The 576716-nt window shown below is 41.2% G+C and overlaps 4 protein-coding genes, 2 long non-coding RNA genes, 2 other non-coding genes and 1 pseudogene across 14 annotated transcripts; 4 read left to right on the top strand and 5 right to left on the bottom strand.

Annotated features, from left to right (window-relative positions):
• Positions 1–21855: 21855 nt before the first annotated feature.
• Positions 21856–22454, bottom strand: LOC141423458 (programmed cell death protein 6 pseudogene; annotated as a pseudogene).
• Positions 22455–57273: 34819 nt separating this feature from the next.
• Tra2b (transformer 2 beta homolog) lies at positions 57274–76386 on the bottom strand. The gene is made up of 9 exons (XM_020169247.2): positions 76162–76386; positions 65049–65182; positions 63879–64041; positions 61975–62163; positions 60756–60871; positions 59558–59641; positions 58641–58700; positions 58100–58173; positions 57274–57680 (listed from the first exon to the last, which is right to left on the bottom strand). Exons 1-9 carry the CDS (start codon positions 76195–76197, stop codon positions 57670–57672), a joined length of 867 nt encoding a protein of 288 aa, XP_020024836.1. The 5' UTR covers positions 76198–76386; the 3' UTR covers positions 57274–57669.
• Positions 76387–77263: 877 nt separating this feature from the next.
• LOC141423079 (uncharacterized) lies at positions 77264–81829 on the bottom strand. The gene is made up of 2 exons (XR_012447735.1): positions 81183–81829; positions 77264–77977 (listed from the first exon to the last, which is right to left on the bottom strand). It is a non-coding gene; the product is annotated as an uncharacterized lncRNA (long non-coding RNA).
• Positions 81830–116390: 34561 nt separating this feature from the next.
• LOC109690100 (nmrA-like family domain-containing protein 1) lies at positions 116391–136777 on the top strand. Its single transcript, XM_074073599.1, has 4 exons — positions 116391–116550; positions 126923–127093; positions 131091–131281; positions 135542–136777. The coding sequence occupies exons 1-4, from the start codon at positions 116511–116513 to the stop codon at positions 135719–135721; spliced, it is 582 nt and encodes a 193-aa protein (XP_073929700.1). The 5' UTR covers positions 116391–116510; the 3' UTR covers positions 135722–136777.
• Positions 136778–183224: 46447 nt separating this feature from the next.
• Etv5 (ETS variant transcription factor 5) lies at positions 183225–239940 on the bottom strand. 3 transcript variants are annotated; one of them, XM_074073596.1, is made up of 13 exons: positions 239760–239940; positions 236542–236663; positions 236331–236418; positions 236153–236200; positions 236009–236059; positions 212286–212415; positions 211089–211376; positions 200714–200973; positions 198436–198495; positions 192276–192344; positions 191935–192104; positions 187221–187322; positions 183225–185692 (listed from the first exon to the last, which is right to left on the bottom strand). In XM_074073596.1, the coding sequence occupies exons 2-13, from the start codon at positions 236584–236586 to the stop codon at positions 185471–185473; spliced, it is 1533 nt and encodes a 510-aa protein (XP_073929697.1). In that variant the 5' UTR covers positions 236587–236663; positions 239760–239940; the 3' UTR covers positions 183225–185470. The 3 variants fall into 3 exon arrangements, with proteins under 3 accessions (XP_073929697.1, XP_073929699.1, XP_073929698.1); XM_074073598.1 differs by having other exon boundaries at positions 236542–236643; XM_074073597.1 differs by lacking the exon at positions 239760–239940 and adding an exon at positions 239627–239648.
• Positions 217044–217166, top strand: LOC141423764 (small nucleolar RNA SNORA27). Its single transcript, XR_012448575.1, has one exon. It is a non-coding gene; the product is annotated as a small nucleolar RNA SNORA27 (small nucleolar RNA).
• On the top strand, positions 221023–221128 carry LOC141423656 (U6 spliceosomal RNA). Its single transcript, XR_012448493.1, has one exon. It is a non-coding gene; the product is annotated as a U6 spliceosomal RNA (small nuclear RNA).
• A 22749-nt stretch (positions 239941–262689) lies between the features above and the next one.
• On the bottom strand, positions 262690–462632 carry Dgkg (diacylglycerol kinase gamma). 5 transcript variants are annotated; one of them, XR_012447999.1, is made up of 28 exons: positions 462284–462632; positions 429993–430300; positions 416939–417015; positions 409184–409349; positions 408650–408709; positions 394353–394523; positions 390500–390549; positions 387297–387371; positions 386400–386522; positions 382451–382568; positions 380842–380930; positions 377529–377645; positions 376444–376536; positions 374728–374787; positions 372432–372511; positions 371200–371274; positions 368922–369007; positions 364534–364623; positions 363230–363390; positions 356095–356159; positions 330052–330142; positions 307486–307663; positions 287397–287517; positions 285249–285309; positions 273618–275896; positions 265897–267658; positions 263798–263939; positions 262690–263708 (listed from the first exon to the last, which is right to left on the bottom strand). XR_012447999.1 is itself a non-coding variant. In XM_074073594.1 (25 exons), exons 2-25 carry the CDS (start codon positions 430057–430059, stop codon positions 275798–275800), a joined length of 2373 nt encoding a protein of 790 aa, XP_073929695.1. In that variant the 5' UTR covers positions 430060–430300; positions 462284–462632; the 3' UTR covers positions 272969–275797. The 5 variants fall into 5 exon arrangements, 1 of the variants encoding a protein (XP_073929695.1); XR_012448000.1 differs by having other exon boundaries at positions 267254–267658; XR_012448002.1 differs by having other exon boundaries at positions 430110–430300.
• Positions 461310–559497, top strand: LOC141423273 (uncharacterized). Its single transcript, XR_012448003.1, has 3 exons — positions 461310–461711; positions 557165–557312; positions 558885–559497. It is a non-coding gene; the product is annotated as an uncharacterized lncRNA (long non-coding RNA).
• Positions 559498–576716: the final 17219 nt, after the last annotated feature.

The raw sequence follows: 576716 nt of genomic DNA, 5'->3' as shown, positions 1-576716 counted from the left end.
GTTGGAGGATCAGAGAAGCAGGCATTGACCAGTCTTCCTGAAACACTTGCCCAAGTAGACAAGTTGGACATTAGTAGGAGGCCCAAGAAGCCAGGCATGACTCCACTATTGACAGGAGACCATGTAAAGAGAAGCTGTTGTAGCTACTGCATCTGTGAATCTGGTGATAGGCCTTGGATATTGGGGGTCACAACGTAGCATTTGGGAAGATGAGCTGGACATGGAGGGAAGTGGAGTGAGAACAAAGAGGAAGCAGCAGGCACTCTGTATCTGTTCTTCACTGACCCAATCACTGCATTTATTTTTTTTTCTTTCATTTTTCTTTTATTATTCATATGTGCATACAAGGCTTGGTTTATTTCTCCCCCCTGCCCCCACCCCCTCCCTTACCACCCACTCCACCCCCTCCCGCTCCCCCCCCTCAATACCCAGCAGAAACTATTTTGCCCTTATCTCTAATTTTGTTGTAGAGAGAGTATAAGCAATAATAGGAAGGAACAAGGGGTTTTGCTGGTTGAGATAAGGATAGCTATACAGGGCATTGACTCACATTGATTTCCTGTGCGTGGGTGTTACCTTCTAGGTTAATTCTTTTTGATCTAACCTTTTCTCTAGTTCCTGGTCCCCTTTTCCTATTGGCCTCAGTTGCTTTAAGGTATCTGCTTTAGTTTCTCTGCATTAAGGGCAACAAATGCTAGCTAGTTTTTTAGGTGTCTTACCTATCCTCACCCCTCCCTTGTGTGCTCTCGCTTTTATCATGTGCTCATAGTCCAATCCCCTTGTTGTGTTTGCCCTTGATCTAATGTCCACATATGAGGGAGAACATACGATTTTTGGTCTTTTGAGCCAGGCTAACCTCACTCAGAATGATGTTCTCCAATTCCATCCATTTACCAGTGAATGATAACATTTCGTTCTTCTTCATGGCTGCATAAAATTCCATTGTGTATAGATACCACATTTTCTTAATCCATTCGTCAGTGCTGGGGCATCTTGGCTGTTTCCATAACTTGGCTATTGTGAATAGTGCTGCAATAAACATGGATGTGCAGGTGCCTCTGGAGTAACAGTCTTTTGGGTATATCCCAAAGAGTGGTATTGCTGGATCAAATGGTAGATCGATGTCCAGCTTTTTAAGTAGCCTCCAAATTTTTTTCCAGAGTGGTTGTACTAGTCTACATTCCCACCAACAGTGTAAGAGGGTTCCTTTTTCCCCGCATCCTCGCCAACACCTGTTGTTGGTGGTGTTGCTGATGATGGCTATTCTAACAGGGGTGAGGTGGAATCTTAGTGTGGTTTTAATTTGCATTTCCTTTATTGCTAGAGATGGTGAGCATTTTTTCATGTGTTTTCTGGCCATTTGAATTTCTTCTTTTGAGAAAGTTCTGTTTAGTTCACGTGCCCATTTCTTTATTGGTTCATTAGTTTTGGGAGAATTTAGTTTTTTAAGTTCCCTGTATATTCTGGTTATCAGTCCTTTGTCTGATGTGTAGCTGGCAAATATTTTCTCCCACTCTGTGGGTGTTCTCTTCAGTTTAGAGACCATTTCTTTTGATGAACAGAAGCTTTTTAGTTTTATGAGGTCCATTTATCTATGCTATCTCTTAGTTGCTGTGCTGCTGGGGTTTCATTGAGAAAGTTCTTACCTATACCTACTAACTCCAGAGTATTTCCTACTCTTTCTTGTATCAACTTAAGAGTTTGGGGTCTGATATTAAGATCCTTGATCCATTTTGAGTTAATCTTGGTATAGGGTGATATACATGGATCTAGTTTCAGTTTTTTGCAGACTGCTAACCAGTTTTCCCAGCAGTTTTTGTTGAAGAGGCTGCTATTTCTCCATCGTATATTTTTAGCTCCTTTGTCAAAGATAAGTTGCTCATAGTTGTGTGGCTTCATATCTGGATCCTCTATTCTGTTCCACTGGTCTTCATGTCTGTTTTTGTGCCAGTACCATGCTGTTTTTATTGTTATTGCTTTGTAATATAGTTTGAAGTCAGGTATTGTGATACCTCCTGCATTGTTCTTTTGACTGAGTATTGCCTTGGCTATTTGTGGCCTCTTGTGTTTCCATATAAATTTAACAGTAGATTTTTCAATCTCTTTAATGAATGTCATTGGAATTTTGATGGGAATTGCATTAAACATGTAGATTACTTTGGGGAGTATCGACATTTTTACTATGTTGATTCTACCAATCCATGAGCATGGGAGATCTCTCCACTTTCTATAGTCTTCCTCAATCTCTTTCTTCAGAAGTGTATAGTTTTCCTTGTAGAGGTCTTTCACATCTTTTGTTAGGTTTACACCTAGGTATTTGATTTTGTTTGAGGCTATTGTAAATGGAATTGTTTTCATACATTCTTTTTCCGTTTGCTCATTGTTAGTGTATAGAAATGCTAATGATTTTTCTATGTTGATTTTATATCCTGCTACCTTGCTATAGCTATTGATGATGTCTAGAAGCTTCTGAGTAGAGTTTTTGGGTCTTTAAGGTATAGGATCATGTCATCTGCAAATAGGGATATTTTGACAGTTTCTTTACCTATTTGTATTCCTTTTATTCCTTCTTCTTGCCTAATTGCTCTGGCTAGGAATTCCAGTACTATGTTGAATAGGAGTGGAGATAGTGGGCATCCTTGTCTGGTTCCTGATTTTAGAGGGAATGGTTTTAATTTTTCTCCGTTAAGTATAATGCTGGCTGTAGGTTTGTCATATATAGCTTTTATAATGTTGAGGAACTTTCCTTCTATTCCTAGTTTTCTTAGAGCTTTTATCATGAAATGATGTTGGATCTTATCAAAGGCTTTTTCTGCATCTATTGAGATGATCAAGTGGTTTTTGTCTTTGCTTCTGTTAATGTGGTTTATTACGTTTATTGATTTTCATATGTTGAACCACCCCTGCATCCCTGGGATGAAGCCTACCTGGTCGTGGTGAATAATCTTTTTGATGTGTTGCTGAATTCGATTTGCCATTATTTTGTTGAGGATTTTTGCATCAATGTTCATTAAGGAGATTGGCCTATAGTTCTCCTTTTTGGAGGTGTCTTTGCCTGGTTTTGGGATAAGTGTAATACTGGCTTCATAAAATGTGTTTGGCAGTTTTCCTTCCCTTTCTATTTCATGGAACAGTTTAAGGAGGGTTGGCATCAGTTCTTCTTTAAAGGTCTGATAGAATTCAGCAGAGAATCCACCAGGTCCTGGACTTTTCTTTTTGGGGAGACTCTTGATTGCTGCTTCAATTTCATTTTGTGTTATAGGTCTATTCAGGTGATTAATTTCCTCTTGGTTCAGTTTTGGATGATCATATGTATCTAGAAATCTGTCCATTTCTTTTAGATTTTTCAAATTTATTTGAATATAGGTTCTCAAAGTAGTCTCTGATGATTTCCTGGACTTCCATGGTGTTTGTTGTTATCTCCCCTTTTGCATTCCTAATTCTACAAATTTGGGTTTTTTCTCTCCTCATTTTAGTCAGGTTTGCCAGGGGTCTATCGATCTTGTTTATTTTTTCAAAGAACCAACTTTTTGTTTCATTAATTCTTTGTATGGTTTTTTTGGTTTCTATTTCGTTGATTTCAGCTCTTATTTTTATTATTTCTCTCCTTCTATTTGTCTTGGGATTTCCTTGTTCTTGTTTTTCTAGGAGTTTGAGATGTATCATTAGGTCATTGATTTGGGATCTTTCAATCTTTTTAATATATGCACTCATGGCTATAAACTTTCCTCTCAAGACTGCCTTAGCTGTGTCCCATAGGTTCCGGTAGGTTGTGTTTTCATTTTCATTGACTTCCAGGAACTTTTTACTTTCCTCTTTTATTGCATCGATGATCCATTCTTCATTAAGTAATGAGTTATTTAGTTTCCAGCTGTTTGCATGTTTTTTGTCTTTACTTTTGTTGTTGACTTCTACTTTTACTGCATTGTGGTCAGATAGTATGCACGGTATTATTTCTATTTTCTTATATTTGCTGAGGCTTGCTTTGTGCCCTAGGATATGATCTATTTTGGAGAAGGTTGCATGGGCTGCTGAGAAGAATGTATATTGTGTAGAGGTTGGATGAAATGGTCTGTAGACATCTACTAGGTCCACTTGATCTATTGCATATTTTAGATCTTGGATTTCTTTATTGATTTTTTGTTTGGATGACCTATCTATTGATGATAATGGGGTGTTATCATCAACCCAACCACTGTGTTGGCGTTTATATTTGCTTTTAGTTCTTTCAGGGTATGTTTGATGAAATTGGGTGCGTTGACATTGGGTGCGTACAGATTGATGATTATTATTTCCTTTTGGTCTATTTCCCCTTTTATTAGTATGGAATGTCCTTCTTTATCTCGTTTGATCAATGTAGGTTTGAAGTCTACTTTGTCAGAGATAAGTATTGCTACTCCTGCTTGTTTTCGGGGGCCATTGGCTTGGTAAATCTTCTTCCAGCCTTTTATCCTAAGCATATGCTTATTTCTGTCGGTGAGATGAGTCTCCTGTAAGCAACAAATTGTTGGATCTTCTTTTTTAATCCATTTTGTCAAACGGTGTCTTTTGATGGGTGAATTAAGTCCATTAACATTAAGCGTTAGTATTGATAGGTATGTGGTGATTCCTGCCATTTAGTTGTCTTAGTTGTTTGAAGGTTTGATTGTGTGTACCTAACTTGATGTTACTCTCTACTGTCTTGCTTTTTCTTATCCTGTGGTTTGGTGCTGCCTGCCTTTTCATGGTTAAGTTGGGTGTCACTTTCTGTGTGCAGGATCCCTTGCAGAATCTTTTGTAATGGTGGCTTTGTGGTCACATATTGTTTTAGTTTCTGCTTATCATGGAAGACTTTTATTGCTCCATCTATTTTGAATGATAGCTTTTCTGGGCAGAGTATCCTGGGGTTGAAGTTATATTCATTCAGTGCCCGGAAGATCTCACCCCACGCTCTTCTTGCTTTTAATGTTTCTGTTGAGAAGTCTGCTGTTATTTTGATGGGTTTACCTTTGTATGTTACTTGTTTTTTCTCTCTTACAGCCTTCAATATTCTTTCCTTAGTTTCTGAACTTGTTGTTTTAATGATGATATGTCGTGGAGTAGTTCTATTTTGATCTGGTCTGTTTGGTGTCCTGGAGGCCTCTTGCATCTGTATGGGAATATCTTTCTCTAGATTTGGGAAATTTTCCATTATTATTTTGTTGAATATATTACGCATTCCCTTCGCTTGCACCTCTTCTCCTTCTTCGATGCCCATGATTCTCAAGTTTGGTCTTTTGATGGAGTCAGTGAGTTCTTGCATTTTCTTTTCACAGGTCTTGAGTTGTTTAATTAATAGTTCTTCGGTTTTTCCTTTAATTACCATTTCATCTTCAAGTTCTGAGATTCTGTCTTCTGTTTGTTCTATTCTGCTGGATTGGCCTTCCGTTTTGTTTTGCAGTTCTGTTTCATTCTTTTTTCTGAGGTTTTCCATTTCCTGGCTGTTTTCTTCTTTATTGTTGTCTATTTTTGTCCTGAGTTCATTTATCCATTTATTCATTGTGTTCTCTCTTTCACTTTGGTGTTTATACAGTGCTTCTATGGTTTCCTTTATTTCTTCTTGTGCTTTTTCAAATTCTCTATTTTTGTTGTCTTGGAATTTCTTGAGTGTCTCCTGTACATTTTGGTTGACCCTATCCAGTATCATCTCTATAAAATTCTCATTGAGTACTTGTAGTATGTCTTCTTTTAAATTATTCTTGTGGGCTTCATTGGGTCCTTTGGCATAGTTTATTTTCATTTTGTTGGAGTCTGGATCTGAGTTTCTGTTCTCTTCATTCCCCTCTGGTTCCTGTACTAATTTTTTGCTGTGGGGAAACTGGTTTCCTTGTTTTTTCTGTCTTCCCGTCATTGTCCTTGGTGTTGTTACTGTCCCTGTACTGTGTGTAATTAAGTATTTTCTAGCTTGTAATAATAACAATGGTAATATTGAGAATGGAAGAGTGAGCTGAGATGGAAAGCAAGAAGTTAAAGAAAAGGAGAAAACAAATATACAGACAAGAGGGAGAAAGCAGAACAAGGTATCAGACAAGAGAGTTTCAAAGGTATAAACAGGGAGTGTTAGTGTACTAATCGACAGTAAGCTGAACAGACAATAGAGAGACAGAGAGAGGATTGAAAATCAAAGATAAAAAAAATAAAAAATAAGTATATGAAAGTAATATCTATATATAAAAATGAATTAAAATAAAATGGAAAATAGAAAATTAAAAAAAAAAAAAACCAAAAAACTTCCAAGTTTATATGCAATGCAATTTCAGTCTTAATAATTTGGATGTCCGTCTCAATCTCCAGTCCTGGAGTTGGTGCCTCAGATGTTGTTCTGTAGTTGTCTCCTCAAAGGGGATGCATAAAGTAGAACAAAACTACACTCACCCACACACAGAAGAAAAAAAAAAAAAAGCCCCACCAAGTGTCCCCAGTTCAAATGCAATACAGTTTCAGTAAGTTTTTCGGCTTGCAGGTGTAATTCGGTTGTTCTCTCATCAAAGGTAGGGAGAAAAAGAAAAAAAAGTGTCTGGAGGCAGTTCTGAGAGTGGTATCTGCAACTGTGGCTTGCCTGCCTGCTGCTCTCAGCCTGTAGCTGGCGGCGTTATTTATGCAGATCTCTGGGGTGAGCTAGCACTCACCTGGTCCCACAGGCTTTGTTTGCTCAGAGTTCTCCTGTGCAGGGGGCCTCTGCTACAGGCTTTCCCCTTTCCAAGCACTGGGAAAGGTGACACTGCCCCGCATTGTCCGGCCTGCGTGTTTATTTACAGTTCACGTGGGAAGTGGGTCTTCCCTCCTCTCACAAGCGTCCCCGCTCCTGGTTGCTGGGCGCGCGCCCCACTCCCGCCAGAGCCTCTCCGGCCCGCCCGGCTTGTTTATTTACAGTCCCAGGAAGGATTCCCTTCCCCCAATCTTCAGCGCTCAGGGCGCCCCACCCTCTTTCCAGCGTGTCTTAACTGTTCTTATTGCTTAGTACTCAGTTTCTCTTTTTTTCTTGGGTGGAGGTCAGTCTGTCCAGGGGGCTATGCTGCTCTGGCCCAGGCTTGTCCGTGGGGCTACCGCGGTACCGCGAAGCTCACCTGGTCCACGTCTTCCCAAGCCGTATGGGCGCCGGCCACTGGCGGCCCCGGGGGCCCTCCTCGGTTCTCCGTTTAACGTGAAGTGGAGATTCTCTGCGCCGGCTGGAGATGTGGAGGAGTCAAAGTTATGCCTTTTCTCGGTGACTATGCCTGCAAAGTGTGTCTCCAGCGTCTCTCCAAGATTTCACTATAGGAGGGTCGCTTTCTGCTTCCTACCTCTAGCCGCCATCTTGGAATTCCCAATCACTGCATTTAATTAGTGGCAAGTGACTTCTAACTTACCTCCACCTTCTAAATATTGTGCAATTTTCTCTGAGTCAGTTCAAACTGGGAACTATACAAAGGCAATTCTAAGAATCATAGTTCCTAGCTTAACCATGTTGACAGTAGCAGTCTCTAGCACACATTTGTTGTCTGATTATATGATGAACTTCTATGAATTAACAAGAAAACAGTGCACCCCATTTAAAAGTGGATGAAACACCAGTTACTTCTCAAAAAAAGGGGGTACAAATAGCCAAGAAGCATCAAAGGAAATATAAATTCAAACTACAACACTATACTACTGTATACCCACCATTATGCCAAACATTGGTGAAAATAGGGAACACCTAGAACTCCTGTACATTGCTGATGGGGCTATACGTTGGTCCAACTACTTTGTAAAAATGACTTGCAAGCTTTACTGAGGTACACATGTGTCTTATAACCCAGTAATCCCACTCCTAGTTATGTATGTAAATTAAATCAGTCCATACATATCTACCACAAAATATGTTCAAGAATATTAACAAAGAAAACAGATACTCAGATCCAGACTCCAACAAAATGAAGATAAACTACGCCAAAGTACCCAAAGAAGCCCACAAGAATAATCTAAAAGAAGAAATACTACAGGTAATCCATGAGAATTTTATAGAGATGATACTGGATATGGTCAACTAAAATGTACAGGAGACATTCAAGAAATTCCAAGACAACAAAAATAGAGAATTTGTAAAAGCACAAGAAGAAATAAAGGAAACATACAAGCACTGTCTAAACACCAAAGTGAAACAAAGAACACAATTAATAAAGAGATAAATGAACTCAGGACAAAAATAGACAACAATAAAGAAGAAAACAGCCAGGATATGGCTGTTTTTACCTCAGAAAAAAGAACGAAACAGAACTGCAAAACAAAACGGAAGGCCAATCCAGCAGAATAGAACAAACAGAAGACAGAATCTCAGAACTTGAAGATGAAATGGTAATTAAAGGAAAAACTGAAGAACTATTAATTAAACAACTCAAGACCTGTGAAAAGAAAATGCAAGAACTCACTGACTCCATCAAAAGACCAAACTTGAGAATCATGGGCATCGAAGAAGGAGAAGAGGTGCAAGCGAAGGGAATGCGTAATATATTCAACAAAATAATAACGGAAAATTTCCCAAATCTAGAGAAAGATATTCCCATACAGATGCAAGAGGCCTCCAGGACACCAAACAGACCAGATCAAAATAGAACTACTCCATGACATATCATCATTAAAACAACAAGTTCAGAAACTAAGGAAAGAATATTGAAGGCTGTAAGAGAGAAAAAACAAGTAACATACAAAGGTAAACCCATCAAAATAACAGCAGACTTCTCAACAGAAACATTAAAAGCAAGAAGAGCGTGGGGTGAGATCTTCCGGGCACTGAATGAATATAACTTCAACCCCAGGATACTCTGCCCAGAAAAGCTATCATTCAAAATAGATGGAGCAATAAAAGTCTTCCATGATAAGCAGAAACTAAAACAATATGTGACCACAAAGCCCCACTACAAAAGATTCTTCAAGGGATTCTGTGCACAAAAAATGAAACCCAACATAACCATGAAAGGACAGGCAGCACCAAACCACAGGAAAAGAAAAAGCAAGAAAGTAGAGAGTAACATCAAGTTAGGTACACACAATCAAACCTTCAAACAACTAAGACAACTAAATGACAGGAATCACCACATACCTATCAGTACTAACACTTAATGTTAACGGACTTAATTCACCCATCAAAAGGCACCATTTGACAAAATGGATTAAAAAGGAAGATCCAACAATTTGTTTCTTGCAGGAGACCCATCTCACTGACAGAAATAAGCATAGGCTTAGGATGGACAGCTGTAAGAAGATTTACCAAGCCAATGACCCCCGAAAACAGGCAGGAGTAGCAATACTTATCTCTGACAAAGTAGACTTCAAACCTACATTGATCAAATGAGATAAAGAAGGACATTCCATACTAATAAAAGGGGAAATAGACCAAAAGGAAAAAATAATCATCAACCTGTATGCACCCAATGTCAATGCACCCAATTTTATCAAACATACCCTGAAAGACCTAAAAGCATATATAAACGCCAACACAGTGGTTGTGAGAGACTTTAACACCCCATTATCATCAATAGATAGGTCATCCAAACAAAAAATCAATGAAGAAATCCAAGACCAAAAATATACAATAGATCAAATGGACCTACTTGATGTCTACAGAACATTTCATCCAACCTCTACACAATATACATTCTTCTCAGTAGCCCTGGAACCTTCTCCAAAATAGATCGTATCCTAAGGGCACAAAGCAAGCCTCAGCAAATATAAGAAAATAGAAATTATACCATGCATACTATCTGATCACAATGCAGTAAAAGTAGAACTCAACAACAAAAGTAAAGACAAAAAACATGCAAACAGCTGGAAACTGAATAACTCATTGCTTAATGAACAATGGATCATCGATGAAATTAAAGAGAAAATTAAAAAGTTCCTGGAAATCAATGAAAATGAAAACACAACCTACCGGAACCTATGGGACACAGCAAAGGCAGTCCTGTGAGGAAAGTTTATAGCCATGAGTGCATATATTAAAAAGACTAAAAGATCCCAAATCAATGACCTAATGATATATCTCAAAATCCTAGAAAACAAGAACAAGCAAATCCCCCCAAAAAAGTAGAGAAATAATAAAAATAAGAGCTGAAATCAATGAAATAGAAGCCAAAAAAACCATACAAAGAATTAATGAAACAAAAAGTTGGTTCTTAGAAAAAATAAACAAGATTGACAGACCCCTGGCAAACCTGACTAAAATGAGGAGAGAAAAAAACCCAAATTAGTAGAATCAGGAATGCAAAGGGGAGAGAACAACAAACACCATGGAAGTCCAGGACATCATCAGAGACTACTTTGAGAAACTATATTCAAATAAATTTGAAAATCTTAAAGAAATGGACAGGTTTCTAGATACATATGATCATCCAAAACTGAACCAAGAGGATATTAATCACCTGAATAGATCTATAACACAAAATGAAATTGAAGCAGCAATCAAGAGTCTCCCCAAAAGGAAAAGTCCAGGACCTGATGGATTCTCTGCTGAATTCTATCAGACCTTTAAAGAAGAACTGATACCAACCCTTCTTAAACTGTTCCACGAAATGGAAAGGGAAGGAAAACTGCCAAACACATTTTATGAAGCCAGTATTACACTTATCCCAAAACCAGGCAAAGACACCTCCAAAAAGGAGAACTATAGGCCAATCTCCTTAATGAACATTGATGCAAAAATCCTCAACATAATCCTGGCAAACCGAATTCAACAACACATCAAAAAATTATTCACCACAATCAAGTAGGCTTCATCCCAGGGATGCAGGGGTGGTTCAACATATGAAAATCAATAACCGTAATAAACCACATTAACAGAAGCAAAGACAAAAACCACTTGATCATCTCAATAGATGCAGAAAAAGCCTTTCATAAAATCCAACACCATTTTATGATAAAAGCTCTAAGAAAACTAGGAATAGAAGGAAAATACCTCAACATTATAAAAGCTATATATGACAAACCTACAGCCAATATTATACTTAGCGCAGAAAAACTGAAACCATTCCCTCTAAAATCAGGAACTAGACAAGGATGCCCACTATCTCCACTCCTATTTAACATAGTACTGGAATTCCTAGCCAGAGCAATTAGGCAAGAAGAAGGAATAAAAGGAATACAAATAGGTAAAGAAACTGTCAAAATACCCTATTTGCAGATGACATGATCCTATACCTTAAAGACCCAAAAAACTCTACACAGAAGCTTCTAGACATCATCAATAGCTACAGCAAGGTAGCAGGATATAAAAATCAACATAGAAAAATCATTAGCATTTCTACACACTAACAATGAGCAAACTGAGAAAGGATGTATGATAACAATCCCATTTACAATAGCCTCAAAAAAAATCAAACACCTAGGTGTAAACCTAACAAAAGATATGAATGACCTCTACAAGGAAAACTATAAATTTCTGAAGAAAGAGATTGAGGAAGACTATAGAAAGTGGAGAGATCTCCCATGCTCATGGATTGGTAGAATCAACCTGGTAAAAATGTCTATACTCCCAAAAAAGTATAGACATGTAATCTACATGTTTAATGCAATTCCCATGAAAATTCCAATGACATTCATTAAAGAGATTGAAAAATCTACCATTAAAGTTATATGGAAACACAGGAGGCCACGAATAGCCAAGGCAATACTCAGTCAAAAGAACAATGCAGGAGGTATCACAATACCTGACTTCAAACTATATTACAAAGCAGTAGCAATAAAACAGCATGGTACTGGCACATAAACAGACACAAAGACCAGTGGAACAGAACAGAGGACCCGGATATGAAGCCACACAACTATAACCAACTTGTCTTTGACAAAGCAGCTAAAAATATACGATGGAGAAATAGCAGCCTCTTCAACAAAAACTGCTGGGGAAACTGGTTAGCAGTCTGCAAAAAACTGAAACTAGATCCATGTATATCACCCTATACCAAGATTAACTCAAAATGGATCAAGGATCTTAATGTCAGACCACAAACTCTAAAGTTGATACAGGATAGAGTAGGAAATACTCTGGAGTTAGTAGGTATAGGTAAGAACTTTCTGAATGAAACCCCAGCACCACAGCATCTAAGAGATAGCATAGATAAATGGGACCTCATAAAACTAAAAAGCTTCTGTTCATCAAAAGAAATGGTCTCTAAACTGAAGAGAACACACCCAGAGTGGGAGAAAATATTTGCCAGCTATACATCAGACAAAGGACTGAAGACCAGAATATATAGAGAACTTAAAAAACCAAATTCTCCCAAAACTATTGAACCAATAGAGAAATGGGCAAGTGAACTAAACAGAACTTTCTCAAAAGAAGAAATTCAAATGGCCAAAAAACACATGAAAAAATGCTCACCATCTCTAGCAGTAAAGGAAATGCAAATTAAAACCACACTAAGATTCCACCTCACTCCTGTTAGAATAGCCATCATCAGCAACACCACGAACAACAGGTGTTGGCGAGGATGTGGGGAAAAAGGAACCCTCTTACACTGTTGGTGGGAATGTAAACTAGTACAACCACTCTGGAAAAAAATTTGGAGGCTACTTAATAAGCTAAACATTGATCTACCATTTGATCCAGCAATACCACTGTTGGGGATATACCCAAAAGACTGTGACACAGGTTACTCCAGAGGCACCTGCACACCCATGTTTATTGCGGCACTATTCACAATAGCCAAGTTATGGAAACAGCCAAGATGCCCCAGCACTGACGAATGGATTAAGAAAATGTGGTATCTATACACAATGGAATTTTATGCAGCCATGAAGAAGAACGAAATGTTATCATTCTCTGGTAAATGGATGGAATTGGAGAACATCATTCTGAGTGAGGTTAGCCTGGCCCAAAAGACCAAAAATCATATGTTCTCCCTCATATGTGGACATTAGATCAAGGGCAAACACAACAAGGGGATTGGACTATGAGCACATGATAAAAGCGAGAACACACAAGGGAGGGGTGAGGATAGGTAAGACACCTAAAAAACTAGCTAGCGTTTGTTGCCCTTAACGCAGAGAAACTAAAGCAGATACCTTAAAAGCAACTGAGGCCAATAGGAAAAGGGGACCAGGAACTAGAGAAAAGGTTAGATCAAAAAGAATTAACCTAGAAGGTAACACACATGCACAGAAAATCATTGTGAGTCTACTCCCTGTATAGCTATCCTTATCTCAACTAGCAAAAACCCTTGTTCCTTCCTATTATTGCTTATACTCTATCTTCAGCAAAATATTTTCTGCCGGGTATCAAGGGGGTGAGTGGAGGGGGGTAGTGGTAAGGTGGGGAAGGGGGGAGAAATGACCCAAGTATTGTATGCACATATGAATAAAAAATAATAATAATAAAAATATTTACAGCAATCTCATTCATGATAGCTTTAAACTGGTCACTACGTACACGCCATCAAAAGGAGAGTGGTCAATTTAAGTTGTGATGTCTATACTAAACAGAATGCTTCACAGTAATGGAAAAAGAATGAACTACATGCATCAACATACCTGAGTCTCTTCTTTGGTTCTTGTGAACCAAAGAAGCTAGATCTGAACTATAAAAACAAGAAAATAATCTATAGAGATGAGTCAAAATAGTGATAACCTTCATATTAACTAGGGAGGATTGGAGCACCTTCTGTAGTGTGGAAATGATCTACATTGATCTGGTTAGAGTCACTTGGGTCTATATACCTCTACAAATTCATGGAATTGTACACACTGAAGGTAAGTGAACTCTATGTACTGTATGTAGTTTATATCTTCAATTAAAAATAAAATGAATATTTATCAATATAACATTCTAGTCAGTAAATACTGTTGGAACTGCCATCCTGGCCTAAGTTGTATGGTGGCTATGGGAGGAAGACAGACCTATGGTAGAGTCCATTATGATATTGTATTAAAATTTACATAGGGTTGGACCAGGTAAAGTGAGTCTACTCAAAAGTGCTAGCAAGTGCTGTCATTGTTGTTTAGAGGATATAGTGTTGAATGAGGGTCCATTGGAGGTCTCTGTGTCCACAATCAGGGTTTAGATGGGCTGAAGTGTCTACTTGAGTAAAGCCATTACAGAGTCCAATGTAAGGTGGGCTTACCCTGCTAAAACCATAGTCAGTTGTTCTGGTGGAACAGGCTACCCCTGGCCTTGACACCTTTAGGAGAAGGCTTCTGATTAGCAGTTAAATATATTTTATAAGAAAAAATTGGAAAGCAAATTACTGTATCTTGTTAGGTATTTGTTTGAGATAAGAGGCAATTTGAGATGCATGGTGGAAAATATAAAAATTTGAAACTTTTTGTAAAACAAACCTTCCTCTGAGACCTAAGGCAAAGCTCACTTCACTCATGAGATCCTCTAAGACAACTTCTTACTTCATCATATCTTTGTACCAAACACATTTTGTACATTCATGTTTTGTGTCCCAAGGCTATCATAAGCCGTTTGTATTTATCTTCTCCAAAGAGGATAGATTGGAAGCAGGCCCTCAGTTCCTGAGCAGCGGTAGTATACAACATAGTGTGCAAACACACCCTTACTGTTTGATGTTCTTGATGTTGCTGCCTTTACATTTGTAGGAAAGGGGTAAGGAATTTGGAGACTACTGACTCCTTCAGTATACTTAGCCTTCTAATCCATGGCATGGTATACTTATTAGGTTTTCTTTGATTTCTTTTGTTAGCATTTTCTAATCTTTCTGTTATTCTCTGTTTTTATTCTTTGCATGTTTTCAGCTCTTTTATGGTGGTTGTTTTGAAATTTTATGTTCCTACTTATTTTCTAGTTGTTCTATTGATTACTAAGGAGTATAGAAGCCTACAGCCATAATTGTGGATTTGTCCATCTCTCCTTTCAAAATCAGTCAATGTTGCTTTCTGATTCTTTTCTTTCTCCTTCCTTCCCTCCCTCCCTCTCTCTCCCATTCTCTCCTTCTCTCTTTCCCTCTCCTTGTTGCTGGGAATTGAACCCAGGATCTTCTGCAGGTTTTGCTTCCTTTATTATTTATTTATTTTATTGTGATACTAGGGTTTAAACTCAGGGCCTACACCTTGAGCCACTCCACCAGCCCTTCTTTTGTGATGGGTTTTATCAAGATAGGGTCTCCTGAACTATTTGCCCAGGCTGGCTTCAAACTGTGATCCTCCTGATCTCTGCCTCCTGAGTAGCTAGGACTACAGGCATGAGCCACTGGCACCTGGCTTGCTTCCTTTATTGTGTGAGTGTGTGTGTGTGTGTGTGTGTGTGTGTGTGTGTGTGTGTTGACAGCACTGGAGATTGAACTTAGGGCTTCATGCTTGCTAAGCAGGTACTCTTACGACTTAAGCCATGCCACCATCCCACTTCCTTTATTTTGAAACTCTGTTCTTAGATGCATATACTTTAGGGTTTGTTGTCTCTTCTTGATGAACTGACTCTTTATGCACTATGCCATATCCCCCTTTATTCCTAATAAAGAATCTTTAGAGTATTTACATGTAGTGTAAGTATTGATATATTTGGATTTAGATCTATCATTTTATTATTTTTGTCTTCTGCTTGTCCTCTCTTCATTTTGCTGTTCTATTTTTCCTTTCCTGACTTTTATTTTTGGATTACTTATTTTTTTAGAATTCCATTTTGATAAATCCATTGAATTTGTGACCATTTCCCTTTGTACAGTTTTGTTTATTGGCTTAGTGGTTGCTTTAGGATTGCAATATACATACTTCAGTTTTTACCATCTTCCTAGAATTGATATTTTACTACTTGAAGCAGAATGGTGAAACCTTACCCCCTTGTGAATGTCTTTACCCTCCCCACTTACAGTGTAGTTTTCATGTGTAATACATGGCATACATTGAAAACATCACCAATGTTAGAATTTTTTGCTTTAAAAATGTTAGAATTTCTTTAAGAAAGAGGGGAAGCTATCTGTTTACTCAGATTTACTATTTCTTTTGCCCTTCCTCCGTTCCTAAAGTTTCAAATTTTCACCTATAACTTTTCTCTTATACCTCAAGCACTTCTTTTAGATTTTTCTGTTTTTTCCTGCAGTACTGGGATTTGAACTCAGGGCCTTGTGCTCACTAGGCAGGCGCTCTACCACTTGAACCACTCTACCAACCCTTAGCACTTCTTTTAGAACAGGTCTGCTAACACACACTCTTCCTTTTCTTCCACTCATAAATGTCTTCAGTTCACCTTTATTCCTGAAGAGTATTTTCACAATGGATATTGACACTTCTTTTTTCAGCACAGTAAAATCTTTGTTCCAGTACTTTTTGACCTCAAAGGTTTCTGGTAAGAAATCTGAAGTTGTTAAGATAATTATTGTCCTGTATGTAATATGTTGTTTCGCACTAGCAGCTTTCAAGATTGTTTTAAAAGACAGGGTCTTACTATGGAGCCCAGGATGGCCTTGAACTCCTGATCCTCCTTCCTCAGCCTCCCAAGTACTGGGGTTACAGGCCTGCACTACCATATCTGGCAAGACTTTATAAATTTGTGTTTGGTTTTCATCACTTTGATTATGATGTGTTTGGGCATGGATGTCTTTTATCCTTTTGGGGTTGGAAGAGCTTCTTGAATCTGTACAGGACCTAATTACTATTCCTTGGACCAGAAAGAGGATTCTTTTGGAGTTCTTTATACATCTGGTGCACAGTTCTGGGATTTGGGATATTTTTTTCAGTTTGGGTTGGGAGATACAAGGGCAGAAAAACCAGAAAATGTATTGCTGGATTAGTAGTGCATTGAGTTATGGTTTCTTTCCCCAGCCTGCCTGCTATAATTTCCTCTTCGGAGTCCTCAAACAGTTATGCCATCTATTCTCTCTATAATTCTTAGTTTCATTCAGGGAGAGAGCAAGGGGAGTGAGCTTACTCTCTCAGGTAACCAGAACTCAAAAGTTTTGTGGTTTCTTCCAGAAGCTTTATACTTTTATTTTTTACATTTAAATGTATCATCCATTTTGAATTAATTTTTGAATTTCATATATGAGTCAAGGTTCACTTTTTTATACATAGGTGGTGAATTGTGACAATATCATTTCTTGAAAAAACTTAACTTTCCCATTAAATTCCTTTAATACTTGGATTAAAAAAACAATTGATTGTGTAAGAGTGGGTCTGTTTCTGGAATTTGTTTTCCCTATTGACCTTTTTTTTATTAAAAAAAATGTCTACTACATTTTCAATGATTACTAGTTTCATAGTACATCTTTAAATTAGAAAGTATAAATCCTCTTTTTCTTCTCTATCAAAAATTTTTTGGATATTCTCTTCTGGATCCTTTATATTTCCATATAAATTTTAGGATTAAGTTTTTAATTTCAAAACAAACAAAAGCCAAAACTGTGCTTACCAATCTTGATTCCTCCAAACCCATGAGCTTGGCATATCTTTTCGTTTATTTAGGACTTCTTATGACTTTTCTCAGAATTGTTTTGTAGATTCAATGTAAAGGTGTTGATGTATTTTTAAAACTTATTCTTTGTGTTAGTCAGCATTCTGTCACTGTGACAAAATCCCTGAGAAAAGCAACCTAAAGGAGGAACGATTTATTTTTGATTCATAGTTTCAGAGGTTTCAGTCCATGGTCACTTGGTTCCATTGCCGTGGGCCTAAGATAAGGCCCAACATCATGGCAGGTAGTAGAGCAGAACTGCTCACCTCATGGCAGCCAGGAAGGATGGAGGTAGGGGAGGAAGGGGAGAGAGATGTAGAGGGAGAGAGGGAGAGAGAGAGGGAAAGACCAGAGATAAAATACACCATCTAAAGTCACACTCCCCGTGACCTACTTCCTCCACCTTGGCCTCACCTCCTAATATCCCATTGAGCTATGAACTCATCAATGGATTAATCCACTGATTAAGTTAGAGCCTTAATGGTCCAGTCACATCTCAAGGCCCCACCTCTGAACACTGCTGCACTGGAGACTAAGCCTTCAGTACATGAGTCTTTGGGTGGGGGGGGGGAGCATTTCATATACAAACCATAACATTCCTAAATATATTTTGGCTTGGATACTATTATAAATGTTTTTATTTATTCTCACTTTATGGTGCTGGGGATTGAACTCAGAGCTTCACCCATGCTAAATGTGTGCTTTCCCACTGAGCTACATACTCAGCTCTGTAAATGGGTATTTATAACTTTACAATTGTTCATTGCTACTGTATATTAAAAACTACTATTTTCCTTCTGTTTTCTTTCTTTCTTTCTTTCTTTCTTTCTTTCTTTCTTTCTTTCTTTCTTTCTCTCTCTCTCTCTCTCTCTCTCTCTCTCTCTCTCTTTCTTTCTTTCTTTCTTTCTTTCTTTCTTTCTTTCTTTCTTTCTTTTCTTTCTTTCTTTTCTTTTGAGCCACCCCACTAGCCCTTTCTTGTGATGGGTTTCTTCAAGTTAGGGTTTCATGAACTATTTGCTGGGGCTGGCTTTGAACTGCAGTCCTCATGATCTCTGCCTCCTGAATAGCTAGGATTACAGGCATGAGTCACCAGCGCCTGGCAAAAACTATTTTCATGTATTGACTTTGTTTCCTAACACTTGCTAAATTCACTTATTAAGCCTAATACTTTTTCTTTGTAGATTCTTTAAATTTTTCTATTATGTAATCTGTGAATTCTTATTCACAGATTAACTCTTCCTTTCTAATATGTCTGCTTTTTAATTCTCTTTCTCATTACATTGAGTAGAACCTCCAATAAAATGTTGAATAGAAATAATGATTGAATAGTCTTGCCTTGATCTTTATATTAGAGGAAAAACATTCAGTCTTTCACCATTAAGTATCACATTAGCAGTAAGTTTTTGGGTTTTTCATTCATTGGTTGGTACTGGGGTTTGAACTCAGAACCTCATGCTTGCTTGGCTGGTGCTCTACCACTTGAGCCATTTCTCATTGATGCCCTTTATGAGGTTGAAGAATTTTTTTCCACTGTTCTTATATCACTGAGAGTTTTTATCATAATGGGTGATGAATTTTGTCAAATGCCTTTTCTGAACTTATTTAGATGGCCATATATTTCTCCTTTTTTTTCTTCTGTTAATGAGGTGAATAACATTAATTGATTTTTATATTAATCCAGACTTGCCTGCCTTATAAAACTTCATTTATTTGTGATATATTATCCTGCTATTTTTATTATTTATTTATGTAATGCTGGGGATAAAACCCAGCATCTCACATGCTAGGCAAGGATTCTACCACAGTACTACACATCCAGTCCTATCCTTTTAATATATTAGTTAATTCAGTTTATTAGTATTTTGGCTTACTATTTTGTACTTACTCTATTTTCATCAGGCATATTTGCTATACAGTTTTGTTGCAATGTCTTTGTTAGTTTTAATATCAGAGTAATGCTATTATCATAAAATGACTTGAGATGTGTTCCCTTCTCTGTTTTCTGAAAAAGTTTACATAAAATTGGTACTATTTTTCCACTAAATATTTGATAGAATTCCCTTCTAAAGTTATTTAGGTCTAGAAGGCTTTTGTTTTTTGTTTGTTTGTTTTGTCGTAGTAGAGGTTGAACTTAGGGCTTTGAGCTTGCTGCTTGAGCCATGCCTCCAGTCCTAGAGAGTATTTAAATGGAAAGATTTTAAATTAAAAATCTGATTTCTTTAAGAATGTCCTTTAAGAAATTGGCCCATTTTATCCAGTTATTCAAATTTCTTGGTGTAAAATTGTTGAAATTTTTCTTCATTAGCCTTTTAATATCTACATTATTCATTTCTGATATTAATATGCATTCTCTCTTTGTTCCCTCTCTTGGTCCATGTGGACAGGGCTTAGCAATTTAATTGATCTTCACAAAAAAACATACTTTAATTTATTTTCCCTATTACCTGATTTTTTTTTCAATGATTTCTGCTCTTTACTTTTTTCTTTTTCCTTCTATTTACTTTGGGTTTAGTTTGCTCATTTCCACATACACACCCAGCTTTTTACAATGGAAGCTCAAATTATTCATCTTAAATTCTTTTTTTAGCAGAAATCATTTATATTTATCACTTTCCTCCCAATCACTATTTTGGTTGAATCTCACAAATTTTAACATCATAACATCACCATCTGGCTCTATTTTTAATGATTTTTTTTTAAGTCTTGGTTGTTGTATTTTTCAGTTCTAAACTTTCCATTGGTTTCTTTTTTTTTTCTTTTTCTGGTGGTAGGGATTGAGCCCAGGGCCACAACATGCTAAGCATGTCTTCTGTCACTGAACAATGTTCCTAGCCCTGTTGGGTTCTTTTTTATAGTTTTTACTTTCTGCTAAGATTTTCCATCTTTGAAAAGCATCACTATTGCAACACTTTCTAATTTCTCCTATCACTTCTCTTTTGATCCATAGGTTAAACATATTGTTTAATTTCTAAATACTTGGGAACTTTGTTATTGAAATTTAGTTTTAGTGAAGTTATACTGAGAGAACATGATGAATATTCCATATATATATAAAAAGAATATATATGCTATAGTTTTTCAATGTAATATTCTGTAAATTTCAAAGGATTGAATTGATTCATAGTATTGTTCAAACCTTCTGTAACCTTACTGATTCTCTATTTGTTCTGCTAACTAATGGGGGAGGAATGTTAGTATTCCACCTCTAATTCTGGGTTTCTATTTCTTCTTTAACTTCTGTCAGTTTTGTCTTGTGTATGTTGAAGCCCTATAATTAGACGCATGCACACTTATGATTATATGTCTTCTTGATGAACTGACTCTTATCATAATAAAATATCACTCTTTATCTATGGTTGCCTCCTTTTCCTGTAGTCTGTTGATATTAAACGTATAATTCATCTCTTAATATGTTGTCTGACATTTATAAAAGATTCTAGCTTTCATAAAAATTATTATTTGCATAAATTTTAATAAGATTAGTGTTTGCATGGCATATATTTTTTCATCCTTATGCTTTGGACCTCTCTGTGTCATTCATTTAATAGCATCTCAAACAGCATATAATTGGGTCATTTTTAAAAAGTCTGTTTGACAACTGTCTTTTAAATTGGAATATATGGTCAATATACTTAATATAATTTTACATGACTAGTTTAAGTCCACTGTCTTCTTTTTTTTTAATTTAATTTCATCATTTTACTGTATTCATAACACAACAAAAGGTAGAGTTTCGAACTGGATCACTTGCCCCTTTCTCTTCTTATTTGTCCCCAGTTCAAAATGCTGTATCTCTGATGGCCAGTGTCCTCTTAGATCTGCAGTTGGGCTCAACACACCCCAGCCTCAGCACAATCTTCTTTATATTTTTAGCCCTTTTCTGGATGATCAGCTTAGTCTGCCCATCACAGTCCCTTTGCTTCCTGTCATAATGCTACTTTCCTTGGGCATACAGAGAATCTTTGTCCTTCTTGTTCTGTGTTACTTTGTGAGGTTGATGCTTGCCACACTTTTTATAGAAAGTATGGTGGGTTTTAGGACATAAACCAAGATTGCATGAGGGCCATCAGCACTGAAAGAAAGAACATGCTATTTTTTTCTCATATGTTCTTTGTTCTTGTCTTCCTTCTTTTGTATTATTTGAATATTCTTTTTTTTTCTTTTATTATTCATATGTGCATACAAGGCTTGGTTCATTTCTCCCCCCTTGAGTATTCTTAATATTCAAGTTGTCTTACTATTGCATTCCACCTCATGGCACAATTAGTCAGCAAGCCCAAAGTTTATATTATATAACGTAACTAGGACTAATCAATGTATTTATATATGCACAGCCAGGTTCTGGAGTATTAATTATACAAAAATCTACAGAAAGATCAGCATCCAACTGTGTCTGTGTCCTATTTCATCATAGGTAATGGATTTGCATTTTCAGTCTTTCTGTGCATGTCCTGCTACCATGGTATACCAAGGTCTGGTTATACGATACTGAAGATCACTGAAGACTGCTTATAACACAGCTGAATTCAGCCATCCTGATTTGTGTCATGGTATCTGAATCTCTTTCAATCTCTGGAAGACAATGATTTCCTGAAAGAAGTTATCAAATTCCATCTATCCTTGTCTTTGTCTGTCAAACTTATGGATAAGGATATTGTACAACTGGCTGAAGCCTGTAGCTAAAACCTGAGAGTGCTTGCTTGAGAGTGTTTTTCTTTGACCGTCCTAGAGTTGTCCCTGTTGTAGGTGTAGAAGACATTCTGCCAGTCTCAAGTTCATACCAGACTTGTTCTCTGGGTCAAACATAGACGTGATTGGCCTGACAGTCACCAGATTAAACGGTCCACATGTCATTGGGGAGTGTTTGCTGAAGTTCATTGTCTGATATCGCCTCACTCCTGTCTTTATCAACCAGCTGGAACATATTCCACAGAAAACTCTGGTCCTGACTGAGAGCACTGTGTCCAAGCCAGAGTAGGACCGTAGGCTCAAGTAAGAGTAGGGGCCATGGGCTAAAGTCCCTATGTCCTGTAATGCATATTTTTCCTCTGCTTGTGATTATGATGTTCCTTGGCATGTTTTCCTTTATTTTTATCCTTTTTAGGGTTCTTGGAGCTTCTTGGATCTCTGGGTTTGTATTTTGAAAATGTTGGAAAAAAATGTGACCATTATTGAAATGCTATGTTGTGACCATTATTCAAATATTTTTCTGCCTCAATCTCTTTTATCCCTTTAGTATTTGAATTTCACATATAGTAGATGGCCTGATACTATCCAATAGATTTCTGACATTTGGTAGTGGTTTTCCAGGTATTCTCCTCTGTGTGCCATTTGGCACATGTTCAAGTTTACTAGTTTTTCTTTTGCATAAAAAACTAGTTTTAACTAACACTAAAAAACTAAAAAGCTACTTGTTAAAACTAGTTAGTGACATTTTTAATTCATATATATTTTTATTTTTGGATTCTAGAAGCTTCATTTTTTTTTCATTTTTTATTTTCTTTTATTATTTGGGGTGGGGGTACATTGTGACATTTACAAAAGTTCTTACAATATATCAAATATATCATAGTTGAATTCACCCCCTCCACTATTCTCCTTTATACCCCCCCATTTACTATTTCTTTATTGATATTTCCCAAGTTTTCCTGCACTGTTTTTGTCTTTTCCTTAAAATAGTTTATTGTGTTTATACTCCTAGTTTAAAGTCCTTCTTGCATTAGCAAGATGCTATTAAACATTTTGAAATACATTTCTATTGAGTAATTTTCCTCCTGCTTATGAGTCATACTTTTCTGCTTCTTTCCATATCTAGTAATTTTTAAATTATATGCCAGACATTATGGGTGCTACATTGTTGCGTGTCTTTTTTTTTTGTTTTATTTTGTTTTGTTTTTTCCAAGGTAGGGTCTTGCTATGTTGGCCAAGCTGACATTGAACTCCTGAGCTCAAATAATCCTCCTGGCTCACACCCTCTCATGTAGCTGGAACATTCCAATACACCTGCATTCCACTCTACCTGGCTTTAACTTTCTTGGTAGAGTTTTGGCTTTATTCTTTCAGGGAATTAGTTTGTTTAGTAATTAGCTTAACCCTTTTGAAACTTATTTTTTAGGGTTAGTCTAGAGAAACCTTCAACTCTAGGACTAGATTAGTCTTTTGTCTAACATGGGGTCTTTTAGAGGCAGGTCTATGAAACCTAGTTTTGTAAAGTCTTCCACTCTGGCTGGTTGAAACTTGAATGTCTCCCAGCCCTGAGTGAGACTGTGTAGTTATGTAGCTCAAAGCTAATTGGGAGTTATTCTTTCTTTGGTGATTGCTCTTGGTCCAGCCTCTAAGAGTCTTATCATGTGCATGCACAACTTAGACTCAAGAGGGTTCCTGTGTTGAATTCTGGAGCTTCTCCTAGCATTGCTCCTTTCCTTTGGTAATCTGCTCCACATATTCTGTCTTGTCAAGGAGACTGCTATACTCTGTTTGGGCTAGACCACAGTCCCAAAATTGGCTCCAGGTAAAAACCAGGACATATAGGATCACAGTCCTGCCCTGCCTGTCTACAGTGAGAGCACTGGTTCAGTATCCATTTCTGTCATTACCAGAAGTATAAATACCGTTCAACTGATTTTTTTTTTTTTTGGCAGGACTGGGGTTTGAACTCAGGATTTCATACTTGCAAAGCAGGTACTCTACTGCTCGAGCCACACCTCCAGTCTATTTTGCTCTGGTTATTTTGGAGATGGGAGGCTCACAAACTATTTGCCCTGGCTGGCCTCAATTACAATTCTCCCAATCTCAGCCTCCAAAGTAGCTAGGATTATAGGTGTGAGCTACCAGCGCCCAGCTTTTCAGCTGATTTTATGTTTTTAATTTTAGGGGGTGATAAAAATATTCTAAATTATAAATTTTAGTGATAGTTACATGACCATACACTTGATACAACTCACTGAATTGTGTACTAAAAAGCAGTACTTTTTTTTTTTTTGCAGTGCGGGGGAATAAACCCAGGGCTTTGCACATACCAGGCAAACACTCTACCAATAAGCTACACCTCCAGCCCCAAATCCATACACTTTATTGTATGCAAATTATACGTCATTAAACTCACTAAAAATAAAAATTAAAATTCCTTGAAACAAAGCAATAAAATAAACTTCATGCATACGTGTCATCTTACTTCATATGAGCATGTCTCGACAAACATGGTATTGTTTGCCCTGTTTTTCAACTTTACATAAATGTTTCCTCCATCTAGTTGTTTTTAAATGATGTGATAATAAATAGGCAAACCCACAAACATAATTATATTTATATAACTTCTAGCCTTGGGCTGTACAGATATGCAAAAGTTACCAGACTCCTACGTTTTCAACTAACTACACTTCCCTCAGGAGAGAATGCCAAAGAAATCGCTGTCATTTATTCTCCTGCCCGGGTGGGGGGTGGGGTGGGGTTAGTGAACACTCACTCTTGGCAAGTAGCATGAAAGGCAGTTTGTGAGCCTGGCCCTGCGCCAGCAGCTGCAGTAAAGATTCATGCACTGAGAGGTGACAAGGGTTTGGACACTCCTACTGGCTGAGTCAGCAGGTCTGCTGGTGCCTGATGTCAGCAGTTTCCCACCAGAGAGTAACTTGCTGGACACCTGCTTATCTCCCACTGGATGGAAGTGACCATCTCAGGGAAATTTATTTCATCCCCCAGATTTAGGCTGGACCATTGACTCTGTGCATCTCATAATCCTATAGGAAGGGTCAGAAACATACGTAAAATCTTTCCTATGGGACTCTTTTTTATGAGGTCCAGCTCACATGCCCTGCCCATCCTCCAAGGCACAAGCTCATTGGTATGTCCTTCTCAACACCAGACCTGATTCCCCCAATTCCAAATGATGACTATTTCTTTTGACTTTCATCTGTTCCTCTCTAACAATGTCTACTCTAGTGTCTTTATTGTAGTACCTGTATTGTTTCCTCTATTAGATAGGATAAATGCCTTTAAAGTTAGGGACCTGTATGTGTCCATTTCTCTTTGCATTCCTCTACCCCAACCTCTTACCTCATCCCTCAGTGCCTACTAAAATGTCTAATACAAGAACTGCTACTAATACATGTATGAATAACTTTGAAAGACATTAGTTTTTTTTTAAACCAAATTTAAAACAACAGAAACACTTTACTCATAGAATTAATCTATAAGCAGCACAAAAATTGCATTCTCTGGTTTTATAATTCCACACTTAAGGTTTGCAACTTGGTTCATGTAAATCCTGGAAAAAACCAATAACTACAATCACTAGCAAGAGCACAGCTCATAAACAAAACTGGATCCGTCAGAATGTATTTTAATCTCTCATATCCTTTGCTTATTCTAAGTAGAGTTTCATTTTTGTTTCCATTGTTCCTTTGAGCTATAACAAGCCCCTCCTCTGTCTACTTCTTGATTTCCCAACAGGTGAGTTTTGATCACTAGTATGCTAAATTTCCTGAAATGCCACATGGCTGAGCAAAAAGGCACACAAAGTCCTCAACAGAAACAAGAGAAACATCAAACAGAAGAGCCTGTTTTCAAAGTTCCCAGACCACATGAAATTCAGAAGCACTAACTAACCCTCCTTTTTTTTTTTTTTTTTTGCAGTGCTGGGGATCAAACCCAGGGCCCCACGCATGCTAAGCAAATGCTCTACCACTGAGCTATACCCCCAGCCCCTTAGCCAACCCCTTTGAAGGTTGCATTCCTCAAATTTAATGAAAAAAGTGACAAAAAGCATGCCAACACAGCACACACACACACACATTTTATTGTACTTGTATTTCTTTTCACTTAAAGTCAAGCATAATAAATTTATCTTTCAGTGAAATCAACTCCTTCCACTGGAACTTGTGGCATTCCCACTAATAAGCAAAGAACAGAGGAACAGGATTAATTTGTTTGCTATTTATTTCATAAAAGGTATTTTAAAGTAATTTTAAAAATATATGAAACTAAAGCTGGATGTGGTGGTGCATGCCTGTAATCCTAGCATTTGGGAGCTAAGACCTGAGTTCGACATAGTGAGACCCTACCTCAAAAAAATTATTTATAAAAACACTGGAAAGTTCTCCTTCCTCTTCCTCTCTCAAGTTCTTTCCTCAGAGACAAATACCAATACTTTTCATTTTCATGTGGCATTTACCTCTATTCTAAGCATTCTGCTTGTACTGTCAATTTTTTAACTTTCTTAGTTTTAGACACGAACCATTTCTTATGGTGGGAGGTAAGGACTGAGTATCCTTTTCTTATAGACCTCACCTGCCTCCTCTTTTCATCCTCTCCATACAGGGATAGAACAATTGTCAGAGTTAACAGGCCATGTTCGCCTTATTACAAATATTTCAGTATTGCTCATGTCTGAATCAAGGATGATAGTATACCATGAATGGCTTTCTTTGTTTTGTTTTTGTTTTTTAGCAGCACTAGAGTTTGAACTCAGGGCCTCCTGCTTGCAAGGCAGGTGCTCTTACCACTTGAGCCATTCCACCAGTCCTGTTTTGTGTTGGGTATTTTCAAAATAGGGTCTCTTGAACTACTTGTCCAGGCTGGCCTGGAACTTCCATCCTCCTGATGTCTGCCTCCTAAGTAGCTAGGATTACAGGGGTGAGCCACTGAAGGGCTTTCTTGTTGCCTTCCAAACTTTGCTTTTTATCTTAAGGGTTAAAAATTGTTTCATCTTTTTTATTTTTTTGGTGAAATTGAGATTTGAACTCAGACCTTCATGCTTTCAAAGCTCTACTGCTGTACTGCTTGAGCCATGCCTCCAGTACATTTTGTTCTGGTTATTTTGAAGATGGGGGACTTATGAACTATTTACCCAGGCTGGCCTCAAACCTCAGTCCTCCTGATCTCAGCCTAACAAGTACCTAGAATTAACAGGTGTGAGCCGCTGATACCCAGCTGAAAATTGTTTCACTTCCTAAATTTTTAGTGTGCATATTCCTAATTTTCCTCAACTATTTCAACAGATGTGCAAAAGCCCCTTAGCATTGTCTCTGAATGCAAGACTGCAGTTCTGCCTTCCCCAGGAAGACTTCCCTCCAGCGTGGACTTGGGCATCTCTGTTGGGCTCACAGCCCTCTCATCCCAGGCTATTAGCTTTTTGTGGCTTTGGTTTTTTTTGTGAGATGCTTGTTCAAGATTTGAGAAATTAAAAAGGTTGTGCGTGGATTCATTCTCTGTAACGAGTTACCTCAGGACTTAATTGCTTAAAACATCAATACACGCTTATTGTCACAGTTCCTGGGGGTCAGAAATCCTGGAGAGGTTTAGCTTGCTGGCTCCAGCTTGGGGTCTCTCTAAGTGGCAGCTTAGAAGTAAACTGAGGCTGCAGTCACCTGCGGGTGTGAATAGTGCTGGACCATTGGCTTCCAGGACGGCAAGTTGGTGCGGGTGCTGGCTCAAGGCCAGTTCCTTGCCACACGAATTCTCTGTGGAATGGTTTGACTTTCCTCACATTATGGCTGGCCTTCCCCAGAGCAAGTGACCAAAGGGAGAGCAAGATAGAAGCTGCAATACCTTTTCTGATCTAGTTCTGTTACATAAACTTTGTCATTTCTGTAATGCGTAAGTCAGTCAGGTTCCATATGACAGGGCAACTCAACAAGGGCGTAAATACCAGGAGGTAAGGGTCAACCATAAAAGCTGGCTCCAGGGGCGGTCTGCCGTCTGTGTAATGTTCTGTTCAGAAATTCTCTGTCAGATGTACCATCTCTGTCAGAGTGACTTGCCTTTTCACTCTATTAAATAGTGTCTTTTGATGACTGGAAGCTCACAGTCTTATTAAGATAAAATCCATTCATTTTAAATGGATCAGGTACAGTGGCTCACACCTGTAATTCCAGCTACTCAGGAAGTAGAAATGGGGAGGGATCATGGTTCAAGGCAAGCCAACCCCACACATGCAAAAAAAAAGAATAGTGGGACCCCATCTGAGCAAATAAGCCACTTGTAGTATACGCCTGTGATCTGAGCTACATGGGGGGCATAGGTAGAAAGATCATGGTCAAAATTGTGAGGCCCTATCCAAAAAATAATTAAGGTAAAAAAGGGCTAGGAGTATAGTTCAAGTGGTATCACACCTGCCTAGCAATTATAAGGCCTTGAGTTCAAACCCCAACACAGCCAAAAATAAAGTATGCAATTCAATAGCTTTTTGGGACAAAGTTTTAGCAAGGATTTATTTTAGTTTAACATAGGAAAGTAGGGAGAAGAGTGTGTGGTAGGGGGAAAGACAGTTCCTGTTCCCCATATAGGAAATGGGAGTAGAGACCCTACAATTCCATATCCTTTTTTTTAAATGTAACAACAATTTTATTTTTTTTAATTTTTATATTATTTTATTCATATGTGCATACAATGTTTGGGTGATTTCTCCCCCATTCCCCCCGTGCATTCCCTTACCCCCACCACCACCGGCTCCCTCCCTCTTCCCCCTCACCCCCTGGATACCCTGCAGAAACAATTTTGCCCTTATCTCTAATTTTGTTGAAGAGAGAGTAGAAGCAATAATAGGAAGGAACAAGGGTTTTTGCTGGTTGAGATAAGGATAGCTATACAGGGCATTGACTCACATTGATTTCCTGTGCGTGGGTGTTACCTTCTAGGTTAATTCGTTTTGATCTAACCTTTTCCCTAGTACCTGGTCCCCTTTTCCTATTGGCCTCAGTTGCTTTAAGGTATCTGCTTTAGTTTCTCTGCATTGAGGGCAACAAATGCTAGCTAGTTTTTTAGGTGTCTTACCTATCCTCATCCCTCCCTTGTGTGCTCTCGCTTTTATCATGTGCTCAAAGTCCAATCCCCTTGTTGTATTTGCCCTTGATCTAATGTCCACATATGAGGGAGAACATACGATTTTTGGTCTTTTGGGCCAGGCTAACCTCACTCAGAATGATGTTCTCCAATTCCATCCATTTACCAGCGAATGATAACATTTCATTCTTCTTCATGGCTGCATAAAATTCCACATTTTCTTAATCCATTCGTCACTGCTGGGGCATCTTGGCTGTTTCCATAACTTGGCTATTGTGAATAGTGCTGCAATAAACATGGATGTGCAGGTGCCTCTGGAGTAACAGTCTTTTGGGTTAATCCCCAAGAGTGGTATTGCTGGATCAAATGGTAGATCGATGTCCAGCTTTTTAAGTAGCCTCCAAATTTTTTTCCAGAGTGGTTGTACTAGTCTACATTCCCACCAACAGTGTAAGAGGGTTCCTTTTTCCCCGCATCCTCGCCAACACCTGTTGTTGGTGGTGTTGCTGATGATGGCTATTCTAACAGGGGTGAGGTGGAATCTTAGCGTGGTTTTAATTTGCATTTCCTTTATTGCTAGAGATGGTGAGCATTTTTTCATGTGTTTTCTGGCCATTTGAATTTCTTCTTTTGAGAAAGTTCTGTTTAGTTCACGTGCCCATTTCTTTATTGGTTCATTAGTTTTGGGAGAATTTAGTTTTTTAAGTTCCCTGTATATTCTGGTTATCAGTCCTTTGTCTGATGTGTAGCTGGCAAATATTTTCTCCCACTCTGTGGGTGTTCTCTTCAGTTTAGAGACCATTTCTTTTGATGAACAGAAGCTTTTTAGTTTTATGAGGTCCCATTTATCTATGCTATCTCTTAGTTGCTGTGCTGCTGGGGTTTCATTGAGAAAGTTCTTACCTATACCTACTAACTCCAGAGTATTTCCTACTCTTTCTTGTATCAACTTAGGAGTTTGGGGTCTGATATTAAGATCCTTGATCCATTTTGAGTTAATCTTGGTATAGGGTGATATACATAGATCTAGTTTCAGTTTTTTGCAGACTGCTAACCAGTTTTCCCAGCAGTTTTTGTTGAAGAGGCTGCTATTTCTCCATCATATATTTTTAGCTCCTTTGTCAAAGATAAGTTGCTCATAGTTGTGTGGCTTCATATCTGGATCCTCTATACTGTTCCACTGGTCTTCATGTCTGTTTTTGTGCCAGTACCATGCTGTTTTTATTGTTATTGGTTTGTAAAATAGTTTGAAGTCAGGTATTGTGATACCTCCTGCATTGTTCTTTTGACTGAGTATTGCCTTGGCTATTCGTGGCCTCTTTTGTTTCCATATAAATTTCACAGTAGATTTTTCAATCTCTTTAATGAATGTCATTGGAATTTTGATGGGAATTGCATTAAACATGTACATTACTTTTGGGAGTATCGACATTTTTACTATGTTGATTCTACCAATCCATGAGCATGGGAGATCTCTCCACTTTCTATAGTTTCCTCAATCTCTTTCTTCAGAAGTGTATAGTTTTCCTTGTAGAGGTCTTTCACATCTTTTGTTAGGTTTACACCTAGGTATTTGATTTTGTTTGAGGCTACTGTAAATGGAATTGTTTTCATACATTCTTTTTCCGTTTGCTCATTGTTAGTGTATAGAAATGCTAATGATTTTTCTATGTTGATTTTATATCCTACTACCTTGCTATACCTATTGATGATGTCTAGAAGCTTCTGAGTAGAGTTTTTTGGGTCTCTAAGGTATAGGATCATGTCGTCTGCAAATAGGGATATTTTGACAGTTTCTTTACCTATTTGTATTCCTTTTATTCCTTCTTCTTGCCTAATTGCTCTGACTAGGAATTCCAGTACTATGTTGAATAGGAGTGGAGATAGTGGGCATCCTTGTCTGGTTCCTGATTTTAGAAGGAATGGTTTTAATTTTTATCTGTTAAGTATAATGCTGGCTGTAGGTTTGTCATATATAGCTTTTATAATGTTGAGGAACTTTCCTTCTATTCCTAGTTTTCTTAGAGCTTTTATCATGAAATGATGTTGGATCTTATCAAAGGCTTTTTCTGCATCTATTGAGATGATCAAGTGGTTTTTGTCTTTGCTTCTGTTAATGTGGTTTATTACGTTTATTGATTTTCGTATGTTGAACCACCCCTGCATCCCTGGGATGAAGCCTACTTGGTCGTGGTGAATAATCTTTTTGATGTGTTGCTGAATTCCGTTTGCCATGATTTTGTTGAGGATTTTTGCATCAATGTTCATTAAGGAGATTGGCCTATAGTTCTCCTTTTTGGAGGTGTCTTTGCCTGGTTTTGGGATAAGTGTAATACTGGCTTCATAAAATGTGTTTGGCAGTTTTCCTTCCCTTTCCATTTCGTGGAACAGTTTAAGGAGGGTTGGTATCAGTTCTTCTTTAAAGGTCTGATAGAATTCAGCAGAGAATCCACCAGGTCCTGGACTTTTCTTTTTGGGGAGACTCTTGATTGCTGCTTCAATTTCATTTTGTGTTATAGGTCTATTCAGGTGATTAATTTCCTCTTGGTTCAGTTTTGGATGATCATATGTATCTAGAAATCTGTCCATTTCTTTTAGATTTTCAAATTTATTTGAATATAGGTTCTCAAAGTAGTCTCTGATGATTTCCTGGACTTCCATGGTGTTTGTTGTTATCTCCCCTTTTGCATTCCTAATTCTACTAATTTGGGTTTTTTCTCTCCTCATTTTAGTCAGGTTTGCCAGGGGTCTATCGATCTTGTTTATTTTTTCAAAGAACTAACTTTTTGTTTCATTAATTCTTTGTATGGTTTTTTTGGTTTCTATTTCGTTGATTTCAGCTCTTATTTTTATTATTTCTCTCCTTCTATTTGTTTTGGGATTTGCTTGTTCTTGTTTTTCTAGGAGTTTGAGGTGTATCATTAGGTCATTGATTTGGGATCTTTCAGTCTTTTTAATATATGCACTCATGGCTATAAACTTTCCTCTCAAGACTGCCTTAGCTGTGTCCCATAGGTTCCGGTAGGTTGTGTTTTCATTTTCATTGACTTCCAGGAACTTTTTACTTTCCTCTTTTATTGCATTGATGATCCATTCTTCATTAAGTAATGAGTTATTTAGTTTCCAGCTCTTTGCATGTTTTTTGTCTTTACTTTTGTTGTTGAGTTCTACTTTTACTGCATTGTGGTCAGATAGTATGCACGGTATTATTTCTATTTTCTTATATTTGCTGAGGCTTGCTTTGTGCCCTAGGATATGATCTATTTTGGAGAAGGTTGCATGGGCTGCTGAGAAGAATGTATATTGTGTAGAGGTTGGATGAAATGTTCTGTAGACATCTACTAGGTCCACTTGATCTATTGCATATTTTAGATCTTGGATTTCTTTATTGAGTTTTTGTTTGGATGACTTATCTATTGATGATAATGGGGTGTTAAAGTCTCCCAAAACCACTGTGTTGGCGTTTATATATGCTTTTAGGTCTTTCAGGGTATGTTTGATGAAATTGGGTGCGTTGACATTGGGTGCGTACAGATTGATGATTATTATTTCCTTTTGGTCTGTTTCCCCTTTTATTAGTATGGAATGTTCATCTTTATCTCGTTTGATCAATGTAGGTTTGAAGTCTACTTTGTCAGAGATAAGTATTGCTACTCCTGCCTGTTTTCGGAGGCCATTGGCTTGGTAAATCTCCTTCCAGCCTTTTATCCTAAGCATATGCTTATTTCTGTCGGTGAGATGAGTCTCCTGTAAGCAACAAATTGTTGGATCTTCTTTTTTAATCCATTTTGTCAAACAGTGTCTTTTGATGGGTGAATTAAGTCCATTAACATTAAGCGTTAGTATTGATAGGTATGTGGTGATTCCTGCCATTTAGTTGTCTTAGTTGTTTGAAGGTTTGATTGTGTGTACCTAACTTGATGTTACTCTCTACTGTCTTGCTTTTTCTTATCCTGTGGTTTGGTGCTGCCTGCCTTTTCATGGTTAAGTTGGGTGTCACTTTCTGTGTGCAGGATCCCTTGCAGAATCTTTTGTAATGGTGGCTTTGTGGTCACATATTGTTTTAGTTTCTGCTTATCATGGAAGACTTTTATTGCTCCATCTATTTTGAATGATAGTTTTTCTGGGTAGAGTATCCTGGGGTTGAAGTTATATTCATTCAGTGCCTGGAAGATCTCACCCCACACTCTTCTTGCTTTTAATGTTTCTGTTGAGAAGTCTGCTGTGATTTTGATGGGTTTACCTTTGTATGTTACTTGTTTTTTCTCTCTTACAGCCTTCAATATTCTTTCCTTAGTTTCTGAACTTATTTTAATGATGATATGTCGTGGAGTAGTTCTATTTTGATCTGGTCTGTTTGGTGTCCTGGAGGCCTCTTGCATCTGTATGGGAATATCTTTCTCTAGATTTGGGAAATTTTCCGTTATTTTGTTGAATATATTACGCATTCCCTTTGCTTGCACCTCTTCTCCTTCTTCGATGCCCATGATTCTCAAGTTTGGTCTTTTGATGGAGTCAGTGAGTTCTTGCATTTTCTTTTCACAGGTCTTGAGTTGTTTAATTAATAGTTCTTCAGTTTTTCCTTTAATTACCATTTCATCTTCAAGTTCTGAGATTCTGTCTTCTGTTTGTTCTATTCTGCTGGATTGGCCTTCCGTTTTGTTTTGCAGTTCTGTTTCATTCTTTTTTCTGAGGTTTTCCATTTCCTGGCAGTTTTCTTCTTTAATGTTGTCTATTTTTGTGTTGAGTTCATTTATCCATTTATTCATTGTGTTCTCTCTTTCACTTTGGTGTTTATACAGTGCTTCTATGGTTTCCTTTATTTCTTCTTGTGCTTTTTCAAATTCTCTATTTTTATTGTCTTGGAATTTCTTGAGTGTCTCCTGTACATTTTGGTTGACCCTATCCAGTATCATCTCTATAAAATTCTCATTGAGTACTTGTAGTATGTCTTCTTTTAAATTATTCTTGTAGGCTTCATTGGGTCCTTTGGCATAGTTTATCTTCATTTTGTTGGAGTCTGGATCTGAGTTTCTGTTCTCTTCATTCCCCTCTGGTTCCTGTACTAATTTTTTGCTGTGGGGAAACTGGTTTCCCTGTTTTTTCTGTCTTCCCATCATTGTCCTTGGTGTTGTTACTGTCCCTGTACTGTGTGTAATTAAGTATTTTCTAGCTTGTAATAATAACAATGGTAATATTTAGAATGGAATGATGAGCTGAGATGGAAAGCAAGAAGTTAAAGAAAAGGGGAAAACAAATATACAGACAAGAGGGAGAAAGCAGAATAAGGTATCAGACAAGAGAGTTTCAAAGGTATAAACAGGGAGTGTTAGTGTACTAATTGACAGTAAGCTGAACAGACATTAGAGAGACAGAGAGAGGATTGAAAATCAAAGATAAAAAAATAAAAAATAAGTAAATGAAAGAAATATCTATATATAAAAATGAAAATAAAATGGAAAATAGAAAATTAAAAAAAAAAAAAAGAACCAAAAAACTTCCAAGTTTATATGCAGTGCAGTTTCAGTCTTAATAATTTGGATGTCCGTCTCAATCTCCAGTCCTGGAGTTGGTGCCTCAGATGTTGTTCTGTAGTTGTCTCATCAAAGGGGATGCATAAAGTAGAACAAAACTACACTCACACACACAGAAGAAAAAAAAAAAAAGCCCCACCAAGTGTCCCCAGTTCAAATGCAATACAGTTTCAGTAAGTTTTTCGGCTTGCAGGTGTAATTCGGTTGTTCTCTCATCAAAGGTAGGGAGAAAAAGAAAAAAAAAGCGTCTGGAGGCAGTTCTGAGAGTGGTATCTGCAACTGTGACTTGCCTGCCTGCTGCTCTCAGCCTGTAGCTGGCATTATTTATGCAGATCTCTGGGGTGAGCTAGCACTCACCTGGTCCCACAGGCTTTGTTTGCTCAGAGTTCTCCTGTGCTGGGGCCTCTGCTACAGGCTTTCCCCTTTCCAAGCACTGGGAAAGGTGACACTGCCCCCGTGTTGTCCGGCCTGCGTGTTTATTTACATTTCATGTGGGAGGTGGGTCTTCCCCCCTCTCCTCTGAAGTTTTCCTCCCACTGCCACTTTCAGAAGCTTTCCTGCTCCTGCTTACTGGGCAGTGCTTCTGCTCCTGCCGGCCGCCATGTTTATTTACAGTTCACGTGGGAAGTGGGTCTTCCCTCCTCTCCTGTGGAGTTTTCCCTCCTCAGCCACTCTCACAAGCTTTCCCGCTCCTGGTTGCTGGGTGCGCGCCCCGCTCCTGCCAGAGGCTCTCCGGCCCACCCGGCTTGTTTATTTGCAGTCCCAGGAAGGATTCCCTTCCCCCAATCTTCAGCGCTCAGGGCGCCCCACCCTCTTTCCAGCGTGTCTTAACTGTTCTTATTGCTTATTACTGTTTCTCTTTTTTTCCCGGGTGGAGGTCAGTCTGTCCAGGGGGCTATGCTGCTCTGGCCCAGGTTTGTCTGTGGGGGTACCGTGGTACCGCGAAGCTCACCTGGTCCGCGTCTTCCCAAGCCGTATGGGCGCCGGCCACTGGCGGCCCCGGAGGCCCTCCTCGGTTCTCCGTTTAACGTGAAGTGGAGATTCTCTGCCCCGGCTGGAGGTGTGGATGGGTCAAAGTTATGCCTTTTCTCAGTGATTATGCCTGCAAAGTGTGTCTCCAGCATCTCTCCAAGATTTCACTATAGGAGGGTCGCTTTCTGCTTCCTACCTCTAACTGCCATCTTGGAATCTTAATGTTTAGCTTTTTAAGTAGCCTCCAAATTTGTTTCCAGAGTGGTTGTACTAGTTTACATTCTCACCAGCAGTGCAAGAGGGATCCTTTTTCCCCACATCCTCGCCAACACCTGTTGTTAGCCGTGTTACTAATGACGGCTATTCTAACAGGGGTGAGGTGGAATCTTAGTGTGGTTTTAATTTGCCCTTCTTTTATTGCTAGAGATGGTGAGCATTTTTTCATGTGTTTTTGGCCATTTGAATTTCTTCTTTTGAGAAAGTTGTTTAGTTCACTTGCCCTTTTATTAGCATGGAATGTCCTTCTTTATCGCTTTTGATCAATGTAGGTTTGAAGTCTACTTTGTCAGAGGTAAGTATTGCTACTCCTGCCTGTTTTCGGGGGCCATTGGCTTGGTAAGTCTTCTTCCAGCCTTACATCGTGAGGCTATGCTTATTTCTGTCAGTGAGATGAGTCTCCTGTAAGCAACAAATTGTTTGGATCTTCCTTTTAAATGCAGTTTGCAAATGGTGCTTTTTGATGGGGGAATTAAGTCCATTAACATTAAGTGTTAGTACTGATAGGTATATGGTGATTCCTGTCATTTAGTTGTCTTAGTTCTCTGAACGTTTGATTGTGTGTACCTAAGTTGAGATTACTCTCTACTTTCTTGCTTTTTCTTTTCCTGTAGTCTGGTGTTGCCTGCCCTTTCATGGTTAAGTTGGGTTTCACTTTCCATGTGCAGAATTCCTTGAAGAATCTCTGTAGTGGTGGCTTTGTGGTCACATATTGCTTTAGTTCCTGCTTATCATGGAAGACTTTTATTGCTCCATCTATTTTGAATGATAGTTTTGCTGGGTAGAGTATCCTGGGGTTGAAGTTATTTTCATTCAGTGCCCAGAATATCTCACCCCAAGCTCTTCTTGCTTTTAATGTTTCTCTTGAGAAGTCTGCTGTGATTTTGATGGGTTTACCTTTGTATGTTACTTGTTTTATTCTTACAGCCTTCAATATTCTTTCTCTAGTTTCTGTATTTGTTGTTTTAATGATAATATGCTGTGGGGCAGTTCTAGTTTGGTCTGGTCTGTTTGGTTTTTTGGAGGCCTCTTGCTTCTGTATGGGAATAGCTTTCTCTAGATTTTGGAAATTTTCTGTTATTATTTTGTTGAATATATTATGCATCCCTTTGCTTGCACCTCTTCTCCTTCTTCAATGCCCATGATTCTCAAGTTTGGTCTTTTGATGGAGTCAGTGAGTTCCTGCATTTTCTTTTCACAGTTCTTGAGTTGTTTAACTAAAAGTTCTTTGGTTTTTCCTTTAATTACCATTTCATCTTCGAGTTCTGAGATTTTGTCTTCTGTTTGTTCTATTCTTCTGGATTGGCCTTCCGTTTTGTTTTGCCATTCTGTTTTGTTCTTTTTTCTGAGGTTTTCCATATCCTGGGTCGTTTCCTCTTTAATGTTGTCTATTTTTGTCCTGAGTTCATTTATCTCTTTATTAATCGCGTTCTTTGTTTCACTTTGGTGTTTATACAGTGCTTCTATGGTTTCTCTTATTTCTTCTTGTGCTTTTCAAATTCTCTATTTTTGTTGTCTTGGAATTTTTTTAGTGTCTCCTGTACATTTTGATTGAGCATATCCAGTATCATCTCTATAAAATTCTCATTGATTACCTGTAGTATTTCTTCTTTTAGATTATTCTTGTGGGCTTCATTGGGTACTTTGGTATAGTTTATCTTCATTTTGTTGGAGTCTAGATTTGAGTATCTGTTTTCTTCATTTCCCTCTGGTTCCTTTACTAACTTTTTGCTGTGGGGAAACTGGTTGCCCTGTTTTTTCTGTCTTCCCGTCATTGTCCTTGGTGTTGTTACTGTCCTTTTACTGCATGCAATTAGGTATTTTCTAGCTTATAATAATAACAATGGTCATATTTAGAATGGAAGGGTGAGAGGAGAGGCAAAGCAAAGAAGTTAAAGAAAAAGGGAAAAACAAATAAACAAGTAAAAAAAACCAAAACAAACAAATAAAGAAAAGTTTCATAGATATAAGCAGGGAGAGATAGTGTACTAATCAACAGTCAGCAAAACAGACATTAGAGAGACAGAGAGAGGGTTAAAAAAAATCTCCAAGTTCAAATACAATAAAGTTTCAGTCTAAATAATTTTGGTGTTAGTCCCTCAGCCTCCAATCCTGGAGATGGTGCCTCAGAAGTAGTTCTGTCCTTGTGTCATCAAAAGGGAAAAAAACCAAAAAAGATAAACAAAACAAAAAAACACCACAAAGTGTCCCAAGTTCAAATGCAATACAGTTTTAGTAAGTTTTTCAGCATGCAGGTGTAGTTCGGTTGTTTTCTCATCAAAGGTAGGAAGAGAGAAAAAAAAGAGTCTGGAGACAGTTCTGTGAATGGTATCTGCAGCTGTGGCTTGCCTGCCCACTGCTGTCAGCCTGCTGTTGCTGGAAGCTTTATTTATGCAGATCTCAGGGGTGAGCTTAACACTCACCTGGCTTCTCCAGCTTTATTTACTTCGAGTTCTCCTGGGCACGACCACCACTGCCATAAGCTTTCCCCTTTCCAAGCACACTGGGGGAGGTGACACTGCACCCACTTTCTCAGGCCTGTGTGTTTATTTACAGTTCACGTGGGAAGTGGGTCTCCCCCCATCTCCTGTGGAGTTTTCCTCCCACTGCCACTTTTACAAGCTTTCCCGCTCCTGGTTGCTGCTTGGCATTTGCTGCTGCTCCTGCCTTCTCCAGCCAGCTTGTTTATTAACAGTTCCGTGAAGGATTGCCCCTCCCCCCCTCCTTGGCACTCATGGCCCCCCGCCCCCTTTGCTACATGTCTTTTTTGTTGTTATTGCTTATTATTGAGTTTTTTTTCCCTGGGTGGGGGTCGGTCTGTCCAGGGGGCTATGCTGATCTGGCTCAGGGTTGTCTGTTGGAGTATCACGTATCGCTTAGCTCCCCTTGTGGTCTGAGTCTTCCCAAGCCATCTGGGCACTGGCGTCTGGAGGTGGCATGGGAGCCCTCCTGGTTTCTTCGTTTAATGTGAAGTGGAGATGCTATGTGTGGGCTGGGGCTGTTGAGGAGTCAAAGTTTTGCCTCTTCTCTATGGTTTTTCCTGTAAAGTGTATCTCCAGTGTCTCTCCAAGATTTTACTTTAGGAAGCAGGCTTTCTGCTTCCTCCGTCTAGTCGCCATCTTGGAATCTCTGTAGTTGCTGAGGTTCCTGTCTTCAGAGCTCTTTTACCTGCGTTGTCAAGAAATTCTGGAGTCCAAGTTCATTCACAGATCTGGAAAATTATCACCATCGGCTGAACCTCAGGGCTGCCGCAACCAGGCCTCAATATCCTTTAGTATATTTGCAAAGTTAAGGGGCCATCACCACAATCAGTTTTAGAGTATTTTCCAGTCACCTTCTTATCAGCAGTTACTTCCCCTTCCTCCACAAACAATCTGCCCTAAGAATCCACTGATTCACTGTCTGTGTGTGGCACTGCCTATTCTGCACATTTCCTGTGATCTAAACCAGTTATGTAGCATTTTGTGATTGGCTTCTTTCACTTGAAATGTATCGAAGGATCATCATTTGTGTCCCCCAGAAGCTCCTGTGTTGAAGGCTCAGTTACCAACACAGTAGTGTTCACAGATGGGGCTTTTAGGACATGGCTGGATCATGAGGGCTATGACACCATCAGTGGATCAGTCCATGGATGGGTTCATAATTTGATGGGCTATCAGGAGGTGATGGAAACTTAGGTGACACCTTACTGAAGAGAGTGGGTCCTGAGTGTGTGCGCGTGGGCACTGTGTTGTCTCTACCCTTTCTCTCTCTCTCTCTGCTTCCTGTCCATCATGGGCACACGCTCCACCTTATGTGCCTACTCAAGTCCCAGCAACAAAACCAACTGACCATGGACTGAGACCCCTGAAATCATGAGCCAAAATAACCCTTTCCTCCTATGCATTGATGTTTCCAGGCACTTGTCACAGTGACACACAGCTCACTGACACATTTACCAGCTAGACTTCTTTCCTTGTTACAGCTGGACAATATTCCATTGTATGGATAGATCACATTCTGTTTACCAGCTCATCGGTAAGGGACATTTGGGTTGTTTATTCTTTTTTTGGCTATTCTTAATAATGTGATGGATATCCACATACAGTTTTTTTTTTGAATGTGTGTTTTCAGTCCTCTTGGATATAAATCTAGGAGTGGATTGTGGAGTTGCATGGTAATTTGTTTAACTCTTTCAGGAACACGTTCCTCAGAGCAGCTGCTTCAATTCACATTGCCACCAGAATTGTGATGACGCTTTTGGTTTCCCCACACCTATACCACTTGTCATGTTCTCTGTTTTTCTTATTATAGCTATGCTAGTAGATGTGAAGTGGTGACTAATTCTTGGTTTTTTGGGGTTTTTTTTAATTTTAATTTTATTCATATGTGCTAATTGTGGTTTTGATTAGAATTCCCCTCTGTAATGGCTGTGATGCTCAGCATCTTTCTATGTCCTTGACTGACCATTTGGAAATCTTCTTTGGAGAAGTATCTACCCAGATTCCATGCCCACTTTTTGTTATCATTGTAAAATTGAGTTGTAAGAGTTCACACACATGTGCACGCACACATGCATGCACTTGTGTGCATATGGTATATTTGACTATAAATCCTTGATCAGATAAATGAGTTGAAAACATTTTCTCCCACTTTTATAGATTATGTTTTCACTCATTTGTGTGTGTGAGTGCCCTGGGGATGGATCCCAAGACCTTATGTATGTGTTAGGCAAGTGCTCTACCACTGAGCTACATCCCCAGTCCTTGGTTTTTTGAGGAGGGGTCTTTCTGTGTAGCTCAGGTTGTCCTTGATCTTGTGATTCTCCTGACTCAGCTCCTGAGTGCAGGGGTCACAGGTACGTGCCACCACACCCTGCTTCACTTTCTTGATGGTATCAATTGCAGCAAAATTTTAATGAAGTCCAATTACCAATTTTTATGGTGACTACTGGTTCTTGTTTAACCTAACTCAGAACTTTCTGAAATTTTGTGTATCAAAACATATATAGAAACTGGTAATAGTGTGCAGTGTGCTGGAAGCAAAGTGGGAGAGATTAGGAGTATCTATAAATGGGCTTAGTAAAAAAATTACATTTTCTTTATAGGAAATAGTTATGAAGTAAATAAATTGTGAACCTTTGCTTTTTGAAATAGGATCTTATTATGTAGCTGAGGCTGGCCTTGAACTTGTGATCCTCCTGCCTCAGCCTATCAAGTGTTGGGATTATAGGCATGAAATACCATACCCAGCTTCTTCAAATTCCTTAAGCTTTGTTTACATAAGCAGGAAGACGAAAATCAGGAGACACTCATTACTTTTTCTTCATTTATCAGAATTTAGATAATTTGACCTCCTTAAATTATATGGCAAGTAATAGTTCGTCTTTAATTTGTTGACAGATGAGTTTTCTTGTGATAATACAAATAGATTTTGAATCCAATCCAACATGTTCATGACAAATATTTCAATGTACTTAGGAAGTTTTCCCTAAAGTATCCACAAATGTTGCTCTTCTAGTTTAAAAAATACTCTTTAGGATTCAAATTATAACCCTAGTTTAACATTCTATCAAAACATTTTACCTTCACTTTCAAAAAAAGTTTTGGTGGGACTAGGTTTGAGCTCAGGGCTTTGTGCTTGCAAAGCAGGCACTCTACTGCTTGAGCTGCACCTCCAGTCCATTTTCTGTTTTGTTTTTTTTTTTTTTTTTTCATTTTTCTTTTATTATTCATATGTGCATACAAGGCTTGGTTCATTTCTCCCCCCTGCCCCCACACCCTCCCTTACCACCCATTCCGCCCCCTGCCGCTCCCCCCCCCAATACCCAGCAGAAACTATTTTGCCCTTATTTCTAATTTTTTTGTAGAGAGAGTATAAGCAATAATAGGAAGGAACAAGGGTTTTTGCTGGTTGAGATAAGGATAGCTATACAGGGCATTGACTCACATTGATTTCCTGTGCGTGGGTGTTACCTTCTAGGTTAATTCTTTTTGATCTAACCTTTTCTCTAGTACCTGGTCCCCTTTTCCTATTGGCCTCAGTTGCTTTAAGGTATCTGCTTTAGTTTCTCTGCATTAAGAGCAACAAATGCTACCTAGTTTTTTAGGTGTCTTACCTATCCTCACCCCTCCCTTGTGTGCTCTCGCTTTTATCATGTGCTCATAGTCCAATCCCCTTGTTGTGTTTGCCCTTGATCTAATGTCCACATATGAGGGAGAACATACGATTTTTGGTCTTTTGGGCCAGGCTAACCTCACTCAGAATGATGTTCTCCAATTCCATCCATTTACCAGCGAATGATAACATTTCATTCTTCTTCATGGCTGCATAAAATTCCACATTTTCTTAATCCATTCGTCAGTGCTGGGGCATCTTGGCTGTTTCCATAACTTGGCTATTGTGAATAGTGGCACAATAAACATGGATGTGCAGGTGCCTCTGGAGTAACAGTCTTTTGGGTATATCCCGAAGAGTGGTATTGCTGGATCAAATGGTAGATCGATGTCCAGCTTTTTAAGTAGCCTCCAAATTTTTTTCCAGAGTGGTTGTACTAGTCTACATTCCCAACAGTGTAAGAGGGTTCCTTTTTCCCCGCATCCTCGCCAACACCTGTTGTTGGTGGTGTTGCTGATGATGGCTATTCTAACAGGGGTGAGGTGGAATCTTAGCGTGGTTTTAATTTGCATTTCCTTTATTGCTAGAGATGGTGAGCATTTTTTCATGTGTTTTCTGGCCATTTGAATTTCTTCTTTTGAGAAAGTTCTGTTTAGTTCACGTGCCCATTTCTTTATTGGTTCATTAGTTTTGGGAGAATTTAGTTTTTTAAGTTCCCTGTATATTCTGGTTATCAGTCCTTTGTCTGATGTATAGTTGGCAAATATTTTCTCCCACTCTGTGGGTGTTCTCTTCAGTTTAGAGACCATTTCTTTTGATGAACAGAAGCTTTTTAGTTTTATGAGGTCCCATTTATCTATGCTATCTCTTAGTTGCTGTGCTGCTGTGGTTCCATTGAGAAAGTTCTTACCTATACCTATTAATTCCAGAGTATTTCCTACTATTACCTGTATCAACTTTAGACTTTGTGGTCTGATGTTAAGATCCTTGATCCATTTTGAGTTAATATTGGTATAGGGTGATATACATGGATCTGGGATAAGTGTAATACTGGCTTCATAAAATGTGTTTGGCAGTTTTCCTTCCCTTTCCATTTCGTGGAACAGTTTAAGGAGGGTTGGTATCAGTTCTTCTTTAAAGGTCTGATAGAATTCAGCAGAGAATCCATCAGGTCCTGGACTTTTCTTTTTGGGGAGACTCTTGATTGCTGCTTCAATTTCATTTTGTGTTATAGGTCTATTCAGGTGATTAATTTCCTCTTGTTTCAGTTTGGATGATCATATGTATCTAGAAATCTGTCCATTTCTTTTAGATTTTCAAATTTATTTGAATATAGGTTCTCAAAGTAGTCTCTGATGATTTCCTGGACTTCCATGGTGTTTGTTGTTATCTCCCCTTTTGCATTCCTAATTCTACAAATTTGGGTTTTTTCTCTCCTCATTTTAGTCAGGTTTGCCAGGGGTCTATCGATCTTGTTTATTTTTTCAAAGAACCAACTTTTTGTTTCATTAATTCTTTGTATGGTTTTTTTGGTTTCTATTTTGTTGATTTCAGCTCTTATTTTTATTATTTCTCTCCTATTTGTTTTGGGATTTGCTTGTTCTTGTTTTTCTAGGAGTTTGAGATGTATCATTAGGTCATTGATTTGGGATCTTTCAATCTTTTTAATATATGCACTCATGGCTATAAACTTTCCTCTCAAGACTGCCTTAGCTGTGTCCCATAGGTTCCGGTAGGTTGTGTTTTCATTTTCATTGACTTCCAGGAACTTTTTAATTTCCTCTTTTATTGCATCGATGATCCATTCTTCATTAAGTAATGAGTTATTTAGTTTCCAGCTCTTTGCATGTTTTTTGTCTTTACTTTTGTTGTTGAGTTCTACTTTTACTGCATTGTGGTCAGATAGTATGCACGGTATTATTTCTATTTTCTTATATTTGCTGAGGCTTGCTTTGTGCCCTAGGATATGATCTATTTTGGAGAAGGTTGCATGGGCTGCTGAGAAGAATGTATATTGTGTAGAAGTTGGATGAAATGTTCTGTAGACATCTACTAGGTCCACTTGATCTATTGCATATTTTAGATCTTGGATTTCTTTATTGAGTTTTTGTTTGGATGACCTATCTATTGATGATAATGGGGTGTTAAAGTCTCCCACAACCACTGTGTTGGCGTTTATATATGCTTTTAGTTCTTTCAGGGTATGTTTGATGAAATTGGGTGCGTTGACATTGGGTGCGTACAGATTGATGATTATTTCCTTTTGGTCTATTTCCCCTTTTATTAGTATGGAATGTCCATCTTTATCTCGTTTGATCAATGTAGGTTTGAAGTCTACTTTGTCAGAGATAAGTATTGCTACTCCTGCTTGTTTTCGGGGGCCATTGGCTTGGTAAATCTTCTTCCAGCCTTTTATCCTAAGCATATGCTTATTTCTGTCGGTGAGATGAGTCTCCTGTAAGCAACAAATTGTTGGATCTTCTTTTTTAATCCATTTTGTCAAACAGTGTCTTTTGATGGGTGAATTAAGTCCATTAACATTAAGCGTTAGTATTGATAGGTATGTGGTGATTCCTGCCATTTAGTTGTCTTAGTTGTTTGAAGGTTTGATTGTGTGTACCTAACTTGATGTTACTCTCTACTGTCTTGCTTTTTCTTATCCTGTGGTTTGGTGCTGCCTGCCTTTTCATGGTTAAGTTGGGTGTCACTTTCTGTGTGCAGGATCCCTTGCAGAATCTTTTGTAATGGTGGCTTTCCAGTCCATTTTCTGGAGATGGGAGTCTCACAAACAGTTTTCCTAGGCTGGCTTCAAACCACAATCCTCCTAATCTTAGCCTCCCAAGTAGCTAGAATTACAAGTGTGAGCCACTAGTACTCAAAAAACTTCACTTTTTTTAGAGTTTAGTTTTTTCTTCAAATCCCAAACCACTGTAAACATTAATATATTTTCACTACATCCTTTAAATGTTCAATAAAGTTCATTCCAGTGCTTGAACATGCCAGTTAAGCAAGCCATGGTATTTTTTTTTGAGGCCAGTAACTATTCTTCAATAAAGTTGCAGAGTGAGGACTACTTACATGCACTCACATGTACACACACACATACACACACACACACACACACACACACACACACACACACACACACACACACACACTTCAGTTATTCTTTAAGCTATCTTAGCAAATTTTAACAAAACTCACTTTTTGGGAGGAAAACTGTACTAGGGTTTGCTGTACTAGGGTTTGAACTCAGGGCCTCATGCTTGCTAGCCAGACGCTCTGCCACTTGAGTCACTCCACAAGGCAAGAATTTCTATTTTTATATTTCAGTATGAAACAGCAGAGAATGGTCTTATGATCCTTTTTGTATAAAGCTGAAACAAGACAATAGCAGCCTGGATTTTGATGACAAAACATGGAGCACAAATCTATAGGCAAAACATTTGTGTTTATTCACATTTCCCCAGTACTAAGTTATGTCTGTGAATAGTTCCATATCATCTTACCATGTGTGGAGATGTGTGTATTACCATCACAGTCAGATATGTAACAATTTTCAGGCAAATTTTATATACAAGAGTTTCTACATGATGTAATACTTTTTTTTTTTTTTTTTAGTACGGGGGCTTGAACTCAGGGCCTACGCTGTAAGTCACTCTACCAGCCCTTTTTTGTTATGATTTTTTTGAGATAGGGTCTTTTTAACTATTTGCCTGGGTTTTCTTTCTTTCTTTCTTTCTTTCTTTCTTTCTTTCTTTCTTTCTTTCTTTCTTTTCTCTCTCTCTCTCTCTCTCACTCTCTCTCTCTCTCCTCTCTCTCTCTCTCTCTTTCTTTCTTTCTTTTCTCTCTCTCTCTCTCTCTCTCCTCTCTCTCTCTCTCTCTCTCCTCTCTCTCTCTCTCTCTCTCTCTCTTTCTTTCTTTCTTTCTTTTGCAGGACTGGGGCTTAAACTCAGGGCCTTCACCTTAAGCCATTCCACCAGCGCTGTTGTTATGAAGGATTTTTTGAGATAGGGTCTCACAGACCTATTTGCCTGGGCTGGGTTTGAACCACGATCCTCCTGATCTCTGCCTCCTAAGTAGCTAAGATTACAGGCATGAGCCACTGGTGCCCAGCCTCATGTAATGCATTTTGAATTTCAGGGTTTTCAAAATGAGCTCTGATGTAACTAAAAGCTTTTACTCCTTTTTATCCTGGTTTCCTGAATTATTAATATATAAATTTATACAGGGTTCCCATAATATCTAATGTTTCAAAATATTCATCCACCACTTCCTTACGACTCATTTTGATAATTTTTCAAAGAAAGTTTCTTTCTAGTTAGAAAGCTAGGGATTCCAATTAATGTCATTAACTAAGCCTAGATCTCACTGGTCTGCAAAGAAGAAATTTGAATTTAATAATCGCCTGTGTATATACTCTCTTCCTTGGCAATTTCAAAGCATCTGCTCTGCTACGGCAGCAGAATGTGCCCTAGTTTCTTTTGTTTCATAGCTCAAACATTGAGTGGCTGATCTCTGCAAGGGCTTATAAAATGTGCATGGTGCAACTGTGTGAGGCTTTTGCGGTTTAGTAATTAATTGCAAGACCTTGTAGCCATACTTGAGTTCAATCTAATGCTATTTTATATAAACCATAAAATAACTCACAAAGGGTGCTTACAACTGTGTGGTATCAGCAAAAGAATAGACAAATAGATCAATGGAGTATCACAGAAAGTCTAGAAATAAACCCCTACTTGTGTGGTCACATTATTTTCAACAAAGGTCCAAGCATTTCAATGGATAAAGGAAAGTCCTGAATAATCTGGATATCTACACAGTTGGTTAAAAAAAAAGACTTTTGACTTCTGTTTCACATCATACATATAAATTAATTCAGTAAGCCTTGTGTGCCAGGCACCAGTGGTTCATACCTATAATCATAGCTACTTAGGAGCCAGAGATCAGGAGGGTCAAGGTTCAAAGCCAGCTCCGGGCAAATAGTTGGTGGGACTTTATCTCTACCACTGAGCCACTCTCCCAGCCCTTATTTTTGTGTTGGGTATTTTTGAGATATGGTCTCGTGTGCTATTTGCCCAGAAGCAAATAATCCAGTCACCTGAGGATTACATGTGAAAGCCACCAGCGCCTACCTCTAATCTTTTTTGTATAATGTAAATTATACAATAAAACACTTGTGGAAGAAACAAAAAGGTACTTGCAATCAAGAACCTCAAAAAATTGTAACCTAGATAGGTGCTGGTTGTAAAATGTCAGTGGTTGGATTGCCATCATTGCTTATTTTGATTTAGTCTGAAGCAGAGAATTAGAATATAGAAATAGTTGTAATATAATCCTCTTTTTATTGACTGAGATACATCTTTTTTTTAGAAATATAGTATTTAATTATGAATCTGACTTTTTAGCTTTAATAAAAATAGTAAGAGAAAATAAATCAATTTCAACAATATAATTGAGTAGACCATTATAGCTTTAGGACAAGTTGAAATGCCAAGGAATCTCCTGCTTCCAGTAGTGGAAAAAAACGAAAGTTGCAAAATGAGGTTGGAGAGAGGAGCAGGGTCAGGAGGTAGGCTAGATGACAAAGGTGCTTGCAGACCACTAAAGAGTTTAATTTGTATGTGAACATAAGAGGACACCATTGAAGGATTTTGAAGGATGATATGATCTGAGTGGAGAATAGATTGGGAAGTCTTGTATCAGGATTCCTGGTTGTAAACAATAAAAAAAAAATGCCACCTGGTGTAAACAGAAAAGGTTTAAGGTAGCTTGAAGACTCTGCAAAAATAAGGAGAAGTAGACTTGGAAGGGAATTTAACAGTTACAGTCACACCATAAAGTTTAGTGAGATCACTGCAACTGCTAAATCCCAAACACCGCGGCTTGCCCCTCAGCTGCCACTAACACCAAGCAAGGAACCTTGCCATGAGAGCCAGAACCCCCTTTCCATCTTGCTATTTCAGAACATCCTTACCACCCACCCTAACCAAATAGATTTTCTACTGTCCCTGCTTCTTGGGGCTACTGATTTAGTTTGTGTCACTTGACCAAGCCTAGTCACGTGCATATGTTCCAGATGCAAAGGAGGCTGGGTACATGAGTGTCTGGAATTTTCAGCATTCCATAGTATTATGTGGGTTCTTCTAAGGGGAATTTCCTGAATAAAGGCAGGAGGTTCTGAATACCAGGCAGCTGAGCAATGGAAAAAAATTATGCATGTCCAATATCAGCACGGAAAACATGGCAGACTGAATTATTGATCCCTCTCTGTATCCATGACCTTCATCACCTTATAACTTTGCAATCTCCCCCACTAAAAGTGGGTTTTCCCCCTCATTCTTTTGCCTTTTGCCTTGGTCATGTGACTTGCTTTTGCCTGAGGGAAGTTAGATGTAATATAAGTGAAGGCTTGAAATGCATTTGGGTGGTTGGACTTGGTGGTGTCTTCCCGTCACTATGAGGGACATGCGGTGGTTTGCCACTTATCTAAGGAGGCTGAGACAGGTGGAGCAGACCCACACACCTGCTATGTATGCAGCAGATGAGTGACAGCTAAGTAATACTGGTATGTCTGAGATTTATCGTTGGTTATTATGCAGCAATAGGTGGTTAGATACACTTGGAGAACATTTGGAACACCACAAAGGTGATGAAAAGGTTGGCAAAAATAAAGCTTTAATTATGGGAACAATGAGTGTTACAGAGGGTGGATGTCTAAAGGAATGTGTCTGTACCAAATTCTACCATTTGGCTCCTACATGCATGAGTGCTTTCAGAATTCTCTTTACCATTATGTTGTTTCTTGACTTATAAAGCACTTTTCAAACCTGGTCATAAATCCAGCAGTTTTGCTGTCATTCATCTAAAAAGCCTTATCCAGGGCCCTTCTTCTTCTGGGGTCTCAGCACCCCATGACTACACCTCAACAGATTTTACCATTAAGAGAATGAAAGCATCTAGTTATGTGCCCATCTTGCCCACTAGACCAAGGGCTCATTCTTGAACCTATCACACACTGCACCACACTCAGTATTGAGCCAGATCATGTCACTCTTCTGTCCAAAACCTCCAATGGCTCCATCTCACCACGAATAAGATGTATGTACAGTCAAAGACAATGTTGCCCTCTCATCTTACCTATTATTTTTGGCAGTACTGGGGTTTGAGCTAAGGGCCTTGCCCTTGCCAGACAGGTACTACCACTTGAGCCATGCCCCCAGACTTTTTTGCTTTAGTTATTTTTGGAATAGGATCTTGCTTTTATGGCCAGTCAAGCCTGGACTGTGATCCTCCCATTTACAATTTCTGCATAGCTTGGATGACAGGCATGCACCACTATGCCCAGACTTTTATTGGTCAAGATGGAGCCTCACAGTTTGTATTTGACTTGGAACCTCCCAATCTCCACCTCCCATGGTAATTAGGCTACAGCAACCAGTCTTGGAACTTCCTAGTCCGTGTCTAGAAAATTCTTTCCCCAGATATTGGTATTGTTCACTCTACTTTCCAATCCCTGCTCCTGTCATAGTAAATGCCTTTCCTGATCAACTTATTTAAAATAAATTTTCCCTTTCTCAATTGCACTCATATCTGACATACTTTATGATTTCTCCCTGACAAAATGAGGAAAAGAATTTTGTTTGTCCCAGGATGTATCCTGGCTCTGTAATGTGGTATGTATAAACGGCAGAGTAAATGAATGCCACACAAACTGAATGTAAAGTTAAAACAAGTGACATCTGTGCTGACTACCTAAGAGCTGGAGATAAACTCTCATCCCAATCCAATAGTGTTTCCCTATGAAATGGCAAAGTGTATAGAAAATTCCATCATCCCATCTTGTCAGAAATTAATGCAATAGTGAATGGAAATCAATTGTGTTCTACTCTGTTTGCTTGGCACTGAAAGAGTGAAAGCACATTTTAAAGGCACAGCCAATGATATAGAGGTTATGACCTTTATTTTGTTGACACTGGGATTTGAACTCAGGACCTTGCACAAACTAGGCAGACACTATGCTGCTTGAGCCACACTTCCAGCCTTGGCATATGACCTTTCAAACAAGATAATCCAAGACCTTTTCACATTTAGGCAAAGTGCCTTTTTCCATCAATTCTGATTCTATATGTATATTCAATTATGATAGGACTAAGAATTTAGAGACCTCATAATTTCCTGTAGAAGGGTAAATTAGTAGAGTCTTTCTAGAAAATGTAGTCATATGGACTGGTGCATTCAAGGGGCTTAAAAATGTTCATACGCTTTGTGACTCCACTCTATTTTAGGATTTAAAAATGGAGAACTAGCCAGGCACCGGGAGCTCACTTCACTACTTGGGAGGCTGAGATCTGGAGGACTGAGGTGCGAGGCCAGCCCAGGCAAACAGTTTGAGACCACCCCCCACCTCCAAAATAACCATAGCAAAATGAACTAGAGGTGTGGCTCAGTGGTAGAATGCCTGCTTTGCAAGCGTGAAGCCCCAAGTTAAAATCCTAGTCCCACAAAAAAATTTTTAATGGAGAATATAAACAAAGATTACAAACATTTTTAGTAATAAAATTAGAATAAATCCAAAGCTAAGTACTGCTATTTTTTTCTTTTTTCTAAGAACTAGATCTTACTATGTGGCTCAGACTGACTTCAAACTCCTGGGCTCAATCCTCCTACCTTAGCCTCCCAAAGTAGCTAGGACTATAGGTGCATACCACCACACCTAGCTGTAAATTTCTAAATACTTTCTTTCTTCTTTTTTTTTTTTTTTTAACAGGAAGTGGGATTTATTAAAAAGGCTACAGCTAGAGAAGTGCAGCGGAGCCTGGAAATTGGTAACTCTCTAAATATTTTTTAAAGACAGAAATTTTCATCAATGTTTCCCAAAATATTTTTAAAAGCGTAAGAAAATGTTTATACTATTAACATAGTATGAAAAGTGAAACACATGTAAGTTGTTAATATCAACTACACTCAAATAGATGTGTTTAAAAATACATATCCATATTCCATTACTTCAGTTTCTCTGGAGAACTTTTTTTTTGGGGGGTGGTGTTTGCACTGGGGTTTGAACTCAGGGCCTCATGCTTGCTAGGTGAGTGCACATACTGCTTGAGCTATTCCACCAGTCCGTTTTGTAAGTTTTTGAGATAGGGTCTCCTGAGTAGCTAGGATTACAGTTGTGAGCCATTGGTGCCCAGCTCTCTGGAGAACTCTTCCAGAAACCAAGTGTAGTGCAAGTATATACAAGTCATCTGCAGATATGGCAAATAAAATTCTAGAAGCTGGACACTGGTGGATCAAGTCTGTATTCTTAACTACTTGGAAGGCAGTGATCAAGAGGATCAAGGGTTTGAGGCAATAAAAGCGAAAACCCTACCTCAAAAACACCCGGAACAAAACAGGGCTAGAAGTGATAAGAGCACCTGCCTAGGAAGTGTAAGACCCTGAGTTCAAACCCCAGTCTGAGAAGGAAATTCAGACCCAATGTTATTTCCGATGAAAACAAATTGCTATCCCTTTCACAATGGAAACTCAACGTATTACTCATGGCACTGCATATTTGAGATGACAGATTATTTCACGGTGGCGCTCAGGGCTGGTCATTACTGGTAAGCCAGGCTCTCAGTTAGGGTATTAAGACTAGATGAGTGGATACCCACACTGAGGACATAGGCCCATTGCTTTTGCTTGTTACTATTTCTATCTTGGTACTCCCCAGACTTTACCTATATTAAGTAATTACACATTGACCAGGATACTCCCATGAACTCAGGCCAATCTCTCAGACCAAGACAATAAGATGTATTGCTTTTGGTTTGCAATGGGGTTTATCATGTTAGAAGGGACACCTGAGTTGAGTCTTTTTAGTACTTCCGTAGTCTGTTCTGGCTTACTGGTGTATTAGCTGGAAAGCCATCTATAAAGCAAGTTCAGGTACGATAGGATGGTTCAGTTGGTCTCAATCAAAACTAGACACTGCCATTATTGTGTGGAAATAACCATACACAACACATAGGCAAATGGGCACAACTGAGCTCCAAACATAGGAAACAGGTCAGATCCAGTTCATAGGATGTAGTTTACGAACGCTGATAACTCTTGCCAACCTGGTAATTCTTCAGGCAAGATGGAAAGGCACACAAACTAACAGCCTTCCCAGATGAATGCATACTACTTGCTGAAAGCAATTCACTTTTAGATCAGACACATACTAAGTACTAAGAGAAAGGGACCGTGTTTGTCTCAACTACCAGTTTTAAATCACCAGTTAAGGGCTGGGATGTAGGTCGGTGGTACAGTGCTTGCCTAGCATGCGTGAGGCCCTGGTTCGATCCCAGCACCAAAAAAATAAAAGTAAATCACTAGTTAATATACCTATCAGAGCTGGGCATGATAGCCTAATCTGTAATCCCAGCACTCAGGGACCAAGCTCTATAAATCTGAGGGCAGCCTGAATTACACTTTATCTGTCAAGTATTTACTAAAGCTACTATGCACAACCCTACCCACTCCCAGGATTTAATATTTTATACTACACATGCTGACTTGTATTACAAGGTTATGTTCTGACAACCCCATTGTAAAAGAAAAGTGTTGGCTCACATCTGTAATCCTTGCTACTCAGTAGGCAGAGATCAGGAGGATCATGGTTCCAGGCCAGCCAGGGAGGTTACCAGTGAGACACCACCTCAAACCAGTTAAAAAGCTGCTGCTGGTGGTGGTGGCACTCACCTGTTATCCTAGCTATGTGGGAAGCATAAATAGGAACATGGTTTACCCATAAAAGTGGTACACTATAAAGCAAAAGCAAAAAAGGGCTAGCCATGTTTCAAGTGGCAAGAGTAGTTGCTAGAGAGTAACAGCATCCTGAGTTCAATTGCCAGTTGGGGAGGGGGATGACTTAAGGGCTTAATGTAGCTGTCTAGCATGCCAAAGATCTTGTGCTGAGGATCCACCCAGGATTCATTTTTAATTAAAAAAATTAAAAAGAAAGGAATTTTTAATTAAAAAATTAAATATACCTAACCTACCAAACATAATAGTTTAGCAACACAGCATGTCAGTTATTGATCACTGGCTGACTGGGAGCTATCCTGCCTGGCATTAATAATACTGTGTTGTATGTATTGCTAGCCTGGAAGATTAAGCTTCAAAAATGTAAGTTTTCTACTTGCTTCACTTTCATACTACCAATCTCAAGAACCCTAAAAAACTAGGGACTTTAGTAGGAGTCCTAAATGGTGTATCAGAACCCTAAATTAGGAAAAAATCTGTATTTTAGTGGAGTCCTAAATGGTGTCAATCAATTTGTTCTTTACCCTAATTATAAGTACTCACTTTTTCAAGCATATTGCAAAACTAGTAAAGCTACCACAGGTTGAGCGTCAGGGTCCACAGGACCTACTGTGGATTATTAATCTTCTTTAAGCCACTTTCTTTTGATTGTTATCCTTGGTTCCCACAAATTCATTCAATTCCAAGTTTGGGTATCTCCTCCTCCAATACATGAACAAGTAAATGGTTGCAGAAAGCTTTGGCAAAGGTAAGGTGATCTCTAATGAGGGGTTCATGCCTATCATCTCTATTGTGCCAGGCCTATATTCACTATTTTCGATTATACAACCTACAAAGACTAAGTTCTGAAGACCTTAGTTCTGAGAATCTAGTATCTAGCCAGAGCTTGTTATTTTAACCATTTTACACACCAACTATAATGTCCTGAATAATGTGCTTTCACAAGTCCTAGTAATCATTCTAACAACTTTAACATTTGATCTTTAATCTCAGCCATGCAGCTTTCAGCAATTAGTATTCCCAAACAGCCTGGGTTTTTCTACTTCAAACAATTTCAGTGATTGAAATTAATTTCAGTGATTTAAATTCATCCTCTTCCCCCTATCTATAACACTATCCATTTGAATTGATCTATGGTAGCAGTTACCTAGGGGTTCCCTCAAAGCATTTTAGGAAGCCATAGTACAACAGCCTAACACATACTTTATCCCAGAAAACTCAAAGATGTTTCACTACTTTTCAACTAGTTTTTAACCTGTTAAGACTTTGAATTTTTCCTCCAGGTCTCTTGTGTGTTATGAGGCTATTTCTGGATTAGGCACAATTCAGCCTGGGGTCCAAGTGACAGACCACTTGCCCATCAGTTGCAAAGTCCTGAATTCATACAGCAAATAAATATAAAAACTCCAGAAAGTCCAACTTACACCAACTTAAATGAAGATTTTTAAAGACAGGCACCCTAGAGTCATGTTAGGTATTATCAACACACAGTTGTACAGTAACAGTGGCAAGAGAGTTCTATCAGTCTGCCTCCATTAATCACTTCCAGATAAAGCCAGTTAAGATATAAAAATTAAGGGAAACCTTTACTATAGGGATTCTATTCTAATACATAGACTAGAAGAAACCACTTAAGACTGAAAAACACCTAGAACTTGTACCTTGCCTTTGCATTCCCAATACCTACATAGTAGCTAGTATGTAATAAAACCTCAGTAAACCTTAAAAATTCAGCTGTTGACCTCAGCTTTTATTTATTCATTTTTGATGTACTGGGGTTTGAACTCAGGGCTTTGTGCTTCCCAGGCAGTCTAGCACGAGACACACCTCTAGACCCTTTTGCTAATTGCCTCAGATGACCACCAGCACTGTCTTTTCTCTGCCTCTAGAATACTTGAGATTAGATGTGTGTAACCACGAGTTTTTACATATTTCACTATTCTACACTTTTACCTAGTTCATAGTTTAATGTACAAATTATATATATTATATGCTTTATATCATTGCTACAAATCCCTCAGAATTCTCAAGAATCACACCACCAGAAGTTTAAAACATTGTGTGTGTGGTAGGAGAGAAAAAACATGAAAATGTTAAAAGGTATTGGGTGGGAGTAGTATAAGGAGCCAATTACATGATTAAGATCACTGACTTTGGATGATGGCTCAAGCTTAATTCTTAGTTATATGATCTTGGACAAGTAAACCTTCCTGACAACTTTAGATGGTTATTACACCATAGATATGGCAATTAAGTGAAACAATGTACTGAAGGATTTCTGATAACAAATCCATCTTTTCTTGATACTAGCATACATTGCCCAGGCTGACCTCAAATTCACAATCTTCCTACCTTACCATCCCTAAAGCAGCTGAATGACAAGTGTGGCACTTGTGCCTGGCCTATCAAAGTATTTTTACGTTGAACATGAACCCCAAGATGGAAAAACCAAGACCAAAAATGGGAAGGTATGAGTGAAAACCCAACTCAAAACATGTACAGCTTAAGCTGGGTGCTGGTGGCTCACACCTGTATGTCAAGAGGCAGAGACCAGGAGGATTGTGACTGGAGGCTAGCCAGGGCAAATAGTTCATGAGGCCTTTCAAACCAAAAAGGGCTGGAGGTGTGGCTCAAGTGTTAGAGCACCTAACTAGCAAGCATGAGGCCCCCTAAGTTCCAATGACAGTACTGCCCTCCCCCACCCCTCCAATACAGCAAAAATGACACCTATGTTAGTAAAACAGATTACTCCGAACACCTGGCTGGGAGGCATCAATTAGGCATGGCTACTCCTAAAGAAGCTGTAGCTTGAGGCCCAAGTAGAAGGCCAGGGAATCTTTCTTATAGGCTCTCTAATGTAACATAAAGGGGTGTAATCCTCTTCTAGGTTAATTTAGGGATCTCTTCACTAGATGCATTTCCATGCCCCAATGCTTTGGTCTTTACCCATCCTCTTCCCAACACGGCAAGCCATAAGTAGTACCATGCTCCTTCATGTACGACTTCAGTCAGCTTTTGTTCTCTATCTTTATAACCTAACCCCCATCTGGAACAAATTCTAAAACTTTGGTCCACATTGTATGGCAAAACTGGTAATCCACATAATATACCCCCTTATCCAGTAAGTCTTACAAATAAAGACCCAAAAATGTCACCCAAACAAATTAAGAGGCAGAATGACATCATCATCAACAATAGACCAAGCCAGGCACAATGGTGCATGACTATAATCCAAGTAATTCCAGAGGATTCTGGGTTTGAGATCAGTCTGGTTTACACAGCAAGAACATCTCAAGAATATTGTCTCGAGTGCTGCAGTTTTAGTATCTACAAGGCCCTGAGTTCAAACCCCACTATCCTAGAACCCCAAAATAAGACTGTGGGTTGAGACTATATACTCTTCAGATCCTGACACTGCCATGTTAATAGCTATTTAACCTAAAGTAAACTTACTCTACATGATTGCTACAGATTAAATGAAAATATGAGCGCCTTACAAAATACAAGACATACTAAATGACAATGAAATGCTATCAACATCAATAGGCTAACACATTGCCTACCTACAACAGTTGGTGATGAAAATAAAAATGCTGAAGAACTGCTATGAACACACATTGCAAAGGCACCCTCAAGTTATGTGTAGAAGTTGAAGGTACTTAATGCAACTCAAGTGAAAATGACCATTTCAGTATCCATTTAACTCACTCAATATATCTGAGGAATATAAAATTTTTCTTTAAAAACAGTGAAGTATACATTTCAAATAAGAAGCATACTGCACCAGAGACCAAATTACTGAAGGACTCTAAAAGGTAAAAAGAAAACCAACACTTCTTTGTAAACTCGCGTTGCACCAGCAATTTTTCTCTCCATTTGCGTTTATTTAACCATAGTTCTCAAAACATTTGAGTGAAATCGGGCCTCCTTTGATAAGCAAAGGACCTGAAAATATTTAAAAAATGAACAGGCATTCTTCGGTTCATCCATGACATAGGTGTAGTGTTCCCTTCTCTTATCCCACCTTTGAAGCACCCTGTTTGTTTCATATAGTCCTAAAAGCTAGAAGAACAAGAGTACATTTGTGGTGGAATGTATTGTCACTTGCCAATAACTAGTTGAAATACCATTATTCCCTTGTAACAGCTTTAAGATACAGCCTTATTAAGGCATACAATGTGTAACTCTTCTCATCCCCTGCTATGTATAATACAGATTACATGAAGGCCGACAAATCCACATTTATATAAACATTAGCTGTATTGAGTTTTAGTTCTAATACTAGCAAGTACAGAGTTGTTACAGAGCATATTTGTTTTAACACTTAGTTGCAGGTATATTAAATATGTTTCATGGATTGAAGGAAAATGGGCATTTTGTCTTTAAATTTACTACTGACAACTTAATCTGATTAAGTTTTGCTAAGCATTGATATCTTAGAAAGAAAAGTATAAATCAAACTGTTTATTGTTGCTTTTTGCCATTTGGTAGCATTTTACACACAGGCTTCGATCTTCAGAATACCCTGGATTCAGTAGAAAAACCTTTTTAAATGAAGTTTTGTACAATAGAAACTTCTCAGCAGTCAAAATTTAGACTGTAAAAAAATACATGCAAAACATACTTTTCTGAAAACACTTAACTTTGAACAAAGCACCGAACTACACAAATGCAGAATGAAAACAGCATTTCAACTCCACCAAAAGTAGTCATCATAAAAGGTGTAAAAGTCACCTAACTTCACTAGGCACTGTTCACTTTTTAAACAGGAGACAATAAAAAATATTGTCCACAAACAATATCCCAGCTCTATGGCAGGTTTCAGAAAGTCTTCAGCTTCATGCTTTAATAGCGACCTGGGAAGAAAAAAAAGAACAAACATGCTTTAATGATGATAAGAGAGTACAATTATCTAGTCTCTTTTAACTTCTACCATTAGGAAATTCCTATGTACATTGCTTCTTGTGGGAAGTTTAACACTAGAAATGTGGTAACAATAGATGTAGCTGGAAAGAAAACTCAGTATTAGGAGTAAGGTTTTAAATATTTTAAAGTTGTCCAAAATTGCCAAAGACTCCTTAAAAGAAAGGCTACAGTGGTGACTGAATACACTGTACTTATTTAGCATCAAAGAGTAAGATGACATTATGAGAATAAATTAAAACAAAACTACATGGATTAACCCATCATTTGCAAAAGGAATAGTTTCCCAGCTGTACTTTGGCAAGTCATATTAACAATGTGTATTAATGAATACATGAACAAAAAAACTTACGAGGAGAATAGGATCGAGATCTGGAACGTGATCTATATCCTCCACGACTGTAGTAAGGAGAAGGTGACCGCCTTCTGTAAACAAGTGTAAAGATTGTCTAAGTCTCTATAGATAATGACTGGACTAAATTGATGTAAATATTACAAAGCAGCCCTTCAGGAGTCCGCCAAACTGGAAGGTCCCTATGAACCTTTACAACTTTTGCGTGTATCATGGGGTGTTTTAGGAGACCGATTATAAAGAGTATTTTAATGAACTTCAGGAAATCCCTTTGTGTGAGGCCACTTACTTATTACCAAAATATTACAAAGCTGACATCTTTATGTGAAGCTTTCTGTTGTCCAGATTATTTTTCTTTTTGGTGGTGCTGGGGTTTGAATTCAGGGCCTTATGCTGGCTAGACAGGCACTCCAACTGTTTTGTGTTGGGTCGTTTTGAGACAGGGCTATAGCAAACTCTGCCTCTTGAGTAGCTAGGATTTGCAGGTGGGAGCCACCAGCACCCATCTGCTGTCCAGATCTGAATCTCTCTCTCCACCTACCTGTAAATTTGATCCCTGTCTTGAGCAGCTCTCCATCCACCTCCTCCTCCACCACCTCCTCTGTGAAGACAGAAAAGCGAAATTTAGTTTCAAGTTAAAATAAAAACTCCCACAAAGCACAAATGATACCTAGTTTCTTGTAGGTACCCTTATAAAGAACCATTTTTGCTGCCTTTTAGAAAAGGGAATAGAGCTCTCTTTGGTGCCTATGGTGAGTATCACCAGAACATAAAATACCATTTCTTAGTAAGAGCATTTACTTAATTCTCTTCTGTAAGAGAATTCTGTAAGTGCTACTGAAAAAAAGTTTTGTGGGATAAATGCTGGACATCAAACATAGTCCTTACTACTTTCAAAGATCATGCTGTATCAATAATTGTCAACTTAAAAATTACCAAAGCACTATGTAAATACTTAATTACTATAACAACCTTCATTTTCCAATCTTTCAATGTATTCTGAATAGGTATCTTGTATTTCAAGTAGTATAGTATTTCCCTACTAAACTCCACTAACATTTTTGCAATTAACTTTTTTCACTAGGAATCCATCAGAGAATTCAGCTGGATCACACTTCATGGTCTTCCCCCACCCACCTGTTTTTGGTGGTACTGGGATTTAAACACAGGGCCTCCCTCATACCAGCTCCACAACTTAAGCCACTCCTCCAGCTCACATTTAATGTTTAAAGACATAATGTTTCATCTTTTTTATTAACATGCCAAGTTACAGTAAAAAGTTACCATATTTCTCAGAGTAATTATTAAGCACAAACCCAAATACACATGCCAAAATAAAAGTGTACAATCTTAAAATCTGGTTTTATTTCATAGGCAGGTGCTTTACTGCTAAGCTACACTAACCAGCAGAAAAGCTTTTTATAAAGGTATTGCAATTGACCCTCCCATGTAACTTACCTGTATGATCTGCTGTAGTAGTCTCGATCATCATAGCCTCGATCATAACCTCGGTCATAATAATCTCGACGACGTGAGCTGCCACTATGAATAAAAACATTATCTTTAAAATAATTCAAGAAATCTGTTTCCCTGGGAATGATCCTTTGCTATTAACTGGTTCAGACAGCTCATTCAAGATCATAAAACCCAAGCTCCACAGACACGACTAGGAAAATACTTCTTTTGTTGATCTGCTGATTAGTAGACCTTTTCTGGTATGTTAAGAGAAAATGATTATTTCTATTACAGTTCTCACTAATACTAGACAACATTGCCTTTTCTCTTTCATTATTACAATATGCATACCCGAATTCTTTTGGTTAGAGGCACACCCATCCTACTGACTTGCTTTCCACTAAAAGTCAACCAATTCACTAATCTCACACATTTCTGAGAGGAAGGAAAACAATCTCAGAGAATATGTGGTTTGAGGAGAAAGGTTTGGCTTATTAAAGGGAACACTGCTAACGTGATACACAATTATTACACTTTACTGTGTTTGAAAGCATTACGTTGTTTACACTTTTTAAAAGCATTCTGTTGAAATTTACACACTTAGTCACAACAAAGGAAAGGAGTACTCCTTCACAGCCCAGTGCTGTAGTCGAAACCCTTATTTTTGTTTGAGAAACTAAAAAAGGGGCTGAAGGCATGGCTCAAGTGGTAGAGCACTTGCACAGAAAGCAAGAGTCTAACTTCAAACCCCAGTACCACACAAAAAACAAAACAAAACAAAAAACCCACAACTAAGATTTATACACCAACTTGATTTTACCTATAATGGTTAGGGGGGAAAACATTCTCATCAGAACATTTACCCAGCAAAACCAAATTTTAAGAAATTTTTTCATAATGAACAGGGGTCAACTTAATCAAGCAGAAATTGTGTACGGTGGTGCAAACCTGTAAGCGTGGCATTTGGGAGATTGAGGCAGGAGAGTAACAAGCTTAAGTCCAGCTTGTCTCAAAATACCAAAATAAATTTAAAAATTGGGGCACCAATGTTTCCACTGCATATACTATACTGAATTGTTCAGTTTTAAGACAAGAAAAAACTGAACCATTTATAAAATGGCTGGACTAAAGTGACAAGGACTCCAACCCACCTAAGAAGTGAAAACTAAACCGTTCATATTTTTATCTTAAAAATACTTACTAGGTAGGTCTTCCCATGTAAATTCCTGGTGTTGGGGTATGTGGTCTTTTTGTTATAGAGAAATCAACTCTGATCCTACGCCCATCAAGCTCCATTCCATTGGCACGTTCTTTAGCCTTCAAAAGATAAATTTTTGTTATATACTCCCTGGATAATGCCACTAATTATCCTGTAGCTATTAAATAATGGTCAGAACATAAGGTCTACACAACTTATGAATAGGTTGTTGCCTCCACTAAATATTCATGTGAAAGCTAATCATACAAAACTTAAAATTTATCCGAAATTGTCCATTTGACCCATGCAAACACTTGCAATCACATCCAAGCAGATATGTGACAAGTGTATTTAGCTTTACAGCAGTGCACAGCTGGTAAGTTTTATCACCTCGAGGTCAAATCTGTTCCACTGGCTACCTCTGAAAAAGCCAAGAATTTAAAGAGCTTGTGACAGTACAAGCCTGAAATCCCAGCTACAAAGGAGATAGTATAGGAGGATGCAGGTCCACCCATTTAAGACTTTAGATAACCCAAAAATGGCTAGAGGCAGGGCTCAAGCACAAGACCTGAGTTGAAACCCAACTATGACAAAAGGAAAAAAAGGATTTTTATGTATGAAATTACCTACTTAGAGCTCAATTCTTAAAATAAACATTGATCAGGTTTGTCATTAACTGTTTTTCAGCCTTTCCCCATTTCCCTTAAAATCTGAGATCTGGACATACTAAATTTTTACTTTCTATATTCATTAGTACACTTACTCACTAGGCACCTTTTAAAATCTAGTTCATCTTCTGAACCTGAATTACAACTTTTTATTGTTTTTGGTTATTCTCTCTTGTAGAAAACAGATCAATGTATTCGATAGTTATTAATATTCTTATACTTCAGTTATATGTGCCAGAAACAGGATGTTGCAATTTACTTCAAAAAATGGAGGGCACTGAATTGAATTGCAGCTGGTCAGTTAATTACTGAAGCAGGGTGTTAGGACCAACTGCTGTAAGTACTGTTATTCACTATGATTTTGAAAATTTTCACAATAAAAGATTGAAAAGAAAAATCTAATTGCATTCAGTATCTATTCACAGTAGTGTTATTTTTCTTAATTCAAACGATAGTTGCATAACCTATTTACACTACAGAAGCAGAAATTGTTCTCATCTTAGCACCTAGTCTTCAGTACATGGTACAAAACCACAAGGCAAACTTTTACTTACTTCCTTGGCATCATCTACATTTTCAAAATACACAAAGGCAAATCCTCTTGAACGCCTAGACTGCTGGTCATACACAATGGACACATCAGCAATGGGGCCATATTTAGAGAATACTTCTCTTAGATCCCTTTCTGTGGTGTACAAGCTCAGGCCAAACACACCAAGACAACAGTTGGGGTCAGGATTTGCCTAGAAATAGAAAAATGAATTTTAAACACTGAAAAATCTGTCATTAAATCAAAGTTAAAAAGGAGTTGATAATGATTAAACACCATTTAGAAATTATAACATTACAGCAAGCACAAGAATTTTTAAGCATGGGCAAGCAAAGACTTTAACAAAGGGACTAAATTCAGTCTTAGAATTAAATGTGCATATGAGGGGTGGGGGGTGATACTTGTATTAATTACTGACAAGCAAGCTTGCCATCTTTTGGAGTTCCAAAGGCAATTTACATGAGTCATCAAACAATTTATCAGAGTTATCAGAATAGCATGATCTTTATCAGGCAGAAAAAAATTTTAACACTGGATAAAGACACATCACTCATACAATGAACTGCCCCAAACCATGTGAGAATAGAGCAGGCCCCCCATCCCCACTCAAGAGGTATTTTTAAGACCCTAGTAGTTGCAACTGCCTATCAAGTTAGTTGTCCCTCTGCCTACTTGGAGGATTGACTCCAGGACTCCCCAGATATTAAAATCTGTGGATGCTCAACATCTCTTACATACACTGCTCCTAAGATGGCATATTTGCATATAACGTATGAACATCCTCCCCCTATACACTTGAAACAATCACTAATAGGGGCTGGCAGTATAGCCCAGATGTATATTGTATACTTAAGCATTGAGAATTCCTTGGTTTAATTTTCTATCACCAAAAACCAACCAACCAACCAACCAACCCACAAACATAAAGCCCTTGTATTACTTAAAAACTTGGTACAATAGTTATAATTTAGAAGATGACATTTCAATAGCTGGAGATAGGAGATAATGAACATTATAGGTTGAAAAAAAACAACTGATTGGTCAGCCCTTTTTGGATTCTGTATGGGAGAATTCAACCAACCTCAGATGGAAATCAATGGCACTAACCTCACGGACTACTCAAAGTAATACTGCTCACACAGTATTTTTATTATATAGAGTATTTTATTTAAGTAATCTTAACCATCTTAAAAACTTAACTAATAAATTAGACGTAGTAAGACTGCTGACTGTATTATGTATTATGGTCTTGGTCATTCTGTCAGATCACTACTACTGGGTAAGGATGACAGTGTGAATATGGGGGACAATGGGACTTATGTCGCATCCAGAATGGGGCAAGAATTTCATCACACCACTAAGGATGGAACAAAACTGAAGATTCCTAAACTATTTCTGGAGTTTTTTCATTTAATGTTCCTGGACCAGAGTAAATCATAAGTTAAAACTCAGGATGTGTGACAAACCACTTTAAAATAGTACTGAGTAGCTTGCACTCATTTGGAATCATTCACAGAAAGACAGGACTTAATAGCACCCAGGAAAAAAAATAGCTTAAAATTAAAATTATATAGTAAAGTTAGGAGCCTCTCTTGACAAGTTCATGAAAAACCCGGAAAGCATGTATGTTAGTTTGGAACTATGCATGTCATATAAATGTGCTGACATTATTAATAGTAATATGCAACAGGAATTTTTTTTAAGCTTGATAGGCTGAGTTACACTGTGTCAGTATTATGCTGATACAACCATAATGTATTATGACCATTACATGGGAGATTAATTTTTAAAGAGACTACCTCAAAAAGCCTCTAAAGACTACTGCTACTCCACTGTCAAATCAAGTAGAAGAAGGTAATGGGACCAAACTTATGCAGTCCATTGCTTCAAGCAGCCTTTTTATCTTACCCGGTTTCCAACATGACGCCTTCGAGTAGACATGGGAGAATGACTGTGGCTATGCCTTCTGCGATAATCTCGACTGTAAGACCTGCTACGGGAGCGTCTATGAGAACGGGACCGAGATCGTGACCTTGTATAATGTCTTCGAGAGCTTCTTCTGGATCTAGACCTGCAAGACAAAGGCTCCACGGTTATGAATGATTAGCTGAAAGAGATATGGCTTTATTACTGTATTCTAGAATTGAATTCCAAAAGAAGGGACACAATCCAGGAATATGCTAACATGTTTGTACAGTACCTTTTCCCTAATTATCTGATCACTTCAGCTTTGCTAGGAAGAATGAAAACCACAAGCTCTCATTCAGCATTTACTCAAATTAACATAAAGGGAAATTAAAACTAATATACTTATTTCAGAAATCAAAGCACACGGCACTTTACTAGCTTAGTTTATACCCACTTTTCCCGCCCACAACTGCACCCTCTATTTGTTTCTCCCATTATGCTCACCACTCATTTAAAAAGCTAACAAAATCACCACCAAAGGTAGTTTTCTACAGTAGTTTATTTACTTTTAGTAAAATCAATGTGTGCCTCTTGAGTAACCTATACAGTTATCATCTAAACCAAGACAAATTGAAAAAAGAGGTGCTGTTAGTTATGCCTAACAACAGGCATAAACTGGGACTGTCCCAGGCAAACCAGGATGCATTATTAGCCTACTCTTAAAATACAACAAACAAAACCACTGCACCATGGTCAAGTATTACTTGTTTTATACACATATATATAGACTACACCTATTTGTAAAGAATTTCAATTACTTACTGAAAGCCAATATTCTGTAGTACATTTGCCATACTAATAAGCAAAGTTTACTTATACTTAGTGAATCCTCACAACTTTTAAGAACTTACTCTTGTATAGGTAAGAATCTAAAGTAGAAAAGGTTAAATAATCTGCTCAAGTCAACAAAAATAAGAGGTAAGATTTCATTGAACCCTGACTCCAAAAGCCCAGGCTCCTAACCACTTAATTCTCTCCCAGAACTTAGGTTCATTTCCAGTACCAATTAGCCAACAAATGAGCTAGCACTCTCTACCTTCCTAGTTTACAAACTGCACCAACTTCAGAGCTAAGAGTAACAGAAGAAAATCTCAAGACAGTCTTTCTTACCTAGATTCAGATCTGGACCTGGACTTTGATCTGGAACGCCTGGAATCTTCCTTGGAGCGAGACCTTGCAGGGGTATGCCTTGCAGATTTCCCCGATCCGTGAGCACTTCCACTTCTGGAAGCAGAACGGGATTCCTACACGTAGATGTCAAAAGTTTAATTTGTATACTTTCTGGGCAACTTTAAAAACAAATAAGCTGCTGTAAGATAAATGGTGAGGGAGAGCAATCCTCTTCCAAAGATTAGAAAACATAGGTAAGGGCAGAAATTTGAGTATACCTGGTATAATAGTTTCATTGCTTCAACTGACGTAAATCAATTAACTTGTCCTTTCTTACACCTTTCTGGAGCAGGGATTAAGAATTATCTGACCCCACTTCCTTAAGAAAGGGGTGCCAAAGGCAAGTAGTAAAGGGTTCAAGTACTGTATTTTGGGACTGTGACTCCAAAAAGACTAGGGTCAGAGAGTCTTATTTAACTATGAAGCCTATACTTTATAACTATTTCGGTTAAGTTGCAATCAAAACAAAACCCTACAAAATTTATGAAACTTACTTTTAAAATGCTTCTGATTTTTTCCAGAAGACCTGAGATTTTCAAGTTGTATTTATCATTGAGTAAGAAAAAAGACAATCTGACGATCTGCTATAAGTCCTAAAGATAGAAGCCTAGTGGAAAGCAAGGACCAGTTAAATGGACACTAAATCCAGTAAGACCCTATCTTCACCTAATCATGTTGAAGAACATATGAAACTCAAGGCTATCAGATGGAGCCATAGAAACAAGGCAGTGAACTATGTAGAGGTCTAGAGCAGAGAGGGTACTGAAGATACACAAATGGGGAAGAGCTGTAAAACTTACGGGAACTGAGAAAACTTGTGTAAGAAAGGATAAGTTAAGCACAAATATTTCCCAAAGCTAGGACAGATTAAATCACGGGCTCCTATCTAGGAAGGAAAGGAGTTCAGCAAAAAAAAAAAAAAAAAAAAAAACTATGTAAATACTGTGTACTCACAGCTTCCTCAATCAACACACCATAGATGGCAGATAAGTGGCACCAAAACAAAAATCTAGAAAGGCTTCTAAGTAGAGAAAAGTTCTACAAAGGCATCAAAAAATGGATGAGAGGGACAGTATTCACGCCAGTCTGAAAGCTAACTAAGCTATTCCAAGATAACCTATTATTGTAATGTTATCCAACATAGGTAAAATAAAAGTATAAGGTCTAGTGAACCTTTCTACTCAAGATATAGCAGAAATGACCAGGCCAAAAAGAAAACAAATTACAATATTAAGTCACTGTAGAGTCTAAAGCTAAACCTTCCACATAACAGTTAGTTCTTTGGAATATCCTGGCCATTATCCAAAAGACAGAAAATACAGGATTATTTTAAATGATAGCCCAAAATCATTTCAGAATATTAAGCATGTGTTTTATAGAATAATGGAGAAAATTTAGAATATATCAGAACTTCTAATTTCTACACAACATAGAAGAGAAAAAAAACCCTAAATTTTGAAGCTTAATAAACAGGGAAAGAAAAGCCTTAAAACACAGCCAGGAAAATGAGTTCACGTTTCTAGACCACAAAAAACTCTAGAAAATGATTCCACACCATTACAAAACCATCTGAAGTGATGTAAAATGTTGACAGCCTTTCCTTTCTACCTGACCATCCGCACCAATAAGTGACGATAAAGAGATTAAAAGAGATAGCCTTTAATGCCAAGAATTGTTTGAAAGATGTACTGCTGCGCTAGGGACCTCAACTACCAATCTGATTTCTGTCAAATGCTTGGAGCAGACATTTAGACAAAGACCACCGAAGACAATGAGACTACTGCCATTTTACTATAAGCAAAAGCCAATTTACAAGATAGAAATGAGGAACTTTCAAGTTAATGTTTCTTTCAATTGTAGGAAGGTTACTTCGTGGAATAACTTGATCAAGGAAAAGAGCAGAGTATCAGTGCCTCATAGTGAACAGCTAAAAGATAACTAATAAAGTAATTAGTCCAGGAGTTTGAATAGATAGAAAATCATGGTCCCCTTTTAAGCCACTTACTTCACTTAACAGAAAAGTCTTACTTCAAAGTAAGATGCTTCACCAGTCCATCTACTAAGAGGAGAGGGATACAGTACTTAGTCTAGGAAAATAGGGCTTAATGATTGTTTTTCTCTTAAAATTCTAACAGAAGAAAGATCAAAGACACAGTATCTCAGCCTCCAAGCCAGCAGCATGTGTCCTTTCTTAGACCAAAGATAAGATAAATATCTAAACTCAGATTTCCCTGTCTGCACTGCTACCTGGCTGGGAAAACACTATACAATGCAGAGAAAAAAACCTAAATTCTGAAGCTTAATAAATAGGAAAAGAAAAGCCTTAAAACACAGCCAAGAAAATGAGTTAGAAGCTCTACCTTCTTTCCTATCAAGGCTTAAAGGCATTAAAACCTTCTCAGTTATTAGACTACCACCTTAGTTGATTGGAAAAATACAGGAATTTAGTCTATCTATAAATCAGACTTACAGTGATTAACCAAATACAAAGCATAATATTAACTTTTTAATCCTTAACACACAGGCAAGTCTATAAAACCAGTTGAGAAAACACCTACATATAAGGATATTTCAAATTCCACTCAGAGCTGACAAAGCCACAGGTGTCAATACTTTAAAATCCTACCAAAAGCTACACTCTGGACACCAGTACTTCAAGGAAAAGGATCACAAAATTAAAGTTAGTATGAAAATGCCAAAAACTCACTGAAAAGAAAAGCTCAGGGAATAAAGTTCTTATTGACCGAATGTTCATCCTCCAATAACAAACAACCTACAAGGAACATACCAGCTTAAAAAAAAAAAAAAATCAAAGCAACACCTAATCAAATGTCCATTTACATCTCCCTGTTTTGAGAAATTAATCTCAATTTACTTGAAAGAGATCAGCAGGAAATGCCAATCAATCCTTGTATTGAATGTAAACTAGGTGCACTATATTAGATTTAGATCAGCAATTCATAACTGCTGTACCATTTTTAGTGTATCTGGAGTTGAGCACCCACTCATTTCTTAGAAATACATGGTATGCTAGACAAGTCTTACGAACTGAAATTCAGAAGTTATATACTTCTTATCTGAATCTTCCCAGAACCTTATTCCAGTCATCTTTCCTGCTCTGTTTACCTCTAGCAAATTATTTATAAGCCCTTCTGACTTAGTCTTCCCTATACTAAGGCCCAAGCCTTTACTTCCCAATGGCCCAAGGGAGGAGACACCCTAAACCCAAAGATCCTTTGGCCAAAGGAATAAAAACTAATGGATGAGAAGGTCCACTACTGCCAACAATAAAATTTTCACCTTAAGTCTATACAGCTTGGGCTGTATGATTATATGGTTCCAAATTGCTTTCTTGTTTTGAGAGCTAAGAAGCCCTTTTCTCAAGGACCTTTGAGGTCTCTCGATGTCCAATAACATCACTTTTACCTCAGCTATGTGCCTGACTTTTGGGTAACTCAATGCAAAACAAAACAAAACAAAAAATCAATATTCATATTGTAACTACTTTATTGGTGACAAGTTTTACAAAGCTATCATTGGGGCAAAGCAAATGCAAAAACTGTTTCCTGTAAATGGAAATAATTTCCTTCACTTTCAAAATGCAGAAACAATAAAGTATCAAAAGATGGATCTTTCAAGAAAGGTCATTTCAAGTCACTTTGTTCAGGAGCTTTAAGATCTAACAAGTCTCAGGTTTAAAAAGGTCTCTTAATTTTCGGAATATGACAACCCTGACAGCCTCCATTAGGGAGAAGACAATTATTGGTTGGCTACCACTGGGTATTATTTAGTAGTGTACTTGTTCCATCAAACCAAGGGTAAAAAACATTACACCTGACTCTTCCTACTCAGCTAAAATGAAACATACATGAAGGAAAAAGACAGAAACTTGAGTTTGATTTTTTTCCAGTAAGTGGTAGAAGCAGGAAACTAGAAAAAAACCTGCTCTTTAAACATTATTATAACTAAATAGGAAAGAAAAAAAGGATAAAAAGCCTAAAGTATTAACTAATATTATTGAACTCTGAATTAGCTAACCTCTTCACTTGTATAACCCAAGTGAAGCTACTGCATTTTAGCAGAAAACCTAGCCTGTCAGCTGAAAACAGGCAAAATGGAAACAAACTTTGAAGAACCATCCTTTTTATTTAACACAACATTAGAGCCTAAATGGTCATAGCTTTCTACTAATGTCATTTGGGAAGAAACAACAACAAAAAACGCTTTCATTCCAAAAGAAACTATCCTGGTTTAATGCTTTGCTTGGATTTAGGGGTTTGGCTCCCTAACTATCCTGGTGATTATTCTTTTTGAAAAATTCTAACATACACTGTTCAGTACTGAAGGAGAAAAGTCACTGAACTCTTTAAGTAGTCCAGGGAGGCGGCGCAGACCACCAACTTGAGATACTCACTCTTACTTATTCCCCAGAACCAGCAGTTTGACAGATGAAAAATCTAGCAAACAAAAAACCAACTATTACCCATGCTGGAGAGTGCATTGCTGCCTGGTATTTAACTACAAAGGGTTATCTTTAAAGAATTGCATTTCAATCATTTGACTAAGCAGTTAAAATTAGAATTACCTAATTTAAACGTTTCCCTTGGAAGGCACTTCTTTACCCTGTATATATTTCCTTCTATTAAACAAATAATGCATGCATGTTTAGCAAAATATACAGGGACACATAAACAGACTAGTAATTACTTAGCGTAGTGCTTTCTGATTCCAGATTACTTCTTATCTTAACTTCATTTTTATTTCTTTTCTTCATTCTTCCGTTTCAAATTCTGACTTCTTTCATCTTCCCCACTTCACACAAATTGCTCAATATTCTACAAGTGGGACTTCTGGTCTGATAATTAGCATGCATTCTTTCTTTTATTTTTTCAAATTTCAGCTTCACTTATTCCTGAGCTTCAAATACTCATTTATAAAACTTGTCAAATGACGACTTCCGCATTTTCCTTCTTCAACATTAACCTTAATAGAAAAAGAACAGGATGAAGAATATTTTAAAATTCCAGGATAAAATCCAGTGCCAAACTGAAACTAGAAAAAATATCCCTTTTTGTTTTGGTTTTATAAAAAAAAAAAATACTAGAATACGCAGCTCAAAAAGCTGAACCTAGTTTTGTTGGTTCCAGAATATATGGTAATCAACCATTTGTCTACTCCAAATAGATTTATCATGCTTAAGTTGAATGTGAAGTGCGCAACTGAACATTTACTGTTCATTTAACATTTTAAGAACTGTAATTACATCTCACACTTCTTATTGTACTCATCAAGAGAAAATGTTAAGTGTCAAAAGCACATCTCTAGTAAAAAAGTGACACATTAATAACAAAAGTGCAAGAAAGAAAAGCACGGACAATTCATTTGTACAATAATGACAAAGGCTCAGGTTGAAGAGGTTTACAATATTGTGACTTGTCTAGGTAAGATAACCGTATTTAATGTCACACATCTTTGTACTATGTATTTTAAAAAGACAATGCCAGGGAAACTGACAATTTGGATCTGTAGTGTTAAACCCACCCCTGGGAAAGCTGCTCTAGTGAAACTGTATAGTATGAATGGTTTAATTAATAAATCTAAACTAAAATCAAGGGTAAAGCCAACCCACTACTATATGCCAATAGTTACGAAGGCAAAGCAATCTTGAATCCAACAGTGGTATTTCCAAAGAATTTTGTTGTAAAGTTTTCCCCTCAATGAACAAAATAATAGTCTTCTGGATGTCCAAAGGAGCAATCCTACTTTTAAGGAAGAAATTATAGCTCATGTCCTCAAATAATTTTTAAAAGACCCAATTTAGCAGACCAGTGAAGTTTAATACTTATCTGAAGAACACTATAAACAAAAGTACTAATATTGTCTTCATTAAAACATTCTAGTTTTCCTTATTATCCTGCATTTCACAGTAAGATGTATCAGTGAAAATTACTTCCTCCTTAAAAAAAAAAAAAATAGACAACGAAGGCTACCGTAGGTAGTGTTGTCTTTTCTAACAAAGTAAAAGCATAATCTCTAACCTCGTTTTTAGAAGTTGGCATTGTTTGTCTATTTAATCTGGGAAAATTTTTTAAGTAGCTTTTTATTTAAGGGAGCCACAATAATCGGTTTTAATATCCATCACTAAAATGTAATGGGAAATGTTTGCTGGAAGCACAAGTGTAATCGTGGAATCAGAATGCCCAAGCAGGTTTCCTTAGGGCCTCCTAAAATTTATGTACAGGTACATGGCTTAGATGTAGAAAATACTGAAATAGAGACCAAAGCTCTAAATAAAACGTTTCAATAGACACCTTCCTGCTATCATTTCATTACCCTTTTCAACCTTTTCCTTCTCCAGTATTCTAAGAACAAAATTATTACTGGATGACAGTTATTAGATTTATTTAAACTCAGTGTATAAGTTCAAATGACCACTTCATAAAACCAAAAAAGACCAACGACTAATGTTATTGTGCATTCAGTTAAGAGATTCTAGTTACAAATATACTTGTTCCTTATCAACACAATTTGTGTTAAAATGTTCCTAGAGGCTACAACTGGAGTCCATTTAACAACATCAGACCTGCAAATTCATTAAGGGGACAGGGCAATATTTTAATAATGGGGAGTAAGAGGGGCAAAGAAGACAAACTAGATCTTGGTACAGGAAGGTCAAGTTCCAATCAACAAGGACTACTATTTAAAAAAAAATTTTTTTTTGCAATTCAAGAAAATCATCAAATATGAGAATGTGGGGCAGGAAAAAAATCCCACCACCTGACATGCCTAAACTAGCTGTTAAGTCTGTGCTTTTAGGAAATCTGCAAAAACAACAGGCCCTTAAAGTTTGTATTCATAAAGCATTCAGTATTTTCCAACAAAAGCAAATACATTTTTTTCATTTTCAGAACTTTTTATGTAAAAAATGCAAAAGGTCTTACCCAAGCTGCCATCTGACAATATTGATAAGTGTCAACCTGAAAATAACTTCCAAAACCCAATTCAAAGCCAAGATTTTTGGAAATTTAAGACTACAATGCTATACTGAAGAACTCTGACTTATGACTTAAAAATACTAATTGGTGACATTACCTAATTCTATAGGCCCACACCCCAAAATACTAACCCAGTAAAAACACTTAAAATCCCTAAACATCGATCACTATACCTTGTAAGAAAACAATAGTTATGTGTGTATATATAAGCACTGATCAAGTAACAATGCTAAGGCTCAAGAGGTATGTACAACTGTAGCTTAGTCCTTGTCTTGGGCAAAATACAAACTAATATGAAAGCATTAATATTTATCATTTATTTTTGGAACTTTACTGGAAAGAAAGGGGGGAGGGGAGAGGGCTATACACACACAAGGCAACTTCCATTAATACCTCTCTCACCACCTGAATTCCTCTTCGAATTTATGACAAAGCCAGTAATACTTACCTTACAAAACCATTTGTATTTTCATTTGGAAAATGCCACCTTCTAATTCCAAATATCCTCAATATAGTAAGACATTCTTATTTAAGCGAAGTAAAAATATTTCAACCTGCTTTCCTGAGGCTCATACCTAACCAGAGTCACAATGGTAACAAAACAATGTGAACTATTTCCTCAAACTTGGTATTAATTCAACCTTTTGTTAAAGGAATTTGGTGTGATGGCTACAATTATTTAGCAATAAGGTTTTGGTTTTGAAAAATCAAGAGTTTATGGGGCTCAAAACTAGTAATATGAAAAAAAATCCAGATAGGCACAAGAGAAAAGCTGCAAAATTTGGAAGACAAACTATGAGATGGTATCCAAAAGTTCTCTCTACAGAGAACTTTAAATACATAGCCTCTGCAAGAACAGCTAAATTCTATGAGATTATTTGCTGGGCCAGAAATCCATAAAATAATCTTAAACTGTGACTGTAATCTTGAAATAGCTTCACAAAAATGTAAAACATCTGGACCATACAATCACTTCCTTAGTTTTTAGATTTGTGTGGTAAAGGTTTATTTGTACATACTAGCTATAACCTCTCCCAGGTATTCTTTTAAACTGAGTGCAAGACAAAATGACATATAAACCTCACACCCTATATACTTTATTGGCTTTTAATGACTGAATAGCCTTATACTTTTAAACCATCTTTATTCATAGATTTAAGAATTTTGAAGTGACATGAAAAAAAAGGAGCTAATCAACTTTAACTCTTTACAAAATGTGAGCAATTTCTGGAAGTATTGGGAGACTTTTAATCTAGAGATGATAATGAATTACATTCCTATACATGGTTTGCCCAGGTCGGGAAAATCAACTGACTTTAATATAACCAACTTTGAGATGGGGGAAAAGAATTAAATCCCACAGGTAAACAAGGGATGAGGGACACACTGAACTACAGTTTGAGGTCTCTCTCTATATATGTATCAATGCACAAACTCAGAAAAATTTATCCACACACTCAACCTTCCTCAGTTTAGGAAAGAAACAAAAATCACTGGGAAGGTCACTGGGGTAACTAGGGGGAGGCAGAAGAATCTGTATAAGATTAAGGGAGGAGATTCCAGATGAACTGAATAGGTTTGCATTATTTCCATTAACTAAAACAGTTCAGAATCTTTAAGAGCCTAGAAGTCAATGAAACTCATTTTCAGGTTTCAGAGATGCTTGTTATACCAGGCATATCCAAGATTACCTTGAACTTTATTTTCAGTTTTCATGCACTTTTAAAAGGGAAGGTTAGCCAATCAGGCTTGGCTGATTGGCTTCTTTGTCTTTATGTGTATGTATCTAGTGCTGGAACCTGAACTACCTACCTTACATTAAAAACTCAGTGAGCTTTGGAGTCCAGACACGTGTTTTGCATTTAAAGGTTCCAATTGGAAAGCCAACACACAAACGCCAAATAAACATGTGAGTGAATGTTTTCTTCCAGAAAGTCAAGGTTCTTATTTAATGCCAACTTTTACCAAGTAACATTTTCTCAATTTAGCAAATATTCATGATACTCAAAACACTAGAATGTATTTTTTTACTAGTAGACACAGAACCAATCCCAAAATTGCAATTGGTGTGGTAACAATTTCTCATCTGTCTCAAACTGGAACACTTTCCTTGGATTTCTTTCTATTTGTTATATATACTACCTAGTTCTTAGGACAATTTTCCATCTTGAAGCCCGTATGTAACTGCATTCTGGTTTTCAACTAAGAACTACTCTAGTCTGAAGCCAGTCATTTTGCCATTTCCTAAAGAGTGCAGAAATGTTCCGTGTATAAGACTTAAAATCATTTGCTTCCGAGTCCAAACACGGACTAGATCAACAGTATTCAACTGGCAGCAATCTGAAGTCAAACTTGAGCAATTTGTGAGCTCTAATCAAACTTTAAGTAGAACTTATGCTAGTGACTCTAGTCATTTACACAGAAAACACCGAAAGTAAGAATCCAATGTTCAGCCGGGTGTCAGCGGTTCATGCCTGTAATCCAGGCTACTACGGAGGTTGAAATCTGGAGGATTTTGGCCCAAGACTAGACCAGGGAAACAGTTCACGGGACTCCATCTCCAAAATGATTAGAGCAAAATGGACTTGAGGTGTGACTCACGCGCTAGAGCCCGGTGTCCAAACACCAGGTCCGTCCCCCACCCAAGCCCCCGCAAAAAAAATTCACTAGAATAATGTGAAGTTAAGGTCTGATTAGTTCAAACCAAATTAATCTAACTTGGTTCCAAGTTTACTAAGGTATAAAAAAAGGAAGTTTCTTAAAATAACGTCTGGGGCCGAGCGCCAGTGGAACACGCCAGCAAGCCTAGCTTCTCAGGAGGTATCGATCAGAAGAATGGCTGCTCGAAATCAGTCCAGGACATTAATTCTTGAGACCCTATCTCGAAAACCCAACACACAAAAGGGCAAGTGGAGTGGCTCAAAGTGTAAGCTGCAGTTAGGCCACAGCACCGCAAAAACAAAACAAGTCTCGGTTCAACCGAGATCGTTTCAAGAGCATGCTAAAAATGTTTGAGATTTACTTGAAAAACAGTATTCAGCTCTTAAGGTGGCTCTACCACCTTAAGACAGGTAACAAACTGTTTAAAAAATAAAACCCCACACTCAAGAACAAAACATCCCACTCTCCTTACTCCCGTGACAGCTTTTCAAAAGACTTCTAGGGTGCTATGTAGGTTCCCTCTCTCAGGCCCGGTAGGTGTATCTTCCCCACAGCCAGTCGGTGCTGCTCTAAGCTTAGCAACCGTCCAGTCTCCGTAACTTACACAATGCCATCAGCTCCCGCCCAGCTCCACTGTCCGAGCTCAAAACAGAACAAAACAGAAAAGTGGTTCTCACTACCGGACGCCTACGGTTACATCGGCGCTACTGACTGCTGCCCGCCCATTTTTTTCTTCCCAACCCTAGTGACCGTGTGGCCTGCTCTGCTGCAAAGCTCAGCGTTCAGGGTGAACTCGACCCAGCTAACGGGCCGGGCCGGAACTTCCCTCCGCCAAGTTCTCACGAGGCCCTGCATCAGCCCGTGCCCTGTCCTGCCCGTAGCGGACGAGTGTCCCTCGCCACCCCGTCCTCAAAACGGAACAAAAACGCCCCGTCTCCCTTCGCACCCCGCCTCCAGGCGGCCCCGGAGCCACCGCCCGGCAGGTCGCGCCAGCGAGGACGCGCGGCTCCTCCGCCATTTTGTGCCTCTGGCAGCTCGCCCAGACCGCCAGCCCAAGATGGCTGCGGCGAGGCTTCGCAGGAGAGCAACGGCGAAATAAGATGCCGCTCCCCTCCCCCACCACCGAGGGCACGCAGCCGCCATTTTTAATCTCCCCCTTTCCCCCCTTTATAACGGAAAAAACGGCCGTCTCGGATGCGAAGCCACCTAAGCCCGGGCGGCCTCCGTCACTGAAGACTATCTATCAAGCCTTTGGAAAGGCCGTCTCCCATCCTTCCTGGCTTCAGACTTCGGGGCCTAAAACGCCCCCGACTCCCGGCTCCAGGCCGATGGGCCTAGAGAGAGAGAAATGCAAGAAGCCAGGATCACATCGCCGCCCCTACTTCACCTATACATACCCGCTCGCCGTAGTTCTGCTCGCCGCTGTCGCTCATGACTCCTGCCTGACGCCGCCGCTCGCTGGGCTTCAGTCGAAGCTGCCAACCGCTTGCGCCTTCTTATAGAGGCTCTGCCGTGGCCTCCCGGACGCAGTGGCTTCGCAGCCGCTCAGAGCCGAAACGCTCCACACCACCTCCGCACAGGCTCTAACGCTACCGGACGTGACGCGGTGCCCCTTAACGCGGCTCCTCTCCCTCCCTGAACGCGCGCTTTCTTGGCCCCGCCCCTCTCGGCCTTGCCGCTCCTGCAGTGGCGCGTCCCTCACCGGACGTGACGTAAGCCACGCCTCCTCCCGCCGCTCCACCCGCTCTCTGTGAGGCGGGAAAGCGAGCGTGTCCGTTGGCCTCTTGAGGTGGTCGCCATGGGTCACGGTGATGTCACCAGGCAGGCCTGAATCTTTTCTAGAACTTTCGAGGGAATCCGGCCCTGGTGGGAGGAGGGAAGAGATGGCTTCCGTTTCTCCCATCCTTTGTTCTACGTTATTTATTAGTTTCTGTCTCTAAAATAAGCATACCATGATTTTTTTTTCTTTGCATTTATTTAGTCCTGGTAGTGTAGATATTTCCTTTTTTTTTTCTGGAGGTACTGGAGTTGAACTCACGGCCTCCCTGCCAGCTAAGCAGGCCTTAACCCCCCCTCCCCCCCCCACAGCCCTTTTTGCTTTGTTATTTTGGGGACGGTTCTCAAGCGTTTAGGCCCCGTTTCCCATGCTTCCCAGGTAGCTAGACTTACAGGCCTGTGCCACCAGCGCCGGACTCACTTCTTTTTATATCCAATACAGTGCAATATACTTTGACAATATCACATTTTATATAGCCACTCATCCTGTGATGGACTTAAGCACAATTTCCACTTTTTTCGCTACTGTGAATACTTGTGCTGCTATGAGCATTGGTACAGGTTTTTGTATGAGCGTATGTTTTCAATTTGGGTATCTGCCAAGGTGGCATTGTTAAATTATTTTCAATTTTATTTTTGAATTAGCAAGGTGACATTGTTAATATAACAATACAGTGGGTTCACCTCTTGGCGAATGCAAAGCCAATAAGCACAACCAGAAGACAAAGGAGTAAGGAACGTTTATTGCTTGCCACAAGTAAGGAGAGCACTGAGATTATTTCCCTAAACTGTCTCTCCAAACAAAGGCAGCACGGAAATTTTATCGGGGATACTTAGGAGTACTGCTAATGGAAAGACTTGTCATCACATGGAGGTGGACACATTCCTGTGCATGTGCAGTTTCAGATTTCAGATCATGCTTCTTCATACATTGCATGTTTAAAAAATGGTGGATGGTGCTGGGGGTATGGTTCAAGTGATAGAGTGCCTGACTGGCAAGTGGAAGGCCCCGAGTTCAAGCTCCAATACCACCAAAATATTAAAAAATAAAAATGGTGGATGGGATGCTCTGGGAAGGAAAATTTACCATTATAAATGAGATTATATTGAGCAAAGTTCACTCTAGGTCACCTAGAAAAGAGACTGGGAGATTTTGGCTGTTTTAAACTGGTTCCTTAAACCAGGCATGGTGGCATGTTTCTGTAATCCCAGCACTTGGGAGACTGAAGAAGAGGATCTTAAGTTGGAGACCAGCGTGGGCTACATAGACCTAGCTCAAAAAAAATAAAAAAAATAAGAATAAGCTAGAATAAAAATAACTTGGTTGTCTTCCCTGGAAAGCCTAACCTGAATCAAAGAAACAGTTTAGGCTGAGGATGTAGCTCAGTGGTAAAACATTTGCCAGCATGTGGAAGACCATGGGTTTGATACCGGGCACTGGAAAAAAACAAAATAAAACCCTGTAATGCACGGATGTTAGCAGTCAGCAGCTTCCCTGAGCTGCTCTCTAAAGTAAGGTGTTTAACTCTGTAAATGTCTGCCAAGCAGCTAACATTAGGTTGTATAATAAGGTATGGTTAACCCTACCCCCCACTTTGCTATTGAGGTTTGAACTCAGGGCCTCATACTTGCTAGTCAGGGCACTCTTATGGTTTAAGCTGTTCTGCCAGCAATGTTTTTGTGATGGCTTTTTTGAGATAGGGTCTTACAAACTATTTGCCTGGGGCTGGCTTGGAACCGTGATCCTCCTGATCTGTGCCTCCTGAGTAGCTAGGATTATAGAAGTGAGCCACTGGTGCCTGGCCCTTATGAACTCATAGCACTCCTTGACACTCGTGATTCATAGCGATTGTAATTACATAAGTGTACTATAATGATTTTTATTAATACTTCTGTGACTGCAACTTTTTTTTCCCCCAGTGCTGGGGTTTGAGCTCAGGGACTACATCTTTTTTCTTTTAACTTTTTATTTATTTATTTATTTTTTAAAAATTTTTATTTTATTCATATGTGCATACAATGTTTGGGTCATTTCTCCCCCCCTTCCATCACCCTTTCCCTTGCCACCCCCACCCCCTCGATACCTGGCAGAAACTATTTTGCCCTTATCTCTAATTTTGTTGAGGAGAGAGTATAAAGGGACTACATCTTGAGCTAGTCCACCTAGCCTTTTTTGTGAAGGGTTTTGTCGAGATAGGGTCTCACGAACTATTGGCCAAGGCTGGCTTTGAACTGCCATCCTCCTGATCTCTGCGTCCTGAGTAGCTAGGATTACAGGCATGAGCTACAGCACCTGGCTGATTTCAACTTTTATGTCTGTGTTCCACACTAGACTGTAAGTTCCTTGAGGACATGGCCCATGACCGTTTCTTCCACCAATTTGTATCTACTACCAGTGACTAGTACTGTAGCATGGCTTTAATGGTACTTGTTGAATGAATGAAAGGAAACAAAGTATGAATTTAGAATTGATTAAGTAGACAATGGGTGCCTTTATAGATCTTTGAGAAGACTGGCTGAAAGTAGGGAAGATTGTCCTGGCAAAGACATGGAAGTCAGGCTGAAGGTTTTTTGTGTCATTCATGTCTCTTATCTCCAGCACCTAGTATAGGGGCTAGGCATTGAATGAGTGGCCAGGTGGAATGTGGTTCCTCTACTCTAAGTTTGAGTGTAGACCTAATAGGCCATGGTGATGGGAATCTCAGGATAAAAGGAAAAGGGATAGCCAGAAAAGACGATACAAACCTTGAGTCATGGTAGAGACTCAAGGAAATAATGTTCCCACTTGGGAGTGTCCTTTAACAAGTTACTCCTATATTTTAGAGCAAAGCCAGAGGTGGCCCACAAACTCAAGTACAGTAGTTCCTTACAAAGTTATAGACCCTGTCTCCTAACATCTCTTGTTTGGTTTTCAACTTCTGTACTAGAATTCACTAGTCATTGAACATATAGGAGAAAATGCACGGGCAGATCACAGAGGACTGTATATTCCTTGCTAAGGAGTTTAGACTTTATTTAATAGGCAATAGATAGATATTGGAGTATATTAATAAGTCCAATTAAATTTTCATTTTTAGGTTTTAGAAACATGGTGGCTGGCAGAGTGGCTCAAGTGGTAGAGTATCTGCCTAGCAAAGCCTAACAAGTGTGAGGCCCTGAGTTCAAACCTCAGTACTGCCAAGAATAGGAAAAAAAAAGACTCAAGCAGGTACAGTGGTACATACCTATAATCCCAGCCCTGGGGAAGCAGAGGTAGGAAGATAGAGAATAGAAGTTCAGCCTGGGCTACAGACTGAGACCTTGTCTCAAAAAACAAAAACCAAACTAAAGTAAAACAAAAAAAACCTAACTAAAAACTGATGAACTCTTTTTGGGTTTTGTTTTATTTTTAAAGGAAGCACAAATCTCAGATCACATTTGCATGGTAAGGAAAGAGGTCACATCCCAAGTTACAAAACAGTTTTTGATACTCAATCAGCAAAAAACCTCTCTCCCATACCCAGTCAGCTCTAATCCCTCCTGATTAATTCCCAATGTCCCTAGGAAAGTTTCCCTTCTTCCTTGTGGCTTTTCTCTACTACTAGAAACCAGGCCATGAGAACTGGGGGCTCTGATTTAGACTCCATGGTCTTAATAGAGACTCTATTGAGGTAGGTCTTTTATTTGATATTCTCTCTGTTATGATCTTACCCTGACTACCTGTGTATGAACAAATTTTGTTTTTGAAGTCATTTCTTGTCCATAAGTAACAAAGATACTGTTTTCTTCTATATGCTATTTTCATCTGTTGAATTTTTGTTAAAATCCATCTAGAGCCCACTTTGTTGTGATGTAGATCATTTTATTTTCCTCCCTGTTGATAGCAGTTTTCCCAAAATTAGGTAGTATAACTCATCTTTTCCTTTGTGGTACTCTTATACATCAATTTTCCATGCATCTTAGCATACCATACCTCTAAGCTATGCATTCTGTTTTCCATGGGTCTGGCTGTCCTTTTAACAATATTGCTTTAAATAATTTATTACTAAAGCTTTATAGTATGTCTTAAAATGAAAGGTCATGCTCCTCCACTTTGTATGGGGGCTATGGCCCTGTCAATTTTTTTTTTTTTGAGACAAGGTCTCCGTTCGTTGCCTGGGCTGGTCTCAAAAACTCCAGGGTCTCAGTCTCCCAGGTGCTGGGACTACAGGCACTCTATTCAACATTTTTTGTTTTGTTTTTGAGATAGGGTCTCATTATATAGCGCAGGCTGACCTCCAACTCAAAATCCTCCTGCCTCTGCCTCCCAAGTGCCAGGGTTGTAGGTGTGCATCACCATGCCCAGTGATATATTGCCCTTTTGATGGTGGGCTTTTTTGTTTGTTTGACTGGGGTTTGAACTCAAAGCTTCTCACTTGCAAGGCAGGCATTCTACAGCTAGAGTCACACCTCTAGTCCTGATGGTCTCTTTGATGTGTTAATGTCACGAGCGCCTATTGGTTCAATTGAGTACAGAGAGACAGTACTCAGGAGACTCTTATTTCAGAGAACAGGGTTTTTATTCAAACAAATTCACACGGCACTTTCCTATGGATCCTAATGCCTGTCTCTGTGACCCTAGCCAGCTAGGAATTACTCAGACCTTCCCCCAAGTCTCGCTCACTTTGCGACGTCTTCTCAGCCAATGAGGGGGACGAAGCTGCACCCCAGGGGATCCTCACAGCCACCTTCAGTGCAGGTCCAGTTCATGGTTCACTGGTGACACCCAGTGGTCGTGGGGAGAAGGGGCACACTCACAAGCAGTGGCTGCCTCTATGTCAGGATCTCAGGGGGGACTCCTGACAGCATGGTCTCTGATGTCAAGGAGGCGACCAAGGTTTTGGGTTCTGGCCTGAGTTTATATACCCTGTGGTGACCTCACCACTTCTGTTATCCACACTGTCACCTTAGGGTTGGCTTATTAGCATATCAGTGGCCACCTTAGGTTTGGCTTATTAGTGTATCAGCTGCCACCTTAGGTTTGGCTCATTAGCATATCAGCTTGTCACATTCCAGCTGGCCTCTAAGCCCTAACATGCTAGCTAATGCTTCTTTATTTCAACAACTTTTCATGCTTTAACACAATACAATCCATCAGTACAATAACAATCTTATATGTGTTTCCCACAACAATCCTTCAATACAATAATCTTATATGTGTTCACCACAGTCCACCCCTCAAGTCCTTGAGGTCCTAGTCTTCAGTGTAGGGCCTCGGGGCGTGTTCCATGGTAAACTGCAAGAGTTAATTAACATCACAAAAGGGAACAATTCCCCTTTTGTGTCCATATGAAAGCTGCAATAAAAAGCCTTTTCCCAACCAATGGGATGCCAATGTCCTGTATAGCATGCTGCATAGCATTCATTTGTCCAGTAGCGACACATGCCCAGTCTGGCATACATGTGGAAATGGACAAGTGTCACCACTGGGCAGAAGTGGTAAACAATGAAGAAGGTGAGGAATCCTGTTGGTGAATGTGGGTGAATCTCCTCTGCAGCCCATTCTTATAAGTATGTCCATGCAGTCCATTGTGTCAATGGGGGAATGGTGTAAATGCCATCCCCTGATCTGTAAGCTAGTGCTGTGTCTTTTGCCAAGTTGGACCAATATCCAGGTTTCCACTGTAGTATTATGTCATCCTAGAAGTCCACAGCCTTCATTTGATTGTTGTTGATTCTTGCACTGGTGCCTGCTCCTACATCTGATTGTGGTTGTGGAGGTCCAGCGTTGAGTCTGAAGATTGTCTCCTGTCCGTTGATGAAGGTCCCCAGTGCTGAGTAGCGTAGGGTTCCTGCATTGGAAACAATGACACACATTGCAGGTGAATTGAAGGTGGGTCCTAGTTCCACTGGATCAATGGGCTGTCCATCTGGATCACATATGATTGGTGGTCAGGGAGGGCTTCTTCTGGTTCTTGAGATGTTGAAGATGTTCCTTGTCCAGAAGGAGTTGATAGTGTCTCTTGTGCAATTATTAGTTGTGTATCTATAGGAGTGTGGGACATGGGCCTATTTGTATTTGTTTTGGTGTGTGGGGAATTAAACAAGTGATGAATAGAATATACTGTAAGCATGATGGTAAAAAGTGTGATGGGCCTGTATGTCTTGAGATATACGAGCCTGCCAAATACCCCATGTTAGTCCCACTAGACAGAAGAAGAATAGAGTGAGGAAGAGATTGTTCAGCATTATTTACCAAAGCTTATAAAATCTTTGTCTATCAATAGTAAAAGGCTTCAAGATTAAGAATAAGAATAAGAGGAGAGTGTATGTGATAGAAAATGTTATGTCTAGGACTATAAGAGTTATTTCTGGTTTTCTGGTTTAAGCATTAAGTGTATTGTCTACTGGGCACCTATGGCGTTGTCTTACTGGATGTTCAGTCCTGAAATATAAACAAGAAATCCATCCTATATTTCTTTTGTAAAGGGTTTTTAACTCTATTGTTTTGTTATTCCTATATGTGTCAAAGTATTCTTTCCAAGTAAGGAATGCAAGGTATTGTTTAAATGCATGTATCAGGATTGGTTTGAAAATTGCACGGATAGCAATGTCCTCCAAAGATGGCTGGATGACTGTAGGGTTATCCGTGGTTGGCTTGACAGAGTAATGCTTGAATTCTACTAATTGTAAGAGTGTTTCAGGTTGATTATGGAGCATATAGCTCCAAACTGAAGGATATGTGTGCACTTGTTGTGAGCAGTGCAAACTTATCCAGTACATAAGGAGGCAGCCTACTGCTTGGTAGCGGCGATTGCGCCCATAAGTGTTATGAGGGTTTAGATCATGTTTTAAGATGTGTTTTAGGAATTCTCTGTGTCTTGCCTTTGCCCTCCATTATATATTGCAAATCTAGCCTTGTAAAATCTACATTCATCATCAGTATATAACCTTAACATCCTATTAATAACCAAATAAGCATCTGTATGCACTGCATATGTGTAGTAGAGGTAGCTTCAAGTTATTTCTTTAAAATAATTTTCTCCAAGGGTTTGGGGGTTCCATGTCCTCCCATTATTCATATATTTGTAATCAAAGGCATGGAAGCTGTGCATTGTTGTGGGCAATTAGTTTCCAAATTGCCAAATCAGCACTTTTCTTTTGAGAATGCCTGTAATATAGGGAAAGTAGTTTTATTGCTATAACCAATATAAGTATGAGCACTACATAGTGCCATAAATCTCTTAGCCACCTAAAGGGGTTCCAAGAGGTGACACAAGAAATGTCAAATTTCACAAGTCTTATTAACACATCTGCTGAGCAGTGAGAGGGTGTATATTTATGGTGGATGAATGCCATTGTATCTGTCTCAGCCAAGTACACTGCCTTCTTTATTTCTACCAATTGTTTGTCCATGTGCTCAAGTTCCTTATGGACTGCATCATTCATGTTTGCAAATTGTTTTGCATTTTTATGTATGAAGTCCTTCATAATATCTAATTGTCTATTGGCTTCCTTTGCCATTGTTTCTTCTCTTGCTAAAACATCTGGAGCTACTACTTATGAAAATGAGAAATAATGTTGTGTGGATACTACTCTCTATCCCAAACGTGTCTCGAATAAGTAGTACTATTGAAAATTTGATTTGGTTGATGTCTGAAGGTGACATTGATTTTGTACGCATTCTCTAGGATAATGCATCCTTCTGGTCTTTCTTGAGTTCTGTCAATAAAGGTATCATGGGTTTTGTCCTGAGCCTCATTATCATTGACATATTTCTGTACCAATATTGTATGGTGTGATTATCACCCAAGCATACTAAAAATATTGTTCCCTAGGGAAGTGGCTGTATCTCTTCGGGGTGTTATTACTAAGTCTAGTTCATGTATAGTATGTAACATGGGTTCTGGTATAATATATATATTCTGTGTGATAGGTATTGCCCTGTCTCTTGGATAAAAGTATGTAGTATTAACTGATTTATTGTCCACTACTAAAAGTGTGGATTGTGGTATTACAAATTTATCTCCTAACTTTCTTGGGACTGTCGTTGTGTAGTGGGCTGAGACTGTATTGTCTAAGAAAATTTGTAAGAGATGTAGTTCACAATATCCATCTACACAACTTGAATGGTATGTGTCATTAATATAGTTTTAAAATGTGTTATTTCCCTTCCTTGACCTGTTTGGAATAATATCCTAATTTCATCCATCATGGCATCTAAGGATCGTTGGGACTTAAGACATTCTATTTCATGTTCCTGAAGGATTAATTGTTCTTTAAGCCACTGAAATCTTACTGCTGCCAACTTGTCAGACTGAAGTTGAGCATTCTTGATGGACTCTATTTCTAGTTGTAAGTAATGTACTATCTGTGCTACTTGACTCAGACCTCTTGATAGGGCCTCTATTGCCTCATCCAGGGCTATGAAAAGTGGTGCTGTTAAGGTTGTCATTACCAAGGAGTTCCAAGATGGCATCTAGAGGAAGGAAGCAGAAAGCATGCCTCCTAAAGTGAAATCTTGGAGAGACGCTGGAGACACACCTTGCAGGCAAGGCCACCGAGATGAGGCAAAACTTTGACCCCTCCACACCTCCAGCCTGCACAGAGCATCTCCACTTCACGTTAAACGGAGAAACCAGGAGGGCCCCTGGGCCGCTGCCAGTCACCCGCGCCCAGATGGCTTGGGAAGATGCGGACCACAAGGTGAGCTAAGTGGTACATGGTACTTCCATAGACAACCCTGGGCCAGATCAGCATAGCCCCCTGGACAGACCGACCCCCACCCAGGGAAAAAAGAGAAACTCAGTAATGAGCAATAAGAACAATAAAGACACATAGCAAAGAGGGTGGGGCTCCCTGAGCACTGAAGGGGAGGAGAGGAGAATACCTCCCAGAACTGTAAATAAACTAGCTGGGCCTGGCCAGAGAGGGTGGGAGCGGGGGTGCGCACCCAGCAACCAGGAGTGGGAAAGATTGTGAGAGTGGTAGAGGGAGGAAAACTCCACAGGAGAGGGGGGAAGACCCACTTCCCATGTGAACTGTAAAAAAACGTGCAGGCCTGAGAAAGCGGGTGTGGTGTCACCTCCCCTAGTGTGCTTGGCAAGGGGAAAGCTTGTACCAGTGGCATCGCGCACAGAACTCTGAGTAAATAAAGCCTGTGGGGCCAGGTGAGGGCTAAGCTCACCCCAGAGATCTGCATAAATAAAGCTTCCAGCAACAGCAGGCTGATAGCAGCAGGCAGGCAAGCCATAGCCACAGATAGCCATTCACAGACCTGTCTCCAGACTTTTTTTTCTCTCTTCCTACCTTTGATGAAAAAACAACTGAACTAAATCTGCATGCTGAAAAACTTACTGAAATGGTATTGCATTTGAACTTGGGACACTTTGTGGGTTTTTTTCTTGTTTTGTGCGGTTTTGTTCTATTTTGTGTTACCCCTTTGATGAGACAACTACAGAACAACATCTGAGGCACCATCTCCAGGATTGTAGGCTAAGGGATGAACACCAAAATTATTAAGACCGAAACTTCATTGCATTTGAACATGGAGGTTTTTTAATTTAATTTAATTTATTTTATATATATTTTTTATTTCATTTTTTATTTTTATTAAATCTTTATTCTTTTTATTTTTTATTTTCAATCCTCTCTCAGTCTCTCTAATGCCTTTCAGCTTATGGTTGATTAGTACACTGTCTCTCCATGTTTATATCTTTGAAACTTTTTTTGTTCCTTTTTATTATTCTACTTGATTATTTGTTTTTCCCTTTTCCTTTAACTTCTTTGCTTTCCATCCCCTCTCACCCTTTGATTCTAAATATCACTAGTGCTATTACTACAGCCAGAAAATACTTAATTGCACACAGTATAGGGACAATAACACCAAGGTCAATGATGGGAAGACAGAAAAAACAGGGAAGCCAGTTTCCCCACAGCAAAAAATTAATACAGGACACAGAGGGAAATGAAGAAAACTGATACTCAGATCCAGACTCCAACAAAATGAAGATAAACTATGCCAAAGAACCCAATGAAGCCCACAAGAATAATTTAAAAGAAGACATACTACAGGTACTCAATGAGAATTTTATAGAGATGATACTGGATATGGTCAACCAAAGTGTACAGGAGACACTCAAGAAATGCCAAGACAACAAAAATAGAGAATTTGAAAAAACAAAAGAAGAAATAAGGGAAACCATAGAAGCACTGTATAAACAACAAAGGGAAAAAGAGAACATAATTAATAAAGAGATAAATGAACTCAGGACAAAAATAGACAATATTAAAGAGGAAATGACCCAGGATATGGAAAACCTCAGAAAAAGAATGAAACAGAATTGCAAAACAAAATGGAAGGCCAATCAAGCACAATAGAACAAACAGAAGACAGAATCTCAGAACTCGAAGATGAAATGGTAATTAAAGGAAAAACTGAAGAACTATTAATTAAACAACTCAAGACCTGTGAAAAGAAAATGCAAGAACTCACCGACTCCATCAAAAGACCAAACTTGAGAATCGGGCGAAGAAGGAGGAGAGGTACAAGCAAAGGGAATGTGTAATTTATTCAACAAAATAATAACAGAAAATTTCCCAAATCTAGAGAAAGATATTCCCATACAGATGCAAGAGGCCTCCAGAACACCAAACAGACCAGATAAAAATAGAACTACCTCACGACATATCATCATTAAAACAAGTTCAGAAAGTAGGGAAAGAATATTGAAGGCTGTAAGAGAAAAAACAAATAACATTCAAAGGTAAACCCATCATAATCCCAGCAGACTTCTCAACAGAAACATTAAAAGCAAGAAGAGCTTGGGGTGAGATCTGCCGGGCACTGAATGAAAATAACTTCAACCCCAGGATACTCTGCCCAGCTAAACTATCATTCAAAATAGATGAAGCAATAAGTCTTCCATGATAAGCAGAAACTAAAACAATATATGACCACAAAGCCACCACTACAAAAGATTCTACAAGGGATTCTGCACACAGAAAGTGAAACCCAACATAACCATGAAAGGACAGGCAGCACCAAACTACAGGAAAAGAAAAAGCAAGAAAGTAGAGAGTAACCGCTACTTAGGTACTCACAATCAAACCTTCAAACAACTAAGACAACTAAATGACAGGAATCACCACATACCTATCAGTACTAACACAATGTTAATGGGCTAAATTCACGCAACAAACGGCACCATTTGATGAAATGGATTAAAAAGGAGGATCCAACAATTTGTTGCTTACAGAAGACCAATCTCACTGACAGAAATAAGCACAGGCTCAAGATGAAAAGCTGGAAGAAGATTTACCAAGCTAATGGCCCCCCAAAAGAGGCAGGAGTAGCAATACTTATCTCTGACAAAGTAGACTTCAAACCTACATTGATCAAATGAGATAAAGAAGGACATTCCATACCAATAAAAAGGGAAATATACCAAAAGGAAATAATTATTAACCTATATGTACCCAATGTCAATGCACCCAATTTCATCAAACATACACTGAAAGACCTAAAAGCATATCTTAACTCCAGCACAGTGGTTGTTGGAGACTTTAACACCCCATTATCATCAATAGACAGGTCATCCAAACAAAAATCAATAAAGAAATCCAAGATCTAAAATATACAATAGATCAAATGGACCTACTTGATGTCTACAGAACATTTCATCCAACTTCTACACAATATACATTCTTCTCAGCAGCCCATGGAACCTTCTCCAAAATAGATTATATCCTAGGGCACAAAGCAAGCCTCAGCAAATATCAAAAAATAGAAATTATACCATGCATACTATTTGAGCACAATGCAATAAAACTAGAACTCAACAACATAAGACAAAAAACATGCAAACAGCTGGAAACTGAATAACTCATTACTTAATGAACAATGGGTCATTGATGAAATAAAAGGAAATTAAAAAGTTCCTGGATGTCAATAAAAACAAACAAACAAACAAACAAAAACAACCTTCTGGAACCTATGGGATACAGCAAAGGCAGTCCTGAGAGGAAAGTTTATAGCCATGACTGCATATTTTAAAAAGACTGAAAGAACCCAAATCAATGACCTAATGATACATCTCAAACTCCTAGAAAACAAGAACAAGCAAATCCCAAAACAAATAGGAGAGAAATAATAAAAATAAGAGCTGAAATCAATGAAATAGAAACCAAAAAAAAAAAATACAAAGAATTAATGAAACGAAAAGTTGGTTCTTTGAAAAAAATAAAGATCAACAGACCCCTGGCAAACCTGACTAAAATGAGGAGAGAAAAAACCCAAATTAGTAGAATCAGGAATGCAAAAGGGGAGATAACAACAAACACCATGGAAGTCCAGGAAATCATCAGAGACTACTGCAAGAACCTATATGCAAATAAATTTGAAAATCTTAAAGAAATGGACAGATTTCTAGATACATATGATCATCCAAAACTGAACCAAGAGGAAATTAATCACCTGAATAGATCTATAACACAAAATGAAATTGAAGCAGCAATCAAGAGTCTCCCCAAAAAGAAAAGTCCAGGACCTGATGGATTCTCTGCTGAATTCTATCAGGCCTTTAAAGAAGAACTGATACCAACCCTCCTTAAACTGTTCCATGAAATAGAAAGGGAAGGAAAACTTCCTAGCACATTTTATGAAGCCAGTATTACACTTATCCCAAAACGAGGCAAAGACACCTCCAAAAAGGAGAACTGTAGGCCAATCTCCTTAATGAACATTGATGCAAAAATCCTCAATAAAGTAATGGCAAACCGAATTCAACAACACATCAAAAAGATCATTCACCACAACCAAGTAGGCTTCATCCCAGGAATGCAGGGATGGTTCAACATATGAAAATCAATAAATGTAATAAACCACATTAACAGAAGCAAAGACAAAAACCACTTGATCATCTCAATAGATGCAGAAAAAGCCTTTGATAAAATCCAACACCATTTCATGATAAAAGCTCTAAGAAAACTAGGAATAGAATGAAAGTACCTCAACATTATAAAAGCTATATATGACAAAACTACAGCCAGTATTATACTTAACGGAGAAAAACTGAAACCATTCCCTCTAAAATCAGGAACTAGACAAGGATGCCCACTATCTCCACTCCTATTCAACATAGTACTGGAATTCCTAGTCAGAGCAATTAGGCAAGAAGAAGGAATAAAAGGAATACAAATAGGTAAAGAAACTGTCAAAATATCCCTATTTGCAGATGAGATGATCCTGTACCTTAAAGACTGAAAAAACTCTACTCAGAAGCTCCTAGAAACCATCAATAGCTATAGCAAGGTAACAGGATATAAAATCAACATAGAAAAATCATTAGCATTTCTATACACTAATAATGAACAAACTGAAAAAGAATACATGAAAACAATTCCATTTACAATAACCTCAAAAAAAATCAAATACCTAGGTGTAAACCTAACAAAAGATGTGAACGACCTGTACAAGGAAAACTATAAACTTCTGAAGAAAGAGATTGAGGAAGACTATAGAAAGTGGAGAGATCTCCCATGCTCATGGAGTGGTAGAATCAACATAGTAAAAATGTCTCTACTCTCAAAAGTAATCTACATGTTTAATGCAATTTCCATCAAAATTCCAATGACATTCATTAAAGAGTTTGAAAAATCTACCGTGAAATTTATATGGGAACACAAGAGGCCAAGAATACCCAAGGCAATACTCAGTCAAAAGAACAATGCTGAGATATCATGATACCCGACTTCAAACTGTATTACAAAGCAATAACATTAAAAACAGCACAGTACTGGCACAAAGACAGACATGAAGACCAGTGGAACAGAATAGAGAACCCAGATATGAAGCCTCACAACTATAACCAACTTGTCTTTGACAAAGGCGCTTAAAATATATGATGGAAAAAAGACAGCCTCTTCAACAAAAACTGCTGGGAAAACTGGTTAGCAGTCTGCAAAAAACTGAAACTATATCCATGTGTATCACCCTATACCAAGATTAACTCAAGATGGATCAAGGATCTTAATATCAGACCACAAACTCTAAAGTTGATACAGGAAAGAGTAGGAAATACTCTGGAATCAATAGATGTAGGTAAGAACTTTCTCAACGAAACCCCAGCAGCACAGCAACTAACAGCATAAATAAATGGGACCTAATAAAACTAAAAAGCTTCTGCTCAATAAAAGAAATGGTCTCTAAACTGAAGAGAACACCCACAGAGTGGGAGAAAATATTTGCCAGCTACACATCAGACAAAGGACTGATAACCAGAATATATAGGGAACTTCAAAAACTAAATTCTCCCAAAATTAATGAACCAATAAAGAAATGGGCAAGTGAACTAAACAGATCTTTCTCAAAAGAAGAAATTCAAATGGCCAAAAAACACATGAAAAAATGCTCACCATCTCTAGCAATAAAGGAAATGCAAATTAAAACCACACTAAGATTCCACCTCACCCCTGTTAGAATAGCCATCATGAGCAACACCACCAACAACAGATGTTGGCGAGGATGCGGGGGAAAAAGGAACCCTCTTACACTGTTGGTGGGAATGTAAACTAGTACAACCACTCTGGAAAAATATTTGGAGGCTACTTAAAAAGCTAGACATTGATCTACCATTTGATCCAGCAATACCACTCTTGGGGATATACTCAAAAGACTGACACAGGTTACTCCAGAGGCACCTGCACACCCATATTTATTGTGGCACTATTCACAATAGCCAAGTTATGGAAACAGCCAAGATGCCCCACTACTGATGAATGGATCAAGAAAATATGGTATCTACACACAATGGAATTTTATGCAGCCATGAAGAAAAATGAAATGTTATCATTTGCTGGTAAATGGATGGAATTGGAGAACATCATTCTGAGTGAGGTTAGCCTGGCCCAAAAGACCAAAAATCATATGTTCTCCCTCATGTGGACATTAGATCAAGGGCAAACACAACAAGGGGATTGAACTTTGATCACAATATAAAAGACAGTTTTCACAAGGGAGGTATGAGGATAGGTAAGACACCTAAAAAATTAGCTAGCATTTGTTTCCCTTAATGCAGAGAAACTAAAGCAGATACCTTACAAGCAACTGTGGCCAATAGGAGAAGGGGACCAGGGACTAGAGAAAAGGTTAGATCAAGAAGAGCTAACCTAGAAGGTAACATATATGCACAGGAAATTAATGTGAGTCAACTCCCTGTATAGCTATCCTTATCTCAACTAGCAAAAACCCTTGGTCCTTCCTATTATTGCTTATACTCTCTCTTCTACAAAATTAGGGATAAGGGCAAAATAGTTTCTGCCGGGTATTGAGGGGGTGGGTAGTAAGGGAGGGGGTGGGGGCGGGGGGAGAAATGACCCAAGCATTGTATGCACATAGGAATAGAAAAATAAAAATTAAAAAAAAAAAAAGAAAAAAAGATGCCTCATAAATAAGGTGATGTAATTTTAGAGTGTGATGTACAGAATACTGGAAATAACAAAAGTCCCTGGTAAGCAAGTATGTATTCACATTTTGGTACATTTATACAATAACAAAGAATGAGGAGGCGCTCTTTATTCTACATGCATCCAGATGTACATATTTCAATGAAAAAAGGAAAACCCGCAATGCATGAGGTAGGCTACAGTTGCTTTTAAAAGGAAGGAAGAATACTTCTGTGTTCAGGAGGCAATTTGCTTGGGGTTTTCCATCTGGAACCCCTACACAAGGCAAACCAAAATTTACTTAGTGGCATTCCTTATAACTAATATTAGAATGGCGCTTCAGCCAATCATATACAGCCAAACAATCCATTGGCACAGGTCTTCCATCATACCATACCCAATGTAGGTAAGGCCCAAGCAGCAGCTGCCAATCAAGCGACTTCAGTGCTCTGCAGCTATAGCCAGGGCCTTTAAATCTCTTCCAGTGTGGAGTGTTGCCTGATTCATGAAGAAGTTTTTTGTTTTGCTTTTGTTCAATAAACTTAAATATTTTTCAAAAAAAAAATGTCATTACCGCAGTTGCTACCACAGCTGCAATAACATCGGCCATAAAGAACTGTAAGGGCTTCCTTTTTGGTGGACTTAGGCCATATGAAAAGGTAGGTAGTTTTAATCCTTCACATTTCATTTCCTTAGGCACCATATTATCGAGATTTAGTGTGAGTGTAAGCTCTCTTATCCTGGGGTTAGGAATATTCTTATTTTTTTCTTTTATTATTCATATGTGCATACAAGGCTTGGGTCATTTTTCCCCCCTGCCGCCGCCCCCTCCCTTACCACCCACTCCGCCCCATCCCTCTACCCTCCACCCCTCAATACCCAGCAGAAACTATTTTGCCCTTATTTCTAATTTTGTTGTAGAGAGAGTATAAGCAATAATAGGAAGGAACAAGGGTTTTTGCTGGTTGAGATAAGGATAGCTATACAGGGCATTGACTCAAATTGATTTCCTGTGTGTGTGTATTACCTTCTATGTTAATTCTTTTTGATCTACCTTTTCTCTAGTTCCTGGTCCCCTTTTCCTATTGGCCTCAGTTGCTTTTAAGGTATCTGCTTTAGTTTCTCTGCGTTAAGGGCAACAAATGCTAGCTAATTATTTAGGTGTCTTACCTATCCTCACCCCTCCCTTGTGTGCTCTCACTTGTATCATGTGCTCAAAGTCCAATCCCATTGTTGTGTTTGCCCTTGAGCTAATGTCCACATATGAGGGAGAACATACAATTTTTGGTCTTTTGGGCCAGGCTAACCTCACTCAGAATGATGTTCTCCAATTCCATCCATTTACCAGCGAATGATAACATTTTGTTCTTCTTCATGGCTGCATAAAATTCCACTGTGTATAGATACCACATTTTCTTAATCCATTCATCAGTGGTGGGGCATCTTGGCTGTTTCCATAACTTGGCTATTGTGAATAGTGCCACAATAAATATGGGTGTGCAGGTGCCTCTGGAGTAACCTGTGTCACAGTCTTTTGAGTATATCCCCAAGAGTGGTATTGCTGGATCAAATGGTAGATCAATGTCTAGCTTTTTAAGTAGCCTCCAAATTTTTTTCCAGAGTGGTTGTACTAGTCTACATTCCCACCAACAGTGTTAAGAGGGTTCCTTTTTCCCCCGCATCCTCGCCAACATCTGTTGTTGGTGGTGTTGCTGATGATGGCTATTCTAACAGGGGTGAGGTGGAATCTTAGTGTGGTTTTAATTTGCATTTCCTTTATTGCTAGAGATGGTGAGCATTTTTTCATGTGTTTTTTGGCCATTTGAATTTCTTCTTTTGAGAAAGTTCTGTTTAGTTCACTTGTCCATTTCTTTATTGGTTCATTAATTTTGGGAGAATTTAGTTTTTGAAGTTCCCTATATATTCTGGTTATCAGTCCTTTGTCTGATGTGTAGCTGGCAAATATTTTCTCCCACTCTGTGGGTGTTCTCTTCAGTTTAGAGACCATTTCTTTTATTGAGCAGAAGCTTTTTAGTTTTATTAGGTCCCATTTATTTATGCTGTTAGTTGCTGTGCTGCTGGGGTTTCGTTGAGAAAGTTCTTACCTATATCTATTGATTCCAGAGTATTTCCTAATCTTTCCTGTATCAACTTTAGAGTTTGTGGTCTGATATTAAGATCCTTGATCCATCTTGAGTTAATCTTGGTATAGGGTGATGGATCTAGTTTCAGTTTTTTGCAGACTGCTAACCAGTTTTCCCAGCAGTTTTTGTTGAAGAGGCTGTCTTTTTTCCATCATATATTTTAAGTGCCTTTGTCAAAGACAAGTTGGTTATAGTTTTGTGGCTTCATATCTGGGTTCTCTATTCTGTTCCACTGGTCTTCATGTCTGTTTTTGTGCCAGTACCATGCTGTTTTTATTGCTACTGCTTTGTAATATAGTTTGAAGTCAGGTATTGTGATACCTCCTGCATTGTTCTTTTGACTGAGTATTGTCTTGGCTATTCGTGGCCTCTTGTGTTTCCATATAAATTTAACAGTAGATTTTTCAATCTCTTTAATGAATGTCATTGGAATTTTGATGGGAATTGCATTAAAAATGTAGATTACTTTTGAGAGTAGAGACATTTTTACTATGTTGATTCTACCACTCCATGAGCATGGGAGATCTCTCCACTTTCTATAGTCTTCCTCAATCTCTTTCTTCAGAAGCTTTCCTACTCCTGCTTACTGGGCGGTGATGCTGCTCCTGCCAGCCACCACGTTTGTTTACAGTTCATGTGGGAAGTGGGTCTTCCCTCCTCTCCTGTGGAGTTTTCCTCCCTCTGCCACTGTCACAATGTTCCCCGCTCCTGGTTGCTGGGCGCGCGCCCTGCCTCCGCTCCTGCCAGAGCCTCTCCGGCCTGCCTGGCTTGTTTATTTACAGTCCCAGGAAGGATTCCCTTCCCCCAATCTGCGGCGCTCAGGGTGCCCCACCCTCTTTCCAGCGTGTCTTTATTGCTCTTATTGCTTATTACTCAGTTTCTCTTTTTTCCCCAGGTGGAGGTCAGTCTGTCCAGGGGGCTATGCTGCTCTGGCCCAGGCTTGTCTGTGGGAGTACCGCGGTACCACGAAGCTCACCTGGTCTCTGTCTTCCCAAGCCGTCTGGGCGCCGGCGACTGGCGGCCCAGGGGCCCTCCTTGTTTCTCTGTTTATCATGAAGTGGAGATTCTCTGCGCCGGCTGGAGGTGTAGAGGGGTCAAAGTTATGCCTTTTCTCAGTGATTATGCCTGCAAAGTGTGTCTCAGGCATCTCTCCAAGATTTCACTATAGGAGGCTCGCTTTCTGCTTCCTCCCTCTAGCCGCCATCTTGGAATCTTGGCAATATTCTTAAAGAAGTGTAAGTCAATGGTAAAGTCATCAGGGGTTCTCTCCAGATGATGTGCCTATGTGTATAAGAAATATTTTCTGATATCCTTGGTGCAAAGAGAACCTCTAGTTTATAATGTATGGAGTAAAATTTAAGTGTCTCATTCCAGCCTCCTCTACACAATATACATAGAATAGACACCATGTGTATTTGAGAACTGGGTCTTATTCATTAAGGCATACACTGTTAGATTCCTTTTTCCCACAAAGTGAGAGAACACCGTTCTGGGTGCAGTACCGGTGTCTGCAAGTTTCCCTGTATGATTAAATAAGGCAACGTGGAAAGTCTTATTCAGAAAAATGAGAAGTGAAAAATTGAAACTGGCCACACCTTCAGTAGTACTACCATCTTTTGTTCTGTTATAAAATTTATAGGTTGTTCTGATGCCAAAATCTATTTCCGCTAATGGAGAATATAGGTTTGGATAAGCTGATGCCAGAGATGTCCGTTCTTTTACATTTGCATCAGGATCAGTGGTAGAATTCAATTTTATCTGGTGGAGTGCAGTATCATTAGAAAGGTCTCGGTGTGAAAAATTTTGTACACACAGGAATGATATTATGGCCACTCCTGTGGTATCATTACCCAATTTGGGATGAGCACTCCATAGAGGTGCATCATATTTGGGTATCTCTTCTGGCCTTGGTAAATCCACAGTAGTGTTTACCAATGTAAGAAATCCCAAGACACAATGATAGTGGTCTTATAATACCAATTCCTGTTTAGTATAACATTTAATTTCTTTCTGCTGGTGTAATCTGTCTCGTAATTGATCGGTATTTGAGCTGCAAAAGAAGGGTCTGTTGGTGGGAATGGTTGTGGCAGTAATTCAGTTAAAATAATCAGGAATCTCCAATGGTATACACCCAATGGGAGTATGTCCATCCATGCTGGAATATGTGGGAAGGACAGGTTAGTCACCTTGGGTGTGCTCACATAAGAACTGCCATGGTAATAGTGTAAGGCTCCATAATATGGCAAATATGGGAAGTTAGCAACACAAACTACTATCCTGGTATCATTTTCCTGCATGAACCATGAGATACTCTTATTCATAGCTGCTTCTGGGCATATGTCCCTGTATGGCTCATTGGGATAGTCTAGATATGAAGTGTTCCTGCCTTCTGGGGGAGCAAAATTTGGTATAGGTTTTTAAAGTATATCCTGTGGTAATGTTGTGGGAGTACTTGAGGTACTTAAAGTATCACTCCCTTCCTCCTCTCCATCATCCTTATTCTCACTATCCTCATACTCATAATCCTCACCCTGTTCATTTTCAGTTCTAAATTCTTGTCTGATCAATGGGGAAAAGAAGACTTGAGGGAGTGATGTCTGCATAGCATCATCACAAGTATAGACGGGTTCCTCCTATAGGGTAATCTCGGTATAAGAACTGGGTCCCTTGGTGACACTGAATATATGATAAGTTGGAGATTTCCACATCATGGTGTTAAGTTTAATGTCTGCTACATATGTAGTGCAAATGGCCGATTCAGTAGTGGCATTTCTCCATAAAACATTTTCAATACATGCTGCAGGACTTGATTTAACATGACTGGCTGATGGAAATAGCTTCCTGCCCATAATGTGGAAATGGAACAAATCCCTGGTTTCAAAGTAGTCATTGCAGTAAGATGGAGCCACCCACTTTCCTCTAGCATAGCAATGCATATACAGAGCCCAATAGGAGAACCTATACTTTAAAAATGGCTGTATGTCTAAGTATTTCAATGGGACCAAGAAAATTGAGGAATTAAGTGTAGGATTAGGGTTGTGGGTGGGTAGGGTTTCAGTATGAAAGTACTTAGTGGGTTTAATGATGGTGGTAGCATCACTGGAGCCAATGATCCAGGATACACAAAGTATGGTTAGTAAGTTTCTTGCACATGAGGTTAGTACTACTGGTAGTATTGTTATCGACATTGCCCTGGCATCTCCTTTCATGGCAGAGGGCATAATGGCCAACTACTGTGATTCCTACCCAAACTAGAATAACTATACTAATGAGAAGAACACAGTGGTAAGTAGTGTGTATGTAATTCAGGCAGCGTGATGCTAAAGATGGCATTGTGGTGCCAGCTTGTCTATTTTAATGATGCCCTTTTTCCCTGTAGTCCACACAGTGTTGGGCGCTCTCGAGCACATAATCTCCTGTGGAGAGAGATTATTATTGTGATCTTTCAAAGTAACTTTGTGTGGTAGGAGTACCTTGTTACCCTGAGTTACCACCCCCAGATTAAAAAATGGTCTGGGAAAGGCACTTTCAAAGGGTAAGGGTCTGCCAAGCCTTAATCTAGAATTGAGCTCCTAACAGGCTATCTCTAAAGCTCTACTCAGTGGCCGATCCTTCAAATACTGTAGTTTCAGTTTTAATAACCCATTATGTCTTTCTGTGTTACCTGCTGCCTGTGGGTTATATGCTAGATGATAATTCCACATAACATCCATTTCCTGGGCCCATTTCTTGACTATTTGACTAGTAAAATGCGTGCCTTGATCCGACTCAATAATGGCTGGGGGGCCATATCTGGCCCACCACCACCATAGGGTGTATATGGTGGCCATAGTATCAGGTCTCTTACGTGCTTTTGCCAGCATTACACCAGAATGCACATCTACAATTGTGCATGCATAATCTCCCTTATGTGTTTGTAATGGTCCTATGAACTCTATCTGTATTATAGCATTAAAGCAATTAGGTTTATACAATTCTGATGGGGTTCTATAGCTAAATCTTTGTACTGTCATTGGGCAATCTGGGCAGTTTTCCACTGCCTGTTTACATTTTGTGCAAAACAGATCAATATTCCTTAATTGTCCCCAAGTAAACAACACATGTATGCCACAATGGCCTAATGCCTTATGGAGGCCTCTTAGTTCCTGTATTGAGGGGATACATATCCTGAGTTTTTGTTGTTTTATTTGTTCATTTTGTTCATCCTTATAATTCCTAAGTGTATTAGTTTTAGTCCATTTGGGTTTATCTTGTACTACCTTACTCCCAGGCCCTCTTTTGAGAGTCATTTTTAGTCCTTCTTGTTTATGCACATGCCATGGATCTGCCCAGTTATCTTTCCTATACAAGGTTACAGAATGGTCTGTGGACTCTCACCTGCCAAGGTGTATTTCTGGTAGTCATTAGAGCTGCTAACTTATCTGCCTTTTCGTTATGCTGAGATGTTGGATCACCTCTCCCTCTGTGTGCATCCACGTGTGTCACATAGATGCTGATAGACTGGGAGAGTTCATCCATTTTTATCCAATCATCCTTAGACCATATGTCCTTGCCATTTATCTGCCAGTTGGTATGCTTCCATTTCCCTGACCATACTGCAATACCATTGTACACGCACCACAAGTCTGAATATATCCTAACAATTTTATGTTCTTCTTTGTGAGATTATTCAATTGCTAATCTGGCTGCATGGGCCTCTGCACATTGTGCTGATCTATCTGTGCCTTGGTCTGTGAGGATTTGCCCATCCGTGGGTCTCCAGGCTGCAGATTTCCAATGCAGCTTGCCACCCCGCAACATGGATGCTTCATCAGTGAACCAGGTATTTGTCTGTGAGTTGTCCCATCTCTCTGTCCCTCAATGGCCAATATTCTTGGCCTGTGTGATTTTTGGCATGGCTATGGGGCATGGTACCATTGGGGCTGAGTCAATCTCCTCCACCCAGAGTGGTGTCTTCCCCTTTGCCATGATCTTATGATTACTGAGGAACTCAGAGGAACCACTTCCATTGCAACACCTTGGGTTCAGAAGGGGTTCCGGCTAGGGCTTCCCCTTTCATGTTGATCCAGTCCAATATTGGCACTGGGCTACAGATTACTAGGCATTGATCCATCAGGACCAGGCACACAGTTTTCACAGCCTCCATGAGCGTCCAAGTGAGTCTCTTAAAAATTGTATACTTGGATTCCACATATGGGAATCTTTTACAATAAAATGATATGGGTACTGTGCATGCAACTTGTTTACACATTATGCTCCAGTTTCTATATCCTGCTTCATAGGAAATATCCAAAATCACGGTGTCAGTGTAGGCAACGGTATATAACTGACTATGAGTTGCTATCAACTCTTTTACTGCCATAAAGGCATGTTCTTGTTGTGGGCCCCACTCAAAATCAGAGGCCTTTTTAATAACCTGACACAAGGGTTATAATAGGATCTGTAAATATGGAATATGATTTCTCCAATATCCAAACAATCTGATTTGTTGTGCTTCCATTTTATTAGTTGGCACCTTTAAATTAGCAATTTTATCTAGGACTGGGTCAGGGACCTTTGGTCCTGTCACTGTCCATATATCACTCCTAAGAACTTAACAGAGTCTTGTGGGTTTTGTATTTTATTTGGATTTATTGTCCACCCATCTTTCCTTAATTTCTCCACTGTTTCCTCTAGTAATTTTGATACTTTTCTTTGCTCTTTCCAGCTATAATTATATCATCTACATATGACAGTACTAAGCATTCATCTTTAATTTGTCTAGTGACCACTGTAGTGTCACATGTGCTATAATAGGGCTGTTCTTATATCCCTGTGGCAATCTTTTAAATTGGTATTGTTTATTATTCCAGGTAAAGGTGGTCATCTCTCTAGATTTAGGGTGCAATGGACAAAGAACATATCAGATAAGTCCACTAATGCAAACCACGTGTAAGCTCCTTTCTGTATTTTATAAAATAAGTCCTGGTAAATTACCAGGCATTGCAGGTGAAAGTTCATTAATTTTTCTAAAGTCCATAGTGAATCTATAGGTACCATTTGGTTTCTTAACCAGCCAGACTGGGCTGTTAAAATTAAAGGACTGTGTCCTTTCAATGACTCCTTTGTCTATCAGAGTATTTATGCATGCTATCACTTCATCATGTCCTCCCTTCAATAGATATTGTTTAGTAAAGAAAGGTTGTATTTCTGGCAGTAGTATTGGTTCTACTTTTACCTCTGCCATATTTACTTGTAACATTTTGTTTTTCTTTAAAGGTAGCCATGCACCAAATATTTGTGCAATAATATCCATTCCTAGCAAATCTGTTGGTGCAGACATAAAGACTGCATTTATTTCTATAGGCTCTTTATTATGTACTAATATTCTTACTGGGTATCTATAAGCAATATTTACAGCATTTACTCCCTGTATCTTTATAGGATCCTGTTGTTTGGACAAGGCACTGATGTAATAATTGTGACCTCACTTCCTGTATCAATTAAAAATGTTAGGAAGTGGGTCTGTCCATTGACAAGTGCTGGTAGTTGGATGTAGGGCCTGACATCCATGGTCTCTGTGCTGGCTGGCCCCATAACCTTGGACCCCATGAGTGTGTTTCCAGCCTTGGGCCTCTGCTCATGTTTGGGTCCCCAAAAGTTCTGCTGTTCCTCATCACTTGTCCTCATCTGTTCCATCCTGGCCTTCTTTGTTGTATTTGGCCCCTGTAGGGGCTTCCCCCATTTTTTGGAAATAGGGGTCTATATGTACCCTGTGGTTGGGGTCTGGTTGGGAAATTCTGTCTGCCTGCAGCGACATTCCCTTCCAGGCCTACCACACCTGAAGCATGTTGGTGCTTCAGTTATAAAGGTGGTAAGCTGTTTTGGTGGCCATTTAGCTTCTCTTTTCTTTTCTACTGGGGAGGACAGTACCTTGCATTTTTCTAAGTTTCTTACTTCCTTAATAAAGTCTGTGATGTCCTGTAAAGTTTCTGCCTGCACTAAGGCTGTTGTTAAGGTCATTTTTAAATGTGCTGAAGCTTCATTTATAATTATCTTTTTCATGTCTCCCCAGTGGTGTCCTAATTTCGGGGTGGTAAACTTTATATATAATCCCTACCTTCCTTACCAGTTTTATGGCCTCATCTAAACTCCTCCACTGAACTGCCTCTGCCTCTACTGAGGACAGATCCATGTCTGGTACTGTATTCCTCCATGCCTCTGTTATTCAGGCAAACAAGGTCCTGGTGGCCTCCGGGCACGCTTCCAGAGCCATCAGTAGTCCCTCATGTATGTGGGGGTTTTCTATCATACCTGACAGCTGTTTCATTTCAGCTGCTGATAGTTCTACTGTATCGGCTCCATTAGACCATATTCTTTCTTAGGTAGGTTACATCTTTCTCTCCTTTCTGGGCAAATTCTGTTCTATGTTGTTGCAACTCAATTCTTGTCAGAGATCTCTTTTCTATTATGGTGGTCTCCTCATGCCCTTTTACAGGGGTGTAAGGCACCTTTCTAGTTGTTGCTTGGCATGCCTCAACGAAGGGGTTATTTTTGTCTAGGACCTTATTGACCAGTTGTTTTCCCCTTCCTTGGTCAATATCTATGGCATCTATTATTTTGCACAATATTACTGTTATCTCTTCCTTTTGGGCCCTTTTCACCATGGGGTTTACAGTGTTATGGGTCTGTTAGAGGAATCATTATATCTGTTCCCTTAGGATAATCTTTAAATTTTTCCTGTGTAGCGTCTCTGTCTCTTTCCAAGAGGATCCTGGCTCTATCTCCACCCTGATCTTATTTTTACCCCATTTCCTTTTCAGCTTCTCCCATACTTTACTCCCAGTGGTTGCCATGACCTAGGCTTCAGGTTCCCACCAGGTGGCTAGGGTAAATATTCTCTTAATGAGCACCTTCCTTAGGTACCAATGAATGGATCTGGCTGTGCTTAATTCCCGCATTTGTTTGTCTAATAGTGAGTCTCCAATTCTATACACTTGATCTTAGCCAAAAGGCCGAGAAGCGATCCCAATTCTATACAATCTTTTAGCTATCCCCCTGTCTCATAGCCAGTTGGTGTTTTTCATCAGGGGTGAGTTCTAAAATCCCTCCTAGAGAATCTCAGCATTGGGGGCTCTCTTTGCTCTAGACCAAGGGGGGCCTTCACCCAAATTACCCGCTCTTCCCCAAGCAGGGCTGGGTTGGCTTCAAATGGGTGGTAGGCCTAGGTACGCAGGAGAGAAGGACCCACACCTGAGTTACCAGCTTTTCCCCAAGCAGGGCTGGGTTGGCTTCCTATGGGTGGTTGGTCAAGGTTTCTGCTCACTGCGCCCTTCCTTGTTCCTTTGCTCAAGTGCCTCCAATGCCTTGATTAGTTCCCAGACAAAGATTTGTGACCATATCGCCCTTTCTCATGCCAGGCTTATAAAAAGCCAAAAAGCCATGATCATAATCCCCTTCACAATATCCTGCCCACTACGACAATTGTCGCGAGCTCCTATTGGTTCAATTGAGTACAGAGAGACAGTACTCAGGAGACTCTTATTTCAGAGAACAGGGTTTTTATTCAAACAAATTCACACGGCACTTTCCTATGGATCCTAATGCCTGTCTCTGCTACCCTAGCCAGCTAGGAGTTACTCAGACCTTCCCCCAAGTCATGCTCACTGTGCGACGTCTTCTCAGCCAATGAGGGGGACGAAGCTGTGCCCCAGGGGATCCTCACAGCCACCTTCAGTGCAGGTCCAGTTCATGGTTCACCGGTGACACCCAGTGGTCGTGGGGAGAAGGGGCATGCTCACAAGCAGCGGCTGCCTCTATGTCAGGGTCTCAGGGGGACTCCTGACAGCATGGTCTCTGATGTCAAGGAGGCAACCAAGGCTTTGGGTTCTGGCCTGAGTTTATATACCCTGTGGTGACCTCTCCACTTCTGTTATCCACACTGTCACCTTAGGGTTGGCTTATTAGCATATCAGCTTATCACACTCCAGCGGGCCTCTAAGCCCTAACACGCTAGCTAATGCTTCTTTATTTCAACAACTTTTCATGCTTTAACACAATACAATCCATCAGTACAATAGCAATCTTATATGTGTTTACCACAACAGTCCTTCAATACGACAACAATCCTATATGTGTTCACCACAGTTAACTAGGCTAATCAGTCAAAACTAATCAAGGAGTTGCTATGAAGCTATTTTGGAGACGTGATTAAAGTCCATTAATTTGTTATTTTAATTACATAAGGGTAATTATTCTAAATAAATGGGGGGGTTGATTCAGTCAGCTTCAAGGTACTGGGAGTAACACTGTGGTTTCTCTGAAGAAGAAATTAACTTGGTGGGGTCTTGAACAGTGCACCTTCAGCTCCTGCCTTCGAGTTCCATTCTGCCCTTCCTGACAGCCCCATAGATTTCAGACTTGTCCAGGCAACCCCCACAATTGTGAGTCAGTTTATTGCAATAAATCTCTTAATATATGTCCCTTACTATCTCTGTTTCTCTAACCCTGACTTGATATAATCTGTGTGTGTGTTGTTGTTGTTTTTTAAGATAAGGTCTTCCTATGAAGTCCTGGTTGGTCTTGAGCTCAAGTGTGGGCTATCCATGCCAGATATCTCACATGGTCTTAATTTTTTAATTCCTTACATTTTTTATTGTTACTGAGAATAGCACTTTGTTATATCTTCTAGTTGGCTATTGATGGTGTGAGAAATTGGTTTTTGTAAGTTTATCTTGTAGGTCGATCAGCAAACTTGATGAACTTTCCTATTGGTTCTATTAATTCATCTCTAGTTTTTCTTTTTCCAGATAGGTGAAAGTTTCTTTTGCAAATAATAATAGTTTTATATATGATAACTTATCAATTTCTCTGCCTCTTATTTCTTGATATAAGTAGAAAGAATCTAAGGAACTAAAGAAATAAGAACATTGTCATAAATTTCTTCTTGCAATCTATCATTTACCCTCTAGCTGTGGCCTGAAGAAAAACAAGATACTCTGATGAAAGTATGGAGAAATATATTCATGAAATGAATACCCATTTTAAAAAATAGAGCTATAGAAGCTCTTCTTTGTTAATAAAAAGCTTCTGTGGATAGTTTGAGGTACAGAATGACCAAATATTCCTAATTTAGGCCAATAAAACAAGTGCTAACTAATCAAGATATTCTGGTATTATTATAGTCGTTCTATGCATCCCAGCAATCCACAGAATTTAGGATCAACTCTGTCAACCTTTAAACCAGAATAGGTTATCTCCAGCAGGTGGTGCCAAATCCCAATAAGATAGGTTTGAAAAGTTCTGGGTCTGACCCAAAAAACTAGATGGCATTTGTTGCCCTCAACGCAGAGAAACTAATGCAGATACTTTAAAGCAACTGAGGCCAATAGGAGAAGGGGACCAGGAACTAGAGAAAAGGTTAGTTCGAGAAGAATTAACTTAGAAGATAACACACATGTATAGGAAAGCAATGCAAGTCAACTCCCTGTACAGCTATCCTTATCTCAACTAGCAAAAACCCTTGGTCCTTCCTATTATTGCTTATACTCTCTCTTCAACAAAATTAGAGATAGGGGCAGAATAGTTTCTGCCGGGTAGGAAGGGGTAAGGTGGCAGGGGTGGGGGGGTAAGGGAGGGAGCTGGGGGGGGGAAGGGGGGAGAAATGACCCAAACATTGTATGCACATATGAATAAAATAAAAATTAAAAACAAAAAGAAATGAAAAGTTCTGGATCTGAATCTTTGAGCTATACCAGCTCAGTTCATTCCAATTATTTCATTAGTCTCTCAGTCAATAGCATGGTTTTTTTTGTTTTGTTTTTTTTCCCCAGTACTGGGGAATGAACCCACGGCTTCACAGATGCTAGGCAAGCCCTCTACCACTGAGCTACATCACCAGCTCTTCAATAACGTGTTCTTGCATTTTTGACAGTCATTACTTTGGACCCCCCCTTATTGCTGAGGCTTTACCATCAGAATTTTACCAAGAATTTAGCAAGTGGTATAATGCAGGTATTGGCTATCTGATCTACAGAGTGAAGGTTATTATGGCAAGAACCACCAAGTGGGAGTCCCTGGAACTCTCCCTTTATATTAAAATAGTGAAGTTTTGGAGAATCACAGATAGTGTCCATATCAAAGTCTTCTGAGGTGCAAAGATGGTGATTCCTATGTTAGACCCTTCAAAAAAATTTTGGTGGCACTTAGTTTGAACTCAGGGCCTCACCTACCAATTGTAGACTCATAATCCCTAGCCCTTTTGGCTTTAGTAAATTTTAAGGTAGGGTCTTTTTTGCTTACCTAGACCTTGATCCTCATGTATGCCTCCAGTGTAGTGGGATGACAGGCAATTGCCACCACACTCAAGTTTTCTATTGAGTTGGGGTCTCATATCCCCCTTCCCTTCCTCCCTTGAACCTCAATCCTCTTGATCACTGCCTTCCAACCAAGTAGCTTGTTTTTTTTCTTATTTCTTTAAAAAAAAGTAGTTGCAATGTTAAAGTGTGGTGCTAGGGTTTGAACTTAGGGCCTCATGCTTGCTAGACAGGCACTGTACCACTTGAGCCACTCCATCAGCTCCAAGTAGCTTGGATTAGAGGTATGTGCTTTAAAATTTTTTATTAGTGTATATTAATTGCACAAAAGAAAAGTATGACATTTTCCTTTTTCTTGTGAGTCTGGGATCAAACACCCAGAGCCTTGCTCATACTAGGCAAGTGCTGTACCACTAAGCTACGTCACCAGTCATCATTATGACATTTTCATACATCATCTTATATACTTTAATCATATTACCCACCCATTACTCTTTCTTGACCCCCCTCCATCCTGCTGGTCCCTTTCCTCTTCCCAAATAATCCCCTCTACTTTCATGTCTTTTTTAAAATCTAAATTCCATATGTGAGAGGAAACATGATATTTGTATTTCTGAGTCTGCTTAGTTCACTTAACATAATCTCAGGTTCCATCCATTTTTCTGCAAATGATGTAATTTTGTTCTTCATTTTGGCTGAATAAAACTCCACATTGTCTCTATCCATTCATCTGTTGATGGGCACCTAAGTTGGTTCCAGAACTTGTCCATTGTGAATAGTGCTGCAATAAACATGAAAGTGATAATAGAATTTACTAGGAAAGGAATGCACTTTCAGTAGACTGAAAGGTCATCTCTAGAGAGAAAGAATGAGAATGACTGGTAGTCTGCTTTTTAGGGAAACTCCACACTGATTTCCAAAGTTATTGGACTAATTTACATTTTTGCCAACAATATAAAAGAATACTCCTTCCCCTCAACATCCTCACCAGCATTGTTGTTGCTTGTTTTCTTGATGATAACCATGCTGACTGGGGTGAGATGGAATTACGATGGAGTTTTTATTTGCATTTCCCTGATGGCTAAGGATGTTGAACCGTTTTTCCATGTATTTATTGGCCATTTGTACTTTATCCTTTGAGAACGGTCTGTTCAATTTGTTTATTAATTGGATTAATTATTTTTGGATTATTCTTTTGGTGCCTAATTTTTAAACCCAGATCAATATCTGGCAGATTTTCTGTCATCCTGTAGGCTGTCTCTTCACTCACTCAGTAATTGTTTTTGTTGTGCAGAAGGTTTTTACTGGGATTTGAACTCAAGGCCTACACCTTGAGCCACTCCACCAACCTTTTTTTGTGATGGTTTTTTCGAGATAGGGTCTCATGAACTATTTGCCCAGGCTGGCTTCTAACTTCAGTCTTCCTGAGCTATGCCGCCTGAGTAGCTAGGATTACAGGTGTGGGCCATCAGTGCCTGGTTTGTGCAGAAGTTTTTTAATTTGATGCAATCTCATTTGTTAATTCTTGCTGTTATTTCCTGAGCTATTGAGGTCATATTCAGAAAGTCATTGCCTATGCCTAGATTTTGAAATGTTTTACCTCATTTCCTCTAGTAGTTTCAAAGTTTTAGGTCCTATATTAAGGTCTTCGATGCATTTGAGTCACTACTTTGACACTACAAAAGGCAGATGAATCTTAGAGAATGACAGTGGGTTTTCTTAATCAGGTGGACTGGCCTGATTACATTTGCTACTCCAGATGGTGTCTCCTATCTGCTATTATGTGTGGCCATTGATCTAGAAAATTGTATTTCTGATTCCAATAAACTGAGACATCTTTATAGTAGAAGGAAAAACAACTTTCCTTTATTGTTTCCCATCAAGGTTAGCTCAAATCTCTGGTTCCGTGACCAGAGATTATTTCGCGACCTTTATTATTTCATCAATCAACAGGCTATCATGCACTATTGATGCCGTTATGCTGTGAAGACCTACAGATCAGGAAGCAGGTACCTAATAAGACTTGGATTGAAAAAGTATGGTAGGAGGAGGTAGGAGAACACCATGAAGTTACAAGTGAATGACGTCTCAGTGAAGTTCCTGGGGGAACTGCTGAGTCCTATCCAAATGGAAGGACCTATTGTTACACTACTAAGAAAGAGGCATAATTTTTGGTGGGTTTTGACCAGTAATATCAGGTCAGGTGGTAAACATTTATGGATGATTATAGTAACCTTCCATAGGCAGATGTTATTGAAGATGTAATTGCATTCCACTAAGAATTCAAATCCCTCCGAGACAGAGGTTTGACCAGCTGAGGAACTGCTGACTATAGATAGAGATAACACTCAATTGAAAGAAAGTTGTGAATACTAAGGCCAGTTGCACAAATGGGGGCAAAAATTTATTCATGTTTTTATGCACATGTTTTTGTATTTTAAGCTAACTTTCCCCATTTTACATAGAAAAATGTGTTAATTTTATAACTTAAGGAATAGTGGACAAATTTTCAGGAGGAAATTTAAGAAAACTAGAGGAGGGATGAAAAATCATCTCAAGATTGTGAATTCTGGGTATAGTAATTGATGAGACTTGGGTTTAACCACTTTTGGGGTGGGGGTTAAGAATATAAATTAGTGGTATTATGGTAGATGTTATTGTTTTAAGAAGAAATGTTAACTGCGAGAAGAAAGGTGTATGTTGACTTTGGGAAGCAAAGAAGCAGTAATGGATGTTTATTTTTCTTTTTCCTGCCACATTCTTTTAAAATTTAATTTCATATTGTATGGGTTTAAAAATAGCTGTATTTACATCATTAAATAATGGAAACAAATAACCACATTATGTACTTAGAGACCATCACTTATCAAGTGGTTCAAGTCTAAAGACTAGGGAATGGTTTTGAAAAAGTTAGTTGTTCCCTTCTACTGTACATCAAGCTTTGTTCTCAGCATTTCTAAAGATTCTAAAACTGACACAATGTCTTTTGAATAATGTCCATAGTCAGTGTCTATTAATAAGAATTCTGGCAAATAAAAGCCTGAACATACTAATTTTTTTTTATCATTTTTATTCACTTTTGTGAATTAATTTTTTCCCTTTCTTTCCTGGGGATCATCAAACCCAGGGCTTTGTACATGCTAGGCAGGTACTCTACCCCTGAGCCACACACCCCTATTCCAGTGTTCATTTATTTTACTCCTCCGTAGAAACCAAGTTATGCATAAATAATTCCCTTAAGGGTTATAAAGCAAAAAGTACATAAAATGATACCAACTATGTTAAGTGTGGTTCCCTCCAGGTGATGATATTGTGGATGAAAATGTTCCTAATTCTTTATACTTGCCAGAATTTTTCTGATTTTCTTCATGGGAATGCACCATCCTTTTTTTTTTTTTTCTTTTTTTTTTTGTGGGACTGGGTTTTAAACTCAGGGCTTTGCTGCTGCAAAGCAGGCACTCTGCTATTTGAGCCACACCTCCAATCTTCATTGTCTTATAACCAAGAAAAATTAAAATCAGAAACAAAAAAGCAAAGCGATTCAACTAGAGGGTTTTTTTTAATACTTAAAGTTGTCTCCAGCTCATAAAGATCTGCCTTTGCTAGGGATATGTTTTTTTTTTTTTTTTTAGCCCATTTCTGCAGTCCTATTTCCTATCTAAATTAGAATGACAAGTCTTTTATAAACACTTCCCTTGATTTTGTTCCTTTACCTGGCTTCTCTACAAGTGGTAAATAAGTTTCCCTTTTAAGGACACCAATAACTTAACTAAACTTATTGTCATAATACTGAGAAATTATTGATCATTTACTATGCTCCTTTTGTAATAGAGAAAGCAATGTGTTTATTTGTAAAAGTGTGGGCATTTTCAGCACGGTAGAAAGAATTGGGTTGCAATTCTGGCTGTGCCACTTGTTGCTTATGTGGAGTGAGATAAATGTACATAATCTTCCTGTAAATTTTCCTCATCCGAAGAATTAAAGTAATATCTAAGTTACAAAGTTATTGTAATGATTAGTTTTCTTTGTTTGTTTTGAAACAGGTCTCACTTTGTAGCTCAGGCTAGACTTGAACTCACTGTCCTATCTCAGCATCCCGAATGCTGAGATTACTGGTGTTAACCCTCCTGGATAGGATTGGATGGTTTAATTAGATATTAGCTATGACTGGAACAGAGTAGGCATGAAATCTGTGCCAGCTTTGAAGAGATAGAATAAGGAAGTCTATGATCTCAGCAAATTAGCAGGGTGACTAATTTGTTAGGCCAGTCAAATTCTTTCCTGCATGTGCACACACAACTCTCTCCTCCTACACCTGCTCTGAGAAATGCAAGTAACACCAAGATCGTATCATCTCCAAAGGGATCAAGCAGAAAAGACCAGGCTCCTGCAGAAAAGGTAGTTTAAAAGAAAATGACAAACTTGCTGTGGTGGTGTAATCTTAGCACTTGGGAGGCAGAGGCAGGAGGACTGGAGTTCCAGGTCAGCCTGAGTTACGTAGCGAGATCCCTGTGTCAAAAGAGCAAGGGCTAGGATATATGTAGCTCAGTTGATCACTTGCCTAACATGCACAAGGACATAGGTTCAATCCCCAGCATCTTTAAAACAAAAAAAAAGAAAAAGGAAGTTACATAAATGTATTTATTACCCAAGAGAGTAGTGTTTTACCCACATTCTGTCCCTCTTAGCCCCTGTGTTTTGTTTTAAGAATTGAGATATCTTTTTCTTCACAGATTTTTGCAAGTGAAGTTTTTTTTTCTTGTTTTTGGTGGCACTGGGGTTTGAACTCAGGGCCTCACTCTTGCTAGGCAGGTGCTCTACCACTTTAGTCACTCCACTAGCCTACAAATGAATTTTAAAAAATGTCACTTTTAGAATTAACCTAGAAGGTAACACCCACGCACAGGAAATCAATGTGAGTCAATGCCTTATATAGCTATCCTTATCTCAACCAGCAAAACCCCTTGTTCCTTCCTATTATTGCTTATACTCTCTCTACAACAAAATTAGAGATAAGGGCAAAATAGTTTCTGCTGGGTATTGAGTGAGGGGAGCGGGAGGGGGTGGAGTGGGTGGTAAGGGAGGGGGTGGGGGCAGGGGGGAGAAATGAACCAAGCCTTGTATGCACATATGAATAATAAAAGAAAAATGAAAATAAATAAATAAAAAATGTCACTTTTAAAACATTTATCTTGACTGAGTTTTAGCAATCCCTTAAGTTTGCACTGAAGTAAATGACTCATTCACCCCACCCTCCCATGACAGCCTGTCCAGATCCTGAAGCCTCTGTTTCCTTAGATGTTGTTACTGAGACTTAAAAGTGTAGAGCCAAGGTGCTGTGCTCTCCAACAAGGGAAACTGGTGGACAGTGAGAGTCCATGAATGCCCAAGTGGACTAACCACAAATTCTCTCCTTTACTGTGGAAATGTGCTTTATGTTCCCTCCCCACTCCCAGGCTGATTCATTTCCATCTTTTCTTTAGAATAAGCTAATTGCTATTTTTTTTTTGAGTACCTATCAGTTTAGTACAATGAGAGAAGATAGAATGAGAGCCTAGATGGGGGAGGAAACCAGGCTAATAGTGAAAAATGTGTTGAAAAATAAATAATTTTTTTAATATGCCACATGGAGTGGTTTAATTTCACCTAGTCATCACTATAGCTATATGAGCTAGATCCTAGCATAATTCCCATTTTATGGACAAGGACATGGAAACCTGGAGAAATCCCTGACATTCAGCATTTGCCTAAGGTTACACTGCTAGTAGAGTTGTGTGCTAAGACCATTAAAAAAAATAGAGCATCATAGCCAAATGTGGTGGCTCATGCCCTTAATCCTAGCATTCAGGAGGTGAATGCAACAGAGAATTCAAGGCAGCCTGTTACATAGTGAGAGCCTGTCTCAAAAAACCAAGGACTAGGGATATAGCTCAGTGGTAGATCACTTGCCTGGAATATGTGAGCCCCTGGTTCCTGGGCTTAAAAAAAAAAAAAAGCCTAAGTCACCTGAAGGGGGCGCTGTTTCACCCTTGCTGGAGCGAGGTTTTCTCTCTCACTCCTTGGTTATTACTGGACCTAACTGGGTTTAACTGGGGGTGGCTGGAGATTTTAGAAAGATGCAGGATAGACAAAGTTGGGGGTCATGTGTTGTAGGCTCGGCTGGCGACGCACAACCCTTATTACTTCTTTTCCTCTAACTTGATTCTTAAAACCTTGCTTAAAACCTCTTTCCTTAGGCTTGCACTGTCCCATGTTTGCTCTTAGTTTATCTTTAGCTTAATTGCTCTTGAAGTCTTTTGCCCCCAGGCTTGCATTGTCCCATCTCTCTTTAGCTCTCTCAAAGCCTCATGCTACAACCTGCATATACATAACTCTTAAGGTCTCAGTCCTTAGACTTGCACTGTGCACCGTCCCACGTTCTCTTTGGCTTTAACTTTACTAAGGCCTATGTATGAGGTTCTTTCTCAGCTTTACTTTCTGAAGCCTATGTTAAAGTTTTCGGTGCAGATCAACTCCTCTTTAGCATTTTCCCTTCAACAAGCTTCCCACACCAAAAGGCCCAAGGTAAAAGCTTCTTCCCAACATTCAAAGGCAAAAAGCCAAAAGCCAAAAGCCAAGCAAAAAGTCCAAAAGCCCCAAGTAAAGCCCCAAAAGGCAAAAGCCCCACTTCCTCCTTCAGGGGTCTTTTATAGCAGTAAACAGGGTGGAGCCATGGGGAGGGGCGTGATATTGTAACAGGAGAAAGCTTCGGTCCTGCTTCTCTGAAGGCAATTTAGGAGACTCAGCTGTTCAGCTTTCTTCATTTCATGGCAGGGGGCTGTGCCTATCTTGGCCTACAGGTAAAAGCAATTAACTGCATCTCGCCTTCTTGTGTCCAGTTCTCATAGGCTTTAATCCGCTCCTCACAGTCATCATTAACTATTCTCCATGAGTACACAATGTTTTTCCTTTCTTTTTAAAAAATTCTTTCTCCTATCTATTTATTTATTTATATTGGTGCTGGGGATGGAATCCAGGGCCTTGTGCATGCTAGGCAAAGTGCTCTGCCACCACCAAACCAAGCACCTGCTGTTGTGATGGGTTGCCACTTGTGCTGGTATGGATTAACCTACTTTAAAAGTCTTAGCCTTTTTGCTCCCATCCAGTGTAAATACTTGCAGATTGGTACTTGTCCTTTGTTTTTGCTTTACCTGTTTAGTCACTTGTACTTCTTATTTTTCCATAAAAATTATTTCCCAAGTAAACTTTTCATTGAAGCTTAAGATACACATAGAGAAGGACACACATCTGAACTGTATAGCTTGAGAAATTTTCACAAAATGAACTCACCTGCAGTCATGATCAGATCAAGAAATAGAACATCAGTGCTGAGCATGGTGGCAGCTCTCTCCCAGTACTTGGAATATGGAGGCAAGAGGACAGAGAGAGTTCAAGGCTTAAGCTATATAGTGAGACGCTGTCTCACAAAATCAAGGGCTGGTGATGTAGCTCAGTGGTAGAGCGCTTTCCTAGCATGCACAAGGGCCTGAGTTTGACCCTTAGTACTGCAAAACAAACCAAAAAGAACCCCACCACCAGTCCCTGAGAGGCCCCATTACCCACCAAAGTAATCTCCATTCTAATGTCTATTGCCATGACTTACTTTTCCTTGGTTTTGAATTTTATATAAATTAAATTGTAGGCTAGATATTCCTTTAGTCTTTCTTTTGTTTGGTTTTCAGTAGGAATGGGGCTTGAACTCAATGTTCCTTTATACTTTTGTTCAAAAAAAGCTGCTTAATAATTGGGCTACTTTCTGAGAAATATGCCAATGGTCATTTTCATTTTTATGCAAACATCATGGTGTATACTTCCACAAACCTATATAGTATAGATCAGTCACCACTCAGCATGGTCTCTTGATGAAACCAAGAGATGCAGTAAATAGATGTTTGATGCTTCTGTCGGTATAACACGGCATACTGTTTCACAGTAAGCTTTTTTTTTTTTTTTTGGTGGGACTGAGGTTTGAGCCCAGGACTTCGGACTTCACACTTGCAGAGCAGGTGCTCTACTGCTTAACTCATGCCTCCAGTCCATTTTGCTCTGATTATTTTGAGAGTAGGTCTTATGAACTTTTTGCCCTGCCTGACCTTGAACCATGATCCTCCTGATCGCTGCCTCCCAAGTAGCTAGGATTATGGGTATGAGACACCAGCACCTGGCAGTAAACTTTTTTTTAATATGTAGAAGTGATACACTCTAAAATAAATTTTGTTACATATTGCAAAAGTTCATTTTTCTTGTTTTTGTATGGTCTGCTATGTATGAATATGCCACACTTCAGGTTTTTTTGGTAGTTCTGGGGTTTGCTCAGGGCCTTGCGCCTGCTAGGCAGGTGCTCTACCACTTGAGCTATGCTCCCAGCTCTTTGCTTTAGTTATTTTTTGGATAGGGTCTTGAAATTTTACCGAGGTCTAGCAATGGACCTCCTCCTGCTGACACCTCCCATGTAGCTGGGATTGATTACAGGCTTGAACTACTCTGCCCAGCGTATTCTTTCGATTCTTAATGAACATATAGGTTATTGGCTATCGTGAATAGTGCTGCTATGTCTTCATAGAATTTTAATATTTTTCAGCTCTAAAAATGTGCATATCATAGTATTATGCTGTAATTAAAGTATAACTGTGGTAATTTAATGTTATGCTCAGTCTGCTGGCTTTACCACTAATGTATTGCATAAAATCTCTCAACTACTCTTAGGCAATGTGTGTGTGTATGTGCATGAATGTGTGTTTGTACATGGGTATGTATAAAATTATTTTTCCTTACAACTTGGAATGACATTATACATGCAGTTCTCTATTCTGCTCATTTTATATAACTTTTTACTTTAAGTTTTTTTTTTTTGAGATCAGAGTGTTATTATGTGTCCCACACTGGCCTCAAACCTGTGATCCTTCTGCTTTAGGCTCAGCCTCCCAAGTAGCTGGAATTGCAGGCACACACCACTATGACTGACTTCTTATAATTTTATAATGCAAGCATTTTCCTTCATTATGAAAATGTTAGGGGCTGGGTGCTGGTGGCTCATGCCTGTAATCCTAGCTACATGGGTGGCAGAGATCAGGAGTATTGAGGTTCAAAGCCTGCCATGGGCCAATAGCTCCTGACACCCTATCTCGAAAAAAAAACCATCACAAAAAGGGACTGGTAGGATGGTTCAAGCAGTAAGGGCACCTGCCTAGCAAGTGTGAGGTCCTGAGTTCAAACCTCAGTGCTGTCAAAAAAACCAAAAAAAGTTGGGAAACTAATGGCTATGCCAAAATTTATTTAACTAATCCTCTAATGGTAAGTATTTAGATTATCTCTAATTCAATTTAGTTCAAGTATTACTATGGAAAAAATACTTAAAATATAAATATAATATGAGAGTAAGATTTTAATGTACCAAATGTAGCATTCTTAGTTGCCTTTATTTTCAGAGGCTTTTAAGACTTCCTCATGACACTCTAATAGACCTTTCTTTTGTCATATTTAGTGGTTGAGAATCATATTTTGCTTCTTCAGATATTGTAGTTATTTGGAATATAATAGTTTGTAAGATGTCACTTTTGTGAGATATAAAATGTTCAAAAAAGCATATCCAAACTTGTATTACATACTGCAGTGTCCCTTTATAAAAAGTCAGACTAAAACTGACAGTTGTACAGCAAAGCCTGACATTTGGATTGTTTGAAGTTTTTCATAAATCATAGAAATTAATATATGGCTGTAGATTAGCTTTTTTTTTTGTGAGACTGGGGTTTGAACTCTGGGCTTCTGGGTGCTCTGCAGCTTAAGTCATGCTCTGGTTATTTTGGAGATGGGAAGTCTCTTGAACTATTTGCCTGGACTAGCCTGAAGCCATGATCCTCCTGATCCCAACCTTCCAAGTAGGTAGGATTACAGGAGTGAACCACGGCATCCCTGCTGTGTTCCAGCTTTTTAGGTGAAGGCTATTTCGTTAGTGCGTTTCTTACTACTGATCATGTAAAAATGTGAATTAGCTTCCATTTCATATGCAGGTCACGAAACAGTCACTTGGTACTGTTTTTAATTTTCTAAAGACCTTGATGACAGTGAATGTTAGTGGTGAGACAACCTTGATTCAATCAGCCTCAAAAAATTTTTGGCCAAGTTGATAGCTGAAAATCAAATTACAGTTCCAACCCCATACTACAAAAAAAAAAAAAAAAGTAAAATTGTAGTGTAATTAGAACCTTGTGTAAAGAATTTCCAAATTCCTCTCCCCTTCCCCAAAAGAACACTGCAGTTATACCACATACCCATACCCAATAGGCACCATAAGGAAGAGCAGAGCTTGTACTTATTGAAGGTTTTACACATACCAGCTCCCTAGTAAATAAATGCAAATTTAACAAGAAAATGAGATATTTAATGTGTTCAATATTTGCATCCCTGCAAATAAAAAATTGATTTATACTATAAGCTGGAGGCAAATGCAACTTATTTTTTAAATAAAGTTCTTAGTTTTTGTATGCGTCATTAATATAAATGTCAGGATAGAAAACTTCTGGTTTAAAAACAGAATTGCACGCATTTCAGTGTTTATTTGTACTTACATAATTTTAGAGGCATGATTGCTAATAACATGTATGATTCACATTAATTGATTTTTTTGTTACCTTAAGTCATTTTAGTATGTTGTAAGAAGGAAAATAAAGAAAGGAAGGAAGAAAGAACAGGAGAGAGAGAGAGAGAAGGAAGGGAAGGGGAAAAGGAAAGGAAAAGAGTAGAGTAGACTCAAGAAAAACTTTACAAAGGAGGGGAAGTACAAGGGGTATAGGAATCAGACGTGGTTTATAATTCTGATGGGAGAAGAGAAACTGCATCTCTAAAAGCATTCAAACACACCCTTGCTTAACAAACAAATGAGTGGAACGAGAGGAAGAAATTTCCTTAGAAAACTGCAGAGTCATAGTGAGTAAATGCTTCTGTAGTAACAGGGAAGGAAGGGCAGTACAAGGGGTGTGGTTCGTCAGATCTGCATATAATTCTCAGGCAAAGTGAGAGAAGTTGCATTTCAGCTGTGTCTGCTCTGAGGAAAGTTGTGCCACTCCATCAACTTTTTCTTTGTCCAGTAACATGGCCACCAGAAAAGTCATTGCAGTGTTTGGAGCAACAGGTAAAAACATTCTTATTTTCACATGCATGCTGATTTCCCCCTCCTTCCCTTCCTCCCTTCTGTCCTTCCTTCCTTGTTGTGCCGGGTGGGGGTACATTGTGGCATTTATAAAAGTTGTTACAATGTATCAAATATGTGATATTTGAATTTACCCCCTCTACCACTCTCCTTTATTCCCTACTCCATTCCTGGAGTAGTTTCAACAGGCATCATTTTTGCATTTACATACATGTGTACATATTTTTTATACTGTATTCACCCTCCTACCCCCTTTCCCCTCCACCACCCCCAAATAAACCACATTTTATTTTTTTCATTTTCTGGTGGTACTGGCGTTTGAACTCATGGCCTCAAGCTTGCTGGGCGGGGGCTTTACACTTGAGCCACAGCCCATACCCTTCTCCTGTCTTTCTGATTTTAACTTCAGAGCTTGCCTTCAAGTGTGGGCTGAAAAGAGAACATTTGGGAGGAAATTAAGAGAGGTGTACCACTGCTTGAGTTTTTGATGTGGTAAAGGGGCAGGGTGATTTGACCTGACTTGTAAAAATGATCTCAGGGGGACAAGGAAGATGACAAGGTCCCTCCCTCTGGATCAAGGTATACTCTGGGGTCCTCTTTCCACTCATTTCCTGGTAAGTAATAGGAGCAAGTGTGAGAGGCCCTGGGTGAGTAGGGCATATCCAATGCTTGACCAATAAATACCCCAGCAATTCTCCAAGTGCGTGGGACCTAGGAGTGTGGGTTGAGAGACCTATTTCACCTGGATAGCTACCTGAGCCTTTTAATTTGCCTCCAAGATTCAACTCTATCCCCCCCTAAGAGTCTGTTCCCCAGCAGCCAGAGCCATCTTTGCAAAATGCTAATCAAATCAGGTCATTCTCAGATCTATCCTCATTTCAGCCTCCTGATGATCCTTTTTAAACTGTCGGATCATGGATGTCATACCTCTGTAGGAAGCCCACCAACACCTCCCTGCCCATCAGTAAGGAAAATGCAAAGTCCTGTTAATGGCCTGCAGGACCCTGTGAGACCTTCCCTCTTACCTCCCAGCCCTTGCTTCCTCTGCTCTGGGTTTCCTTCCTGTTCCTCAAACACAGTCCCACTTCAGAGACTTTGCACTGGCTGCACCCTCACCTATAAAGGTCTTCCTCACACTGCTTTCTCCTTCACATCATCAGATCTCTAATCAGATGTCACTGTCTCACAGATCTCTATTTAAAAAATTGCAATTCTGGCCAGGTGCTGGTTGCTCACACCTGTAATTCTAGCTATTTAGGAGACAGAGATCAGGAGCATACCAGTTGGAAGCCAACTCTGGGCAAATAGCTCTGTATCCTGAAAAAACCTGTCACAAGAAAAAGGCTGGTGGATTGGAGTGGCTCAAGCGATAATAGAGCCTGCCTAGCAAGCATGAGGCCCTGAATTCAAACCCTAGTCCCACAAACAAACAAAAAACTGCAGTTCTGATTCTGCCTGACCACCATCTGCTTCCCTTCCCTGCCTGATTTCTTATTACTATATGCTTCTCCACACTAGAAGACAAGTTCTGTAAAGATAGGGATTTTGTCTGGAGGAGGACAAGGCCTAAAGCAGGGAGAAGGGTGAAATAAATCCTCAAAGCCCAATGGCCAGGTGTGATATTGGAGAGAGAAAGAGAGGAGAGAGAGAAGAGGGAAAGTTTAAAAAAAGAAAAAGAAAAAGAAATGGAGTGGGCAGGATAGCTTTAGAGTGATGGTAAGGATGTGGTTTTTCATTTTGGGTTTTTTGAGACAGGGTCTTGCTGTATAATCTATTCTGGCCTTGAACTCTTAATCCTCTGCTGCAGCCTCCTGAGTACTGGAATTGTAGTCATGTGCCACCATGTCCCATTTTTCCTGAAACAACTGAGGAGTCATTGAAGGGTTGTGAGCAGGGAAATGGCACCAGTTCAATGTTGCAAGGATCTTTTGAGCTTCTGTTTTGTGAAGAGACTGTAGGGGACAAGGGCTGGAGCAGGGGGACCTGCTAGGAGGCTGTTGCTGTACACCAGGCAAGGTGACAGTGGCTTAGCCATGAGGTGATGGGGAATGGTCAGAGTCTGGATAGGCTGGAGAGGGAGAGTGGACAGGGTTCATTGATAGACCAGATGTCAAGGGTGGGAAGGGAGGAACTGAGAGTAACTTCAAAATGTTCTGGCTTGAGCACCTGGATGAATAAAGGTGAGATTCACTGAAATGTGGACAGTGGGGAGGAGCAAGTTAAGGGAGGCTAGGAACTCCATTTTAGTATTCACAAAGTTGTAGACTAGACACCCAGGGCTTGGGTAGACAGTTGGATAAAATATTTGTGAGCAGTTCCAAAAGGAATCAAGTTAGATGGGTCAGAGTTGAAGTTTGATTCATAGTGAGCTAAGGGAGTGGACAGATTATTAGCCAGTCCTTGTCCTTTGTTCAGTAACCCTGGAGAACTGGGTGTGTTTGCATGTTTGAGAATTAGCAGATAGAAACACAGGGTTCCCAGTCTAGTTTGAATTTCAGGTAAACGATGAGTAAATTTTTTTTTAGTATAAGTATGTCTCAAATATCAAAATGGGACATATTGATACTAAAAATTACTTGCTGGTTGTCCTGTATTTTATGTGCCAACCCTAGCAGAGGCCCTTCTGGGTCAGTCTCACAGGTTTGTCAATGAGGCAAAGCAGATTCCAATTTAACAGGCAGCTAATCAATACCAGACACATCCACACCACCAGAAACTGAGGCTGAAGCTCCAGCAGCAGACCTGGGAGCTGCTGCTTTACTCTTGAGCTCTGCTCTTGTGTTCTCAACTAGTGAAATGTAATGTTTCCACCGCCCCCTGACTATGAGTATACAGTTTTCTCTGTTCTTTCATTTCCCCTGTATTGAACACGAAGTAACTGGTATATATGGAAAAGCATATTGATTTCCTTTTTGAGACAGGGTCTTACTGTGTAGCCTAGGCTGGCTTCAAACTAGGTATCCTTCTGCCTCGATGACCAAGTGCTAGGATTGCAGGTGTATACCACCACATCCCCTCTCCCCATTTTTTAAAATTACTACATGGTCAGTGATATGTTTTGATTAACATGATATCGAGAGAGGAAAGGCAAAATGCTGTCCTTCAAAAATGTCACTTTGCCCTTTAGTGCCAAGCTTATTCAGCTCTTGGCTTTGTATTCCAGAAAGTCATTTTGCTCTCTTTTAACAAGATAGACATCCTTGCACACTTGTTCGATTTTAATCTTTTTTTCATTTATCATTGAAAAACCAAGGAAAATTTTACAACTTATTTGATGGGTAGCTGTTACTTGTAGCACAATCTGCCATTAAGTAAGAATAAATTATTCTAAAAAATAATAATCCTGGTTTTCCCTTCAAGTCAAGCGTTTTGTTGTGTAAATAAACTTGTTTAAAACAAACAAAAGGGATCCTGCACACAGAAAGTGACACCCAACTTAACCATGAAAAGGCAGGCAGCACCAAACCACAGGATAAGAAAAAGCAAGACAGTAGAGAGTAACATCAAGTTAGGTACACACAATCAAACCTTCAAACAACTAAGATAACTAAATGGCAGGAATCACCACATACCTATCAGTACTAACACTTAATGTTAATGGACTTAATTCACCCATCAAAAGACACCGTTTGACAAAATGGATTAAAAAAGAAGATCCAACAATTTGTTGCTTACAGGAGACTCATCTCACCGACAGAAATAAGCATATGCTTAGGATGAAAGGCTGGAAGAAGATTTACCAAGCCAATGGCCCCCGAAAACAAGCAGGAGTAGCAATACTTATCTCTGACAAAGTAGACTTCAAACCTACATTGATCAAACGAGATAAAGAAGGACACTCCATACTAATAAAAGGGGAAATAGACCAAAAGGAAATAATAATCATCAATCTGTACGCACCCAATGTCAACGCACCCAATTTCATCAAACATACCCTGAAAGACCTAAAAGCATATATAAACGCCAACACAGTGGTTGTGGGAGACTTTAACACTCCATTATCATCAATAGATAGGTCATCCAAACAAAAACTCAATAAAGAAATCCAAGATCTAAAATATGCAATAGATCAAGTGGACCTAGTAGATGTCTACAGAACATTTCATCCAACCTCTACACAATATACATTCTTCTCAGCAGCCCATGGAACCTTCTCCAAAATAGATCATATCCTAGGGCACAAAGCAAGCCTCAGCAAATATAAGAAAATAGAAATAATACCAAGCATACTATCTGACCACAATGCAGTAAAAGTAGAACTCAACAACAAAAGTAAAGACAAAAAACATGCAAACAGCTGGAAACTAAATAACTCATTACTTAATGAAGAATGGATCATCGATGCAATAAAAGAGGAAATTAAAAAGTTCCTAGAAGTCAATGAAAATGAAAACACAACCTACCAGAACCTATGGGACACAGCTAAGGCAGTCTTGAGAGGAAAGTTTATAGCCATGAGTGCATATATTAAAAAGATTGAAAGATCCCAAATCAATGACCTAATGATACATCTCAAACTCCTAGAAAAACAAGAACAAGCAAATCCCAAAACAAATAGAAGGAGAGAAATAATAAAAATAAGAGCTGAAATCAACGAAATAGAAACCAAAAAAACCATACAAAGAATTAATGAAACAAAAAGTTGGTTCTTTGAAAAAATAAACAAGATCGATAGACCCCTGGCAAACCTGACTAAAATGAGGAGAGAAAAAACCCAAATTAGTAGAATCAGGAATGCAAAAGGGGAGATAACAACAAACACCATGGAAGTCCAGGAAATCATCAGAGACTACTTTGAGAACCTATATTCAAATAAATTTGAAAATCTAAAAGAAATGGACAGATTTCTAGATACATATGATCATCCAAACTGAACCAAGAGGAAATTAATCACCTGAATAGACCTATAACACAAAATGAAATTGAAGCAGCAATCAAGAGTCTCCCCAAAAAGAAAAGTCCAGGACCTGATGGATTCTCTGCTGAATTCTATCAGACCTTTAAAGAAGAACTGATACCAACCCTCCTTAAACTGTTCCATGAAATAGAAAGGGAAGGAAAACTGCCAAACACATTTTATGAAGCCAGTATTACACTTATCCCAAAACCAGGCAAAGACACCTCCAAAAAGGAGAACTATAGGCCAATCTCCTTAATGAACATTGATGCAAAAATCCTCAACAAAATAATGGCAAATCGAATTCAGCAACACATCAAAAAGATTATTCACCACGACCAGGTAGGCTTCATCCCAGGGATGCAGGGATGGTTCAACATACGAAAATCAATAAACGTAATAAACCACATTAACAGAAGCAAAGACAAAAACCACTTGATCATCTCAATAGATGCAGAAAAAGCCTTTGATAAGATCCAACATCATTTCATGATAAAAGCTCTAAGAAAACTAGGAATAGAAGGAAAGTTCCTCAACATTATAAAAGCTATATATGACAAACCTACAGCCAGCATTATACTTAACGGAGAAAAATTAAAACCATTCCCTCTAAAATCAGGAACCAGACAAGGATGCCCACTATCTCCACTCCTATTCAACATAGTACTGGAATTCCTAGCCAGAGCAATTAGGCAAGAAGAAGGAATAAAAGGAATACAAATAGGTAAAGAAACTGTCAAAATATCCCTATTTGCAGACGACATGATCCTATACCTTAAAGACCCAAAAAACTCTACTCAGAAGCTTCTAGACATCATCAATAGCTATAGCAAGGTAGCAGGATATAAAATCAACATAGAAAAATCATTAGCATTTCTATACACTAACAATGAGCAAACGGAAAAAGAATGTATGAAAACAATTCCATTTACAATAGCCTCAAAAAAAATCAAATACCTAGGTGTAAACCTAGCAAAAGATGTGAAAGACCTCTACAAGGAAAACTATACACTTCTGAAGAAAGAGATTGAGGAAGACTATAGAAAGTGGAGAGATCTCCCATGCTCATGGATTGGTAGAATCAACATAGTAAAAATGTCTCTACTCTCAAAAGTAATCTACATGTTTAATGCAATTCCCATCAAAATTCCAATGACATTCATCAAAGAGATTGAAAAATCTACTGTGAAATTTATATGGAAACACAAGAGGCCACGAATAGCCAAGGCAATACTCAGTCAAAAGAACAATGCAGGAGGTATCACAATACCTGACTTCAAATTATGTTACAAAGCAATAATAATAAAAACAGCATGGTACTGACACAAAAACAGACATGAAGACCAGTGGAACAGAATAGAGGATCCAGATATGAAGCCACACAACTATGAGCAACTTATCTTTGACAAAGGAGCTAAAAATATACGATGGAGAAATAGCAGCCTCTTCAACAAAAACTGCTGGGAAAACTGGTTAGCAGTCTGCAAAAAACTGAAACTAGATCCATGTCTATCACCCTATACCAAGATTAACTCAAAATGGATCAAGGATCTTAATATCAGACCCCAAACTCTTAAGTTGATACAAGAAAGAGTAGGAAATACTCTGGAGTTAGTAGGTATAGGTAAGAACTTTCTCAATGAAACCCCAGCAGCACAGCAACTAAGAGATAGCATAGATAAATGGGACCTCATAAAACTAAAAAGCTTCTGTTCATCAAAAGAAATGGTCTCTAAACTGAAGAGAACACCCACAGAGTGGGAGAAAATATTTGCCAACTATACATCAGACAAAGGACTGATAACCAGAATATACAGGGAACTTAAAAAACTAAATTCTCCCAAAACTAATGAACCAATAAAGAAATGGGCATGTGAACTAAACAGAACTTTCTCAAAAGAAGAAATTCAAATGGCCAGAAAACACATGAAAAAATGCTCACCATCTCTAGCAATAAAGGAAATGCAAATTAAAACCACACTAAGATTCCACCTCACCCCTGTTAGAATAGCCATCATCAGCAACACCACCAACAACAGGTGTTGGCGAGGATGCGGGGAAAAAGGAACCCTCTTACACTGTTGGTGGGAATGTAGACTAGTACAACCACTCTGGAAAAAAATTTGGAGGCTACTTAAAAAGCTGGACATCGATCTACCATTTGATCCAGCAATACCACTCTTGGGGATATACCCAAAAGACTGTTACTCCAGAGGCACCTGCACATCCATGTTTATTGCGGCACTATTCACAATAGCCAAGTTATGGAAACAGCCAAGATGCCCCAGCACTGACGAATGGATTAAGAAAATGTGGTATCTATACACAATGGAATTTTATGCAGCCATGAAGAAGAACGAAATGTTATCATTCGCTGGTAAATGGATGGAATTGGAGAACATCATTCTGAGTGAGGTTAGCCTGGCTCAAAAGACCAAAAATTGTATGTTCTCCCTCATATGTGGACATTAGATCAAGGGCAAACACAACAAGGGGATTGGACTATGAGCACATGATAAAAGCGAGAGCACACAAGGGAGGGGTGAGGATAGGTAAGACACCTAAAAAACTAGCTAGCATTTGTTGCCCTTAATGCAGAGAAACTAAAGCAGATACCTTAAAGCAACTGAGGCCAATAGGAAAAGGGGACCAGGAACTAGAGAAAAGGTTAGATTAAAAAGAATTAACCTAGAAGGTAACACCCACGCACAGGAAATCAATGTGAGTCAATGCCCTGTATAGCTATCCTTATCTCAACCAGCAAAACCCCTTGTTCCTTCCTATTATTGCTTATACTCTCTCTACAACAAAATTAGAGATAAGGGCAAAATAGTTTCTGCTGGGTATTGAGGGGGGGAGCGGGAGGGGGTGGAGTGGGTGGTAAGGGAGGGGGTGGGGGCAGGGGGGAGAAATAAACCAAGCCTTGTATGCACATATGAATAATAAAAGAAAAATGAAAAAAAAAAAAAAAACAAAAGAAATCTGAGGGTGATTTTATCCCACATCTTAGAATTGACCTCCCTCTCCCCAGAAGTTAACTCCTTTTTATCTCCAGTGTCTAGAATCCACAGTTTTGTGCCCAATGTGGGGCTTGTTATTGCAGAGGATACTTAGTGACCCACTGCAATCTGGAGGGTCCCTCATTCCATATCCTTGGTTCTGAGAAATTATTTTCTTTGCTAATTCCCATACCTTCATTTTCTCTATTCTTTCATTTTGGAATTCCCATGGCTTGATCTTCTCATTATTTTTTCTCTCCTATTTTCCATTTTTTTTTCGGTACTGGGGCTTGAACTCAGGGCTTACACGTTTAGCCACTCCACCAGACCTTTTTTGTGATGGGTGTTTTCTCAAGATAGGGTCTTGTGAACTATTTGACCCCTAACTTTGACCCACGATCCTCCTGATCTCTGTCTCCTTAGTCTCTAGGATTATAGGCATGAGCCCCCGGTGCCTAGCCTATTTCTTTGTGTGTTTTTGTTTGTTTGTTTTTCCTTCTAATTCTGGGAGATTTCTCCAGCTTTTTGTGTTAAAATATTATTTCTGCTATAATACTTTAAATGCCTGAGAGATTTTTCTTGCAAATGGTCTTTCTCTCTCTCTCTCCCTTTGTGCCGCCCTCCTCCCCACCACCATTTTTTTTCACATGTAGTGTTTGGAAACTTTTTTTCTGGAAGGTCCTGGGAATTGAACCGTAGGCCTTGAGCATGCTAGGCACATGTCTACCACTGAGCTACACTGTCAGTCCAGATGTAGTGTTTGGAATGCAAAATCTTCTCATGTCCTAGATGCTATTAATTCCTTTAAATTTTTTGCATCCTTCTCTGCCTTTTTTCTGTTTCCTTTTATCAGTTTGTTTAGTTTTGCCTTTCATGTGGGGGCTTTCCTCAAGCATTTGAACTTTGGTTATTTGTTCATACTCACCACTACTCAATTTACTGCCCAACATTGACTGAAGCTCTGTGGCCAGATGTCGAGCTCATGGAGTGGTAGACCTTCCTTTAGGGTCATCAGTGGGGTATGAGCTTGGGTCTCACAATAAGCAGCTGGGGTGCCACATTCTTTTGGAGAAGCTGAGAAACATTTAATAAATGTGGGAATGAAAGAGAACAACGACGAGTAAGTAAGCAACAGGAAGAAGGAGAAAAGGGCAAGACAGACTGCCAGATCAGAGAGAGAAGTGATGTGGAGATGGTCACCTCTTCTCCTGCCCTTGGGTCTCTTGCTGATCCATCCCTCTGCCTAGACTCAACCTGAAGGACTCCATTGATAGAGTTCATAAGGTCAGCCTTCCAGGGCATTAGGCAGGATGGAGAAGGCAAATGTGGATCTGGAGGTACACAAAACTATCCAGGACAGTTATCCAGCCAATTGGACAGAGGAACCCAAATGCCAGTAAGCCAGCACAGAACCTGGCATATATCATGCAGCACTCAATAAATATTCGAGAGTACATAAGTTAGATGAGTGATGATCATAGTATGATGGACTTTGAGTGCCATAAAAAGCAATCTGTGCAAGTTTTTAAAATGTTTAAAAAATAAAGACTAAGCTGGGTGTGCAGCTCTGTGGTAAAGCACTTGCTTAGGTTTGATCACTAGCACTGGGACTATACATATGTGTATTGTATAGTAATATGCCATGGCTCAATTTTAGCTGTGTGTGTAAGCACTATCAATCTATCCCAATATCTATCTATCTATCTAGATATAGAAAGATATATAAAAACTTCTTTTGAAAAATAAAGTTATATGAAGAACCCTGATATAGCATCCATAGCTGGATAATGATATAATTTCCCTTGTTGGATCTGAGGTGAAGGGTCTGGCTCCCTGATTACATGAGGATTTTTTTTGTTTGTTTTGTTTTGTTTTGTTTTGTTTGGGGGGGGTTAGGGATTGAAATCAGTGCCTCCTGCTCACTAGGCAACTGGTCTACCACCTAAAACACTGCCCCCCCCCCCAATTTTTTTATATTAGTTTGTTTTTGATAGGGTCTTGCACTTTTGCCCAGGCTGGCTTTGGATCACAATCCTCCTATCTCTACCTCCTAAGTAGCTGGGATTATAGGTATGTACCACCATACCCAGTTTGGTGGTTTTTGTCTTTGTTTTTTTGAGCTAGAGTCTTACTAACTTGGCCCAGGCTGGCTTCAAATTGTGATCCTCCAATCTCCACCTCCCAAGTAGCTGGGTGTGTGCTACCACACCAACTTCCTGCAGCCTTCTTTTCCCGCAAGTCTCTCCCACTCTCTTCTCCCATGACTGCTGCACAGGCTTCTGAACAGGCTGCTACAAATCTCATTTGAAAGCCACGGGAACACCAGAAGTTCCATGATGTACCTTTTGACATAGGACTGCAGCAGCGCTGCTCTGAGTAATGGAACTTCCTGGCTGATGTCTTTTACTGAACATTTTTCATGACCTTCCTGTGTTTTCTTCTTCCCCTGGCCCTACAGGAGCTCAGGGTGGCTCTGTGGTCAGGGCCATTTTGGAAAACAAACAGTTTGCAGTGAGAGCACTGACCAGGGATGTGGCTCGACCAAATGCTGTACTGCTCAAGGACCTTGGTGCTGAGGTGGTGAGATGTGACCTGAATGACAAAGCTTCTGTGGAGGCTGCCTTAAAAGGTGTGCATGGAGCCTTTCTGGTGACCAACTTCTGGGACGATTTCAGCAAAGAGAAAGAAGAGTGTCAGGTGGGAACCAAACTCTTCCACTTTTCCCCTTTCATCTTTCCTTTCCCTCTCTACCTAGCATTTATGAAATGTATGTACTTTAGATACTTGGCCAGGGTGTCTTTGATTGTGAAGTTAATGTCTTGTGGTATTTGTCCAATGCTCAAGACCTTGATATTTGAGAGTAACTATTAACAGAGCCAGTCTTAGATTCTCCACTTCTCACCATTTATTTGCAGATGGCATATTGGGATGGTAGCAAGGATGCCCCATGTGATTGAGGTTACTCTGAGAGTGAAATGGGGAGAATAAGATTTAAGGAGAATATTAACATTCCAGGCAGGAGGAGAATATGGAGATGTATTGCTAATGGGTATTAGAACAAACAAATAATCAAGCAAGTAAACCCACAATGGTAACTCCAGAGAACATGAAACTTTGCAGGAAAAGTAAATGCAACCATGGAATACACCAGGGAATAATAACCAGAATTTACAAGGAGCTTAAAAAATAAACTTCCAATTAGAGAAAAGGTTAGTTTGAGAAGAATTAACTTAGAAGGTAACACACATGTACAGGAAATCAATGCATGTCAACTCCCTGTATAGCTATTCTTATCTCAACTAGCAAAAACCCTTGGTCCTTCCTATTATTGTTTATACTCTCTCTTCAACAAAATTAGAGATAAGGGCAGAATAGTTTCTGCCTGGTAGAGACGGGTAAGGGGGGGTAAGGAAGGGGGCGGGGAGAAGAGGGCAGAAATGGCCTAAACAATGTATGCACATATGAATAAAATAAAAATTAAAAAAAATTTAAAAAATCAACTCCCAAAGAATCAATGACCCAGTGAAGAAATGGGCGAATGAACTGAATGGAAAACTTTCAATGTAAGAAACCCAAATGACTACAAAAGACATAAAGAAATGGTCTCCATCACTGGCCATAAAGGAAATGTAAATCAAACCATGTTAACATTCCACCGCATTCCTGTTAATATGGCTGTCGTCAAGAACACAAAACAAATGTTGGTGATGATATGGGGGAAAAGGAATCCTCATACACTGCTGGTGGGAATATAAATTACTATAACCACTTTGGAAAACAGTATGGAGACTCCTCAAAAAACTAAACATAGAACTGCGATATGATCTAGCAGTATGACTCCTAGGCATCTATCCAAAGGAATGTAAGGTAGGATACAATAAAGACACGTGCACATGCATGTTTATTGCAGCATTATTCACAATAGTCAAGCTATGGAAACAGCCTAGATGCCCTACAACTGATGAATGGATCAAGAAAATGTGATATACATATATGTATATACACACAAGGAATATTATTCAGCCATAAAGAAGAATGAAATTTTGTTTTTCATAGGTAAATGGATGGAACTGGAGAACACCATGTTAAGTGAAGTTAGCCAGATTCAGAAAGACAAAGGTCACATGTTTTCTTTCTTATGTAGAAGATAGATCCAAATCCAAATACAATTTATATACATATGTGTATGTATAAATAATGTTTCCAATAGTGGAACTGTTAAGGGAGACTAGGGGAGGACAGAAAGAAAGAAAATGATAGAAAGTGATTAATTTTGAAATATATCACACCTATATAGAAACCAGATACAATGAAACAAAACACACTGAAGACTGTTGAACAATATTGGGTAGGAGGAAAAGGGTAAGGAAGAGTAATAGGGGGGTTGACTGATTAAAGTACAATACATTTACAGGTAAAATACCAAGGCAAAACCTCACTGAAGAATGAACAGACAAATAATGGACAGGAATGTAAAACTGGTCATATTACGGGGAGAGTACTGGTATGAGGGGGTGGTAAATGAAGAGGGTGAATATGGTTGATGCGTTTTCTACACGTGTGAATATTGAAGCTTGTGGAAGTCATTTTAAGAAGGAGGGGAAGAAACCTCCTTCTTGTGTTGTACATATAACAACATATGACAAAACTCCCTGTACAGCTATTATAAAAAGCAATACAAACATTTTTTAAGAACTTCTTGGTGAATGCCCCCAGCCCAGCTTCAGCTTTAGCTGTGTATAAACACTGAATATTGATGTAGGCCAAAGGTATGATAGTTGGTGATAAAAAAAACAGGAATTGTGTATATGTTGGGGGGGGTGGGAGTGGAAGAGAACTTAGTGTGCGTGCACATGTGTGCAGGAGAAAGAGGGAGAGAGAGAGAGATGGAGAGAGTACTAAGTCTTTATCTTGGTAGGAATTTAGAAGAGGATACCCCAAATTGAAAAGTTGAATTAGTAGTATAAATATGTTTTTCAAAATAAAGAAAGGGCTAAAAGATATTAAAGTGGTCACTTCTAGAGAGCACTAATCAGCATGGCACAAGGAACTGCTTTTTAATTGTAAGATCTACTCTCCCCATAGTAGTACCATCTGAATCTCAAACTATATAGATATATATTTGAAAAATATAATGATTAGATATTTAAAATGTGATAGACTGGATCAACCACTTTCAGATATGATGCAATTTAAAAAATTAAGAGGAGGATGGAACAGTTTCAGGAATGTTTGTTGCATTGATTTTACCATCTACAACTTTGACTTCTTGTTAATTAATTTTGTCATATCTTAGTGTTAATTCTGGAAGGGCTTATTTTAGGAGCCCTATGGCTGGGATGTGGCTCAAGCAGTAAAGCACCTACCTATTTTAGAAGCCCTAAATTTTAACTATTTTAAAAATTTTGGTTGAGATTTTGAACTCAGGGCTTTCACATGCTAGGCAGGTGCTCTACCACTTGAGCCATGCCCCCACCCCCCAAAATTCTTTCTTGGATTCTGACATTCACTCATGAACAATACAAGTCACCGCTCAGCTTTCTCTTCTGTCTGCTAAACCACATTATGTTTTTGATGCCTGCTGCATGAGGTTTTGTAAAGTGAGAAACAGTGAAAAAATGAAAGAGAGAGAGGGGAGAAGGAAGGTGTTGTGGAAATGTGAAATTAAAAACACAAAAAGAGAATATGGAAACCCTGCATGGTGGTTCACACTTGGGAGCCCAGCACTCAGGAGTCTGAAGGTTCACAGGTTAGAGGTCAACCTAGGCTATGCAGCAAGATCATGCAGGAGAGAGAGAGACCCGATATGTATACATTTTTGTGTGTGTACGTGCATGTGTGTATCCCTCTGTTATGCCCTCAATATCCAAATGATGTTCAGAGGTAGTCCACTATAAGAAAAAGAAATTATGCAATATATATAAATGTGGCAGTTGTTCCCAACGATACTGACAGCCCAGAGTCAGAGGCCAAGTGTTGGGCCAGGTTGCCTCTCAGCGCCAGTGGGTCCCTGGGATTCCTTTCTCCTCTGCTGCTCTCCCCTTTTCTATTCTTCAGTTCCTCTGCCACCACCTCACTCCTGTGTCCTGAGTCTTACAGCCCCGTGGGAGCAGGCTGAGGGCTTCAGCATTTGGAGTGGAAGCTCTGCTTGCTAATATTGACGGCCCTCACAACACACCAGGAGTATATTTTGATGCTGGAGGAGCTTCCGTTCCACAGTGACCAGGACAAGAACTGTAGGAGCTGATGGGGGGAGGGGGTACTCAGTATCTTACTCCTAGTCTATATGTAAAGACAGCGGTCTGAATAAAGTATCTACTTTTTTCCTCAGGGAAAGGTGGTGGCAGATGTGTCCAAGTGCCCGGGTCTGAAGCACGTGGTGTTCAGCGGCCTGGAGAATGACCTTAATTCCTTCCTTAATCCCCAAGGGTTCAAGGGTCACCCCTTACTTGACATTGCCACACTGGAAACCAAACTTCAACACATGAAGCTTTGGGGGACACATCACATCCAAACCACAGCAATTCCCTTGCCACACCTTTGGTATAAGCAAGTAACTAATTTGGCTTGGAGGACCTACTAAGAATGTGATATAATTATCTATTTTTATCTTGTTTTTAAACTAGCACTGCCCATGGGGGACATACCAATGCATGGTATCTCTGTTGCTGATGTTGGAGCAGTTGTCGCTAGCATTTTTAATTCTCCAGAGCAGTTTTTGGGCAAGGCTGTGGGCCTCAGTGCAGAAGCACTAACAGTACAGCAGTACGCTGATGTTTTGTCCAAGAGTCTGGGGAAAGAAGTCCGAGATGCAAAGGTGAGTTTTCTTTCTTTTTCTTTTTTTCCAGTTTTAGGGATTGAACCCAGAGCTACTTGTGTGCTAGGCAAGCATTCTACCACTTGAGCCATGCCCCGGCCTTGTTTTTTGTTTTTGGGACAGGGTTTTGCTGTGTAGCTCAGGCTGGCCTTGAATTTGGTCCTCCTGGCTCAGTCTCCCGAGTGCTGGGATAGAGGCCTAAACCACACACCTGGCTCAAAGGTAAGTTCTTAGGAAACATCATTGTGATCACAGGAGGCCACCTTGGTTATTATCTCACTGACTTATAAATTTGGTAGACTTAGTGGATTTAGGCAGGGTTGAGTTCAGACTATCAGAAAAAATTGAAGAGGACTCCAGTATCATGAATGAATCTTCATTGATTAATGCAGCTCAGTCCTTCCCATAGGACTTTATTCCTTTGGCTTAAAGTTAATGAGCTGATTAAAGTAAAATTACTTTTGGGTGGAAGGAGTTTGGACTCCAAAGATCAAGGTACAACTCTCACAGACACCATCCACCCCCCAGTAGTTCTCACTGCTGGTCACATCAGAGCCAGCTGATGTGGGCAAGGCCCTTAGCCTCTCTCTGCCTCAGCTTTCCTATTAGTAAAGTGGGATGATCGTATCTACCTCAGAGCGTTTGATAAACATTAGAATATGTTTAAAGAGCCTACCTTACTGTTTAGCACATGGTAGGTATGCAGTGAGTGCTTGTTATGCTCCCAGGGCTATCGCTGAGGAGTTTATAGTAGAATTTTGGTAAAACTGTTAAAGCACAGTAAGTGACCATAACCATCACAAAACATAACACTATGGGTACTTAGCTGTGTTGCTCAGACTGTCTGTGCTGTAGGTGACCAGAGAAGGGTGGCAGAAGGCTTCATGGGAGAAGTGGGCTTGATGAGGTCCTTGAGGGAGGGGAGCCAGGTTAAATTCTGCTATAAATGTGCATGAACCCGAGGCAGCATAAGGAAGCAGGCAAATCAAGGTTCTGCTCTAATCCATGTGGAATCTTGGCAACTTAACCCCTCTCAGCCTCTGTTTCTACATATGTTCAAAACATGTTAATATACCTTCCCTGTAAGATTGTCGTGAGAATAAAACAACAGGATGGCAGGTGCTTGGCACTGACTCTGGCACTCAGGAAGCCCTGAGTATGCTGTAAATCATGCAGGAATGGTCCGGACTGGAGTGTGGCCACGACTCTTTTGCAGACAATTGAGAAATGGTGATATTGAGTGTTACCAGCCGCTTCCCCAAGTGGGTGTTGATAAGAGGAAGGAAAAAGGGAACAGGGTGTTTTGAAGAGACAGTGATAGAGTCAAGTACTTGTCACAGAGACCTATGCCCCACAGAGCGTAAAGTATTTATATCCAGCCCTTTAAGAGAAAGAGTGTCGACCCCTGTTCTGGAATGTTTCCTAGAGTTTGGGATCAAAGGCGGGTTTGTTTGCATCAGCAGCTCTTGGTTCAGTGAATCTTGAGGGGCATCTAGATTCCCACTTCAGCCTCGGGTACTGGACTGGTGAGAAGAATAAGACATCTTTTTCTTGGAAAACCTGCTGTAGGTGTCAATCCAGCCACAAAAACACATCTTCGAAACCACACAAAATTTTGTAGAGAAAATAAATTATTCCCAGACACAGGAAGGCAGCCGCCTACTCAAAGCTGGGCTCACAGGAGGTGTCTTGTACCTTGGTGCAGACTTACTCCTTGGTGACCCTTCTCCCAGGGCTTTTGCATGTGGGTCATGTATTCATTTTGTCTTGTGGGTTTAAACTCTAAGGAAGATACAGAGAAAGGGAAGGTGTGTGGGTGTATGGGACTTGGTAGATTCATTCTCAGAGGAAAGAGGAGACATTGTTTTGGATGGCTCAGGACATTCCAAGCATTGCAGTTACATCTCCTGGTCCCTGAATATTCTTGGCATATCAAGATGTTTGCTAACACAGCTGCAGCTTTTCAGGCAACAGAAGTTCTAGGGCATTAGAGGTGAGACCCTCTACAGAGAGGTTAATGTTCTTTTTTTTTATTTATTCATTTATTCACATGTGCATACATTGTTTGGGTCATTTCTCCCCCCTGTAAATGTTCTTTTTGTTGTCAGTTTTTAGACAGCAGGGTCTCACTATGTAACTCAGGCTGGCCACAAATGAGTGGTACTCCTGTCTTCACTGCCCAACTGGTGGGATTACAGGTGTGTCTCACCATACCCAACTATTAATGCTGCTTTTAGTAACTAGTCTGACTGACAACTCCACAGAGTTCTCTAGCAAGGAAATGCTTAGATGATGCTGATTCTGTGGAAGGATGCATCTGGCCACGAGGTGGCGCCCTAGCCCTCTCAGTCTGGACAACCTCTTCCACCCCTTCCAGGAAAAAACAAAAATCTGGCCAGAAGGAGGCTGTTGGACTGCTTCAGTGAAAGCTGGCTCCAGGCCAAACTCCCATTCGGAGTTCCTGATTGGCTGAAACCGTCTGTCTAATTCCCAAAGCAGCATGGTTCTCTCAGACAGTAAGAACAGAGCAAATCTAAAAAAGCCTTCAAAAAATCTATGGTGAAAGAACTGAAGTATGTTAGTTATCAAAGTTACAGATGAAAGAGTGACTCAAGGAGACAGAGATTTGAGGCTGGAGGTGTGAGCCAAGTGGGCACCTGTTTAGCAAGCATGAAGCCCTCCTTTTAAACCCCAGCACTGGAAGAGAGAGAGAAACACACAGAGATTTTAAAAGTCATTTTCCGTTATGTGCAGTGGTTCATGCTTGTAATCCCAGCACACAGGAGGCTGAGCCATGTGCCTGAGGCCTGCCTGTCTTACAAAAAAACAGCAAAACAAAATAAAACAAACCCCAACCAAACAACAACACAAACACACAAACACACTAAAACCCTCCAACAACCCCAACAACCCAACAAAACAAAAAAGAAAGTCTTCTGTGCTTCTCACAGAGTCTTTTATTTCCAAACTCAAAGTTTTAAATTTTTTTCTGATTTCAAAGTAGCAAATATTTATTGTAGCAAAGTGAGAAAACAAAGAAAAGGAAAATAAAGACCACACATTGTTTTATCTTTCAGAGATAGCTACTGTTAAGATTTAGCACATTTTCTTCCAGTCTTTTCCCAGTATATATAAGTCTATATGTAGTTAATAAACTTAAAATAACACTAAATGTGCAGTTTTGTATCTGGCCTTTTCATCCAATGTAGTGAATATTTCTCTGTTTTCCTAAATTTCTTCAAAACCATTAATTTCAATAATTGAATAATATTGTTAGAGTAGTAGATATACCATGGTATATATGTCTATTCTTCTACTGCTGAGTATGTATGCTGAACTTGAGTTTTCATTATTATGAACGGCATGTGGCAATCATGGATTTACATAAGTTCTTTATGTCTATCACATTTTTTTAAGGTCCAGGGCAATTGTGATGCCAGAGTTTATCTCTGGAGGCTAAAAACAGATTAAACTGGATCACATAGTTAGTGATAGTCTTTGGTGACTCAGTAGGGACAACTATTCACCTAGTTAGTGTTAGAAAGGATTCAAGGAGTGCAATTTATGGAAGATGGGTCTCTGTAAGAGTATCTTGGTAGGTATGTGATGAGCTCTGTTTCTGTTTATTTGGGCCTGTTTGGCCCTGGCAGAGTCTGGGATAATTGAAAGAAAATGCAGATCTCTAACCAAGAAAGGGAGAGGGATGGATGGAACATCAGTCAGGGGAGGAGAGTCTCAGGTCAGTATGAGGGGACCTTATACCTGCATGGAGGGCACAGAACATTCCAGAAACCTGGGGGAATCCCATGAGGAAATGCAGATGAAAGCACTAGAAGTAGCATTCAGAAAAGGGAGGTACAGATCTATAGTACTTATCTAAAATGCTTAGATCCTGAAACAACTAAGCCTCCAGTATCTTGTGACTTTTAAATAGGGTCTGCATGGTCATACATCACCAGCAGGTGCTGGGGCTGGTACCAGTAGTCAAATACATCAGTGTCTCTGCAGAAAATATTTGACTATTTTGACTTAATGGGATATTTAAGGACTAGTGATAATGTCACATAGTTCAGATCAGGTTTTGCCATGCAATTAGCTCAGCAAAGTCAGTTTCCTGTCAAATTGTGTATGAAAAGCACTTCAGAGTTTCTGGGATTTTGAAGCTCAATAATTGTGGGCATGGGTCACCATTAAGGTGAATATTGTTTTTGCAAACTATTTTAGATGTGTGCCATAACATTTCCTGCTTGTTCTTCAAAGATCACCCCGGAAGCATATGAGAAGCTGGGATTCCCTGCAGCGAAGGAATTGGCCGATATGTGTCGTTTCTATCATATGAAGCCAGACCGTGATGTCAAGCTCACCCACCGCCTAAACCCCAAAGTCAAAAGCTTCAGCCAGTTTATCTCAGAGAACCACGGAGCCTTGAAAGACTTGTAGAAACACGAGCTGTTCAAATAGGCCCTGACCACCCAGCCTCCTTCCTCTCAGTCCTGTTGTTCCTCTTTGCAACATAACATCCACATTTACAGAATGGAAATATCCGAAGGCAATTATTTGTAGTCTCTCTTCAGTAGGAAGCATTGCATTGATAATTTGACATAGTAATTTGATTCACATGTAACTTTCTAGCTAGTGGTAAGGGTAGTAGAGTGTTTGGTTAAGTGAGAAGCTCCAAACTTACATCACCTTCTCTCTTTCTCCCAGACAGCCAAGTCATCTTAGAGGGCTGTGGCCTGAGGAGGAATGTGGGGTACCTTCCCTAAGATGAATGGGGGCTACTCACTTTCCTCCAGAGTTAGGGATCTCAAGCCTCAGCTCTGAAATTCCCCTAAGTGGTCCCATTTCTTCAAGAGCATTGCAAAATTCTCAGTAAATTTTAAGTAACTTGAATTTTTAAAAACAAAGATCTTTGTGGAGAACTTTCTGGAAAGCATGGTGTTCAATGAATAAGTACAACAATTAGAAAGTCTAAAATTGAGTTTTGCTTCAAGGTGGGATTTTATTCTTGGATTCATTCATTAAGCCATCTATCAGATCATCATTCAGTTATCTATTCTTTGGTCTATCCTTCATTTATCTACTCCATAGCTTTTTAGTGTCAGCACTGGTGGTGCATTTGTGGACTTCATTCATTCCTTTCCTGTGCATTTTCTTACTGGTCTGGTCCACTCACTAAGGATTTGTGGTTCCAGCTCATTGTTTTGTTGGGTTTGGGTCATGCCAGGACTGGAAGAGCCATCCAACCATTTAGCTCCAAGTGAAATCTGAAGGCCAGGAAGCTGGAGGCAAGGCCTCCAAGGATAGGGAAGTAGAATGATGAGGTGATAGAAGGGCCCTCCCGGAACTTTTGTATATCTCTGGCTTAGTATCTTCTACCCCATATTGTAATTGTCTTATGCACTAGTCTCTTTCCTGGCTGTGAGTGACCTGCACTCTTTATCCTGCTGCCTGGTACACAATAGATAATTAATAAATATTGATTGACTGAATAAATTAACTGACCATATTATTAAAAGAAAAGAGAAATAAATAGGTACACGGGGCTGGTATGAGCCAGCAACTGGTACTTAAGGGCAAGTTGTCGTCTACTCTGGAAAGGAGAGGGAACACCACTACCCTGAAGAGGTGATTTATGGTTCTGAGAGCAACTGAGCAAGGACAGGAATGGTGGTGAATGGGGGGAGGAAATCACGGCCTGGGATCTGTCTGAAGAATGAGTCTGTGTGATGCCAAACATAACCTTTTTTGTCCTTGAAGGAATCAAAGGTGTCTGTTGAATGAATGATGTGGCAGTTATTGTAGAGAAAAGTCAATTCTTGGGAGGGTGGGGAATCACAATCAATGTACACTTGAGGACCACTGTTCTCAGTGCAACTATAAGTGCTCAACATGGGGAATGTGCCTAAATAAATTGCTAAAAAGGGAAAAAGAAGAAGACAGAACCCTAAACTACAATATAAGTGATTTATTAGTGGGTTAGGCAGGAAGAATGATTGACATTCCCTACATACACCACAGGATCCCCTAGAAGGAGAGATACTAGAGACCTGAGGTCTCTTGATTCACTGTGTTCTCTGGGGTAGCAGATTGGCTCTTTCTGCATGGAACAAAGTTGGGGTAGCCATGGGCCAAACCTCACCATTGTCCCTGGAAAGCATAAGTCCTTTCAGGATTTATTTGACTGTTCTGGGGTTTGAACTCAGGGCCTCCTGCTTGTTCAACAGTCCTCTACCACTTGAGTTACATGTCCAATCACTGACAGGATTTAGAGCCAAACTTTACAGTGGCTGATCTAAAATAAGACCTTGCATTTTAGGGATCTCCATCTCCCATAACCAAGAAGGGAAAACAAACTTCAAAAGTTAGTCTAAGACATTTTAAGATTTGTTGACAGTAGGCAATAGATTCTACCACCAGCCTTTCCTTCTCCAAACAGCCTCTAGGCCAGGGGGACAAAAGCTTCCCTTTGGAGTTCTTTAGAGTAGAGACTTGGGGACCCAAAAGAGGCATAGAGGGGGAAATTGGGCTGTTTATCACAGTGAACAAAGCCACCTTCTCTTGTTTAGGAATGGATGGGGATTAGGGAGAGGACGGGACAGAAGGGCCTTGGAAGGAGATTTTTCTCGGTGATTCTAGGATCCTCCCTAGAAACCACAGCTATGAAATCAGATAATACTGGATTTTTAATTCCTCTGTCATTAATTTCACCAGCTTACTTGTCTTCTGGTCTTCTGTTTCCCCATCCTCACAAGGGCTGCAGGGAGGACTCAAAGACTGAATGATGAAAGGAGTTTGTGTGGTCTTTGGCAGTTTGGAAATTTTCAAGAAAAGCTGTAATCATTCTTGAGATTCACTCCTGCCGTGACCCCCTCCATATGGCTCTTGGCACTCTGAGGTGCCCACTGGTCTGTTTCTGGTGACTCCTGACCTGTCTACACAATCTTAGCCTCTCTACTTGCCTATTCAAGTTCTTCAACCACTCACTAACCAGTCTCTACTCCCTTCCCATATCCCCTTCACCCACCACTAGATGTCAGGACAAGTCTGGCATGACAAAGGGTGGCTCCAAACTCATCACAGGTGGTTTTTTCCTCTGGGCTATTTTGGGGACAGAGCCAAAGGAGATAGTTACATGGAGCATATTACAGACCTTCGGTCTCTTTCTTTCAGAAACTCAGTCACCCTCCATGATCAGTTCAACAGGCATGTGCTAGACTTCTTCTTTGGGCCTGGCCCTGTGATTAAGGGCTGTCTCCATGGCTGACCTGGGACTAAGGAAAGGAAAGAACCATTTCATAGCCAAAGGTTCCATCCATTACTATCCTGACACACTCAGGGAGCCCTTCAAGCTAGGGTGAGCGGTCTAGGTAGAGAGCTCAAAGGCCCAGCCTCCAGGGAATGGAGCACAGGGCCCGCTTCCCCCTGGAGCCTGGCTCCTAGATTGGAGTTCACATTCCTGCAGCTGGCATTTCTCCATGTCATGTGCCCATCATCCTCTCTCCCACCCCAGGGACCTTGGAAACTCTAAGGTCAATCAAGACTATACAAGGGGCAGAGACAAGTCCCCAAAGGGAAACTGGGGCACTTTGAGGGAAGAAGATGTGTCTTGGGAAGCCCTCAAACAATGCCCACTTTCCAGTGTGGCAAAGTAGAACATTCGGGAATATACTTGAGTCTTGGACACCTTGAGGAAGTGAACATGGAAGCAAGAAGTTGAATTTTCAAAGCTGTTGGAGGACAAACTGTTGTCACATTGCTGAAGGCCTTCCCAGCTGAGATTAGCAAGAGGATAAAAATGTGTGCAGTCTTGATTCCGTAATACCCCCTAGAAACTATCCTAAGGAAATTAACACAAAAACATTTAAAAAGTCTTAAAGATTTGATATGGAAATGCTATTCATAAGAAAAGCAACAACAAAAATGGAAATAAGAACTGTTTGCCCGGATTGGCTTCAAACCTCAATCCTCCTGATCTCTGCCTCCTGAGTAGCTAGGAGTAAAGGTGTGAGCCACTGGTGCCTGGCTTAAATTTAAAAAGTTTAGAACTAGCATTTGAAAGGATTTTTTTGCCCAAAAAACTTTCCTATGTTTTAAGTGAAATATAGAGCTTGTGCCTTGTGTTCTCAGGGCCCTGGGTTCGGTACCAAAATAAATAAATGAATAAATAAAAAATAGCATTGCATCTAGCCCAATCTCAATTGTATAAATTATATATGTGCATCATAAAATATTGGGAGGAAAAATACCAAAATATTAATAGAGTTTTGTTTTGTTTTTGTGGCACTGGGGTTTGAACTCAGGGCCTTGGGCTTGCTAGGCAAACACTCTTGTCACTTGAGCCATACCCTGAGATCTTTTGTTTCAGGTTATTTATTTTGTGGTACCGGGGCTTGAACTCAGGGCTTACACCTTGAGCAACTCCACCAGCCCTTTTTTATGTTGGGTTTTTTGAGATAGGGTCTCAGGAACTATTTGCTCAGGGCTGGCTTCAAAACTTGATCCCCCTGATCTCTGCCTCCTGAGTAACTAGAATTACAAGTGTGTGCCACTGGCACCCAACTTGTTTTCAGGTTATTTTTTAGATAGGGTCTTGTGTTTTTGCCTGGTCAGTCTGAACTGTGATCTTCCTACCTACAGCTTCCTACCTAGCTGAGATCACAGGTCTGTTCCACCATGCCTGGCTTGTGGGTTGAGATGGGGTCTAGCTAACTTTTTGCCTGGGCTGGCCTCAAACAATGATCCTCTTGATCAATGCCTCCCAGGTAGCTGGGATTAAATATGTGAGCCACTACACCCAGTAAGGGTTTCCATTAATAGTAAAATTTTGGTTCATTTTTATTTTCTTATAAATCTCCAACTCCCTAGTTTTTCATAAAAACATAGTGATTTTAAAACTTCATAAATATTATAGATTGTTCTAATTTTTCCTCATTAAAACTACAATTTGCTAATAACCGTTGTCATTGCCAATAGTTGCTCTTTACGAGTGTTTGTGACGCTCCAGCTCCATGCTAGAAGATGCACGTGCATCCTTTCATTGAATCTTTGCAGCAATGATAAGCAAGATTATCTCCTCATTTTACAGGTGAACATGCTTCCCAAAGTTTAGGTAACATGCCTAAAGTCATAGAGCTATTAGGTAGGGGAGGGTCTATCTGTGTCCAAAGTCTGAGCATTGAGCCATATCAGAACCTTGATCAATGAAGATCAAGTTTTGAACTGATGGGGTCAAATTCATTCAGAATTGAATTGTTTGGAATTTGGACATGTTTTTCTTAAAAACATTGTATAAATGCTAAGCTCCAATGTTATAGAAAGATCAACCCACTGACAGCTGCTGAAACACATCTACTTACAGGTTGTGAAACCACAACTTTCAACAGGATGTTGCTTGTTCACCCTGTCTCCCAGATGCCTACTCAAGAGAATAACAAAACTAATGCTGGGGTGAGGATGAAGTGGTACTTGGAGCACAAGAGTCACTTCTGTGAGCTGAGCTTTGGTGACACTTGCCTGTAGATCTGACTACTCAGGAGGCTGAGGTGGGAAGACTGTTTGGGCCCCGGAGTGCAAGGTGAGCCTGGGTAATACAATGACAACCGAATGTAAAAACATAAAACAGCAACAATTTTAAAAAGCCCCGAGTAACAATGAAACACACACACACACACACACACACACACACACACACACACATACACACACAAATCTGAGTGCAATGGAACATGCCTGTAATACTAGCTCTCTGGGGGCTGAGGCAGGAGAATTATGAGTTGAGGGCCAGCCTGGGCTACAGAGTGAGACCTGCCTCAAAGAACAACAACAACAAAAATCCCCCCAAATCTCCAAAGAACAAACATCTTGTATGTGAACAGAAATAGAAAGCAGAGCCAAGGTGTGCCTCAGGGTCAGGCAGAGCCATGAGGTGTACATGACTGATTAGTGGGGCAAGACAGGGTTCACAGGGTTGAGTGTGGAAGTTATACATGGAAATCTATGGGGTCTAGGAGGCCTTGGGGGTACCCAGTGTTTCCAAGAGCCAGGCTGGTAAATGAAGGAAGCAGGAAGTGGAGGGGAGTATGCCAACAGGGGACTGGGTGACACACTGCTCGCAATAAGGCACGAACAATACATTTCAGTGAGAACACATGATAACCAAAAGCAACTTGCTTCAGCTATTCTGAAAATGGTGGCTTCCTGACCTTAGGCTTGACACCTGAATTTGCTGATTTGGTGGCAGGGCAGGGCCTTTGTGATGTGATGCTGTGGGTATTGTGGGGCAATGGCCTGATCACGAGGGGAAGGAGACAGAACAGAACTCCAAGGTCCTTTCACTCCTTGGCATTGGGGAACTATGGGGCAAGGATTGGGGGTGGGAGGTTCATGGGTAGTCGCTGCTCCTACTGTGTGTCATTACCAAGGACACATTCCCTCATTGCTTCCAACCAGTGTTTGGCCATGGGGGAAGAGAAAGAAGAAAGGAAGAACCTTTGTTGACAACTGTGGCTTTTAGTCACCATTTCAAGTCAGCCTTGTCTCTCCCTGCTACTTAGGTGAAACTGGTAAAGACTGGCTAGATGTTTCCTCCTGTTCCCTGACAAACAGCTGGGCCTCATTTCCCAGTGGAACTTCTTTTCTTCAATTAATTGCAGCCATGTGACTGAGTTAGCCACTTGTGTGGGAGTGGAAGTGATAGGTGACACTTCTAGGCCTGCCATATAATTCTTCTCCTTCTGCCATCCTCCATTATCTACCCTGCCTTTGGATTTACATGCACCAGCCCGATGACCTTGACAGCCACATTTAGGAAACAGTGGAGCCCAGCCACCTAAATTCCATCTTGGAGAGCAGCCCACAGATGGAGAACACCTGTTTTGGACTTTATGTAAACCAGAAATAAATTTCTCTAGTGCTGGAGGCAATTTATATTGTGTGTATTTGTCATTGCCTTAACCCAGAGAGGTTCATGCTCATTTTCTAAAGAACCAAACTTAGGCTTCAGAAAGGTCATTTACACAAGATCACCCAGCTGAAAGTAATGAATTTGAGCCCAAGTTTATTCAGCTCCTCTGTGTAAAAACACACTGGTTCCAATATAGCCAGTAAATTCTATGGTGTCTATTTTGTGATTTCTCTTCCTCTTGTAAACCACTCCCAACCTGATGGGAGTCCCCAAAATGAAAGCAAGTGGGAGAAAGATTGGGATCACGCTGAGCGGGGCTGAATCATGAAGATCTCACTCTGAAGGTAAGGTGCTCTGGGAGAACCACAGGCAACTCCTAGGTCCTTCTGAGAGCCACATGGGGCTGCTGCCAGAGAAGAACAGGGAGTCTGGAAGTCCTGCGAGCGGTTTTGACCCCAGTGGCACAGTTGCTGGTGCTCTTGTTCATTAACATCTGTGTCTCTCCAATTTGGACTCTGGTATGAACTCTGTAAACAGCTCAAGAGGCCCTTGCTACTACCTCTTTGTTCAAACAGACAATGGCTGCCATAACAAAGGGAAATCAGATGCAGGTGAAAGTTTATTTTTAACATGTCTGAGGCCAAATGGGGATTTCACATAGAAATCAGGGCCCTCACTTCCACCTCTTCTCTCAGAAGCAGCTTGGGTGCTTTGGGCTGGTCAGGACTCCAACATGCTTGGATCCCATCCAACCAAGTGCACCACTCGATGAGGTAGACAGTTCAGTCTTTCTGAGGCCTTCTTTTGGCAAGCAATAGACATTTCGCTTGGAGATGGGGTTAAACTTGGGCCTACTGGGCACGATCAGCCACCCCAAATATGTGCAGTTTCTTTTCATTTAGTCAAATCAGGACCAAATGTGCAAAAAAGTAAAAATTCTTTGAAGTTATTAGGCTGACAGCCCCTTGGGTATAGGCTCCTAGCTTGCTCCTCCTTTGGCTTCCTTGGATGCTCACAGACAGCTGGGTCCTAGGATGTTGATGTGAGAATAGCAAGGCTTACAGGGAGCTGCTGCACTGTACAGGGTACTTAACCTTGTTCTCTCGTGGCCACCACCATCTCTCGAGGTCATTATCAGCTGTGGCTCATCAGTGAGGGAACCGGATCAGATAGGTGAGTAGTTCCTTAGGTGCTGAGCCCACCTAAGCTTGACTACAGAGCTCGTTTTTCTTTCCAGTGGACCATAGTGTGGATGAGCATCAATTTTCTTTTTCCTCATTTTCCCATCTGCCAGGGGGAAGTAGAAATGATGTTCACTTTCTCCTAAGAACCCAGCAGCTGCCGTTTTCCTATAGAAATCCAGAAACAACAAGTTATGGGTTCACCTGTATAATTTTTTAAAAAATGAAATTTCTTACTCTTATTTTTGGGCCTCACTAGAAGCTAAATTGGTCTTCTGATATGATATAGTTTCCTTTTCCCTCAATTCTTTCTGTGACACATCTTGGGCAAAGTGTGAACTAAGGCAAAAAGAGGAGAGTAAGCGGTCCCAGCAGCTAAGTGCTGTCTTTCTTCTTTCAAGTCATCTGGTGAATGTGCCTTGATCTTGCTTATATTTTATTTTATGACTTTCTTTGTGAAGTAGGGGAAAGCAGAGGTACTGAAGAGAATGGAAGAGCAGGGAAGGGCAGAGTGAGGAAGTAGTAGAATGAAGGAGGATATCCAGGCAGGGTTAAGGGTTAGCATTAAAGCCAGCTCTACCAGATGGGTAGGGCAGCCTGCAGCAAAACCGACAGGCTGGGAATGATAGCCGTTCTTGTCCTCCTATCTGCCCTAGAGCTCCTCCTCTGTCCTATGACTGGGCAGCATCAACACGATCCTGGTGCTTACCCCTTTCCTAGAAGAAGAAATTGGTTCTCCCCAAACTTTTATCTCCAGCCCAGACTACCCTGCATTACTTCATTTTCATCACCAGCAACTTCTGTCAAACTCAACAAGGGTAAAAAACAAAACAAGACAATCAAACAACTAGCTAGTCTTCTGTCTCAAACAGACTTCTTCTGTCTTCTCATTTTAAACAGAGCTATTGCCAGTGTCCAGGAGCCCAGCCTTGAAGTCAACATTGACCCTTCCTGTCCTGCTTAACGTCCATATCTATCATCACAAAATCCCAAAGGGTCTTTTTTCTTTCTTCTTTCCTCTCTCCCTCTGCTGCATCCTAGCAAGAACCTTGCATCTGTCTCTGTAGGTGTCCCTATAGACCCTTTCCTTTCTAAACTATCATTCCTCTCTTCATTCATCAGAAGAGTATTTGCAGAGCCCCCACTAAGATGCCAATGCACCAATAATATTGATATGGTACAGCTGGGGAGGCAGGTAATTGATGGTCAATTGCAGAGCCTTGGGATGAATGTGGTCACAGGTGGGCCCTAATCCAGATGGCTGAGGCATAAGTAGAGGCCTACCTGCTCCCTGCCAGACTCCTCATCCCAAAATGATACTTTATTCAGTTTCACCTAAAATCAGCCTTCTAGTACGTTTGCTCATTCAAGTTCAGACTTTGCAACCTGAGATTCCAAGGTTTCACTGGACCAGAGCCTCTTCTAAATGTCTGGAAGGAGGTACTATTTCTGATACAGAAGAAACTGAGGCATGAAGGGCTAAATGGCAGAGTCTGTGTTCAAATCTGGACAATGACTCCAGGCTTGTGACCATGACAACATTGCATGTCATTGTAACCCAACCATTTGGTTCTTAGACTCTTTCCCATATACTAAATTCCCTGAGTCCTTCCCATGTTTTTTACAGAAACCCCACCCCCTGCCGCCCTCCACATGGAAAAGGAGTGGGTCTGCATTCAGTTCTATGTTCAAGTCTTAGTTTCCAGTTGTCAAAACCCGTTTTTTCCCCCGATTCTTAGTTTCCCCATCTTTACAATGGGTACGTTACCCTATCCTTCTCAGAGAACCGTTCTGAATGTGATGTGAAAAAAAAAAAAAAAAAACGCTTTGCAAACTCTGGAGTCCTGTAGAGATGCACAGGCATCCATAGCACTTTCTCCTCTTGGCTCTCAAAGTAAGAGTATTTCTTTGTAGTCCGTACTTTACTACAGCAATGTTTGCTTACACATTTCCTCAGGATGTGCCTATCTTTTTTAAACCTCAGCTTCCTCATCTGGAAAGTGGGCATAATACCACCTGCTTTGTAGGGCAGTTGTGGGAATTGTGTTTTTTAAAGAATTAGACACAAAATATACATTTCAGAATGTGGGTTGCATGTTTCCCCTGGCCTTGACTTTTCTTTAGCTGCTGGGATAAATTACTTTTGCCTCTCATTAGATGGGGGCAGTGAGGATCCTGCCTTCTCTTTTCCTCCATTCTTGTATAAATGAATGGCACCTGTCTTCTGGGAGCTTCTAATTTCATCCAGTATCAACAAAACATATTTGTTCCCCCATGAAATGTACTATAGAAGCTCCACCAGTGGTCCCAGGCCAGTTTTGAAGCAACAGAACATTTTGCAAGCTTAGCATGCTCTCTGACCCTCTGAGTGCTTGTTCAGCTGAAATTACTTGTGTCTGGCACAGGCCTTCTCTCTTGATTTTGGCAGAGCTTCAGGGAGTGAAAAGGCTGGGTTGGTTTTAGGGCTGGGATTAGAATTTGGGACTCAACAGATCATACTGTTAACACTTCTCCTCTTTGCTAACTTTATGAAGTTCAAGAAAAGCTTTCTGGGGAATGGCACTAATTTATTTGCCAAAAGCTGAGATGGGCCAAGGAAGATGTAGTCAGCATTTGGAAGCTCCTTGCCTTAGAATTTAACAGCCAAGGAGGGAAGAGGGCTCTGCTGGGGAGCTGGGGTGGGGGTTGGGGGTAGGCGGGGTGTGGGTAGTGTGTAAAAAGGATTTGGAAGGATTCAGGATTCAGAACAGGCTTGGCTCCTCAGGCTCCCACCCCCACAACGTGTCTCCAGCCATCCCTTCCTCTCCTGTGCGAGCACAACACCCTGTCCTGGCTTCAATCATCTTCACCAGGCAGAGCAATACTGTCTGATACACTCCTTGCCCCTCTTGTCTGGCCTACCCACTGCTGATCAGATTTTATTCCGTGCTTAAACATATCGAAGGCTCCTCAGTGCTTATTGAGTAAAGGCCTCACCCTTCAGCATGGTACTCAAGCCCCCCTAAAGCCATACTACCCTCATCCTCATCCTCATCTCATCCTTCACCCTCCACAAAGCCTCTAATGCCAGCTTGCTAGATGCATACCATCCTTCCAATATGCCATGTCCACACCACACTGTGGGCTTTTCCCAGGCTGGTTCCTCTCCAAGATTGCTCTGCCATTGTGCCCATCTTTGCCTAGTAAGGTCCTCGTCATCCTTGAGGACCAGGCTCCTTCTGTGAAACCTTTCTCTACCCCTCCAGGCAAAGCTGGTGCTCCCTCACTTCTAAGGCTTGTGACTTGGGTAAATGCTTCCTTATTTGTCATGGGTAGCTGCTCCCTGTGAATGTGTCTGATTCTAAGAAGGTGTCTCAATTGGCTGGCACTTCAGCACATTTAAGGTCACAATAATTACACTTTTTATGTAGCAGACTGTGTTGGACTTGGGGGACATATTCATGATTGTGCATCTGCCCCTGTCATGGAGATCCTCACAACTTAGGGAGAGACATACACAATGCATGAAGCTTGATGGGGTTCTCAGCAAGCCTGGTAGGCTGCTTGGAGGAGGCGATCCCTGAACTGAACATGAAATGATGTATAGGGATCAGGCAAAGGCAATGAGTATAACCCAGACAGCCTCAAGGTACCTTGGGAATTTAGAACTGGAGGATTACTGGTGAGATGAGGAAGAAGGATAGAGATGTCAATAGAGAAGATGCTGGCATGTGAGCTGGGCTTTGAATGTGAGAGGGTTTTGGGTAGCTGGAGACAGGAGTAGGGTACAGACTGGACATAAATCTGAGCAGAAGGACAGAGTGAAGACAGGCAAGGAGCGAGGGCAGCTTACTTTAGGGGACTAACTCCAAGGTTATCACTGGAGAAGGGTCAAGGGGATGGGTAAGACAAGAGAGAGGCAAAGGTCCATGCCACAGAGGTCTTAAAGGTCTCCAGAGAGTAACTTGGGAGTGACATGGTGAGATTTGTATTTTAGACAGGTTCTGATGATCTCCTAACAGTGTGGTGTGCACACCTGGAAGTCAGGGGTGCTGGAGGTTAGTCAGTTCTAATATTAACCAGCGCATGTGCAGAAGTTGCTCACTCCTTTTCCCTTCTTCTCTGTTCCCACAACAAGTGGGATGATCAAGCTGATCCTAATGACAGGGGTCCTAAAGCAATCCTGGGCCCCACAATACAGAGATGCTGTCCAAGGATAAAGCATGCTCCTCTCTCTGGAAACACAATCAGTAAACATTCTTCCCTTGAGGGACCAGGTCGAGCACTCCCTTCCTGGGTAGTGTGTACTTAGAAAGTGAAGTTCTCCAAGTTGAGCAGTTCTGATAGACCAGGAATGTGCTGGGAAGTGACAGGCCCTTGGCCTCCCTCAAACTAATGGGAGGAGTCTTAGTTCAGTGCCCAAAGACGAGGACTGTGACATTGTTCATCAGCTTCTGGGACAGCTCGAGTTGGTCTAGTAATTCTCTCTCTCTAATGTTAGTCCAAGGTTCTGCCAGAAATGAGGGTCCATCTGAATGTGAGAATTCTGACAGTTCATGACAGTCCTGGGGACCCTGACCTCAGGTTTAATATGGGGCTCTCATGCAAGATACACAAGGAGCTCCTTGTGTTAAAAACAGCTCTTGTGGAAACTGCTGCATTTTAAGTCCTAGTTTGGATGAGAGTGGATATGCAGATAAGGAAACCTTGGCTCTATGCTTCTGACTGAGAACTTCAAGTGTAATACTCAGTCACAATCCACACAGCAGCTTTCCTCATGATCTAAATCTGTGTATCTCTACTGGTGAGCAAAGAAGTGTGTTGGCCTTGCATCAGTAACTGCCCAAAGAAGGGCCAAAGGTTCTCCTCCCTACTCAGAGCTCTGGGATGGATTAGAAATATTTTGTGGTGGCATCCAAGAAACTCTGCTTCGGTACCTATTGTATGCCAGGCCCTGCTGTGACCACCGGGACACAACTGAAGAGAAGATCCAGTCTGCTTTCAAAAAGCACACTGTCTTGCTATAGTAGGAGGGGTGGGGAAGAAGACTTACCAGTTGTTACACTTTTTTTTGGTGCAGGTGAAAATGCCACCTCCTACTGATGTAAGCAAGGAAAGAGAACAGGAACCACAGAGGCCAAGGGCCAGGGGCTCCAGACACAGTTTTCCTCTTTCTGAATTGAGTATCCTCAGGCAGACCTGACCCTTATGGCTGTAAGATGTTCCCAGTTCTACTCGGCTACCCACCTGGCTTATGTCTAATGGGAAACAGAAAATAGTTTATTTCCCAAGATGATTAGCAACAGCCCCATAATGCATCACTGGCTTTAACAAGGTCAAACATCCATCTCTCCATCAATCATTGCAGTGATGGTGAGAGGAAAGGATGCACAGACAGGCTTGGGTCTAGATTACATGCTCCATCTTTAAGCTAAGGTAGGACCCTAGCTGAAGTTTCAGGCTGAAGATTGGGGTTATGGTTCCCTGGAGGACAGAAAATGGTGACAAAAAGTGAGATACTCCAAGGCAAGACCAAGATCATAGGTTTCTGATGTCAATCTACAGCAACTGGAGGCAAGTGAAGAGGAGGAAAGCAAAAAGAAGGAATGATGTTGGGGTAGGGGACCACAGGATCTAATGAATAGCTGAGCAACAGGACAGCTTCTGAATCCTAAGGGGATCTTTATAAATGATTCCAGAACACAGCTTGAGGCTGTGTTCGTTGCACTCACTACCTTTGCCTAACTAACTCACATCAGTTAACATTCTACCCTAATAATTAGCGTACACCAACCATCATGGCTGAGTTAAGAGCAGAGGGATAGAGAAAACCTAGGTCTTTGGTGATATTTTTCAGCAGCCATATCAGCAGACTTGGAGACTACCTTTACCTCAGGTTATGAGAGACAATTTAAAAAAAACGGCTTATTTTCATTTTGTTCATGGTTTGAGTTCAATGTCTGCTATTTTCATCTGAAAGAATCTGGATTGGAACAGATTCTGTATTTCATCTGGTATTCTCTGTCATTCCAGCTTTACTCTATGGCAGAAAGGCTTGTAAGTGACAGGCTCCATGCATACTTCTTAGTAGTTCTGAAAATCATGGGGACAGTCTCTGATTGGTCTGGCATGAATAGCTTGTGCCCATTGGTTGTTGTATTTTCAATGGCATATTAGGGCTAAATAGCTCTACTCTCAGATGAAGATGCCATGAGGTAGGGTTGACAGAGAAGAATAGACATTGCTTCTGAGGATGGGTGTCCTTTTGTATCACTACTTACTACAACAGTGGTTTCCAAAATATCACCAGACTAGCAGTATCTGCATCACTAGGGAAATCATTAGAAATGCAAATTCTTGGACCCTCTCTTAGATCTTCTGAGTCAGAAATCTGAGGGTGAGGCCCGGGGTCACCTCTGGATGTTTTGATGCACACGAATGTTTGAAAATCATTGAGTCACAGTCATTGGAGAACTGAAACCAAATGAGATGGAAGTTCAAAGATGAGGAAAGTCTTACAAAATGAAGTCATCTTTGTGAGGGCTTTTGAAAATTGTGTAGATGTCTTCAAATGAATAAAATTGCATGAATAATATTGTAATTATAATGGAGAATTTTGAAAAACCTATATCCAGATGAAGTAACTGTTTCTTTTTACTTATGGTCTTTCTCATCATTAGTCTTCAAACAAGCCCACATATTTACTTGTAACTAACACAGATACAATTTTCCATTTTACTTTTGTATTTATATTTTTTAAAAATATGCTATGGTTTCAATTACATAAACATTTTAATGATTTATAATAAGTTTGGTGAAATTAAAAAAATTTTCAGTTATCATTTCCTTCTAGACTTTTAAATGGAAATTATTTACATAATTGGGATAGCAGCAGATATATATTATATGTATTCTTATAAATATTGCATGTATATGTATGTATGATAAATAATATACTTCTTTATTACTGAACAGTTTTCATAGCCATAATTTTCAGTATGAACAAGAGACCAGAAAATAAATTCATCACGATTTATTTATCCAATATCTTATTGGACATTGTAGTTATTCCAATTTCTGAAGTGATTAATATCTTTGTGTATGAAGTGCTTTCCCTGCTACATTTTGTGTTATTTGCTTAGAATACATTTCCAAAAGTGGAATTACAAGGTCACAGGATGTGAACCTTTTTATGGTTCTCAATACATTTTGCCAAATTTCTTCCAAAAAGTTTGTAACAATTTATATTGCCACCAGCAAGGTGTGAGAGTGCCAGCTTTTCCATACCCTTGGCAGTTTTCGGAATTTTAATTAAAAAAATATGTTTTGCCAATTTAACAGGGGAAGAACTTTACCTTGTTTTAATTTGCATTTTTATTACTTTACCTAACATTACTTAGTAAAATTTTTCCCACATTGCTTTAAAGCTCTTAATAAGTCCTTTTATGGTTGCCAAGCCCTTTTGTGGTTGAGATTTAATGAGTAGAGGGCAGTCCAGTTTTGAGACCACCGTGAGCAGCAGCACAAGGTCAGGAAGACTCACACATAGCTTATCTGAAACGAAGCTCTTGGTTTTCAGACCCTGTTCCTTGGGGCTTCCCATCTCAGTGAATAGCACCACCAAGCCATCTACTTGTTCAATGACAAAACCTGTGTGTCATTGTTGACTTCTCCCTGTCCAGCACTACCTGTACCCAATCAAGAGCCAAGTTCCCTGAGTGTCTCAACACTGCATCTTCTTCCCTTTTGCTCCTACCTGAGCTAAGGCTACAGTATCCTTTTCCTGAAACTGTTGCATAAGCCTCCTGGGGGGGTCTGGTTTCCCTCCAAATCATACTTCACATTGCAGGTCAACCTGTCTTTCTAAAACCCAAATATGACTCAATTTTTCTGTATTTATTTACTTATTTATTTATTATGACCAACTTCCAATTGCGTTCAGGATGAAGTCCCCAAATTCCTTAGCTCATTTTGTAAGTCCTCCGTGATCTGACCCCTGCTTTATCTTATCTGAGTGGTACAATATCAAGAGCTGTGTACACTTCTGTTTTTCCATTAGTCGTTATGGGAACCAGCAGGCCCTAGGACTTTGAAGGAAACAAAACTATATTTTCAAAATGGCTGTCTGGGGCTGGGGTTAAATGATGGAAAGTATTACCTGGTTCCATGAGTGGCCTTACTAATAGGCCCTCTCTCCAGACCAACCATATGGGTGGTGCTTTGTCCCACCCTACACAAAGCCCTGGGTTAGTCCCTGAAGTGGGTGTTGCTGGTATAAAATGGGACAAATACGGGAATTGGAAGGAAGCGTTTAAAAACTGCTGTTGTGACTTGGTAGAGTAATTTTCTGTTTAAACTCTAGTAACAAAAATGAGTTTGTATTTCGTGACTTTTAAATTTTTATTTGCCTAATAATTTGATTTTATGGTATTTAACAAAATATTATCCTATAATGCAATGAAATGGAAATCTAAAAATAAAAGCTCTTTGTCCCAGATATCTATCTTTGCCACAGACAGTTCATAGAAAAGTTCAGGCTGGAGCAGACAATCTTTCTGTGAGTTTACAAACGCACGTTGCGGAGGAAAGAGATGTTTGAATCCTCAGCTGAGATGTGTTTCAAAGATGGAAAAAAATCAGAAAGGGAAAGAAATCACAGTTTTAATTTCTCTTTCAATTGCTCCTGATTTTCATGAAGGAACTGGTGAAAATAGAAAGTTCTGGCTTCTGACCATAGAGTCCAGATGTAACAGCACTCAATATACCGAACAGGAAGGCAACTTGGAACACGAAAGAGTGGGAACTGCACTCAAGCACTTCCTCATTCTCCTGCTGGGATGAAAAGAACTTTCAGTGTTCCTTTCAGCTTTGGGACCATGTGCTTCCATAATTCTACACTTGACTATTATGTTTAAAACTTTTTTAATAAAGCTACCTGCTGTTCTGTACTATGACAGAATAACAAGAGGGTTTGAGAAAACGTAGATGGCTAAGTATCATTATACTTTGTCCTTTTTCTTTTTTTACTTTCTATACATTCAACAACTTTTGTTATGGAAAGAAGTGCAAAATACTCAATTACTTATTACAGATGGGTGCTTTGCCACTAACCAGCTGTGTGAGTAAGGATAGTTGCCTTCACTTCTTTGTGCCCTGAGTTTTGCAAGAAGGGGATTGAGCTATGTTATAGCATCCCTAACGTGTCAAGAGAGAGGATGGGAAGCCAAGCAAGTTGGCTACTCCTGGGGAGTTTCCCTGGCCTCTGCCAGAAAAGCTCCTCTTCTGTGTTTAGAGAGGGCCTCTGTATAAGATTTTATTAGAAGAAATACTTCACTGCCAATCAAAAGGCTAGGAAAAGAATCAGGCCATATGATCGCCAATGTGTCTGCTAGCTTTCTGTCTGCCTATTGGCATTGTGCATAGTATTAGACGCCTGAATGGCAGGTGTAATATTTGAATATTTGAATGTATGGAAGACAAGCACACTAAGTAAGTGGATAAGGAAGGCTGGGCCCAAGTCCAATAGGGAACAGTGTGGACCGTGATGAACTAGGAAGCGCCTTGACAGAGCCTTCCAAATCAGCTTGTGTTCATTTTTGCCATGTGGGAAGCAGACCTATGTATCAATATGTATCCTGGGAGCTAAATGTGACTCATGTGCTTCCAGGCTGTAGTTCACCTGAAATCCTTGAGGATTTTTATGCTAAATAACTTGTACATACGAACTACCAAGCCAGCCGGCCTAATCATCTTCTCAAAGGCTTAGCGCTGTATCTGGCACATGATAAACGGACTATGGATGTTAGCTGTCATTATTATTATTATCATCATCATCATTACCTAATAATGATGGAGCAGACTTGGATCCGTTAATAATTGCAATGGAATTGTAACATAATTACATAATTTTGTGCTATTCACATTTAATTCCTTTAAAAGCCATATCATAAAACTGGAACATTTGGGAAAATTACTGACAATAGGAAAAAGGAAATAAATGAAGCCTCACTATGAACTTGAGTCATATCCAAGGTAGGCTTTGTGCTAGTCTGCCAAGTGTGGCCCTTTAGACTCATCACTGCTCACAAAGAAAACGGTGTGGGTGGCCAGCACTACCACACGTTTGGGTGTGCTCACTCTGTGGATCTCAAAGTCAGGCCCATTGCAGTGAAAATAACCAGTACCACCACACTTCAGAAACATGTCCGGTCTCTCAGCTTCTTTCTTATGCGCATGCTTACTGTAACTTCAAGAGAAGTGATTGTATCTACAGAAGAAAACCTTCCCTACTCCTTTTTTCTTCTCTAAATGCCTTGCCTTGTCTTTCAAGTTCATAAATTTGCTTATGCCCGATGAACCTGCTTACCTAACTGGGATGTAAATGCCCAGTGATTGACCTCATATACTACAATGAAATCTTCTAGGAGCTCTCTGACTTTTTTTTTTTTAATTGTATAACAAAACATAGGAGAGAATTTAAAAATGGTCTCTCAGTTCTAACCAGTCTAACAGAGTTATTGTCATTTCTTTGTATTTCAGGTCATATATGTTTTTACATTAAGTAAATTAAAGAAATCATGACTTTATTGAACTTGTTTAAAGGTTGGCAGAGGGGCATAGTTTCTACTAGTGGGAGTGGGTAAAGGTATAATTGAGAGGTAAAGAAGAATCTTAGACTTTTGTTTTGTTTGGCAGCGCTGGGGATCAAACCCAGGGCATTGCACGTGCTAGACAGGTGCTCTACCACTGAGCTACATCTCCAGTCCTGACAAGTCTTGAAATGGATTTTAGAAAGCAGAAGAAGCCTGGAACCATTGACTCATGCCTGTCATTCCAAGCTACGAGGGAGGCCCAGATTTGGGAGGACTGTGGTTCCAGACCAGCCTGGGCTAAACAGTTTGCTAGACTGTCTCAATGGACAAAAGCTGGGCATGGTGGTGCCTGCCTGTCATCCCAGTGATGGCCTGAAGCAAAAAATAGGAGGATTGTGGTTCAGGCTGGACTGGGCAAAAAAGTGAGACCCTATCTCCAAAATAACGAGAGTAAAAAGAGCTGGGAGTACCTGCCTAGCAAGTGGGAAGCCCTGAGTTCAAACCCCAGTACTGCCTAATGAAAAATAAAAGTACACGATGACAAAAGTACTGGTGGCTAGGAGAGGAAGCATAGCCTAAAGCAGAGGGCTAATTAATACTGACAATAGAATGATCTAGCCTAAAGATTCCAAAATTCCTTTGAAACGCGCTCTCACTGAGGATTTCTGATGCTGGAGTCCCAACTGGATCTAATTGCTAGAGTTGTATTTATTATATATATATATGCACTTTTGTGTTTTTCTTTTATTGAATTTTATATTAGAATTAAATCCTTCCTTCCTTCTGTCTGACATTTAGGCCTCTTTGAGACGGGTTTAGGCTTCATACTTGAAATCCTCCTGCTTTAGCCTTCCAAGTGCTGGGATTACAGGTGTATTCCACCATGCCTGGCTAAATCATTTTTTTGTGTTGCTATAAAGCCTTTATAATTATTTTTGTAATCTACTGAAACATTCTCTTTTTATTAGCTATGTATGCTTTATCCAATTTATCACAAGTATAAATAACACTCTGACAAATGTCTTTATACATATAGTTCCTTGTTCATTAAAGTTATTTCCTTATGGTAAGTGCTGTGAAATTGGGAATGTTGAGTTTAAAATGATAATTACAATTTTGACATGTGTCATGATGCCCAGTTGTCTTCCTAGTTTGTTAATTTGTTTTTGGTGCTTGGAGATTGCACCCAGGGCCTTGTGCACACTGGGCCAATGCTGTATCCCTGATGTACCTGCCCAACCTAGTCTCCCTAGATGTCTGTACACGTTTACAAAGGTGCCAGATTAAGTGGTTTTTCTGTTTTCCCTTAGACCTCCAAGAATTGGATTTGAAAAGATTTTGTTTTTATTGTTCCGATTTTTTTCATCTTTGAAGACTCATAGAACTAGAGGATCTTTTAAAACTGCTTGTTTGTTATTGCTATTTATATTATGTTAGTTGCCTACTTCTGTCTTTTTCTACTTTCTCTAATGGGTCTAAATGATGTTCTTTTATATTTACTTACTTTTTTTTGGTGGTACCGGGGTTTGAACTCAGGGTGTTGTACTTGCTCTACCACTTGAGCCATGTCTCCTGCCCTTTTTTTTTTTTTCAGTTATTTTTCAAATAGGGTCTCCCATCCGCGCTGTCCTGGACCATGATCAGTCAGCACGTGAGGAAGCTGCGTGCAAGCATCACGCCGGGGACCATCCTGATCATCCTCACTGGGCGCCACAGGGGCAAGGTGAGTAGCGCCTCTGCTTATGGGGCTGTTTTGTGGAGGGGCTCCACAAGGAAGCAGCCTAGTCCCTCGGGAGCAGAGCATTTCAATATCAAGACGGCTGTTCACATCATGCTTAGCTTCCCAGCTTCTTACGCCTTCTGTGTAGCAGGGACGATAGGCATGCACACCACACCCAATTTTTATTGATTGATATGGGGTCTTGAGAACTTTTTGTTGGGGCTGGTCTTGAACCATGATCCTCCCAATCTCCATCCATGAGTAGTTAGCATTACAGGCATGAGCCACCTTGCTTGACCTTTACCCACTTTTTATGGTATAAATAGTAACTCTGATAATTATTTTTACAAACATTTATACTGGCCTTTTTCAGCAGTACTGGGGTTTGGACACAGAACCTCATGCTCAAGCAAGTGCTCTACTACTTGAGCCACACCCTCTGTCCCTTTTTGCTTTAGTTATTTTTCAGGTAGGGTCTTGCTTTTGCCTGGGTGTACCTCAGATCACCATCTTCCTACCTAAGGCCTCCTGCATAGCTGGGATCACAGGTAGGGTCTCACTTTTTCCCCTGAGCTGGCCTTGATCCATGATCCTCCTCTTGAGTAATTGGGATTCCAGCTGTGATGTTCCTTTGTTAGTTTAGCTGCATTGTGCTCAATCTACCCCGAGCTTCTGGTACTTTTGTATCTCATTAGGGTCTTCATCAGGTTGCTCTACAGTTATTGGCGTACGTTCTTTTCTCTCCCTTCTCACCCCACTTTGTTCCCCTAGGCAGGTACTGTATCTCTTGAGCCACTCCTGCCCTCTCTCCCTCTCTCTCCTATTCAACCATAAGCTTCTTTCTTTGTACTCAACACCTCAGAGCATATCTGATATATAATATTTGCTCAAAATTGCCTGCTGTGGTTTTGAAGGAAAAAATCATTTGAGTGAAAAAAATTAAATGGAGGAAAATGGTGCAGTGAGACCATTATTAACATTTTTAAATTAAAATTCTGATTGACAAACAATAATTGTATATATGAGATACAATATGATATTTTCATATTTGTGTACATTGTGGAAAAATTCAGTCAAGTAAATTAACATTCATGACATCACATATTTTTTGTGGTAAGAACATTTGAATTTTTTTCTCTTAGCAGTTTTGAAATACACATTGTTACTAACTCTAGTCACCTTGCTGTGCAGTAGACCTAAAAACCATATTCCTCCCATATAAGTGAAACTTGCATTGACAGGCAACTCTTTCATTCCCTCTCACCCTGCTCCAGCCACAGCCTCTGTTCATCACCATTCTACTCAGTGCCTTTAGGGATTCAGCACATTCCCTATATAAGTGAGATCCTGAAGTATCTATCTTTCTGTATTGTTTCTATAGTTCACTACCATCATTTTGTTTTGTCTTTTTCATTACTAGCATTTTGAATTTGAAGTAGAAGTTTTGAGTAGCGGGAGAGCTGGATTTCTTTCCTCTAGTCAGGAGGACCTAAGGAAAACCTCTAGTTGACCCTGGCAGTTGGACAGCAGGGAGCCTTTCAGTTGGACAGCAGGCCTTCCTCTCTTCCCTGGGGCCTCAACCAGGACCCAGGTCCTCTTGGGAGAGCCGCTGGGGGTCTGGGTGGGCAGCTGCTTTCCTTTGGTGCACTTTCTAGGCAAAAAGATTCCTGTTTTAGATTTTATTAGCCAATAAAATTAAGGGGAAAATGCTGGAAAAAAATCTCAGCACACTTTTCTTACTCTTGTGAATGAATAACATCGCTTGCAAGTAGACTATTAATGTCTAAATGGATTTTCTGTGCTCCAAGCCAAAACACATTTCATAAAGTTACACAGAGATGGATGGTATCCTAGTTAATAAAAACAGTGGTGGGTGAAGGGTGAGTGGACCTACAGAAGGGGAGCTGATTGATGCTGGGTTGCTGCAGTTACTGCTTCAACTGTGATTTTTTTTCAAAAAACATTTTATAAAATACTTGAACTTAAACATTATTACCAAACCCTAACTCCAAAAAGTTACATTTATTGAGCAAGTTCTTGGAGATAAAAATATGTTGATGGATCTTATGACTTATCTTGGATAATTTTCAGCATTGTATAATCAACTAGTTTAATCTAATCCTAGTTTGCCCTCAGTTGTAAATAGAGATGTTTCTTTTAAAATCTCGTTTAAAATATTTGTTGGAGTAATACCCCTCCCAGATTGATGCATAGTTCTAGAAGTTTAACTCAATACTGAAAACAAAACAACTCTCCAGATTCTGATAGTTGTAGATACCTTAGTTCAAGGAATTATCACTTTCTTTCACAAACTATTGTGATAATAAGCTTCAGAGTTTAATGACTTTAGTGCCTCCATTTTACTCACCCAAATAAGAAAAGAAAGAATGCAAGTCACTGTGCTAAAATCTTGAAAGACCCAGGACTTAAGGTAACTTTTCATTCTATTCTTAGAAATCTTCCCCAAGCTCACAGATCTCTTCAGTGGGATCAGAGGCTGGAGGCTGGATATCACTTCAGTTGCAACTGCCACTTTTAACAAAGCTATTTGTAACAATGGGGACAAAACCCGAGTCACAAGACACAAACTGCTTGGACAAAGTAGGGAGACTCCTATAGATATTGAAAATACATAGTCTTCCCTTTTTTCACATATGGAAAGCAGATATAATGTGCAAAATTGATAAAATGCAAAAAATAAATTTGACGTATATGGAGATGTAGCAAATGTGAACAGTGGGTAACATCTGGATGGTAAAATTAGGAGTGATAGTTATTATTTTCATGTGTTTGTAATTTTCTTCTCTAATAAGCCTGCACTTCTTAGGGAAAAAGAAGCTGTTTTTCTTTTCAATATTTGTTTTTAAATTTTGGGAATTAAAAAAAAATGTATAAAAATAGCAAGACTAAGCCAGATGTGGTGGTACATGCCTGTCATCTCAGCTACTCAGGAGGCTGGGTCAGGAGGATGGCTTGAGTCCAGGAATTCAAGGTCAGCCTGGGCAAGGTCTCAAAAAAACCTGAAAGAAAACAAAGCAAAAACCTAGACAGGAGCACTGGGTTTTAGTCATGCTTGGGACCTATCTCTCCTTTTAGTTATTTCTAGTGCAGTTGAGGGTGTGGCCTCTTTTGGAATAGGAATGTCTATCCAATGCCTGTCCTACCATTGTATTTTTGAAGCAGATGATCTAGTTTCTGGTTTCACAGATCCACAGATGGAGAAGAATTTTGCCCAGGATGTACCATATCCCAAGTCTCACCCATAGCTGATTTAGATAATGAAATTTGGGAGTTTTTGAGTTGATGATATTTGGATGAGATTTTGGACTTGGAGTGGATATTGAAATGATTTAAAGCCTTGGGGGATTTGGGGATCATGTGACTGTATCCTACATGTGGAACAGACATGAATTTTGGGAGGTAAGGTGCCAATAACCCCATTTTGGGTTAGCTACCATTCCCCCCCAAATTCATATCCTTTCCCAAACCACAGAATATCACCTTATTTGGAGATAGGTCTAGATGTAAGTTAAGATGAGGTCGTATTGGAATAGGATGGGCTCTTAATCCAATATGACTGGGGTCCTTTTAAGATGAGGGGAAGATACACAGAGAGGGCCATGTGACAGTGGTGACAGAGATTGAAGTGATGAGTTAACATGCTGACTTGTATACCGAGAATTCTGGCAGCACCAGAAGCTAAGAGAAAGACACAGAACAAATTCTCCCCTAGAGCCTTCAGAGAGAGCATGATCTCACAGACACCTAGACTTCAGACTTCTAGCCTTAACTGTGTGACAGTAAATTCCTGTTGCTTTAAGCCATGCAGTTAATGGTACTCTCTTATGGCTCTCCTAAGAAAGAAATGCAACTTGTATATGTTCTACTGGATTGAAATTTCATATATATTAAAAAGGATACACAGGAAAATAGATATTGAAAAACACATAGAGATGAAAAGCCAGTATCTTAAAAATAATTTTATCTTGCTCATTTAAAATGTAGAAGAGTTTTTCGAGCAATGATACTGGTCATGTGCCATCTTAAAACAAGCTTTTCATTTTAGAATAAATTTATGTTTCTAGAAAAGTTGCAAAGATTGTACAGAGAGTTCTCTAGAACTTTCTCTGATGCCAGTAGGAGCAGATGGTGCCACCCAGATCCACAGCTATCACAGGCAACTGTGACACCCAGGAGAGGAGAGAGCCCTGGCTTTTCCTCCATATCAAAGCCTACCTCTGCTACCACCTCTTTCTGCCTCAGTTTCCTCATCTGAAAACACAGATGCATTTGTTGTAAAGGAGGAGTAAATCCTTGCTCTGTTGTGTGTGATTAAATGACCCTGGAGAAGACATTCAACTCTTTAAAGCACAGTTCCTGCTCTGTGAAGAGTGAGTCCCACCTCTCTACAAGGTTAGGAGTGGGAAGAGAGTTGTTCAACTCTAGGTTGCTGAGTTGTCTGGTTTTTCTCTTCTTTACCCCTCAGCCACTTTTTCCAGGCTTCTCCCTAAGCTGAGCTCTTGTTTGTGCTTGTAAAAATGCCAACAGGCAGATCAAATATCCACATGGTAAATTCAGATGTTTCATGAAAACTCATTCTATAACATGCAGCTCCTGGTACTAATATTACTGCAAAGTGTGAGTGTGTATGTGTGTGTTGCGGGGTGGGGTGGGGTGGGGTGGGATTGGTGACCCCTTAAGGACTTTCCTGTATTGAAATTCTCTGCATCAAGATAAGCAGAATCTAGGCTGGGGGCTTTTATGCTCTGTCTGGAAAATTCCAGGAGGAGGCTTCTTTAGTACATATGTCTGAGAAGAGCTGATTTGTTCTAAAACGAGCAAGTGCGTGGGTTGCTGCACACCACCACTCCTCAGCACCCTCCCCTCACCCCCACTTCTGCCAACACCAGCTCTGCTTCAGCTGAGGAACCTCTGCTCCCACCACTCCCTCCTCTCTAGACTCCTTTGACCCCTTCTTCTCCTTTTCTATAATGGCAAAGACCACAGAACACCCATTTTAGAGCTGGTTGCTCTTAGATCAGTTAGTCAATGTTTCTCAATCCTGGCTTACACTTCAGAATTTCTTGGGGGAGATATTAAATTATACAGAGTCATAGGTCTCACTCTCAGAGATTCTGATTTAAGATTTAATTGGTCTGAGAGAGGCCCAGGCATTGCTTTTTTTTGTTTTTTTTTTTAAAGCTTCCTGGTAAGTCTAAAGTCCAAACAGGATTGAGAACCACTGCCCCAGTCCCGGGGTTTCTAGACCATATGTAACAGAAGGCAGAGTCAGTGTCTCTCTTGATCATAGCTGTATCTCCAACAGCACAGATATTTGCTGAATGAATGACTGAATTTACTCCTCAGAGCCCTGGGCCAACTTGCTGGGCTCTATGATCCCATTTTGACTTCTACAGGAGCAGCTTACCTTTATTTGTTTTTAAAAATGCTTACAAGTAATCTGTGTATTATAGTTTGCAACTTAATGTCTCCCCAAACCTCCTATGTTAAAGGCTTGGTCACCAGGTGGCGTTATTGGAAGGTAATGGGACTTTTAAGAGGTGGGGCCTGGTGGAATGTCTTTAGGTCATTGGAGGCAGGCACATGAAGGTATTGTGAAGCCCTGCCCTTTCCAGTTTCTTTTTTGCTACCTGGCCATGAGGTGAGCAGATTGTTCTGCCACACAAGGTGGGCCATTGCCATCCAGACCCTACCACAAAGGCCTGAAAGCAATGGGTCTGTGTGATCACAGACTGGAGCCTCCAAAACTATGAACCACAATAAACCTTCTCTCGCTGTCTCTGCTTCTCTCTTGCTGGGGTTTGAACTCAGGGTTTCATGCTTATAAGGCAGGTGCTGTACAGCTTGAATCATGCCCCCAGACCTTTTTACTTTATTTTTCAAATAGCATCTCACATTTTTGCACTGGGCCAACCTTAGATTTCAATGCTCCTATTTAAATACCCCACATAGCTGGGGGGATGGGTGCTCACCACCACACCCTACTTATTTGTTGAAATGGGGTCTCCCTAACTTTTTCTCTGGGTTGGCCTTGAACTGTGATCCTCCCCTAATCTCTACCTCCCAAGTAGCTGGGATTATGGATATGGGCCAGTGTGCCAAAACCTTTTTTCTTTACAAATTGATTCTCTCAGGTGTTTGTGATGGTGACAGAAAGCTGGCTAACACAATATGGAAACCCCTCATTACTGAGTGTAGGGGTTCTAGAACAGGGAAACTTTCTCCTGCTGTGGAAAAATGTCCTGAAGAACAAGTGTTCCTGTGATAAAACTCTAATACATACTCATTAACAAACTACATTTTGTAGTTTAAGACAAAGATGATATTCATGAATTTGAAAGAGTATAATATATTGTTGACTGCAAACCAGAAATTACAAAACATTATGTACAATATGAACCAGTTTTATAAATTGTGTATATATCTATATACACATATAAGATATGGAGAAGGATTTTGCAAATAAGTTATGGATTTTTTCAATTTTGTCCTTTTTATTTATTGTCCTTGTCTTTAAAATACATAACAAGAAAAACATTTTTAGAAAACTAAAAATTTGAAGAAAAGCCAACAGTAACCAAACTGAAACCAACAGTAACCAAAAAGTTTCCTATCAGAAGGCAAATGCGTGAGTGTGTGCATGCGTGTGTGGTGTAGTCTTATCGATATTTTAGGACCTTATTGCCTTACATTGAATGATCTTTCCCTAACTCTTGTCTCATTTAAATCTCACGATAGCCCTGGTTTAGAGGCAAGGCTGGCATTACTGTGGAAGTACTAATCCACAGGCCTCTGTACTCCAAGGAGCAAAGGATTCTCCTTTCTTGTTCTATCCTAGGGAGGCAAAAACCAGCCACGGTAAAATTCCGGGGCTTTTTTCTGACATTACAGTCTTTGAAAATGATACTGTCTAAGACTACTTAAAGATTCACAAAGATGACCTAAAAACCTTCAAGCAAAAATAGCATGTTATAGAAATCTAATCAAATGTTAGTAAAAGCAAAAATGTTGCATAATCACATAAAAAGTCTGCAATAATACATATTGTCAAGTACAAAGAGCCAAATGCAATGTTAATAGTTTGCTATTTTTTGTAGTAAGAAAAGTGTAAAAAGATAATTTACATTTGTGCTTGTACTTACATTAGGAAATGTTAAAAGGGTACACAAATGACCAAAAACAATTCATCTGAGAAGGTGGGAATGGGTAGGAGAGATGTTGGAGGGGCATGGGGTTGACAACACTTCTCAAGGATTATCTTTTTAACACCACTTTGATTTTGAACCTTTCAAAAAACTAAAATAAATTTTTTTTATGTAGTACGCACATCAAAATGCTTATGGTGGGGTGGTGGAGAAACAGGGATGATTTATTTTCTTCTCTTGGTACATCTGTATTTCTCATGTTTTATATGCGTAGAAAGGCGTTATTTCAAAACATTTTTTCAAACTGATTAAAATCTTTTTATCCATGCTTAAGAGAAGAGTTGAATGAGATTTCCCTAGGGAAAAAAAGGTATCTTGTAGGATACTATAAAAGTAAATCTGTTTTTCACCTGAAACTGTTTATTACTCTAGTCTGCCAAGCTGCAAAGATGAATTCTGGACCTGGTTTCCATTTTAGGGAAAGCAGAAAGTCCCAGAATTCCCTCTGGATTTGCATTCAGGATATTGCTCCTGCTAAAAGGTGAAAGCAGGTTTCTCACTAGGGGGCATTATCATCCCCGCCCCCTCCGCCCGCCCCATGATTGATTTAGATCAAAGAAGATCCCACACCAATAACTTTCAGAGAAATGGAAGAAGTTCAAAAGCGGAAGTCCAAGGATATTCTCTGGGCCTTTAGCACTTTTGACTGATTGCGAATTTAATATATTTTTTTAACTCAATTCAAGTGCTTCTCCCTCCAGACACAGCTCCTCTTCTATTTCTCAGCTGAGTTGCCTGAGTTGTATCCATGAAGTTTGGCTGGGTGTTTGTTGACACATTTTCTGGGCAAGACTATTTGAGAAACACTGACATTTCCCCTAACTTCCTCTCTAGGCATCAGCCCAGTTGTCTCCCCATTCCTGTTGGGCTCCAGTCTCTTTCTTGGAAGAGAAGAATCTGCTTTAGTCACAATTGCTTTCAGATTTTTCTCCCTCCCTCCCTCCCTCCCTCCCTCCCTCCCTCCCTCTCTTCCTCCCTCCCTCCCTTCCTCCCTCCCTCCCTCCCTCCCTCCCTTCCTTCCTTTCTCCTGATTTGACTCAGCCCAGACAGTTTCCAACCATGCTGTCTCTGTAGGCACTGAATCCTCTCCTGATTTGAAGGGACACCCAAGATTACTTTGGGTTTTCAATCAAGAGTTGCCTCTACTGCATCTTGGTCAGATGATCAGCCATTGTGTTCTTAGTCACTCCTGGTGACAGATCAGCCCACTACCTTTCAACTGAGAGCAAACTGGAAGTCCCCTGTTTGTGCTTTAGTTAGTTTTCATATAAGTGAAAAGAATGGCTGAGGGAAAAGGAAGGAGGATGAGAAAGAGGAAGAGAAAAGACCACAGTTCAGCCTGGGCCAAAGGGGGCAGGTCCAAGACAGGCATTTGCCCCAAGGGCAATGGGCTGGGCAGAGCTTTGCATTTGGCCTCCAAAGACAGGGCTTTGCTCCAGCTCTGTATTTCACTGACTGACTCAGTAATCTGGGGCAAGTCATTTGTATCCTGAGTCTGGTTTCTCTCATTTGTAAAACTAGAGTTGTAATAACCACTTCACAGGGCAAATGGAGGAATGAATGAAATAATGCAGGTGAAAATGTTTTGCAAACCAGAGTTTCACAAATGAGAATCTAGTTTTCGCCTAAGATGCTAGATATTGAGCTTAGTAGGAGGATCAGGAGCCTGGGCTACATAGTGAGAACATGTCTCAAAAAAAGAGACAATTCCTCAATTTGAGTTTGTCTTGTGTTTCTTCATGACTAGACTAACATTATACTTCTTTGGCAGGAACACAATGGAAGTGATGCCGTTTTTCTCAGTGTGCTATACCAGGAGGCACATAATATCAATTTACTGTTAGTGCTATGAACTAAATATATCTCCCCAAATTCATGTTGAAATCCTAACTCCCAATGTGATGATATTAAGAGGTGGGCCTTTGGAAGATGACTAGGTCAAGAGGGTGGAATCCATCTCAATGGGATTAGTGCCCTTGCAAAAGTGGCTCCACAGAGCTCTCTTGCCCTCTTTCTGCCACACATGAGGATACAGGCAAAAGTCTACAACCTGGCCATGCCGGCACCCTGATCTCAGACTTATAACCTCTAGAACTATAGTAAATGTCTGTTGCTTATAAGCCACTTGGGCAATGATATTTTGAACTAAGACAACCAGTGCTATTAACTTTGATCCTTGGTGAGTAACTAGCTTTTTCACTATAAAGTTACTATTATTTCCATTGTAATTGATAAGTATCTCTGTGGAGCTATTCTGAGACTATGAAAATATCCTATTAATCCTCAAACTTTTCATGATAATTCTTAGCTTGATTCTGTTCTAATATAATGGTTATCAATTATATTATATATTATAATGGTTGTCAAATGATTTTTTTGAATCTTTCATTCCTTTAACTTTTACTAGTGATTTAAGCACATGCTTTTCCAATTTTGTCAAAACCTTTTTCAGTGTCTGTGAAAACACTTCCTCAGCCTCCTGGAGCTGAGGATCACAGGCATGTGATAAATTATATTTAAATTAAATAACTTAATTTAAATTATGATAAATTTACTAGTAATAAATATAAATTTACTAATGATACATTGTATTGATAGATTTACTAGTATTGAACCATCCATGAATTCTTAAAGTTTGTGTAGTCATTACTTACTATTATAATTTTTATAATGTTTCTGCTGTGTATTTGCAAATATTTTATTTAGTAATTTGTACCTCTATTTAAAAATTACATTGATTTATGGTTTTCGTGTGTACAATCTTTGTTATTCATCAATGTTATATCCTCATTATAAAAATTTTTCAAGATTTCCTTTTTTCCTAAGCTATGGGATAGTTTAAATAGCATTGGCATTATTGACTCTCAAAAGTCTGGTAAAAATTCCCTGTGAAATTATCTGAGCCTGCTGCCTTGTGAGAGGCTACTTCTCTGATAAAGTTCTCAACTTCTTGTATGGAAATTGGCCTATTTTTCTTTTCTACCTGTTCTGGACTAGGTTTGAGGGAAATGTATTTTCTAGAAACTTTCAGGCTCTCAAAATTATGTGCATAGGGTTAGTAAGTTAGTCTCATGTTTCTTTATTTCTCCTAATGTAAGTTTATTTTCCCATGCCACTTATTATTTTGTAAAGTTTTTTGTAACTTTTTCCTTGTATTAATTTTCTATTGCTGCCATAACAAATTACCACAGACTTGGTTGTTTAAACAGTACACATTTATTATACTACATTTCAGCATGTAAGAATTCTGACCTGAGCATTGCCAGGTTAACATCAGTGGTGGTGACTCTGTTCTAGGAGAGGCTCACGTTCCTTTGCCTGGGAATCCAAGTTCTATGGCCTCCTCTTTCCTGCCAGCAAAGGCAGGTCAATTCTAACATCACATCTCTAACCATTCTTCCATTGTCACATCTTTCTGACCTCTGTTAGCAAATGTTCCCTGATTTTAAGAACTTGTGCAATTAAGTTGAATCCACTTGGATAATCTCTGTTTTACATCTTAATAATACATGCAAAATCCCTTTTTCCATGTAAGATAGCATAGTCACAGGCTCCAGGGATTAGAATGTGGACATTTTGGGGGAGCTGTTATTCTGGCCATCCTCCTCCTTTTCTTTTCATAATAAGATAGGCTAAATTTTGTGCATTTCATTATTTTTCCCTTAACTTATACATCATGTATTGATTTTTATTATTTTCTAACACATTACTTTATGCTTTCACCTTCTACTTTGGTTTCTTTTGTTCTTTTTCTAATTTTGGAGTCAGATGCTTAATTAGTTTCTCTTCTTCTTTATCAATATAAATAAACATATAGAATTATTGCTTCAGTTCTGTTCCACAGGTTCTAATATGTTATTTTCATCATTATTCTTTCTAGGTGGACTACAGCTTTGTTATTTTTCCTTAAACCCAAGAAATGTTTAAGATAGAATTTTAACATTCTTTTTATTTTCTGAAGGTGGAAGGGTCTTTTCATTTTCTGATTTTCTCTTTATTACTAGTTTCATGGTATACTGGTCTGAAGAATGGTTTCTTATGACCTAATAGTCAAGTTTCATGAATGTTTCATGGCCCTTGGTAGTAGAGAGAATGTATTCTTCATTTTCACAGTATAGTATTAAAATTTTATCTGCCAGAATTTCATTACTAATACTGATATATAAGGTCATATCTATCATTGCTTATTTGTTTGTTTACATGACCTGTCATGGGCTGAGGGATGTGAGTTAAGGTCTCCTACTAATGTGCTTCTACCTCTTCTTGCATCTTGTATAATTTATGGTATATGATTGTTGTTGTTACATTACTTATTGTATAGATTCTCAAAACTCTTATATCTTCACTGTAGATCTTCCTTATCTCATTTGGCATTGTATCTTTTACAGACAAAATCTCTTAAGGTTTTATGCGGTCAACTTTTATCAATATTATCCTTTATGGTTTCTGTGTTATGTTTAAGAGTCCTCTGTACTCCCAGCTTTTATAATAACTCAGCCATGCTTTCTTCAAGTATTTTTGTGATTTCATTTTTTATGTAAAAAAATTTAAATCATCTGAAATTTATTTTGATGTAAAGAAAGAGTAAATGCTTAGCTTCACTCCCTATCTGTCTACCTTGGTCTTTTTTAAATGGTTTGAGATATTTAAACATTTTAATTAAATAATCGGTTATAATAGATGTCTGTTGGTGTTGCCTCCTGCCCAGCATCCCTTGTCTCTTCTTTTAGTAACAGCCTTTCCTCCTTGGGGAACTGCATCTCACTCCCAGACTTTAATTCCTGCTCCAGGGTTGGGTATGTAAATCAACCTTGATATCATCTCTCTGACTACAATGATTGGTTCAGGAATGGGCATAATGTAAGCTAAGCCAATTAAAATCAAGAAGACTGAGCTCTAAAACCTTTAATGAAATATTTCAGAAGAGGTAGTCTTTTTCTGTTGAACTTGAAGCTGTAATAGTGTAAGTCTGGACTTCCAGGAACTGCCACCATATATAGCTCAAGAATGAAAACAACACAGTGAAAAGCAGAGCCTTCTATGATAGAAAGACACTAGGTACTGGTGAAATTATCAAGTCTCAAGGTTCAATATGTCCTACCCCTAACTTTCACTTGCAATCAATAGACCCCTGACTAAAAATCAAACCAAAACAATCCCCCATCCCTAAAACCATTAATTTGAAATAATGCTTTTATCATATGTAATATTCTAGTATGAACTTGTCCCTCTAATCTCATCCATTGACCCATTTATCTATTCCAAGGGTCATAAACCAGAAGAACTTGTTTTTCAAATGTCATTTGTTTGGTTAACTCAATATTTAAAAAATTTGATGTTGCTATGAGAAATGGCTGATAATAGTCCTGAGATGTCCCCTTCTTCAGAGAATTGCTTCTGTTAAATCAGGAGCTCTCATATAAGGGATGCAGAATCCTAGCCACTCTCAAATTCTGCTAATGCCTGACTCTATTGCCTTTTTCCCCAGCCCTTCCCAATAAACCACTTGACAAGAATCCCAGTCCCAAGCTCTGCTTTTAGAGAACCTGACCTACAAGAGAAAGGAATTCGCTTCAGCTATTCTCAGTGCACATGCCTTGGAGCTGTCACTAGCTGGAAGAAGTAGCCCCTCTAATAGAAAAGTCAATATAGATTAAGGATGTTGATTCTTTTAAATGTATCTGAAAAGTTTTCTAGATCTACTAACCTTTCAAGATATACCAGATAGTCAACACTGGGCAACTACCACAGTGTAACTTTATTCAAGCAAGATCATCAGAGAATGATAAAACCACTAGGTGATCTTTAGTCAGCTTACTATTAAGTACATAGAAGAAAAGTTATTTTTATTTTGACATTTTTTAAATTGACAGATAAGATTTCATGGGTGCAGTGTAATATTTCAGTACCTCTGTATGTTGTATATTGATCAACTCAGGATACTTAGGTTTTCTTTTATCTCAAACATTTATTATTTCTTTGTAATGAGACTATTCAGAATTCTCTCTTCTAGTTATTTTAAATTAGACACTACAATATTGTTGACTATACTCACCCTTCTGTGTAATAGAATACCAGGACTTATTCCTCCTGTCTGGCCTTGAAACTGCTAACAAGTCCCCCACCTCTTCCCCGGTCTCTGGTAACCACTAATCTGCTCTCTACTTCTATAATATCAGCTTCTTTAGATTTCATATTTGATTTGTTCCTCTTATTTCACAGAACATTATGATCTCCAGGTCCATTATGATCTCCTGTCATTATGTTGCCAAAAATGACAGGATTTCATTATTTTTTTATGGCCAAATAGTAGTCTATTGTGTATCTATGTCACATTTTCTTTATCCATTCATCTGTCAATGGACCCTTCAGTTGATCCCATGGGAAGAGGTACTTGTGCAATCAAAAGAACTGGCACCTTATCAAAATGATCAAACTAAGCATCAGGAATATTGGTGCCAACTGACATGTGCCTCTTGAAGTGACAGGATAAGGAAGTACACAATAGTAGCATTCCTGCCCAAAACATATAACCTGAAAACAATCACGAGAAAACTCCAGCCAAAATCAGTTTGTGAGACATTCAACTAAACAATAAGCCAGGGGAGTGTGCTTGCATGGGGAAGTTGAAGCTCATTAAAAGTGTATGAATAAATAGGAGGATGCGTGAATTTAAGCAAGGTGCTTCATATGGTCATTGTATTGTTTTTCAACTTTTCATGGATTTGACATTGTTACAAAACAAGTTTGCAAACAAATGAAGTACCTTACATGCACACAAGATATGTACTATATTAAAAACTCAAGTGATTTCACATTTATGGCACATCATTCAGTTAAAACCTATTTTATCAAATCACAGTTTGAAATGCTCATTACAATTATAGCCAATACGCATCTTATTTCAGATTATAATAAGATTTTCTACCTCCTATTAGCAAAAAATAAAATTATATGCTAGCTGCTGTGCCAATTAGTTTTTAGCAGCATATACCTTTATTTTTTCATTAAATACATGGGAAATTTAATCATAATGTCTAATGAAATTAATGGAGCTATTTTGGCCTTTTAAATGCACTACTTAATTACATTATTCCCAAAAGCTGACCACCAGAATTCAATACTTAGATGGACACCCATTCATCAAAAAAGTACCTTGCCTTCAGCAGCATCTATCACATTAATAATAATTTGCAATTTTAGTCAATTTTATATTTTAGATAGTTATAAAATAGTGAGGGCCACCATCATCATCTTGCTTTGGTAACTTGAGTAGATTAATTATATGAGATCTGTATTAGTTTAATCTTGTTTTCTTTTTTCCTTGAGACAGCGTCATGCCTATGTAGCCAGGCTGGCCTCAAACTCATTGTCTTTCTGCCTCAGCCTCCCAAGAGCTGGGAATATAGCCGTGTACCACCATGCCCAGCTCTTTACTAATATTTCTTATGGTGCATGCTATAAAATGTACTATTCCAAGATTTTAAATATTATTCCTTAAAATGTGTAGTAACACATTTATCTGAATTGAAAAAAATCACATCAGATTCTCCCTGAAAGAAATTGAGAGTCTGATTTAGTCGATTGGCTTAACAACCTGTTTTGCAAGAAATGTTCCTGTGAACATTTTCTAGAATGTTTATTATTGAATGATCTAAATGAGATCTTTGAAGTTTTGATAAAATAAAGCTAAAGCTTGCAGAATGTTAAAGCATGCAGTAAGGCAAATAATTACTATGAAGAATTACTAGATGTAACAGGGAATTGGAGTAGCAAATGACTGGCAGTTTAGAAAGGAAGACAGTAGATTTTTAAAGAACAGATGCTACCTGAGTTCTCAAGAAAGAGCCCTCCTCCTTCTTCTCTTCTTCCTGTGATTCAGACTTCACTGGAGAGGTGTATTTAAGGATCCCAAGATCACCATTACATTCGGTGACTTGTGAGAAGCATTCAAAGAACCTACAAAAGCTGTTACACTCAGGGTTATGGAAAAAGATACAGATTAAAGTTAGCAAAAGAAAAGGCACACAGGGTCAAGCTTTGGTTGTCCTTTCCAAGAGGAATCAGATGAACAGCACTTGATTCTCTTCCAGCAAGGATACGAGAAAACACTAATGAGAAGCTCCTTTGAGCCTTGCTCCCTGGGGTTTGCAGTAGGAGTTGTTCACATAGGTGAGTCTGATTTACCACATGGCTGACCTTAGTTACTCAGTCTCCAGCCCCTCCAGAGGTCAATCCATGCCACATGATCTAAAGTCCCCACTATGAATCACATTGTTAGCACAGATTATCTGGTAGGGCTCATGGTCCTAGGTAAACAAAGACAATCTTATCAAGCAGGATATTCTAAGGGCTTAGAGGTTATTTCCTGGGAGCCAGGTAAGAGCTGAACCTTTTTGGAACAGGTAAGGTTTGGACAATGCAAGCTGAGTTAATCCTTTACTGCACAACAGGCTTAGAGGTTATTTCCTGGGAGCCAGGTAAGAGCTGAACCTTTTTGGAACAGGTAAGGTTTGGACAATGCAAGCTGAGTTAATCCTTTACTGCACAACAGGGCATGGCCTATGGCTCACTGAAGGGCAGAGAAATGCCTTACTGGTGGAACTTGCTAGACTCCTACCATCTTGGGTGCTGGGAAAAGCTGCTCAAGGAACTCTGCTACAAAACTGCCTAGGAGGGTGTGTGGTGCCAAGGGAAGAGGTGGTCACTGGGTGGCTGGATACAGTGCGCTGCAGGAGCCAGGCACTGGAGAAGCTGTGTGCACTACAGAAATCAGAAACACTCTGCTAACAAAACCACCCAAAGTAGGAGGTGTCAGAGGAAGCTGGCTGCTGTGTGCTGCAGTAGTGGGACTTTGGAGGAGCTGTGTCCATTGCAGGATCCTGAACAAAGGAAGGAAATTGTTTTGTCCATCAATATCACTCTGGTGCCCTCTACTGACAAATCATCAGAGTCAGCCACCAAAGGAAAAATGTTTAAAGGGCCCAGATAGATTTCAAAGAGCAAACAAAAAAGGGTGATGAGAGACGATATACTGATAATGGGTGCAGCCAAATTGCAAGGGGATGCTGGGAAATATAGTCCAGTCACATATAAATAATTATCAAGGGGGAAAAAGAAAAAAAACTATTATCCACTGCCACTGAGTATTTCTTAGCACTTAACTCAAAATTGAAAAAGTAGGAATACAGGTCATGCTAAACTAATGGAAAAAACAACCCTCCCATCTCTCTCACTGAGAGAATTTTTATGATTAATAATTATGTATCACTTTGATTATTTATGTTTTAATCAACTATGAACTAATTAATGTATAATAACCACTCAATACAGAATAATTTTTATTTTTATTTTTAATTTTTAAAATTTTTATTTTATTCATATGTGCATACAATGTTTGGGTCATTTCTGCCCCCTTCCCCGCACTCCCTCCCTTAGCCCCCCACCCTGCTCCCTTCCTTACCCCCCCTTACCCCTCGCTATCTGGCAGAAACTATTTTGTCCTTATCTCTAATTTTGTTGAAGAGAGAGTATAAACAATAATAGGAAGGACCAAGGGTTTTTGCTAGTTGAGATAAGGATAGCTATACAGGGAGTTGACTCGCATTGATTTCCTGTGCATGTGTGTTACCTTCTAGGTTAATTCTTCTTGAACTAACCTTTTCTCTAGTTCCTGGTCCCCTTCTCCTATTGGCCTCAGTTGCTTTAAAGTATCTGCTTTAGTTTCTCTGTGTTGAGGGCAACAAATGCTGTCTAGTTTTTTAGGTGTCTTACCTATCCTCACCCCTCCCTTGTGTGCTCTCGCTTTCTCATGTGATCAAAGTCCAGTCCCCTTGTTGTGTTTGCCCTTGATCTAATGTCCGCATATGAGGGAGAACATATGATTTTTTGGTCTTTTGGGCCAGGCTAACCTCACTCAGAATGATGTTCTCCAATTCCATCCATTTACCAGCGAATGATAACATTTCGTTCTTCTTCATGGCTGCATAAAATTCCATTGTGTACAGATACCACATTTTCTTGATCCATTCGTCAGTGGTGGGGCATCTTGGCTGTTTCCATAACTTGGCTATTAAGGAGGGGCATAGCTCAGGGGTAGAGCATTTGACTGCATAACTTGGCTATTGTGAATAGTGCTGCAATAAACATGGGTGTGCAGGTGCCTCTGGAGTAACCTGTGTCACAGTCTTTTAGGTATATCCCCAAGAGTGGTATTGCTGGATCATGTGGTAGATCAATGTTTAGCTTTTTAAGTAGCCTCCAAATTTTTTTCCAGAGTGGTAGTACTAGTTTACATTCCCACCAGCAGTGTAAGAGGGTCCCTTTTTCCCCCTGCATGCTCACCAACACCTGTTGTTAGTGGTGTTGCTAATGATGGCTATTCTAACAGGAGTGAGGTGGAATTTTAGTGTGGCTTTAATTTGCATTTCCTTTGTTGCAAGAGATGGTGAGCATTTTTTCATGTGTTTTTTGGCCATTTGAATTTCTTCTTTTCAGAAAGTTCTGTTCGCTTGCCCATTTCTTTATTGGTTCATTAATTTTGGGAGAATTTAGTTTTTTAAGTTCCCTACGTAGTCTGGTTATCAGTCCTTTGATGTGTAGCTGGCAAATATTTTCTCTCACTCTGTGGGTGTTCTGTTCAGTTTAGAGACTATTTCTTTTGTTGAGCAGAAGTTTTTGGTTTTATGAAGTCCCATTTATCTATGCTATCTCTTAGTTGCTGAGCTGCTGGGGTTCCATTGAGAAAGTTCTTACCTATACCTACTAACTCCAGAGTATTTCCTACTCTTTCCTGTACCAGCTTTAGAGTTTGTGGTCTGATATTAAGATCCTTGATCCATTTTGAGTTAATATTGGTACAGGGTGATATACATGGATCTAGTTTCAGTTTTTTTCAGACTGTTAACCAGTTTTCCCAGCAGTTTTTGTTGAAGAGGCTGTCTTTTCTCCATCGTATATTTTTAGCACTTTTGTCAAAGACAAGTTGGTTATAGTTGTGTCTTCCTATCTGGGTCCTCTATTCTGTTCCACTGGTCTTCATGTCTGTTTTTGTGCCAGTACCATGCTGTTTTTATTGTTATTGCTTTGTAATATAGTTTGAAGTTGGGTATTGTGATACCTCCAGCATTGTTCTTTTGACTGAGCATTGCCTTGGCTATTCGTGGCCTCTTGTGTTTCCATATAAATTTCACAGTAGATTTTTCAGTCTCTTTAATGAATGTCATTGGAATTTTGATGGGAATTGCATTAAACATGTAGATTACTTTTGGGAGTATCGACATTTTAACTATGTTGATTCTACCAATCCATGAACATGGGAGATCTCTCCACTTTCTATAGTCTTCCTCAATTTCTTTCTTCAGAAGTGTATAGTTTTCCTTGCACAGGTCATTCACATCCTTTGTTAGGTTTACACCTAGGTATTTGATTTTTTTTTGAGGCTATTGTAAATGGAATTGTTTTCATATATTCTTTCTCAGTTTGTTCATTATTAGTGTATAGAAATGCTAATGATTTTTCTATGTTGATTTTATATCCTGCTACCTTGCTATAGCTATTGATGGTGTCTAGGAGCTTTTGAGTAGAGTTTTTTGGGTCTTTAAGGTACAGGATCATATCGCCTGCAAATAGGGATGTTTTGACAGTTTCTTTACCTATTTGTATTCCTTTTATTCCTTCTTCTTGCCTAATTGCTCTGGCTAGGAATTCCAGTACTATGTTGAATAGGAGTGGAGGTTGTGGGCATCCTTATCTGGTTCCTGATTTTAGAGGGAATGGTTTCAGTTTTTCTGCGTTAAGTATAATGTTGGCTGTAGGTTTGTCATATATAGCTTTTATAATGTTGAGGTACTTTCATTCTATTCCTAGTTTTCTTAGAGCTTTTATCATGAAATGGTGTTGGATCTTATCAAAGGCTTTTCTGAATCTATTGAGATTATCAAGTGGTTTTTGTCTTTGCTTCTGTTAATGTGGTTTATTACATTTATTGATTTTCATATGTTGAACCACCCCTGCATCCCTGGGATGAAGCCTACTTGGTCGTGGTGAATAATCTTTTTGATGTGTTGTTGAATTTGGTTTGCCATTACTTTATTGAGGATTTTTGCATCAATGTTCATTAAGAAGATTGGCCTATAGTTCTCCTTTTTGGAGGTGTCTTTGCCTGGTTTTGGGATAAGTGTAATACTGGCTTCATAAAATGTGTTAGGCAGTTTTCCTTCCCTTTCTATTTTGTGGAACAGTTTAAGGAGGGTTGGTATCAGTTCTTCTTTAAAGGTCTGATAGAATTCAGCAGAGAATCCATCAGGTCCTGGACTTTTCTTTTTGGGGAGACTCTTGATTGCTGCTTCAATTTCGTGTTATAGATCTATTCAGGTGATTAATTTCCTCTTGGTTCAGTTTTGGATGATCATATGTATCTAGAAATCTGTCCATTTCTTTAAGATTTTCGAATTTATTTGAATATAGGTTCTCAAAGTAGTATCTGATGATTTCCTGGACTTCCATGGTGTTTCAGAATAATTTTTAAAATACAAAGCCTTAATGCTGAAGAAATTTACTTAAAAGATTTTGTTATGTACAGTATGATAAGGTATGATTAAAAAGTAGAACAAGGATTTCCAAGAATAAAATATGTCAGGAGCCAGGCACCATTATCTCATGCCTGTCATCTTAGTTACTTGGAAGGCTGAGATCAGGAGGATTGTGGTTCTAGGCAAGTCCTGGGGGGCGGGGGAAGTTTGTGAGAGCCCATGTCAACAAAAACAGCTGGGTGTGGTAGCATGTACCTGTTTCCAGCAATGGTGGGAATAGAAGGATTGTGGTCCAGGACAGCAAAATGAGAGACCCTATCTCCACAATAACCAGAGCAAAAGGGGCTGGAGGCATGGCTAAGTGGTAGAGTGCTTGCTAGCTCTACCACTTGAGCCACGCCACCAGCCCTAGAGTGCTTGCTTAGCAAGTGAGAAGCCCTGAGTTCAAGCCCCAGTAACACACACACACACACACACACACACACACAAACACACACACACACATATATTAGGGTAAAATTCTTTTGGGGAGTGCATATGGGAATGTGGATTCAAGAATAAAAGGGAGTGACATGAGGCTGGGGATGTAGCTCAGTGGTGAAGGGCTTGCCTAGCATGTACCAGGCAATGGGTCCAATCATCAGCACTGTGTGTGTGCATGCGTGCGTGCATGTGTGTGTAGTAACATAAAGTGTGTTAAAGAAGAGAGTATATTTAGCAGTAATTAATGGTGATATTTGGCGGTGTGGTAATTAAATTGCTAGAGTAGATAGAATCTATTGCTAAATTGGAATAGTATTTTAAAATGTCAGAATTTACAATAAGTTGGAAATTATATTCTTTCTATAATATGGAAGAAAATATTAAAAGTCAACTTAAAATAGTGCTAAAATGCTCCTAGCTTTAAAAAATTCTTTTAGATGGTATGTAAGCAAAAAAGAAAAAGAAAAACTACTAATTTTATTTATCACTGAATCTTCAATATCTGGTCTCCCATATGGCACATAATAGGTGTTTAATACATAACTATTTGAAAAAAAAAAGAGTGGCAAATAGAGGCATAAATATAAATAATGACCAGGGTAGAAAGCCTGACTGCCTCCTACTAGTACAAAAACTAATGCAATATCTTTGGAGGGCTTTTTGAGGTTCTTACAGATAGCTTTGAAATGTGCCTACCCTTTGACCAAATAATCAGCTTCTAACAGTCCAACCCAAAAGTTATAAATGAACAAGGATGCTCATTTACTATTTGCTCATTCTGTAGATATTTTTCTTTCTTTTATTTGGCAGTACTAGGGCTTGAACTCAGGGCCTTGCTCTCACTAAGTAGGTGCTGTACCACTTGAGCTACTCTCCAGCCCTGTTTTGTGTTGGGTATTTTCAAGAGAGGGTCTGTCGAACTATTTGCCCAGGCTAGTTTTGAACTGTGATCCTCCTGAACTCTGCCTCCCGAGTAGCTAGGATTATGGGTGTGAGCCACCAGTGCTCGGTCTCATTCAGTAGGTATTTCTTAATTACCTACTCTGTATTGGAGACAAGACAGCAAAATAGTTACTGTCTTGTGTTTGTGGAATTTATAGTCTATTAGGAAAGACAGTCAATGAATTTTGCAAGTGAGTGAATAAACACTGTGAGAAGGTTAATAAAAAGAGTAATGGGGCGGGCAGAGTGGCCCAAGTGGTTTGAGTGTCTGCCTAGCAAGCAGGAAGTTCTGAGTTCAAACCCTAGTGCTGTCAACAAGCAAACAAACAAAAGGTAGTGAACACTGAAAGGAGGCATAAAAATTAAATTATTTATTTATTTGTAAGACTAGCTGATTGCCTTCTGGGGTAAGGTGACAAGTGAGAGTAATGGATGTGTGGAGGTTAAACAGGTAGGAGGTGAGGCAGGGATGGACATGGAGGTGGTGTTAACAGTTCAGGTCCAGGGAGCAGTTTTATGTCCAGGCTGGAGCAGAAGGTAGGCAGGTACAGTGCAGACACAGACTTCGGGTGTTCAGTTTAATGACTGTGAGCAAACATACATATATAATGATTCCCCAAAGCAGGGTACAGGCTACTTCTCTTACCCCAGCATGTCTGCTCTACTCATTTCCAGCCAACTCCTGTGCACCTATCTCATGCTACTGCTTTCTGATTTCTACCACCCATAGCTTAGGGTATGTTTGTTAGTTTGTTTTTGGTAGTGCTGGGATTTGGACTCACTGTAGCTTTGTTTTGCCTATTTTAAGATTTAATACAAACAGAATCACATGCTATGCATTCTTTGTGCCATTTGTTTTAGTTTCATGTGTTTTTGAGATGCATGTTTTGTGCAGTGTGTATCTGTATTTCACTCTTTGTATGGTTGAGTTCTATTGTATGAATATAACGTGTCTATCTGATCTCCTGTTGATGGACATTTGGGTTTTTAGTGGCTTTTAGTGTGAATAAAGCTTCTATAAATATTCTTGCCAAAGTCTTTTCGTAATGCATCTTTCTATCTCTGTGGAGTAAACACTTAGGATTGGAATTACTGGATCACAGAGTGGATGTATGTTTTCCTTTATAAGAAACTGCCAAATAGTTTTTTAAAGTGGTGGCCCCATCTCACAGTCCCAGCAACACAGTATTTTAGCTATTCCAGTGGGTATTGAAACGTCTCAAGCAGGGACATGATGAGGGCTTTTAAAAAAAATGACTCTGGAGCAGGGCACAGTGGTACATGCCTGAAATCCCAGCACTTAGGAAACTGAGCAGGAGGATTGTGAGTTTGAGGTCAGCCTAGGCTACATAGGCTGTCTCAACAACAAAACACTGACTATAATACGGAGGAGTTGCAGGAGGGCAAGAGTGGATGTGGTGAGATCTATTAGATGCTGACGTAACAGTCTATGTGGCAGACAATGTGGATGGAGTTACGGTGTCTTTGATGGAGAGACATTTGAGTGATACTCAGAAGGCAAAATTTATAGGAGCTGGGTATTAGTTAGGAACACTGGAAAAGGCCCAAGTTATTTTTTGTTGTTTGATTTTGGGGCATGCAGATCACTTGGCTTGACTGCTCAAACGTCTTATGGGGGCTGGGGTTTGACTCAAGGAGAGTGCTTGCCTAGCAAGTGCAAGGTCTTGAGATCAAACTCCAGTACCACAAAATAAACAAATAAACAAGCAATAAAAAACCTCAAACAATCAATGGGCTGGAGATGTGGCTCAAGAGGTAGAGCAGTTGGTTAGCAAGCACAAGGCCCCAAGTTCAAATCTCAATAATGCCATCCCACACCATATTATATTACATATGTACTGTGGAATAGCATTCAGTCCTTGAAAATGGCATAGTAGAGGAATGTTTCTTGATATAGAAAGATTTCAAAATATGCTGTTTACTAGTACTGATAGAGTGGCTCAAGCAGTAATGGCGACTGCCTAGCAAGCATGAGCCCTGAGTTCAAACCCTAGTGCTGCCAAAAAAAAAAAAGTTATTTAAAAAATAAGTTACAAAATTGAGTACAATGCAGTATGATCACCTTTTGTAGTTTAAAAACAGGGTTAATAAAAACCACCTGGAAGGATGTAAGGAAAGTGTTAACTATGACCTCTAGGTTGAGTGTTCAGAATAGGTTTTAATTTGGGCTATGATTTTTTCCATTTTTATACAAAGAACATATGCTAATTGTACATTGTGAAAAAAAGTTATTTTTAAAGCACTTAACATTTCTAAAATAAAAATTCATTTTAGGAACACAAAACAAGAATAAATAGAACCCCAAAGTGTTGTGAAGGTGGTGGTAACAGCGTCTGGATCCTTCCCCCCCCACCCCCCCTCTTGAATGGCCCTTTTAATCCTATACCTTTGAGGCAGGATTTGTGGTAGGGGTTCTAGGACTCTTTCAGACACTGGGACTATGAGGATGGAAAGACTTGTGAAAGGCTGAGCTGAGCTCAAATCTAGGATTTTGGAATCCACGGAGCCTTCTATGATCCGTGTCTTTAACTTTGGATTCCAGCAGATCAGTTCTATTACATCCTCCACTCCATGGAATGGCTTGTAAAAGAATCCAGCCCCAGTTCTCACTCCACTTGACACATCAGAAGCATGCCTCCTAGAAAACCCTTCAGGTTACCCTACTTCACTGGCCAGTCTTTTTCAATCTCTTTTGCTGGTTCTGTCTTTACCACCTCTTAATCTTGGAGTGTCCCATGGTTCAGTCCTTGGAGTTTTTCTTGTAGCTATACTTATTTCCTCAGTGATTTCATCCAGTCTCGTTTACATACTCTTACACATACTGACAACTACTAATTTCTATCTCCCGCCTGGAAGTCTCCCCTCAACTCCAGACTTGTATATCCCAGCTGGTTGTCCTGATATCCAATGCCATCTGAAAATTAATATGCCCCCGGTGTAATGCCTGTTCTTCCCCCACTCCTACCTCCACCCAAATTGTTCTTCCTTAGGCTTCTGTTTCAGTTAGCTGCAACTTCATCTTTCTTGTGCTCTAACCCTGGAGCTGTAATTGACTCCCTTTTGCCCCCACACTTTTACATGTCCCAGCCTATCAGCTCTACTTTAAAAATGTACCCAGGTTTGTCCTCTGTATGCCTCTGGACTGAGCCACCATCTCATCCCACCTACGATTTGGTATTCTTGCTTCCTTCTTTCCTCCCTACAGTCTGTTTCAACATAGAATCAAAATGATCCTTTAAAATACAATTCAAATGATGTCACTTCTAAGCTTAAAAAACTCAACAGCTGAACATGAACAGGGTAAATCCCAGAGCCCTAACTCCTGTCATAGGTGATAATAACCCAGTTATTTTCCTGACTTTATGTCTTACTATGCTCTATCCAGCTGCCCAGTCCTTGCTAGTTCCATAAACATTGTAAGTATGCTCAAAGCTTTGGCAGTTATTTTTGCAGGACTTTGCTCAACTGTGAGGCATTCTCTGACCTCCCTATTTCATGATGTGCTTTCTGCTCCCATCATTCACTGTCACTTCCTGTGATTTTTCTCTATAGTACTTAGTACTTTCTAACAAATACTATCATTTCTTTTTCCATTTCCCTTCCCAGGTGGAAGAACAAAGATTTGTTTGTTTTCCTCCAATTCGAGAGCAGTACCTGACATAGAATGAGCACTATTTATTGAATGACTCATATTTAATGTTATATCTTGTATTCTAGTTTCACGTTTGCTACCACTAGCCTGTGAGCTGCTTAGGGGCAATATGGGTTTCACTGTGACTCCCTCTCACCTCCAAAGTGTCTATCACAGTCTTACACATAAGAGGCAATTGGCACATGGTAACTGAATTAGAGAAACAGTCCCATCCACCCTTAAGTATGGAAACAAGCAAACCAGGTCATTAGGAGAGTCTTGCCTGTTGTTAAGGTGCATGTAAGAAACACCAGTGATGCTGGCTCAATGCCCACTGAGTTAACTGTGTCTGTGAATAGCTCCAGGCACAATGATCCTTGCACCTACCCTCCTCTCTTCCTGTTAGAAGTTCACTGAAGAATTAATGTCCCTGGGGCTAACTTTCAACTGGGCCAAGAGGTAGTAGATAACTACTTCAGTCTCCCGAGCCTCTGGTCAGGGTGGTCAGAATAGACAGTGTTTGAGTTGGGATGTAGGGTGTTTAACATTTAAGGGGTCATCATATGTAGCACAATCTCCCAAACAGGCTTTTAATTTGAAAATGCCTTTTATATCATTCATCTTGTGCCTCTAGCAGTGCCTGGCATCTAGTAGGTGCTCAGTGGATGTTTGGAAAATGCATAAACATATGTATTGAATGGCAACTATATTAACTGTTGAATTTGCCTACACACACACACACACACATACACACACTAGCAAACTCCTCTCCCCCTTACCTTGTACAACAGCTGAGAAGTAGCACCTCATTAGTCCCCTCACTGATCGAGGAGGCCCTCCAAGACTGTGTTGTTAAATCTAGTCAAACACAGAGCTGGGGCCAGAACCCCAATGTCCAGCCTCCCAGGGTCTATTCCTATCTCCACAGCAGCCACTGTGAACATTCTAAAGAAGAAAGTGATTTGGAGGCTGACAGCCATGAGTATTTTCAGATTCAATCTCAACAAAGTGTTACTATGTAAGAAAGCCTGCCAAAAAGATAATGGAATTTATTTATTTTTTTAAAGTGCTCTGTGAAGTGTAAAGTGCTATCCATAGGTTAGCTGAGGTTCACTGCCAAGGTGAAACAACCCAGGCCTGACTGTAAAACCAGCTCTTAAATTAGAGGAGCTAAGGCAAGGCTGCTCATTCAAGAGGCCCTGTTTGAAAGGGTATCAGTGAATTTGCCAGGATCAAAAGGACACAATTGCTTGCCTATACACCACTCTCATCCCCAACAACTACCTTAAGTACAATGCACTTAAGCTGAAGAGAATCAATGCTTGCATTATATATTGGTTCAAAACCAGTAACTTTCGGGACATCTTCCATTTTGCTAGTATCTTAGAGGCTGCACACTGAGCTCCAGCCACCTTCACCGCTGGGCAAAGGACTGTCTCTCCAAGGTTTACAACTGTCTGGGTACATGAGTGTTTTTCTCTCACGAATTTACATTTGTCCCAGCTGCGTTAGAATTTAGATTCTGCACATACTCTGGTTTTCAAAACCACATTCTTTTGCCCTCACACTACCTCTTTGTCATCTAACAACTGAATAAGCATTGTTCCCCTGGCCTGGCTGGTGAAAGAGGACCATGAGGAAGAATAAACTTCCCATTTTCTGATTTCCTTACCCTAGGCAGGGCAGCAGTGTTTGATGACCTCTCACATTAGGTTAACGATCTGGGTCTGTGCCCGGGCTGGATAATAACCCCGTAAATAATGGGGAGCTGACTGTGCAAGTTTTATCATGGGGAAACTCAGAGAGCAGCCCCTTTTGTCTTGCACCTCCCCGTCCCTTCTCCCCAAGCATCTTTTCTTAATCTGTCGAAGCTAAAGGGGTTGGTGTGACAGACATTCGTTCCGCACAAGCCCCGATTCAAGTGGCCGTGCACCAATGCAGTCTCGGATGTTTCTACACTTAACGGCTTGTAAAACTCTGAAAGAGATAGTAGATAAACTTACAGAAAGCCTTCTGTTCTAAGCTTTTGAAAAGGCTCTACATTATTTTTCTGTAACAGGAGTCTTGAAAAGACCAAATTAAAGGTGCATAGAAAGGGTGAAACAAGGATACTCAACGGCATGAAAGTGCACACAGCTCTGCACACTTTTCATTCCATGTTTTTCCCAAGAGATACAGTCATGAGAGACACTGAGAGAAGTTACCTACTGTTGGCCAGAAAAAAATACAAGCTAAGCTGTTTTTTTTTTTTTTTTTTCTTTTTTGAGGGCTCAACCATTAGTGAGATGTTTGTCAGAAGCAAAACCAGTAGGGAAAAAATCATGAAATGGTCTTTGTAATGGTTTTCAAATGACCATCTAAGGGGATGAGCTGGAACAATTCTGAAATCCCTACATCCTATCTAATCTTTTTGCACAATCCCAGTCCAAATGAGCTATGCTTAAAAAAAAATTACTAAGAATTGGTGATTGAATGGGCTCGGGATGAGGTGATCTCAGCTCACCATGGGCTGGGAAAAGGATCTTCCTACCTCCTTACCCCCTTGGATCAAATGTTTAATTGGAATTTCCAGGTAACATTTTCCTCAACTACTTTCAACTGTATCACCCACTGGTAAGGCTAAACAGCTCAGAGGCAGGGGTAGGAAGTGGGGAAGGAGCCAGGTGGCTTTTGCTTGCTTGAGAATTAGATCACTGAGGGTAAGAAAGAGGCAGGATTCAGGCACTTGGTAAACGAAAAGCAAACTTCTTTATTGTACACAGTACAGAATATAACGCAGCTTGGCAGGATGCACACAGCCCTGCGCAGGGGAAAGTATTTCAAATCAACTGGCGGGTTAAAGCCTTTCTGCACTGTATAGACTTTCCACACTCTGGAAAAGAAGCAAACCAACAAAAATCCCCCAAAACCCTGAAAAGAACAAATACCATCTGGGAGGTGCATGAGTCCAGTGGGAATGCAATGGTGATACTACTGTCCTATGTCCTCTGACAGCACAGGCCACGTGGTTACAGCTCAGGCTACAGAGGAGTATTTTCATACTTGCTGAAACAGCATAAATTCATAAAAAAAAAAAAAAAAATCCCAAACCAAGATAAAGAAAGGAGAAACAATCTATACAGCATTTACAACAAATAATATCTAGTCGGCTGGGGGATAAAATATGCATCTATGTATAGACTATGTGTAGATTAGAAAGCTATAAATATGGTTTAGAAAGAGTCCTTTAATTAAAGTACAATGCTAATTAAGGCCCAAGCTTTGGGTTTGACACCTTTGTGGGCTGATTAGCTTCCAACAGAGGAAAATCTTGTTTCCATAGCTGTCAAATCCACCTCTTATCCTGTGAGCCTCTTCACAAGTGTGCTGTTGGTCATAAGAGGGACCATGCAACGCCCCATTAGGAGGAAAGCAATTCAAAGCTTGTCTCCCACTCACGGAGTCAGCACTGTGTCCCGCACATTCAAGGAACAGCAGAGTCCTTAATAAGCTGAGTGTCACGGGAACACAAATTCCACCCGCAGAGCAGGAAGCAAGGTACTACCACTACCTACCCACTTTTCCTCTATTCTGAGTTCAACTTCCACATAGCTTTACCTTGGTTGTTGAAAGCTTTCCCAGTATAACACAGTAATCAGAATTTAAAAAAAAAAGGGGGGGGGTGGGGAACAAGAATGCCAGCATTGTTTTATCTGTCAGTGTCACATGGAGGTCTTTAAACGGTACTGAATCAGGAGGCAGGGTTTAAAAGCCAAGATTTAAAGAAAAAGGAAAACAAAAACAAACAGATGAAATGTAAGTTGTGTAAGTCATGCCCAGGGAAGAATCCCTAGAGTTCCCGCCAGGTGACCAGTTTTCAAATGGACATGACATGTAGTATGTACATCTGCTTCCCACAGAGGGCATGTTAGTGAGCACAGGGATCTACACACACAGAATCTAAGCTTGTGTCCAGGCTGGTCTGCACACTTCAAAAATGTACAACTCAGGGGCAAATGTTCCGTCAGGTTGTCTGGTGCAGAAAGCACAAAGCAGGCAACAAAGCAGGCTTTTACACGGCTAAGGAGAAGCCCAGCAAAGCCCCTTTCAAGCTGCAGAAGTCTTCAGAAGGCAGCACGGCCCTGCCTAAGGGACACAGTGCAGTTACCAAAAGGTTTTTGTTTTTGTTTTTTTGCTTTAAATACCAAAACTACAAAAATCAGTTTATAAACTGTTTTTCCAAAACAACCACCAAAACAAAACAATCCCCCAGAATCAAAGCAAAACAAAATACTGTCAAAAGTGTTTAATCGCCTTTCTCCTAAAATCAAAGCCATCCACATTCAGCCATGTGACTGGGAAGAGAGGGTGCTTGCTCTACTTGGTGACCACATGGCTGGAAGGTTCCCAAGGGTAGCCATGGTTTGGGAACCATGGAGTGGTAACAGCTGTCCCGACTTCCCCCTTTTCTAGGCCAAGGGGAAACATTACAGACTAAGCTAGAAGAGCTCTTCAAATTTCAAGCCTTAACAGTCTGAGCCTCCCCAACTCAGCCTACCTACTTTTTTATGGGTTTGTGGTTTCTTTTTCAATAAATTGTGCAAGTGAGAGCCCTGCTGGGTAAAGGCATTTAGTAGTCCATGATCAATGCAGATTGTCACACACTTGGACCCATTTTGTGGGTACTAACCTGAACAAGGTATTGCTTTGCATATATTGTCCGTGGTGGTAAGGAGGCTCCATTTCCATCTCTTCTCAGAAATCCTGTCAGAATCAGAAGTCAAGGCACCAGCCTTTTGGTGTTTTTCTGCCCTTCCCTGTTCCCACTCCCCAGCCAAGGTATTGGTCCTTAAGGGTGTCAATCCAGAGACAGCTTGGGTTCTCCAGATAATACTCAAAGGGCAAGCTTTAGGAACAGCCAAGAACACAAACAAAACCACTGCCCTCATTTGCCAGAATGGGAACTGCTAGCTCTAGGGTTTGGCCACTCAGCCACTTAGTAAGCAAAGCCTTCAGCATAGGGGAGGCTACTGCAGCGATCCATGTCCAGGAGGTAAGCAGCGTTGTCTTCAAAGTGGGTCAGCGGCAGGGTGTCCTCCTCGTTGAGGGGGCACTCAGACTCCGCCTTCAGGAATGGACGCTGATTGTCCGGGAAGGCCATGGAGAAAAGGGCATCTGGGTCACAGACAAATTTGTAGACATATCGCTCCCCAGCCACCTGTGTGAGAAAACACAGCTTTCAAGGCTCAGCTAGAGCAGAGCAAAGAAGTCAAGGGGAGAAAAGTAATGTTTTAAGTCACCAACCTCTCAGGAAGCCAAAAACCAATGGGCTCATTAGTAGGTGATTATCTGAATTACTTAGATGTACTTTAAGAAACCTTTAGGACCTATTACCTGCTACAAGTTTTGCGGATACCACAGCTTAGCAATTAAAGAGTTTGAATTTCAAATTCGTACTACATCGGTTCCTTCAGAAGAACACTGTCACTTTCTGTCTTATAATGTTTGTCTTACACTGACAGCTTAGAGAGCCTGTTGAGGCTGGTGTCCGGGGTTCTGAGATCTGAGGATGCAAAGCTAAAATGCAGGGATGACCTCCAAACTTGACAGTCTTCACAGAATGGATGTGTTATTCTGAAGGGTTAGAAATTTGATAGACTGTGTGGAAATTTTACATATATTCCAAAGCCAAGCAGAATTGCTTTTGGGTGTACCCGGAGTTTTAATCTACACATTACTTGGTTGTGCTATACTGACGGGGTGATGACTGCCTTTAGATGTGCTTTCTGCATTGAGAACCAGAAGGTCCTGATTATTGGAGGGCCTGCCTCATTGGTAGCTAACAAGTTGTCTAGGTCAATGACTGCTATTCTCTGCTAGTTCTTTAGTAAGGGTCCAAGGAGCACAGACCCCTGAAAGTCAAACCTCACTATCAGCTCCAGTTAGGTAATGCAGAAGGAAATGCTGCTACAGTTCATTAAATAATAATAATAATAATAGTAAGCATTTTAGATTAAAATATTTATATTACTGGCTGGTTGCAGAAGCAATATTGCCACCACCCCATAGGTCTTTTTTTGGGGGGAAGGGGGTGAATACAGGATCTCACTCTGCAGCCTAGGCTGGCCTTGAATTTATGACCTCTTGCCTCAGTCTCTCAAGTGTTGGTATTACTGGTGTGTGCCACCATGCCCAGCTTATATGGATCCTAACACTGATTTTATGACACTTTTTTCATTTGATCCACACCTCCAGCTCTGTGGTGACACTTTCTACGTTCAGTCACCGTAACATGTCTGCACAAGGGACTGTGTTTATGAAACTTGACAAATGTTGTCAACAAAGCAAGTCTTATGGGTGGCACAAGCATACAACTAATCATCCCTATACAGTTTTTCAAGGCCAGTTTTAACTGAAATCCGAACCCCAAGTCACTTTGTGGAAGACTGAGGCAAGAGTGTACAGTGGCAATAATAATGAGAAGCAGTTTAAACAAAGCAGGAAGCTAATTTTCCTACTGTGTCTTTCACATGCAACTTGTCATTTGTACCCAAGAATAGCAAAGCTGCCATTACCATACCATTGGACCCTTCTTTTGGTTGTGTTTTTAAGACTCTTTCCTACCACAGAATCACCTGAGCCTAACATTTTCTCCTCGCTAGTATAAATGGTCTTATTACAGAAGCCTTGGGACATTTTCTTTGAAAGTGATCACAATGGTCTACATGGGTCTTGTAATTACTCACCTTCTGCATGATGCCCTTTTCATAGTAATAGCGCAGAGAACGGCTCAGCTTGTCATAGTTCATGGCTGGCCGATTTTTCTGGATGCCCCAACGCCGAGCAACCTGAAGCAACAAGGAAGCAAAGAGCAATGGAAACACATTCCCTGGGCCTACACTTCCACCCCATCCCAGGAGCTGGAGCTATATAACCTGACTGCTTTGGCCAATGATCCATTTCTCTGACCTGGAAGGGAAAGCATTTAATTCCCTCAGGACCAAATGCTGAACCAAGGTGTTGATTCAGTTACAACTGCACTAGGAGTTGAACAATCCTAGCACTTTGCAGAGGGTTTGGCTGATGTCCCAGAGGATGCAGGCTCCCTCCTGCCTCTCTGTGTATGAATTATTGACCAATACTCATGGACCATTAACATGTTGCCATTAAGTGCTATGGTTTCTATAGCAGTCAATAAGGAATAATTAGAATGGTCATTCCTGAAACATCAGAAACACACAAGTGAGTTGCTAATGGGCCAGCAGAGCAAAAGTTCAATTCTAATAAGATTGGAGAGGGGCTGGAGATGTTTACTTATTGCAGCTCATGGACTAAGGGAGATCAGATCATTTCAATCTGCTGCCATCCAATCCCCTGCTCCCGGCAGACTTGCAGCATAGACATTAAAACATGTAGCATCATTATCCACTTAATGAAAAATTAACAGGCCTTCCCAAGCAGTTTTGAAGTGCATTATATCCAACCCAGTCCACCTGAGGTGCAGTGATGAGATGTAACTGGAGCTTTGGGCAAAGAGGCCTTAACGGCAGGAAAACTTCCTAGTAGAACCTACCCAATTCTCAGGGCAGCCAAGCAATTTGTGTTCTGAAACATCTCAGTTTTCAAAACCTAACTTATGAGAAGACTGGCAAGGGAAGTAGAACAACAACTATGGAAATGCAAATTTTCTGGGGTCTTAAAATGTATGTAAATCAGAGGTCATGTTTTGAACATTTTAGGTCAGTTTTAAGAACTTTTTAAGCTGGATGCTAGTGGCTCATGCTTATAATCCTAGCTACTCAGGAGGCAGAGATAGGTTTGAAGCCAGCCCGGGCAAATAGTTTACAAGACCTTATCTCGGAAAAACCACCACAAAAAAAGGCTGATGGAGTGTCTCAAGAGTAAGCCCTGAATTCAAGCCCTAGTAACAGGGAGGGGAAAAAAAACCCACCAAAAAACAACTTTTTAAAAAACAAGTTAACCCATATTCCTTTAAGTTAAAAAAAACTTTTTTGGAAATAAGTTCTCACTATGTAGCCCAGGCTGGCCTTGAATTCACAATCTTCCTGCCTCAGCCTCTGGAGTGTTAGAATTAAAGACAGATATGTGCCACCAAGCCCAGTTCCTCCATTTGCTTTCTTTTTTAAAGCCAAATGTTGAACATGGAGTAGGAAAGTAGAGAAACCAGCATTTCATGTAATGTATTCCATTAAAATATTTGGACAAAATGAAAGCCACATCTCCTGAATTCAGGATTCTAAAATGACCTTTAGTAAATACCAGAAATGATTTGGCAAAGAAGAATGCATCTGTCTTAATTATATTACAATAATTTGTATGTAATAATTTGGTAGACACAATTCTACTCTGCATTGCTAGAAATTTCTGTTTGCTTTATGCCATACTGGCACACACCTGCTCTTGGCTCTCCTCTTTTCTCCATGTTGTACCCATTCAAGTCCATCTTCAAAACAATCAAAAAGGCAAAATTCACCAAAAATTACAACCTGGTTAGAGGATAAACATGTTAAACCAATGGGAACAGTGGAAAGAAGGGGAATCTGGTACCTCAGTCTAAGTCTTCTGCACTGTTCAGCAGAAATGACACTCTCTGAAGCTAATCTTTAACCACCATCTACCACAAGTGACATGGGAAATTTCAGAGAAGCCCAGCCTCCCCATTTTCCTCTGCTCAGTGATGGAAAACAAGTTTGAATATTCTTCATCTTCAGCAGTGACCTCTCTTTGTTGTCACTGCATATGCAACAGCTCACTGGAGAGAGGTTTTGCATATGCGCAGATTTCAAAGCAGCACTGGTAGCCATAGTTACTGACTCATCCTCCGGGGCCAGAGCCCTATGATTTAGTAGTAGCCCTCACCAGGCTGCTCCTTCTGTAGTAATGCAAGATGGGGCAGAGCTCCAAAGCAGCTGGAGACTAGGGCTACCCCTCTTCTGTGCGGGGGGGCAAGAGGTTATTACTAGCTCTTTCTTTCAACTCTCTCATTAGTTACTTAGGGGCACACATCTTGGGGGATGAGGATGAAGGAGTTAAAAAAATCCATCTGTGTCCTCCTCCCCTTTAAAGAGAGAGCAGTCACAGCACAGGGAGCAGCTCTTTCTAGCAGCCCATCCTTTAAAACCTCCCATGGCATCAGTTATCCACCACATGTTCAACAAACAACCCTACCCCCCAAAATATTCATTAATGCAGATTCACAGTTAAAATGGCTGCAGATTAAAGCCGAGTCAGTCATAATTGAGAGGGTGCTAAGCTGGATGACTATCAAAAGACATTTGATTAGGGGGCCTGCCAAAACGCAGTTCTAAAACCACAATTTCCATGCACAGTGTAATGGATATTATGGATAATTACCCAGAGTGCACTACTCAGCCACACAGCTGCCTACAATTACGTCCCCAACAGCTTCCTCCTCCGCTTCACCCTTCAAGCTCCCCTATGAAACTTCTTAACAGCTTTTTCCAGGAGTTGATATCTTCCTGACATTAACAAGACAGGGCCTTCACAGTTATTCAAGGAGTAGAGGGCAAAACACAACAAACATTACATGTCCCAAGGCTAAAGTGCACTAAGGAAGCCAGTGGGTTCTGGGTTAAAAGAATGGAGCATTTGGAGCTCAGGAAGGTTGGGTGGAAAGAGCAATTCCTGAAGAGACAAAGCTGCCCCACCAGCAGAAGCTCAAGGTCCCCAAAGGCCTCATACACGTAAGTCGGCTGCTTGGCATTTATGAGTATTCTGGGTTAACATTAGCTCCTTTATTAAGTAAGAAAGCAGGGGCCCTCTGCCATCTGTTCATCATTTTCTTTACCACTGGTAGGAGAGCAAAAGATTCAATAACAGCCTTGCAAAAGGTCATAACCAGCTTTACCTGCAGCTGGACAGCCTGTGCTCAGGCCTGAGGCGGTGGCAATAAAGTAATAAAAGCTCCTGTTTGTGAAACGAGATAAATCAGTAAGGGCTGCCCACGTGAAGGACTTACTTTCAAAAGGCCTGAGGCAGGTGCTCTACCACTTGAGCCACTCCACCAGTCTCAAAAGGCCTTGATGAGTGGAGGTGACATGCTTTTCTCAAGCCTCACATAAACCAGGTCACATTATTAGGATAGGAAAGTGAGGTGAAGAAAGGGCCTAGGTAGGCCGGTGGCTCTCCAGTAGGGCTAGAAACTGAAAAAGACAAGGCTCCATTTCTACACGACTTGCCAGAAAGAAATGCTTAGGAAAACACAGTGGCACCAAACTCTGGCTCTGAAGGTAGACAGAGCCTAATTAGAGACACTGTCTGTACACTAGATGCTGACATGGATCATTTGCATAATGAGTATAATACAGGGAATACCATTCACTTATCCTTCACACTGGCTTCAAGGAAGGCTGCCTTATTCTCTTCCAATATAGGATTCTTCATGGGTCCATACTTCCTTCACCTTTTCCCATTTCAACTTGCAGAACATTTTCTTTTCCAAACCATGTGCCAGGTTGTTACCTCCTGCTATTAACCCCGTGTCAACTTATCCCCTTGGTGTGTTAATGTAACCGAACAGCTAAAACTGCAGTTCTTGTTCAAAAGCTTTCTAAGAGTGCTGGTTCCATTTCAGTTACACCCAACCCAAAGATATCTTTCACTGCTGGTGTGACACACAAACCTAAGTATACATTACTGGAAGAAGTGTGTGTCAGCTGGTGGTGGGGGTGGGGAGTTATTTCTTTTCCATTTACCATTTTTTTTTAGAGACTAAAGCAAAGAAAAAAATTAAAGTCACTCCCTTTGGAATGTTACTCTGAGAGCCTGACTTAATTTACTTTGTTATGTAGTATTCAGAAAGGGGTTCTATGGTGTATCTTCTCCAGTGAAGAAATGGCACTGGCTCTGTCCTATGCCTTTCTGTCAATGGTTCTGGGTTAAAAGATAGTAACAATGTTTCTTTTTCTATTAACAAAATAATGAAGATTTGTGTCAACATTTCAATGACTGTGATGCTACATAACATCCTTTAAAAAAAATTTAAGTTCTTAAGATTAACCCATCTCTAATAATTTTATTTTTCCACGTTAAAGTCATTACCAAAATGTCATACTCTATGTTTCTGCAGCTTCAGATACAGGTTATAACATATAAGAGCTTAGACAGTAAGTCTGTGTCACTGAAACACTTGGAAAAGACTTTACAAAAGAGAGAACACTTCCTATTTGGATCTGAGTCTTCATGGCCTCACCCCATGGTTTTTGCTGGAGTGTTACAAATACTTTTAATGTGTACTACATTAAAAGAATTCTGCCTGTCCAGGTATTGTAAACTGTCCAACTAATAGGAAGGACACTTGCTAAGTCCACTGGCCATGCAGGAAATGAGAATAACAAGTTAAAACCCTCAACGAAGATTTAAATGACAAACATTGCCATCAACAACAAAAATTGCTTGAGTTCAGTATCCACGGCTCACCTCCTCTGGTTCTATAAGCTTGAACTCCATGCCTCGGCCTGTCCAGGCAATGAAATGGGCGTTGGCTGGGTCATCAAGAAGGGTGACAAGGAACTGCCAGAGCTGAAGGGAGCCTCGCCGCTGATAGGGGGGCCCCTCCCGATACATGGTGGGCTCCTGCTTGACCTTGCCTGTTTGGGACAAAGACACATATATAATAATTGAGTCTGGAGTTTCTCAGGTGGTTTAGAAAAAAAAAGGCGCGGTTACTGCTGATTTAACCATTGTAACTTGGTGAGACTGAGGAGTTCTGACATCTCCGACTTTCTCACTTAGCAACAAGCGTTGGATGGGCATCTTACCTTCCAGTCTTTCGGGCACAACGCAAGTGTCATCGAAGTATAACCGGGGATCTTTTTCAAATGAAAAACCTGAAGGGGTTTAAAGAAAAAGACCACAATGCTTAACAGATTCTCTATGTTGTACAAAACTATGGATTTAAGGACTAAGATGGGATTACATTATTTCGGGTCCTAAGCCCTATTATTGTACCTATGCCAGACTGCATTTTTGGGGACTTCCAAAGGACTTAAGTGTTCAAGTTCTGAATAATCACCTGTGTCCTGGTTGGAGTACCATCAATTCCCGCTATCAGAGCTAAGGCTTCGGGAAGCACTGACTCATCAGTAGGTTCCTTCACATCTTGGTTATGAGGTCTGCATGGGTCAGTGTGGCTTGATGGATTTATCTGTACATACTCTGGTCATTTTCCTTTTAGCTATTCATAATTTCAATGTTCCCTACAAACTTGTCCAGGCTACCCACATACCTCATTTGATTATTAAAGAGTTTGGAGGGTAAAGAATGCCACCCAAATGGATAAAGATTTGCGTCTATAGAGGACTGCATAGAGCAGTAAGTTCAAAGCAAGCTGGAGGTATTATGAGAAATAGTGTGAGGAATCTGAAGAGACTTTCTAGCTATAAAACTTAATTCACTGTATAGGTGCCACAACAGACGTCACGATAGGGGAAATGACTGATCCAAATATGCACTCAAAGAAAGTGAAAGGAAGGTAAGGCATCCTTAAAGGGGTCAAGGAGCGGGATGGCCTGTCACTGTCCCCCATAAACCCTTGACATGCATTCGGTGCTAACCACCATGTCACAAGAAACACTGTCAAGTCAGACCAGTGGTTCAAACCACAGCCAGCTAACAGAACTCCTTGATGGGATCCCATGTTCCCTGTGGTCCAGTCTGTCTTCAGAGGTATCAGGACTGTAGCATACAGTCCTTTCCCAGCGTATTTCTCAGAAGCATGGCCCAGAAGCTACTGTCTGATAACTGAGGCCTCCCTGGGTCTGGCTCTCAGCCGTTCCATATGGATGTGGAGTACAGGTGTTAAGTGTACTGGATGTACAGTGGGGATAGGCAGAGGAAATGCTCTGCAATAAAGGACTTTATTAGACTTTCGAGGAAATAATTATCAACTGAAATATCCATGGGTAAAGAAGCCATGTGATGCCACTATTCTCTTTTTCTTTACAATCAGCCTAGATCAAGGAGCTTCTTGGGACCCGTACCATTTTAAGAAACCTGGGCCTAGAAAAAACCAGCCCAACTTGTAGGAAACGAGTTTATTTTGTGGTTTGTATTATTCATCTTTATTTCCTTAGCCCCAGGCATAATTTCTCTGTTGCTTAACTATATCAAAGGAAATGTGTTTTACTGGCATTTATTTATTATTGAATCCACTATTTAGGCCAGGCACTGGGTTAGAAGTGGGTAGGTAGCCAGAAAAATATAGATGTAGACATTGTTCTCATGGAGTGGATATCTCAGCTGAGGGAGGCAGACAATGAAAGAAAAGAAAGGAGATATAGTGTAGTGGGGAAGTTAAAGAGTGTAGGCCCTGGAGCCAGACTGGCTTATCCTAATTAACCGTGTGATTTTGAATAAATTAATTCCTTTGTGCTCCAGTTTCCTCATCAGGGAAAAGAATAATTCCCATCTCATAATCCTGTTAGGAGAACTGAATGAGTTAATTTATAGTCTGTTCCCTTGATCTATTGCTCTATCTTTACAGCAGGATGCCAAGAATAGCTCCTCATATGTAAGTAAGTATAAATGATAGCTTAAAACACACAGCCATTGCATATCGTGATAAGGACCATTAAGCAACTCACTGGATAGTGTGAGTGCTTTATCTCGCATCCTCTGCCATGGAGGCTAAATTCCCTGAGGATAAGGACCATGTCCTGAGTGTCTTCATGTCCTCGCATTTAAGAAGTGCTCAATACATAGCTGAATAAGAGATTCTGCAGTCTCTATTAAAAAAAAATTAAGAAAACAAGCTAACTTTTAAGTCAGGGATTGAGTGCCTCCTGAAAAATGTATTTTGTAATTTGGTACTAGAGAACTGTTTGACTTTTATGACAAGTTGGTATACTTTGCATTATCAATAAGACATCATATGCATCATGGCTTTTACCTTGGCTGCCAGGAAGCTATGTATTTCCTGATCTTCCACTTGTATTTTGATATTCCAGTGATGTTCTAATGGCCTCATTATAAAGTCATTCTAAGTGAATTACTTAAAAGTTTACACACCTGTCAAACTTGCTGCATTATTTTTAGAGCCTTTTTCCTCCAAGATAAGGATAGTATGTTTCACAACCCCATAAATCTAGATTAAATTCTCTGTTTGTTTTTCAAAACTAATCAGATGAAGGCCTTTCTATAAGAAGTATCGTTTGGGTGCACGTTGTGGTTTCTAGTTATTGCCACATGTAGTCCTCTAAAACATCTGGAAGATACTATTGACTTAAGTGAATTCAAGTCAGTTGAATTTGCACCAGCAGTTATTTCTGTTGTGACCACAACCATCAAATCACTTAAATAAAGGTGGCAGGAAGGAAGAACCTGTTTGAGGAGCAAGTGGAAATGAAAGATCCAAAACATTACGTAAGGATTCCAGGTGAACGCTTAAGGCAGGATGGCTATCTTAGCAATCACAGATGCCAATCAGAAACACTTGTTTTGCTAACTGTTTCACTGGCATCTGTGGTCAAGGCTGCATAATAAGGATAGAAAAACCATGCCAGAGTAATTTAGAACAATTAAAAATGCTCATCTCTTTGAAACTAACTTCTTCAATGTGTATGGGGTCAGGGAAAGGGATAGGAAAGAGTGGGGAGGAAACACACACAAACTTACCAGATAGTCTGTGTACAGTAAGCAATTCAATACCTTACTAAAAATATTTCCTTTAAGAGCATGCTCTTTCCTAAATGTTGTAATTATGCAAAACATTTTCCTCTCTCTTTTCTCCCACTCCCTCCTAGTTTGTCTGCTGCAGACATCAACTGCTGCTGTATAAACATCCAGGAACCTGGAAGAGAGCCCCACACAGCTGTGCCTATCACAGCCAGTGGTCTAGTAGACAGCCCTTGCCCACCCAGGGCTGAACACTCACTCAAGAGGATCACAGAGTACCCAGGGTAACAACACTTGTTCTTCCATCTAACTCAGTCACCAGGAAGCAGCTCATTATAGAAGCCACTCTTATAAACTAATCACTCACAAAAACCAGCCAATGTTTCATGGTTATCAGCTCTTTTGAATGTCACCTAAAATGCTACCGACCAGTGGCTCTCAAGCTTAGATAGACTAGATCCGACCCTGGAATGTCTCATTTCATTGCCCTGGGTGAAACCTAGACATCAAACAAACTTAAAAGCCCCCAGGTGAGTCTAAGGAGCAGCCAAAGTTGATACTCTCTATCTTTGATAGTCTCGAAAACTTTAAGGTCTCCAGGTCATTAGGATTTCCAGCAGAGCTTGGGAAAGCAGTGTGCTAGACTCCACTCTGGAGCATCTGATTTAGTAAGTCTCAAGTGAGTCCTGAGAATCTGTACTTCCAAGTTCCAAGTATGGCTGATGCCACAGGTTTGGGGAATTCCACTATTCTAAAATATCTAAGGACAGATGTATTTGACAGAGATATACTTCTGTTCTAAGAAAAAACAAACAAGCAAAAACAACATAAACCCTTCCTTGCTCAGAAGCCCTGAACCTAATTCTTGAGGCTTTTATGCCTCACAAATTTTATCTCAGTCCCCAACAGGGCCCCGTTCTGTCAAATGAGCTGACTTTGCTACTGTCATCCATTGTGCAGGAGCTAGTCATTCTCAAGTGCTCCTTACAGCTCTGACAATTCAATTATCCCCTCACCCCCAAAAAAGACCCCCTTCCACCTCTGGATTCCCGTCTAATTACTTTTTAAAAAGAAATCCTAAATTTAAAAAGATCTGTGATGATGCACTAAAATAACAAGACAGGAGTCCTCACAAAAACTGGCAGCAGATGCCTCCAAAATGTCATATCCTTTTAACCTAGAAACTTCACGGATTTAGCTTCAAGAATTAAGGAAATGTCAGCAGATTTAGTTAGATGAACATTCACTTCAAATTGTTTTGTGAATAATCTGGAAACATCTACATTTTAAGTAAGAGGTGATCAGCTAAATGCATCCCATGCAATAAGTACTATGTAGCCACTAAGGAGGAAATCAGAGAGAACTGTGGTACTACACTGGCTGTACAGCGTGGAGGAAGATGAAGAATGTGGGCTCTGGAGTCATGAGGGCCTCTCGCAGAATTCTGGCTCTACCTTCCCAGCCATACAACTTTAAGCAAATCTTTTAACCTCTCTGAGCCTCAGTTTCCTCATTACACTATGTAACTAGTAGAAATATCTACCTTATGGGACTGTTATGAGAATTAAATGACTTAAAATCAATATGAAGAGCTTATAACAGGGTTTGAAATGTATTAAGCATTTAATGAGTGAATGACTGTTACTAAAAGAAAGAATAAACTATAAAATGAGTCCTCTTATGATCTGCACAATGCTGTATTTATGCATGAACAGGAAAGTGTAGAAGACCATATAGCAACTATATAGCAAATTAATGATTCTGGACGGTGAGATTTACTTTTTATCTTTGTATTTGTGCAACCAATATTTATTGCTTATGGTAGAATAACCTACAAAAGTTTGTATTTTAAATAAAACTAGCTCAAAAACAAATTCTGAGGAAATGTTGAGATTCCAGCTTCATTCTGATCACTTCCTTGAAGCCATGTACTACAGAACATCTATGCATCTTATTTTGTTCTAAGTTACTCTTATCCCACTTAGGTCAGTGCTTATGAAGGCAAAATCACAGGCTCAACCCTGCCCACTGCTTTTGCTCCTAATCATAGTGACATTACTTTAGAGGCTTGCTCAATTAGTTGGTCCCAAAGAAACTGAGTGTAAGAATTTGACCAACAGCACAGCCTTGACATAAAATCATCTTTCTGTACAAATGAACATCAAGATGTGGTCATTCAGGCTTATGGGTAAACCGGCTTTAAATTCTCATTTCTCAAGGGAGGGGGTGGGGGGAAAGGGAGGGGGCAGGGGGGAATAATGACCCAATCATTGTATACACATATGAATAAAGGAAATTAAAAAAAAAATTCTAATTTCTCCTCTGAGATATTTTTAATTTATCCAATTAGAAACATTTCTTTTGTGTCCTTCTGTAGAGCATTTTGTACACAATATACTTCTATACAGCCTCATCAACCTCCAACTCCTCCTTCCTTTCATCTCCTCTCCAGACTCTCAAGGCCAGAAAAGAAAACTTAAAACTTTACACCCATAATAAAAGGACTAATCATTTATCATATATTAATTGCAACGAGGACCTATCCACCCAAATGAAGTAAAACCTAGAAACATGTTTCGTTTATTTTCTTGAGACAGGGTTTTGCTATGTATGTAGCCTAGGTTGGCCTCAAACCCATGACCCTCTTGCCTCTGACTCCAAGTGCTGGGATTACAGGTAGGCACTACCACACCCAGCTTAGGAATTCTTTGTAAAGTGTCCTTCAAACCATATAAAGTCACCCGTATTGACATAATCCCTATACTTCAGTTTAGGCTGATGTCTGAAAATGTGGACACCACAAGTTAGTTCCCTTTAGCTTCACCTGTCCTACAAAGTCTTAAAAATTAAGGTCACTGCTGTTAAAAATTAAGGAAGAGCTGGACACTGTGGCACATCCCTATAATCCCAGTTACCTGGAAGATGGAGACAAGAGGGTCAAGATCCAAGGCCAACCAACACTAAAGACCCTACCTAAAAAACAAATCTAAAAGAAGCGAAAGTTAAAAAAAAAAAGAATAGTAAAAGGATTTGGGGTGTGGCTCAAATGGTAGAGAGCTTGTCTAGCAACATAAGGTCCTGAGTTTAATCCCCAGTACCACCAAAAAAGAAAAAAATACAGCAGCCCACAATGCTTTATGTCTTAAAAAAACCCTCTACACAAAATAACGGACAGTTATCATCAATCAGCTCTCACCTTCATGAGCTGAGGAATCTATAACATCTGATCTCAAATCTCAGCTTAGAAACTGCAATTTTAAGCCTGAGTTTTTTTGTTTTTGTTTTTTTCCCAAGCAAACTCCTTACCTTCATGGCTGCTGGAGAAATACCCCCCTCTCATGTAGGATGACTGGCAGTTAGGCACTTCTGAAAGGGAAACACAGATACAGAAGGAGCACATGGTAGGGAAGCCATAGCTTGGTAGTAAATCCCCTAACTTTCTCATTCTCCAGGGTCAAGTCTTTTTGGCCTTGTCCTGGAAGAGCTATCTCCCTGATAAACAACATGGAAACACTATACCCACCAATGGAAAGCAACACACTCCTCATCAAGAGTCGTGGGAGGAAAAAAAATGATGCCTCCCCTGCGTAAGTCACTCATTTTAGAAACGAGTTAGCACCAAATCTCACGAGAGAGCTAATGGTAGGAAAAGAAACGCTTTCAAAATGCCAAGCTTGGCCTCCTGGGCTTTAGGGTGAGGAGGGAAACAAGGACTGCTTCGGACTGCTTCACATCTTTCTCAGTTTGTTCACTTTTACTGCTGATGGTCACACCAATTCTGTTCTAAGGGATGAGGGTATTTTTAGGCTAAAGAGGTCGGGAGATCTGAAGATACAAGGCTAGAAGGAGAACTGGGTGGAGACTAGTTTGCAATCACATTTTCTTCATGTTGGGACTGTTATGCTGAAACCAAATCACACTCAGGTGATCTCTTTCAGGCATCATGGTGTCAAGGTATCCATGAGAGAGAGGAAAGTGAACTGGATTGTGCCCATATGGGACAAAAGCTCCCCCCGCCCAGGAATATACCACTAAGATCAAAGGTTACAGATGTGGTAACGTCTGTTGAGTGCCTTGCTTCAAGGGAGTAGGGTGGGGTGAAAAATAATCAGGAAAAATTAAAATGTCAATCACAAAGGGAAAAATGCTGCCCATCATACCTACTCCTGAGAAAAATACATCAAAGTATTCAAGGGGAATGCCAATGACCATTTTACAAGTTATCAATACCTGACTTAATTTTTCTGTCATAAAGTAGCAGATGTCTCCTTCTGTCCAACTTCTCAGCCTTTCTTATAACCAGTTTCTGCCAGAATGGAGCAATCTATGTGTCATCTCAGAGAAGACCGCAGCAAATTCTATATACCCTGTGCCTTTTGCAAAAGTCATTGAGTTCTTAATTGCCTCAACCTTTCCAGGGTCTTAATAAACGGGCCTAAGGGGAATAGTGAAAACCAACCAACCAACCAACCAACTACCCTCTGATTTCTTTAGCATTAACTGGGCAGGCAGAGTGGCTCAAGCAGTAAAAGCACCTGCCTAGCAAGTATGAGGTCCTGAATTCAAATCCCAGTGCTGAAAAAAAAAAAAAGTGAAAAAAAGTTTTAGTAATTTCTGAAAAGGGAAGAGGAAAACAAAGACAAAATAGTTTCTAAATGTCTTAGCTGCAAAATTCCAATTCTCTTTTCCCCTAACAGTTTCATTTAATACACCTGGCCCATACAATATTGTAGGCGGTGAATGAGTTGTGAGTGGGGGTGGGGGGTGGGGGGTGGGGGAGGGGAGGTCAGACACCTTTTCATGTGCTGAAGTTCCTAGGCAGGAGGTATCCTCTAACCAAATAGGCGCCCTCACATGTTATACTTCTCCCCATGTATGCCAGCAACTGCTGAGGGACACAAGGATTTCCCAGTTGCAAGCATTGCAATAGACCAGTGAATTCCATGAAGCAACTAGTAAGATAGGCTCTTCCACAGTGTATTCAGTCCCCCCTACAGCTATGCAACATCAGGTACTTTCTCAGAACAAAGCTCATTTCAAGAACAGAATTGTGCCCTATGTGGGAACTCTCTTTTTTATAGTTAAATTGGGAGTTTAATGAGTCTGTTGGATTAAAAAAACAACTAAGCCACAAAACTAGGGACAGCATTAAAATAGTGTTCCTTGTGTCTAGGGAGCCTAATGCTGATAGGTCTTAAAATAGGCACCAGCCAAGACTGAACTGTTAGGCTTGACTCAGAGGTGTACTTAATATCAATTTTGAATACCTACTGCACTTTCTACCATCACCATTGCTTTTCTGTTTTGTTTTACGCTCAGTTATGCACAAACGTGTCTGCTTTAACTAACTCATATGTTCTTTGATAGCAATCTTTTCTTTCTTTTTTCGGTGGTGCTGGGAATGGGATGCAGGTTCTCATGCTCTACCCACTGAGCTACACACCTAGTCCTTGAGGGCAATTCCTAAGAAGTTATTCACAATTCATAAGATTATTCACAAATCCCTGCAGATAGAAGACACCCAATACTGATCAGACAGAGGAGTAGGAGAATGAAGAAACAAGTGGCAGGATTTTGAGCTAACCTGAATCAACGCAGTAATCCCTGGGCTCCTGCTTGATTCCCATTGGTGACTGGAACCCGTGTGCTGGGGGACCTGGCATCCCAGGAACCCCGTGCTCATAGAGCGGGTCATGGTATTCTTGCTTGAATCCCTGAGGGGGTGGGGGAGCTGCAGGGACAATAGGTTCTGACATCTGTCGGTGGTAACTGGGGCGATTATCTCCAGGAACTCCTGACTGAGGCGGGAAGGGGTGGCAGGGTTCAGACAGTTGTCTCTGAAATCTGTAAGAAGAAAGAAGTTACACTGTTTAACTAAGACATGATGCATATTCACTGTGAACAGACTATACATCTGAATGTAGAAGACCAAATAATTGCAACTAGCATAATACATGTTAGTCACTACTTCGTTTATTCTGTCACTTGTAGAGGATGAATTTTTTTTAAACTGAAAGTCTATACTCTTACCCAGTTAGAAAATATATTAAAAAGAGAGAGAGAGAAACTCATCCAGAGTAGCAATCAAAAACATAGAATTCCTAGGAATGATTAGGAAATGTACAGATCATAGAAGAATAAAATCCTGAAATTATTTTTTAGGGCCAGGTGTTGTGAACACACATCTATAATGCCACCACTCAGGAAGCTGTGACAGGAGTACATCAAGTTTGAGGGTAGCCTAGAGCTACCACAGTGAGTTCCAGGCCTGGCTACATAATTAGATCCTATCTGAAGGAGAAGAGGAAATGCAGGGAGGGAGGGAAGGAGGGAGAAGAAATTGTCTTCTGAGGAAAGAAGATCTAAAGAGAAAATATTTAATGCTTTGAAGCTGCTGGTTCACTGAAAATTATTCTTAAAAGAAAATGCCTTTCCAATCAATTTGACAAGATGATTCTAAATTTTAGTTAAAAGATGAAAAAATTTTTTTCTCTTTTGAGACAAGGTCTCACTACATAGCTGAGGCTTGGCTTCAGACTCGTGATCCTCCTTCTGAGTACTGACATTATAGGCCTGAACCACCACACATGGCCTAAAAGACAAAATAACTTTTGAAAAGAAATAATGACTCGTTAGGTATTGACACATATTGTAAAGCTACAATAATTATAACAGTAATACAAGGAATGAAAAATTGATTGGCAGATCAAAGGAACTGAACAGAATGTTGTAAACTGCCAGTATATTCCGAAATACTACTTGTTAAAGTCACCATCTTCAGTTAGTAGGGAAAAAAAGTTAGGTCCCATTTTACACAGGCCAAAATACATTTCCTGAATAACAGATTTCCAAGTAAAAAAGTGAAATCATAATATGAAAATATGTATGAAAGCTTACATAATTGTGGAGAGAAAACTTTTCTAAGCATTATAACAACAGCAGAAGCCATCAAGATAAACAGACATACCTCACTGTGTAACAAAAACACCAGAAAGAAAACCAAAAGGAAAACATCAAACTGGGAGGAAAAAAAATAATCTGAAATAGTCAGAAAATGCCAGAAACAAAACCAAAAGTAAAACTGGGGGGAAAATCCCTAAGGCACACAACAACGCTGATACTGCTGACATCGCTCTTTTGCTTTTCCTTCTTTATTTTTTGAGACAGGGTCTTGCTATGTTGCCCAGGTTGGCCTTACACTCAACATCCTCCTGCCTCTCCCTCTTGGGTGCTGGGATTGCAGAATGTGCCAGCATATCCAGCTTGACAAAGCTTTAAAAGACCAACAAAAAAATTAACATCTTAGTAGGAAAACGGGTAAAGGGCACAAACATGCAAACCATTAAAGAAGAAATACTAATGGCAGAAACAAACAAAAAGTTTAACTTCATTGGTAATCAGAAAAAGTACCAAGTGAAAAGAGAGACATTGTTTTCTTAACCTGCAGGATGAGCAGGCAGCTAGTAATTCTGTGCCAGGTACATGAACAACATGAACAGCACCTGAATCACAGATGATGAGAGACACCTACAGAGATGGTCACTGATGCACATGTCTAATAAGGGTACTGATTAAGCACACTGTGATAAGGCCACTTAGATGACAACAACCATTAAATATAATGTAATATGCAAACCCATACAGATCTAGAAAGGTACTTTTCATGTATTAAGGCGCAATGCTAAACAATTCATGGAATGTCAGTTTTGCAAAAATAAAAAAAAATAACTATGGCAGTCCTACAAAATCACAGGACGATTTACACTTAAATGGCAACTCTGCTTGTCTCCGTGATGGTTATGATTTTAGATGATTTTCCTTTTTCACTCAGCTATAGTTTAACAATACATATGCATTATTTTTATAACAAGATAAAACAAGAAAAACTCTTTAGTTTTGTTTTGTTTGGTGATTCATCAAGGAGCATCCTTAACACTCTTTAGCTGACAGACCCAGATGCCCACAGCCTGTTATAGTAGTATAGGGAAGAGAAAGTCTGAGACCCTCAAGTGACGACACTTACTAGAGAAGTGACAGGGCAAAATTGCTTGGATTTGTTTCCCTATCTGTGACAATGGAACTCATTATCCTTTAAATACTTCTGGAATGGTGAAATACAATCATGTCTATAAAGTATGGCTTCTGCCGCAGTCCTAACCTTTGACAGAGTGGGATAAATTTAGGAGGGGGTGGAAGTGGAAGTTAAGAGATAACCGATCTTCAATCCACAAACCATGCATGAGGCCCTATGTGTATAAAGAAAAACATCTGTGACTTTTCTCAGGTAGGAAGTAGGAAACAGGGTTCAAGGAAAATAAAGGATTCAGAACAAATAATTTCAGTAAGTTTTTAGCTTTTATTTTTATTTTTGGTGCTGGGGATCAAACCTAGGACTTCACACATGCAAAGCATACACTATGTTACTGAGCTACACTTCCACCCCCTCAATGAAAAAAATTAACACAGCCTTCTAACATTAGGTCTTACTTTTAGCATGAATCATATAAATAGCTGTACTCAAATAATTTGACTTAGATTTGAATCAATCTGTGGCAACAGGTGGCCAACAGATTTCTAGAACATCAAGATTTTAAACGACAGAGATATGGGTACAGACAAAACAGTTTCAATCAGGGTTTCGATCAGGGTTTAGCACGGCACAACATGTTCTTGGGGGAGTCTTTCCCATGCTACTGCAAGCTGCATTGTGAAACAGTCTTATAACCTGATCCCTGAGCAATTATAATATTCATATCCTTTTATCCCAGACACCAAAGCTACGTAAGTTTCAGTGGATTGAGAGCCCCTCACTGGGGCTCCAGGTGCACATCAGCAGAGCTTCGTCAGGAATTCAATTTTCAAGGTTGCTGTTATTTAAGGAAACCCTTCAAGGGTCTCTGAAGAAGTGCAAATTTGCAACTCAGGTTTAGGCTTGACATTTAGAATACTGGCACCAGCAGCATACTGCAAACCTAAAGGGAATTCATTCAGAACAAAACCACAAAGATATTCTTAAGGCTTTATTTTTATTAGGTGTCCAAACTCTATATTATTCAAAAGGAAAGAACAGTAACAAGAATGTTCACCTCCCAAATTCTCTCCCCATGTCCTTCTGCCACCATGTTACATGTTACCTTCAAAGGTGACCTCTGCAAGTCAGTTCCTTTGATGGTTCCAAGATGGCCTATACCACTCAGTTCTGTAACCAGAGCCTCTGCAGCTGGCAGGGCTGATGGCTCCCACTTCCGCTTGGTACTCATCTTCTCACCTTCCAGACTGAAACTCTAGAGCTGGCCTGGGATGGCCTCAGGAAAGGGTACTTCCATCTGGGCAGAAGCCAGCAACCATCCCCTCCCCCAGGCTACTCCAAGGATGGTCCACAGGACAGATTCTGTCATTGCGGCTGTTCAGCACTGGTTTGTTTTGAGTGGCAAAGAGGATCTTGGGGGCTGGTCATGAAACCAACATATTTGGAAGAAAGGTTCTCAGAGCTTGCTGTTATAATCGCTCCGATTTGCAGAGACTGGAAGTAATTCAGTTCTTGTCCTCAAAATACATTCTGTGAACTTTACTCACTGACCTTCATTTGAACCCCCTTCCCCTCTCAGCAATCCTTTTGAAGTATCTAAGAATGTGTTGTCCACATAAAACAGCCACGACAAAGATGCTGCTTCTTTACTAAACCAGGCAATCATTCCCAAAGGAGGAACAGCTCAGTCCTTGACAAGCCTCCCCCACCCCCAACCCACCCCAATGATCCCATCAGAGCTCCAGCGTAATGGACTTACATTTGGTGAGCAAAGGGAGTCAGACTACCGAGTAAGGCTTTTTCAGTGCCAGTTTATTTAAAGATCCAGTTATTTATTTATTTGTCAGATTTATATAGTGCCTTTCCTCCCAAGAGCTCACCCACACCACCAACATTTGGTTTACATTATGAAAACGGTTAAGATGCTTTTTCTGCATTTCCTTTTTGGTTTTTGCTGCCAACACACAGAGTAAACACAATGCTTATGGAAAAAAAAAAAAAGGAGAAAAGTGCAGATTTGACAGAGGCTATTATTCCACAGTGGCTATGGGTGTCAGGTGAAATAGTGATGGTTCTGAGGTCAGTTTGGAGATGATCCGTAAAACCTAACAAGAACCACAGCACACACTTAATATTTCCATTAAGGCTAAGAGAAGACAGGAAACAGAGAAGCAGCATTCTGACCTACAGGCCTCTGGTCATGAAGTCAGAACATCCAGAGCTGAAACCCAATCCTTACTACTTGCTAGCTGTGACCTTGGCCAGTTATGTAACTGCTCTGAGCCTCAGTTTCCTCATCAATAGTATAAGGACGACCAGCATAGTGGTCTCAAAGGTCTGTTGTAAACATTACATAGGATAATGCATGTAATAGGGCTTGGCACACTAAGTTCTCAATACATACACCTTCACCAATCTCCCAGCTAACATTAGCTATGCAAATAGAAAGAAAGAACTCAGAGAGTCAGAAAATTATCACATACATAAATCAAAGTAAGAGAGCCCACTAGGTGTCTAGAATATCCCTCTGCTTTTTCAGAAAGAATGCTATTTTATTCTTCAGTGTCTGGCTTGTAATGTTGCAGGAAAATAAGCAATTCTTCACATCAGCAACTTCACATTAATTCAAGGGCCTCTGAACATTGATGTTTCTCTTCCTGCCATCCAATCACAACCTAGACACTGTTCCTAAAATCATACCAAAGGACTCTGAAAAAAATCTCCCAGGGAGCTGGGCGCTGGTGGCTAACACCTGTAACCCTAGCTACTCAGAAGGCAGAGATCAAGAGGATGGTGGTTTGCAGCCAGCCAGGGCAAATAGTTTAAAAGACCTTATCTTGAAAAATACACAGGCAAAAAATAGGCTTACGGAGTGGCTCAAGTGGTAGAGTGCCTGGCTAGAAAGTGTGAGACCCTGAATTCAAACCCTAGTACCACAAAAACAGAAACAAACAAAAATCCAAAAAACAAAAATCTCTTAGAACTCCTTGACCTGTCAGTGTTTCTTAGACTCAAACAAGCCCATCTAAACTGTGACAAAACACTAAGAGATGAGAAAAAAAAATATTTCCTTCTAGGCCTAGATGCTTATCTAATTTGCCAAGATGAAATCTGAGAGAAGGAAGGTGATGCAAACATGACATGTCCCTAGGATATCAGATGGTAAAAGTATTACTTGCACATGTACAACATTAAGAAGTCTGATGATCAGCAACACCACCACCAGCAGGTGTTGGCGAGGATGTGGGGAAAAAGGAACCCTCTTACACTGTTGGTGGGAATGTAAACTAGTACAACCACTCTGGAAAAAAACTTGGAGGCTACTTAAAAAGCTAGACATTGATCTACCATTTGATCCAGCAATACCACTCTTGGGGACATACCCAAAAGACTGTGACACAGGTTACTCCAGAGGCACCTGCACACCCATGTTTATTGCGGCACTATTCACAATAGTCAATTTATGGAAACAGCCAAGATGCCCCACCACTGACGAATGGATTAAGAAAATGTGGTATCTATACACAATGGAATTTTATGCAGCCATGAAGAAGAACGAAATGTTATCATTCGCCGGTAAATGGATGGAATTGGAGAACATCATTCTGAGTGAGGTTAGCCTGGCCCAAAAGACCAAATATCGTATGTTCTCCCTCATATGTGGACATTAGATCAAGGGCAAACACAACAAGGGGACTGGACTTTGAGCACATGATAAAAGTGAGAGCACACAAGGGAGGGGTGAGGATAGGTAAGACACCTAAAAAATTAGCTAGCATTTGTTGCCCTTAACTCAGAGAAACTAAAGCAGATACCTTAAAAGCAACTGAGGCCAATAGGAAAAGGGGACCAGGAACTAGAGAAAAGGTTAGATCAAAAAGAATTAACCTAGAAGGTAACACCCACGCACAGGAAATCAATGTGAGTCAATGCCCTGTATAGCTATCCTTATCTCAACCAGCAAAAACCCTTGTTCCTTCCTATTATTGCTTATACTCTCTCTACAACAAAATTAGAAATAAGGGCAAAATAGTTTCTGCTGGGTATTGAGGGGGTGGGGGGGAGAAGGAGGGGGCGGAGTGGGTGGTAAGGGAGGGGGTGGGGGCAGGGGGGTGAAATGACCCAAGCCTTGTATGCACATATGAATAATAAAAGAAAAAAAAAAAGAAGTCTGATGATGAAAAAACTAGAGATAAGAAGCTTTACATTTGAAAAACTTAACATTTAACAATGAAGCAATTGAAATCTGTATCTACATCATTTTAGGAAGATTCTTTTGATGTGGATAATGGAAATAAAATGATGTTTAAAAAGTAAAATTGTCTTAGAAGCTAACATTCACTGAATACCTTCTCTGTCCAAATGTGATCTTACTCACTGTACACAATGATACTGTGTGACAAGTATCTAGTAGTCTTCTATTTTCAGATGAAGAAATCAAAGCTTAGAGAAGTTAAGTGCCTGCCTGATATCCCACACTAGCAGAGTTGGGATTCTGTCCAACTCCAGAGCCATGGACCTAAACTGTTTCTGTAATCATTTGCTTTTTTTTTTCCCTCGGTGGTACTGGTGTTTGAACTCAGGGGTTCACATTCGCTAGGCAGGCACTGTAATTTGAGCCACTTCACCAGTCCTTTTTTGTGAAGGATTATTTTGAGATAGGGTCTCGTGAACTATTTGCCCTGGCTGGGCTTTGAACCTTGATCCTCCTGATCAGCTAGGATTACAGGCATGAACCACTGGTGCCCAAACTGTAATCATTCTTAAATACTCTGTTGATAACATTTAAATAAAATCTGTGTTTGTCCAAGCAACTAGAAAAATCTCTTATGTTTAGAAATTAAGAAACATATTTGTAAATAACTCCAAGGGAAAAAGAAATGACAGGAAATAGTTGGAACTGAACTTGGAACTAAAGCAGGACCTGAGTAAGAAGATCCAATAATTGACTGTCCAAACAGGGATACTTTGGGGAGTGGAAGGAGAAGCTACTAGAAACTAAATGTAGAAAAATGCATCAACTTGAGTGACCTAAGAAGTCCTCAATATACAGTCATCCTGGCCTTAGAAGAAATGTTATTTGATACAACCTCATAATTTAAAGAAAAAGCATTAAAAATTCATGAACTAAACATCCAACCAAAGAAGTTAGAAAACCAAAAGAAACTCCAGTAAAATAGTTTAGTAAAAGCAGATATCAAGGAACTAGAAAATACTCAACAGAGAAAATAAGACCAAAAACTGAATTTTTGAAGACAAATAGTGTTTAAGACTAAAACAGCAAAAAGGTTGAAAATAAGTAATACAGAAGATGAAAGAGACAACTACAGATGCTATAGAAGTTTTAAAAAAGGTATCATAAATAACTCTGTCAATTAATTTTAAAACTCAACATAAAACAAATTCCTAGAATATGTATCAAATTTATTCAACTAGGTAGAAATCCAGAGCAAAACTGTAAAAATTACTGAAACAGTAATTAAAATCTTCCCACAAAGAATGTTGGACACACTGGTTTTACTGGTAAGTTCTTCAAAAACTTTGAGGAATAAAGAATTCCATTTTCACATGAAATATTCCAGAATACAGACAAAGGAGGACATCCTCTATTCACCTGATGAGCATAACCTCAATTCTAAAACCCAACAAAGGACAGAGTAAGGAAGAAAACTGATCTTATTCTTAACCATGCCCAACTTTTTCTGTTGAGATGGGGTGCCATGAACTTTTTCCCTGGACTAGCCCAGAATCTTGATCCTCCCAATCTCAGCCTCCACGATAGCTGGAAAGACAACTAGATGCTATTGCACCCACCTGTTGGTTGAGATGGGGTCTTGCAAACTTTTTGCCTGAGCTGATTTCAAGCTGTGATCCAGATGCCACCAGCACCTGATTTTTTTTTTAAATTTTGCTTTGTTAATTTGTTTTAACACAGGGTTGTTAAAAGGTCAAATAAGACTGTATTTTCTATTCTGAAAAATACCATAATTTATGTAAAGAGATAAATTTTGAAGTAACAGTCCCTCCTATTTTAAATAAAAAAGTCAGAAGCAAAGAACAAACTATCAAACTATACTTACTAACAAAAGTAATCTGTTTCACTTTGGGGAGGGCACAGAAGTTATCAAATGTGTGCTTGTTAGGTTTGAGATCATACAGTACTGAGATTACTTTTACAAAATAAAACCAGGGATTTTATATGTCTCATTTCCAACACCTATAAACAAAACCATTGCCATGTTTTTGATGTATATGGAATCCTACAATTATCACACAGATACTCACTAATACGGGCAACAGGAACAAAATCTAGAGTACTGAGTAACCTATGCTTACACCAAAAGGGAAGCAGGGGTGATGGAAGTGAGGCCATGACCACTTCTCAAAGTGTGACAGTAATATACTCAGGTCCCATCTGAACCTGTCAACTCAATCTCAGAGGCAGGGCACGGAGTCTGCATTTTGACCCCAGCTGTGCACCCCCAGCTTTTGAGACCACGGTGTTCTGGCACAGAAGCCCACATACCCCAGTTTTTACTTTATTGGTTCAGGAGCCTACCACGTACTTCACTCTTCACCCCAGCTCTCTCAAGGCTCTCTGTGTCACCCAAGTATGTGTCAAGTGTTCTTGTTTTGGGACTATCATTCCTAGAGTGTAAGAAGAAGTGAGTTCAACAAGGACAGGCAGACTCCAGAAGTTCTCTGAAAAAGCAATACCTACATTCTGATCCCTGTCTCATTCCCTTTGGATCCTTGAGGATGGACAGCCATAAATCTCAGGGATCAAACTGCCTCCTTTCTTGAGGTTGGGCAGGAAACAAGCCTACTCTACAAGACTTAAGATTCCTGTGTGCCAGTGCCACAGGAGGACAAATGACTTCCAGTGGAATAAGGTATTTCTCCCAACCAGGCATATGGCAGTTCTTCATGGTGACTTTCAGAAAAATGGGAACAGCAGGGATCAGAACCAACCAAAGGTGCTCTACTTTTTTCCCCACATTTTGTAAGTAAAGTGACCTCCAAGTAAAGCAGTCATCTGGGATGGATCAGACCTACTCCTACATTCTCTCTTCCCCCAACATCCACCCAATGCAGACTGCGGTAGAAATGAAGTGCAATGCTCACTGCCTTTCAGCCCTTGACCACTATTCAGAGACTTGAAATAAAAAAAGACAGGCCCCCCAAAACATCCTACATAAAGGAAGGCCTATCATAAGCATCTGAAATTCCAAAACTCCACAAATGATGGACTTAGAAGGCCAGCTTCCCTTTATACCTTTTCTTTCTTTCTTTTTTTTTCCTGGTGCTGCTGGAGTTTGAACTTGGGGCCTCAAGCTTGCTAGGCAGGCACTCTATCACTTGAGCCACTCCACAAGCCCTTCCTAATTAGGAAGGTACATGTACCGGGAGTGTAACCAGGAAATTTCTGTCTCAAAAGCAGATGTTACAACTAAGTTCCTACTGTTGAGACATGTTAAAAACAGATGAATAATGTCTCCTCTAATTCAGCAATCTTCCCTAATGCGTAAGTAAAAAGGTAATAAAGTAATTATGGGCGGGATAAATCAAAGTTCAATTCTTACAGGCAGTATCCAGTGAGAAGCCAGGAAATTTGCCCTTGCTGAGGGTCAACAGATTGTGTATTCTGGGCAAGTCACTCTTCCTCTAGTTCTGGAAGGAGATCAGCTCCACAAAGTATCTCTCCCTTACCTGCTTCATAAGGATGTGGTAAGGTCTACAACTGACTTGGAGCACTTCAAGAACAGGGTGGTATACAAACAGGTACTGTTCATATTTAAACAGTCTTACCTCACAAGATGTCTCAGTGGAATGAGAACTTTATAGGTATCAGTAACTGCTTCCCCTTTCTCCATGAGGAGAGGAAAGAAGGATGACAGAAGGCGTTCAGGAAATCCAGAGCAGCACTCACCTCTGTTCTGATGGATACTGGTTTTCAGGCACCATCTTTGGCATCGGCAGGGGCTGATGTGGTGGTCTGGGGACTGCAAATGTTTGTTGTTGTGGTCCAGGTTCTGGAAGCGAATGAGAAGTGGGGGCAGGGCCCACACCTTGTACTGGGCCAGCTCCAGGGGCATGCGCTGAGTTGGGCAGAGTTGCCTGAGGTGGGGGAAACAGGGAATTCTGATGGGTGGGTGACAAAGGAGTGGTGGGAGGGGTTAATGGCTTGAACCCAGAGGGAGGCTTCCTATCATAGGCACTGTAAACAGAAAAAGAGAAGGAACCATTAAGCTGCAGTGAAGTCATTAACATGCTTACCGGGTCCAGTAAAACACCAGTCTGCAGCCCATTGTTGCCAGCAAATAACAGCATTAACATAGTTAAATTGCTAGCAGCCCTGAGGGAATATTTGTACCTCAGAAAAGTGACAAACACACTGCGTCACAGGGACTTATTTAACACATCTAGTGATTTTTCTCCAAGATAATTTTAGCCTCTGCTTCCGGTTTCCTTTTTCCCTCCTTCTAAAAGAATTCTCCATGTATTCAAGTGTAGGGAAAGAGGGTGATGGGACAGAATTTGCGCCTGGGCATTCTCTAGTCCCCTCTCCTAAGTACTCCAGGGTTCCCAGGAATTACAATCTTTGTGGAAAGTAAATTTCTGAGGTAACATCACTAAAATTAACAACTTCCCTTCTGAAGCAGATCTGTGTTTACTTTCTAGGCAAAGAATGATTTAAAATTAAGCTTCATTCCCGGGGATTGTATATTCTTAAGTAAAGGGCACAAGCTTGGAAACTTTTTTTGTCTATTCTGATTTGAATATTACTTCCAAGGTGCTTAAAGTTCACATTAACATATGATAGACATGAAGTACATATTACCTGCCTTGAAGCTACAGATCAAACACTCCAGTATTTTAGGTGCTTTCCCTAGCAGGGCTTGGTATTCCAAGAATTCAGTTCCTTGTATAGCTATACCCTAATGAAAGTTTTGCCTTTTGTGTATCACACAATATCCCCAAGTGGACACTGGACTATACCTTCAGGATTACATTGCCATGAAAGGGCATATTCTACTCCAAAGGTCTCCAGGACAGCATGTGGAACACTCCACTTGATAGGTACTCCAGGAGCCTTTTGGGGCAGCCTTTCCCTGGCTCCACTTACCAATAGTTGTAGAGGCACTTTTCTCCATAGGTAGCACCAAGAGCCTGCTCATGGCTACAGGATGACAGCTCAGAGGAGGGGCTGTGCAGCTCCCGTTTGATCTTTGTTGGAGGTGGGGCATGAAGCACCACTGAAATCAGAAAAGGGAGGAGCAGAGAAAGGAAAGCCAATTAACACACAATGCTTCTTCCTTTTGCAAACATGTAACTAGCTAATTATTCTTGGAACTCATGTCAAGTCACAAGTCAAGGAACAAAACACTTAAAACTTATAATCTTCCATCCAAACCCAACTAAAAGTTCTTTAGTAGGGTGTGGTGGTCATACCTGTAATTCCAGCACTCAGGAATCTGAGGCAGGAGGATGAGTATGAGGCTAGCCTGGGCTACACAGTGAGACCCTGTCTCAATAAAAGTTCTTTAAAGTCAGAAATCATCACCTGACACTTTTAATTAGCCAAGTCTTTTTTTCTCCCAAAATTTCTTTAGTCATGGGTCTTATTTCCCAAGAGGCTCTGAAACCCTTAAAAATTCTACAGTTGACAGGTCTTTAAGAAAAATACAGTTGGCAGTAGACTATTACGAGGTGCAGACAGAGAATTTTGTTTTCAAAAAGGACAAAACAGTCAGAAGTGTGGTGGCAGACATTACACAATAGCTTATCAAAGGCTTCAAATTGCTGCACCAAACACATTTCTTATTCAGAGGCACATCTACAAATTAAATATGATTTTTTTGTTTGTTTGTTTTGGGGGAAGCAGTACTGGGGTTTTGATTCAGCGTATATATACTCCACCACTTGAGCCATGCCTCAAGCCCTTTTTTGCTTTAGTTATTTTTCAGTTAAGAGTCTTGCATTTTTTTGCCTGGGCCAGCCTTGGACTGTGATCCTTCTATCTTTGCCTCCCAGGGAGCTGGGATTATGTGGTGAACACACATAAGATTGTTGTTGTATTGACTGACTGTATTGTGTTAAAGTATGGAAAATTGTTGTAATAAGAATTATTGGCTAGTATGTGTTAGGACTAAGAAACCAAGCCAGAGAATGACAGGCCAATATGCAAATAAGCCAACCCTAAGGTGGTGAGGCCGATAACACTAACTATGAGGTCACCACCAAGCATAAAAACCCAAGCCTCACTACCACTCATCGCTTGCCTCCTAAATGCTGGAGACTGCGCTGTCAGAGCCCATCTCGAAGCTCTGACGCAGAGGCAGCTGCCACTTGAGAGCACCGCCCCTTCTCCCGACAACCGGGTGTCACTGGTGAACTGTGAGATTGACCTGCAACTCAGATCGGCCGTAAGGATTCCCAGGAGCTCAGCTGGACTCCCCTTAACAGCTAAGAAAATGTTGCACAGTGAGCAAGGCTTGGAGAAGGCCTGAATAAATTCCTGGCTGGCTGGGGTAACAGAGGATGGGACGTTAGGATCCGTGTGAGAGTGCCGTGTGGATTTGTTTGAATAAAATCCTGTTCTCTGAAGTAAGAGTCTCCTGAGTACTGCTTACCTGTACTCGATTGGTAATGAACCATAAGTGCTCACGACAGATTATAAATGTGAGCCACTGCACCTGGTCAAGACTTTTAAAAAGTCATTCTTCAAATAACTCTAAATATCAGCTCTATATAAGAAATACTAAACTTTAGTACTACTACAAAAAAATTTAAAGCAAAGTAATAGAACAATAGACCAACCCACTATCTGAGAAAGGCTAACCTGCATACTGAAGTCCTGGCAAATCGTGTCCCCATGACCACAAGCAAGTACAGGTTTTTCACAACCAGTTCTTTCATACATGGTATGACTATGGTTTGTCCCCTCAGAAACTCATGCTGTCAGGTAGTAGGACCTTAAGGAAGGTGTTTGGGTTGTGAGTATTCCACTCCCAAGAAGTGACTAATGATGTTCTTGTGGGAATGAGTTAGAAACCACAAATGGGTTGTTAGAGAGTATACCTTGCTTCTTAGGCTTGTCTCACTTATCACTTTTGCATGCATCCTTTCTGCTTTTCTACCGTGTTCTGAGGAGCACTTCACCAGATACTTCCTGGCATCCAAAATCATGAGCCAAATAAACTTCTTTGTAAATTATCTAGTCTGTGGTGTTCTGTTACAGCAACAGAAAATGGACTAAGACAGTGTCAATGACTTTTTCTGATTTCACGAAATAAGCACTCAGAACTGTTGTTTATGTCTGAAAGACAACCACATATTCTATATATAATTCTGAGAGGACAAAGAAACAAGAATTTTTCAGATCAAGGTGACTTATATATAGTGGCCAAAATCCCCAATGAACAAAAAGCTATGTTTGCCTTTTCTATCTTATCTAGAAGCTAAATTATTTCAGAGCAGGCCTTCCACCCAAAGTAGAACTCGTCCTCATAACGATGTTTCAGATGAGGGTTATCTTCTTTTAGGTAAATTAGAATGGCTGTCCATTCAGCTACCTTTGGAGGGTGAAGAACAGAGAGAGTTAAGTTTCTATGCTTTTGACCAGATCATTAATTAGCTAACCACAGTCAGTGCCCTGGTGACCCACTAAAATCTTGTTTGACTCATGTTTACTCCTAAAATATATTCAGGAGTTTGGCTAATTTTCCAGTGATTATCCTAGGTAGAATTAGCTACCCAGTCGTCTCTTTTCCATCTGATAAAATTAAATGGTCTTCCAAATGGTGTCTCAGGTGTCTTCCACAACTCCAAGTTATGGGCTCATCTGTGAACCCATGAGATGGAGGACTCTATCACAGATGACAAGGTATAAAGCTAAGTCCTGCCAGTGACTGATGGTGAGAACTATTTTTCCTAATTCCTTTCTTATATAATGCCAACTGCTTTTCCTGAATACATGAAATAAGTTGAGAACTAGCAGATTATATTTAGATGTCTAATATTAGAGTCTTCCTTGTGATTTTTTTTGATGGTGACATCATGGCAGCCAACACTCAATTGTTACCAAATGTTTTTGGAGATTCAGACACAGAAAGGAGCAGAGTTTTTGTGTCTGAATGTTGTTAGTAAATGAGAGAGGAGGGCAGACAATGAGGTGCAGAAACCCACTTCTCCAATGCAGTGGATGTTCTGGGGGTGGTCAGCATGGCTCTTTGGTTACCGCCCATACTCTTACCAGTCTTCTGCCATAAAAGTTTATATAAGTTTTGAAAGTCAACGATAATGGTATTAATGAATTTTTGAATTTCAGATTTTAGAAATGTCCTGACATTTTCACATTATAAAAGTGACCAGTTTTGCTGAGAAGACTAACACTAAAGTGTAAACCAAAGTTTCCCAGAAAGAAACATTTTATAATCACTTCAAGAACAGCATATATTCATTTAAAATGAGAATCTAAACTGTTAGCTAATTCTATCATCTTGATTTCTTCAAATCTAGATAAATGCTTAGTGTGTACCCCATCAAGGATTCAAGGAATCTGGATGAGTGACTGGATCATATTTTTAATCAGTTCTCATCTATCCTCCATAGCTAGGCACAATTTAGTGATAAATAGTTCTCCCAGGAATCAACCATTTGAAGGAGAAAAGAATGGAAAATGGCATGAGTGAGAATGTAAAGTTGAACAGACCTATGCTGACAGGAGAGCCACTGGAGCCCTGTGAGAAAGGCTGAACTCTCCAAAGTTTCAGTGGACCAGAGCACAATTAGAGGTCCAATGATGGCATGCTGTTAAGTCAGAGACCAGAGTGCATTTAAAGCAGAACTCAGAAACCCAAGGAATGTTCCTTTCTTTCATTCTGTTTCCTCATTTGTAAAACGAGGTATGCAAGGCTGCCCTGAGAAATAAAGAAAATGGCACAGTACCTTGCAGATGGTGCTATGATGTTGCATAATTATACTTTGTGCTTTCAAAAACAGTGTTTACCTTTGCTAAGAGGACTTATTAATGATGACAGAGACCTAGGACCATAAAGGATGATGATGATTTGAAATTGAAAAAGGATCCTGAACTTTTCAGAAAATTTGAAAAGAAATGCTGAAAGTGTTGGCTATTTGAGCTGATGTACACCTTCTACAACTGGAAACTGAGTTCAAGCTCAAAGTTAGAGAAGATGGGCCCACAACGTCAATGGTACCTTGACAATAACTCCAAATGAAAATGGACCACCTTCTTTGTCAAAGATTTCTTTCTTTCTTCCCTCTCTCCTTCCCTGCCTCCCTCTCATTTTCTTTCTTTCTCTGAGTATCTTCTTTGGGCCAATTATTCTGGAGGTGCTGGAGATATGACAGTAATCGAAACAGACACAGAGTTTCCTCACTGCATTCATAATTTAGTGAGGGATTGTATTTCTAGCATCTTCTCATAAAAGTAGTTTAGATGTAAACTGAGGCTTCAGTAAACTGAACTTAAGTCCTTATGTTTATATAAGTAAATGTAAATGCACTCACGTTTACTATGTGCTCTTTATCTGGGGCACACCTCAGACATCTAAGTCCACTCTATAGCACACACCTTTCCGTACTAGGCACCAAAATGCCCAGGACCTTCCTTCATCCCTACCAGCAATACCTCTCTGAATCAAGTCTTTACTTTTTGCAATCCTTGACTCCTTTCTAATGTTTCATGTAAAAGGTCTCATTCTCCCTTCTACAGTCCAGCTTATCAAAGTCTTCTGCTCATTTAGACAGGTTTGACACTTTGGATGACCTGGTATCTTCTATAGTTTGGCCAGTCACTGACTAGCCAGACGTCACTATTGGCTGGATACCATCTCTCACCTCAAAATAGGTCCCTATTTGACTATTAAGAACTGTATTAAAGATCCATGTACATTTATTGGTCATTCAAGTGGGGCAAAGGAAATATCCTTTTAAAACTCAGGCAAACTGAGTGTCCCATAACTTGTCAGAGGAAACAAATTAAAAAAAGAAAAAATATCCACATAGAAATGCATACGAAATATTCTGCTTGTCAGACAATCAAGGGCAATGAGCTAGGATGATTTAATTAAGTCTACATCTATAGGTATGCATTACAAAGTATTACTTTGTGACCCACCAGAACGCCATTTTAAATTTACACACAGTGTTTATAAATCAACCACTTTAATATCATAGTTGTTTTTAATATTAGATTAAGGAACTTCTTACAAGATTTTTCTGATGAAGGGCTCAAAGAAAACCTGCCTAGTCCTAGACAATGCAATAAGACAAGAAAAATGAACATAAGGCAAGAGGATTAGAAAAGAATGTAACTATCCTTTTTTTATAGATAGTTTGCTTGGGGACATAATCAACAGGCTAATTCGGCAAGATCATTGGCTAAAAGGTCAATATATAAAAAGAACTATTTCTATATCTAGTAACTAAAACAATGTAAAATCTGAAAAAATACTCACAATAGCAACAAAAACATCAAATACCTAAAAGACGCTACAAGATACTAGCAACTTGGTAAGTAGAAGGATCTATCATACCATGTTAAGGATTGGAAAGCTTGACGTTGTAAATATATCAATTCTTCCCAAATTTATCCATGGGTTCAATATCGTCTCAAACAAAATCTTAGCACTATACAGAAATGAGAATGAAGAAATTGTAAAACATTTAACATCATAGACAAACCTTCCAAAATATGCTGAACAAAAGAAGCCAGACACAAAAAGGTAAACACACTGGATGAATCTACGTATACAACATTAAAAAAGAGAAAAAAACCTAATCTATGGTGTTTAAAGCCACGATGAACATGGGACACATGGAGACTTCTTGTTTCTTTAAATTATTTCCCGATTTAAATGCTTCCGTTGTGGAAATTTATTTATCTATCTATCTATCTATCTATCTATCTATTTATTTTTATGGTACTGGGGTTTGAACTTAGAGGACCTTCACCTTGAACCACTCCACTAACCCTTTTTGTGATGGGTTTCTTCAGGATAGGGTCTTAGCAAACTATTTGCCTGGGCTAGCTTCAAACTATGATCCTTTTGATCTCCTTCTCGCCTCCTGAGTAGCTAGGATTACAGGCATGAGCCACTGGCACCCAGCTGTGGGAATTCATTAGGCAGCTGTACCCTTAGGATTTTTATGGTACGTCAATTAAGTTCCTACTTAAATAAATAAATAAATACAATGTCCAAGTGCCAGTGGCTCACACCTGTAATCCTAGCTACTCAGAAGGCAGAGATCAGGAAGATTGTGGTTTAAAGCCAGCCCAGACAAATAGTTTGTGAGACCTTACCTTGAAAAAAACCCAACACAAAAATAGGGCTGGAGGAGTGGCTCAAGTGGTAGAGCACTTGTCTAGCAAGCATGAGACCCTGAGTTCAAACCCTAGTATCAGGAAAAAAAAAATTAGCCCTTGAGCAGGATATGGTGGTACATATCTATAATCCCAGCAGTCAGGATGCAGGAGGAACGTGAGTTGGAGGCTAGCCTGGGCAACAGAACAAAACACTGTCTCAAAAACAAAAACAAAAACAAAAACCTACCAATCCTATCCTAGCCAAACAGCAACAGTGAATTAATACCAAGATGTTTAGAAAATCTTCTGTAATGATATAGAAACACTCTTCCAAAGAAACAACCCAATTGTTTTAAAAGAGAAAAAACAGACAAACTGACCCATTCAAGAGAAACAGTAATTCCCTCCACTGACAAAATCTGTTTCTTGCCCAGAAGTACAGACCTGTGGACTCCATCCAAGGCAGCCACCCCACGCCAGGGCTGGCAGTGAACCTCACCATCACAGCACAAGGCCCAAAACAAGGGAAAACACTTTTGTTGAATGTTACAATAAGCGACAGTTCCATTCAAAAGGAATTTAAAAAAATGACAAAAACCACCTTGTCTAATAAAGCTTTCCTTTACACCAAAACCATCAAAGTTTCAATTTGCCACAGACTTTGTGGTGAGTACATAAAATATTTATGTAGTTGTGGAGTATTAAAGAAATTGCCTATCAGCTATACTGCGGTCTGGGGGGAGAAGAGGGTGAAGAAAGCCCATCCTGACTTCCCCTGCTTCAAACCCAGGCTTTGCCTGCCTTCTAGCAGTTGTCAGCATTTATGTTTTGTTTGGGGGTTTTCTTCCTCCCTTCTTCAGTTTCATTGCCTTCATCGGGGACAGACTCATCTTTCCTAAATCAGCTGTGCAGGCCTGACCTTGGAGAGGGCCTTATTTGGTTACACTCAACAGCCACGATCCTCCTACTTTACATGGAAAGTGTGTCTCATGACAGAAGTTGACCAGAACACTAACACCTGCTTCCAAGTGGCATGCCCATGAAGCTACATCTCAGGTGGTCAGCCTCTTCTCCAGAGCCTCCCACAGCACTTCAGAACAAATGTGATGTGGAATGTATGCTAACACTCATGGTAAGATATCATCAGAACTCCAGAGCTATAATCATAAATCCTGCTCCTCAGCTTACTACTCTCTTGGCCACCAGCTTTGGGTCACTGCTCCTCTCTTACATAAGTACCATTCTACTTAATTTCCCTCTAGAGGAAGAATCTGGTGTTATTTATTTCAAGGATTGGGAAGGGGAGTAAGGGGGAGATGCCAGAGACATCTGGCCATATTCTTCTTTGGTTGTGGCAGGTACATAGAATATGAAGAAAGAAGGCAAAGGAAAGACTATCAGAGGGTATGTGAATATAGAGATGACATTGCAGCACAGAACTGAAGGATCAACCAAGGAAGAGCATGTGTGGCCTCTTCTCTCTTGATTTACCCTTTAAATTGTCTGAGTGTCCCACTGGCAATGATCAGAGGGCCTTAAGTTGCCAGAGGGAGTGTTTTCTGGGGTCTGTGCTTTGAAAAGCCAAACAAGGCAAAACATTTACTTTACACTGTACTCTTGCCTTTTCTTAGGTCTGGGCTTTTGTGATGAATTTTTGAGGCAAAGCTCACACAGCTAATTGGTAGGAAAAAAGAGGGAGATAGGATGAAGCTTTTTTAAAAAATTTCTACCATATCATCAGAAGGGGTACAAACTATTTCTCTATTTTAGGACTGAGTGGATTAGAAACTCATTTCAGGCATAAAATATATTGTTACTATTATCTCTATATTCTTTGTCATAGCTATAGTAGCACTAATTATTGACAGTAGGTAACACCTTGTTCTGGGGACAAGGAGGTTCACAAGAAGATAAAGTAAGTAGACAGGTTTCTGGCACTTGAAAAGGAGATGGCTCAGATTTCCAAACCCAGTAAGAGGCATGCTAAAATGTCTGAATAGTTGACATCCATCTTGCCTGGCAACAGTTTCCAAAAATAAAAACTGGAAATGTTATCAATTTTAGTTTGGGGGCATAAATTCTAAAAGCAGAATTGGAGGAGGTACAAGGAAATGTGCCATTTTAATATCAAACACAGCTAAACCTTGGTAAGCATAAATTCTCAAATTTAATATAGTGAAAAGTCATATATAAATAGTAAAATCAACTATCAGACAAACTGTGCTAAAATTTTTAATGAATTCCCCAAAAGCCCTCTCCTCAAACATACAAACTATTTCTGATAAAATTATCAACATTTGACCCACTCTGTACTTTCAAGGTCAACACAGTAATATGGATGTGAGAAGTGAAAGAATCAACAATACACGAGATTTCCAGAACTAAAATTTGTATTGTACTATGTTGTTTGCATTTCTATATGTTTTTTAAGTGTATCCTAAAAAAGTCAAGAACTATAAACAACTTTTTTTAAAAGTCAATGTTAGAGGTGAAAAAAATAGACTGGAGTATATTAAAGAAGATAAATGAGGTATTCATTCAGGCAGCACATATAATAAAATTGAATGACAAAGAGAAGATTGGCATGGTTCGTGGGTAATAATGACACACAAATTTGTGATGTGGTCCATATTTAAAGAAAAAGAAGATAAATGAGCATAAAAAAATTGCAATGTGGAGGCCTAATTCAATTCTGGATCAAAAACAGTATGACTACCAGCTATAAAAAACATTTGGGGACTGGGAACATGGCTCAAGTGGTAGAGCGCTTGCCTAGCCTGTGAGAGGTCCTGAGTTCAAACCCCAGTCCTGCAGAGGGTGAGGGACACATTTGAGAATTGAAATCTGAATATTACTGAATAAAAGTTAATTTTCAGTTTTTTTTAGGGTATGGGGAAGAGACTACACAATAAAAATATGTGGGGGTAAAATATATCTGCAACTTGCTTTCAAATGGTTCAGAAAGAGACAGGGAGAGAGCAATGAAGCAAATGCAGCAATCTGTTTTAAAAACAAATCAATGAAACAGATATTACATTTCCTCAAATAAATGTGCAATTTTTTTTCAATATCGGGGTTTGAAAAATGTGCCTTTTTTTTTTTTTGAGGGAAAAAAATCCTTTATGTATGGTTGACTAATGTCAAATTTAAAGTGTCAGAACTCCAAACCCATGCATTCACACATAAAGAAAGCCACTCCTGGCCTCTTACCAAATTGGAAGGATAATATAGCCCCTGGAATCTAAGCCTGTGGTTCTCAAATATTTTGTTCACCTTGACTCACTTAGAAAGCACAAGGGAAACAGCTTAGAGAGGGCAAAATGAAAACTGCCATTGCCAACACTGTGACTACTCCCCAGTGCCAACATTCCATTGCCCAGATGAAAAGAAAGCAATTACACAAAACAAGAAAGCAAAAACAAAATGATCAACCAAAGTAATACCTATCAGTAATTTCATATACATATTAATGACATATAACAGGAATTAAGCATAAATCCGACTCAAGACCCAAAGCATTTTTCAGAAAAAAAAAAATGGAGAATTTCCACTCCTTGTGAATATATATGCACAACAGGCTTATTAGAACATTACCAGAACAGCTGGACAACTCATTAGACTTCATCCCCAGAGTCCTCAAGCAAGCACAACGCAGCCATCACCAGCCTGTGATGTTTGGCACAATTGAAAAGAATTCAAGGTCTCTACCTTGAGGCTCTCCTATTCTGTTCCCCCAAGCAGCTAGCTTCGACCTTTCTGCCTATAAAGGCTGAACAGGAATAGGACCAGGTCAAAGAGAGGGGGCTTGAATTGGATGGCCGAGGCTTTCACAGTGGATCACAAGAGTTTCTAAAGGCTCCATCTGGCCAGCCTAACCTTGTTCTTCAATAAGGACTAAAGGACTGTCATCCTGTTAGTATATTTCAGGGTCCCAGGGTGTAGGATCAACCATGAGGTAGCAGAATTCACCAATGGAAAATTATAAAAAGCCTTCTTATATGGCCAATATCATCTTGGTACAATAAATATCGTAAGAGCCAAATTAGGAACCAACAAAGCTAGTTCCTGGAACATTTGGCTCTAGGAATCAGATTTCTCCTATGCAAGGGGAAAAAAAACTATAGTCAGCAGAAGAGGCTTCAGGAATTGGTATGTAGACAAAAAAAAAAAAAAAAAAAAAAAAAAACCCAAAATTCTATTGTTAGGATTTAGACCTAGAAATCTGTGTAATATAATCGGCTAAAGAAAAGTCTTTGAACTTGTATCATGACATGAACTATTGAACTTGTATCATGACATGAACTATGGGAAAAGACAGATCCAACAAGTAGGGCTGTCATACTGGTACAGAAATAGGACCAACCTAAGATCAAGATTCAAGTTCTTGAAGTTTTGGTGACCCTTCATGAAAATAGCTGAGGAATTACCAGAGTAAAATGATAATCCTATCATTGCCTCAGTGGACAGAAGGAAAGAAGACATCTTTCTTGTCCATAAAAGCAGACAAGGTTATATCAAGTATTTGACAATTCAAGAGCCAGGACCTTTTAGGGGAGGATTTTTAGGATAGAAAGCAGGAATTTTGTTGGTGACCTATTAAAAAATGTTAGGCACTTTGCTTGAAAGACACTGGCTGTGTAGGCTGGGTCTCTGGAAAACCTACTCTCAAGTCATAAATGGGGGGGGGGGCAGAAACACAGTGGTCAGGACCATTTGAAGATTCTTTAGAATTCTAAAAATCCAAACTCAGGTGCCTTGAATATAAGTTAGAAATTAAAGGGAGGAAACAAGCTTAGAAAAGGTCCAGACTGACTTTGAAATTTATAAATCAGCAGAAGGTGATAGCTGAAACAACTCCAACAAGCTACCTGAAAGGCAGTGGAATTAATTTCTCCCAGGACACAGGAATTAAGAGATATTGATAGACTTCCCCCCTACTTAGGTCTAAAATTGGACAACAGAACTGATATTATGAAGAGGTTAAGACCATGAGGCCATGCTCTGTAAGCCTCTCTCCCATTTCCTGTTTACCTCAGGTAACTAAATCTCTGCTGTGGACTCGAACTGACAACAGCATGGTTGTATCTAGGTTGTGACATGTATGTGTTGGGCTTGTAAGACATCACTTCCTCTGGGGACATTCTGGTTGTGTTTGGAATTGTGCTTCCATGACAAGATGTTGTAGAATCTGTATTTGGTTTGTAAAGGGCCAGTGTTACACTGGAGTACGGACTCTATATGAGATGCAAGACAGATACAACAATGGAGAAGTCTGGCTCTGAAGGTGCCAAAACACTTGGGCAATATCCACTTAAGGGACCCTAGATTGTAGCTGCCATTTGACCCCAGAACAAAAGCCTTTCTTGGCTAGGGTCAAAGCAGGAAAAAATGAAAATGTGTGTGGGGGGAGGTAGTCCTTAACACCCACCAAGAAATTTCAATTTCTTTGTGAGAAGGGGGATTGAATTGAGAAGGGGAGATACTCTATAGGAAGGGATTTAGTCAGGGGCATTCTTACATTGTTGGAACCATATTATTTGAACTGCAGTGTTTATCTGGTGACTGCATATAACAAGGGGTGGGGAGGTTTGGAAGTTTGCTTCTACTAGGCTCAGCTCAATGATTACAACACCCTGCAAGAAATTTTCTCCCTCCCTCCCCCCATCTCTCATGGCCTCTTCCAGCAATGATAGCAGCTGGCCAGAGCGCATGACATCTCACAATTAAATCACCAACTCAGAAGATTACAAAACTAAATTTTGCCCAGGAAAGTCAGCTTGGGAGATCACTGTGTGACATATAATTGTAACCCAACAGGTGGGATAGTATCGCTAGGGCTGACCAGGGAAAATAGGGGTGGAGGAGGGCTCCAAGCTCCAACAGGAGCTCAAAGCTTCCCCCACATCTTTACTTCCCCTTTAAAGAGAAGAAATGTGGACCAGGACAGTATGAAGCCTAGGTCCTAAAGAACAGACAGAAGGGTTTGTAAAGCCTAGCTATCTGCTTCTGTTGCATGAGGCTAGAAGTTGAGCACTTCAAAGGCTGAGAGGGCTCGAGAAGAGCTCAGGGTAATATACTGGGTTAGAGAGAGGCACAGGCTGGCCTGCTATAGACCTTCAGAGCCAAGAGTCATCAAAGGGCAAAGTGTGATGGCTCAGGTCTACAGTCCTAGCTACTGCAGAGCAGGAGGATCTCTTGAGTCTACCAGCTTAAGATCAGACCAGACTGGGCAACACAGTGAGACCCCATCTCAAAGATAAATCTTGGTTTGGGGCTAGGGATGTAGCTCAGTAGTAGAGTACCTGCCTAGCTTGTGTGAGGTCCTGGGTTTGATCCCCAGGATTTAAAAAAAAGTCATCAAGGGTGACTTAGGCCCAGTGGCACGTTTTCTTTTTTTTGGTGGGACTGGGGTTTGAACTCAGGGCCTCACACTTGCTAGGCAGGTGCTCTACCACTTGAGCCACTCCACCAGCCTCTGGAATGTTTTAAGGGGGAGAAAACCCAACAACTCACATGTCCTTGACCATCAACTAGGAGGGCTGGTTGCTAAATGGATTTTGCGACACCAGCCTTGTCCTTTCTTCGACTCTACTAGTATCAACAATAAGGACACAGGTAATTTTTTCAAAGGTTTCTATTCTCAGTCTGGTTAAAATAGAGGGAAAGAGACTTGTTCCTCTCTCCTCCCAGATGAAGTGGTCATAGTAGTAACAGGACCCCCACCTTGGGCATAGGTACTAACTCAGGAATGACCTGACTCACAAATGGTGAACTGTCTAGCAGGCTATTTCTTGTTACAAAATTACATCTTCTAAATAGTCATTTCTGAGCAGAAAACCTCTGCTATCAAACAAGAAAACAGAATACCAATGATTTTGATGGTCAATGCCAATGGTAGCAAACTTTTATTTTTCGACCCAGATGAACTGGTTTCAGATTTATTTCCTTTGACAGTCTCCGCACTTGAACTTTATTCTTGAAACAGCTTGGATCTGTGCACTTCCTTTTCTTCAAAGGATGCGTGTATATCAACAATTTAAGATTGTTGCTTTAGAATTCTAAAAATGAGAACCCATAGACCTCAGATATAAAAGTTAGAATTTAAGGGGAGACCAAGGAGCTTAGACAAGAACAGGGCCAAACTGGATTGAGGTAGGGGTCATGTCATCTCATCAACAGAGATGAGCCTCTTCCATAAAAAATATTTTGTACAAAATGAGCATTTCTAATTGAGTGAGAATCACAGCCCAGAACTTACAGGCTATGGAAAAACCAAAACATTTAATAGTCAAGTCAGAAGCTTGTCCACGTGCAGAGCTGAAAGGAGAGCCAAGGTAAGAATCAAGGTTTCCATCGCTTCTAATGTACCACCTCCTTCAACTGCCATGGGCTGTGGGGCTTTTAGACCTCAGTCCCAGAGCTGGCTTCCACCTGGGGTGTCTGAAGAATAAAAATGTGACCAATGGGCCTGATGACATCAAAAGGAAGATCTCAGCATCTTTCAGACCATTTTGCTACTTTCCCTTGACAACTGCTCAAAGAATTTTAATATTCAACCTTTACCAACATAAGACAACTTTTTTATTTTCAGGATTGAGAAAGAGGCCCTTCTGCAGTAACTCACACCAACCCATCAAGGGCCGCTCACAGCGAAACACATCAGCAGGATGAAGGGAAACAGGAAATTTTCCTTCAAACGGGGGGAAAAAACCCTCAAAACTAAACCTTAAGCTTTTACCATCCTTTCTATAATTTACTCTCACTTTATATACTTCTCATCTAACCTAGCACTAAAGTGAAATGTTAGCAGTACTTGAAATAGCATTTAAGCCCTGTGGAAAATCTTTAACTTTACATTTAAAATTCATCCTTACAATGTGACAGGAGAAAATCCAAACCCTGGGGAAATCCACTTCTCCTGAGAACCATTCCCTTCTGTTTATAGCTGCCCTTCTCCCACAAGCAGAAACTCAGCCCCTAAGCTATGCCTGACTCTCCAGTACAAATAGACTTACTGGGAAGCCCAGCATCAACTGCCCAGGCTATGCAATGGAGGAACACTTGGCTGTTTTCTGCATCCAAAAGAAGGAATAGAAAATGAGAAACAGCCCTAATTCTTTTCCTTCTGAGATCATCCAAAGGACTCTTAGAACTTGGGAGACCCTCTACAGTTACTTCCCTACCAGCTAATAGACTGATGTTGGACTGCTGGAAGAGGGGGTGGGAAGAAAATATAATAGAGAACATGTACCATATGCACCAGTCAAGGTGCTTCATGCCTATAATCTCAGCAGTTCAAGAGGTGAAGACAAGAGGAATGAGTTTCAAGGCTACCCGGGGCAAAAAGTTAGGGAGACCCTTTCTTAACAAGCCAATTGTTATGGTATATGCCTTTAACACTACTTAAGAGACAGATGTAGGATTGTGGTCTGAGGCCAGCCCCAACAAAAGCTCAAAACAAACTAAGAGCAAAAGGACTAGGGGCTGGGAGGCCAGGCGCTGGTGGTTCACACCAGTAATCCTAGCTATTTGGGAGGCTGAGATCAGGAGGATTGTGGTTCGAGGCCAGCCTGGACAAACAATTCACGAGACCTCATTTCCAAAACAATCAGAGCAAAAATGAACTGGAGGTGTGGTTCAAGCAGAGTGCCTCCTTTGCAAGCACCTGCTTTGTTAGCTCTGAGTTCAAACCCTAGCTTCCAACCCCCACCCCCACAAAAGAAAGGACTTGGGGGATATGGTTCAAGTAGTAGAGTGCCCTGAATTCTATCTCCAGTATTACAAAACAAACAACCCACAAAACCCTACATTCAGCAGGTTATTGGCTGTGTGCAGAGCAGGATGGTAGGGCTGAGGAGGATATAAAGAAACATATGACAGGGCTGTTCTGCTTTCAGAGTCACTTGTAGTCTAAGAAAAATTGTTCCCATTTCAACAGGAGTGGAAATTGGGAAGCAAGGACTGAGTTTAATATTCATCAAAGCACAGAATATGTTAAAAAACCGTATGCTATTTTCTCTGTTATTCCTCAAGAAATAAAATCCCCTGGCTGATGGGAAGGAAAAAAAGAAGGAAAATGAGGAGGAAGAGAACAATTCTGACTTAGATATCTCTCCACACAGTGCAATCATCTCTACTCAATTATTCTGTATTAAAATTCACATTAGGAAATTTGGGATGGGCTTCAGAATCTGTTCTTCTCTTTGGGTGACCAAGTGCAAGAGACATCCCCCCTCTTCCATTCTACCTATTCTGTGGGGAAGTATAAAAGACCCCAGTTAAGTGCTCTTTCAGGCCATTACAAAGCATTTGCAGGCACTCAGCTGAAAGTGTTTATGTAAGCTGAAGTTCTCCTGGCAGGCTCCCTGTCAGCTCCCTGCCTCACAGCTGATAGCTAGGGTCACCTCCTGACAGGTTTCAAACTCTCTCACAAAGGACAATCTGCCCAGGCCTGTTCTTTTTTTTAAATAGGGAAGGGAAGGCCTGCTTGCAAGAACAACTTATAGCATGGAAAATATTTCAGGAAAAAACCCTTACAGCAAAATACAAATGAAAATGGCCTTATTTTGGTTGTAAGGATGAAGTGCTGGCACTCAGAAGAGCTTTTGAAAATCCTGAGAAAATTTCACTGGATCATTACTATTGAGTTTTGTTTTGCTTTTTAACTGATTTTTCTTTTTATGCTGATCACATAGCCCTGGGCTAGCCCAGCTTAACTATCTGAGGCTGTCCTGGGAGCTGCTGTGAGCCAAGACATTGGAAGATGTTTAAGAATGGATTCTACTGATGTGTGTGTATTGCTAGAACCTGGGTTACTTTCAATGTGAGACAGTCGCTTTGCTTTAGGGGTTACTCAGACAGTGAAGTTCCCAGGATGTTCATTTTGGGAGGCTGAACCATTTGATTTGTTCCTAGTGGGAGGGTTACAGACATATTGAGATTTCCCCCGTCGCTGAGTACCACAGTCTAAGAAGCATCATTTAAAATGATACTTATCTGACCACACAGGGAAATGAAACAGGAGAGAGAAGTCCAAGCAGTAAAGAAATTAGAGTTTTGCCATTGCCATGAAACGCCTAAGCAAGAACTATCTGCCCCTGGCAGGTAAACTCCTGACTCTTCAGGGCTGGAGTGAGAAGGCAGGACAGAAGAGAAGAGCTGCCAGTAATCTTCCAGCGCTGAAGCCACAACCCAAGGGGAGGAGCTAAAAGGTAATGAATGTCCTTAGATCAAGTCCCAGCAAATCTCTCCTAGGGAAGCCACACCAGCCTGCTACTCTAATATCACTGCCTTTAGGCGGCTTCAGTCTACAAAGCAAGGTATGTGGGGGGGTAGGTATTGCCTGAGCCCTTCCTTTCTTTAAACCCAGGCCATCAGTCTGGCAGCTTGAGGGTTAAAGACAGCACTTAAAAGAAAACTCAAACCCCATTAAGCCCAGGCTTGGAGAACAGGGAGCAGCAGGGAAGCCAAAGGAAACTAATTTTGGAGGCTCTCCAAGCTGCCAATCACAGGCATATTTCTAACAGTCCCAGTGTTGTTTGAGTTGGTTGTTTTTCCACAGGCTGCACAATGGGGTCTGGTTATTCATTGAAAAAGTCTGCAAGTGAGCCCCGCCCTCCATTCACAACCAATTTGGAATGCTCCATTCAGGCAAAAGGGGGAGCCTACAGCTCAGCTAGCTGGGCAGATCTAACAGTGCCCAGCACCCAGCTGTCTCCACAGGGACAGGGACGCTTGCTCACCCAGAGCGCTGTGTTTATGTAAGAAATTCAGATGCAACAGGGGCGCTGTACCCTCTGTAGGATCCAAATGGCCAGGACCGTGGCTGAAATCTGCAAGGGTGTGCAGATCTGCTAGGAGTGAGGTCTGGAAGCGCCCTCTGGCAAAAGGGGAAGGCAAAAGAAAAACTACCACGTGCATGCAGCCCTGTTCAGAATGGAGTGTAACTTCTAGCTGAGAGACTTTGCTGGTATTTCTCTTGCCCCCAGGCAGGGTGGTTTGCATTAGGGGACAGTTTCTCTGGAAGTCTCCCTCTCCAGATTTTCTTTGCTAATTCATAGCCAGGAGCTGCCCTGGGGGCCATCTGGATCCCTTACCAGGGAGAAAGACAGAGGAGGGTAGTGAGAGACCTAATGTGGTCAATTTCAGTTCCTTTTCTTGGCTTCTAAGTGGCCCTGAAGGGTTTAGAATACACTCTTTAAAGCTCAGGAGACAAAAACAAGAAAAAATGTGCAAATCTGCCACTGCAGGGTGAAATCTACTCCAAGATGTAGCAAAAACACAAGGCTAAAAACTGGTTTGGTTTCTTAAGAGACTTTTTCCCCCAAACCTTCAGTAACAACCAGACTTTATTTCAAGGAAAACTGTATTTCTTTGGGAAAATCAAATTCAGGCAGTAACTTTAAGCTCATGGGTAGTTTTCTTCTTCTTTTTCCCCCCTGCTTTTTCCAATTGTCTTATGTTTGTTTACCTCTTCCCACTGCCTGCCCCCATTTCTCTGAGATCTTGCTTGACTAGTATCCCCACTCTGTGCCTTGGTGTTTGGTAGGTCAGTCTTCAACTCCAGGCCTTTTATAAAATAACTAGATCTGAGTCTGCTCTTTGGAATCTTTTACCCTCTGGTGCAACTTTCCTACATCCTTTCTCCTTCTTAGCAGGGGAGCCACTTTTATCTGCTAGGCAGGGGGGTCTTTTATGCGGGGCTCTGCTCTCTTTCACATATGATTGCCAGCACACTGTTATCCACCTGCCAGGCCCAAAGGTGTACTTACATTATAGTTGCAACTTAGGCACACACTGACCCTCCACCCTGCACACACGTACACTAGGGGCCTAGCATGTTGCCACTCCTTTAGCTGAGCCTGGCGGGATAGGACAAAGACAGAAACTGACGACCAAAGCCTCTGTTAAATGAGCTTGATGAGTTCACAAAATGAATTTTTAAAAAAGCAACCTAATCCGGTAATGGCATCAGCAAGCCTGGCACTTATCCAAGAGCTGGGAGCTGCGACTTGACAGGACTCCGAGCTCCTTGGATTCCAAGTGGAGAAGCACTGTGTGCCAGGGCACAGATGGGGCCCAAGCTGCCTCAAGGGCAGCCGTATGCCCGAGAGGGGGTTGTCAGCCTCTAAAGCTGGATATATTCTACCACTATTAAAATCCAAGAAATGTGTGGCAAAGTGTTTCTCGGTAAAGAATCACACACCCAAACCCACCCACCTCCACTAACGTTTTTTTTTCCCCCCCCGGGACTAAAATCATAACAATGATACTACTAGATGGTAGAAATGGCAGCTAGTACAAATTTTCAGCTTTATCATGCTACCCATGCCTTAACCTTGTAAAAGTGAAGAATGCTGAGCACAAGGGATAAATGGTGACTTCTAGATTAATGCCAGGATTTTGTTACTTCTGGCAACTATACAAGTGATCTGCCTGGCAGACACACATTTCTGTCTCAAGTCTTTCTCACCAAACACAAATGAATGCAAAGGCTACTGGGTTTTATTAGATGACTAAGAGCAAAGAAACATAGAAGAGTAAGAGAAAAATCCATCTTAAATAAGCCTAACTGAATTAAATTAGAAGCAAGAAGATTTTGTTAAACACATGGTTCTTGTACACCAAGGCTACTCTAGGTCTTAGGTCACTAAGTCCTGGATCCTAGGATATTAAAAGCAAATCAGACAGGAAGGATTTCAAATTATTTCACACCCTCTCTGCAGCAAGGCAGTAGGCTAGCTAGCTAACAAAGACACCAAAAGCACACTAAAACCTGAGATCAAGTCATCTCTTCTCCAAGTTTTCCTCACCCTTTCTTCAGCTTTTTCTTCCCTCTACCTACCTTCATGACTACTAGCTCCTGAAAAGTATAAACCGAGAGCCTTTACTCTGTCAAGCATCTTTTTTTTTTCTTTGTGGTACTGGGGTTTAAACTCAGGGTCTTGTACTTTACCACTTCAGCTATGCCTCTAGCCCTTTTTTTTTTTTGGTGCCCAGGCCAGACTGGACTGTGATCATCCATCCACCTACACCTTCTGTGTAGCTGGGATTTATAAGCATGAGCCACTGCACTTGACCCAAGCCTCTTCTTTTTAAAGTACATATAGCTTGCTTTCTTATACTTCCAACAAAGAAATACTTTAGGAGGAGGATGCTTTCAATAGAAATGGCCCTAGACACAAAGCAAAGAAATGTAGAACTTCTCAGACCCCAATCATGTACCCTCTCCAGAAGAAAGGCACTGAGTGCTGCTACTATATCTGCCTCACACATTAAAAAAAAAAACCAATGACCACTGGAATAAACTCAAGGTAAGGATTAAGATCAATGTGTTTTAGGCTCAAGGGTTGTCATAATAGTTAATCCTATTTCCCCGCCATTTATTGCAATGTATTTATGAAAAGTTGATTTTATCAGTTAATTAGCTGGTCCCTAGGAAATTAGTTATACTTCCTCCAGTCTTATTCTTTTTGAAACAGATCTAAGAAAAACACTTCAAGGGGGAAATTGGGTCATTTTGAATTTAAAACAATTTTCTAAATTGTATTTGGTGCACAGACTATGATTTTTTTGGGGGGGTTGTAGGCAGCACTAGGGATTGAACTCCAGGCCTCGTGCTTGCTGTGTAAGTGCTTTCCCAATTGAACCGTGCTCCCAGTTCAAGGCTAGATTTTAAACTAAGATTTTATCATGCCCTCTCCTCAGAATAAAATATTTCAGTTATTTAAGATGCTGGTAATTATTCACAATACCATTACTGACACAAATGAGTGAGATTTTTGAAAATCAGAACTGAAATCTGCATTTAAAAAACAACTGCCATTTATGCATGCTAAAATCTAATAATCAACTCTTAGGTACCCAAGGAGTCAGTTCAGAAAAATTAATGTAGCATCTACCCCATTCTCACGTCAACCTGCTCTTGAGTTCCAGCTTTATAAATGGCTTTGATTTGTTAATATATAATAAAGATGTGTATGTATCTATGCACTGACCCAGCTTCCCCAGGGGAATCTGTGTTAATGTACATATTTAACTATACATTCATTTATACAGACACATATATACATCCGCTTCTTTATAAATACCTAGGACACATACATGTGGTTTTATTTGTATATATACTAAGTCTTCAAAAAGCATGTTAGTTTTAGTACCCCTTCTATTATCTCTTGAAACCTAAATGGAAAAACTCAAAGCACCAAGAAATGTAAGAACGTTCTCGGAATCACAGGAAGACGAGAACTAAGGTGTCACACTGGCTGGCTAGCAGTTTCTCTAAGCCATTTCCAAGTATCTGAAATGATAACAGCAAACCTTGAATCTACCTGACCATTCTGGTAACCCCTGACACTGCAGTTTTGTGAAAACTTCTTTAAAGGTATCAGTATAGATACTTTTTGTTTGTTTCAACTAATCCTTCCCTGTTTGTCCCCAAGTCACTGGCTTTTCTAGTTCTCTGATCCTTACCTTATTGCTTCTATAAAATGAGGGGGTAGGACCCCACTAATCTCTACAAGGAATTTCCAGTTCAAACAATCTGGGATCTTCAGGGTTTCTCTTCAAGACCAAGGGATAATGAGAGGCATAGGCAAAACCACTGTGGTCTACAGAGTATAGTTTTGTTCCCTTGAATTTGACTTTTAAAAATTTCCAGGCAAGTGATCCTTCACTAATATCTGTATTTGTGAGTTGGAAGTAAAAATCTGTATAGCTACAGGTAAGCTGGGCATTTCTAGAAGATTTATATGGTTTCATTTATTCAAATGAACACTTGTGGATGGATACCTATAGGCAAGGGAACCCAAATTTGGAAAACTTGACAAAATACAAACTCTTTAGAAGTAAAGTTTATTGTGTTTACAAAAAAAGAAAAACCCATAATCTTTAAAGATGATATTCCAAAATAAAAACCATCACCCACATTATTTAACATTTGTCTTTCTTTCACGCCTTTCATACAGTCTCTCATGACAGAAAATTAATCAAATCATTGTTAACAGGATAGATGATTACCAGTGGCCACTGGTAAGATTATTTGTTACAAGTATTTCTGATAATGTAGTAAAAAGATCTGCTGTCCCTGGCAAATGTAACTTTGGTTTGTAACTCCCTGATTGGGTGATTTGAACCAACTCGTAAGGCTTCATTAAATGTGAACATGTTTCTTTCCCTCCCCTGGAATCTGTCTTCCAGACAGATGACTGAAGTAGAAGCTTGTCCTCCACACAAGGCTGTGAAAAGTGCTCACAGAAGTAAGAGTGTGTTGGACTGATAGCTGTGGGCTCTGCTGGCTCCTCCCCAGTTTCCTTGTTAGTCTAAACCCTGAACCACAGTCAATCAAACATACCAGCTTGAAAGAACAACTCCATGCTGCACTGCACCACAGTGGGGCTCCTGCCTAGTCTCTCAGGCAAGTCATGTTATTTGAATCTATCCTTCCCCAAGCTCCAACTCAAGAAATAAGAGTACAGTGGAAAAGAATTATTAAAAGGCTTTTTTCTAGGCTACTCAACCATCCATTTTATCCTTAAAATATAGAAAAGCTCAACCTTAAGCAGTTAAACAAAAAGCAAACAAAGTTAAAAAAACCACATCATCCTTGGTAAGCAGGGACACCTTCCAAAGCACCTCCATTTGAGGTATGGTATTTTAATTAAAGAACTTAGCACATTCTATTTGCTGAGCAGGAATTATTTCTAAGGAGCCAAAAACACTTATTGATTTCTTCATTTTAGTCTGTTCTCACAGATAAACATCTCTTCAAACATAAATCCTGTCTGCTGACATCTTTTTCTAAAGACCAGACACAGCATGTGTTTCAGCACATGCAATCAATCTGAGTGTGGCCATCCCATCTCCCTTTTAACTCTTTTGGGTAACAGAGAAACAAACAAAAGTGTCATAAAAGCATTTCAAAGAACCTCTGCCAAGAAAGCCAACCCCTCCAAACAGACTGCAGTTTATACTGCTCTGAGCAAGAACTGGAAAAGCTGGGCCAAATTGTCAACATAGAACAAAGTTAGATTACAAATTCTTTCATGTTGCTCATGCACACACACACACAACAATATTTGGGTTATCTTTATTTAGCCTTTCAGTGGCAAGCTTCCCAAATCACTTGAAAGCAATCAAAGGGCAATAATTAACACACATTTCCTTTCATAGAGAAAGCATCCACAACAAGCTGCGACAAAGCTAAGGTAACCATGCCTCTGTGGGTTAGTCTATTCCCTTTGAAAGTTTCATGGCATTGTGCCTTAAACATGAGGCCTATCATTAAGAATGGTTGGCTGGTACCTCTGTTATTTCATTGAATAGATTTAGAATATCTAGCTTTTATATAGATCTAAAGATAAATGTCTTTTACATAGACCTCTCTTCAAGTGGTATTTCTATACATATACACATGTGCACACACATGCACACACACACACACACACACACAAGATGAAACAAAGCTGGGAAGAATTTGTTGGTGCAAAATGAGAAATCAACTCCTTGCCTGGCTCAGGTGCTTGCTATTATAAACTATGACTAAGAGACAAGAATTTCTCTATGATGCAACTCTCAAGAGAGGCAGCATTTTCTCTAGGCCTCTCTTAAACCTGCTCATTCGCCAGTGACTAATGCTCTAGAGCAGCCCTGTGTTGCTCAAATTTCATCATCCAGCTTTGTCCTTGATAGCTTTGCCTGGACCATAAAAGCTCCCAAACCTGTTGAGAATAGCCCCAAAAGATCAGGGTAAGCTAACCATGCCTCTGCCAGCACCAAGAGCCACTTTTGGAGTTCCTAATTGCATTTTATTATCTCAGGTAATGAGCACTTAATGACCACTTTAAGAAAAAGGTTTTACTCTTCTCTGAATAGTAACATAATAACAACTATATGCAAAATAAGAGCAAATCAGGCCACTCTGTGCCCTCCCTTTCTTAGCTTATAAGAAGCAAAATTGACATGTTGGGTGAAACCACAATTAACTGGAATTTTCCATTAACTATCTTCCATACCTTTAAAAGAAAGAAAAATACCTCATCATTCACATGAAAGAACTTTTTTTTTTTGCAGGGCTGAGGATCAAATGCAGGACCTTGTGCATGCTAAGCAAGTCCTTGACCACTGAACCACATCCCCAGCGCAAAGATTTAATTTATAAAACAAACAAAAGGAAAAGCTACAAGAAAATGAATGATTAATAGATGCTTGGCCTAACATCCTATATATTGTTAATTTATAATTTTGAGCTTGAAGCTTTACAATATTCTTAAGGTAAAAAGAAATTTAGTATGTGATTATATTCAATATATCTTGCCTGCAAGAGAGAAGAGGCACTTTAGAAATAATTTCAGAGAAATGAAACAAAGTTTTCAGGATTAATCCTGAATTATTAAAAGAAACTACATGCATGCCACTGCCCAAATCTGCTGGTTATTGCTGAAAAGCATATTCTAGACATGGATGACCCAACCCCAACAATTTCAGAACAAATGTGTCATCTCTATAAAGGTACTTACGGTTATCAGACTGAAAATCTGGGACAAATTGTTCATCATCAGGAACTTGTGCTGGAAAAGAGATTTTTATTTTAGACTTTTAAGTTTTATTAAAAGGCACAGTAAAATGTTTTATATGGAAAATAGGACAGCCAAGAAACTTGCCTTCAGCTAACCAAGCCTCTTGAAGTTGACTGAGATCCTGAAACAACTCTGGAATTAAAAACAGAAGACCCCAGAATGAGAATATTTGTTCTGCTAAGAATAGGTGAAAAGTCTACATGCTGTTGTCCCTGGGAGTGGTTTGAAGAAGCCACAACATATGAGGGGAAAGCTTCACTACCTTCAGAATCATGAGCCAGATCTGTGTCCAAAAACTTCCTCTTTCTGTCAATCACAGGCCGCCCTCGACAATCCTCTGATCGAGATTTCTGAAAGAGGCCAACAGACAGAAGATTCAAGTGTAGTATACAGGTCCAAAGAGGATGGACCCATTAACCAGACAGAAGACTCATACTGGAGAGAGAGGACAAAACCAACAGCCACATACTTACCACTGGAGCCATAAAAGGGACCTGCTGATCATAAAACCCTTCCATAGTGCTTCCAACGTCGTCGCTACTACCTCTTTGAAAGGTTTCAGCATTGAGTAATGTCTGGGGGAAGAGAGATCCTCCTGTAATATGAATTTGGGAGACTTTAACTGAAGGGGGCAGGAAAGAAACGAAGCAATTTTGTACTGGCCTTTCTTCAAGGTCTGGGCAAAAATAACTACTCTTCTCTGAAGTACTTAAAGCCCACTGAAGGTATAAGCTTTCAGCCCAACACTGGGCTTAATGGTATCAAAGGTTCAGTGTTCTCAGGGCCAAGTCCATTATCAAGTCATCATTTTCTTTCTTCTTTCTTATCATTAAGATTCTAGATTTGGTACTGCCTGTCTCCTACAAAAATAAAAAACATGCTACCCCCACCATTACAAAAAAAAAAAAAAAACCCAAACACCTTATTTTCATCATAAAAAAGTGATTTCCAGATTCTCTATGTAGACGATCCTCCAGGGTATTTGTAGTAGGGTTTTTTTTTTTTTTTTTTAAAGAGATAATTTTTGTCATACAGGGACAGGAAGTCAAGAAACTGGGTTTAGGTATTCCAAATTATTGGCAATTAAGATCTGACATACATGATATTTCTAAAAGTATTTTGTAGGTCACTGGTAAAAACACTATGTCTAGTTCCAAGAATAAATTGATCAGAAGTATACTTTCTTCACACACACCTCTTTATTTAAAACCTAAATATTCTGTCCAAACAGGTGTATGCCTGTATTATCACAAATATCTCCATGGCAACTTACAAAGATATCTGTGATATCTTCAACTTCTAAAAGAATAAAATATCTATGAAAAATAATGGATAAAGAAAACTAAATTTTACTGCACATATTTTAAATGCATCTTTACCAAGAACTTTTAAAAAAGTATTAAAAGGAAAAGATCTATGGAAAGAAAACTCAGTTCATTTCTTACAGTGAAGTCAAACTTCGCAGACACATCGAGAATTTTAGTCATTTTAGCACTGATAAGGTGGGGCTGGGGAGATGAGGTCACAAGTGAGAAGAGAGATTTTATTTTTCCCAGTCTAGGATGAATAAAGTAACAATTTTAGGAAGGTGCCATCTTCCTCAACACTTATTTTCCAAATAAAAACAATTAGGTCAACAAAAAGGATGAGGGACATTAATTTCACTCACCCCAGCTCTATGCAATGTGAACTGCTTAAAGAGTAATTTCTTTTAACTTGTATACGAATTTTAAAGAGAACTTCCCCCCAGTGGGCATTTCCATCCAATTTGTTTTCACACTGTGTGGAGCATATCAAATTTTCAAAAGTGAGCAGGATACAAGAAAACACTTCACGGCCAGCCTCCTCCTCAGCACTTGGCCCAAGAAATCAGATTATTTTTCAAAGTCAAAGGAAAAGACTGGAGCAAAATAGCACAGTTCATAATTTCCTAAAAAAACCACTCCAGCCTGCTTTGCCTTCCACACAGCACATAAACGTTCAGAACAAACCTTCCCTCTCAAATGGCACCAACCCGTATACAAAATCTTAGAAACCTTAGCAGTGAGTTGAAAGGAATTCTCTTTCGTCCTCAAAAATCTATCTGATTAAATCTTGGCCTTAACAATTCTGTAAATGTCTGCTGGAAGGGGGGGGGGGGGGACGACAATAAGTAGGAGAGCGGAGGGTGAGATATTTTCAGAGTCTTACGATGAAATACTTCACGCTGAAGAGCAAAAATAGCTTTTTAAAAAAGTTAATAAAACTACCATAAGCGAATCCAAAAGAAGCACTGAGGATCTTTAAAGCAGCCCTGAATTTAAGGGCTGGAAATACTGTGTTCGAAGTATTTTTTTTTTTAAAGCCTAAAGGGAAGGCTCGAGTTCATCCAGGAGTTTAAACCACTTCCTCTGCACCCCCCCCCGGTGTTGGGTGCCCCCCAGGAAAACTTTAAACAGCTTAGCCGCGCGATCGAGGCCCCTCCCCCGCAGCGCGCAGCGGGCTTGGTTTTATGAATGGGAGAGCGAGCCGCGGCCGCCACATCAGGTAGAGGCTGTAACTGGATCTCTCGCGCTGGGCCCCATTCACAAAACAAGACACACTTCCACCCAATTCCCAGCCTTCCCCATTCATGAAAACTCCTTCAGCTGCGCCCCCGCCCCCACTCCCAACGCACGCCCGGCCTCGAGCAGGCCCCTCACCCAGCGTTTTAGGAAGAAAGCTCAATGCTTCATTCACAAAAAGGGAAGAAGAAGAAAAAAAAAAGCCCGCAGGGAGCAGTGAGCCAACGAAAGAAACCCGCTTCATTCATAAAGTCGCCCACATTCATAGAAACGAGGTGCGGCGCTCAGGGTTACCAACTACCTGCAATTTCCCCTCCACCCCGAACATCTCTCCTTGACACCCCCTCCTCGATCAGGAAAGAGTTTGCCGCCTCCCCCTACCCCTACCCCGCCTCCAAATGTAGTCGGATCTCGAATCCAGCGCGAGGCTCCAGCATCTCCCCCGTCTGGGTTCCACACCCGTTTCCTCCCCACCATCGCCAGGCCGCTGCTCTGGCGTCCCCGATTTTTCTCCCGATGCTCTCAGTCTGCTGGGGGTAGGAGTAGGGGGATTGGTGGTCCACGTCCCACAACCTGAAACTTGCAAGGCCTGCATAAGTTCCTGGCCGACCCCCAGCCCCGCAGGCTGCACATGCCTATGTCATTTAACCAATCTCGGTGTTCTGGGGGGCAGTACCTCTCCAGTATCCCCCTGCTCAAACTGCTTCCCGCCCCCTCCTCCCAACTGCAAAGCTCCGCCAAGCGTCTCTTCTCGCGAGCCTCCAAGTCCCCTCGGGGCTCTCCGATCTCCAGAGATTGTAAAGCCCAGCAACTCCGCGCTCCCCCATCTCCACCCCGGAGCCCCGCACCCCGCGCTCCGTCGTGCCTCCCCCGCGACGTGCGGAAACCCGCTTTCCTCGCGCTCCGGAACCGTTAGCCGCCCCCGCCCGAAGCCTCCCAGGAACCGAACCGGACCGGGCCGGGCCAGGGTGGGGGTAGAGAGCAGTCTGCCCCCCCCCCGGGGGGGGAACCTCACCCCAGATGTGCACCCTGACTTTAAGTCTTTTGAATCAGCCCGTGAACTCTTGCCACCTGGGCCTTTGGGACTCGTTGCAGAACATCCCCCTCTGATGTGTCCCCCCGCCCCCGTCCCCGCAACGCCCCCTCACCTGAGGCTGCTGCTCTCCTCCCCTTGCAACTGCCCCGGCGGCGCAGGCGCGCTCACGCACGCGCGCACCGGGCCTGGGCGCCTAAGCAATGGCTGGGCCGGACCGCTCCGGAGCCTGTGAACCGCTCTGTGCACCAGCGGCTGGACTCTGCGCCGCAGCTGCCAACCAGGCTAGAGCGCTGGCCCGGCCCCCCGCAGTCTGCTGCTCCGCCCGCCGCCATTGGACCGCGGTCCTGGTCCAGACTCTTCCCTATTGGCCCAAGGCGGTTCCCGTGGCTGTCCATCACCTCTTGTTTACCCTGTCTTCGGGCAAATCCAGCCAAGCCGCCCCATCAACTCCGGCCTCCATTGGCGGATGGTAGGTCTCTCTCCACCCCTTCGGGGGTCTGTTTTACATAATTTATGCACCGGGGGCCATTGGCCAATCAGCACAGGCTTGTTTATATAATGAATGTAAGGACGTTTTTCATTCATAAAAAACGCGACCTGAGGTGGGGGGAAGCTTCGCTGAGTCAGTGAAGCACTTAAAGGGGCCAGGCCGGGAGGAGCCGCTGTTACTTCCCTTCTCGCCGCTCCCCGGCTTTTCACCAAGGCATGGCTCTTTCCCTTTCCTCACTCACCCCCTCTTCTCCCTCGGCAACGCCACGGCCAGAATTGAGTCGCTTGGCGCCAGACGTTCGCAGCTGCAGCACCAAGCAAAGTTATCATTTTAGAATCCAGGCGAGAGGAATTCGTCATTCCACACTGAGAAACTCGCTGACCGACCTGGGCGTTCGGCCCACAGAAACACAGAAAACGGAAACCGAGCTCTCTAATCTTAGCTACCTTTAAGAGAGGCCTTATTTTCTTTTAGCTAGGTTTCCAGTGGGAAGAATAAGCAGTTATCTCTCTTGCAAATCTGAGCTCTCACAGATTACAGTTACTATTTTATACTGGCAAGGCCTAAGGCCCAACCAAATCCCCTTCTCTCTGTAGGTTTAATTACAGTTCGTAACCTCCATCGGAATGGGTTCTGCAGCCGGGACGAGAGAGGATCGCGGCTCAATGAGGTCCTCTCTGCGGACCGGACCGCATCTGCCAGTCAAAACCCCGAAGAAACATAAATCCCTCGGAAATGGGCGTGCGTGCAGAGTTAGACCGCTTTTCTCCCTCCTCGGGTGGCTTGTTTTCCGTTTAAGTGTTGAATGCAAGATGGTGTATTTGCGAATTAGATCCCGTGCAGCTGGGAACGACGAGCAGCAGCTCTGCTTGCCAAACGATAGGGCACTAACTGCAATTGCTGAGATTCTTAACAGGGTGTTCCAGGAAACAAATAAACAAGCAATCTTCCTATTCCCCCCACACATACCCCCCTCTCTCCCCTGCTGTGAAGGCCTTGGGCGGCTCTCTCCTTTTCCCCAGGATGCTGGGCTTGGGAGGGAGTTCTGTTCTCCTTCAGTTGGGGTGGCCTGTCACTCAACTCGTGCACCAGCGGTAGGAAGGAAAGATGCCAAACGTTAAGAGAGCCCCTAGCCAAGGGGGCCTGCCCCCATCCCCCACTGTGGGACCTGCAGTGTGGATTTTTAGAGGAAAAATTTTTTTAACCCACCTTCTTTTCTACCTCCATTTGTATAGCAAACTGAGCGGGCACTTGGTGTGTGGATGAAAATCAAACAGCTTGGGTGTTCTGGGATGAGACTTGGGGTCCAGGGACCACCAGGTTGAGTTCCTGAGTTTGCCAGAGTTTGCCTGAAATGGGCCCAAGGTTGATGTGTGGGAAAGTGTTCTGAACTGTTTTTTTGTTTGTTTTTTGCTGTAATGGGAATTGAACCCAGGGCCTGGCCTCCTTCCATACATACATACCCCTGGAGCCATGCCTCCCAGTGCTTTTGTGTTTTGTTTTTTGAGATAGGGTTTCTCTAACTTTGCCCAGGCTGGCCTGGAGCTTGTGATCTTCCTGCCTCCACTTCCCGAGTAGCTGGGATTACAGGCAGTGTTTTGAACTTTTAACTAGCATTCCTCAATATTTAATTTCCTGGTTGAGCATGTACTTTCTACTCCAATTTTTCCTTAGTTCATTTCTTCATCCCTCCAGGCAGCACCATTTCAGTATAGGGCCAGAGATTTTGACCCTAGTCCCGTTGTGCTCCCAGCTTGTGGCTGACATCAATGCAGGCTCTATCCTCCCCTCCAGACCCTGTCCTCCCCCAGCTTTGTCTCCACTGCCATCCTTCTCCTGTCTCATCCGAAGTTGGCCTGCTCTCTGATCTAAAAGAGCTTTCTTACTTTCCTTTGCTTAATTTTCCTTCTGGAAGGTTGTAGTCCATGGGTTCACATGTCCTCACCATATAAACCACAGCAAATCAATCACACCTTATAACTTTGGCTACAAGAAAACATGCAGTACACTTCACAGTGACTTCCTCCACAGGGTTGAACTTGATGTAGCTCCTACTACCTCTGCCTCAAGCTAAGCCTCTCCATCCAACCTTGAGAAGTTGGAATTTCTGGATTGAGTAGCAACAAACAGAGGCCAAACTGGGGGTAGAGGAAGGATTGGGTGATAGGTTTATTTGTTTGCTTGTTTGTTTGTTTATTGTGACAGGGTCTCACTGTATAGCCCAGGCTGACCTCAAACTCACAGTAGTCCTGCCCCTACCTCCCAAGTGCTGAGATCACAGGAGTGTGCTACCCCCACCTGGCTGAGTGATAGGTTTTTGTAAGAAGTTTGTCATAGGCCAGGGATGTAGCTCAGTAGTAAGTAGACTGCTTGCTTAGCATTCACCAAGCTCTGGATTTGATCCCTAGTACCATGAAAAGAGAAGGTTGTCATAGTCAGGAGATCACTGGAACAGAGTTATATCAATTAATTACTTAGACATCCAGTAAACATTTATTTTCACCCAGATGTTGTACTCAGAAAAAAAAAAAGTTACAGTGATGAATAAGACCCAGTGGTTGCCTTAGAGGAGCCTATTATATATAATAGATAGTCTATTGTATAATTTCAGTAGCTGCATTTTACCAGGCACTTAAAATACGACCTGTTTGTGTCATATGTAGTTCTCCACAGATTTTCTGACTTCTTCCTCACGGTAATGGTACAGACCTGGTCAGTACTATTAACTCCATTCTACAGATGAGAAACTGAGGCACAGAAAGATCAATTTGCTCATGCTCAGGAGCTAGTACTAGGAGGCTGAACTTAGATAAGAAGCAAGGTGGTCTGCTCAGCAAGCCGCCCAGGAAGCATCACTTGAGGCAGGAGTGGGAGAAGACAAAACCGGTTGAAGTCATGGGAGAGATTTGAGCTCAGTATTATGTTAGGAAGGACTTTGGGATGTTTGGAGTAGTCGGTAATAAGTCTCTCATCCTAGGAGGCATTTGCACAGAAAAAAAATTTTAGGGTAGTGTAGAGGTACTACAGCATAGGCCAGGACAGATGAACTCTGAGGATTGTTCCAGTTGTCACTGTCCATGATGCTGCAAATTTGGAACTACACGTTAGACCAGTAGGACCCCAGTCACTTTGTCTCTGGAAGACAAGAAAAACATTTCTGTACCTTTTGGACCCTGTCGTCAGGTCCCTTCCTTGGCATAGCCACCTTGGCTCTAGCATGGGAAGGGAGAGTCCAGTTCATGGTGCCCAGTCTTGCCAGGCCTATTCAAGGGCCCGGGATCAGTTCTTATTGGTTGAATGCTTTCTGATGTTTTCTCTCCACTCCCCTTCCTTCCTTTCTTCTTACGGTTTACTTCTCCCACAACCATTCCTGGCCCAACCTCCTTCTCTTGTTATCTTTGCCTTTATAAGAGTTAAGGGTCAGTATTCAGAAGTTCTTTGTCTAGTACATTGAGTCTTTCCTCTTAAGAACAGTATTTACATTGAGGTTTTGTAGCGCATGTGTTCTAATTATCATTCCTTCTCCTCCAGGAGAGAAATAGAATCAGAGAAGAAAACAAAAAAGAGAGACCTGCCCCTCTGGACTGTTCATCCTATGTCAATTTAGCCTTTGTCCTCGGGCAATAGCAAAACTCCCTTGATCACAAAAACGAAAACTAGACCCTTGTTCTTTACACTCAGTTTACGGTGTGTCTTCAGGGAAATAAGGGAGAATGGAGTGGGGTAGAGAAATAGTGGTGGGAGTGCCATGACCCAAGCCTGGAACTTGTTTCCCTTTTGAGGACTGCTTTAACAGTGTTCCCCCAAATGCCAAAGCAAGCTGAGGTGTAAGGCAGGCAATCCTGCCTTGAGCAGATCACCAAAGTGATGGTGGAAAGCGTGCACTTATCAGGATCTTGGCTCCTCACATTGGGAACAGGCCTCCTGTCCCTCTGTTAGAAGTGCTGCGGTGAGTGTGGCCCTGTCTGGAGGCTGGGGTATAGGCACATAGTCCCCAAGTTTCTTTCCCATTCTATTTTTGGGTACTTGGGAATTGATCCCAGGTCCTTGAGTGTGCTAGGCATAGTATGTACCATCTGAACCACTCCCCAGGTCCTCCCTGCCCCCTTGTTTGGCAGTACTGGAGTTGAAACTCAGGGCTTCATACTTGCTAGGCAGCTGCTGTACCACTTGAGCCACACTTCCAGCCCAATTTTTGCTTTAGTTTGTGATTTTGCCAGGAGCTGGCTTCCTATCATGATCCTTCTACCTAGTCAGGATGACAGATGCATACTGCTATGCCTGGCTTATTGGTTGAAATAACTTTTTGCCTGGTCTGATCTTCAACTGTGATCTTCTTGATGTCTACTTCCTGCATGGCTGGAATTATAGACTTGTGCCACCACGCCTGGCTCCCATTCTTAGGTAGTAAGGAAGAAAGGACTTGAAGATAGGATCCAAAAGGTATAGAGTTTTTTTTTTTCTTCTCGTCTTCAAAGGAGAGATAGAGATTCTATCGTCCTTTTCAAAATTCAGAAATAAATGAGACATAAAAATGGAGAGGAGCTGGGTGCTGGTGGCTCCAGCCTATAATCCTAGCTACTCAGGAGGTAGAGATCAGGAGGATTGTAGTTTGAAACTAGGCTGGGCAAATAGTTCTTGAGACCCTATCTCAAAAAAAATCCCTTCACAAAAAAAGCAGGGGGAGGAAGTGGGGGAGCCGCGGCCAGACTGGTGGAGGGTGAAGTGGCTAAAGGTATAGGCCCTGAGCTCAAACCCTAGTCCTGAAAAAAAAGCTGAGAAGGGAACAGAAATGTCTCTTTAAACAAATAAAGAGTGCATTCAATAAATGCCACAGTGCTTCTAAGATTCCTTATAGCCAGGGAATAGTAAATAGCTGACAGTGACTGAGAACCTAAAAGGAGCCAGACTCTTTGCTAAATGCTTCACATTCATTCCCACACTTTGTCCCAACAACAGCTCTTCAGGGGCAAGGAGAACTATTATGATCACCTCCACTTTTCCCTGATGAGGAGGCTTTAGGCACAGCAAAGGCAATGAATTACTCCAGGTCACAGAGCTAGCAGGGAGTAAAAGGAAAGTGTCCCAAGCAGTTTTCTCCCCAAGCCTGCCATTTAGTCACTGGGTTGTGTTATCTCAGGCTGTGGAAGCTGTGTTTGCTTAATGACCACAGCCACCACGGAAGTAGGCAGGCCCTGTTTCAGGGCTTTCCTTATGTTAACCCATTTGATCTTCCCAACAACCCTGTGATACAGATACCATCATTCTCTCCATTTTATAAATGAGGAAAGTGAGGCCCAGAGGTTGGGGCATTTGCTTAAGGTCACTTAGCTAGGAAGAGCTAGGGTCAGGAGCTGAAGGCAGATCTTGAGCAGAGTCCTTGCTCTTCAGCATTTCGTGATGTTGCCTTGTTGCAGCAATCTCTCATTCTGTCATCTTGCCTCATCTTGCCTTTGGGCTCTGGCGGCTTACCTGCCACCCTAAAGGAGTGTGCTTCTTTGGGAACTTGCTCCAGCAACTCTGAATTTTTATCCTGGGCCATCAAGGGTTTGTCTTCATGAAAGCCACTTTAGAAAGAATGGAAACTGTATTTACTGTGCAACCTCAGGATGTTAGACTCTGCTAGACACTTAACAGACAACGTCTTACTTCATGTCTCCCAACCCCTCTCAGAGGTAATGGATGTGAAAACTGAGCTTCAGAGTGAGAGGTTTAAAAAGGTGTCTGAGGCTGGAGGCCTGGCTTAAGTGGTAGAGCACTTACCTAGCAAGCATGAGGCCCTGAGTTTGATCCTCAGTATCACAAAAAAAATAAGTAAAATTAAAAAAAAAATAAGTAAATAAATACAAATGCATCTGAGATTTCTCAGGAAGGAGTAAGTCAAGTTGAATGAATGTTCCTGACCCTCTGGGCCAGAAGCCTGGGGGTCAGCCGGGGACTGGGGGGGTGGTCGAGGGAGAGAAGCCTTATGCCTCCCTTGCTCATTCTCTGAGCTCACAGACATTCTCTCTCCTGTCTCCTTAGAGCCCTCAGTTCTTAGATCTTATGAAACATCCAGTCTCAGGAAAGCCTGAAGAAGTGTGAGGAATTTAGATTTCTGATGGCTGAAGGATTTCTTCCTTATGCCCCAAACCTTAAAAAAAAAAAAAAAAGGATGGATAATTTCTGGAAACTTCCATGGCTTCCCATTGCCTTCAGAACCAAGTGTAGCTCTGCAGCAGGATCTTCCCAGCATCCCAGTGACCCTGAAGTCTCTTCCAAACCCCCTGGACCCTGGTCTAGTCACACAGGGACAAAGCTGCCTGCTTCTGGAGCCAGTCTTATGCCAGCAGCCTGCTGTACCTATGAGGCTCACAAGGACCTGCCTGTCCCACTATACCAAACGAACTTGAAATGGGTATCAAGAAAGTGCCCGCTGAGTGAGAGCTGAAGTGCTCGCTTAAAAGAGGAAGTGGAGGAACTTGAATGTGTAGACTTGGCAAAATCTATTTTCACCGATCAGAGTCCTCTTTTTGCTTCCTTTTATGCCCTTGGTGGGGAGTTTCATATGACCAGGAGTTAACCCTTACTGTGACCTCTTCAGACTTTACTTTTAACACATAAGCTGGCTAACCTACAACTTGACTGCCTCCAACTACAAGAGACCTCACTTTGGCATCTCTCAACAGACCCACTGGATGAGCAGGCTAAGGGGTTGGCAGAGCTGGAATATGGCTGCTCTCCTGGGCCTGCTTCAGCATGGCAGCTGGAGAGCGGGTGGTAAGGCAGGTGGTTCTTTCAGCTCTTGGCTTGGACTGTAAGTGCCCACCTCCGCTGAGGTTCTGTGGAGGGGATTGTATTTATCTGGAGTTGGACAAAGGGAGATCAACAATGACCAAGTGGCAGTTTAGTCCTCAGAGGAAATGCTCCATCAATGGGTTTGATCACTTGGCTTCAAGTGCAATGTCCAGCTTGCCCCTTAGCTCTGGGACAAAGGCAGCTTTGATGTGAGCCAGAAACATCTGAAAATATCTTCTCATCCCACTCCTCTCCCTTCTTTGAGCTTGCAATAGCCAGGCATGGTGGAGCATGCCTGTCTGTACTCCTAACACTCAGGCAGCTGAGATAGGAGGATCTCAAGTTTAAGGTCAGACTGGGCTACATAGCAAGACCTTGTGTCAACAATATGAAAAGGAGAAAGAGAAGGAGAAGGAGAAGAAGACAAATGATGACTTAAAATGCAAAACAGGAGAGCAGTATCCCATCCTGGCACCAAGGAAGTGCTCAGATCCCCTGTCCATCTCTCCCTGCTGCACAGCTGTACCTCAAGGGAGGACACTGGTGTCCATAAAACCATTAGGAACTACAGGTTAACTCCATCTCCATGCTTTCCCATTGTTGGATATCTAGAAGGCTGGAAGGTTGGCATACAGATCCCAAGAGGATATTATCAGCTTTGTGTAAGGGAATGCTCAGGCATCTCATGTTGGTCTAGTTTGTGTGTTGACTTTTTACTGATGCATAACACACTTACAGGAAAGTACACAAATGGTAATTGTAGGAGTCAAGTTTTCACAAAGTAAGCACATTCATGCATTCTGTACCCAGATTAAGAAACAGAATATCACTATCTCCCCTTTTTACCTCACCAGAAACCCCCATCTCCTTGCTCCCATACACTAAATTCTTCCCCTTCCCATCCGCCCAAGGTAGCCATCATCTTAGCTTCCAACATTATAGACTAGTTTTGCCTGTTTTTGTACTTTCTGTAACTGGAATTATCCAGCATATACTGTTATGTCTGGTTTCTTTTCTTCAACATCATGTCTGGGAGAGTCATCTATTTGTAGTTGTGTTTCATGCATTTTCTTTGTTGTGCAGAATTCCACTATGTGAATATATTACAACTGACAGATCCATTTTTCTGTTAATGAACGCACAGGCATTTTCCAGTTTACTTTTACTAATGACACTGTTATAAAAATTCTAACAAGACTCTAGCTCATGTCTTAAGGTAAATATCCACTTAATTTTAATTGATTCATTTTACATGTAGTCACAGGACTCATTTTAGTGTCTTCTGTCTTTTAAAGGTGACAGGGACTCATGACAAAAATTTCAACATTGTAGAAAAGCATAAAATGGAAAATCAAAGTCCCAATCATCTCCTAGCCTGTACCCAAGTTTGCAAAATCATACATTATTAACAGTTTTTTGTATATCATTCTATTGTCTGGACAATCACATTTAAGTATTTATGCATTATGTATTCAAGTATTATGCATTTAGTATTTAATTTAAGTATTATACAATATAGCTTTTACAAAATCACAAATTAGATCTTATGCTGTATTTCAGCCACCTGGTACCTCCTGTCTTCACCCTAATACTGTAGAGTCCCAGCAGTGGTGTAGGTAGGTGTGTCTGGCCATGGCAGGTGAATGGGCCTTCCTCTCCTTCTGTCAGAGAAGGCTGGCAATCACTTTTATAGACCCTTCTTAAGGTAAGATGTATGGAGTTTATAGAGTAGCAAATTTTATTTCCACATACATAAACATTTGTGGGGTGGCTGGTGTCCTCAGCTTGGGGCTTGTATGAGAACTCAGAGTCTGATGGGAGGCAGGAGAAAGGCACAGGAACAAATGGCTATTGTATAGTGTCTACAGGTGTTGTAACAGAGGTTCATAAATGGGTTCTGGGAGTGTAAATGAAGGAGTGGTGAGGACTTCCTGTGAGGGTCAAGGCAGTCTCCAGACAGAATTGACATCTGGGCCAGCTCTTAAATGACTAATTTCTGGAACTTTGCTAGGCACAGCAAGGTGGGAGGGCTTTTCATGCGAGGGAACAGCACACACATACCCAGGGACTGTCAATTGCTTGCTTCTGTGTGGCTAACCTATAGGGGTAAGAGGAGACATGGTTGAGAGGGGGCTAGAATGGAAATTTGGGGGACAGGATATTGGGGGTCTTATTGCAGTCATTAGGGGCACGATCATTCATACTTTGAAATCATGGGATACTGCTCCTAGGTGTTTAAAAACAGTCAACCAAAAGACACAGAGACTGCTTCAAATATGTACTCTCTGAAACTTCTGATGAAAGCATTTATCACACTGTTCATGCATCTGTGTTGCCTATAGCACCAATGTCTCCAACAGGAAGCCTCTAGAGTCTCACCCGAATCCTCCAGCTCCACATGTTACCTGCTGCTACGCAGGTGATCACCAAAAATTGAATAATGTGAATGAACAAGTGATTTTTGTGCCTGAGAAAAAGGGGCAGCTGGTTATCCTTTGTGGACTTAGTTTTCCACATGCCCAGCTTCTGTGTTGCCTGTGTGGCAGGAGAAGAATGAGGAGCTGGTAACCTGGCCTCTCATCAGTTCAGGATATTCACCCACAGAAGCACTTCATTTCTTTAGCGGCAGGACATGGAATTTTATTTTGACCACATTTGAGATGACATGAAGCTTGGTGGAACATTAGAGCCTCATCCCAGTCCTTAGCATTGTGGAGGAATTCATACTGCATCCAAATGTCCATATCTCCCATTTTCATGTCTGGAATCCTAGCCTTGTGAGGAAAGAGTGGTTCATGGACTCATTCAACCTGTATCCACTGCCCTCCTTCACACAGAGCTCCCTCACCCACTGAAGCTAGGCAAAGTTGAAGAGATGAAAGAACCACTCTCCATTTCACCTCTTGCCTAAAGAGATTGGGGGACTTCATGGTCCAAAAGGAGAGTGCATTCCTTGCTCCTGGCTTGCCAGGTACTCATCCATGACCCTGGTTCTCCTGGGATAGACCCCAGCATCTATAGGTCCCCTTCAGGCAGCCAGCAAAGATCACCATTCTAAGGTGACCCTTTCCTCCTGCCCATGGAGGAGTTTTCTTCATCAAGTAACATCCTGGTTGGGAATTTCACATACCTTCTGACTTGAACCACCTTTGAAATCTTTCCACACTTTTCTTGCTCCTTGCTTCATAACCTCAGTGCTTTGTATATTTATCTGGGCTTCATCTGGACCTTCCCACTTAGGAATGTTCTTCTTGAACCTGGAGGCTGACCTCAAGACCTGCTCTAACAGAATCTGTCTGTGTCACAATAGAATCTAAAAGCTAAATATGGTCTTCCTCTTCCTCCCTATATGTTAAACTGCCTTCAATGACAAGGTATAATTTTTCATTACAGGATCCATGTTTTACCTATTCCAACTCACGTATTTCTGACAAGAATGTGGGTAGCATTCATTTACAGCTACATCTACACCTTGTAAATGTAAATGGTAACTAGGTGATCCATATGGTAATATGGTAATAGCTCCACAGACTCAAGTCTGCAAGAAGCTCTTTATTCAAAGATTTTCAGTGGGCTAAGCTACCTCCCCGTTTCCCAGATTTACCATCTTCTCTCAAAGCTGGCTACATTATAGCTGTGCTTCCTTGTAAACAGAGCATGAACTTGCAGCCCGAGCCCCACTTCATATCTCAGCTCCATTATTACTTACTAGGGGACTATTGGTGCAGAGCATTTTTATTTCTATGCACATCAATCTCCTACCTCCCCCCCAAAATGAGAAAAATAACTTCTGCTTCCCAGAGTTGTTAACTATTCAATGAGACAGTATGTGTGGCAATATCCAGGGTCAAGTAGGTTTGGGCAGTGGAGCTGGGTTTCCATCATGCCAAATGGATGAATTTGAGTAAATAATTTCTCAGAGCTTCGGTCTTCTCACTTATAAAATTAGGATAATAATGCAAACCTTGAAGTTCCTGAGGAGAGCAAATTGAATATTTGAAAAACATCTAGCAGAGTGTCTAACACAGGGTAGAAACATAATACATCTTGTTCTCTTCCCTCTTCTCTACATGAATCCAGCCATTAGGTGCTACCACCACCATTTTTTTGGGGGGGGGCAGTACTGGGATTTGAACTTGGCTTCAGACTTGCTAGGCAGGTATTCTACTGTTTGAATCACACCTACAGCTCTTTTTTGCTCTGGTCATTTTGGAGATAGGGTCTCACTTTTTGCCTAGGCCAGCCTGGACTGTGATCCTTCTATTTTATTTTCCCTGCTGTATCTGGGATGACACGCACAATACCATCACACCTAGCTTTTTTCAGTTGAGATGGGGTCCCACAAACTTTTTTTGGCTGGGAGAGCCTGGAACCATGATCTCCCCCATCTCAGCCTACTGTGTAGCTTAGGATGACACCTGTGTGCCACCGTGCCCAGCTATTGGTTTGAGATGGGGTATTGAGAACTTTTTGCTCAGGTTGGCCTTGAACTGCAGTCCTCCTGATCTCAGCCTCCCAAGTAGCTAGGATTATAGGAATGAGCCACAGGCGCCCAACCAGCTGCTAACCTTTTATGACCCCTACTGATCATTTAAGAAAGACCCACAAGAATATTCTCTGGGATAGATGAAGGAGTTCCTGTACCTTCCTTTACACTGTGATACATTGTTGTAGATTTCACTTAGAGTTATCTTCTTAGCTACTTTTCTCTGGTGTGTAGTGTCTCTTCCTGATTTCTAAAGAAAATCAAAGGGTTCTGTAGGATCGCCATACAGGGGGCAAAAAGCCTTCAGGTAGGATGAGATCTTGCAGAATGCTGAAGTGTTCTTTGGGGGAGAAGGAGGCATGGAGATCACAGGCAGAATGGTATAACAAAGGCACAAATGAACATGAGTGTGTGACATGTTGGGGAAGAGGGGTGTAATGTGTCTGATGCAATTGTTTGCAAAGTTGCTCAGGTGTCTTGGCTCACAGCAGTCATAATTTTCTTAGTAGAGCACCATAAGTTTTTAAAAGATTATCACAAAAGCACGTGGTATAGATTTCATTATATGAAACCCAGAACAATTGAATCAGTAGAAAATAGGAATTTATTTTGTGTGTGCATATAAAACCACAACCATGTGCATGTGTCTGTGAAATAAACAAGCTGTAGAATGTAGACATGTGATGGGCTGTCCCTGAGGCTTTCTGTGATTATTCACCAGGGACTTGTTCCTTCGCTTTGCCATCTGTGGGTTCTCACAAGAGATAGGCAGAGCTGCTGGTGCCAAACATTTAACAAAAATTGATGGAAAAAACTTAGCATTGAGAAAATGGCTTCTTGGAGCACAGTTTGGACAAGGTTCCAGGATTCTATTTTAGTGAAGGAACATTTCTTTCCAACTGATGGAATTTCTGAGGGCCACTGAAGTGCAGTGTGCAGGATGGGGAGAGATGGGCTGGATGTAGGGAATGAGGAGAGTGGACCAGGGTTGGGATGGGGGTATAGTAGGGCAAGTAGTGGTAGTGGTGGTGAGTCTGGAGAGAGTTGGGTAGGGACTGTGTATTGGTGATCTGAGGAATTTGGATCTGATTCTTCAATCAAGAGAGAGTTTTCAGTAAGTTCTAGAGTAGGGGAGTGTCAAGAGGAAAGGGGAAATCTGCTGTGAATGGTGGGTTGACATCATCAGAGCAGAGAGTGAGAAAAAGATAGCACAGAACCTGGGTGAAGGGATATGAGGACCAGAAGAAGCATTCTTCAGATGCCTCCTTATTTTGGACCTGAAAGTGCAGGGAATAGCACCGGGTCCACAGGAAGAATGGAGAGGGCAGTTTGTGGGCTAGCAGCACTCTGAGTGCCTCGGTGCGATTGGAATCAGCCCAGCCCATCCTTCTGTTGCTGCTTTCTGCCATGGCTGGCTAGCTGGGGAGATGAAGGAGAACAGAGCTGTAAATTCCTCCAGTGAGTAATCTAGGAGGCTCCACACCAGTGGTGGGAGAGGGAGGGGAGCAGGGGAGGCTCATATTTGCTACTCCTCTGACCCCTTGATCCATCTCCCACCAGAAACTTCTTCCAAGAGTCCTTCATCAGGACTGATCCAGGATGGTGAAGATCCATTCAAGCCACTTTGAGCTGGTGCCCAAGTCCAAGCTCACCATAGACAAGTAACAGAATCCTGCAGGCTGTTGCATTTGTTATTTTTAAAAGACTTGGTACATTACTTGTAAGGGAGTGGGATGGGAAGTAAAAATTGTTCTTTCAACTGGCAGGCATGTCTATCTATGATACTTTAAAAAATTAGATTTATGGCCTAATCCCAGTCAGAGCTTTCAGATATTTAATAATCTCAATTTTTTGTAGTTTCTCCAAAATTATTTGTTTTGTTATTATTATTATTTTTTAAATCAGTCTTCTTAATTCACGCAAACAGGGAGTTTTGGCTTTGAAAAAATTTAAAAGCATTTCAAATTACAAAATCTTTATATATTTATTGTAAGCAATTAGGAAAATACAAAAAAAGGATTGAAAATAAACTAGCAAGCATCCATCACTGTAGAAATGAATGCCATAACATTTAAACATATTTCCTTCCTGTCTTTTTCTTCACTGTTTTACATAGTGGAGATTTTTTAATGTATAACTTTGCATTTTGCCTTGCATTATATCATAGGCATGCCTCAAGGCCATTAAACATTCTCTATAAACTCCATATTTAAGATTTGCTTATTATACCTTCTATCAGCTCTATTAATGTATTCTTAATTATTCTGAGTGTTGATTTTAGGCTATTCTCAATTGACTACCATGAACATTTGTGTTTGTGTGTGTGTTAAAGGTATGACTTGTATCTGTACATGCACGTGTGTACACATGTGCTTATGTGTGTGTTTGTGTTTGCTTGTGAATGAGGATACATAGGTGCGTGTGTGTGTGTGTGTGTGTGTGTGTGTGTGTGTGTGTGTGTGTGTAAAAGTGTGACTGTAGGAGATCTGGCCAGACCTGGTTGCCTGTTTTAGAGGAGGGTAAGATTGTTCCCTTGCCATTGTGAATGACTGCTGTTAGCCAAAGGCAGGGCTGCCCTCATGGCTCCTGGGAGAGGGGAGAGTGCTCAGTGTGGGAATGTTGAAAACACATTAGTGAGGTCTTCCAAGAAGACAGTCTATTTGCAAAGAAAACAGATTTTCAAGAAGCCTTTGAATCGGCTAGGTTAGTGTGTAGTTTCTGAAAAATAGGGCATCTAATTAGGTAGAGAATAGCAGTTACTTTGAATAACAAACAGTAGAAATGTAATTTTGTGAAATTCTATGCTTAGGTGGAGTAGTTCCCCAAATAGAAGAAGGAACACTGGGGTCAAAAAGGAATTCTTTACCAACCTGGGCCATCTTGGGTGAGTTGCTTGGCCTCTCAGAGCCTCAGATGCCCCAGTTACAAAATAAGGCAAATGCACTGGGCATGGTGGCTCACATCTGTAATCCAAGCTACATGGGAGGAGAAGATTATCAGAAGGATCAATGTTAGAAGCCAGCCTGAGCAAAAAGTTAGCTAGAGCCATTCTCAGCAGATAAAGCTGAATATGGTGGTGCACATCTATAATCTCAGCCACACAGGAGGCTTAGGTAGGAGGATTGCTGTCCAAGGCTGGCCTTGGGCGAAAATGCAAGACCTTATCTGAAAAACAGGTAAAGCAATAAAGGGCTAGGGGTGTGGCTCAAGTGTAGAGGGCCTGCTTAGTAAGCGCCAGGCCCTGAGTTCAAACACTGACAATCCCCCTCCCCCCCAGAAAACAACAACAAAACAATAAGGCAGATGTTGACAGTCATATTTCTCAACTGCAGTTTGTTGAGAGAATTCAGACACAAACTAAGGGTCAGTAAATAGCCCCTACGGCTGTGCTTAAGGGATGGCTGCAGATGACTGCGGCTTGTTCTTAACTGGGAATTTAAGAATTAACTGAACTCAGGATGGCTCAGTGCAGAGACTGGAGCTCACAGAACAGGGAAATGAAGCGCGCTGGGTTGTATTTTCAGAATGCACTGTGGGATCTTAACTCGTGTCTCTTCAGGCATTTAATAAATGATTCAATTTGCACACATTGGCTTTCCATAAAAGGTAGCTAAACACTATGTTGTTCTTTGGTTTTTTGCCCCAGCCTGTAAGAGGGGCCAGGGCTGGGCTAAGGGAAGTCTGAGACATCGAATTCCTCCCAGAAGCTTGAAAACCCTGCAATCAAACCCCAGGCTGGATTCGGAAACAAGTGTATCCGATGACAGCTCATTATGGGAGGTTCTGAACTTCTAAGAATTCCTTAGTAGGAAACAAACAAAACACAAAGATCTTTCCTAATTTTTTGTGAGCAGGAATTGTTTTTCTTCCTGACTTCTCCAGCCTTTGTGCATGTCTGTTAAAATGTTGGTACACAGGACCCATGTGTGATACCTGGCTGAGCAGAAGGCCGGCTTCTTCGTGCCAGGGACAAGAAGTGGTTGAACACACACAGCTCTGGGAGCTGGACTTTTCCCTCGTTAGTAAGATGTGAACAAGAAGTCAAAGTCAAGGCGTCTGGTCAAAGAGTATGTCTGTCTGTTGTCAAGTTGGCTTTGGCACCTCTGAACATGTAGAATGATAGGAAAGAGAAACCGTGGTGTCTGGGGTCCACAGGCCCATGGCAGGAATTATTTATAAATAGTCAAGGGAAACTTGTCATGCAGCCTTCATTTGTCCTTCCCTCTGGGAAGGAAAGAGCTACATTTGCCCTACCCCACCAAGGACATCCTATTTTCAAAGTTCTTTGAAGTGCCTTCGAGGGCTAAAGGCAGCTCTGTGTATCTTTGAACGGATTAGAACACATTCACATTTTATTTGCTCACAGAACAAATATTTCCCTTGGAATAAGACTGAGATGGCGAAGCAGGACCAGGCAGGACCAGCTGCCAAAGATAATCCTGTAGCCCACAAGACCACACAGGATTGTTCTTCCCAGTCACTTCATTTGGTCCTATTGACACATATGGACTGATGAATCAAGTCACTTATTCACTCAGAAATATTTATCAGGTCCAACCATGTGTAAAGTACTGTGCAGGACAGAAATGAAAAAAGAAACAGTGTCGTGAAGGGGCCAGCTCATCGTCAAGTAGGGAGATAAGAGATACTTGGTATTAATGACTAATCAAGGTGATAAGATAAGTCTTCAGAACTCAGGAGAAAAGGTGTTCTGAGGTGGGTAATTATTCTGTTTGTGTGTTGGGGGTGTGTGGGGGAGGACAAGTGAAAGGTATGTGGTATGATCATATGGTCTGTATGCCTCTGTGTGATATGGGTGTCTGGGGACTGTGCGTGTGTGGTATGGGAAGTGTATCTGAGTGTGTGGTAGTGATGGTGGTGTGTGTGTGTGTGTGTGCACATGTGTGTGTATGTTGGTTGTAGTAGTGATAGAAGTGAGGTAGGGCTGTCTTATTGGTGATGAAGCTGGGTAGGGGATAAGATTGATGGAGTCTATGGTGGGTACAGAGGGGTGTGTACACATCCATGTGCAAATGTTCATCATGGTGGTAGGAAAAGAGATAGGAAAACCTTCCTGCTGGCGGGGGGTGGGGGTTGGTAACAGGTGCTCCAGAAAAAGCATGGAGTAGGGAAAATGATGGAGAATTTGTGCAGGAGTGGTGAGTAGAGGGAAATGAGCTGGGGAGTTTTAAATTTCCCAGACCTTCTGACCAAGACAATGGCAGCTGCACGCCCCTCTGCTGTCCCACTTCCTAAGCTCATGTGAGGATCTTGGATTAGCAGAACTGTTTCCTTCTCTGGACGTTAAAGTCTAGCATGGACTGAGGTCTACACCCTGCCAAGGGTCATGTGATTGAATCTCTGAATACACATCGGTCCTATCTCCATCTGATGGGCTGCACCAGCAATGTTTCTGAGAGCTTCCAGTCTTTACAGCTCTCAGAAGAGCAAAGGCACATTCTACTGGACTTGGAGCAAAGCTGGTTTACAAGCCAGAATCCTAGATGTTGTAGGCAATGGCAGTGTGTATCTACCATGGCAAGCCAGGTGGTCTCTAGCTTCCTCACAGTGTCTGGGCTGGGATGGCTAGGTCTGTACTTTGTGGAGCTTTTCAAAGAACAAACAAGGAGGCAAATGGTAGTATCTAGTTGCTTTCTCAATTTTTGGTTTGCTTTGTATTACTTTCCCTTTTCTAGATAGGGTCAAAACTGCCTTGTAATTAAACCTTGGCCAGGCAGGATTATTTGTGTTTTGTTAGATAGGGAAAGGAAATCAACATTTATAGAAAGACTAATGTTTGCAAGGTACTGCACTAATCATATTATCTCATGTCATCTTCATAGCTCCCTGTGAGGAAAATATCATCTCCATTTTACAAATGCAGAAATTAAGAGGTGAAGTAAGCAAACCTCTCTAATAACTTTGGCAGTGAGTTCCCCATTAGTGGTCACCCCCTGAAATGTGAACTCAAGTCTGTTTGGCATGAGAGACTGTGTTCTTTTCACAATGCTGCCTAAAGTTTAGGAGGTAGCATGGGACAGGGAGAGGATGGTGGATTTTATCATCAGTTGGGCCTTGGTTCAAACCCCAGCTCTCCCCTGTGCTGGTTATGTATGTGATCTTGCTTTCTTCCCTTCCTATTTCCTTGTCAAATGTTCATCAAAGTGCTATTACACCTGTGTCAAGCACTGAGCTGGCCCTGGGAACAGACTAGTTAATTCTATAGTCCCTGCCCAACCAGGCTCCCAGTCTGATGGGTAACAGACCATGAATCAGGCACTTACAGTGTAGTTTGAGAAGCGCTGTGGTGGGAAGGCAGCAAATGCTATGTCATCATGTCTAGGTGGTCTCTGTCCAGCATGGTACCTGCTAACCACAGGCTTGTGCTGCACTTTGAAGAACTCTGTACAAAAAAATAATGTTAAGTATCTCCCCAATAATGTTTTATATTTACTACATACTGAAATAACAGTATTTGGGATATGTTAGTTTAAAAATATCATATTGAAATCAATTTTGCCTGTTTCTTTTTACTCTGTGTGTGGCTACAAGAAAATTTAAACTTACCCTTGTGACTCGTGTGCTATTTCTATTGGACAACGTTACTCCAGAAGAATAAAAACATGGGATGATATTCCTATATTATGATCAAGAACACTTATCCTGCAACCTCTCCAGGAAGATGCTTACCATGAAGGAGTGTCTCTTCCTCCAAACATCATTTAATAGCCACTGTTGGGAAGGTTGTGCACCAAGGGACCCTGAGTCCTCTCATACTGTGGAGCAGGCATCAGGTGACATGTCTACAGAGTGATTCCTGAACTCCTTGGGCTCTACATATTTAGAAGTCACTTTTACATCAACCCCCCAAAAAAGAAAACCAGACTGGCACTCAGATGCAATAAATGTTGCTTGTTGCCATGGCTCCTTGCCATCTTTGCTTTTCCTATTTTACCAAAAAAAAAAAAAAGTCATAGTAAATATTTACTAAAGTCTGATTTTCAATTTAAATGCGATCATTGGATTATTAGTAAAGCCATTAGATTTGTGGAACTGGGGAGGGTCTTGAGAATGGACAAGTTCCACTCAGATGCTCTGTCTTTAGAAAGTGATTTCAGAGAGGCTGAGGGGCATGCCTAGGGTAGTAGAGCCCACCAAGGTGGATGTGCTGCAGCCCTCACCTCCAGATCCCCCATTCTGCACCCATCTCCACACCACATTGCCCACTCTTTCCCGAGATGCTCCCTTCCCTGTACCTTCCTCCCAACTCTCCTATTTGAGTCCTCACCTTCTTCTACTGCTGCTTTCTCTGACCCAAGAGTCTTTTCTTTAATATAACAGGTAACAGAAACAGCAGTCAAAAGCAGCCTACAGGTTGGGCAGAAATATTAACAAGACAAAAATGAAACAAAAATTTTTTGGCAATACTGGGATTTGAACTCAGGGCCTCATGTTGGCTAGGCAAGTGCTCTACTCCATGAGCCAATTCAAAGTCTTTTTTGCTTCGATTGGTTTTTGGATAGGGTCTTGTGTTTTTGCTCTAGGCTGGTCTCCTACCTATGCCTCCTGCTTAGCTGGAGGCTTAGTGGTGCCCCTCCATGCTGGGCTTATGTGTTTGTTATTTCTTGGTGTCTTACAAGAATTCCTTTTTTATTCAAGGTATAGTACTGAGTTTTTGTTAATTATGTGCCTGGAAATGTGTTCTACGAGTTTTTTTTTTTTTTGGACGTATGAGTTTTGAACTTAGGGCTTCACACAGGCTAAGTAGGTGCTGTACCGCTTGAGCCACACTTCCACCTATGCCAGGCTTATTTGTTGAAATGGGGTCTTGAGAACTTTTTTCCCAGGCTGGCGTAGAACTGTAATCCTCCTTGATTTCCACCTCCTGAATTGAGATTCCAGGTGTGCACCCCTATGCCTGGCTGCCCAAGAAAAAGGGTTTTTTTTAATAGAAACTACAAAATTAAACCAGGGAGACCTTTCTTAACTGAACAGCTGAAAAGTGGTTCAAATGAAATGGCAACATTGGTGTTTGAAGGAGTATTTGGAATCACAAGTTCATCTTTAATCAGCCCCACTGGGTTGTTGTAAGGAGTCAAGGAGAGTATGTTTCTGAAAGACTGTCATCTGTGTAGCATTGTTTTGATTGCTATTGTTTGGATATGGTTTGCCACCAAGCTTTCATGTGTTGGAGACTTGGTCCTCAGTGTGGTGCTGTTGAAGTTGTGGACCTTTTTTTTTCTTGATGGGGCTAGGGTTTAGACTCAGGGCAGGTGCTCTACTGCTTGAGCCAGACCTCCAGTTCATTTTGGAGATGGGGGGTCTCACGATCCCCATCTGCCTGATCTGGCCTAGACCGAAATCCTCCCAATCTCAGCCTCCCAAGTAGCTAGGATTACAGGTGTGAGCTACAGGTGCCTAACAGGGTTGTGGACCTCTAAGAGGTGGGACCTAGTGGGAGGTGGTTAGGTCACTGGGGTGCTGACTTTGGAAAATATTAAGGTATTTCTCATGGGACCCTGTTTGTTGCTACAAAGAGCAAATCTGACCCTTGAGTCGCTCTCTGATATCCTGTCTTACCATATGGTCTCTTCACACACACTCTCACATTGTGATGCTGTCTGTATAAGACCTTCACCAGAGCACAGAAGAAACAGTGCCATGCTCTTAATCTCCCCAGAACTGTGAGGTAAATAAATCTCTTTTCTTTGTAAGTACCCAGCCTCAGGAAGTTTGTTATAGCCATGGAAAACTGACTAAGACAGCAATAGTTATTATCCTTTATAAGAGGCTAAGAAATTTTGTCAACTGTGAGAGCCAGATGAAACAGCAGGGTGAAATGGTTGCCAAAGAAAGCTAGTGTAGTATCCAGAGCACTGTATGTGTCCATTTTTGGGGCACTGTGTTGTATTCAGTTCTGGGAATCTCACTTTAAGAGGGACTTTGCAAGCTATTGCTGTTTCAGAAAAAGTTGCAAGAATAACTTAGGGGTTGAGAGTCATGACATATAAGGGATGGTTTAGTCTGGAGGAAAAAAAAATAAAGACTTAGCTAGCACGACATCTGAAAATTGTCCTGCAGAACAGAAGGAAGATGTATTTTGTGTTGCCAGTGGCCAAGCCAGGGCCCATGGTGGGAGTTACTGGGAGGCAGGTTTGGGTGCAGTGGTACCCATCTAAAGCTCAGAGAGCTATTCTCACTCTCTGAGAAGGTCGCGAGCTGCCCATCAGTGGCTATTCAGGCAGAGGTGGCCACCTATGGGGCAGGGGCCTGTTTAGGGGAGTCCCATTCTGGTGAATAAGAGATTGGGTAAGTGTTCTCTGAGGTCCCTCCTATTCTGAGACTATAATGATTGCCTTCTGATCTCTCTGATCTCTTTCTGATTTGCTTCTGTCACCATTACTGTTGTCTTTGTTGACTTTTCTGCTTCCTCTGTGAATGGCTTTATTTAGACTTAGAAATATTTCCGTGATAATTGATAGTCTGGTTTAATGGGAAGTACGAATGAGGAACATTTAAGAACAGAGGCAGTTTTGTTACTTCTAAGTGCACACAATAACCTGTTTAAGGGGGGGAGGGGCAGGAACCTGGTCATGTGTGAGAGAATCTTGTAAATACCGCGGCAAGTGAATTGGCATCGTTTGTTCTTGGCTATAGTTTAAAATGCAAACACAACTGCTAAAGGCCTTTATTCTTCAATGGAATAACATTTTCCTTGTTTGCACAATTCTTTTGTCAGCTACAGAGATTCAAGAAAATTCTCACTGTAAGAATTCTCTATCATGAACTGCTTTCTAGAGTCCTAATTTCAGTGCTTTATTGATTTCGTTATATCAAATTCTGTACAGAAAGTGTTTTCTTGACTAACCTCAGAAAAGCCATTTTCTGGGGGGAAATATTTTTCACGCATAGTTAGTGTTGCAACTGGGAGCGTCTCAGCAGTGGAGTGGGCAGCTGAGCTATTTCTAGTGTCTGGTCTGCCCCCTCATAGCAATTATGTATCTGTCTCACAGTGCCCCACCTCAGACATCCCAACCATCATTTCAGAAACCTCCACCTAGACTCTGAGGCACAAAATAGAACTAAGCAGATGCAGGTGGAAGGAGGAGGGAATGGGTCAGAGTGAATAACATATTGGTCAGTTTCCCTGAGGTCACAGTCCTTAGACTGGAGGCACATGGAGAAGACTGAGGGTTCAGAGCATGAATTATAGATTTTGGGGGCATGATTGGTCAATTGTGATGGCAAAAGCCTCCAAAGATGACTGTAATGGCCCTGCAGATCCAGAGGACTGGCCCAATCAGGCCACATTCGGCAGAGGCAGGTGGGTGGGTGGGCGGGTGTACAAAGGCAGCAGAAACCTCCAGGCAGCTGCAGAGCATCCATAGTCATCTTCCAAGGTGGCAGGCCAATCCCTGAGGTTGCTGTGTTCAGCCCACACTTCCTTGTCTAGCTCCACCCAGGTGTGACCCTGAACCCTTGGCTCAGAACAGCTTCAGCCTGGAGTCTAGTGGGTAGATTTGTTCCTGGGTCTAAATTCTGGGGAGAGGGACCAGCCAACTGTGAAGGGAAGACTATAGCCTTGCTTCCTATTCTCTTTCATTCTGGACCTGCTTTCTTTCCAGGTCTCTTCTGCCTTAGGATACTCTTCTGTAGACTCTGTGTTCTGAGTTGTTCTAAAGCCCAAACTTGTGTCTGTCCTGCCCAGCAAACAAGTAGGGCATGGTGCAGAAGGCCTCCAACTTCCATGGGCACAAGGGTTTATCTACAGCCCCAGATTACAAAGATGTCAGAGTCCCACTGTCAGAGATCATGATGCAGGAGGTCTAGATGGGACCAGATATTTCTGATATATGCGGTCCATGGGCCACACTTGGAAAAACACTAGTTTTTAGGAAATAACTACATTTGAAGGTTGGAGAGAAACAGAACTGGGTTACTTATTGTAGTACCTATTGAGCAAGTTAATCACCATCATGCATAAGATGCTCACCACCTCACAGGGGAGTTTTCAGACATCAAGATGAAGATGTACACAAAATGTTTAGCTGGGCTTTTTACTAGGGTTTTTGGCTCCCCTCCCTCTCCTTCAATATCAAGAAGAAAAAGTGACAACAGAGAATCTCTTCCCAACCCAGCATCTCAGAGATATCTTCCTGGCAGTGGGCAACTGTGAAAAGTTACAGAAGAGTTTGGAAGACCATGTATATCCCCAGTGCCCCATGGCAGATCGGACAATCCTGACTTCTCAAGTAAGAACATATGAAGAAACCACCCAGAGGACAGGGGTCAGCAGCCTGCTGTCACTTTTATTGGCAGTAAACCATAGACTCAGGAAATACACATACACAGTGCATTACAGAACAAGTCCATAGCACTATCCAGGCGGACAGGGAGGCTTGAGCAGGCAACCACTGTTATAAAACAACATGTCCCTGGGTTGGGGAGGCAGTGGAGGTGGGAAAGCAGTGGAGGGAAGGATCTGGATGCTGGCACTGTACAAATTAGTTGCTGCTGCAGTATGGTAAAGTCTGCATTTCTGAACTCCAGTTGAAGTGTATTAAGATCTTTAACTTCAACTTGTGTCCAGGGTCCCCCACCCACATAGGTTTAGCTGAGTTCCCCAAGGGGGATTAGTGCCTTTCCATTGTGGGATGAATTGATGGAATCCTCTCCCAACTTGATTAGAAGGGTAAAAGAGGTTTGATACACAGAAGGGAAAAATGCTTACACGTCAGGCTTCGGATTTGTGTGTGTGTGTGTGTGTGTGTGTGTGTGTGTGTGTGTGTGTGTATACCTGTATGCTAAGTATGTCTAGAGGTATAAGGCTTACCAAAGAGTTTCTTTGTAGTGTTTCTTTATGTTGGACCCTCCAAATCAACTGATTTCAGAGTATGATCAATTCTCAGAAGGGAAAGAAAATAGATTATTGGTAGGGGCTAGGAGGAGCCCTCCTAGATCAACAGGGCTAGAGGAAGCCTTGAGCCTGGTGGGAGACTCATGAGGGGAAGGAAACTGCTTTCTTTCCTATGGCCGTTTACCCCAGGTGAAAGCAAGATCACTGAAACAGGATGCTCTTTAGAACCCCCTTGTCTGGCAGGTGTAGAAAGAGATATCCCAGAAGACTGAAGGACATATCTAAGACCACAAGGCTGAGATAGGACTGTAGCCAACTCCCTGTGTTGCTCTTACTCGTCCAGGCAGTGTTCAACCCTCATCCTCTCATGGGATATGGATTGGCTCCTTTCTCCAAGAGCCTCCAAGGTGATTTGCCAGACTTTCCCAAGACAGAGGGTCTTACTTATTCTCTGCAAAGAGATAAAAGCATCCATCAGAACCCCATTAGCAGGCTAAAGGGGCTACTTGCTAATAATGACACATTCTTTGAGATACCCACTAAGTATTGAGGTCAATGGCATGGAGAAGGATGGAAGGTTATTCCTTTCCATTTTACAGAAGAGGACAGCTGCACTGTAAGCTGAATCAGCAACTTGTTGTGAAGTCTCTTCTCTTACATTGGGTCACCTGCTTCTTGCCATCTGGAAAAGAAAGAAACACAATACTGCAAATTTTGAAATCTGCCTTCTTGTGGGGTGACCTACATGCTAAACCACACTGACTCTATCAACTCTGTGGATAAGTTACCTTGACAGGTTGACGTAAATCAAAAAGGGCAACATCTGGAGCATCAGATCCTATCCAGGTGCACATCTGGCCTTCCCACTACCTGGGGGTCTGGGGAAATGGCTTTAGAGAGGAATTCTGTATATACTGATGGAGGAATAAGGGTTGAATGACCACCATTTATTACTCAAACATAATAAAAAACCACAGATATCATGCTGTGCTGGCACCAGCTTGATGTGAAAGATTGGACTGATGGTATTTCAGGGAGGGCCTTTCCTTCCTGAGGGATCTATGATTCTAGAGTTCCCTTCTCAGTGGGCCTTTCATCTTAATTGAGATAGTTTATTAAAAACTGTGACTACAAGCTGGGCACAGGTGGCTCATGCCTATAATCCTAGCTACTCAGGAGGCAGAGATTAGGAGGATCTTGGTTTGAATAGTTTGAGAGACCCTATTTCGAAAAAAACCTTCACAAAAAGGGCTGGTGGAGTGGCTCGAAGGTGTAGGCCCTAAGTTCAAACCCCAGTACCACAAAAAATAAAAAACAAAACCGTGATTACAGTAGGGTTCCACTTAAGGGATTTTGTTAATTTTACAGAAGCCAAACCTATTGATTCTGGGTTTTTTTTTTTTCTGAAACTAATATACTTTTTATTTTTTAAATTTATTTTTTGAAACTAATATTCTATGGCCTCAGATGTTCAACTATGTGATTATGGGTTAAGCCTTGTAACAGTTCTATATCCAGGAGGATAGGGAAAGAGAGTAGTGCTGAACAGAGAGAGGGGTTTATTGTCTATGAGAGAAGTTGTGAAACCCTGGGGTACATCCTGAAACTGGGTTCAGGAGTGCGTCCTCTGATCTTTCTCGGACCTTTTAAGCATAGGTTTGTCTGGAGCAATAAAGTGGACCGATGTCTCCCTAAAATCCCTTTGATCTTCCAGAACTCTAAAAATAGAATTGTGGGGGGCAGTGAAGAGAAATAATCATGAAAAGAAAAGAGGAAGAAGCAGGCTTTTGGGGTGGATAAAGGTTGAGAAAAGCAGAATATCATGATCGGAAAAGATGTAGAAAAAGTAAGAGGATCATGCTGAAACACATTAAAAGATTAGGGTACAGTACCTGGTAAATAAATGTTTAAAAATAACATTTATGGATGAATCTATGAATAATTGCATGACTCACCCTATCCAGCCCAATCCTACGTATGAGAAAATGCAGTGTAATATGACTTGGTCAAGTCCTTCTGCTAACTGGTGTCAGGAAAGGAACTGGAGTTGGTGCCACAAGAGGAGAAGTCTAATGTTGAGCACATGTCTCTACTGGCTGCTGTGCAGGTTGCAAGTGCCCTTAGCACACAGCTGTGAAGCTCAGGAAGGAGAAAGGGTGCAGGCTGAGACCTTTGTGCTTTTGCTGGGACAGCCTCAGAGCTGCAAGGACCAGGGTAACTGAGAAGGGAGAGCATTATTGCACAGAGTCTCTTGGTCTTCCTGCCTCCTTTCCTTTCCCCAGTGGCAGAAGAACCAAATCCTGATATGAAATTGTCCCTTCTCTCTTGGGAATCACATGGAATATCCACTGAATCTGGAGGTTTGCTCAGGGCTTTCCTTGCTTTCTCCTCACTTCTCTGAGTTTCTTGGGTACAGTTTCCAGAATGTTTTCTCCTTCAAGAAAATGGAGTCTAGGAATGGATGGGACTTTCGCAAATCAATGGGAGGCAAGATCACTTTCCAACTGAAGATCTGTCTTTGAGACCATTTTTTCCTCTGGGGGAAAATGAGAATTCCTATCTGTTTTGTTTCTGCCTTTGCCCTAGCCCTGCCTACAGATGTCTTAAAAGGGACCCTTGAGACCTTAAGGGGTTCATACCATCTTGTTCCTGCGTGATAGAGCTGGAGTTCCTTGAGAATCCAAGGAGTCTTGGCCTTCAGATCCTATTTTATGTCTCTCACTTCTCTTCTGTGGTGACCCAAAGCAGGATGGTCCCACCAGGGACAATAGTTGAATGAGGACAGGGGGTTCAGTGCAGTCAAATGAATTTTGTCTCTTGAATTCTTATTTTTTCCCCCTCAGAAATTGTGCTAATTGTAATCACTGGGAAGTAGGAGGAAACATTTTGCTTCCTTCTCCTTGCTAAAAAATAATGGATGACCAGTAGCACAAATAGGTCTCTTTGTTCTGAGGAGGTAGAGAAAAGAATCACATTGCCTAGACAAGGCAAATGCAAGTATGCAGAGACCCAGTCTGCCATCGTCTCTGGGAAGAACTGCCAAGAGCTCTTCTTATGTAAGCTCCAGTGAGCTCATGTGTTTTCACACCCATCAGCTCAGATCCTGGGCTTCAGGGCCATGGGTTAGGCTGGGGGAGGGAGCTGAGAAGGTACGTGTTCTTCCAAAGAGGAGGTGCTCTGGGAACAAAACATGTTCCTGCACTCAGCATGATGAAAGCAGTTTTCATCTCTGTGTCAGTCAATGCAGATTCATGGTATCAATGTCAGGAAAGGAAAAGGTTCTACTTGGTCTTACAAACTCCACGGTGTGGGGGAGGGGTATGTTTAATGAGTCACAGGTAGGGATGTTTAATGAGTCACAGGTATGTAGATGTGCACTTGGAGTCTGGCTAGGAAGATTTCCTCCTGCTCTGTGGGAGGTCAGAATGGTGCCCAGTTAGGTCCACTGTGCATAGGCTGGGAATCAGGCCTTCACTGAACATCAGGCCTTGGTCTCTAGTTGTTGCTACTACCTGGGCTCTGCTCAAATGGGAAACTCATTTTATTCATTGTCTGAAGCAGGCTGAATTTTCTGGAACCTGCTGCAACTCACTTCACCTGCTTCTCTTTCTTGTGGCAGAATCACTGAGCCAGTAGACCTTTGTAAGCAAACCAGCTACCTCCCCTTGTCACCATCCTGTCCAGAACACCTGCAATCAGTTTATCCCAGTGGGATCAAGGGCAAGTGGGGTGATGTCTGCTTTCCTTTCACTTTGCCTATTGAAAATTACCTCTTACCCTGTGTAAGCGAGCCAATGCATTTCAACCAAGCTTCCCAGACGTTCTCTTGGGGGTTGACACACTTCTAGTTCAGTTGTGCCCCAGTGGAGGGGGAGGATCTGTCTGTACATCTCAGCAGCCTGTCCTCCTCCCCCAGTCTAGCTTCATATTCTTTACATGCTGGAGCAATAATTGTAACTCTTTTTTGTATGAATAAATGATGCTATATTGTTTTACCTGTTCAAAATAATATTGTGCCCAGCCTCTCTGTAACTGATGCATTAAACAATTTTTGTTTCAGAAAGAACATAATATTTTTCAGGTAAATTTGTAATTCCTCCAAGTGTTTTGCATTTTTCTCTTGGCATCATTATTGCTTATAACATTCCCCAATTTAATGTCTTTTGAGAATTTTGCTGATAATGCTGTTTGCTTTCCTCTTTCCAGATCAACCAGGAATGTTTTGAATACTACCAAGACCTTCCTTCATTCCACTCAAAATGTTCTCCTCATGTGTGATAGAATGATGTCCTGATTAATTTCTATCTGGGCAATAAATGGATCCAGCCAGTTGAGAAGTAAAGGAGCTCATATGTACAAGGTCTTGAATCTTCCTCTGGCAGTGTGGATGATACACGCAATCTGTAATAGTTGAGAAAGGATCACTTGTGATGATGCATGTGTAAGTATTTTGACATAAGATGTCATGATACTTATAACTTACTTAAAAAAATTTCAGCTCCTCCCCCAAAGATGAAACAGATATGACAAAACTTTGTTAAATGTAAGTGATAGGTATATGGTTGCTTATACTCATGGCTCTATCCTTCAGAAATACTTCTATGAAATGTATTTCAACATTTTCATAGAAAACAAAGTTATTCCCAGATGTTCTAATTCCAGGAAGTATGGTTAATTTATGGGTCCTATAGACAGGAGCAGAGGAGTGTGAGAGTTGCTTAATCCTTTCAGGTTTATTGTCATTACCTTAATGCCTGGTGGCAGTATGGTATGATGATAGCACACCCCAGATAGCAGGTCAGTGATATTAACACCTCCAGGCACTTTGGATTCTCTGAGTTAAAAGATATCAATCCTTCTACCTCAGGGATGTTGGGGGAAAGAAGAAATATTCACCAGGAAAACTTTTCCTTTCTTGAAAAGCATGCTGTTTTCTGGTTACCAATTACTAAGCAGTTTTTTTTTAAAAATAAAAAAGACAAAAAAAGTTTATTATTTTGAAGGTACTGTTGTGTAGTCCTGCAACAGAAAATGCAGACTTTCTGGAATCTTCTGGATTGCTATGCGTGTGATTTTAAAATTCTTTTTCTTTTGTACTATCAAAGGTAAAAAGAAATCACCATTTTTAGTAACTCCATACTTTGTAATTCTAAGATTCCATTTTAAAAAGAATTTCATTTTTGGAAAAGAAAAAGTTTAATTCTTTTGCATCACTCTGAAGGCAGTCTTTATTCTAAATTATGATTCATTCAACAGATTTTTAAAAGGACACTTTGAGTCTTCCAAATCTTGCTTTAGATACTAGTTACTAAATCCTGATGTTTGACTACCTGACCTCATTTCTCTTACTCTTGCTCTTTACTCCGGTTTCTGTGGATCATTTTAGATGATCTTCAATACTATTCGAATGCTCTGATACAGTTGAGTTCTTCACCATGTGTTCTTTCTTGACTATCTTTGCTGTGAGTAGAATATTAGAACACAGCCCAGATGGTGCCAGGGAGTGATGACATAAGAGGGTGGAGGAGGATTAGGTACATGTGGACCTTCTGCTGCCCGGATCTGCTCAGTGTGTCCTGCATTCCTTTCTATGCCAGATCTATGGAAGAGGCAGGAGAGGGGCTTGAGTGTTCATATTGAGAAGGAAGTAAGTCATGCACAGGGATTGGTTTGGGGATAGCAAATTCCTGTCACTATGCTTGAAGCTCAGAGGACTCATTAATGGCACTGCAGGCAGGGAGAAGGGCTTTGAAGGCCTTGATCTGAATCATGGATCTGCCATTATGAAATTTGCTGCTTCTCATTTGTCAAATGGAGGGCCATATTGCACCAACTCACTTAATAAGTCCTTGTGAAGTTCAAAAGTGGTTATAAAAGAAAAACGCTTTGTACTAGATAATAAATAACTTATTTAATAACAATTTCATTTATATCTGGACACTTCTGTATTATCCTTAATTGAACTATAAGCTTTCTTTCTTCTCTGTTCTTTTCTTTATTTTGAACTTTTCTCTTTTCTTCCAACTTTGGACTATAGTGTTCATTTTTACCTCCCTTGCCCAAGTCAATCTTCTAAAAAAAAAAAAAAAATCCAGTTCTCTACTTATATGTTGCCCTTTTTTTCTTTGCCAACTCTGGCCTGATCTCTAAGAAGTAGATTGCAAATATTTCTGCCCTTCTGAACAAGCTGAATTTCGTATTTTCTGAATCATGAAGCTGCCCTCCATGTGACCTAGAAAGTCCTTTGATGATCCATATTTAGCTGTATCCATCACTCAACAGATGTCTGGGTAAAGGCCCCCATGAGCTCCCTCTACATCCTGTGGTTTCAAGTTCCTGAGCTGTTAGTTAAAAAGCTTTTTATCCTCCTGCTCCCCCATCCATCCCAGGGTAGAAGAACAGATATCCACTTTAGCTATTCATTTGTTTGTTCATTTAGTGAATATTTACTCTTACCTACTACATGGTGAATATGGAGCTAGATATTACTATCTTTGCTTCCAAATTGCATTTTCCTAACCTGACCCATTTATGGTAGACCTCTTTATTTTCTGATTATTTCTCTAAAATTATAATTCACATTTAATTAAATGGTGTCTTCTGTCTGCAGTGTTTCCTGACCCCTGGGAGACTTGGGGCCTTAGTGGCAACTGTTGCCTTGCTATAATGTACCTACTATTGCATATGCAGATTTTAGAATAATATAGATTCATCATGGATCTGCCTAAGGGAGTTTAATTAGCAGATGAGACTGCAGGACTCTGTTTGTCATCCTGTACCCCAGATATGAAGAATGAAGTGATGACAAGGATAGAATGCCCAGCAAGTCAAATAGATAATTTCCAAACCCCCTTGGTTTTCTGCGTCCCTGGTTTCCTACAGATACCTATGAGGAAAGATGTTTCTCTTCTTTCTGAGGACTCTGGATCTTCCCATCAGATAGCATCTCTTGGCATCTGAAAGGCAGTCTGCCATTCTGTTCTTCTGTGGAACACAGATGGCCCAGCCCACGCCTATAACTAATGAGGATCACATGCAGAGCCTTCTTGCTGGAGGCTCCCTTCAACAACCCCAGCACTCCTTCCCCATGCTGGCTGGTCACTGTTGACCAGGGCATTTCAAGCTGAGCAAAAAAATGCTTTTAGGTAAGTGCTGAGAAATGAGTCCCACTCTAGTAGAACTTGAAGACATTGAAGATTAAGGAATAGCTGCCAATTGGATAGCAAGGGTGAGGTTTTGAGATCCAGCTGTCCATGGAGGCTGTTGAGTTTAAACGTAAATAAGCCCTGGCAGTTCTTGAGTAGGACATGATTTATCCTTACCTAGAATGCTTGTAGGGTTGGAAACAATTAGATAAGAATGTGAAGGGCACTAAAATCTGGAAAGGCATAAATTTTGATGCAAGATAGACATGTATCAAGTCCTGGTTCTACCACTTGGCTATCTGTTGGACAAGGTACTTCACTGTTCTATGTACTAATTCCTTTATCTGTGAAGTAAGCACAATCCCCATGTCATAGGCTGTTCCGAGGATTAAAAAGGATAGCACATGAAAAGACCTTGACATAGTAACTGGCAATGAATGGGAATTCCTTCTTATCTTCCTTTCCGGTTTTTTTCTCTGTACAGAATGTTGAAATATGCACTCCAATATGGTAGAACATCAAATTGAGCTAAAAGCAATAGCTTTTAGCTATTGCTAAAAGTCTGTATGATTCTGCTCTCCTGTTTTATTTAAAACTTGATCAGTATTTGAGGTATGGGATAGTTTCTTTCTCCTTCTCATTTCAAGGCTGATGCAGATCTTACTAGGTGAAGAATTTTGTGATTAAGAGAAAATTTTCAAACTGCTAATATGGGCTCCAATAAAAATGCAAAATCTCTTTTGGGTCTTTATTCTGTAACATGTTCCTTTAACTCTTAGAGCTGCTAAGGAGAGGTCACAACCATCACTAGCTGCCTGTGAGGGTGCCAGTGAATCAGGTCAGTCCTGTCATGTATGAGTCTGGTCTAATTGGTCAGTACTCATTGATCTAGAAATTTCTCTTGGAGCCAGGCACTGGGAGGATTGTGGTTCAAGCCTAACCTGGACAAATAGTTTGAGAGATGCCATCTCCAAAATAACCAGAGCAAAATAGTTATTCCCCACAACATAGCCCTATTAGATCTGCTCTAAGAGCAATTATTAAGTTGATTAAAATTTCATCTCTTCACAACTGTAATCTTTAGATGTGGTTCTGTTCTCTAGAGCTAGACAGATGAAGTCTTAACCTTGTCAGCTGTCATATTTCCATTTTAATTTGTTCCCCTCTTTAAGCCCCCTTTTAGTGCCTTCCTTCCCCACTCAAGGAACTAAGAGTCCAGATTGTTGATTCTTGCTTGAGGAGGTGGAGAGGGACAATAAAAATAGACAATCACATAAAAGAAACAAGAAAGAGTTTCTTAGCTGAGTATGAGGTATGCTCTGGAGTCCCTGTTACTTTGGAGGCTGAGGCAGGAGGATCAGTAGAGCCCAGGAGTTCAAGGCCAGCCTGGGCAAGCCAGACCCTTTCTCCAAAAAAGTGGCTTAAAGATGGAGACTTCTTATTTTTTTGTGGGGAGAGATATTGTTGCAGAAGATCATTACTTGCATGTCCCCACTGAGAACAACAAAAATTGGTGGGATCAAAGTGTAGATGTTGACAGACAAAGGACTCCATGGTTCTTCCCTGTGAGTTCTTCAAGTCCCTAGAAGATCCCTAGAGATCCCTATAAGGGATCTCGTACTTGACCACAGAACATTTTTTTCATGAAGAATTTTATGTATACTAATGTTTTGTGAAAAACATTCTAGGAAATTATGGTTTCACATATACTGTGAGGACTTAGCAAGATGTTGAAATAATTTTGATCTTACACTAGATATTTGAAATAATTTCCTGATTGATTACTGTTGGATCTTGGATTCTGGTGATGGAACAAAACTATTTTCTTCCTTGGAGGGCTAGTAGACTCCTCCTTCTTCCCTTCTTCTTCTCCCTTCAATGTTAGCATCAGGCACCCACCTTCCCGGGAATGTTGAGATATAGGACTGTGACATAGGGAATCTGGGAGTCAAGGTCCTTCCCATCCCCAGGTTCTATTTTTATGGATCCTGATTGTGGCAGTATTGCACGGAAGGCACAGCCTAGCTGGGACAGGAGGTAACTGTGAGTTTTGGCCAAGAAGAGAGGGGAATAGAGATGGGAAAGTTGATGCAATTATTTTTGGCAGGAGTTGGAACCAAAGCAGCAGGAGAGAGTAAGTTTTAAGACTCTCTGGCAAAGTAACTTCCTAATCTGTCACTGAGTATGTGTAAAAAAGTGATTAGTGGGTCTCTATATTTATCATGATTACTCACAAATATGTAATTTACATAATATATACAGCACATTAAGTACTATGTCACCTTATATAATGTGCATATGTATAATGTATATGCATGTTATGTAACGTCAGTCTGGAGGATCTTCCAGGTTCTGCCAAGTATTTCCTAATTTATTTGGCAATTTTAACGTATCTTTTCCATCTGTGGGAAGAACTCTCTTGAGAGGAGCTGGTCTCTGACCTGAATATAATCATCCTACAAAGTCTATTTCCACTGTCAACCCACTGGGGGATCCCCACAAAGACCAAGCCTCAACAACACAATTCCTAGCCCATTAGTCCAGGGACAACACAATGCACTAAAGATTTCCTGTTTCACTGTTTTTATTGCTAGTGGGGTGGAAGCATGAAGGCAGGTGAGAACATGTCTGTAGCATGGTAAGAATCAGAATAAGACAGGAAATGAGGGGCTGGACTCTCCCTGGACTACCTAACCAGGTGGCTTTGAAAGTCATAAAACCCCATTAAGCCTCATTCTCCTCATTACGATTCAGATAATAACCTTCTCTACTAACCTCAGAGGTTACTCTGGGGGTCACTATGATGAGGAACTCCACAATAAGAAATCATTGTCATAGTGTTTAAAAGATGATTTTCAAGGTAAGATTAAACAACAACACAAGACTTACTAAGGTTACAAAACAGAAGTGCAATTCCACTGAGGTTTGTTACACTCTGTGCCTCTAAGGAGCATTGGGGTATGTCTCGCAAGCAACATTCATGTCCTACATACTAGGAGAGAGTGGATAGGAGTTGATCTCTGCACAGCCCCTCTATGAGACTTTTAAGTGTCTGAGAATCAGTTTCATTGGTTGATGGTGCCATATCTCAACAGCCTTAATCTTGGAGGATCAGGGATGAAACATACATAAAAACCTCTATAAATGTCTTAGAATGGTGACCCAAATCCCAAACCTGCCTCAGTTTCAGAATCAAGTGGTTTCCAAGCTAGTACCTCTTGAGCTGTGGGGTCCCCAGCAGTAAGGATTATTCTTTAAGTGGTCTGGGTTTCCCCTTTCTCAGCATTCTTCACGTTAAGTTGAGCAGGATGGTCTCAGATCTCAGTTCTAGAAGGTCCTAGATGGTCACTTCCTTCAGAGGTGGGCTCAATCGTTCACACAATCTTGATATTCTCTTCTTTGTCCAAAGCCCTTGGCCAATGCAAAAAGATTAAAACCAACTCATTGTCAAGTGGGCCCATGTTTCCTCTTGAGAAATCTGAGAAAGAAATGGAGGCCCAAGTGAGTCAAAGGGCCAAAACAAATGTTGCTTTCACCAATGAAGCTCTGCAAAGAGTTGCACCAGGGAAAGGAGAGAGATGCCAGTACCAGTTGAATGAAGCCCACTGAGCACTGCCAAGATTCCTCTGGCCTGGCTGGCAGCATCCTGCAGAAGGTGCCTCAGTCCTTGTGACTCTCTGCTGAGGTCACTCTGTAACCAGTGTGTCTGTAGTGACCATGATGAGGTTACATGTGGGGAATTCATTCTGATATGTTCTAGTGTTTTCAACCTCAGACCAACTTCTCTCTCATTCAGGCCAAAGAGAACTTCTGGGAAGCACCCCAAGACTCCTGTTTTCTTGTGGGGCTCATCCCATCCACACATGTGCTCCACATTTGTTCCTTCCTGGCAATCTGGATCCAAGTGGAATCACTTATCAGTGATCAGAAATGACTCTATTCCCAGATATGTGGGTTCTTCTGTCTACCTTCTTAGTGGCACCTACTGTCAAACCACATCAGCCAAGATACCATGAAGAAGTGTCTTAGCTTTTTTGAGACTCATTTTTCCTTATCTGACAAATGGGAGAGTAAATCCTGTTCAGCACATCTTTTGTGGTGGTTGTGAGGATCCAGAATAGTTCTCTTCATTATAAGTGCATTTCATTTCCCTTAAACATTTTGATCAGTACAGGGAAATGTGTCTTGACAATGAAATGGTGGCACTGGGGAGTAAGAACCTTTTTTTTCTTTTCCATTTTTTGTTTCCATATTATGCATATTTATTTCCAACCAGGAAAAATCCAGCAGTAAATAAATATTTATATATTATATATAAATATATATGGTACATATATACACAGACCTCATAAGTTCCTTCAGGTCATACTCTGAGAGTGGGAGGTGCAGAAAAGCAGAGGGAACCACCCCATAGACTGTCTTCCTGTTTTCCCAGTGAAGTCCCTTCCTCTCATCTTCTCTGCCTTCAGGAATAGACTGCACCAGGACTTGGAACTCAAACAGGAAATACGCTTTGGCTCAGGAAAAAAAGAAGCTGGAGGTTTTTTTTTTCCCCCTTCCCTTTTTACACAATATTATGACACCAATTTGAAAAATAAATCCCAGTTTCTTCACTTTCCCTCCCAGGTGTTCACAGAACTAAGAAAATAAGTACCACATCTAAGGTGAGCTCTTGGGGCTCTTGGAGCCAGCTCTAAACAAACAAACACACAGCCACCAAGAAAAGCTTCGGGAAATGAACAAGTGCCCACTGACAGCACAGAGAACCAAGAATGGAAATACAGCTTTCCACAGCCTTTCTGTCTCCTCAGCAAGTCTGGGGAGAAGTTATCGTTTGAAGGACAACTGGGAACACATCACGCACTTGCAGAGCCCTGCCAAGGTTTTTGCTTGGAGAGCCAGATGCTGTTTTGTCTCCGTACAGAAGGACTTCTGTGCAAGTTCTCTGGAATGGAGCTCTTTCCCTTGACCACATCTGATTTCACTATAGACAGGAAACCTGTAGCCTGATCCTCACCAGCACCGTGAGAAACCTTGCAGGGCTGGTGAAGAGAAAGGGAAATTTGTCCTTTAGTTTGAGGGTCCTCCAACAGGCCTGTGGGAATGTGGAGGTTGTGGCATGAGCCAGTCCACCACGGTAGGCCCTAAGTCCATTCAAAATGTTCCATAGGCACTAGCTCTTTAGGGATGGATCCATTTTTGAAGTAGGTAGACTGTATGGCAAGGTGTAGTTTTCTTCCAGAAGGGTGACTTTGCTTCCACTGGTTAGAGAAGTGTGTGTGTATGTGTGTGTGTGCGTGTGTTGTATTATGTGGATATGTGTGTAAATATGTGTGCATGTGTAGTTACAGTTTCTTGTTTTCTTTCTTGGTTAAGCTGGCATTTGACACACTGGTTAGTCTTTTGAACGGCTTTTCCTTCTCAGAGAAAAGAAACTGCTCTTCTGGGGAGGCCCCACCATCATGGGTGCTTGGTTCTTGTGAGTAATTTTAATCTAAAAGTAAAGAGGCAGAAGTGAATTAGTGGAAATGCAAAAAACCAGTAGCCTAAGGAAGAGTGAGTTGCAGAGAAGGAAGGAGGCCAGCTTTGGGCTGGAAGGAGCCCCATGTAGAAGGACAACTGTCCTTGAATGGCATCGAAATTGGCAGTTTGACCCTGACTGGGCCTGGAGTTTGGCATTGCTGGAAGTGAGGGGTGGAAACACTGGGGAGAGACAGGTGTGAGCTTCCCACATGGTGACAGCTTGCACCTGTCTTGTGTCCTTGCTATTCATAGACCATCAGAATGTCACAGCTGGAGGAGACCTCGGGGACCTTCTCATTCAACCCCTTTGTAGGACAGAATAAGGAGTGGGGACCCAAGACTCCATGGGAGACTAAGATTAGTCTAAGTTCACACAGGAAGGGGCAGAACAGCTAGAGCCCAGTCTTCAGATCCCTAGTCTCCACTAATGCCCAGGCAATGGACAGATGTCAACTAGCTGACCTGGGGGCCTCAGTTTGACCTCTGACCAAGCAACATCAAGTGGACAATTTCCAAGTGAGGCCTTTAGGTGTTGCCTCTTTTCTTAGCCTCCAGGAAAGACCTTACTTTCTTTTAAAATGAAAGATTGATTCTCACTTTTGTCTTTCTTCCTAACCTTAGCTTTAGGACATGGTTTCAAAATGCAATCCCTATTTGCATGCGGCCTTGTGACAGCACCATCTAAGAAATCTACAATGTCAGTCCATCAACAATGATTATCAAGTACGATGCATGTAAAATTTTTATGAAACTTTCATTGCTTTTCTATTCTCAATATGGCTTGGGTAAGTTTAATTCTTAGGCCCACCTAGATACCTTAAGAGTACAGATGAGAATTTTTTTCTCCCTCTACAGGTTGATGTAAAAATTTAAACAACGTAATATAGGAAAAAAAAAAAGGGGGGGTGGGGATGAGGGAAATGATTCAACAGCTGTTGTCAGAGTGAGCTGGAATGGGAATGTCGCACTAAGAGGGTATGACCGTAAGCCAGGCTCACAATTATAAGGCTCCAGGAAATGGAAAGGAAAGGTGGAACCAAAAGATATTGTGGGCGACTACTATAACCTGGTGAAGGAAGCTGAAAATGACCCTCATGTTGGCTTCCTCCAGTCTGGAGATCTTGAAGGGGGTTGGTCTTTGTGTTTTGTGGTAGTTGCTGGAGAAGCAAACCAAGAATCCATCAAACACCATTTTGAGTTGTATGTCTCATTGAGTTCAGTGAAGTGAGGCATAGACTGGGGACTCCAACTGCACTTATCTGTGGCATACAAGTTAGCGCTCTCAGATGGTAGTGATGTGTGGCACATTCCCTTGGTGTAAGCCTTCTCTCACTCCTGGAGGGGAAGGACTTGCAGTTTTTCACCTTGGTATTTCCTGAGCCAGCACAGCGCCTGCTGAGAGAGCCTTCTGGGGGATGAACAAGAGGAAAGAGAATGTGTACTGGCAGTGGAGAGGGGGTATGTTTGTGGCAGAGGGTGGCAGCTGTGTACTGACTACACTTCCTGCTGATGGAACCCCAACTTTTTTAGACGATGGATTACTCTTGTTTCTCTTTTCTCTGCCTCTAGATGAGCTATGTACTTGCTGAGAGGCAAAGAGGAGGAAGTGAAACTCAGACCCTTCCATTTGGTTTCTCAGCAGTCTTGACAAAGGTCTTTAAGAGGGTAAGAGTTTGGAACTCCTGGGTAACATGATGTTTTGCTCATATTTGTGGATTCTATTGCTATGGATAACTGAGAGATGTATGGTATCATATCCTCATTTGGGGTCATAGAGATATCAGTCCTTTATCCCCAAATTAGGAAAGGCTAGTGAGTAAAATAGTTAAGAGTTCCATTTTAGGCAGTAGTTTGATGTGGTTAAATGCACCATTTTAACCCCTGATAGAAAAAGAACATCCTACATTACTGTAGTTAAACCCAAACTCCTCCAATAATTGGACATGTCAAGAAATTAACTGGTCTCAATGATTTTCTTAAGCCATTCATAACACTCACAGCATGGACAGCAGCCCTGCATTTTAAGTTTTCTGTTCTGTTATCGAGAGAACTGCATGAGAGTTAAAAATTTAACTTTTGCATGGCAGTTAAAAATTTACAAAATGATGGCAGCCTACAATTTCTGCTTTAAACGGAGCAAAAATTTAAACTTCATTAGTGTTGAAGGTTGACTTTGGGGGCATTTTCTGCAAATCAACACTATTTTTTTTTACTTCAAAAGAAGCAATAAGGGTCAGGTATGGTGGTGCATGACTGTAATCCCAACTACTTGGGAGGTGGAGATAGGAAGATAATGGTCTGAGGCTGGTCCACGCAAAAGCTGGAGACTCTATGTGAAAAAAAAACCAAAACCCTAAAAATAAAAGGACTGGAAGGTGTGGCTCAAGAGGTAGAGCACTTGCTTAGCAGACACAAGGCTCGGAGTTCACTCCTCAGTACCACAACAAACAAACAAACAAAAATCGACAATAAACTAAGAGACCTCTTCCTGAACGTTGGTCTCTTAGGGCAAATGATGCAGGGTACACCTAGTAAAATAGCCAAAACCAAAATTGTGGGTCCTTCCCAAATAATGTAAGAAGTGTGCAAGTTTGTCCTAATTTCAGCTTGGGATAAGTAGAGAGGCACAAAATAGTCTGAAATAGTCTCTGTGATATTTTAAAAAGTTAAGGAATTATTCCTGCTTGAAGTGAGCCTACGGAAGGAGGGCAGGCTTTGCACCATCTTTTGGATCTTGGCTATTTCTGGGTTCTCCAAGGTCTTGGAGTGACTTGCTTCATAAGTTTTTTTCATAACATCAAGTGTAGTAGGACAATTGAGTTTTGCAAGGAGTAAAGAAGAAGTGTGGTATTTATCGGTAATTTAGGAAGTTTAACTAGATCAGTGGATTCTCAAAAGTGGAGTCCCTGGACCAGCAGCACCTGCACCCCCTTAGAACTTGTCAGAAATGCAAATTCTTGGGCATCCAGACCTACAGGATTAGAAACTCTGGGATGTGGCCCAGTAATAAATTTCTAAAACCCCATTAGGTTGTGTGGGAATAACTGGATCAAATAACTAGGGTCACTTTCAACTTAGAAGGTCTACTGTCATCTAACTCTGGGAGAAGATTCTTAACGTAAGGCTCAAATTATGCCACCTAACTGTGGCAGTAAAGCATGAGAGATTATTTTATAGTGCTGTAAGCATGAGACTATTTTCTTAATAAATGTATATTTTATATACATATATTCTATGTATGTATAAATAAAAATTTGCTCATTTTTAAGACTTTAGAAAATATTATAGAAGTTTTTTAAAAATCACACAGAGGTATCTTAATTTTTTGGTATATTTGGTTTGCTTATATCATTTTAATAAAATTGAGATAAGCTTCTTAATCTGTTGCTTTTATTTAATTTTTTTTGCAAGCATTTTTAAAGTCTTTAATATTTAGTTTTTTTAATTTAATTTTTATTTATATTTATTTATCTTAAGCAGTTCTAGGGGAATGGACCTGACATAAGTTAGGTAAGCGCTCTACTACTGAGCTACACATCCAGCCCTTAAATATTTATTAAATATGATTTTCAGTGGCTGAAAATGATTGCATTTGGTGAGTCCCGTATGATTTATTTAAGCACTTTCCCTAAACACTGGGCTTTTAGGTAATTTCCAAGTTTTTGCTATGATGCATGACATGGAAACTGATATTCTCATATGTCAATGTCTATACCTCTGATCATCTGATTATACTTAGACTAAATTCCTAGAAGTGTATGAAGAGCGCTTCAGGGTGACAGTAAATGAACAGCATCAGTGCATATTAATATTTGCAGTGTTTTTTCTTGACACTTGGCTCCAGATGCTCTGCAGAATGGATTTATGAGTTTGCCTCCCTCAGTGGGTTGCTCCCACCACACCCTCAACAGCAATGAATATTTTCTTAAGTAAACAAATAAGCAAACTGGTAGTTGGTAAGTGAAATGCAGCATGACTTTCTCACTGTTTTAATTTTTTGTTTGATTGTTTTTTGCAGTACTGGGGCTTGAACTCAGGGCCTACACCTTAGGCCACTTCACCAATTCTTCTTTGTGATGGTTTTTTTTCAAGATAGTCTTGCAGACTATTTGCCCGGGCTGGCTTTGAATCGCAAACCTCCTGATCTCTGCCTCCTGAGTAGCTAGGATTATAGGCGTGAGCCACCTGCACCCAGTTTACTGTTTTAATTTGAAAATCCTTCCTTATTTTATTTATTTTTTTTTTGGTGGGACTGGGATTTGAACTCAGGGCTTTGTGCTCTCAAAGCAGGTGCTCAACTCCTTGAGCCATATCTCCAGTCCTGTTTTTAAAAACAGTTGTGACATCAAATGTTATTTCATAGGTTTAATGGCCTATGACTTCAGTGAACTGTGTCCACTCTTGCATCGCTAGTACTTTTGCCCTGCTGAATCCTGAGAGCTAGAATCGACCTGCTCTTTGATAGTGACCTAACAGATATCCTGTTCTTAGTCTTTGAAATGTCTAGATTCATTCTTGACTTGTAGAATTAAAAACTGGTTCATAGTAAAATATGTCACCTTTGCCTTAGAAAGGCCCTGGCTGCAGTATAATTATATCATCTATTTTTCCTCATAGCTAGTCACATTTTATTCTTTGAGTCTTTTTGTGTGTTTTTTTGTTTGTTTGTTTGTTTTTGGAATATTTTTGAGACAAAAGGTTGGTATGTAAAGACATTTTCCCAAACGGGCAATTTCATGCGTGTCATATGTGAATAGTTCATTCCTTTCTAATTCACCATATTTTTCCTTCATTAATTTTTTTTTATTTTAGGGTTACTTAGGGCTCTATTCTGCAATATTGATTTATCTATCCGATGTTGCGACAATAGAATATTATTAAAATTATCGTGGCTTTTTGTTATTAATTAATTAATTCATTTATTTCACTTTGAACTCAGTAATTCATGCTGATGAGGCAGGTGCTCTACCACTTGAGCCATACCTCCAGCTCTTTTCGCTTTGATTATTTTGGAGATAGGGTCTTGCTTTTTGCCCAGGGCAGCCTGGAATATGATCCTCAATTTTACCCTTCCCACTGTGGCTATGATGACAGATATGTACCACTGTGCCCAGCTACTGGTTGGGACAGGGTCTTGAGAACTTTTTGCCTGGGCTGGTCTCAAACCACTGGCCTCTCAATTTCAATCTTCCAAGTAGCTAAGATTATAGGCATGAGTTATTGGTGCTTGGCTACTATGACTTTTTTTTTTTTTACTTATTTTAATGTCTTGTGAGAAGTCACTTCCTCAGTTCTTTTTATAAAATGTCTCAGGAATTGCATTGGTTTGTCAACAAATGACATTGAAATTTTGGGATTCCCTATGTGCAAATAAATCAGTTTTTAAAGTTGGTTAAGCCTTTTTTTGGCGGGGGGCAGTACTGGGGTTTGAACTCAGGGCCTCACACTTGCTAGGCAGGTGCTTTACCACTTGAGCCACTTCTCCAGCCCTGCTGGTTAAGTCTTACAGGTGTTTTCATCCATTTCCCACAACTTAGTTTAGTATTTTATATCTTTTGTTGCTGCTATTTTATCCTTCAGATTGGTTATTGCTGATACTTAGAGAAGTTATTAATTTTTGTCTATATTTCTAGTGGAGTTCACTGAAATAAATGTATACTATGAGGTTTTCCATTGATTTTATTAGCTTTCTGTATACATGATTACATCACTTAAAAATAACGACAGTTTTGATCTTTTTCCAAATAGTTATTTTTCTTTTCCACTTAATATCCATACTGCATTGGCTAGAACTTCCAAACACTGTTAGCATACATGTCTTCCCCATGATTTTACAGAGAGTTTTTTTTTTTCATTTTTTACTCTTAAGTAAAATATTTTGATTTAATATAGACATTTTTCATTTTTGCGAAGGAGTTCCTAGTCTTAGGTTTCTAGATGTCTTCATCTTTTAAAAATAAGAAATGTTGCTGGGCAAGACCACATCTCAATACACAAGCCAGGTGTGATGGTTCAGCTTATATACCCAGCTGTATTCCCAGGCAAAGGTAGGAGAATCAAGGTCTGAGGCCAGCCATGGGCCTCCCTCTTGTTAGGCAGGCACTCTACAACTTGAGCCTTGCCCCCAGCCCTTTTTTGCTTTAGTCATTTTTTTTGGTAGGGTCTCATGCTTTTGCCTGGGACTGGCCTCAGTCTGCAATATTCCTAGGGCCTCCCATGTACCTGGGATGACAGGTGTGTGCCACCATGTGCAGATGATTGATTGAGATGGGAGTCTTGCTAACTTTTTGCCCAGGCTGGCCTTGCACCTTGATCTGATGGATCTCTACTTTCTGAGTAGCTGGGATTACAGCTGTGAGCCACGACACCTGGCCTCCTTCATTTTCTTAAGATGTTTGAGCTCATTAGAATCAAGGTGATAGCTTGGTGCCAGCCCTCTACTGCTTGAGCCATGCCTCTAAGCCTGAGGGTGTTGCTTTTTTAATAGGGTACATGAACTCATTTTTTTCAGTATTAATATATTTAGTCTTAACCTCTTTCATCTTTACTTCAACATTTTTAAAATGCTGGCTTATCATTTTCTTTCTGTTATTTGCCATATCAATATGACTTACACACTTGAATTCTCTCAGATGTGAAATATGTGTGCCCTGCTTTTACTTTCACTAGACAGCTCTTAAGTTTTTCTTCTAATTTATACTTTTCTAATTGTGAAAGTGAGAAGAGACAGTAAGAATTTAGCATACTTTTGCTATTCTTTCCATGATGTCCTCACAGGCTTTCAGAATTTGTTAATGGGGATCTAGATCATTAATGTTGAATTTATATATCTTGTCTTTCAAAGAGTGAATTTTGCTATTTGCCTTCAGTTGCACGACCACATCTAACAGGTTTTAAGCTTAATTGTAACTTAAGCTGGTTTCAGTGTTTACCAGAAGCCTTTTGTGCTGTGATATCCCATTCTCAAGCCTTTAATTTTCTTTGCTTTTCTTTTTTTACGGTACTGGGGTTTGAACTCAGGGCCTCAAGCTTGCTAGGCAGACGCTCTACCATTTGAGCCCACTGAGCCTTTAATTTTGAACCCCTTGTTAGCTAGTGTGAGCCTTCAAGAGAAAGTTTCCTCGAGTGCTACACTTGTTTAACCTTTGCAAGTTTAAGAGCTGACTTTTCCTTCTGTTCCGCTCCCCCCAATCCATATGCTGAAACCCTAATTCCAATGCAACTATATTTGCATCTAGGGCCTGTCAGGAGGTGATTGAGGTTAACTGAGGTCACAAAGGGAGGGACCCGATCAACTGGTAAGAGGAAAAGCCATCTGAAAGCCATGTGAGGCCCCAGGAAGGGAGATATCGTCAGCAGGCAGCCCTGCCAGGACCTTGATCTTGGGTTCCAGCCTTCACAGAGGTGAGAAAACACATTTCTGCTGTTTGAACCACCAGTTGTGGTATTCTGTTTTGGCAGGTGGAGCAGACTAACATACCTCTCTACACATGGTTCTGTGGATTTCAAAGTGTAAAATCACTGGGTCACAATTTTTTTTTTTTAATACACCGAGTTGTACTTTCTGACGATGGCATTAAGGGAGCATGGAGTGGGGATGGGAGAATTACTTGACTATTTCAAAAAGCAGTGTGCTTGGGTTTAAATAAATGGCAACGCTTCTTCAGATATCACTGAACCAGAGTGGGGGTGGGGTTGATTTCTCCCTGCCCTTTTCTTTCTTTTTTTTTTTTTTAATGTAAGACAAGAGAAGTTTGGATAGATTTTTCTCCACTCAGCAGTGGTTCATGCTCACAGTCCTAGCTAATCAAGAGGCAGAGATCAGGAGGATCATGGTTTGAGGCCAGTCTGGGTAAAAAGTTAGCAAGACCCCATCTCAATCAATAAAAGCTGGGTATGGTGGTACACACCTGCCATCCCAGCTACACAGGAAACAGAAATAGGAGGATCGCCATCCATGCTGGCCCCGGTATAGACCAAGACCCTTTTCAAAAAATAACTAAAAGCAAAATGGGCTGGAGGCGTGGTTCAAGTGGCAGAGCACCTGCCTAGGAAGTGCAAAGCTCTGACTTCAAACCACCCCCCGCCAAAAGATAGGTACTAGAAATTTCCTTCATCCTTCCTAATTCCACCAAGGGGGACATTATTATTAGTTTTCGTTACAATATTTCTCCACCTTTTTCCTTAGCCTTCGTAGAATGGAGGTGAGAATTTTCAGAGAAATTTCTATTTTGATCTTCAGAGAAAATGCCCCTTCTCAGCCCAGTCATTTAAAAATCCTTTCTCTCTCACTTTTTTTTTTTTTGGTGGTGGTTTGAACTCAGGACCTTGCCGGCTTGGCTTGCTAGGCAGGTGGAGTACCACTCGAGTCCTGCCCCCATCTTCCTACCCACACCTCTCTCATAGCTGGGATTACAAGTGTGTACCACCATGTCTGGCTTGTTTGTTGAAATGGGATTTTTGCTAACTTTTTCTGTGGGTTGCCTTGAACGAAGATGCTCCTGATCACCACCTCCTGAGTAGTTTGGATTATAGCTATGTACCACCATGCTAGGCCTTGAAAACTTTCTCTCTAGCAGAAGACAAATTGATTTTTTGAAGTGCTCAAAAGAACAGGTTATTGAGGTATCTGAACACTCCCCTAAAGGAAGCTCAGAAACACAATTTCTGTCTCTTTTGAGATTTACATATTTGTCATCGGTTTGAGGCTATTATGTAATATCCCCATAGAGGCCCTGGAAACTAGAGTAATGGCTTCTCTTCACCTCAGACTTCCTAGCTGGGTTTCTTTTTTCTTTCTTGTTTTGAGACAAGGTCTTACTATATAGCCCAGGCTGGCCCCAAACTCACGATCCTCCTGCCTCAGCCTCCCCAGTGCTAGGAGCTCAGGCGTGCACCACACCTGGCTCTCCTTGGCTGGGTTTCTAATGGGGAGAGCTGAGTGGAGCTAAGGTAGGTGTGCAGGTCAGGGCAGGGGAAGGTTCCCTGCGTTTCCTCTTGTTCACGTGCTCAGTCCTTTCTTCATCTCCCATTCATTATAACCCAGGTACCGTGCCAGGGCAGGTGCCATAAAACCTGTGGATGATCTTTCAGTGGATTTCAGGTAGGTCCTTGAGGTCATTGGCACACCATTCTGGGCACTCTGGGAAATTCCTCCCTTCTCCCTGAGGTCAGGGCCCCCAGAGGAAGGCCTTGGGGAAGGGGCAGATTCTAACCAGTGGACTCGATCACATCCTTCTGACACGGAAAGTTCCCTGCCTGCTGGAATGACTGAAGCCTAAGCTATCAATACCCACTCCACCTCCACGATGGGCGAAACTCACCGTGCAACGCGGCTGCATCCAGGGCTCCCCATCCACTTGCATGGGCAGCAGCTTGTTAGTCCTGCAACCCCCCCCAAACCAGAGGACACCGTGAGTCTTGGCGCTGGAGAGCAGGCTTCATTCCCACCAGGGAAAGAGAAAAGGGAAGGGTTCATCTGCCCCACGAGTGGCTCTCCATGACTCTCCTGGGGGAACTTGCTAAAAATAGAGTTCCCTACCTCAGGGACTAGTCTGGGCAGGGTTGGGGTCGAGCGTAAGGACCCACACTTTAATAAACATTACAGGTATTTCTGTGGCCTGGGTTCTCAGATCCCACCTTGAGAAACACTGCTGTGCCCCAGCCATTGAACCTTCTCAGCCCAGCTGTCAGCCAGGGGGCCAGCGGTCCGCACCCAAAGCTTGCTTTTGAGTGGAAAGGCCTGGTCTCTCTGTTGAGTGAGCTGTTGCCTTCTACCCATGAGGCAAAGCCGTCACGCTGCCCCGGGTACAGCTCACGTCTGAGCGAGTCTTGCCTGGCACTAGATTCTTGCAACAGTACACTCTGGGGTCGTGTGGACTGTGGACCTGGCTTAGCTGGGAGAGGGGACATTTAGGAATAGTGTCCCCAAGGGTCAGAGGGGAGGGGAAGGGAAATGTTGCTCTTTTGCTTGGGACAAGGCTTCTCTGGCGTATGGATTCTTGGAAGGTGAGAGGAGACCTTCCCACGTCTTTTTTCCGCGGGAGGAAAAGACAGCCCTTTGGGGCTCAGATGCGAAGACTGGGAAACAGTCATTACGTACTGGCCAGGAAGCCCTCACTTCAGCTTGGCATCTGCCCTGGTTTTGAAATTACAAAATCAGAGGGGAAAGCTGTGTTTTGATGTGATGATTCTCTGACATACCCTGAGGACAGTTAATAATATAAATAATAAATCTAGTAATAAAAACAAAGACTCGGAGGCAAGGGATGTATTTTGGTATTGAGGGATGACCAGGGCTCCTGGGAAATGCCCAGGAGAATGGGGCTTCTGGCTCACCCCTGTTTCTATCTGGAAATAGATCGACTGCATATGAAGAAAAAGTTCCCCCTTACACGTGGTTTTTTCGATTCCTTGGGGATCAGGACACTGTGTTCTCTGTGGTCTACATAAGTTATGACCTCAATGTGCTACCAGATGGGCCCCACTTAGGTCCAGAGTCCTGGACAGGGGAGATTCATCCAGGAGACGTTAGTCTGAATAACACAGGGCCCCATCATGACAGCTCAGAAGGAAAGGGGAGCTCAGCTTTGAGAAGCAGAGAAGACAAAGACAGGGAAGGAAGACAAAGGGTAGTGCAATAGCTTCTCAGCTAACACGCTGGGGAACCAGCTGTGGGGACCTTCCTGAGGGATGAAGGAATGGCCAACAGCAGTTTTCTCAAATGTGCTGTTGATGACTGTTTTTGAACAAATACTTTGGGAAACTGAATGCTGTGGCCCCTCTAGGAGATTCCCAAGGCAAACTGATAGACCTGATCTGTAACAAGTGAATGGAAAAAGGAAACAAAGACTTCTGAAATAATCAGGTGGGGCAAAAATTCAACATAAAATTTGACCCATTGCATGGATTAAATGGGAAGGCATGTGAGACCCCATGCCTTCTAGACCTGAAGTGGCTGGCTGTGTGGTACATATCCTGAAAAGTTGTCACCTTCTTGGTCTCTTACAATAGGTTTACTGATGTTGATGGTTTAGCATAGGTACATAGAAAACAGCATTTTCAGGATAACTATCTAATAAAGAGCAGAGCAGAGAACCCTATTTTTTGTCACAGTGTGCCTCCTGGCATATGTCCAACATTTTAATTTATAAAGATTAAAAAAAAGCAAAGTTTTAGAGCTCTAATTTTCTAAGCTTTATAATCTTGTATCCTTGTTTAGAGAATTTCACTAGGTCATTTTACGAGTATAGCAAACTGGTTGTGGCGGACTTCCTGTTTGAGGTCCTGGATGGTTGCATTTTATCCTGTTTGGGAAATGGTCTACAAGGATGTTTTTTACAAATGTTACCAAGCTTATGTTCCCCACTTTTCATGCCCTGATACCCAAAGATGGCTTCATAGTTGTTGTGTGCAAGACTGTTTAGGGAGGTGAGGAAACTTGGAGGCTGCTAGGTAACAAGGAGGCATACCTGATAGTGACAGAGGAGCACTGGGCCAGCCTCCTGCCTGCACTCTTCAGGCCTGTGTAGATTTGTCCCATCTCCATGGCTCCCTCTAGCCCCACCACTTCAAGGAGCTGGTCACTGAGGTCTGCAGAGTAAGACAGCAAAAGCAGTGCATATATATCTATCTCTCTGTTGCTCAGGCTGGTTCTGGCCAAAAGGTCTGGTCTTGAGATGCCAACCCAGGTCGGTCAGCATCTCATTATCTCCTACCCAATGGCCTTTCCACCCACTCTGAGTAGGGGATTTCCCTAAATTTAATTTATGTATCTTTCCATGAGCAGAAACCCAGTTCTAGTGGAAAAGGTTTTGATTCAGAAAATTAATATCCAACAAACAGACTGACAGATGTAGCATGACATAAATGACAAACCGCTGGAACTAGAATAGAAAGGAATGTTTATGAAGGCTGTGATCCACACTTCTCTCAATGTTTGAACAATATGTTGGCTCTACTTTCGATGACTAGTGATTAATTAACCTCAAATTTTGTCTGTGGCAAACCACTGATGAACTGAGCCACTCGAACACCCTTGAGAAGGCCAGTGACCTCTTTCAGGACACCATGTGCTTAATCCAAGCAAGGGAAAATCCTTCACCTATATCAGATGACTGTGGGCCCACAGTAGAAAAGTAGGGGTAGAAAATATGAGTATCAGGCTCCAAGTCCTTCAGGCTCAGTGGCCTCAGTGGGGGCAGTTGCTTCTGATTCAGAACCTGGAAGTGGTCCATTTTGTCACAGTTGCTAAGGCTTTGATTTTTGCCTCCCAATTTCCCTTTTGAAAGCAATGGCAAGGATTAATGTTTGATGTTAGGCCCAAGGCTCACTTTACCATGCTACTTTTTATGTATTTCAAATGGAAACAAACTAAAAAGGCAGGGTTTTAAAAAGCTTTGGTTTCTTTGCCTATTAGAGCAAGGGTACTTTTTTTACTGGCTAGGACCATCACTAGTATCCACAAACTAGAAAACTGTCTAGGTTAATATTTTTGTTTATTTAACAGATGGCTTCTGTCCTCTAAAGTGCCTCCCATACTGTGTAACTGTTAAGATTGGTGAGGAGATGTTTGGGGTTGCCTTTATTCTTTTGTTTAGAAAACTAACTTACTTTAAAACATTCTCTTGATTGATGTATTTCTAATGAAAACAGTTAAACAAAGCATCAGGTTGACCAAAAATGTGTCAACATCACACAGTCTACACTCTTGATGATCACTGAGGACCTCAGCTGCCAACAGATACACAAGTCACATTAGTCTTTTTGTGACAGGCTAGAGCTTTCCCCTTCTACATCCAATGCTACTCCATTCTGTCTCCAGTAGTCTTTTCTTCACATTTGTGAAAAGATACTGTCTCCATTTAGACTTGGGGCAAGGAGCCATAAAAGGGCAATGTTTGTTTAGGAGAATGCTCCAGGCTATCTGAAGGAGTTTGGAGCTAATAAACAACTAATGTCTAAACCTCTAGTCACTTAATTAGCTCCCTTCTTACCAAAGAGGGTTGAATAACCATTGGATAGTCTTAGTTTGTTGTGGTAGTCTAATAGTGTCTGTGAAAACATGGACTATGGATATGAGAGAGGTGGGGGGAGAGAAATAAGGGGCAAGGGGATGGGGAGAAGGAGAGGGAGAAGAAGGAGAAGAAGAAGGGGGGTAGGAGAGGGAGAGAGAGAGGGAGAAGAGAGAGAGAGAGAGAGAGAAAGGAGGAAAACAGGAAGGGGAGAAATGAATAAAGTGCCTCTAGAGGTGAGGAGTGTGGGGTACGAGAGGGGTGGAGAAACTAAAGGCAGACTTTTTAGAAGTTTCTCTTCAAACATTTTATAAGACAGATGTCTCATAAAATGTTGCTCTTTGTACCAACCTTCGGAATCTGACAGTGCTGCTATAGTTCAATGTTTTCTCTCCTTGAAACATTCCCTGGTAACAAAATGTTCCAAGAAGCAGGGGACTTAATAGACTCAAGTGTTTCAGCTTTGCAATGTCTTGGTCTTTTAACAAATTTTCCTGTTGAATGGCTTTAAAGTTGTTATCACTTCCCACACATTACCTTGTTTCCTGGCTCCAGAAGAGAAGTAATGAAGGCTGATCTCATCAGCAGAGTGGGTGGGTGGGGGAAGGGACTTACACAGATGTGGGACTGGGGAGATACATGAAGGGGAAAGGGCAAGGCTCTTGCTATCATTTTGCCATTCTGCCTTTGAATTTGTACTCTTCAGTCTTCCCTGGCATAAAGAGGCAGGCATGATTCCTATCTGCCACACAAGTTAGACTTGATTGCCCTTCTCCTACCATTGCCTTGCTGATCTTTCTTTCAACTACCTAGAATGCCTACCAAGAAAGACTTAATTAAGGTAAACCTATTTAACATTTTCCAAACCAACCAAACACTGAGACTCTTCTTTTGACACAGCCCATGGTATTAGTTTTTGGAAATTCTGGCATTACTTAATCTCCTTTACTTCCTCTATCACAGATATAATTACACACACATTAAATTTAGCATTAAAATTAAAGAGAATACAATATAAGTCAGCATCTAGACATATACAACAATGGATATCTAGAATACAGAAACCAGGATCAGGACATCTGGTATATCAGGTGTCCAATGATTCAGAGTGTGATTTTGGCAATTTATGTCATCCCCATATTGCCTTCATACTCTTAAACTCATTAGTGTTTAAGATGGAATGTCTGTGTACTTTAGTAAGATGGAATGTCTGTGTACTCACTCTGTCAGCTATTAGGTGTTTCAGAAAGTGTTACAGACAGTATGACTGACCAGAGAGAATAAGACTCAAACCCGGGTGGCTGGAGGAAAAGTTTATTACGCTAGCAGGCCACCTGGGTTTGAGTCTTATTCTCGATGGTCAGTCATACTGTCTGTAACGTTTTCTGCAACGTAAGTAGCAACCAAACTCCAAGCACTGTGCTAAGAAATGCAATACAAAATTTTCTTTTCTTCTCTCTCTCTTTCTCTCTCTCTCTCTCAGTACTGGATATTGATCTCAGGGCTTCAATCATGCTAGGCAAGTGCTCTACCACTTGAGCTGTGCCCTAGCTCTTTTGTATCTATCTGTCCATCTATCTGTCTATCTATCTATATCTATCTATCTATCTATCTATCTATCTATCTATCTATCTATCTATCTATCTGATATAGGCTCTTGCTAACTTTGCCTGGGCTGGCCTCAAAGTCAGGCTTCCCCTGCCTCTCTGAGGCCTCCTATGTAGTTGGAATTACATGAGTGAACCATCATACCTTTCTAAATGTTCTATTCTTGAAGGACTCTTGTGTAAGAAAAAGAAACAGATTTAGGTGTAGAAAAAGCTGTAATTGAACTATGGGATCAGGGAGGCCCGAGTGACTGATTCTATCTGGGCAGGTATAGAAGGTAGGTGTCACAGTGTTGAAGGAAGGATGAATGTCTGTTGAAGGATAAATGTCAAGGTATTTTGCTGGGTTGAGAAGAGGAAGGAGGGAAGACATTCCAGGCATAGGGATAGTCTTATGTGGGGTTGGACAGGCACAGGATAGAGAAAAAAAATTAATTTAGCAGTAAACCTACTTGGCAGTTTCATTGGAAAATATAAAAATATTTTTCCCTAAGGAGAATTACTACTGTCCAGAGACTCTTTTTGGCCAGAGCTAGAGGAAGAGCTGGGCCAGGCGCAGCATGTGCAGCCACACAGTGAAGTCTTTCAACACTGTTCTTGTTATTCCCTGGTGACAAGACTTTGTGGAGTGCTTTGTGCACGAAGAACACTTAAAAGATGCTCTTCAGGAAAGAAGATAAAGCATGGGAAAATGGGAAAGGGAGACTATGGAAGCAAAGGAGAAACAGTAAGGACAATGGCGTCAGTTCCAATCTGGCTCACTTGCTTCAACCTCAGTATATAATTTTATAAATACAAATATGATTACGTCATACTCCCATCTCTCAAATCCTCAGTGGCACCAGGCAAAGATGCAAGGTACATTACTTCACACTGATGACCTAAACCAGGAAAAAAATTTTTTTGGAAAGAACTGGCCAATTGTAATCAGTCTGAAGTTTTCATACTGTATGATCCATTACTTTTATCTTGGAATTGATCATGAGAAATCATTGACAGAACCCAAGTTCATACAAATTCATACATTATGGCATTATTTCTAATAGTGAAACCATCCCCTCCATCTCCACCTGTATCCATATGAAAGATTATTTTTTGCTGTCATTAAAATAACACTAAGTATGTTTATGTCATAATGTTAATTATATAGCATGCTCTCAGTTATAAGACTATGCATAGAAGAAAACAAATCTCAGCAAAACCCCAATGGCAATGAATTTTGGGTATTTAAGTTAAAGGTAATTGTTATTTTCTTCTTTATGCTTTTTCAGGTGTTTCCTACTTTCATTTTTTTTTTTTTTTTTTGGTGGTACTACGGTTTGAACTCAGGGCCTTGCCCTCGAGCCATGCTCTCCGCCCCCCCCCACCTTCCTTTAAATATTCATTAATGTTATAACTTAAAAATCATTAAAAAATATCAATTGCTCTCTGTACCAACAAAGGTCAAGTATCATCAACTTTAAGAAGCTTCCCTGGATTGTGCTTGTGGTTTTATTTAGAAACACAAATGCCCCCAGGAAGATTTGATCAAAGAAAGAACAAGGGGATTGATGCTATTGGTTGTGGGCAGGAGATGGTTGCAATTACTATACCACAGGATCTGGGTTGAACAAGGGAAGGAGATGGAGGACTGGATGAAAAAGAAGAAAGTAGGAGACTTGGAGAGTTCTAGAGCAGGGGTTCTGAGACAGTGGGAGGGAGAAGGTTGGGAAGAGGTACTGTGTGCAATGCTAATTGATGACTAATTCCACCTTTGGCCCCAGCAGTGGGCAGCTGAGGTGATGAGGATTAGAGTAAAGGAGAAATGAGGCTGGGTCTGTGGTTCCTAAGCTTTGCCGTGTGTTAGAATTACCTGGGAGCTTTAAGAAGCAATGATGCCCAGGGTGCGCCCTATCCCAGTTAAATTAGAATGTGTGGATGTGCAAGCTAGGCATCAGATTTATTTTTAAAGATCCCCAAGTGATTCTAAAGTGCAGCACAGTCTGGGAACTGCTAGGATAGGTTATTGGCCTCATTGGGTGGTCTTGGACCAGCAGCCTCTGCATCACCTGGGAACTTGTTAGTAAATGCTAATTCTTGAGCCCCACTCCAGATCTACTGAATTAGACACTCTGGGGGTTAAGGCCAGTAGTCTGTGTTCTAACAAGCCCTTTGGAAGATTCTAAGAAACAGTTAATTTTGAGAACTTGAGCCTGAGGCAATAAAACTGCCCACAATGTATGCAGGAGTTGGATTGAAGATGAATATTAGTGAGTTACTTCCTGACCGCTTTGATCTAGAGCTTCCTAGATTGAAATGTTGACCTTGAAGGGTGGTTACGAGATCTGAATGTCAGAGCTCCGTGTAAGTCTCTGGCAGAGAGTGGGCACTCAGCATAGATTTGTTTTGCTTTCCATTTTCTCCACCTTCACCCGACAACTCCCAACCATCTGCTTTTCTGCCTTCTTAGAGCTGTGTACAAGAATCCCCAAACCATAACATTAGACCTAAAAACATTTTCTTAACTCTTCAGTGTTCCTCAGTTTTCCACCTGCACCTAGAGGCTGGAAATCCAGGTGAGTGTTAGATTAAGTGGGTATCCAATTCAGTGAGATTTTTGTTCCTCCAATCTCTCCCCTGACTTCCCCTTCCTTTCCTACTTCTTTTATCTCAACAGTCTCATTTTGTTTTTATTTCCTTAGGCCTGTCCACTGTCACAAGGAGGGACCAGAACTCAACACCAAAAGGTAAAGGCTGACAGAACAGTTGTTCCCAAGGGACACAATTGACTTGTGCACTTCTCTTTTCAGACCATTCAGTAGCTCTGGAAGCCAGAGGGACAATGTCCAAGTCCAGAAACAAGGTGCCAACAAGGTTGATTTCTTCTAAGGTCTCTGTTGGCTTGCGAATGGCCACCCTCTTGGGGCCTCTTTTACATGGACACATATCTGTTCAACACATCTCTTCTCTCTTCTCTCATCAGTTAGGATATCTAACTGGTGTCCTGATAAGAATATGAAATTTCATATTTCTCCAAATGTCATGTTCTTATCAGGACACCAGTTAGATTGGGTTATGGCTTAGCCTAACAGCTTCTTTTTACTTAATAACCTCTTTTAAAGACTCTGTCTTCCATGTATAGTCACACTCTCAGATATTAGGGTTTACGGCTCCATCATATGAATTTTAATGGTTACCCAATTTAGCCCATAAGAGGGATAATAATAATAATAATAAATCTATTTCAGTGGGTTATTTTGAGAACAAAATACATAAAGAATATGAGGGTGTTCTGTAAACAGCAATGTCTCTTGTGCTACTGAGAAGCTTATGGTGCTGGAGGTGTGTGGGACTTTTTTATCCTCTGCAAAAAGGAAGAACACAGCCCAGCTCTGCTGTGCAGCAGGGCCAGGTCAGTCTCCACAGTCTAGACAGGTGAGTGGTTGTTGGCAGGCCTCCCTGTACACTGGGCCACCAAGGTTGAAGGTAGTCATCGCCTTAGGCTCCTCTCCCACCTCCAAAATTCCATGGAGACAGGCCATGTGCCCTTGGTGGCTCAGCTGCCCTGAGGCCCAACAAAGCTGGGCACTGATCAGCTGTGCCGAGTCCCCACTGAGACTGGTCATGCAGATAAAACACTGCTCCTGGCTAAAGAGCTTCAAAGCAAGCTTAGAAGTATTATGGCCGAAAAGCCTGGGAGTGGGACATGGAAAGAATCCCCAAGAAGAATATCTACGACTAATACTTTCTTACAGATCCTGACCCAGTCTCTAGCAGAGAGACAGAGGCCCCTGTGGCAAACCAAGCAGGCAGGAGGGCTCCTTCCTCAGCATTCTGCAAGTCAGCACGGCAATGTACCCTGAGACAGGTTGTGATATAGAGTGTGAGTTTGGGACAGACATAGCACTGAATCCTATTGCTTAGCCACTCCTCACTGGGAAGAATGCACCTAACTTCTCCAATCTGCCCTCAATCCAGAAACACAAGATAATTCCTCATTGGCAGGGTCCTTGTGAGTTTAGAAGGGAGGCCAGCAAGTACTTTGCTCACACAAGGCCTGTGTGAAATAGCTGACATTGTGATTTTATGTTTCCTTAGAAAGGGATGCCCTCAGGACATTCTGTCTTTGCTACATGGTAAGTACTTGGCCTTCTGCAGTTGGTAATTAATGTAACTCAGAAGGTAGATGAGGAGGAGAAAACCAGGAAGTGAGGGGGAGTGCAGGAGAGGGTGCTAAGGAAGAGAGAGCAGAGATGTTATACAGGACAGAGACACTGTGATGTTGAGAGTTTAGAGTGATGACCTCTCCTGGCAATTGAAACATCCCTACTTCTATTTCTTTTACCAGAAAACAGGGAGGAAGCTCAGCCATGCCCTTGTCATACTGGCTTGGAGGTTTCTTCTACTCTGAGGTCTATAAAGTGGCCAGAGGCTATCAAGTGCTTGGACTCTGGACAAGCCTGTTGGGAGGGGTAGGAGGGAGAAGCAGCCAAAGGCCACTGTGTTCTCAGAGGATAGTCTGCAGGGCCTCAGAGAGGGGAATGTGCTGGCCCCACAGGCAGGTGCTGGACAGGCAGGTGTTGGTCTCTCTTCTAGCTTGTCTAGTGGTGTGACCTCGGCAAATTACTTCCCTCCTTCGGGCTTTAGTTCCTCTGATTAGGATGGACACACTCTATCCTTAGAGTTCTTCTGGCTGAGATGGAGGCTGGTTTTCTGACTGGGTCAAGAGCAGACGGGCCCTAGTCCTTGTTCGTCTTCACACCGTGCACAAGATAGAACATCCACTGCAGCCCACACAAGGCAAGAGAAAGTACTAGCGTGCTCACACAATGGTCATTGTTGTTGGGTCCTGCAGGCCTGCTTGTGTGGGGTATAGTGGGGAAAATAGTGCCCTCTGTTCTGTATCACAGTATCTTCTGGGTTAGCCAGGGCCCAGATGAAGGTGCTATATGGGAGAAGAGGGCTCTAAACTTCTGTGCGGGAGGCCATGCATGAACTTCAGACGGAATTGAGGACCATTGCTGGGGACAGACAGTAGGCCAGGCTTAGAGCCTTGCAAAGCCTAATTTTCAATCTTTGTAGCAACTCTGTTAAAAAAACAAAAAAAACCCCATTATCTCAACATAAAAATGTAGCAACTACTGTCCCAACATTAAAAAAACAAAAACAAAAAAACCATTGAGGCTCAGAGAGATTAGGATACTCGTCTAATATCACACAGTTGGCGTATGGTAAAGTTAGAATTCAAACCAGGGCCTGTAGGACTCAAAGAATAAACTCATTAAAGGACTCGAGACAGACAAAATGTGTCAGGGTGATAGGGCATCTCAAGGCAGGGAAATGAGCATGGAGTGAGTTCTTGACTCCTCTTAGGGAAGACTTCCTGGCAACATGATCTTATTAAATGGAATGCTAATTTCTTGGGTTTGAAAGTAAAAACTAGTTAGTGTGTTATCTGAAATTACGTTACTCACTGAACTCAGGAAGCTTCAATTCCAAGTACAGTGTATGTAATAAATCAATTAGTGATGAGATTTCCTAGTTCAACTCAAGCCTGATTCTCAGGCATAACTTACATAAAGTATATTGCAGAGACCTATACTGACTAAATTAATTACAGCTCAAATGGCTCCAGAAAGACAAGCTAGAGGAGATTCATGACAGGAAGGGAGTTTTCTGGTTGTTGAGTCTGAGTGAACCAGAAACGAAAAGGTTACAGAGGGTTTTGTGGTATGTAGAAAAAGGATTCTAGGCTTGGAATGCTAGAACATGGGCTCTAGTCCCAGATACACAACTGACGTGGCCTTTGGCAGGTTAATTAACCCCCCTGGGCCTCATTATTTTAATCTCTGAGTGTTCAGAGATTGCTGTGACTTGAATGTTTTTCCCCTCCAAAAGTTGCCATTGTAACAGTACTAAGAAGTGGAGCCTAATGGAAGAGGTTTAGGCCATGCGGACTCTACCCTCCTGAATGGATTAATGCTGTTATCGGGGCATTGATCAGTTTTTGTAGGGGTGGGTTAGTTTTAAAGAGGAGAAGTTTGGCCTCTTTTGCTTTCTTTTTTTTTTTAAGGAGACAGAGATATTTAATCTGATGTAAACACCACACACTTTATACATGTATTGAAATATCACATGGCACCCCATAAGTACGTCAACTCTTTTGCTTTCTTGTATGCAACAGCTCACCATGATGTCCTTTGCATGTTATGATACAGCCAGAGGACCTCACCAGATGTAGCACTTTGATCTTGGACTTTTCAGCTTCTTGAAGTATGAGAAATGAATTCCTTTTCTTTATAAACTACCTAGTCTGTGGTATTCTGTTATAGCAGCAGAAAATGGACTTAGATAAGGGTGCTCTGGGGAATTAAAATGAGCTGATGAATGTACAATATGTTCAGTATCTAGTGCTAAGCTCAAGTAGATGCTTAACAAATGTTGGATGAATTGATCTGAATATGGGAAGAGATCTACTTAGGTAGCATGGTGAAAGTAGAAAGACACAGCACAGGTCCCTGCTTAAAACATCCATTTTGTCAACAGAAGTCTCTGGTATTGGGGAGTGGCCAGGGTGTGAAGATGAGCAGAAGGCTAAGTTCATGGAAAGTGCATGGGAAAAGCATGGAGGAATCACCTGTGTGACAGTCCTCTTTGTCCACCCCTTACTTATTATTGGCTTTAGTCTATTCTTTCTTTTGGGCCACACTGGCTTCCAAATCAAGGCCTCAGAGTTGGAAGCCTGCATTCTGCATTAGCCCTTCTTCCAAAACAATCTATGAGTCTCGGCTTCTACTGATCCTGGCTTCAAAAGCTTCATCTCTTATCATTCAGAGGATTATGCACAAACTCCACTGCATTTTAATCAAGAGCATCTACCTCCCCAGTCTTCCCTGTTGCTAGTGCCCCAACTCACATTCTTCTTCAAATCCTTTTCAGCTTCAAGCACTAGCACACATACTCTATCTTGTTCATTCATTAGTTCAGTCATCAAATATTCATTGATCATCTACATAGTGCTGGGCAGCTGAGGATCAAGTTTGGAAGGAGAGCTCCTCTTTCTCTTGCCTCCCATGCGCTGTGGTACTCAGTGACTCTGCTACTCCATAGTGCTTATTGCCTGGCAGTATTGACACGACTGTTAGGCACTTCCCGAGACCCATCCCACAACAAAACTACATGCTGACCACAAGTAGATTGTGAATGATTCGAAAGCTGGACCACATCGTTGTTTTGCTTCAGCCTCGGCAGCACCTGGAACACTTTAGGTACTTGAAGGCAAATGTGAGTCTGGCTCTATCATGTAATCTGTGTGATTTCACAATGTGTGTCTTCAGACAGAAAAGGGATTAAATAATTAAATATGCAACAGTTTTGTCTCATAAGTAGGTATTTAATAAATAATAACCCAGTACATATTTGATAGTTAATTAAACATGGCTACGTACTGAATGTTTGTGTCTTCCCAAATTCATAGGTTCAAGTCCAATCCCCAATTTGGAAGTGGGGCCTTTGAGGCGTAGTTAGGCCATAAGGGTAGAACTCTTTTGAAAGGAGTTAGTGCCCTTATTAGAAGAGATTGAGAGAGATGGTCTTTCTATGTGAGGATGCAGTAAGACATGTTCATCTACAGATCAGGATGTGGACCCTCATCAGGAAACAAATCACTTGGCACTAATTTTGGACCTAGCCTCCAGAACTGTGAGAAATAAATTTCTGTTGTTTGACCCACTGAGCCTATGGTTTTCTATTCTACCAGCCCAAAATGACTAAGACAGAGACTTCATGTACAAAATAGAAACACACCAAAAAGAACACCAGTGTTCAGTCTGTGCCCAGTATGGGACCAGCATGTTTGACTGTGGGACTGGTGTCAGGAAGTACTTAGTGTTAAATGGCCCAAGAGCTGTTGCAGGGGAACAGCAACTAGTTTGGGAAGCAAGATGGGGCAAACAGAAGAGGAAAAAAAACTAGGGTGTCTAGTCTTGCCAAAGAGCCTAGTCTAGACATTTCTTCTGCTTGTAGAAAGTGAAAGTTTCCTTGGCCCTGTGGTTCTGTTTTGAGCAGCAGATCTCTGGAGGCAGGAATCGAGCTGGGGTTCGAGTCCAGCTTGAACCTGTGTGAGCAAGTTTTCCTCTACAGATGGTGATCAGCCTCCCAGGCACGTTTACACCTTGCCAGCTCTGTCCCGCCCCAGGCCTTGGAGACAGGAGTCAGGGAGGAGGAGACTCAACTGGAGTTTGGAAGTCAGCTAAGGAACAGACCAATTACTTCCCTTGAATTTCCAGTGAATTTGAGTTGGATCGGAGCCAGTCAGAAATGAGAAGGCTGGGGTGGGGTTACAGTGGATACTCTGGTGTGTGTAGAAAGAATTCCGTATTTGGAATACTAGGACTTGGGCTCTATCCCCAGATATATCAATTGACCTGGGATAGATTAATTAACCTCCTTCAGCCTCATTTCTCTAACCTGTACAATTCCTTCTTTGGCATTCACAGGAGCTGTAAGCAGGCTCACCTGCACAGTCATATGTCAGTGTCCATGCAAATACCAGCAGACCTTGTGGAAATGCAGACTCTGCTTCAGTAGGTCTGGCCAAGGTGATGCCTGCACTCCTGGTTCATGAGCGATGTGAGGTTCTAGCACCATCGCCACCATGCTTTGAGGGTCAAATTCAGCCTGCTCTTTGTTTTTGTCAATAAAGTTTTATTGAAACACATCCCACATATTCATTTATGCACTATCTAGGACTGCTTTCAGGCCAAGTGAACAGTGTTGAGAAGATGCATCAGAAACTGCATTGCACACAAAACCTAGTTATTTTAATAGTTACTATGTGGCTCTTTACAGAAAAAGATTTGCTGGTTCCTAGAGGAGTCTAGAGGACTGAGTACTGTCCTGTGTTTGTATTTCAATTTGGGTTAGACCCAGGGCAAGCAGTCCACCTTGCATTCTCTTTCCTTATCTAGAGGACAAAATGATCTCTGAATTTTTAAGAGGCCTATGATTCTATGATTCAATACTACATAGAAAACACCACTGTTTCTATAGAAACACATATCTGAGAACTATGTTGTGTGGCCTTCATTTGAAAACTGCAAAAACATATCTGGCCTCCCCATGCAGAATCCAGGAGAGCAGCTCCTTCCAGGTGCCACAAAAGATCTATGGAAACAGACCACAGCTACTGTCTGGTGTAGAGTCAGCTGGGCATAGAGAGGGACATGGAGAGGAGGGAGGGAAGCAGACCTCCCAAGCTCAGCACAGGCTGATGCTGGCAGAAGGCATGCCAGTATCATTCACACAAATTCATTTTGCTGAGATACCAACTCATATACGTTTCCCTAACTCACTGCTATATGTGCCTGATTCTGAGTGCTTCTAAACCAATATTTAGAAGCCCCTTTGAGGTATCAGAGTCTCTGCCAGGCACAGGGATATAGAAGGGACTATGACATGGGGCTCCCTGAGGGTATCACAGTCTGGTAAGAGAGACATCAGGAAAATATATAATTATAGGAGAGACCTGCCAAGCAGCTGTGAGGGGAAGTGCACGACTCTGGGGCTCCACCTTAGTTGACAGGTGAGACATTAACAAGGCAGGGAACATGTGGCTGTGGGGGAGGCAGTGGGTTTTAGGATAGGGGGAGAGTGCGTATAGAGAGGGAAGATAATGACTGGTTTGGGGCATGTTGATTCCAACGTGGGCTGCATGAAGGACTGAATGACAAAGCTATGATTTCCTATGAAAAGCAAAGTCTCTGTAGGCCTGCAAACGTTTAACAGGAATGACACTTTTGTTGCCATGGTTGCTTCCCAACTCTGAGAGGAGTCCCAGTGCATACCCCCTAGGACTCCTGAGACTCTTTAGGGGTTACCTGCCTTGCTCTGTCTCAGTCTACAGGAGAGACCTGGGCCAGACAGACCTCTGTGAAATGTACAATTTTTAGGGACATTTGAATTTTCTCTCAACTCCAAAGAATATAGACTATTACTGTAATGGCCAGATCACCACTCACTGGGAAAACTGGGAACGGCTTTGGACAGCTCCTGAACCTATGAAGCCAAATTCTGTTATGACTTTGTAAAAGTGAAATGAAAGCCACAAGAAACCATGGGTCTGTGCTCACAATAAGTTGTGAGAGTCTCAGCTGAGCTCTGTCCTCACCTGAGAGATGGCTGGATGGTATTCTATTCTCTTGTTTGAGGATTCAGGGCACTGTCTAGACAATTAGTGAAAACCCCCATACACACAGTGCACAGATGACTAAACACGCATGCTCGCAGAGTGGCAGTGTCAACTGATTTGCAGCAGGAAGGTTCCCCTTTCCTGGTAGAGCACCCATCTGGGAGGGTGGCGGTGTGCTTTTGCCAGGAGAGGGCTTGTGTCAGCTGATTTGAGTACCAGGCTAGAGAGGTCACAGATGTGCCTGGTTGCTGCACAGGCACGGGCTGGCCTTGTTGGGGCCTGGGAAGCCACACAGCTCTTCTTAGCACTTACCACACAGTTCCTAGTTACATGCTCATCTGTGGGATTATTTTATTGAGGCCAGGCTCCCTCTATCCCCAGTGGTTACAGGGAAGCCATTGTTCACCATGATGCCCTGGTGCCTGCTTGGCACGTGGTAGGTGCATTGTACATACATGTTGAATGATCTGACAGGAAGCCTGTCTGTGCTATTAGGAAAATGATTCAAAGTGAACACTCTTCCTACGGTGTCTGTCTCCTAGTCTTTGCTTACCAAGAATTGCAAAAATTATTATCTATGATAGTCTTGGGGGACTTTGGTTGAGAACCTTGTCTAGGACACCCCATTTACAGTTCAAACAGAATTGACAGAGAAATCATGAGTGTTAGAGAGGCCTGGTGGGGGTAACACTCTCCAGGCTGCTGCTGGCTGGAGGTTGAAGGGTGGATTAGGGAAGGTACGAGGTTCAGTGAAGAGTCTGAGAAAATATGTAGGAAGCCTCACATTTATATTTTGGGCTGGGGCCAGAGAGGAACAATGGCAGAACTCCCAGACTTTGCTTCTCACCCTCCTGGGAATCGATCCAGCATTGTGCTTTACCTGGATTTAAGACTTGGCTCCCTCCTCCTTGCTTCGCTGGACAGCCAGCTCAGGTGTAGCCCCACAATGATAGCAACAGTCAAACACACTTAAGCACAGTGCCAATAAATAACCCTACCTTCACAGGTTGTTAGAGCCATAGGCAGTTTAAAGATAATCTAGACCAAATTCCTGAGGCAGAAGTCAAGAGGAAAGTTCTAAATTAAGCTCCTTTCATATTAGATGCTAAATACCTTCCACTTGTCATCCAGCAATAATTCTGGTTCCTGGTACTCTATCAAGTGCTCTAGAAGAATGTTCTCGATTAACCACTATAATTGTTCCATTTTGTAAGCATTTAATGGAGGTTTAATGCTCATCCAGTGTCACCTAGGTGGTGATTGGTGAGGCCAGGGACATCTGAACTCTTATTCTATGGTGAATCCCTCACTCCACAGGGACTCTCATCTGCACATCCTCTAAATTATATTTGATTTACTCATTTCAAGATGGCCAGTATATCTCACTTGGTAAATGAGCTGCTTTTCTTTCTTTTTTTTTTTAAAGTGGTACTGGGGTTTGAACTCAGTGGTTGCTAGGCAGGTACTCTACCATTTGAGTCACATCCTCAGCCCTTTTAGCTTTCTTTTTTTTTTAAGTTATTTTTCAGTTAGGGTCTTGTGGTTTTTTGCCTGAGATCCTGCTACTGAAGCCTCCCAAATAGGATGACAGGCACGTGACGCCACTCCCAGATTTTTCAGTGAGATGGTTAACTCTTTGCCCTGGCTGGCCTAGAACTATGACCCTCCAATCTCTGCCTTCTGAGTAGACTGGATTTACAGGTGAGATCCACTGCTCAGGACCTGGCTAATGAATTTCTAATGGCTTAGTGAAACTCAATTTTCAGACTCACAAATACTCTAAAACTATTTTTTTTGAAGAGTTTTTACTTTATATTTGTTCCTGTCCTGCTCCAAAACCTACTGCCCACTGTATCCTGGTAAGTTGAAGGCCAGATTCTCTCCCTTCTTTTCCATCTTCCAGCAAACCTTTTTTTTCTTCTCTTTTTCTTTTTCTTTCTCTTTCCCCTCCCTCCCTCTGTCCATTTCTCCCTCCCTGCCTCCCTTCTGTCATTCCTTCTATTTTTTGGTGGAACTGGAGTTTGAACTCAGGACTTCTGCAAAGCAGGCATTCTACTGCTTGAGTCACACCTCCAGTCCATTTTGCTTTGGTTATTTTGGAGATGGGTCTCTTGAACTATTTGCCCAGGCTGCCTAGAACCTCGATCCTCCTGATCTCAGCCTCCCAAGTAGTTAGGATTACAAGTGTGTGCCACTAGCACTCACCTCAGCAAACATTCCTACAGAACACTGAACCAGGCAGGAAGGCAGCTGGGAAAGGGACACAGAGGTGAAAAATGTATGCTTTTTGTTTTCCAGGGGAAAGATACAAGGACAGATACCTGTGATAGAAGGCAGCCCTCCATCGTTGTGCTGGTGAGACAGGAGGCACAATTCAGTGCTCTAGGAATTCGGAGCCTGGCCTCACATCTGGGAGGCCACCAAAGCCCCAGAGAGGTGACAATCATTATGTAGGCCTTGCAGAAGGAGCACAATATTGACAAGTAGATGTGGAGCCTTTCTTTGGACTGGATCTAAATGCCTCCTATTTTCTGACAGCCTGGCTGGTGCAATACACTCAGTATTCTAGATAGACACTATCCTCTAGGAGTGAGGCTAGGAATCATGGACCCGAGTCTTGGTTCTGGTGCTACCCTTGGATTTAAATTGTATGAATCCTACCCCTTCCCCGAGCCTCTGTTTTTATTCCAATTATGAAATAGGGATATGAAATTCACTGGGTATAACCTTGCTTATGGGTTTCTGGTTAGGATTACATTAAGTTAATACATGCAAAATTATTTGCAAGTTATAACAAAATATAAAACAAAAACTGCAAATAACCACTGTCATCGCTTCTCATTCATCTAATACTTCCCTTTTAAGTAACTACTAGGAGACAGGCAGTGGAGACACAAAGATGAGTAACCCCTAACCTCCATCCTTGGAATCCCTAGGAGAGGAGACCGTAGGTGGCATAAGTTTAACATGCTAGGACGAAGACTAGGTTGGAGTTTGCAGAGCTCTGCTCTTTTTAGTTGTGGTGCAGATAGAAATGCCAAAGGCATGAACTTTAAAACCAGAAATCAGCTGGCTCTCCTAGGCAAGGAGATTTTTTTTTTAAGTTTGAGATTATGGTCTAGGCACTTTTATATCCATTATCCTTATAAGAAGCTAGATATTACTGTGCCCATTTTATAGATAAGGAAGTTGAGACTCAGGAAGATAGGATAATTTCCCAAGGTTTATGCCTTGAAATTTCAGACCAGGTTACTCAACTGCAAGCCTGGTACTTTTCCTTGTGTCCATTATTATTACTTTTTCATCAATGTTTTTGTAGAACTCATTCCAACCATGCAATTTTTTTTTTTTTTTTTTTTTTTTTTAGGTACTGGGGATTGAACCCAGGGCTTCACAAATGCTAGGTTAAGTGCTTTACCACTGAGCCATTGTGTTTGTATTTTGTTTCTGAGATAAGGTTTCAGTAACTTTGTCAGGGCTGCCTTGAATTCTTGATCCTACTGCCTCCACCTGCTAAGTAGCTGGGATTATAGGTGTGCACCACTATGATGGGTAACACATAATTTTTTTGTTTTGTTTTGCTTTGCTTTGCCTTTTTATGGTATTGGGGACTGAACCAGGGCCTCAAGCATGCTAGGCAAGTGCTCTTTTACCACTGAGCCATGCCCCCAGCCTTCCATGCTAATCTTGAATGACCTTCTTACTTGGCTAGTTTTTCCCAGGAGAAAGACTGGTCTGTGTTGAGAGATTTGACAGTAACCCCTTCCATTGTCATTTTCTCTTTCACTTCATGTGCTAAAACCCTTTTCTCCCACTACTCTCTCCTGACCCCTCCCTCTCTTCTGGTCTCAGTGAAAGGCTAAGGAGTAAAAAAATCTCAACAAATGAAAAGCCTACAGAGAGAGCTTCCTGTCTCCTCAGCTACAGGCCTGCAAATCCAGAGACAAACACACAGAAAGGGAAAAATTTGCATATAATGCTGTCCAAGAAGGAGTCCACATAGACCAAAATATATGTATACTTCAGTTTTTGTGGAGTTGTAAAGAGTCTCAAAATATGATTGGCAGACTTACTTATTCTACAGGTAAGGAAAAGTGAGACCCAAGAAGGTGAAAGGACATGCCCAAGGTCACACACTAGTGAGAGGCAGAAGCTGAACTTGTACGCAAGTTTCCTGATTCCCAGGCCAGTGCTTTTCCACTGAAAGAAGAAACTTAAACCTTTCTCATTATCAGCTCAACTTAAATGAGATCATGGTCCTTTCAAGAAGAAAGCTCTGAGTTGGTGTCTGCAAAGCCCAGAAGCCAGGGCCCCCTCCTTGGCCTATGGTTTGTCAGCATATGTCCTCATCTGAAGAATAGGAAGTGGCTTTATTTTTAGCTCTGACAGCACATTCTAGGGATGGGAAAGGGGGATTTGGGCCAGAGAGTTCCTGTACATGGTGATCAGAAGACACTTTATTCTCCCTCTCTCTCTCTCTCTCTCTCTCTCTCTCTCTCTCTCTCTCTGGTAGTACTGGGATTTAAACTCAGGGCCAACACTTGATAGGCAGATGTTTTATCACTTCAGTCATACCTCCAGTGACACTTTACTCTAACTGAAGAAAGAGATATAGGGTCAGACATTGAAGGGGAAGGCTGACCTTGAGTCCTAATCAGAACATGACCTCAGCATGCACTTTCCCAAGCCCTGCAGTGGGCTAGGGGACAGGGAGAGGGTTCTGTTCTGCTCATTCCCTTCTCTATTCTGACAGGGCCGGATGCCAGGGTGGGGGCTGAGGGAAAAGCACCAGGATGGGAAAATTTGTAGGAACTTTACACAACCTCCAATGCTTCCCCCACCCTCTGCGAGCACCCACAACTTCCCTTGCCAAGGGAGGAAGGAGGAATGCATTATTCAGTTTAATAATTTATACAAATTGAAAAGTTTACTGTGTGAGATAAAGGGGGCCTTTAGAGGGCAAAAGAGAAATAAAAATTCCTGAGTTCTCTCTTAAAGGATGGAGGTGTGGAGGTGATGTTTCTTGACAACTTGCCCTGGCATACAACAAACTGATTGTCTAAAAGATGGTGATGAACCAAGCAAAGTGCCCCTCCCTTCAATGGCCAGCCAAGCTCTGTCTCTTACTGCTGTGATCACATCTAACCTTAGCACTTAGAGCTGGGACATCAAAAAAACACAGATCCTGATCCATAGAATGCTGTGAAGGGGCTCTGGGCATTTATTTGTCTCCATCAGCTGTTCTCATACCTAGCTGCCTATCACGGTCATCTGAGGTACTCAATACAAAGCTAGATTTCCAAGAACCGTTAGGTAGAACACCTAGGGTCCAGGAATCTTTTTTGTTTTTCAACAAGCAGGCTTGGTTAAAAAAGCAATGATCTTGTTCAACCCCATACATCCATCAATGCATCGGGTTACAAATGGAGGTGCTAAAAAAAAAAAAAGGTTGGTAGCAACACTTAGACTAGAACCCAGTCTCTTGCATGCTGGTATGGCGTTTTTGGCAACACCTTTTTATATGGCTACTCTCCCACCACTCACCAGTCCATACAGAACCCGTGAAGACCAAACAGTCTCCAGAGGAATCAGTTGCCAGGAACTTTGACTGAATCCTTGTTCTGATCATTGTGGAAATGGCTGATAAGGGTTTGGTGTAAAGGTCATTTTAAGGGCACTCTCATGAAGCTGATTTCCCTATTCTGGTGCATTACAAGCAGAGGGCCTAGCTCTGCCTGGTCATTCCAGACTGAAGGAATATTCAGTTCATAGAAGCAGCCGGCTATATAGAGGAGCCAGAGTAGAGTGAGTGAAAGGGAGAACCAGTGCAGAACATGAGGTCTGGGCGGTAGCTGGAGGCTAGATCAAGCTAGGCTCTAGGCCACATTAAGACATCTGGCTTTTACAGGAAGTCACTGCAGGATTTTGACTGTCATAATCAGACATATTTTACCTGATGCTCTGGTGAGAACAGACTGTATACAGCAGGGACAGAGCAGGGAATCCAGACAGGAGGATTTGCAGTAATGCAGGGGACTGAGGACAGCAGCTCAGATTGAGGTGGTAGGAAAGCAGGCAGTGAGAAGTGGTTGAATCTGGATGTTTTTTTAAAAAGTGGAGCTAATGGATTTTCTCATGGACTGGATGAGAGATGTGAAGTAAAAAGAGGAGTTTAGGATGGTGCCAATGTTTTGACTTGAGTCCTGGGAAGACTGCAGTTACCATCAACTGGCATGGAGAAGCTAGGGGAGGGATCATAGGAGTTTAGCCTTGGACATGTTGAATTTGCAATGGCTCTTACATTACCAGCGGAAATGTGGAATACGCTGGTGGACACACAGCCTGGGGTGCAGGGGACGGCAGAGACAGCTTTGGAAGAATCATGGGCACAGACATGGTATTTAGAGTCTCCAGGCTGGAGGAATCATCAAGGGAGCAAGTACAGACAGAAGATAGAAGGGGGTCAAGGACCCAGCTTGGGACCCTCCAGCATTAAGAGGCCAGAGAGCATAGAGATTGAGGAGGGACCAGTGAGGTAAGAGGGAAACTGAGAGCCAGTGCAGATGTAGAAGCTGAGTGGACAAAGTGTTCCAGGATGAGGGTGAGACCAATGGGGTCCATTGCTGCTACAGGTAAAGAGACTCCTGGACCCCTGGATGTGGACATTGGAGGACCCTGGTAATCATGACAGGAGCTGTGGGTCCTCATGAGGCTTGCAAGCACGTCCTGCCACTGGCACCAGCCTAGAGCAGTTACCTCAAGCTCGGCTTACCTTGGACGCAGAATTTCAGCTCTTTGGGGTCTGTGACACTTTTCCTGCTTTCCCGGATCACAGCCCTGTTCTTCTTGGTTTCTCCCCAGAGATTGGTGCCTCCGTACATGCTGGGAATGTTAAGAATGGCAATGCCTTCCAGGAAGATGTTGCTCAGGTCCACCTCAACCCCATCACACTGGGGAATGGAAAGGAAAGAAAGGCCAGCTGTTAGTGTCGTCAGTAGACTGCAACCCAAGCTGTGTGTGTGTGTGTGTGTGTGTGTGTGTGTGTGTGTGTGTGTGCCATTGGAGGCTCTCTTAAAGGATGTGACAGGTCCTCAGCCACTACCCTGTCACTGTCAGAAGCTGAATGGGGCAAAGCTTCTCAAACTTAATGCTTTGAGCACCATAGTGAGATGGAGCCATTTAGTCCTGGGAAGCTCTGGAGAAAACAGCACAAGACTTTCCTAGGGCTAGAAATGCTCTAGGAATGATTCCTAAGTCAACTGCCTAACTGTCCTCTGTCCAACCTCACTATCATTAATTCTGTTCCTTCTTAATCATTGTGAAGATTTACAGGGACACTGAATCCAGAACCCAGCACATAATAGATTCTCAACAAATGACAGAAAAATTCTGTTCCATTCACTCTTAGTTTATCACCTTCTGTGATATATATAAGACTTTAAGATTTGGAGAGCTTTCAGAATTTGTCTGTCTCTCCTATCTGTATTGTAAGTGCAGTTTTGGCATGCACACTTGCTGATGTAGCAGAGTTTCTTTATCCCTCCCCCCGCCCCACATCTCTATTAGGCCAGAGGCTTGAATGTGCACACTTCACATAGTTGTAAAGACAGTCCACTTTGAAATAATGTTTACCAACACACCAAGAAATATTATTAGGTCTGATCCTTGTTCCTCAGGATTGTGGATAATTTACCTCATTTATAGAAGACAATCTGGACCCAGAGAAATGAACTACGTTATCCAAAACTGCATATCTGATAAATAACAGCAGGGATTCAGACTTGGGTAATTTGATGACAAAGTCCATGCTTTTAGTCTTGCTTATTGTGAGAATGAAAAATCAAAAACATCCAATAAAAATCTATTGCCCATGAGGTGATCTACTGCTATGGTTTGAATGTCTTCGCCAAAGCCCATGTTGAGCGTTAATTACCATTGTAACTGTATGAAGAGGTTCAGTCTAAATAGAATTAGATGAGGTCATAAGGGTTGGACCCCATGATGGCATTGCTAGTTTTATAAGAAGAGGAAGAGAAACCTGCCATGTGATGCCCTGTGCTGCCTTCAGTCTCTGAAGAGAGTCTCACTACCAAGAAGGCCTTTATCAGATGCAGCCCCTTGACTGTGGACCACCAGAACTGTAAGCAGACTAAATCTTTCTTCTTTATGTATTATCCAGTTTAGGGTATTCAGTTACAGCAACAGAAAACAGAGTAAAACACCTACAAACTCAAACTTCCAGAGACTTTTCAGCAGAGGAGACATAGGAAGAAGGTAGGGCTTGTTGCCAGTCATATAGCTTCACCTGTGTATGCTATTTCAATAGCTTAGACATAAGGCTTTACAATTATGTTAATTGAGTTCTTAGTTGATGTTATCACCCCCCTGACTTATTTCTCTAACTACAGAATGGAAGGAAATGAGATTCTCTGGTAACTGGGAACTCATTTCTTCACCGGGAAGTTTGGATAATTTGAAAAGTCTTTTTATGTGGATGTAGATTTGCTCTGCCCCTTGGTGCCATTCTCCCTTGTGGAGCCAGGCAGAATGACCCTATCCTCCTCCACGGTGGGGAGGGGTTGGGGGGTGGGCAGCCCGGTGCCATCATCATGATGCTCATCATTGTACATAGTGATGAAGCACTGACAAATGCATGTTGGCTTTTTTAAAATAATTTTTTGTTTTACTTTTTTTGTTTTGGTTGTGGTGGTACTGGAGTTTGAACTTGGGGCTTTGCGTTTGCTAAGCTGGTGCTCTACTACTTGAGCCATGTGTCCAGCCTTGCACGTTACCTTTTATGTATATAAATTATCTTCATAGCAATTCTACCACTTAGTTACTATAACACCCTCCCTTTATATTTGGAAAAACTGAGGCTAAGTAACTTGCTTGGTATCAAGTCAAAAAAGCAGATTTGACGGCAGGCCGTCAGAGCCTAAGTTTGAATTACTTCTATTACTTCTATATTTCTCTTCCTTCCCACATCACAGTCCGGTTGTGCATCTTCTGGGCTGAGCATGGTCAACTCTCTCAACCTCGTCCGGGGGGCTTGGCTTTCAGGCCTTTGCTCACTTTGGCTTTCCTATTTGGAATACACTCCAGTTTGTTACCCACCTACTTGGTGAGGCTCCCAGCACTGAAAACAACACCCATGACAGGATGATAGGGCAGGTGGCAACCCACCAGCATGCCCAGCCTAGAATTCTGTGACATTATCACCCTTCTGTAGCAGCTAGATGACATCCTCACTTCAGTGGCATAAGTGGTCATCCCAGTCACCCAATTCTTTGACCCATGAGCTACTTCTCGTGTATCAAAGCCACCTCTTCCTTATCTTGAGCCTGGTATGTTATTTCAGTAACTCAGACATAAGGCTTTTACATTTATGGGAATTAATTGAATCTGGCTTTCAGCCCAAGCTTCCTCCAGTCCAATCAAATCTTCATTCTGTGACCCTTGGTCAGAGCTCTCCCATCATGGGTTTAAGTTATTAACTCATGTGTATAAAAGGTCAATCAGGGGCCAATTTATGTCCTGGGGTCAGTTTAACACACTGCTCTTGGTGCATTAGTGGCCCTTGGCATGTGACTGTTTTATCAGGGCTGCATCTTCAGGCTACACAGTTTTCATTACACAGTGGAATCATGGAGCTTAGAGATGATATGAGTCTAAGAGAACATGCCCCATCTTTCGTAAGTGAGACCTGGTGAGGTTAAGAAAGTTCCCTGTGGAAGAAAAGGAACCCTAAAACTTGAATGTGGCTGATGTGCTCCCTGTTGAGGAGTGAATAAAGTAATCTTAAATTGTTAGAGGCCACTATGGGAAGGGGAACAGGAAGTATTGAAGAGGTCTGGTAGGAATGAACCAATGTGGGTTGCAATACACAAGTGCATGGAAGCAATGCTAGGAATCTCTCTGTATAGTTATCTTTATCCTAAGCTAGCAAAAACAGTAAGTCTTTCTTATTATCTCTTATGTTTTCTCATCAACAAAATTGGAGAAGAGGGCCGAACAGGTTCTGCCTGGGGGAGGGGAGGAGGGGCCCAAACAATTTATACACATGTGAATAAATGTAAAAATGATAAAATAAAAGGAGAAAAGAAAAAAAGAAAGTTCCCTATGGAAATCCAATTTATTAATGGGTTTCAGGTCTCTAGGCCTCAGTCCTATGTTCTCTCCAGCAAAACATAAGGCATTGTGCTGAGGTCAAATAGTATATTCTAAATGACTCCCCATAACTTCTATCTGAAAAGGAATAAGAGCACCCATATTAAGTCATCACATAAGTGTGTTAATCACCTATTCTAGAATTTTACTAGGGATTGGAAGGAAGCAAATCAATGTGTGGTTTCCAGAACATATCCTTTTCTTCGTTTTTTAAAACCGGGATAACATTTGTCCATTTGCCTCTCATTGAATAGAGCCTACTCTCCCTTCCAGATTTGTCGAAGTGGTCCCTGAATGACATCTAAAGGTTTGTCTAGCATCTTGGATTCAAAAGTATGTGTGTTTCTCTATTGCTCTACCTTGGGTATGGTAGCCACCTTTAGCATTTGTTCTTCCATTTTTAATTTAGGACTACTACTCTTTCTGGAAAAGATGAAAATTCTTCCAGAATGGCAGAGTCCTACTGAACTATGCTTTCCATTTTTTCTTCTGTGTTGCTTTGCTTCATACATCATCTCCCTTCTCCTAGGCCAGGTTGAAGCCAGGCTCACGGGTCTGAGTTGCTTCTGTGTGGTCCTACCTGGGTGCATGCTGGCTTTGGGTAAGTGTGTGTACACCTTAAGCATGGGCTTGCCCTAAACTCCTGTTGCTGTCACAGTGACTCAGCAACAAAAAGTGAACTCCTTTCACTTTCCTTCTCAAGGTAATTAATGACTTGTTAGAAATTTATTTTGGAATGCCTGCTACTCTTCCATCCTTTATACACATATTTCTAAAGTACACTGGACCACACTTCTTTTCTCACACTCTGAAATGAGCTTTCCTTTTTTATATTTTTTCCTTTGGTACTGGGGCTTGAACTCAGGGCCTTCACCTTGAGCCACTCCACCAGTCCTATTTTTGTGAAGGGTTTTTCAAGATAGGGTCTCAAGAACTATTTGCCTGGGCTGGCTTCCAACCACGATCCTCCTGATCTCTGCCTCCTGAGTAGCTAGGATTACAGGCGTGAGCCACTGGCGCCTGGCTGAAATGAGCTTTTCTTAACTCTGTGCCCAGCATTGTCTCTTCCCTTATCTCCTCCTCTACTAGCTGGTCACTTCCCCTCTTGGTTGTAGCTCCTTCCATATCACCTCAATTTTGTCATTTGGTGAAAACAGCCCCCTTTTTCTGGAAGGTAATAATATTCACAGCTCCCCTTTAGCCAGCCTTCCTTGGGCCCTGGGTCGGCACCTCATGTACATAGTCTCTTGGGATCCTGGTGATGAGTTAGGCACCATTGCTATCCCTCTACCGGCATGGATGGGACTCACAGGGTAAAGGTGCTGGGTCAAGGGTATAGAAATTGCCACTGTATAGGTGGCAGAGCTATGATGACAACCCAGGTGTCAGATACCAGTTCCCACTCTGGAAATGGATCAGGGAGGCAAATCCGGCCTTTTGCTGATGCTAGACTTACAGCAAAATTAAACTCCCAGCTGTTGTTTGAATAATTGAAATCTCCCACTACTGCTGTATCTTGGAAGTGCTTAGAGCAGTGCCTGGCACGTCGATGTTGGACATTAGTGTTATTGTATCTCGTCTGTGCCAGGCTTGTAAAATATAAACAACAAGAAGCTGTATGCCACCAGCACACTGCTTAGCAAATTGTGTTCCACAAAGCTACCTTTCTTCCCTACTTGCAGTTTTAAGTGTACTCTGTCCTCTCCATCTCTAGCCATAACCAGCTAGGAGTGTTAGCTATTAACTTGGTAAACTGTTAACTCCTCCCTGGAAGAGCAGTTTCTGGTAGGCTTGCCCCTCCCCCATCACCTCATTGGTTTCTATGTACACGGAGCAAATAGAATAGAAGAGGTGGAAGGGGGGGAACATGGAGTCTGTTTGATACCTTTGGAAACCAAAGGCCATGTAGTGCCTTGCAAGTAGCATATCTGGATTTGGAGATTTATATAGGTTTAAATCTTGGCTCTGTCACTTGATAGCTATGTGATTATGGGTTGGTTCCTTAACCCCTCTGAGCTTTAATTTGTCATCTGCAAAATGGGGATGTAGAGGAATAAGGATCCCATTGGTTTCTGAAAGGCAGCAGGACTCTGTATTGCCTGCATTAGTATTAGTTTCTCCAACTCCTGGTGTGTGTGTGTGTGTGTGTGTGTGTGTGTGTGAGACTGGGGTTTGAACTCTGAACTCCACACTTGCAAAGCAGGCACTCTACTGCTTAAGCCACACTTCCAGTCCATTTTGCTCTGGTTATTTTGGAGATGGCCAGGTTGACCTTGAACTACAATCCTTTCCATCTCAGCCCATTTTAATGGGTTGTGCTGGTGACAGCCTTGCTTGCTCATGTCCCGAGTTCTTTACCTAGCCATCACACACTGATTTCCTTCAGAAGCCCAGGTCTGAGGAAAGGTGGTACTGGTCTGGGAAAGCAGAGCAGAGAGAGGAACCTCGACATTTAACGTAGACATAAATGGAGCACGGCCCAGGCGGTTTCTGAGCTAAATCCTCCAAGTGTTCCGTGACGCCATCGCCCCTCCCCCAGCCACCCGAGGTGGCTCCCGGGGACCATGCAATGAGGGCGGTGGTCCTCGCGCACACCACTAGCCACGCTAACCCGGGCCTGGACTAGCAGGCTCCCCTCGGAGCTCAGGTGTTCGCAACCTGGTGCGGCTGACACCAGGAGCCCTCGTCGCCAGCTGCCAGCGCGCTCAGTCCACACGGAGCCCCGGGAGTTCTGCGCGCGGCCAGGTGCCGGGCCGTGGCCCGCCGTGGGAGTGGGGTGCATGGAGATTGGCCCGGCTCGGGCCCGGGTGGAAGCAGTCCAGGAATCCGATCGAGCCCAGAACCCGTCTCCTCCCAGACTCCAGCTGTCGGCAGGGTTCATTCCGCCGCCCTGGCCAAGACAATGTCTCCAGTCTGGCTTCTTGCCCGGCCATGGATGGTTGGTGGTTTGGTAAACAGAGACTAGGTTAGGAGGCCAAAGCGTATTTCTGTGCAAATGAAACGCACTGAGCACTCCTTGTTCATTTCCACCTCCGGACTTGGATGTCTTGGATTCTCCTCAATCCCTTAATTCTGGGCAGAACCTGGACTCTGCCCATGTCTCTGTCCTAGCCCAGAAGGACAGAGCAGAGGAGGTGAGGGATGCTTCTCTTGCCCTGGCCCGAGGCAGTGACCTAAAAAGACACAGGGGAGGCCTCCTCCATTTCATCCCCTTCCATCCTATTTCTTCAGGTCCTCAGAGGAGATTCCACTATTTATTTGATGACCTGTTTCAATTTTTAGCAACTAGGAAATTCTCCTTTCCTCTAACCTGGATTCACCATGCTGAGGTTAAGTAGATTGTCCCTGGTTTGGAATCGGATTGTTTTGTTTCATAGCCCACTCCGGGGGGAGGGGGGGGATGGAGGGGTGTCTGTGTCTGTTCCCTCTAATGATCTCCTAGAGCCACATGGGAGGTGAAATCCAGGCCTCAAGGACTCTGGGGACTTTCAGCTTGAAAAGTTCTCTTTCTGGGTACCTTGCCACTGCCTTATTCTGACTCATCCCTCCCAGTTTTAATGATTTTTTTCGTGGACTTTTCTTTTTAATCTTTTATTATGGGTATTTCCAAACACATGGGAAAGTAGAGAGAATAAAAAACAAACAAAACCCATTACTTCCCAATCAGCCTCGGCAAATTGGCAACTGGAAGCTAGTCTTTTTTGGGTGGTGGGGTTGGGACTGGGGTTTGAAGATAGCTTTGTTTTAACTTTTTCTTCAGTTCACGGTCCATATCCAAATTGAACTATTTTATAGCAAGTCCCTGATTTTCTATCATTTCATCTATAATTATTGTATATATTTAAACAATTAGAACTTTAACAATTACCCCCAATATTATTGTTACTCTTAAAGAGGAACAGTAATTCCTTAATTTCCTTAAGTCTCATTTTTCTAATAACTGGTTTTCCTGAAAGGTCTACAATCAATTGCTTATACTTGTTCTTTTCTTTTTTTCCAAAAACATTTTTTTTCTTAAAAGGCAAATTGTATTTGTATTTTTAAAAAGATGCCCAAAAGACTTAAAAGTTGCAGAGGGCCTGTTAAGTCAAGGTTCAGTACAGACTTACAGCCGGGTGCTGACCATCACCAAAGGCTCTGTGCTGTGTGGGGGCCTCCTGCATCCTCCTGCCTGATTCCAGCTTGTGCCTCCTGGTGCTCTGCAAATTCTCATTGGTTCTACACAAAGCCAGCAGGTCACTGAGGACAACACAAAATATGCCTGCAGCTTTCAGTGATATTCCAGCAGCGAGAGCTACGGGTCAGAGGAATCCTGTGCGATGAGAGTTCAGCAATCCATGCAGGTAAGAAGTGTGTATATAGAGAAAGACAAGCATCCAGGCTCCTCCTGCCTTCTTTGCAGGCTGATCCTTGCACTGAACATTTGGACAGGTTGGAACACTGAGGTGTTTTGCTGGTAACGTTTTAGTAAACAAACATCAGAAGTAGTTTCCCCCACACAGACATTCTTCAAGACGAGATGTCCATAGATTTTTTTAAAAAACGTTTTTGAGACAGGGTCTTGCTAGCCTAGGCTGGCCTGGAGCTTGGTATGTGATCCTTCTGCCTCAACGTTTTAGAGGGCTGGGATTACAGGCCCACGCCATTCTTTCCTTTCCCCTTTCCTTTCCTTTCCTTGCCTTGCCTTTCCTCTTTCCTTCCCTTCCCTTCCCCCTTTCCCTTCCCGTTTCTTTCCTTTAAGGAAATGGTCTTGAAAAGCAGTGCTTCTCAAGTTTGAATGTTCATACAAATATCTTCAAGGTGCTATTAGAATGCAAACTTTGATTCAGAAAGTCAGGGTGTTAGACCTGAGACTGTATTTCTTTCTTTTCTTTTCTTCTTTTTTTTTTTTTTCCTGCTGTGCTGGGGTTTGAATTCAGAGCCTCATGTTTGCTAAGCAGGTGCTCTACTACTTGAGCGCCCCCACCCGCCTCTTTTGCTTTAGTTATTTTTGAGATAGGGTCTGCCCCAGCCAGCCTAGACCTCGGTCCTCCTATTTATGCTTCTTGTGTAGCTGTGTTGACAGGTACACACTACCATGCCCAGTTATTGGTTAAGATGGAATCTCAAGAACTTTTTGCCCTTGGGGTTGACCTTGAACCACAATTTCCTGATTCTCCCAGTCTTCTGAGTAGATGGGTCATAGGTAAGAGCCAACACACCCAGCAGAGACTGCATTTCTAATATACTCCCTGGTGGTGCCAATGCTGTAGGTCCCTGGGCCACACTTTGAGGAATAAGGTTATACATAGTATTTCCCAGGTTCTGAATTTTGCTGACTATGTCTCTGAGGCACCTTTAAAAAAATATTCCCAGTCTGTCCCCTATATTTTCCCTAAATTAGTCTTTTTAGACTAGAGTCTTGATCAGATTCAGGGTTGACTTTTTGGCAAGAATACTTCATTAGTTGGACTATGTACTTCCTATAACATCAGCTACATAATTAGTTCTCTTTTTTAGTGATGTACAGATTGATCAGTGGGTTCAGATATTGCCAGTCTATCTCCCATGATACTTCAACATCCAGTGATGATTCTTGCCTAGACTCATTATCACAGCCTCTTTTTTTATTATTCATTTATTCACATGTGCATACATTGTTTCACCATTTCTCCCTCCTACTCCCTCCCCCTGCTGCCTCCCTTTCCCCCCACCTCCCCCTCAATTCCAGCCAGAACCTGTTCTACCTTTATCTCTAATTTTGTTGAAGAGAAAACATAAGCACTAATAAGAAAGACATAGCGTTTTTGCTAGTTGAGATAAGGATAGCTATACAGAGAGATTCCTAGCATTGCTTCCATGCACAAGTGTATTACAACCCAAGTTGATTCATCTCTAACTGACTGTTTCACTAGTTCCTGATCCCCTTCCCATACTGATCTCTGTCGCTTTAAGGATTCTGTATTAGTTCCTCTGCAGAGGGGACATCAAATACTTTCATGTTTTGGGTTTTCTACCTATCCCCATACCTCCCGTATGTGCTCTCCCCTTATCATATGATCCAAGTCCAACCACATTGCTATATTTGTCCTAGATCTAAAGTCCACATATGAGGAAGAACATATGATTTTTGGTCTTCTGAGTCTGGCTAACCTCGCTCAGGATGATGTTCTCCAGTTCCATCCATTTACTTGTGAATGATAAGATTTCATTCTTCTTTATGGCTTAGTAAAATTCCATTGTGTATAAATACCACATTTTCTTAATCCATTCATCAGAAGTGGGGCATCTTGGCTATTTCCATAACTTGGCTATTGTATCACAGCCTCTTAAAGGTAGGATGCCCTTGGAGACACCCTAGTACCTTCCCTGTACCTTCATTCCAAAACTCTACAAGTGCTACTTTCTCCATGAATTCTTTCCTGTCCATGCTCCAAAAAGGATCCCTTTTTTCCCCTTTCTTCTTCTCTATTTCTTTAGTCTCATGGACTCAAAGACCTGAAAGATATGAAAAGATCACCCAATCCAATGACCTCATTTTACAGGAAAGAAACCAGAGGCTAAAGAGATTAAGAGAATGTCCCAATGTTACATGGCTAATGAGACTCAGTTGATCTGGAATTAGACCTGTGGTCATTTGGATTGACAACCAGGAATTTATGAGTTCATAAGAGGAATGGTCACTGGATGAGGGCCAAAGTGTAGAATCTCAGAATGGTAAAGCCAGGTAGAATACTGGAGATCACCCCTAATGACCAAAATGGGAAGGATGAGACCTGAAGTTGGGAAGTGACTTTCCCAGATTACACGGCTATCTCAAGGAAGAGAGAGAGCTCTCCTCTCCTCCCGTCTTCCCCCTGCCCCTTTTGCTTTAGTTATTTTTGAGGGAGGGTTTGGTGTGTATGCTCCAGCCAACCTAGACCTCAATCCTCTTATTTATGTTTCTGTGTAGCTAGGTTAACAGGCGCACATCACGATGCCCAGATCCAGGGTGAGTAGAGGTGGTGACAGTAAGAGACCAAAGTCAGAAGAGCTACATGGCTTGGTGTCATGTGGATCTGGGGAGGGAAGGTGGAATCTAACAGGGTAATGTGACTGAGAAGGTTTTCCTGGATGTTTGAGGCAGAGAAGATGCTCCATTAATACTTGTGGGATGAATGAATGGATAGAAGGAAGAGGAAGTTGGGGATATCTATGATGGAAAGTAGATGGAGGAGAAGAAAAGATGGTGAAGGGCATGGTGAGGCATTGGTCTGAGGATGATATTGGCGTCCTTTCCTTTCCCAGGTAGTGGAAGTACTGGGTGAGGGGGTGGCTCTCCTGCAGAGAGAAGAAGGGAAATGCTGGTCCATGTCTAGAGAAAATAACCTTTCAGTTATAGTGGGGGAAGGGAAGAGGGCTGGAGGAAGAGGTAATCTATATATTGACATACTTGAACAGGGGTTCTGGTAGCTGGTGGGGAGGACTGGGCAGAAGGCAAGGTGGCCTCTCTTGATGCCTGGGCTCCATGTCAGAGCCTCAGATGCACACTGAAGAGCAGAGGGGTGGCTAACATATCTCTGACTAAGTGTTCTTTCCCCTACCTCTTTTTTGAGGGGAAAGAACATTTACAGGCATTAGGCAAAGATAGCACACCAGTAAACCACCCTATGCAGCCCCAGGGTCCCATAGGGCCCTGAAAAGAACAGGGTGGTAGTGCCCACTTATAACGGGAACATTTCTGCCAGGGTGGGAGGGGAATTGGCTGCAATGTACGTCAGTCTATGGAGAAGGCTGGATTATGTTGGGTCCCCTTTGGTTTGAAAATAGGAGAGTAGCTGATGAAGATGGTTCTTTTCTGCCTAATAAAACCCCACCCTTCCAACTGGGAAGCAGCTCCTCTGTGAGGTGAAGCTGTTCCCAGTGTGCATGCTAGAACGTGACCTTCCTCTTCTCTGAATTTTCATTGCTTTGTTTTCCTCCTGTACATGGAACGTATATTTTGCCTTATGTCCCCGGGAGACTTGAAGCTTATGGAAGGTAGGGACTGTATCTTTCACAGCTCTGTGTTCTCCATAGGTCTTGGCATGTCTTACCCATATCAGGTGTCCAATATCTGTGAAGCGAAAAAAAATTATGTGTGGACAAATCCTAAAGTGGAAACCAAGATGTCCCATGAAGAAATCTGAAAAAATTCCCTTCCTTCTAGATGACTTTCCTCAACCTCTCTAGATGAATATAGTGACCAAATAAGGTGGACTGATAGTCCAGGATCTAGACAGACAGGGGAGGGTTAACCCAAGTCTTCATGAAGTGATTCTCTGATTATGGCTAAAGGAAACCCAAACCCAGACACTTGGTAACTAGAGGGGGTGCAAGAGGCACATTTCATAAGTGACACAAGACAAAGGCACTCATTCACTCATCAAGAGAAATAAGAACATACTTATTCTTTGCTGAACCCTGTGATGGAGCAGCAATGGGACAAGGTCCCTGCCCTCAGGTGCTGGAGGAGGTAGTGTGCTGCTCACGCTTAGCAGTAGGCTGTCCAGGAAAAACAACAATCAACAACCAACCAACCACAAACCCGACTGTTGTGCTCTGTGGTATAAATACTCTCACTATAGCCAATTGCAAGGCACCAAAAAGCATCACTGAAAGGAGAGTTGGGAAGAGATGCACTGGCAAGTCCTAGAGGCATCAAGACCCAAAAGAAAGCAGCTATTTTCATAGCTGCAGGGCCGATGGCCGGAATTGAGAAATTTACTGATACCTGTTTTCCCTAGAGAAGAACTAGAGGGAATTCTTTTAGTGTTAATGGTCTGATTTATATTGGGAAGGAAGAAAAGGTGCTAATGAGGGGTGGAAGGACCGTTTAACACTGTCTACACAAAAATTGGCCTGTCGTGGAGGTAAATCTTACAGGACAATGACTGGTCTTGCATTCGGAGAGACTGTTATGTTTGGTTTTAAGAGCTGGCGTCTATCATGGGCAGTTAGGTAATTATACTGATGCCCGCATACGTTATGTAATAAGACGCGTCATTTTTGAGTAACTGTTTGGAACAGGCACTTCGTCTATCTTATGGCTAATCCTTACAGCCCCGCAGTGTTAGTATTTGGATGGTCATTTTCTCAGATGAGGGACCATTGCCCCAGCACAGCTTCTCCCAATTTACCAGGCTTTCCGTCCTCTACTTCAGCCTTCAGGTGTCCTGCATGAAGTACAAGTAGCCAGTTCAGTTTAGAGAGCATGCACCCGATGCAGACTAATCTTGTACGTGGTTACCTGTGAGATAACATTTGGAATATTCTAGATACGAGGGATTGAATTTTTCATTTTAAGGAAAATATTGAAAAAGCCCTAAAGTTTATCAAGAGAAGAGTGGTCAGGATAGTTCTGGGCCTATAAATGGAAGCTTCTAAGGCACTGGGGATGTACATCTTGGCGTAGATTAATGGAGATTACAGAGAAGATACATCTTTAGCTCTGTGAAGGACAGTCATGTGGAAGAGTGAGGAGGTATGTTTATGTGACCATGGAGGTCCAATGAATAGGGATTTGAATCACGCATCCCACAAACACTAACTCTGTACCTATTTTGTTCCAAGCATTGTGCTTAGTGCCAACTAGGGAGGCAGATGGAGAGGAATGGCACACACAACTCTTGTTCAATGTTAGGAAGAATTATCTGAAAGCAAGCCCTATCCAGCAAATAAACAAGCTTCTCAAGAAGTAGTGAGTTTCCTATCCTTGGGATATTCAGCAGGAGGTTATTAGAATGTGTTAGAATGAACTAAATCCCCTCCCAGTTCAGAGATTCTAAGTTCAGAATTTGCTTTGGCAGACTAGAGTGTGCTGTGTTGAAAAAGTGTCCACCCAGCTGTGTGCTCTGGGTTCTCTGACTGAGCCATGGGGGGGGGCGCTAGTTAACTTGGAAAGTGGCTGCCATCTGTGACAGGGATGATGGAGTTCTGGCAGGTTTGTGTGGGCTCAAGGAATGTGGCGTTGAAGCCATGTACACACAACCTGCTTAAGAACATCCCATGGGCAGAAAATGTTTTTTTCCTCTTTAGCCCTCCTCTGTTGCTGTGCCAGGCAGGCACAATAGTGCCTTTGAGAGGGGCAGCTGGAAGGGGGTGTTGGCAGGGAAGCTGGAAGTAGAACATTGCAGCTGGGGGTAAAATGGACCCAAGTTCATATCCAGGAGCGAGCCTGCACTGGGTGCCAGTTTCCAAAACAAAACTGCTGTTTCTCAGAGCTCACAGTGGTGGGTTGCCTCAGAGTTGGACAGAGGGTAAAGCCGTTTCCTATTCGCAGCTCCACCCTCTCCAAGCTTAGAAAAACCCTGGTGTGTTAAAGCATTCTTGCTTTGGATGTAGATTAACAGGTTTTGCTGACTGTCTGGGGAGCTGAGGCCAACCTGGGCTGGATAGGGCTTCTGAGGGGGTCCAACTCTTCTGTAGACAGAGTAGGACTGGTGACCACAAGGACTGCCAGGGTTCAAGGGCAGGCAGGCCTCTAGGCAACACAAAAAGTTCAGAATGGATACCCCTTCTTCTGCCCTGCAGGGTCACTTCCTCCAATGCCACAGCCGCCTGGCACCCTTGCTGCCATATGGGCTCTGCCCACTCACTGTCTTAACTCTGTTCAGTGGGAAAGAGGTGGGAGAACCTTGGCATTTCCTGTCCTGGTTCACAGTTGTGCCAGACCCTATGCTACTTTCAAAGATCCCAGCAATAACTCCGAGCTAGGCGTGGGAGGTCTTCCTACTCTCTTCAGGGTTAGGAGAAGGCTTGAGTGTCAGGCTGCAAGTTCTGCTATCCCCCTCTGTGTGTCACAAATGGAGCAGGTGGGCCACTTTTATTCTAGTGGCTTCCAACAAAAGGTGTGACTTGAAGTTGGTCACAGTAAATATGGGCTTTTCACACTTTGGTTCAATTTTCCAAACAACAAATCACTATTAAGGAATTACTTCATTTCAGACTCTGTACTCTGTACTGGCCCTGGGAATACAGAATGAATAACAAAGTCCTTGCTTTTCAGAATGTTGGCAGCCTAAATTCTGAAGAGAAGCCTCTCTGTCAATTACATAGACACATGTATTAGGTGGAAATCAGAAGTATAATGCAGAGATTTATCCTACTGGGGGTACTTTGGCATTGCAGGGGGCAAGTAGGTCAGGATCACAGATCTAGCCTTGAAACTCATCTGATTTTGGAGTACTTATCTTTTTTTTTTTTTTTCATTTTTCTTTTATTATTCATATGTGCATACAAGGCTTGGTTCATTTCTCCCCCCTGCCCCCACCCCCTCCCTTACCACCCACTCCACCCCCTCCCGCTCCCCCCCTCAATACCCAGCAGAAACTATTTTGCCCTTATCTCTAATTTTGTTGTAGAGAGAGTATAAGCAATAATAGGAAGGAACAAGGGGTTTTGCTGGTTGAGATAAGGATAGCTATACAGGGCATTGACTCACATTGATTTCCTGTGTGTGGGTGTTACCTTCTAGGTTAATTCTTTTTGATCTAACCTTTTCTCTAGTTCCTGGTCCCCTTTTCCTATTGGCCTCAGTTGCTTTAAGGTATCTGCTTTAGTTTCTCTGCGTTAAGGGCAACAAATGCTAGCTAGTTTTTTAGGTGTCTTACCTATCCTCACCCCTCCCTTGTGTGCTCTCGCTTTTATCATGTGCTCATAGTCTAATCCCCTTGTTGTGTTTGCCCTTGATCTAAGACAATAAAAATAGAGAATTTGAAAAAGCAAAAGAAGAAATAAAGGAAACCATAGACGCACTGTATAAACACCAAAGTGAAAGAGAGAACACAATGAATAAATGGATAAATGAACTCAGGACAAAAATAGACAACAATAAAGAAGAAAACAGCCAGGATATGGAAAAATCTCAGAAAAAAGAACGAAACAGAACCGCAAAACAAAACGGAAAGCCAATCCAGCAGAATAGAACAAACAGAAGACAGAATCTCAGAACTTGAAGATGAAATGGTAATTAAAGGAAAAACCGAAGAACTATTAATTAAACAACTCAAGACCTGTGAAAAGAAAATGCAAGAACTCACCGACTCCATCAAAAGACCAAACTTGAGAATCATGGGCATCGAAGAAGGAGAAGAGGTGCAAGCGAAGGGAATGCGTAATATATTCAACAAAATAATAACGGAAAATTTCCCAAATCTAGAGAAAGATATTCCCATACAAATGCAAGAGGCCTCCAGGACACCAAACAGACCAGATCAAAATAGAACTACTCCACGACATATCATCATTAAAACAACAAGTTCAGAAACTAAGGAAAGAATATTGAAGGCTGCAAGAGAGAAAAAACAAGTAACATACAAAGGTAAACCCATCAAAATCACAGCAGACTTCTCAACAGAAACATTAAAAGCAAGAAGAGCGTGGGGTGAGATCTTCCGGGCACTGAATGAAAATAACTTCAACCCCAGGATACTCTACCCAGCAAAGCTATCATTCAAAATAGATGGAGCAATGAAAGTCTTCCATGATAAGCAGAAACTAAAACAATATGTGACCACAAAGCCACCATTACAAAAGATTCTGCAAGGGATCCTGCACACAGAAAGAGACATTAGATCATGGAGTACTTATCTTAATGAAACTCAGGATCTTTGTGAAAGTAACAAGAATGATACATACCATGAGAGCTGTTAGGGGATTAAACAAAACAATGTATGAAAATGCCAGAATCTGTTAATCCTTATAGACTTGAGACATGTAGGGTATTTATTCAATCTATTGTTAGACTCTATGCCCTTCTTTAACGAGTCAAATCTTCTACCTTCTTAATTCTTCCTCTAGTGAAGACTAGGATTAGCAAGTCTATGACCTCACATACTAAGTTAGAAAAACGACCTGTCCGCTACAGCCAATGAAATAGATTTGTATATACTATTCTCTGTCTGTTTAATAACCCAGTTGTAGAGGAAACAAAAAAGTGGAATGTTTCTCCTCCCCGAGGTTCCTGAGTGTGTGGTGAGGAAGATCATGCATTCTTTCAATATTCTAGGATGTCTAAGAGAATGAATACCTTTCCCATTGACAGGGCCTCCCCGTTCATTATTACTTAAAAGATGTACTTGTTTGAATGTGAATAAATGAGTAGTTTTTAAAAAAAGATGTATTTGTTTGGTAGACTTTGCTTGGGAAAAGTTATTCTTTTACCAAGAGACCTTGGCCCAGGCCAAGAAGTTAAGCTTTCTAGTGCAAAGGTTAGCTGAAAGCATCTTCCTGAAACCTGTTGAAGGAGAGGGCTCTAACCCAACAGGTGAGTCATATGGCCCCCCAGCCTGGGTCCTCTGAGGCTTCCTAAGGCTGTTCTAGCAAACATGGTGCATATCACCCAACTACTTTGAGAAAATGTAGGCATAAGACTTAATCTTAAAGTTATTTGCAAGTCCTTGGAAGACACAAAAGAAAATCAAAGCAATTCACAAAGAACAAAGGAAATGAAAGAGAACAGAGAAATAAAGGCATATAGATGAATAGAGGCTTGAAGTGAACTACAGGGTATACACACACTTGTAGGAAATTAAAAACAAGGGTCGTTTAAAAGAGAAAAAGTTACATGTCAGAACTGCAAGCAAACAATAGGATTTTTTTCAGGGAAAATTGACAAACAATTTCTTCTTAGTCAGCGAAACAATTCTTTGTCAGTGAAGGAAACTTGTAGTCAGTGCATGGTTGAAAGAGTAGAGAGAGGGGAGGATGGTGTTGTGTGGATAAAGATTTAACAAAACCAAAGAGTCAGTCACAGAGGTCCTTAGAAAGCTTGATGTTAAAGAAACCAGGGCTACTCCCGGTGTGAGATCGAAGTGAGGCCAACATCACAAGGGTGCTGATCTCTCCTTGCTGATGCTGTGGGTTACTTTTCTTTTTCACCACTCTATATTTTAAGATGTTCTACTATGCATTTGATGACTTTCAGAATCAGGAAAAGAGGTTATCGCACATTCTAGGAGGGAGCATGAAGGAACCTGAGTAGTGGCTTCTGGAGTGGTGAGAACTGGTGGATGGGCAGGAAGAGGAAATCTGAAGTGGCAAGAACTGCAATGGACGGTGGCACAATGAGGGCGATGCTGGATAGATTGAAGCAGGGGATAGATCTCTCTCCCAAGGCCACTCTAGCCTTCCCTTTGACTCTGGGGTTTGGTGTGTCATCAGTGTACCCTTTTATTTCCTCAAGTTTCCCTTCCATTTATCCTCTGTGGCTGCCTGGATGGGCTGAGTGGTTAGTTCCCGCCTTCCTTATGCTGAACTCTAAAAGGCTCTACTTGCCTGCACTAAGAAAGTTCATATCATATAGAAGAGAACAAAACTTAAAAATATCTTCCCCTCCAATTTAAGAGTGTGCAATACTGCAGGTGGATGCCAGGTAGAGTAAGAGTAACAGATGCCCCTGTTAGAACTTGAGGGTCATGGGTTCTTTTCTGTCTTGAAAAATAAATAATTCTTCTCCTACTCAGCATCTTTTGCTTGCTAGCCAGGCTCTCTATCCCTTGAGTCACACCTCCAGCCCTTTTTGCCCTGGTTATTTTTGAGATAGGATCTCGCTTTTTGCCTGGTCCAGTCTGGACCACAATCCTCCTATTTCTGATTCCTGCAGTAGCTGGGATAACAGGCTCACACCACCACACCCAGCTTTTTCTGTTGAGACAGGGTCTTGCAAACTTCTTGCCCGACTGGCCTGAAACAGTGATCCTCCCAACCTTAGCCTCCTGAGTAGATAGAATTACAGGCATGAGGCACTGTGCATAGACACCTCTCTGTATTTTTTAACATCCTTAGTGAAAAAGTGTAATTGGTATACCTGATCCCTCAACTATACTGGATAACAGAGTTTTTTGAGCAGCCTCCAGATTTGCACTTGCTTTTGCCCATACTAAGGTTCATATTAATGGAACTGGTGAGCTTTCTCTTGTGTTTTAAAGATGAGATTAAAATCAAGGAATTAGGGGAGTTCTTAATTTCAGTCAGTAAAATAAAATAGTTCCACAGAATGTAAATTGAATGCTCGAGTTGAAGCCTGTCTGGTTCACTCCACCTAACTATGATCACCTTTGTGAGGCTATTTTGGGCTTGGGATGGGGGAAGTGACTCACTGTGAGCCTCCCTCACTTCACTCTGCACCTGTTTATTCAGGTGAAATGAAGGTAGAATAAATATAAAGAACCTCTTTGGAAGTAAACCCTGAGAATATCCACCTTAGACTAGGGATGGTGGGGGGTGCGGAGGTGGTGACAAGTCACTTCTTAGTTAGAATGGAGTATGCAGCACCCGGTTCCAGGTAAAGCCCTAAAGTTCACAGGCCTTTCTCTATGTTTCCTTCAGGAAGCACCTACAGCAAGCAATGTATTTTTTATGCTCTCTTCTTGATAATATACATAAAAGTCTCATGCCTGCTCTTTATCTAAAATGTCAAAATGAACGAAAGATTGAATAATCAGTAGACTGGACACGCCTCATACCTGGTTGAGACTCTGCGCACTACATCCCTCAGGCTCTTGGGTTTCTGGCAAATTGGGATGGTAGTCTGATCTGAACCTTAGCTCCTTGGTTGTGGAACTCAAGCGAGCTTCTTAACCTCTCTGTCTGTTCCCCTGCTATGGAAAGGTGATTACGAATCTGCCACTTAGGTTTGCTTTGCAGATTCTCTGAGATGCTTAGCACCACTACCAGTTAAATAACAATAAATAAAAGCCATGAAAACTTTAAATAATGCCCTTGGGAGACAGGCCAACCCCTTTCCTCCATTTTATAGGTAAAAATACGGAAGCTTAGATGTATAGTTCAGCAAATTACAGAACTCAAGTGCAGACAGGACAGGACTAATCTCTAGGCCTGTGAGTTTCAGTCGGGGTCCCTTACTGTGCCAGTCTAGCCAAGTGTCTGCAAGTGAATAGTAAATCTGGAGTCACCTCCTTCCCTGCCTGGGTCACTGGGCCCCCAAAACAGGGTCCAAGGAAATCTGTCTCACATGGCTTCCTGGGACTCTTTGGATCTAGTTTTCTTAGCACTAGTGAAGGGAGCGCTGTATTAGCCAGCCCTTATGTGTTCTGTGGACTGTTTCCTCTTGTCAGCTGGGCCATGAGTTTTATTTCAGTGGTAGGACCAAGTCTCCTATTCCTTCTCAACTATCCAGTAGCATCAGAGAAACTATGTGAATGGTTTTTAGTGGAGACCTCCCCAGCAAAATCTCATTTAGACTCCAAATTTCACTAGTGACCAAATAAATACATTTCACTACCTGTTCCCCGAGTTCCTTATAGTTGTGCCTTTTCTCAGGTGTCTGAACCTCTCAGCCTTGTTTTCCTCATCCCTAAAGTGAGTCGAGATAAAAGGAGATGGCGTATGGGAAAGACTTTTGTAAACTGTAGGGTGGTTTCCCTCTGACTCTTTCCCACCAAGTCTCTCATTCCTTCCTCCAGTGACTGTCTCTGCCCTTTGCTTGGCATTCCTCAGCAGAGCTGCCTCACTGTCGAGCTGAGAGGGAATCATATGGTCCCATATAGGAGGAAGAAACAGGGTGTCCAGGCTAAAGGATTTTCTGGGTTTGAGTACTTGTAGGTAAATCTCTGTTTATCAGAGTCCAAGCTAAACACACTCCAGAAGACCTGGAATCTTCTCATCCCATTTGTACCAGTGAAGTCTTGGTCAAGTTACTGAATGTATCTGAGCCTCATTTTTAAAACTGTGATAATACTTGCCTCTCTAGGTTGTTGTATCAAATGAGGACATGTTATGGTAGGCAGTAAAAACATGTGACTTTTTCTGTCCCTTTCTACTATTCTCTTTTTTTTTGCAGTGCTGGGGTTTGAACTCAGGGCTTACACCACCAACCCCTCCCCCCTTTTTGGGTGATGGGTGTTTTCGAGAGATAGGATCTCTCGAACTATTTGCTTGAGCTGGCTTTAAACCGAGATCCTCCAGATCTCTGCCTCCTGAGTAGCTGGGATCACAGGTGTGAGTCACCAGTGCCTGGCTTATTCTCTTTCTTTTATTTACCATTCTAACACTCTGTGCCTCAACTTATTTTCCCATAAAGTGGGATGATAGTCACCAGCCTATTAAGTTCACAGGGCCATTGTGTGACTTGGAATAAAGGCGGTGGCAGGTCTTTGAAAACAATGAAGTGTTGTAGAAGTACATGGATAGGGTGTTTTCCTGCTAGCTCATCTTGAGTTGATGAGTCCTGTCCACACAGGTGCAGGGTATTGTATGCAGCAGCCACCTAGGTCACTTACCATAATTTCTCTTACTCCATCCTCCTCAGACCCTGATTTCTCACTTCAATGCTGTGCTTTGCAGTCTCCCTCCACCTGTCACTCACATGCCCTGACCGTCTATCTCCTCTTCTGGATCCAGATGTGCAAGACTGTCCACCCATTATTCTCTGCATACAGAAATGGTACTTGCCCTTATTCCACAGGCTGTCTCATGGTACTCTCGCCCCCACTTCCTCAGCTTACCTGCATGAATAAATACTAAAAAGACTCATTATGAGGAGATAAGGAAAACAGGAAGTGTTTCTGAAAGCTCTCAACAACCCACAGCATGAACAACTAACTCTGCCCTCTCCAGAGGCCACCAGGGTCTTTTGCCACTAGGCCACCAGTCCCCTCGCTGACTGAGGAAGTGCTACTGTGTCCTGGATCCAGAGGGGACCATTGAGCATGGCCAGCCTGGAGCCAGGAGGATGGGCCACAGTGGCAGGAGAGCTGAGCTGCTGTATTCTGGGCACAATGTCAACGCCAGCTGCAGGGAGAACAAGTAGTTGCTGTGTGCCTGCAGCTGGCCATGGTTAGGCCAGGGCTGTCCCTCACTTGTGGTACATTTAAAGAGATCCCACCGGAGATCGTGCCAAGAGGAAAAATGCACACAGATCTCTGTTAGCCACACTCAGTCCCCCTGCCAAGGCATTCCTCTTTCAGCCACAGCTACCAGGCAGAGTTTTTATGTGTAAACAGAGGAGGGCTGGCTCCTCAGCCTCTTCCAGGTGTTGGTGGTCTCAGTCATCTACTACAAGGGGACACAGGCTCCTGGCCCTGGGCCTCTGTATCCTGTAGCTGAGCTGGCCAGTGGACAGAGGATTAACCAAGGATTGGTCCCTTCTACCCTGGTGTCAGTAACCCAGCAACCAAAGGGGTGAGGCAGGCAGATGAGTCAAACAGAGCCTCACAGAACCTCTGGCTTGGTGTTTGTGAAAATTCCCTGCTACAGAGCTTGCGCATAGCTCCCCTTCTGGTGGGGAGTGGTGGGGCTTTCCCATCCTGCTGTAGGTCTAACCCTCTTCTCAAAGGGCTGCCCAGGCCCCACTGGATTGCTCATAGAGGCTTCTGGACCAGATTGGGGGGCTGGGAGGAGCCCATGTTGGCTGTGTCTTACTCCTTAATTTGTTTTTCTCCAGTGGAAACCAGACTATAGGCTTGAATTATACAGGTAGCTAAAACTCATGGGCCTGAGGTCCTGCAGAGTGAAGACAGAGCAGGTATGCATAGAAATTTGGGCTTTCAGGTGGCCAGAGACAGAGGAGACATGGTTATAATAGGCAGTGAGAAGGCCACAGGAGAGCAGCCCCACAGAAGCAGAGTAGGGAATGGGGAGTAGACAGCTTATCAACCAGGGAAGGGGCGCCCACAGGCAAACAGTCTGAGGCAGGCTGCTACAAGTGCTGGAAGGGTTAGGAAAACACAGTGCACCAACAGGATCAGCTGCATAATTTGTGAGGCTCAGTTCAAAATGAAAACTCATGGCTCTTTGTTAAAAAATTATCAAGAATTTCAAGATGACAGGCCCTTTTGAGCACAGAGAACTTTGTGACCACACAGGTTGCCTGCTCACCTGGGCACCTATGAGTCAGCAACTTGAGGCAGGTAAATGGGGAATATCTCGTCAACTCTCAGTCCCCAAACCCCCAATCCTGTTCCATGGCCACCAGATCCCAGACTTTTACCAGGCTTGTAACATTGCCAATGCCTCACCAGGAGCCCTCTCCCTGTGATATTGGTAACTGTCTTTGCCTCTTTGAGGGAGTCATAGCAAGGTCATGTTGGGACAACAGCTGAGGGCCATAATATACTATGGCTCCATGGGTCCCAGAGTCCCATGGCTTCTCAGGACAGGCCAAGAGAGATTACAGGAGCAGAAACAAGTTACTTCCCACCTGGGATCTTACCTCCAATTCTATGTGGTCATGAAGTTTCTTGCAGGTAGCTGCAAAAGTCTCCGAGGTGCCAAATTCAAAGTACCATAGCTTGTTCTTCATCCTGGACCACAAAGCAGAGAGACAGCTCAATATTCTGTACTTGAAACAGTCACATGAAAAAACCCTGTTATTTGGCCCAGGAGGCTCAACCCTTTGACATTCCCTAATCTTACATTTTCAGCACTTGTTAATCAGATGATTGAGGAATAGAGACTTTTACCAATTGACCCTCCTAGAAATTTAGGGAAAATTTGTTCATTTCTTAGACATCATGGCAACTATGGATGAACAACTAATGGTGCTCTGAACTTCCTGGTCAGAACAGAAGAAAGGCCCGCTTCCCTCTGGAGCTGCTGCAAGGAAAGATTTATGAAAAATCAATCAAAGGTCACAAATGACCATGCTCTGGTCTCTGTCCTTTCTACTAATGCAGAAGACTTTAGGCAGTGTCCTCTTGTGGGTATGGGTGGAAAGGGAGATCATGCAACCTTTTGAGACTTAAGGGATATGCAGAATTAGGACAGAGGAGGGATAACGCCTCATTAACCCAGCCAAATTGTGCTGCTTTGTCTATGCTCTGATTGGGGGAAGCAGAGTGAGAGAATCAATACAGATCTGCAGGCAAGAGAAAGCAGAGTAGGAGAATCAATACAGATCTGCAGCCAAGTTGGAAAGAGAAGACATAAAGGTGAGTTGTTTGGCAGTGCTGGGGTTTGAACTCAGGGCCTCTACCACATAAGCCACTTCGCCAGCCCAAGGTGAGTTGTTTGGAAGCAATAGTCACTACTCCCCAACTCTGTTTGCTTAGGCCATGACAATACTTCATCTAGAAGTAGATCTTGTCATATTTGCCTCAAAGTTGGATCTCACCATTTTGAGCTTTGAAATTTTTCAACATTTTCTTGAGGAGAGAAAAAAAAAAAAGTCAGTGGGAATGCCTATGTAGCTGGGAGCTTTGTAAAGTCAGATGGTGTGCCTGACACTTGGTGGTTTTGATCAGATGGTCTCACCAGGAAGTGTTCCTGAAGGTATTCCATTCCCTCCACCCCAACTGTCACCCCATTATCAGGGGCTGGCTAAGAGAGGGGACACCTGTCCAGTTTACAAGCTGACAGATTTTGCTAAGGAAGGATTAAACAAAATCACATTCTTCTTGGCACTAAGGAGAGTGGAAGCCACCTTGAATGTTGCTAATCCTCTGTCCTCAGCTTTGTGGACCAAGGAGGAAATGAACATTCTTTAGAGGGAGGAAGGCTCTTATTTCTTCCAAGTGTTTCTTAGAGCATAGCAGATGACTCATCAGAATAACAGCCATTTTCTCTGCATTTCTCCAACACTACCTAGAACTTGAACTTGGACTGTGTTCTTCCATTAGATGAAGAGTTTTAAGATCTAGTTGGTTGAAAAGTAGCCCTCCTGACTCTTCATGAAAGTAAATGATAAATAATAAAAGAAATAAAAGTAAACAAGGTTTAAGGAATTGTGGCTCATGAAAAGAGTTAAAAGAGCTGGGGGGTACTTTAAGTACACCAGAGCTTCACAACCAGTGCATGACTGCACAGGTGTGCCTGAGATACGGATCTCCTCAGTTTTGACTGCTGGGGATAGGGGAAGACTGAGCCCCAGTGTTGCAGCAGACATTCTCATCTGTATTCCCAGTATGCCAAATAAAGGTTTTCATTTTCTATTCATGCTATGGTATAAAATAATGGGAAATATTGTTCTAGATTGGTGGTTTGCTGCACAGAAATGTGCATATGTAAATCATCTGAGGATTTTGTTAAAAATGCAGGTTCTGACCTAATAGTTCAGGGTTTGTGTCCCTGATTCCTCGAGGAGTCCCTAAGAAGCTGCTTGCTGTTGCTGTTTGTAAGGCTCTGGAGACTCAAGTGTTAGCATTTATAAGAATTACCTGGGGAATGGATTAAAATGCTGCTTCTGGGACTCGAATCTAGAGTAGAGATTCCATGTGATAGTTTACGAGTGTCCAGGTGGTCATTATGCATGGTCAGTGGACAGGAATTTGAGAAACATTGCTCTAGATCCTAGTGCAGTGAAAACCATGATCAAGGACAGAACTAGTTAAACCTAAAGGAGGGGCTTCCCCCAGGGGAATAGGATGAGAATCAGTGCCTTTCAATTGGCAATGATGGCAAGAGACCAAGTAAAAGGAAAAACACAGGTCGTCATAACCACCAAGGTCGAGCATTCCTTTCCGGTAGCAACAGATCGCTGTAGCCAGAGTCCTGCATTGTGATTCCATTTTCAAGTTATCACTGCTGGTCTGAATCATGACTTTTGAAAGTTATTGCCAGGAGATTTAGAGTTTTAATAAAAATTTCTGAAAGCCACAGCTATTTTTGTCCAGAAGTGGCTCTTTTGATGATCTAATAAGGCTAAAAGGTCATGACTAGGTCAGAATGGAAGAATGATTGAGAGGATCAAATAGACTACTCATGCATTGCCGGCTGTGAAACGTTTGGTAAAGTGTTTAATCTTTTTGAACTTTAGTTTCCTCACCTGAAAAACAGATAAAATACCTGTTTCAAATCATATGAGTCTTCTGGTTGAAAAGAATAAATGAGATTTTAGCAAAGCACTTCACATAGTGCTTGGCTCACTAAGAATGTTACCACTTAGTATTAGCTGTTACTATTTTAGTATCTTGAGTTGGCCATTTGGATAACACAATAAGGCAAAAATGACAGATCTGGTTGTATAACTGTAGACACTATATATTTTTATTTTTATGGGTAATAAAATGTGTAATCCTATTTGTTAGATCATGTGTCTTGACTTTTGGTTAAAAAACATGTTCCCCACATGTCTAATTTAATAGATTTTTCCAGAGTCACAGACCACACCCTAAGTCCTTGGTTAATTATCTTGATTGGTACATGATTGGTCAAAGATGTGACATGATTGAGAATATGTTTTTAAGAAACTGCGTGTTTGATGTGAAACAAAATATTTATTATTGCAAAAAACACTCATTGTGCCAGGGACTATAAGGTATGCTAGATACAACAAAGACGAAATGAAGCATTCCTTGAGCCAGCCACCTGGAAAGGAAGACAAGGAAGCAGACCATTTTGTGATGAGCTCAGCACTGGGGTATTAGGAGGGAGGGTACCCAGTTCCTAGTGGAGTCAAGGGCAGTTAGAGCAAGTATCCTAGGGGGTGATGTGAGAGTTGAGTTTAGAAAGATATTCAAGGGAAACAGAGAAGGTGGAGGATAAGCATTTCCGGCAGAGGAAGTAGCCCAAGTGTCTTAGTCTGTTTTCCATTACTTTAACATAATGCTTGGGTAATTTATAAAGAAAAGAGGTTTATCTATCTCACATTCTGGAGGTTCAAGAGTAGGGTGCTTGTTTAGCTTCTAGTTTAAGGCCTCATGCCACCCCATATCACAGTGGAAAAAGAAAAAGGAAGCAGGTATGTGTGGAAGGAACAAATATATAAGAGGAAGCAAGAGCAATCTGAGGAAATTGCCTTACAACAACCCCCTCTCATAGTAACTAACCCAGTCTCAAAGAACTATAGTAATTCCTTCATGAGGGTGGATCCCCTATGATCCAGATACCCTCAAAGGCCCCATCACCTCTCAGCATTATTACATTGGGGACCACGTCTCAACATGAGTTTTGTGGGGAACCACATCCAAACCACAGCACCGTGCAATGGGATAGGGCAAGAGAGAGCATAGTCCTGCTGGAGGAGACACAGAACTCAAGGTGGAGCTTGGCCAGGTACAGCTGAAGAGGTAGATGGGAGCAAGATTATGAAGGCTGGGTATGTCATGCATAGGTGTTTGGTCTTGATCTTGAAGTCTATAGGAAGTCATGGACCATCCTTAAGTGGGAGTGAGGGTGGGGTGGTGGCAGTAGATGGATGATTTTTAAAGATCCTTCTGTCCCAGGGGTGGAGAGTGGTTTGAAAGAGGTGATACAGAGTGCAGACTTGGAGAATAGTTTGGACATGGTGTAGAAATGCAGGAGAGAATTGGGAACGAGGCAGTGGCAGTAGTGTTGGGGGAGATTCACGAGCTAAAATTTAGGAGGTGGAATTGACAGGGCTGGTTGGTTGTGAGGAGTGAATGAGAAAAAATAGTCAAAGTGACACTTGAGATTTTATGTTAGTGTGATAAATGGCAGGCACCAGTTCCTGAGAGAGGGGCATGGGAGATCAGGAGAGACTCCAGGAGCAGTCCTCTTTGTAGCTGAAGGATAGCACGTTTGGCTCATCAAACATTTATTGATATTGACTATGTGTGAGAAGGGGAACTGTGTAAGGCCCAGAGATAAGTAACAAATAAGACAGGCAGGACTTTGCCCTCACAGAGCTTACATATTTTTAATAAATGTCACCAGGAATTTAAAATTTGACTGCTGACCCACAGAAAACCGAGCTCAGAATCTAAATGCTTCCTTTTGTTCTCTGTTAAAAAGCACAGGCACTTGGGGTTACAAATGAATGTACTCTACTCCCATGGTTGTCCTTTTGGTTTTGCACCCCACTAAACATTTTCATTTAATTACTCAGAAGAACCCTGGGAGGTAGAAAACATTGCTACAAATAAGGGGACTAGCAGATTGGCATGAATTCACCTCTTCCACTCTTACTTTACCATCATCAGCATAGCACCTTTCCAGAGCCTTTGGTAAGAGCCTCAAGGCACATGACACCTTAGAATTTGAGGCAGAAGACTCTCTTACTCCCTGCCAACCAGAGAACCTGGATGCCAGTGTTCCTTCTCTTTTGAAGGTGTCTCCCAGGTGCTTCACTCTTAGTCCTTTTTGGAGGACTCTGCTGCTGCTGAATATGGCACTGACCCGTCTGTTTCATCTTCTGTTGTATAAGAGTACGGCATTTGGAAGCTGAGAAGCCAGAGTACAGACCTAGCTTTGCCACCTACTGACTTGGCAAGTTATTTAACTTCGAGTTTTCATTTCTTCTTCTACAAAGTAGAAACATTCTTTACACAATAAAGTTGTGAAACTTATGTGGCAGATGTGAAGCACCAAGCAGGTGTTTAATGCATAGCAAGTGCTCAAAAACTGTCCTTCCTTGTTGCTAGGAGACATGATTACTGGAAGACTCATTTCCCACTGGCCTTAGAGGTAAGGGCAGGAGCAGTGTGGGGGTCTATCCCAGGTGGCCAACATTTTATGGAGAGAATAAAACCAACAATGTTTTAATGACTGCTGGAATGGGTTTTCTTCATCCCTCTTCCTGAATTTTCTTTGGCCACCATATCTTTCCCTCTCATAATCACCTTTTAGCTGGAGATGACTAATCCTTAACCAGTTGTTCTGAGACTGATCTCAGATTCATGAGGCTCCTAGGTTACTGGTTGTGCTCTAATCTACCCAGGTGAACCCATTCTTGAGGCAGAAGCTCCTTTTCTGGGCTCCAAGGGAGTTTCTCAGCTATGTAGAGAAGTAACAAATAATAGTAGTGACACCACGGAATGACTCTATTTATGGGTTGCTTTCATTTTCCCCTGGTTTATAAGAAAATAACTTCAATTGCACACTAGTTAGTTGAATCTTTTCACTTGACAGATGAGGGGAAAAAATGAGACTAATTAAAAATGTTCTTTTATGTTTGTCAGCAATTTAGGGCTGGAACCAGTCATCATCCTGACAGCTATGAATAGTCTGTTTTCAAGAATGCCCATAAGTAAAACCCAGCTAGCTGCTGGGCATTTGCACCAGCAGAGGCAATGTATTTTTCTCCCTTCACTACCCCAAGCTCCTGATGGCCCCTCTTTGATAATCAAGGAACTTTTAAGGGCAATGGGCTTTTGAAGTCAAAAATCAAAACATGAAAACATTTCTTTGGGCTTAGAAGTCTGCACAGAGAATGCTGCAGTTATTTCTAGAAATAGAAGCCCTTGAAGTGAAGGTATCCCTTTTTTGTGGTTTGGGCTTTAATAATCAGGTTCTCTGAGTGGCTCATGACTCAAATAGCTAGCTGGGCCTTCTGTGTCAGTCAGCATTGGGTTTGGAGGCCTAGGGAAACAGAGGATACCCATAACATGGTGACCTGTGTTGTGTGGTGGGGGCAGAATGATGGAGTGGAGGCCATCCTGAGTTAGCAGGTAGGAGGCCTGCCTTCCAGCCCCAGGCCTCATACACACCAGCAGGTGACACCACTAAAGTCACTCAGGAGCCCCAGGCCTCAGTTCCCTCAGCTAACAATGAAGAGCTCAGAACAAGAGCATCAGATTTCTGAAGTTTCTTCAAGTCCCCAGAGCAACTTAAGATAACACCATCCTGGACAGGGTGGGAGGAGCCCTGTGCTCCATGACTGTTGCCATACAGGAGCATAGGTGTAATTATTGCAAGAGTTACCATTTTGAGAGAGAATCCAGAAATATGTATTTTTATGTAAAAATCTCTTTTTTATTTTTAAATTAACCTTTTATTTTGGAATACTTTTAGATTTACAAAATATTTACAAAGATAATACAGAGTTCCTGTGTATCTGTAATCTGGTTCTCCAATCCCAGTTGACCTGGTCTGTCCTGGTTTTAGCACTGAAATGTAAAATCTCTTGAATATTAGTGTTGGCAACTAATCCAACTTTGTAAGAGTATACTGTATAGGCCAAAACTTACACATCCCGGAAAACTGTATTTAGTTAACAGGTTATTTTGTCTATTATAAATTTTCATAAAGTTCTCTCCATGAAAAAAAATGACCTCACATAATACCCTTTTGGGTTTTCTTGGTTATTGGTGGCTTTGAGTTTGCTGGGCTACTATTTTACTACTGAAGATACTAGGCTAGGATCAAGTTATTAAGGTAAATAATAATCCAGCAAGTCAAAGTGGCATAGTTGAAACACAGAGGGGCAAATTCAAGTACAGTTGGATTATAATTGAATGACAAATGTTAATAATACTGAAAATACTTTACCTGTTTACATTCTACACAATTTGAGTCCAAAATACCTTTAGAAGTTTAGTAATTGTGTTAGCCAAAGTTTACGTTGAGAGCTAAAAAATAGAAGCCAAGGCAAGTGGCCTTATCTCCAAGGCCAGGATGTCTAGTCCTGGAAGGGACCTGTGACTGTCACCTCACAGGTGTTGCAGAAGCCATCTGTGTCACCCGCACACTCAGCTGCCCTGGCCCATCAGAGGGCTTGTCACCACATCTAATCCACTCTGCATGCTGTCTCCTGTTCTCACTGCTCACAGAATGGACACTTGGTGACCCTCAGGCACGGAGCTGTGGATGGAATAATCTTTTCCAAGAGTCAGCAGTGGTCCCTTTGGTTTGAGGGAAAGTGAACACCCAGCAATCAGGAAGAAGGCTTTATAAATAGCTGTGTTTGTGCTCTGAATGGGACTCTTGTGCCTGCTGCTCCTGCCAACAGATTTGTGTTGGCTCAGTGTATTTCAGCGTCAAGGAGCAAGGTATTCCCTGGCTTTGTTCCATACTTGGGACAAGACTGGTGTTCATGACACTCAGAAAAATCTAGGGTGATGAATGATGAGAGGACTGTAGACCAGAGACCAGGAGAAAGTGGGCCGACAAAGATTAATAATGGAGGGGCAAACTTACTTTATCCTTTATGTATTTTATTGTATAAGTATGGAATCCTTTTAATAACTTAAGAAGGCACTTCTTGAGTCATTTCATTGTGAAAAATTATCAGCAAAGTCACAAATGACAGATCGTTTTCATTTAAATGGTCTTTGGGATTCAGAGATTCCCAGCCTGGGAATCATAAGTTCCAAGTATTTTTCTAAAGTATAAATGCAATCCATGAGCTGCAGTCAACATTTCTTAATGTTGAATAGTATTTGTACATTTAATCATTCTAAAGATTGTATAGGTCAAGTAGTGGGTTAAATTCTTTTTTAAAAATGTGGAGTGGAATTCAATTACATCATTACTGCTTGGTAACCAGAGATACTGGCTGACTGAATGGCAAATGGATGTTGAATAATAAAAATGAGAAAATAAATTACTATTTAAAACAGCTATGGCTGACAAAAATCTTATTCAACATGCCCTCCCTGGTAGGGAGTGGTGAGAGATGAATAGAAATAATGTGCTCTTTGATACATAGTGCATGCAGAACTATTATTCTATGCCAGGTATGGGTGGTGGTTCTCTTCCAAGACATGTCATCCTTCTTGCAGTACATACTAGGAAACCGAGATTGGTCCTTGATGATGCAGCTGGAGGTACAGAGCTGCAACGCAAATATCAGCTTCTGATTTCCAGTCCATATTTTCTACCACTTCATTCCCCCTGACTCCAACTGCTTTGCCCCAGAGCACTGGAGAGAAATGGAACAGTCAAACAAAGTCACAAGAGATAGTGACTTAAAACTGTGGGGCATTCTCATTCATGCTTATGGGCTGGGTTTGTTCACATCATCTACACAGATCACGCACAGGGCCGTGGGATCCAGCTCCAAGTTGGCTGGCTTGGGACCCTGTGATACTCATCAGACAGTGGTATCCCCTTTGGATTTTGGCCTCTACTCTTAGTCTAAAGTAACAAAGAGCCAAACCTACAAACCTCATGTCTAGAGCATGCTCTCCTCACTTCAAGGATAAGTCCAGACTCCAAAGAATCTTCAGCCTCAGAGCAGTGACTCTTCTTTTCCACACAAGACATTTCGATTGTGTGGACTATGGACACATTTTCCTTTGATAGGCTCTCTCAAAATCTGTCTGGCACCTGACAATATCTCCTCCAAAGGGCAGGACTCCAAGCATGATGAAACCTGCCAAAATCTGAAATCAGATCCTCCCGATGCAGCACGTGGGGATATGCAGATGCACATGTGGACCGCATACACAGGTCACAACAAGAGCCTTCTTTAAACTCCATGATCATCCAACATGTTCCCAAATACACCTCTCAGAGGATGCACGGTGTCTCCAAAGTCCCAGTAACCCAACCAGAGAGCTACCACAGTGATGGGAATGCCACCATTTTCATTCGGGGCAGGGAGAGTCACTCAGGAGACACTGCTGGAAGGCAAGTGAGGCAGGGCGCCATCTTATCAGAGTTTTCCTGTCCTGAGAACCTGAGTTTTCAGGATGTTTTGTTAGTATCTATCCTTGCCAGCAGAAAATAGCAACTTTCCCCTCTCTAAAAAACAACACGATAAAAAACAAACAAACAAACAACCTCACAAAATTTGCCTGCTTTTTAGTAATCTTCTCTCCCTTTGAAGAGTTAACTCAGTTGTTCATGCAAAGAAAATCCCTTCCAGCTGATTTAGCTAGAGCATTTGTCAGTGAGCAAAGTCAAATACTGGGACAAAAAGAAATTTCCACCTAGAGGGAAAGGGGGACAGGCAGGCTAGGAACACATTCCTAAGGTTCTGTGGTATTGTTTAGCTGTGTTCTCCAGCATCCACACATTAATCAGCCCATGAAGCTTAAATCTGAAGGCAAGTGGGGACAGTTAAGACACAGGTGGGCGAGGACAACTTATTAGAACATAAGCCCTAAGGCCTGAGAAGGCGGCTGCTTTGCTGGAACTGAGCCTCTGGCTGAGGAAGACCACTTCCTGGCTTCTGACCAAGCAGGGCTGAAAAGTGGAACTGTCTGGGGGAGCTGAGGCAAAGCCTGGAAACAGGTCCATATTTCACCCTACTGTGACTGCCAGGTGGGTCCCAGGAGTGCCAGCAGAGCTCTGCCCTCCCTCTCCCCACCTCCCTCCTCCAGCTCAACCTGCCCCGAGCTGTTGGAAATAATCTCAGTTACCACTTATCACATGTTTCCTGCATGCCTAAACTGCACTAGCTGCTTTATGCACTGAAGGATCCCTTTACTTGATCCTTACTGCTACCTTCTGTGGGAGGCGCTATTGGGGCTGTTTTGTAAATGTGTGTGAGACTGTTCCTAGGCAGATGCAAAGCTGGAGGGGAATGACATCATGGAGTCAGGGGATGTGGGTTGAATGTGTCTGCTCTCCTCTCTCTCTCCTACCACCAGTTCATTCTGAACATGATTATGGTAGGTCAGGTTACAAAAGTTCTTTGCTTAAGCCAGTTGTTTGTCCCTCTGAGCACATTTCCACATAGAAACAATATTGTGTTGAGGCTAAGTTCCACACTAACCCACAAAAGCCAATTAACCCATTAGGTACCCAAAGTACGATGTCTAGTTTTGGAGATAGATGATGGAGCTGCAGGAACTCTAGTTAGAAGCCAGAGAGGCCTGGGGTTCAAGCCATTGTTCCAGTGTTTACTTGTTATATGGCCTTGGGCAAGTCATTGAGCCTCTTTCTTCATCTTTGAAATAGGGTAGTATTACCTGCCTTGCAGGGGTTGTTGGGAATATTAATTGAAAAAAATATATAATCATGATATATAGCAAATAGAGCCAAAATAGAACTCCATTGCCATGTATAAAACTGGCCTCATGGATTCTGAGTTTAACTCAAAATACAAGTAGTACATCTTTCCTGCTGAATTTGGATTGGGGATCTTTGCTTTCTTCCACTTCTTGGGAAAGAAACATGGAGGATCTTCTACCCTAAAGTCCCTGGTGGTGGCCCTAGGGTCTGGGCTAGAGTTCTTATTAGGATGGGGCTGGAGATGCCAGAGGAAAGTGATAGGTGGCAGAGGCCGGAAGGGTAGAAGAGGGCACACACTTCAGTATGCATCATGTTTTTTTCTTTTATTATCAGAGAACTTCAAGATGGTCAGGTTACCTCATCCCAAGCTCACTTATGCCTTCCACATCGTTAGCTCGCTAGATGCCTCCTGGTTAGATTAGTTCCAGAGAAAGTTTCTTTTTTGCTTGCCCTACCTCTCAAGTCATAAAATTATCAGAAAGACAAGTAAAAAATTTCATTAGATGAGGCAGATGCCTGGATAAATACCCCCTTCCCTTGCTTATTCCATTTTCCTCTTGAGCCAATGTTAAAAAAAAAAAAATCTTAAATGGGAAAGCCTTGCTCTGCCTGAGGATCCTGCGGCATACCCTGCCAAAAAATCCTCTTTATTTCATCTTTTTGAAAATCTTAGCCATATGCTCTCTTCTTTGCTTCCATTCTGACGTTTGTGACTTCTTATACTTAGGGATGTGCTTTTACCACCCATTTCAGTGACTGTGATTTGTGTGAACTTGTCATTCCTTGTCAATACCTAGCACTGTTCTGGGCCATGTGCTCTACTCCAGCCCATCTCTACCTGCTCTCTCTAAGGTCATGCTGTCTCCCTAAGGAACTTGTTCAGTTTGCTCCTCTCACTGTGCAATTGGCAGGCGCATCCCAGCTGTAAGTGTGGCCCTGATGTCCCTTCCTGCCAATTCCTTGGGAGAACTGCTTGGCACCACCTCTGCCTTGCCTCTTATTTCTAGCTCACACCTGCTGCCCCTCTGTGGGCTGTGATTTTAAAGTTTCATTCTATACTTTATCTCTCTTAAATCTCATTTTAAAGCTCTCCTGTTTGGTCCTCAAATTTCTGGCCAGAAAAAAAAAAATGTTGCTCTTGGTTTATGTGACAAGCTCCCGATTTCTTGCCAGGGGCTCTCATTTCAGCATCAAAATCCATAGTCCAGAATAACAGTCTTCTCAAATCAGCTGCACAAGCCCTTTTTCTTCTAGAGTCCTTTATTCTGCTTTTGCATGTTTCCAGTAGATTGGAATCTATGTTAAAGTCTCTATAACATTATACAGAAAAGAAATATGTTTAGCTTAGACTTTTCCGAGTGTACTTAATGACTGATTCCCCCCACCCCAACTTGCTCTACCTTCCTGTCATTTTCCTGTTACTATCCTGTGGAATTTACATTAGCCAATGCTACTTACTGTAGCACCTGCTGGCAGAAGGCAACCTAGGTCACTTCCTCCAGGCTTATCATGAATTGAGCCTCATGATGAGTTGATAGCTATTCTGTTCTCCCTCTCCACATTTATTCTCCCTGGACAGAGCCTCAAGCTTTTACTTTTTGTTTTCCTTTAACGGGGATTTCATATATATATATCTCTATTACATGATATATCTATTTCTTAACGAGACTCTTGACTATGTTCTCTTTCACTTCCTGAGTTGCTTTTCTTTTTGGATCATTTTAAAATGATATCTAGGATCCCTTTGTCAGTGCAAATATACTGATCTCTTAAGTCTATTCATTCTCTCTTTTGATAGGAGACCAGTTTACATTGACAGCATCAATAATTTGTGGTCAAAGTCAAACAAGAAAAAGAAATAATTGGTCCTCATTACATTCTTAGGTTTATAATTCCTGGGCTTTAATGTGACAGTTTGGTGAACCAAGGGTCTTATGGGCCTAGGAATGTGTTTGCCTAGTGGCTTCCAAGGTGGTTTTTAAAATTGGAAAATTATGTATATACACTTGGAGCCCATCTTCTCTAGAAATCAGATCTATTAATACCTGGTTGCTTTTCAACCTGACAATTAGGCAGAGCTGAGTACTGGCTGCTCCCTTACACCCTCTCTCATGCTCTCCAGTTTGTTGGAGTCCCCACTATTCACTGAAGCCTCACATTAACCTCCTTTTCTCATTTACATTAGCTGCCTGGCCCCTCAGGCATTGGGATTTGTAACCCCTCATACAGACCTTTGTAGTTTCCTCCTGAGAACTGTCTTGGAAGCTGCCTCAAAAATGTCTCCCCCACTACCTTCCCAATACAATCCTTCTTATCTGAGAAGCTGACACCTTTGATCGTGAGTCCTAACATATGTCTGATTTCAAGGGCTGACTGACTGCAGCAGGGTAAGAACTCAAGGTATTGGGTGTTTGCAATGACCATGTACACAGATGTGCACAGTGATATCCCATGCATTTCTGCAAAAAATATTTTCTGTTGCTTTGTATTTATAACTTAAGGGAAAACCTGGTAGGTATATCAACTATTTCACAATCATGAACTACTGAGTAATGAAATTATCTTTTAAGTACTGGAAAAATAGCCTAAGCTACTTGAATTTTCCACTTTGTACAAATGAAGATTATTATGAATTTTAACCATACACTATCAAGATCTAATTATTAGGGGACAAATTATCTCCTTAGTAGGTTATCTAGTCCTTCAAATCTCTACTTCTTTTCTAATCCATTGATTTACGGCTGATTATCTCACTTTTTCCCACCCACCCAGTTACGTATGTATGTACCGAGGTAATGATTATAAGTAAAATTATGAACCAGGCCATCAGCTTAATCTGGAGGGCATCTTGTTGTGTTGTCTGTACTTCAACTCTGTGCATATCTGCAGAAATCCTGATTATAAGCAGTCTGTCTCTCTCCTCACCCACGTTCAGGTAATACAGAAGAGAAAAGGGGGAACCTGAGAAGTTGGAATGCTCTGTGTTGACAACTCCAAAAAAAGCTACACTAAGATGAACAGTTTGATATTTAATTTATCCTGGACCTTCCCACCACCTCTTACCCTATGGTAAACCCAAAGCTAGAGATTACCAACACACTTTCAGCTCATTGAGTTCAAAGGCAAGGTAGGGTACTTGGCTTGATTGACACTTTGGAATGCTCTCCAAAAAGGTCCACTCTTAAGATTAAAGAGACTCTTCATTCAACAGAATAGAAGACATTTTGTTATTAGACAGTGAGGAATTTCAACCTAAGTGTAGGTTCAATAAGTATGAATATTCAGTGATTACACAAGTCCCTGATACTTGAGAGTAATTTGAGGGGATAAAATACATTCTTGGATTGAGAGCCCTATTTTCATTGAAGAGCATTAGAAGGTTGGGAAAATGCTTACTTAGTAAAATGTGAAGTGGCAGAACCCCTTACTCCCAACACCAAAATTTAAACATTCCTACAATCTTCAAAGTAGAGCTCTGATGACTCTCCATAAAGGGGTGTTTATGGAGAGAACACTTATACTGGGAAGGTAGTTGAAATCTAAAGACCTGTCCAAAGCTGAGTCTGTAACTTGTAATAACAGATAAGAACTACAGCACTATGCATTTAAATGAGAGATTCTACAGTGTGCCTATATGCATATATATAAATAATATACATATTTTACATACACATAAATGTGTATATATATGTGTGTGTATATAAACATATATATGTCCTCCTTCCAAATTCCTTTAGCAATCAATAGCATTAGCCTAATACCTGAAAATTTTCAATTCCATTTATTTATCAAGAATTAGAATATTCTATCCTGAGACAGTTGTAATTTCCATTTTACGCACCAGAACACTAAGAATCAGAGAAATGAGTAACTTTCCTACGGCACACACACAATGAATAAGAGGCAGGGTGAGGACTGAAACTCAGCTCCTCGCATGTTGAATGCAAAGAAATACAAGGATTCTTGTCCACAATTCACAGCGGGGCTATATACAGCCTGATACAAAAGAGTTGTAAAGTCCAGGATTTCTTGATGGAGAGTTTATTTATCCACTGAAGAGAGTTACTACCTTTCCTGATAAGTTTAGCGAAAGGCTGCCTTCAAAATTTCCTTTGGTCAAATAATAAGTGCATTAAAATTTTCTTTAGGAAATGTTGATTTAAATGAGGAATTAAAACTAATCACTTGACTCTTTCTTGAGGACATCAATTACCCTTTCACCTCATTTTTCAATTTCTTTTTAATGAAATGGTCAATTATGAACAGTTTAAAGAAAATAATTCAGAATAATATGCTAATCACATTAGCTTTAAATATGAAGATGGATTCTGTTATATCACAAAAATACTCTTTTGCAAAAGGATAATTCTCCAAAGTTCTAATTAGTAAAGTACAATAGAAAGCTAATAAACTCTGACATTCTTTTCTTCTTCAGTGCTTAAACCAACCAAGTAAACAAACAAAAGACATATTAAACTAAGTTTAAAAGCCACCTAAATTGACTTCTGAATGAGAAAATCTGAAATTGTGGTGGTGAGGAGCAAGAATGACATGTGGATTTCTTCTTTCCCAATATGAATTTCTACTTCCACTGCCAAATAGCATCCTTTAAAGTTCAGGGTTGGAAAGAAAGCCCTGAGGTGAAGTTTTCCCAGGCCTGGCATATGCTAACTCCTCCAGATTAGCAGAGCTGGGTTCTCTTGTCTCTCTCCTGACTCTTCTCTCTTTCCCTCTGGGAAACACCTTGCACTACTATGACACTTCAGCAAGGCTCTGAACTTTAAAGTCGCAGTGTGTTTCTAAAGGTTTGCACTATAAGCTTTGAGAGTAATTCATTCCTTTATCAATTTATTCAAAAAACATTTAGTAACTGGAACCCCTCCCTGTCCCCTCATCCATCTTTAGGGTAAGACACAAACTCCTGTATAGACCACCAAGTTATTGCCTAGCTGCCTCCCACCTCCCTTTCCATCTCCCTTGGAACGTCTTGCCTTTCCTCCTGTGCCCAGCGTCCCCTCACAGATGCCCAGGCAAGTTCCACTTTTCTCAAGCTCTCACTTAAAAGTTACTTTCTTTTTGGAATCTAATCCCAGTTTTTCAGTTAGGGGCTTCTGCAATGCCCTTGTGGTTCATAACCCCTTGTTAAAACATAGCTCACCATATTATGTTGAATGGGGTGTGTGTGTGTGTGTGTGTGTGTGGGTGTGTGTGTGTGTGGGTGTGTGGGTGTGTGTGGGTGTGTGTGGAGGGGGGTTGGGGGCCAGTTGGTGTTGTGGATTGAATTGTGTCTCTATGGGGATAAAAATATGTTGATGTCCTAACTCTCCATACTTGTGAATAAGAGCATGTGTGGAAATAGGGTCTTAGAGATATAATCAAGATTAAATGAGGTTATCCTGGATCAGGGTGCATCCAATCCAGTGACTGGTGTCTTCATAAGAAAAAAGGATATTTGGACACAGAGACAGAGAGACACATGGGGAGAATGCCATGTGATGATGGAGGAAGAGATTGGAGTGACACATTTACAAGCTAAGGAATACCAAGACTGTTGGACACCAGCAGAAAAGGAGAAGCATGAGATGAATTTTCTCAGCAGAAAAGGAGAAGCATGAGATGAATTTTCTCAGAGCTGGGGAAGGAACTATCTTGCTGACACTTTGATCTCCAACTTCTAACCTCCATAACTGTGAGGGACTAAATTCCTGTTGTTTCAACTTACCTAATTGTGGTAATTTGTGACAGCAGCCCTAGGATACTGAATCAGTTGGCATGGCTTCTGCGTGTGGAACAGAGGGACTCCTTGGAAGAACGGATTGTGGTAGTCCACCTTTCCTCTCGGTCTTAGCGTGATGCTAACTAACAAAATAGATGCTCAAAGCATTTTGGCTGAATGAAGGAACATGCACAGAATCACCCTTCTAGTTTACGTTTAGAGGGGGCCAGACAGGGTCAGATCCTTTTCTTAGTGAAAGTTTATGAATGAGCTGGAGAAAGAACAGTTTAGCACCCAAATAATGAATTATAGAAGTTAAAGAGGACAAACTGAAGAGGGAGAAAACAAGTTGTAGACGGATTCTACAAGAAAGTCATGTATAGAGGTGGAGGCCAGGGCTGGAGCTGATCAAGGAGTGTTCAGAATGTTTGGAGCAGCATTTTGAAACAATAAGTGATGATGAGGCCATGGAGAAAGATATCATACTAGACTGAGGAGTTAAGGACATGAGGTTAGGTATGGGGGGCAGATGTGAAAGGTAGCAAGCCCACAAGGAGGTAGGACTGGTGTTTGAGGAGGAGGATCTCATACAAAAGCAAGGGAGCTTAGCTTCTGTAAAATGGGTATGGGTAGTGACACTGGGCTCTTGTGAAGTAGCAACAGCATAAAAATCATGTCATAGGGAGACAAGTGGGAGGCTCCATGAGCGGTGGGCCTGAGGGTGGGGAAGGACATCAGGATGGGCCACAGTGGCTGTGGAAATCCTGTAATGGTTGTGGGTGGGGCATCTTGGGGGCCAGTGGGAGCTGAGGAACAAGGGAGGTAAGAGGTCTTGTAGGGGACATTGTAGGCACTTGTGGAGTGGGAGGCAGAGAACTTCTCCCTGGTGTGGGGCCTGGTGGTGCAATGAGCACACCCCTGTGCTTACAGGACAAATGTATTTGTCACTCCAGATGAATGAAACTTTCTGTTTGTGGGAACCTGTGCAAGGGATTCCACAACTTCTCTCAATAACTCATGTCAGCCTTTAATATGCTTCCAGGCCAGAAGATTCCTTTTCCCATCCAAATGGCACATTCTCACCTACCCTCTCCCTCCTTTCCTGAACTGAGATGAAGAGGCAGGAGGTGTGGTCACTATTTCCTGTTCTGAACTCTTCACTGAGGCCCATTCCCAATCCATCATCTGTTTCTCTCCAGGAAAAACGATTTTGGTTTATTTATGGTTTTCACATGGGTCCTTTAATTTACTCTGTGGCTCTTCTCTAGTCTCTTTCTTGGCTGCTTCTTTAGTCATGGGACACCAAACTGGGCACATGGAAAGGCCAGGAAGTGTGGCAGGATATGTGGAGGCTATGGAGTCAGACAGACCTAGGTTTGAATAGCAGCTCACCTATTAACTAGTGTGGTCTTGAGCAAGGTGCATAATCTCTCTTTAAGCCTCAATTCTTCTCATCTGTAAAGCAGATCAACAACATTTAGCTTGGACAGCTGTGCCAATTAAAATTAATATATCTAAGAGGTTTGAAAGCTGTCATTGATGGGTAATATTGTTAGTATGGGTTGGAGCAGAAGTGATTGCATTGGGAATGTTACCTTTTTAAAGTCCTCATAGTCACTTAGGCTTAAAAACTATTACCACTGCAGAGATCAGATGGCAACCCTTGCTATATCTGATGATCAAACAAAACAGAAACTGGTCCTGTTGAGATATGACAAAGCTATGTGTAGGACCTGGAACTAAGATAATATGATCTTTTTTTTTTTATTTACCCCTCACAAAGTAGAGCTGTAAAACATAGCAAATACTTACTTCACTTGCAAAGGGGACTGAGTAATATCTTTAAAACTCTCATATTGACTGAACAAAATCATTGGGATTTTTTTTTAAATTGGAAAAGACTAGTCAAACTCCCACTGCAGATAAACTCACTCAGCTCCTTCCTATTTTCTTCCTTCCACAAACTATAAATATTTAATGCCACTGTAATAATGTTTTAAGCCTGGGTATACAATGTGGTCTCAAGTAAATAAAATTGTATAGTGGAAGTGTTGAAAGGAAATACAATGCTGACAGAATTATATTTTGGGAGGATAGGGGTACAATATGATTTTTTTTTTTTACAATGAGTCTGAATAACTTGTACAAAGAAAATTTTTATTTAAAATTCATTATATACAACTTTATAAGAAGTATAGTGCCACAAATATTTTAAGATATGTATCTTAACTAATAATGTGTATTAATTAATGTAATTAATTAATGTATATTAATTTGATATATCAAATTAATTCCTGAAATGCACCAAAATGGCAATATTGTGTTTCTGAACAATGGGACAATAAACAATGGGACAGTGATTTTTTTTTACATACTTTAGCATTTTTGGACTTTCCAAAATATTTATAATGATATTGCAAAATATTTATAATGATATGTAATAGTACTGTATGATGTATTATTAAAGTACATAATGTTAAAAAGATTGATATTTTGTTGAAAAATGTTTTTTATCAAATAAATGAAAAGAAAAGCATACCTTATGTTTCTATATTGATGACTAACTCTATGACCAACAGACTTTTATCTGTCTGTCTTAGAGAATCACTAAAACTGAGTTTTCAATAATATGATTAAGTACATTGACTCTTAGCATTGCCTTCATTTTCCTCAAGATGGCTCCTGAGTCATCTAACTTGACTATTATCTACTGTAAGATCTGTCTTTGTAATAAAATAATATTAACAATAACAATGATAGCTTCCATTGAAGTGCCAGACTCTATAAGAAGCACTTTAAATGCATGGTTTTGTTGGATTTTCAAAGTAATCCCATGAGATATCAGCCTTACAATAGGCAGAATAATACCCTGAAGATGTCCGATGTTCTAATCCCTGGAAACTGAATATGTTAGATTACATGGCAAAGGGGAGTCAAGGTTGCTGATGGGATTTAAGTTGGCTTATCTTGAGATAGGGAGATTATACTGAGTTATCTGTGTGGGTCCAGTGTAACAACAGAGTCTTTATAAATGGAAGTGGGAGGCAAAAGAAAGACTGACAGGGATGTAATTAGAAGAAGATTTGACTAGCCATTGCTGGCTTTAAAGATGCAAGGAGTCAGAAGTCAAGAAGTGGGATATCTCCTTTGGAAAAAGCAAGGAAACAGATTCTCTCCTAGAGCCTCTAGAAATTTGTGTGCTTTGATTTCAGCTCAGTGACACTTATTTCAGACTTCTGACCTTCAGAATTATAATACAATAAATTAGTGCTGCTTTAAGCTATTATTTGTGGTAATTTGTGACAGCAACCATAGAAAATACATATGGTGTTATATCTCAATATTACAGGTGATCAGACTGAGGTTTCAGAAGAGTAACTTTGTCAAGATCACACAGAAGTGGTAACAACTCCAGGATTTGAATCCAGGTTGCCTGACAATAGAACCTACACTCTTGGGCCTGTGGTAGAAGTGATGTTCTTATATGGGGCTCAATTTGGTCCTTACCGCGGCTTTCTTCATTGATTCATCATGCAAATTAATCAATTCCTCCTTTGTGAGAAACTGCTTTTAAATATTTGAGGTCAATCATCACTCTCCCTTATCTTCTCTTCTTTGGGTGAAACAATTTCAGATTCAACCCTCTCTTCAGGAGGACATGGTTGAAAGCTCCAATACCTTCTTGACCTCTCCCCTCTGGAATGCAGTCAGACTGTCAACACCCACAAAGGACCCAGGCAGTTCCTACTTTACTTTGAATTTGTGTACTTTGATTTTCTTCCATGAGGTTATCATGCTAACCTTAACCTTCTGAACCTGGTTACATACTACATCTTGGGCTCTTTGATGGGAATCCTTCTAGAAACCAATCAATCAAATACTGATAACTTTTGAGTTATTTGGCCTAATGTCTTGAAAACATAACTTGCTTTCAAGTTCCTTTTGATATTATCACAAACTGATTCCACTCTTTGTTGACATGAATAATACCTCTCTTATTCTAACTGGAAGGGACTGGAAGAAAAGGTCTGTTAAGCTGCCATAAGGAACTCTTTTGGCCAACTGGCAGCTTTGTAGGGAGCCTTGAGGTCCCACAGGCTGCTGCTGAGTAGCGCTCTGAGAGGTTGTACAGCCAGGAGGAGAATGAAGGCAACAATGCTAAGAGTCAATGTGATTTCATTATATTACTTAAAATACTGTGAATGTTAGGGTAGAGAAAACCACACACAAATATTAATAACAGCCTCCTAGAATCTTTGATCATCCATGGCTTGAGATGATCCTTGAGGCTGCTTCTTCATTTCTGCAAATAATCAAGGGCTGACTGTAAACAAATAATCCAGCCAAAAACAAACAAACAAACAAAACAACAACAACAACCAAAAAAACCCCAACCCCTGGACTTCAGCAATTGCATAATAATGAGTGCCTGGTGAAAAACACATGAACCCATATTTCATTCATTTCCCTCTTTGTGACTCTCCCAAGGAGGGTTTTGAAGGGCGAGGGACAAAACATTTTTGTTGGTCAGTATGTAAACATTCAGGTAATTAGGTAAGTTGTTTTGACTTGAAAGGTCAAAGGGTACTTTGAACACAAAGCATAAGATTTGTATTTGCTTTCCAAAGGGGTACAGGAATAAGAACACAGATAGAAAATGCCACAGCCAACTGCATTTGGGGGCTTTTTCAAAACCCAACTATTTGAAAAGATAGTTTCATATATTGGGGAAAATAGGTACACACAGTTTGGATTGCTGGGTATGTAGGTAGGGTAGTCTCTTTTGGGGAGCTGAGTATTGGAAGAGGAGGGGCAAAGTGCAATTTAGGGTACAGAATGAAGACTCTTACTGTGAGAATACTTTCTGGTTGCTTCTATTGAACCTTTGTGCTTTGGGAAAGCCAAACATCTGGGCTGTACTATTGTGCTCCTTCATGGGGTTCCTGGAAAGAATGACTTAGAATGGCTTCATTTTTAGATAAGAGTATCTTATGTAAATGGTGATATGTTATAAGCTGGGGCTGCAGAACAAACCATAGACATTCAAAAGAAGAAACCCTTTCATTTTCAGAACTCTGAGCCTGGAGTTTGCTAGCTTCTGTTGTGCCTCCAACCCAACATCTTTGTGTTCAGATAAGGTTGGAGGTGGGGGAGATAAGAGGTGGGTGAGGGGAGAGTATAGTCATTATCTCTAGCATCTGACTGCTCAGGCACCTGCCTACCCACCAGCTGTGCACAAAATAGTTCCAGCTGCTAAGCAGTAAGTGTCCAAGGAGCACATGACACCTGTCCTGTACACTCCTTCCTCCCTTCCAACCTGCTCCTCCAGATAACATTTCAGCTGGGTCTGTGACTGCCTGCCTCCATCCTGCCTTTAACTGTTTGACTCAGACTCTGTTATTCAGATCCAAATATCTGCCTCATGCAGGCAGCAAAAGGACTTTCCTCCCCAGGTCTAGTCCCAGAGAATCCAACCAACTCAACCCTGGCAAATTGGTGCCACCTTTCCATACTCTAAAAGAGAGACTTGGTCAGATTTGATGCATCATTGCTGAGGTGTCCTCCAGCTTTTCAGTTTAAGGGCTCAGTCTACGGAGCAAAGATCTTACAAGAACTGAATCCCACTTGCCGCTCCATCAAAAAAGACTTCCATTGTCAAGTCTTTATTAGTGATTTCGGGCAACATTTTCCTCATGCTTATTATTTCATGTTATTCAGCAACAAGTGTTAGTCGAGAACCTACTATATGCCATAAACTTATATTTTATTTCATTAAATGCTAATAGCAACCTTGCTCAGTTTTCAAGGGAGGAAGCAAAGGATTAAAAAGATTAATTTACTTGCCCAAGGTCATACAGAGAACAAGTGGCACAGGCAAATTTTATTGGCAGCTTGGGATACACCCTGCTGCCTCCTCCTACTAAGTGCTTACTTCTTTGCAAGATGTATTTCCAAACCCTCTAAGGACTCAAGCTGCATTAGGGCTTCTGGGGAACCCCTCATCAGCTACTCCATGGGCCTGCCTCCAAGAAAACTAACACTCTAGAGCTTGGAGTTAATTCCCCAAGGGCTTTTGGGAAAGGTGGTCAGCTTCTGACAGGAATGAAGCACTGTTGCGGTCCTTTTGAAGGGACTGACAGGAAATAGCTTGCCTCATTCTCAACTGCTGAGGGACATGTTCAAGTAGATGACACTCAACAAGTTTGGAGTGACACATTCCTCAAGTGCTCTGAGTTTCTGACCAACAGGACAAATCTCCACAGTTAGACTTCTCATGGACAGTGACATCGGAATTTGGTAGCCTTTAGGAATATTTTCTATATACACCCAACCTTTCACAGAGAGTTAATCTGGAGACATATGGAGTTCTGGTTCTTCAATATCTGGAAGACTTGGGTGGCATTCTTGTCTCCTCTGTTAGCACTGACTGCTGCCTCTCTGAGGAACTGATAGTTCCTCTTCTCCCCTAATCTAAACCCTCTTTGCTCCATTCTTTTGCCTCTATTGCAAACTCCATCCATTCTCCAAACCCTGGCAAATGTGTCTTCTTTTTGTTAATCCCTCTCTGCCTTGCCAGGGCCAGCTCACAGGGTAAGATCTGTGTAGTCATTCTGGACCCTGCTCTTAGCCTCCTAAGCCACTGGGTTTAGTTTAATGCTCTGTCACCAATTTGATTTTTTTTGTGTGTGTGATACTGGGGCTTGAACTCGGGACCTACACCTTGAGCCACTTCAGCCCTTTTTTGTGAAGGTTCTTTTTGAGATAGGGTCTTGCAGAACTATTTGCTCAGGCTGGATTCAAACCTTGATCCTCCTAAGTAGTTAGGATTATAGATGTGAACCACCGGTGCATGACTGAAATTCTTGACAGTTTTTGAACAAGGGCTTGTATATTTTGCTCTGGGTTATACAAAATCAGTCTTGCTTCTTCTTTTGAAGGGGTGGGTGGTGGTGGTACTGGGGATTAAACTCAGGCTCTCAAGTTTGCTAAGCAAGCACTCTACCACTTGAGCCATGCTCCCAGTCCTTGCTTCTCCCATTGAAAAAGGGAGAAGACTTTGTGCCATACAAGGTATGCATAGGCAGTGTTATCTGTGATCCCCTTCTTCTGAATATAGCAAGCACTTCCCCATGGAGACCATTAACAAAGGTTAATAAGCCCACCATGGCTTATTAGCTTATAGTTTCAAGGTTTCAAGTTTTCAGGACTCTGAAGCCCTTGGACCCTGGTTCAGAATTCTTATGGGAATAGCCCAGAAAATGGACCCAGCAATGTGAAAAAGATTCAGGTTTCCTAAGGAACTTCTAGCCCTGACTAGTCACCAATCTCTAGTTGAAAACAAAACAAAACAAACAGAACAATTACAACTCCCTATATTTAACCTCAAGGTTATCCCTCAGTGCACTGTTCCAGGCAGTAATGCTAAAGGCTTCCTCTTTGGAGAACCTCAGTTCAGTCAAGCAAAATGTAGCCTTGTTTGATAATATTGTTTATATTTCCAAATCCTGGGTATCAAGCTTTCTTCCTATCCCTTGGGGCCCTTCCTAAGTTTAGCTGTTGGTGTAATGGAGTAACCATGGCAACAACCACCTGCCTATTTAAAACCATTTCCAACGCTAAATAAGGAAGCATGGAGAAAATGGCTGCTTGCCTGCCTCTCAGTGGTCAAATTGAGCACTCCTGGGTATTTTGGACACAGGCAAGCAGGCAGGATTGAAGCAGCATGGACCCAAAGTTTTTGGTAGGGAATGGCTTGGTGATCTCGTGAAATAGAGTTACCTCTGTCCCTCACTTCACATCTTAGGCAAGCACATGGATTAAATGGAAGTCCATAGCTGGGCACCAGTGGCTCATGCCTGTAGTCCTAGCTACTCAGGAGCCAGAGATGAAGAGGATCTTGGCTGGAAGCCAACCTGGGCAAATAGTTTATGAGACCCTATCTCGAAAAAACCCTTCACAAAAAAGGGCTGGTGGAGTGGTTCAAGGTGTAGGCCCTGAGTTCAAGCCTCAGTACTGAAAAAAAAATTAAGTCCATGTGCCTATCAACCCAGGTGACCACACTACCTTGACCTCAACCAGGTGAAAAGTAAGGTGCAAACCTGACCTCCAAAAGTAGTCTTGTTAGTGGCGTCCAGGGAGTGGAAACAAAAACAGTTACACAGATCACAGTGAATTTCTTCATACTTTGCATTGAAATGCACACTGTTTTTTCTTCTGGTAGATGTACCTTTCTAATTGTACAGTTATGTGGGCGATCCAGGATTGCACTATTCATGTCATATATTGACCTGTCTACTGATTTTTGGAATATGGAGAAATTTTTCTCTCCCTCTGCTACCTCATTCTTTATAAACTTTTCCATGCCCATAGACCACACAACAGACACGCTGAGTGGCTTAATCTTCCCCAAACACACTGTGCTCTCACTCCTTTGTATCTTTCTGTACATTTGGTTCCTTCTCACTAGGTTGCCCTTCTCTTTTTGCCAAACTGGGAAATACAGTCTTGTTTTCTGCCTTTGATGGGGCACCTCTGTTATCAGTCCCTTAGGTCATTTTTTACAGACCATTATGCAGGTCTCCTTTCTAGCCTGTTTCCACCAGGGAACTGTGGTGCCTTACCTTGGTCTACCCCAAACACACATAAAATAGTGTCTGGTAGTAGTATTTGTTTTCAACAAATACTGTTGAATGGATGGATGGCTAGAACCCACAGATCTTACAAGCATATGGCATCTTCACAGGCACATGTGTATGAGGATGGGTAAAGGTACTTGTATGAAAAGAGGACCTTAAAGTCTGTAAAATGGGCAGAAGAGGAGACTTAAAAAATTGGTTGTCTACATATACAGGAGTGAAAAAGATTGAGAGACAAATGAATGGAATTAAAAGTTTGTGACTATAGTAGTAGGGGCTGGAAGCACACATCAGTGTGTAATGAAGGCGTCGGGGTCTTGTGTATGCCAGAGAGCAAGAAGGAATATGCTGTGATCAGATGCACACCATAATAAAGTTAGTTCAGGGCTATCGGACCCCACTGATCTCCCTTCTCGAGGCTCAAGTCACTTACTTATGTTCAGTTTCTGATCCCTAAAACAACTTTCTTCTTACTTAACCTCCCAGGCAAAGAGGAAGAAGGAAAGTGGCTGACACTTTGGGGAGTGCTGGGTTGTAAATGAACATCTTCAGATAACACACTAACTTCTGCTTTGAAGAGAATTCTGTGAACCCTTCAGGTTCAATGATCAAGTTTAGATTATTATCCACACTCCTTCCCACCTGCCTGAGGTTGGGGGGTGGGATCTGGTAGTCATCTTGAAAGAGTACAACAAAGAGGAAAGAGAAAGGATAGAAATTAGCTAATGAGAAATAAGAGAGAGGAGAGGAAGAAGGGAGAAAGACAGTTTGACAATCTCAGGGGTAGTTCTATGTGGGTCACAACTCAGTTCTGGCAAATTCCCTCGGGCACGCAAGAAGAGTTTCATCTCATTTGCAAACAGCCTGGGTTTCTCTGTCCTTTCACATTTGAACCTGACATCCAGCCCAGACCTGACCAGAGTGGGCGCCAGTCTACCCTGTACCTCTCTGCTGCTGCCCTCTGCTGTCATGGAAGGCAGTGGCGACGCCCTCCGGATCCTCCTGGCCCAAATCCCAGGGCTGTCGCCTCTTCCCGTTTGGGACTGGGAGAAGCTGAGCCCCTCGTACCCTCCCTGTCCATCCGCAGAAGAGACGCGGCGGGGGCTGGGGGTGGAGAAGCTGTGCATTTGAGGGAAGCCGCCGAGCCCCCAAGGCCGAAGACGCTCCCAATCCTCCCTCTGCGCGGATCCTCCCCGAGGGGACATTCCCCCTCCCCCCGGGGCCTTGGAAATGGAAACCCTCCTTCCAGCAATGCGACGGTCCGGCCGAGAACCGGACGGGGAGGCCCGGGCCTGGCGGCAGAGCAGCGAGCATTCAGCCCTCTTACCTGCTGTTGAACTTTTCAGGGTGTTTTTCTCTCATCAGGTGGAATCTGTGCGCAATAGAAGCGTCCTGAAAGCGAAAGAGAGGAAGGCCTGGTTGGTGGATTTGACCATGCAGTGTGGAGGGAAGAGAGGGCTTTCCCAGAATCCCCCAGCCCTGAGACTCCCCCTCAAAAAAGAGGCTCAAAGTCACAGCCCTGGCTCTGACAGAAGCCCAACACCAGGTTTAAGGGTAGGAACTGGTGCCGCCAGTATTATTAGAGCCTCCCTGGTTGCCTTCAGAGACCTTGCCGTCATCACGCTATCCCATGCCCAGTGAGAAGCAAATAGTTCAGGAGGGAGTGAAGGGAAAGCCCCTGCTCTTGAAGGAGGATGAGGGTCTATCAGCAGATAGAGAGAAGACGCCCATGAGAAGCTTGAGTCTTTGGAAATGCCTTGTCCTATTAAATGTTTTTTTAAAAATACTTTTTTTTTTTGGAATATTTTGATTCACAAGAAGTTATAAAAACAGTACAGAGTTCCTATGTCCCTTTCACCCAGCTTTCCCCAAAGGTAACAACTTACATAACTACAGTACACTGTCAAAAACCAGAAAGCTGATGTTGGTAGGTGCTACTGTATATTAACTCTTAATCATCCGTATCAGTAGAAATAACTAGTGGAATTGAATTAAATGTTTAGTAGACACTAATAAAAAAAATAACTCCTAGCTTCTTGATCATCTGTCCAAAGGACTGCCTCCAAAGTCAGTAGAGTCTCAAACCATGTCCAAAGGACACTTTGCTGTCTTCCTATTGGCACTTCCTTTGGTTGCATTGTTGGGCATGTGCGCCTCAGTACTCAGTATGAGGATGGCTCTCGTGACACCCTGTTTCCGGGCTCTCTGTCTTCTGGCCTCAACTTCTTAGTCCTGAGTCCTGTCTGCAGCCCACACTCCTATCATGGGCCATCTCATCAGTTCTCATGGTTGTTTCCACCATCTAGATACTGTGGTTCCATAGTCTGTAGCTCTAGATCCAGCTCTGATCTGCAAACCTAAACTGAACTCAACTTTCCCCCTCAAACCTGGTCTTCCATCCTGTTAATGGGCTCATTTTCCAGCAGAGTAATGTGTACTGCCCCCGATCCCCACACAGGCCCCATGCCAGCACTCTGGGTGCAGGTGCTGGGCATCAGAAATAAGCAGGCTAATTGGATTGGAGATGGGGGGGCGGGGGAGGAGAAACAAGGGAACCGATTCAAATTTATTTAGGAACAACATACAGGGACTGGTTTACTGGAATATGTGGCTAAAAGATGCTTGAAATTCCATACAGCAGATCTTCAGCTAATGCATATTCCATTTTTAGATAAGGAACCTCTACAAAATAACATTTGTGAATGCTGATTTTTTTTTTTTAATGTTAGGAGGTGTAGTTCAGTGAGGCAGCTTTTAGAAGCATGTGGTGGTGAAGGTGCATTTTGGATAGACGTGACCCCAGCTAGCAGCCTTTATCTGAGATTTGGGAGGAAGTCAAGAAAATGGGCTTATTTTGTGGTTGGCAAACTGTGATAATATCTTGAGCTTTAGTTACTGATATATTTATTTTTTAGCTTTAATACACATCAAGACACATGGCGGAAAGTGTGCAAGCCCTAGGGAGGCCTCCCTCTTACCCCAGGACCTATATAGCCTGCATAGCTTCTCTGGCAACAGCACTTCCAGCTCCCTTTCCTTTAGCAAGTTTCCCTGAACGTGCTCAACAAGATTTCTGTGACATCTGTCAAATGATTCTCTAGAATTCAAGAAAACATTCCATCTACTGAGTTCCTTTGAAGCACTAATTTTCTTCTGTCGGAAAATAAAAAAGCAATCATATATTGCCTGGCACGATTTGTACTTCACTACCCCTACCCCCAGTACAGCTGCGACTGGCTCCTGGTTTTCATTCTGTGGGATATTTACAAAGCCCCCTCCCCCACCTCGTATAGTTCTGATTGTCCTTGGTTTTTCCACAACTAGGTTTTGCAAAGCATCTTTTCCAAAAGATCAGCCTTTACAATATGATTAGTTTAGTATGCAGTTCCTAATTTAACAATGTAATCCTTTGGCAAATATGTAAAATAGCAAGGGAAAGCTGAGGAATCCCTGAAAAGATAATGATGGTAAAGACTTCATGTTTCTCTCCCTGGGGATTAAAAAGAAAGTCAAGATTTGCTTTCACTTTGAGTGTCTGTGCCAAGACCTCCACCTATTTATAATCACTAGTGATTTCATTTGAAATTTGGAAATCAGAACCATAGTGGTCCAGATCCTTTCTTGGTGATGATTACACCCAAATGTCACATCCATTCTGAAGGCGGGGGGTGGGGTGGGGATGGAAATTGCAGACCCATGGAATCAGTGATGGCATTTCTGATGCCTTCACTATTCGGCCTTTTCTATGTAGTGTTGGGTGAAGAGGAGATGACAAGAGGAATGGACATGGGGTTATTCTTTCTTGAGCCCAAACTCCAAGCACATGGTTGGATGAAGGATTTGGGTCCTCCTTTAAATGTAAGCAGCTGTTATTTGAACTCTGAGATACTGGAATGTCTAGTCAATACTGTCTAATAGAAATATAATATATGCCTTATATATATAACTTAAAATTTTCTAGCAGCCACATAAAAAAGTAAAAAGAAACAGATGAAATTAATTTTTAACTATATTTTAATTAACCCAGTTTGCCCCAAATATTAGCATCTCAGTGTATAATCAAAATAAAAATTATTTTGATATTTTAAATTCTTCATATTACATTTTTGAAATTTGGTGTGCATTTTACATTTACAGCACACCTTAATTTAGACAACCCCATTTCAAGCACAAAATAGCCACATGTGGTTCCTGGCTGCCATACTGGACAAGTCAGGTCTAAGTCAGTTTGTAAACTTCTGAAGATAAAAAGGCAAAAAGGATACAATAGGACAGACTATTTGAAGTTTAGATTGTTCTGAAAACTTACGACAGATTGGGAAATGGAAAAAAATGCAAACCCCTGTGCAAGTCACTCCTCAGTGAGTCCCATTGTCAGTACCTTCCCAGATGACAGCTAAGACCCTAATGCTGACACAATCCAAAAGTATGCAGGTAACTGATGTCTTATTGACACATTCCCTAACGTGTAGAAGGCTCATCATTATGGAAAATGCAGCTGGTGAATTCTAATAACAACATGTAAAGTGGAAAATGGTGTGTGGGATAACATGACAATGTGAACTCTCCTTGGCCCTGGGTTCCCCTGGCATCTAAAATAGATTTCATTGAATCAAGGGATTAGCTGTTCACCCATCCCATTAAGGCTCAGCGAAAGTAGAGCCTGTGAGGACTTCAGAGTTACACATTCTCCAGGAATAATTTTGTAGTCCCAAACTTCCTGTCATTGATACCTGGCCATCCTGACATTTCTGCTAATATAAAAATAGAGAGCAGAGAGGAAGAAGCCAGAGAAGTCAGAGGAAGTGATATCCTGGCTGACTATGTTTAAAATCTCTTGCCAGTGGATATTCTCAGAAGGACTGATAAGGCCAACTATCTTAAGTCTTCACAGGTGGGAAGCTGGCACATGGATGTGGCTGTGGTGGTAATGAAGCCATAGTATCTCCCTGGATAGCCAGGAAAGTTTGTCTTATTTAACCTTCCATCTATTAAAAGGGTTCCATTGGCACCAAGGGGACTGCATGAACTCATCCGGACAAATTCTCAGCCATAGTACCCAGTGGCACCATAGCAGTGGTCATAGCCATCATCTTTATAAATGCCAGACAGCAACCATTTGGTTATCAATAAAGGCATTCCAGGTCCTTCAGAAGAGGCGAAGGCTTTGTAGGGATCTTTTTGCCAAAGGAGTCTGACTCTATTTAATCATGGTTTATATACCTATTTCTCCTCTTACAAAGTTAGGGAAGTCAAATAGGGAGCAAGACCTTCTGCAAATGTCAGCCCCAGACTCTGTCAGGGCTGCGTGTTGGTTACTTGTTTTCTCAAGATTTTCTTTCCAACTTTTAAAGAGCGAGCACACAAGCCCTGCAAACATTTTATTGAGAGAAGGCTGAGGATACACCAATGAGGTAAAAACAGTCCTGTTCCTCACTTATCTGCAATATCATATTAAATATGCACAAGCTACAGGCATATGAAAAAATCCAGGAGGAAAATATGGTGAGGTTCTTCATAACTGGAAAGATAAATAGATTGGAAGATATAGATAGCCCCAGGCAGAGAAATACCTTGACCACCGAAGGTGATGGGAAATCTGCTTATGAGCTTTCTCCTCTCCTCTCCCCTCCTCTTCATTCCCCTCTCCTCTCCTCTCTTCTGCAAGAATGAATTAGAACCATGATTCTTGGCTTTTGGGTTTTGCCTAGATATCTAATTGAGAAGAGGTTGTCTATTCCTTTTTGGTGTGTCTATCCATTTGGTCAATAAATCCTAAAAGGACACCATGTCATGCAGGGCACTGTCTTAAGATAGACAGGTGTTGGAAATCACATTGCTTTCTTCAGCCAGGGCTGAGTGTGTTAAGAAAAAGAAGGTGTGGTGCTGTGACCTGCCCTGTACAAGCTCCTGGGCAGCCCAGCCAGTCCCTCAGATGCTCAACTCTTACTCCCCGCTAGTTGCTTATAGCCTTAGTTCTCCCCTCCTTTCTAGTTTCCCTCTCCTTCATTTATTTCATTCTGATTCCTGTGCCTGGAGAGTCACTTCCTTTGACCACTTGCTCTAAAGGGTTGTCTTCATTCTCTAAGGAGTTGGTCAGGACCATCTGCATCAAAATGATCTCAGGGGCTTGTTAAAAAATTTCCAGACCTTGTCCAGACCTACTGAGAATATGAATCAGAATCTGGTGTGGAAGTGGGATTTGTTTTTCTGATAAGGGCCTTGGGTGAGCCATCTTACAGTCTTACAGTATATTTTGAAACCTCCCTCTCATTGCAATGTGAAGATGGAAGGGGCTGTGCAGAGGCCACAGCTCAGCCAATGCAGGGACTCAACACTAATGATTCCCAGTTCCAACACTCATCTGCTTGGACTCCTTTGGTAGGTGTCTAAGCTATATTCCTTCTTACAAAACATAGATGCATAATGACTCTATCTACCAGTAGGGAAATGGGGCCTGTGTGCTGTAGGTATTCGGCAAATGTTAGCAAGTTATATTTTGGTTACTATGGAAAAAGACATGAAGTTTGGTAAAATTGATGATGGAAGCCCACTCTCCTGGAGCCCCTCTGAATGCCAGGGCATGAGTCATGTCTGATTTGTAGAAGCTGAAGATGTAACTGGGAGAAGTAGAGCCTGAGCAGGATCTAAAGACAGAGGGCCTTATAGCACAAAGAGAGGAGAGGGTCTCTGCATAGGTTACTAGAAGGGGATGTGGAGGAGGTCTAGGGAAAGGTGTACCCCTCCAACACCAGCTGAGGCTAGGGGCCTGGGAGGATAAACCACCTTGGGACACAGGAACCTCTAAATCTGCTACCAGTCCACCATTTCCACCCTCTCAGAACCTGACCATGGGCCCAGTAATGATTCTCTCTTCTGTTTCAGTCATAGAAAGAGAGCATGATGAAGGCAGATCCCTTCATCTGAATCTCTGTTTCCTCATTCAGAAAGTAGAAATAATATACCCTTTGTAATTTTCATAAAAATGAAAGCTATAAATGTGATAATTTTTCAATCCTTTTGTAAATACAAGGTATTATTACTTAAATCATTTTCTTTCCATGAGTCTCCTTTTAGCCTTATTAAAAAATAAAACTCCTTAAATCTGCTATTCCCTCAAGCTTCTTTCCTTCTCTTTTCCTTTTTTTTTTTTTAAACCACCATCAGTCTCGAAAGAGGCACAGGTGAGAACGGTTGAGAAGTGTGGGTGTTCCCAGGTCTAGGAACAGAGGATGGCCTGTAGGGATTCATGTGCACATGACACTGGTCAGCATAATCCCAAAGACAGAGAAGTAGAGAAGATGGACCCTGCCTCCAGGGTAAGAGACAGTTGTTTGCTTCCTAGTTCTACCTTGAATGAGTCAAGAGTCCTGAGGCCTCTTCTGTAAAATGAGGATGATGGAGACGATGTTATCTTCAGGATCGCTGTAAGGACTAGAATATATAAAGCCTATCAAAGTAGAGAGCACACAGTAGGTGCTCAATAAGTGCTAGTGTCTCTGCTGCACCCTTCTCCCAAACCCAGCTCAATTTATCATCATGATTGATTTCTTACCCCACCACTCATCCTGTCCTCAGCAGCCTGGGAAGCAATGCCCACATAGTCCTTTGCACCAGAAGCTGAGTTTAATAAGACAAACTAACTGAGCTACAGTTGCTGTGCTGGGGGCTGGAGGATGTCAGAAGAACACAGTGCTGTCCTTTGCTCTGTGTGTGTGTGAGCCTAAGCATGTAAATTGTATGTTTGGGTGACAATGAGTCAGACAAATTAAACCCATCCTTTCATTCTATTCCAGAGAGTGCAATAATGGGGTGAACATAAAAGTCTGTTTGAACACCAAGGAGGAGCACTGTACTCAGCCTAAGCACTGTACTCCCCCAGGAGGTGTATGAAGTACTTGGGATATGGGAGATAGGGTAGAGAGGAAGGGAGAGAACAGGAAGAAGGGAATTCTGAGTCCGAAGCCTGCAAAGCGAGGTAGGGCCATGTGGTCCCTCTTGAGGATTAGAATTCCCAATTCCTGGTTGGGGATGTAGCTTAGGAGTACAGCACCTGTCTAGCATCACTGGCATTGAAAAAAACAAAACAAAGCAAGAATGAAAGGAAAGAAAAAAACAAAATAGAAAAACCTTCCAATCCCTCTTGACCTTGCTCCTTGGTTATTTCTTGGTATTGGTTTTCTTTAACTGCTTCAAATTATCCAAAAAGTAAGCATCTTTTGAAATATTTCTAGTTTTTTTCTAAAATTATATCGGGAAGAATTTCCTCCATAATCAAGGAGAGAAGAGGCTGTATAATCAGGGTGGCTATACTCATGCCAGATTTAAGGATGTCTGGAACTAAGTCATGGCTAGGGCAGGTAGGACAAGCAAAAAATAGGGGCCCATGGGCACAATGAAAGACTAGCGTCCTTCTTGGTTACTTTGGTGTCATGCATAAAGGTGGCCACTGACCAACTCACCACGCCGATGGAGAAATAGTTGTTCATGATACTGTATGGAACCTGGTCTCCATTCTCCACCTCCTCTCTGGGGATGACTTCCAGATACCAACGGTCCAGCATCACCAAGGGGCTCTGCTCAATGTCCTTCAGGATTTTTGTCAAGCTTCCCCCTTCATAACCTGTACAGGATGGCATTGCATTTGTCCCCAGAACAAAAAGGCCAAGTTGTTGCTGATACACAGGTAACTGTCAGGACAGGTAACCCAGAGACTACAAAATGTGTCTGTGGGCTGGAGACACTAATGTCCCCTGAGCCAAGGAGAAGGGGAAGATAAGAGGGGGGAATTAAGAAGAAGCTGGGGGGTGACTCGGAAGCCTTGAGAGCAGGGTGTGGAGTAGGGTGGGTGGGTGCTGCCTAAAGGTAGGCAGGCCTGTGGAACTGAAGCAAGTCTTAAAGAATTGGTGGCTGGATGCCTGGGAAGTTGTGTGTGGGAGATAACAGATCCATTCCAGGACTGTGCCACATGGGAGATGGACAGTGTGGTAAGGCAGAATGTTAAGATGGCTCCTAGAGCTGGCTCCTGCTTCCTGCTCCTGCCCTCCAAGCAAGAACCATTCTTTGAACAGTGATGCTGCCCAGCCTGGTCTTGAAACTCTCCCTGAATTGATAAGCCATCTGGAGTTCCTGTCCCTCTTCTGTCTGCCAGATGGATCTGTCTACTCTGTGTTGAGTTGAACTTGGCTCTGCAAGCATGCCCAGATCCATCTGAGCTGCTGCCATTTGCAAAGCTCTCTTTACTTCTGCCCTTGTACTATACGCTGGTGTGTTCTGTCCTAGGTATTTTAAAATGAGAGCCCAGTGGCCGTGGGGGCCTGAGAAAATCTGGGTATCTCTGGTGTCTCTAAATAATTGGCATTTTGGTCTGCATTCTGAATCCTCATTCAGATCATTACTTTGGGGGGGGGGATTTCATATAGAAAGCACCTAAGTAAACTATTGGGGTGAGCACTGGGAAGGAGACAAATTAATCTTAGTCTTTTCCCTAAAGTTGACTATGTTCTACTGGGGTGGGGGAGGCTATAAGCTGATGATTTCAGAATGATAGTAAGTATGGAGAGGAGTGAGCACAGGGATCCCCGAACCCACTAGAGGGGCCTTTCTCCAGACTCAGCATGGACTGGAAGGCAGGGAAAGTCATGGGTTAGATCTGACTGTTGTATTACTCTGTGGTAATACAGAGGATAAGTACCCCAAGGTCTGTAGAACATTCCGTAAATCATAGCACCAGTCCCAGGATAGAGCCACTAGCGTGCAGACTCACCTCCTCCCCAGCGCAGACATCGGGCCAGGTCATTTCCTGTTCCAAGAGGCAGGACAGCCACTGGTGGATGCTTTGCAAAGCTGGCCTTATCTGCAACCCACACAAAGGAACACAGAACATTTACCACAGGATTATAGAATCTTTGGGTTATTTTGTAATCCCTGATCTCATGCTGGAACCTCTCCAGAGCATTCTTTGTTTGAATATCTTCCATGATGGAGAATAAAGTCATCTATTTGATCTGCAGGGTGGTCACTACTACAAATTGTGCCAAATCTGTCAATTTGTACTTCATATTGAGCCAAATCTTCTTATAATATCTTCTTATAATGTGCATCTGTTTATCCAAATTTCGTTCTAATTCTGTTCTTCAAGGGGCATAGTCTTAATCTTAGTGGATAGCCAGGAATTGGTGCATATATCTCTCAGAACAACCCTGCAAAGTATCACCCTTCTCCTTGTGGATGAAGAAAAGGAGGTTCATGGGGGGAAGGCAATTCCAGAACCAGGATCCAAACCAGGATCTCTGTGGCTCAATCTATTCTCCTTCTCTCTTTAGAACCGTGCAGGTGCATAGATTAGTAAAAACGGGTGGATATGACACATTAGAGAATGGCAGGGCATTTGGAAAACTGAAAATGCTCACCTAAAGCCTTTCAGAGTTAAAAGTTTTTTAAAAAATGCTGTATTGAACAAATAAAACCTCCAGGTGTTATATTGGCACTGACACTGGTTTATCATTTCCACCATTTTCCAGGATTGCACATACATAAATTCCTACTCTTTCTCTAGTCACTATCGTGAAGAAGTGTTGGAGAGAACCGTTGGAGAAAGCACAGCAGAACCTGCTTTCATCCGGCTATAGATCTGAGCAGCATGTTGTCTGGACAGGGAAGGGTGAAGAGGGAGGCGCAGATGCCTCTTGGGCTCTGGGGTGCATCTGTAGAGTCCCTGTGTACACAGGGCCCCGGGATATGAGTAAAGTGACTGGGGCAGAAGTTGCAGGAATCAGTAGGTGATTCCTACTGGAGTGGGAGCTCACAGCTTCTCACAATTGTCTGACCTGTGCCCAAAGTGGCTGAGCTCAGGCAAGACCCAGGGCTGAGAAGGAAAATGGAGCCACGTCACAGACTCTGTCATTGTTCCCAGGTTATGTGATTCAAGTTCATGTCATCCTCCCTTACCCCACCTTGGAAAAGCTGTTGTTCCCTTTGCCTGGGACGCTCTTGTTTTCTTGTCTGCCTTTTCTTCTGTGGTTCCCAAATCAATAAGTTAAACCTCCTCATGGCCCTGAGCCCAGAAACCTGTATGTCATCCTAGGTTTTCCCTGTTCCTCACCTCCATCCATCCACACATCACTTCCTATGTGCTGTCTCCTTAACAGATCTCCAAGCAATCTTGTCTCTCCATCCCCACGGTGACACCTAAGTGCAGGTGTGATTCCTTCCCAGTGGTACTGATGCTGCAGCCTCCTCTGGGCTCTCTGTCTACAGCTCCACCCTCCTACTGTGTTCTCCCCATTTTCACAAGGAGGGCGACCCCTGGGCTACAAGCTTCATCACATCAGTGGACTGCTTGACTTCTACGGTGACTTCCCATTACCACAGTCTGGCACAGTAGGCTCTGCTTTTCTCCTTAGCTTCATCTTTCTGCATACCTGACCTCCCACGCTAAGCATCAACCATCCTGATGTTTGTGTTTTCAGTTCCCTAAATTACAAAGCTTTCTACTGCTCAGCTCTAAAGCTGCCTCTGGGAGGTTCCCTCGGCTGCCCCAGTTTCAACCTGGCACCTCGTCAGTGTTTCCTTAGCACCAGGGGTGGCCTCACCACAGTCTCTTGTAATCGTGGACTTGTTTGTTCCATGAATGGTCTGTAACCTCCTGGGGAAGGTGTCCTTTGCTATAATACTAAGGCCTACTGTATGCCACATGCTCTGCATGATGCTGGGACTCAGGTTCTTACAATGCTTCCAGTGCAGTTTGAGACACACCTTGCTGAGGTCTTCAGAAGGTATAACTCCATGGTCGTATAATAAGGTGAATGAGATTGGAGACCCCCGAGGAAGCCACACTTCAGCTGGGTTCTGAAGTGGAAGCTGATGGAACAAAGGCGAGGGGAGTGTCCTAGTCAGGAGCAGCAATTTGGCCAGGGCCCTGGGTGGGGAGGGAGATTGGTGTGTTCAAGGGTCTGAGAGCAGGGTTGGGTGGCTTAGTCTTAGTCCTGAGGTAGAGGGGTGGAGGAATGACCTAGGCTGGGAGGGTGGGCTATGGCTGGACCACCCAGGGCCCTGCAGATCATTTGGAGGGCTTTCGTTTTTAGCTTAAGAATAATGGGATGTGTTTTACACATATCGTGAACCTACCCACATTCAGAAGAGGGAGCTATGGCTGTTGGTGGTGATGGTGGAGGCAGGTCAGAGAAGGGACCACAAGGGGTAGAGACCATGAACAGGTGCTTAGATATGTGTTGAATGAATGAAGGAACATATCATGCAGTTATTATTCTTTTCCCTCCACTACCTGGTGGGAAAAAGCTCTAACTTTCCCTTCAGGACACACCATCTTCTCTCTTTCTATTTGAGCATCTTCTGTCACATGTTTTCCCTGAAAAACTTTTCACCAAGGCCTGCCTTCTTCCTCACGATGGAGAGTGGACATTGCAAGTGGTCCAATACTGCAGCCACTGCCCTCTGCTGATCAGCCTGCCTTTTTAGAGGGCTCCTCCCTCCTCCCACCAACAACTTCAGAGCCCAAGGTGACAGCAGAGCGTGGGTGGCTGCTCAGTAGGGCTGTGTCCATGGAAACCAAAGCACCCGCTTGTCGGGGAGCAGCTGGCAGCAGGTGTGTCTTCTCCCCTCCAGGAGGTTTTCTTCCAGCTCTGGAGCCTCTGCCTGCTCTGCTCTGCTCAGAGTCTAGTCCTGGCTCATCCTCGACTTCTCTCTCTCCTCATTCCCCATATCTAGGCTGTCATTAAACTCTGCTGCCTCAATCTTGCAGAATCCAGCCACTTCTTACTACTTTGTATTTCTACCCTGGGTCAGTCCTGGCCACCTCTCATTTGGGTCACTGCAGCAGCCTCCTAAATGGTCCCTTGCTTCTGACCTCATCTTTTAATCTGTCATATTCCTCCTTTGCTCAAAACCACCCAAGGTCTTGGGACTCTCTGATTATAAAAGCCATGCTCTCTGTAATGTCTTCATGCCCTCATGATCTGGGCCCTTCATCCTCTGTAATGCCCTCTTCATGTACTCTGCTCTGGCCACACTGGCCTACCTTCAATAGCCCAGGCTGTTCCCACCTCAAGGCCTTTGCAACTGTTCCTTCTGCCTGGACTGCTCTTCCTATAGGCATCCTTATGGATTACTCCTCCTCCAGATCTCCATGCAACAACTCCTTCTCTGCAAAGTCTTCCTTAACCGCTTGGTTTTAGATTGCAACTGCACCTCCACCCTCCCTGCATTTCCTTTGCCCTTCCTTGATATTGTTTTATCACGCTGTGACATTGTAGGTATTTCACTTATTTTGTTGCTTATTGCCTGGTTCTTGCCTCGAGAAGGTAGGCTCTATTAGAAGGATTTTTGCTCACTGAGGCATCTCTGGTACCCACAGGAGGCTTGGCACATAAGGTGCACAGGCAGTATTTGAGGGATGAACAATGGAAAACCTGAAGCAGCCCAGGGCTCATGGCTCTGCACCCTCTACGACGTTAATGCTTGCCCTCCCCAGTACTTTCTTTGGCTGCTTTCTTGTCCTATGTTTCCCAGTGCAGTGCTTATCTGTGTTGGGCAGGGTTAGATCTTGAATATGCCCCATCTCAGAATTTCACTGCCAGTTTCCATAACTTCTGGGGGGAGATGTTGTCCAAGGACCCAAGGATCCAGACAGAGTTAGGCTAGAATTCAGGCCTCCAGGCTCCCAGCTTGGGCGTCCTGTTGCCATTTTGATCTAGAGGTATAGGACATAGTCTGGCCTGATCCTTCTTTGATTGCACTGACCAATACTTTCCAGATGTGCTGTCTGGACTCAGGTTCCAGGTGTTCATGGCAAGGTAATTTTCCCTGGACTATGCAGCTATGCTTTGCTTTCTGGTTTCTATTCACCACCATGGCTCTGCCAGGAGTTCCAGTCCTGCTGTCAAATCTGGCCTGTTATGCTACTGTTGCAACCTTGGCCATGACAGATGTTTTTGAGACAAGGCCTGAAACTAAAGTGTTATCTCTGTATTCATGAGAATCTTTCTATTATCTTAATTCTTTTTCTTTTCCACTCAAAACATTAGTCCAAGGATGAACAAGACATGATTCCAGCTCTCTTTTTTATTGCCTTCTGCTGACTTTAAATATAATTCATGTAAAGAACAAGTGAAGGCCCTCCCAACCCCTTCTTACCAATGCAATCCAAAATCCAGCCAACTGTCCCATCTCCTCCGCAGGCTAGAACACGGAAGTCTGGGGTATCACGGAAAAAGTTCAGTCTGGGAAGTAGAAGAAAGGCCTTGTTACTAGTGTTGTGACTGACATTTTCTACTTGTTGAGCCAGAATCTCCCTTCCCTATTCTTGGGGAGTAGGTTAAGACCTTGATTCTTTTGGGGGATGAAGGAGGCACTTAACATTCTGAAACCAGAAGTTACTATGCAGTAGTGCCATTGACTATGGAACAAAATCCCAGGATCCAGTCTCACAGAAAGAGAGGCTGACTTAACGTTCGCACAAACAGAATACTGGTGACATAGAACTTCTTCACTATCTAGGCAGAGGAATTCACAATTTGTGCATTTTACACCAATAAAAATAACCCTAATATTCTGAGCAGGCTCTCCTTTCTGCTCTGTCCTTACCACCTCTCTTTAAGTAAGATGAACTGAGTTAGCTAGATGTTCATATAGTTCTTTTGTGGGCACAGAACCAAACAGTCTTTCCAGAAGTCTTAACCCTTTATAGCATGGCTCTCAACCTGGGGTCCATCAACGTTCATTTATGCTCATCACTGTTTTGAATTTACAGTAGTTATTAGATCTGACTATGGATGTTGTCATTTGATGTGCTGATAAAGCTTATATATTCCCACATCACAAATTTGTTTTTAAATATTTTGATAACAATTCTTTAACATAATTAGTTTCCCTGCTAATCCTATATTATTTCATTTTATGCAATAGGAAATATTATTCTAGAAGGGGTCCTTAGTCTTTACTAGGTTGCCAAAAAGGTTCTTAGTACAAAATGGTTAAGAACCCTGCTTTAGAGCAAATGTGACAGTGAACCATTTGGGGTGGGAGGCGGGACTCTCATGGTTAGTACTTGCTTTCTGTCCAGCCTGGTGAGTTGAGAAACCACCGTGGAGCTTTTTGAGTACTGAGTAATGTGTAGGTCGGTTAACATTGTCTCTCTTCCACGTTTTTGCAGAACTCTGTTCTCCTACAGGACGTGAATTCTGAATGATGGCCCCTTCCAGCTAGACAACCCTACAGCTGGGCCTATAACTGGTGGGGCCCGAGTGTTTTGGGAAGTTGGCTCCAACTTGTCATCAATGGTAAAAATAACTTAGAATTGGTAAAGTAAGCTAGAGGACTGAATTCTGGTACTGAAATACCTTAGAATAGAGTGGGCAGGTAAAGGCACTTGCTGCTCAGGCCCAAGGCTGTGCCATCTGGCAGCCACTGGTAGTCATGGTGACTGTGACAGCAACTATAGCAGTCTGTGGCCTCTGTTTTGAAGTAAGTTTTACAGGTAACACATGGAAGGAGTACTGAATATGTACTTGGGTTTTGTTCTCTTTTTAACTGGGCCTTGTGCTACCACTGCCATAAATAACCGCTCTGTGTCAGACAACTAAAGATAGGGACAGATTCCATTTTTAGCCCCTGGGAGAAGGTCTTAGAATCCAGAGTAGAAATGCAGGATAGGAGGTGGGAAACCCTAGTCTAGCATGTGCAGACAGCCCTGGCAGGGAATGGTCAGCAGATGGCGCTAAGGAACCAGCTCTGGAAGAAGCTCAGTCTTCAGAGGCTTGCATCACCATCCAGGTCAGACTTTTGATGACAGGGAGAGTCTCATTATGTCACCTCAGGCACAGGGGCTTGAGAGGAGGCATCCCCTCCTCTGCTAAAGAGCAGGGAAACAAGCACTAGGCAGCAGGAGAAGAGCCAGGGGGAGCTTAACTACCCCAAAATTGGATAATCCATAGAAAGAGTAGTTTCATTGAGTAACCAGTTGTCTTGATCCTAAAGTGTCCCCATAGCATAGTACATGGTGAAACTCCAAGTCACTGTATAGATTTTAAAACTGCTGATAAGAGCACTCCTTTTCCTCCCTGGTGATAGGCTATGAAGACACTAGCTAACAGGCCTTGTAAATAACTTACCAGCCAGCCCTTCCTGTCAATCAGGTGAATGGGATATGCAGTTTTCCCTTCTTACAAGATCAACAACTTTTTCAGTGACAAGATACCAAAAAGGCCACTTTTCAAACAGTCATAAGGGATGGCCCTGAGGAAAAGGTGGCATGTGAGAATAAGAAAAAAACAGGGTGGGGGTGGGGGAGGGGAGGCATCAGATGACAGGAGGGACAAGTTGAAAGATGAAAGAGATTAAAAAGGTGAAAGAGGGAGATTTCTTCTCCAGAGACTTAAGAGGGGATAAGAAGTAAAAATTGTTGCCTCCATACCCTGGAGTAGGTCCCCCATTGTCCAGGTTGAAAACTTGTTTGGGGTTGAGCAGGTAGTGGAATTTCCGAAGAATTCTATGGGGGAAAAAAGGCAGAGAGAGAAAGAGAAAGAGAGAGACAGAGAAGGAAAATGTCATTGTAAGAAGTCACGTCAAGCAAACACTTACAGAATCCAACCATGGTGGGATTGATCATCAACTGAAACCTGAGAGGAGAGAATGCTGCCTGCAGACCTTGATAGCCCAGGTCCCCTGGCATCTCTGAATCCTCATTACCTGGCCTAAAGACACCCCATCATCTAAGACATTAACCCCCACTCCAGGAGCATCATCCCTTGCTGAGGACAGGGCAGAGAACAGAACTGTCATTCTAAAGGCTCTTCATCCATGGAGGTCTTCTCCCAAACACTCTGTATGGTCTGAGCAGTGTGATTCGGCCCTTTGTGGACTGCCTTAAGGCATCAAAGAATGTTCTGGGAGAGGGCCCTATGGTCCCTCATCAGAGGACATGCAGGAAGGGGTGGGGATGGGAGCACTGAGAGGCAGGGACCACATCTGGGTGTGGTTTCTGGGCTCCAGCTTGAGGCCAATCACACCAGTTTAGGAGGGGTGTCCTGCCCCTTGGACTGGCCTGAGCCTTCATAATTCGTGCTTAGCTCTGCCTAGTCTGACTTTTTTAAAACCTAGGTTCCTGATTGCTGTGCCATCTACTCATAACTCCTGGACTAGGAGGCAGGAGGTACTTTGACTGTTCTCTCTCTCTTCTCCCACACTGCTTAGGGGTCTCTAGCCTCCAGCAAATGGGGCATTTTCTTCACTGGTGAGGTGGGTCCCCTGCCTTCTCAGGATGGAGATAAGCCAAGAGGTCCTAATTATGGACCCAACATGACTCATGTCATGTTTCTTAAAAGAAGAGAAGACTCAGAGGCTAAAGGGAACAGGTGTCTCAAAACTCAGTCTGACTTTGGAAGCCTTTGCAGTGGCTCATGTGACAGGCCCTGGGCTAAGCGCTGGTGAATTCTAATCTTTAAAGTAAGCCCATGAGAGGAGATATCATTGTTACGTTACAGAGGAGGAAGCCAAGGAATAGTGGTGTAAAGTCTAGGCCAGGTAATGAAGTCATAAATGATGGTGTTGGCAGTGAGCCCTGTCTCCCAGCCTGGAGTTGAGGAGAGGAAGGAGCCCAGGCCAGGCCACTATAGCCTCTGCGCTTTGAAAGAGAAGAGAACATACCTTTCTCCTTGTCTCCCTCCACTCTTAGGGTTCACCAAGACCAGCAGGGGGTGGGTACCTGGGGTGGGGATGATCTTGTACTTAAAAGGTAAAAGAAAGAGAAATTAGCTCTGCTGCATCTATCAGGGGCTGAGATAAGAGCTGATGTTAAGACAGCTTCAGAGAGTAGGATGGGAAGCAGGCCCAGGCATGGAGGAGTGGTGGTTGGGGAGGGAGGTCTTTGTCTGCTGGCTGATTTTCTGAGGGGCTAAGCTTTAGTGGCCTTGAAGGAGTGTTAATGGCAATGAGGGTTTGAGGTTGGGATCAGAGATGGGGCAATGGCACTGTAGCTTCAACTCATTCAACAATGGTGTGGCATTGTGCCCACAGCACAAGGTCAAATTTTGTGAGGGACACAATTAAATTCAGTCTTGGAAGGTATGGCCATATGGTCACACATGTAAGTAAAATAATGCTCATGTAGCAAATAATCACTTCTCTCCTGGCACCTTCCAAATCCATGTTTCCAGACCCAATTTTCCTCCTGAGCCTGGTCCCACAGTTCTCGCTGTCCAGTGAGTATCTTCAACTGGCCAGCAAATCAACAAGCCCCAACCTGATTCATCATCTCCCCTAAAACTGGTCCTCTCTTCTGGTTCCCTGTTTCTGTCAAAGGTACTATCATCTTTCCTTGGAATGTCCCTTTATCTCTGGTAGCTATCACAGCGCCACACTATTGGGACCGTTCCCACACCAGGGGAGTCCTATATGCAGTTCCCATACAGATCCTTCCCAGGATACCATGTCAGGAATACTCCTGCTTAAACATCTTTAATGGCACCTCATTGTTCAGCAATAAAATCCAAATCTCCAAATCTGGCACCAAAGCCTCAGTCTAGCCCCGTTCTACTTCTGTCACCTCATTCCTCCCAGCCCTCAGCTGCAGTCTAGCCAAACCCTATCAGTTCCAGTGAGTGTGTCTCCTGATTTCTCCTCCATGCATCTGCTCACACTGACTTCTTTGCCTGTTCCGTATATTGAAATGTCCACTTCCTTGCTTAAAAGAACCCCAAATAACTCATCATTGTGGCCCATTTCAGGTCTATCCCCTCTACAAATTTCCTTTAATCATTGCGACTCAAACTATTGAACTGGAAATGTGTCATATCTTTGGGAGTTTCTTTTGTTCTTTATTTGCATTTTTTTTACTTTCTTAGATAAATATCTGAAGGCATACAGTGGATTTTAAATGCATTGGGAATAGGGTGAGGGTGTCTGTATAACCCTCCTATCAAGGGCTCCACGGCATCGGACACAGGGATTGGCACTTGATGAAGTCTTGTGGATTCAGCTGAATGACAGTCTGACCCAGAGATGCAGCTCTGCTCCATATTCCATGCTGAATGCCTGAATTTCCAGATCTCAAACTACAAATTCAGCAAACACAGCATGCCACGCTGTTTGAAAAGGACAGTAGCTTTGTGATTTTTAAGAATTCTATCATCTGCCTGGACGACTGTGTGACATTCAGAAGCATCTTGGAGCCTGAGGAGTGATGTTCAAAGTGTCCTACAACATGGGCCCTACCCAGTCAGTCTGATGCAGGACAACCAGATGGGGTGTGTGTGCGTGTCTACCTATTGAGATTCCCTATCGCAACTTAACTCTTAATTTTCAAAACACACAATCTGCATGCTTTTCTTTAATCTTACAGCACCCGCGGAAGGCAGCAACGCAGGGAATGTTATATCCTCTTTTGAGCAAGGAAACTAAGGTTCCAAGGCAAAGGAAAAGACCCCAGCTTTCTGTTTCCTTTTCTAGTACTCTTTGTACCTCATCAGGCTGTCTTCTCTGCATTCCTTAGAACTTTGTGGAAGGCATAAAGAAAAGATACTCATGGGTGAACCTGAGTAAAAACAATTTGTAAAGACACATTTAAGGATTAATAACTTTTGGATCTGGTTAGCTTTGTTTTGGCAGGTGATGCTGTGGAGAAGCTAGGCAACCTTGGGAAACTCATTGTCTATTTTTGCGCCACACTTTTGTTATTGTTTAGGAGGTCTGCTTATTGAAGTTTTATGTAACTTGCTCTTAAAGAGGTGATAAAGCCAGTTAGACCAGCAATGGGATCAGCCAACCTCCCTTCTCACCACTTGCCTACAATGTGGCGTCAAAGGTAACTCCAGAGGCCGGGAATAAAGTGTCCTCCTGTGTGATAGAATCGATCAGATGAGAAAGCAAACGTTGAGATACATTTCTTTAGAACCCAAACCCTGTCCTCCCTGCCACAGCCTTGGACCCACGTAGAATGAGGTACCTGCATTACAAGTTCTCCCTTGGCCACCACGCTGCTATCAGACTTTCCACTTTGCCTATCCTGTGAGAAGAGAAAAGACAAGCATCTTTTAAAAGAAACCAGAGGAAAACAAATGGTTAATATCAATAAAGAAAGTAGAGAGCCAGTACAGTGTGAGAAGTTTTTCAAAGTGGAACTTTGGATCTCAAAAAAGGAACATGCACTTTTAAGTTTCTCTGGGACTCTCCAGGCCCCTGTCATTACTTGCTGTGACTTTAACGTGAGACGTGAGCGAAGGTCACGGTGTTGGGAGAGCACTGATACTGGAAAAAACTCAATTTGTTGATTGGGAAGCTTTAGCTATGAGAAGCAAGGCCCTCCATTTAGCTTCTCTCTTCAGCATAATCTAATGATATGAGATTAAGTCACTGTTCTTATGTTTTGTTTTTTCAATGTTTATTATTCATTTTATTGAGATTTATCTAGCATGGAGTACCTCTTGATGAATTTTGCACGTATGTCCTTTTGGTATATGTCCTTGTAACCACTGTCTCTTTAAACATAATCCTGTGTGACTCTGAGACCACATTAGTTTTGCCTGGCTTTTGAACTTTACATAAATGGAATCACAGAGTATGGCTTTTTGGAGTCTAGCTTTTTTTGTTTAGCAGATATCTTTGAGATTCAGCATAGTTTGTCCTCCCCATTGCAATGTAGTATCCATAGAATGGATCCTGTATGCCCGTAAAGCCTCAATTTGTGGCTGCTTCCAGTGTTTGGATGTTATAAATAAAGTTGCTATGAACATTCTTTTTTTTTTTTGGTGGGACTGGAGTTTGAACTCAGGGCTTTGTAAGTACAAAGCAGGTACTCTACCACTTGAGCCACACCTCCAGTCCATTCTGCTCTGGTCATTTTGGAGATGGAGTCTCCAGAACTATTTGCCTGGGCTGGCCTTTGAACTGCGACCCTCCAGATCTCAGCCTCCCAAGTAGCTAGGATTATAGGCGTAAGCTGCCAATGCCTGGCTATGAACATTCTTGTACATGTCTGTCAGTGGAACAAATGCTTGTATTTCCCAGGGGATTTGTTGAGTCATGGAATTTGTATATTTTTCAATTTGGTAGATACTGACAAATGGTTTTCCAAAGTGGTGGTTTTTCTTAGATATTTTAATTAGAAAGAAGTTGCCAGTCAAGTTGAGATGTGAGGAATCAGTGGAACTTGGCAGCATTTTTTAAGGTGAGCAGAAAGAGTTAAGTTGGTACTTATTGGAGAGAAGAGTCTCTCTCACAGAAGACAGAAAAAGTTTCAGATGGGGGTATAAGGAATTTAATTTTTCTTCTTTCCGTCCCAAATAGGGCTGCGACACCCCAGTGGGAACCAACAGAATAGAGATCCATCTGGACATAGGAGAGAGGCTGACAGGGAGGAGGCTGAGAGGCCTCAGCGTGCACAGATGGGGCCCAAGTTTTCTTGACCTGGGCTGTGCCCACAGGTGCTAAGAATGAATGTGCTTCCTCAAGGGCTATTTGGAACCAACAATTGGAACCAGTTGTGCCATAGAGTTTTCTCACACATTCTGGCTGGTGCAACAGTGACCTCTTTTAAACACACACTGACATAACCCCTAAGTATTGGAAAAGTTCTCTGACAGATGTGCAGGCCCGAATGCTGCTTACATCTGAACCGTGAACACAGACAAGCCAGAGCCCTGGCAGGGGCGGGAGCACTCACCCGGGTGATGGGGCAAATGGAGGTGGGCAGCAAAATATGGTCTCTGAGTTCTCCACCATCACACAACGTCGATAATTCACATTTGCGGTGGAACTGGAGGAAAAAATGGAGATGCAGGTGAGCACAAGACATCAAGTAGGAGAGTCCACAGGTTTGCTGGGAAGGCAAGCTGTCTAGTGCCCCTACATCCTGAAGCCCTGCTGGCTTTGGCAGGATTGCCGAGTGTATGTATGTGTGTGTGTGTGTGTGTGTGTGGTGAAGGTGCCATGTCTGCCATGAGCAGAGAAAGGAGACCAAGAGCTACACATGGCTACAGGAGCAACGTGGCCATGCACAGACCCTTCAGTGTGGCACTTAAGTGAATTTAAAAGCCCCCTTGGTTTCTGCTTCCCAGGCTTAGAGACACTGGAAGGAAGGAGATCTCAACGAGCAAACTTGTGGGAGGCTGGAAGAAAACCCTAGGATTGAACCTCGTACTTTGAGAGCTCCACAGTCTGATCTGGAGAAGTCTTCTCTTTGAGAATGACACTGGGTCAGGGGAAGATGACACAGCCCGAGTTGGCTTTGGCAGGCAGGCTGGGCAGCTGAGTGGCTGTCAGTGGTACTCCTGTGTTCAGAGGGGCTGTGGACTCCAGCATAGGCTATGGTTGGCAATAGGCCCAGGCCTCTGGGCTAGACAGAGGGGCCTTTGGGACAAGCACCCCTTCTTATGAAGTCTTAAGGAGAGGGCTCCTAGTGTCTATTACCTCTCCTGATCTTTTAGCACACCTGGCCCCAGATGACACCCAGGTGAAAGGATGGTCGTGGGTTAGCCTGCTGTTCCCAGCAGCCTGGATTGTAAACAGAGGCCTGGCCAGCCTCTTCTTAAGCAGCCCTTCCTCCTCTGGTTCGGGGTGTTCCTCTCTCTGGGCACTTGGCAATTCGCTGGAGCACTGTTAGGCTGGGTACATCAAGTGAGGGCTCTCACTAGCCTCATACCCTTGGCTCTACTCTTGCCTTCTGGTGGGACATTCACTGCTGCCAGGCTGCAGCTTGAGGAAAACCCACACTGAAAAGAAGCAGGGCCACCCTGGGCGCCAACCCACCGTCATCCGGCACCACACGCAGTGCCGCGCGGTGACACTCTGGTAGCACTTGATACTTTTGTGGCACCGGTCACACTTGACGGAGGAGTTCCCTTCCACCCATGCGTGCTGCATCACCTGTGGGAGGGAACGGAAGGATACCAGGGAAGGCAGCAGAACCACACACCCCTGGACTGAGGGCTGCAAAGGAGACTGGGAGGTGCACAGGAGCAGGAAGGTGGGAAGAGGCTCCTATTTAGTAGATGCTGATTGGATGCTTGGTCTCTCTCCACCTAACCGTCATAGTGCTAGCCAAGGTAGACTAAAATCCACTTTGCCTCAAGTTTGAACTTCTTGTTCACCCTGGCAGGCAAGTGTCTAAGCAGCATTTCACCTGGCTGAACAATTGCATGTCCTGAAGAACTTGCAGAGTGATATGCTTGTGGGGATCCTTTTCTGGGAGGCACCATAGTGCAGGGGAATATGAGACGGCTGGAGCCACAGATAAAACTGGCTGAGTCATTGATTGATCTTGCAGTTCACACAAGGTGACTTTTGGCCCGCTCTAGAGTCTCTCTGAGTCTCCGGTCCCTCATCTGTAGAAGTTGGCAGGTTAAGTACCACTTCTGGGATTGCTGGGAAGATGCAATGAGTTAGAGTACTTGCAAGGACCTCCCACTATATGATAACTCCCTTCCCCTCCTCAGTCTTAGTGCCCATTAGAGCTTTTTAGGGATTTCCTAGAAGTCCTAGAAGTGCCCACCCCACACTTCAAATAAATTAGGATCTTTAGGGATGGATCCATCATTTGTAGATTTATAGCACCCCCCATGTGGCTATAATGTGCAGCCAAAGTTGAGAGTCATTTTAGAAGAAAATAGAAAGTCCAAAGAAATCAGTGATGGTCCAATGGGTGTCCTTCACCTGTTTTTTGGAGAACTGGTTGTATCTGCTCCCTAGCCCAAGAATGCCACCAGAGAAGGCTAGGAACTCAGGGAGCAGGTGAGAACGTCTGGGTATGAATATCTTAGTGTGGCTCAAGTAGCAACTGACCCATTGCCTAAGAGCCTATGCTCTCCCCCTGGAATTCCACAGAACTTCCCAGAAACTTCCACTGAAGTACCCTGCATTGCAGAAGGAAGTGGACGAGGACTCTCACAGCCTGAAGCGCCCAACTTCAAGCATGATATTAAAAGCACATGGAATATTGGTGTGATACTATCCATGGTTGTATTACACAAGAGTAAATGTTTTCAATTACTTAGCAATTAAGTTGTTTAATGCCACCCACCCTGCGATGTTTTTTGTATAAATTATTGCTCCAAAAGATATGTCACACTCTTTGGCCATGGACCACTGAGGGTACAAAAAACTCAGTTTTTGTGAATCAATTTTTTTTCTTTTGGTCGTACTGGGGTTTGAACCAGAGCCTCACACTTGCTAGATGGGCACTCTACCACTTGAGCCATGCCCTCAGCCCATTTTCCTTTAGTTATTTTTCAAATAGTGCCTTGCTCAGACTGTAATGTAATCATCCTATTCATGTCTCCTGCATAGCTGGAATGACAGGTGTGCATCACACGCCCAAATTCATTGGTTGAGATGGGGTCTTAGTAACATTTTGCCCTGGCTTGCCTCAAACCATGATCCTCCCAATTTTTGTCTCCCATGTAGCTGTAATTACAGGTAAAAGCTACCATGCCTGGCTCTTAATCAATTTGCCATCTACATGGTCACACTGAATTTTCTCTGAGACTATTATTATTATTTCCATTTTGCAGATGGGAAAGTTGAGATTTCAGAGAGGTTAAGTGACTGCCCTGTTTCCAAGCAGCTGAGCAGGGACCCACAGCCAGGTCTTCTGACTCCAACCAAGTCCAGGGTTGAATCCCCAGCACTGCAGTGCCTTCTCTGACCTCTCTGAGATCTGAAGAGGTGGTGAAGGACTGGGCTGCCCCTGCAGGCTCAGAAGGTTGTGACTGTGCCCTGCCAGCCCCTCAGCAGCCTCATAGTTTTCTGTGTGGCAGATAGACAGAGTGTGAGCAAGGGCTGAGCCTAGGAGGCGCACTTGTGTCCTGGTAGAAGGCATGAGCATGGAAGCGGTGTGTATCCGGGAGGTGCAGAAGGAGTAGGGGAGAGGCCATGCAGTGTCTATGGGCATGCACAGAAGTCCTTGGGGACACCCTTCTTTCTCAGGGGGCCTTTTGTGGGAAGGCTGGGTACGATTGCCACTGCTAAATATCTCCTGACTCACCTTCCTCAATGGAATCTTCCTTCTGTACCAAGACAGAATACCTATCCCCTAATTTTAAGGATTTGTAGGCTCAGCAAATGCCATCATTCAAAGGTCAAGATAGAAACCTGGGGGTCATTCCCTATCTCTTCCCCTCTTTTATCCTTTACATCCATATCACCAAGTCCTGGGTGGCAGTACCTCCAAATTACAACTCAATGATCCCTTTGTCTTCTCTATCTTTGTCAAGCCCACAATCAAAATACTCAATAACCTGGGGGTCCCAGGGGATGCTCACCACAGCCATGATCTCATGACGGCTGGTGAGTACAAGCCCACCCCAGTCATGGTTTTGGCTTGGCACTACCTTCTGCTTTAACTACTGGAAGGATTTTCCTCCCTCTGATTTCTCTCTACACCATGCTTGGAATAATTCACCTAATTAGTAAACTCAATCACTGAAGCTCTCAGTGACCCTCAGCTGTGCAGGAAACTGTTTTAATTCCTGAGCTGTCCTCACAAGACCTTCTCCAGGCAGGATCTTGCCACTGTGTGAGCACATCTCCTGCCTCCTCCCTTTAAGCATCCAGCCACACCAAATTAAGTATGGGTCCTAGTATAAGCCATGCCTGCATGCCTGGGGCACACAGGCCCCTGTCTGGAGTGCCTTGTTTTCCTCGATGCTTCAGGAAGTCTCCTGATATGGGTTCAGGGCACAATTCAGATGCCACCTTTTTTGCAAAAAAATGCCCTGGTTTCTCCTCTGTGAATCAAGGGCACATTCCATGTGGCCCTGTTATGACAACACACCCCTCACTACTTTGCACTCTGCTTACATGTCTGTCTATCCCTGTCAAATACCCAGTGCTTGATCAGGCTAGGGACTATTTCTTATAGCCTAGCACAGTGCCTGACACATGGTGGACACAGGGCGAGGCTGGATGGATTGATGGATGAACAGGATGGTTTGAAGCAGATCCTTAAGTCAGAGAAGGGACTGGAGAAAGCTCCCAAAGGCCCTTCCTGCCCAGGAGCCCATGGTGATGGACGTGTTGTCCCAGAGGCACCATGCAGTAGAACAAGGTAATAGGTGTCACCAACCTCGCCACTCCTTTTGGCTTTTGAGTATGTTTTGACACACCCAGGAATGTTTTTGGATACACAGCGTTCATGGACAGTGTATTTACAGTCTGAAAAGAAAAAAAAAAAAAAAGAAAAGAAAAAGAAAGGTGCTTGTGAGTGCCACCAAGGAAAGATCCACTCACCCTCCCTCCCAAGCCAAGGACTGTACATCCTGCTGAGTGGCCAGTGAGAAGCAAGGGAGCCTAAAGAAAATTCAACAGCTTCTCATTCTTCCCCTAGTAAAGTCTCTGATTCTCTCCAAGTTTTGCTTCTGTACCTCTACCTTGTCCCACTGCCTTCTTCTGGGGAAGGTACCTGGAAAATGCCCCAGAAGGGGGAGTGTCAGGCAGCACCCGGCTTGCTATGCAGTGCTTCAGTCTTGTACACTGGGATGCTGGTGAGTGGACAGAAAGGCCGCAGTCTCTGGGGCAAAGCATGCTTGGGCCTGATTGCTAGCTCTGCCATTTGTACTAATCCATATGTTCTTGGGTACAGTGCTTTACCTCTCATTTAGGGTTTTCTCAAGAATATGCCGAGTATGACTTCTTTTTGTCTTTGCCAGGATTTCACAGCACTAAATGAGATATTTGTGTGAAGCACTGTGTGCTGGCTCAGAGTAGCTATCCCACGAATGATCCTACTATTACATGGTAACATGTTCTTACTATGATTATGCAAAGTGCTGGGGTCCCCAGGGCTGGAACTTAACAGGAATGAGGACAGGTGGATGAAAAAATGGGTTAGAGGTGGATTTGGATGGGGTTGGAAGGTTCTGTGGACTGTTTCTTTACCAGCTCATGCTTGCTCAGCTTGGACTGTGGGACCAGCTCCACTAAATGACCTTTGTGGCCAAGGTCACATGTGCATGTTAGAAGAGACACTTTGGGGACTTGAACCACACTGAGGGGCCTCCCTGCAGGAGCTCCTCAGCCCCTGGTGGGTTTGGGCCGAGCCTTTGCTGTTTGATCCATGAGGTGGTCGGCAGGGCTGTGCGCACCCACATGCTCTGGTCCCCGCAAAGCCTTCTCGTGCAGCCCTCTCCTTCTGCTCCCCTTCCTTACATCCCCCTTTCTCCTCTCCATTTCTTTCTCCTGCTTGCCATCCCTGCTTCCCTCTCTCCTTTTCCTCCTGTCTCTCACTTGTGATTTTTTTATTCTCCTTTACCCTCCAGGTTTCCTAAGTGGGTTATAAAATGAAGCAAGTGTATAATTTTAATTCCCATTGCACTTATAGACTATAAAATCTAGAAATCTAGAAATCTATACAAATCTATAAAATCTATAAATTCCTCCAAATACACTTGAAATAAGCATTGACCAGAAATGCTTTTTTATTGTGCAGCAACTTTCCCTAGAGGATTGGTGATTCATGACTCCAACAACAGTACATGTCTTGCCCATTTGGGGCAGGTAGAGTCAAAACAGGACACAGAGACCTTGCTTTATTCCTGCTGTTGGAATAATGGGATGGTCCCTCAATCTGGGAAGAGAAATACCTAGATTTTCCCTGGAATGGTACAACCAACCATGTGCAGAGCTACACAGAGTACACAGTTCCTGGGGGGAAGGGCGTGAGGAGGTTTACTCACAAATGCAGCTCAGGCCTTGCTTCCGCACACCCATCAGCATGATGTGGCAGAAGTTGCAGTAGGTTGGCTTCTTGAAGTGCTTCAGGGTCCAGGCATGCCTCCCATCCCCCTTGGAGCTCTGCAGGGTAATCAGAGGGGAGACCCTGAGCTGGCTGGCAACTCCCCACCCCCTGCTAGAAGAAACCAGGGACAGCTTTGTCCATGTTCTGCTTTTCCTTAAATAAGTTCTCTTCTCATATTTGGAAGATAAATTGCTCACTTTTTAAGTGGTTTCAGGTACAAATAAAAAATTATTTGTGTGTGTTTTCTAAAATTAGCAAATATTAATATCAAGGAATGCATGAGTGGAATTATGGGGCAGTAAAATAAACCCTCTTTTACGTGGCTGGCAGATGTGTAAGTTGGAACAAAATTATCTATCTATCTATCTATATCTATCTATCCACCCACTAACCCACCCACACATCCACCCACCTATCTATCTATCTATCTATCTACCTACCTATCTACCCATCCATCCATCCATCCATCTATCTATTTCTTTCATTAGTCACTCTAAAGATCCTTTAAATGTTTATAACCTTTGATTTGCCAATTTCCCTTCTTGGACACTATCCTAAAGAAAAATTTAAAAGGCATATGAGCGTTTTTTGTGCTGTCAGATGTTTAACCCAGCATTATTTAAAATAATGAAAACTGGAAATTTCTTAAAGGTCTCCAAATTTCTAAAAGGTTAATTATGGTATACCCATATGATATGACTTAATGATAGGTGACAATCAAAAAGATACTTATAGAATCAGCTGATGGCACAGGAATGTGCTCATCATATAACGTTAAGTGAAAAAAAATCAGAATGAAAATTTGAAGATGCAGTATTGATCTCAATTTTATATAGTAGGATCTTTAATGGGAAAAAAACTTATTAACCTGACACCTGAGGTTAGCTATTGCTGACAACATCATGCATTTATTTTATTCTCTAAATTTCTACTTTTTTCCATATTTTCCAAACTTTCTCTGGTGAGAGTATGCTAGTGTTATAATCAGGAGAAATATTTAGTAAAAACAATGTACTACTTGTATCAACTTACCAACTTTTTGCACATAGATAAAACAGTAAATCGAACAATATAAAGCAAATTACATTGTTTTCTTCTGACTGGCTCAGCAGCAAAATCATCTTCACCCCACATAAACCATGCCTCGCACAGTCATAAGCCTTCCCTGGAACACCAAGTTCCATACCTTACAGCCCTTGGTGGCTTTTGGCTGTGGCTTTAGGACATCCCACCCTACATGTGCCATCCCTGAGCCTTTCTCATAGGCTCTGTCATAAGTAACACTCAGGCTGGTCTGAAAGGCAGTGAAAACTGAAGGTGACCCTCAGATCGATGGCCTGGGACTCAGAGCTCAATACGGTGGACTCAAACCTAATCCGTCCTTCTGGGCACCGATGCGTCTGTGCTGGTCGCTGTAGCCGGACCTGCTCCTGTTTCATAAGACTTTCCCTGATGGTCCCTGGAAGAGCCTGCGTTCTTTTCTAAATGTCAGTTTCCTCTTCCAGGGCAGGTGAATCCCTTCTTACCACCTCAAAACGCTGTTTCTTCCAAGACCTGAGTTTTATAGAATTAATGCTCCTTTAACTAAGGGTCTCCACTTTCGTAAATACATTCACAAATGACTAATGCGTCATCAAAAGACTGAATGAATCATTCATTTGGAAACATCTACCTTGAGGATTTATTGTAAGAATTAAGTGAAATAATGTTAAGTACAGCTCCTAGCCCACTGCCAGACACATAGGAAATTAAAACTTTCATTGAGCTTCTCCTGTGTACCAGACACTAGGAGATACAAAAATATCTAGAGAGTATACAGTTACAAGGAAGGAGGTAGATTCGTTCCTACTCCACAGATGAGAAACAGAGACTCAGAGGACGAAGACCACATGCAGAATAAACAACAGAGCCAGTAGTCAAACTCAGGGTTCTGCCTGGCTTTGGAGTCCATAACCATGACTCTCCCTCCACAGCCAGGACTTTCCTTCAGGAACAGAAGGGAAATTTGAGCTCTCTTTAGTAAATCTAGCTTCTTCCTGTAGTCCAAAGGACTATCATTTCCTCTGAAAATCTCTCTCTTAATGTAGTCAACTGACTCCCACTTTCTCAGCTACTACTTCTACAGGTGTGAGAAGAAAATGGACCCTGGGGGGTGAGGGGGGGTGGGATGAGGGAACATTTCTTCTTGGGTTAGAGCGCCATCGTGTGGTTCTTTCATGTCTGCACGCGGAGGCTGCGCAATGTGGGAGTGACTTCCTGAAGCAAGGGTGCTGATCCAGCTTCACCAGGACACAGATTGTATTGCATATGTTCTACTTAGAGATCCCCAGACTTCCCAGTGGTCATAAACGGAGTTTGAGAAAGCCAAACCAGCAATAGGAAGACCCAAACATTATTACGTTAAAATTTTATTTAGCATATATTTAAAATAAATGCACAACCCTCCCCCCCCTTTTTAACAAAAGCTAAGCTATTAATTATTTTTGTTTTCCACTTTTCTAATGTTAATTATAGTCTTCTATACGGCTGATTTAGGGGAGACACTGGGGAGAGTGTTGAAGAAATAAGCTCATCCTCCTCCAGCTAGAAAGCCGTGGGTTCTTTCCATGCAAAGAATTGGTGGCACTTTGAACCTGGTAAACATTTAATGTACCATTTGTGTTTTTACTAGTTCTAGTTTTCCTACCTCATGTGTGGAAGTTAGTTCACTTAAATAAGCAGAAAATGCCGTGGATTGGGTTACAGGCACACTGTCATAACCATTGAACTCACAATGAGCCTTTTCATGCCTCCCCTACTCTGATCCAACCAGGAGATTTCTCTGGACTTTCCTTCATTTGGGTCTTGGATCAAGTTGTTCTCCCTTGTATAAGTTTGCTTTTCTGCAATCTTCTACCTGCTAAGTCACAGCTAACTTTGACAACCAGATCAAACATCCTCCTAGGTCTCTTCATTTGAACTTTAGTCTCAAAAATGGGATATCAGCCGGGTGTGGTGGAGCACGCCTCTAATCTCAGCACTCCAGAAATGGAAGCAGAAGATTGTGCATTTGAGACCAGACTGGGCTACATAGTGGTTTAAGGCCAGCCTGAGCTATGTAGTGAGATCCTATCTCAAAAAAAAAAAAAAAATCAAGGGCTAGGAATGTAGCTCAGTGGCGCAGTGCTTGGCAAGACCCTGGGTTTGATCCCCAGCAATGTGCACACAGGCACACACACAATGGAATGTCAGTCTTGTGTATTCTTCAGAGCCATGTCAAATGCCCTCCTTCATGCTGGTCTCACTCTCATGTGTGGGATGTTAAAAGTCCAGGATCTTTGGAGTCAGGTAAAAATTCTAACTCCTTCTTTGCTCAGTTTTCCATCTGTGCAAATCGGGACAAAAATACCTACTTTATCTGTTGTTTCATTGTTAAATGAGGGACCATTCACAAAGCAACCCCCACACCAGAAAAGTATTTTCCCTTCTTTCCTCTACCTCTCTTTCCCCCTCCTTCTCATCCTCCCTCCCTCCTTCCTTTTCTCTCTCTTTTCCTTCTTTCCTTCCTTTCCCAGTTCTCTTAGCATTTTAAAACCTAATTGTTGAAAAGATGGGATTCTTCCTTAAAGTTTCTTTTGCACTTTTCCTGATTGAGGATAAGTTTCTTGTAGGTAAATATCATATCTATATCCCCTCACAGCACACAGAACAATACTTTAATACAGTAATAATTTAGCAATTGTCTGTCGAATGAATGAATATATTTTGGACATGAACAGCTACAGGGATGAAAATAGTGAACTTTTGAGCCGTCCTTTGGGAAATGCAGGGCAGAAGCCAGAGATATTAACATGGATTCTGATGCTCCTGAATGACAGGGATCTTTGAACTCTAGTTTATTGACTTACAGAGTCGTCAGTCCCCAGGAGGACCAGCAGAGGTATGGTAGTCATCCCTCCATGAACCCATTCCTGTAGAGACACAAAGCCATCCCGGTCGTAGTCCATCCCTTGCAACATTTCCTTCAATATCTGCAGAATCCAAAGAACACAATTGTCCATTTTCATTCTTGACTTTTTGACTTCCCTCTGCCTTCTTTTTTTTTTTGGCAGCATGGGATTTGAACTCAGGGCCTCATGCTTGCTAGGTACGCGCTCTACCACTTGAGCTATTCCACTAGCCCTCCCTTCTGCCTTCTTTATTCTCTATGGTCCTGTATTATCCATTTTCTCCTTTAACCATTTCCCCTGTTATTCACAATGAGTACAGTTGTGAGGGACCAGATTAGTAGTGAGGAGATTAGGGTTCTAGGTTTGAATTTGTCCTGATATGACTGAGTGGACTGAGAGAGGAAGGTCACTCCAATTCTCTGGGTTTTGGATTGCTTATCTGTAAAAATGAAAATAATATTGCTATGCTTGCAACACTGTAGTGAGGATTAGAGAAAATGTATACAAAGTGTCTAATATAATACCTGATGCATAAGATTCTCCCAAAGCTATTATTTTTGTTATTAACATCTGTGATTGAGAGAAAACTCTGAAATTGTTTCTGGCTCTAGATTTTTTGATCTACGAAATCCTGCTGTAAAATTTTAGCTCAGGTGTGTAAAGGTTAGAAGGAACTATGATTTTCATTACATCTGTGCTTTTTGCTGCTGCTGTGTATATCCTACCTATCAGAGAAGTTGGAAGTCTATGAATAGAACTTCAAAGAAGCTACTGATAGGACAAGTCTGGGAGCACCTGCACAGTAAACATCTTGGAAGCTTGCTCTGGAGTCAACCCATGCTTATAGACACTCACAGGCCTTAGCTCCGTAGGATCCCACTCCAGGTACTGGGCTATATGCAGCATTTGATTGACAATGCGATCCATCTCCTGAAAACATCATGAGAAAAAATATCAAGGGCAGCCAAGGTGTGTTGTTAAGAGAAAAACTGAAAATTAAGTTGTTAAGAGAAAAATTCAAAATTAAACCCAATGAGAAGATGCACGTGGCAGAGCCTGAGAAGTGGGTGCAATACACTGGCATTTCATGACAAGGTTGTGCACTATTTGTTTCTACCTTGACCACAAAGCCTGGTGAACAGGTAAGCCAGAGGTATGCAGAAAGCTCACAGAACACTGACCTCTTCCTGGACCCACCTTCCTTCTACTAATCTGTCCTTAAAAAGCAGAGGAAGTCCTTCTGTTTTTCTCCCTTGTTATTGTAGCTCCCACAAATACTTCCAAACCAAGGCAGGCCTCTCCTCTCCTTTCTTATCATTCCTCATCCCCGCAGTTTTTAGCGATTTGGGATCCATTTATCCTTCTGTAGGGTCAGCTTCACTTGGATGGAGGGTTTGTTTCTGTGTTGGTCCTAGCTCAGATTTATATTCCTTTTGGCATCTCTTCTTTTTATGGTTTAGCCTCAACCCCAGAACTATGTGAAAATTCATAAGGGATATGTTTGGCTGATGAGCAAGACTTTTGGTACGAAGGTCAGGCTACATATAAAACCTCACAGATATGGGTGCCGACAAGTCAGTGCACAGAGGGACCCACTGAAACATATTGAACTGAGGAAGTATTTGGTATTAAGTTTTGCATCTCATGTACCATCTAACTTGTTCATAGTAAGATTTCTCTGGGTGGGCATGTGCGTGGAATTATTACCTCCACCAAGTAGAATATGAATTTAAACAAGCAAGCTAAACCACAACCGGGATTTTAAAATGGTATTTCAGTTAAATTTAAGTAATAATTTGAATTAAATAATCTATAGCAAAACTACAGGGTAGGGTGGTAGATGAGTGCAAGGAAGTGGGCAGAAATGTGAAGTCAGGGCTGGGCAGATTCCAGTAGAAAAGAGCTTGTGAATCTACTTGGATCCAAGATTCAACCAGAAAATGTGATTCAGGGACCAAGAGTTAGACTCAGTCTAAATAGGACCATGGGCAGATTTCAGAAAGGACTAGTTTTCCAATGTCTACCTTGGTCAGGCTACATTTGGATACTTGAGTCATAGAGGGAGAGCTTCTGCTCTGTGTGGTATTTTAAGAATGGAACTGACAAACTAGAGGTTGTCCAGAGTAGATTTTTAAGACTGTCTTATGAAAAAGAATGTAGAATGGGGAAACTTTAGCTTGGAGAAGATTTTAGGGAGATGTGATAGCACCATCGAATACTTCAATGCCCAGTGTATGGAATTGGCTTTCCACTTTCCCTCTTTCTACAGAGGGCAGAAGGAGCCAAGGGATGGGGGGAAAGGAGGATGTGAAGGTTAGTCTACTTTGGCTTCCCTCCTGGATTGGGGGGGAGGGAGGAGAGAGCAGCAGGTATTGTGTTGTCTGGCAGAGAGAGATGCTTTGTGTGCAGGATGCAAGCTTTCTCTAACAGTGGTTCCCAGCAGTGGGACAGCTGCCAGAAGGTAGTGGGTGACCTCCCCTTCACTAGGAGTATTCACAGAGAAGTCAGAGCCCATCAGGATTTCAGGGGAAAGTTGAATCAGGTAACTCTTTCAAGACTTGCTTCAGCCCACCAATGTTACCTTTTAAATGTACTTGGAATTGAACCACTTCTGATCACCAGCAATACTTCTGCCCTGTGCAAGGCTAGCATCATTTCATGCCTTGATTATTTCAATTGGCAATAATCACACCTCCATTAAACCTAATTGACTACAATACTGCCACTGTGCAAAGCTATACCTTGTCTCAACAGCCTCTTAACTGCTGTTCCTGCTTGTGTCCCTTCAGAATCTATTCAATGGAGCAGTTAGAGTGCTTCTGTTAACACATGAGTCAGTCATGTCACTCCTCTGCTTACAGTCTTCAATTGTTCTCCGTTTCTCCAGAGTCAAAGATGAAACCTTTCAATCACCCATAAGACCCAAAGCACTGGGCAAAATCCTTGCCCCTACAGCCCATTCACAACTCCTCTGATCTCATCTCTAATTACTTCCTCACTCTCACTTCACCTGTTTTTGTCACTGGGGGATCTGGTTAATCCTCTAACATCCCAGGCACCACTCAGGACCTTTGCACTGACTGGTCCCTCTGCCAGGAAGGCTCTTCCCAACATTTTTATTTTTTAAATTTCTGTTCAGTGTTGATGCTTGGACTGGAATGAAAGCTTGGGGAATAGAATTTTATCAATATGCTACACTGATGTTCCAGTGCTTAGAACAGCACCTGACCTATGGTAGACATCCAGTAAATAAGTGTTGACTAAGTGCTTGAGATCTGTGATTCCATAGTTGTCCTCCTAAAGGCTTCTGCACACATTACTGCAATGTGGCTGGGGAGGGGGAGAAAGTAACCTGGGTTTAAAAGGAATTGGGATGACTCAGTTGGTCTAGTGGACTTGTTTCGTTCTTTCCTTCATCCAGTCTGAGTCATTATGCACTTCAACCTTCTTGTTAATGAGCTGTGACTGGTATTGCCAGTCATACTACAGGACCTGAGTGTAGATACCTCCTCTGCCTTCTTCCTTTTCCATTCTTCCTTTTTCTCTGTGGTCTTCACTGTCCCTGCCCCTTCCTGAAGGGGTGAGGCAAGTGCAGGCTTTCTCAGGTGCAGTGGGATAGGGTCGTGTGCTCAGAGCAGACAGAACCAAGCTCCTAGACTCAAGCAGTGATCTCCCTTCTTCTTACCCTCATGCCCTGGTCTTGTTGCCTCTCTGTTCCCCCACCCCTTTCTTGATCCCAAGGCTCCAAGCAAGAAATTTCAGGGAAAGTGTGTAAATGGAGAAGTTAAATTAGATGAAATACTAAAACATTTCCCCATCCTGAGACTTTGTAGTCCCAGGCTTCTGGAGTGAAAAAGCAAGTTTGGAATGAATGCTCTGAAAGGCTGGCTCTTTGGAAGTAGAAGGTGGGGGACTTGGCTCAGATTTCTGCACCCCATATGAAGACACTGCAATTCCCACAAAGATGGAACTGAGAATTTTCAGGTCCTCCCTCCACTTGCTCTCCAACCCCCAAGCCTTTCTCAGCTCCACTAGGGATATTTAGAGTGAGAACTTACCACTTGGTCCAGAAGTCCATTCTCATCCGAATCATAGAGACGAAACATGACTGCAAGAAACACAGGGTCAGTGTGAGGTGTCATCCAGGAACCAGGGATGGACTGAGGTTTGGGTCTTACCATGTTTTTAGGCCACATCTGGCCACCAATGGGACGAAGGCTGTTGCAGCCAGCTCACTGTCCCCCCACCAAGGTCCAGAGTCTGATTTCTTTCGGGAGAGAGTGGGACAAGAGAGTAAAATCAAGTCAACTGGCCTCTGGACCTGTTTAAGCAGTAATTCTGTAGCTAATGAGGTCCAGGTCACAAGTGTAAATCTCTGGAGAGCGTGCACACAAGTGAAAGCACATGCCAGTAGTGGCGGGGCGGAGGCACCAGAATTAGAGCTGGGCCTTTGTTTCTATGAAAGAATGTGGAGTAAGGCAGATTTAAATTCTGGTATGCCCTACAATTTCTGGGTGAGGGCAAAAAAGTTATTTCACTTCCTTGGGCTCAGTTTTCCATACAATGAAGATTATAATAATTTCTTTTTCCTGGGATTATCATGAGGATTAATATGTAACTAAGATACCAAATCAACAGGACTTAGATTGCAGAAAGCACTCAATAGTGTTATTTATTTTTATTAATGAATATTTATATGTGGCATTTAGTATGTGCCAGGCACTGCTGTGTGCACTTTATCACTATTATTTAATCCTCAGTAATAAGGATGATGTAGTTACTGTTAGCTTCTATTGGACTAGAAGTGTTTTAGATTTTGGATTTTGGAATATTTGCATATAAATATATATATACATATATACGTAATAACTGTTTTGAGGATAGGACCCATGGGAAAGATGAAATCCATTTATGTTTCATGTAATTTCATACAATATTTTTAGTGCATCTGTGTTTTGAATGTAACCTATTGCATGATGTCAGGTGTGGAATTTTCCATTTATGGCCATTATATTGAGGTTCAAAAAGTTTTGGATTTTGGAGCCATTTAGAGTTTGGATTTTCAGATTAGGGATGTTGAGCCTGAGTATAATTTTTGCTAAAATGTCAATGTGCTATCTGGCAACATCTTCAATCACGTTTTTAGCTGCAGGGACGTTTTGTAGATTGAGGAAGAGCTGGGAGGGAAGTTTGGATTGAAGACTAAGTGTTCATTGATAGCACCTGGATGCCTGTATTTCATTCGCCTAAAAGATAGAGGGAGGATCTCTATGATCTCTGAAGTAAGCAGTGTAGGAAGCAGAACTAAAAATTTCTCCATTTTTCTCCCAGTCTTTAAGCCCTTCATACCTGCTTTCTCTGTGATGCATCCCCGCCTGGCCCTCTCTGATGTGCCCCTTCAGAGCTCTTGGCACGTTTCCTTAGGTCAGATTAAGTTGCCCTTGTGCCATAATTTACCTCTAGATGTTTTAGTGTCCCTATATCTTGTATTTTTTCAGTGATGCATACCTGGCTGGATAAATTCTTTAAAAGTAGGGTGGTGGGTTGTCCATTCTTTGTGACTCCTCAGAGTGTCCTGATCACAAAGAGGGACAGAGCTTCCTACTGGCATCATTCCAGGACTCCAGGTCCAGGAGACTTTTTCAACTGACCTCTCTACTGCGCATGAACTATAGAGCTGGAAAGAGTTGAGTAAGCGGCCTACTCTTCAGTGATGTGCCTTGGGCAAGTCTTTTAACCTTCTGATGCTTTCGTATGTGTAAAATGAGAGTGATTGCATCATCCTTCTGGGATTATTGTGGGTTAAAATGGTAAGATGCATTGAAAATACTTAGTAAACACAAGGTGTTCAGTGATGAGACTTAGTCTTGCACTGGCACATGCTTAGCTTGTTTTCAATCATTAAAATAGGGGAAGGATTTAAATTGATGGGATTAAATAAAACAAACCAAAATAAAAACCCTACAGAATAAATGACCAAATACTGCAACAAAAAAAATTTCAAGGAAAAAACAATTATCCAAAGCTTGGGGAGGGAACCAAAAGATTAAGCAAGAGTCTGAAGAGACATAGTAGACATTGTGATCAATGGTAACATATGGAGTTTACTTGGATCCTGACTCAAATAAGCAATTAAAAATACAGAAGATAACTGGGAAATATGAATATGGAATGAGTAAAAATAATAGTAAAGAATCACTTCCCTCAGATGTGATAATAGTGTTGTGGTTGTATTTAAGAAAGTGTGATTTTCGAGGTACATACTGAAATATTTTCAGATGAAATTAGGCAACTTTGGAAAGTGCTTCAAAACAGAGGCAGACGGAATGGGTAGGCAGAAAAAACAAAACAAAATTAACTATGAACTTATGATCGTTAACATTGCATAATATGTTCATGGGTGCGCATTGAACTCTACTTGAACCTAGCTTTTAAATTTTCTATAATAAAAACTCTTTTTCCCCTTTTGGTGGTACCGGGACTTGAACTTGGGGCCTCACCTGAGCCATACCTCAATAAAAAAACTTTCGTTTCATTGCCATTTCAAAACTCAGTTTGAGAGTAACTAATAGGGGGCATCTGCCATATTCTCCTTAGCAGTTGTTAAAATTATAATGCCTAAAACTCAAACTCCAGCTAAATGTTGGAAATAATTGGACATTCCACTTTTAACATTAGCTAGAAGAAAACAGAAATCTGGTCCATTTGCTACCAAATTAGCACTTAGGACTTAACAGTTGTTAACACTTGAAACCTAAGGGGGAGATTTTGAGCTCACCTAATGAGCATACTGTTTCATTTTGGTTTTGGCAGAGTTAACCTTTAGCAGACTTCCTCTGCTAATGTTTAAATTTTGTTGACTGGTCTTATTATTAACTGGAATTTTGACTTTTGCTGTAATGGGTATTTTTTCCCTTACTTTCTACTTAAGTTCCCAAGAAAAGCAAAGATAATACATATTTTGTCACAAGGTCCTATCATCACTTATTCTGAAGAGAGTGCAGGTAGGCTTCCAGAGGCCAGGAAAACCATAACTGGGCTGAATCCTTTTCAAGACCACAGGCTCTTTCTGCCCTAGCTCTTATTCTCTTCCTGAAGTTGTTTGGAAACCAACTTTGTAGCACCATGAAACCCAGCTTAACTCAATTAACTAGCACTCTTTGTATAGATCAAAGACCTTGGGAGTTGGGGTGGGGTGCATGAAGAAATGGAAATAAGCCTTACCAAGACATTGGTTGACTAGGGCTGAAGGGGAAAAAACATTTGTCATAGTTAGAGTTGCTTGTTGCCAGGTGTATGCATGCATGTGATCCCAGCTACTACGGCAGCATAGGTAGGAGGATCAAGGTCCATCCAAGGCTGGCCTGTGCGAAAACACAAGACCCTATCCGAAAAATAACTAAAGCAAAAAAGGGCTGGAGTGTGGCTCAAATGGTAGAGTATTTTGCCTAGCAAGTGGGAAGCCCTGAGCTCAGTATTAGAAAAAAAAAAAAAAAAGAGTTCTTGATCACTTAATAAGGGAACAAGATCAGGTTGTGAATATTTTTTCTTAAAAAAGTCTATCAAGAAAATGTAGCAGCCTTCTGACTGAAGACTTTTAAGAAAATCTGCCAGCCAAGCAAAGGAGTCTTATCCCCTCAATGAGAACCTTTCCCCTTTGCAAATTCTGGTTCTTAATGCCAAGTTCTCAGATGCCCTTCCCACCCTATAGACCACTGGTACTGTGTCCTAGGGTGGATTATAGGAAATGTTCATATTGGTGCTGGTGACAGGGCAAAGAAACTTCCTGCAATGAGGCAGAACCTGTACTCATGGTCACTGATCAATCTCCAGTGTGTTAAGAGATGAGCGACAGGAACCCCGATCCTCCTCTAGGTAAAAACTGAAGCCCGAGACAGGGCAAGCACTTACACTCTAGCTTATCCTGAGGTCTCCCGGTCTCCAGCAGGGACAGGTAACAAACAACATCCTTCAGATACACTATGGGGGATTCTGAGCTTGATGATTGTGCATCAGGTTCTCCCAGGCAGGCTGCAGCCATTTGGTCTTTAGCTGGTACTTGCTTCTTGGCCATCTTTGCTTCTGTGGTAGGAAAAGTAGGACATCCAAGGACACTTCATGTTTAATAAACACTAACCCCTCTTTGCCTCTTCATGAGAGGCAAGATTTTTATATTGGTGTCTTCAAAAACTTGAGTTCTGTAGCTATTATGTATTATAATATTGTGAAATCCAATTTGTAGAGGTTATATTCTCTGAATTGACCTCATTCTGACCCTTTTAAGAGTTTATTTCCTTGTAGGAAATTCATGTATTCTCTGTGAGTTTTTAGGAAAAGATGATAGTGATTCTTGGTAATATCAGAAGTTGACAGATAAATGTCATTTACCCTACATTTTTGGACATTCCCAACTTGTAGAAGTAAATTTGGCTCAGATTTAGCCAATATATACTCTCACAGTTTCCTTCTCAACTACATTTGAAGACAAATAAAAAGGTGACTATTCAAAAGAAAAACCTGGGATTGACAACCAACCAATTTCCAGAAACTAGGAACTTTAACTAACTGCAACCAAGCTAGTCAATTGGACTAAGAAAACGTAGAATGTGACTTATTGTACCACAAAGATAATGAAATTCTTTGTTTCTTCCACACCCTGTCCTGTAGTTCAGAATTATAAAGTCTATTATTAACAAGAAACCCTATAGAAGCAACTATATTTTGCTATGTGAATTCTAATTTTTTGGGTACTTTGAGTGCTCACTCTTCCTTTATCCTTTCTAGCTTCATACCCATCAGAAATGATTCTTCATATCCATTAGGAGTCTACAACTCACAGAAAACACCTGATGAGAAAAACAGAAGAAACAGTGGAAAATCAAATGTAAGTATTTCAGTACCACTAAGTAACAAAGTACTGATGACACAGACAGAGGCCGAGACAGCTGTGACAGTAATGGCTACGGCAGAAGGCAATGTTACCCATATATGCCTTATTCAGAGGACCAAACAGCCAGCAATGGGAGCTGGCCCTCAGGGAAGCAGAGGTGCTAAATGAAAACCTGCCTGATTCTGGGGGTTAGGCTGTGAGTCTGAAGGGAGTTACCATCATCCAGATAGACAGAAGGGCAGACCAAAGGTCATGGACACACTGTGTGGTACAAAGGGCCCCAGGAACAGACAGCTGCAAAATAAGGAAAGGAAGCTCCATCCTGAAGGCTCAGACAACCAGATCTTTGAAAGTAATTTGCTACTAGACCAAACCCTTAGTAGGCTGCAAGAAGAAATACCTGCTATTAAAGAAGAGAAGAAAGCCTCAGGGATATCAAGTAGAGATAAAAATACAATTGGATGAGAAAAAACAGGGATACGGGAGGATTATAATAAAATTACTTACACAACCAAAATATTAAAATCACCAGTGAAGGAAAAGTTATGTGAAAACCTAAAATAATGTAGAAGACAAATGAGAGACGTCCTTTGTACTGAGTAGTTCTTTACACCCAAGTTCGTGCTATATCCTCAGATTATTCATCTATTAAGACACTATCAATGACTTCCATTTTGACAAACATGGAGTAACAGGGACCAGATTTTCCCTCCCACCTGAAACATCTAGAAGTGGATGACAGAAGATATGAAACAATGGTTCATAAAATATTAAATGTCAGTAGCACTAAGCAGTGGTCCCTGAGAAGATAGGAAACAAATGAGGTGACCCCTATAACTGCCACCTTTTACTGTTTTGAAAGAGTTTCTAGGCTGTAGGGCTGGGAGGGGAACCCAGGCAGATCTTCACAGTCTCTTTGAGTTGAGATGGAGCTGGGAATCTGAGGAGCACAAGATGGCTAGATGTCATAGAGAAGAGCCCACACAGAGAGAACGCTAGAGATATGTAGAAGGCTCCTTTTGTATAATCATCAGAGACTTGATCTTAGTTATCAAGCTGAGTGGTGATCAGCACTCCCACCTGAGGAAACTTCTTGAGGCTGGGAAAAGAATCAGGATTAAAGGGTTCTGGAATGCATATTGTTTTCCAGAGTGGTTGCACTAGCTTGCATTCCCACCAGCAGTGTATGAGGGTTCCTTTTTCCCCACATCTTCACCAACACCTGTTGTTGGTGGTGTTTTGATGATAGCTATTCTAACAAAGGTGAGGTGGAATCTTAAAAGTTCTTAAAATAATTTTAGCAAATTGAACTGTATAAAGTACAAAAAGAAATTAAATGAGACCTATAGAAAGTTACACTAGGTTCAATGATTGAGAGACCCAATATGTAAGATATCCATTCTTGTTGATCTTAAGGCAAAGATTTTAAGATGTGGCATCAAAAGCTCAATCTATAAAAGAAAAAAATAATGAATTGCACTTCATAAAAATTCAGGAATTTTGTTCTTCAAAAATCACTACTAGAGAATATCCATAGACAGGGAGACTATATTTGCAAGTCACATACTGGTAAAGGACTTGAATCCATCATATATATAAAGAACTCTAAAGACTCAATGAGAAGGCAAACAACCCAATTTAAAAACAAGCAAAGGATTTAGGTACTTTACTAAAGAAGATCTACAGATGGCAATTGGGTCCATGAAAAGATGCTCAGAACCATTTGTCATTGTGAAAATGCAAACTGAAACCACAGTGGGATACCACTACACAAGATCTAGAGTGACTAAAAGTGGAAAGACTATCAGTGTCCATCAGGATATGGAGCAAAAGGAAGCTCACACTACTGCTAACTGTGTAAAATGGCTTAGCTGCTTCGGAAAAGAGTTTGGTGGTTTCTTATAAAGTTAAATGTATACAGTGCTTACCATATTATACCCGGTTATTCTACTCCTTGGTGATTACCCAAGAGAAATGAAAGTTGCCCCTACAAAGACTTATACAAGAATATTTACAACAATTTTATTTGCAATAACTCTTAAACTGGAAACAAACCAAATGTCCACCAGTAGGTGAATAGATAAACAAATTGTGGAATATATGTGTTAGAATACGAAGCAGCAACTAAAATATGAGCTATTAATACATACAACATAGATAAATCTCAAAATTACTATGCTGAGTGAAAGAAGGCAGACCAAAAAAGGAAATACTATATAATTCTGTTTACATAAATTCCAGATGATTCAATCCAATACATAGTTGTAGAAAGTGGACCAGGCCTATATTGGGATGGGGGCTAGAAGGAAGAAGGATTACAAAGAAAATTTTGGGGTCAGCAGGGTAGCTCATGCCTGTAATCCCATATACTTTGGAGGTGGAGATTGGAAGGATTACAGTTTGAGGCCAATTTGGGAAAAAATTAGTGAGATCCAATCTCAATCAGTAATCTGGGCATGGTGGAGTGTGCCTGTGAGGTCCAAAGCTAGCACCAGGCAAAAACAAGACCCTTCCTAAAATATCTAAACTAAAAAAGGGATGGGGGAATGACTCAAGAAGTAGAATGTCTGCCTAATGAGGTCCCGAGTTCAAACCCTGTAGCACCAACAAAAGAACAAAAAGTTTTGGAGATGATGGTATGTTCAAGATACTGATTGTTCTATTGGTTTGACAGGTGTACACATAGGTCAGAGCTTTTTAATTCTTTCAGTGCCAGGGAATCAAACCCAGCATTGCTCACATGCAAGACTAGTGCTCTACCACTGAGTCATATCCCTGACCCCTGAACTTACTAACTGTGCACCTGAAACATGATCAATTGCTTTTGTGTTAATTACAGCTCAACAGAGCTATTTTTAGAACATGATTACAAATTACAGTCTTTTCTGAAGCTCCTTGAACCACTAGAGCTGCAGTTGGATCTTGAGCCATTGTTCTAGTTTCCACTGAGGTTTACTGTTCAGTCCTATATGGAGGTGCTGGGGTCCAGGAAGACTGAGTGACACTGCCATTATCCCATTGGTGTCCTTCCTCATTGTGCTACCTTACACAAAATACCCCCAACTTCTAGCCATCTGAGTACATCCCTTTGGTACCACCAGTAAGTAATAAAAGGTTAGTTCCATTTTCTAGATAACAGAGTTCTCTCTTGGTGCCATGTTACTAGCCCTTTCTCTGAGGCTTGCTGGGAAAGTCTGTTTTCTTCTACTTCTCCCTTAGTGTCTATATTGTCTTCTGGTTGGGCAGTGTGGCATCCCAGAAGACTGGGGCTCTAGCACTGAGTGTGTGCTAAATAGTGTGTGATCTTGCCCAGGTGGGCTTACTCCCCATGTCCAATCTCACTTTTCTGGTCTGTTAAAAATATAGTAAAACTGATGTTTACCTCAAGTCTTGAATGACAGAATTTTTTGTGAATATAATGTTAAGTAAAAACCCAAACAGGATCCAAACATCATGTATATATACAGTCAGATCCCAATTCTGTAAAAATTTATGAGAAAAAAACCCTATAAGGTGATTACCCATGTGGGTGCGTGCACACACCTCCCCCAACACTCAATTGCACTGGTGGATTATGGGTAATTTTGTTTTTAAAAGACTTCAGTTATTTATTTATTTATTTATTTTAATTCATATTTGCATGCAATGTTTGGGTCATTTCTCCCCCCTTCCCCCACCCTCTCCCTTACCGCCCCCCACCCCCTTCCTTTCCCCCCCACCCCCTTGACACCTGGCAGAAACTATTTTGCCCTTATTTCTAATTTTGTTGAAGACAGAGTATAAGCAATAATAGGAAGGAACAAGGGTTTTTGCTAGTTGAGATAAGGATAGCTATACAGGGAGTTGACTCACATTGATTTCCTGTGCATGTGTGTTACCTTCTAGGTTAATTCTTCCTGATCTAACCTTTTCTCTAGTTCCTGGTCCCCTTCTCTTATTGGCCTCAGTTGCTTTAAAGAATCTGCTTTAGTTTCTCTGCGTTGAGGGCAACAAATGCTATCTAGTTTTTTAGGTGTCTTACCTATCCTCACCCCTCCCTTGTGTGCTCTCACTTTCTCATGTGATCAAAGTCCAATCCCCTTGTTGTTTTTGCCCTTGATCTAATGTCCGCACATGAAGGAGAACATACGATTTAAGACTTCAGTTTTTAGATGCAGTTTTAGGTTCATGAGGGACGCTGCAGAGATTTTCCTCTAACCTCTGGACCCTGTATGCAGATCTCCTACTGTATCACCTTCCCCTGCTACAGTATTCATTTGTTGCAATTGATAAGTCTACACTGACACATAGTTATCACCCAGGGCCCATAGTCTGCATTAGAGTTCACTCTTGGTGTTACATATTCTATGGTTTTTGGAAAATGTGTGACGAATGGCATGCATCAATCATTGTAATGTCATACAGAGTAATTTCACAGCTCTAAAATTCCTGTGTTTTGCCTATTCATCCTTCCACCCCCATGCCCCTGACAACCACTGATCTTTGTTATTTATTTATTATTTTTGATACTCTTCAAATTTTTTACAATGTGAGTATATTACTTTCATAGTTAGGGAAGATTTTTAAATGGAAACTCTCCTTGTGATTCTACTATTCTGGGTTGCAGAATAGTAGTTTAGGAAACAGTAAAACTTTCAATAGTAAAGATTTCAACAGTTTAGGAAACAGTAAAAACAAGGATGCTTAATGTCCTTCCTTCCCTCCCTCCTTCCTCCCTCCCTCCCTCCTTCCTCCCTCCTTCCCTTTCTTCCTTCATCCCTCCTTCCTTTCTATGCTAGGATCAAGCCCAGGGCCTTGCAGATGCTAGGTGAATGCTCCACCATTGAGCCACATCACCGTCCCTCATTCTTCCTTTTCACCCCATTTAGTCCTGGGTCTTCTTGAGATGACATGGTGGCAATGATAGACTGCTTGGGTGCCCCAAGCCCATGTCTGGATTCTGTGAGGGACCCTATCTACTCCCTTATGGATACAGCACACGCCCACTAGCTTTGGGAATGAGTAACTTGAACTGGGCTGTTCTAGATCTGAGCTTGGAGACTGATCTGGTAGGTGCAGACAGGCCTTATCAAATAAGAATCTAGCTTCCTTTCTTGGCATCTGCTTGGGCAACAGGAAAGGCTGGGATTTTTGACAGATGGCTTGATCTCAGGTGGTTCCAGGATTTGGCCCTTCCTTGCTGGCAGAGGCTCTCTGTGCACCATCTGCCTGGTCCTAATTCTTATTTTTGGTGAACAGGGACATCTAATTAAGACATCCATTGAAAGGGGGCTATCAGGAAAAATATTTTTCTCCTTTAAATCTCAAGTTTCAAAAAAAGATAAAAGTATAGCTCCCTGGGACAAGAATCAGATAATTTCCCCTTCATGATTTGATCATAGGGGACTGATTTTTTCCCATAAGTAAGGAAAATGGTGAATCAATAATCACTTCTCCAGGAGGGAATCTCTGGAAATTTCTCTTTTACATTCAGAATGATATAGTTATTGCAAATAAGTGTGGTCCAATAAGTCATCCAACTTTCATTACTGTTCCCGATCAGTCTCCCTCCCTCTCTCCCTCTTTCCCTCCCTTCCTCCCTCCCTTTCTTCCCACCACCAGGGATTGAATTTAGGGGACTCATGCTTGCTAGGTAAGTGCTCTACCACTTGAGCCACCTCACCAGTCCTGTTTGCTTTTCTGGTTTTCTTTTCAGGTAGGGTCTTGTGCTTTTGTCCATGCCAGACTGGGACTGTGATCCTTCTAGCTTTGTCTCCAAGTAGCTGGAATTACAGGCATGTACTACCATACCCAGTTTGTTTTTGAGACAGGGCTTTTCTAACTTTCTCCTAGACTAACCTTGTGCTGTGATCCTTCTTTCTCTGCCTCCTGAGTAGCTAGGATTATTGGCATGACCCACTGTGCCTGCCTCAATCATCTTTTCTGAAACATCACATAATGACTTATTCTCAATAAGTTTGTCCTTAATACTTTAGATTCTCCAGCCAACACAATAAACTCTACACAGACAATTGGGAACTTCAAGGAATGAGATTTAACAACTCCCTCTAAGGTTCCAGATACTTGGGCTAAGATAGTCTCTGGGTAAAGAAATGTGGGGATTCCAAGATGGCGGCTAGAGGGAGGAAGCAGAAAGCATGCCTCCTAAAGTGAAATCTTGGAGAGATGCTGGAGATACACCTTATAGGAAAAACCACCGAGAAGAGGCAAAACTTTGACCCCTCCACACCTCCAGCCTGTGTGTAACAGTCTCACTTCACATTAAACGGAGAAACCAGGAGGGCTCCCGTGCTGCTGCCAGATGGCAGCACCCAGACGGCTTGGGAAGATGCAGACCACAAGGTGAGCTAAGCGGTACACGGTACTCCCACAGACAACCCTGGGCCAGATCAGCACAGCCCCCTGGACAGACCAACCCCCACCCAGGGAAAAAAGAGAAAAAAAACCTGAATAATAAGCAATAACAACAAAAAAGACATGCAGCAAAGAGGGCAGGGCGCCCTGAGCGCCAAAAGTGGGGGAGGGGAAATCCCTCACAACAAGCTGGCTGGAGAAGGCAGGAGCGGCGGCACAAGCCCAGCAAAGCGGGAAAGCTTGTAAAAATGGCAGTGGGAGGACAACTCCACAGGAGAGGGGGGAAGACCCACTTCCCACATGAACTGTAAATAAACACGCTGGCCTGAGAAAGTGGGTGCAGTGTCACCTTCCCCAGTGTGCTTGGAAAGGGGAAAGCTTGTAGCAGTGGCAGTTGCACAGAACTCTGAGTAAACAAAGCCTGCGGGGCCAGGTGAGTGTTAACCTCACCCCAGAGAGCTGCATAAATAAAGCCTCCAGCAACAGCAGGCTGACAGCAGCAGGCAGGTGAGCCAGAGCCTCAGATAGCCATTCACAGAACTGTTTCCAGACTCTTTTTTTTTTTCCTCCCTACCTTTGATGAAACAACAACCAAACTATACCTGCATGCTGAAAAACTTACTGAAACTGTATTGCATTTGAACTTGGGACACTTTGTGGTGTTTTTTGTTTTGTTTTGTTTTGAATTGGTATTTTTTCCCCTTTGATGAGACAATGACAGAACTACTTCTGAGTCACCATCTTCAGGATTGCAGGATGAGGGACTAACACCAAAATTATTAAGACTGAAACTTTATAGCATTTGAACTTGGAGATTTATTTATTTTTTATTTATTTATTTATTTATTTTTTATTTTTCTCAATCCTCTCTGTCTCTCTAATGCCTGTTCAGCTTACTGTTGATTAGTACACTATTTCTCCTTGTTTATATCTTTGAAACTTTTGTTTGTTTGCTTGTTTGCTTTGGTTTTTTTTTGTTTGTTCACTTGTTTTTCCCTCTTTCTTTAACTTCTTTGCTTTCCCTCTCCTCTCACCCTTCCATTCTAAATATCACCATTGTTATTATTACAAGCTAGAAAATACTTGATTGCACACAGTACAGGGACAATAACAACACCAAGGGCAATGACGGGAAGACAGAAAAAAACAGGGAAACTGGTTTCCCCACAGTAAAAAATTAGTACAGGAACCAGAGGGAAATGAAGAAAACAGATACTCAGATCCAGACTCCAATAAAATGAAGATAAACTATGCTGAAGAACCCAATGAAGCCCACAAGAATAATTTAAAACAAGAAATACTACAGGTAATCAATCAGAATTTTATAGAGATGATACTGGATATGGTCAAACAAAATGTATAGGAGACACTCAAGAAATTCCAAGACAACAAAAATAGAGAATTTGAAAAAGCACAAGAAGAAACAAAAGAAACCATAGAAGCACTGTATAAACACCAAAGTGAAACAAAGAACATGATTAATAAAGAGATAAATGAACTCAGGACGAAAACAGACAACATTAAAGAGGAAGAGACTCAAGATATAGAAAACCTCAGAAAAAAGGACGAAACAGAATTGCAAAACAAAACGGAAGGCCAATCCAGCAGAACAGAAAAAACAGAAGACAGAATCTCAGACCTCAAAGATGAAATGGTAATTAAAGGAAAAACCAAAGAACTATTTAACAACTCAAGACCTGTGAAAAGAAAATGCAAGAACTCACTGATTCCATCAAAAGACCAAACTTGAGAATCATGGTCATTGAAGAAGGAGAAGAGGTGCAAGCAAAGGGAATGCATAATATATTCAACAAAATAATAACAGAAAATTTCCCAAATCTAGAGAAATCTATTGCTATACAGGTGCAAGAGGCCTCCAGAACACCAAACAGACCAGATCAAAATATATCTACCCCACGGCATATTATCATTAAAACAACAAACGCAGAGATCTGAGAAAGAATATTGAAGGCTGTAAGAGAGAAAAAACAAATAACATACAAAGATAAACCCATCAAAATCATAGCAGACTTCTCAACAGAAACACTAAAAGCAAGAAGAGCATGGGGTGAGATCTTTTGGGCACTGAATGAAAATAACTTCAACCCTAGGATACTCTACCCACCAAAACTGTCATTCAAAATAGATGGAGCAATAAAAGTCTTCCGTGATAAGCAGGAACTAAAACAACATGTGACCACAAAGCCACCACTACAAAAGATTCTTCAAGGGATTCTGCACACAGAAAGTGAAACCCAACATAACCATGAAAGGGCAGGCAGCACCAAACTACAGGAAAAGAAAAAGCAAGAAAGTAGAGAGTAACCTCAACTTAGGTACACACAATCAAACCTTCAAACAACTAAGGCAACTAAATGACAGGAATCACTACATACCTATCAGTACTAACACTTCATGTTAATGGACTAAATTCCCCCATCAAAAGGTACCATTTGACGAACAGGATTAAAAAGGAAAATCCAACAATTTGTTGCTTACAAGAGACCCATCTCACTGACAGAAATAAGCATAGGGTTAGGATGAAAGGCTGGAAGAAGATTTACCAAGACAATGGCCCCTGAAAACAGGCTGGAGTAGCAATACTTATCTCTGACAAAACAGACTTCAAACGTACATTGATCAAACACGATAAAGAAGGACATTCCATGAAAATAAAAGGGGAAATAGACCAAAAGGAAATAACAATTATCAACCTATATGCACCCAATGTAAATGCATCTAATTTCATCAAATATACCCTAAAGGACCTAAAAGCATATATTAACTTCAACACATGGTCATGGGAGACTTTAACACCCCATTATCATCAATAGATAGGTCATCCAAACAAAAAAATCAATAAAGAAATCCTAGATATAAAATATACCATAGATCAAATGGACCTACTTGATGTCTACAGAACTTTTCATCCAACTTCTACACAATATACATTCTTCTCAGCAGCCCATGAGTCTATTTTCTCCAAAATAGATCATATCCTAGGGCACAAAGCAAGCCTCAGCAAATATATAACAATAAAAACAGCATGGTACTGGCACAAAAACAGACATGAAGACCAGTGGAACAGAATAGAGGACCCAGATATGAAGCCACACAACTATAACCAACTTGTCTTTGACAAAGGTGCTAAAAATATATGATGGAGAAAAGATAGCCTCTTCAACAAAAACTGCTGGGAAAACTGGTTAACAGTCTGCAAAAATCTGAAACTAGATCCATGTATATCACCCTATACCAATATTAACTCAAACTGGATCAAGGATCTTAATATCAGACCCCAAACTCTAAAGTTGATACAGGAAAGAGTAGGAAATACTCTGGAATTAGTAGGTATAGGTAAGAACTTTCTCAATGGAACCCCAGCAGCACAGCAACAAGAGACAGCATAGATAAATGGGACTTCATAAAACTAAAAAGCTTCTGTTCAACAAAAGAAATGGTCTCTAAACTGAAGAGAACACCTACAGAGTGGGGGAAAATATTTTCCAGCTACACATCAGACAAAGGACTAAAGACCAGAATATATAGGGAACTTAAAAAACTAAATTCGCCCAAAATTAATGAACCAATAAAGAAATGGGCAAGTGAACTAAACAGAACTTTCTCAAAAGAAGAAATTCAAATGGCCAAAAAACACATGAAAAAATGCTCACCATCTCTAGCAATAAAGGAAATGCAAATTAAAACCAAACTAAGATTCAACCTCACCCCTGTTAGAATAGCCATCATTAGCAACACCACTAACAACAGGTGTTGGCGAGGATGTGGGGAAAAAGGAACCCTCTTATACTGTTGGTGGGAATGTAAACTAGTACAACCACTCTGGAAAAAAATTTGGAGGCTACTTCAAAAGCTAAACGTTGATCTTCCATTTGATCCAGCAATACCACTCTTGGGGATATATCCAAAAGACTGTGACACAGGTTACTCCAGAGGCACCTGCACACCCATGTTTATTGCAGCACTATTCACAATAGCCAAGTTATGGAAACAGCCAAGATGCCCCACTACTAACGAATGGATCAAGAAAATGTGGTATTTATACCCAATGGAATTTTATGCAGCCATGAAGAACGAAATGTTATCATTTGCTGGCAAATGGATGGAATTGGAGAACATTATTCTGAGTGAGGTTAGCCTGGCCCAAAAGACCAAAAATCGTATGTTCTCCCTCATATGTGGACATTAGATAAAGGGCAAAAAGAACAAGGGAATTGGACTTTGATCACATGAGAAAGTGAGAGCACACAAGGGAGGTATGAGGATAGGTAAGACACCTAAAAAACTAGGTAGCATTTGTTACCCTCAACGCAGAGAAACTAAAGCAGATACTTTAAAGTAACTGAGGCCAATAGGAGAAGGGGACCAGGAACTAGAGAAAAGGTTAGATAAAAAAAATTAACCTAGAAGGTAACACACATGCACAGGAAATTAATGTGAGTCAACTCCCTGTATAGCTATTCTTATCTCAACTAGCAAAACCCCTTGTTCCTTCCTATTATTGCTTATACTCTGTCTTCAACAAAATTAGAGATAAGGGCAAAATAGTTTCTGCTGTGTAGCGAGGGGGTAGAGGGGAAGAGGGAAGGGGTAGGGGGGTAAGGGATGGGGTGGGGGAAGGGTGGAGAAATGACCCAAACATTGTATGCACATATGAATAAAATAGGGAGGGGGTGGGGAGAGGGGGGAGAAATGAACCAAGCCTTGTATGCACATATGAATAATAAAAGAAAAATGAAAAAAAAACATATGAATAAAATAAAAATTAAAAAAAAAAGAAATTGGGGAAGTTGCTCTTCACCATTAATTTTCTGGCTGGGAATTTAAAATCTCAAAGCTTCTAGTTCTCTACTTTCTTTCCTACGATGAGAATGATTTAAGTCGGAATATGCCTCTTCTATTCTGTATGAGACGTAAGACTTATTTATGCCTTTAATTCATTTTATGAAGGGGCCATGGACCAAACACAGCTGGTGGGGTGTTGGGCAGGTTGGGTGAGCCAACACTTTTGTAGCCTTGCCTTGCCGCCATTGTCCAAGCATTAAGAAGGCACCGATGCCCTTCTTCCTTGCTCTCTGGAGCTATAATGAATGACATGTATCCATCATTGCATGGAGAATACTTTCTCTGTACTTAATTCCACAGCCTGGAACTGCTGAGGTTAGAGTCCAGAGGCCTCTCCCTTTTCCAAACCATGCTCTGCTTTCTATTAATAGTGAACTGATTTAAGTCTCACCAGTTCTTCAGTTAAACACTGAAAACTCTATAATCCTCTTAGTTTCCCATTTGGCTAGGACTGGAAAACAGATTAGAGCAAAAGCTAGAGTCCACATGAAAAAATTCTCTCATCCCAGGTTCCTGTTACAACTATTCCCTTCTCCTTCAGTTGTAGTACCTCTTATCTATTATATATATATATATATATATATATATATATATATATATATATGTATATACACATTTATACATATATATGTGTATATATATGTATATACACATTTGAAATATATAGTAAAATTGCATTTTTTTCTCCAAGGAGTTGCATTCATCTCTACACATCTATAAATCTTTTCAACAAAATGGTAATGTGCAGTAAACAGGACCTGAATCCAAGTCTTTATATTTAAGACTTCAACAGAAACCTGGAGAGAGTCCATGAGTGACCTCCCATCCTCTCATGAGAGCAGGGTGCCCAGCTGACACCAGGAGATGGAGGGTGCAGCTGAAGGAGAGGCTGGTAGAAGATGATGAGTTAAGATCAGAGCATATTTCTGGTGGGGGCTCACTAATCGTTGCTAATATTACTACACATTTACTTTGTACCAGGAACTGCTCTAAGGATTTACACATCTAACTTACCTTAACCTTCAAAACGACACTTCTTATTGTCTGATTTTACAGATGGGAAACCAGGGACACAGGTGAGACATTGTTCGAACATGCCCATGGTTCTGGAGCTAGGTAGTGTTAGAGATGGAAATCAAATCCAGGCAGTTTGGCTTTGAAGTCCAGATTCTTCATCAATATTCTCTATTGCCTGATCCAACTTAGGTGGAGAGTGTATATTGGACATGAGAACAAAAGTAAAAAATGGCAACCTTTGTTTACTCCTGTTTTCTTAGGAGCGCCTGACTTTGGTCCTGGGCCTGTCAATAGCCCAGAGAAATGGCTTCCTGTTTGTATATGCCAGGGAAGATTCCACATCTGCCACAGCACCAGAGTGGGCCTATGAACAGCTGATATAATAGCAGCCCCACTGAGAGTGTAGTCATGGTCACCACGTAGCACCTTTACATGGAAGCAAACCACTGCCTCAAGAGAAGCTCTGCCTTCCTCTCTCTGTGTAGGAAAGACAGCAGGGGCCTTGAGGTTGGACAAATCTGGATTGAATTCCCATCTCCACAAGTCACCAGTGGTATACACTCTCCTAAAACCTCAGCTCCTCATGTGTGAAGTGGTGTGATGGTAAAGGAATATGTAATAAACAGGTGCATGGAAAACATCTTCAAAACAGTTTTAGTTGTCTTCTTCTTGCTGACTTATTAGCAACTCCTCAATTCATTCAAAATGGTGTATGCATTTGAAAGTCAACGGGGCATACACTTACACACCTGCCGTACTGTCTCCAGCCATCTGCTGGTAGAGTCATTTGTATGTCATCCTGAGAGCACACACACACACACACACACACACACACACACACACACACACACACACACACTTCTTCTGAGAAGGTTCTTCCACTCTGGGCAGGAAGACCTGTCAGAGGTAAACACCTAGCAAGCTGTCACAGGACCAGACCTGCTGTGAAGCAAGAACCTTTATGTCATCTCAAAAGCCCACAACTATATGGAGACAAAACTGTTAACCAGGCATTACCATTCTTCCCCAAGGATAAGGTATTCCCTACTCCTCCCACAGGTCTTACGTTCCAAAGACTTACCAGTGTCAGGGGCACAGGCCTCATCTGCTTTGGTAGCATTATCTGCATTCTGATTAGAATCTAGGGAACACAAAGAAGATTTAAAGGCTAGTCTATGCCTTTAGCTATGTTGGGGGCTTTCCCATGTGACCTGGTTCGTTTGGGTTGTGTTTGAGTCCCAGCATTACTATCAGCTGTGTCTTCCTTTTCACAGCCCAAGCTCCAGGAGGTTCGTGGCTGATAGTCCCTGGATAGTCCAGCCTGGACACATGCTATGTGTATTGTATCCACAGAGCAGAACCTTTGCAGAAAGCTTTCTTCCCCAGTCGCATGTTAATTTGTGCCCTGTCTTGCCTCCATCCTGAGCGGCAGGATTGTCCCTGTCTTTATTCCTTTAATTAAGGGATTCACCAGACATGGATGCCTATGAAGAAGAGTCCCCATTTCTGTCTCATGGAGACGTGACTATCCCCAGGGAACCCTCTAGGAATGTGGACTGTATCTATGGTAAGGGGTTATCCTTACCCCCATCTTGGGGAAATCTAGTCCACATACCTGGGCTATTTGGCTCATAGCTGCTGGCCCCTTCCTTTGGGAGGTCAGGGGTCTCCTGTTTGGGTTTCTGGCTGAAGGCCAGGAAGAGGTGTGTGCTTAGTGGCTGAGGAAGGTCCATCTCCAGGTATGCCCTCATGAACAGCTTAAAGACATCGTAGCTTATTGGCTGCAAGGAGCAAAAAGAGAAAGGTCAGTGGAGAGAAGTGAAGGGACAAAAAGGAGGAGGAGAAGGAGACAGGGAGATGGCAGGGTAATGGAGAGGGAAGCGAGGAAGTGGAGAGGTTGGTGGGGCAGGAATGAAAAGGCCAGGGAGAAGGTAGAGAGTGACAAGTGCAGGAGCAGGGGGTGGGATGTAAGGCAGAGAAAACACTGTGATTACACATCACGGCTCAGTGGGGCATAGAAACAGAGGGGGCTTTTGTGACAAGATATGATGTGGTCTAAGTGTACATAAAAAAGGAGGTGATGGAGAGTGAGCTCTGGAAGGGGAAGGCTTTGCCTTTGCCCTGGATGTGGCTATAATGAGCAGGGACTAGGTCAGTGCCCTGGAATCCCAGTTAAGAAGAAAAAGGATGTAGTGAAAAAGATGGTGGGAAGAAGGGTTCTTCTGTGGTGTCTTAATTTTCCTCTTGTGCCATGAGGGATGTGATTTCTGAGTATTTGGTCTCAGAAAATAGAAGAGAGCTGGAAGAGAAAAGGACAGGCTCCATCTTTCACAATTCTGATCTCCCCAGGATAAATCCCAAGATGACAGGGGATTGTGCGTAGTGCAGCTGCTTCCTACAACATGTTCTTGTGAAGGTTTTAGGCACCAGGAGAAGAGCAGGAAGCCAAGGACAGAAGGTACAACTAAGAGACATGCCAACATCTTGACACTCTCCCTGCTGTGTCTCTCCCATTACTCCCTGGCTTCTGATCCCAGGCTAGAAGCAGCCATGCCAGAAAGGCCTGCTGTACTCAGCAAACACTCAACAACAACAACAACAAAAAAAACCAAAAACAACAGTTTGCTGTGAGTCATCACCAGCTTGTGCTTTCATGGTATCAGATCTTCATCAAATTGACAGAAGCTCCTGGAAATCATTTGAGGAAGCACTACTCCAAGATCTGCTGTGTTGGCTTTTGTGAATAATAACAGCCATGAGAATAAAATCCCTTTTTGGAAGTCTACTTGGCTCTCCCCTTGTCTGTTCTGGGAGATCTGCGAGCCTTCCCAGAGTCAGGAGCTGATTTACATGTATATAACCAAGTGTGATTTCCAAGTCTTGGCCCTACAATTAAATGATTCCTACCTCACCAGGAGCTCACGAAACAATTTCTGCCTAGTACTAGTCTGTGCTGTCCTACAGGCCTCCTTTGAGGGTAGAAGAAGCCTGATTCAGTTGGACAGAGGCTCTTACCAGATTAAGGGACCTCTTAGCAAATGGTGGATTCACACTCATTATGACAACTACCTATCTCTCTGTGTCCCTTTTCTGTCCCCAAGTCTGTGTCTCTCTGTTTCACACTCTTTCTGATCCTCTCTGTTCTCACAGTCTCACAGGGAATGACCCTTCCTTAGGCATCCTTCTCCCTTTTCTCATTACATACTTTCCCAGTACCTACTTTCCAGATCTAACCCACCCGCCATGATCCTTGGCTTCCACCCTTGCTGTGTCTGCATCTTCCAGCATTTGCTTGTTTTCTACCTGCATGCTTAAGCATTCTTTGTCCACTATTACAAAGAAATTGCTGTCTATTTGAGCAGCTAGCCTATCCTTCTTCCCTTATCCTTCAAATTTCTCCCAACAGACCATGTTATCCTCCTTACTTTCTTAATTCCATTCAGTATGAGTTCCAGCCTTTTACCTCTGAACTTGCTTTCTTGGAAATTGTAAATTCAATTGTCTCCTCTTAAACTCTCTCATCTTTGGTTTCTTTGCAGCATTTCATCCTCTCTTCTGCCTGCAACTATTTTCTACAGGGTTCTATTTGGTTCTCTTCATTCTCTACTTTGATTTTATGGAATTTTTGCTAATAGTCTTGCTCCTTAACTTATTTCAAAGAGTTCTTTTTGCACTATTTTAATTGACAATCCTGTTTTAAACTGTAGCTCTGAGTCTCCAAATTTACTGTTGATCTCTTCTCGTTAGCATCAAATAGAAAACTGTCAGAATAAAATATTTCTAGAAAGCAGATTGTACTAAATGACTTAACAAAAAGAAACCTTAGTTAAACAAAGTCTAATATAAGGCTGTGAAAAAAAACCCCAAAAAACCAAAGGCACAAGATCACTGAATGAGATCAGTGTGAGACTCAGGAAAACTATGACTGGTCTCAGATCTGTCTTTTCTTAAGTTTCTTCTAAAGAAAATTATGAATGCTGGGCTACAGTTCTCAAGTTCTGAACTTCTGTATAGCTTCCTCCCTAAACCAGCTCCTCTTCCTGACTCTGCCATTTCTGTAAATGCTAATGAAATACTCTAGTCTCAGCTTTGAACTCTCAGTGACTTGAGACTAGTTCTTGTCCCTTTGTTCTGTACACTGTTTCTCTGCAATGTCTATTACATCCAGACCTTCTCTGTGTCTATTGTCCCTGGTGCCATCATCAAAGCATCAAATTTCTGTTTCAGGCTTACCAGTGCCACTGTAATACACGTCCAGGGTGTCCTTGCCCCCCTACCCCCACCATCTGTTGGTCCTCCTGTCCCATCTGTCTTATGCATTTTGCCAGGTTGATTTCCCAAGGCACAACTCTGATAAGATTGCTTCTCTACTCAAAAACTTTCCATGGCTTCTAATTGCCCATGAGAGAGTTGAGATTGGTTGAGCACTACTGTGCTCCATACTAGGCACTATAAAATATAGGCAAATTAGATGAGATAAAAATGAATATAAGTAGAAGACCTAATATGTAGTGTTCCTACAATCCAATGGATGATCCTATGTACTCTCTGAGACCTTTTGGATTTAGAACCTCTCCATGATCCCACTACAAACAGTTTTGTAATTACTTCAAGCTCTCAGACCATGTTGCTATTTTTTCTTATTATCCCCTATGTGCAGATATGCACACTGTCCACATTGGTCTCTGCATTCTTTCCTAACCAAGCCTCTCTGAATTTTACTCCACAGGAACCACTTCCTTCCCTACCTATTAAAATTTGAGCCACGCCTTAAGGCCCAATCCAGATGCTACCTTCACCATAAAGCCTGATAGGATCTCCTGTACCCAAATTTCTGTAATTTGTGCCTTTGCTCCTATTTTGCAAAACTTGTATGTGCTTCTCTGTATGGATATATAGTTATTTGTGACATTAGATCCACAACTCTTGGAATGTCTTATTTCACTTTTATATCCCCCAAACCACGCATCACAATGTTTCTTGACAGGTGTATGAATGGAAGATGGGTTCCTAGTTGGTACATTTCATGTGTGGCCTATGCCTGTCCCCTGGCTGCCATCAGTTATTGTGGGATCTGTTTATTATCTATCTATCTGTCTATCAATCATCTATGTATCTCACTATCCTTAGTTTCCTAAGTACCAGGCACAGTATGGGGCACCCATGGAGAACATATCAACAAATTAGGCTTGGGTCTATACCTTCCAGAGACTCAGTGTTATATATATAGGTAAAGGTACTGAAAAACCTTCAGCAGTGTCAAGTGTCAAAGGAGAACTGACATAATTTTATGAGAGCTTAGAAAGTAATTATACTGGAACCCATGGCATACCCTATCCTGGAGAATGGTCTGGTATAGAATAAACCTGGAAATGCAGAACATTCATCAGAAAAGCCTTAGTGAAACTGTGTCTCCTCAGCCACTGAGGCTCAGGAGATTCAGTGATTTGCCCCAGAATTACAAGAGGCAGAGTAAAACCAGAGGCCAGATCTTCAGATTCCTAGCCTGACTCCTAGTCTGCTACTATATCTGTCTTGGGTCTCAGTACTGGCATTGTGCTTCTTGTCCCTCTTTCTACAAGATCATCAGGCAAATGAATGTGACTGTGTACCCCTCTCAAAGTAATATCTGGCTTATAATAAAGTCCTTTACGAGCATAGGCCAAGAGCAGAGTAGCTGCTTAAGAAATGTGTAGTAAGTAACCAGGTGGGGAGTTCTGGGTATTAAGCCCAAACCAGTTAACAACCACTACCAAGGCACACTGGCAATTCTCTGAACTCTGGACTAACATCGTGGTCACCTTCATCATTCAGATCAAAGGAACTCTGTTTTCCCATCAGCAGCTGCAAATTTAATGCAGCAACTAGCTGGGCAACTGCAACTAGCTGGACAATTGCTATTGCTTAACCTGTTTCAAGAGAGCAAGTTAACTCTAACCCACGTCCAGAAGGGAGGAGCTTACCACGTATCATGGAGCTTCCCAAGTATCAGGTACTTTAATTCTCAACACAACAGTGTGAGGGGCCACTACTAGTGTCATTTTGTTTGGATAAAACAAATTCTGACAACATAACTAACCTGCCCAGGGTCACAAAGCACATAGCAGAACTGGAATTGGTGTTCAGAAATGAGACCAGGCATGGTACCACCAAGCCACTTGCCTCTTTTGCTCTGCTGGGTTTTGTCTACTCTCTAGCTGTCTGCCACTGTGCTTTTCTTTAGAGGATCACTTGACACTGATGTGCCAAGGCACATTCATAATGCCAGATGCAGCCCCACTATTCTGCAAGCTTCTATTCATGCCCTAGCTTTCTTAGCAATCTGCCCCTTTCTCCAGCTCTTTTCTCGTTGAGACATTTTAGCAGCAGGAAGCCATCAAGCTCAAGAGAAATTAAATTTTGTTGTTTCCCCAACCCTGTGCCATGACATTACACCTACTAGAAGTCAAGTGCATGCTGTAAGAGAATGAAATCAAAGTGACAGAGTGACAGAGCTCCCCTGGGATGCAGCAGTAGCAGGCATACAAAGAGTGAGGGCCAGCCTGATGGAGGCGAGGGCGGCCCATGTTCACAACAGACAAACTGCTACCTGCTTCTGAAAGCTCCCATGGCCCTTCACACCCATGGTGGCCCTAACCAAATTGTTCTCCTCCCACATGTCAGTCTCTGGGGGCAGACAGGCTGATTAGCAGCCCCCGCCAGCCTTTGTTCCCGTGCTTTTAGAGTTGGGGGTGGGAGTGTGAGGCAGTGAGTTCTTTGCTGGTTCTGCCATCTTCTCTGCATGGCTTCTCCTCAGGAATGTACTTTGAACCAGTGCATTCTCATTCTTGCCTCTGTTCTGGCAACCTCCCTTTTGCTTCATTTTCCCAGTGACTGGTGCATGAGAGCACAGGCTCTCTGTTGATTCACTCCCACTCTCCAGCAGAGAAGGTGTTGGTTGGCTCAGGTTTGTTAATGGATGACAGCATGAATAAGTAAGATGCCAGTCTGTCCCTGAGTTAGTCCTGCTGACCTGTCACTTTTCTGCAGTTAGCCCTCATAAAGGACCTATAAGTAGGGAAAAGGGAGATGAGTTTAAAATATTCTGGGGAAAGAGGGAGAAAAGGACTGATATGGTACCAGTTTTAGAATGTACTGTAAAGTACCCTATACTGCAAAAATTCTCTCATTTAATTTACTCATCTACAAACTTTAAGAGTTATATATTTTGTTATCTTCAGTTCACAGGTGAGGTAAGTGAGGCTCAAAGAGGTGAACTATTATACGAGGTTAATCTAAGACCATGTAACTCTAGGATCATAGTTTTAGAATTGAACTCTGTCAGTAGGCAGTAAGTTCCAGATGGCAGAAAAAGCGCTTCTTTATTTTTCTTTTTTTGAGATAAGGTCTTGCTATGTAGCCCAGGCTGGTTTCAAACTTGAAATCATCTGACCTCTGCCTTCTGTGTGCTGGGATTATAGATGTGAACCACTACACTGGGCTGCTTCTTCATCTTCCTATCTTATATAGGAAGTTCAGCACAGGGTCTCAATGCTCCCAAAATGTTAGATATATTGAATTTGAAAATAGGAAGAGGTCCCGCATTCATTCAACAAATATTTATCAAATGCCTGCTATGAGTCAGATGCTCTTCTGGGTACTGGAGACACAGCAGTGAACAAAAATATTCTAGTGGGAGAGAGAGAATTAATTAAGTAACTTATATAGTGTGACAGATGGTGAGGAGTACTTAAGAAGAAAATAAAGCAGAACAGTAGGATAGGAAGTGTCAGAAAAGAGGGCTTCACATTTTGGATAAATAAGATGCCAGTCACTGAGAAAGTGATTTGAGTATAGTCTTGAAGGAGGCCAGGGACCGAATAACGTGGATATCAGGGAGGAACATCCCAAGAAGTGGCAACAGCAAGTAGCATGGTGCTGAGGCTACAGCAACATGGGCTTGTTTGATAGCAGCAAGGAAGCTAATACAGAAGGGAATGAGGAGGGAGAGAGTAGCAAGAGATGAGGTTAGAGAGTAGGAGGAGGTACAGATTGTGATGACCTTGACCTTTACTATAAGTAGGGAGTCAGGGAACCATGAAAGATTGTCCAGTAGAGTAGTGACAAGTTCTGACATATGTTTTAACAAGTTGCTCAGGATGTGTGTGAAGAATAGATTTTGAAGGGTAAGGGAAGAAGCAGGGAACCCAGTTAGGGGACTCTTGCAAAAATCTGAGCAAAGTATGGTGATGACACAGGGTCAGGATGGTAGGGGGGCAGGTAGTGAGATCCTGCTAGATTGTGAATATATTTTGAAGGTAGAAGTGAAAGTTTTCTGATGATCTGGATGTGGGAGGTGGGAACAAGAAAAAAGTCAATGGTGACTCCATAGGTTTGGGTTATTAACTTGAAGAGTGGAGTTGTCATTGACTGAAATAAGGGAGACTGCTGAAAAAAACAGGTTTCATAGGGAAAGATCAAGGACTTCATTTTAGCTCATGGCAAATATGAGATTCCTATTTGATTTTTAAGTGGAAATGTCAAGTGCAGGCTTAAGAGAAAAACCAGGAGAGTGTGATATCCTGAAACCAAATGAAGAAAGTAGTAGAAGAGTTGACCAACTGTTTCAAGTACCACTGAGTAAAATTGCTATTTGGTTTAGCCACATGGAGGTTGTTGGCCATCTTTATTAGTGGTTTTAGTGGAGGAATGGGAGCTACACACTGAGTGTAGAACTTTCAAGAAAGTAGGAAGAAGAGAACTTGGAGGTGATGAGTATAGGCAACTCTTTTGTATAGCTTTGTTATCAGGACAGGAAAAAATGAGATGGCAGGTAAAGGGAAAAGTAGAGTTAGAAGAACATTTAAAAATATAATAATGCTGTTTATGTATCAATGGGAAAAATCTAATACAGGGAAGGTGACATGAAAATCAGAGAACTAGAGATAGAGAGTTAAGGGGCAAAGCAAGAAGATGCCTTACAATGCCTGTTAAAAGGCCTAAAGAGGGTGGGATTGAGTGCACAAGAGGAGCAGTTGGACTTAGATCAGAGCACGGACAGCTTACCCTGAGTTGTGGGAGAAAAGGTGCTGGTAGGTGGGCATGTGTGTGAGGGAGCTTGTAGAAGATATTTTTTTTATTGCTTCCATTTCTTTCAGTTGTTAGCTGAGAATGAGGAGAGGAGAAAGAGCAACACTGAGGTAGAGGAGAAGGTACAAGGTAGTCTACTGGGTAGAAGGAGGGGTAAAAGGATGTGGGAAATATATAATGGCTTGCTTGAGACTTTGGAGAAAACACGTCGAGAAACTAGTTAAGACTCCAAGAGGAGAACAAGTTGTGGAAAGGCTGGAACACCCACTTTTTAAAAAGTCTTAAGTGGAAATGTTCTTACCTCATGTGGGTCATATTGTTTGAGGCTCCCGCCCTCATTAAATTCAGTCAAGACATCCTTTATCTTCTTGGAGGAATCTGGAGAAAAACAATCCATAGGGGAAACATTGGTGAGCAGCAAATGAACGCTGGGCAAATAAATTCTGTCTAATTGTGGTTATGCTAGCCATGGTCTCCATTTTCTTATGGAGAAATGTCACCCTCATCTGTCCTTCTGCCCTCCCCCTATTTCTTCTTGTTTTCAGTCTATTTTCCTGTTGTCTGAATTATCTTTCTAAAACACACATCTGATCAGATCTTGCCCTACTCAGTGGATTTCCATTTTTCCAGAACAAGGTCTAACTCCCTTAACTTGAGTTTAGGCCTTGGTCCTCTGATCTAGCTTAATCCTTTTTTCTCCATTCTCCTTGCTTTTCATCCACATCAAATCTCTAAACACACTGTGTTCTCTTTCATGGTGTTTCTTCTCCCTACTAAAATTTCAAAATCCAGCTTACAGGTCAACTCCTTTGTAGTCTTCCTTTGCACCAGTCAGAGTTAATTATTCCCTCCCATGGCTCCCACATAACTTGTGCACAACTCTGTAGTAGCACTTGTCATACAGTAATATAATCACTTATTAACTTGCCTCCCTTGCTTATCTCTTACCTACTTTTACCTTTAGAGCTGTAACTGGCAGGTACATCTTTGTATGTTATGCCAAGATCTGACATAAAACTAATACTCAGAAAAACAATATGTAGATGAGTACATAATCATCTGAGTGAAAATTTTTAGACATTTAAAAATTTATTAGTTATATAGTGTGGGTATCAAGCCCAATAAAGCCCTGTCCTTGGTGCTGAAACATTGCTGTACATAGGACGAGGTACTTTCTCCTAATTATGGGATCCTGTCTGCTCTGGCCTTTCCCTTGATTTTCATTTTCTATCTTGATAAAGAGAATTGAACTATTCATCTTGACACAAAAACATAACCACAATTATATCTCATAATTAGGTTGGCTGATTTAATATTCTTACGACAGTTTCGTCATTTCTGACAGTCAAAACTTTTTCCTCTGGGAGTTGAGTCTCCTCAAACTTCATGCTTTTCCCCTCAGTGTTCCCTATATGCTACATTTATACTGGAAGGGGAAAAAATAAGTATTCAGAGGATTTAGGAAGCATAGTGCTTTGGAAGATTCTGCTTTCTATACAAAATGATTCAGAAATTACTGGAGACAGCAGTGGCTGCTTCCTTGGGTAGTTTTATAAGAGAATTGTGAATCAAGAAAAGAGAATCAATAATTGTCATGAGGAACACATCATGAGTGCATCTTGTGTTGTTATCAGTATTTTAGATGTCAAAGAAAACCAGGCTTTCTATGACCTGTACTTCCCCTGTCTCTAAGTATAGTGGGTAATTAAGAGCTTCTCAAGCTCCATTATTGCTGCTATTTAAACATCTGAGCAAAGGGCAATGTTATTAAAATCTCACACTGTGTTCCTTGTTGTTCAGGATCTTTGTGAAGAAGGTTATGGTCTCGTAGGCCTAGGTAAAGGAGAGGTACTCACAGGCTGGGCTACCCTCCATGGTTTTGCTGACTTGGATTCTATCAAGCACAATTTATAATCATTGCAGGATTGAGACACATTGAAATGTTACAGAAAAAATGCTGCTGTTGCCTAAAAATGGAAATTTCTTTCTGAAACTTAAAACAGATGTTGAAAAACTAATAGCTCAGTAAGATCCAGGCAGCAGATGCCAACAATTTGGGTTGCTTCCATTCAATACAGAAAGCACTCTGGAGGGTAAGAGGCTGCAAGGTAATGTAAATGAGCTAGCAGGGAAGATCATCTGAATAATTGTGATAATTTGCCACATGAGCCACTCCTCCAGCCCTAAATTGTGATAATTTGAACTATCCCTTACTGACGACATTTATCTGTACATTCTCATAAACTTCCCCTACTGATCCAGATACATCTGGGAAAATTTTCATTTTATAAATGAATAAGCCGAAATTCATAAAAATGAAGTGACTTGCTCAAGAACGACAATTTTAACTCAGGTCTAGTCTAACTGAAAAGTTCATATCCTGTCCCCTTAAGATTATTATTTTTCCCCAAATATTTGCTAACACAAGGAAAATAATAATCATCGCTGTAGCAGTGATATGAAGCTCTGTAAGACACTAAGTGAGTAAGATGTGAAATTGAGACGAGAACGGGCTGAGGTGGGGACTGGATCTCTACTATGGAGAAGAGAACCTCTGAGCAGGGCACAGAGTGAGGAAGGCTTTGAAAGACAGAAATGAAGCAGAAATGGTCTCTCAAAAGTGACAGAGTGAGCAAAAATGCCAGGATATGCCCCCCACAGAACATTTGGAAAATGTTAGAGTTAGAGAACAGTTTGGGGACAGATTTGTGGGGCCTTGAATGCCAACTTAAGGTCATTGATTTGAAATTGTTAAGGACTTTTTGAGTGGTAGAATAACATAACCAGCTGTTTAATAAAGGCCACTCTGGAAATGGACTAGAAAAGAGGTTCAAATTAAGCCAGAGTTCAGTTAACATCACAGGTATATAGGTATATTCTAACTATCCAACAAACAGTTCCTATATTTTAGAATCTATTTTAATGAGAGGTTTTTAGCTCAGCCAAAGTGGCCAGATTTTTTAAAATGCAAACTTGAGATATGGGCATCCTCGTATGGCTTCTACAAGAATAGTGTAAAATTAGTATTTTGATTGAGAACCAAGAAAGTGATTTCAATAAAATTCATATTATTTTGACATTAGCATCACATTGTGGAGATTCCATAGTTCACCCTAGCAGAAATCCTTTGTTCTTAAAGTGCTATGGCTCTACTTTAAAAAATCCTGCTTTGTATTTAAGTGACACACATATATATATATATATACACAAACACACACATGCACACATATATCTCACATGTTTATATTGAACAGTGGTTTTAAAAAGAAAAGATAGAGAAGACATTTATTTACAATATCTGATTAATAACCTAAAATTAAATAGAAAAAAAATCCAGGAGATTTCTGACTAATTTTCTAAGAAGGATATTTCTCATCACATATTTACTTCAATTCGTTTTATGGGCTCTTAAAGGCTTATAGCATGAACACCCTTTCAAAAAAAGGAAACAGACTAATTCTCAAATTTGAGGCCCATTACTGTCTCCCAGGATGTCCTTTGCTTCTTTTTGGCAGTTTTCTTCTCAGAGGATTTCTGGAATAGGTTTCTCTTTCTATGAGGAGTGAGTGGATATTAGGTATAACTAATCCACTTCAGTGATCACTGCTCCACTCTGTTCATTTAAGACAGTTAGGAATGATAAGGGGCTTCTTTGAAGCATTCCCTGAACTTATTTCAGGTGCCTTCTATGGGGTCAGTCGTGTAACCTCAGTAGAGAACTATTTTGTCAAAGCCTGTGTCATGACTCCACCATCAGACCCAGAGGTTGGCTGGTTCCATTTCTGAGTGTACAACAGTCATGTCCACTGTTCTTTGTAATAACTCCCACTTTGTTGACTGTTTATTATATGCTAGGTACTGTCCTAGTACCTTATTATTTTATTTAAATTCCCACAACCACCTTCTAATGTAATAATTACCCCTGCTTTATAGAAGAAGAAATAATTAGACCCATTTTAGAAAAGAGAAAACTGAGGTTTATGGAACTTAAGTGATTCCTTCAAAGGTGCAAAGCTAGTAAGTGAGTCTGTCTTATTTTTTAACATATCTGAAAATTATGACACAGCTATTAAACTCATTGAATATATGAACATTGTCAAGTCAGAAGATAAAATCCTTGGGCTGGAGGTGTGGCCCAAGCAATAGGTCACCTGCCTAGCAAGTGTGAAACTCTGAGACCAAACCCAGTACTACCACCACCACCCAAAAAAAAAAAAAATAAAACCCTTCTTCCATGACAGTGACTGTCAAATCTGACTGCATGTTAGATTTACCTGAGAAAGTCTATACACACAGAAACCCAGAACCCCTTCCCCCACAGACCAATTAAGTCAGGTCTATTGGAAAATGCAGGAAATAGTATGTTGTATAGTTTCCTGGGGAATTCAAATGTATAGAAATACTGTTTTTTTATGATATGATTTTATTCTTATAAGTGAAGACTGTCTTAAGAAGCAGCTGAACCTGTTGGATAATTATGGCAAAAAGTCTTATAACTCTGACAAGTATAAAATTGCTGTGCATGATAGACATTCTCCATTATTTAAGTGGACAGCACCAAAGAACTCAACCCAACAGGTCAACTGCTTGGCAAAACTGGGATACACTTCGCATAAACTCAGACCAGGCAGACAATCAACAGACAGATCTATCCTAAATCAGGTAGATTAGAAGACTCTTTTTCTGTGATCAAGGTCACTTGTAGTAACAACTGCCCTGAGAAGTTTTCAATCCAAAATTATCCCTTTATGCTTTATGTGCCAAGAACTCTGGGAACCAAACCAAACATTTGTTCACAGTGTTTGAGAAAATTCAAAGCCTTTATAAGGAAAAAAAAACTGGCTCTTCTCACAGATACCTTTGTTGCCACATTGGTGTGGGACAGGGATGTTCCCCATGTGAACAAGTTGACAAATCAGACACTTGTGTTTAGAGCAGACTTATGTTATCAGCTGTGCTGCCTGGAGCAGAACCCAAAAGTTTATAGTTAAGAACACTGAGTATTTGAGTACTAGGCTATTAAACTGTTAAACTTTGAAATAGCCATAAATCAACATTTTAAAAAGTGAATCTGAAACTCCATATATGAGAGTGAAATTCTAAGGTACAGAACTCCCCATTTCTCAAAGTTTTTAGGAGCTTCTTGAATTATAATGTCCATGTGAACTGCCTGAGATCTGGTGAAAAATGTAGATTCTGACTCAGTAGATCTGACCTAAGGCCCAAAATTCTGCATATTGAGTGAGAACCCTAGATAATATCAATTATACCAGTTGGTGGACCTCGCTTTTGGTGAGCAAACCCCAAACAACATTCCTGCAGATCAGGCTTTCCTGTTGCAACCCAGAAAAGATCATAAGGCTGAAGCTAGAAGGACATAGTCCACAGACTGGAAAGGCCACAAGTGATTCTCAACTCAGGGAGGTGGGTGAGAAAAGGGGGAGGGAAAGTTGGCACATGAACAAAAAGTAAAATCTCTGTTTTCCTTCATTAGATAAAAGCTGGGATGCATGAATAAATTTTCTGATTACTCCAAGGAGTTAAGAGCAAAGTGAGAAGCACAAAAAACAGAGCAGTGCTTCTGAAGGTCCTAGAGCAGGGAGGATGATGTTAAAACAGATTTCTCAGGGCCAGGAGTCCTGTCTTACCTCTTTAGCCAAGAGAAATCAGGCCCCAGAGCAGGGCGTTCAAACATTCAAGAGAAGCCCACCTTCAGAATTGTGGACTCATTTTTACATACATGTTCTCCCAGCTACACTTCTTTTCCTGCTCATTGTTTATCCCCAGCATGTAGACTAGAGCCTGGCATAAAACAGATGTTCAATACAGATTTATCAAGAGAACAAGGTCTAGAAAAGGGATTGTGCTAGTCAGACTTGTCCCATATGTCCTACGTTGCCAGGGCATGGGGAAAAAATAGAGACCAGTGATTCTCAACCATGGATACATTTGGAACCACCCAGGGAGTTTTAAAAAAATACTGATGCCTGAGTCTAACACCTACAGATTATTATTAAATGGTCCATGGAGTGTGGGCAGAGCATTGAAAAACATTCAAAGCCTTCCATATTATTCAAATGTGCAGTCATGACTGAGGATCTCTGAAGCAGACCAAGCCAAAATTTGAGGGGAGTTTGTGGAAGTGATGGCTCTGACAAAGATGTTACATATCAGAGGAAAAGACTTCATACTGAAGCAAAGGGAATTCTGGCTGATGAAAGAAAAACCTTTTTTAGGGTTTTCTGATGTATTACAAATGATCTGAAAGGCTTGTATGGCTTATTCATGTAAGTAAAATTTGCATTGCTAGCAAAAATTTCCACTTTTTCTCCCAATAATTTGGCTTCATCATTCATATTTTAAGTGAAGGTGAAGGGACGAGCAGACAACCTGCACCATGTTGCATCCAAAGTGTGGCCCCTGGACCAGCAGCATCAGCACTGCCTGGAGCTATGCACTGTTGAAAATGCACAATGTCAGACACCCTCAGACCTGTTGATTTGTAGTCTGCATTTGGATAAGCTGAGAGCCATGTTCCATAAAGCTATCTCAGTCTCCATGGGTTCTGACTGTGTAGCACACTCCTAGTCACCACTGAGGGAAAAGAAGGCCAGCTGTGCTGAAAGAGGTGCCAGTGAGACATAGTTAGGGTTCTCCCTTCTAAGATGGAAACAACTCCATGTGACTCTCTATGGGCCAGGAGTGTATGAGCATTTGATTAGGCTGCACTCTGCTGGACAATAAAATAACAGTTTCAATGATCTTACTTAAGAGCCCATATGTCCTACACCACCAGGGAATGGGGGAAAAAAAGATAGACTAGCCCTAAACATTGTTCTACAAATCAGTCCTAAACATTTTCTTTGACTCCACCACTAGCACTGATAGGTTTGAATTTTAAACTGTACCTACATCTTAAAGTCAGAAATTTTGCCTTGAGCTGATTTTGATGATGTGTTTCCTGATAGTATAATATACTGATTCATTCCCTTTAAATGTATTTAAAATGTTTGCTCTATTATAGTTTAATTGATCAATCTTTATCTATCTACCATCTATCTATCTATCTATCTATCTATATCTATCTATCTATCTATCATCTATCTATCTATCTATCTATCTATATCTATCTATCTATCATCTATCTTTCTATCTATCTATCATCTATCTATCTATCTATCTATCTATCTATCTATCTATCTATCATCTATCTATCTATCTATCTATCTATCATCTATCTATCTATCTATCTATCATCTATCTATCTATCATCGATCTATCTATCTATCTATCTATCTATCTATATCTATTTATCTATCTATCATCTATCTATCTATCTATCATCTATCTATCATCTATCTATCATCTATCTATCATCTGTCAAGGTATGGTTGAAGGTTGAGTTCCGAGACTTTTCCTTTACTTTCTTAAAACTGAATTGAAACTCTCATCAGAATCAAGAGACATTGAGTCTAATTCCTATTCCACCATTGACCATCTGTGTGATCTTGGGCTCTGGTTTCAGTGCTCTCATTTGTAAAATGGATAGAAATTAAACTTGATGGTTAAGATCTCTTCCAGCTTTAAAAATTCTTCATAATCTAGGTGACCACTAGTTGACATAGGAAACATTAGAGAATTAAAAGTCAAATTGATGCTTCATTCTTTTTCCTGTCTGAAAAAAAGCTGATCATTTCTATAATTAATAAATCATGAAACTTAAAATTTTTTTAAAGATTTAAAGGATTTATTAGCATATTATAATGTACCAGGGTACACTGTGACATTTACAAAAGTGCTTGCAGTACCTCCATCTTTTTCCTTTATCCCCCTACCCCTTTTCTTAGAACAGTTTGAATAGGTCTCCTTGTTCCATTTTCACACATGAATACAAAGCACTTCTATCATATTTGCCCTTCTTCACCCCTTCCTTATGCCCTCCCCCCACCTCCTGGTAACAATCCCTGAATAGGACTTGTTTTACCTTCCTGTCCTTCATTTTTTTCAAAGACATTTTTGTTTATGATGATTATACGGGGAGTTTCATTGTGACATTTCCTTATACATATGTATTATACCCCAAATTGGTTCATCCCTTCCATTATTCTCCTTTCTGCCTTGGTCTTCTTCTTGTATTATAAATAATGGAACTTTTAAAGAATTAATAATTCTTTAAAAACCTGGAAAAAACTTCCCCTGCCCACTAGCAAATGTCAGGATTGTCAGGAGGAGGCTCAGTAAGGGGCATACCCTGCATGCACTTGTCCTTTGGGGTAGAAAAGAAACCTGTTTAAACACAGAAAGTGAGTGTTGGATGCATTCATAAAGGTCGTTGAACCAACTAGAAAATGACACTCTCATCTCTCCTATCATGTGTCAGCCAACTCTTTGCCTACAGTTCCAGGGAAAGGAAATACAGTTACTCTTGGGCCAATTCTGTTCCACTTTGGGCAGGTTTGACCATAGGGATTACTGTATGCCATGCTTTTAACTGAAGTCTTCCTATTACTTCCTTCTTTTAGTCCTAGGGCTACCTCCTGAAGCCATTCAAAATTGATTTAACATCTTTTCCCCCAATAGCACTGCACTATTTTAATACAAGTTTTCACTCATTTTTCCCTCTTCATTTTCCATAATAAGGCTGTGAGGCCTCTCACCATGCCAGTAGTATTTCTCAAACAAGTTCTACTTTGTCCACATCCAGTGAAAACTGCAATACTCAGAAAAAAATTAATTCAGTGCCCTAGAGAAGTCTGATCAGGGTAGGATGGAATGCAGACATCAGTTTGCCTTACTAGACACTATAAATTTGTTTGGAGACTACTATTGCTGCAGATCTTAGGATCTAAAGAGATTGCAAACACTTTGGTTAAATGAAAAAGTTTAAATGTGTTCAAAAGAAATCTCTGCAATCATTAAAAACCACACTTCTAAAGAGTATTGAATGGTGTGGAATGATAGTCTCCAAAGATGGTGATTATTCATCTGCTCCTTCCCTGTGTGAGCCACTCTCCATGAGATGTGGAGTCCATTTCTCCACCCTAATGAATGCGGGTCAGGCCCAGGACTTCTTTGACCCATGGAATGTGGCAGGAATTCCATTCTTAGGCTTCTGAGCCCAGGTGTTAAAAGGGCTGGATGACTGCTGCTTTTCTGTTCTTGGAGTCCTGAGCTGCCATTAAGAAGTTCAGGCTTCCCTGCTGGAAAGAAAAGGCCACACGAGAGGCCCTGAAAGATGAGGAAGCACTAGAGAGGGAGGATCTATGGAGGAACTCCAAGGTACCATCATGAGATGGTCTAGTGCTCCATCGTTTGAAGTATCCCACCTGGGGCCCGAACATGTGGAGCAGACGCTGATTATGTCTGCTGTGTCCTGTCCAGATCCCTAACCTGTAGAATCATGGGAAAAGCCAAAATGGCTACTGCTTAAAGCCACAAGCTTTGAAGCTGTTTTGATGTAGAAATGGATACCAAACACATTGTTAGAGTGAACAAAACAGCAAACAAAAAAACATAGCAGGTGTATTCCCATTTGTTTCACATATGTATGCACATACGTGCACATATGTATTTTTGTATTTTATGTATTTATTCTTATATAAAAATATGGTTGTAGCTGTTATCCCTGGGAGATACGATGATGGGGAACTTTAAATCTCACCTGTTTTTCAAATTTTTTACTTTGTTTTTATTTCCTAATAAAATTTCTTAATTCGACATTAATTTTTTTTGACAAGCATTTTACATTGCTAATTCACATTGTTTACTGTCAAGTATAGATGTTTGTTATATGTATGTGATTATTTGTATACATTTAAAATAAATATGTTTTTAAGATGGCTTCTCTCCCTCTCCCCCAAAGGCCTCCAGAGAATGTGCAGGTTTATGTAACATAAATGGAACACACCAAGAGCCTCTCCTACCTGGTAACCCCACTGGAGAGCATTCTTAACTCTCAGGCTGCATACTTCATTATTTTGCTATTGTAAAACTCCTGTTTATATGGTTATGGAAGAGTGGTTGCTATGGCAATGCAATCCAAATGAATACCAGAATGTGTCTAAAATTGGTGGAAGTCACTTTTTCAGGGTTCCCTCTGAGGAGTAATCATTTCCCAAGAATTTTACATTTTTTTCCTCTCACTAGAACAACATTACCAGAGTCCCTTGTCTAGGCCTAGGGCATGGACAATATGAGGAAGGGTTAAGGAAGGATAAAGATGATGGTTGAAGGAAAGAGCCTCTTCCTCATTGTCACACTCACCATTCTAGACTCATTCCTCAGCTCAAACTAGATTTCTTCCAAAGGACTCTGTGTTTTATTTTCATCCCTCCATTCTTCAACTGCTTTGCCACATCTGGATCCCTCTTTATCTCCCTTCATTCTGGATACTTTCTTTTTTTTTTTATTTTGTTTGTTTACTGTTTATTTTGAGACAGGGTATCACTATATGGCTCAGATTGGCCTGGCACTCACTATCCTCCCAAATGCTAAGATTAGTGGCCTGTGCCACCTCACCCAGCCCCACTGACTCCTTCTTACCTGGATGAATTTTTGTTTCTGTGTCTTTTGACTCTTTTTCCTTCCCTGACCCCCAAATGAGAGCACACCCTAAGCCACATTCTCTATCCTCTTCTTTCTCTTAATACTTTATAACTCTAAGGTACCTTCACTTTTCTACTTTTTTCTTTTTCTATCACCTCCATGCATGAGTCCCAAGTCAGAGTGTTAGCCTAGTACCTCATTCCCACTCACAACCCACCACATATCAGGTATCTCATTCAGAGATGTATCAGGTATCTCATTCAGTGATGGGGTCCTGCTTCCTTCTAAGTCTTCCTCCAACTCCTCCCACCCCCCACCAACATGTGCTGAGGCTCTCAGCCTGTGTTTGAAAACAATATCTATACCTGGAAGCCCTCTACTGAGTGGAACTAGACCTCCTACTCTACTCACTTCTCAGTACCTGCTTTACTATGATGTCACTGATGAATCTTGTGTGTCTCCCCCCACGAAGCTGTTAGCTTCTTGAGAACAAGAGCTGCATCTCCTTCTTTGCTGGTTCCCTGGAGCCTGGCATGCATGAGTGATCAAGTGGATGTGTCATCACCATTTCAAAGTCAACATCCCATGCTGTCTCCACCAGTCCTACATCCTACTGTTTGCCACTTTAGATTCAGTCTCGAGGTATCTTCAAGTTTTGATGGCATTTCCAATGCATTTTCCCCACAAATTAGCATTCATTCATTGCTACACTCACCATTCTAGCCTTATTCCTCAGCTCAGACTAGATTTTATCCAAAGGACTCTGCCTGACTCCCTTACCTGGCAGCTATCTGATCTGAACCACCCTGCACAGATTCATGCTCTACATCTTGCCACCTGGGTCCAAGACCCATACCTTGACATGCAAGACCAAGTTCTGCTGTGGTCCCTATCCCTCCTCACACCTCTCCCAGCCTCCTGCTCCTTCTTGTCATCCAGCGATAGCTCTGCTTACCACACCCTATGCACTCTTCACTCTGGGCCCCTCTGCCTTTGCTGCCATTGTCCCCTCTCCTATCTACTACCCACGTTTTAAACCTCTTTCCTCCTTTGAGTTCCCCAGCTAAATCCTCTGATAGGGCTTCAGTTGTGTTCCCCATTCATATGTTAAAGCCCCAGCCCCAGTACCTGAAGATAGGACCTTAGCTAGGGCTATTGCGCATGTAATTAGTTAAGATGAGGTCATACTGGAGTAGGGTGGGTCCACTTCAGTAAGACCATGTCCTTATAAAATTGGGAAACTTGGACAGAGACATGCACACAGTGAGAAAACCAAGTGAAAAGATTTGGGAGAGATATGCCCACCTACAAGCTGAGAAGGCAGGCCTAAGACAGGTCCTCTGCTCCAGCCCTCAGAAGGAACCAACCTGCCAACCTGATTTTGGATTTCTAAACTCCACAATTTGGATACAATAAATTTATTTTGCTTACTTCCCTCATGTTGTGTACACATCCCCTCCCATACAGTTTCCCCTGGCTTTCAATTCCTTTCTCCTTCACACACTCTGTTGGCGAGCACTACCAGACCTGATTCCTGTTGCCTTAGAGCTGTTCTCTGCTTGTGTCACAAGCACATTTCTGACCTCTTAACAGGATTCCAATCCCTGTAGTGTAGGCCCTTTCTTTGTGCTTCTTTTTTATCTCTGACCGGGCTTAGTACTTTGCTGATCTACAGAGCAGGCTGAGTTAAACTGAATTTACTCTGGAGGGTGCTTCCTTGTTCCCAGTCAATACATTACAGAGTTTCTCTAGACCCATCAAGGTTAGACAAGAAAGCATGGGCCCCAGAGTACCAGGGGGGAGACTGAACAGTACCCTGTGGGGCTCCTGTTGATCTTGGGGAGCATGTGGATTCACAGCATGATAGGCCTGGATGGGACCACAGAGTGAGACCACCTAGTCTAACCTTCTTGTACAGAAGAGGATGTGGAGTCTCAGAAGTGTTAAGGGCTGCCACATCACAAGGAGCAAGAGACAGAGCTGGCTCTTGGGCTGAGTCCCCTGACTCCTAGACCAGTGCTATGAACAAGGGAGGAGTGGCTGCCAAAAGGGCAATTGGAGAGAACCTGTGTATGAGCTGGGGAGGGCAGGTCAACAAGCTGCAGGCCTAGTGATTTACAAAAGCACCAGCACAATTAATGGGAAGGGAGAGGCAATTAGAACAAGATGGTGAAGGGAAGCTCTGGAGACAAATGACTCTGAAGAAACTTAGTGCCAGGGCACAATAATGATGATGCAGGGGGCAGAGGTCATACAGGTGTCTGCCCAAAGACTAGCCCAAGCAGATTCCTGTCACCCATCAGGATTCTGAGTGCCCTGTTGGGGACATGGCTGTGTGCCAGTGTGTAAATATGAATCTCTCTGGGTCCAAACACAAGAGTGTATTAAACCTGGTGACTGAGTAACATGGAAACCATGCAGCCAGCAGCCCTTCAAAATTATGCTGTAAAGGGGTTTCATTGAAACCTGAAAATATGTATGATACTATGTTGGGTGGAAAATACAGGCTTGGGGGGGAAAAAGATATATACGGTTAGAACTCAACCATGTAAAGAACAGTATGCCCCAACATGTTAATAGAGTTTATTGGTGATTTAAAATTCACTCTATTTTTATTCCACGTGTACTCTAAATTCTGTGGTGAACAAGTATTATTTATAGACCCTAAAGGTAAGTGTGACTTTGTGTTAAAGACACTAATTCTGCATTTATAAGGCAATAGAAGTTGTAGGCCTGACCTCATTCCTGATGGCATTACAGTTATTATACCAGAGGGAAAATCCTACCCCTCTGTCAATGCATTTACTTACATTCTGAGTATTTCTGGAGTTGATTAAATTCTTCTGAAGTGAGAGAGACCCATCGTTCTTCACCCATCGTTCAACTGAGTGTGAGTGCCTTGAGGCCAGGGACAGACTTTTGCTCACCAGGGTGAAGCTGAGGCCCAGCTCAGGGCCTGGCTCATGGCAGATTTGCAGTAGATTCAGGCCTCCAGGAGACTTCTTGAGGACTCAAGTGTCTATGGTGGCAGTGGGTGCGTTTTGGCAGCGGAGAAAAGACCTCTGCTATTCCTCAGGCCACATCCTCCTGTTGTAGTCAAGGCTCTTCAGAAAAGTCACTGTAAATGAGAATGTTAGAATTTAAAAACATAGATTCCCAAATGTTCTCTGTGGAAAGATATACAGAGGAGAATGGTAGAGTTGTTTTCCAGGGAGCAAGGTCTGCACTGGGAAGTCTGAGGAGGGCACAAGACCAGACCAGCAAAACCCTACTTTATTGACTAGCTGGAGGTCTATGGCAAAGCAGCCTGTGAATAGGTGAGCTAAACTTCTAAACTCCAGGAAAGTTTAGAAGGCTCCTATGCAGGTGGTATTAGGGCTACCCTAGGGGACAGAATAAAAATGTCTTGGGCTGTTAGATGCCTCATGAGTGGAACAGTAGCTTTGTGGGAGGTGATCTGAAAGATATGCCATTCTCTCTCCACTGATTTCTAAATTCCACCATCATGGCTTTGGCAGGCAACTTTGGAAATGTGAATAATCCCAAGGCAGCTAAGATCTAGTGTCAAAAGCAGTTCTCTGTCCTCTCAGAGTCATCAAAAGGAAGTTAGAAGGAAGGCCTGCCAGCTTTGGGGCTGTAGCTTGGGCAAAGGGAAGTGAAATGAATTCAGACAAACATTGAGCATCATTTCCTTTGATCTTCTTCTAGTATGATGTATTTCATTAAGTCAGCTTTGTGGGGAATAAAATTAATGTAGTGGGTCAAGACCAGCACTTAAAAACAGGAAATAGAATAGTATAGAATGAAAAGGAGTTGAAAACATTAGAATGTATCAACCATAGCAAGTTTTATTTCATGAGCTGTCTCATGTGTATATGTACATATGAATACTGATCATAATGAAGATTATATCTCTTGTTCTGGGTTAAGGTTTTTAAAAAAATGCTTGGAAACCATTGATATACTAGGAAAAGAAATAAAAAACAACCAAAATACGGGCTCTGGTATTAGTAAAGAATATGCCATTTTAATAAGACAGGACCACTCCCAGGGACTGACTTTACAGCATGAGGGAATGCAGGCTGGAGGTCACAGAGGGAGCATATGTGGAGCGTTCTCTGGATGGGTGTGTAGACTTGCCTGGTGTGGACCTGGACCTGGAGAGCTGAACTAGAGCTGAGGGAAGATGCTGGAGGGACAGAGATTCTAGCTCTGTCATGAAGGACCATGGTTGAGAGTGTATGATGGAGGTGAGACACCTGCATCTCTGGGAGCGTGCAAGTCTAACCTCTTTCCTCTAAAAAAGGCCAATTCTTTTCCTTAATCTACCAGCAGACTAGATTCTGTTCCTCAGTCCCCAGTTCTTACTCCCACAGGCACCTTTCAGTACTTCCTTCCTTTATTTACTTTTTCTTCAGCCTTTGTCATGGCAGAAAATGCTTACCATGAGCCTTGCTTATCTTTCTGAGTATTCCTCTCCTCAATCTCAGCCTCTTTGTTTGCCATCTTCAAACATTGGTGTTTCCCAAATCCTATCCCCATCCTCTGCCCACCCTACCTTCCTTTCTGAGGGACTTCATCCCCTCCATAGCTTCAAAGAATTTCCAGCATTGAGTTCTCCTCTTGTTCTGAATCTGAATATTCACAATCCTCCACCCAGCTCTAATTATCCAATTATCCACCATGACTCCATTGTAAGTTCCAAACCACCTTAAACTGATCAGTAATTCCAACCTACTCCTCTCTACACTTGGGTCATATCCCAGAAGAGCCAATACCCAGGTCAGAGGCTGAGCCTCAGCTTAAACTCCACCACCTTTCTCTCCTGCCAGAACCAAGTACCAATCCAGGTGTGTGACTGTGCGTTGGGCACTCCCTCTTCTCCATCACACCAGCCCTTTCCTGGAGATGAGCCTCCTCATCTCCTGCCTAGTTTTTGACAATAACTGTTCTCTCTACCTTGAATTTTGCTTTCCTCCCTTTGACTTGCTCTATAAATTGCCAGCCAAATCACTTTCCTGGTAATAGAATTCTTCAGGGCCTTCTATTGCCTACAAAATAGGATATAATCTTTGTATGATACACAGAACCCTTTTGATCTGCTTCCTGGTGGTCAGTTCAGTTCAAAGGTAAGGGACGTCCTTTACAACACTTTCCATCCTACCAGGTAATTCAACATTATAATTGTAGTACCACTGATGTGTTATCATTTAATGGACAGTCATTTTGCATTGTGCTTTACATATATAATCTAATTTTGTCAACATAGCAACATGTACATTAAGTACAGTCATGCCACATAACCACGTTTTGAGCAACAACAGACTGCATATGCAACAGCAGTCTTATAAGATTATAGCGGGGTTAGAAGATTCCTATGGCTTAGTGATGTTCTAGCCTTCATAACGTCAGGACTCCACACATTGCTCACGTGTTTGTAGTGATGCTGGTATAAACAAACCTTCTGTCCTGCTAGTTGAATGAAAGTATAACATACAATGATGTATAGTACATAATACTTGGTAATGACAAGAAGCCACTATGTCACTGTTTATGTATTTACTATACTATAGTTTTTATCATTATTTTGAAGTGTGCTCCTTCACTTGGTAAACATAAAGTTTACTGTAAAACAGGCTATGCTATGCCAGCAGCACCCTCACACATCCTGTTTATCATGTCTCTTGATTGCGTTAAGAGGCTACATGGAGTGATTGACCTATCCATCTAGGCTTATGTAAGTATACTCCATGATGTTAGCACAATGAGCCTAACAGCAATCAGAATGTGCCCCTGCCATTAAGTGACTCATAATTGTATAGCTGTCTCTATTTTACAAGTGAGGAACATGTTTAGTAAATACAGTGAGGAGAAAAAAGAAGTCACCACCCACCCTGCACAACAATTAAAAAAAAAAGGAGTCACCAAATGCTTTTGTTTAAGAATACCACTATGAGCTGGGTGTGGTGACACACATCTATAATCCCAGCACTTGGGAGGCAGAGGCAGGAGGATTGTGAATTCAAGGACAACTTGGCTACATGGGGAGATTCTGTCTCAAAAAAGAAAAAAAAAAGAATGCCTCTATGGCTTAATTATTCAGTACACTTTCAGAAGCAGAGTTCTAAGAGGATCCAGAGACATACTGCCTGATAGAACAATGCTCAATTAAAAACCAGAAGGCAGGGAATTTGAGTCTGGGCCCTTATTAGGTATTTGACTCTGGACAAATTTCTCATTTCTTGAATTTTGTTTTTTTTTGACCTTTAAAATTGAGAATATTAGTGAAAAAGCTCACTGAGTTGGTCTTAGGATACAAAAAGCAAAAAAGCCAGCTCCACCCCCCAGCATAATGCCTGTCACATGGAGAATACACAATAATAATTGCTGCTCTTGCCCTACTGCAGAGTCAACCCTTAGCACTCAGTTTAAGTAGTCAGCTGACAGCAGTTGGGAGAAAGGTCTCTAGTGTGCAACAGGTTTCTGATCTTGATCCTATCCTGCTCCAGACTGTTTAATCTTATAAGTTTTGCTTCCCCAATAACTCTTGCCTGATTTTACTATGCTAATGACTGTCTAATTCCATCATTCCTTTTATATTTACTAGGTTAGACGTCTACTGCAAGGGGTTCCCTACTTGTTTGCATCAGCATGCGTATATCATCATATATATATAAATTTATTTATGTTGGTATATACACTGTGAGTACTATACTGCTATATATCCTAACATAAATAGAAATAGTAAATAACCATATAATCCAAACGTATATTACATTAATATATAATATGTATCTAATTAATTCATGGACACTTATTTATTCAATGAGTTGTAGTACATTGCTACCTTTATTTGTTTGAATTTTTAAGTTGTTCCCAGATTTGAATAACAGAAGCTCATTCCAAGGGATTCCTTGGCTTTTAAACATATTCCCTGCATTCTAAGCAACCCCGTATGTTCTGGCACTACCAAATGTTTCAGGTCCATCCTGACCTCCTCAGCTCTAGTTGTGAAGTCAGCTTTTCCATCACGGACCCATGCTTCCCTTTAGGGGAAAGCGATATGTGAAAGCAAGGTGTGGACACTACATGTGCTCATTGCTACGGGGGTTTGTCATTGCTTCCAGGTTCTATCAGGGATGGAGCTAGGAAATATATGTATATATGCACACGTCTCACGCCAGTGTTTGGCTGCTGTCACTCTGAGTTTACACTTACACTGCCAACTCTAGTCCAATACTACAGGGTCCATTTTAGTTTTCCCCTGGTTTCTTATTTTTAAAGTCTTTTCTTCAACAAATCTGTTTCCATTACCTTCAATATACTTATTTGCTCAGTCTTAAAACACACACAAAGTACTTTCAGAATTGCTTGTCCATACCTCTGTGAAAAACAGAGTTCATGATTTCTTTACTGTTCTTCTGTTTTTTAGCCACCATGTCCTCTTCAAAATACTCTTTTCCAAAGCTGCTTGGGTCAGCTCTTTCTCACTTCCATTGCCTACTGTTTGTCCTTCACTTAAGTGTTTTTTCTTCCATTCCCATAGATCCTCTGTAGTATGATTTCAAGATTCTGAATTACTAAAAAGATGTACTCCGAGAACATGTTTCCCCATCCATTTTGCTCTATTTCTATCCCTCTCTTTCCATCTTACTCCCACCTGTCACTGAATGCTATTCTTATTCTTGCACAACTTCCCTGGCTTATTCTTGCACAACTGAGCCCATAAAGGATATCTTATTTTCCTTTCTTTCTTACACAAAAATAGCACATTATATATTGCTTGTTCATTGTTTCCTCACTTAACAATCTATTCTATTCTATGAATCACTCCATATATATTCATAGAGATCTTCCTCATTTAGAACCAATGTGGCTCCAATTATTCCTTGCTTAAAGCCCTTCAAACTCCTCTCTTGGCTTTCAGGATAAAGGGTCAGCTTCTTAGCCAGTTCCAGAAGGATGTTTACCCATAGTGACAGCCCACCTCCTCATTCTCACCCTATGACCTCCTGCCCCACATATTCCACCTTCCAGTCAAACAGAACTTCTATTTCTAGGCTAGGAAAGTGCCTGGCACATAGGATGTCTTCGTAAGCATGAGTTAGTGGACTGAGCAATACACCATGCCTTTAGTCTACTTGGAATGCCTTCGCTATTCCCTTCCCACTCATCTGACTGGTTCCAGATAAAAAAATTACTTCTTTTCTGTAGCTTCTTGGAACTCTTTGAGCAAATTTCCCTGCTTTCCCAGTGGTATCCCAGAAAACTCTATATGCTTCTGTATTGTAGTAGCTGTTGGTCCCATGTGGGAGACAAACACCCAAATGGCTAATTAACACACAAGCTGGTACAAGGAGTGGTACAGACACGCACACAGGGAATTACAGAGCTGAAGCAGGCGCAGAAGTCTGGAAGCTTCCTAAAGAGCCAATGCACCTGCTAAGGATGGGCAATGAGGTGATGGTGTGCATGCTGTAATAACTCAACAAATACTCACATTATTATCATTGCTGTTCCATTGTAGCTGAGAGCTTAGCTTTACAGTGGAAGATGCTGCACCATTCTTTATTTCCATCAGGAAAAATTAGGGGTCCGAATTACCACTTAAGTCTCCTGATGGATGGCACATGATAGCCCACCTCTGCCTTCTGCCCTTTGTAGTAATGACAGCTAACATACAAGAGGCTGCTCCAGCTCACATCAGTCACCATTTCCCTTGCAACACCAGTCCAATCACTCTCCTCTCAGAGGTTCTTTTCAGTGTAAAGAAACTTCTTATTACCACCCCAAGCATCTTTCCTGACAGAACAAAATTTAATAGGGTTTTCTAAATAAAATTCAGATTGGATATTGTCTGACTTGGATGGAGGAGAGTGTTTTATGTCATCAAAACTGTGCCACCGGAGCAATTGCTTCAGCTCCCTGGGCCTCAGTTTCCCTGTCTATAAAATGAGGGGGTGGGAATAATGGTTTCAAAAACATTTTCTAGCTCTGCAATTTCACACACTGGATCAAACTCTATTTGTTCTGTGCAGATGTCAGCATGGAAATCACAAGTCAGGAGGAGACAGCAAATTCAATGAGTATTGAATTGCACCCAGGTCTCTCTATTCATTCGAATGAATCAGCCATTCCCAATTATCCAGGAACAAACACCTCTTCATCTCTGCTTCACTCTCCTAAAGACACTAGTTCATGAATATGACATCAGATTGGGGGAGCTTATTTCCATGCATCTAAAGAGTTGTAACAAAGCCATAATGAATCCATTTTTATAAGGGGAAAATGACTAGAAGCTAAAAAGATAAGAGCCCTTTCTCTTCTCAGACTTGGGACAGGTCACATATTGACAACTGTCCCTTCTTTGGCTTTTATTCCTCATGCTCCCTCTTCAACCCTATAACTCCCACTTTGCCCTTAGATTTCAGTTCAAATATCACCTACTCTAAGAACTTCCCTTAATTCACCCAGTCTGAGCAGGGAATATGTTCTTTGCTCTCCAATAGCACTCAGGACTTTTCTCCACAGAGCACTTACCATGCTGCATGGACTTGACAGCTCTCTCCCTACCAGACTCTGAATTTCTCCAGGGCAGAAATAGTCTCTGTTCACTTCACAGCTCTAACTATAACAGGGTCTCTGAGGATTCATTTCCTCTTTCTTTCTCTCTTTCTTTCTTTTTTTGGTCATACTGAGGCTTGAACTCAGGGCCTTGAGCTTACTAGGCAGGTGCTCTACCACTTGAGCCATGGCCCCAGTTCTTTTTGCTGTGTTTTTAAGATAGGGTCTCACATTTATGCCTGGGCTGGTCTGAACCACAGTCTTCCTAGTTATGCCTCCTACAAAATGGGATGACCCATGTGTACCACCATGCCCAGGTTTTATTGGTCAAGATGAGATCTCACAAACTTTTTTCCCAGGCTGGCCTCAAACCACAATCCTCCTGAATTCCACCTCCTGAGTAGCTGGGATTACAGGGAAGAGACACCATACCTAGCATCTTAGGATTCATTTCTTGAACCCTCAGAGTACACTGGATATTGATTGTCAATTTTTTTTTTCTGTAGAGAAAGAACAGGGCGATAAGAAAGAATTGGAGAGAAATGAAAGACATGAGTTGGAATAAAATTATTAATAACACCATTTTATGAGTTGCTGGCTTTATAACAAAAATGTGGATTAACATCACATTTTTATATTAAAATAATGACCTAAACTTATCAGTTATCAGGATTATAAGCTATAAAATAGACACTTGCAACCACAATACTTTATTATTGTGTTTTATTATTTGTTATGCTTAACTTGATAAGTTGCTTGACTTTATCAATGAATTGTCACATTCTTGTATATTGGTGGTCCCCATAAACCATACTTCATGATATTGTAGGGCCTTTGTAGTCCCTTCCCTTTGAGTCTGGGCTGTACCTGTGACTTACTTTAACCACAACACTGTTCCTGTCAGGCAAAAGCTTTGAGAAGGTCTGGCAGCTTCCATTTTGTGTTCTTGGGAGCACCACACTGCATTGTAAGAAGTTCAGCCACTTGCTGAAGAGATCACACAGTACATACATGGAGAGACCACAAGGCCAATGGGAGGCGTAAAGACTTAATTCCCTATGGAGGAGAACTCAGCACCCCAGTTAACAGTGAGACCTAAACCTAGATACAAGACCTGTCAAACCATTCCAGCTAGCACTCATTGGTGGAAGCCATCCTAGCCACAGTGTTGACCATGTAAGACAAGAAGCCACCTTGGATTTTTCTAGCTTAAGTGAACATCACGTGCAGTGAAGATGAACCATTCCTCCTGCTAAGCTGGTCTGCCTTTCCAGTGCACACAGTCTTGCAGAATAATAAAGTGCTTGTTGAGCTGCTAGGTTTTGGAGTCGTTAGATATGTAGTCATAGGTAACCAAAACAACTATTTAAGCACTTTTGGGTGCAGATTACATATGTATCTGTTTAGCAACAAGATATGTATGATTCATGCTTGTAATGTAACTTGTTCATGTCTTAAAATCTAGTAATTGGAAAATTGTAGGCTAAAAATACCTCTGATGCAAATATCTATCACTGCATGCTGTAGGGTTAACCAAATATCCTCCACAGGCTAATATGATAATGGTGAAGTCAAATGAACTATAATTTCCAATTAAAAAGCAAGTAAAGCAGTAGCTGAAAACCACAATCAACTCAAAACAAGACTGACACTGCAACAGTAACAACATGGCCTTCCGCCAGGTCACAGGTTCTAACCATCTGATCCAGAGAGGGGGTAGTAAGCTGCCCGGTCTTTAGAGGCAGCCAGACTTCACCGATAACTGAATTAGAGCCCTCCGGGAACTCAATAATGAGTTAATTTATGTTTATGAATAGCAAATATGAGTAATACCTAATAACTCATTTAGTACATTACCACCATAGAGTCTTTAGACATAAAAATAAAAGTCCTGGAATTACATGTTGCCCATAAGAATTCAGAGAGGACTTTCATTTGAAGAGCACTTTGTACCCAATTTGTGACCTCAGAGTGAATGTGAGATTCTCTACTCTGGGGGAAACATGAACACGTCAGGCTGAACTAAGCTACCCATGTGCAGGGGGAAGGGCTGGGGATGGCCTGTGCCTGGGAGAGGTTTTTGAGCTCTTGGAGGAAGTTGAGGGTTCTACCCCAGGTGTTGCCTCTGCCACACAGAGTGTTGGACTGGGGAGTCAGTGTAGCTCAGGGGCATCATAGCTTGACCATGGGTCATTCACTTATTTGTTTGTTCACCTGTTCAGCAAATCATTGTAACAGCAAGCAATAATAGCAACTTCCATTTATAGACTGGAACACATGTGCTGCCTTACTCACTCCATCTGGAATAGCCAACAATGCTGTGAGGAAGATATTTTTATGCCTGATTTATAGATGTAGAAACAGGTTCAGTGATTTTCTCAAGTGCTCCCACTAGTAAGTGACAAGACTGGTATTTGAAGCCACGTTTATTTAGTTCCAAGGCACATGGTGTTTGCTTTACCACAGCATCTTTGGATGAGTGTCAAGTACCTAAGTGCCTGGCCCTGTGAAAGGTGCTGATGTCATCAGTAAGCCAGGCTTGGAGATTCTACACCCTCATCCTCAAATGGGAAAGTAAACCAGAAGCCAGAAGCCAAACCACAGCATGGTCCTGGAAGGCCACTCTTAGTTGAAGGGGGAAAATCATATTAAACATGAATGGAATAGAATAGAAAATGTGTTTGAAGTTTGGGAGATGTCAATGAAACTTTGCTTTTGTTCTATCTGTTTGTGAAACCTTGAAGTATGTTCTCTCAGCTTTGCCCCTAGGGCTGCTATAGTGGAAATGTTAGGGAAGGGCTGTACATAGCAACAGGAAACACTGATTTCAGACTCCAGCTGAGCGGTTGATAGGGAATGATCATGAGTGAGGCCTAAAATTTCTTTCCTAGACTCTTTAGTGTCCGGGAGACTTCTGCCCAAAGTACCAAGAGCAAGTCTGGCCTTGGAGTTAGAGAGATCAGAATTCAAATATTGGCTTTCTTCTATATAACGGTATGCTGTGTGATATGAAACAAGTTGTTCTTAATCTCTAAATGGGCATAATGATAATATTAATGCATGCTTTACAAGGTTATTATGAGTCATAGCAAGTAAAACTTTGTATTAGTGGTTCCTAATATGTGGTTCCTGCACCAGCAGCAACAGCACCTCCTGGGAACGTATCAGCAAAGAACACTCTTGGAATTCACCCCAGACCTAGAGAAATCCAGAGTGACCCAGCAACCTGCTAAGTGTGTTGTAACCACTGCTTTCCACTAAGGTAAGGGACAAGGTAAGAAGAGAAACTTGTAATACCTGGAGCGATTCTTTCTCCTTCAGGGGCCCTCTGGCAGATTGATTCTCGATCTCTCATGTCAAGCTCCCTTTCCCAAAGCAGGAAAATATTATGGGGAAGCCAGGGCTCTCAGACTGCCAGAAACCTGTCATTCTGCCACACTTCTAAAATTCTCATGCTATGACTTACATTCCCTGCAGAATTTTCCTTTCTTTCCAATCCACATCTGTTTTTCACTCTTCTCCTGTTACATTTTGTGCCAAATATGTTATCTAGGGAGGGCACAGAATAGACAATAGCAATTTCTTATCAAAAAGTGAATGGACAAGAAACAGAAACCATAAAATCCAAAGAAGGCAAGAAAATGACAGGTCCATTAATGCCGGCTGCTCATCTCCACATCAGAAACAGTACTGTCAAGGAAGAGCTAACTCAAGTCCTCATCCTAAAGTTGACTGTGAGGCTTGGGCAGGTCAGAGGACATAACACTGTAAAAATACAGGTAGTATGGCTTTAGTAGTGTGTAGTGTGTTGTGTGCATGTGCGTGTACGTGTACGTGTGTGTGTGTGTTTTAGCAATAACCACAACAAAACCACACTAGAGTGACATCATTCAAGTTTGGAACAGTGTGTGAAACCACAATGAACTCCGTGGATCAGGAGGAACTGTGGTCAGTTGGTCCAACACAATTCTCCATTTCACAAACCTTTTGTGTTCCCAACCCTCTCGCCTCTGCCACCCCTGATTTCCTGTTCTCTAATCTCCTTTCCTTTTCTTCTTCCTCTTCCTGCTTCTCATAGTAATAAAAACACCAGCAACCACTTATTGAGAGTCTATCGGCTCTACAGTAACATAATACTCAAAATACTCTTTCCAGGTAAGTATTATTACACTACTGAACCTAGGACCACAGATCAGAGAATGATGGCAATTGAGACATCCTTCAAACTCAAGTCTGCCTGAATGTATAGTTCACATATCTCCAGCTTCTGCAATGGTTGTCAGACCTGGAAAGGTTAGTGATACCATGCGCTGGTTGTGAACTTTCAGAGGATGAATTTTTGGGCTTATTCCAGAAGCCTAAGATTTAGTTAATGGAATGTTTTGGATAGTAGGGAGCCTTTTGCTCCATCCACACCAAAAAAATCAACAACATTGTAACAGACAACCATGCTATAATGATTCAGCACCTGGACAACAGATCCAGGGATGCTAACACTTCACTCTTATCTCAGACAGTGTATCCCTGGATGGCCCTCTTTGGGTACCCCAAAAGTTTCTAGAACTACTTTGAAAAAAAAGATAGCTAACTTTTACTGCATGCTATACCGTCCTAAACAATTTACAAGAATTGCTGTATCTGGTTGACTATATTCACCTACCCTTTGCGAGACACAAGTGTTATGCTCATTTTAAAGCACGTGGTGAAGTCATTTGTCCGAGGTTCTGTAGGATTCAGGCCCATGTGGTCCAACTCTGGAGGCTGTTTTTCATCATTGTGTCATGTGACACAGATAATTAGGGCAACGAGTTACATTGTAGTACTTGGCCATCAAGAAAATACAAATATATACACATAATTTAAAATACTGTCATTTGAGAAAAGAATAAACTTGAAAACTTTTTACAGGTGGCTCACAAATCCCCTTTCACAAACCACAGCATGAGGGTGTTTGGAGGGCTGGTGGAGTGGCTCAAGTGGAAAGAGTACCTGCCTAGCTAGTGTGAGGCCTGAGTTCAAATCCCAGTGCCACTAAAAAAAAAAAAGAGGGGGTTTAGAAATAAGGGAGGGAGAACAAATTTATTTCCAAAGCAGAGCAGTGAGGGTGTTGTAGGTGGCCTGGAGCCCTTGGGTGTAATCCTGGTTCTAATATTCAGTAGTTAGGTGACTTTGAGACGTCACTTTCACTCTCTAGACTTCAAGTCTCATTTGATAACTGTGGAGAGTGGAGTACATAATACTTAAGGTTTCTTCTAAAGTAATCCCACTTTCCTCCAACATCTCAGGCTGGGTAATAATATTTGTTTTATATTCATTTAAACTAGCCTTCATTGGCTTCACTGGGTAGAGACAAGGGTAAGAGACTAGTGCCACCTATCAAATTGTGAACAATTACAAATTAGGTAATATCCTTGATGGCACAAAAGCAAGGAAACACAAACCCCAATTCTGCTGGTATGGAAGTAAATTAGCCAAAATGGCACACAATATATCAACAGATACATGCATTTGCACAAAACTTACTTCTGTAAGCTTAAGAACTATGGGCGGTAATAGCACTACTTCTGAAGCTATTATGGCTAGTTCTGCAATATTTCAACTCCAAGCACATTTGTGGCAGCACTATTTATATTAGCAAAAAAATCCAAACAACTTTAAGGGCCTGCAGTATGGGTTAGTTCAATACACTTTGTTATGTACATCTAAAAAAAAATTCTGAAATCACTAAAACAATGTTTAAAGAATTATTCAAGTTTATGCTAAATGCCTTCTATAGATTAAAAGTCAACAACTGAAAGTTAGTTAAATATTAAACTTATAAATATTCAGAGTAGGTGGTGAACCACTCCAACCAGATTCCCCTTTGGAAAGAAGGATTTACTCCTCCAGTGGCTTTGGAGTGCTGCTGGCAGTCAATTCTCAGCAGCCAGCCCTTTCTAGGAATTGCCTTAGCTGAAAAAAAAGCTGTCTTGTCCAAGGTCATGCTCCTTCCTGGGCAGCCCAACCCACATCTAATTACCCACTGATGGAAAGTTGTGGGGAACAAAGGTTTGGCCTCTTCCCTCCAAATGAGAAGAAGTTCACAGGAGTTCTGGGATGCCAGTACAAGTTCTCCCTTGGCGAAGCCCTTCTTCTGTCCCTTCCCTTCCACATGTGGTGACACTAAGAGCACTCCTTAATAAACTTACAACACTCCTGCACTCTCCATCCCAGGATATGGGTCCCAGGAAACATGATTTGCAGCGATGGAGATGGAAAAGCCCACACATTCTAAGTCACTTTTTGTTTAAAAAGCCAATGAAAACTTGAAAGTGTTCCATATTGACTTAGTACATGTGCTATTTGTTTACAGCAATGCTTAAAGGACACTTGTAGCCATAAATGAATTCCTTAGAAAACATGATAGATACCAAACAAAAATACTCAGGCTTCCAACTGAAGAAGAAAGGAAATAATGGTTAAAAACAAAAACAAAATACCCAGCTAACTAATAAAGCTGAAAAGTCAGTAATAAAGCCAGAAATTAATGAACTAGCAATCATAAACAAAATAGTAAGTAGAACCAAGAGCTCTTTGTTATTGATGTTGTTGAAAAAAATCCATTTGATGATGAAGGCAGTGTTTACCATGGCAAGCTCTGAGACTTCAAATGGGAACAAATGAAAATTAACTAAGTAACTGATGTCCTTGAAACTAAAATAAAGATGATTTGAAAGGTGAAAAAAGAAAAATGAAAACATCCAGGAAAATAGACAATTCTTTGGCAGAGAATGAGAGGGAGAGGAGGAAGAGGAAGAGGAGGCAGAGGAGCTTGTAGCAACATTAGGAACAAACAAGACACATAGCTATGAATACTAGATTTTTCAACTATATTCACCCTTACAGCACTACATTGAAAAAGCCTAGATGAAATGGAAGAATTTTGAGAAATTATAAACTATCCAAAACAATGTCTGACTAGTCCAATTAAAGTACAAGATTGCACCCATATTCAAAGATCTACCTGTCCCACGCCCCCGGCCCAGATATCACAGCAAGTTCTAACAACCACTAGGTACAGGTGACGCTCTCCTTACATAAGCTGATCACAGTGAGAAAATATGTTAACTTACATTTATTTTATGTGATCAGATTTCTTGATTACAAAAACTAAAGAAAGCAAGCATAAATAAAAAAAAAATCAAAGACCATCCTCACCTACCAAATTATGCAAAACCCCACATAGAATAGTAAAATCCGGTACAGTGTTAAAAGAATAATGCATAGATTTTAATTCCAGGGAAGCAGGGATGAGTCAACATTACCAAACTTATCAATACACTATGTTAGCAGAATAAAATAGAAATCTACATGACTATCTCAATATATTTAAAAAAGTCCAATACTCAAGTGTGGTGGAAGCAAAAACCAAACAAAAACCTCTAAGTACATTAGAAGGTAAATGGAACATCTTTATTTCATAATGTCCGTGCACTGAAACCCTACAAAGAATGTCATATTTAAATGAGAAAATACTAGAAGCATTACCATTCAGATCAGGGGAAAGAAAAGGATGTGAGTTATGACCTCTACTTATCCAACAGTCTACTACAGAGCCCAGCCAATGCAACTGAAAGGAAGCCACACTTGCAATCCTGGCTACTCAGGATGCAGGTTCCAGGAGCATCGTGGTTCGATGCCAGCCTGGGCAAATACTTTGCAAGACCCTATCTGGAAAATGCCTAACAAAGAAAGGGCTGGTGGAGTGGCTCAAGGTATAGGCCTTGACTTCAAACTCCACAACAGAAAAAAAAAAAAGGTACAGAAACTGAAATAGAAAAGATGAAACTGACATATTTTTAAAGTGACTATGACAGTATACCAAGAAAAAAACAACAATTAAATATATAAGTAATTAAAACTTATCAGCAAAGTCACTGATATAAACCAGTATTGGAAAATGAAGTTGACCATCCTTTGCACTAAAAATAGTTGATTAGGAAATACAGCATAATTGAAAAAGAACTACTTCAAAATTTTAATGAAAGGTAGAATGTACCTTGGAATAAATTTAAGATCTTTATGGATAAACCTATAAAAGCTTATAGAAGGACATAAAGGAAGCCTGAATAAATGGAAATAGAAAAAAATTTTATTCATGGATCAGAAAGCTCCCTTTAGCTCTGGTACTTATTAGTGGGTGACTGTGGGAAAATTTGAAGATCTTAATCTGTCTAAGTCCTAAATTCCTCATGTAAAATAAGAATTGAATCCCCTTTATAGAGTGTGTGTGTGTGTGACTATTAGAATTAGTAGACGTATAAGCCAGGTGCATAGGCTTATATCTGTAGTCCCAGCTACTCGGGAGGCAGACTGGGAGGATTGCAGTTTGAAACCAGCCAAGGCAAAAAGTTAGGTGACCACATCTCTACAACCAAGCTGGGCATGGTGGCACACAGCCTGTAATCCCAGTTAGATGGTAGCATAGGTAGGAGGATCATGGTCTGAAGCTGCCTGGGCACAAAACCAAAAGGCTATATCTGAAAAATAAGCTAAAAGCAAAAAGGGCTGAAGGAGTTGCTCAAGTGGTAGAATTCTTGCCTAGAAAGCACAAGACTCTGAATTCAAACCTAGTAACCACCAGACCCTCGCCCCCCAAAAAAGTAGAAGTAAATGGCATTTTAAAAACCTTCAAAAATTACATGCACTGTTACTCGTGGTGCTATACAAAAGGGAACGATGGAATAATTGTGTCAGATACAATGACAACCTGCAGAAAATGCATGGAAGTTAGAAGTCACAGTTTCATTACCTGTATTGATTTAATTATTTTAAAAAGTGAATGTATAAATGGAAAAATGAGACCTGTTGAAACTATTCCAGGAATGGGGGGAGGGGAGAGTAAAGGAGAGTGGTGGAGGGGGTGTACTCAAGTCTGATATGTTTGATACATTGTAAGAACTTTCCTAAATGCACAATGTGCCTAGCACAACAAAAACAAGGAAAAGAAAAAACAGTGAAACTATCAATGTATTATTTATATTATTATTATTTTGCAAATTTGGAGGAAATTCTTTATTTCCACCTTCTTGGTCTATTTCTTTCTAATTTTCCTGGCATAACACAGGTCAGTTTTCTCACAGGTTACTCACGTTGGTTAGAGACTGAGGCTGTAGGGCATTCACTTGAAGGCAGACACCCATATGAGCACTGCATGTGAACGTGTGTGCGTGTGTGCATGTGTGTGTGTGTGTGTGTGTGTGTGTGGTCACAGTATGAACAACGGGTCTGATATCTTTTTGTACTCATAATACTTTCTGAGCATGTATTATGAACCATGGATGAACATGTATCAAAGTCAAATAAGTGGATTGCCTGCACTACAGATCTCCTACATGAATTTCGTGCATCATAAAATTTCATACTTGAAATTCTATTCTATCTTCTATTTATCTTATCCTTTCCTATAAAGTTTGGCTAAAATACTAACATTTAAAAGGCAATTATGCTTGTACATTTACTAAGCTCCAGGCATGTGCATACTGCTCTCCTTGAAGCCAGGGGGTGGAGGGATAAATTAGGACTGCTGTCAGCCCTTGCTGAACTGATAGCCTATTTGGGGACACCACGGAGCTTCCACCAGTGCTGGGCTGACTTAAGTTTGGTCTGTGGCAGAGCTGGGCTTAGGGCTGTGGGGCTCAGAGGAAGGGAGAGCCCAGCATGCGATGATGTCACGATGCTTGAGTGAGAAAAATGGGGAGAAAAGACTCATGCCTACTAACTGTGTCTTAAATGCTTGCACTGGAGACAGGAACTGGTAAAGTCCAAACCTTGACTACTAAATTAGACCTAATTTAAAAAGAGATTCTTGATGCTAGGAGATAATTTCTTGTATTTTCGATTTCAATTTAAAAAATACCCAGTGAATGCCTCTGTTAAACTAATTAGGAATGCATAGTTTCATTTCCCCCAAATCTTCCAAGCTAATGAACACAGTTTACTCAAACATGTGTCTGGGTTTGGGGGTGGGTGATATGTCCGAAGGTCTTCATCCTGGGATGAAGACCTTTGTACCTTTGGTTTCTGATGTGGAGACCAATGTGTCAAGAGTATCCTATACCTGGAATTTGGTATCTATTAGGAACCAGAAAGAGCACAACCCTGGGATCCAACAACACATGTCATCATGTCATCCATGGCGTCTCTAGATTTGGAGTCCTGAGCAGGCTTCTTATTCTTACTTAATCTCTTGAATCCAAGTTTCCTCATCTGGAAAGTGAGGATAGTAATATCTAACATCTTACATAGTTGGATTAAAGATAATAAATATAGATTTTCTAGCACAGTGTCTGGCACACAGGGCTCAATGGATGTTGATTGCCTTCCTTTATCAGACACAGGTAAATATGTCAAGATTCCCTTTTACCCTGTTTGTCCTCAGACAATAGAGAAGGGGCTTAAAATGAGATGGTATGAATTTAGAGATGAAAAATAAAGATGTGCTCCGGCACCAGCTGTAAGAGATGGAAGAGTGTAAATGTTCACTTTCACCCCTACAAGCAATTAATGAATAAGGCAGGCAGCAATGAGTTTGCGGCAGTATCTACTTGCAGGGTTAGAAGTGGCTGGGTTAGATTAGGACACTGGAGGTTTGAGAGATGAGTTAGGCATTTGACTGAATGCATTTAATAAATTATAATGCAATTGGAGAGACTGGCCTCCCTGCGTGAGTCACTTTGAACTAGGCAAAAAAAAAAAAAAAAAAGCTAACAGAAACTGGCCCTTGACTAGAGAAGAAAGAAAAAATAATTTCATTTGATTGACTGACATTGTTTTGATCAGAGTGTGAAATTGCATGCTGACTTCTGTTTGGTTAGAAAGGCACCCTGTTGCTAATGGAATCACATGCGTTTATTTATTCCTTCAACCATTTACTAGATGTGACTTTAAACACAAGTAGATCTACTCCCAAACTTGCCTTCCTCACCCCTTCCTCCACAGCTAAGGAACTTTGGAAATGCCATTTTCCACATCCATTGAGTTTGATACACTGGTTTCATTTACCTTTGATCTCCTTCCTCCAAAAATCTTAAACCCAAATCAGAAACCCACTCATCCAGTTTTATTTCCTATTATCACTAAGCTTTTTTCCCTTTTTCTCCATTTCATTCCTTGTGACAGCACCCTGCAATTTCTGAATAATAGCTTCCCAATGGACCCCACCATGGACCTCTAGCCTTCATAACTGCCTTCCTCCACTTTAGTCTGCTCTGCATACAAGCATGTTACAGAAGCCACTAGTTTCAATTACTTTTTTTTCTAGTTCAAGAACTAAATTGGCTATCAGTTGGTGTCAGTTCCTTTTCCAAGTATTCAAAGTCCTTTATTATCTAGTCTCACTTGCTCTTCCCCTAGTTCAGGGCATGACAGTGAAGGACTTAAGTAAGATGGGGTTGTTATCCATTCTTTTTGCAGACAACTGAGATTCTGGGACAAAAAGGAGGCAAATGATACTGGTATTTGGCTGTAGATTTCTTGGTCATGATTTATCACTTGCTGGCAAAATCAGGAAGGACTTAATTCTCATGAACATGGGCACATGGATTTGCCTACGGACTAACAAGGAAGAGATTTATCCACTGAGAAGAAATGCTGGTAAAACAAACATGAGCACTGGACACTATTCATGATTCATCTATGCAGCAACATAGATTTGGGCCCCAAATTGGTTTATGATGGGGATTCATGAACCTAAGAATGGAGCACCTGGAATGTCTCATGAGTGAGCAGAAAGAGGTAAGGAACACACAGGAGCTCGTGGTGAGCGTTTTCTTCAGGCCATTTGGCCATGAGGAGGAAATGGAGGGCACACTCCTCACCAGTCCCATTCTGGGACTAGGAAGTTAAAGCAGTGAAAATGGACTTGTGCTGCCTCAACATTTGCAAAAGCCTCATTCTGCTAGAAGTCATGCATTGGACGTGTCTTTTCGTGCTTCCTGTTGACATGGAGTACAGAAGCACAGCTGGATGAAGTCCTCTTGCCCTTATTCTGACCAATGCAAAGACCCTGTCTGATGAAGGCATTTTTCAGGAGAAAAAAGCCACTCTACCTCAGAGATCACGGTTGTCCAGAAGGAGAAGCCTACTTGTATTCAAAAACCAGAACTCTAGATTTAGAAAGACATATTTTTAAACAGTGTTTTTTTTTGTTGTTATTGTTTTTGTTTGTTTTTACAAAGATAGCTTTGGTTGTGTATCTGCAAGGGAATCACACTGAAGTTCTCCAAAATGAGAAGGCATTAAAAATTCCAGTAATGAGGAAAAAAGAAATGGTTCTTTTAAAAAATATCTGCAGGACTGTCCCATGGATCATATTTGAAAATGACTTAGAAAAAAAAGTAAATGAAGGCACACAGCAAAGACTATGTAGAAAGATGGTACAAACTATACACGAAAATTATTAAATAACTGTAGCTTAAAAATGACCTGAAAATACTAAGTGACAAGCACTAGTAAAGACTAAAAAAAGGTGGGGGACGTTCAGGAAGTGCGCTGGTTAATTTTAGAATAAGAAAAGCAAAGGATGGCTCAGGCTACTACTTGGCAATGAAGATGACCGGGAGAACTTCCAGTGGGGGCTACTGAGCCACTTTCCCTAATCTCTGAAAATTTTTAGTGAACATCAAAAAGCCAAAGGGCTAGAAATGAGCAAATCTGATCTTAATTTCATTATCAAAAACAATGGAAGAAGATAGATTCCACAAACTATAAACAGTGTGGACATAGTATTAATTTTAGCCAAGAATCCAAATCATACTTTTAAATTATTTTAAAATAAAAATCAGCATGTAATCTCACCACCCAAATACAGCCACAGCTAACATTTTTCCCATAGGAATATATTTACATATGCATATATCAGTATTTGGCAGTGGCCATTTTTTGGTGCTATTAAACATTCTTCTACACATAATGGCTACGTAGTAGTTAACTTATAAATGAACCATAAACATTTCCCTTTTCTCAGCATTTTACTTTTAATCTTTGCATATCACTTTGTTTTAGAAGTGCCTATGGTAAAGAACACTGTCGTTTATTTTAAAAACTCATTTTTTTTTTTGAGATACTGGGACTTGAACTCAGGGCCCACACCTGGAACCACTCCACCAGCCATTTTTTGTAAAGGCTTTTTCAAGATAAGATCTTGCGAACTATTTATTTGCCTGGACTGGCTTTGAACCTGATCCTCCTGATCTCTGCCTCCTGAGTAGCTAGGATTACAGGTGTGAGCCACCAGCATCCGGCTCATTAAAAACCCGTTTCTAATGGTTAGAAACTGTGGCCTTTACTATTTTTGCTTTGAAGAAGTACCTAAGGTTTTATTTGTAACCTAAAGCATAATTAATAATTGTAAATGTTCTATGAGTTATGGCAAAGAAATTTCATTCTCTGTATTTCGGGTATGGTGCACCATATTTTTTTCAGTAGTATTAATAGTGTTACACAATTTCTCTATTTATGTTATGTTTTGTTTACTTGACATGTCAAAGCCTGAGAGTGGCACTTTGAAATCTTCTGCTTCTATTGCATGCCTATCAGTTTGGGGTGTGATATTAATCTACGCACACATTTCCATGAGAGTTCTTTCTTCACTTTTATAAGTCAGCCCTTATTGCATTATCTACTGGTATTGTCTTGAATTGCATTCCATCTGACAGCAATATCGCATCTTCTGCATTAGTTTTTGTTGCACCTTCCCACTATTCCTTTGCATCTTCCTTTTAGTTTTCGGACTTTATTTTGTCTGAAGAATGTCTATGGTAAACAGCATATGGTTGAATTCTAGATTTTTATCCAATATGAAGACCTTTATTTCAAGTTCATTTGTGTTAATTGCTGTAACTGAGGTGTTTGCTATCATTGTTTTCCTGTTCATTTTTATTATTATTATTTTTAATACTTACTGTCTCCTTAATTTTCTTTAGACACATAAAGTATATTTTCTTAAACTGTTGGTTTGAAAATGAGCCTGTGAAGAAAGACATTCTATAACTATTATTGTCTAAACTTAAGTGTCAAGAATGAAATGACTTTCCCATAATTGAATCAGAGAATTTAAAGCATTTTACTTTTCTGCTTTGTCCTTTCCTGCTGACCCGGACAACACCAGTCTTTTCATGCTTTAAAAAATGTTATTTGAAGGCTGGAGATGAAGCTCACTGAAAAAGTGTCTGCTTAGCATGTGCAAAGCCCTGGGTTTGATCCCAGCACAGCAAAAAATAAGTAAGTAAACACAAATTTAAAAAATATAAAATGTGATTTGGAATATTAAACCTAGGTCTGTTGTTTCAGAATTTTTTGTGGCAATACATATCTGCTTTTTAAAATATGTTTTACTTTGTGCACAATTTTAAAGCTATAATTATTATTTAGACATCCACTTTTAAATTGGTTTGTATATTAATTGCCTATCCTTTATATTATTATTTCCCCTACATACTTTGATTTTCAATGGAATAGTCTGCTTATTAATTCTAGTTCGTGGATTTAAGTTCTGCAACCATGCTTGACTCATATCTTTGAATACTCTGCTTATTTTCATCTCAGCCCTATTCTTGTTCTCTTCTGATTCGTAAAAGCCATGCCTTCTTGCTCCCTTGTGAGGATTCCAGTCTCTTAAAATGTTCTTTTAGGTCCAGCTGGAGGAGCTCATTTTCATACTGTACGCTATTCTTTACTCCCTTACTTTGCATTTTCCTTAGTTCCTATGTTTTACTGTTTACTCATTCTTAAAGAAGGAAGTATTCTATACATTCAGTGCTCGTCAGATAACAAATCTTTAGTCTTGTTCTCACTGAATGCACAATCAAGAGTGGTGAGTGGATGTGTGCACATCTCAGACCCACATTGACTTTCAAGAATATATTATCCTGGAGTAACCATACTTCCATCTTACTTTTCTCTTACTGCCACAAAAATTTCTACTTTTTGGAGTGTTTTGTGACTTTCCCTCTGATGTGACCAAAATGCCTCAACATTTCATGAGCATTTTAATAGATGTTCTTTCATTTTTAATGTAAAGTCCCATATATGTCCGTTCCATCAAGTTACTTACATCCTTAATATTCTTTATTTATCTTAATCATTGAATCTGTTGAAGATTGATTGAAGTATGTTAAAATCTTCCTCTGCAAAATTGTTTTGATAATTTTACTTCTTATATTTTAATATTTATCAGAATAAAATATGCATGAATGTTATATTTTCTAATAAATCTTATCTTTTAGTCACATTTAATGTTATCTGTATTAAATTCTACTTTGTTTAATATTAATATTTCCCTCCTTTTTGTTTGCAGTTTCCTGGTTTATCTATGCCTTTCCCCCTCTTCTGTCCCATTTTGTTTGAAACAGCATATATTTAGAATTGTTTTTGCCAGATCTATGGCTGTTTGTCTTTTAATAGAAATGATTAAATCATTCACACTTAATGTGATAACTAATATGTTTGACCTCACTTCTATCATCTTATTTTATACTTTCTATTTTTATGTTTCTTTGCTATTTCCTTCTTTAATTTATTGTTCTAATTCTTCCCCTTAATTTTGAAATTAAACTTGGTGTTTCTAGTTTTATTTTCATCTACTTTTTCTTATTTAAAATGTGTTCAAACCTTTATTATTCTATGTCAACAATGAAAAATTACTGAATGTTTCACACATTAGAAATGAGAAATTTAGTACTTCTATTGGTTTTTTCTCTGGGTAACCTAAATTTCAAAAACTTGTTTTAAACTGATATGTAAAAACATAAATATTGTATATATTAATAGGGTATTATATATTGTTTCAATACAAATATACATTGTTTCAATACAAATATACATTGTTAATGTTTAAATCAAGTTAACTCTCCTCAAGTATTTATCATTTCTTTATGATAAAAACATTCAAAATCCTTTCTTCTAGCCTTTTGAATTGTACAGTGCATTATTGTCATCTATAATCATCCTCTTGTGCAATAACAGCACACAGAACCTCTTGCTCCTATCTAACTGTAAGTTAGTGCCATTAGTACCTCTCCCCATCCCTTTCTCCCCATCCTCACTCCAGCCTCTGGTGACCACCATTCTGTTCCTGACTTCTATGAGTTTTAGATTCCACATTTAGATTATGTGTCCCTTATCTTTCTGTGCCTAACTTATTCCACTTATTATAATGATCTTCAGTTCCTTCCATGTTATCACAAATAGAATTTTTAGACTCAGATTATTATAATTAAACTTGTTATATATCTTCTTTATTAAGAATAATTTTTGACAGTTTAATTGTTTCATGGCCATGTCAATATTTAAACATTTAAGTTCATGTTTGAGCTGTTTCATTATTTCCCTCATATCTTTTATCAATTTTTACTTTAAATTTTTTTTTGAGACAAAGTCTCACTATGTAGTTAAGGCTGGTCTTGAACTCACACCTCTAGCTGTTTGGTTTTTGTTTTTTTAAATTTGTTTTTGAGATAGGGTCTCACTAACTTTGCCTGAGATGGCCTTGAACTTGAGATCCTCCTGTCTCTGCTTCTCAAGCAGCTGGGGTTATAAGTATGTGAGGGAAATGAGGGAGGCAGAGGAACCCACAGTAGCTCCCAGCTCCTACCTTGTGGGCCTGGGAGAATTGTGGTTTCATCCACCAAGAGAATCAGGAACAGGAAGAGAGTGAGGTATGACGATGAGTTTAGCTCAGGACACATTAAATTTGAGGCTGCTTGCTTTGTATCTTTATATCACAACTTCTCCATTTTCAGCTTTTAATGTTCATTAATTTCTTTGTTGACTGGAATATTGTAAGTAAACACTTTTCAACAGTACAGAATTTCAGTGGTCTACTTTCTGGGTACTTTCTTTTCTTCACATGTTCCTGATTCTAGAATTCTGGATCATCATTTTATCACATTAAAATTCTATAACCATATCTCAATTTCCTTCTAATATTTAGTGGTGCATAATGCCTGACACGTGCTTTATTTTTTCTGATTTCATATCAATAAGTTTTATTCTCATACTGAGTAACTTGCACCAGAATGAACTATTTTGAACTAAAGTCAGGGAAATGCCTTTTCTATAAATTTTTTGCAACTTATCTTCCATTTCCTCTTTTCCTTCTCTGAAAAATTTTGCTTTCATGTATTTAGTGTACTTAACAGTATTGTAAGGACTTCTATCATCTTTAGTTTTCTACATTGTTCCAATGTAGAAATGCTTCCATTACACGATTTTAATTCTGCAAAATCTACCCAACTGCATCTCCATCTGGCTCCCATCAACACCTCAAATTTAATGTGTCCTGAGCTAAACTCATCGTCATACCTCACTCTCTTCCTGTTCCATGATTCTCTTGTTGGAAGAAACCACAATTCTCCCAGGCCCACAAGGCAGGAGCTGGGAGCTACTGTGGGTTCCTCTGCCTCCCTCACTTCCCTCACAGCCACTCAGTTACAAGCTCTCTCCTGATTCTGTCTTTCTCTCCATTTATACTACCATTTGTTCAGCACCCATAATACTTGAACTCCCTGCAAACCCTCCCACGGCCAGCCCAGCTTCCTATCTTCTCTCCTCTGCCTGAAGGAGTGCTCTAATGTTAAAATCTGACCATATCAATCTCCACTTAAAATTTCTCAGTACTCATTCCACCCCAACGTCTAAAGAAACAAAAAAATTCACTGTTTAATGTGACAGACAAGACCTTCCGTGGACCAGCTCCTGCTCACATTTGCATATTCATCTTCCATCACTTTCTGACACTCAGTTGTTGGTCCAGCAACACTAAACTCTAGACAAGAAAAGCTGCCCCTGAGCCTTTGTTTACACTGTTCCTTCCACCTAGAAGGTGTACACTTCTGATTCAAGCTGAAGCTCATCTACTTCAAAGGATTGCAAAGGATTATTTGACCTCCTCACTCTAGTAACTTCCAGCTGGGGAAGAGAACCCCTCTTCTAAAGGTAATGGCACATCATACCTGTTTCTGGCTCTGTTCCACCCAGTTTCTGGAAACCCATACATGTTTCTTCACAGAAGAGGGCATTCAATACAGATTTGCTTATTTAATATTGGTTTCATGATTGAGTCTCCTCAGGGTTATATTTGCCACAATTTAAATAGCTTAGGGATTTGGGGCAGAGCAGGACTTTGAACATACAGCTACTGGCTTCCTAATACGTGGGAAAGAGACTTTGTGATCAGCTAAGGCCTGTTGGACATGCTGACATGAGAAAAGGAAAGAGACTTGATTTCCACCAGACCAGTGGCAGTCCTGGAGTCAGATTCTGGACACCACAGACATCCTTTTGATGAGACCGTAGGAGGGAGAGTCGGGGGAACAGAATGAGAGTCACCATTTTGTGTGGCTCTCAAAGATTTTGGAAAGAGCAACCTGGTCCTCTGGGAGGTAGAGAGAGTTTTCTCCAGTTTATTTACTTTAACTGGAGGTGGAGATACTGAGGCAGTTGGTGAATTCTGTAGGCCCCTGTCCCAGTGGAGAAATGCAGTAGAAAGAAAACATTTCAAGCATTTTGGTATTTTGGGTCAAAGTGGCCTAGCTGATCTCTGGCTGTTTGAAACTTTCATACCAGATCAACAATCAGGAAAATTACAGTTCAGTTCCTGTGAAGATGCTGCTACTTATGTTCTAAGAAAAGAGGAAAACCTCATGCAGCCCACAAAGAAAGGAGTGAGGGTCCAATGGTTGGCTAGGAAGGCAAGTCTGGATTTGTCAGCTGCTCTGTGGCCATTGAGTTTTTTTCTATCATTCCTTTTCTTGCCATAGGCAAGATCACACTACCTCCACTTTGGTGAAATCATACTAGTGAAATGGAGCTGGTGACATCCATGTCACTTGCCTGTATTTACAGACTGTGGCTGTAAATACACTGTTACCTTCTAAGTGTGGTCCAATTGTAAAGGAAGATTATTGCTCTTTTTGTCATTAAAAACAACATTTTTCTTTCATGAACCTCTTCTCTCTGTGCTCCTGTTCTTTCTTAGAGACCATTTCCAATTCAGAAAATGAGAGTCCTTAAATTTTTCCTCTTCCCCACTTCTGTATCATAATTCAGGGAAAGAATCATTAATTTTCACTGAGGCATCAAATGACTTGAAAGACTAATTCCAAAAGAAAAGAATGAATATCTTTACAGGAAACAAAACCTTAAATTTCTTTGGAAAAGAAGATGAGGAGTTAAGCCCTGGAGAAAGCACTAGTAAAAGAATGAGGAGACATGGTTCTGGTTTCTGTCTGCTGTGTACTTGTAGGCAAGGCTCTTCCCCTCTTGAATCGAGGGGTCCTACTGTTAGCTTTACAGTTTTGATTGGGGTGTCACTATGTTGCCCAGGCTGACCTCAAATCCACCATCCTCCCTTTCTGCTTCATCTGGGATTACAAGCATATGCTACTGAGCTTGGCATGGTTTCCCTATTTTTCAAGATGAATTCCTAGAACCAACAAAATGCTCTCTTTCTGAACTCATTTTCTATGATGCTAGAAACTCTTAGATGTGCCCCCAAATTAATGCATGCCTCTTATCCTAATTGCATAACATCCAAGGATGCTAAAGCAACATGCCACTGGGATAACTAGACCACAATATTTAGCCTGTCCGGAATCAGAGAGCAAAGAAGCCACCCTCACTACCACCATTGCTTCAACTTCATAGCAAATACAAATCTATTTTTTTAATCTTTTTTTTTTTTTTTGCGGTACCGGAGTTTGAACTCAGGACCTACACCTTGAGACACTCCAACAGCCCTTTTTTGTGTTAGGTATTTTCGAGATAGAGTTCGTGGAATTAATTGCCTGGGGCTGGCTTCAAACCTCGATCCTCCTGATCTCTGCTTCCTGCGTAGCTAGGATACAGGCGGTCTATTTTTTTTAATGGGAAAGTAATTTGTAATAATATCTTATCATGAGGGATTGGTATTAATCTTAGGAAATATTCTAAAATGGTATGTGAATCTCTCTCTTTTTTTTTTTTCAGCATTAGGGTTTGAACTCAGGGCCTCATGCTTGCTAGGCAGGTGCTCTTGCCACTTGAGCCACTCCTCTAGTCACTTAGCTTTTAGAACTAAAATAGTGATCTCTAGGAACCAGTACGAATTCACTGAAAGTAAGTTATATCAGGCCAATAGAACTGCTGCTTTGACAAGGTCATTGGCGAGCAGATCCAGGAAATGCCAGTGACAGAGAATCTGAACTTAGTGAAGACCTTTGACAAGATTCTTCCTATCTTTTGAAAAAGATAGAGAACTACGGCTTACTAAATTGAATAAATTCTCTAAAGGTGAATAAGTGTTCATCATTTTTATTATGATTTAAGTGAAGTCATGCGCATCAGACTTGGTGATGGCTGAAAGGGACAATAGAGACACTGACTGACAACATGTCAGAAGTACCTGGGCGAGCTGGCAAGGCAAACTAAACAAAGCAAGACGAAATGAGGAATAAGTACAAAGGCTCCACATTTGTGTCCCAGGTATCATCTGTACAAGCATGGGACAGAGGTGAGGGGTGGACAAGGAAGTTCAAAGAGAAGCTTAAAAGAGGGTTGGGTTATTTCAGTTGATACTAAGCTCACCATGTGACAATGGTGTGTAGGTCCCTAATTAGAACACAGAGGGCTTAGAAACAGGAAATGTAAAATGAAGGAAGTGACAGTCTCACTCTTCTTGGTGCCAATTAGGCTTCCCTTGAAAGCTTTCATTTCATTCTTTAAGAATAAAGAAACTAGAGAAAACTGGGACAAGAGTGATAATGACAGTAGGGGTGCTGCAGCAAGTAGCCCATGAGACAGGATGAAGCAATGGAAAGGACTCTGGCCAGAGAATGGAACGCCAGACACACCATTAATGGACTATGAGATCCTGGCCACGCCAGTACTCCTCTTGGGAGGTGGTGATGACAGGATCGCCCAAGGAGAAGCACCGAGGGTGATGGCTGGCTGGCTTGCTCTCCAAGGTTTTGGTCCTCTGATCAGGTACGGGTAGTTTCCTTTCTTTCTGTCTGGACCATTCAGGGACAAGTTCTCCTGAGCCTCTGGGCACAATTTTGCACTCTTGAAATGCCACTCACATTCACAAACTATACCAATTATTTTCCTTAGAAGGTCTTCAAAAGTATCCTTTCTCTGACTTCCTAGGAAGCCAAGACGGTGGCAATTCACAGCAACATCACCACACACGCTAATTATTGAGGCAATAAGGCAAAACACCTAGGAGAAAAGGTTTTGAAATCACATTGACCCGCCTCTCCTACCAGCTTTGCAAACACAGACAAATTACTCAACTTTTCTGAGATTTAGTTTCCTAGGTCATAATAATATCAGGCTTGTGGTGAGGTGAATATTAAGTGAGACAATGCATGTTCAAACACAGGACAACGTAAGACATGGAGTAGATACCTGATAAATGTTAGAGCCGATATTAAAATGACATTCGCTACCTTTAGCCCTCCTTTTTCATTTTCCCCTTGTCTCCTCTGGGCTAGGCACTGGGGTAACATGCAGGATGTGGTAGAAAACAAAATAGCTACAAGACAGGCCCCTTGCCCACACCAAGCTTGTACTCTAACCTGCATGGTTTAGTTGAACTTTTTGCAATGAAAAAAAAATCTCCTATATGCATATTTATCAATATGGTAACTAAAATCACATGGCATTTAAACACTAGAAATGTGATTAGTGTCTAGATTGAGGATTTGATATTTTAGACTTAAACGAACATGGGAAAAGCCACATATGAAAATAGACAGCATAGTTCTAGACATCTTTCAGGTACATTTATGAGACTGAGCAGCCTGAGTTGAATAAAGTTACAAAGAAGGAGAAATGTACACAAATCCCTCAGTACAACATCTGGAAATTCCTTACTTGCTCATTCATCATATTTAACGGTCATCTATGCAGCAATACAATCTCAGGTACTGGGGATACAGGGACAAGTTAGGCATGGTCTCTGCTCATGGGGAGCTCATAACTTAATGGAGTGTACGAAAATAAGTGATTTTGTCAGAATGAGGTAAGTGTAGGCATAGGTGTCATGGGTACAGCTGAAAGAACTATCTCCAATGAGCACAGGGAGGCATCCCAGAAGGACATGTCAGGACCTTAGGTGAATTTTACGAAAGATCTCAGAGTGGTGTAGGGCTCAATTGATACTTATTCCATGTATAACAACAGATTATATTCCAAGGCTTTTAAAATTACCCTTTAGTGTGTGGGAAGCAAGAGGTGTTGTATTGCCTAATTCAATCTCCCTCTTGCCAGCCACATTTTCTTCCACCTGATGGTGATTTTTGTGATGATGTGTACCTTATTTTTAAAATTGTCTTAGTAGTTACTAACCCTGAGTACTTTTATTGGTTTGTTTGGTCAGATGAACTCTATTACTTATAAGGTGACACCAGCTCCAACTGTGGTTTAGTTGTGGAATTATGATACTTGGTGTAAGTCAACAATTCCAAAAGAATGGCCAGTATATGAAGGAGCTGTCACAGATGGGCCGAGCTGCTGAATCCGGCTGTAATGGTGATGCACATTCACAGGAGTAAGGGTTATTAAAATTATTGTGTGATCAAGTAGAATATTAAACACATGTATATATTGTATCTGGTGTTTGGTTTGCTTCAAGTTAATATGTGAGGTCTAGCCAAAGAATTCTGCAGCTGACAGTTACTCACACAAAAAGGTATAGTTTCATATAATATGGTTTCCAGAATCACTTCTGAATGTATGAAGTAGGATGATACATGTGATTCCTTCTCCCATGAGGCGATGGGATGTTCATGTGGTGTGATGTGGTCATGTGAAGCCTTGGACAATCTGAGTCCCTAGAGTGACCTGCTTTGACTAGGACAGAGTTGTAAATTGGTATAGTCTCTTCACAAGCAGCTTCTCATACATATTGAGAAACTTCAACAATCATGCCCTTTGGCCCAAAGATTCTATTTGTAGGAATCTATCCAAATGACTTTGTCCAGAATTATTTGTAGCTGCTAAAGAGAGCAAAGAATGAAATGACCAACAGCATAATAATATTCAGCCAGGAAAATGGTGTTCACAAAGGACTTTCACTACAACACCACTTAAGAAAAAAAAAAAAGCAGAAAAGCAGCAGATACAGGGGTTAAATAACCACGCGCTGGAGTCAGACATCCTGGGATTGAATGTCATCTCTGCCACTTACTAGCTGTGTGACTTGAGCAAGTACCTGAACTCTGCAATCCTAGAAAAAAATGGGGTTGATAATAATAACACCTATCTCAGGGGGACTTCTGAGGACTCAATGACATAATGAATATAAAATGCTTAATGCCATGAAAAGTACATTTATTAGGTTACCTATAAATGTTGGCCCTCTATGGACTGTATGATTCCAAAGCATAAAAATAGATGAAAAAGAAATATGCCAATGTATTAACAGTGTGGGATCTGGGTGGTAGGAATCATGGGTAATTTGTTTGTTTCTTTAAACACTTTTCAATGTCTCAAATTTTCTGCAATGGACATGAATTACTTTTATACCAAAAGAGCATATCATGATGTTGTAATACAGTAAGTTTTTTTTTTTTTTTTAAGAATCCTACCACAATGAAACAGCACTTCCCTTCTTTCTTCCCCTTTCCCTCCCAGTAGAGGAGCTGGGGCTAGCCCTGGAGAACCTCACACAGAGCCTGGCAGTGTATGGCCAGGGCCTCTGGGAGTGTCAGGGGTGGAGGGATCCTTGACACCTGTTGATGCTGATGTGTGGAGAGTTGGGTGATCGGTGGGGAAGCTGGAATAGATGATACTAGTAGTTTCTTCCTTCTCTGAGACTACACTGCAAACTGCTTTGATGTTTATCATTTTCTCCCCACGTACTGGTTGGTATGAACCAAACACTACAAAAAAAAATTATATAAGGTGGGGAAGATTCATCTACTGGATTCCTATCCCTATACCCCTCCAGAAAAATACCTGTAATAACGTGTGTAACTCTGAACGTAACATTAAAGGTGATTGGCAAAAAAGACTTAGGAACAGGAAGTTACCATAGTTGCAGCTGCGTTATTTAATGAATATAACTGATATCCAGAGTGGAATTTCTGTTTCTAACATAAGAAACAGCAAAATAGCTTTCCACATAAGGACACATCCCTGGAATCAGAAGGGCATGAAACATAAGAGCGTGTGTATGCGTGCGTGCGCTCCCGTTGGTGACCAAACCTTGACATTTGCGCCCTGTGATCTAATGTCTTTCATTGACAACAAAGGTGCCCTGTGCTCCAGCAAGTGGCTCCTGAGAGCTGCATTTTATAAACAGAGAATCCCAGGCACGGAAATAACGAAGTCGGTGCCCCCATCCGGACCAGAGGGGCAGTTTCCGGTCCTGTGTCCTAACCCTGTATGTAGGTGACCGCTGTACACCTCAGAACCATGGTGTGCCCTCCAAGCCCCTAAAATGAAAACATGGCAAACAGCTCTCTCATGCCCTTTTCCCCACAGCGAGGTCACTGTATGCAAATGAGGCTCGGGGAGATAACCGCGCGCAGCGTGGACAAGCGTGCCCACGGGTTGGGTTCTCAGCGCTCCCGCGCGCCACTACAGCGCAGTCTCAAATCTCTTGGCGCTGCAGCAGCCCCTTCTGCCGCCGGGGCTACTGGGGGAGGGGTCCCTTCGCCACCCGGAGTTGGATCACTCCCCTATGGGAGTGTCTCCTCTCCCCTGTCCTACGGTTTCACTGCAGTAATGCTGGGGATGGAGGTGGCGCAACTGAATCACCTGTAGGGCTTTTTAGAACTCCAGAGTCCCCTCCCCAAATTCTAGTCCAGAGGGAGGAAAAAATTACAGAACACGCAGGGTGAGGTGAACCGGTAGAGTTTTCGAAAGCCCCACAGGTGATTTAGGATGCGCGCCCCTCAAGAGACAAACATCGACACATCTGTGACTCTGAGACTAAACAGGTTAGTTTTAGATTCTCTTCTTGATTCTCCTTTCTTTTGTCAACGAATCTGTGTTCGGCTTCTCTTTAAGCCCACCACCCCCAGAGGCTTTGGACTTGGAGTGTCCCAAAGTCTCAGAATCTTGTGGGACTGTTGGAGGCTTTGGCGGCCTGACATTAGGAAAAGCGTCTCCCGCTCCTCGCAGCTCTGGTGCTCTGGGGAGCTCAAACTGGATATCAAGGAGCCAAGGTAAATCCAGAGGGGGAAAGATCTGACCAGTTGCTTCAGCAAACTGCCTGCACCAAAGCCGCCTTCCGTCCGCACACCTTTGGGTTTTTTTGGTGGGTGGGGTGGGAAGGCTCCCAATCACAGAAGGAAAGGACGCCCCACCTTGCACCCTTTCCCGTGCCCGCACCCCTCCAGTGGAGCATCTGATGGGCTTTGTGGCAGGTGGCGCGGTCAGGATGGGCGCAGAGACCTCGTCTGCAAGCCCCTTCCCCAGCCGGCTCTCTCTTGGTCCCGGTTTTCCAAGTTGCTGCGCCTCACATCCCCGGAGCTAGAGACCCCCTTCGTCGAGCCGGCAGCCGTCTTACCTCACCATGCAACACTTGGTTGCGCGGTTGCCCGGGGCGCTCCTTCCTCGTCGCTTATTCCCTTACTTGGGAGGAATGAGGAACCGAGAGACAGAAAGGGGACCAAAGCTGGCGCCTGGCGTCTTCCCGCCCGCGCAGCCCTCTCTGGGGAGGAGGATGGCAGCCCGAGTGCGTGCAGCGGCGATCAGGCGTTGAGCCTGGGGTTGGCAGCTCCGGGGTCTTCCGCCTCTGCTGGGGACCGCAGCTCCAAAGCAGTCTATCTCCCTTGCCCGCTACTACGGCACTGCGGTTCTGCACCCTGTCCCTCACAGCCGGGCAAGTCCAGCTGCCACTCTCACTGCGGAGCCCTGCCCCCGGGCGCAGAGCCCGCCCCCGCCACACTCCCGCGCGCGCGCGTACACACGCGCCACACACAAACACACGCGCGCGCACCCACGGACATGCTTAAATGCAGATCCGTTCAGTGGGAACCTGTGCTGAACCTTTGGTGCAGCCTGGGCGCTGCTGGTATCATTGAGGTGCTTCTTACAGGCAGGGCTTTGGTTGGGAGAAGGAGTTAGGGACGTAAGAGTGCAGTGAGGATGCAGCAATGGTGGGCACAAAGGCCGGCAGACCCAGAGGTGAAGGACAACTGTTTCATGGACGTTACTTTTTCTCAGCTTAGAAACGTAGGGGTCCAGGCTACCTAAGTAACCCAGAGGGGGAACAAAATTAACAAATTCTATCTTTTTCCCAGGATTGAGTCATTAGTATCCAAACCATTGGCCTTGCCAAAGGAACATTTCTGACAACCCCGACTCCAGTGGTAGTGGATTGGTAGCTGCTTCTCTTTTGCAGAAACAGAAGTATGTTGGGGACAGCACAGAAAGTCAGAACTGGGCTGGAAGGATGAGGTCTCTGGATAGGGGTTGCAAATTCCCTACTGTGCTTTTAGGTGACCTTGGATTGTTTTTCTTCCACTTTAAAAAAAATGTAGAAAAGCTTAGAATGAGAGGTTAGGAATGGGGGAGGGGGCAGCACTAGCTAAGGCACAGTGACTTGTTGCTTCTTCTCTTTCCATGACGTTCATGCCTGGATGGGGGTGACGGTGGTGATGCTATTTCAGGCATGTCACACCAGCAGGATGACTTCTGTCCATTTCACACCACATTTATAGCAAGGAAGTTTAGCTCTCATCTATAAAATATGTGGAGTTTACCAGTTTCCATAGCCGAGAATTCTTTTCCTCCAGCGGGCACCAAAGGTCCCTGGGCCAGGACTGCAGCCAAGAAAAGCTTTCTGCAGAATGCAGAGGCGCTGAGGGGTCCTGGGTGTCTGGGCATTTGGAAAAGAAACTTCAAGCAGAAATGTCAAATGGCCCCAAGAACCCTGATGGTCAGTGCTCCTTCAGCAGACAGGTTGTTGGGATGGATGAGGAGCTGAAGCCCAGAGATATTCCCAAGGTTCTACACAATAATGAAGGCAAAGCCAGTAGCAGAACCCTGTGCTCACACTTCATCCTGTCATTCACCATCCACACATCATCTTATCCCCCTGGTTTGATTTTCAAAGGTCCCTTAAGCTGGGCTGAAATATTTTTGGTAAGGGTGCTCCTTTATACATTCTTTCTTTTTCCTTCTGCTTGTATTCTTTTAATTGGTATATATTAAATTATACATACTAAGGGCTTTCATCATAACATTTCCATATGTGCATATAATGTACTTTGATCATTTTCACCCCCTCTATTACTTTTTCTTATTTCTCCTGCTTTTCTCTTCTCCCTCCACCTCCCTTGTAGTCCCTCTTTTACTTTCATGGCCTTACTTCTTTTGTTTCTGCCTAGCTTCCACAAATGAGTGAGCGCATGTGATAATTGTCTTTGTAGGACTGGGTTATTTCACTTAACATGATGATCTCCAGTTTTATAAGTTCTTCTTTTGTCTTTTCTTGTTTCCTTTTCATTCACTGACTCATTCATTTTACAACTAGTAAGATCCTATTATATCTTATGTACTTTCCCTTGACTCCAGCTCTAGTCCCTACTTGAGAGAGCAGAGGAATAGAGAGACAAAAAGGGCTTATAATTGCTGTTATTTGGACAGGAGAATCCTGGGCACAGGCTTGCTGTATGTGTCTTCACTGTGCAATCCTTGCCTTCTGAACTTCATCCTCTATGGAGAAAAACACATTTGTATACATGTCACAAAAAAACCAAAACATTCTGGCTTTGCCTATTCCAAAGGAGGCTAATTTGAAGGAGAGCTTGGGTTTGGCTTAGCATCTTGATGGATGGGGGAATGCATGATTACAGGTAGAAGCTGTGACAACACTGAGTTGTTCTGCTTGTTAGAAAAAGAAAATAATGAGTTTGAGGGGACAAATGGGGAAGACAGGCAGAGGTAGAGTGTGAAGATTCAACTTGGCTGCAAGCGTGTTGGGGAAGATTAATGAGAAATTCAGGACAGAGATGCCAAGGAAAGATTTGGAGAACGGAAGTGCTTGTAGAGATTGGTCAGTTCTTGGCTATAAGGTGGAGTATGAAAGTATTTGCTCTTATAAGATAAATCATCAGAAAGTTAATATTGTTTACAGATTTGTTTGTAAATTGATTTCCTTGTGAGATTTGAGTTGGTGCTGAGTTGAGCCCCTGTGTGAACAGGGGTTTAAAAGACAGTTGGGTTCCATGACTTCTGACCACTGGGCTCCATGCTGGTACCATGTAGGAAAAGAGTTGCAAAAGAGGTCAAAGCAATGTGGAAGGCACAGAGGGATGGGGTGGTAGGACGCACCAAGAACAGTTAGTTTGATTGGGACAGCATGGGGGATGTAGACTTAGAGATGGGATTTTAAGGGAGTATGGAGTCTGACCCAAAGATCAGCAGGAGAGGGGCTCTTTAGTTTGAGAGAAAGCAAAAGCCAAGAAATTGAACAACTTGTTGTAAGTTCCGGGTCTTCCCAGTAGAAGAGACGGTCAGGACAGTATTGTAGAAGGCCTCTCAATGTCTTGCTGGGAGTGTAGACATAGCAAGGAGGTGTGGTTGTTTTTTTGTGGCTGTGTTTTTTTGTTTTGGTGTGTTTGTGTGTGTGTGCTTGTTTTGTCTTTGTTTTCAACAAGAGGATGCCAGCAACAGGCTGGGAAGCATCTTATGCCAGCTCTCCCAAGGTAGTCCTTCCCATCGGAATGCAGAGTTAAGGGGGCACATGAGGAGGACTACCTTGTTGTCACCCTCGCAAGGAACCACCGCCCAAGTGGTGCAGGTGGCTCACTGCACAGGGTGCCCAGCCCATGCTCTTGCCCAGTCATGAGACCTGGCAGGACTCTGCCTGGAGGGAGGGGTGCCCTTTGCACAGAGGCCTGGCTGCTAAGCTGTTTCTTTGAAAAGGCTGAAGCCATAGTGAAACTAGTGAGCATTTATTGAGCACTTGCTGTATGTGCAAACACAAGGTAAGCAGAAAGAGTCTTGAAGCCAGGACTATCTGTGAGTCTACACACATCTCTGCTTTTTGGTGACTCTGAGATAATGCTGTGGGTACAGGAGAAGAAGCTTAGTTTCCCTCTTCAGAGAATTTGCAATTTGTGTCAGCTATAAAACAAACATTCGACATGACTAAGAAACAAGAAAAGAAGTATACAATCAAGTGCTAAATTGTATAGAGCAGACTCTCAGATAAGAAGGGAGACTGACTCTGGGCTTAAAGAGTCTGTGCAGGCTTCAGGGAGGAGGAGGCCTGGGCTTGGGATTGGAGTGTGTTTTGGTTCTAGGTTAGAGAAAAGGCTTTGAGCAAAGGGCCAGAGGCAGGAACTCTGGGGGCTTCTGAACATGTGTTTTCAGGCCCCACGGCTTCCCTAATTCTCCTCCCACTCACAGAAGCGCTCTGATGAGTCACCCTTGTTTCTGAGAGACAGGGCACTTTGGGATGTTTAACTGGCTCAACACTTTACATTCCCTGAGACGTCAGTGTTGGCAGCTCACACTCGCCATGTTGCTCTGGGAACACATCATCCAAGCCAGCAGCTGATGCCTGATCATCATTGCCAAGGCAAAGCAAGAGCTGAGTCAGGTACCTGTATCTGGAAATTTAAAATCCCACTTCTCTGGCAAGCTGAATAACACTTAACCCTTTGAGCACAACTCAGAACAGGATTACCAAATACAAGATGGGCTCAGTGACTGGGGACTGGGAGACCTGGATTCAAGCTCTGGGAGTATACTTGTTTTTCTAGACCTCCCTTTCTCACACATAGAAAACCAAGGATTATATCAGATTATCTAAAAGTTCCCCTCCACCTAATAGTTCAGATTTCACAATTAATAGAATCTTTCCATTTTATTAAATGACAGGATGGGAAGTACTGTCTTTTAAGATAGCCAAGTCCTAACCTGAACTTTCCTCTTGGCTTTGGTTGTGAAGGCTGGGCTTAAAATGAATTGTGACATTCTGGGATGGAGCAGGATTGCCATGAATGGGATTTGTGAATCCGGGGCTTGGAATGTAGGCAGTTCACTGTGGGCTTTAGAATTTTTTAATAGGTAAAATAAGGAGGTAGAAAATGGTCTGTATAACCCTTTTTGGCTCTGATACTCTGTTAAGGGCTGACAACCATTACAACACCAACTGATAAACCTGATTAAAAACAAAGTACAAAAGAGAAACTGTGGGCTTAAGAGTAATAAATGGGCCATTTAAATGGAGTTGAAAGGTCTAGGTTAGTGTCTCCAAGCCTGAGCTTCCTTTTCTGCAAAGTGGAGATAGTAATACCTATGTCACTAGGTAGGGTGATAATTAAATGAAGAAGCATATGTGCAAGTGCTTTGTCAATTTTAAAAGTGCTATGCAAAAATATAAAGTATTGCTATTAAAGGTAGTCTGTTCCCCTAAGACAGTCTGTTAAAAAAACCAAAACCTCAAATATTATATTACTTGCCCACTTGTCTGCTTCCTAAGAAACAGCAACACAATTCAGGTTAGCAATTCTGTCTCTGCGTTCCTAAAGATAGTAATATTTTAACATGAAAACTTAATAAAGGAGCTGGCTCACTTCAGGACTGATAAATAGGCTACAAACCTGCACCTGCCTGGAACTCTGTAATGTCACTGAAGTTGTGCACGGTGGATTTCTCAGGGAAAGTGATCCTCAGCATCCTGCTTTGAACATTGCATGTCGGGAGATAGATGATGGAAACAAGAGAAGGTAGGTGTAAGAAGAGAAAAAGGAAGGGAAAAGCCTTTTGCCTTCCTGTTATATTTTGGGCAATGGACTCTCATTTTTCTGCTTTCACGGACTTGTAAAAAGGCTAATTTTGGCTCACTACATTACTCTGGATCTGTTTTCTGCTGGTGTCTGGTGAGGAGATGCTGCTGTGGAATTCTTCATTGTAGTCCCTGGAGGAGAAGCTTTGCCTGGGGAGTGCTGGGAAGCACCACGGGGAGGAAAAGGTTCTAATTCCATAAATGACCATGTGCCTCAAAGTCCCGCCCAGTCCACAGAACTTTCGAGAGTTTCAGTTCATTTTTAGAAATACTGGGCACTTCTTTATCTCTTGTCAACCAATTTGGGGTAAGGAAATGTCACACCTTCTTTATCTCTTGTCAACCAATTTGGGGTAAGGAAATGTCACAACGTGTGAGAAATCAACGTAGCCCCTAAATGCCTGCACTTCTTTCATACATTCTGACAGTTTGTCACTGTTACAGTTGTTTCATGCAGGTACAGACTCCAAAGTATGAAAAGCCTCTTTGGAGTCTGTATGAAAAGCCTCAAAGCCTCAGATTTCTTACCTATAAAGTAGGTGTAATAACATTTGTGCATAGGCTTTTGCCAGGGTTAAAAGAAATAACACAGAAATGACACAGAAATAACTAGCACAGTGTTAGTCACATAGTAGATTCCTGATAAATGGAATTATCATTGTTCCTGATTTACAGTAAAATTAATATTTGCTAAAATAGCATTCAGGGCCTTCCATGAAGTGGTCCCAGCCTACTCATCCAGTTACACTTCCGGTCTCCCTCTCCTACTCAGGCTGCTCCCATGGCTGTGAGAACTGTCTTTTCTTCCCTCTCATGTTCGTTCTGTAGTGCTGCCTCTTAAATCCACCCAGTTGAAGCTAATTATTCTCTCTCCTATACTCCCATTGAAATTTGTTTACAATTTATTCTAGTACTTATAATGGCCTGTCTTGTATTTTTTTTTAATTTTTATTTTATTCATATGTGCATACAATGTTTGGGTCATTTCTCCCCCCTTCCCCCACGCCCTCTCTTACCCACCCCCCTTAACCCCCCACATCCCCTCGCTACCTGGCAGAAACTATTTTGCTCTTATCTCTAATTTTGTTGAAGACAGAGTATAAGCAATAATAGGAAGGAACAAGGGTTTTTGCTGGTTGAGATAAGGATAGCTATACAGGGAGTTGACTCGCATTAATTTCCTGTGTATGTGTGTTACCTTCTAAGTTAATTCTTTTTGATCTAACCTTTTCTCTAGTTCCTGGTCCCCTTTTCCTATTGGCCTCAGTTGCTTTTAAGGTATCTGCTTTAGTTTCTCTGCATTAAGGGCAACAAATGCTAGCTAATTTTTTAGGGGTCTTACCTAACCTCATATCTCCCTTGTGTGCTCTCGCTTTCTCATGTGATCAAAGTCCAGTCCCCTTGTTGTGTTTGCCCTTGATCTAATGTCCACATATGAGGGAGAACATATGATTTTTGGTCTTTTGGGCCAGGCTAACCTCACTCAGGATGATGTTCTCCAATTCCATCCATTTACCAGCGAATGATAACATTTCGTTCTTCTTCATGGCTGCATAAAATTCCATTGTGTATAAATACCACATTTTCTTAATCCATTTGTCAGTAGTGAGTCATCTTGGCTGTTTCCATAACTTGGCTATTGTGAATAGTGCTGCAATAAACATGGGTGTGCAGGTGCCTCTGGAGTAACCTTAGTCACATTCTTTTGGGTATATCCCCAAGAGTGTTATTGCTGGACCATATGGTAGATCAATGTCTAGCTTTTTAAGTAGCCTCCAAGTTTTTTTCCAGAGTGGTTGTACTAGTTTACATTCCCACCAGCAGTGTAAGAGGGTTTCTTTTTCCCCGAGTCCTCGCCAACACCTGTTGTTAGTGGTGTTGCTAATGATGGCTATTCTAACAGGGGTGAGGTTGAATCTTAGCGTGGTTTTAATTTGCATTTTCTTTATTGCTAGAGATGGTGAGCATTTTTTCATGTGTTTTTTGACCATTTGAATTTCTTCTTTTGAGAAAGTTCTGTTTAGTTCACTTGCCCATTTCTTTATTGGTTCATTAATTTTGGGAGAATTTAGTTTTTTAAGTTCCCTATATATTCTGGTTATCAGCCTTTTGTCTGATGTGCAGCTGGCAAATATTTTCTCCCACTCTGTGGGTGGTCTCTTCAGTTTAGAGACCATTTCTTTTGCGGGCAGAAGCTTTTTAGTTTTATGAAGTCCCATTTATCTATGCTATCTCTTAGTTGCTGAGCTGCTGGGGTTCCACTGAGAAAGTTCTTGCCTATACCTATTAATTCCAGTGTATTTCCTACACTACTCTTTCCTGTACCAGCTTTATAGTTTGGGGTCTGATATTAAGATCCTTGGTCCATTTTGAGTTAATATTGGTATAGGGTGATATACAAGGATCTGGTTTCAGTTTTTTGCAGACTGCTAACCAGTTTTCCCAGCAGTTTTTGTTGAAGAGGCTGTCTTTTCTCCATCATATATTTTTAGCGCCTTTGTCAAAGACAAGTTGGTTATAGTTGTGTGGCTTCATATCTGGATCCTCTATCTGTTCCACTGGTCTTCATGTCTGTTTTTGTACCAGTACCATGCTGTTTTTATTGTTATTGCTTTGTAATATAGTTTGAAGTCAGGTATCGTGATACCTCCAGCATTGTTCTTTTGACTGAGTATTGCCTTTGCTCTTCGTGGCCTCTTGTGTTTCCATATAAATTTAATGGTAGATTTTTCAATCTCTTTAATGAATGTCATTGGAATTTTGATGGGAGTTGCATTAAACATGTAGATTACTTTTGGGAGTATCGACATTTTTACTATGTTGATTCTACCAATCCATGAGCATGGGAGATCTCTCCACTTTCTATAGTCTTCCTCAATCTCTTTCTTCAGAAGTTTATACTTTTCCTTGTAGAGGTCGTTCACATCCTTTGTTAGATTTACACCTAGGTATTTGATTTTTTTTGAGGCTATTGTAAATGGAATTGTTTTCATATATTCTTTTTCAGTTTGTTCATTATTAGTGTATAGAAATGCTAATGATTTTTCTATGTTGACTTTATATCCTGCTACCTTGCTATAGCTATTGATGGTGTCCTTTTGAGTAGAGTTTTTTGGGTCTTTAAAGGTATAGGATCATATCATCTGCAAATAGGGATATTTTGACAGTTTCTTTACCTATTTGTATTCCTTTTATTCCTTCTTCTTGCCTAATTGCTCTGGCTAGGAATTCCAGTACTATGTTGAATAGGAGTGGAGATAGTGGGCTACCTTGTCTAGTTCCTGATTTTAGAGGGAATGGTTTCAGTTTTTCACCATTAAGTATAATGCTGGCTGTAGGTTTGTCATATATAGCTTTTATAATGTTGAGGAACTTTCCTTCTATTCCTAGTTTTCTTAGAGCTTTTATCATGAAATGGTGTTGGATCTTATCAAAGGCTTTTTCTGCATCTATTGAGATGATCAAGGGGTTTTTGTCTTTGCTTCTGTTAATATGGTTTATTATGTTTATTGATTTTCATATGTTGAACCACTCCTGCATTCCTGGGATGAAGCCTACTTGGTCGTGGTGAATGATCTTTTTGATGTGTTGTTGAATGTGGTTTGCCATTACTTTATTGAGGATTTTTGCATCAATGTTCATTAAGGAGATTGGCCTATAGTTCTCCTTTTTGGAGGTGTCTTTGCCTGGTTTTGGGATAAGTATAATACTGGCTTCAAAAAATGTGTTAGGCAATTTTCCTTCCTTTTCTATTTCGTGGAACAGTTTAAGGAGGGTTGGTATCAGTTCTTCTTAAAGGTCTGATAGAATTCAGCAGAGAATCCATCAGGTCCTGGACTTTTCTTTTTAGGGAGACTCTTGATTGCTGCTTCAATTTCATTTTGTGTTATAGATCTATTCAGGTGATTAATATCCTCTTGGTTCAGTTTTGGATGAGCATATGTATCTAGAAATCTGTCCCTTTCTTTAAGATTTTCGAATTTATTTGAATATAGCTTCTCAAAGTAGTCTCTGATGATTTCGTGGACTTTCATGGTGTTTGTTGTTATCTCCCCTTTTGCATTCCTGATTCTACTAATTTGGGTTTTTTTCTCTCCTCATTTTAGTCAGGTTTGCCAGGGGTCTGTCGATCTTGTTTATTTTTTCAAAGAACCAACTTTTTGTTTCATTAATTCTTTGTATGGTTTTTTTGGTTTCTGTTTCTTTGATTTCAGCTCTTATTTTTATTGTTTCTCTCCTTCTATTTGTTTTGGGATTTACTTGTTCTTGTTTTCCTAGGAGTTTGAGATGTATTATTAGGTCATTGATTTGGGATCTTTCAGTCTTTTTAATATATGCACTCAAGGCTATAAACTTTCCTCTCAGGACTGCCTTTGCTGTGTCCCATAGGTTCTGATAGGTTGTGTTTTCATTTTCATTGTCTTCCAGGGACTTTTTAATTTCCTCTTTTATTTCATCAATGACCCATTGCTCATTAAGCAATGAGTTATTCAGTTTCCAGCTGTTTGCATGTTTTTGTCTTTACTTTTGTTGTTGAGTTCTAGTTTTATTGCATTGTGATCAGATAGAATGCATGGTATAATTTCTATTTTCTTATATTTGCTGAGGCTTGCTTTGTGCCCTAGGATATGATCTATTTTGGAGAAGGTTCCATGGGCTGCTGAGAAGAATGTATATTGTGTAGAAGTTGGATGAAATGTTCTGTAGACATCAAGTAGGTTCATTTGATCTTTGGTATATTTTAGATCTAGGATTTCTTTATTGATTTTTTTTAATTGGATGATCTATCTATTGATGATAATGGGGTGTTAAAGTCTCACACGACCACTGTGTTGGAGTTAATATATACTTTTAGGTCCTTAAGGGTATGTTTGATGAAATTGGATGCGTTGACATTGGGTGCATATAGGTTGATAACTGTTATTTCCTTTTGGTCTATTTCCCCTTTTATTAGTATGGAATGTCCTTCTTTATCTCGTTTGGTCAATGTAGGTTTGAAGTCTACTTTGTGAGAGATAAGTATTGCTACTCCTGCCTGTTTTGGGGGGCCATTGGCTTGGTAAATCTTCTTCCAGCCTTTCATCCTAAGCCTATGCTTATTTCTGTCGGTGAGATGGGTCTCTTGTAAGCAACAAATTGTTGGATCTTCCTTTTTAATCCAGTTCATCAAAAGGTGCCTTTTGATGGGTAAATTAAGTCCATTAACATGAAGTGTTAGTACTGATAGGTATGTGGTGATTCCTGTCATTTAGTTGTCTTAGTTGTTTGAAGGTTTGATTGTGTGTACCTAAGTTGAGGTTACTCTCTACTTTCTTGCTTTTTCTTTTCCTGTAGTTTGGTGCTGCCTGCCCTTTCATGGTTATGTTGGGTTTCACTTTCTGTGTGCAGAATCCCTTGAAGAATCTTTTGTAGTGGTGGCTTTGTGGCCACATATTGTTTTAGTTCCTGCTTATCATGGAAGATTTTTATTGCTCCATCTATTTTGAATAATAGTTTTGCTTGGTAGAGTATCCTGGGGTTGAAGTTATTTTTATTCAGTGCCCAGAAGATCTCACTCCAAGCTCTTCTTGTTTTTAATGTTTCTGTTGAGAAGTCTGCTATGATTTTGATGGGTTTACCTTTGTATGTTATTTGTTTTTTCTCTCTTACAGCCTTCAATATTCTTTCTCAGTCCTCTGTACTTGTTTTTTAATGCTGATATGCCGTGGGGTAGTTCTATTTTGATCTGGTCTGTTTGGTGTTCTGGAGGCCTCTTGCATCTGTATGGGAATAGATTTCTCTAGATTTGGGAAATTTTCTGTTATTATTTTGTTGAATATATTACGCATTCCCTTTCTTGCACCTCTTCTCCTTCTTCAATGCCCATGATTTTCAGGTTTGGTCTTTTGATGGAGTCAGTGAGTTCTTGCATTTTTTTTCCACAGGTCTTGAGTTGTTTAATTAATAGTTCTTCAGCTTTTCCTTTAATTACCATTTCATCTTCAAGTTCTGAGATTCTGTCTTCTGTTTGTTCTGTTTTGGTGGATTGGCCTTCTACTTTGTTTTGCAATTCTGTTTTGTTCTTTTTTCTGAGGTTTTCCATATCCTGAGTCATTTCCTCTTTAATGTTGTCTATTTTCATCCTGAGTTCATTTATCTCCTTATTAATCGTGTTCTTTGTTTCACTTTTGTGTTTATACAGTGCTTCTATGCTTTCTTTTATTTCTTCTTGTGCTTTTTCAAATTCTCTATTTTTGTTGTCTTGGAATTTCTTGAGTGTCTCCTGTACATTTTGGTTGACCATATCCAGTATCATCTCTATAAAATTCTCTTGATTACCTGTAGTAGTTCTTGTTTTAGATTATTCTTATAGGCTTCATTGGGTTCTTTGGCATAGTTTATCTTCATTTTGTTGGAGTCTGGGTCTGAGTATCTGTTTTCTTCATTCCCCTCTGGTTCCTGTAGTAATTTTTTGCTGTGGGGAAACTGGTTTCCCTGTTTTTTCTGTCTTCCTGTCATTGCCCTTGGTGTTGTTGTTGTCCCTGTGCTGTGTGCAATTAAGTATTTTCTAGCTTGTAATAATAACAATGGTGATATTTAGAGTGGAAGGGTGAGAGGAGAGGGAAAGCAAAGATGTTAAAGAAAGAGGGAAAAACAAGGGAACAAACAAAAAAGCCCAAAACAAACAAACAAACAAAAGTTTCAAAGATATAAACAGGGAGAGATAGTGTACTAATCAACAGTAAGCTGAACAGGCATTAGAGAGACAGAGAGAGGATTGAGAAAAAAAAATCTCCAAGTTCAAATGCAATAAAGTTTCGGTCTTAATAATTTTGGTGTTCGTCCCTCAGCCTCTAATCCTGGAGATGGTGACTCAGAAGTAGTTCTGTTGTTGTCTCATCAAAGGGGAAAAAAAAAACCATAAAAAAAACAAAACAAAACAAAAAACACACAAAGTGTCCCAAGTTCTAATGCAATACAGTTTCAGTGTTTTTCAGCATGCAGGTGTAGTTCAGTTGTTGTCTCATCAAAGGAAGGGAGAAAAAAAAAAAGAGCTTGGAGACAGTTCTGTGAATGGCTATCTGTGGCTGTGGCTCACCTGCCCACTGCTGTCAGCCTGCTGTTGCTGGAGGTGTTATTTATGCAGATCTCAAGGGTGAGCTTAGCACTCACCTGGCCCCGCAGGCTTTGTTTGCTCAGAGTTCTCCTGTGCGCGAGCCTCTGCTACAAGCTTTCCCCTTTCCTAGCACACTGGGGGAGGTGACACTGCACCTGCTTTCTTAGGCCGGCATGTTTATTTACAGCTCACTTGGGAAGTGGGTCTTCCCCCCTCTCCTGTGGAGTTTTCCTCCCACCACCAGTTTTTCAAGCTTTCCCGCTCTTGTTTGCTGGGTGTGTGCTGCCGCTCCTGCCTTCTCCAGCCTGGCTTGTTTATTTACAGTTCCATGATGGATTGCCCCCCGCCCCGATTCGGTGCTCAGGGTGCCCCACCCTCTTTGCTATGTGTCTTTTTTGTTGTTATTGCTTATTATTCAGTTTCTCTTTTTTTCCCTGGGTGGGGGTTGGTCTGTCTGGGGGCTATGCTGATCTGGCCCAGGGTTGTCTGTGGGAGTACTGTGTACCGCTTAGCTCACCTTGTGGTCTGCATCTTCCCCAGTGGTCTGGGTGCTGTTGTCTGGCAGCAGCCCGGGGGCCCTCCTGGTTTCTCCATTTAACGTGAAGTGGAGATGCTCTGCGCAGGCTAGAGGTGTGGAGGGGTCAAAGTTTTGCCTCTTCTCTGTGGTTTTGCCTGTAAGGTGTATCTCCAGCGTCTGTCCAAGATTTTACTTTAGGAGACATGTTTTCTGCTTCCTCCCTCTAGCCACCATCTTGGAATCTCTCTACCTGGCCTGCATTGTATTATGGTTACTTGTGAGCGTTTCATACCCACTGCCCTGCCCCATCTGTGTGACAGCCATCATTTCTCTTAAACTACACCTTAGTCATTTTCCTATCACTTTTCAAGTATTACACATAGGTGGGGAGACTCAATAATGTCATATTGATTTTGAAAAGACAACTAAACATCCACTTTGACTCTGAGACTCTATAATTGAAGGAAGGTTTATTCCCATTTTCAAGTCTTGCAAAAGAGCTACCTGTCACTGAGCATCTACCGTGTGCCAGGCATGTGAGAACTTTTGTGGCAACTTCTCTGAGAGCCCTGTGAGGAGAGAACTGTCAGCCTTCTGTTTGCAGGGATTGTTGGCTCATTTCTCAGCCAGAGAGTGGTAGAGCTGGTGTCAGAAACCAGAGCCTCGTGTGCACTCTCCACTTTCTGTAAGGGAGTTTCTCCCATCTGAGCTTGCCTTCATTTTCCTTCTATGGCACTTACAAACAAATTGAACTGTATTTTTTAAAAAGTGGTTTATGGTTGCCTGGCTATATTTTGATGTCTTTATCTTAATTCTCCAAGTAGATACTAATACAGGTGTAGAGTAATACAATAAAAATAAGTAACCATTTACTAAGCACTTTTGATGTATTTAGCACCTCTCACTCTTCTCTTTCTCTCCAAAGTTGTTATTACAGTAATTCTATTCTTCTGAGGGTATGTCCAGGGTAAGGGGATACTACTGGAGGAAAAGGGACTCAAGGTAGAGATTATTTTTCAACCTTACAAAGGTTTTTTATTTTTCTAATCACCATAATACTAGCAGAATTTCAGCCCTCCATGTTTGTTAAGTGAATGATGGTGTCTCTTACATCTCTGATGTGTGCTCTTCACCCTAAATCCCTGATCCTTACATATCCTATGAAGTGACAGGTACTTGTCTGCCTTCTTCTCCCATAGGAGAAAAGAAAAGGCTGGCTCTGTACCAAACAGACAGAGAAAGCTTCAGGAGGAGACTTCAACCCAACCCTAGTTGGAGTGGTGGGGGCTCACCTTCCCTAAGTGTGGTGCTCATATAGACTGGTCAGACTCTTCTGGATGCTTGGTAAAGTGAATGTTCCTATGCCCTCCTCTTGCCCTCTGAATCTGCCTGACTGGAGGGAGAGACTAAACATTTGCCTTTTGAACAAGTCCTGCAGGTGACTTATTGTACCCTGCAGCCAGAGCTCCAGAGCCTGGGCTGAGGAGCTCCTCAGGTGTTCCCTTCACCTCTGTAACTGCTCCAAATGAAGCCTGCTTTTCCTCAAGTAATAGCATCCATAGTGAAGAGAAATTATTTAAAATCTCCTGTTCCTGCCTCCCAGCATTGGCCCTTGAACAGGGGCCACGTGTAGTTTGGCACATTCCATATGCCTGTTTTGTGATGTTTAAGAGAAAGTATAGGTTTGTTGCTTCCTACTATTTTTCTCTGCACACGTCTCAAGTCAGAGCTCTACTGTCAATTAGTCTTCTGAGTATGGTTTATGAAAAGTGTATTCTGAATTTCAAACCACAATTTCATAAATGGACTTTTAGAACACAGCATGCTCCTAAGTAGGGGACACTGTCTGTGTTTTAATGTTTTGGTAGTAATTTGTCTCTGAGAAAAAGATTTTTACAGTTGGACCTAGAAAGAAGTGGACCGGGACCCTGAGTTTTCCCAAATTGCCTTCTTGCAGACTGCTGGCTTGTTCAACAGCTTACTTTACTCTGCAGATTGTTCTAGATGTTTCTGGGAGCTTAGCCAATTTGGGATATTGAAATTAGAGGTATAAGAAGAGTACTTTGTTTCTCATTTGTGAGTAAGCTATGTAACAAGTGCTTCTCTGCACACCCCATGTGCCAGATGCTGTATTCAGCACTAGGGATTCAGATAGGGGTGTTGTTTTCTATCCTGAAGGGGCTCACAGATTAGTAAGTACAACAAAAATTACGGACCACACAGGCAAAAAGGTGGTAGTGAGAAAAGTGAAGGTGAAAATCTAAAGGGGAGAGAATCAAGAAATACATGGAGAAAGGATGAGAGAGAAATTCCAAGCAGTCACTGGAAGACCTTTGCATGTGTTAATTTACTGGAAAGAGATACTCAAGACTGAGCTCTATTACTTTGAATGGCCCTAACCTCTGCTGGGCTATGGATGTGCTCCAGAAGATGTTCTATAGAGTGCAGAGGTGGAGACTAGGTGTGTGTGTGTGGCTCTAGATGTTAATAGAATGGTGGAAGGCAGGGAGGACCCTGCATTGTATAGATCTGTAGGAGCTGGGAGCTCCATTGATTTACTTACTTTTCAGAGAAACCTTCTTTCCTGCTACTCTCTCTTATTAGTCCTGGTTTTGCCTACTGCTATCCCTAAGAATAAATCACATCATTTAAAAAAAAATAGCACCCTGAAGATGTTTGATGGCAGCTTCTGTGTGTGTTTTCCCCTCCTTCCCTTGGAGCATTCATTTATCCGTTCTGGGGTCCATTCAATAAACATTTATTTAGCAAACATTTTTTAATGTATTTACCTTCCCCAGGCTCTCTGCTAAGTTCTGGGAACTGAAAAGGAAGGTGGGTCTTGGGAGGACTGCATATAGACATATGGTTACACCTTGGCCTCACAATCTGGGAGAGATGGGCACAGGAGGTCCAGCTGGTGTGTGTGTGTGTGACTTCTCAGAAGCAGTTGATGATGCCTGACCTGTGTCTTGAAGGCTAGTGTGGGTGGCCTTCTATCTGTTCTTCTGTGACATGGTGGAACCCACTGACAACTGCAGATGGTGGTAGTCTCAGCACTTTGGGCAGGGGTGCTCTTCTCTTCCTGATTCTACATTCAGAGACATCTGTTTCAAACCAGTTATAATGGGAGTGCTTACAATCACAGCAATCTGCAAATGTTATAGATCAGAGCTCCCCTTCCCCCAGCAGCACCAGGTTGTTAAATATGTACTAATACAACATTCATTTGTTCTGCCATGGCATGCTAGAATCTCACATTGGGATGGGAAGGAGATGTAGCTCAGCTTCTGGTTCTAACACGTGGATGATCTGCCTACTCTTCCTGTCCCTGTATCCTGTAAGCTCCTGGGTAAAGGCTCTCAGACTGACCCTATCCTTCACTAGGTCCTTCAATAGCAGCCTTGCTGAGTCTCTAGGAATGAGGGGTTGTAGCATGTGCTGAGAATCAGAGGGAGCTGGTTTTGGATGGGGAGTTCCCCCATGGGTGATGAAGGTACTGGTGGGCACACCCAGCCCTTCCCAAGTGTTTCCCCCAGAAATGTCACTGTTGGTGGCCAGTGAACTTGTGTCTCCCTCCTCAGGTCTTAAGACAAAGCTTGAAGTACCTTTAGATTTCTTTGCTGCTCCCATTATTTGATCATTAAACTTAATAGAAATTTTGGCTTCAACTTTATGATCTTTTCATTATTCTTTAATACAGAAACAAATAGCAGAAATATGTCTTTATCCTCTTGATTTTGGGTAGTGAATGGAGAAGGAGAAGAGGCTCCTCTATTCCCAATGATCTCCCAAAACCAAATTGCTGATAAGCACAAAGTGTCAGTGGGCTAGTTTGTTCTAGATAATAATCTACTTCTAGTATTTGAAACTCAAAACACAAACACTTGGAGACATCTTCTTCTATGGTCTGGGTATTGGTGTTACCTCATCAGTGTAGCTTTAAAAAAAAGGAAAGAACAGGAACTTGGTCAATTTGCCATTAATCCACAAAGTCAAAATCAGCTTGTTTTGTTGAATTCTGGTTGCTTGTTTTTCTGTTCCCTTCTGCTGACAATTTAATAATAATTTAAGATATTGATTAATACCATTTAGCTCTATGCAGTTTTATACTTAATTTCAACTCTTTCTTGGAATCTCAAGATATTGAGATCAAGGAAAAGGAAGGACATGTGCTCTGTACCTACTGTGTGCCACTGTTTCATAGGTTATGCCATTTCATTCTCTCTTCCACCCTGAAGGGAAAGACAAGACCCTAGCTAAGGTCACACACCAGGGTGATAGTGGCAGGAGGCACACACAGTTCTGTCCACACCAAGGCCCAGGCTCTTTCCTCCTTGTTGTGTCTCATCATAATCAAGTTTCCAAAATCCAAAATCCAGGCAAGCCAATGTCAATCCTTATTTGTTTAGCAAACCAAGAGGTGCCCCAAAACCCCAGAGCTCCTTGGGTGGGAAGGCATGTCCAGGGGATATTCTATAGTCAGTGTCCTCCTAGACCTGTGAAATGGACCAAAGAGAGCCCCAAATGGATGCAGGGATACTCCTGGGTTTGCACAGTAGGGGGAACCTGACCCACAGCCACTAGAAGGGACATGGAAGCAATCAAGGAAAAACTACTACTGAAATGAAACTGCTACCTTCCCTGCACAGGTCCCCTTGCTGGGTCATCTCTCCTCCTGACTCTGGAAGGAAGCTAGTAGTAATATAAATACTTTACAGATGAAAAGAATGAGCTTCAGAGAGCTGATATGATTTGCCTAAGGACACACAACTAGGCTCTGTCCTAGAAAGCTCAAGGCTCTGCAACTTTTCCCCTCCATTCTGCCAAGCCATCCTCAGCATGTCACTTTGAGGTCCCTTTCTCTTTTCTTTCCCATTGTAGACTGCTTTGGGGATTCCTTTATATATAAATTGTCACATTTCCTTTTCTCTTGTCCCTGCTTATCGCTTATCTTTATGCTTCTCTCTGCCATTCTCATATCATTGTGACTTTTCCTTTCTAAGTAATGAGCATCATCTAGGGGTCTTTGACTTCTTCTGTAGGGCATAAACCTATTGATGTTCCCACCTGTTGGAGCTGCTGCTTCCCCTTTTCACACTTAGAACCAGCAGAAAAAAGGTATATTTGCAGTGGATGTATCCGGAAGGTGAGGGAAAAATAAGAAATGATAGATTTTGGTGTTCTGTGCAACAAGTGTGATTTCTTGACAGAAAAACTTAGAAGCATTTCTACAGACTTTGAAAGGACTTCCTAGGGAAACTTTCAAATTGGAGGGATAAACAAAGATTGGTCTTGGCTAGTTTGACTGTTCATCTTCCCAGAAATAGGGCCTTGGGATGAGCTCTTCAGACGAAGTCAGCCTAATAGTCCCCATTAAGTTGGATTCTAAGCCAGGTGCCAGTGGCCTGTGCCTGTAATCCTAGCTACTTGGGAGGCTGAGAGCAGGAGGATTGTGGTTCAAGGCCAGCCCAGACAAATAGTTCCCAAGGCCCCATCTCCAAATAATCAGTGCAGAATGGACTGGAGGTATGGCTCAAGTGGTAGAGCACCTGCTTTGCAAGTGCAAAGCCCTGAGTTCAAACTCCAGTCCCACCAAAAAAAACCTGGGTTCTATGCCATTAAATAGAAATTTTAAAAATATTTCCTTATACTCATCATGTTCAGACTCACCCCATCTCCTCATGTCCCCACAAATTTGCTTCTCTATTGTGCTATTTTTCTTAGAAAATGGCTTCCACTCTCTTCAAATCTACTGGACCTGGAAACCTCGGGGATCAGCTGAGACCTTCCTGGGTCCCTTATACCTTTAGTCCCTCAACAATGACAATTTGTTTTGCTTCCTTGCTTGTTTCCAAATCTGCTGCAAGAAAGGCAGTTCCTCACTGCTCTACTTCCTTCATTTATACTTCCATCATCTCTCCCTGGATGACTGAGCTGGCCTCCTATTCAATCTCCCTACCACCAGCCCAATTCCTATATTCTGTCCTGCAGCTAGAATGAGCTTCCCAAATGCAGATCAGATCCTATCAATTTCCTGCAATTTTATCTTTTTGTAACATCCCTAATTCTTTCAACATAAAATCCTAAACACCTTTCCTAACCTAGAAGATGTTCTGTGATTTGGCCCCGTTTTACTTTATTTTGACTCATTTCTCACCTCTCCTCACTCCTGCCTACCTGCCACACATTCTGAACCACTGCATTCGAAACTTTAAGTAGTTGTAGGCCTTGTGACTTCTCTAAAAACCTGAGTCTCAAATCACACAGTTGGTAAATAATAAAAATCTGATTTTGAAGACAAGTCTTCTTTCCTAAGACTAAGGGAGCCTGGCATGTTTTGTAGAGTCTACTAGGTGTGCACAGAGCAAGAGAGGGGAGATGGAGCCACTGTGACACAGAAAGCCCTGACATCATCTGCTGTATAATCTTGTCCTTTCTCTCTGACCCACATGATTTTGCAGATGTGAGGGGTGACTGAGCCCCGAGATTCATAATCACTGCAAAACTCACTGTGGCCAAGGAGAAGGCACTCTATTCATCATGTGAACTGTGCTCAGATCCCATTGCTTGAGTTTAATCAGACTAATGAACCAGCTGGCTTCCTTTCTAAAATGATTTCTGTTTTCATTACTGAGTAACAGCACAGCAGGATTTGAAAGGAAGAGAGAAGAAAATTCGGCTGGGGAGGAAGGACATCTTCCAAGTTAGCCAGCTGACAAGTTGGCTATGCTGTGGGTATGGGGCAGTGGCTGAGGGCTGGAGGAAAAACTGTGTGGGAGCTAGGTGGTTTCTGGTCCAGGTCTGTTACAAGGCAAATGTTCCCAAGGAAGTGAGAGATTGTATAGTGTAGATAAGGGTAACTTTAGGTGACTTTCAGGCCAGTGCCTTCAGAGGGGAATAGCCAGGGTGATGAAAGAACTTGAACCCAAGGGTAAATTCATTTGTGCAATAGTTATTGATACCATTGTGTACCATGGTGTATTCTAAGCACTGAAAATGCAGGAGTGAGCCCAATATGGGCTTTGACTAAAATAATTTAAAATCAAGGGCATTTTTAAAAAGAATTCTAAAACCATAGAATCATTCAAACTGAATCTTACAGACAAGCCTAATAGCAAAGCTCTATGTGGCCCCTGTCAGGCTCCTCTGAACCCCATAGCTGTACAGAGATCAGTGGACTATGATGGGGACCAGGAATAACTCAGAATCAGAGGACCCAAGAGATGTCTTTAAACATTTGAGGAGGGGTATCTAGGGAAGGAGGGTCTGACCCAGACCAAAACCATCAGAAAACAAACCCAAATCTCTGGATTAGCAAACTGTGGAAAGATAGGGAAATGGATGGACCTTGTGAACAGGGAACCCGGGATTGGTTACCAACGGGTCTTGGTCTCTCCCTGACTCACACCCTCTCTTTTTCTTTTATCTTTAAAACTCAGATTTTATCCCTACTTCTTTCTGAACTTAAACTACTCTTGGTAGAAGAAAACAATAATACTTAACCTTGGTTCCACTTTTTGAAATTCTAGGAGGGAATTTGATTGGAAAATTTGACCAACCATCTGTGGCCTAGGTGGAACATATGATCATATCGAGTCCTACTGGATCCATGAGGTTGGAATACAAAGACAAGTTTCACTGAACTCCCTTAAAACTTTTAGGACCCAAGGGCTAGAACCAGGGACAACAGATCAAAAGTTAGAGGAAGATAACATTTGGCACAGTGTAAGAAAAACTGCTAAAGGTTAGAGATGTAAAGCTAGAAGGAGCTGCCTTGGAAAGTAGTGAATTCCTAGTTAGTGATGAGGAAAACTGCCCTTCGGTGGTAGTGCTGTAGGGCAAATCCAAGCAGAAAGAGTTTGAATGCAGTTGAACTATTCTATAATCCTATTATATTATAATATCAAATTATACTATGTGAAAATGCTTCTCTTCCTGCTTCTAACATAATTTAATACGTAATTTCTCACATGATTTCTTCATTCGTTTTATTCAGAGCAAGCTGGGATTCTCACTTATTTGGGCAAAGGATTTTTGTAGGTTTTGTTTTGGGATGCACAGGAGGCATGATCTATAGGATGCTGGGCAGTTCTTGTGTTTGTCAGAAACTCCTGTTAGGTTGAACCTCTCACTGCTCCATAGTAATGTCCATAACGAAGGCTAGTGAGTGTAATGGCATTGAATTATACTTTATCTTATTTAATCTTTGCATAAACTCTTTTGCATATTTTAAAAGTGAGAGAAGTTAGGTAATTTGCTCAAAGTTACAAAGTTATGTGGTGTAGCTGGGCTTTAAAAATTTTTACTTATTTATTTATTTTGCACGCTTGTTAGGTAGGCACTCTAGCACTTGAGCCACTCCATCAGACCTTTTTTGTGTTGGGTATTTTTGAGATAAGGTCTTGCTAACTATTTGCCCAGGCTGGCTTCAAACTACAATCTGCCTGATCTCAGGCTCCCTAGCCGCTAGAATTACAAGCATGAGCCACTGGTGCCTGGCTTGCTGCTGGGATTTGAGCCTGTAAAGCCTTGCTACTAAAAACTTCCCTCTATTGCCTCCCAGATCCATCCTCCAAGACCAACCCTATCTGTGTCTTCTTTGGCTGGGGATAGCTCCTACTTGACATTCTATTGGCCTGGAGGCTTTTAAAATTCTTGTCTTAGCATGAAAATGTTTTATAGTTGGAGGAAAAATGAGTGACCAGGAGAAAAGTTGGGGTGGGGAAAAGATCTAGGAGCCGAAGACTAAAATTTATTCATCTACTTATTCCACAGACATTTGCTGATTTCCTAATTCTCTAGACATATTTCAGAATACTTGCTTATCTACCCCCACTTCTAAGGGAGACTCTACTCTCAGGCAGTGAGTGACCCCATGAACATGACTGGTCATGTATTATACTATCGAGTAGCTCGTGGATTGACACCCTTACTGACCCAAACTTGTCATATGACATAAGGGCATCTAACCAATCTGGTGGCTGGCCAAGGGCTATCATTTGGGCTTGCCTTGAAAAGATGAATTTGGATAAAAGGATTCTCTAGCCTTGAAAACCTGAGCCAAGGGACACAGAAAGAAGATGCCAGTTAGCGTCAGGAAAAAGAAAAGAGAGAGAGAGAGAGAGAAACTTACAGATTTGGGTGCTGAGATGGCTATTATGGAGTGGATCACCACACATCCCAGTTTGTCCTGGAGAATCCCAATGTATCTCAGCATAATCATGACTAGGGTCCTCACTCACCTCTCTTAAGTGTCATTGATTGGATTAAAAAATATTCAGTCACCTTAATTATGGAGCATATGGGATGTAAGTGAGAGAAAGGAAGGAAGGGGAAAGAAGACTGGGGTCAGGCCTTGAAAAGCCATGTGGATCAAACTAAAGAGTTCTGATTTTCATATAGAAGGCAGTGGGGTTTTTAAGCATGGAAAGTACAAGATCAGATTTTTGTTTTTAGATATATCACTCTGGTAAAGTGTGGCTAGCAGATCAGAGATGGACTGAAGTAGAGGCCAGTAGATCAGTTGGGAGACTGATTGAACAATCCATACAAGAGACAGGGCATTCTGAAGTAAACTAGGTGACTGTACAAATTAAAAAAGCAGATAGATGTTTGGAGGATACCCAGGTGGAAGATTTGAAAGGATTTTGCAGACTGATTAAATTTGGAGAATGAAGGAAAGAAAGGTGTTAAGGGAGAGCCCAAGTTTCTCTTTTGAGCAACTGGTGAACAATTCCCCCTTCATCAAGTAGGTGTTGCTGGTGGCAAGAAGATAGTGAGTGCAGCTGTCAACATGTTGGTTTTGTATTAGGCAGGGTTCTACAGAGAAATAGACTCAAAGGATAGGTAGATGACAGGAGAGAGAGAGAGAGAGAGAGAGAGAGAGAGAGAGAGAGAGAGAGAGAGAGAGAGAGAGAGACTTAGAAGAATTGGCTCCTGCCATTAGGGAGGCTGGGAAGTACAGAGATCTGTCATCTGCAAGCAGGAGAATGAGGAGAGCTGGTGGTGTAATTCAGTCTGACTCCTAGAACAAGGATCTCCAGTGTCAAGGTGATGCCACAGCTCAAGAAGAGAGAGAATTCTTTCTTCTTCTTTCCTCTACTTTTTTTTTTAATTGGGGCTGTCATGGAATTAGATGATGCCCACCCACTTTATTGAGGGTGGATTTTCTTTACTTAGTGTACTGATTCAAATGCTAATCTCTTCTGGAAACACCCTCACAGACACACCCAGAAATAATGTTTTACCACCTCTCTGGGCTGACACAGAAAATTGACTATCACAGCCATCAACCTGGCAATTAAATGATGAGGACTTGATTAGGGAAAAATTTCTGGGCTGAAGATACTGAATGGGGAGTTGTTGCTAGGGAGGTAGCTTCATTCATAGGAATGGAAGGGTCACACAAAAAAGATGGGAAGAGTGAGGAGAAGAAGGGTGGGAGAGATGATAGGTGAGGATAACACAACTGCATCTACTTCTGGGTCTCTTACTCTGCCTTACATTGTAGCTGTATTTCTTGTCATTCCCTTCCATGGATGGAACCTGTGTGAGGCTTGGCTCCCTTGTATTCAGTGAGTCACTTATCACAGTGCACTCATATAGTACTTGGTGTGAATGGAGGAAGTATTTTCCTATGTGTGTGTGTGTGTGCCGTACTGAGATTTGAGCTCAGGACCTTGATGTTGCTGTGTAGGTGCTCTATCACTTGAGACAACCCCAGCCCTGACAGTGTTTTAAAAGCCCATAATAATGACCACTAGAAGATGGTTGTTGGCCTTGGGAAAATATTTTCCCATGGAGTATTGGCACAGATGTCAAACTGCAATGGTGCACAGAACAGAGGATAAAGGAAAAACAAAACAGTAACTCAAGGTACAATCAGGCCTGCCTCAATTTCCACTGACCCATTCTCTTTCTCCCTGTCTGTATTTAGGAGATATAATTTTTAATTATTCTCAAAAGAAAGGATAAAGATATTTAGTTATTTGGGAAGGGCAAGTGCAAATGGGAGAGTCAGAATATCTGTTGCCCTGTTTTACTTTTCTCCTTTAAATTCAGTGCCCCCAGAAAAGCTCAGTATCATGATATAGTCAGTATTGGACTGTGTTGAACCCCAGCGCTGCACTTCAGAAGAGCACTATTCAGGTAGCTTAGAATACTAGGAAGAGCTTTGGAATTTGAAATCAAATCAACATGGGGCCAATAGCTAGCTACATTATTTACTTACCTCATAGTTTTATAAACTTAATAAAATTTCAACATTCCTGAATCTTGATTTACTCATCCACAACATGACAATAATAATGATTACCTTTCAGTTCATAGCTAATATGTGGGTGGTGGAAACTGAAGCTCATGGAGGTTTTATGGTACATACCCAAGCCACTTGGATAATAAGTGGTGGAGCTGATATTGCAACCCTAGTCTCATCAATTTTGATGCTACTGTATTTTCTAGGGTACTCTGCTGCCCAGCACACAGCTGACTTAAAGATGTTGACTCCTTTTTGGAACGAACCAAGGTATAAATAACTAGAGAGATGCCCAAATCACAAATATGCAAGGTTCCTCTCCTTACCCTCAATCTCCCTGAGTTATGGTTTGCATATGAAGAGTCCCCCATCCAAGAGCTCATGTGTTGAAGCCTTGATCTCCAGCTGGTGGCGCTATTGTGGGGTGATTGGATCATGAAGGGGCTAACCCACTGATGGATTCATAAGTTGATGGCATTACTGGGAGGTGGTGGAAATTAGGAGGTGGGGCAGAGCTGGAGGAAGTAGTCCATGGTGGGTGGAGGAGGAGGTGTGCCCTGGAAGGGTATATCTTGTCACCAGCCTTTTCCTCTCATTCTCTCTGCCTCCTGTCCACCATGAGGTGAGTCACTTTGCTCTACAGCATGCCCTCTGCTGTGTTGTTCTGCGTCATCACTTATGGCCAAGGTGCAGTGAAGCCAAGTAACCATGGACTAAAGCCTCTAAAACCATAAGCTGAAATAAATCCCTCCTCCTTTAAGTTGCTTTGTCAGACACTTTGTCATAGCAAAAAAAGCTGACTGACACAATCTGGGACCTTAGCAGATCCCAGGTTATCACTGAGGTATCTCATCTATAAATGGGTGGAAATTATTTAATCTACTGCACAGGCTAATTATGAGGGTCAGAAGAGTTTATGTCAGCAAAGGCATCCAGCAGTATTCACATAATAGGTGCTAACTAAATGCTAACTAAGGCTGATTCTGACTTTGTGGTTGAGACTAAATCATCCAACAAGTTTTCTGATAATGACAGTGATTGTCCTGGTAGGTAGTTGTAGTAACACAGCATTAGCTCACATTTATAGAACACCAAGAAGTCTTCACATCCAGGAAATAATTTACTCAACTAATCTCATTTAAATTCACAAACAATGCTCCTGAACAGATATCACCACTTGTTCTTATCTTACAGATTAAGATAGTAAAGGGTAAACAAAGAGGATAAATAACTTGCTCAAAGTCACCTAGGGATTTGATCTAGGGACCAAAATCCAGGGCTCAGGGTGTTAGTGAAGTTTAGTCATAATTTCTTCCTTCTGCGTGGTTTATGAGGTAATAGGAAGGCACCTCACAGAACACTAGGTAGACCTAGTTGACTCCCTGGCTCTGATTTCATGAGCTGAACCTGGGCTTTGAGGATAGTGCAGGCAGCTAGGATAGAAGAAGATCATTGTCACAAAGTCATGGTGCAGTTCCCACTAGGAGACCCTACCAGCTTTGCTGAGGCCATTGGCATTGAGAGTGAAAGACATGGGCCAAAGACTGGAGAGACTCTTTGCGGAGTCAAAGGGAGAGAAGCAGAGCAAGGAAAGCTGCTGAAAGGGGTGGCAGAAGGCACCCTGCTCATCTGTATGCTCAGATGGTGAGGGCTGCAGCGAAACCACAGTCCAGGCAGCGTCACTGGAATGTGGTTCGAGAATCAATCAAGGATCATGAGCATAGTTCTGGGCTTCTGGGGACTCTAATCCCATTCTCTGCTTGTCCTGGTCCTCTGTCTCATCAGTGTGATTGGCCTGTGTGTGCACGTATGTGTGTGCATTCGTATACTGAAGAGGCAGAAGAGATAAGGGTCCTGCCATCCATACCCACTGGGAACTCAGCCCAGGAGTGTCCGCTCAGTCTCCCTTGGAGCTGCTCTGGAGTCTTCTCCACCAGATTGTTGGCAAAGCTACTGAGCTTCTGATTCATTGACATTTTACAGGATCACTGTGTTCTTTCTTCAGACCCATTTCAGATAGAACTGGGAACAGGAAGCCCACTGTCTCAGAGGATTGCATCAAGAACCGTGCTCCCCAAGCAGCTGAAGGCTGCAGGGTCTCTGAGCAGAGGAGGGAGGAGGGAGGAGGCCAATACCCCTTGTGTTCCAGGCCTGGTGCCTGATATTTTCACATATTGTCTTTTCTTTAAGTCCTTCAGTAACACTTGAAAGTGGCCAAAGTTGGTTCCATTTATAAGTAGAGGAAACTGAGGCTAAGAAATATAAAAGTGACTTGCCTAAGGTCCTTCAGTGAGTAAGTGACCTAAAAGATCTTTAACACCAATTTTTTTCCAATTATTCACAATGAGTCTTTGTATCACAAATCAAAATTCTTGGGACACATCACTAGTTTATAAGACAATGTCAAATGGCGTGAACTTGGGGGGGTTCTATGTGCACAGTGGGTCATATACCTTTATCTCCTTCTACAGACTAAAAATCCAGGTTCTGTCAGAAATTCTCATGGAAACAGAACCTGTCACCTCCAGGCATATGGGCAGGCTTGTGCTTCCACAAACTCTTACATTCACACACACCTACCAAAGAATATTGAAGCCAAAAGAGAATGTGTAGGTCATTTAATCCAAGTCCTTGATTCGTGGATTAAAGTTGCAGTACCTAAAGTAAATAGCTTTCTAGTCTGTACTTGAAGATTTATGGATTGTAAAGACTTTCACAGAAGGAGAAATTGTTATAACATTGTGAGATGTGGTCCCCATCTGCTTACACCACACTTACCCTACAAGCATCCAGAATTATGTATCCATTGTGGTCACGATGGAGGTGATATGGTGTAGTAGTAGTGGTAGTGACAGTGATGATGATCATGATGGAGGGGGGGATGGAGGTGATGCTGACAGTATGGTGGTGGCCAACACAGTAAAAATGGAGGTAATGGTTGATGGTAGAAGTGGAGTTGGTAGTGATGGTGGCAGTGGAGGCAATAGGGTAGTGAGGAAACAAGGCTATAGGAGAAGGCGATGGTGGAAGTATAACAATGGTGGTTGGAGATGAAGGGAGGGGAGGCGAGGAAGTACTAGGGTGGAGGTAGTGCTAATGATGGTGCTGAGAGATGGAAAGGGAGGTGATCCTAGAAGGGAAGGCAGGAATAAAAGTAGTAGTGGGCTTCTTTTTTCTGCTTCCTATTGCCATGATGTGAGCAGCTTTGTTCTGTAATGCCCTTCTTACCATAAACTGATACCTTTGAAACCATGAGCCAAATCTTTCTTTCTTTAAGTTGTTCTATCAAATATTTGGTCACAGTAACAATAAAAGTAATTGAAACAGAAAATTGGTACCAGAGAAGTAGGATCTTTGCTGTGACTAAACCTTATCATGTGGTTCTAAAGCCTTTTGAACTGGTTTCAGGAGGAATTTGGAAGAGTTGGGAGAAGCAGGCTAGGGAAAGCCTAGAATTCCATAAGCAAAACTCAATGGGAAATTGTGGTGGGAGCTCAGAAGACCTGAATGCCAACAGGAATTTGGACAATCAAGGCCAGGCTCATGAAATTGGAGACAAGAATAAGGACTCTATCAAGAATTTGACTAGAGGCCATGTGTGTTACATTCTGGCAAAAAACTTGTCAACATTTTGTCCATGTCCTGAGAATTTGAGGCTGACTTTAAAATCCAGCCCAGAGCTGGCATTCCCTTTCTCTGCTTCCTGGCTGTTGCAGCTCAAACCACTCTGCTCTGCCATGCCCTCCCCACCATGACAAAAGTTCACCTCTGAAACTGGGAGCCATCATAATAAATCTTTCCTTCCTTATAAAAAAAACAGAAGCAGTGCTAGGAGCATGGCTCAAGTGTTAGAGTGTCTGCTTAGTGAGTGGAATCCCTGAGTCCAAACCCCACTATTGGCCATTTGTGGTGGCTCAAACCTGTAGTCCTGGCTACTCAGGACATGGAGATCCAGAGGATAATGGTTTAACACCAAAAGAGCTAGTGAGACTCCCATCGCAACCACTGACTGGGCATGATGGCATGTGCCTGTCATCCCAACTACGTGGGAAAGTACAAAGAGGAGGATCACAGTCCAGGCCAGCCTGGGCATAAAGCACAATTCTATTTCAAAAATAACCAATACAGGGCTGGTGGAGTGGTTATAATGGTAGAGTGCCTGCCTTGCAAGCATGAGTCCCCGAGTTCAAACACCAGTACCTCCAAAACAAACAAATGAATGAATGAACAAACAAGAATACAAAAAGGGCCTGGGTGTGGCTTAAGTGGTAGAGTGCCTACCTACTAAGTGCAAGGCCCTGAGTTCAAACTCAACACTGAAAATAAAATCCAAAAAGCCCCCAAAACCAAACATTTGGAGGTGGAGACAAGAGGATTACAGTTTGAGGCCAGCCCAGGGAAAGTTAGTGGAAGACCCTATTTGAAAAACAAACTAAAAACAAAATGAGTGGGGTGTTGCTCAAGTGGTAGAGGGTCTGCCTAGTATACATGAGGCCCTGAGTTCAATCTCCAATACCAGAAACAAAAAGGTGATAGTGGTCTTAGAAGGATTCTAATGGTCTCTAACTTAGGGCAAGTTGGACTGAGGAGCCAAAGCCTGAGGAGCCCAGTGCACAGAGGGAACTCTCCAGGCTTCGAACTGGCAGAGATTAAGTTCTTCCCAGGGCACCAAACAATTGCAAAACTGCCCCAGGGCAGCTCATCCCTGTGAGGAGAATTGAAAACACCATAGCTCTCTAACTTCTCTCTCTCTCTCTCTCTGTCTCTCTCTCTCTCTCTCTGTCTCTTTCTTTGGCAGGACTGGGGTTTCAACTCGGGGCCTCACACTTGCTAGGCAGAGGCTATACCATTTGAGCCATTCCACCAGCCCTCACCATAGCTCTTTTCTGGCAAGTCAGGACATGCTTGGCTCTGGTGGCTGACCAGGCTGGATTCTTGCCAGTGTTCTCCATTCCCAAGTGGCCAAACCATGGAGCACTGAGGCCTGGTAGAGTTTTCTAAGATTCCATGGAAATGCTTATGATGGAAACATAGTCAGGTCCATACGCTCTGACACATTTCCTCTGACAGGCTCACACGCACACACACACCCCTCACATGCTATGACAACCATGTGTGTGCACCCCTCACACATGTTTATGCACATGAACCTCCCTCCACCTGCACATCCACACAGAGTGTCTGCACAAGCTCACACTATTTGACTTTAAAAGCCAGCAGTGAGAGGATGGAGTGTAGCTTAGGGTGCCACATGTCCACCGCCACCATCCTGATCAAGGGTGGCTGCACAGCGCTGGCAGCTTTGCCACTGACTCAGCATTGAGAGGCTGCCAAAGAAGAAAATCAATATGTTGTTTGCCTCTTGGAAGAGAGAGCACACCAGATGAAGGGTCACAAAGTATGGCACCAGGACAGCTATTGACAACCCCACAGTTGGCTCCAGGCTTACTTTTTTCTTAGTGAGATTTGGGACACTTGGTGGAGGAGACTCTTATTCTGTATTATCTACATTAACTGGTATGATTCATTGACTCCCTTGGCAAGTGGTTAAGTACAAGGCTAGCTTAGTGTAAGACACTTGCTGTTTATTGTTCTCTATAATATCCCTCCCACAAACGCATGTGTAGCTAATACTCCATGCACCTTCCATGCATTGCCACAAGTGCTCCCAGCAGTACTGCCCAAATCTTAGACTTACTAACACAGCTGCCTATGATAGGTTTCCTTATTTCCTCTCATGGTGAAATAATCTCTACTACAAGAAAGTGGAGGAGTGTGAAGATGTCTTTCCTACTTTGGTGCTTGACTTGGGAGGTACCTTGGAAATGTGTGTTCAATGAAAGGAAAGAGGGTTAGGTGACACAGTTATCTGGAGGTTCTTCAGTTTTTTAAGGACCATGTTAACTACAATGCAGGGAAAGTCAGCCCAAAGCTTGGGCAACCTCCAGAAAGAGAGAGCCCCAGCCAGCACTGTTAGACACATAAAACTTTTAAAAGTATAGGCCATGAGGACAGCCACCAGGCTGCCTCTTGCCTTCATAAGTGTGCAAAGACAGTGGCACATGTTGGTACCTGACAGATCTCCAGAGACTCAATTTCAGGGTTTTCTTTTATTTCCTGGTTGCCCTAATTAGGACAGGGTCTGTCAGGTATGTCTACATTTCCTTCAAATTCTGGACAGTGACTCAGATTAGCCATATACAACACCAGGTCATTTTGGGTGTAAGGCTTAGGCACTGCATGTACCTGCCAACAGTGTTCCTGCCACGCTTCTGGATCCCAGCCCATATAAAAGGAGAGTCCCCAAATTCCAGCCAACCTCAGATCAAAGGCTAATCTTCAGGAAATTTCCATTTTGCTTGCTGAAATAATACCCAGTTCTGTAGCAGATTTTTGTTGGTTGCCAATAGAACTACCCAAGTGAATCCTGATTTTATTCAAACATCCACCTATTATTAACTTGGGCATTCTGCTAGCCTCTGTTACTGGTCTAGTTGTAGGGCTGTGGAGGGTGTTTCCTAAAGACTAAAGAATTATAGTCCATGCTACAAAAAGCATCTTAGTTCTTGATTGTCATAAAACACACATAGCCTTGATTGCCACTGCAGTCATCTGAAAACCAAAAGGAGAGCCAGCTTGGAGACAAAGCTGCTACTGAGGGCAGCAGAGTGTCTTTGATGCCACCATACACGTCTGAGGTCTGCTCTATGCTGGGCATTCAATTATGTTAGACAATACATTTCCTTATTGTTTAGATCAGTTTGATTTGACATGTTCTGTTCCCCACAGCCAAAAGTATCCTAAATGAGGTGCCTTGCAAGGTAGTCAAGGAGGAAGGCTCTCCATGTGGATTGAGGCAGAAAGCAACACACCTCAACTCTTATTTCTAGAGACTCACCTTCCTTGGTGATCTTGGAGGGCTCTACTCTTCTTTAATGCTATGACCACACTCCTTCTCTTAAAAGAGCTCTTGCAGAGCAGAGGGCAGCTGGGCATCACCCAACCTTTCTTCATTCATTGTGCAAGGATAGCAATGGGAAAATAAACACAGAAAATAATTTGCCACTAGGTCAGCAGGTTCTCAATATACAACTAGGTCTTCAGATTGTGACTCTGGTTTTCATTCAATCTTTACATAGTGGGCTCCATTTAGCATCTAAGAATCATGCCTTATAAATAGATCCATGTTCTTTGATGTGCTGAGGACAATGGAAAGAGAAGGACTCGTCTCGCTCACCTTCTCAGTTTCCTGTCTCAGGGTTTGCTTCTTATGATGATTGACTCAGGAAAGGCCACATTCCCAACTATAAGAAGTGGCCCTACTTTAGGTCATAATAGCTATAATGAGTATTTGTTGGATAATGAATGAAAAGGAAATGCAGTACAATGACACCAGCACCAAATGAAGAGCCAGAAATAGTCTGTAAGGGGGTAAGAGGATTATTTATTCACAAGACAGGCTGTACACAGTGCCTCTCCACCTAGCATGGCCTCTTACATCAACTGGGCTGGTGCCTCTGTAGCCCAGGCTAAGCACAAGACAAAGGAGGCATCATAGCAATAGCTTCCCTTCCCATGTTGGCAGTGGAGTGTGGTAGGAGGGGAAGACTGTGCGTGATACTATTTCTGCCACTTGCTTGTGTGAACTTAAATTTCTTAGCTTTTGAGCCTTGGTTTCTTTTAGTGCAAGTCTCCTATGTGTGTTGCCATGATGATTAAAAAACTACACTATCTGCCTGTGCCTGGCCTATACTTAGTTTCTGTTGTTAGTAACCATTTAGTCAGTTTCTCCTCCTTTCCATGACCCACTTCAAAGACTCCCAGCTATGTTTCTGTAGCTCATTCTTCTGTTGATCCTTCATGTCATCCTCAGATTTGGCCCTTGACTTATTCTTTCCCAAGCTCCAACTCTGGTGGGACTCTGTGCTGACAGTGTCCCACAAACATTCATGGAGAATTGCTTGTGGCCATTGCTGGACCCCAAGATGCCTCATGTCTAGATATGACTCTTTGGGGTGTATTCACATCCAGCCAGAGGAGACTCCTCAGGAAGACAAGTCCAGGACAGTCCCTGTAGAAATGTTGGAGTGGAGCATGGCTCTCCCTTGAACTTTCCCACCTCAACAATATGACTGTACTGAATGGGAAACCATGCCAGCTTGGGGGCAGAAGGAAGTCTGCACACTGCTAGCATGTGAACAGTTAGATCTCTCTTCTTAAGACCCATCTGCCCGTCTGCCTGGGGTGGACCAAACTGGCAGAATCTTCTGGGATTATTACCAGGTGCCTTTAAATGGGTTTTGCCATTGATCTTAATAAATAGAAAGAGGCAGAATCTGGCATGATAAGCCAAAAACTATCCTGGCCTGAAAGGCTTATAATCAGAAAGTCTCAGCATTTCAAGTCACTTCAACTGGTATTTATAGGACATCTCCCATGAGCCTGCCATTGTACAGGGCATTGAGATTACAGAGGTGAGTGAGATGTGCTTCTGTCCATATTCAGAGCCTGAGAGAGATGAGGGTGTGGGCAGATGGGGGCCAAGTAGGGTAGTAATTCATGGTCGGCTCTAAGACAGGAGCATATATAGGATGTAAATGGGGCACTAAGGAGAAGTCAGTGTTCCTGTGAGTAGGAGGTCAGAAAAGTCTTCACAGAGGAAGTGACCCAGATATCAATTACATGTATATTTATTGACTGTCAACTGGCACTAATTTCTGTGCTACAGGATTTCACAGGCATTATCTCATTTAAGCTTCACAAAAACCCAACGAAGTAGATATTATTATCCTTGTGATTTTCCAAGATAATGAAAGCAAGTCCAAAGGTCACATGGCTAACAAATGATGGTGGACCTTTGATAGAATCATAACTTTCAGTGTGGTCCCCCAGTGAATGGATGCCCTAACTTTGGGAGTCTGTTTTGCTTATGCATAAAACACTTTAATTATGATATAATGGGCTTAAAGATTTTTATACAAAAGTATAAGTTCTAGATGTCTACTCATTGTTCAGGTGAGAGGAAAATTCATGCAAGTGAAACCCACAACAGAGAAACCAGGATAAATACCCTTTCCTCAAATCACTACTTCTTTCCTCATTATCTTTCTTAGTTTTAGAGGCTTTGAACTTGACCAAAAAGAAAGAAGTCTTTGCTTTTAGAAGTCACTGTGTTTTCTCTGTTTCATCACATTAGCCTTAAAATTGACAAAAAGCTTAGTGCCAAGAAAGCCAGAGTAGTAGACTGAAAAGGAAAGGATAATAGAAGAGAGGGGAGGGAGGAAGAGAGGCAGGAAGACAGGAAGAGGAAGGAGTCCCGCCTGGGCTGTGAGACTGAGGGCTAAGTGAAGTGAGGAGATGGTGAATTAGATTTAATCTAATGGGAAAGACAAGATTTGGGAAAGTGAAAGCAGATAGTTGAGAGCCAGAGTAGAAAGCACCCAAGGCCAGGCATAGAAAGGACACAGAAGGAGGGGTACACACAGCTGTTCTGTCTCCCAAGATAATTTCCACATATTCCGTTAATGCCAGTTATGTCTGGGGCAATGCCTGTGCCCCAGACCTGATGGCCACTTTGGGGGCTACTATGCCAGCTCTTTAAAAATACAGACTCAAATAACAGCAGTACTAGTCTATGGGGAAACCGGGGTTCACTAAACCTCAGGTTCTCCAACAGTAAGGAGGGGAGTGGGAACTGGCCAATGTGATCTCTAGGATCTTTGAAATTTTGATATGCCAGTATTTCAGGGCCTGCCCATCTTCTGTGCATTTGATTGGAGAAAAATGCTCAGTGCTTGGAAACTTGAGCTAGCTCTGCAGGCACATGTGCAGAAGTGGCAGATCTAAGACAGAATCAAATACCCTGCCTTGGGGCTATAATTACCAAATACACTATTTAAGGAGGGTTCTTTTGGTTCTACCCTCACTTACAGTTTTCCCCCAATTCTTTTTTCACTGTATCATATTCCGTTTTTCACAAGCTTATTCCTCTTTAACTGAGAAATTACCCAGAGACAGAAGTCACTGTAGCATGCAAGCCTTTCACCCAATGTAGTAGGTTGGTTGAGTATTGTCTCTTCAAGATATTGGGTCATCATCTCTGGAACCTGTAATGGTTACCTTTTTGGAAAAAGGGTCTTTGCAGATGTGATTAAGGACTTTGAAATGAGGGGATTACACAGGTGGGCCCTGAATACAATCTCATGTAAATGGGAGAAAGAGAAAGTTTGACACAGAGAACAAAGCCATTTGCAGATGCTGACCTTAAAGACTACAGTTAATGATGTAGCCCCAAGCCGAGGAATGCAAGTAGTCACCAGGAACTGGAAGAGGCATGGAAAAGATTTTCCCTGAGAGCCTCCACAGGGAGTGTGGCCTTGCAGGCACCTTAATTTCTGTGCCATAATACTGATTTTGGACTTCGGGTACCCACTGCTTTGAGAGAAGAGATTGCTGTTTTTTTTTTTTTTTTTGTGGGACTGGGGTTTCATGCTCGCAAAGCAGGCACTCTGCCACTTGAGCCATCCTTCCAGTCTCCATTTTTAAGGCACTAAATTTGTGGTAATCTATTACAGCAGCTTTAGGAAATTCACACACCCAGCCTCATCCTGCACCCAAACCTACACATTCTGTACACATATCTTGCAGCCTAAATATGCTGTGGGCTACCATTCCCCATGGAGTTAGTGGGGACTATCTCAGCTCTCTGGATGAGCTGCAATGAAAAGGCCATGGACTTGGGAGAAGGACAGGACATGAATTAGAAGCCCAGTTTGTTACTTATTTGTGGTGGACACAGGACTTTATACCTCTCCAAGCTGGCTTTCTATTTGTAAAATGGGAACAATCATCCCTAACTAGCTCTCTGCCATCATGTTAGGGCTACATTATATAATGGGCTTACAGACAGTCATCTTTAAAGCTTTGAACATGCATCAAAAACCAGTTATTCTTTTTCATTAAACTGTGTTTTCTGGGCATAATTCTGGACAGATTCTATTGATGTCAACATACAATCCTTGGGAGATGTAGTTAAGAGTCAGGTTGGGAGAAACTTCTGTGGCTCTCCTTACCTCTGGAGTTCCTCAAAACCAGAAGCAGTGGGCCAGTGGGCCAGTGATCCAATGTCGGGTAATGGTGTAAATCCTTTCCCAGCCCCCTAACTGGAGTCACTGATGTGCATTATCCAGACTTGGACAAGATCATGAAAATCCTGTTAGTGTTTTATGACTTTAACACCACCACAGTGAAAGGACTTGGCAGAGAACTGACAACTTGTGGACAATGCTCCCTTTGTCTGTGTCTCCAGTGCCTAGCATGGAAGACCCAGTAAGTGTTTATTGAATGGGTTAAGGGATAGATGGATATGTGAATAAATGACTAATTAATTAAAAGGAATGATCCCTGAACATCCACATAAATCTCCATGCCACAATCTTCTCACATCCCATTATATTGTCCCTATATATTTGATTGGGGGTTCCCTGCCACGGTTTCTCACACTGCCTCCCTGGTTCTCTGTTCTGAGCTTGGCTGGGACAAATTCTTGCATATCTCTATCAAGGAGGCATGTCCAATGATGTTAAGCACTGGGGGGGTTCCCTGTAATCACCATCCATATGGATTTCACACCACTCACTGTTATGGGCCCTACACTAGTCCTCAGAATGCAGTACCATCTCTGTCCTGTATTCTGTTGGACAGTCCACCTGCACCTCAGGACCAAAAGCTCTGGTAGAATTAGAGTTTTTAAACTTCTGTCTATCAATACCCACCTCTTCTTTCACCAAGGGTGCTGAGGTCCCAGTATGTATCTCCTGAATTCCATTAGAGACAAACTTGGGAGAGGAAGTAGTATAAAAAATTTCTGTAACACAAATGGAATTTTTGGGAAGCTTTATTTTCTTTCTTTTTTGTTGTTGTTGAAGTTGTACATGTTTATTTTATAAAGCTTGGAAAGTACACAAAAGCATAAAGTATGAGAAAAATAGCATCATAATTCTACCATCTCAGAAGCTAACATTTCCTTCTAGTTGTTTGTCCTATCATTTTTACATAATTGAGATCATAGAGTATATACAATTTAAACCTCGCTCTTTCAATTTAACATTTAGCATAAACCACTTCTCATAGCATTAAAAATTCTCCATGGGCATCTCTTTTAATGGCTGCATAAAATTCCTCAATCTGAGATTGCCAACAATTTACCGGTGTAATTCACATGTCTGTTTTTCCTCAGTCCTCCAGTTCTGTCCTGTTTTCTTTGTTCCCCTGTAAAACCCATTTGCAGAACTTCATCTCTTTGAGTTCTAAGAGTAATCAGTCCATTTCAAAGCGACAATGAGTAATGTAGGTGCTTGCTGAAGATTTCACAGGGAAAATGCAAGAAAGATTTTACCTTTTATATCCTATGCTAAACTACTCTCATAAGCACATGTTTTAACCATCTCTCATTTATATGAAATCAGAAGCCCCTCTGTGGTTGGAATGCTGACAGGTTTTTATTTATTTGTTTTTTTCTGTTTCTTCTTTCCTTCTTCCTAGAATTCCACTCCCCCCATCGTATTTTTTTAACTACTCTTTTTCTTTTCTGATGGTACTGGGGTTTGAATTCAGGACTTTGTCCTTGTGAGGCAGGTGCTCTACCGAATTTTGGGGGTGGGGAATAGTATGGGGGATTGAACTCAGGAGCTCATGCTCAAGTACTCAACTATTTAGGCCATGCCCCCAGTCTTTTCACTTTTAGTTTGCTTTTCAGATAGGGTCTTGGGCTTTTGCCTAGGCCTTGGACCATGATGCTCCCTAGAAGTTGGGGCCTCTACCACCCCAGTAGCTGGGACCACAGTCATACCACAACTGGCTTGCTTTTGAGATAGGGTCTTGGTAACTTTTGCCTGGGCTGGCCTCAGACCTTGATCCTCCTGTCTTTGCCTCCTGAGTACCTAGAATTAACAGGCCTGATTCATAGCACCTGGCCCCTAAGTTGTCTTAGAAGAGATCAGCTTCAGAAACTTACATTCAGATGGTCTTTGACCATCTGGACCTGCATACATTCCTTCACAGGCAATTTAGTGACAAATATTTGATCCTCCAATAGGCCTTTGAAAAAAATCCATTCCTCCACCCCACTGACCTCACTTATCATCATCAAGGTACCTCTTCCAGACACATATGATCCTTTCTTAAGACTAAATGACTTTCTCAATTTCATTAAACTGGCATATAAGATCTTGATTTGTTTTTTATGGGATCAGTGCTTTTTATTAGGTGTGAATTGGAAAAACTTGTCTTATGAAGGAAATGGAAAACTGTTCATGCACATATGGAACCTGTGCATGTGAGTCTCACAGATACCCAGAAAATGGTTGTATCCATTAGCTCTAATTAAGGAGTATTTTATTAAGGGGAGGGAGAACAGAAATAATTTAAATAGAGTAATTCTAGTCCCTAGGTACATAGTAAAAAAGGGATTGGACAGGTAAGATAGCAGGGAGCACATTTTGTCTTCTAGAAAGCACTTCCTCCCAGACCCCCCACATCACTGGGTTTAGCAGTACACAGTTTATTTCTGGAAAACCACAGCAAGTTGTAGTATGCCCAATGGGAAGCCATAGCAGCTACTTGAAAGACTACAAGAGAAGCCTGAAAGAAAGGGTGAGGGGCCCAACCAGCAACTGGAAGAAGTAGGAGGCTGAAGGTGGGGTGGCGCTCACTGACAGGAAGAAAGACCAGGATTGGAGAATCCTGAGAGGCCCCAATAACAGAGGCAGGGGGTCCAAAGAAGGAATGATCCATTACGGCAGATGGGAGCAACTCCCCTTGCTTTTGAGAACTGAGCAAAAGTGCTGCCTTCTCACAGCGATTAGTCATTTGTGAACCAAAAAATGAAACAACCTGCTAGAACTGGTGTAGCTAAAAGACAGCACTGAGAACTGTGCCCCCTCCATGGCTGGCTGGGCTTGGAGCATGGGAGACGAACGAACTGCCAAACAGGATGAGTAGGCTTAGAGGGCAGGAGTTTCAATTGCCCCCTTCTTGGAATCTGGGGACTCCCGGGAGCCTGGAGTTGCAGTCATCCCTCACTAACTGTAGGGACCTCCCACAGACACCCAAATTCAAGGATGTTCAGTGATGCTATGGCATTGGCATGTAACCTCCACACATCCTCATGTACGCTTTAAAACAAGACTCTGGGTTATTTACAAAACCTAATTCAATGTAAGTGATATGTAAAATGTCATGAAACAATACTTAGCCTTATGTGTAATGCACTCTAATATTTCTATTCTCTTTTGTCTTTTAGAATACTGGTCACAACCTACAGTATAACAGTTGTTATAACTGTATTGTTTAGGGAATATTGACAAGAAGAAAATCTGCACATGGTTGGTTCAGATGTAATTTTTTTCCTTGCATTTTTGATCAGTGGTTGGTTGAATCTGCAATGCAGAACCCATGGATACTCAGGGCTGATTGTTGTCTCTTGTGGCATCCATTGCCAAGAGTCCTTGCTGTTACTCCCACCTCTCACAGTGATGGATTGAGGGAGCAGGTAGGGTTTCAGACACTACAACATCACACACACACACACACACACACACACACACACACACACGAGAGATGCCAAGTTAAATAAGAATTTCAGACAACAAATAATTTTTTAGTATAAGTGTGTTCCAAATATGGCATGGTGACCCAAAGATGACAACAGTAGGTGACTGCCCAAATTCCTGTCAATAGGAGAGAAAGAGGAAGTAAGAGAAATCAGGAAAATCAGGAATATAGCTTTGGAGAACCAGTATAAGTGTGTGTGTGTGTGTGTGTGTGAGAGAGAGAGAGAGAGAGAGAGAGAGAGAGAAAGAGAGAGGGAGAGAGAGATAGTAAACTCATCACTGTCACTGGTTGTAGATGGATAGTTGGAGAGCTAACAAGAAGATATAAATGATTTTTTAGAAAACTTAGTTCAGTCATTTGTGTGAATTGTTCACCTTTTCTGCTTCTTTAGACACTGCCATCTTTTTCTCACATGAGGACCTTTTGTACTTATGCCACCAGAACTGTATTTTTAAGAGCTTGCCAATGCTCTCCAGCCTCCTATAACCATAAAATCACATCCATTTTTTTTTCAAAACTCCGACATCTGCCTGTCCCAGGTCCAGGGTGGATCTTTGACTCTGTCCAACTGTGTCTTGCCCTGTCATCAGGAACTAGCTCTGGGACTACTTGGAAGTTTTTTCCCAAAGTTCCTCTCCACTCTCTCCCCTACTTCCTACCATGTCACTATCTCAGCTTTCTTATTGGAATTTAGCCTAGAAAAGTTTATCTGCTACTTCCTTTATGTCCTGGAAGCTAAGATAGTCTGGAAGGGAAATCATTAGCCAAATAATGCTTCTAGTGGATCTGAAATACCATGAGCTACCTTGTTACTGTAGTCTCTCCTGGTCCAGTTTTATGACCTGTACCAGAAACACCTCTTCCATTTCCTCCCTCTGGCCAACTTCTGCCTTGTCTACTCCTCTCATGGGCTTATTTGCTTGTCCCTCTGCATGCTTCTAATATCAGGATATTCATAAATTTCTAGGTAGCCCTAAATCTTGGCTCCGACCTCTTCTCTTTTGACAATGGGCATGTAATTTATGGTTTCATGAAGAACATATCTTTCAACTGTTCTCTTTCAGCCTTAAGATTTATATTGCTGTGACCAGCAAGCATTACAAGGGCTCTTGCCCCATGGGTAACCAGTTTGACTTTGCCTACCATCCCTGCTTCCTATAATGTGTAGATAGGCATCGTAGATATCCATCATCAGAGATAATATTTCAGGCTTCCCATGCAGGTATCTTGAATCCTCCTACTTATTTTGTTGTGGTGAATGTCTGCTGCTTTGGTGAGCCCAGTATTCCTTCCATTCTCCTGTGTCTGCTGATAACAACTTCCTCTTGGAACTGCTCCCCAGTCAGGTCTCTGCCAGGACAGTTGATTGCAACATTCCATCCTCTGGCCACAGAGAAGACTGAGCCACCCAGGTGATTTCATCCTGTCTCTTGTCATAGAGACACACACTTGTACATAGCAATCTGAATCACCTGGGGTCATTAGAAGAGTGTTATAGACCCAAAATGGGGGCAGTGAAGCTCGCCCTCTCCCTGCTGAGTAAGGGAACCCCATCCTTAGGGCAAAGTAGAGCTGAGGAGTGGAGAGAGTGATGGAGTTATACCCGAAGCCATCCCACTCCTGGATTGCTGGTTTTTGCTTAGCTGCTCCTGTGGTTTGAATGTTTCCATCCAAAAGCATCTATGCTTTTCCCACAATGCAACAGTGTTAGAAAGTGGGGCCCAATGGGGGGTGCTTATGTAATGAAGGCTGTACCCACATGAATGGATTCTGAAGATTATAAAAGGGCTTGAGGCTATGCGTTTGATATCTTTCTGCTTTCCATCATGGGGTGATGCAGTAAGAAAGCTCTCACCAGATCCTGGCCCTAGACCTTGGACTTCCAGCCTCCAGGACTGAGAAGAAATAATTCTCTTTTCACATAAATTACCCAGTCTGTGGTATTCTGCTATAATAGCACAAAACAGCTGTTTGGCATGGAGTGTGTTGCTTGCAGCAACACACTCCTACACACTTTGTGTCCAGATTTAAATGATGCGTAGAAACGACCTGCTCTAAGCCAGCACATGTGTTCTCTCCTACAGTTCTCAATACTGGTCTGATCAAATTGGCTGATCATCCCCACTGTACACAAAATGAGAATAAGCCTGAAAGAGTGCACAGTGAGCAAAGAACTCTGTTGGAATCAAAATGCATTTTTAACTCAAGTTCAATAGTCTTCTTCAATTTTTTAAAAAGTTGTGATTCACTGAAATAAATTTCTACATTGTAGCCAAATAAGCATACATCCTATTAAGGTGAACAATATGAAATTGTAGATATTCGATTGTTTGACCTTAAAATGGCAATTTCATAGAGTTCAATCTCTTTATGACAGAAACAAGTATGTCAGGAAGCAATAATCTGTGGAATGCATTCTAATGTTTCAATTCTATCCTATTATATCATTTAAAATGTTGGTGACAACCTGCTAAATTGATTTCATGACACACTAATGAGATCTGACCTGTGGTTTGAGAAACCATGACCTACACAAAACCATCCTGGTAACTGAGTGTCTAAGAGATCTTTTTGTTCCCTTTAATTTCAATTTAAATCCCTTTCTAGTGACCATTCAGACACAGATGTCCTTCTCACCATCATTTCTGCTGAATCTCATCTGCCATAGGCCCTGAGGCCCAGATTCTGTTCGGAGGTATATAGAGGGGTGCAGCAACTAGGATGTGAGTTGTGGAGAGCCCACCACCAGGACCACTCCGTCTAAATTCCGAAACCACAGGTGGGGGTGTTGCTACTTGAAACAACAAAAATGGTGATTCATAATGAATATTGTCATGCAAGCACACCACCTTTACCCCAAAATGAGATCTAAATTTTTCCAAGTTATCTTGAGGATAGTCTATGGAAAAGTTCTTTTTTTAAATGAAATTCACTTGCCTGAAGCCTTCTGGGTTTGGCTAGATGAGAAGGACGATTTGTGATGAAGGCCCTAATGTGAAGAGAGATGTGGTGAACAGAACAGATGAACATCTGTCCCATGCCTGGCCTGAGGACCAGAGTTCAAGCCCTAGGGACTATAGGAGCTGTTCCCATGCAGGGCTCTGTTGGCTTTCAGGGGACAGAATATTACACAATGGGGGTATAGCACTGCCCCAGCACTGACCAGGTTCTTGGCAATTGATTGGAAACATGCCCACAGGGAAACCCAGAGCTGTGTGCAGGAGAACAGGTGTAGAAGTTGTGCCTGTGGAGTCAGACCATGTGGGTGCCTGCTGGATGTCCCCAGGGGTGTGAGAATTCCTGAAGGGACCCTTCACAGGTGTCAAGCCCCAGCTTTAGCTGAAAGGATACCAGTCAGTGAAATATGGTTAGTCTGTTATTGGTACCTCACTGACTGGTAGGTTTAGGGAAATTCAGGTTACATTAAGCAAACAAACACATTGCAAAATACCATGTTGGGAGAGTATGTTACCAAAATTGCTTCTATATACATTTTTGCTAAGCTCACAACAACTCTACCAGGTGGGTAGGGGAAGCAGAGGAGCTCTGTTTTTCAGGAAGCAAGGGTTGTGAAAGGAGAGTGATGGACATTTAATAGCATGGCCAAGGTCAGATGGCCAGAAAACAGCAGAGGCAGGATTTAGAACCAAGTCTTCAAACTGCTTGTTTTTGTTCTTTCCACCATGCAGGATGCTCCCATGGCAACCTTATTAAGCTGCCCAAACACAGTGGTGAACTGGAGGCAAAGAAAACCAGGATGAAAAGTAGTGGGTACCACCCTCATCATTGCAGGCAGTGAATTATCACACAGCACTCTTTGTCATTGATCCTTCTGTTCAGTTCCCTGTGATTGATCCCTCTTCAAAAGGGACTGCAAAAGTTGGACCTTATAGGTGCTTCCCCTAAGGGCTGGTGAGATTCAGGAGGCTGTTGTAGACAGTTCACCCAATGATCAAGTTAAGGCATAAGACCTTCCACCATTGCAAGTCTCTGAGGGCAGCTTCTGTGTCTCCACTTTCCTTCAAGAAAAACTTGAACCTAAGAAAAACTGCCCTCTGGCTGTTGGAGAGACTAATGATAAAAGCTGCTATGTTTGAGTACTTACTACATACTAGGCTGCACATGTGTTTTGCTTCATATGAATAATCATATTTGAATCTCACACAATCCCTCCTAAGTGAATCTGACCATCCCATGTTACACCACGAGGAACTTACCTCACCTACGCTCACACAGGTGGTAATAAGCAAAGCCCAGATGCAGACTGGGGACCCTGCCTTCCCATCTGGACAGCTTTCAACCATATTACATGTCTTGGGGGGGCACCTGTTGCCCCTCTGGATGGAAACAGTGTGGTCATGTGGTAAATGAAGCAATGATAACTGCTGAACAGTGTATTCCTGAAGAGGAGGAAACTTATCCGTCCCCACCTAGTGAGCAGTAGACATACAGGTAAGGCTGAACTGACTGCTAACATGTTGTCAATTGTTACCTGCGTGCTTCCTCAGCACTACGGCCACCCTGGTAAGTCCCATAGGACCTTTCACAGTCCAGTATTTACAGGCCTATCACCTGGGCACAGAGGCACCAGGGCCTTGTCTCATTGTTCTCCTAAGTGGTCTCTGCCATATAGTACCAGTTGTCCTATACTTTGGCATTGTTTCTGTATGACCTAATGAAAGCTATGGAGTGGGGACTCTTGGAATCTGAGCAATATCTGAAATGCTTAATTGAATTCTGACATAAGAAAACCCCTGCTTTCAGAGGAGAGGTGGGGTGCACTGGTGCGGGTTTGCTTAAGGATCCCACATAATACAGGAAGGACATTTACCTGCTAAAGTGGCCATGTGGTTAGATTCTTCAAATGAGTCCAGTTGTCTTATCGGTTCTCATGATAAGTCAGAAGAGTCAGTTCATTATGGATGGACAAAGGCACGTGTTGATAAGGGAGAGCTGGGGATGGAAGGTGCCTGGAGCATGCTGGCTTCTGCAATATGGGATTGCTTTTGTAGAACTCTGAACTTACACCACTTTTTTTGACCTTGGGGTCTCCTATCTGCTGCCACTTCTCAGCCCTTCTCAGGATATAAGACATAAGGATAAAATCCTGAGCTTTTGAGGCCCCACTTAGAACTTCTGGGGCCAGGCTCCTTTCTCTCTACTTGAGTTGAGAAATAATCACATCTCTAATTGAATGGATGGCTGATATGCTAGGCACTATGCCAGGTGGTTAACATATTTCATCTCATTTCTTCCTCATCACAATTTTATTATGTTCATTTTATAGACAAGGCATGGAGACATTTAAAAAAGTTATCCATGTTAACCCAGTCAGTAAGAAAGAGAGCAAACTGTCAAACTCATATCTGTCAGACTTGAAATCTTACATTTGCTCCATTCTATCACAGTGCTTGGCAGTTTGGGTTGTTAAGAGTGCCAGCTGAGCTCTGAGGCCCTTACATGGTCAGCTGCTGCCTACCCCCCACCCACCCCCTGTGGTCTCATCCTGTGCTCTACTTACCAACGACACAGAGCTTCTTTGTGTTCCTTAAATGTACCCTGCTGGTTTCTGCCACTGTGCTTTCCTTCTTGAGGCCTGCTGTGCCTGGAATCTAGAAGGTTTTCAAGTTCTGGAGGTATAAAATCCTTGCCTTGAAGAAATCACTGTCTATTGATGGGAGGCAGATTCATAGACTAATAATTATAATGCAGTGTATGAAATTCAAGAATAGAGTTTACTAAAAACAAATAGGGAATTAACCATGTGTGGGGTATGTGTGTGTATGTGTGTGTGTGTGTGTGTGTGTGTGGTGTGTGGTGTGGAGTGTGTATATGTGTGTGTTGGGGGGTGTCTGGGGTGTGTATGTGTGTGTGTGTATGTGTGGTGTATGTGTGCATGTACACACATAGAAGAAGACAGTAAGCAAAGACTTCACTGAAGAGTGACCCTCAGCTGAGTCTTCTTTTTATGGTGGGACTAGAATTTGAACTCAGGACTTTGTGCTTGCAAAGTAGACACTGTACCACTTGAGGCACACTTCTAGTCCATTTTACTTTGATTATTTTGGAGATGGGGTCTTATGAACTATTTTCTAGGCCTGGCTTTGATCCTCTCAGTCTCAGCCCTCCAAGTAGCTAGGATTACAGGTATGAGCCTGGCTGAGCTGTCTCAAAGGGCAAGATGAAGTATGTAGGAGAGAGAAGATCTTGATGCATTCCAGGAAGAGGAGACTGCTGTGGTTTGGTAAATGTCCCTCCCAGAGACTCACATATGGAAGGCTTGGTCCCCACTTGTGGTGCTATCAGTAGGTGGTGGAACTTTTTGGAGATGTAGCCTAGTGGAAAGAAGGTAGGTCATTAGGGATGTGCCTGTGAAGGTGATATTGGGGCCTTAGTCCTTCCTCTTCTTCTCCAGCTATGATGAGGTGAGCAGCTCCCTCTGCCATGTGCTCCTGCTATGATGTGCTGTCGCACTACAGGTTCAAAGGTAACAGGGCAAGCATGAACAGAAACTTCTGAAGCTATGAGCCAAACTAAATCTTTTCTTCTTTTAGGTTGATTTATCCCAGGTATTTTGCTACAGTAATGGAAAGATAACACAAAAATGATAGGAGGTTGTGGTGTATATGAGTGGGCTGATCTGTTTTTGTTTTTTCAGGTACTGGAATTTGAACTCAGGGCCTTGTATTTGCTAGGCAGGCACTCCACCAGTGAGGGATCCAGAACACTAAAGTGGTAGGAGATGAAGCTGGATAGGCAGGCAAGAATCAGATGGTGGAACCCTTTAGGGTTTAGAGAGACTAAATAATTTATTGTTCAAACCAGTATACAATGAGAGTGAGAGAGTGCTAGCCAGCTGGAATCTCAAGACAAGATTAACTTGGAATAGTGCTGGTAACACTAGACTGCATAGTCACTTTTACCTAGAGGCCACACTAAGAAATTTGAAACCCAGTCTATGAGGAGATAATTATAAAGTTTCAGTAGGGAGGCGGCAAAACTAAACTTACTTTTTAAAAAGGTCATTTGGATACTTATTGGAAGATGACTGGAGAGGTAGACTGAACAGGCCAGAGGCAGGAAGACCACTTAGAAGGCTGTTACACTTTTGCAGGAGAAAGTTGGTATGGGGATGGAGGTGATGGTGGTGGTGATGGGTAAAAAGCAGAAGGGACTTTATTAAGACATGAAGATATACTGAGGAGAAAGATCTTTGAAACTTTATGATTGGAGAAGAGTGAAAGAAGGAGAATAAATGACTCCACTTAAGTTCCTAATTAGGGAACTGGGTAGATGGTAGTACTACCCTCAGCAATGTAAAGCAGACTTTTGAGATGTGTACAGTAGCCCCCCCTTAATTTTCAGGGAATATGTTCCAGGATTCCCAAGGGATACCTGAAACAACAGATAGTTCCAAACCCCATATCTTTTTTTTCCCCTATAGAGAACATTAGTTTTTTTCCACTTTATGAAAGCACATTACGGCATCTCTTTGGCATTTCCAAATTGTCAAAATCATCACTATTACACACCCTGGGGCTATTATTAAGTAAAATTAGGATTACTTGTACACAAAGAATGCAATACAAAGATAGTTGATTTGTAACTGAGACAGCTACGAAGTGACTAAGGGATAAATAGCACACACAGTGTGGCTGTGGTGGACATAGGGATGATTCATGGCCTGAGTAGGATGAAGCTGGATGCAGTGAGATTTCATCACACTTCTCAGAATGGCAATTTACTTCTTTTTAAAATTTTTATTTTTGAATCTGCAATAGTTTACATGGTTTATAAATTTAAGACTTTTGTATTCTTGTTTCTGGAATTTTCCATTTAATATTTTTGAAACAGTTAACCACAGGTAACTAAAACCATGAAAAGCAAAACCACAAATTGAGAAACTAAACTATTGAGTTTAGCTTGAGACAGGATGCATTTGGGGAGCCTGTAAGGTTTGTGGGGATGTACAGTAGACAGTTGTAAGTCTGAAACATGGAGAAAGGGCTGGAGATTTACCTGAAGCTCATCAGAATGTAGAAAGATACCAATGGTATAAAAAAATTCTCACAGAGCAAATATTCAGTGAAAAGAGGAGTGGGCAATTAGTCAGCTTTTCTTTACTATAACGAAGTCGCTGACACAAGCTGATGTAAAAGCTATGGAGTAAAAGAGAGGTTTATTTTATCTCATGGTTCTGGAGGTTCCAAGTCTAAAAATCAAGCGACCATTAGTTAAGGCCTTTGGAAAGGGCCACAGTCATGCAGGAGTCCTGTTAGAGGAAGTAATCAGATCTCAAATCAGGAAACAGAGACAGACTGAGAGCCTGGGTTCTCATAATCCCTTTGAGGGCATGTCCTCAGTGACCGAAGCATCTCTTACCAGACTTCAACTCTCACAGATCCACAGGACTTTTGGATACTATCAGCCAAGGGGACTAAGTCTTCTATTTGGACCTCTGGGGAACATGTCCCTTATTCAAACCATAGCAGTGGATTAACCCTATTTCCTGTTCTCCTCTTCACAATTTTCTTTCAAGAAATAAACGTTACTTCAATAACAGAATATTTAATTAACACTCTAATAACTTGTGAAACTTAATAAGCTTACGATTTGCTCTTGCAAAAACCTGCCTCAGGATCTCCCCATCCTCAATTATGTTATTATTTCCTACAAGTTTAATTTATTTCTGTCAGTTATGCTGGCATGGGTCAGTGCCTGTGATTTGTAGAGGTCAGCATTTTCATTCACCAGGTTGCCATTTGAGACTGGCAATGACAAAGAGTGGCAGAAGTGAGGCTGGATTGGAATTGGTGTTTATTTTTAAATCTTCTTAATTTACTACTTTTTAATTTTAGTCTTGAACCTATAATATTTCACATGGGTTACAAATTAAAATATGGAAAAATGTATAGCAAAATGTCTGCCACCCTTAGTTCACATCCACACAATTGTCATCCCTGCTCCAGAACGCCTTTTCCATCAATATCCCATATGGCCTTCTATAATTTCTTCAGCATATGTGGACAAATGATCATTCCATTACCCCCCTTTCTTATTTAAAAAAGATTCTAGCGTATATTTAAAGTCCTGACCTTGTTGTTTACATCTAACATATCTTGAATATTTTTCCATAGCGGAACATAGATTCACCATTCTCTTTGAACCACAACTTATTTAACTGGTCCTTTATTAACAAACATTTGGGCTATTTCCATACATTTGCTATCTCAAACACCAATGCCTTAAATAACCTTGTGCATATAATATTTACACTTGTGTAAATTTATCCATAAGGTGCATTTCTAGATATGGAATTGCTGACTTCATTATTTTATTTTGATAGATATTGTCAAACTGTACTTCATCGTGTTTATACCAACTTCCATTCCTATTATCAATGTGAGAGTTATTCTGTCTCCACAGCCTTACCTGCAGAATTTAATACCAAAGTTATTATGTGAAGAAGTGGTATATTATGGTAGTTTTAATTTGCGCATTTTCATTTGTTCCTTTATGCAAACTATTTGTCAACAACTGCTAGTTTGAATGTTTTGGTGCTCCTGAGAGTCATACATTGATACATAATCACCAATGTGTTTGTATTAGGGGACTTTGAATAGGATTAGTGTCTTTATAAAGGGAACCCATAGATATCTGTCATCTCTTCCACCATGCAAAGGATACAGAAAGAAAGTGCCATCTATGAATCAGGAAGAGGCCTTCACCAGACACTGAATGTGGATGTCCCAGTTTCTAGAAAAATGAGAAATAAATTCAAATAAATTTCTGTTGTTTATAGGCTCCTAATTCATGGTACTTTGTTATAGCTGTCCAAACAGACAATTCCTTTGTTCATTTTTTATTAAATTGCTGTTGTATTTTTTATTGATTTCTAGAAGTATTAGATCTTTGTCTAGGATGACTCAATAATAAACATGGATTATTTTCTTATATGGAAAACAAAGTGGAGAAAAGCATGTATCATATGTTACCATTTAACTGAGAAGAGAGATGTGATGTGTTAGATTGAAGAAATCAAAATTGCCCATATTTTTGACTTATAACAATGTTGATATCATATGGTTTGACCCAATATAGTAGTAGTCCTGAATTTAAAATGAATTATCAGTATGAATTAATGATTCATTTATCACAGTAAAATTCCGTATTTCCTAATCATCCCAAAAGATAAGAACAATAACAAATCCAGAGCAATGAACAACGCTAATGCTCAGATTGTGGTCTCTAGATTCTAGTACTTATGAGAAGGAATAAAGGCTCTTTGGAGAAATGACTCGATAATAGGTCTGTGGAAGGAAATACCAAAGATAAGCGTAGAACATCTTATCATGCTAGGAAAAAGGAAGCTATTAAAGACTGTGGAATGTGTCAAAAGGATTTAGGAGCCCAACGGAAGAAACTCCAATTTGAGCCTCAGATGTGTAGTCAGCAAGTTGGAGACCCAGGAGAGAAAGTGGTATAGTTCTAGTCTAAGTGTGTGCCTAGGAACTAAGAGAATCCAGGCACACGACCCAGTTTAAGCAGGCAGGCTGGAAGTCTAAGAGGTGAATTCCTCCTTTCTCTGCCTTTTTGTTTTGTGTAGGTCCTCAATAGTTGGAATAAGTTCCAACCACACTAAGGAGGGCAATCTACTGAGTTCACTGATTCAAGTGCTAATCTCATTCAGAAACACCTTCACAGACACACCCAGAAACAATGTTTAATCTGGGCATCCCATGGTCCATGAGAGTTGACATAAATTAACCATCACAAATTGTTCTGTCTGTCAGTGCTGAGGCAGCAAGCATAACAGTGATGAAGTACTTGGACTTTGGGGTCAAGTGGACATGGACTTGGGGTAACATCTCCCCTAGCTGTTTGACTTTGGACAAGGCATTTAACCTCTCTAAACCTAAGTTTCCTAGCGATAAAATGAAGAAAACACAAGTTCATAGGGTTGTTGTGAGCACTTAATGAGATACTGTAGGTGAAGTAAATAGTCAACAAACGTTAATGATTACCACTAGTGCATGACTCTGGGGTCAGAGGATGGCTCAGAGAAACAAACACCAGGTCTTTAATAGAGCACAGAGTTCAGCCCACAGTCCTTTCATGTTCAGAGAATTTCCCCCTTCCACTAGGGCCACTGGAGTTAGTGGTGAAAACAAGCCTTTTAAATCATGGCCATCCCCAATGCCAGGTTCATTGATTCTGAAGCCCTTGGTGCCTTTTGGACCTGACCTTAAGTCCTTCTGCTGCCCATCTCCATGACCAGTCATCTGAGATAGATCTGGGAAAGGGTGAGTTGGGATTAGCACTTTTCCAGAGGAAAGCAGCTATCTGAAGACTACCAGGCTGGTTTCCCTCCAATGGTACTATGGTATAACATAAGAAAAAGAAACTTATTCCCCTGCCCCTTGCTGGAAACTTGTCCCCGTCTTATTTAGTCAAAAGCAAAACATTGTGTTTCCTGAGTAAAAATTTGGCCATCCCTCAAGAATTCTGTACGTTTGCTTTCTTGTGTACCTAAGCACATGTCTGTGTCTCATTCCTGGAAATGGTGACTATGATTGTCTCTGGGTAATGGCATTGGAGTGATTTTTCTCTTTATAAGGTATATAAATCATTCTTATACTTGAGCAAAAAGCCACTTCCATTTGGGAAAACAAAAATAAACTTTATCTATTTCAAGAAATATTATCTTCTCTGTTCAAAAACTCAGCATTCTATTTGCATATTTTATCTGTCGCCCCTCCCACGTAATGGGAGAGATCTAATTCCCAGAATTCTGTCACTCTGTCAGCTAACTAGAAATAAGGAACCAGGATTTTATTATTCCCAATGGATCTTTCTGGGTGTGAGTCTATATGCTATCAGATCCCTCCAGATACCATTTTGTTGAAAACTTGTGCTAGCCCTGGTTGTCTCCCATGGAATCTCATCCCTGCTGATGCCCACTCACCATGACCTGGATCTCAGCTCTCCAAGATTCAATCCCATTGTTAAGGTTTGCTCTTTTCCCCAGCTTTCATGACCATCCAGCTCAAAACCAAACTTGTTCTTCTACTTGAATTAGAAGCTCATGTGACTTTATAGGTTTGTATTTAGGAGCAAGGATTCCAGATCAGGTGATATTTCACACGATTTTAGCTCTTAGTTAATAAGGGTTTCTCAGGATAATGAATTCTCAAGTAATGAATGATTCTCCATAACAGCATATGACTTGGATACAAACTCATTAAATTGTTAAAAGTTGCTCTGTTCTGATGTGTCTGAGCCTGGAGGTCAGAGCAGGGGTCCTGACTGCAAAGTGAAGTGTATGATAGAAAGATACTGAGCTGCTGGAGGCTGTGAACTTGGAGCCAGACAGAGGTTAGGCTGTCACCATAAAAACACTGAGGAGGACCAGAAGCCTTTGCTGTAGGCCAGGGAATTACTCTATGAAAAAGCACAAGGTTGGCTGCCCACCAAGACACAAGGTTCCCAAATAGAGCATGAGTCCTGGATGAAGAGGAGATCCAGCTAAAAATAGCTGTGACGTTCCCACGTTGATTTTCTTCTTTCCTTTCCTTTTAAATTTTTTTTTAAGTGAGTTCACCTAAAATAGCCTTGTAATAGATTTTCTTACCCTTTAAGTGGAAGAAGAAAACAGCCAGAGAGGTCACGAGCTGATGTTAAACATTGCAGAAGCCTGAAGTTTCTGCCTAAACAGATATGGTGTCCCTCTAGGGTGATGGCCACTCTCAGATGAAGGCTGCCTCCCTAAAGAAAAGGGCCAAGTCTGGGGGGTTTTCAGGGAACAATACAGGCTCCCCTGATCTATGGGCATGTATTGGAGGTTACCAGAGGCTGAACAAGTATACAAGCCATTGGAGGGTAAACTGGCTACCAGCTTGGTAGAAGGTGTTAGGCTCTGAGATCTTGCCCTGAGCCTGGCATTTCAGGAAGTTTGGCTGACAGTTTGAGTTGTCTTAGCCAGTAATCTTAGCAGGCTAGGGCTAGGATGTCCCATTATTGTTAGCAGAAAGAACTCTAGTATGTGGGGTTTACCTAGGGACATGGTCAGGTGACAGACAGGCCCCCAGGGATAATCATTTTCTCTATCCTTGCCTCCTGCAGAGTACAGTCGTCTCTTCCTTCTTTGCTTCCCTGTCTCTACCAAATGTGGCCCTGACCTCCCTGGGCAGGCCTGATTCTGGCCCCTCCTGGAGTCTTCACTGAGACAGAACCACAACCTTTGGAACTCTTTGAAGGATAAATACTGAATCAGGGCACAGAGCAGAAGATAAAATTGGCTCTTCTGTTACTTTAGAACAACAACAAATCACACAGCAACAATTTGAGTGTGGGTCACTATCCACCTGCCCATATCACCTGTATGGTTATAATTCCTTTCTTATGGACAGTGTTTGTTTGTAAAGTGGTACCATCTACACTATTTGATTTCTTTAACAACTGCAAAGGGAGTGACATGCATTGTGCAGGTATCATTACATCTATTCTATAACTGAGTAAACTGAGGCTTGAAGAAGGTGTATTGGTTACTTTTCTCATTGTTGTGATAAAATACCTGGCAAACAATTTAAAAGGCTGGAAGGATTTTTTTAGATCACAATTTTAGAGGGTTCAGTCCATCATGCAGGGAAGGCATGGCAAAATAACTCAGCACATCATGGCGGCCAGAAAGCATAGAAAGAGAAAAGAACTGGGGACCCCGTACAACCTTTGAAGGCATGCTCCCAGTGACCTACTTCCTCCTGCTAGGCTCCACCTCCTGAAATTTCCATAACTTCCCAAAATAGAACCACCAGCTGGGAACCAAGGATTCAAAAATATGAGCCTGTGGGGACATTTTAGATTCAAGCCATAGCATTCTACTCCTGACTTCCAAAAGCTCATGTCCGGCTCATAATGCAAAATGTATTTAGTCTATCTCCAAGAGTCCCCAACATCTTAACAGTTCTAGCAATGTTCAAAAGTCCAAATTCAAAGTCTTTACTGAGACTCAAGGCAAACTCTTAGCTGAAAGCCCCTGTGAACTTAAAAAAAAAAAGTACTTCCAATATACAATAGCACAAAATAAATATTCCCATTATAAAAGAGCAAAACAACACAAAAACCCAACAGAGCAAAAACTAAATTAGGTAATCACTAATGTCCTATATCTGTCATTGGGAGGACATGGCATAGTGATCTGAACTCTGAAGGTCTTCAGCAGCCTTGCCCACATGGCCTCTCTCTAGGGCTGACTCATTTTTCAGCAGGTATTCCATATTCCTGGCATCTCTAACTTCCTGGTATCTTCATTTCAACTTAGCCTTCTCTCTTATAACTTCATGTACCACCCTCTCAGGGGTTTCTTGTAGGGATCCTGATCTGGCCACACACTGCCTGACCTCGAGGCCTGCCTTTGAAATCTTGGTGGAAACCTCCATGACCCAATAACTCTTACCTTTTGCATGCCTACAAAACCAGCATCACCTGGACAATGCCAAAGTCTGCCACCAGCTCAAGCAGTTTTTGGACCCCCTTGAACCATGGCTGCAGCAGCCTCTGAGTGCCTGGTGGTAGAACCCTGGAAAACATTTCCCTAGTTGACCCTGTGAAAAGTGCCCCAGGGACTCTCTATTGTCAAGGCAAAGTTTTTCAAAGGAGTTTAGTTTTATACCTTGGAGCCCAGAAGGTGTGTAGTCTGGCCAATTCCTGAGGTGCCTTCAAGGCATCTTTCCTACTATCCCAGTGCAAGTGCTTGACTTCTTTGCACTCATGGCACTAATCTCTTTAACAACTCCATCCTCCTTGTCCACACCTTTCAACTCATTCTTTTTCTGGCCAAACTGCATGTTTTTTCAAATATTCCTATTCTACTTTTTGCTCTTTATTCTCACTGAAAACCTGGTTAAATGCAGCCAGCAAAACCTACCACAGCTTACATACTATGCTGTCTTGAAATTTCCTCCAGCAAATTAATTAGTCCATTACTTTTGAGTTTAGTTTCATTCAAAATCTCAGTACATGAACAAAATGTAGACAAATTCTTTGCCACAGTGTAACATGCATGGCCTCTAGTCCAGTTCACAACAGGCTTCTCATTCCCATCTGAAATCTTTTGAGCTCAGTCTTTACTGTCCCCATTTATATCAGCATTCTGGTCTTCTGAACTCCCACCAGAACTGCCCATTAAGCTCTGCTTACAATATTCTAGGGCTTCTCTAGCCTACATCTCCAAACTCTTCTAAATTTCTACTGCAAACAATTCAAAAGGCTTTAGAACCACTTGGTTTAGTCACAGCAAAGAGCCCATGTCTCTGGTACCAATATTCCTTATCAGTTATTTTTCTTGTTGCTGTGATAAAATACCTGAAATAAATAATATAAAAGAGAGGAAGGGTGATTTTAGCTCATTGTTTCAGAGAGTTCAGTTCATCAAGGTGGAGAAGGTATGGCCCAGCAGCTCTGTTCACATCATGGCACCCAGGAAGCAGAGAAAGAGTAGGGGACTGGGAACCCAGTATAATCTTTGAAGGCAAACTCCCAGTGATCTATGTCCTCTATCAAGGTCCCACCTTTCAAAGTTTCCACAACCTCCCAAAATAGCACCTCCAGCTGGGGACTAAGCATTCAAAACATTATCCTGTGAGGGGTATTTCAGACTAAAACCATAACAGAAGTTGAGTAATTTGTTGCTCAAAGCTATACATTCAGCAAATTTTAGAAAGGTCAGATCTGGGTCCCTATTTCCCTGTTCAATATTTCTTCACGATCTTGTGAAAATTTTAAGGTGGGGAGCACACTGTAGAGGGGGTTCTTGTAGAATTCAATACAGATAGTTGGAAGAGACATGGATGCTATGTCCCTGTATTAGTCAATTTCATTGCTGTGACAAATTCCTGAGAAAAACAACTTAAGGTCTTCAGAGGTTTCAGTCCATAGTCCTTGGTTCTGTTGATTCTGGGCTTGTAGTGAGGCAGAACTTCATGGCTGCAGAGGTTACTCACCTCATGGCACACAGGAAGTGGATGAAGAGGAAAGGACTGGGGACCAGGTATAACCTTCAAAAGCATGCTTCCTTAGGTAGGCCCTGCCTCCTAAAGTTTCCAGAACTTCTCAAAATAGCTCCTCCAGTTGGAGACCAAATATTTAACACATGAGCCTGGGGGATCATTCATGTTTAAACCATAACAGTCCTGCTGCCAGGATTCAAGTGTGTAAGCTTGGGCAAGAACTTGAGCCTTCTCATGGGGTCATCACTGAATGCTTCTCACAATGTGGTCAGGAGCAAATCAGATAATTTACATTAAGGTTCAATGCCTAGTGCAGAATAGGTACTCTGTAATTCTAACTATTTTATTACTGTTATTTCAATAATCTTCATGGTTCAATAATCTTCATGGTATCAATCTGGTAGGCTCAGAAAGTTGGTTTTGCCAAAATATTGATAATAAATTTGTCTCCAAGATTGATAGCTAAAGTTAGAGAGATGTATACTTCCCAAGGCACCATGTGACCATCTGTGCAAAGTGGAGTATATTCTGCATGATGAAGACTTTCTTCCCTTAGACAGGCAGATTGAAAGGCCCTTATGTGATTGAAAGCTAAGCAGATGCTCTGTGTCTAAATTCAAAGGTGAATGACATTGGGCTAAGTTGTGTTCAGACATAATCACCATCCAAGAAACTAACACTTGTTACCTACTTACTTAAGTATTCATTCACTCAACAAATATTTTCGAGCTTCTATTGGATACTGGATTGTTGATCCCAAGTTCATGTCCTGGATGATTGAAGATGCTGGACCAGGAGTTAAGAGTAAAAATAGCAAAGCTCCTGCATGGGCGGGAGGGGCTTTGGAAAGCTGAAGTCATAGTGTAGCTGAAGTCTAGGAATGACATATGGTCTGCCTGGCTTTGGTCCAGCTATTCTGCTTTGAAACTATATTTGTGATTGGTTGGCACCTAGTCAACTTCTCACTGAACCTGACCATTCACTGAACCTGACCACCTGCCCATCTCCTTCTTTATGTTTTTAGAACATTTCTAGACAGTCTGGTCAGCTCATCCTGGCCTTGGGGTCCACATCTTATACCTATATTTTGTTTTTTCTGGTGAGAGTCTTGTTATTTCTGTGAGAAAACTGTTGCTTCTCACGCCCCTTTTACATGACTGCTTCTAAAGTGTCTCCCTAATCCAAAATGGAGTCACCTCTGTCATTGCTCCCCTTACACTATGTGCTAGGTACTGCTTTGGAAAGAGAGATGGCAGGAAATAAGACAGGTTCCTTCCCTGATAGTCTTATTTTCTAGGACCAGATAGGGGACATCCTTCCCTGCCCCTTACCAACAGGGCTGGCATTTCCCTCATTTGCCCTCTCACTTGCCTTTGTCTCTGCTGAGCAGAGGTGACACAGAGTTTTTTTGGGATATGTTAATGCAGTACTTTCCTGAGATGAAACACAGCTGTCAAAGCTTCCTCTATCTCCCTGGCTGCTTCCAGCACCACCTCCCTCCAGTCCAGTCCCAGGAAGACAACCCAGTCCTGGGGAGCACATTCTATAACTGGCCCCTCCTCAGCTTTCTCATCTCTGCACCTCTTTTTTCATTAACACTCTCCCTGACTCCTCATACTGGGCCTCATTTTTCCCCTGTCCTCCATCTTATCTCCCCTCCCAATATATCATGCCTGGATGAATCTCAGCTCCCAGCCCAAACCTCCTCTGACCTTGACTGTCCTGTAGCTCTTCTCCTGGGTTTCATCATCCTTGTCCCTATAGCACTCCCTCTCTAAGTCCTCCATGTTCCTTCTCCAAGTATAACCTTGCTGACCTCTGTCTGTCTAATTCCGTGACCTCCCAGCAAACTTTTCCTCCCATCAAGAATTCTTTGCTGCCTGTCCCCCTCATCTGTCCCTTCTCTCTTCCACATGCTGCAGGTCCTCTCTGCCCTAGTCTGTATGAGCCCTGACCCCTCACTCTGGGGCATCACTTTCTTTTTGGATTCAGGATCCTTCCTGATTTTCATGTACATATTTCCTCCTTATACAAGAGACACTTTCATTTCTAATATTCTACAATTTTATAAAAGCATACCTGTGGATGTCAACTTAAAAGAAAGTAGTAAGTAAATAATAGTAGATGAGGTAGGCAGATATGTCAAGAATTGAGAAGTTGGGTCAAGAATGGAAGTTTGAGGGACAGTGAATTACTGCACCTAATTGAATACTAGCCAAGTATACTGGGCTACCTACCACTGGAGGATGAGTTTTCCTGCTGCCTACCAGATCATCTTTCATGAGCTGATCTTAGGGTCACCACTCAGAGCACCTTCTTATTTGCTGTATTTCAGGTTCTTGAGGGAAGCCTTACACTGAACCAGGTATCTTCTCCAACCATGAACATTCTTCTTAAGAATGTGTTGTATTTCAAGGGTAGCTTGTAATTAAACTGGAGCTCATTTTTCCACAGAAATATTTAAATACATGGCAATTCAATTCCAGACCAGCATGTAGAATGTCATAGTGTCCATAAAATAAAAATAGTTGCTTAGAATCCAAATAATAGGCCTCAAGAACACTGCCTGTGGGTTCTGATGTCCACCTGAGGCTTGTTGGCAGGATACAGAGATCTGGAGCTCAGAGGTAGCATTAGAGAAGCATTTGTCCACATGTCTTATCTGAGTGGGGTCTCTCTCTCTCTCTCTCTCTCTCTCTCTCTCTATATATATATATATATATATATATAAAATATATAACGGGCTGATTTCAAACTCATGATCCTCCTGCTTGAGCCTCCTGAGTGCTGGGATTTCAGCCTCCTGAGTGCTGGGATTTCAGGTGTGTACCACCACATGTGGCTTGGTTCTCAGTTAAGTTTTATGCTTTCTAGAATATGAAGCCTCTAGATTAGATGAATGGTTGGTATGGAAGTGGGGCTAGGTTATGTTTGGCAAAGGCCACTAAGCTATCCACAAGCCAAATGTTTGTAATGTACAGATTTGATCCACCTATAAGCTCCACTCTCTTCTCTTCTTTCCACACGTATCCTACAAACTGTCTTTTGTAATTTTTTTCCACTTCAAAACTGTTCTTGGGATTCAATGAAACTTGATTCAGTTCACTTAGATGTGTGTTGAGGATGGGAGAGCATCTGCTGGAGTAAATGAATATGGAATCAACCATTAAGAAGTATTTAGACGAAAAAAAGCCTTAAAGGAAGCATGTTAGTTAATGTAACATCTCTCCAGTGAGAAATAAACAGATAAATGTAGCAGCTTAACCTAAAAGCAAGTTTATTCCTTTCTATGTAATAGTTCAATATGGGGCTGGTTGCAATGGCAGGGGGAGGGGGAAGCTATTTTAGGTGGTCATCTGTGACCCAGGCCATCAGGGGCACTGCAATCCTCACATGGCAGAGGTTGATCTGGAAAGGAGGCATCCAGCCAGTAGGTGTGGGAGGTTTTCATGAGCCAAGTCTGGATGTGACTCTTACCTCTTCCCCTAACCTTCTAATATTCCATCAGCTGAAGCCCGCTTACATGCCCAGGCTAACTACAAGGGAGGCAGGGAGATGTTGTTTAGCAAGTGCACAGGTAAAAGAAGAAGACATTTGGTGAACACCTACTGGGCCATTTTCCACAGATTTTTGGTTCAAAGTTGGGGAGAAATCTGAGAAGCTTCTTGGAGGATGCAGCTCTGGCATGAGAGTCTGGTGTGATAGTCAGAGCAGCAGCTTTTCAGGCAGATAGAGCTGGAGTTCATTAGCTGCATTACTATGAATAAATTACTCAACTTTTCAGAACCTTGTTTTCCATCTGTAAAATGGGTGTCATTAAAAGCATCTGTCTTATAGGGTTGTTGTGAGAAACAATAGATGAAATGGGGTGAAGTGAATACTATAGACACTCTGACTCATGGTAAGATTCCAATATAAATGCTAGGCAAATATGAATTCAAGTTAAAAGATTAAAAAAAGAGAGAGAAAGGTGAGTTCTAGGCAAAGAAAATAGCAAGCAGAGGTAAAACACCATCAGTCACTCAGTGAGGTGGAAGACTGAGGAGTAGCTCTGTGAACTGTTGAGAAGGAAGAAGCCAACAAGGCAGAGCCAGACTGGGGTGGGGTAAGGGCTCTGCAGTTGAGTGATACCCATGTCTTTATTCTGCTTCTGGGGAGGGTCTATGAGTCAGTTGGTCACATTTCTTTGGCCTTGGAGGAGGGATTGTGGGGGTGGTACATGAGCAGGCTCCCACTTCTGCAGGATCCCTCATATCCCCATGCACAGAAGCAGCTAACTCCCTTGACTTCCCTGGCCAAGGTACCAAGAGAACCTGGGCAAATGAGAAATTACAAACAAATCATATGTATTCATCGGTGAACTCTGAACATCTCACATACCCAGAAGTGTATTGGTAGTATGTACGTCCTCACAGGCATTGGTAATTGGTGGATGCTGTCACCATGCTGAGCATCTCTGTGGAGACCAGAGCTTTGGGGAATGGGGCTTGTCCTGGTGGCCCTGTGAGAACACTATTTTAGGGCACATCAGTGTGGCATTAAATTTCTTTTGAAATGCAACTCAAAATCCACTTCCTCCAGGAGGACTGCCAAGTGGTGTCCCAGAACAGGACAAATTGTACATTCATGGGTTGGGGGTGGTGGTTGTGGAAATGCCATCGTTAATCCACCAAGCAGCAGGGGGTGCGGCTCTTGCTTCTAACAGGCTGGCTGGAAAAATAAACGGAGCAGAAGGCCGTGCGCCTCCCCTGTGTCCCTGCACGGCTGGGAAGGACCAAGAAGGCAGCAGAACCGTTTCAGTTCATTTACAAGCCTCTGGCTATTTTTAGCTCATTGATCTCTGGGGGGCCTTGCAGGGCTCAGGCTTTGAAGAGAGAGCTTGCTGGGGAAAGCTTCGGAATTCTTTTCATAGAGTAGGTACTCTGCTCGCGCACCAGCCGCCCCTGGAGGCCTCACTGCTCTTCTTGGGGCAGGAATAAGGCAAAGGAGGGACTGAAATGAGAAAGGGAACAAGGCAAGACACAGTGAAGTCTGTGTGCCAATGGCCAAATTGGGTCAGCGAGAACAACTCTTTTGAATGCAAGTCAGGAAATGGGGATGTCTGCTGCAGCAGGGCCAGGTGGCTGCCTGGTGGGTGCCTTCCCAACTCAGGAACCAGATGGAACTGTACCTGCTGAGACTCCTGACAATGGGACTGATAGCCATGTAGAAACCCTGTGGTCCTTCTTTCTCTGTGCCCCTATGGTGGGAAATGATCAACCTCTCCTAAAAGCAGTGAGGAGGAGGGATGGAGAAACTCAAATTAAGGTGGCTTTTTTTTCATCGTCTCTAACTTAAAGACTAATCTAAATGGTGGAAGACATGAAAACCACTGCCTAAAAAAAGATCGCCTGTGGACTTGGAGGATTATTGATGGATTTGATTATCCTACCCTGTCTGTTTCTGATTGGCATGGATAATTTAAAAATTTTGGCTCTTTTTGTTTATTACAGCTGTAACCCTGGAAATAAGGCAAATTATGACCGGTTCTCCCACCCCTGCCCCCAAGTGTAAGCTGCTTAATTTAAGACATTTTGCAAAACTGCCTCCGTTCTTCTGATTTCTAAGCAAAAAGTGAGTCATAGTAGTAACTCAGTACTTGAGTTGACTTACATTACTGAGAAGTTGTGAGTAAATTGAACGTTTGCATTTTTGGAAAAAATACAAATTGAATCATATTTTCAATGTCTTAGACAGCTCAACACTTATGGGACTCCACTAGTGAGTCCAGCCTTCTCTCACTCATATTGCTCAGCAGCATCCAGTGAAGTTACCCATGGCGTCCTTGAAACAGGTGTGATTCCTTGACTCTCACACACACCATCCTGCCTCCTAGCTCTGGATGCTCCCTCTCCACTTCCTCTGTGGTTCTCCCTGCCTCTATCAAACCTCATACTAGTGGGATCCATGGTTCTACCTAGGTCTTCCTTCTTTCTGTGTAGATCTGGAAGACACCTGTCCATATCCTCTGAAAACTCCCAAATTTCTATCCTGGCTGGCACTCTCCCTGAGTTGCAGATGGGCAGACACCACTGTCTGAACTTCTCTACATGCATGTATAAGGGGCATCTCAATCTTTAATAGAAGCAAACAGAAACATTGCTATTTCTTCTTCAGAATTCACCTCTCTTCTAGCATTCTCCCTCTCAGTACAGGTTACAGCAATGACCCAGTTGCTAAAATCAAAACCCAGAAATCATTCTTGTTCCCTCTACTTCCTTCATCCCTCACATCCAATTCATGTATAAGCTTGTGGGTTCTAATCCAACACAATCAGGATCTAGTCTCGTCTCAGCATCTCAGATGCACTGATTTTACACTACTGCCGCCTCTCCCTGGACTCTCTCAGCAGACTCTTCCCAGGTCCCTGCTTCTGCTCTTGCCTCCCCAGTCCATCCTCCACAGAACAGAGTGATCCTTTCAAGTGTAAATCAGACTCCTCTGCTTCAAACCCATGATGAAAATGTTGTCCACGTTCCTCATGCAGGCCTGCAAGACTTTAAATCAAGGATTGATGAACTGCATCCCTTGAGCCAAATATGCCACCTCCCTTGCCTGTTTTTGGAGATAAAATTGAAATGGAGCACCCCACACCCATTTATGTATGAATTATCTATGTGTGCTTGGGTGTCACAGGGCAGCACTGAGTAGTTTTGACAGAGACTGTGCGACCCACAAAGCATAAACTATTCACTATCTGGGGCTGTATAGAAAATGTTTGCTATCGCCTGCTCAAAACCATTTGGCTCCTACCTGTCTCTCTTGCTATGTCTCCCTGTATTCTCTGCCTTGTCCACTATGTTCTACTCACACTGTCTGCTTCCTCTTCCTTCCCAAGCCAAGTCTGGTGCTGTCCTTGTAGTCTTTGCACTTGCAGTTCTTGCTTGTTTGTCCTCCCCCTACCATCCACACATGACCACTTCCTTGTTATTCAGGTCTCAGATCAAATGTCACCTCCTCAGAGGTTACTATTCTAGCTAAAGCATCCCCATGTCATTTATGGTCTACCAGAGTATCTTATTTTATTTTTAAATTTATTTTCATTTATTTATTGTTGTACTGGCTTTCCAGGAAGGATAGGACTGATAGATAACATCATTATGACAAAGGATCGAAACTACCCCCAAGGAAAGGAGCAGCAGAGCCTCACAGGATAGACTCCCAATGAAGACAATTACGTGTAATAATGAGGCTGTACCTGGAGCAGGAGTAATCTCTCATGAGAACCAGATTGCTCCCCTCAAGTGATGTCAGTGGTAAAAATTTCTCTAGAATCACTTGCACAACTAGAACTAAGATAATGACCAACCAGGTCCCCCTTTGACGGATACTGTTTAGTTATGCCTAACTCTCTCTCTCCCCTGCCCCAGTTTTTCCAAAGCTCATGTGTGTGCCCCAGAGATGGGGGACTGAAATGCTTACTTTGCCTTTTCCTGCAGCATGCCTGTGCCTCATAATAAATCTCCTTTCTCTTTCCTTCAACACTACTTGTCTCTTAGCATATTGGAGCAAGTGTCTGGACCTGACATGTCGGAACCCCTACAGTGGGGCATCTGGCCTAAAACTCAGGTTACATAGCTATGACTGTAAATTTGAAACAATGAACTGTCTTACCCACTAAAATGTAAGGAGAGACTGACTTATTCCCCTCTCTGCATCTAAGATCTAGTATTGTGCCCAGTACATGGAAGACACTAAGTAAATACTTGTTCATGAACTTTAACCTTTGCAAAGCAAATTATCTACATGGTATAGCTAATCAGACCTTACTCCATTAGGCCAGCTCAGATGTTCATACAGCAAACTTTCTTGACATGGTTTGTACCTATATATTTCACTGTTGACCAAATCGTTTGAAAAGCTGTGTTGTTATATAATTAATGCATACCATTTATTGTGTGTTCTGCTCTGACTAAATACTTAAGTATATTATTCTATTTTGATTTTTACAACAAACACGAGGGAGATTCTGCTGTCTCCCTTTACAGGTGAGAAAAGTGGGGCACAGAGCTGCTCAGTAACTTTCTCTGGGTCACATAGCTAAAAACTTACAGAGGCAGAAGTTTAACTCATCACTGTGTTACTCCTCATCCCACGTTGTTGCTGTTATCAGAGTTGTGGGTGAGTCCCTTTGCTAAGCTGTTCCCCAATAATCCAACAAATCTTAATGCATGGATGGATTAGCTTGTGCCATCCTGTCAGGCTCTAAGGGTAATTCAGCTAGCTCTACTTCGCCCAGGATGTTTTCATTATCTTTAGATTTCCTCTTAACTAGAGAGTTGACACAGCAGATAATTTTGAGAAATCCAAAACCTCTTGCCACCATAATATTTGGCCATTACTGACTAAATCTGGAGTGTGTGGAGGTTATCTACTCTTAAGTTTTTCGAGCTGGGTGTGGTAGTACATGCCTGTAATCCCAGCACTCGGGAGCCAGAGGCAGGAGGATCAGAAGTTTGAGGCCAAACTGGACCACACAGTGAGACCCTGTCTCAACAACAATAACAAATATTTCTATTAAAAAAAGTGCACTGCTTTGGGAAGGGTAGCACTTTTTCAGAGATGAGCTGACAGCTGAGTATGTGACTAGGGAGAAGGACCCTGACGGGAGTGTGAGAGAGGTTAAAGAGCTGAAGGCAACATGTGACCCCTTTGTCCATCCTCAGCAAGGTAGAATAGCCAGTGATGGAGAAAGATGTTCTCCCAAAATTAGGGAAATAAAAGCAGGCTATAACATGATATGTACATCATGATCTATTTTTCCATATACAAAGGAAAATCAGAAGACTCCACATATATCAAGAACACATAAGTCTGAGCAGTGGCATTCAGTCTGAGTAGTGTTTTTTAATTCATTTATTCATATGTGCATACAATGTTTGGGTCATGTCTCCCCCCTGACCCCCACCTCCTCCCTCTCTCCCCCATCTGCCTCGCAGAACAGGTTCTGCCTTCCTCTCCAATTTTGTTGAAGAGAAGACATAAGCAATAATAAGAAAGACATAGCATTTTGCTAGTTTGAGATAAGGATAGCTATACAGAGAGATTCCTAGCATTGCTCCCATGCACATGTGTATTACAACTTGAATTGATTCATCTCTACCAGACCACTTCACTCATTTTGTTTTTATATATTTTCAGGATTTCCTTCAGTGAACATATATCACATTTTTGGTAATAACTTAAAAAGGTAATTTATAAACTTTTGTCCTTATCCACTGGAAAGGAAATATCTCCCAGCAGCCCTATCCTTTCCCTCCAAGGTCACTACTGCAATAATTAGATAACTACTGTTCTGATGGTTGCCAAAGGGTCCCCTTCCTCAAAGTCGTCGTGGCTCCCAGGCGTCCTGTGCACAACTGCAAGGTTAAATCACACCTCTGACTGTGTATGTACCTGCACAAGCCAGCCCCTGCCCAAGCAGTTCCTTTTCTAGGCCAATCTAAGCACACTTCTCAGGTGGGAGAGGTCAAAAATCCCAAAGGACAGGTGTGTCAAGGCTGGGTGGTTTCTATAGTCACTGAATTTGCATCTCTGGCAAAGCCAGCTAGCTCTGACATCTGGGGATAATAGCCTGGGTTATCTCCTTAAAGGATGTCAGCTTTATGAATATTTCCCTTTAGCCTGAAGTCAGTTGAGTCAAACCCACCACCTTAGGGCCCAGAAGTGAATTATGGGTCTAGAGAAGAATAGCCCTGCAAACACTTAATGACAGTGAGCATCCCTGGATGGTTCAAATACTTTGAACCCTCCAGCCCCTGGGTTTCTTTAGAAGAAGCAAAACAGTACTGGCAAAGGTAAGCCAGGGGTTGCCTAAAGGAAAGAGTCTCTGCCCTCCCCAGCCCTGTGCAGATGAGCAAGCCTCTGGAAGGTTGGATGACACTCTGGGGAAACACTGAGTGTTTATCTCACTTACACATTTTTCTTCCATTAGCCTAGAAAACTTTCACTGGAAAAAGACAGTCTGCTCAGTGTGCAGGCTGCTTATCAAATCAGGTTGCAGTGGTCCCATTAGTCTTCAGCAGCCGGACTCATTTAGTGGGTGCAGATGGAGAGGAATCTGGGATAATGAAATATCATTAAGTGGAAAGAACTTGTTGCAGTGGGATGAGTCCATATTTGTAAAACATATTTCTAAACATAAGAGTGGTACTTGGTGCAACAAATGCTTCAAGTGGCAATATTTATTTGTCTTTTCAATACTTTTTACAACCAGTATGTATTCTCAGAAATATGTAAGAACATTTATGCTCTTAAAAATTAAAAGTAATAAAAGGTACCCAAGCAAACACTAACTGTAATCTTGTGGTCTTAGTTCACTATTTAAATTTTATGTATGTTTAAAAATTTTATAAGTTAAAAACTGTAATTCTAGTCCTGTGACATAAACAATATTTTTCATGTTGCTTATAATTTTCCTACTCTTATATTAACATTAATTCATGCTCTATTCAAAAACTTACTAGACAGATAGAGAATATCTGTATATTTACTATACTTTTTGTTTAGAATCAGTATCAGATAGTAGCTTAACAGGTCTGTCTTTGTAAGCTGTGCATGATGTGTAGTGTGAAATTGGTTAGGGCACCACAGTATACATCGTTACAAGATTTTATATTCTTGATAAAGATTAGGCTACTGAGCCAAACCAACGCAGCTCCTGGGTATTAATAAACAGGTATTTGAATAACCCTTTGGTATGGCACACAGTGATGGTTCTCACCAAAGTCTGAAAAATGAGTGGTTACTTGGGTTGTGGAGAGGCATCCACCCATTTCTTATGGAGTCCTCTTATTTTAACAACACCTAAATGAGCTCAAAATTTGGGAACCCCAAAACAAAGAAGAAATAAACCCTAACAACCTGTTTTTAAAGTCAAGCGTATTGTTTATAATTTATGTAGATTAAAATTCACTTTTCTTAGTATGAAGTTGTATGAATCTTGACAAATGCATATAGTTGTGTAACTACCACTACAATCAAGAGACATATTTCCACATTTACCCATTCATTGGTTGAAGAACATTTGAAGAATATTGTTTTCAGTTTTGGGAAATTATGGCATTCTTTTTTTTCCCCAGTACCTCATGCATGTTAAACACACGCTGTACTGCTGAGATGCACCTCCAGAGCCTAAGTTTTTTTTTTCCACAATAAAGCTATTATAAACACCTTATTACAGGTGATTACATAAACATAAGCTACCTAGGTATGGGAATGCTAAATCATTTTAAAAACTATGAGATGGTTTTCAACAGTAGCTGTACCACTTTGCATTTCTACCTGAGATGTATGAAGTTGAAGATGCTTTACATCCTTTTAATTTTTTTTATTTTCGAATTAGCATACATTAATAATACGAGGGAATTTCACTTGTGATAATTCTATCCATACATACAATGTATCTTGAATAAGTTTGCCTCCTCCATTATATTTCCATTCCTCCCTCCTCTCCCCTCTTTAAAACAATATTTGGTGGGCTTCATTCCTCTTTATTCCTCAGTATCTTTTCCTTTTCTCCTCCTCCTCCCAGAGATAACCCCCACCTTTGGTACCCTGGTGATGATCATACCCAGATAAGCCAAACTCAAAAGGCCAAATATCACATATTCTTGCTGGTTTGTAGGACCTAGACCTAAAATGATGCTGGCAGTGCTGATGCTGATGAAGAACAGGATGTAGATGTGTAACATCGTTGCCAGCATTTGCTGTTGTTTTTGGCCATTCTAGTAGATTTATACACCAGACTTATGATTATTCAAATGTATTTCACTTGCACTTCTCTCATCACTAATGATGATGAGATGTTTTCGTGTATTTACATCCACGCAATCTTCTTTGCTGAATATTCTGCTAAAATTTGCCAATTTTTAGAATTGTGTCTTTTGCTTCATCATTATTATCTGGAGACTTTCTTATGTATAATTTTGGCACTAAGGACTTTATCAGATATGTGTTTTGCAAATATTTCTTTCCTTTCTGTGCTTATCTTTTCACTCTCTTAACAGTATCTTTTGAAGAACAGATGTTTTAATTTTGAAAAAGGTCCAGTTTATCATTTTTTGTGAATTATATTTTTGGTGTTATCTCTAAAAAATATTAATCTAAACTTTGGCTATAAAGGTTTTTCTCTAGAAGTTTTATCGTTTCAAATTTTATATTGAGTCTATGATCCATTTTTAGTTAATTTTTAATTTTGATGCCAAGCATGAATTAAGTTTCTCTTTTATGTATTTGGATGTGTAATTATCAAAGCCACTTTGAATGACCTGTACACAGGTTTACTATAGAGTTAAGTACACATACAATTAATTTAAATATGTTTATCTAAGTGTCCTTGGCAATTCTTTTAATTGTTCAGTTGCTCAAGCATTTGTCAAAGACCTGTTGTAATTTAAGGAACTAATTGCTGCTTCAGGTATGGTTTGAGGATTCCTCAAGTGTCTATTGTGTTTAAAGTATTGGTTCCCAGGGTGGTGCTTTTGGGAGGTGGTGGAACCTTTGGGAAGTTGGGCCTACTAGGAAGTCCTTAGGTCTCTGGGGCTGTGAGGTAGTTCATGTGCAACCCCTTGGCAAGTTTTCATGTAACCCCTTACGTTCTTCAAGTCTGGCCCTGCCTATCCTCTCTTTCTCTCTGCTTCTGTTCAAGATGTGACCTTTTCCTCCTATATGTGCTCCTACCATGATGTCCCACCATCCGCTGCAAAGCTGACTAAAGCACTAATCAACTGCTTTAGTTGTTTACTATGTAGTGTAGGAGAAATATATATCACTAGTATGTAACTGTAATATGATGCAGAGAGAAACAATCTGCTTATCATCTGTGCATGCATAAATCTGAAGCATTTCATCAGTTATGTCAAGAGCCTACCAGAGTATCCAGGAAGAAGCTATGTAACAGGTCAAGAATGGAGATAAATGAGCAACCAGTCCATTCCTTTGGACAACTGGCTGGTGAAGGACATGGCAGAAATGCCAAGTCAAAATGTTTTCATGTTTTCTTATAAATGGAAGGCTCCTGAAAATTTAAATAGCATATTGAAATGCTGGAGAGTTAGGAAGAACATTGATCCTGGAGAAAACTAATTTGGTGGTTTTCATCAAGTCATGTCACCATTCTGGGCCTCAGTTTCTACATCTATGAGGTGAGAAACTGGGACCAATTACTCTATGCATTCATTTTGGGAAAAATAATGCAAAAAGTTGGACATTACTGTGGCACCAAGACATGGAAGATTATGGGGTGAGTTGATAGATGCTAGGCTAAAAGATACTGTTATCAGGCCCATAGGCAAATAGAATCTATGCTTAGTAATGGAATAAAAGAATATTAAGCTAAAATTAAGCCATATTATATGCGTATTTTTGAGAGGGAAGAGCAATCATGAGAAAATGAATCCATGGACATTATCAATATTTTCAAGACCTTGTAACACAATCTGTGAAAAGTTATTACAGTATTTCCCCCACATCAATAATAACTCAGTTTTCTGCCTTTATGTACAGGGACATGTAGAAACAGGAAATAAAGAGTATTTTTTACAAGGACTTTTTTTCTGGATGATGAACTAGAAAGAGTTGAGATTCAATTAAGGAATTGCCCTAGTTAACATTTTTATGTGACATGTGGGAAAGAATGAAATTGTTCTTAAGTATTTCTGGTTTGTGAATGTCAATCCAATGGGAACAACCTTGTGTAATCTTATAAAACTGGGTGTTTTAGGTAAGCCAAATTATATTCATTATATTAATAAGGTAATGCGCAACCAAGGTTTCAGTTAAGACAAAGAATAATGACTTGGATGTCACGGTATTCAGGAAAGATAGAAGCGTCTAGATTCTGAAGAGGTTGTATAGCCAAAAAGAGTCTAGGAGCATCGATTACCCCTAATGGGTGCATGTTAATTCTGAATGGGATATGGGTCAGAAACAGTATCCTCTCATTATAAAAGCCATGGGGACCTCTGGACTAGGAAACAAGCCAAATCCAAATTGCAATTGCTGAATGTTAAGGAAGACATGTGGAGCTGAAGGATTTATGTGGGGCATAGAAATGCAGTTATATGGTTTTAAAGGGGCTTAATCTAGAAATAAAAGGGCTACATATGAATAGTTGTAAAAGTATTAATATTCTTGCCAGGCATTTGGCTTACACCTGTAGCCCTAGCTACTTGGGAGGTTTAGACTGGGAGGATTGCGGTTTGAGGTCAGCCCAGGCAAGTAGTTCACAAGACCCCATCTCCAAAATAACCAAAGCAAATGGACTGGAGGTGGGGCTAAAGCAATAGAGTGTCTGTTTTACAAGCACAAAGCCCTGAGTTCAAACCCCAGTCCCACCAAAAATAAAAGTATTAACATTCTGAAAAGAATAATAAATCTCATTACCATAAGTAGAGATTAAAAATGATAAGTTAAGCAATTTCATGTAAGAATTAGCTAATGAGCTATTAGATTCAATCATCCATTGACTTGAAGGAATAAATCATTTTCCGAATGGTATCATGGGATGGCTATTGCCATTTTGGTCTCAAAAAGCCAAGAGCCAAACAAATTTCCCTTCACTTTCTACCAGATCATAAAAAATAGTAACTTTTATGTTGAGTTCTGAGGAAGAGCATACTGTTGGAGCAGCATCAAGTCTGAAATTTACATTTGGAAGTAACAACTTCCTGCAGACTTACTTTTCCCATGCCAACTTCCTAACAAAATGAACAACTGGCTTTCAAGGTAGTGCCCTCCCCTTGCAGAAGTGGTTTTGGCTGTCTCTCCAGAGAAAGGAACCTTGGATCTGCTGTTCACTTGCTCAGCATCCCTGTGCTCATCTCCCTCTTGGGTGAAAGTATATTATAGTCTCACTCAGAATCTAAAGTAAAATCATACTTCAGAAAAATAACAAAAATAAAATTGATTGGAATGATGAGGCTACATAAACAATAGAAGACATCTGAGACATCCAATGAAGTTTGATAGAACAATCAATTGAAACTCACAATGAAGGTAGCCCAAGGCACACTTAGGCTATGACAGGGTGATTGTGACTAGCATAATTACACGTTAAGAATGAATAGTTAAAAATCAAATGTTGCCCATGTGCAGTGGCTCAAGTCTTATAATCCTAGCAATTTGGGATGTGGAGCTTTGGAGGATCACAGTTTGAGGCCAGTCTGGGCAAAAAGTTTGAGAGATCCCATTTTAACTAATGTCTGGGCAAGGTGGCAAATGCCTGTCATTCTTGGTTATGAGGAAAGCATAAATAGGATGATCACAGTTCAGGCCGGCTCAGGCATAAAGTGAGGCCATATCTCAAAAATAATATGGACTGATACAGTGGCTAAAGTGATAGACTACCTACCTAGCAAGCGTGAGGCCAAGTTCAACCTTCAGTACCACCAAGTAAAATAAATAAATAAAATAACATAAAAGTTAAAGTAGGGGGGAGAGGGAGAGGGTGGAGTGGGTGGTAAGGGAGGGGGTGGGAGCAGGGGGCAGAAATGACCCAAGCCTTGTATGCACATATGAATAATAAAAAAAAAGTTAAAGTAAATTCTTTTAGGAATGCCCTGATGGTCCCAGATGCTTAAGGAACAAGTAGATGGTGCATGGATAGTGGGCAGTAGCTGCACAGGAGGACCAGAATTCAGTCTCATGTGGGTTATAGTTCTATGGCTCTGCTTGGCTCAGCTGTCCTATAAGCTGGCTCTATAGAATTTTCTTTTCTAAAAACTGAAGTTTCTAAAAGCAGTGCTTTTCTTGAATGTATCTTTATCCCTGACCAGTACATGAAGCTGTACGGTATAACAGGTTCAATCTGCTCTTACCATTCTATTCTAAGCCTAAGTAGGCTGCTTGTGCCTGCCAGAAAAGAGAAGGAAAAATCAGGTTGTATGAGAGGACAATGTGACACAACCTGAGCTCAACACAAGGAAAACTCAAGAGGAGTGGAAAACTTGTAGATCAACAACAGAGAGAATGGAGTAAATGCTCTGAACCACTTTGAAGGGGAAACTCATGCAAGACTACTAACTCACTCCCTATCTGTGTACACGCAACACACAATGAGCATGTTGCCTTTGTTTTCACCTAAGGAATGTCAATTAAGAATATGGGGTTTACCCAGCAGCACAGCAACTAAGAGATAGCATAGATAAATGGGACCTCATAAAACTAAAAAGCTTCTGTTCATCAAAAGAAATGGTCTCTAAACTGAAGAGAACACCCACAGAGTGGGAGAAAATATTTGCCAACTATACATCAGACAAAGGACTGATAACCAGAATATATAGGGAACTTAAAAAACTAAATTCTCCCAAAACTAATGAACCAAGAAAGAAATGGGCAAGTGAACTAAACAGAACTTTCTCAAAAGAAGAAATTCAAATGGCCAAAAAACACACGAAAAAATGCTCACCATCTCTAGCAATAAAGGAAATGCAAATTAAAACCACGCTAAGATTCCACCTCACCCCTGTTAGAATAACCATCATCAGCAACACCACCACCAACAGGTTTTGGCGAGGATGCGGGGAAAAAGGAACCCTCTTACACTGTTGGTGGGAATGTAAACTAGTACAACCACTCTGGAAAAAAATTTGGAGGCTACTTAAAAAGCTAGACATCGATCTACCATTTGATCCAGCAATACCACTCTTGGGGATATACCCAAAAGATTGTGACACAGGTTACTCCAGAGGCATCTGCACACCCATGTTTATTGCAGCACTATTCACAATAGCCAAGTTATGGAAACAGCCAAGATGCCCCACCACTGACGAATGGATTAAGAAAATGTGGTATCTATACACAATGGAATTTTATGCAGCCATGAAGAAGAATGAAATGTTATCATTCGCTGGTAAATGGATGGAATTGGAGAACATCATTCTGAGTGAGGTTAGCCTGGCCCAAAAGACCAAAAATCGTATGTTCTCCTTCATATGTGGACATTAGATCAAGGGCAAACACAACAATGGGATTGGACTATGAGCACATGATAAAAGCGAGAGCACACAAGGGAGGGGTGAGGATAGGTAAGACACCTAAAAAATTAGCTAGCATTTGTTGCCCTTAACGCAGAGAAACTAAAGCAGATACCTTAAAAGCAACTGAGGCCAATAGGAAAAGGGGACCAGGAACTAGAGAAAAGGTTAGATCAAAAAGAATTAACCTAGAAGGTAACACCCACGCACAGGAAATCAATGTGAGTCAATGCCCTGTATAGCTATCCTTATCTCAACCAGCAAAAACCCTTGTTCCTTCCTATTATTGCTTATACTCTCTCTACAACAAAATTAGAAAAAAGGGCAAAATAGTTTCTGCTGGGTATTGAGGGGGTGGAGGTGAGAGGGAGGGGGCAGAGTGGTTGATAAGGAAGGGGGTGGGGGCAGGGGGGAGAAATGACCCAAGCCTTGTATGCACATATGAATAAAAAAAGAAAAAAAAAAGAATATGGGGTTTATTCTTTGGTGGGGCAACGCACACAGCCAATACACTCAGGCAAAGGCACCCCAGTTGTTAAAAATATTGAAACATTTCTGTACCCTTTGGAAAAGAACTTCTGTATTAACTACCTGGAGAGCCACTGGTTGCCTCATTTGTCCTGGGTCCTGCACTGGGACTCCCAACTTCTGCTCACTCCAGCAACTACTAGATGAATGACTGACCCTGAAGGACCTTGCTGTGATCTATAGTGTTTATCTGACTGACCGATTCCTGGAGTACTGTGCTGATGGTTAAATACTTGAATTATCCTGTCTGTTCTCAGATAATGGTATAAGTGACACTTGTGACCAAACCAGGGGTTATGACCCAGTACAGAAAATCAATGGAGATGGATAGAGAAGGAAGAGGAGTCTAGCCTGAGGTTGCCTGGGGGTGGGAACTGAGGGACCTAGTTCTGAAGGACCTCAGGCTCCCTCTAGGAAGACAGATTTTCCTTGGTCCTGAGTGACACAAAATTACTCATTTACCACCTCTAGAAGAAGAGGGGAAGAGCAAAACACAGCTGAGAAGAAATAGGAACCCCAGAGAAAAAAAAGTCCTATGTAAATATGCAAGAAGATTAAAAATAGAAAAAGAGAAAATTAATCCAAACCACAAGTGTATTTTCAGACTGCCAAGGTCCTGAACTCCTGCGTCTGTCTTACGCACCTCAATGTGAATGGTGCTCTTACCAAAATAAGAAGGAGTTTAGCTCAGCTGAGGGACATATAAGGGAGGCTGAGGGAACAGTTCCAGACAGGGTCACATAAAAATGAAGAAAGAACATTTAATTACTTTAAAGAGTCAATGCCATCTAATGAAGTAGAACAAATGAAAGCCCATGGAGAACTGAAATATCATACTGTTTCCAAAATGTCAGTTTCAAGAGAAAAGACTTGAAACAAGCCCATCAAGATAAACAGTGTACATGGGAGTTAGATTTTTTAAAAAGTAGTAAATGCCACAAAAGGACCCAATTCAGGAAATGGACACAAGCCCACAGAGCTTGCTGCACTTACAAAGCCTACCTCGAGGGTACAACAGGAAATGTGGCCATGCAATCAGATTTCATTCATTTTGTATATAGTTATTGTTTACCAATTTGGTCTCACTTAGAACCACAGGTGCAGAAGGAGGCCTCAGGCCAAACTTTCAAGCAAATAATTTATTCTAGCCACTTCTCCTGTTCCCTTTTCTACCTCTCTTAAACTATCCTGGGGGTCAATCTCACTCCCTCTGAGGGACAGTGCTTTTTCTTCAAGGGTATTTTTCCTTTTATAAAGGAATTAGGAAGTTCACTTTCCATTCAGGACCCAGAGAACTGAATCTCTTTAAGCATGCCTTTGGGCTGAATCCTGGGGTTGGGAGAAGACTTTTGGGGGAGTCCACTCACTGCAATTCATTTTTCATGGTCTGGGGAGGAAGGTTGCTCAGGCAGCAGACATTTCAGATTTTAGGGCATGGTCATCTTTTCCATGTAGCTGTCAGAGAAAGATGTATCATGGCTAAACACTAGCACGAGGGACTTGATCGAATGGGGATAGAGGCTGTCTTAGCTTCCCAGGATGGCCACTGGGTGCCAGGTCATCACAGGGAGTGAGTTAAGTAGAGTGGTTCCGATAGAAGGTAAGCCACCAAAGCTGCAGGTACTAAAATGAGGGGGACCATCAAGGACTGTTTATCACGATCAAAAAAAATGATGCTTTATGATGGTAATAAAAAGCACATCAGTTTTAAGTCAATTTCACTATTGGTTTAAAATTCTGTACGTTAATGAATGCCTTTATTTACTACATGGGGTGGATGCTCCTCACTGCGGAAACCTACCACTCCTGCCAGCATACCCCTGCTCCAAGGGGTTTTCCAACATGCCCAACAGTTGTTCCTACAATCTAAAGTCTGAGAAGTTTTCTCAGGAAACAAAACAAAACAAAAGAAAACAAGCAAACAAAAAAAACTAGCCAAGTTAGGAACAAAGGCAGAGGAGAGGGGAATTTGGGTCTTCATGTGCTGTGAGGACATCTTTTTGCCAGGAGAGGAGAGACATAGGCTGTGGCTCCTGACAGGACAATCCTGCTGCATTCACCCAGACTCTGGTGATTGTGGCATCATGGGAGGCCCAGCCTGTGTCCTCTGGTTGCTACGGTGATTTAAAAATAGCTTCTGCAGCTGGAGGAGGGGGGCGGGGGAAAGAAAGAAGGGATGCTAAGTGGCCTTTTGGATGAAAACTATAGGCAATGAATTGTGCCTTAGCTGAATCTGGGAGGGTGGGTGTCTTTGTTTACTGGGATTCTTGCCTGAAGGACAACCTTTTTGTTCTGGGCCTGCTGTACTCCTTCCTGTGAAGGACCCAGCTGCCACTGGAGAAGGCCCTGTCATTCCTTGGATGGGCAGCCAGGGCACCAGCAGGCTCTGCATAGGAAGCAGTAGTGCTGGGCACTCAGGTTCAGAAGGCCTGCTCTGAAGGATGGAGAGGCCTGGCTCTACAGGTCATGCCTGCAGTCCCTCAGGGAGAGGCGGGGCCAGAGGAAGAGCCAAGGGACTCTGCTGGGCTTGGGGCCAGTGATGCCTTTTCAACTTTTTTGCATCAGGGATTCCTATTTTTGCTATCACTGTAACAAGGATGTGCTACCCAGTGTGGGTTGGTACCAGCCAGAGTCCTAGGCAGATATTGCCCTTGCTTTAGGACATTTTTATCAGCTCACTGAGTGTTTGAGGCCAAAGATCCTCAAAAACTGATGTGCTGATTTTGAAAATTACTTGGTGAGAACCCCAGGAAGCTGCTTTGGTCTAAATCTTTCTCCGTTTCTCTCCACTACATTTACAAGACTGTATCTAACCATTATCTTGCTTTGGGAGAAGTAAAAAACCTTTTTTTTTTTTTTTTGAGAAAAGATTCAAGAGTCTTTTCTTTTCCTTTTTTGTTGTGCAGGGTGGGGGTAAATTGTGGCATTTACAAAAGTTCTTACAATATATCAAATATATTGTACTTGAATTCACCCCCTCCAAGAGTCTTGAATTAAACTGGGTGAGAAAATTTCTTGTTTAGCAGTTTTTAACACCCTCAAGAAACTGCCAAAATAAATTAGAATACTCACGTCATGGAATATTGTAAACTATGAAAAATTATAAAAGGATAATTAAAACATGCAAAAATATTCACAATAAAGGGAAAAGCAGGTTGCTCAAGAGTATATATAAAATCTCAATATTTTAAATTGTGAAATGTAGGTATATAAACATTATATCTTACTATATATTGGATACATAATCACATGCATATCTATAAAATACAAACATGGCTTCAAATGATTTCTAGATGAATCCGTTATAGCATTTTTTTCTTATTTTTTCTTTATATTTCAAATTTTCTTTCTTCCATCCTTTGTCCCTTCTTCCTTCTTTCTGTCCCTTCCTCCCTCCTTCCCTCCCTCTCCCTCCCCCCTCTCTCCTTCCTTCCTTCCTCTCTCCCTCTCTCCTTCCCTCTCTCTCTCTCTCTTTCTCTTTCTTTTTGAGACAGGTGTCATTACATATCCCAGGCTGGCCTTGATCTCTCCAACCTCCTGCTTGTCTCTGGAGTGTTCTCATTATAGGTGTGTTTCACCACACCCAGCTTTTTTGTTGCTGTTTTAATTTTCTACAAGGGACATTTTATTTACGGCATTCTAATAAAAACTTTTATTAGCATAAAGTAAATTGTGCAAAGGGATTTCATCAAGACACTTTCATACAAATATATATCATAATTTGATCATATTCACCCCCTGTATTGCTTGTGCTTATTCCCCCTCCTCCTTCCCATTTTCCTTACTCTCTCACCTCCCTAGTCCTCATTTTACTGTCATGACTTTCATTTTGTTTTGTTTTGCTAAGAAAACATGTGATATTTATCTTTGTGAGACTGGCTTATTTCATTTAACATGATAGTCTCCAGTTCCACCCATTTTCCAGCAAACAACATAATTTCCTTCTTCTTAATGGCTGAGTAAAACTCCATTGTGAAGATATACCGTATTTTAAAAATTGAATTATCCATTCATGAGCATCTAGTCTGCTTCTGTAATTTGGTTGTTGTGAATAGTGCCTTAATAAACATGGATCTACAGGTTCTTTTGGGTATAATCCAGAAGTGGTATGACTGGGAATTCTATTTTTAATATTTTTGAGAAACCATCATACTGATTTCCAAAGTGGCTGGACTAACTTAGATTCCTCCCATCAGTGAATAAGAATTATCCCCTGCTGCCCTGCCTGCATCCTTGCCAGCATTTGTTGCTGTTTGTTTTCTTGATCATAACCATTCTGACTGGAATGAGATAGAATCTCAATGTAGTTTTGATTTGCATTTCCATGATGGCTAAGTTTGTTGAACATTTTTTCTTGTATTTATTGACTGTACTTCTTCATTTGAAAGTGTCTATTCAGTTCATTTGCCCATTTACTGATTGCATTGTTTATTCTTTTGGTGTTTCATTTTTGAATTCTTTATATATTCTAGATATTAATTCTCTGTTAGATGAATATCTGGCAAAGATTTTCTACCTTTCTGGAGGCTGTCTCTTCACTCTGGTAATTGTTTCCTTAACTATTCAGAGGCTTTTTAGTGTTTCCATATGAATTTTAGGATCACTTTTTCTATTTGTGTGAAAAATGACAGTGGAATTTTTATGGGAATTGCACTGAATTTGTATATTAGTTCCTGTAGTGTGATCATTTTAATAGTATTTATTTGGCCAATCCATGAACATGGGAGGTCTAGTGTCTCCTATAATTTCTTTCTTCAATACTTTATAGTTTTCATTATAAAGATTTTTAAAATCTTTTATTAAGTTTTTTAAGTTTATACTTTTTTGAGGCTGTTGTGAATGGGATTGCTTTCCTGACTTTGTTTTCAGCATGTTCATTGCTGGTATAGGAAAGCTACAGATTTTTGTATGTTGATTTTGTGTCCTGAAATTTGTTTATCAGATTTAAGAGTTTTCTAGTAAAATCTTTCAGGTATTTTAAGTAGAGGATCACATCATCTGTAATCTGTATCTCATTTATTTCTTTCTCTTGCCTTATTGCTCTGGCTAAGTAAGAACCCAGGTATTTATTGGACAAGAGTAATGATAGTGATTGGCCTTTCTTCTTTTTTTCCTCTCTCTTTCTCTCTCTCCTACTGAAACTGAGGTTTGAACTCAAGCCTTTATGCTTGCAAAGAAGGCCTGGTCTTGATTTTATAGGAAGTGTGTTCTGTTTTCCCCCATTCAATATACTGTTGGCTATAGATATGTCATAGATAGCCTCTATTATTTTGGGAGGTGAATGTTCTTCTAATTTTCTCAGGGATTTTATCATGAAGGGATGTTGAATTTTGTCCAAGGCATTTTTTCATCGAATGAGATGATTATGTGATTCTTGTCTTTGCTTCTGTTCATCTGCTGCATTATGTTTATTGATTTGTGTATGTCGAATCCTCCTTAAATTCTTTTTTTTTTAAATTTTATTATTCATACGTGCATACAAGGCTTGGGTCATTTCTCCCCCCTGCCCCCACCACCTCCCTTACCACCCACTCTGCCCCCTCCCTCTCACCCCCACCCCCTCAATACCCAGCAGAAACTATTTTGCCCTTTTTTCTAATTTTGTTGTAGAGAGAGTATAAGCAATAATAGGAAGGAACAAGGGTTTTTGCTGGTTGAGATAAGGATAGCTATACAGGGCATTGACTCACATTGATTTCCTGTGCGTGGGTGTTACCTTCTAGGTTAATTCTTTTTGATCTAACCTTTTCTCTAGTTCCTGGTCCCCTTTTCCTATTGGCCTCAGTTGCTTTTAAGGTATCTGCTTTAGTTTCTCTGCGTTAAGGGCAACAAATGCTAGCTAATTTTTTAGGTGTCTTACCTATCCTCACCCCTCCCTTGTGTGCTCTCGCTTTTATCATGTGCTCATAGTCCAATCCCATTGTTGTGTTTGCCCTTGATCTAATGTCCACATATGAAGGAGAACATACGATTTTTGGTCTTTTGGGCCAGGCTAACCTCACTCAGAATGATGTTCTCCAATTCCATCCATTTACCAGCGAATGATAACATTCCGTTCTTCATGGCTGCATAAAATTCCATTGTGTATAGATACCACATTTTCTTAATCCATTCGTCAGTGGTGGGGCATCTTGGCTGTTTCCATAACTTGGCTATTGTGAATAGTGCCGCAATAAACATGGGTGTGCTGGTGCCTCTGGAGTAACCTGTGTCACAGTCTTTTGGGTATATCCCCAAGAGTGGTATTGCTGGATCAAATGGTAGATCGATGTCTAGCTTTTTAAGTAGCCTCCAAATTTTTTTCCAGAGTGGTTGTACTAGTTTACATTCCCACCAACAGTGTAAGAGGGTTCCTTTTTCCCCACATCCTCGCCAAAACCTGTTGTTGGTGGTGTTGCTGATGATGGTTATTCTAACAGGGGTGAGGTGGAATCTTAGCGTGGTTTTAATTTGCATTTCCTTTATTGCTAGAGATGGTGAGCATTTTTTCGTGTGTTTTTTGGCCATTTGAATTTCTTCTTTTGAGAAAGTTCTGTTTAGTTCACTTGCCCATTTCTTTCTTGGTTCATTAGTTTTGGGAGAATTTAGTTTTTTAAGTTCCCTATATATTCTGGTTATCAGTCCTTTGATGTGTAGCTGGCAAATATTTTCTCCCACTCTGTGGGTGTTCTCTTCAGTTTAGAGACCATTTCTTTTGATGAACAGAAGCTTTTTAGTTTTATGAGGTCCCATTTGTCTATGCTACCTCTTAGTTGCTGTGCTGCTGGGGTTTCATTGAGAAAGTTCTTACCTATACCTACTAATTCCGGAGTATTTCCTACTCTTTCCTGTATTAACTTTAGAGTTTGTGGTCTGATATTAAGATCCTTGATCCATTTTGAGTTAATCTTGGTACAGGGTGATATACATGGATCTAGTTTCAGTTTTTTGCAGACTGCTAACCAGTTTTCCCAGCAGTTTTTGTTGAAGAGGCTGCTATTTCTCCATCATATATTTTTAGCTCCTTTGTCAAAGACAAGTTGGTTGTAGTTTTGTGGCTTCATATCTGGGTCCTCTATTCTGTTCCACTGGTCTTCATGTCTGTTCTTGTGCCAGTACCATGCTACTTTTATTGCTACTGCTTTGTAATATAGTTTGAAGTCAGGTATTGTGATACCTCCAGCATTGTTCTTTTGAGTGAGTATTGCCTTGGCTATTCGTGGCTTCCTGTGTTTCCATATAAATTTCACGGTAGATTTTTCGATCTCTTTAATGAATGTCATTGGAATTTTGATGGGAATTGCATTAAACATGTAGATTACTTTAGGGAGTATCGACATTTTTACTATGTTGATTCTACCAATCCATGAGCATGGGAGATCTCTCCACTTTCTATAGTCTTCCTCAATCTCTTTCTTCAGACGTGTATAGTTTTCCTTGTAGAGGTCTTTCACATCTTTTGTTAGGGTTACACCTAGGTATTTGATTTTTTTTGAGGCTATTGTAAATGGAATTATTTTCATGTATTCTTTTTCAGTTTGCTCATTATTAGTGTATAGAAATGCTAATGATTTTTCTATGTTGACTTTATATCCTGCTACCTTGCTATAGCTATTGATGATGTCTAGAAGCTTCTGAGTAGAGTTTTTTGGGTCTTTAAGGTATAGGATCATGTCATCTGCAAATAGGGATATTTTGACAGTTTCTTTACCTATTTGTATTCCTTTTATTCCTTCTTCTTGCCTAATTTCTCTGGCTAGGAATTCCAGTACTATGTTGAATAGGAGTGGAGATAGTGGGCATCCTTGTCTGGTTCCTGATTTTAGAGGGAATGGTTTCAGTTTTTCTCCGTTAAGTATAATGCTGGCTGTAGGTTTGTCATATATAGCTTTTATAATGTTGAGGTACTTTCCTTTCTATTCCTAGTTTTCTTAGAGCTTTTATCATGAAATGGTGTTGGATCTTATCAAAGGCTTTTTCTGCATCTATTGAGATGATCAAGTGGTTTTTGTCTTTGCTTCTGTTAATGTGGTTTATTATGTTTATTGATTTTCGCATGTTGAACAACCCCTGCATCCCTGAGATGAAGCCTACTTGGTCGTGGTGAGTAATCTTTTTGATGTGTTGTTGAATTCAGTTTGCCATTATTTTGTTGAGGATTTTTGCGTCAATGTTCATTAAGGAGATTGGCCTATAGTTCTCCTTTTTGGAGGTGTCTTTGCCTGATTTTGGGATAAGTGTAATACTGGCTTCATAAAATGTGTTTGGCAGTTTTCCTTTCCTTTTTATTTCGTGGAACAGTTTAAGGAGGGTTGGTATCAGTTCTTCTTTAAAGGTCTGATAGAATTCAGCAGAGAATCCATCAGGTCCTGGACTTTTCTTTTTGGGGAGACTCTTGATTGCTGCTTCAATTTTGTTTTGTGTTATAGATCTATTCAGGTGATTAATTTCCTCTTGGTTCAGTTTTGGATGATCATATGTATCTAGGAATCTGTCCATTTCTTTAAGATTTTCAAATTTTTTGAATATAGGTTCTTGAAGTAGTTGCTGATGATTTCCTGGACTTCCATGGTGTTTGTTGTTATCTCCCCTTTTGCATTCCTGATTCTACTAATTTGGGTTTTTTTTCTCTCCTCATTTTAGTCAGGTTTGCCAGGGGTCTATTGATCTTGTTTATTTTTTCAAAGAACCAACTTTTTGTTTCATTACTTCTTTGTATGGTTTTTTTGGTTTCTATTTCGTTGATTTCAGTTCTTATTTTTATTATTTCTCTCCTTCTATTTGTTTTGGGATTTACTTGTTCTTGTTTTTCTAGGAGTTTGAAATGTATCATTAGGTCATTGATTTGGGATCTTTCAGTCTTTTTAATGTATGCACTCATGGCTATAAACTTTCCTCTCAGGACTGCCTTAGCTATGTCCCACAGGTTCCAGTAGGTTGTGTTTTCATTTTCATTGACTTCCAGGAACTTTTTAATTTCCTCTTTTATTTCATCGATGATCCATTCTTCATTAAGTAATGAGTTATTTAGTTTCCAGCTATTTGCATGTTTTTTGTCTTTACTTTTGTTGTTGAGTTCTACTTTTACTGCATTGTGATCAGATAGTATGCACGGTATAATTTCTATTTTCTTGTATTTGCTGAGACTTGCTTTGTGCCCTAGGATATGATCTATTTTGGAGAAGGTTCCATGGGCTGCTGAGAAGAATGTATATTGTGTAGAAGATGGATGAAATGTTCTGTAGACATCTACTAGGTCCATTTGATCTATTGCATATTTTAGATCATGGATTTCTTTATTGATTTTTTGTTTGGATGACCTATCTATTGATGATAATGGGGTGTTAAAGTCTCCCACAACCACTGTGTTGGCGTTTATATATGCTTTTAGGTCTTTCAGGGTATGTTTGATGAAATTGGGTGCGTTGACATTGAGTGCATACAGATTGATGATTATTATTTCCTTTTGGTCTATTTCCCCTTTTATTAGTATGGAATGTCCTTCTTTATCTCGTTTGATCAATGTAGGTTTGAAGTTTACTTTGTCAGAGATAAGTATTGCTACTCCTGCCTGTTTTCGGAGGCCATTGGCTTGGTAAATCTTCTTCCAGCCTTTCATCCTTAGCCTATGCTTATTTCTGTCGGTGAGATGGGTCTCCTGTAAGCAACAGATTGTTGGATCTTCCTTTTTAATCCATTTCATTAAGCCGTGCCTTTTGATGGGTGAATTAAGTCCGTTAACATTAAGCATTAGTACTGATAGGTATGTGGTGATTCCTGTCATTTAGTTGTCTTAGTTGTTTGAAGGTTTGATTGTGTGTATCTAAGTTGAGATTACTCTCTACTTTCTTGTTTTTTCTTTTCCTGTGGTTTGGTGCTGCCTGTCTTTTCATGGTTAAGTTGGGTTTCACTTTCTGTGTGCAGAATCCCTTGAAGAATCCTTTGCAGTGGTGGCTTTGTGGTCACATATTGTTTTAGTTTCTGCTTATCATGGAAGACTTTTATTGCTCCATCTATTTTGAATGATAGTTTTGCTGGGTAGAGTATCCTGGGGTTGAAGTTATTTTCATTCAGTGCCTGGAAGATCTCACCCCATGCTCTTCTTGCTTTTAATGTTTCTGTTGAGAAGTCTGCTGTGATTTTGATGGGTTTACCTTTGTATGTTACTTGTTTTTTCTCTCTTACAGCCTTCAATATTCTTTCCTTAGTTTCTGAACTTGTTATTTTAATGATGATATGTCGTGGGGTGGTTCTATTTTGATCTGGTCTGTTTGGTGTCCTGGAGGCCTCTTGCATCTGTATGGAAATATCTTTCTCTAGATTTGGGAAATTTTCCATTATTATTTTGTTAAATATATTATGCATTCCCTTCACTTGCACCTCTTCTCCTTCTTCGATGCCCATTATTCTCAAGTTTGGTCTTTTGATGGAGTCCGTGAGTTCTTGCATTTTCTTTTCACAGGTCTTGAGTTGTTTAATTAATAGTTCTTTGGTTTTTCCTTTAATTACCATTTCATCTTCAAGTTCTGAGATTCTGTCTTCTGTTTGTTCTATTCTGCTGGATTGGCCTTCCGTTTTGTTTTGCAGTTCTGTTTCGTTCTTTTTTCTGAGGTTTTCCATATCCTGGCTGTTTTCTTCTTTAATGTTGTCTATTTTTGTCCTGAGTTAATTTATCTGTTTATTCATTGTGTTCTCTTTTTCACTTTAGTGTTTATACAATGCTTCTATGGTTTCCTTTATTTCTTCTTTTGTTTTTTCAAATTCTCTATTTTTGTTGTCTTGGAATTTCTTGAGTGTCTCCTGTACATTTTAGTTGACCCTATCCAGTATCATCTCTATAAAATTCTCATTGAGTACCTGTAGTATGTCTTCTTTTAAATTACTCTTGTGGGCTTCATTGGGTCCTTTGGCATAGTTTATCTTCATTTTGTTGGAGTCTGGATCTGAGTACCCGTTTTCTTCATTCCCCTCTGGTTCCTGTACTAATTTTTTGCTGTGGGGAAACTGGTTTCCCTGTTTTTTCTGTCTTCCCATCATTGTGTTTGGTGTTGTTACTGTCCCTGTACTGTGTGCTATTAAGTATTTTCTAGCTTGTAATAATAACAATGGTAATATTTAGAATGGAAGGGTGAGCTGAGATGGAAAGCAAGAAGTTAAAGAAATGGGAAAAACAAATACACAGACTGGAGGGAGAAAACAGAACAAGGTGTCAGGCAAGAAGATTTCAAAGGTATAAACAGGGAGCTTTAGTGTACTAATCGACAGTAAGCTGAACAGACATTAGAGAGACAGAGAGAGGATTGAAAATCAAAAATAAAAAAAAGGTAAGAATAAAAATAAAAAATAAGTAAATGAAAGAAAAATCTATTTATACAAATGTATTAAAATAAAATGAAAAAATAGAAAATTTAAAAAAACCAAAAAACCAAAAAACCTCCAAGTTGAAATGCAGTGAAGTCACAGTCTCCAATCCTGGAGATGGTGCCTCAGATGTTGTTCAGTAGTTGTCTCATCAAAGGGGACACATAAAGAAGAACAAAACTACACACACACATGCACAAAAATAACCCCATCAAGTGTCCCAAGTTCAAATGCAATACAGTTTCAGTAAGTTTTTCAGCTTGCAGGTATAATTCGGTTGTTCTCTCATCAAAGGTAGGGAGACAAAAAAAAAAAAAAGAGTCTGGAGGCAGTTCTGAGAATGGTTTCTGCAACTGTGGCTTGCCTGCCCGCTGTTTTCAGCCTGCTGTTGCTGGAGGTGTTATTTACGCAGATCTCTGGGATGAGCTTAGCACTCACCTGGCCCCGCAGGCTTTGTTTGTTCAGAGTTCTCTTGTGTGGGAGCCTCTGCTACAAGCTTTCCCCTTTCCAAGCACTGGGAAAGGTGCTACTGCACCCGCATTGTCAGGCCTGTGTGTTTATTTACAGTTCATGTGGGAGGTGGGTCTTTCCCCCTCTCCTGTGCAGTTCTCCTCCCACCGCCACTTTCACAAGTTTTCCTACTCCTGGTTACTGGGTGGTGCTGCTACTCCTGCCAGCCACCATGTTTGTTTACAGCTCACGTGGGAAGTGGGTCTTCCCTCCTCTCCTGTGGAGTTTTCCTCCCTTCGCCACTCTCACCAGTTTCCCCGCTCCTGGTTGCTGGGCGCATGCCCCCGCTCCTGCCAGAGGCTCTCCTGCCTGCCCGGCTTGTTTATTTCCAGTCCCGGGAAGGATTCCTTTCCCCCAATCTTTGGTGCTCAGGGTGCCCCACCCTCTTTCCAGCATGTCTTATTTGTTCTTATTGCTTATTAGTCAGTTTCTCTTTTTTCCTGGGGTGGAGGTCAGTCTGTCCAGGGGGCTGTGCTGCTCTGGCCCAGGCTTGTCTGTGGGAGTACCATGGTACCACGAAGCTCATCTGGTCCACGTCTTCCCAAGCCGTCTGGGCGCTGGCAACTGGTGGCCCGGGGACCCTCCTTGTTTCTCTGTTTAACATGAAGTGGAGATTCTCTGCGCCGGCAGGAGGTGTGGAGGGGTCAAAGTTATGCCTTTTCTCAGTGATTATGCCTGCAAAGTGTGTCTCTGGTGTCTCTCCAAGATTTCACTATAGGAGGCTCGCTTTCTGCTTCCTCCCTCTAGCCGCCATCTTGGAATTCTCCTCCTTAAGTTCTTGGAATGAAACCAACTTGATCAGGATGTATACTCTTCTTAATGTGTTGCTGAATTTGGTTTGCAATTTTTTTTAAGGATTTTTGAATCTATGTTCATCAAGGAAACTAGAAATAGTTTTATTTTGTTGTTGTGTCCTTATCCAGTTTTGATACTAAAATAATACTGGCTTCATAGAGTGAGTTTGGAAGTGTTGGCTCCCTTTGAATTTTATTCTTTAAAAGTCTGGTAGAATTCAGTGATGAATTTATTTGGCTCTGGGCTGTTCTTTGTTGGGAGGTTTTTATTACTGTTTAAATCTCTTGCTTGTTGTTGATCTGCTTGAACTTGTACCTTCCTGGTTCAATTTTAGTAAAGCATATATGCCTGGAAATTTACTGCACATTGTTCCCTAGATCTTCCAGTTTATTGGAGTATAAGTTTTCAAAATATTATTTAATGATCCTCTGGATTTCAGTGGAATCTGTTGTAATGTCACCTTTTTGTCTCTGATTTTGTTAATATGTTTCTTCTTTTTCTTTCTTTTCATTAATTTGGCTAAGAGTTGACAAATATCATTTATATTTTTAAAAACCAACTCTTTTGTTTCATTGATCTTTTATAGTGGTCTTTGGTTTTCATTTCTGGTCTTCATAATTTCTTTTTCTTTTGTTTTCTTTTTTTAGGTATTGGGGCATGAAATCAGGACCCTGTGCTTGCTAAGCAAGCATTCAGTCACTTGAGCCATACCCCAACTCTTTCTTGCTTTTAGTTATTTTTCAGAAAGGGTCTCACATTTTTGCTCAGGGCTGGCCTCAGACTATGATCCTCCTACCTATGCTTCCTGCATAGCTGTGACAAGTATATACCACCATACCGAGCTTATTGGTTAAGATGGGGTCTCACTACCTTTTTTCCTGGGCTGGCCTTGAGCCATGACCCTCCTAATTTCTACCTCAAGTAATTTCTTTCCTTCTACTAATTTGTGAGTTGGTTTATTTTTGTTTTTCTAAGACCTTGGGGTGCATGACCAGGGTGTTTACTTGAGATTTTTCAAAAAATAGGCATTGATAGCTATAAACTTTCCTCTTAGAGCCACTTTCATTGCATCCCACAGGTTCTGGTATGTTGTGTTTATTTTCATTTGCTTCTAAAAAAATTTTATATCTCTCCCCCTATTTCTTCAATGACCCATTGGTCATTTAAATGTGTATTGTTAAGTCCCCTGCCTATTTTCTGTAATTTCTCTTGCTGTTGATTTTTGATTTTATCCCATTGTGGTCTGATAAAATACAAGGAATCATTTCAATTTTCTTGTGTTTGTTGAGACTTGTTTTATGTTCTAAAATATGATCTATTTTGGAGAAAGTTCTATGGGCTTCTGAGAAGAATGTGTATTTTGTGGCTATTTGGGTGGATTATCCTGTAGATATTAATTCCACTTGATCTGCAGTGTATTTTAGTTTTGAAGTTTCTTTATTGATTTTTTTGTAGGGATAACCTGTCTATTGGTGTGGTCAGGGTACTGAAGGCACACACTATTATTGTGTAGGGTCTATCTGTGCCTTAATGTCCAGTGACGCTTGCTTTATGAAATTGGGTGCCCCAGTGTTTGGTGTGTATATGTTTGCAAGTACTATCTACACTTGATAGATTGTCCCCTTTATCCATATGAAGTGACCTCTTTGTGTCTTGTGGCTAATTTTGGTTCAAAGTCTGCTTTATCAGATATGCAAATATCCATTCCTGCTTGCTTTCATGTTTCATTTGCTTGGGATTTCATTTTCATTTAGCCCATTTGTCTTTGTCTGTGTGCTCTGTTTCTTATAGACAACAAATGGTTATGTCTTGTTTCTTTAAATCCAATCCATCAGTCCATGTCTATTAGAGATTGAGAACATTAACATTCAGAGGTATTAATTTAAGTATGTACTAATGCTCATTTGTTATTAGTGAGATTTATTCTTCCCTGTATTTGTGTGTGTGTGTGTGTATGTGTGTGTGTGTGTGTGTGTGTTACTGGGGTTTGAACTCAAGGGCTTGTGCTTGCTAGGCATGCATGCTACTATTTGAGTCACACCTCCAACCCCCTTCCTTGTATTCTTATGGTTGCGTTTATCTTCCTCCTCTGGTTGTAGTATTCCTTTAGATATCTTCTGCAGTTCTAGCTCAGTGGTCATGAATTCTTTTAGTTTTTGTTTATCATGGAAGTTTTTTTTTTTAATTCTTCAGTTATGAAGGATAGCTTTGTTGGGTACAGTAATCTAGGTTGATAGTCTTTTTTCTTAGGACTTAAGTACATCATTCCATGCCCTCCTGGCTTTGTGTTCCTGTTGAGAAATCTGATGTTATTCTGATGGGCTTGCCTTTGTGTATGACTTGGTGCTTTTCTCTTGCTGCTTTCAATGTTCTTTCCTTATTCTGTATACTTAACATTTTGATTATATTATGACATGGAGAGATTCTATTCTAACTTTGTGAGTTTGCTGTTTTAGAAGCCTCCTGTACTCTTGTGACCATCTCTTTCCCTAGATTTGGGAAGTTTTCCATTTTTATTTTATGTAATATGTTTTCTGTGCCTTCAGTTTGTATCTCTTCTCCTTTTATGCCCATGATTAGTAGAGTTGATCTTTTAATGGTGTCCCAGAGGCTTTATATATTCTGTTCATACTTTCTTGTTTATCTTTATTATATCTGAATGTTCTTCAAGTCTGGCATTCTATCTTCTACCTGATCCAGGTCATTGGTGAGGCTTCCAACTAAGATTTTTATTTAACTAATTGAGTTTTTCATTTCCATATTTTCAGAATTTTTATTTCTCTCTTTATTGATTTCCTCTTTCATGAACTGTCTTTTCCTTTTATCATTCAACTGTCTCTTTGTGTTGTGTTTGAATTCATTTGAATGTTTATCCATTTCCTCTTTGATACTATTGATTACTGATGATAGTACTAGGGTTTGGACTCGGGGCTTCATGTTTTTTTAGGCAGGTACTCTCCACTTGAACCACTCATCCATCCTTTTGTGTTGGCTATTTTTTTTTTTTAAATAGGGTCTCACTTTATTCTTAGACCAGCCTGGCCGTGAGCTTCCTATTCATGCTTCTGCATAGCTGGGATGACTTGCATGTGCCACCACACCCGTCCACTGGTTGAAATGGGATCTTACAAACTTTTCTCTTAGGCTGGCCTTAAACTGTGCTCTTTCTGGTCTCCACCTCTGGAGTGGCTAAGGTTATAGGCTTGAGCCACCATGCCTGACTTGTTGATGATTCTTGTAATCATTGTTTTGAATTATTTGTTTGGGTTATCACCCACACTTTCATTGGATTCCACGTTGACATTTAGAGGGATCATAGTGCCTTGTTTTTATCATATTTCACATTTTGCATTGGGATTTTTGCATCTGGGGCCAAGTCTTTGGTTGTAGGTTTTAATCTGTTGTGTTCTTTTAGATGAAGTACTCACAACGTTCAGACAGGGTTGGGTTGTGGCCAGTTTGTGATATAGTTTCTCACCACTGGACTGGGAATGTGGCTCAGTAGCCAAAAACTCACCCACTATGCCTAAGACACTTGGTCTCACCCTCTGCATCACTCGGGGAGAAGAAGACTAGCTGAAACAGTGACTGGTCTTCAGTTGCTCTTGGGCACCTCCCTGAAGCTGCTAGAGGAGGTACCTTTAGTCTACCATCTTAATCAAAACTGTCCCCTAATAATTTTTAACAGAAAAAAAAATGACACAAGGTGAAAGCTGAGTGTTCTTTCCTTAGACACATCTAAATGAAGGTGGAGTGGTGGTAGAAATGGCCCTGTCTTGCTTTAAAAACTATGTTGAAGTTAACTTTGCCAAAGCCCTTCCAAAAGGAGCTATTTAGTACCTTCCTAACTTTTTCATGGTCTTCTATTGTCATTAGTCAAAATGTTTTTCCTTACTTTTACCCTAATACAGGACTGTAAACATTCCTAATGTTCTCAGGGAAGAGAAGAGCTCAGGGCCGGGGAGTTCACCTAGAAAGAGCCCAGGCACAAATACTGTATTCAGGGGCTTGGGGCATGGCTTTCCTGGAGTGCAACAGAAAGAGGATGGCCACTTGAATGCCTTCACTGCCTGATGTATTTCCCAGTTATGCCTGGCGGCTGACACGATCTCACTCTGGGCAGGACCTGAGCTGCCTTCTTTCTGAATCTGTGCTTCAGTCTCCTCTTCTGTGCAATGAGGAAATTAAGCTTGGTGTACTCTAAGGCTCTCTCTGATTCTGTAATTTCACAAGAATTGTTTGCAGGTGAACAACTGTATCTAAAGTGCTTGAATGTGCCCAAACCCCATTTTCCCTCTGAAATCTTTGAAGTCATGAACAATAAATCTAGGATCCAGTCTTCTATAGTATGGATGTTGAATGTCTCCTAAGGCATATGTGCTAAAGACTTGGATCCAGGTGGCATAACTGGGAAGTAGTGGAACCTTTAGGGAGAGTGGAGCTTAGTATGAAGTTCTTGGGTTATTGGAGGCTTGTACCTAAAAGAGATTGCTGTGTGACCCTGATCTCTTCCTCTCTCCTTTTGTTTCTTGTCTCATGATACAATGTGCCACCCTCGCCAGAGGCCCAAAGTGTTGAGGCTACTCAATCTTGGATGGGAAACTCCAGAACAATAAGCCAAAAATAACCTTTTTCCCTTTACAAGTTAATTGCTTCAGTTATTTTATTATATTAGTGGGAAGTTGGCTAATACACAGGCACATGTTGGAGGCCCAGGGTCTAAAATCACAGTGCTTTAAGGACACAAGCTTTAAAAGAAAAAAAAATTAATAATAGAAACATTTTGAATAAAAACCTGTGTTTCTAGATTTTCTTAGAAAATCATAAAATCTAGTACTGGATCATCATGAAATAACTTGCTGGATTGGAATAGTGGCTGCCCCTTCTGGTAAAGAGATGTGGTCTCACCAGGTGTTAAACAGACCCCATCAACCCCTTCTGTCTCTTGGACTCTGAGACTAAATGGCAGTTGTTGTTACCATTCTTCTTATGCCTTCTTTATTAATTCACATTACCTTCTTGGCCCTTCTAAGCATCCAGGTTTTCAATTTCTGATTTTTGGGGGGAAGCGATCACCTTTGGATCCTTCTCAAGGTTAATCTCAATAAGAACACATGGAAGTCATCAATACGTGTTTGTTGAGTAGTTATTATACATCTATACCTACCTAAAATGAAGGGTTTGATAAAAAGTCAATTGGTCCTTGTCTTTGGAGTTTTATATGTTCCTAGGTTCTTTCCTTCCCCATGGAGACAAAAAGATTTGCTTCTGAGTAAGCCCCTGTCTAGCATAGGCCCTCCTCTCATGCAGCCTTACTTCTGGCCATGTATTTCCTCAGACTGTCTAAGGAGGTTTAGCTTAGTGAACTCACTGAGAAGAGGACTTGGCAGACACCTTCATAAACACAGAAAAGGGATTCTGGAACCCCTCGCATATCACTTTTGAGACTCATTGAAACCACAGGACAGATTTTTATATGCCAATCATCTGAAGTAAGAATCCTCATCTGGAGGATTGACATAAGGGTTTGGATCAGCTGCAATAAACATAAGGACAGTAGTTTCTGGAGGTACTGTGGTATGTCTTGTATGCTTATCTCCCTATCTCTGCTCTCAGTAGTCTCTATTTATCATTAAGTTTCTACTCCTTTAATTTTCCCATTTCCCTGATGATTTTATTTTTATTCCAAGTGAAAAAGCACGGTGTAGAATAGGATATTGTTTTAAAGAGTAAGTCAAGTACAGCCAGTTAACTTAAAATAAATAACTGCAGGAAAACAATATACATATTTCATTTGGAAATAGGGTAAGCTTATCTTTTAGAGAGTGAGAAGAGGTGCTAACTGGATGGGGCACTGGGATTATAGTCATAAATTGGTACTGTCTCAGGAAATTTCATATTTATGGACATACTATTTAAAAATCAGATGTCATTATTTAAAAAAAACCTTAGGGAAATGGTTTTCATTCAAATAAGATCATGGTAAGATGTTTCCTGGCCAAAATATGTTGAGCTACTTATAGAAAAAAAACATTGTAGTGGGTTACAGGCTGTGTTACTCAGTCTTTCATCACTATGACCAAATACCTGAGATAATCATCTTAAAAGGAGAAGATTTTTTTGGCTCATGGCTTCAGACCATGGTTGCTGGTCCCCACTGCTTTGGGCCTGTAGTTGCATAATACAACATGGCAAGAGCATGTGGTAGAGGAGGCCTGTTCACCTCTTGGTGGCCAAGGAGCCGAGAGAGGAAGAGGACAAGGTCCCACTATCTCCTTTAAGGGTGTGCACTCAATGACCTAACTCCCTTCCACTAGACCCAATCTCCTAGAGTTTCCATCACTAACCAATAGTGCCACAGTTGGAGACCAGGTTTTCAGCACATGGGCCTTTGGGGGATATTTCAAATCTAAATCATAGCAATGGGAATATTTTAATGATGGCTCATCCAACAATTCCCTGATATCACAATTCCTGTTTGCTAGTTGGGATCATAACATGGATTATAGGCAGCTGTGTTTAAGAATTCAGCTTCTATATTAACTTCTGAATCTAATCAGTTTCTGGTCTCATTCTGCAACTGTCTGCATGAAGGTATAAATAATACTTCCTGAATAAGGTCGGTTTCTTTATCCATCTAGGGCAATATATCTGGGACAAGAGTCAATTCCTTTTCCCAAATAAAGTTACTCATTTGAGGAAGTAGCCTACTTGTCCTTACACTTAATCTTATACTTCTCCATACTCTATGAAATAGCATTTGTCATTGCTTCAAAATCATAATCTGGGTGGCACCTCACTTGGACCCTGGGACTAAAATATGACAGCTTCATTAATGCTTCAACCCAATAGAACACTGCAGGTATTCTAGTCTTTCACTGAAGATATGGATTGACTCACATTCTTCCACTCTGTAGCATGTGAATCCAGTTCTTACTTCCACCAAGATCCCTTTGCACTTTCACTCTTAATACTAATTTCACTCTTAATACAATACTTAATACTAATCATAGTAATCAGTTACTATGATTGCAAAGATTAACTTTGGAGTGGAAAATTTAAACAAAGACACATAGGACTGATAGGGTAACAAGGAAAGTCATCTCCCTAGCAGCGTAGTTACTCTTAGTTCATGGGCTGCTAAGGCTGAGAAGAACAACAGATCTAATCGAGAACCAAAAAAAAAAAAAAATCTGAAAACAAAAATTCAAGTTTGTTTGGGTTATAACCTTAGCTTGAGATATCTGACATTTATACTTCTTAAAATAGAGAATTTGACTGAGTCAGGTGGCTACCATCCAAATGGAGTGTCGCCACTGGGAAGTGATTCATGCCAACTCTCTCCATGGTGTTTTGCCTTTCTTATATTTAGTTAATCCATGGGCCCGTCATTTGGAATGAGGTCATCAGAATTGTGCCACTCAATTCACTTGGCAAGAGCTACAGCAACTGATGCAGGAAGAAACCTGTTTGAATCCTTTTTACTTAAGAGTACCTATAGGCCAGGTATGCGCGGAGACTTCTTAATTCATGAATGACCCCTCCAACAAGTTCAGTATAATTACTCTCTGGAGACATTTTAATACATTTCTGCTGCTGAAGTCCTAGTGGGGCTAATTTTCAAAATATTGACTCCAACTTTGAGGCAGTTCAGAGTTCTCTGAATTGATTTTCAATACCTCTTTTACTGAGCAATTTATTGTATGCAGATGTAGGTATCAGCTCTAACATCTTTGAAAAGCTTTTATAAGTGACTTCTAACAAATGTCCCCCCAATGTCTTTTTAACTTTTAAAGATGCCAAACAAAAATTGATTGCTAATTGTCTGTGAATGTGGACTAGTATTTCTTAAACTGTGCCCTATAGGGAATGGATTCTAAGAAGTGCTAATAGGTACTGTTTCAGAAACAGTACACCAATGTATAAGAATTGGCAACCAAAGGCTGAAGGTGCAGAGAGACCAAAGAAAGAGGCAGACAGGTAGAGGAATGCACAAATCCAAGATCTTGGGCAGCAGCAGGACAGGGGATCCCTCTACCTAGAGAAAGGAGGAAGGAGTTCCTTGCTAACCTAAATGAAGTTTGGTTGCAGCCAACTAGAAACTACCTGAGTTTTCTCAAAGAAACTATTAATATGTTAACAAACACTGTGTGGCCAGCACAAAATTTTCAGCCACATGAATGACTGTTTATTGTACGGGGTTCGGATGGGTGCCAGGATCATCTGGCAGGCAAAATGGCAGTTATGACCAAGATGGCTAGAGTCATGTCAAGCTGGATCGTTGTAGATACATAGAAAAAGTAAATAAATGAAAAAAATCAATCCATGGCTAAAAACTTTGAGAAGAGCTTTGTCTATGAAAGGGTCCTTATCTTGGAGATTTACCCTCCAACCTGTATATTTGGTTCCTCAAGAAGTTTCATTGTAAAGAAATTGGCTTTAGCATTTTCCAACTTTACCCGAATACAGAAAAATTTCTGATTTGCTGAATGCTTCCTCAGATCCCAATTTTAGTATATATTGATTTATGTAAATTTTAAGTCAAATGTGTAATTTTGAAAAATATGTAGAACTGAAGTGTAATAGAATAGCGAACAAGTCTTGTTTTGAATTGGATCTTCAGGAAGCAAGTTCTGAGATAAATACATGCTAGGGGAGGTAGCTTGGTAGAATTCTCAGGTTCAGCACCTGTGGGGAGAGAGAGAGGTTGAATTGCATTGTAGTCACAACAAAGGTACATCTATTGTAGAGGATCTCTAAAGCTCCAATGGTCCTTCAGAGTTGTCCTGCCTTGAGGCAAGGAGGCTGAGCACTCACAGATCCTCATCACTTGGCTCTCTTAGTGGAGGACAATTCTTGGAGAAAGAATCAACTGGAATCCCCAATTCTTACAGTCTCAACCAACAATTGGGAGATTGGGTGCTTAGCCTTAATCACAGTGGAGGACAGTGGGGGAGTCACCATAAAATTCATTGCAGCCCATCCTTTGTATCACTTGGATCATTTACTTTGTAGATTAAGTTCTGGGAATAGTTCCTCCAGAATTCTCATTGGCCATTTTTCTTGGGGAAATTTGCAAGAGGGAGAAAATGGGAGAACGACAGCCCCACAGGTGCAGCTCATAGAGAGGTTGTGACTGATACTAATGGTCTCCATCCATGAGTACCATTCCTCACCCATTGCTGGCCACTCTCTTGGGCTAGGTAACTTACCTTTAAGGTGTGTCCAGGCTTTTAACTCTGAGGGGTCTGAGCCTCAGAGCCATTTCATCTATCTTCCATTCATTATCAAACTTGAATACTGAGCATTTTCTTCCCTGCCCCCATCAGATAGCAGTAGCTCTATCTCTAGAATGGTGGCTCCTTTTATTGTCCACTGTTGGCACAAGGAAGGAAAAGTGGTACACTGAGAGCCATAACTAAAAGTTTCATGGGAATCTTGCTGGATCACATAGTGGAAGTATTTTCTGTCTAAAAACAAGAACCTCTAAACTCATAAAGTTCAAATTTACAGGGATGGGACACACAAATTCCACGTGTGGGTCAGTAGGACTAACAGAAAGTGGGACAATTCTAGTATCTAATATGTAGGGTCTTTTCATTGATAATGATTTACATGTATGTAGTATTTTATAACAATAATTAATGAATTTAGACATGCAGTTAATAAGACTAAAAGTTACAGAAACAATGCTAAGTAAAAAAATAAATAAATAAAGAGGGGAAACTCCTACCTCTCTCCCTTGGTTTCTGGACTAATGTATTTTACCTGTCAAAGAACCAGCACCATGTATTGGCAGCTTTCAAATTTTCCTCAGAACCCCTTTACACTCTTAAAAATCACTGAAGACCTCCGAGGAGCTTTTGTTTATACGTGTGTGTGTGGCGGGGAGGGTGTGTGTGTGATAGTTGTACACACTGTATTTAAAATTAAAACTGAGAACATTTAAAAATGTTTCTTTTCATTTGAAGATGCCAGTAAGGAGTACATTGCATGTTAGCAGAAATAACATCTTAGTATAATAATTATGAAATTGGTTTTGACCATGGAACCTGAAGATAATGTGAGAGTGTCAGATTGCTCCAGAATATGAAGGAGCATGATAAAGGATGACACTTGGTAAGTAAATTTTATTTGCCTTGGTTTATAATATCTGATTCTTAAAAGCAGGTATGAAATGTGTTGATATTTGGTAAAGTCTGATCTATTTTTATTGGGATTGTTTCCCTGGTTTACCGATTAATTTCCTTTGCCAACAAGATGGCATAGATGTGCATAGATAGCAAAGATTTTTGGTTTTTTTTTTTTTTTAGCAGTACTAGATATTGAACTAAGACCTCAAACTTGTTAGGTAAACTCTCTACCACTTGAGCTATGCCCCCAGTCCCTGCCACTATTTAGTTTATTGTTCATATAAGATCTCATGCTTTTGCCTGGACTGGCCTTGGACCAAGATCCTCTTACATCCACCTGCTGAGTAGCTGGGATTATAGGGAGATCCACCATACCCAGCTATAGCAAAAATTCTTTATATTATTTTATCCTTTATTATTCAAGAAAAAGTATCACCATTTTGAAATAACACGGTAGTAAACAACATAAGTTATTTCCTATGATTTTAATTTTTTTCTTGCTGTTTTGATTAAATAAATAACTAAATACTATTTTCTGACACCCATAATCCCATCGAAGTCAAATGTCCAAATCTCCTCTGACAACTTTTTGATTTTTACTTTCTCAAATTCAGGTCCAAATATAGAAAGGTAAAGGGGTAAAGAATGTTTCAGAATATCTTTTACATCAAAATCTAATTTGAGATTTCTCAGAGGGCTCCTGCAAAATCACAAAGATTTGTTCTTTCACTTTATGAAGAGAGCAGTGCTAGAAATAATTAGGTTTTTTTTTAAGGATATGTTACTATTGTAAAATTTCATGGAAAAGCTGTGAAATTGCAAAGGTAAAATATTTTATTAATACTGAGATATTAGGAGATATATAAATCACGGGAAGTCCCTGGATACTTGTGAGTGTCCTCATTTTCCATATGTTTTAACTTCAAAGAAAGCACTGGCCTCAATTCTGGAGTTTTTATGCGTTTGTCAGAATTCCAGTGGGGTTTTGCCTAATGATATCAGCCAACAGCAGTAATGTTAGTCATAATTTCAGTTATTATTCAAAATGTTAGCTTGGTCATAGGCTTAATTCTCTCAATTTAATCTAATATATTTTGCACCACTGATTTTTAACTAGGGATGAATATCAGACTTACCTATGAAATATACATATACATAGAACAGATTTCTATGCGAGATTTATTGAATCTCTTTCTATTCTTGGTATATTTCTAGTATATTCTTCCTATAATCATGGTATATTACTGTTTTATATCTTAAAAATATTATGTTATATCTCAAGGTTTTTCCTCTATAAAATTATGTTCATCAATTTTTATAAATTGGATTTTTATATCTTCATTGATTTTCCTGAAAATAGGCTTAGTCACTGTTCTTAGAGACATGTCAAAAAACTTGTCTTGAAATGACTGTATCATCTCTGCTATGCATGCCACGGAAGCAATCAAATTTCTTTGTCAGTTACTTTATTCTTATTATGCACTCTCATCAGAACTTTACACTGGAGAAGCATCAATAACAAATTAACCACAGCCATTTTCTCTATCACCTAACATAGTCTTTGCTTGGATGCTTGCCTGAAGATTCTGCAATCAGCTACCAGCCTGTCTTCAACAACAACAACAAAAAAAACCCACCATCTCATGGCCGCACAGAGAAGGACTGTATCAGATATTTCAAACTTTTGACACTTTGACAACTTCTGCATCACCTAGACAAATTTCTGGCCATTCCAGTGGGCCTGAAGTCAGGATTTCCAGGATACTTTTCAGTTAAAAAAGTAGACAGACTTAAGAAACTGCTAGGTCAAGATCCAGCAGAACACGTGTTAATTACATTAGACTCATGAACTGATGAGGGAAAGTTTATTGTGGTTGTTACTTTTGAATACTGTTGATGTTTAAATGTTCTGTTTTTCAGATTTAAAAGCAAGCAAGTACTTTCCTTTCCCTCTTAAACTTTCTATAACCCATAACAATTTATTAGACTCTGCTTTTATGTACTGAAATATAACAATTCAAAATGTTATCTGATTCTCCTCTGAAATCAGAAACTGTTACAACTCCTTACTTTTCATGGTAATGCAGTTATTTGCTTATGTTCAATAAAAATCTGTATGCACATGTGAATAAATAAATGAATAAAAAAACTTCTTAAAACATCAGAATATAATTGGGGAAATCAATTAAGCAACTAAGGCCTTTTTTGAAATGTCAAATTTGAGATCAATCTCATTTAATAGAACCTAGGAGGCCAATGCTTATAAGGCCTCCCAAGAAAATTTACCTGGGACCTGGTTCACAGGGCTACAACCTTACAGAAGTGAAGGCTTGACTGAGGTTGTGAGATCCTCTGTGACATGGTTCACTTGTGGTTGGTGGCCATTGCCCAGAGACCACAAGGCTTCTCCATGGGCAGCCTCATGATGTCACAGCAGGAATCACCTACATCCAGTCAGACAAGAAACAGCAAGTGAATAGGAAGTCCAAATCTTTTCGTGACCTGGTGCCACAGTCATACTGTCACTTCTGCCTTATTCTATTTGTTAGAAATGAGTCACTAAGTGTAGTCCATACTTAAGGGAAGAGGAATTAAGCTCCACCTCTTGAAGAAAGGAGTATCAAAGAATTTGTGAGCACATATTTGAAGCCTCCCACAATTGCTTCCAAAGTTGGCTCTTTCCATCATTCTAGGCCTCCATCATCACCCTTGGGCAATTGTATAATTTAATGGACAAAACTGTCTTATTAACGGATATAATAAAACAAAATAGGTTGTAATTGTGTGCTAATGTAGGTGTTCAAGAATGTCAGAGAAGGACATTAAATCCAGCTGGAATGATCCAGGGGAACTTCACAAAAGAATTAAAAAATGATACTGTTGAAAAATGATAAGATTGCTGGGCATGGTGGCTCACATCTATAATACCAGCACTAGGGAGGAGAGGCAAGAGGACGTAAAGTTCCAGTCCAGCCTGGGCTACATAGGGAGATACTATCTCAAAAAAAAAAGGAAGAAAGAAAAAAAAAAAAAGAAAAAGGAGGGAGGGAGGAGGGAAGGAAGGGTGAAAGCAAGAGAGAGTGTAGCACTTCAAGAGTCTAATATCAGAACCAAGAGGGAGGGATTGACCAGGTGAAGGCAGCAAGGTGAATGTTGGTGCTGAGGCAGGAAAAAACATGTGTCCGGTCTCAGGAACTGAGAACAATATAGTGTCATGAAAAAACAATTAAAATAACATAATAAATGTTTAATTTCAGAGAAGAGACTGGTGGGATTATGAACCAGGGAGAAGGTAGCAGGCCAGAAGACCATTTAGGGTTGAACGCTGAGTCAGGACATTTGAAACCTAGGAAAGGTTTCTGAATGGGAGACTGCTGTGATTAGATCCATGCTTTGGAGAGGTCAGCCTGGTGATCCTGTGAAGACTGGATCAGAGAAGGAGAGTCTAGAAGTAGGATGCTTGACGGGAGGCTACTGAGATGGTCCTGTTCTCCCTATAGTATGTCTCAGAGGCACCCCATCCTGGTGGCACATTGGAGTTACAGGTGCTCCTTAAGAGACATTGAGGCCCAGCCCCCACCTGTGTTCTGACTGAATTGTTCAGAAGTGAATTTAGGCATCCCACATGATTTTCATCCTCAACCCAGGTTGAGAAAATCATGACAAAAAAGAGGAAGTCAGAGTGATGGCTTCCAAACTCTAGGCATATTTTTGGACTGTCGCCTCTTGTCTTTTTCTGAATTCCTCCTCTACTTCTTGAGTCCCCATCCTTCAGTTCTTTGTGGTTTTATTATTTCTAAGCTCCCCATAGATCACCCCTATTTTGTCTAGCTCTTCTATTCCCCAAAGTGTGTCCCATTCTCAAAACTATTTTTCTTTTCCCTTGATCCAGCAAACTTCCATTTGCTCAAGGAAGCAGCTGTCCCTAGATATATTAAGAAGAAAACAATCTGATCAGATTAATTCACACTATGATGTGAATGATTGGTGACCCAGTAACTTCACCTACCAGTATTTGATTTAAATTTTTCCTAATTTAAAAAATAATTTCACACTTAATAAAAGTTACCAAAATAAAAAGATTTCGTCTATACTTTCTTTTAAAATACATTGATTTTATTCTTTCTATTTCTACATACACCCCTACACTCTTTTTCTGAACTATTCAGGAGTGGGCTGTTATCCTATGTATAAATCTTTCAGTGTGCATCTCCTAAGAACAAGGGTAGTCTTCTACTTGTCTACAGTGCATTCACCAAAATCAGTACCTTCACCTTGATGCAATGCTAGTCTCTAATCTACAGACTTTATTCAACAGTATTTTTTATAGAAACACAACAACATTTCTTTGCTCATTTCCTTTCTGGTCCTGGATGTCACACTACTTTCATTTCTTCTGCCAATCCACAACAGTTCCCCAGTCTTTACTTCTTTTCCACAATTTTGATGCTTTTGAACAGCACACAGGCTGACTGCTGTGGATAGTCTTTTGGGTTCGGTTTTCCTGATGTTTCCTGTTTAGATTCAGGTTACCCGTGTCTGACAGGAACAGCACTGAAGCAATGCCGCCCTCCCAGTGCCTCCCACCACCTGGTGCACTACCCACTTGCTCCAAATGGTGCTGTCAGCTTCCACTACTTAGATATGATGGTTTCTACCAGGTTTCTCTATCTGGTTAACAAGTATTTGGCAGTAGTTAGTTATGTTTTGTAGGAATACACTGTGAGACTATATAAGTATTCTGTTCCTCATCAAAATTTCACCCATTTGTTCTAACATTCATTAATGATCTTTGGCTGAACTCATGACTCCTATGATGGATACAAAATTATGATTCTCTAACTTTGTCACTTTTTCTGTTCCTATAGTTGGTCTTCTCCTCTGAAGGAGAGGTTTTCCTTTTCTTTAGTTATCTATTTGTTTATAAAGTGTTTATCCTGAATTCCTATTATTTTCAATAGTTTAACATAAATTAGTATCATTATTTTGATGCCCAAATTGGCTCTGATTTGACCAGTGAGAACCCTAGGTTTCCTGGCTAGGATATTTGACTTTAATAAGGGGTTGATTTTCCATTCAATTATGTCTTCACAAACAGTACAAGTGAGGTCTCAAGAGAAAAACAAAGTGGCAAGACCAGCAGTGTGCTAGCAGGTAGTGGTGAGCCAAATGGCCTCTATAGGACTCATAATTCCAAACTGGCCCAACTTTTCACAGAGTCTTCCTCCTTCCCTGTCCTACAACAGATTCAGTACTGAAGCTTGGAATGACTTTTGAGCTCATCAGGTCCCTGGTTCCAAAACCCCTGCAACTCTTGGGGAGCTGGTATAACAGAATTGGTGCCCCGCCTTGAGATTCTGGGTCAAAGGGCAGGCTTGGTGAGGTGGGCCTTTTATGTGTCTATAAAGGCTTCTGGTGACTCCTGTACCCAGTCACCACCCACCTATGGCCCCCTTTTTTTTACAGGTGAAGAACCAGTGACTCAGCAAGGGAAGACCATCTTCCTAGGTCACGCCTTTAAAGCCGTAACTTGGAGGCTTTGTGCTTGGGCAACACCTGTATTTGTCTTCTAGGTACAACGACCTCTCAGTTCTATAAAACCTGAAAGTTTTCACAGTAGCAAGAATGGGGACCCTACCTGCACGAGGGATGATATTTAGGTCAGGTATTTGTAAACTGGAGAGTGTCTCTGTTTCTCTACTTGACATTTACTTGCAATTTGTTTGGTTCTTTTAAGCTGATCCCCAGAGTTTCATCCTTATAAACTGAAAATAATAATGTCCAGTTCATGCTGTTATGAGCAATTAACTTTAAAGACACCATAAGGGAAGGCCTGGCAGCTAGCTGCATTTTGCTAGCTAAATATGCATTTACCATTCTCTTGATCCCCGCCCCACACCTCCCTTAATGTCACTTAAGGGGCACTTTCTGTTACCGCTTCTCTCTCCCTTACCTCCTGACTCAGAGTAACAGTTGTACACCCTTCAGGCAAATACAGAAAGAGAGCTGTAAGGTAAATGATGCTATCGTATTATACACATCTGTCTCTCTGGGACCATTCTGAACTGTGCCCCAACTAATCTCTGGGCCACATGAATTTGACTACTAAACAAAACTAATCTTTAAACATGCAAACTTTATCATCTGGATTTCTACCCAATAACAATTCAGCCATATTGCCTTATAGTATTTTAAAGGTTTTGTGGCACCTCCATGAGGGAGGGGGCACATCCTCCAAACATGCTTATGAATGTGGATAACTGGTACTGAGCAGCACACTCAAGCCCTCCATAGGCTTTATTAGGCTCCACACCTTCCATTCATTGTCTTCATGAAGGGAATCTGTAGGGCAGGGCAGGGTCATGGCATGAAACCTCCAAAGTTCTTAGCAGGACTGTCACTCAACTTGCCAGGCTTGGCCTCCAGGGGAAGATGGACTCTCCTGACATTGGGAGTGTAAGTGAAGCTAACCAGTGGTTTGTGGTGGGGATGGCCATACCTGAGATACACAACAGTAACTAATGTGTCTGTAGTGTCCTGGGCTAAGCTAGCTCTCGGGCTTGGAGCGATGAAGTGACTCCTGTGTTTTTGAGTAACTTTAGCAAAGGAGCTTAAAATCACTGCTGATTAAAAATCTATCCACTTGGCCTAGGAATGTATTAGACAATCACAATCACTCAGCACTGAAGAGGCCTGTAATGGCTTTAAAATTAATCCACAAAGTATTTGAAACTTCTTCCTTCAATGCAGCCTAATTTCTTTCCTCTTGAGTGTGGATTATTCTGAATGATTCACTTCTAATCAACAGAATGTAATGGAAATGATGGAATTTGACTGTCAGGGATAGGCTATAAATGACATTGTGCTGCTGTCTTTCTCTCCTCTCTGGATCATGTACTCTTCAGGAAGCCCACAGCCATGTCATAAGGACACTCAGGCAGCCCTAGAGAGCGGTGAGGCCTCCTTCCCACAGCCACCTGAGTCAGCCTTCTCAGAAGTGGATCCAGCGCTGATCAGAGCTAGGGACCAATGCAGCCTCAATGGAGACCTGAGCCAGGGCCATCCAGCTCAACTACTCCTCAATTCCTGGCCCACAAGCATCACAAGAGTAATAAAAACTTATTTAAACCTCTAAGTTGTATAGCATTTCATTATCTAGCAATAGACAGATAATTGTTTCCATAGCAACTGTGACAAATACATGAAGTAAGTGGCTGTGACTACCTACATGCTTTTGTCTATTAGCCACAGGGGTGAGGAGGAGAGACATTCTGAGGGGCCTATGAGGAGAAAAAAAGAGAGTAATTTGCTAGAAAGGCTCACAGAACTCAGAATGATGCTTTACTTACACTTACCTCTTTATTACAAAGGATGCAACTCAGGAACAGTCAAATAGAAGAGTAGCATAAAGGAAAATATGGGGGAAGGGGTGCAGACGTTCCATATCGTTAACGGAGTGAGCCACTCTTCCTGCACATCCACATGTTCAGCAACCTGGAAGTGCTCAGAACACTGTCCTTTTGGGGTTTTACTGGGGCTTCGTAACTTAGGCATTATTGCTTAAATCATTGCCAGTGATTGGCTCAACCTTAGCTCTCTGGAGAAATTGGGAAGATGGGTCTGGAAATTCTAGCCCTCTAATCACATGGTTGGCTCTCTTGACAACCGGCCTGCATTCTGCAGCTACATGGGAGTCAGCAGTCATTTCACTAGCATACTGAAAGCCCTTATCACTTTGGAGACTCCAAACGTTTCAGTAGTTATATGTCAAGAAGATCTATTATATCTCAGTATTATAGTCTATAAGGCCATCGTCCTTTATGTACCTATTCATAGCCGGTAGGGTCATAATTGTGCCCATTGCTGCCAGGCCCAGGGCAAAGGGAATCCCAGTAAAAGCAGATGGCCCATCTCCCACTGTGCAGTTAACACCTCTGTCCCCACTTCTTAGGTGTGAAATGGTTGCTGAATATTTATATGTGTTTATCCAACAGGTCTGCAAGAAGTGCAAAGCTCTATTTGCTGCTAGTTTTTTTTTTCTCCAAATGGAAACTGGTGGTGGAGAGCGATAACAAGAAATTGCACAAGGCAAAAGTGTTTATTAATATCAGTATTTCTCACCATGATGAATGAGTGTCCTGGGGGCTCTGAGGCCTGATAGTTTTCATTAGATCACTTCTTCAAATGGTGACAATTTGGTAGTAAAGCTTCAGAGAGAAGATAAGTCAGTCATATCTCTACCACGTTTGCTCAAAAATTATTTTCTTTTCTGTTGATGGTTTCAAATTTTCTTTTAGCTTCACACTCATTAGAATTCATGTAAATGTTTAAGATAATTGTGACTTTTGGGAAAACTGCCCACAAATTTTCTTTTCTGAACAATTGTAAGACTTTTGGGCATATCAAGTTTTCTTCTGCAGTGACTAATTTTAAGCACTTTTTGAGTTGGGAATTACTCATTGATTTATTAATGAGTCATCACTGTAGATATGTATCACAAGTTGTATGTTACTCTCATAGATGTTGGTTTTTATATTAAATCAGTAGGAAATTTAAATCCTTTTCTCATGTGTCATATGATCCACTCCTCTTCATTAACTGGATTATTAAACAGTGCAAGATTATTACTATTGTATTGGAAAGTTATTTCTTCCTTTTACTGAGATGCTGTTTTTGATCTAGTTAAACAGTTTTTGTTTAAAATTCTGTTCTGATGGCACAATAATTTCTACTTACTTCTTCACTTTTCTTTTTTGCTTCATTAACATTTTTTCTGAAAATTCAGTTCTTTAAAGATGACAAAAACTTGTCCTTCATATTTCAAAATTGGGAATCTATACTCTTATTTTTTATTGAAATAACCCCAAAATGTCTTTCAAATTGAGTTAAAATGGCATGTTGAGTGAGCTTTATGAACTTGTAGGTAAATACCTTACTTCTTGTGTTCAAATTTCTCTTCTGAGTCCTCAAAAATGTATTTCGTAATATTTGAAAGGTTATGTACCCAGGTGTCAAAACTTGAACAAATTTATAACAATAAACTAAGCCCTGTCTACACAGTTCCAAGGTGGGGTGCTGTAGGACACGTTCATTTGGAAATTCTGGGAGTTTGGACTGAAGTATTTCTGGAAGCTATTTCTATGCCAGACAACTATCTATACAAGGAAGTGATTGTGATTTCAAACCACATAATCATATTCCAGTAAATATAAATTGTTATGTCTCCTAGTCAACTTCCTCTTAATCAAATTCCCAGAGTGCCCTACAATACTATCTGGCATGAGGAGGAAGATGGTGAAGAAGGCATTGCAGTGGAAAAAGACAATGGTCCTAGTTAATTGCAATAAATAGTGTTTTTTTTTTTAAGAAAGTGCTCAAAAAAACAATGCTGGTGACCTGAAAGAGCTCCCAATGGCCAAATCTGGATAATATGAACAATGATAGCAATGGATTATAACCTACAGAGCTATGCACGAGTTCATAGTGGTATGAGTAAAATAATTGATTAAATAAAGAAATGGAGGAAATGGGATAGTTCTTCCTTGTAGAAGATTTCTGATGAACAAATACAGAAGGAAAGAGGAAAATAGAAAAATCATCATTTGGCAAATACCCCAGTAATAATTACTGTGGGCAAGAATCATCAGAGGATGCCCAAATCAATGGGAAAACTGTGAGGCTAAACAGGATATGTATGGAGAAGCAAAGTACCTGTGCCTTCAGATATTTGATATTTACTACAGGAAAAATCAAAAACTTTACAGAATAGAAACCTGGCAGACACCATCTTAACTAAGTGGTCAAAGTGAACATCACCAGTAATGAGACCTATCAACACCAGGTACCACCTGATATAAAGTCTAAGAAGGATAGATTAACTGCCATATAAATGACATATTTAGGGGTCCAGTGGTTTTTGGATATGCAGGGGGCATCCCCTGGAAATAAAGGACAAATTATTGCATCTGATACCTTCTACCACCTAGAAAGAAGCCAAATGTCTGATATGCCTCTTTTAAGTTACTAGAGGCACTACTTAGTGGTATTGCTCTACCCATTTACTAAGCATATTAGTCAGTGTTCCATTACTATCACAAAATACCTGAGATAAATCAACTTAAAATGGAAAGGTTTATTCTGGCTCACAGTTTTGGAGGTTTCAGTCTATGACTGATTGGTCCCCTTGCTTTGGCCCTGTGGTGGCCTAGTACATCAGTGTGGCAGTATGTGGCAGAATAACTGCTTGCTTGTGTCGACTGAGAAAACAAAAAGAGAAAGAGAGAGGAAAAGTCCAGGGTCCCAGCAATATTGCCCTCAAGAGCATACCACCAATGGCCTAACTTCCTTCCACTAGGCTTCATCTCCTAAAGGTTCTGCCAACTCCCAATAGCACCATGGGCTGAGGACCAAGCCTTCAATACATAGACCTTTGGAGGACATTCAAGATCCAAAGTATAGTACCAGATAACATGGAAAACTGTCAGTTTTGAGTCACAACAGTATAGAATGCAGTGTATGAAACCATGCTGCTTGGGCCAAATGATGAGTGTATGCTAACGATATTAGAGTCATCTGTGTGGAAAAGGACATCATAGGAAGCTATGGTAAGTCCCCCCAAGAGAATCATAATGTAAGCCAATGCCGAGTTCTAGAGCAAGGCCATGCCATGCAAAGGAGACCTATACTCCATCTGAAAACAGTTCCTACTATGCCACTTCCAGGAAAGAGATGGTGCGTCTGACAAGTGACCATCATGAGCCCCATGATGGCTAACTTTCTAAGTGATAAGATGGCAGGCCCAACAGCATGCACAGACTGTCTGGCTTGGGATGAGCAGGGCCAGAGGGTCAATATTAGCTGCACTAATTGACCCAGACTCCCATGGCATGCATCACTATCTCCTCTTAGCTAAAATTTTTGGCCGTTTGGGGCAGGGGGGCTTATGAACAAATTAATGAAGGCTGAGATTGTGTCAAGGAAGGTATTGTCTTGGTTGGGAGCTGGGGGGAGGGGCAGTACTAGCCAAAACTTGAGTGCTGTGGTGCCACAGTTCCACTCAGGGTGGAAAACAATTGTAAAGGTAAATCCTCTTGTTGAGCAGAGCACATGGTCATTGCTGTTGTGGTTTGAATAGGAAGGTCCTCAGTAGGGCTCATGTGCTGAAGGCTTGGCTCCCAGCTGGTGGTGCTACTGAGAGCTGACTGAATCACAGGACAGTATATCTTCAGCAATGCATTAACCCACTGACGAGTTCATAGATGAGTGGGCTATTAAGAGGGCCCCCCTGGTAACTGATGACCAGTTTGAAGAGTTTATCTTGCCCCTGGCTTCTCCCCTTACTCCTCACCCCTCTATCTTTCCCTCCTGTCTGCCATGAGGGAGCTACTTTGCCTCGCCACATTCTCCCACCCCATGATACTCTGCCTCGCTTTGCCTCGGGCCTAAAAGCGATGGGGACAGCCAACAATGGACTGAAATCATGAGCCAAAATAAATCTTTCCGCCTTTAAGTTGTTTTTCTCAGGTATTTTGTCACAGCAACAAAAAATGACTAACACATTTACTGGGAAGAAAAGTGGCCTAACGTAGTAATAATGACTTAGGGCTGTGGAAAATGACTAGGTTGGCTGATCAAGGGCCGGAAACAGAAATATTGTGAAACTGTGGGAACAGTCCATAGAGAACTAGAGGAAGCATGTAGCTCGGCCTATGGGAGCAGCATAGAGAACAAAGACCTGTGCACTGCATGTCAGTGCCCACTAGACAGCAGCTACCGTGCAAGAGGCACTAAGCTAAGCTCTGTGAAAATGGAGCTTCATTCTTCACGTGTTAGGTGTTAGTTACCTAACACCTGCTGTGGTCTGGATATGGCTTGTCCTCCAAAGGTTCACTAATGGGAATCTTGGTTCAGAATGCGGCAGCATCGAAGTGATAGAACCCTCAAGAGGTGAAGGTAATTCAGTCATGGAACCTCCACTGTCATGAATGGATTAATGCTGTCTCTCAGAAGTACGTCAGGTCTGGTGGGAGTCAGTTAGTTCCCTGAGAGTGGGCTATTAAAAAAGAGTAAGTCTGTGGAGGAGGGGAGATAAAGGAAACTGATGGGGGGTGGGGAATTCAACTATGATATATTGTAAGAACTTTTGTAACTGTAATAAATGTAGTAAAAATAAAAATAAATGTAAAAAAATAAATAATAAAAAATACATTTAAGTAAAACTAAGAAAGAGTAAGTCTGGTCCCTGCTTTGTCTTTTGCTTACACATGTGCTCCTTCTGTGCATAGCTGGTCTGTTTCAACTTCGCTGTCATGCTGTAATTCATCCAGATGCCAGCACCATACTATTTGGGTTTTCCAGCTACCAGAATCACGAGCCAAATAAACCTCGTTTCTTTATAAAGTCCCCAGCCTCAAGTATTTTGTTATAGCAACAGAAATGAACTAAAACAAGTTCCTATTTATTATAGGAGCTGGGTGTTTCCAATAGGTAGAATATATGGGTCCAGGAACCAGGGGATAGAGGTAGGATATGTTCTGAATACCATCATTTCCAGTGTCCTACTTGGCAATTCATGATTCTGATCACTGCAACAATAGGCTTTGTATGTCTAGAAATTCTGGTTCCCTGAGGGAAACACTTGCACCAGAGGACATAAAAGTGTCTTATTAAACATTAAGCCTTGACTGCTTAGCTACCTTGAGCTCTTCATGACAAAACACCAGAAGACAAGAAAAGGAGCCCCTTTGTTAGCATGGGTGACTGCCTCTGATTGTTAGGACTATCTCTGATTGTTAGCAGGGCAGAATAAAGGGAACACTCTGGTGACCTGTTGGGGCTTTTCCTGGTAGTTTCCTTACTATTGATAGTAAATTGACAAGTGTGGCATCCATGCCTGAGGAAAGCACAGCGACCAGAAGCTTGGGGATTGTTTTGGGTTGTCTTACCAGATTAGACACCTTGACTAGCAAAGTCAATAGAGAGAGGAATATAAACTTGTGGCCTTGTCTCCCTCAGGTAAGTAGTAAAGATTCCAATCAGAATCTCAGAAGAGCTGTTCCCAGATGGTTTGAATTTACCACACAAGGTAGTAGATTTGATCAGCACATGCTGTAGATGATAGTGGATGCTCTAGTGTGTCACCCAGATCTTTTGTTTTCAGACCAAGGTTCCCATTCCCTTAGTTGTCATAAGTGTTGACTGTTGACTGCTTATACATGAGCCCTTTTAGAAATTACCCTCACTGAAGATAACAGAGGTTGTGGCTCCCTTGTTTTAATTTAGAATAATTTCTCTCTGGAATAATGTCCCAGCACCAGATATCCTTGTAGAACTGGCCTCTGTTGCATTTGCATTGCAGTTCAACTCCTCTCAACTCGTTCCTGCCTGCTCCTTCCCTTACAGGTGTTGTTCCCAAGAGCAATCAACAACAAACTTTCTGTATCTAAATATCTGCCTCAGAGTTTGATTCCTAAGAAACCTGACCCCAAGACTCCAGCATCTCCTACATGCTCTTACCTGAGTAGGACTGTTTGTCCCTAAGCCCAGTGGTTCAGCTACTGCAGATGAGGGAGGATGATGTAAAGTAGAGCCCCCACGAACATGGACATAGGATGAACGAAAAATAAACCTTGATGGTTTTAACTCGCTGGTATTTGATGAGGTTTTGTTACCATACTATACTCTAACCCATTATAACTCAATCCAATGATTCTGCCTTAAAAATCTGTAGATTCTGGTCTCAGTTCAAAAATGACAAAGGCCAAATCTTAATTTATAGGGCAAGTATATCACATATAGGGCATATAGGGCAAGTATATCACATATTGTCACATATGGGTGACAAATTAGAAAACTGGAAAGAATCCAATGGAGACAAAGAGGCTAAGTGCCTGCATCTCAATGGAGCTTTACTTGAGCCTGACCAAGAGTTGCAGAATATAACTTAAAGTTGCTTGGTGTGATTGCTGGACAAATCTAGAAGATGTGGGTGAATTTCCAGTCAGGAGGTCATGATTAGTATTGGTTGGCCAACTTCCACATGATTTCAGGTCATTGCCAAGAACTTCTTGCAAGCAATCCAGATGGGTCTAGACTCAAGACAGAAGTGAGTCATCAAAGCCTCTATTCTGAGAAAAATAAAGATTGATAATTTGGGGATGTATTCCTTGTCTTCTTTTAATAGGAGGCATGGCTCCAAGATGCTGGACACTAGACACTGTTTTCTAAGACAGCAACCTTGTTAAGGCCTCTTCCAAGAAGGCTTAAGCAATGATTTCTGTGGATGAAACTTGACCAAGCAGGTTTTACTAACTGGACAGATGGGTGGATTGAGTTTCTTGAGCTTGTGACTGGCTCCTTGACACCCTTGCTAGTATCCTGCAATATAACACAATGTTATCTGGCTCAGGAATGTACAGCTGGTTGTAGCTGCTAAGAAAGAAACCAGTGTCACCCATTAATATTTCATGAGGATAAAGTTTTGGGAATTTGTTGGCTGTAGATCTAATCAAACTAAGAACCACAGGCAACACATCTGGCCTCTTCAATCTAGTTTTTGCCCAAATCTTCACCAGATTCTTCTTTTTTTCTTTAAAATCACGTTGATATTTCATTGTATCTGGTGACTATTGACAATGTGGGCATTAATGATTCTATAGACTTTACAACTTTAATACCCTGCTTGTCAAATGCACATCCCTATGGTCATAGAGTATTCCAACTCTGGGAATAAAGATTTTTAGAAGTCTTTTACTGGTTACTGCAGTGTCAGTCTGTGCACACAGATATGCTTCTCATCTTGAAGAGACACATAAATCACTAAAAACATCTCTGAATAGCATTTTCTTTATCTGAATAAATTGAGATTGGGTATTAATTACAATAGCCCCCAAAGGACATAATATACTATTTTCTTTTTCTTGACTGTCCGCTCTGTGCTCCCTCCCCAGTTGTAAAGCCTGACAAATCCGTCAGCTCTTGCTATACTGTTTGGCCAGATTAGGACATTTGGAGCTGACCAGTCAATTCTTGTGTTGGCATGGATCTTGTCACAGGCTACATGAGCATGTGAAGGAGACAATTCCTTTCATACCAAACAAGATATGGATGCAAAAGACTCCTTGCCACCTCCAAAGGTTCTGAGTCTAGGCCTCATCCAAAATCGTCTCAGGAGACTGTTCAGATGGTGCAGGAAGACAATAGGAGTCTGAGAATAGTCAATGACCTCAGCTGTGCTATTAGCCAGAGCAAGTATCAATGTACATAGCACTGAGTCTCTAGAAATATTAATTCCTGTAGAAATTCCTCTAGTGGCTTAAACTGCCCAGAAGGCAGAACTGCTGTGACCTCCTGCAGAGAACATTGTACATCCCAGAGATTAATCCTGTTCTTCCCTCTCAAATCAGTAACTGCCTTACAAATGTGTATTATGCCCTTTGCAACACAATAACCTAGTATTAATAGAAAAGAGAAATCGCAGAGTCTAAGAGTCTGGGTTGCATTGGCAGAGCCTGTATGTGAGCCCAAGTTCAAGGCTGTCAAAATCTTTGCACTTCACCTCCCTCACATATCCCTTCCCTTCTATGCAAAATGCCCCCTTTTTGCAGTACTAGCCCAAGCAGAGGAACTCCTGCTGATCCACCTGAGTGTTTAAGGATTGTAGCAACTGAAAAGAGATATAATTTATTCATCTGTTTGTTCATTCACTCATGCCTCAATACATTTACTTAATAAGTGTTTATTGAGCTATTATTATGTCCTAGACACTGAGCTGGGTGCTGAAATAAAGAAGTAAACAAAACAGATGGTCCACTGAGGAAATGAGACACAAATAAATACATCATTACTCCTACACTAGGGACACTAGGCAGGAAAATGGTAAGTTTGAAGCCAACTGCAGCTACACAGTGAGATCTTGTCTCAAAAATTAATTAATTAATTAACTAATACACAGATACATAGTTACAAACTGATGTGTGCTTTTCTCCCAAGACCATTATCATCTGCAGCGTAGTTGTCGAAAAGCAGCTTCATTTGTGTGACTTGTGAATCAGAACTGAAAGAAGCTCCCATGTAGTCCTGTTCTAAAGAAATACAGTGCCGGGGCTGGGGTGTGGTGAACTGGTAGAGCACTTGTCTAGCATGCGTGAGGCCTTGAGTTTAATCCTTAACACTGTGGGGGAAAAAAAATAAGAAAAAAATATACTGCAAACCATATATATCATGTACATTTTCTAGTAGCCACATGAGAAAAAGTGAAATAACAGATGAAATCAACGATATAATTTTTAAATTACATATTAATTTAAAATTAAAATTTAAATCATTAATTAAAAATAGAATTTAACCCACTATATACCTAAAATATCATTCCTATAAGTATCTCACTACCAATGAGATGTTTTATATCCTTTTACTTAGACTGAGTCTTCAAAATGTCTTAGGCACACAATCTCGATTTGAAATAGCCTCATCGCCAATCTCGATAGGCACCTGTGGGTGCTGTGTTGCTTGGCACATCATTAGTGGGTGCAGACAGTGCAACTCTTAACTGCAATCAGTGCTTTGCTGCATGAGACTAGCCCCCATCATGGATGATCATTTAATTGATGGGGGAGGGCAGAAAAAGGGGGATGGCCCAGCGATCAGTATATTTCACAGCTCGCAGGAGATTCTAATGTATAATGAGAGCTGAGAACCACCTCTCCAGGCATAGCAGTTTTGTACCCAAAGTCTTCACAGTATGCAATGTGGCAAACCTGAATCCCCTGTACCCCCCGCACAGTTTGATGACCTGCCCAGTCCTTCCCATCCCAGCTGCAAGTTTGGCCCTGGTCCCAGGATTTGGGCCAGTGACCTCAGCCTGGGAAGCTGGGTTGAAGAACTCTATAGCAGCCATCATCACCACCAGCATCTTCACTTTGGCTGCTGGTCTCACCTTGGCCTTGTGGCCCCAGCTCTGATAAACATTCTGATTCTTTTTTTTTAGGAGGGGGTGATACAAGATCTCGCTGTGTAGCTCAAGCTGGCCTTAAACTCCAGATCTTCCTCCTCAGCCTCCAGAATGCTAGGATTACAGGTATGAACCACCATGCCCAGCTGTTTCTAGTTTCATTGTTGGATTATGCCCTGTGTCTAAATCTCTCTTATTTCTCTTCTGGAAAACTGCCCAGTGTCTTTAGTGTTGGCCCTTTCTTGTTTTTGTTAGTTCTCTTTCCGGTCCCCTGCTGCCTTATCCCCTTGCCTCCTCTGAGAATACCTGTTGTGGGACTTTATTTACTCCCCTGTTAGGACACTTACCATCTCTTATCAGGTCCTTCTGATGCAGCCTCATCCCCTGCTTGCCAGTCTGCCTTACCAGCTGCTTCTTTCAACCCCTTCCACCTGTCCCCAGCACCTGGTCCACCCTCCCTCTTCTGAAAACTAGCCCTTCCCTGCCTAGTCCATGTCAGAGTGTCCCATGCCTAATCTTCTTCATCCCATCATAATGGCTCATTAATCTTTATATCTAAACATTCCATCTCCCCAGGAAGCAGGATCTCTACTTATTTCTATTTTTATCCTTCTTTCATTATCTTTACTTTTTATTTTACTTCCTTTTTTAAGAGTCCTGTCTCAGCTCCTTTTCCTGCTCTAGGCCTGACATCCCCAGATAGAAATGAGAAAGCCCATTTAAGTAGTGGAACAATCAAGTCCCCCTCTGACAAGAGGTGTTTTCTTCTGAGCTCACTCACTTCCCCATGCCTACTTCAGGGGTACCAATAGGGCTACAAAGCCAGTGGAAAAAACCTCTGTAGGAAATTTGATTATCAAGCTCACAATTTTCCTTTAGTCTCTTGTGTAGGGCTCATGCAAATTTTTAATTTTTCCAGAAGTCTTGAGGATTGTTATAATGAGCCTTGCAATTCTGTTATGAAGGTGGTACAGAGTCCTTGGCTGAAACTTTAATAATTTCCTTGCCATTTTGCAGAAGCTTACAGCTGGTGTCCCCAGAGTCAAACTTGTCAGATAAATAAAATCAAATCTGTGATACTGTTATCTAAAAGCTACCACAATTCTATTCCCATCAGAGATTTAGAGAAAGATGGAGATGAATAGAACAATTTCTAAATCAGTTTGTCACACATGGAGGGGCCAGGACCTAGGAGGCCTATCTATGTAAAGGATGGAGGAAGTTCCTGCCTACCCCGCCCCTAATTCCCACTGTCCCAGGCCACAAGGTGCAATTTCCAGGGGAGCTGAGCACAGTAGTCCTATTCTTGGCCCTGTCCTAGAATTATTATACCATAAATTGATCTGGCCATTTAGCAAATGTCAAATTTATCTCTGCATCATTCAGTCTTGTTCTGACTATTCTGCAATGCTAGAATTTAGCAGGCATAATTAGTGGGCCAAACAGTGCAGAACAGTAGCTTGAGGCTGGTGAAGTCTAGCTGGATGGTGGGTGGATGGATGGTTAGTGGATGGATGCATTGTGGATGGATAGATGGATGGGAGCCTACCGTAATCACTGTGAATAGGATTTGTGCTTTGGTGCCAAAAACACACATTGGAAAAAAAAAAGTCATGCTGGGAAAACTGGATATCCACATGTAGAAGACTGAAACTAGATACCTATCTTCTCACCCTGCATAAAAATCAACTCAAAATGGATCAAAGACCTTAATGTAAGACCTTAAACTTACTAAAAGAAAACATAGGGAAAACACTTAAAGATATAGGCATAGGGCAAGGACTTTCTGAACAGGACTCCAATAGCTCAGGAAATAAGAGTAAGAATTGACAAATGGGATTGCATCAAAACAAGAAGCTTCTGCACAGTTAAAGAAACAATCAACAAAGTAAAGAGGCAGTCTATGCAATGAAATACAATCTCTGCCAGATATTCATCTGACAGGGGGTTAATATTCAGAATCTACAACAAACTCAAAAAATTAAACACCAAAAGAATAAATAATACAATCAGTAAATGGGCAAATGAACTGAACAGACACTTTTCAAATGAAGAAGTACAAATAGTCAATAAAGGCATGAAAAATTTTTCAACAAACTTAGCCATCAATGAAATGCAAATCAAAACTACTTTGAGATTCTACCTCCCCAGTCAGAAAACCATCATCAAGAAAACAAATAATAGCAAATGCTGCCAAGGATGTAGGTCAGGGAGGACAGTGGAGGGAAGAAACTCTTACTGCTGGTGAGAGTATAAATTAGTTCAGTCACTATGGGAACAAGTATGGGGGTTCCTCAAAAGAATTAAAAGAAGAACTCCCATATGATCAAGCCATACCACTTCTGCGTGTGTGCCCAAAAGAATCAAAGTCGGCTTACTCTAGAGCTACCTATAGACCTATGTTTTTCCTGATACTGTTCACAACAACCAAATTATGGA

Source organism: Castor canadensis, chromosome 5 (assembly GCF_047511655.1).
Source record: "Castor canadensis chromosome 5, mCasCan1.hap1v2, whole genome shotgun sequence".
Lineage (NCBI taxonomy): Eukaryota > Metazoa > Chordata > Mammalia > Rodentia > Castoridae > Castor > Castor canadensis.
The sequence above is the reverse complement of the archived record's forward strand: the minus strand, read 5'-3'. Positions and strand labels throughout refer to the sequence as shown.

Bases quoted from the DNA above. Each gene is read 5' to 3' on its own strand.
- Etv5 (XM_074073596.1), bottom strand. From the start codon at position 236,586: ATGGAAGGGTTTTATGATCAGCAGGTCCCTTTTATGGCTCCAGTG. The intron at 236,060-236,152 runs GCAAGTTTCTTG...TCTCTTTTCCAG, and splicing joins AGAGGCTTGGTTAGCTGAAG to CACAAGTTCCTGATGATGAA. The intron at 187,323-191,934 runs GTGAGCCGTGGA...TTGTTGCTTCAG, and splicing joins AGCTTATAGAACCAGAGGAG to GTTGCTCGGCGTTGGGGCAT.
- Tra2b (XM_020169247.2), bottom strand. From the start codon at position 76,197: ATGAGCGACAGCGGCGAGCAGAACTACGGCGAGCGG. The intron at 65,183-76,161 runs GTATGTATAGGT...ATCTACGTGTAG, and splicing joins AGCAGAACTACGGCGAGCGG to GAATCCCGTTCTGCTTCCAG. The intron at 59,642-60,755 runs GTAAGTATTTTT...TTTTATTCATAG, and splicing joins TACATGGGAAGACCTACCTA to TGGCAGCTCACGTCGTCGAG.
- LOC109690100 (XM_074073599.1), top strand. From the start codon at position 116,511: ATGGCCACCAGAAAAGTCATTGCAGTGTTTGGAGCAACAG. The intron at 116,551-126,922 runs GTAAAAACATTC...CTGGCCCTACAG, and splicing joins TGCAGTGTTTGGAGCAACAG to GAGCTCAGGGTGGCTCTGTG. The intron at 131,282-135,541 runs GTGAGTTTTCTT...TGTTCTTCAAAG, and splicing joins AAGAAGTCCGAGATGCAAAG to ATCACCCCGGAAGCATATGA.
- Dgkg (XM_074073594.1), bottom strand. From the start codon at position 430,059: ATGGGTGAAGAACGATGGGTCTCTCTCACTTCAGAAGAATTTAATCAA. The intron at 371,275-372,431 runs GTATGTTCTCTT...TTTCCCCCATAG, and splicing joins GGAGGGAGACAAGGAGAAAG to AATTCTTCGGAAATTCCACT. The intron at 275,897-285,248 runs GTGAGTTTCGCC...CTTTACTTTTAG, and splicing joins GGATGCAGCCGCGTTGCACG to ATTAAAATTACTCACAAGAA.